Source organism: Alligator mississippiensis, chromosome 7, assembly GCF_030867095.1.
Source record: "Alligator mississippiensis isolate rAllMis1 chromosome 7, rAllMis1, whole genome shotgun sequence".
NCBI lineage: Eukaryota > Metazoa > Chordata > Crocodylia > Alligatoridae > Alligator > Alligator mississippiensis.
In genome coordinates this window covers 30936645-31496662 of record NC_081830.1, presented here as the reverse complement: position 1 = coordinate 31496662, position 560018 = coordinate 30936645, and the positions used below count along the sequence as shown (strand labels likewise).

Genomic DNA, 560018 nt, shown 5'->3' with positions numbered 1-560018 from the left:
TAGGCTGCTGGGCCTTATGCCCCTTGGGTCTCAGGTCCCACTAGGTAAAACTTGGCCCTGTCTCAGGCCCTATTCAATGGTCCTGGACCCTGCCTCAGAACCCACTCAGTGGACCTGGACCCTGCACTTTTCTGTCAGGGTGTGCTCTCCTAGACTTTCCCCTCTATAGATTACCCACAAAGCAGCAGGGGCTGAGGCTTTCTGGCACCCCATCCTTGCCTTTCACTGGGGAGGAAGAGGTGTGGCATTTCCTGGACACTGCCCTGCCACAGGCAACCCCACCACACCATCCTCCCCAGCAGGGTATAATTTCAGATCAGGCCTCAGGACCAGGAACCTCCTCCATCCCCATAGTTTCTGCCCTGACCTCCAGGTGTTCTGGGAGCTGCAGGCTGAGAGATGTTGCTTGTCTGAATCCCTAAGTATAACTGCCAGCTCAGCTTCTAGGGCCTAGGCTTATATTGAGGCTGCCCAGCCCTCCTTCAATCCGGTGGCCCCCTTTTGGTCATGTGGCCATCTAATTGGGTTAAGCCACACCTGCTAGCTGTCCCAAAGCCTGCTCATGTCCCTTAAAGTGGCAGACACCAAAGGGGCCCTGCCACACACTGCAGGCACTTTAATTAGAGAGGCTCTTAGAGCCACTGTAATTCAAGCACCCCCACCTGCTTTGTCCACCCCAGAGCATGTTTATAGATGCCCTAAGGTTCAACACGTGTAGATGGTGAGACTTACTGCACAGTGATTAGTTCTACTACATAGAGCACCTCATGTAGACGCACCCAGTGATTCATGTATCCCAAGATATTAGATCCTTTTTCTCTTTATACAATATCTGCTAGGCAAATCCAATTTCCTCAAATGCATTTGTTTTTCAAGTTTATCTGACAAATACCTTCCAACATGTTTTATTCTATGAGCTCTTAGCAAATATTCAAAATCTGAGTTATGTTCAGAAAATCACACAGTGCTGTCTTTGCTCTCTAGTTAGAGAAGATGGCAAGTATTTCCAACATGAATTACTCGTGTGTTTCAAATTCAGCATCACCAACTCGCATTGTCTTCAGCTGAGTCTCAGAATATTTGGGGCTCCAAATCATCTCAACTGAGAACGCCAGCTAACTAAACTGGAAATATTTCATGCTCTTCATCTCAGGGTTAAAGAACCTTTGGTGAATCAAAGGTTGGGCTCCCACTGAACTGCCTTCTTTCCTCCTGGGCTGCTATAGTGTCTGGTGTTTCCAGTGGCCACCTGCCAGGTATACTGCCCCTTTTCCAGGGATCCTGGTAAATCTCTGGCTCCATGAGTCCAGGACAGCCAGTGATGCCAGGACTTCTAGGCTTCCTGCTGTGAAAGGAAGCTACTGTGGTGGCAGAAGGTACAATCAGGCTGATGAGGAAATAAACTCCACCAACCTGTTCCCATTCCACATGTGTCAACCACAGGTGAGTCCTGCTTTGGGGCTGGTCCTGCTTTGAGCAGGGGATTGGACTAGATGACCTCCTGAGGTCCCTCCTAACCCTATTCTTCTATGATTCTTCTTCTATGATTCTCTCTGAGTTAGCACCCACTCAAGCTTTGCGTTTACAATGTGCTCAAAAAAAGCAACGTGGGCACCCCCATTTCATTTCCAAGGGTTAACACTCATTGGGCAGGAACAACTGTGGGGAGGTCCATGAGCTTCATCCCCGCTCACACACACCCTGAGGCTCTGGCTCTAATTGATGTCAACTGTGCAGCAGGTAGCTTGAAAATCATAAAGACCCTGGCTCTCATCAGGGCTCCCAGGGTTTCAGGCTCCCTCGATATTTGATGCTGCCCAGAGTTCCTGGGATGAGCTACAGAACTGAGAGATCACAGCAAGAATCAGTGACACCAACAGTCCCGCAGCACTGCCTGCATGACTATAACTTGGGTGCCCTTTGTTGAAGGATATCAACACAAGCCAAACCCCACACTCAGCCTCAGCTGGGTAAGGGATACAGAAACTGTCACTTCCACAATGGTTCTCCCAAATACCCTCTCCTTTAGAAATGCAGCTGCAACATGGAGCTTTGGAGAAATCATTCTTTGTTCGGCAGGGCTGCAGTCCCTTCTGGCTGGCCTCTCATCCTTGGCTCCATCTCTGATTCAGCCTGCTTTACAGAAGGCTCCTTAATGGACTGGCTCACAGAGACTGCTTGCATTATATCTCTTCAGCTCTGTGAGCAGATGGAGTCCAGGGACAGCAGGATTTATTTTTTCTTGCTTGATCTGCAGCTTGGCTGGGTAGAAATAAAAAATGAGACAGAAATAGGAAATGGCATGGTGCCTCATGGGCTTTGGCACTTCTGGATGCTACACAGGTAGAGTTTGCAGTTGTCAATATTGATCCTATGCCTTTCTCCTGAATGGGCTTTCTTCCACAAGAAGGTGGCCTGGAGGGAAAATCCCCTTTCCCCTACTATCTTACAGCTATGTGTTTGTGGGGGTGGGAGGGTTGTCAGCTACTCAGCTGGCAAAGCCAGTGGAGCAATATCTATTTACACCATCTGAGTCTCTACCCTGGACAACTTTTTCTAAGGAATGAAGGAAAGACTCAGGAAATGCTTTTGACCTTAAAGGTCTTTAAGAAAACCAGAATGGGAAAGAGGCACAAAAGCCAGCACAAAAAATTACAAGAATTATTTTATGACTTAGGCAAACAGCTAGTAGCCTTCTTCTCCTCACACATCTCCATGTTTAATATAAATAGAGAGAGGAAGCAAAGGAGGGAAATAACAATTAACAATTAGCTTGCCTTATGAATTAATTGCCCATTTTATTTTGAGAAAAGATGTTAGAAATTCACAACTGTTTAGCTTGGAATGCAAAATTGGCACTTGTTCCAAATGTCCCCTCCCCTCTGCCTCTGCACGGGGATAATTAATACATGATGGGATAGAACAGTCGTGGCTCCACAGCGGAAAAAAAAGATCTAGTTCTCTTTGCTTTTTTTCCTTTTCCAAAGAGACATCTGAAACATATCATGTAATAAATGGGTCTTGGATGGAAGGGAAAGTATTGTTCTCTTGCCGAGGAAACAAGTTCCATCGCCTGTATTAAGTGAGCCCGGATACCTCACTCAGCAGCTCTTATGAGATCCTGTATGGCAGGGTGGCCTCTAAAGACCACACTTCACAATATCCCCTTTGAAAAAAAAATCAGCCTGGGAAAGAGGGCAGGGTGAAATGGCTCTGATTCAAGAAAACCAGGCTTGCACTCCCTTCAGGCCTTTAGTTACAACAAATTGTGTCCAGGCCAATACTGACCCATTTGGGAAGCATGATCCTTGCCCCACACCGCATCCCTCTGGATCCAAACTCATCCATACTCAGGACTTCCTCTTCCCAAGTCTTAAGAGTAGACCCTGCACAGTAGTGACTTAACCTGATCACACAAAAGCCTACCCTGTATGGCAGCTGGTTTCTCTAAGGCTATGGACAAACTTTTGTACCAGATTCAAACCAGGGTGGAAGGAGCTGTTTGCTGCTCAGGTATATAGCAAATATAACAAAACCACTCTAACTTTAACCATGCTTCATCCCGGGTCAAGGTTGGGGTGTTTTAGGTGTCACTACAGGGCCCTGCACACATAACAACTATAGTGAAACAGCAGCTGCAGCTCTCAGACCCCTTTTGAAGATGGTATTCATATATCCTAAGTCTCATTCTAGGGTGGGAAGATGGGAAGCTGTCCTAAACTCCTTCCAGAAGAGAGAAATCTGAAGGTTTTCTCTTGTACTTGGGAAACTCGCAAGAGGATTAGAGAACAATATGCGACCGCATTGATTTCCTGGATGATCAGGAGCAAGTGGCTTCACCTCTCTTTGCCCATCTTCCCTTAATCTGTTCAGTTTGCAAGCTCACTGGTAGTATGTACTGTCCCTCACTGTGTTTATGCATTGCATCTATGCAATGGAGCTTGATCATGGTTGGATATGGGGCATGTGCACCTAGATTTTCCATACAAACTGGACAGTGTCTGTCCTGCCCCCCCAGACTCCTTGTATTCATTGGTTCTTTATCAAAAACACATTTTTTATTCTGGCAAAGTCCAAAAGTTTTGGAAGAACTCACCAAAGTCAGAAGATTTGGCTAAGGGAGAGTCTACATGATAGAAAGATTGAAAAAACATTGATGCAGCCAAGTGGTGATGAACTGTCTTCTATTCTGTATTAATCTGGATTAGATTTGGGTCACTTCCTATATAAATTTCCCAGCTCATTCTTTAAAGACTTATAATAAGAGCTATTTGGGGCAGCCCAATGAGTTATCTGGGCCAGCCTTGTGCTTTACTGAAATAGATGTGGGTGAAGATTGCAGGAAGTGTTTTGAGAAAAGTTTTCAGAGTTTATTTTTTTGTTACCATTTGGGATTTTCAAAGCCTTCTGACTCCTCAAAGCACATGCTGATGGAGTTTACACTCAGGGAACAGAGGGATACCAGAGTCCTTTTCTCCTCTGTTTTCACAGGTTCCTCTAGCACTATGGTGTATGAATCACCCAGAAAACATCACCACTTTGCCCATACATAGGACATTTCATTGGCAGATCTCGAAGACCTTCCCTTACGTGGCCCTTTTCATTACCAGTGGCAAACCTGAGGCACAGGAAGAAGTTCCTTGTCCAGTCACCAAGGAGGCTAGTGGCAGACCAATGCCTCTGGATCCCAGTTAAGAGCTCTCTGCACTAGGCCACACTACTTCCACCCAAGGAATGGCCGCATCTCATACTGAGAGCCCCACTTTTTGTATTCACCATCAGTCCCCTACAGATAGCTGCATAGGCAACAGCAGCACTCTGTATCTCCTGACGCTTAGCCTCCACACCCACCCTCTTGCTGTCCCAAGGATACCGCAACCTGGGCCCCCCACCAGCTTGCCTAGGCCAGCACAGTTTGTTGGCTCATTTCTTCCTTCTGTGCCTCATGCCCTGATTCTCTGGGGAGAAGGCACATTTTGTCTGGCATAGCAAAAAGAAAGCCCAGTCTCTCTGACAAGACAGAGAGGCTTGGGCACTGCTGATTTTCTTCCTCCTGGAATTAAACACAAACTAAACGGTCTCCTTTATTCCCCTTTATATTTCTCCTCTGGGCTTTACTCTTTTTTCCCTTTCTTTTCCATTTCAACTACCTCAAGCAGAAGTCCCTCGGAGGCGCTAATGACTTCAAAGACACCAGGTCCAATGTGCGGCAAGTGATAAAAACCTACACAGCATGTGTTGGGCAAATTAATATACCCTCCAGAGCCATGGACTTCTCAGTCCCAGCAGCACTTTAATGAGATGATATACTGACAGGGAGGGGGGGGAGGTGAGGCGGAAGGGGAGCTGTGTTTAATGTATGCAAATTGACTGGCATGCAAATTGCCACTAAGTTAAAAATAACACATTGCACAAGGAGCCCATTTTTTAAAGAGCTTGTTTATTCATTAGGGTAATTTCTATTATCAATCCTCTTGTTTTTCTTTGTATTAAGTGCTCACTTTAGAGAAGTTTCGTTCTTGCAGATTCTGTAGATAAACTCGTCCTAACATGGCTATTAACAGCAGCCTGCATTGCTAATTCTTCTTTCCTTTTCAAGTCTATTTTTTTTTTCCTGTTTTCCTCCTTCTTTTCATTGGGCTGCAAAATAAATAGACATTTCTCCCTCCATCATGGAAATCCTCTGCCAGAGTGAAGATCCTGGAGAAAAACTGTACTTCCAGCAACCAAAGGCAGCTCATATGAATTGGGACCTTCTCAGTGCCTGGCCCAGGGCTGTGGGACCTCTTTTCACCAGTGCCCCCAGGACATAGTGCCCATCTCATTTCCATAGCATATTAATAAATTTGTCCTCATCCTAATCATCCCAGTCAAAAGACTGGAAGGTGGCCTCCTCTCTGGCTTTTTTAGGTGTGCAAATGCAGTAGTATTAACTATGGTACAGATAAGCTAGAGAGATTGATACTTCCAGATGATCTTAAGTCACAAAACCATGCCTCAGCCAGTCAGATCACATTTAAAACTCCAAAGCTGTAAACAACTATAGAAAAGCATATTGGGATACATTTTTTTAGATGAAAGACACTGTAACTGGAAGGTATCATCATATTCAGACATGGTTATAGCAGCAATAAATTCTACTGGCTGCTGGGTATTTCAGAAAATAGAAGCTTTCTACATGTACAGTATTTTAATACTGGCGCTCCTATCTTACATTTACATCTAGGAAAGATCTCACTGAAGTGATAGAAAGCATGTTTAACATCAGTTTCTCAGGCAGGAGGTACTTCCCTCCAAATCATATTTATGAATCTGTGGCCATGTATATACAAGACACTTTGCTGCGCAGTCTGCACAGTAAAGCATCACTGGGCACATCTACACAAGATGCTATGGCACATTAGCAACAAGCTACTGCACCATAATTCATTGCTACCCTGCAGTAGCATTGCCAGGCACTAACCATGATATGACACTACTGCACAGTAGTGTCGGGGGAAAAAACATGCGGTGATGGTACTGCACAGTAATACCAGTTACTGTCCAGTCATTTAGTACTTGCTTATGAAATTAGTAAATGATTGTGCAGTAAAAACTGCGCAGTCTGCCACAAGTGTAGACACGGCTACTGTCTACATGGACAGGCACTTACTGCACAGTAAATTAGTTTACTGTGCAGTAAATTTACTGTGCAGTAAAGCCAAATAGCATTAACCGCATGTGGAGATGTGCCCTGTGACAGTTATATGCCCCCTATTACAGTAGCATTTGGGTGCCTTGCATTTTTAAATGTGCAATCTTCCCAACCCCCCTGTGAGCTTGGGAAGTGCTATTATTCCCATTTTACAGAGAGAAACTGAGGCACAGAAAGACTGAGTTGCCCAAAGACAAAGTCTGTGAAGGATCATGGATCCAAGTTCCTCTGCAGCAGGTAGAGGGGACAGGACGGAGGCAACAAAGGAGCCTCTCCATCCACTTTTGGGATGGGGGGTGGAGAAGGAGAAGAGAGTTACACATGGTTTGTGCAATTCTGCTCTGCAGTAGAATAGCACCTACTCTGAGCTACTGCTAACTGGACTGGGGCCAACTTCCACAGGAGCCCATTCTGGGGGTCCACTATTTGGACCTCTTTTACGTTCTTAGCCAAAAAGAAAGATGCGCTGCTTAGATATTCCAGTAGCACCTGCTAATAAGCAAGAGATTTTTATTGCTCCACCAGTTAATTCCCTCTCCCTTGGTATCATCTTTCTCCTGTCCTGTATGCGATACAAGCCGTAAAATTCTTATGGAGACTAAAGAAGTCTAATTACCACAATTAGCATTACTAATTTTATTCCAGCTATAATCTTAAATCTGCACACAAACATATTCTTACAATCAAACGCTGGATGTCCCATTTAAGGGGGAAAAAGAGGAAAACAGAATTGCCCTGGTTTGACTGGCAACCAAGGCTGAGCTAACGCATTCACCTTTCACCCCTATGAGCATGACTTCAAGCTGGTCTAGGACAAGAGAAATAGTTTGCCTCCCTGTATGGCAGCTCCCAAAAACTAAGCGAAGGCTTTTTTGCCTTTGGGGGTATAAATTGTAGCCGTGTGGTCTAAGGACATAGGCAGACAAGGCTCTTTGGGTAAATCTGATATCTTTTAGACCAACTCAAATAGTTGGAAAAATTCTTCTTTGCAAGCTTTTGGGTATAAACACCCTTCAGCAGGCTAAGGAAGCGTCTGCAGTTAGAAGAAATTTTCCAATTATTTGTCTTGGTCTAATAAAAGATACCAGATTTACCCAAATAACCTTGTCTGCCTTTTTGCCTTTGGGACACTCAACAAAATTAATCCAGATTAGTTTTAGGTATGAATGTAAAGTGGATTAATAAATCCACATTAAACTCTTATGTGGTTGTCTTCATTCAGGATTAAGGCAATCTTAAATCACACTACCTCAGTTCATTTGCAGAATAGAGTACGATAAACCAAATTAAAGCCCCTACTTCAAAACAAGAGCACCCACACAGGTGTTTAATATCATTTAAACCAATCTACTTTAAATTCATACTTAAATTAATCTGGATTAATTGCACTAAGTGCCCCCATGTTGACAAATCCAACATCTCCATTCTGTGTGGAATGATTGGCAATGCCCGTTCAGAAGCACTCCGACATTAGAAAAGTGGGAGCTTCTAGAGCAAGCGTGAGATGAACTAAAAGCTTCTGGGAGCCTTAGGCTGCTTTAATGAACATGCTAGTCTTTAAGGTGCTACCTCACCTTGTCTTCAGCCTTCAGACTAACATGGCTAATTACCTTGCTATACTGATAATGAATACACCGGGCAAGAGGCAGACAAAGAGGGCTGGGGCACCTGTATACAGTGAAGCTATTTAATTTGCTTGTGCTCTTAATCCAGACAATTCTTTTGGTGAAAGAAAGGACTGCAGCTCACTTAGGGGGTAGCTGCCGCTCACTGTGATGGAGAACCACCATGATGGGGAACTGAGTGTAGGCATTCTCTCTGCAGGTTTTTTTCTGGCTGGTGGCAAAAGGAGATTTAGTCTGCTTAGAAGAGGAAAACACCAATTAAGCTACCTCTTTTTCCATGGACAAGAGGAGTGAAGTTAATGCCAGCCTGGAAGTAACGGGAGGTTGAACCTCCCCTACAGGTAACATTAAAATGGCCAACAACTGCAGACTCTCCCTCTGCCTGAAGTAGAGTGTCTACCCCAAAGCTTGCAAAGAACAGTTTTTCCAACTATTTAGTTGGTCTAATAAAAGATGCTACATTTACCCAAAGAATCTTGTCTTCCAGGGACTAGGATAGCATCAAGTGTGGTGGAAAACAGGATGCACAGGGCTAAAGTTAATGCCGTCAGGAGGCAAAGGTGATATATGGAATGATGAGATGATGACACCTCAATAAGCAGCTATTTGTGCTTCCAATTTGTTATCCAGGAGTCCTATTAGTAACAAGCCTGGTTTTCTAATTTTTGGCATTTTGGGGAACCCAAGACCCACTTCTATGGCTCTCCACTCTCTATTTCAAGGGTGGCCAACCCTTGGTATGTATGCCACAAGTGGCATGGTCAGTCCCTGTGTGTAGCATGTGGCAGATTGGGGAGCAAGCAGGGAGAACAGTAGTAGATAGGGCAGGCAGCAGAGAGCAGAGCAACAGATCAGGCAGGAAGCACAGGGCAGAGAGTGGAAAGTAGAGCAACAGAACAGACAAGAGATGGGGATTGGAAAGTGCAGGGTTTACCTTGTAGGACACCTGCCAAAATGATTGCTTCCCACTGCCCTCTATAACCCTGGCATTGATAGTACTGCTTCTCCCTTAGCTTTTTCTGCATTCCTCAGTTTCTTACTTTAATGCTCTTCCAGCTGCTCTTTTCATGCTGGCCTCGGGCTCATCTGCCCTCTAGCTCCTATCAGACAGCTGGTGGTTATGCTGGTTTCACTGTCATGGGTTCTGATCCTGCCAAGTGGCACATTTCTCAATGCCTGACTAATGGCTGAATGGTGTTGCTTTGAATCGCAATGAAGTGCCTTTCTGACACCGGGAGTCTCCAACACTTTCACAGGACAACTGCATGCAAACAGATTATCTTGTTAACCTGTTTCCTTCCCATCTAGAACCTCCTCCCTCTTCACAGACTAAAACAGAACAAATCTGGGAAAGCTCCCACTCTAGTAGGTCTGAAAAAAGCAGTGGTATGAATGTATTTAGGGCTAAATAATACAACCCTCACTCAAAGTGGTAAAGTATAGGGAGCATGCTCAGTAGGATCTGAATTGTCTGGCTGAAGTCACTAAGACAATGCATACAAGTGATCCACAATGGAAAACTTTCACAACCTAAATTTCTAGTGTATCTTGCAGATCATTAATGTTAAATTCAGTAGCTTGGATCAGGAAGAAGCCAGCAGAATTTGACCACAAGATAGTCTGCATACACTAGCAATTCTGCTGAACGTTTGGTAGTGAAATCATGATTACCTAGCACATAGTCACACAAAAGTCCCAGCCCAGCACTGCTGGTCTGATTTTACAACTCACTACCATCTGCAGTTGGATGAATTCTTATTCATGCAGTTCACTGAACTGCAATGTGGCTGCTACCATGATCCAGAGCAGGGGTGTCAAACACAGCTCTCCTCACAGACCAGATCCAACCTGTGGGGCCCCTCACACACCAGATCTGAATGCAGCAGTAAGGCAAGGGGTGGTGACAGCTGTCAGGGTTAGTGCAGCCACTGCTCACACCTTGCTGTCAACAGTCATCCCAACAGACCCACCCCCAAATTCCCAGCCCCCTCTGGGAGCCAGGTATGCCAGACAACATAGCTTCACAGTCCAGATCCAGCCCATGGGCCATATATCCCGCTGCCCCAATCTAGAGTTTTCAGAGACAAAAAAGAGAGCAGGATTTCATTTTATATGTTGCACTTCGAAGTACAAGATTGTGCTGGGGGTCTGTGATTCCTGCTTTCTCAGCATAGTGCCTTCATGTTACTACCGCAGTTTGCCAATATTCTACCAACAGATCAAGTGAGAAGGCTGCATAATCACAGTAACAAATGGAAAATTTTCCCTGGTTTCCCTTAGACGACTCCAGCTTTCTATTCCTGCAGGCAGCTGGGATGCTAGGTAGGCAGCAATGAAAACTTGGCAGTACAGCCAGAAGGACAGGTCACTGCCTGTGAAATGTGTACTCTCCAGCATGCTGAGTTCAGTTTGGTAATGTAGGGCACTTCAGCTGGTGATCTTCATAAGCAGGAGCACCCCTCCAGGACCCAGGAGCACAGTCTGAAAATTAGAAGCCTTCACAGCTCAGAGCACAAGGATGTGCTCTATGAAATTCTCATTTTACAAAGCTGCACCAGCAGGCAGGACTGTCAAACAGCTGGTGGAGCAAACCTCAGTCACCTCCAGGCCTGCTGTTGACTGACCTGGGCACGTTGACTGCTTCATCATCATCCACGTCCATTAATTCCTGCTGAATGAGGCAATTCTGATGACCTGCAAAGAGGAAACAGTGCAATTTGCTAATGCTGTCACACACTCAGGCTTGATGAGCAAGTGTCTACCTCTCTAAGCTCCCTGGCACAGGTCCAAGTGCTCGCCCCAACAGCTCGATTTCTTTGTTGAGCTGCTCATGGCTGTGTAAACCTGAGCTCATCCCTTCACTTGGGATCGTGCAGTGCATGAGGGTCTCAGCTGGGACAAGAATCCATTGGCTTCCCAGCTGCCTCCTGTCTCATAAAGTTTGAAATCACTTTCTCATCATACTAGCCTCTTCCTCCTCAGATAGCTCTCATTTGGGAAGCGTCATTCAGCTTACTCTATTTTCCAGTCCTGGTTCCTTTCCCCCCACCTTCATGGCTGAAATGTATCTACACCAACAAAAGATCCAGACCAAAAGAGAGTTAGTGGGCACACCTACATATGCATTAATGCACCATAGCTACTGCACGTTAAGTTTAGTACCTGTAATAACAGGGATGAGCTCAATGCACAGTAACCGGCGCTACTGTGCAATAATAGCCAGCGCACACCTTTTTAGTGACACTAATGTGCAGTAGACTAAGCATTAGCATGGCTTTTGCCATGATGTGCAAATGCACTGCCAAATTAGTCTTACTGCACATTTAACATCTAGCGTAGATGCACTCACTGGTACCATAGGGGCACTTCCTATAGCATTTTAAATTTCCTAGGCAAAAGCCCATCTACTACTGCAGCGGGGCACAACAGCAAGGCTACACAAACTAGCTATAGCCAATTCAGAGATTGTGGAGGGGCGGGGGGGGTGTTGGGAAACAAAGATTTCTTTTATAGTTGAAAGGAGAGTAGGGGCACACACCTTTCCAGAACACCAGCTGCTTATTTTCTCCATTCAAAGCTCTGAGCAACAGCATTTTAAAAACCTGCTAAGTACCCCCACCTCCAACTCTGCAACCCTGATGTGGCAGTGGGACAGGAGAGTTTTATGGACAGCTGTTCTACCCTTTGTGGAGAAGGAAAGTGCCACCCCAGGCACTCTGAGTAACAGTAATCAGTATGTACTCCTGATTACTTAAGCCTTCATCTTATCACAGCTGCATGGTGAGTCTCGTATCTTTTTTGCAGTAACTTCAGAAACTTGTGTCTTGTTCAGTCATACTTCCTGCCTTCAAATGTGCAAGACTGCCTGCTGAAGGTATGGGAGGGTAGGCATGCAGCAATACTGCTGCAACTTCATGGCATGGGGAAGCAGGAACACTCCTTTGGCAGTTGCACACTATCTTTTTCTAGATGTGGTTCAGTCCTGTTAGGGGATAGTAATCTCATGGGTTCCCATCCAGAACACAGGATGACTGCAGAGTCTTCGGGGATTTTATTTCCTGGGGACACTGTACCTTGGAGACATGCGAGATGGAAAAAAATGGAACCTATACAGCTGAATTGGCCTTCCCTTGGAAAGCTCTGCTCTCGATTTTGACGTTGGTTACACCAGAGAAACTCTCTTCTTGCAGACTTTCACTAATGCTAATGGGATCGGAGTCTAATCTAAATTTGCATTCAGGAAATTTCATGGCACTTGCACTGAGATTTACAAAGGCTGAATACTGGTAGTTCAGCAATTTTCTTTAATTACTTTGACCCTCAGCTAGAGGCCAAGGAAGTCGTTTTTGTTGTGGAAACTGTGTTCTACCCTGCTTCAAAATGCTTATTAAAGACTAGAAGGAAAGCCAAGGGGAAGGAAAGAAGCAGAATATCTTCATGTAGGCTTCTTTTATATCTTGGGAGAGGGTATTTTACATAAGGCTTTGTTAGCATAATACGAATACCACTCAGTGCTTTCCTGTGTTTATAATGCAATTTGAGGATTGATTTAAAACAGTTGTGAAAGAATATTCTACTTTTGTTGTTTTACAAAATAATGTTTTCAAAGTCTTTCCTTTGCATCTCCACGTTGGAGAACCATTTTCCAGAAATAGCTAGTGCCTACTCACTTCTGTTGTACCGAGCCTTTATTTCAAGCTCCCACCATGCTTTTGGGGGCATGCAAATGTAAATAAATAATTAACAGTAAGTAGTGTACGGCTGCCTTCCACATTATGCTAGGCTGCAGTTCAGCTTTTCTTTCATATAGATTGTATATCCGAATATATCTCAGAGTATAGTTGCAGCAATGATGGTAAAAGGTAAGAGCTAATGTAGCTCTTTAATAAAAGGAGGGAATCAGATATGTAGAAAATGAGGCAGCACTGGTATGAGTAGGAAGACTGCAAATGTAGGGGCCTGTATAGGATGGGTGTTACAGGTAAGAAATTGAAATAAAGCAAAGGAATTGGAGGGCCATGTTTGGCTGGAAGTGTAGCTTATCTACTGGCTGACTGGACTCTCTATTAGTTAGCTACATGATGTACCATAAGAAAAAGGGATGCTAATGGATGCATTGTATTGAAAATGTGTCATGGATGGACATAAAGTTTTAGCATAAATTCAACACATTAATTTTCTACGTCTATACTTTCCAACGTTTGGACGTAGAGGTTTTCAACTCTTATCTTAAGATGTGAATGCCCTGGTTTCTTACATTTTTTTCTTTTAATCACAACATTCTTATAAGAAAGTTTCCCCTTAGATTATAGGCTGCACATCTACAATGTTAACTCCAGCCAGAGGAGTCATGTTGTCTAGAATTTACTTAGCTTAAGAGGTCTTTTAACACTTGTACAAATGGTGGCATGTCAATATGATGCTCATTATGCAAAATCAATCTGACTGATATTAAAGAGACAAAAACCTGGCTAACTGATGGATCTCCAATATATAATTGTTGATGGGGCATCATAAGTGGGACTATTTTTCACAGAGTCTGGAAGATTCCTGTTCTCATCCCAATGCCATTCAATATTTTTCAGTTATCTGGAGGTAGATATAAAGTCATTGTTGATAAGGTTTCTCTTTAACAAAAATATGTGACAGAGTAATTAATGCCAACAAGAACAGGTCATTGCTACAGAGAAATTCAGATCACAAAATGAATGGAGCTTAGAGGAGAAGAGTAAAAGTCATTGAGGACATATTAAGTTGAGTGCAGTTCAACAGCATGCAAACTAGTGTAGCCAAATGGAGACATATAGTCCACACCTGGACATTGAGGAACTGCATGCTATAAGAAGGGGTAGTGAAAAGGATTAGTGTATTAATTAAGAGTTAGACTTTTTACATGCTCTGCAATCCACCCACTTAATCAAATTGCCTTGAAGTGTGCCATGCATCATAGAGATGCAAGGTAAGGCTAGGGAGGAAAAAAAATGGGGTTATTTGAGCAGGGGATTTCTTTGGTGTTTCAGGGGTAATTCTTGGTGTTTCGGGGGTAATATGCTTTCTAGTTGTGTGACTGGGTAGTTGTAGTTTTATGATTTAAGTTATGATTAAATTAGACAAACATTGTATACAGTGTTTTGGAGAGAGATGATCTTGCTTTGACTAGAGAGCTGGACTAGAGAGGCTCCCGAGTTCCCTTCCAGCCCTAGCTGTCTATAATTCTGTAAGATGTAGTGTCCCAGATGAAAAATCATTTTATGGAGTCATGGCAGACAACCATGTCAGCATCCATCCCAGTATGATGCTCTGGCTAATCTGATCCTTGCATGTACAAGCAGAGGACTGTGACAGGGGGCTGGTCCCATTGTTGGCCCACCCTCCTGTCTAGGGCAGTCCACCCACTTGACTCATCTGCAACACCTTTGTTGGATTTAAATAGATGCTTATAGGTGGGAGGCTGCCCATTTTATGCCCTGATGCCAAGGGTGTAATACATGGCTCCAAACCATCCCTACACCATGTCCCATGCCACACAAAAAGCATCCAAAAATCACTTACAACTCCCCTAGCCCTATTGCTGGGCCACATTCAGCCACTGGCTTCAAATTTGACCTCAAGTGTCCTTAGACCTGCCTTGGCTACATGCCCCCTCTCTGGGGCATCTACTCCCACATGATCTCTGGGCTCCTTGCCTCTCATTAGGCTCCTTGCCCCCCACACTCTGCCTCCTCACTGGGGCTTCTGAGCCCTACATCCCTTGGGCCTCGGGTGTCTGTCAACATGCCTGGACTCCTAACTCTGCCTATGGCCCACTCAGGCCTCAGGTGTCCGTTTACGTCCCTGGACCTCTAATTTGGGACCCCCACTAGGCCTCACTCGTATTCAGGTCTCCCACTAGGCCTTGGGCCCTCGTGGCCCCTGTGTTGCTGCCCAAGCTTCACTCCCTCAGGTTTTGGGCCTTGGGCCCTCTTGGCCCCATGCTGTCACCCAAGCCTGATGCTTTTCTCTCACGGTGTGCTCCCTTAGTCTTTCCCTTCCACAGCGTCACCCACTAAGGCTTTCCAGTGCCCCATACTTGCCTTTCACTAGGGAGATACTGGTGTGGCATTTCCTGTCGACTGCCCCACAAAGGCAGCCTCACCACACCATCCACCCCCAACAGGGTGTAGTTTTAGGTCATGCCCCAGGACCCACTGCAGGCCTACCTGCCCTGGTCTTATTCCTCCCTCTCTAGGCTTCCTTGATGTTCTACCTGGGCTGCTGACTCCTAGGGCACTCTGTTCCTACCTCCACCTTATCAGTACTCCCACTCCAGCCCTGACTCTTGGACCTCCTTACAGGATTCCTCCCATCAGGTGGAGGAGCTTCAGCCTCTGTCATTTCAGACTGGTTACTGACTGAACCCCTTACTCTCCTGCTGGTAGTCTCTCCCTAGAGAGACCTTCATCATTTGAGCCTGGCCCCACTCTCCAGTCAGTCAGGGCTCCACTGCCCTGGCCTGTCCCTCACAGTGGGCATTCTTTACCCTTCAGCCACTCAGGCACTGGTCTCTGCTTGGGCTAGTCAAAAGCCCTGGGTCAATCCACAAACAGCTGACCCTTTCACTCAATAGAGGTCCCCCCCTAGGCCCCACCATAAATCAATCTTCTCACACGGGGCTTGCCTAGAGCCCCAGCAATCTTGTATAAAGCAGCCCTTTACTGAGCTCATCTGAGTCCCTCCACAGGGTCATCCATGCCCTAAACTGTTCTAATCAGGGGTTTACCTAGCCCCTCTGTAGGCTCTCAGACTCTGAGCCCCTTCTTCTCAGGCAGGACTATGTCTTCTCTAGGCCCCTGTATACCCAGCCTCTCTCAATAGGCCACCCTGGTCTTCTCTGGGGCCTCTATATACACAGCCCCTTACTGTAAGCTGCTGTCTCCACAGTCCCAGGCCTTCAGCCCCCTCCTAAAGGCTCTGGACTACCCTGTGACCCTAGGAACATCCTCCTTTCCCATAGTTCTCCCCTGACCTCCAGATGTTCTAGGTGCAGCAGCTCTCCAGCCAGGCAATGTTACTTCAGCAGCATCCCTACAGCAACTACTTGCTCTGCTCTCAGGGCCTGGTCTTATACCCAGGCTGCCCAGCCCTCCACCAATCAAGCAGCCTCCTGGGTGTCATGTGACTGCCTGATTGGGTCTGCTCCCACCTGCAGGCAGTTCTGCAGCCTGCTTAAGCCCTTAAAGTGGCAGGCACCCAAAGGTGCACTGCCACAGGGATATCTAGAGAAGTAATATTATATCAGTATTTGGAACTGATGAGACCATTTCCTGAATGTCACAGCCAATTTTAGTGCTCTCCATCACAAAAAAATTTGAGGCAGCGCAGGTCATTGAAGCAAGAATGATTTGGGATGTGAAAAGCCTGCCTTAAAGTGTAAGAATTGAGGAAGCCAACATGTTTAGCTTTCCAATGACAATGTCAAGGATAGGGGAAGGGCTCAGTTGTGGTCTATAAATACCTACCCAAGGAGAAGATTTCTGACATAAAGGAGCTCTTAAATCTAGCAGAAGCAGAATTAGATTCTGTGGCTGGATTTCAAGCAAGAGAAATTTAAAATGGAACTTAAAGAAAAATCTTTGCTGTGGGGTCAAGTGCCATTCAAATGCCTTGTTAGGGGTTGCTGATGATTCACCCTCACTTAGAACCGCTACACTGAGACTAGATGCGTCTCAGTGCCAGTGATTTTTGAAACACAGATTATCTCCTCTCTACATTTGCAAAGTATTCATGGGATTTAAACCATTATCAGACTCTGTTCAGGGTTTCAATTTCAAAATGCAATTCAACAAGGAGAAATGCAAAGTGCTGCACCTAGGGAGGAAAAATGTCCAGCACACCTACTGCCTAGGGAATGACCTGCTTGGTGGAACAGAAGCAGAAAGGGATCTTGGAATCCTAGTGGACTCCAAGATGAACATGAGTCGGCAGTGTGACGAAGCCATCAGAAAAGCCAATGGCACTTCATCGTGCATCAGCAGATGCATGACGAACAGAAACAAGGAGGTGATACTTCCCCTCTATCGGGCGCTGGTCAGACCCAAGTTGGAATACTGGGTGCAATTTTGGGCACCACACTTCAAGAGGCATGCGGATAACCTGGAGAGGGTCCAGAGAAGGGCCACTCGTATGGTTAAGGGCTTGCAGGCCAAGCCTTATGAGGAGAGACTGGGGCACCTGGACCTCTTCAGCTTCCGAAAGAGAAGGTTGAGAGGCGACCTTGTGGCTGCCTATGAGTTCATCACAGGAGCACAGAAGGGAATTGGTGAGGTTTTATTCACCAAGGCGCCCCTGGGGGTTACAAGAAATAATGGCCACAAGCTAGCAGACAGCAGATTTAGATTGGACATTAGGAAGAACTTCTTCACAGTTATAGCGGCCAAGGTCTGGAATGGGCTCCCAAGGGAGGTGGTGCTCTCCCCTACCCTGGGGGTCTTCAAGAGGAGGTTAGATAAGCATCTAGCTGGAGTCATCTGACCCCAGCACTCTTTCCTGCCTATGCAGGGGGTCGGACTCGATGATCTATTGAGGTCCCTTCCGACCCTAGCATCTATGAATCTATGAATCCACCTCGGCCAGCCAACACATGCTTTGCAGACATTTTAACTGTTCATCTGGCCTTCTGCTGTTCACATCAGTATGGGAAAGATTATCTCTTTCCTAATGCTCAGAGTCCTCCTGGCACCCTGTCTTCTTTAGTCCTGGGAATTGCCATGTTAGCTCCCGGAGACTCCTGGACACTAAGCCAGACCTCCTGGAGAATGCACATGAAATATGTATAGTTAAAACTATACATATAGATAAAGCTATTCATATATAAATAGACAGATGAGGGGGGCTGTCTGTGTGTTTGTAGTAACTGCTCTGCATTAGGTAGATGAATGAGCAGGAATGAGCAGTCCCCTTGGGACTAGGAGTGGGGGGGCAGCAAAGGCACCAGTTGCAGGGCTCAAGTGCCTATATACTAATGCTAGGAGCATGGGAAACAAGCAGGATGAACTAGCGCTCCTGCTTGCACTAAACACCTATGACTTAGTGGGGCTAACAGAAACCTGGTGGGATTCATCCCACGACTGGGCAGTACATATTGAGGGCTATAGATTGTACAGAAAGGACAGGGTGGGGAAGAAAGGGGGAGGGGTTGCGCTCTATGTCAGGGAGCAATATACATCAACCCTCATCAAGACAGAATCCAAGGATGAGGAAGTAGAAGGATTGTGGGTTAGGCTACATGGGGGGCAAGGAGAAAGGGATTTGGTGGTAGGGGTCTGCTACAGACCCCCACATCAAGGGGAAGAAAGAGATTTGGGGTTCCTGAGGCAACTCTTGGAGACCATAAAAGCTAAAGAGGCGGTAGTCATGGGGGACCTAAACTACCCAGACATCTGCTGGGAGTCACAGACAGCAAAGTCCCACCACTCACAAAGGTTTCTAACCTGTGTACAGGACCTCCACCTGACACAGGAGGTACACGGTCCCACTGGGGGAATGCCATACTGGATCTGGTATTGGCAACGGGGGATGACATGGTGGGGGACCTCCAGATCGGTAGCCATCTGGGGGACAGTGATCACCTAATAATAGAATTCAACATAAGATGTTGAGTGGGTAAGGTAACTAGTAGGGTGAAAGTGCTAGACTTTAGGAAAGCTGATCTCAATGAACTCAGGTGATTAGTCAAGGACGCACTGCAGAGTAGATTCATAGATTCATAGATTCATAGTTGTTAGGGTCGGAAGGGACCTCAATAGATCATCGAGTCCGACCCCCTGCATAAGCAGGAAAGAGTGCTGGGTCTAGATGACCCCAGCTAGATACTCATCTAACCTCCTCTTGAAGACCCCCAGGGTAGGGGAGAGCACCACCTCCCTTGGGAGCCCGTTCCAGACCTTGGCCACTCGAACTGTGAAGAAGTTCTTCCTAATGTCCAATCTAAATCTGCTCTCTGCTAGCTTGTGGCCATTGTTTCTTGTAACCCCCGGGGGCGCCTTGGTGAATAAATACTCACCAATTCCATGGTGAGTACCATGGAGCTGAGGATGGCAACCCAAGTAAAAGACAACAAGAAATTGTTTTTTAGATATATAGGGAGTAAAAGGAAGACCCAGGGAGGAATAGGACCCCTGCTAAATGGGCAGAAACAATTGGTGACGGACAGGGGGGACAAGGCTGAACTCCTCAACGAGTTCTTTGCCTCAATGTTCCTAAGCGAGGGACACGACAAGTCTCTCACTGGGGTTGTAGAGAGGCAGCAGCAAGGCGCCAGACTTCCATGCGTAGACCCTGAGATGGTGCAGAGTCACTTGGAAGAACTGGATGCCTTTAAGTCGGCAGGCCCAGATGAGCTCCATCCAAGGGTGCTGAAGGCACTGGCCGACATCATTGCAGAGCCACTGGCAGGAATATTCGAACGCTCGTGGTGCACGGGCCAAGTCCTGAAGGACTGGAAAAGGGCCAACGTGGTCCCCATTTTCAAGAAGGGGAGGAAGGAGGACCCGGGCAACTATAGGCCAGTCAGTCTCACCTCCATCCTTGGCAAAGTCTTTGAAAAAATTATCAAGGCTCACATTTGCGAGAGCCCGGCAGGACAAATTAGGCTGAGGGGAAACCAGCACGGGTTCGTGGCAGGCAGATCGTGCCTGACCCATCTAGTCTCTTTTTATGACCAGGTTACGAAATGCCTGGACACAGGAGGAGGGGTGGATGTCGTATACTTAGACTTCAGGAAGGCCTTCGATACGGTATCCCACCCCATGCTGGTGAACAAGTTAAGAGGCTATGACTTGGATAACTACACAGTCCGGTGGGTGGCGAATTGGCTAGAGGGTTGCACCCAGAGAGTTGTGGTAGATGGGTCGGTTTCGACCTGGAAGGGTGTGGGCAGTGGGGTCCCGCAGGGCTCGGTCCTTGGACCGATACCCTTTAATGTCTTCATCAGTGACTTGGACGAGGGAGTCAAATGTACTCTGTCCAAGTTTGCAGATGACACAAAGCTATGGGGAGAAGTGGACACGCCGGAGGGCAGGGAACAGCTGCAAGCAGACCTGGACAGGTTGGACAAGTGGGCAGAAAACAACAGAATGCAGTTCAACAAGGAGAAAAGCAAAGTGCTGCACCTAGGGAGGAAAAATGTCCAGCACACCTACAGCCTAGGAAATGACCTGCTGGGTGGCACAGAGGTGGAAAAGGATCTTGGAGTCCTAGTGGACTCCAAGATGAACATGAGTCAGCAGTGTGACGAAGCCATCAAAAAAGCCAATGGCACTTTATCGTGCATCAGCAGATGCATGACGAATAGGTCCAAGGAGGTGATACTTCCCCTCTATCGGGTGCTGGTCAGACCGCAGTTGGAGTACTGCGTGCAATTCTGGGTGCCACACTTCAAGAAGGATGCAGATAACCTGGAGAGGGTCCAGAGAAGGGCCACTCGTATGATTAAGGGCCTGCAGACCAAGCCCTACAACGAGAGACTAGAGAAACTGGACCTTTTCAGCCTCTGCAAGAGAAGGTTGAGAGGCGACCTTGTGGCTGCCTATAAGTTCATCATGGGGGCACAGAAGGGAATTGCTGAGTATTTATTCACCAAGGCGTCCCCAGGGGTTACAAGAAATAATGGCCACAAGCTAGCAGAGAGCAGATTTAGATTGGACATTAGGAAGAACTTCTTCACAGTTCGAGTGGCCAAGGTCTGGAACGGGCTCCCAAGGGAGGTGGTGCTCTCCCCTACCCTGGGGGTCTTCAAGAGGAGGTTAGATGAGTATCTCGCTGGGGTCATCTAGACCCAGCACTCTTTCCTGCTTATGCAGGGGGTCGGACTCGATGATCTATTGAGGTCCCTTCCGACCCTAACATCTATGAATCTATGAATTTAAAATAAGCAACAGATTTTACCTGGCTAATTAGCGAGAAGGCCTATCTAGAAAGGTAGGCCCCATTGTTTCAAAAGTCTGCTACTGTGGAACAACAATTGTTCTGTCACTGACAACTGTGTGCCTTGAACTGTTCCTTACAGAAAATAGGCCACTCAGTGGATTTCCATTAATGCTGTCCCCAAGCTATATCATGACATTCCAAAGAGTTATCCCCTGCTTCCCAGAGGTCTTCACCCTCCTCAGTCTCCATGTGTGAGAACTGTGGATTTTATAAATGGGGTCATGCCGCACTCAAGGTGTGAGTGTGATGGCAAAGCAGTTAAGGAATCTTCCTGCAGCTCCAGAAGCTTTGACGCTCACTTTGCACTTGTGCTAACAGCTGCCCCAGATGTAAATGGGTACTTGGTCATGGGAGGGGAGAGAAGGGAGAAACTTATAGATTCATAGATGTTAGGGTCGGAAAGAACCTCAATAGATCATCGAGTCTGACCCCCTGCATAGGCAGGGAAGAGTGCTGGGTCTAGATGACTTGTAGGGGGAAATAAAGGTGGCTGGATGCGATACCAGCCACATCATTCCCTTTGTTGCCATTAGCTACAGAAACTCACATGCTTTAACCTCACAAGCTCTATTAGACTCAGATCCATTGACCTTTGACCTCCTTTGACACTTAGGCTAGGGACAGAAGTGACACATAAACCAGTTTAAATCATCAGAAACTGGTTTAAACCTGTAACAGAACAGAAGTTCAGTCCTGGCCTGGGCTGGGCTGTCTGTTCCAGCAGAGAAGGGGGGAGGGACTCAAGGCAGGGGCTGCCTCTCCTCCTCAGGCAAACCCTGGCTAGGGCCTGGGGCCAAAGCGGGGGGTTAAACACCACTTCCCCTAAGTACAGAGCTGTCCTGCCATGCTAAACTTACTGCTGGCTGCAACTGTGGACTACAAATCCCAGAGGCACCTGGAACCAGGAAGAGGAAGTGATGAGCAACCCTGCAGAATCCTGCTGCCATGATTCTGGACTGCAAATCCCAGAAACCTTGGGGGCAGCAGGAAGAAGAAGCAAGCACAGCCCCTGTTGGCTATGTGCTCGAGAGCCATGCTCTAGTGTCCCCTGGCTCCCGGGCTTTGTCACTGCAGGCATGCGTCTCCAAAAAGTAAATGTCTATTCACTTGTTAGTCAGTTTAATCTCCGCAGCTTAGATGAACCTGCAAAGACTGAATTAATTCAGCCTTGGGCTTTTTGATTGTCTGTATTTAGCCTTAGAGTCTCTGGCCCTTTTAGCAAATATAAGTAAATGCGAAATTCTACATAAAATGGAGGTGTGGATGTCTTTTGCTGTCCCTGTTTCTGGCAAGAAAGAAAGATTTTTGATTTTTAAGAAACGTTTATTCCAGGGAGGGTGACAAATGAAGGACAGTAGAAGTCATGTACAGGCTGCCCTGAAGGTCTGGGCCTCAGGGACAAAGCCTGGGGCAAGGCCTGCCTACACAGTCTAGTCCGTGGTCTTTTTAAAAGTATACATTGCAACAAAGTAAATAAACTGGGGGCGGGGGGGGGGCAGTGAGACAGGCATGAGCAATGAGACCTAGACCTACAGCCCACAAGGTCTGCCCTCATACTCGAGACAAAAAATGAACAAAGAAATACACACACACACACACACACACACACACACACACATATCTATCTCTCTCTATAAACACACATATACAGTTCTACAGCTGGGATGTTCAGGGGGGCCTCAGGACATCAGGGGCCGCCTGCATGGGCAAAGCCTGAGGTCTCGGCCTGCCAGAACCGCCCCCACACTCCGAGCAGGTGGTGGCGTCAGAGCACTAGAAGCAGGCATCCCCGCTCAACCTGGCACAATGCCCCCTTGACGGCCCAGCGCTACTCAAAGATTGTAGTACAAATATGCTAGATTTTATGCCTAACTTTAGACCTAATACTTTATTTTGGCAAATGTGCTTCTGTATCCAGTATGGCTTGCAAGCAGATTCTGCATATAAGTTAAAGACTGCTTAACACTTAGAACTAGCACAGTGACCTAGAGTTACAGGAAGACAGGGGGTTACTAAAGGGCACCAAGTTTACCGCAGTACCCCTGTGCTAAACACGCAGGTGCAACATATCCCATAATAAGTTGAGCATAGCAACCTTTGAACTTCGACATCCTGTGAAAGCTTAGATATGACCTTTGGAAACTATGACGTTTTGAATAGAAGCTTGTAAAAATCATAAGACAACCAATAATTGCAAGGTTCTTTGTTTAGGTAAGCTTTAAAAGACCCCTGAACTGTACCTCGGGATCGACTCTGCTTTGGGTTACTTAACCCCTTTGTCGATCGATTGTGCAATCAATAAACTTATAATGGACCTAGCCTGAATGTATGACTCCCTCCTTGAGGTGTTTGGATTAAGCCTCCAGGGGCACGAAACCAGCAATTTGTGCAACAAGATGAGTACTGTCCGTCAGAGGACCACATGCTTAATTCAAGTGAGAGGCGGGCCTGCATGAGCAGGCAGAAAAGCTGCAGGGTGTCATCCATCCCAGTTCCAGCGAGCCAGTTTCAGCAGCTCTTCAGGGCAGCCATCTTAGGAAGTTGGCCAAGCCGACTGTGCCCCGCTCAGCCACCTGGTATGGGAAAGAGCAGATATATGAGTACTCTGAAAAGTCCTGGCCCAGCACCCGAAGCAGTGCCCCAAGGGTGGCAAAGAGTGGCCGCAGCTGGGGGCAGTTGAGGAAGGTGTGAACAACATTCTCTTCCATTGCCCCCGGGCAGAAGAGGCAGGCCACCATGGCCACCAGGCCCAGGTGGCATGTGAAGGTGCTGGTGGCCAGGATGCCATGCACCAACCTTCACTGGAGGTCGCTGCTCTCTAGGCTGAAGAAGAAGTGGGTCGGGGCACTGGCCTCCACCAGCTCCTGGCAGCAGGCACACACCCTCGCACGATTGGGCCACACCCTCAGCCAGCCCCCGCAGGTGTTTCCTGTGGGACCAGAGGCTCACAAGGAGCACCGCATCATTGCTGGCATGGAGCAGGGATGCCTTGAGCTCCGCCACATCCTCCTCCAGCTCCTGGATGCAACAGTGGATCTCACTTGCCGCCAGCTGGGAATACTGCTGGCAGAAAGCCCAGACCTGGATCTTCCCCACGTTCCACCACAGCCACCAGGAGGAGTAGTCTGCTCGCACGACCTCCCAGCTCCTCCGGAGGTGGGCAAAGCAGTCCCGGAACTGGGCATCCTTCAGTAGGCTGATGTTGAGGCACCAGGAAGGGGCTCATGTGCATGCCTTGCCAGGCAGGCTGAATTCACAGCAGACCAGGGCATGGTCCTAGAGCCCTGATGGAATAATGCAGCTGCTGCACAGAGGTAGCAGATGGTGCTGGGCAATGTAGTGGTGGTCAAGGCGGGCCCTGGCAATCCTACTCTTGCTCATCTTTGCCCAGATGTACTGGTGCACGTCGGTGTGGAGCACCTGCCAGGCATCAACAAGGTCCGCCACCTCCAGCAAGGCCCACAGCTTGCAGGCCAAAGGCAGGTGCAGTTCTGGCCCCATCCGGTCTAGCTGTGCATTGATGGTACAGTTGAAGTCCCCACCCATGAGAAGCAGGTCATCGCTCTCACTGGCATCATGCAGGAGGTCACCCAGAGTCTCTAAGAAGGCTACCCTCTCCCTCCCTTCGGTGGGTGCATAGACGTTTACAAGAAGCAGGCTCTGGTGTAACAGGGTGACATGGACTGTCAGCAGCCAGCTGGCAATGACCTCTCATGCCACCGCCGAGTCATACTGCATCTGTAGTGACAGGAAGGTTACCACCCCGGCACTGAGGTTGGTACCATGGCTCAGCAACAGGAGGCCTCTCCAGGCAGCATGCCAGTTGGCATACACGTCGCTGTGTGTCTCCTGAAGTAAGGCGATCGCCAGCCGCTTCTGCCACAAACCCTCCAAGACAGCCGTTCACTTCACCAGGTCCCTGCAGCCATTGATATTCAGCAAAGCAATTGTGGTAGCAGCAATGAGCAGGAGAATAGAGAGGAAGGATAGGCAGGATATAAATGGGAGAGCAGGCAATAGAGCAGAGCAAGCCCACAGAGACAGGGGAAGGGCTATCATGCCCTATTCTACTCTGTGGACCCGCCCTGGCCCCACACCTCCCTCACTCGAGTCTTCAGCTTCTCAAAACAGAAGTCATGTTGACATGTACCTGGATCCTGGTGCATAAGCCTCGCCCCGTCACTGGTGGTGCAGGCACACTGTGCAGGGTCCGGGCACCACTGACGGATACTCTCCGCTACATTCCTCTGGCCTTCGGTCTGCTCCAAGAGGTAGCTGGGGGCCACCCAGGGGGCGTTCTCCAGCAGGAACTGGATGTTTCTGACCGATAACTGGCTGGGCCTCACCCTGGGAGGGGACCTACCAGTAAGGCCCGTGAACATGCCCTCAATGGCCAGACTCCCTAATAGGCCCCTGTGGCAGAGCACAGGGTGCTCCTGCCACTTGCAACCAGTGGGTTGCGTAGCCCCGGTGCGAGGGGGCGGTAGTGAGAGGCCCCGGTGGGAAGGGGGCCACCGATGAGGAGCCCGAGAGGGGCGGTACATCGAGCCCGGTAAGGCCAGCACAATGATAGGCCTCAAGGGGGCAGGGTCCTGTGGTAGCAGCCCGAAGGGGAGAGTACCCTCGACTGGCCCATGCTGGGGCCAGGACCAGGATGGTCAAAAGGGCCAGGGGCCCACCGCGAGGGACGCCCAAGAGCCGGGGGCCTGGGGTCCCGACTGGCCTTGAGGTGGGCCAGGGCAAGAGGCCGAAGGTTCCGGGGGGAACGACACCCGAGAGGGGAGGATAGCTTCGGGAAGGGAGAGAGCAGGACGGTGAGCCCAGTTGGGAGGTCGGTAGTGCGTGGGGCCTATAAGACCGGAGGCTCGAATATGGGGAGCCCCAGTGTGAGGGGGCGGTGATTTAAGGAGGGGAGGAGTGTGGCGGAGCACAGGGTGCTCCTGCCACTTTAAGGGCCTGGAGCTGGCAGCCTCCAGGTGCCTGATTAGGGCAGCTATTTTGGGGCCTATATAAACCAGGCAGTTTGGCTGTAGGAGGTGAAGCAGCAACATTGCCTGGCCTTAGGGCTGCTGTGTTTGACCTGGAGGTAAGGGGGAGCTGCAAGGGGTTGGCAGGAGGGTCCTGGTCCTGGTCCTGGTCCTGGTCCTGGTCATGACCTGAAACTGCACCCTGCTGGGAGTGGGTGGCCTGGTGGGGCTCTCAGTGGCGCAGGAGCCCCCAGGAAATGCCAGGCCAGTGATCACCCCGGTGAAAGGCAAGTCGGGGTGCCTTAACCCCTAGCTCCCACCACCACCGGGTGGGTGACCCCTGAGTTGGAGGAGGGCCGAGAGGGCCAGGGTTATGAGGGCTGAGAGGGCCAGTGTTTCTGAGGGGCCCAGAGAGGGCAGACCCCGAGAGTGGCAGTGATGTGGGCAAGGTGCTGCGGTTGCTCCTAGGAGGAAGGGAGTAGCGGCACGGTGAGGCCCGAAGAGTAGAGAGTGGCTAGAGAGACCCAGCCCGAAGGGGAGAGTCCCCTCGACTGGCCCATGCTGGGGCCAGGACCAGTGAGGGTCAAAAGGGCTGGGGGCCCACCGCGAGGGACGCCCAAGAGCCGGGGGCCTGGAGTCCCGACTGGCCTTGAGGTGGGCCAGGGCAAGAGGCCGAAGGTTCCGGGGGAACCACACCTGAGAGGGGAAAATAACCTCAGGTGGGTGAGGTAGCCCAGATGACGGCGGAGTGGCTGCCTGAGTAGGGAAGACCATAGTGGGGTCGCGTAGAAGATTCTGGGGCCCAGTGTGGGTCCGGTGAAATGTTGAACACCATGATGCCATCTGCGAGGCTTGGGCTGCGGTATTAGGGGAGGTCGGAGCCGCAGAGCGCCCCTGGGCATTGGGGCAGTCGAAGGGCAGCCTCCCGCTTAATTATCATCATAATTGAACTCATTATCATCGAAGGCGTGGCAGGTGAGATGAGCGGGCGGCTGCCCAGAGACAGGTGGGTGGGCCATGAAGAGCTTGGCCCTGAGTAGGCCTGCTGTCACGGTGACAGCCCCCCTCAGCATCCGGGTCAAGGACCTTCTCCAGGAGATCAATTCCCTTCGGGGTCAAATGTCATCCCTCTTCTAGGGCCACTTCTGGGGCCACTTGTGGTGCTTGGAGGGCAGGCACTCTATCTCCTCAGCATTGGCCTCGGTGGGCAGGGGAGCAGGTTGGGGGTGGCGGCCCCTCTGCTGTCTCCTGTGCCTGACACAGGAGAGGCAAGCACTCCATCTCCCCCACCAGAGGTGGCGGGGTCACGGGGGGCGGGCAGGCAGGGTGAGGTCAGGCTCCCTGGCTACATTCTCCCTGGCACTGGCAGAGATGGGCCCTAAAGGGGCTGGGGCTCCTCGGGAAGCTCGCTTCTACCTCTTGTTCTTGGCTTTCTTCGGAGTAGGGGTAGGTGGTGCCTCCACCGAAGGGGACGGGCTGGGCTGCTTGGGGTCTGCCACCCCCGGGCCCACCACCTCAACCGAGGTGGGGGTGGAGGGAGGCAGAGAAGGGATCTTGGTTGTTCCACCTGATGGGGCCCCAGCTCCCGAGGCACTAGCCAACCCAGTTGGAATTGGGATGGGGGGGACTGGAAGGACATCCCAGCCCCTCCACCAGATGAGACCCCTGCACTAGGGAGAGCAGCTCCACCAGGTGAGTGGAGGGAGGCTGAGAGGAGGCCACAGTCACTGTACCCAGTGGGGAGTCAGCACGCGGTCTCGTCCTGGGAGAGGTAGACTACATATTGCCTCTCATCCACCACAAAGGTCACAGAGTGCCATGGTCTGGGGGCCCCCCCTGAGGAGCGTGAACACCTGCCTCCAGAAGGACAGGAGGTGCCTGGGGTCCCTGCTCCCCATGGTCAGCCTACACCACGAGCTAGTGAGGACACCATAGCGCTCAAGCGCTTTGGTGAGGTCCCGGTCTGGCAGGTGCAGAGGGATGTTGGAGGCCACCACCCGCACTGCCAGGGTCTCCAGGGTTGTGGCCAAGTAGTGGACACCTGAGACCACTAGCCCTGCCATACACCTCTCCCTCACCAGGCCAGGGGAGCTCAGGTAGATGACGGGCACTGAGTTCACTCAGGCAGCATACTGGATGTAGGCCTCCACCCTGACGTGGAGAGGGGCGTACACCCGCAGGCCATGGCTGAAGTGAAGGTCTGCAGAGACATCCCCATGCCATTTGCCTTGGCTGCTGGCAGCCATCCTGGGCAGTAGAGGGTTAACTCTCCCACAGGGGCTGCTGCAAGAAAAAAAAAATCTTTAGGCTGAAGCTGGGGACTGGGAGGGGGCTAAAACAGCCCCAATATTGACCCCAGGGGGGACAAAACAGCCCTGGAAGGCCAGCCCTAGGGCAGGAGGAGGTGGCAGAGACCAGGGTAAGGGGCTCTGGAGGAGGGAGGCAAGAAGAATCAAAGGGCGAGCACAGGCGTGAGTGGTGGAGGGGGTGGAAGCAAGTGAGGATGCCAGAGCCCAGGGGGGAAAAAGCTCAGAGAACAGGGAAAAGGGGAAGAGGGGGGTCCCCAAGCACAAGCTGGGGAGAGGCAAGGTTGGGCAGGAGAGAGTGAGAGAGTGGGCAGGGAACAAGGAGGAATGCGCAGAAGGGACTGAGCTGGAAGAGCTCAGAGGGGTTTCACCTGGCCGCCATCATCTAGAAAGCAAGCAAGAAGGAAAGGTCTAGATCTGTCATTTTGGTCTAGTATGTAGTGCTTTTGTGACTTGTGGACAGGCCCTCTGAGCATCCAGGGTCTGAGGGATTCTGCACACTACACCCTTGAATGCACTGTGGTGTAGGCAGCAGAGCAGCAGACACCTGCCTTGCTCAGTTCAGCTGGGAAGGCAATGAAGTGCAATATGTTGGAATGGTCCTGATGCTTTTCACCCAAATCAGTATGGATGGAGGTTGTCTCTCATGGTAAGAATAAAGGATGGCAAGGAAAAGGCTAGTAGTGCTTGAGCTAAATGAGTCTCAGGATGCGTGTTATAACACGAGCTCTGATCCTGCATGCTGATCTACATGGTCAGATGTAGCTCTATGTTTCTAGACTGGCTTTTAGCCAGCAGGACTCTATGCCTTTCCCCCTTCAGCTGGTGACAAGGACACCATATATTCTCTGACCCTGGGACTGCTCACTTCTCCCTAAGGTGGACCTCGGCAAAAAAGAGTTGTCAGCCCCCTTTCCATACAGAAGCAGCTAATCCATATGTGATGACCACCATTTGCCCAGCACTGGGGAATGAACCGGGTACCTCCCTATCTAGAAGCTTGAGCTTCTGCAACTTGAGTCGTATTCTCAAGTCAAGATCCAGAACGGACTGACAACCACTGTATCTGTGTCAGCAAAGTGGATGTGCAGACACAAACAAACCAAAGTACGCACACAGGGTCTCTTCTGGGCAAAGGCCTTAGGGGTGTAAGCAGCCCCACCATGACTAGTTAGCCCAGAAAAAAGGGTAAAAGGAGGGTTAACTTAAAAATGGAGTAAAGGTTGCCACAAAAGCCAATCTGATGCATCCTATTACCCTACCCCATAATTTATTGCAAAAACAAAGGGCACTTGATGAAACTGAAAAGGCAGTAAATTGGAGACAAATAAAATAAAAATACAACCTTACACAGCACGGTTGTCTATGGAATCCAGTACCACAGGAAGCCATCGAGACGCACTCCAGTGGAACAGGCTCTGTAAAGGACCGGATAATTTTATGAGCATTAATAACATTTGCAGCTATGCAAGCTAATAAAATGTTACAGGGGTAATCAAACTTCATGCTTCAATGTGTAAGTTGATCACCTGTGAGCGCTAGCAAGGAATTTCCTCTCTGGCCGTATAGCATTGCACAACTCACCAGTTGCATTATGGGGGATTTTTTATTGTCATTGCTGCTCCTGCATTTTTTTTAACTTCTAAAATAACAGGTTCTGCTCCCCAGTGAAAGCTTGATCCTACAATATGAAAATTAATGGGTCTTTTGCTGGTGACTTCATTACATCTTGGGATTAAGTGCAAAGACATCAGTCCAAAATCTATCTGAATGGAACAATGTTCTGACTGAAATAACTGTGACCATCACTAGGTTTCTACCTTTGGAGCAAACAGGTTTTTCTTGAGCTTAAACTGTGGCTGTGGGATTCCATATGGGTTCTGTATTTACTCTCTATTACTTCCATATGAAATACATTAAATTTACAAGGAAGAAGATTGCTCCTTGATTTGGTTTTGTTTCTCTTTTTTCGCTCACCGGTATGCTTCAAATTCCCCCAGAGATCTAAAAGCTAAGGTATGTGTCTTATGCATTGATACCATTCTTACCAAACAGGACCTCCCTAACAGTTTGTTTAAGATGTAAGAGGAGAGTATGTCTTTGGTGTTTCTGAAGTTTGGTCCTGAATGACACTAGTGCCACAGTAATTAATGGGCTAACACTTTGCAGTCTGCTACTAAAAGCTTTATGAGAAAGAGAGACTTTGTTCCTGTATCAAGCTTGCAGTAGAGAGAATTCAGATGCGATGCAGACATCTGGGGAGGAGGTTCAAGGGGACATAAAGCATAGCGGAAGTGTTAAAATAATACCACTGCTTAAAATTAACCAGCTTTCGGATTTGCAAATCAGAAAGCAAAGGGACGAAAGGGATTTACTTATGTTGTCAAATCCTTGGTGGGAGAGCACAAAAGGAGCTCTGAGGCTTGAAATCAACCAGAAAAGGCTCTTTGCAGGAAGCGCTCCTATCCAAGACAGCTGAAACTTAATTTAAAAACAAAGGGGTTGGACTACAGTTGCAAAATATCTTCTGAGGTCCTTTCACTACTTCATCGTGGCTAGAACCACAGCTAGGTCTAGTGTGCTCTAGTGTGATGTGTGGATCTTCAAAACCCTGAATGACAGCCCTTCTTACTTACCTCTTCATCATTCAGGGATTAAAACCATGCTGATCATCGTGGTGGCAGAGCACCACTGTGAACACCTCACTGAGTCATCTAAATGAGGGGTCTACTCAGAGGTGTTGGTTGTAGCCATGTTGCTCTAAGGATATAGGCGGGGGGGGGTGTACTTCCGTTCCATTTCTGGGTCTGCCGGGGAGCGCGCTGGGGGCCCACCCCCTGTGCCCCACTGGCTCAGTGATCGGCCATGGGGGGACCCTGGGTGCCCCCCCCCAGACCCAGAAGGCACCAATCACTGAGCCGGGGAGGTACAGAGGTTCCCCCAGCATGCTCCACAGCGGACCCAGAAGTGTACTGGAAATGCTTCTGGTCCACTTCTAGGTCTGCTGCTAAGCATGCTGGGGACACCCTGTGGTGTTGCCCTGTGGGGTCAAGCCAACTCTCAGGATCTCAATATTCCACTGACAGGAGGGTGTGGCACAATTGCATTTATACAAACACACAAAGCGATTAGGTGCATACACACACATACTACCCGCTCAGGCACATTATACAACCAAACCAGCCTAGGCACATGCATACCTATCACCAATTTAAGCACATACACCCCAAAAATTAGACACAGATCACTAATTCTTATATCATGCATACCATGACAATTATATATATATATATATATATATATATATATATATATATATATATATATATATATATATATACACACACACAGGTAAGTTTCTAACTTGGATGGTACAGTGTGTATGTATGTGCTCGGGGTGCCTGGGATACTTGGGGGAAGTTTAGGTGAGAAAGAGAGAGTTGAAGTGTAGGAAGTGAAAGTTGCCAAAACCAGGATTAGAAACAGTGGATTACAGAGAAGCTGGCTGAGGAATTGAGGCTTGAGTTTACTAAAGGTAGATTGGGGCTGGAAACTGAGGCAGACAGCTGAGATATTGACGGGGGGACAGATAAGTGGTGGCAAGGAGGAGACAGCCAGAAAAGAAACAGGCAGAAACCTGGTTGCTCAGGGGAAAAGGAAAAGGCATTGAGGATAAGACGGTGGCAAAGAAACAGGGGGTTTGGAGGCAGAGAGGAGCTCAGGACAGCTGTTGGAGGTGGCAGTGAGCCAGAAGCAGGGGAGGGAGAAATGAGACAGAAGTTAGAGGGGCTAAGAGCAGAGATTGGAGCAGGGCCAAACCATAGTAAAGTAAAACCCAACTTCAACTTAGGGGTCCAAATAACAGTTTTATTAAACAGACAACACACTACACTGTCGGGACCCAGGGCAGCCGGCCAGCAGCTCTCCCTGGCTCCCACCCGGGCAGATAAGGGTCCAGGGCCTTAGAAGGCCGTCAAGCAGGTACTTGTGATGCTTGGAGTGGAATTAATTAGGCGGACGCTTATCGGTTGCAAAGCAAGATTATTTACTTATGCCGTCAAGGTGGTGAAAGACGGAGGTCAAAGATACTTGGTTAGTTACAGCTTAAGGTTCATAGGTCGTAGATCAGTCTGCATAAGAGTTTGGTGGTCGGGCAGAGAAATGGTCGGGCCGGCAGGTCGTCGATTTACGTCTGAGAATTGGGTTGAGACAAGGGAAACTGACAAGTGATCAATTTGTCAGTTACTCTCACACATACATTCAGAGGTTTTTTAGGTGTGTGCGTGGAGGTCTCCTGTTCTTCACGGACGTGAAGACGGGTTTTATTTGTGTAATAGCCAATTGCTTTTCACCACGTCATAAATTTAATTAGAATCGCCAATTGTCTAGCGGTCTTTGCTAGGGTGTTATCATAGGGTTACTCCTTGTTTTCTTTAACCAATTATAATGATTTATGTACAGCACAGAAGGCTAAGTTCTATCTCTGTTAGTGGCGCAGCAATAAATTTCTTTTTGACGTGCGCAGCAAAAAAGCGGTTACTATCATTATTGTTAACCCTTAGTTAACCTAGTGCAGAAAAAAACTGTTTTGAATGGTTTTACTTGGTTGTGACATACACGATGCCATGAAGTTATTGGTTCTCTCACACACACACACACACACACACACACACACACACACACTCTTACAAGCACTCACAATGGCAGCAGGGGAAAGAGACTCAGTGGAAGGGTTGGAGTCCAGGTAGGGAAGAGAACCAGAGTCCAAGTCTTTGGTTGAAGAGAGGGTGGGGGGTCATAGCTACCTATCCAGGCTGGAAAGTTGTCCTTGTCCAGCAGGTGTTGTCCAGAGAGGGGTCACCAGCAGGGCCTCTGGGTGAATAGGTGGTGTGGCATAGTGCTGGTCCAGATGGAGAGAGCGTCCCAAGGAGTCAGTCTTCCAGTCACCCCTTTTATGGGGCAGACTACCTCTAATCTCCTATGGGGAGGGCCTGTCCAGGCAATGTCAGTCCTGTTCCAGAGGGGTCCAGGTATTCATACTGAGCATGTACAGCCTTGGCACAATGGTGGGTTGCCTCATCTTTTGTTTCTTGAATGTTGAGGGTGGTTACAAGGGCTGGGTCGTTGGTCCAGGTATTGGTGTTGATGGTTCAGTCATTCAGAGGGAGCTATTTTTAGACCTACTGCCATTGTCTCTCAAGCACCCTCATTTATCCCCATTCATTTAGGAACCAAGTTACATAGGTGGGGTAGGTGTGAGTCATGGGTTACACAACCAGGCCTGGGGACAGGATGCAGACTTGACAAACAAAATGGGAACTTGACATGACTTATGCTAACTTACAAATGTAGGCCTAAATCATATAGTACTAGTAAAACAGTCATATAGAACAGTAAAAATCAATATAAACATAATAATTATACAATATAAAGAAGGAGAAAAAACAAAACAAATACAACTTGCTACCAAAATAAGATGCTGAAGCTTATCCTATGTCTTAGCTCACTTGTACTTATCTATAGGGAATAGAGAGGGAAAGAAAAAAAGTCAGAAATGGTTGGGGAAGGGGAGGGAATGCATTTTAAAAGAAAAAAAGAAGAAAAACGGGGGGTTTTGCTACAATGGTTCTGTGAAACGCTCTATCCACCCCAGCATTGCAGCATCCATGAATGGCCTGCTACCTCGAGGTATGTGAAAAAACATTTAAAGCTGCGTCTATGTCCCAATCGTCGGATCTTTCCGAATTTCTCTGAATTGATTCGGAGGGTTCCAATTCAATTCAGAGAGATTAAAGGGTCTCCTGATTTGATTCAGATTTGAAGATTCGGCCACTCAATCAGGCCGAATCTCCGCCAAATTGAATCAGGGACCAAAGCTTCGCACAGCCCTAATAGGCAAACAACGTTCTTTGGGTAAATGTGATATCTTTATTGGATCAACTTAGAGGCCTTTTGTGCTGGTCCAAGAGAACTGAATCTTGAGACAGACTCTGGTGCGCTGATTAGGCTGCAGGGAGGGGAATGTTTTATTTCCTGGGATGGATTTCTCAACTCCTGCTCTTTCATTTTCCAGTCTTTCTCCAAGGGAAGCAAGGCCCTTTGGACTAGATCCAGTCAGGCACCTAAAGCAAGGCTTGGGCAGAAGTGATGTGCCTAACTTCAAAATTTCAATTAAATCCCCCCACGTTGCCTCCACCCCATAGGTACCTCTCTGTTTGATGGTAATCTTCCTAAGGCACCTATATCTTTGCTTCTGCATGGGCCCAGAACAGCTTCACACTCTGGGCAGTTCAGCACTCATCTCCCTCCTACACCCGACTAGGAACTGGGCATTCCTCTGTCTCTATTCCCCAAAGAGGCCAATACAGCAGGTATTCTCAGAGCATCCCTGACACATGGGGACAGGATTGGGCTCCTTACTAAAACTGTTGTGGTTCCTTGCTTTGAACATATGCCAGAAGTGTGAATGTTGATGGCCACCTTAATACCATAATGTAGTAGTTAGAGCAGGCTTCAGGGAAGCATTTTATACTATATAGTAATTGGATAAATATATGCACAGTCTAGAAGCAGGGCCAGAATCCTGGATTCTCCCTCCAAAGAAAGTGTCCTAACTACTAGGCAACAGTCACATGCCTTCTTACGTCTGTGCGCAGTGAATCCTGAATCCTGAGTTGCACAGTAACACAGCTTCAACAAGTTCCTCCCCCATTAGCCTATAGCAGCAGTCCCAAACCTTTTGGGATATTGAACAAGTAACATACTGCAGGCAAACATCATACTTTGCTCTCCCAGTCAATCTCAGTTTAGATTTTCTGTTTTTCTGTGGCCAAAAGCAGCACTGAGGGTCTTCTGACCAAGGTATTGTCTATAAGCCGTTGACTGGGGACCAGTGTCCTGTAGGTTGATGATCGGACACCTGCTTGAGAGGTGGAAGATATGGGTTTCAACCTTTCAGACTGAGAAAAGACCCAAGAAATGGGAGATGCAGATTTGGTTGAGTGCTGTATTAAACTGTATCAGCACTGAGCCCAACTTACGCCTTTGAAAGCACAGATGAAAGCACCTACCCTCAGGAGAAGCTTGTGAGCTCTGAGTTCCCACATGCCTAGAGACTTCTGCTGGTAAACCCTATTTACTTATTTAGCATATGCTCTTTCAGCCTATTGTTTCAGCCATCTTAAGGCAACGTCAACACTGGTGTGAAGAGCTTGAAGGCCACCAGGTAGCATTGTAAATGGACGGAGTCAACAATGTGGGACATGGTTTAAACTTGTCCACAAGGGCATTTGTTGTCATTGAGAAGGCCCCACTGGTATAGATCTGAGGCACAGTGACCCTGTCCAGTTTGAGAAATGCCCAATAATGGCAAGGCCAGTTAAATCCTGGGCGACTGTCTATATGGTTAGCCCCTAATCGGGTGTCATTGGTTTTCCCATACTTCTGTGTCTCAAATTCATGTTTTCTTCTCCAAAGGATGACAGAAAAAATGTCTAACTTGGCCAGAAGTTTCATAGCTTAAATAGATTTCATAGACATTAGGGCTGGAAGGAACCTCGCAAGATCATAGGGTCCAGCCCCCTGCCCAAAGGCCAGGCAGTCAGCAGGGTTCAAATGATCCCAGCAAGATAGACATCCAAGTGTTTCTAAAGTTCAGCTGGTGTAAATCAGTGCATTCCTTTCATGATGGTGCAGCTGGGAATCTGGTGTAAAAGGAGTTATTTTTCTTCAGTGGAGTTATACTGATCACCATTGTTAGAGATATAACCTTTTAGCTTCTGTGTGCAATATCAGTTTACGCAAGCGGGTAAGCTCATCCATAATCTCAAACTCAGAAGATATTTCTCTTTCTTTGTGTGCGTTCTTTGCATCCAATGATCTCTGATCCAACATTGTGGCCTCAGAAGAGGGGAGGAAAATGTTAAGGGGCTACTTAGGCTGTTTCCTCTTGCTCTTTGTTTGAAAATGGAAGCATATTTTAAAGGGAAAGGAAGATCCTCTCCCTCTTCTTCCTATACCCCCAACATGTTAGAGTCCCCACTAAAATTAACACTCCATTTGGTACATTTTGCTGAATGAACAAAAACTACATCAGAGAACATAACTCTGGGGAGGAGGCTCTTCTCAGCCAGACTGGTTGACCTGCTCCACCGGGCTTTAAACTAAGCCCGTCAGGAGATGAGGGGACTACTGCCACTGCTGGCCCTCTGAGCAACCCTTGCAAAGCCAGCAACCCAAGGCACTTAAGGGACCCCACCCCTGCCCCAGCCCTGGAACAAGCTGTAGGCAAGGCAAGGGCCCTCAAAGGGACACTTGCATGCCAGTACACAAATGCCAGGAGCATGGGGAATAAACAGGAGGAACTTGTCCTCCTGCTAAACACAAATAATTATAATGTCATAGGGATAACAGAGACCTGGTGGAACTCCACCCATGACTAAGTCACAGGTATAGATGGCTATACCCTGTACAGGAGAGATCAAGTGGACAGAAGGGGTGGGGGTGTAGCTCTCTATGTCAAGGAAAGCTACGTGTCCCTGCAAGCTGACATTGGCACCCAGGGTGGCCAACTGGAGACCCTCTGGGTTAAAATCCATGGGGAACATGGCACAGGGGACACAATGGTGGGAGTCTACTACAGACCTCCTACCCAGGATCAAGAGCTTGACCAGGAGTTTGTTAGGGAATTGACTAAGGCTGCACACTCCCGGTGCATGGTTGTCACGGGAGACTTCAACTACCCAGACATCTCGTGGGAAGAGCACTCGGCCAAATCCGAGTGGTCGCAAAGCTTTCTCTCATGCATGGATGAGCTCTATCTCATGCAATACGTCTATGGGCAGATGAGAGGTAAAGCGCTACTTGACCTGGTACTGGCAATGGGGGACAACCTAATCAGCGACCTAACGATCGGAGGGAAGCTGGGTGACAGTGACCATGAACTGATCACCTTCACCATCTGCCGTAAAGCTGGCAAGTCAGTCAGCAATACAGAAGTCCTCGACTTCAAGAAAGCTGACTTCAACAAGCTAAGGAGGTTTGTCAGTGAGACCCTAAAGTGCCACAACCCAAAGGGGAGAGGAGTTCAGGACAAGTGGTTGCTCCTCAAGGGAGCAATCCTGGATGCGCAAGCAAAGTCTATCCCGTCTCGGAGAAAAGGCAGCAAAAGGGCACAGCAGCCCTCCTGGCTCTCCAGGGAACTAGCAGACCTCCTGCATCTAAAAAGACAGACCTAGAAAGGATGGAGGACTGGATCCACCTCCAAGGAGGAATACTCTGCTCTGGTCCGGACCTGCAGGGAGCAAACCAAGAAAGCCAAGGCTGCAATGGAACTCCGACTAGTTACAAGTATCAAGAACAATAAAACGTCCTTTTTTAGATATGCAGGGAGCTGGAGGAAAAGCAAGGGCGACATTGGACACCTGCTAAACCAGATGGGACAACTGACAACCAACACCCAGGAAAAAAAAAAACTCCTCCATGACCATTTCAGGCTGGACATAAGGAAGAACTTCTTTACTGTTTGAGCCCCCAAGGTTTGGAATAGAGTGCTGCTGGAGGTGGTTCAAGCACCCACTTTGAACGCCTTCAAGAGACATTTGGATGCTTATCTTGTTGGGATCCTATAATCCCTGCTGACTTCCTGTCCCTGGGGCAGGGGGCTAGACTCGATGATCTTCCAAGGTCCCTTCCAGCCCTAGTATCTATGAATCTAACTCCATATTGAAATGAGACAGTCTGATGTCAGAGGCAAGGATTTCTGAGGGTGATATCTTTTATTGGACCAACTATGACGCTGGGATAAAATGAGACAAGCTTTTGAATGCAAGGCATTCTTTGTCAGGTCCCAATGTCATTATTATAGCACAACAATACTTTTTTTTCCAGAAATTTAATTTCTAGACTAGGTTCTGGCTCCATTATTTAAAAATAGTTTTATTCCAATATCTATAATTAACCAAATTAGCAATGCACAAATTCAATAATTATTACTGGATCTTATGGCCATGGTAAACTCTGACTGCTTACGTCTCGAAAATATCTTCTTACATACGTACAGTTTCACCTCTCAGTTCATGCTGTTTTCTTTCTTTGTATCCTAGAATATTAAATACATATATTTACCCAGTTCTTAAAGCAATATGCGCATTTTAGATGTAATTACAGCATATAAATGCCCTTCATTATGCCTCAGACGTGGAGTCCTGTGAAAGATACTTTGTATGTAAGTAAATTTGGCTGCTATACATTTAGTTGTATTTGCCCACACAATGACACAGAGCATTACACTGTAAACACATGGACTTTATACAGCCTTTTCTATTCAACTATATTTGACAAGTATTCTAACAGCTTCATCTACAAACAGCCAATCTCCATCCACATTTCTTTATTCACATGTGTCTAGATTTGCTGATGACTGTATTTTTTAGCCTGTTTGCAGGCAGCAGGCAGCTCATGGGGCTGTCAATGAATAAGCTATACCAGTACAGCTTGGGTGGGTGGGATGTTTTCAAGTGTTCGGCTTTTATGGGCAAATAGTACTAATCTGACAGCATTCACAGTTGTGACATCATTGACACAGGCATAAAAAGAAACCAGACATTGTTCAATGTTCTCAAGATTTTCATCTGTGACCAGAGGCGGATGATACGTCAGATTTCATAGACTGCCTATGATATCATCAGCTATATTTTTGGGGTCCACAGCATTTTTTTTGTCACACCTGTGAAACATCAGAAAATATCCAGGCTTTTTTTTGATTGATGAACATTAGCATGTCATTTAGGTTAATCATTTGGGAATCCTTTCCCATGCCAAATACATTAGAGAGTTTTAAATTTTTCAGTCTTATGATTGCTGTAATGCCACGAATGACTTCATGGCTATCAACAGTCCATACACAACTGAACCCTTGTCTTTGGTTGGCACTTTATACATATGGAAATAGCTTAATATGTTTCTCCAGTGCTTTAGCATTCAATTCCTGACCTGTACTGAGGTGATAATGAGGGCACATTTCCACTGGTTGTACATATATTTGTCTTAAAATTCCTGGGTATAAAAGCTGCTTAAATCCAAAAGGAGGTGTCTTATTGTCACTATAATGGAGAAATGATTCCAGGCCTTTTGGACGTAAAGGCATGCTTGACTGTTTACTGAGATTCCCTGACCAGGATGCGTTCTGGTGGTGCATTAAATATTAAAGATGATACCAAGTTTTGACACTTTTAAAAAATTGTTCGCTCATAAATGAGATAAACCTGTCTGATGTATGAAAATCATATTTGTATCTGGGCATAGAGTATTGAGAGCCAGTGGCATAAACTAGGTCAGGGCAACTGGGGAAGCAACCCCAGGTGCTGACTTTGGAGGGCAGAAAAAAAATAGCTACCACTGCATCTTCATAACTGTGCTGGTGGAGGTGGTGGGAACTGAAAGTCGCTGCTGCCCCTGTATGTGGTGGCTGCCCCAGGCATCTGGCTGCATTAGTACACCAAAGTTGATAACTACTGCTCCACAAAAAACTATCATATAAGCATTAAGGTCAGGGGGAGGGAGGGGCAAAATACGACATGTAGGCCGGATCCATCCAGCCAGGCCATTCTATCCAGCCCACAGGGCCCCTAAAAAATTTAGAAAATTCATATTTATCTGCCCCTGGCTGCCTGTCAAAGATAACAGGAGCCAGTGGCCGTAGGACTCAGGGGAAGCCACAGCAGGACCCTGCAACAGCAAGGCCTGCCCAGCCCCGCCCCCACTAGCCAGAAGCCCCTGCATAGCAGAGGCTTCTGGTCTCGGGCCATGGGGCTGTTCATGCCTCCCTGCACCAGAGTGGGAAATTCAGATAAGAAGGGGGGAACAGGGACATAGGGGAGGACCACGTGCAATTGCCTCAGTCCTCGGGGCCGGGGCAGCTTCTGTTGAGTACTGCCATTGTGGCCATGCAGCCGGGAGTCACGTGGTCTAGGAGCGGTCGGCAGGCAGGAAGGAAAGCAATGGTGGAGGTGGGGGGTAGGGGGGAGTGGAAGCGAGTGGGCATGTGGGAGCACAGGGCCAGCGCCGGTGGGGCCCAGAGCGGGGTGCCAGGAGCACAGGGTGTGGGCTGGCAGGGATCTATGGAGCTGAGCTGGGCTGGGCTGGGCCAGTGGGGAGAGAGGGACGCTGGCCCCAGGGCACTGGCATAGGCCCTGCACTCCCACCTGGCTGTTGCTGCACTCCCACACACCAGCTCACTCCCAGGCCCCACACCCGAGCCCCATGGTACAAGCAGAGACCAGCATGCACAGCCCTGATCCTGTTTATCCTACACTTACCCAGCTGGGCTGAGCAGCGGCTACTCAGGACAAACTTTCCCCCGCACCGAGCAGCAGTTTCAGCCACCTGCTGCTACCGCTGCTTAGCCCCAATGGGTGAGCCTGGAGCCAACACAGGGTGCACAGGGTTGTGGCTGCATGCACTGGTTCCCACCACTACCACTGAATGTGGACAGGTGGTGGAGAGCAGGTGTGGGGCATGCTGTGGCTGCACGCTGTTGGTGGTTGCAGGGAGGCACTGCAGAGCACTTGGGTTCTGGGCAGTTGCGGGGAGGAGGCAGGTGTTGACTGGCTCAGGATGGCACATGCAGGGGTGGAGGAGGGCTCTCATGTACACCCCACATACCCTGAAACCCTTCCTGCAAACCCCATAGCCACACCCTCCCCCACACACATCCCCACAAATCCCCCATAACCACCCACCCACCCACAGCTCCACACAAACCCCACATCCACCCACCCATATCCCCTGATACCCCTACACACACCACACACTATACAAGAGTAAGACTGCATTTTGAGCTGTTATGCAATCACTTCTACATATGCAGCACAAACACACACAAATCAGGACAAAAATATATTTTTTAATTCAATTAAAAATTATTATTATGGGTGTCTAATTTTTAGTATATTTGGGGGGGGGGTTTCCCATTCTAAGATGGTAAACTCTCTTCCCCAAACGAGTACTTCCAGGGGCAAGGGGAGGGACTTCTGGCAGCAAAACGCAAAGGCTATAGGGTGGGACTTTCATCCCAAGATGGCAACCAGGGGGCAGGGCACCTGTCAAGGGGCAGGGATACCCATGCAGCCCTCAACAGCTTGCCAAAACTCGGTAAGCGGCACTCCGCTCAAAATTATTGCCCACCCCTGATCAAGTGGATCACAACTCAACATAGAGTTTTCCTTCTTTTTAAGAGACTGTAAGCTTGGCTTTACTGTCAGATCTTAATTCATTATCTTATCAAGGGAAGAAGGATACCTCTTGTTTTGGACTGAAAGAAACTTTCTTAGCTCACCTTCTCCATCCTGGTGGGCAGTGCTTAATCTTGCTCATAAAGCAACATCATTTTTAAGCAGTGTTACAAGATAAATCCCTTACAAACCTTTTTTGGGGTTTTTTTTGTGAAATCAAACATTAAGAAATTGTTTCTGGGCATTGTCTTGAATTATGATTCATTTCAATTGTCAAGTCTTTCAGTCACAAAAATTGTTGTATTATTTCTGGTCAACATCTTGATTATATTTAGCCTTTCTACAGCCACATCTTTTGTCATATTTCCAGTATTAACAAAGACCAAAGAATCGATCAAATCGTCCATATTTTTCAATCGTATTAACGAAGAAATATTTTCACAAAATTTCAGCTAAAATGAAAGGGTCTGATCCTGATGCTTACTGCAGTCAGATTGGGAAGATCCGAGCAGGGGTTTTCAGGACTCATAAATGATAAAGGCTAATCAAGGAGGTAGTGGTATTTCCTGATGTTAAAATTCTCTGACATTTCTACAAACAAATTGTATAAATAGAAAACGAAGCCATTCCTTCTTCAAAAATATTTCATAATTACATGTCATAAAAATAATTAGGTTATGGTGAATTAGTACAAATGTTTACAACAAAATTGCCATGCAAAACATTATGGGTAATAATATGCTAATTGCTGTAGAAGCAAAAGCTGATTATGTTTCAGTAATATTAAAAGTTGCCAACGCGGCGCTTCTATACAAGTCTCAATATCTTTCTGCCGTATCAAGGGACATGAGGAATAGATTGGTACAAGAGAAAGAAGCAGTAGGTAGATGGACCTGACTCCTGTACTGGCAGATGGTTTCGTTATCAGGAGATGAGTCCTCTGAAGTCAAGGCAAAATACAGAATACTTACTGCAAGAGGAGGATTGCTGGATCTCTCCCTATTCTCTGGGTGCAACTTAACAACTGTAGAGTATAAGGAACATTCACAAGTCCAAAGAGTATGGAGAATTTAATAGGGCTCAGTTGTCATCACAGCCCTTGACACCATCATTATTTATTATTTGGTAGATTGTACCACCTAGGAGCCCCAGTTATGGGCTAGGCCCCCACAGTGTTAGTCACTATACAATGCTGAACAAAAAAGATGGTCCCTTTTAAGGAACTTTATATGGTGATGCAACATTGTCTTGTAGTCCTGGGAGAGGGGAAGTGAATGAGGATTTTCTGTTCAAATAGGTGCCTAGATAGTGCCCATTGCCATGGTGTCCAAGGATCTAGAGAGGGACACAGTATTCAAGCACTAAACAAGAGAATCCCTGATGCGAGTGACACCTCACTGATGAGCTCCATCTTCCTTCCTAGCAAAGCTGTCTCCTAGACCAGGCCAGGATGGAGAACCTATAGCAAGGCAAAACATATAACAAATAGAAATGAGATGTTGCGGAAAGCAGGTGCAGAGTTTTCAGGACTGCTTCTCACTCACCCCTTGGCCCTCCTCCAGCTTGGAAACCCCCCTCTCATTCTTCTGAGTCCAACATTAGGCATTCATTTTCCCTGCTTTCCATCCAGGCAGATCCATCAGTCCTACTGATTTCATAGATGCCTCACAGGGTGTGTCCATATTTCTTCTGCTGTGCTCTTTACAGGACCACTGAGAAGCCAACCCTTTCCTGTTATGTACTGTAGGAGTTTTGGTTATCCAAGGCTGGCTAAGTTACAGTTAAGCTAAGGCACCGCAAAGGACTTTGGGAGTAGCAGACTTCACGGACTACTGGATGACCTGATAAAAGATGCATCGAGCAAAAGCACTGATTTAAAGAAAGAAATAGTAGCTGAACAAATAGAGAAGTTAAAAGGTAGAACTAGCTAGCGAAAGTAGGGATAACAAGAGGTGAGCTGGACTTAGCAGGGGGTGAGCTGGAGATATGTGAATTCAGTAGGGAGTGAGCTAGAAAAGACCCAGCTCAGCAGGGAGTGAGCTCTAGGTGCCCAAACTCATCCGGGAGTGAGCTCTAGATGTCCAAACTTGGCAGGGGGGAGCCGAAGTTGGCAAGGGATGAGCTGCAAGTGTCTGGACTTAGCAAAGAGACGAGTAAAAAGGAACGTCTCAACAGAGAGAATTGGTATGGGGTCGGGGCATCTCAGCTATAAGTACTGGGTTGCAAGACTCGCCCTCTTATAGTGACTTAGGAGGCATCAGTTGCCTGTAATGCATCACTTATCATTGTCCAAGCAGTTTCGCTGAGCCGGGCTGGTCACTATACAGACCCACCAGCTACTGTCCTACAAGACAATGGGACTCTCTGAGCTTTTGCTACCAGACACAAATTCAGGTTGTTCTTTCTGTATCACACCTGAGCTCCAGGAAGCTGATTGCAGGCAATGGCCTCTGAGGGCGCACAGACCCCAAGCGACTTGAACACCAACATAAACAGCAGGCAGGAGGCCAGCTGGGAACATATCCAAACCCCAAGACCCTCTGAACATGCATGTTCCAAACCTGGGAATGGGGAGGTGAACTACCCTGAGGAGACATCCCCACTGCTCCTTTCAAGCACCCTAGAAACAGATCTCCAGAGTGGCGATGGGAGACCCTCAAAGCAGCTTCACCTCCTCATTTCCAGGTTTGGGGCACGCAAATGGGTGAAGTCATCCTCAGGAGTGCCTCAATAGCAGCAGAGACACAACCTTGAAGACCAGATAGCCCCCTCCTCTCTCTCTAGGAAAAACTCTCCTCTAGGAAAAGGGAGAGCAGAAACTTTGGAGATCTTTACATGGGTTACCACTGTTTAACAGAAACTGGGTTTAACCATGAGACAAAACCAATAAGCCTTCTCCAGAGCCCAGTGTTTCCAAAGACAGAAAATCTGAATCCTTTCAATTCAGCTGAAAAATGAACCCAGCATGGAAGTGCCATGAGATTTTTAAATTACAACTTGCTTATTAAACAATTCAGAAAGAAGATGCCCCTGGAGAAGCTTGCTTCCCTCCCTCCTGTGGGCCTGGTGCCTCCAGCAATGGCCCTGATCAGCATTGCAGATTCTCCGTGTTGGGACCTACAAGTGAGACCTGGGGTTTTCCTCTCACCTAATGCAATTAAAACAGGCACAGGAAGAGATGGCAGTGCTGTCATCTCATCTCAAACATCCCCATAAGATTGCTGCAGCTCTCCTGCCCCCCACTCAGGGCAGCTTTTATTTCCTGCAGTGTTTGGTGATCAGCTTTTAAACCTGCTATTTACATCTCGTAACCAAAGACCCAAACCAGCTTTGCAAACAGCATTTTGCTTGTGAACAGGATGGTAGGTGTTTGTTAAGGATTAGAAATGTTGTTCAAGAGGACACTGCAAGTGCTACACACGTACCTCGTGCTTGAGTCACATTGACATCAGGCCTCTTTCTGCCACACTGGCAGCATGAAGGATCCTTGTGCAAGATGAAAACACCCCTTATGAATGCCCACAGCAGAGATGGTCACTTCAGTGTCCTGTAGAACTGGTACAAGGGTTGTACACTAATCACAGCTGAAGCGCTTGCTCAAAGTTACCATGCAGTGTATAGAGCAAGAAGTGTGCAAGCAGCTTCTTTGTAAGAGACTCCTTTAGCTTTCCAGTGATGTGCTCTATTCACTCTGACAGCGTCCCAAAGAGGCCATAGCCCCCGTCCCTCAATGCCAGGGCACCTCACTTCTAACCACAGCTGGGCAGAATGTTTCTATTTAATAATAAATTAACCAAGAAATTCATGTTGGAGGAGGAAAGAAGGGGACAAAAATCATTGTGGATTTGGCAAATGTTTTATCAAAAAGTAAGACAGACATTTTCTGAATATTTTGCTTTGATGTTTTACAAATGAAACATTTCTTTTTTCAAAATGCCACAGAGTTTCAATGTTTTTAAAGGACACCTCTTGACTTTTTTGTTTCAATATGGCATTTTTCATAGAAAATGAAGGTTGGAAGGGACCTCAGGAGGTCACATCTAGTCCCACCCCCTGCTCAAAGCAGGACCAGCCCCAACTACATCATCCCAGCCCAGGCTTTGTCTAGCCGGGTCTTAAAAACCTCCAAGGATGGAGAGCCCACAACTTCTCTGGGTAACCTGTTCCAGTGCTTCACTACCCATCTAGTGAGAAAATTTTTCCTAAACTTCCCTTGCTGCAACTTGAGCCCATTGCTCCTTGCTCTGTCATCTGTCGCCACTGAGAACAGTCCAGCTCCATCTTCTTTGTAACCACCCTCCAGGTAGTTGAAGGCTGCTATTAAATCCCCCTCGGTCTTCTCTTCTCTAGACTAAATTAGCCCAGTTCCCTCAGCCGCTTCTTAGAAGTCATGTGCCCCAGGCCCCTAACCATTTCATTGCCTTTTTGTTTAAATATTGACCTAAATTAAAAGAAGAAAGTTTAAATAGTCCACAAGCTCAATAAAAGATTTCATTTGGGATCAAACATACACTGCAGGGTGAATGAAAAGGATTTTTTTTTTTATGTACTTCTTCCTCCACCCAACCCTATTGCTTTCTTTTCAGGTTCAGCCACTAAGCTAAAAAACCCATGATTTGCCTGGGTATAACCTTACATCCTTTCTGCTGGTCTGTTCACTATCATATTGCAAAGGGAGAGGTCCTTTACGAAGTGAACAAAATATGCTCTAGGCAGTGGTTTTCAACCTTTTTTCATTTGCGGACCCATAAAACATTCCAAATGGAGGTGCAGACCTCTTTGAATTGCAACTGTGGGTATTTCACATACTTTCAAGTGATAATAGTCATCTTTTGTGGACCCCTTAGACATAATCTGTGGATTAGATCACAGATTGAAAACCACTGCTCTAGGGATTAGGTTAGGTCTGGGCCCTGAGGATGGATATGGACTCAAGTCCACAAAGATAAAGCGCTCACTGTGCTAATTAATCTGCCCTTTGGCTTCAATGGTTTCTTTAAGACACACAAGTAGATATTGCTACTCACTAACCCAAGTCATAATTCACAATTCCCCTTCCTCACAGATGGCTTCTCTTGCCTATACAGGGTCAAAACAATCCTGTAGCTGGGAGACCGGAGGCCCTTGGAGAGAGGTAGCGGCAGTCTCTGCTGGCAGATCACTCATTCCCGATGCGAGTAAGCGAGGGGGAGCAGAGAGTAAAGATGAAAATGGAATATTTGGTTAGTGTTCTGACAAGCCATGAATCAAGCACGAGTGAAATTGCTCTAGGGCCCCTTGGCCTGTCAGTTGACACCACCCATTCAGTAAACCTGAAGCCCTGTAATACAGCACGCTGCTAGCTCTGAGTACACATCGGCATAATGTGCTGTGTGAAGGGATGAATATTTAATCCGTGCTGCCTACTCATTGCAGGCCTTGCATCAGGCCTGGGTTGTTTTCTTTCCTGGCCTGAACAGACAGTGAATTCATTCAAGCATTTCTGACAGATTTCTCCAAGTTGTCAAGCCAGCCAAATCCCCATCCCTTCTCCCAGGCACCCCCCGCTCTTCTCCCCCAACAAGGTATTGATTCTCCTACTCGTTGCTTGTTATTCTTATTAAAGGAGCAGAAGCACTAAAAAAGCCCTGGCTACTGTTGCCCCCTCATTGACAATCTAAAAGGATGAGGTGCCAGCGACTTCTATGGGTTCACACAGAGTCCTACCCGCATGGGGTACCCTTTTCTGTAATACGTTGAAGATTCAGCCTCCACATCCAGCACAGATACAAGGAGAGAGGAGCAGCCAGGAAGCCAAGAAGGTGTCCTATGCTTTTGCTGTGACTCTGACCTCTCTAGTTTCTACTCTAACACCCACCAAGGCCAAGTAGTCTCCAAAGTGGGGTGAGAAGGAGAATATATGGAGCCTGAAAGCTCTGGCTGAAGTGCAGCCTGAAAAACATGAAAGTCATTTATGTTCCCAAGCAAAGTCCCCTCCTTCAAGGCACCTTGGGCCATTCTGGTGCCCATTCAGATCAACTGGAGTCCTTCCACTGGCTTTCAGTAGGTCTTGAATCAGGCCCTTCCTCTCTTCCCCTTGGGTGGGAGGGTGCACTCACTGTTTGGTACTCAGCTTATCAGTCTCAAGACCCTGTTACATGAAGCTATGAGCTGAGACCTTCTCATCAGGTCTGTGTTAGAGCAGAAGCTTTCCTCACTCTAATTTTATTTTGGGACAGCTATTGCCACAAAGCTTGGCCAACTTGAGGTAAGACAGACAAGGTGAGCGATTCATTGCTACTCACTTAGCATCAAGGGTTTCATAGCAAACACATGGCCCTGCTGATGGCCTAGAAGCAGAGAAAAACTCTCTGTATAAGAGTTTCCCACTTGTGAACATTGGAACCACTTAACATGCCAGGCCCTGATGATGGCAAGACATTCTCCAAGAGCTGCCCTCATCTCTGGAGCAAACTTTTCCCTTTGATCCCACATGGCCTCACACGCTGATCTTCATGATAAGCTGCAAGGCTTACCCATACCCTCAGGTATTTCAGGGATGGGATCCAGTTCTTGAGGGAAATAGGGTGGTTGAATGTGAGGCACTGGTACATATGTAACCCTTCTGCTGAGCACCAGTTAGCAGCAACAAGGGCCAGGTTCAGTTTTGGGGTACTAAATATATTTCACCTTGGCTCGAGCCCCCACCCAGGCTACCTGGGAAACACTAAACTAGGGTGTCCAATAAAACCAACAAACCTTCCCTCGCCAGCAGTGTAAACAAAAAATCCAAATGAATAACAAAGAATAAAAAAAATAGTAAACACTAACTATAATTTTAAAACACTATAAAGTACAAAACAAGGTCTATAGGTGGCAGTCTCTTAGGGAGGCTTTACCCATACCCAGGCACTCTGAGACTTGGGGCTTCTCAATGCATAGTTCTGGGGGCCTGCACCCCTATATCTGCCCTTCAGCAATGGGCTAGAAATGGGGGCCCACACTGGAGAGTCCTATGAGCTTCTCCATGGGTCCACTGCACCGAAGGGAGCTGCTAGATAGGGGTGTGTGAAGTGGGCCCTATTCGATTTGGATTCGGCCCAAATCAGGGACAGTGATGATTTTTTGATTCAGATCACTGTCCCTGACTCGAATTGGCCAAATCCAAATCTGAAGATTCGATGCTGATTCAGAGAATCAATGATTTGGACACAGACAGCTTTAAATGTTTTTTTCTACATATCTTGAAGTACCAGCATAGCTTGTGCACACTGCGATGCTGGGGCGCATGGAGCACCCCACAAGAGTGTGGGAGGTGGGGGCCCTCCGTGTGCTCAGCGGTGAACCCGGAAGTGGCTCAGCAATCAGCCACGAGGGGATCCTGGGTACCCCTCCAGACCCAGGAGGCACCAGTCCCCGAGCCAGGGGGATGTGGGGGTCGGGGCCCTGTGCTCTTCCCAGTGGACCTGGAAGTGGACCAGGACCAGAAGTGCTTGTGGTCCACTTCTGGGTCTGCTGCTGAGCGTGCTAGGGACCCCCCGTGCTTCTGTGGGATGCTCCATGCACCCCAGCATCACAGCACTCACAAGCTCTGGTACCTAGAGGTATGTAGAAAAAACATTTAAAGCTGTCTCTGTGTCAGAATTGCCAAATCTTTCTGAATCTCTCCAAATCGATTTGGAGGGTTCCAATTTGAGTCGGAGAGATTAAAGGGTCCTCTGATTTGATTCAGATTCAGAGATTCAGCCACTGAATTGGGCCAAATCTCTGCCGAATTGAATCAGGGACCAAAGCTTTGCACAGCCCTACTGCTAGAGAGCATGGGTCCTTCTGTGTTGCAAGGAGCCCCTCGGTGCTCCCTGCGAAGCTGTAGCACTGATCTCTACTTCCACGTGGTGGCTTTGAGGAATTAACTGCAGCTTTCATCAGCATATTGCACCCAAAATTTCTAGTCCTAATCCCAACTCTGCTGGGGCAGGGAACTGAAAGAGAAGTCAAAGAAGCCAGCCGAACAGCAAATGAGACTGAACGGCAACTGGCACCAACCACACCGCTTGGTCGGGACATAGAGCTACAAAAGCAACAATCGTGGTGGATGGGTTGGTTTCGACATGGAAGGGTGTGGGCAGTGGGGTCCCGCAGGGCTCGGTCCTTGGACCGATACTCTTTAATGTCTTCATCAGCAACTTGGACAAGGGAGTGAAGTGTACTCTGTCCAAGTTTGCAGATGACACAAAACTGTGGGGAGAAGTGGACACGCCGGAGGGCAGGGAACAGCTGCAGGCAGACCTGGATAGGTTGGACAAGTGGGCAGAAAACAACAGGATGCAGTTCAACAAGGAGAAATGCAAAGTGCTGCACCTAGGGAGGAAAAATGTCCAGCACACCTACAGCCTAGGAAATGACCTGCTGGGTGGCACAGAAGTGGAAAGGGATCTTGGAGTCCTAGTGGGCTCCAAGATGAACATGAGTCGGCAGTGTGACAAAGCCATCAGAAAAGCCAATGGCACTTTATCGTGCATCAGCAGATGCATGACAAATAGGTCCAAGGAGGTGATACTTCCCCTCTATTGGGCACTGGTCAGACCGCAGTTGGAGTACTGCGTGCAATTCTGGGCGCCGCAATTCAAGAGGGATGCGGATAACCTGGAGAGGGTCCAGAGAAGGGCCACTCATATGGTTAAGGGCTTGCACACCAAGCCCTAAGAGGAGAGACTGGGGCACCTGGACCTCTTCAGCTTCCGCAAGAGAAGGTTGAGAGGCGATCTTGTGGCTGCCTATAAGTTCATCACAGGGGCACAGAAGGGAATTGGTGAGGCTTTATTCACTAAGGCGCCCCCGGGGGATACAAGAAATAATGGCCACAAGCTAGCAGAGAGCAGATTTAGATTGGACATTAGGGAGAACTTCTTCACAGTTAGAGTGGCCAAAGTCTGGAACGAGCTCCCAAGGGAGGTGGTGCTCTCCCCTACCCTAGGGGTCTTCAAGAGGAGGTTAGATATGCATCTAGCTGGGGTCATCTAGACCCAGCACTCTTTCCTGCCTATGCAGGGGGTCGGACTCGATGATCTATTGAGGTCCCTTCCGACCCTAACATCTATGAATCTATGAAACGAGGGTGGCCGTCATGGACGACATTCTGGTTTTCTGCTACAGGCAACCCCCGCTTAATGCGGTTTCAGTTAGCGCTATTTCACTATAGCACGCGTTTTGAATTGATACCCGAATCCGCTGAGCGCTCGGCCGGCCTTGCTGTAGCGCTCCATGGAATCGGAGTTTCGGCAGGCCAGCGGGCAGGGAGAGGCGGTGGTGGCGGCGGTGGCAGCAGCGGGTGGGGGTGAATGAGTGGCAGTGAGTGGGTGGGCAGGCATGAGGGCCCAAGGCAGGATGGCAGGAGTGCGGGCCCAGGCTGGCACGTGGTGCCAGAGTGGGGGGTGGGGGGAGTGGATACAAGCAGCTGCAAAAGAGGGGAGGAGCGCAGGGCCGAAGAGCCAGGGCCGGCAGGGGCCCGCACCCAGGGTGGGGGGCAGGAGCATGGGGCCTGCGCTGGTGTGCAGGGCCCGTGCTGGGGCCAGTGGAAGCCCGCGCCCAGAGCAGGGCGGCAGGAGCGCCGGTGCCCGGGGCCAGGGCTGGCGGGGGCCTGTGCCCAGAGTGGGGCGGCAGGAGCATGGGGCCCTCATTGGTGCCCAGCAGCAGGAACCAGTGCCCAGGCTGACGAGTGGAGCCGGAGAGGACGGCAGGCAGGCAAGGGGGGTGAGAGAGGTGGCAGCAGTGAGAAGCAGCGAGGGGGGGCCAGGCATAAGCGTGGGACCCATGCCAGTGCTCAGGGCCAGGGCTGGCGCGGCCCAGAGCGAGGGAGCAGGAGCAGAGGCCTGGGCTGGGCTGGGCTGGGCTGGGCTGGTACGTGGGGCTGGAGTGCCGGCAGACAGGTGGGGGAGTGGGGAGAGGCGGCGGTGGGGCAGGCAGTAACCAATTAATCTCTATTTACATTCATTTCTATGGGAAAATGGGTTTTGCTTAGTGCAGTTTTGCTTAATGCTCCGCTTTTCTGGAGTGCTAAGTAGGGGTTACTCAGTCCTCTATTGATACGGCACCCGATGCCATTATGTCCTCTATTTTCCTCTTCAAGAGAAAAATAGAGGACATAAAGGCGTCAGGTTTCAAATAGAGGACAGAAGACAACCGGACTGTCCCCTCTGATGGCCACCCTAGTAACAACATGAGCCAGGCCCAGACATGCAGCAGACGTACAGCAGGGCTCAGCAATACAGCTATGCTGAGACCCAACAGCTGCAAAACAAGAAAAGGAGGACTCGGGCCTGTCCTGCACAAGGGCCTGAGCATTCAACAAAAGAGCACCAGGCCTATTTGGTGGCAGCCCAGACTTAGTCTCAACTACACTGTTCTGCTGACACGTAACAGCTATAAAACAACAAAAAAGGGGCCAGGCCTATCTTGACTTGGGCTACTACAACTAGTGCCCAGATACACTGCTTGGTTGGGGCATAAATTGTGAAAGGGACAAAAGGAGCCCAGGCCTATTCTGTGGGGCCTGGACTGGGCAGCAATAAGCCGGCTAGGCCTATACACTACTGAGGCTTGGATAAACTGTTGTTTATCAAGTGCCAGGGCTTCGTCCTGGCCCAAATCTACCAGCCAAACATATGACTGGGGTTCAGCTCCACACAGGTTTCTGTGAAACAGCAAAAAGGGCCCAGGCTTATGGCTGCAGCCTGGACATCCAGTCTCAGCTCTACCACCATGCTTAGACACTACAATCCCCAACACAGGCAGCCAGTGACTGCCAGGACCCCGTTCCTGGTCAGCCTGCACTAGGGAAGGATACTCTCATGACATCCTCCCACTCAAGGTCTACGTGGCTAAAACTGCCAGCAAGACACACAGCTGGGGTTCAGCAATACAGCTATGCAGAACCCGAAAGAAGTTGCAACAGCAACTAAAACACGCCAGGCTCCCAGCCCTGGCCCAGAGTTCACCAGCTTCACGGCCAGGCTCCCACCTTGGCTAGTTCACTACAGAGATTGATACCCCATTATGGCATCATCCCACTCAACACCCAGAAAAAAGAGAAGGGGGAAGAGAACAAGGGTCTCAAGCCCTGAGACAGACTTTCTCTCCCTGTACCTGAGGTTTTCCCTTCACATAGCTTGAGTTTGCTTCTCCAGTGAAGAGGCAGGGGCAACCCCACTATAAGGAGCAGGTTTTCTGGCTCCCCAATTCAGCTTTCAGGTTTCAGCAGCCCCAGGAGCAGAAAGAGAACCCAGCCCAGGTGGCCTGAACCTTAAATCAGTTTTCTGACATCATCACCTGGTCCCAATCAGAAGCAACATCATTTGAACACCGCTAATGCAGACCAATGACTTCAAAGGTGGTCAGTGCTCCTGGTGAAGTGGCCACAACCACCAAACTGGTTCCACAAGTCCCTTGAATCTTAGGACAATGGTCTGGACAGGATGAGTAGGAGGTAGTTCTCTTTCAGTCCTAGAGGAGGTACAATATACAGCACAAAAAAGATACGCAGCAACATGACACCAGCACACAACCCCAAGTGTGCATGGGTGTTACACTTATGACTGGTTTCTTAAGGCTTCCCTGTGTTATATTTCTTTTATTGTAAAGAGGTTGGGGGTTTTTTGGTAGTGACACCTGTTATAGGAAAAAGAGACCCTAATTTACACAGACGCTGAGAAACTGCAGCTCCCACCAGGTCTAAGCAAAGCTAAGCTATGCATGCTCATCCTTTATTAAGCGGATGCTCTCAATCTGAGACCCTTTAGAATAATCTTGGCTCAGGTATTTGTAAAGGTATCAAGATCTTGGACAGTGGCAGTACAAGCCAATCTAACCAAACCAATGCACATCCCTGGGCTTGTATGGGCCACATGTGCCTGTGCCCTGTCTGTGTAATTACTCTGGGCTTGTCTCCACAGGAAGTTTCAGAAGAAAATTCACCTGAATTAACTAAAGGGGTGAATTTCAAGTGGCTTAGTTAAACTATAATACAGCCCTTCACACCTCTGTCCACATTCTCATTCAGAATTTGAGCAGCCTACATTGAGTTGATTTTAAATCCCTGTATGGATATGCTCACCAGTATAAAGAGGCCTTTCATTCTTTCTGAATTCATTCTGGAAGTGAACTAATGTGGTTTAGCTAATCCACGTTAACAGGTTATTTAGGACATTTATACACATACATTTGTCTTCTCTGATGCGCCGGAGATCCAGCATGTCGGAGCAGACTTGATTAAACACCAATTGCATGTCTTGCTGGCAGTTTTGGCCACATAGGCCTTGAGTGGGATGATGCCGTGAGTGTATCCTTCCCTAGTGCAGCTCAGTCCAGATCAAGTGCATCAGAGCAGACTCAATTAATCGAGTCTGCTCTGCACATGAGCTGACACACCTGGCACTGCGATGCATGCATTTGTATAAGTGATGAAATGCACGTCAACACTGAGAAATGGCAGCGGTGCCCTTTTGAACTAAAACTCCTTCAATGTGTTTTAGTTCAAATCGTGCCGCCACCATTTTCTCAGCGCTAATGCACATTTTGCCATTTATACAAATGCATGCACTGCTGTGCTGGGTGTGCTTAAAAGTGCCCAGCACTGCAGCAGGAACATGTGGACAAATGCCATTTCTTTTCTTGAGTGTCCATATATAAGCAAGCCCACAGTCTCTCTATCTAATGGGTTTTGCCTTTGCAAATTTCCAGCTCTTCTGATGTGTTTATGGTGGCTGCTGAGTGCTTTCCAGTGGGAAATCCACATAGATTCAGCTTATTCCTTTTACTCGTTTGCTGCTTTTCTTTCTGGAGTTGATGCTAGCCCACAGATCAGCAGTGGCTGACTAAGAATACTTTAGCACTGAAAGGGAACGGGGAAGTAACAGGCCGGGAGACTGAGCAAATCACGCTGTGAGCGAGCACCATGGACTTAATCCAATCCCCTAAGGTCAGTGGGAGTCCCTTCTGCAGATGTTATCTGAAGTCCTTCATCTACTCTCCAAAGTGCTTCCTAACCAAGGCATCCCAGGCCAGTCACTACTGAATGGAAACAGCAAGGCGCAGGCTGGCCATGGAGGTGGATTAGTTTTTAAACAAAAGCTTGTCACAGACATTAATTCCTGCACTAACAGGTTGGTGGATAATGAGACATTTTGCTGGGACAACTCAGCAAACAGTTCAAAGCATGGCCGCTCCGCCTCCCAGCTTTTCAATGTTAAAAGTTTTGTTTTACGGCTCCGGCATGCTGGTGTGTTACCATCTGCTGTGCCCCGTTTATTATGCTCTAAGTCATTCCGGTCAGCTCCCAGCAGAAAGTGAAGACAGAGGTAAACTAGTATTTGAAAACAAAGGGGGACTCTCTCCATCCTAATTAGCAGCAGGTTGCGAAGTGCAGTGCTGGGGGTCAAAGGTCACTTCCCAGAAGACTTTGCTCAAGATTCCAAAACACCCACTTAATTCAAGCAGCTCAGCGGGCAGAGTCAGACTAGAGCAATTACGCTCTCTGGATTTCCCTAAGGAAGGTTTTAACAATGCAACTCTTAGAAAAAGATTACGGCAGGAGCTCTTTATTCTGCCACCTCAGAGCAGAAGGAAGTGGAGTATGCCCTGCTACTGACTCCAGAAATGGCTCTCTCTTTGTGCCGATGCTTTAGGAGGCAAGCTGGGGTTTTTTTGAAAGAAATGAATTAGAACAAATTTTAACATTAAAAAAGGCCAGAAAAACAAACATCGAGAGGGGCCCTTTGTGTGGCATCTCATTCTTTCTGAACGCACCAGGATCCCCGCAAGTAAGAATTAACATTTAAAGGCTCCAGATGCCATCTACGCATGAATTTAGGCACCATTAGAAAATCTGGGTTTATATGCGGTTATCATTCACCTCTCTCGGTGCACAGATTCAGCTTATTCCTTTTATTCCAATTTGCTGCTTTTCTTCTTGCTTCAGAAAGAGCCAGAAACCAACAATCAAAGCATCATTTTAATTTGGATTCATGTTTCCAACTTGTGCGGGATTTTGGAAAACCTCGGGGGGACATTTCTATATTACCTCCCCCATAGTATAGTGACACTAACCCCCCAACATAATCTTCATCCTTCCTTTGGGAGGGCTAAAGAGAAAGGAAGTTCATGGGACTCTTCAAAGGGAAAGGAAGCCACAGAGATCTTTTATCCTCCTAGGTCCAGGTAACTGAGAGCTATTAGATACCTTCTGTACTTCTCCTCAAAGGCCTAAAAGAGAAGGAGGCGGGATATGAGATTTTTCCATCCCACTCACCTCAAATGCAGGGGATAGACAGCCGAAACTGCTAAGTTTTATGTCAGACAAGGTTCCTTGGGTGAATTTGATATCTTTTATTAGACCAACCCAAATGGTTGGAGAATAGTTATTAAGCAAGCTTTTGGGTTCAAAAACCCTTCGTCAGGCTAAGGAAGCTTCAGCAGTTGGTGTGTGCTCTTCCTGGATGGAATGAAAAGTAAAGAAGCTAGGGGCTGGGCTGGGCTGGGGAGTCAGTTGCCAGGCAGATTATAATGCATCAAAAATCCAATGTCTATGTTTAGTCCCTGATCTCTAGTATCCAGCAGGTTGATGAAATGGAGCTCATAGGCTGGTCTCTGGGATGTGTTGTGTAAATTTCCCTTGAGGAACCCCTGCAAGTTTTATGTCACAAACTTGTAACAAGAAGTCAAGCAGGAGAGGCGATGTTCTCAGTAGAAGCCATCCAGTCACACAGAGTAGCTGTAGGGAAAACACTCTTTTCCTTAATAGTCAAGTTCCTTGTTTAGTTTTAGAAAAAAATTGCCTCTGTGATCCTTTCCTTATGCCAGAGGAGGTGGTGTTCAACAGTCTCTCCCAGCCAAGCACTATAAGAAAGGTCTGCTTCCATCTACATCTAACTTCTAACCAATCAACTTTTGTGTAATGTGTCTCTGTACCATACATAGACCAGTTCCTGCTCTGCTTATGCCATAGCCTCGTCTGTTTGCATGTTTTTCACACCAGTGTAATGCAGATACTTCCAATGTAAATGTTTCATCTATCCAGGCTCTAAGGAGCACTGAGTTGCTGCACGTACATTTCATCCACAACAGTAATTAACAGTCAGCAGCTACATTTCACTCAAGGCTTGACTTTTTTTTTTTAATAGAATCATAGAAAAGGAAGGCTGGAAGGGACCTCTGGTCCAACCTGCTGCCTGAGGCAGGATCAGCCCTATCCAAACCATCCTATATAAATCCACTTTCTGGCCTCTTAGCAAAACTACACGGTCACCCCTAACGCAACACAAAGCATGACACCCTAACCTGCCACAGGAAAAGCAGGGCACCACAGTGGCCAATATGAGATGTACTCTATATAGGTCTGGAGTTTCCTCCACTGCAACTACCAAATCTCTACTTTTAATCCAATGTGAAAATCATAAATTTGTAGCTAAAAGAAATATCTATATAGTCTTAATGGGACATTTGCCATGTCTTTTTTAGCAATGGCAAGGAGTGCTTTTTGACCAGTTTCAGCTGATGGTGGTCTACCATAAAGACTTGAAATATCAGTTTCTGTTCCACCTCCTAAACCCATCTGTGGACTTCTGCCTGAGTCCCTGAAAAACCATTAACACAAAAGGGAAAGAGTTCCTCCTTGTCCTTCTTTCCTTTTCTGACTTAGTCTTAAGTCTAAGCTAACAGTGTGTTATATGTGGGAAGTGGGGTCCCCCAGGGCTCAGTCCTCAGGCTCGCACTGTTCAACATCTTCATCAGCAACTTGGACGAGGGGGTGAAAAGTACCTTGTTCAAATTCCCAGATGACACTAAGACGTGGGGAGAAGTGGATATGATAGAAGGGAGGGACAGGCTACAACTAGGTCTAAACAGATTACAGGGGTAGGTGGATGAGAATAGGATGGGATTCAATACTGACAAGTGCAAGGTACTGCACTTGGGGAGAAAGAACCAGCAGCATACCAACAGGCTGGGGAACTCCCTTCTCGTCAGTGCAGAGGCAGAAAAGGTTCTTGGAGTCACTATTAATTCCAAGATGAACGTGGGCCATCAGTGTGAGGACACGGTCAGTAAGGCTAACCACACCTTGTCATGCATCCACAGATGCATCACAAGAAGGTCCAAGTGATCCTCCCCCTCTATGCAACACTGGCCAGGCCGCAGTTGGAGTACTGCATCCAGTCCTGGGTGCTGCACTTCAGGAGGGATGTGGACAGCATCGAGAGGGTTCAGAGGAGGGCCACTCGCATGATCAGGGGCCAGTAAGGCAGGCCCTACGAAGAGAGGCTGAAGGGCCTGAACCTGTTCAGCCTCCACAAGAGAAGGCTGAGAGGGGATCTGGTGGCTGTCTATAAACTTACCGGGGGGGCCTGCTGGGAATGGGAGAGTCCCTGTTCCCCTGAGCGCTACCAGGAGTAACTAGGAATAACAGCCACAAGTTGACTGAGAATAGATTCAGGCTAGATATCAGGAGTCACTACTTCACAGTCAGGGCAGCTAGGATCTGAAACCAACTTCCAAGTGAAGTGGTGCTCACCCCTACCCTGGGGGTCTTTGAAAGGAGGCCAGATGATCATTTACCCAGGGTCATTTGACTCCAGCATCCTTTCCTGCCCATGGCGGGGGTCAGACTTGATGATCTGCTCAGGTCCCTTCCGACCCTCCCAACTATGAAACTATGAATGTGGACATGCTCACAGTTTTTCAGGGGATCAACAGGGCAGAATACAATTGCATTTAGGCACCTACATCCACTTAGGCACCTCATAGATGGTTAGAAATATTTTACATGCAAGGGTTAAGGCCAAAGCCACCGCTAGTTGAGTATAGTGACACTCAGTAGTCGTTGGTAACTGGGATGCAGAAGCCAATACCACTGCCTCCATGACTTGCCTCTGTTTGTGGGCTGTGGCAGATCAGGGAGAAGGCAGAGAGCACAGGGTAGGGAGCAGAAAGCAGAGCAGCAGATTGGGCAGGCAGCATAGGGTAAGGAGCAGAGAGCAGAGCAGCATACTGGGCAGGGGACTGGAGTGGCACTCAGGGAGAGCACAGGACTTAGTTGGTGAATTGAAACCTCACTCCAGACACGTGCCCTCAGGCTACCCAGTCAACCCAGCGGTGAATTAGGAACCCTGAAAGTCAAAGACAGCCAGTGGTGATGCTAGGTTCATCATTCCCTTGTGACTGTTGACTACAGAAACTGGTCATCCTTCATCACACCAGCCTGATGGGCCATTAGGCTTATGTCGACCTTTGACTTTGACTGTGTTCCCAGTGTCAGAGCACTGTCTGCTCTCCGTAGGCTACATTCCTTCATTGTGGACTGGGAAAATTCCTTTGCTTTGTCAAGGGTTAGTTCTAGATCTACTAGTAAGATCACTGTGTTTTGGGGTTTTTTAATTTTGTATCTAATCCTAATCACCATCTAAGCTCATGTAAGAACTCAGTTCACAAAATTGCAAAGTTGGTTCTTCAGCTTGACACAAGCTACAAGCTCTCCCATGTTTACCCCTCCCTTCTGCACCTTTGATTAAAAAAACCCATCTCATACATTTCATTTTTACAAGGGGCACAATACTGGGGCAGCTCACTCTGCCAAGCTCTGGGTTGCTGTAACTAGATTACTATTTAAATTGGAGCCAGCTAGTCTAAATATGACTCGGGTTTACCTACATGGATACTAGTCACACCATTGGATTGCAGTGTAGGCATACCCGTAGTTTCACAGTTAGCCTTTTTTTCCTGAGATAATTCAAGCTATTAAAACCATTATGTGCTTGAGAATCATATACAGCTGGATATAAATCTTCCTTCTTGCTGCATTCATTTTTGATACTGCCCATTGCTGGCATAGGCAGGGTGAAGACCTGTGGAAATCATCTCCATATCTCCACTTTTCCCAAGAGTTTTCTCCCTGATGGCGCACTGACCTGGTCTGTTCTCCTGCACACGGTTATTCTCTTAGTTTGTTTTATTCCTGTGTTGTTCAGAAATCTCGCAGGGCTAAGGAGTCTGATGGAGTCCAGTTCTTTCATTGTCTGCTCTAAGTCATCAGCATCACATAGCATTAGCTTCTGCATAACATAAGAACTGGATACTGCTGCTGGTTCATGCCAAAGTCTCTTAAAGGTAAAGGTGCCCCCATTTGGCATACAAAACCAGAACTCTTGCTTCCAAAATGATTTTATTAGACCAACTGGGAAATCACAAGAGAACTCTTCCCCCAGATTATGGGCAGTCAGGGGAGGGTCCAGAAGCCCCTCTGGAGAATGAGAGGGGAAGGAAAGGGCCAACATGGAAAGGTCTTCCACTGCGCCCTCAGGCAAGAGAGGAGGACGGCATTGCAGACTGCACTGAATCAACATACACAACCCATGTGGGGGGGCTACAGGAGCTCAAGGCATACATGGCAATGCCTCTTTGGAACAATACACAGAAGCTCAGTGGAATAAAAAAATATGGAGATGAATTTCCTTATCCAGGAGATAGGCATTCCCTTCACCCCACCACCCCTCACCTGGTGGGGCCTTTGCAGAGGACTCCAGAGCCAGACAGACTGCATTCTCCTGCCCATCTTGAAAGGCCACACCTTCTCAGGTAGCCTCACCGGGCCCGATTCTCCTCTGCTCTGCACATCATGCTGTGATTTCTAGCCCTGGAGGACTCCCTTTCATCAAGCTTTGACGGAGCACTTTGAGAAACCCCAGCATTAATGAACACGAGCAAAAAAAAAAAACCCCAAAAAACCAACAACTTTCTCCCACCCAAGAAGTATATGCAGCAAAATCAAACATGCCCTGATGGTGGGAGTGTTTGAAGAAGCCCTGAATAAAGCTGGTCACTAAACTGCCTGTTCAGGCTGGGGGGAGATCCTTCTGTTAAGAGCTCTGCTTATTAATGAATGAGGATGCTCCGCCGTCCTACTCTCTCCCCACCCACGCTGGCCCATGGGTAACACCCCTTCACCTTCTGCAGCGATTAAACTTTCATCAGCTTGGCTCGGGCGGGATAAATGACGTTTATTGGGATTGCTCTTCTGCATGCAGAACATAAAACAAAACGCGATCGATACCGCAGCCTTTCTGGAGATTTTTTTCTCTCCCTTTAATTTTGTTGCAAGTCGGGGCGACCACTGGGGGTGTGCCGCTTTGATACCTCAGCAGATTGCCATTAACCCGCAGCCCGTGGGCACTGGCTAGAATTTTCTTTTCTTTTCTCCCACCCCCCCTTCTTTCTTTAACTCTCCCTCTATCAATATTTGATGAGGGTAATTTCAAAGACTTGTTTAGTATGATCTCCACATAAGGAGTCCTTCGCAGTGTTTATCACGTTCGAGGTATAATTACATTCAAATCCTGAGACACTGTTGCCAGGGTTACTGGTGCTTGCTGTTGCTCCAGCTTTTGTGTATTCAGGATTGTAACTCTCCACCCTCCCTTCCCGGCACCCAGCCCTTCGCTGTTCCTTTCAGCATTAGGGGTAGGGGCGGGGGGGGAAATGATTAAAATTGCACCGACGGATCCTTTTAATGAAGCGGATGGGCCCGTTACTGCCTCAGTAGAGGGCAGCAGGGCACGCTGGACATCTCCCCGCCGGAATAAGACATCAGCGAAGAGGAGGTGTTCAGATAACGGTGCTACTCCAGACAGGTGCAGGGAGGAGGGGAGAGGCGAGGGCAGACTGCTGCTGCAGAAAGCTCCAGGGACTTAGAAACACCATGGAAGGAATAATAACAATGTCTTTCCTTCACCCCTGGAATCTCAAGTCAGAAGGAAGCCTACAGGAAGCGAGATGCAGTGCTGCCCCTGAGATCGCGGGGCAGCATTTATTCAAGGGGGGAGCATAGGCCAAAGAAAAGATCATGGGAGCACATCAGGGGACCAGCACTTGTTCTCACTTCTACCACTGTGATCTCTCCCCACCTTGCCTCCTGTCTCTATAATGAGTGGAGGATCTCAGTCAGCTACCTCTTATTCTTCATCTTGCAGCCATATCATCAAGCTGTGCCCCAATGTGTTGGGTATTGTCCAGCGGAGCTCCCAAACACCCCAACATGGCTAGTATAGTTCAGTTCCAAAAACCTCTCCCAGAATCCCAGAAGAATTGATAATTGGGTTATTTGTCCTGATGTAAAATCCCTCCCTCCCCCATGAAAAACCAGCCACCTTAAAGTGATGCTGCAGATGTCAGCCCACTCTGCTGAGAGGTTGGGCAGGTTGCACTTGTGGAGTTGTACTGGTGCATTGTAGATGTCTTGATTGAAGCACCCTTGATTTGAATAGCATGTATTATACGCAGAATGTGCAAGAGACAGTTTCTGCCTGGAATATCCTACCACTGGGATGGTGTTGGCACTGGATTTATGACCCAGATACCTTGTTCCAGCCAGACCCAAACCCCCAGATGGACCACAACTTTTTCATTTGATAATGGGGGGATTTGATTGATATACAGCGATAGCAGATAAGAATAATGCAGGCAAGGCAAACAAAATAAGCTCCCCAATTCTATATTTACCAGTTCTAGGGCTGTCATAGAGGGAAGGTATGTCTGACCAACACAAAAGCTTTACCCTATGGGGTTTTTTTGAATGTCAGCAGTCGGGAGCCTGGAGGTTGAGGGCCAAGGCCCACCTCCTCCCAGTGGGGTGGGTGAGACGGACTGGTGGTGCACCCTTTGTTTATGGTAGCCTCAGCGTCTCACTTTGGGACCCTTTGCTGCTCTGAAATCCCTTCTTTTGAAATCTCTCAGCGAAGGGAGATTTTATCATCCCCATTCCACAGATGGAGGAACTGAAGCACAGAGGCCCTGAGGCTCTCGTCCAAGGTCTGCTGAACCCAACGGGAGTTTTCCTATTAACTTTAATGTGGATCAAGTCCTCAATAACTGCCCAAGGTCACACAGAAAGTCTGTGGGACAGCAAGACAAAGCACAGAGAGTGCAGTGTTTTAACCATAAGACCGGCTTTCCTTCCACATATGACACATGGAGATCTCTGGATGAAATAAGCTACTGCTATTATTGTTGTGGTTGTTGCTGTTATTGTTGTTATTATTTTCCTCACTAATGAGGGACTAACTTAGAGCAAGGCATTAGTGAGTTTAGAACATTATCACCCCTTCATTAGTATTTAAGAGTTGCCCATCCATAACGCATTGTGAAGGGTGGTTGGATTATTGTTGTTCATTTATATACTGCCCCCTCTAATGCTACCAAGAGCAAGCCAAGTTTATCCAGTGCTCACTGCCATAAACCTGTGAGTTGCAAACCCTCCCATCCCTGTTTTATTCTATCCTTTATTGGCCTCACTGAAGGATGAAGATAGAATTTCAGTTCTTGCTTTGCAGTTTCTGACCAGCGCTAGCAAATGCTATTTTATCCATAAAGTGTGGGAGTGGAATTGAACTGCCTTTGTTCTATTTCAAATTTTAAATAATAAGAACCACTGTACAATAGGCAGCGTTATCACTAATCCCCACAGTCAAGCTTGAAATAAGCTTACAAACCATGCAGCAGTCACTGTGGGAAGAACAATTATTAGAACAACAACAAAAAAAACCCCAACCACGAGCTCCTCGGGTATATGGAGGGTGAGCCTGATTGTTGTCAATTCACAATAGAAAAACAACTGCGGCATGAAGGTCTTGTAAAATATTTACAAATATTTCAATAAAAAAAGCCTACCTGCCACAGCCAACAGATTGAATTCAGATCAGATCCGTTATCTACCTTCAAAATGAACTCTAATTCTCTAGGAAATGTGATTATCCAACATTCTTTCGGGACAGGAATTCATTACAGTCGCATATAGGGAAACCTCTTTTGGTCAGAAGTTTGCAATGCATTTGACTATTTTAAACGCCTCTGCAACACAAAGTGTCCATGGTTTTCCATTCAATATATCTGATAACAGACATCTTCTGCCAACCATACCACCTCCTCCTTGAAGGAATGTCAGTGACAACAAAGACAGGTTAGTGATGCCAAGAAATCTGGAAGTCATAGTAAGCTGGATGCAAGCTAAGAAGATGCAATGTAATGCAGTCAAATGAGATGCATGTTTTATCCCTGCTCGTAGGCCATATCTAGAAGATGAAGGACTGAAAAAATGGTGGCCCTGTTAAAGACTTTTGTAGTAGGGTGGGTAACCACCTGAACACAAGCTCTTTCTATAATGCTTAGTGAAGACTGCTGACACAACACCTAGATGCATAAAGGGAATACAGAGTAGGCCTGAAGAATTCTGTTACCTCTTTTAAATGGTACCGATCAGATAAATATTAGTTAACATTATTGTTTCTCTTGCCTGCACTGTTAGAAAGGATATAAAAAAAATTAGCAATTGGCATGCATTACAAGAAGAATTACAAGATGATTTGTGATCTGGAAAGCAACCCATGTGATGAGAGACTTAGGACCTGGGTATACTAGTGCTGCTGTAACCTACACCAATTTCATGTGTCAGTTTAAAACAGCTGACCAGCTTGCCATTTCAGTAGGTGCTATTACAGGAGCTATTTCTTGGAGTCTTAGAACAGCAGAGACTTCCTATGCCTGAAGAAGGGTGACACTGCCCGAAAGCTTGCTAAAAAAGCTTGCTAAGAACTTTTTTCCACCTACTGAATTGGTCTAATAAAAGATATCACACCTACTCAAAGAACATTTGCCATTACAGGACCTTGTTACTAAATGGGGGGGGGGAACTGGTAATAGCCAATTTGCCTTGAGCAAATGGGTATCCCAGGATAGAAGTGGACACATGACATCTATACCAGTGTAACTTCCAGCAATGTAATTTTATCCCTGATTTTTTTAGGAATAAGTCTAAATCAGATGGTGGTAATTGTATAGCTATACATCCCATGGTCACGTCTCACATTTATACCAGTGAAGTAGCAGACAAAAGACACTAAACCGTGATAATTTTGTCAAGTCCAAGGTAGAATTGTCCCTGAAAAAATGAACTGATGTAAGTTTCATCAGGTGTCACATGTCCAGTTCCATCTCGAGGTGGCCATTTGCTAATGGCAAACAGACTATTAAGTGCTGCACTGCCACCATATGCTGAAGTGCATAATAGTTGCCTGCCTCATGTAAGCACCCTTGGATAGCTGCAGGATCATCAGCTCCCTATCTTGGTATAATTTTCATTAGTGTACAACACTGATGCAAGTTCCACTGGGAAAATGATCATCTGTCCAAAACCCAAGGGAGCTCAAGCTATTTAGCTTATCAAAGAGAACGTTAAAAGGCACCTTAGAAATATGCACAAGTCTTGGCATAAGCCTTGAGAAAAAGTACCGACATTGGACCCTGCAGCCTTTCTGGAGCATGTGTTTTTTCCTCATTAGGACATGCCATGCTATGCTGCACAGCAAAAGGGGAAAACAGCAAACTCCAGCTAATACACCATTCCTTGTAGAAAGCAAATAATGGTGACATCCAGCAGTGGCTAATTATTAGGGGTTGATAATTGGGGAAGCACTGGTGAAGAGTCAGAACAATGGCAAATCAAATCACAGTGATGAATGAACCTGTACTTGCTGTATTTGAAAGTCGGGAGATTGGGACAGGAGAGCTACAAAATATGTTGGGATTCAGTCCAAAGTGAATGTAAATTGCCATGACTCTATTAAAGTTAGCCCACATGACACTCACTAAACATTTAACCCAAAGAGATTTAGGATTTCCAGGAAAGAGCATGAAGACATGAGGAAAGATTTTCTTAGGCCCCTGAAGAAAACTGGCTTCTGGCTTTGCTTCAGAATGTGATGGTATGATGAATACTTTTTATTGACTGAAGAAAATGGGAGCAAAACAACAAAAGAGCATGGTCGATCGTTCAGATTTCAACAAGGGCTTGTAGGGACAGGCTCTGACATTTAACTGCTCTGTTTGCAAAGTGCTTGACATTCATTATTGTAGGAGAATTGCAGATAGGCAAAGAGAGATCTACTTGCCTGCTGCAAAAGCACGTGCAGTGGAAATCTCTGTGGAGCTGGGGCCTTGTCCCAGTTCTGACATTAACCTTCTTTGTGACCTTGGCCTGCTCATTTTGTTGTGTCTCAGTTTCCCTGTTTAACATTTGCGTTGTTCATTACGCCTTGAGGTTCTGCAAGGTAGGCATTCACTCTCATGATCTATTCATGACTTGGCCAGCCCAAAATAACCCTGATCTCAGCTGGGCCTTTGACATGTGACTTCAATAATAATAATAAAGTTTACCACATGTTCCTCTCTCTGAAATCTGTGCATTGAGGGATGATTGATGGCAATGGTTTAATATTATCAGCACATTTCCCACCTGAATATCCAATATGTGTTCTTCGCTATGTGTGCTGCACGGTGATGCAGCTGCACAAAAGGCAAATGCAGTTTTGGGAAGCATCAATAGAAGCATAAGGTACAAGACATGGGAAGTGATAGTGCCACTGTACTCGGCACTGGTTAGGCCTCATCTGGAGAACTGTGTGCAGTTCTGAGCTCCACATTTTAAAAAACACTTGGAGAAGTTAAAGAGGGTCTAGAGACAGGTGACACAAATGATCAAGGGCTTGAAATGCAAGTCATATGAGGAGAGGCTGAAGGAGCCAGGTATGTTCAGCTTGTGGAAAAGGCTCTTGGAAGTGACATGATAGCCGTCTTCAAATACTTGTGAAGGGCTGCTATAAAGAAGAGGGAGAACATCTTTCTTGCTGAAGCAATCAGGACACAGACTAGGCTTGAAGTTCCAGCAAAGTAGGTTTAGCTTGGATATCAGGAAAACTTCTTCACTGTTAGAGCAAGGAGTCAGTGGAATAGATACCCAGGGGAGATGCGGACTCTCCATCACTGGAGGTGTTCAAGAAGAGGTTGGACAGCCATGGATCAGGGATGATCTAGGTGTAGCGATGCCTGTGTTCTACTATGGGGATTTCCTACGCTTCTGGCTTTTGGCTTTGCTGGTTGCCACATGGTAGGGAACAACCTCCTCCCCACCCCACTGCTACGTGAGTCAGGGTGTTTTTAAGCTTTCCTCAGAGGCACTGAGTGTTGGCTGCAGCCAAGGCTGGGGATTTTGACTGGGATGTGCCAATGCTTCTGCTGGGACTTAAAGCCAGAGGGCCTTGCCCCTCCTCTCAGGATCAGACCGATTGCTATATTTGAGATCAGGAAGGAATTTTACCCCATGATCAGATTTTACCCCATGGTATGGACTATGATTTTTGCCTTCCTCTATAGTGAGGAGTTTGGACCCCTTCCTGGCATCTCTAGAGCATATATTAACAGTCTTTATAGTAGCAGGATAGTGGCCACTCTTCTCCCCCTGCTTTACCTGCGGCAGGTTTGGGTGTTATGTCTTGTGTTGTGTCAAGATTGACTATGTAGTTTTGCAAATATAATAGATTTGTATGAAATAGTGTGGGAAAGGGTTTTCCTGCTTCAGGCAGGGGGTTGAAGTAGATGATCTCTGGAGGTCCCTTCCAGCCCCACTTCTCTATCACTCTATGAAGTGGCAGAAAGAAGAGGAGGAAAAGGACAATCTAGACTCAGCTTAGCTCCTTGGATATAAGGGCTATGTTTGGCCAGTCTTAGAGTTAGATCCAATAAGACACTTAGGTACCTAAAAGTTGGGTGCTACTGTTCCCAACTTTTAGAAGCCTAGTTCTCAGAACCCCACATTAGGTGCATGTTCAGAGTTAGAGTATGTCTACACCACAGCAGCAGCAGCAACAGCATGGTTGAGCCAGGGTGTTCCCAAGTATGCCCCACCTACCCAGGTCTATTGGCACCCTCCCAACACTGAAATTCTCCAGTGAAGCTGCTCTGGCCATCCCCTTACAGCTGATTTCTGAATGTCCTCTTTGGAGTTTCAGCACCTCATTCAGAGCTGGGTATAAGGTACCTCTATCTGCTAGAGATCTGGAGTCTAGAACCCACTCCTTAAGATAGGTTCCTACAAGGACTTTTCCACAGAATAGAGTGGGCCTGACTCTTTCCTCTTAAAACATGGGAGAAGGGGAAATGTTGCCCAACTTATTAGAATAATTTAAGAATTAAAACAAATCCTTTGGCAGTGGGGAACCTGAGATTGATGCCTGCTTCTGCCTGAGAGGGCTTAAACCCACTTTCCTTACCCTAGGAAAGTCCCCGTGTTGCCACCTCCCGACTAGAAGCAATGAGGGACGTACTCTCCACCCACCATACTGAAGCTGTGCCATTGTGCCCAAGATTCATGGAATCATAGATGAGGAGAGAGCCTACATGAGGGACTTTGGTGATTAGGACATCACAGGGGTAGAGGAAGTCCTGCCTCACAATCCCTGCTCCCAGACTGCTTCTTGTTCCCAGTGACTGTGGCAGTCATTTCCAGTGACAGTCATTTTTTATCAGTAACTGGGTGCACCTACATGCACACATTTATGGAGCAGTAACCACAAATTACTGTACAGTACGGGTGGCGTCTACATGTGCACTCCTGTACTGCAGAGTAAATATGGTGATTTACACTGAATTCGATACCTGCATCATGAAGTTATCAAATCTATGCCGAATTAGTTACTGCGCAGTAACTCATATGTAGACACTTTACTGTGCAAGAACACTTGCATGTGGACTGACTTGGGACTAACAGTCCACACACAGCATTACTGAGCTTGAACATGTAGATAAAAGCCTTAACCTGCTTATTGTGCAGTAAGTTACTGCGCAGTAAATTTAATGCAAATTAAATGCATGTGTAGATGCACCCTGTGAAAAGTAAAATGAAGACACAAGTCCAGGGTGTAGAAACTGGAACCCAGGGTTCCTCTTGGCTATGCTCCACAGATAAGCCTTGAAGTATCTCTGTAGCCCACTCCCAGCAAACTCGGACTCTGGATCCAGAGGAGGGTCCCAGTTTGTAGTCACTAAAGGGGGAATTTCCAAGAGAGCCAAAGGAGAAAAACTTCTCCTGGTTTTGGAGCACAGGCACTTTATAAATCCTAGCCAAAGGGCTCAGATCTAGGAGCTGTCTGCTATAGTTACTTGGACAACCTTCACCATCAGAACCAGACAAAGGTCACCACGGAGTCTGTCATCTTGCCCATTTTTTTTCAACAGGCAATGTGGACTAATGGGTAGTTCAGACTTAGGAAACCTATGTTTAACTCCCAGAGCTGCCACTGATTCCTTGAGTGATCCTGGGGAAGTCACTTCCACTCCCCATGCCTCAGCTTCCCCAGCTATAAAATGGGATTGATGGGACTTTAACCTTATTAGTAAAACACAGTGAAATCTGTTATTGAAGAGTGCTGTATGCATTAATGTGCCCAAATCCCAGCCCATGTGGTGATTTATGGCCTAAAGCCAAAAACACAGGGTTGAAGACTGTAATGATTTCATTATTTAAATATCCAACCTGCTGTGTCCAATACTAGATATGTACAGCACACTATTTCTCTACTGTCTGGACAGTGCCATTGAGGTAAATACATTATCCTTCCAATGTTCTTATAATGACAGTCAACCACCTAGTTTATTATATGCTTCCAGCAACAACAGACTGAAGTACCTTGCCATTGTTTTGACAGTCAATACATTTTGTAACTCAGCTCAGCTGCATAATGAAGCTGCACTGAATCAAAAAGGTGGAGTGGAATCAACCTCAGGGAAGGGACCAGCTGGTTGTCACCCTGAATGGAGGTGGTTGAGGAGGAGCAACCTGGGTTTTTGTTCTAATTTGAATGTGAGGTTTGGGAAAGAGGCAGGAACAACAGCACTGAACTCCACTATTCTGCTGCAGAATAGGTACAGAATGGGCTGTGGGTGTACTTGAAGCCCACAACCAAGCCAAAACTTTGTGGTGCACAGTGAAGGAGTAGAATACTGAAAGAGCCTAAACTGTGATGACACACCTACCCACATCTGGTGCCAAAAAAATTTATGTGCCCATGTAGCGCATGCACAACGCAGCCTCTCTTGTCTTGGGCATCCTCATGAGAGCAGCAATGGGTGTGCCTGGCACCTCTCTAACAGTAACTACAAGGTGTTTGGGGGAGAATGAGTGGATGAAGCCTTTTTCAAAGCAATGCCCACTAACATTGTCCAGTGACAGGAAGACATGCCCTTTGTCAGTGGTCACCAAACGCTTCAACTGATACCCTTGACTAGCTGGTGAATCCACTGGCCACCCCACTGCCAGGTCTACAACCCTCTTTCCGGTTGCTATCACTGCTTTTATAGTAGATTTTCCATGAGGTTTATGATCCCATCCATTAGAAGTTGAGACCCCACATGGGTCACTCACTTGGGAAGCACTGAGCTAAGTGAATAATTATTGCACATGCATCCCATTAAAAGGGACTGGAGTTCATACTCCTAAGTCACTGAGGCCTACCTGCACAAAGGCATCTAGGTGCCTAACTCCTATCTGATTACAATAGGAGTTAGGCACCTAAATAAGTGTTCATACCCCAGTCCCTTTGTCAGAGCCTCCATCATTTAAAAAAATATCCCCTGTACCAAATATATGGTATTTTCTTGCATAATTCCCTATCAGTCACATGCATCTTGGTTTCAGCAGGCAGAATATAGGGGGGAAAAAGATTTTTCCAGAGTCATGGCACAGAACTGGCTTTTTTTTCCTGGAAATTCAAAATAGCTGGCAGCTTTTCTGTCAGCCAGCAAGCCAAGAGTGGCTATGAAAGGGCTAACACTGGACTCTGCTCCTCCTGCTTGCATGTTGAGAGATAAGTTGGCAGCTATTTTCCAACACCGTGTCTTCATGCTTCTGCTTCAGCAAGGGATTAAAAAAAAAAAATTAGATTCCCCACTTAAGATATGAACCTCGAATTTGGAGGGCTTATTTTTGGGGAATGGAGTGTGTGTATGGTATGGAGAGTTAAAATGGTACAGAACAAGATTTTAAAGATTCTTCAGGTTGGCTACTTTTTTCTTCCACTGACATCAGTGGTAAAACGCTCAGGGATTTCATAGAAGTAAATTGAGTCCAACACTGAGGGTGGTTAAAAATCCCAGCCTCAGTGAATGAAGGTCCTTACCCCAAGAAGCTCATACCCTAAAGAATAAAATATAACTTGTGAGCAAACCAAAAAAGCAAGCACAGACAGGGAAACTGAGGTAACCATAATGGGATGTTTTAAAATTGGCACTGCTGATCACAGTTCATCACCTGATCAGCCACTATCAGATGGCAGCCGTCCTGTGTACATTGCAGGTAGGCCAACTTCTTGGCCTCTACTATGAATACTAATGGTGGCTGTGTTTATCCTTTGGTGGAAGGAGAGGCAGGCAGTACGTGAGCATGGCCACCTGTCTCTGGGAACCTGTTCTGAGTCCACCAAACTCATCTGTCTGCCAAGTGACAGCTGGCACCAACTTTCTGTCCATGCTCAGTCAGTCCCTATAGACTGAGAACCCCCGCTCCTCCCAATGCAGAGTTGAAATGTGCTCTATAGTTTGCCTCCCCTGTCCAGCCATGCAAAGCCCTTTCTATCTACTGGGCACATTTGTCTGCAGGAGGAGACAAGTATCTCCACTGGACTTTTACCCTCAATGGACTTTTCCTGTTGCCTGTAGCAACATGGGGTGTTTGGATTGCTCCATTTCTGAATGCCAGGTGCTTGTGCCTCAGGATCAAGATGGTCTGAAAAGATCAAGGCTAAAGGTTATCATCCTTCTATTTTATTCACAATTATCACTATGCAAGGTGAAGACCTGCGGGGGACTCAGGGAATACTCAAATCACCTCTGTAGAGAGGCAGTGGATGTACAGACAAAGACAAAAGCAAAAGGTGAACTGAGAAAATGCTGCCTCAAATATGTAAATCGAGCAGCCCTCATGTATATTAGGAAGAGAGCTTCTATTTGTCATCAACATTACATTGGCAATACAGTGAAAGTCTAAATCAAGGTCCCACTGTGCAAGTGGCTGTAAGAAATTGGCCCTTGTTCTGAAGCATTTATAATTTAAATAGATGCAGCAAAGACTGGGAGGGAAGACAAAGACATATCAAGGAGAAGGGACAAGCCCAAGGTCAGATGTCATGTCTGTGGCAGAGGTGGGATCAAAGCCCCAAGGGATTGTGATGCACTGAGCACAGCTGCCTTGGATCCAGCCCTGAGATCCAGATCTCTCTCCTCTTCACATAATCACATTAGGATTGCATTCCACCAATTCATTTTTTTTTTATTAAACAAGAATAGTTTTAAAGCTTTTCCCCTCAAATTATGGTTCACCTGAGTAGATAATTAAGAGACTATAAAAGAGATACATTTTTATGTGTAATTACGCCTACTGCTGCTGAAGTGGGTCTTCAAAAAAATATTTGCAAAACAGCTCACAACTTTTATTTTGTCAGTACAATAATTGCTGCTTGTCATGGCTATCCACGCGGGTGTCTCTTCCATAATGAGAGGGCCGACTTGTGAGCAGCTTGGGTAGGAGAACTACAAAGCTCTATCAGGGTGGTTCTAACACAGATGCAGCATCTGTACACTGCTTCCTTAGATGAGGCAGCTGTAGAAGCAGCTTCAGCTTGTGTAGATCATCAGCACTGCTGTTTTTTATTTGCCTCTCCAAAGATAAAGTGCCCATTTGGTCACCAGTTTTGGGGTGGAGAAGGGTGTATATCTGGGGGAGTGCTCAACACAGAGCATCCCAAGAGTTTCTACTAGCATGGATGGTTCGAGCTGGTAGCAATAGCCATAAAAGACTGAGTGTCTTCAAAAAAAAAAAAAAAAGGAAAGAGTATGTACAAATATATACTCAGCTTCATCTATTGAGTTTCATGCCCTGAATGAATTACCCAAGGTTTTTTGTCCAGGAGTGGGAAGGGGCTTCCTCACACCCTAACTTATTTTCTATTATTCCTATTGATTTACAGCCCAGGGGGTGCATCTATACGTGCACGTTTACTGTGTCTCTACACATGCACACCCGTACTGTGTAGTAAATATGGAAACTTACACCAACTTGAGTGTAAATTTGATACCGGCATCATGCAGGGATTAAATGCACACCCGATTAGTAACTAAGCAGTAACGTGCATGTAGATGCCTTACTTACTAACTTTAGTCCCAAGTCAGTCCACACACAGTGTTAATGCACTTTAACGCCTGCATGTGTAGACGCCAGCCTATTTCTGCCTACTGTGCAGTAACTTACTGCACGGCAAATTTAAGCCAGTGTGAATGCACTTGTCAACATGCCCAGTGATCTCCAAAGGTTTCCATAACAGACCAGGACTGTTGCACCAAGTGCCAGTATGGAAAAAAAGTTCCCACTCCAGACAGCTTCAAATTGAAGATTATGAGAAGATGCATCAGAAAGGGGAGACACTGGATAGTCTGGGGGGTGGATGAAAGAACAACATTTAATTGGAATCATCTTTGCTTTTATTTGAAGAGGGCTTTATTATTATCATCATCATCATCATCATCATCTGCAGCTAAAACTAAAAGGTATTTCTAAATATATGGCAGTGTGAATGTAATATTGCTACCTATGACTGCTCTCCCCAGAGCACTGCAGGCAGATGTGCCCTGCTGATGAGTGTGGGCTGGAAAGTGGTATTTCTGCTTGTCAGGAGGCTCTTAGCAGGTCAGCTAACACAGCTGCCCTCACAAATGGCCTTTTCCTACTGTGAAGTAACACAAGTTATTAGTATGCGGTGACAGAGGTGTTTATGCCTGGGTTAGCCCCATCAAGGGGCCAACCCAGTGTTGCTCTGAATCTGACCATTTATCCCCAAGTCTAGTGCAACTGTCTACTGCTCTCAGGGCTTGCCTTCACTACAGTGAAAGCACATCCCAGCTAGGATGAGCTTGAGTGCACCTTGTTGCCTATGCACACAAACTTCAAACTCAGAAATATGCCAGGGAACCCACCTCAGGGTTATCCTCAGCACTTGCTTTGAAGTAGGCTGGAAGCTAAGGGCTTGAAAGCAGAGCCTGGCAGCATCTTAACCAGCTTTCTTCTGGGCATGAAGTATTCCTGCAAGTACACAAAGGCTGGGCAGGCTCAGGAACAGTTAAGCCAATATACACTCTCTACATACTCATTGATGTGCTTTTGCTAATGCACATTAAAATGTCACAAAAAAATCGCACACTTTCACTAATGCCCATTAAAGTAGTTTAATGCACCTTTTTCTAGTACCTCACAATGGAGATACTAAATTTAATGTGCATTAAAGCACACCTGTAGATGCTCCTACTGTGGTGTAAACATGGACTAGGACACTTATAGACACATGAAACTCATGTGAAAGATTGTGCATGTGCGCGTGTGAATGTGCGCGTGCATGTGCATGCAGAATCATAGGGTTGGAAGGAACCTCAAGGCCCCTCTGTTTTACAGAGGGAAATTTATTCCTAAATCCTCCCTGTCCAACCCCAGTTTTCTCCTGAACACCTCCAATGCAGGAGGCTCCATGACTTCCCAGAGCAGTCTGTTCCACTGCCTTACGATTCTAGCAGTAAGGAAGTGGTTTGGTTTCCTGATGTCTGGTCTAAATCTACTCTCTGCAACTCAGAATCACTGCTTTGTGTCTTGCCCTCTGCATCAAGGAAGAACAGCTGTGCTCCTTCTTTATGGCAGCCTTCCAAACGTTCAAAGACTGTTACCATGTGTAACACATCAAGGTGGGGGTGGGGTTGTGATGCCCCCTGGTGGCTCCGTGACCATGCCCTACTCTGTCCCTAGGGCACCCTCCTATCTTGCCCACCACACCTTGATGCTATATACATAAATAGGGAGGCTGCCCATGGACCTTGCTAGGCCTGTCTCACTGGTCCCAGGCCCCTGGCTGGGCCTCTAGTCTCAGGCCCTTGGCTGGGCTGCTACAGTCAACTGTGCCTGGCTGGGCATCCAAAGCCTTAAGGGCTAATTGCATGGCTCCAGATCCTCCCCTTTATCATGCTCCATGCCTCATGGGTGTTATAGGTATGTCCCTCTGCTGGGCTTCAGCCTCTGCTATCTTGCTAGGCCTTCTAGCCTAGGTCTACTGAACCAGACTTGGCTTTGAGGCACTAGCTTTGCTTGTTCCTTCCAATCACTGGGCCTCTGGCCCTTGTCTTCCGGGCCCCTGGCCCCTCTGTGGCTGTGCTCTTGCTGGCACCAGGTCCCTGGCTTCTTTGTGGCTGTACCCCTTTAGGAACTAACGAGACCTCCTCCTCCCCTTAGAGCCTCATCCCAAACCATCAGTAGAAACAGTAACATAACATAAGCCCCTGGGCTATAACAGAAACAAAACAACAGAAGCAGCCCTCTGCCCCCATGAAGAGGGCAAACCTTCTTTCATTCCTGGGCCAGCACACCTCCCAGTCTGGCACTTGTGAGCTCCTCAGATCTAAGTCTTCCTGCGAGCAGCAAAGCAGTCTGACCAGCGCCCCTGGGTGTTTCTCCACACCCTGCAGCTCCTAACCCTGCAGCAAGCAGGGCCAACCTGGATTGCCAACTCAAATCCCAGGCTTATATATACCCATGGCCCTGCCCACCCTCTGGTCAGCTGACCATCTGCCATCTGACCATCAAGAGAGCTGAGAGACACCTTACCAGCTAAGAACTGCCCAGAAGAGTTTTCCATTTATTGACTCCTCTGTGATATCCTATGAAATATGAACTTTTATTTCTACTCAGGAGAACTTTTGCAACCTTTTTCCAATGAAGTTTCAGCCATTTCTGTGAACAAGTCTTGGAAAAAGACTTGTATTTTGCCCTTGCTAAAACATTCTGCCATGGGGTCAAAGGTGGGTCTGTTATTCTGAATATCCCCCCAAATGCTGCCAAAATGTTGCAAATGTGGCATTTGAATGTACTCAGTCATGGCTTGAAGGAGGTTAGAAGTTCAATTCCCTGAAGCTCTGCTCTGTGCCGGATATGAACTAGTCCAGGAGGTGAGTTCAACCTTCACTCTATTTGTTGCACTGGGCCATGGCATGCATAAATGAGGGCAGGGAGTCTCTCTCTCCTGTGGCCTCAGTGCCCCATGGTCCAGGCATCACAGAGGAGGGAGCTGCCTGATTTCAATAGTAAGAGGACAGCATCTGGATCTGAAAGGACAGGAGTAGGGGAGTAGATTTGTGCAAAGGATTTTGAAGGGGGAATGCTGGGGGCTGGCCATGCAGTGGAAAAAATAGCATGGGATCATGCAATTGAAGAGTATATCACCATGCAAACAAGCAAGGGTGCAGTATTCAGATTGTGCCGGTCTGGCACTTCCTAACTTTGAAGTGTTGGATTTTGCAACAAGAATAATGTTCTCTCAATGCAAGATGGACATGTCTGCGGCTGGATGGAGAAAGGGAGCAAATCAGGGAGGGACTTTGAAAATTACTTAGTACCAGCCCAGCCCTGCTGTCACTTAAGTCTATGGCAGAGCTGCCATTGACTTCAGTGCAAGCAAATTCAGGCCAAGACTGAGTGGTTTTGAAAGCCCCGCCCCTGACTGCTAAACTATGAAGACAACTGTGCCACTTATATCACGGAGATGATGGCTCCCTACGGAGCCTTCTGATCCGAAAGAGACAGTTCAAAGAAGCCTTCATAAATACCCTATTTTCTCAAATCCCTGTGACAGCACCAGTCACATTTTCTGCATTTAATGTCATTACAAGCTTTCCAGGACTTTCCGATTCTAACTGGGCCAAAAATAGTACAAAAGCAGTCTTTCTTGTGTTATTGCTATACTCCTACTTCTAAGCCAGGCAGTGCAGGTAAGCAGCTACCATGCTCTTGCAAACTGGAACCCAGGCTCGGGCTCAGTTCTCTTGGAATTCAGAGGAGATCCAGACTCTTTCCCCATGCCTTCAAACCCTCCAGTCATCTTTCCCAGAGTCTGTGTTATGGACAAGATTCACCAATTTCTAGATGAGCAATTTTTTGGCAGTATTAGAGTGATGTTATATCCATGATGGTCCAGCACTTATGTAAGAGGCAAGGATTTCTTAGGGTGATATCTTTCATGGGACAAACCACAGTCAGAGTAGGGTTAGACTAGTTTGTGAATGCAAAACTTTCTTCTTCAGGACCTGAAGAAGAATGTCTTGCATTCAAAAGCTTGTCTACCTCCATTCCAGCTATTCTGTGGCACAATTTGGGCTACATCAGATTCTATTGTCATGAAAGGACATAGTACAGAAAGGACAGGTCAGGGAAGAAAGGGGGTGGAGGTTGCACTTTATGTCAGTGAGCAATATACATCAACCCTCATCAAGACAGAATCCAAGGTTGAGGAAGTAGAAGGATTGTGGGTTAGGCTACATGGGGGGCAAGGAGAAAGGGATTTGGTGGTAGGGGTCTGCTACAGACCCCCACACCAAGGGGAAGAAATAGATGTGGGGCTCCTGAGGCAACTCTCGGAGACCATAAAAGCTAAAAAGGCGGTAGTCATGGGGGACCTAAACTACCCAGACATCTGCTGGGAGACGCAGACAGCAAAGTCCCCACCGCTCACGCAGGTTTCTAACCTGTGTACAAGACCTCCACCTGACACAGGAGGTACACGGTCCCACTAGGGGGAATGCCATACTGGATCTGGTATTGGCAACGGGGGATGACATGGTAGGGGACCTCCAGATCGGCAGCCATTTGGGAGACACTGATCACCTAATAATAGAATTCACCATAAGACGTCGAGTGGGTAAGGTAACTAGTAGGGTGAAAGTGCTAGACTTTAGGAAAGCTGATCTCAATGAACTCAGGCGATTAGTCAAGGACGCACTGCAGAGTAGGAGTTTTGAAGGGATGGGAGCCCAAGAAGGGTGGCTGTGCCTTAAGGAAACGATCCTTCGGGCACAAAGCAAGATGATCCCCGAGCGAGGCAAAAGAGGGAAAGGGGCCAGGAGGCTTCCCTGGCTGACCACAGAAATCCAGGGCAGCCTAAGGGCCAAAAAGGGAGCACATAAAACGCGGAAACAGGGTGAGATCACTAAAGATGAATATACCTCCTCTGCTCGTGCTTGTAGGGAGGCAGTTAGACGGGCCAAAGCTACCATGGAGCTGAGGATGGCAACCCAAGTAAAAGACAACAAGAAATTGTTTTTTAGATATATTGGGAGTAAAAGGAAGGCCCAGGGAGGAATAGGACCGCTGCTAAATGGGCAGAAGCAATTGGTGACAGACAGGGGGGACAAGGCTGAACTCCTCAACGACTTCTTTGCCTCAGTGTTCCTAAGCGAGGGGCACGACAAGTCTCTCACTGGGGTTGTAGAGAGGCAGCAGCAAGGCGCCAGACTTCCATACGTAGATCCTGAGATGGTGCAGAGTCACTTGGAAGAACTGGATGCCTTTAAGTCGGCAGGCCCGGATGGTCTCCATCCGAGGGTGCTGAAGGCACTGGCCGACATCATTGCAGAGCCACTGGTGGGAATATTCGAACGCTCATGGCACACGGGCCAAGTCCCGGAGGACTGGAAAAGGGCTAATGTGGTCCCCATTTTCAAAAAGGGGAGGAAGGAGGACCCGGGCAACTATAGACCAGTCAGTCTTACCTCCATCCTTGGTAAAGTCTTTGAAAAAATTTTCAAGGCTCACATTTGTGAGAGCCCGGCAGGACAAATTATGCTGAGGGGAAACCAGCACGGGTTTGTGGCGGGCAGATCGTGCCTGACCAATCTAGTCTCTTTCTATGACCAGGTTACGAAACGCTTGGACACAGGAGGAGGGGTGGATGTCGTATACTTAGACTTCAGGAAGGCCTTCGATACGGTATCCCACCCCATACTGGTGAACAAGTTAAGAGGCTGTGACTTGGATGACTACACAGTCCGGTGGGTGGCAAATTGGCTAGAGGGCCGCACCCAGAGAGTCGTGGTGGATGGGTTGGTCTCGACCTGGAAGGGTGTGGGCAGTGGGGTCCCGCAGGGCTTGGTCCTTGGACTGATACTCTTTAATGTCTTCATCAGTGACTTGGACGAGGGAGTAAGGTGTACTCTGTCCAAGTTTGCAGATGACACAAAGCTATGGGGAGAAGTGGACATGCCGGAGGGCAGGGAACAGCTGCAAGCAGACCTGGATAGGTTGGACAAGTGGGCAGAAAACAACAGGATGCAGTTCAACAAGGAGAAATGCAAAGTGCTGCACCTAGGGAGGAAAAATGTCCAGCACACCTACAGCCTCAGGAATGACCTGCTGGGTGGCACAGAGGTGGAAAGGGATCTTGGAGTCCTAGTGGACTCCAAGGTGAACATGAGTCGGCAGTGTGACAAAGCCATCAGAAAAGCCAATGGCACTTTATCGTGCATCAGCAGATGCATGACGAATAGGTCCAAGGAGGTGATACTTCCCCTCTATCGGGCGCTGGTCAGACCACAGTTGGAGTACTGCGTGCAATTCTGGGCGCCACACTTCAAGAAGGATGCGGATAACCTGGAGAGGGTCCAGAGAAGGGCAACTCGTATGGTCAAGGGCCTGCAGACCAAGCCCTACGAGGAGAGACTAGAGAAACTGGACCTTTTCAGCCTCCGCAAGAGAAGGTTGAGAGGCAACCTTGTGGTTGCCTATAAGTTCATCACGGGGGCACAGAAGGGAATTGGTGAGTATTTATTCACCAAGGCGCCCCCAGGGGTTACAAAAAACAATGGCCACAAGCTAGCAGAGAGCAGATTTAGATTGGACATTAGGAAGAACTTCTTCACAGTTAGTGGCCAAGGTCTGGAACAGGCTCCCAAGGGAGGTGGTGCTCTCCCCTACCCTGGGGGTCTTCAAGAGGAGGTTAGACGAGTATCTAGCTGGGGTCATCTAGACCCAGCACTCTTTCCTGCTTATGCAGGGGGGCGGACTCGACGATCTATTAAGGTCCCTTCTGACCCTAACATCTATGAACCTATGAAAGCAACAACACTGTCACAAAGCCCCAAGACATCTTTGAATAGATCAGGCAGGGACACCTCTCCCACCAAGGTAGAAGAGGAAAAAGTTCAAATTTGGGTACACAAGGTTTGGTACCTGAATCTATAATTAGTCCCTTGGAGATGGACAGCATCTGCCATCCATACTGGCTTCAGCAAGAGTTGGTTAAGAAGTGTCAGCACTTCTTAAAATGAAGCCACCAGTTATTTAAATGCTTTGTTATGCATTTGGTTGCCTGACTTTAGAAACCCTGTTCTATAGTTTTAACAATAAGTAATGATCTTGGGTGCCCAAATAGAACATTTTAAAGATGCCTGAGTTTTGGCTAGTGGTTACTTGGTATATTATGAAAATCAGAATCTTTTAAAACATCTCAAGAGAATACAGAGGTAGTAAATGGGGATTTGGATAAGCTTTGAGACTGTGATAAATCTGCTGGTTCTTTCCTAGGCGCTGTGTTAAACCCCATTGCACAATTCAGCTAGGAGCCACAGTCTCTCCAATGCAAGAAATGGAAGCAATATCTGAAGGTCTGAGTCAGGAGGGACTCAGGGGCTGCAGATAACGTGGAAGAGGCTGGAGTCACTTGGGTCCAGAGAGCAAGCAGCCCAGGTCCTGGGACTAGAGACCCAAACAGCCATGCCAAGATGCACCCATTCGCTGATAGAGGAGTAACAGTAATTCAGGAGGCCGTGACCTGCAGCCCACAAGACAGCACAGAGAGAGGTAATACAGGAACCTTGTGCCCTTTGGTGTCCCTGGATTTGATTGCTCCTCTGGGGTGGGGTGCGAATGGCTGGGTTTCTCTTAGCTCTTAGTGGGGCTAAGGGGAGCTTCAAGGTTTGTTCCAGGCAGAAGCCATCTCTCTTTTATCGAATGCGTACAAGTGTTCTCGGCAGAGGCACAGCAGGGCAACTACATGCCCAGGGCAGCTATAGCACACAGGGCAGTGCAGGCTCCTGCCATGCTGATTGCAGGGTCAGGTATGATAACTGCTACGACATGCCTGCCCAAGGCACTAGCTCTCTGCAACAGGTGGAGGGAAGAAACAACCCCAAGCCAACTGTTTCCCTTTCCCCTCCCTACCCATCATTCTGCATCCGATAATGCTCTTTACATGAGGTCCTGCCTCTAATGTAAAACAAACCGGCTTTGTCTTTGTTCACGGCCATTCCCCGTTTTGATGACTAACTGCTAAAGACAAATGCATGTAAGCAGGAGCTGTCTCCATTACCACTTCCTCCTTTTAACTGAGCATATTAATGGCCCTGATCTCAGCTCCTGTCACCAGTGGGAACTGTGTAAAGTTCTTTCAGGGCAGAGGTGGGGCTGGGATTTATTGTCACGTCATGAGGAAGCTCAGAGGTGGTCTCCTCATTCATGGCCACAAAGAGGACCCCATTCAATGCAGGGCCTGGGATTTGTAAAACTCCTGGTTCCATGATAGCGTGCATTAAATCAGCGGGTTGCCATAGCACCAAGACGCGGCTCACCATCGCGAGAACCCTCCCACCGGCAGATGTGATCCTTCCCGGACACTTCGCGAACCCGGCACAATGCTCTCAGAGCTGGAGTCCCATCCTGGCTTTACATATTTGTGGCTGAGTGAGTTCACTCGAACAGTGCCAGACTGACAGCTCCCCATTCAGACCCTGGCTCATCAGCCACGACTGCCATCCTGAATGTTAACTAGTACTCATCCTGCCAAGGGTCTGTATCCTTCAGCAACTGGGCAGAGACTGCCAACTTGTTTGACATAGGTCAATAAACGCCTTTCATATGGTAACAATTCTCAGTTGCTCCCAGCTCAGGAGATATTTCCCTCAGCAAGCTACAGGTGACATATTCCAGATCCTGTTATCTATGGCAGAGCCATCCTCCCCCCACCCCCTTCCCCCCGGGCTACATTTACATGGCCAGTCAATCAGTCAGATTCTCAGTTCATGTCAGTCAGCATAAAGCAGCCGATTCCTAAAACCTTCCTGCAATACACACATGGGCCAGATTCAGTGCCACCATTGGCCCACATTCACCGTACATTATGGAGCTGATATCAAACTGCATGAAAGCAGGTGCAAGTGGGAAATCAGCGTAACTTTGACCAAGTCAGTTTTCTGCGAGGGCCTGTGTAGATGAATCAGTTGTGCCCTTCTGAAGCTTGAGGCTTCCTACACCATAGAGCCACTGATGCCATCTGGAATGAAGCTGCGGATGGGCAAAAAGGTTGTGCCCATCAGGGCTCTAAAAAGCTTTTGATTTGGAGGAAATTCAGCCTGATTCAGTGGCCGAATCTCCGAATTGAATCAGGGGACCAACTGAAAGGTCCGAATTGATTCAAAGCTCTCCGAATCTTCAGAAAAGATTGAAAGAGCTTTGATGATTCGGGCAGTCCCCGGTGGCTGCAGCAGGGAGCTGCAGCTGACTCCGAGCTGGTAAGTACTAAGGGCAGGAGGGCGGGGCTGGGGGAGGGGGACCATGGGGGGACCCCTGCTAGCCCCCCTGACTCCCCCCCACTCCCCCAGGCCCCACTCACCCCCACCCGCTCCCCCAGCTCCCCCATGGCTGTCCCCACCCACCCCAGCTCAGTACTTTAAAAAAAAGTCCCAGTGATCACTGGGTGTTGCCGGCTGGGGGGGTGATCCCCACTACCCCATGCTGCATGGGGAGCTGTGCCAAGAGCCCCCCCCCCAAGCCCCCCACAGGTACGCCACCCAGGCCAGCTCCAGCCCTTTAAAAAACAAAAAAAACAAACCATGAAAAGCCCCAGAATTCACTGCTGCTGCAGCGGCCTCGGGGCTTTGAGGGCTCATGCAGAGTCCCCCACATGGCGCGGGGCAGTGTGGGGCAACAGGGATCGCCCCCCACAGGCAGGAACGATGAGTCTGGGGGTGGGTTTTGGGAGTTTTTTTCCTTAAAGGGCCAGAGCTGGCCTGGGTGGGCACCCATGGGGGGGGGCTAGGGAGTGAGGGGCGGGTCGAAGGAGCTCATGCAGAGCCCCCCACGCAGCATGGGACAGTGGGGGCAGCAGGGATTGCCCCCTGCCCAGCAGCACCCGGTGATCCGGGGCCTTTTTTTTTTTTTCCCCTCAAAGTGCCGGGAGCTGGGGCAGGAGGGGCAGCTATTGCCAGGATGGGGGAGCAGGCAGGGGTGGGCCTGGCCTGGCTGATTCGGAGATTTGGCTGATTCGGCAGCAGCCGAATCTCCGATTCAGATTCAGCCAAATCGAATTAGGACAGCAATTCGAATCACCAAATCGAATCACTGTCCTCCGAATTGGCCGGACCTTAATCTGAAGCGAATACTAGCCGCTTCTCACAGGCCTAGTGCCCATGTTGCCCTGCATATTCCCTGTCCTGCTAGGTCTCATGGGAGAAGCCACGTTACAGGCCTGACTGCTGTTCAAGAAATACTAGGGGAATGCACTGATCACCACAACTGAAAATAATACCAGCTCTTTCTACATTCAATCAGCTAACAGAAACAATCATTCCAAAAACAAGTCAGACCCATGGGAGCAAATGGCAGCCTACCTCAGCTGAATCTGCCAACCCCTGCCCCAGGAAAGGTCCAGTGCCATTGGCCCCAGAGTAATATGAACTTACTGTGGCCTATAACCTGGAGGATGGGTATTTACTGCTCAAATAAAAGTAAGGTCAATTCAACAATATGCTAGCATGGCCTTGACGTTTTTGCCTATAGTACTGCCGTCTTTCATGTTGTGCTGCCACTACACAAGGAGCATAGGGTGTACTTATTCCCTGTAGTAAATGCTTATTAAAAATGAAACCAGCAGAGATACAGTGAAACCAACAACTGTGACTCTTCCAGTGCTTTGCAGCATCCTATACAGCATCTCCTACGTTCTAGAAATATTCTGCAATGCTGCCCATTACCGAATACCAATTTGGAAACGTAGGCTTTATGGGCACAAAGATATCATCCCTACCTGCTCTGTTATGGGCTAGAGAAATTAATGTACCTTGTGCTGGGTAATAATAAGAGAACACTGCACATTTTTAAACTTAAACCTGGTCTTTTAAGAGAGCTTTTAGGGTAAAATAGGCCCCCTGCCCCAGGCTTAATAAAAGGTCTACTTGCTGATTAATGGATATACTGGGTTAATGTATTAGTCCATGACACACAACCTGAGGCTCTTTGAGGACTCAAAATACTCAGTGGGCCTGAGCCCTGTGTTTTTCTGTTGGGGTGTAATCCCCTAGCCTTTTCCCACCATGGGATATCCACAAGGCAGCAGGGGAGGAGGTGTTACAGCACCCCATCCTTACCTGGGATGAACAGGGGAGGCACAGATGTGGCGTTTCCTGGAGACTGCCCCACCACCCCATCTTCCCCAACAGGGTGCAGTTTCAGGTCTTACCCAGGACCAGGAACCTCCTCCATCCCCATAGTTCCTACCCTGACCTCCAGGTGGTCTGGGAGCTGCAGTCTGCAGGCTGCAGGCTGAGAGATGTTGCTCTTCTGGCTCCCTAGGTGTAACTGCTGCTCTGCTTCTAGGGCCTGGGCTTATACTGAGGCTGCCCAGCCCTCTTCCAATCTGGTGGCCCCCTTTCAGTCGTGTGACCATTTGTTTGGGCCAGGCAGCACATACCAGCTGCTCCACAGTCTGCTCAAGCCCCTTAAAGTGGCAGGGCACCAAAGGTGCCCCACCACAGATGGACAAGGACAGTACTTTGTATACTGGTACTAACTTTGTGGATGGTGCTAATTTTACCACCATGAAGTGCCTAAGAAAACTGTGGACTCTGCACCGCTGGAGGTGTTCAAAAAGAAGCTGGAAAACCACTGGTTTGGGATTGATCTAAGCGTAGAGATGCCTGTGTTGTTCTACAGGTATTTCCCATATTTCCAGTGCCTCATGGTGCTGGGAGGGAATTCCGCTCTCCTCCCCACCTCCCACCACCACCACCCCTTTCTGCTACATTTCAGGGAGGCTTTTTTTAAGCCTTCCTCAGAGTCATTGGGTGTTGGCTGCAGCCAAGGCTGAGGATCTCAATTGGGGTGTGCCAATGCTCCTGCTAAGACTCAAATCAGGAGGTTCCTGGCTCGAGGGTCTTACCCCTCCTCTCAGGGGGGCATATTTGGGGTCAGGAAGGAATGTTACCCCATGGTCAGACTGGGGGGGGGGGGTCTGAGAATCATAGGATCATTGAAAATGAGGGTTGGAAGGGACCTCAGGAGGTCACATCTAGTCCAACCCCCTGCTCAAAGCAGAACCAGCCCCAACTAGATCATCCCAGCCAGGGCTTTGTCAAGTTGGGCCTTAAACGCCTCCAAGGATGGAGAGTCCACAACCTCTCTGGGTAGCCTGTTCCAGTGCTTCACCAGAAGTGTTTATTTTATAGCAGGGGACAGGGGCCTTTTCCTGGGATCTCTTAAGCATGTATTAACAACATTTTTACCAAAGCAGGATGTTCACTGCCATGGTCCCCTACTTTACCTGTGGCAAGTTTGAGTGGTTATGTTTTGTGTCATGTTTAGGCAGTTTTACTAAATGTTTAGATTATGCATTTATATGGGATGGTTTGGCTAGAGGCGATCCTGCCTGAGGCAGGGAGTTAGACTATATGACCTATGGAGATCCCTTCCAGCCCTCCTTCACTGATTATATGAAGTCTACTAGAGCCAGTTTTGGGCAGCAAATGAGACAAACAGATGCAGGAGGGGAAGGCATCATTTCATGTTTAGGGCAGTGGACAGCACTGGGCTAAGTGGATTTCATTCTTGCTTTTGATGCAGCTACTCAGTGTGGGGTATAACATGTAAGGCAGGGCAACTCATCTGAACACATATTTGCAAAGGTGGTTGTTGCATGTGCTTTATTTTTCTGAGGACTCAGTTAGAAATATCTGGAGCCTGATTTCCAGAAACGTGGAACATTCAAAGCTGCAAGCAATTGAAGCCTTGAATATATAAAGTGCTAAGTACTCTGAAAAAGCAGGTCCTAGGCATAGTAAACCAAATATCCAAAAAAAAGGTGGAACCTTTTGACCTTCATTTCTCTGTGCTTGAGTTCCACATGTGCAAAAAAAAAGGTATAATAATACTTCTTTCATTGAGGTGTGGCAGAGTTAATGTTTATGAAGAACTAAGATACTGTGATTAGAACGTCATGGAAAAGCCTGCAAATAAATTAATAATTCCGCATTTGTTGCAACATTTGGGCAGTGTGCAGTAAATAATGCATAGGGCTACATGCTGAATGACAAGATGAAAAGAAATACTGAAAAGGTGCCCAAACTGTGAGTGCTGCCTCATCCGAGATTGAATGAGGCAGAGGGTCTTGTGGAAAAAACACTGTGTGAGCATTTAATTAATGATCACATCATAATGCAGGAACACAAGAGGCACAGTGAAGGCTGAACAGGCATTTCTTGACTTCTGAGTGCTGGAGTTTGCAAATTTAATGTTCTTTTGATGTAGGCTATTTTAGTGGGTGCACCTATCACAAAATATTCTACTACAATTATTCTACTTGTTCATCCATATCCTGCTGCTCAAGGTCAGACTGGTTGCCATGTTGGAAGTCAGTAAGAAATTGGAATTTTACCCCATGGTCAGACTGGTATGAACTGGAGGGGGTGGGAGGGGAGGAGAAGGGAGGGATTGCCTTCCTCTGGATCAGGGGCATGCTCTACTTAGGATCTCTTGAGCATATATTGACAATCTTTTACAGAAACACGATGTTGGCTACCGTGGTCTCCCTGCTGTACCTGTGTCAAGTTAGAGAGTTATGTCTTGTGTTGTGTCAGGGTTGAGGGTAGTTTTACTAAGAGGTTAGACTGTGGATTTGTACAGGATGGTTTGGATAGGGTTCATCTTGCCTCAGGCAGGGGATTAGACTAGACATGACCTCTGGAGGTCCCTTCCAGCCTGACTTCTCTATGACTCTCTGTCTCTACCAATAGAGAGAAGTAGCAGGAGTCTGATGCTGCCAGAAGTGCTGTCACCCCCAAACTTCAAAAATCATGAGTCCTCAACCACAGTCATGTAAGTTGCACATTTATTTTAAAGAATAACTAAAGGCTTTTGAGCAGTCTTCTGGTTTTTGAATGTCCCTTGCTGGTCCCTTTGCCCCTCTCCATTGTATGTGACAAATAGCCAAGCTATAGTGACATATGATTTTGGCCACTACACATCTCCATCAATCACTTTATTGCCCCAGATCCTTACCTCAACTTAGCATCCGGGGCTCATGTCTGTCCTAGCCTCTAACCAGCCCCATCTATGGAGGCACATGATCCCTGCCCCACATCCCCTTGTCTGCTACTTTTCCTGCAGCTGTCGAGGGGGTTTCTAGACCAACCAGGACTCCAGAACAGGGACTCTTCTCTCTCCCTTCCCAGGCCTGCTGTTACATGGAGGAAGAGGAAGAGGAAAGAAGGGGAGAAGCCCTTAAGCCAAGTCTCAGCCTTCCCTGGGAGGCTGACCCCTTCTTCTTAATCACCCCTCCCATACTCTATTATGAAAAGGGAGTCGGCTCTTCCCTCTCCTGGCCAGCACTTCCTGGGGCCCTTAGGCCATGGTTGCCCTTCCTGCTGCTCCTGGCTGCCACAGAGATCAGAGGGGAAATGGCCATATTGGATCTGCAGTTCTCTGGATCAGTGGCAGGAAGATACTGCAGCAGGGACCACTCCAAAGAGGTAACCACCTCCTTCGTAGGGGTTGACCACGTGCGAGTGCATAGGAGCAAAGCAGCAGCAGGCCACCTGGGCATAGCTTAATTAAGATGGTAATTGAAACACCGCTGAAAGCCATGTTCTTTCCTCCTTTAAATCAAACCAAGAGCTTTCTTCATCCCCCCTCCTTCACGGCCCCTTGTTAGTTTGGTGATATTATGTTACTGTACGTCTTGTGGAAAATGCCTGGAGACATCCTGTCATGAGAAGACTCTTTATAAGTCGAAGCTGTTGCTGTTATTTTTTTGCTTATACTGTTTAATGCCAAGAGGCGGTTGCATGGTACATATTATGGGAAATTCATTCATAGGGATGTGCAAATATCAGCGCTGCCAGCCTCCAGCAGTAGGATGAGAGAGAAAGTAATTGGATCATGGTGTACCACCTGCGGCAGTGAAATAAGACCCCTGGGTTTTGATGCTCTAACACAGTTGTTGACTTTGGAAGCAGTAGAATGGCAGCAGGTCACCTGGGCATACCTTAATTAAGATGGTAATTGAAAACCAGCTAAACGCAACGAAGTGGATATAAATCCTGCCTGGGCCCCAGATCGCTTTGGGTAGAGAGGGGGTTCCAATGATGTGCTCAGACTGCTTTGGTGACAGAGTCACAAACACTTCCCAGAGTCCCGCCTTTCTGATTTGATGGACAGAGGTGACGTAAAGCACTTCTGGAGCTGACGTGCCCAGTGACAGGAACCAACTAAGAACCCATTTAGGCAGGGCGCTCCCTTCTTCTAGCACAGAAGCTCCCAAAGTTTTGTTCATGGAGGGCTCTTACTGCACAACACTGCAGTTACCTTATCTTTATGTTCAATGCATGTGATATAGTATACCTTACATATACAGAGTTACAACAGGGAGAATCCAGTGCCACAATGTAATTCTAGTTTAAGTGGGATTTATGCCACTAGCTTTTCTTACCAATAAAATAGGTTGGGCCAGCTCGTGTTCTTAATCGTCTCCCAATGCATTCAACACACCAGTATCCATCACCTGCTTCTATCAAGTATGGCCACCATTAAAAAGCCCTTTACAAGCTACATAAAAATGCTTTGCAGGCAAAACGTTGGGAACCTGTACTCTAGCAGCTTACTTAAAGATGACACAGTCCCATTCAAAACACCCTGGTGAGACCCCAGAGCCCAGCTCGAGAAAGCTTCACCTCCAGATGGTTGACACTCAGCCTAGCCTCAGTGAATGGTTAATGGGTTAGCTTGTCGTTCAGAGCACAGGGTAGTTTGGACCAGTCTTTCCCAGATTCTAGGCACGTAATATATAATCCATATGCCTTTGGCAGCTGACAAATGGCTTCCCAATACAACTGAATACATCATAAGGCCTGGAGTTTCCAGCAAAGCTATTTTAAGGCTAAATGTAATGCCAGTCCATACCTTGCCCTTCCAGCCTCCTACCTCACATCTGCTTGGTGCACACAGACTCCCAGGAATCATCGCAATCCATATGGCTTACGCTCTAGGAATGAGAGCACTCTTAATTGGCGACAAAGTAGTCCCCATCCAAGCAGATGCTTCCACTTGATGCCGCCTGGCACATATCTTTGTAATTGGACCATCTTGTTCTAATTATAATCTAGTCTACAGCTCTACTGGGCCCGTAAGTGGTGATGTGAGCATGCGTGGAAGGCAGGGAAGATTTGGCTGCAAATGTTTCCTTTCTCTCACCCATTAGCTTTTCATTCCTGTTCACGGTTTTTTGGGTTTTTGTTGTTTGGGGGTTTTTTGAGCTGCCTTCTGGTTTCACAAATGCAAAGTGTGCCTGGTGTTCACAGTTCAGCAAGGGTCAGGACCAACTTCTAACCAAGAAATATCCAGTCTCAGAGAGGTTTTCAGACTCTTGTTCTTGGCCATGAAGGGGAATGATACAGGCTGTTGCCCCCACCTCTCAGTGGAGATGTCCAGTGCCTGGGGGTACCAGACAGAACAAGCTAGGAGGCTATATGAAGAAGAGGCTGGTGTCTGCTTATCCAACCAATGACTTTATGCTGTTTTATACTGACATTTCTTTGAACACAAGAGCCATATGCTCTCAGGGTATGGACAGATGAACAAATTATACCTAGTTAAAAGCATCTAATTAAGGTATAAAAGTCAGTCTACAGTAACTATTTCCTGCATTCATTTCTAGCTGCTGGTAAATGGAAGCTAATCTAAGGCAGCTTACTCCTCATCGAAATTACCTCAGTTTACATGCCACCTACCACAGACGGGAGAAGCTATATGAAACAGTTACTACAAAGCAGCTGAAGCATAGAAAGTCTCTCCCCCACCAGGAAAATCAGTATAATTTGTTCATCTGTTCATACACTGACAAAAATGACTTTTCTGTAGCATAGTAGGGACATTTCCCCAAACCATCCTCAATGTATAAAATATATTGACATCAAATTCCCTCTCTACATGGAGCCTTACTCAATTACCAGTTTCTCTGAAAGGAATCCAAGCTTCTTGTTTTGTGTTTGAAGGATAAAGATGACAAGGCCTCATTACATAGGGTAAAATAAGCCCCCTACCCCAGGCTTGATAAAAGGTCTACCTGCTGATTAATGGATGTACTGGGTTCATGTATCAGTGCCATGACATACAACCTGAGGCTCTTTGAGGACTCAAAATATGATGCGCCTTAGTCTTCAGTGGAAAGACAGCCCTGTGGCTAAAGCATTTGGGCAAGGCTCTGAAAACCAGTGCCCCAGTTGCAAGATTAGCTGAGAATCCCTGTGCGCCATGCGAAAAATCATGGGAAGTCTCTCTGCCTCTCTTGTTCCCTTTTGTTTCAAAGATGGGGCTGCCTGCTGCATTGGTGTATCTGAGGGTCAGTCCTGTAGTGACTGGGAGGGGTTTGGATGCCTTGGTGATGTGGACCATTTAAATGCTTTGATAGAAAAGAGATGACTCCTGGCAGATTCCCCAGGAATTGTCTCATCCCCGGCCCATGGGTGTTTTTCCATTGAGTCATACAAGTGCTGGACTGGGCCCAAAGTACAAGTCAGTGCTGAGAGAACTAGACAGCTGCCATCGAGTGCTTTTCTTATGTGGGGCCAGAAGAGGGACCGCTAAAGTCCTCCAAGTACCTGCAAGGGGCATGAGAACCAAGGCCCAGGAAAGGAAACAAGAGGAGTAAAAACCTACTGAGGGAGGTCAGTGAAAGAAGATCATAGACCTGTGCTCTGATGAAATCCTAACACTGTGCTGCCATGTGAAGATGTAGTTTAGGAAAATGCAGTGTCACAATGCAACACCACCACTGTGCACTGTGCTCGCACAAAAGGTGCCAGCCAGTGCTTGGACATTGCACCTTATGCTGTAGCACTCTGTAACTTTGTTCAATGATGGCTCTGTCTCTCCATGGTAGGGCAGGCTGACACCTCAGAGACTAACTGGCTTAGAGAGGAATGAGCTCTCATAGACAACAACCTACATTGTCAGATGCTATAAAGGGACTGGCCAAAGGCTATAAGTGAAAGAGTGCCCTGGTCTAGCCTTCAAATAGATTTTTAACCCACCACAAAACCTGCATGCTCACAAACTTCCAGTAGGAGAGGGGAACAGATGAAAGAGGATCGCAATGGGTGTCTTTGCAGAGCAGAAAGCAAGCCTGGAATGCTTGGCAGCACTGGAGTCCGCACTGCACAAAAATTAATCCTCAATGAACAACTGCGCCAAAGGCCTGGTTTTGCAAAAGAGCAATTTGAAACTGGCAGGCCCAATCTGGAGCAATGGGAACAATACTGGTTCAGAGAGCTTTTGGAGAACAAAACCATAGGATTTAGTGGGCAAGTGTTTTATGAGTTAATCTGTAGCTTTTTTCCAGCGCTACATTTGCCAAGAAACACAGTGCACTTAGTATCTTAAACACAAAAGGTGAAATGTGGTAATGCAGTAAAATACTACCGATGGAACAGAAGCTGAGGTCAAAGAGACCACATACAAAGGAATCACTTAGATAGGTCACCATTAGGTCTGAAAGATAATTGGTTTGTCTAAATCCTCTGAACTCTGTTTTGACCCAGCATTGCCAAAGCCACTCTTTGGCACCTGCAGAATCCTCAGGGTCTTACCTGAGCTCACGGGAGCCTGGGAGTCTCTAGCTGGTTTGTATCTGCCAGAAAAGCTTTTGTTTCAAATGTTGCTCTTTGAAAGTTTTTGTGATGGCGGCTTCTTCAGCAAGGGTGTGCCAAGATGCAAGCAGGTGGATGACACTTCGGCAGCCAAGCTGGCCTGCAGGACTTGTAAGAAGCAGTATGGGGGAAAACAGACAAGTTTCACTGGTCAGGAGGACAATCTCACCGCACTTACTGGCTCACTGGAAATTCCCTGTTGTCCGTCTTCTTTACCTTACAAAAGTCTCTGGGGACTGATTTTTTTCCTCCTTGCAGGTGCCTACAGAGGAAAGTCTCTACTGGAATAAGTGACCTTACACTGTGTTCACTTCTTGTAACCCTGGAGAGAACCAGACCCAAAATCTTTTAATATATGCCTAAGGGTCAAATCCTCTGATGCAGTAAATCTGACATCAGCAGGGCTTTGCAATATACACCTGAAAAGGATCTGATCCATAAATGGTTTTATCCATAAGGTTTTATTTGTAAGATTTCTGGCTTGATTCCTTTACCTCCTTCCACCCCCACACCATGTAAATTTAGAATGAGCCCACTGAAGTCAATTGAGTTAGCATGGTGTCAAGCTGCTGGCTATGGAGAATGAGGCATATTGTAACTATTCAGACCTACTGTCAAGTAATGGAAGCCACTGCTTTATTGTTCCTATTTCTTCAAACAACTCAATAGCCATGACACAATGATTTCTCATGTTGAGCCTGACTTCAGATCTGGATTTGACAGCTGTGTATATTTATGTGCAAAGGATCAAGAAAACTTTCTAGATGTTCTGTGGCTACAGCGGCTGATGCTTTCCTAGAGCAGAGAGAGACCAGAAACGTATGAGTTATTGCCTAGAAAAGAATTGAAATATCATAGGCCACTTTCCCCAGCTGGTGTTAAGTGATGACAACTAGTCAAGCCAACTTCACTGGAGCTGAGGATCTGGCTCATAAGCCCCAGAAACCTCAGATGGGCTGGGTGGAGTTTAAATCAGTGGCTCAGTTGTGCACTTCTAATTGACTCACATTTTGCTAATGTTCTGTCAATACTACACAGATGTGGAGATCTAGACAAACCTCTTTTAGAATCCCATTAAGACCATCAAACTGTCAATGGCATTTCTTACAAATCCTATTAAAAGGATATTCCCAGACAAGCCACTTTGTGAACCTGGAGCTTAGGTTGTAAATGTCTATCAGTTGCTTAAAAAGGGGGAGAGGAGGAACCCTTCAAATGAAGAGTATGATTTTTTTTCCCTTAAAAAAGACAGAAATAGAGAACATGAACATTCAAGGTGAAGGCTTTGAATATGTGTCAAGAATAAAAATCACACATTTCAAAAGTATATCTAATGTCATACGACTTAGTCAAAGTGGAAAATGCAGTTAAGAACATTCAAACAGCCTTAACTCTGCTCTCAGCCAGTCACTTAGTCCTCCCCCGTTGTATTTTGCTGAAAAGCTTTGCACAAAGACTAATGAAATCACTTCAAAGATCTGCAAAGACACTTGTAGTAACCATGATCCCAGAAGCAGGCTGATCTTGTATTTGACATTGGCTTAAAGCACAGATCTTGTTCGGTTGGTCACAGATTCTCTGTAGAAATGCTGTGGGGTGGGGAGAGAACTTAATTTTCCCTGTTCATCAATTTCTCCTGGTTTAGTTACACTATAAAGTTTCGGGAACGGGAACTCTCAATTATTACATAAAGCACCAAGCATAATGGAGTCCAGATCTTGATTGGCACTTAGTGCAGTTTAATCAATACATTACATAAAACAATAAAGTGCTAGAAATAGCAAACAATAAACTTGTGTGTGGAAGAGGGCCTTAAGGATTTTCCTATGAGCACCAAGGTATCTGAAATATGTTTTGCTTGTATATTTTGCTAGTAGAGTGAAAGAACTCTGGCCTCAGGAAGCCGCTCTCTGCTTTTGTGCATAACACCCTTTGGACTTTGTCATTTGGAGTATGGCATCTCTCCTTGGGAAAAAGATCCAGTCTTGATTTAAAACTTTCCATAGTGTACAGCAGTGGTCCTCAACCTTTTTATACTCCAGACACCCCTTGGAAAATGCCAGCTCTTAGCTCTTGCTTGCTTTTGACTATGGAAAAAGAATACAGAAATTTTTCTGTTGCAAAGAACTAGAAAGACCACCACAGGTCAGAATGTTTTTAAAGCTATGGATTGCCATTTGAAAAATCTGAGTTTATCTTGTGAACCATGCTTGTACATCTCATGCTGCATGGCACCCCTGGCACAGTTAAAAGGATGTCAAGGTATCTCAGGATGCTGAGGCACCCCAGTGGAAGATCATTGGTGGGGAGAGAGTTAAAATCTCGTTACTATGAAGTTCACTGAGATAGCTAGAGCACATTGCTGATTTTCCTGTAAATAACCCAGCTTTTAGCAGTGAAGCTAAAGCCACAGTGCCTGGATATGTGATGTGTTAATACTGGAATAGTTTCCAGCGTTCTTGTATGCCAATGTCAATCACACTACAATTCAGAGTGGACAGATGGCCAGCTAGCCCTGGGTAGAAACCACAGTAGGCACTCTTTCAGTGTCTCATGACTAGGTGGCAGGTCTGTATGTATTACCTTGCTTGCTCTGAGCACATGGCTGTTCTGGGTGAAACACAGACACACAGCTCATGCATTGGAGTAACTACACTGATTTATTTTTAATCTTGTCCCTTCCCCACCCCTCTCAAGGTAACGTTGCATAGAACTCTAGTGAGTTGCACATGTGTAGGGCTATACATGGTGTAGCTACTCTGAGCCTTTCTGGATACAGCAGGTGTAATTCTAAATCATCATCATCATCAACAACAACAGTTTCTACAAGTGTGTTAGCAACAAGAGGAAAGTCAGAGACAATTTGGGTCCCTTACTGAATGGGGGAGGCAATCTAGTGACAGGTGGTGAGGAAAAAGCTGAAGTACACAATGCCTTTTTTACCTCAGTCTTCACAAGCAAGTTCAGCTCCCAGACTACTGCACCAGGCAGCACAATTTGGGGAGGAGATGAATAGCCCTCAGTGGTGAAATAATACGTTAGGAACTATTTAGAAAAGCTGGACGTGTACAAGTCCATGGGGCTGGATGCAATGCATCTGAGAGTGCTGAGGGAGTTGGTTAACTTGGAAGAACTGGATGCCTTTAAGTCGGCAGGCCCGGATGAGCTCCATCCAAGGGTGCTGAAGGCACTGGCCGACATCATTGCAGAGCCACTGGCGGGAATATTTGAACGCTCGTGGCACACGGGCCAAGTCCCGGAGGACTGGAAAAGGGCCAATGTGGTCCCCATTTTCAAGAAGGGGAGGAAGGAGGACCCAGGCAACTATAGGCCAGTCAGTCTCACCTCCATCCTTGGCAAAGTCTTTGAAAAAATTATCAAGGCTCACATTTGCGAGAGCCCGGCAGGACAAATTCTGCTGAGGGGAAACAAGCACAGGTTCGTAGCAGGCAGATTGTGCCTGACCAATCTAGTCTCTTTTTATGACCAGGTTACAAAACGCCTGGACACAGGAGGAGGGGTGGATGTCGTATACTTAGACTTCAGGAAGGCCTTTGATACAGTATCCCACCCCATACTGGTGAACAAGTTAAGAGGCTGTGACTTGGATGACTACACAGTCCGGTGGGTGGCGAATTGGCTAGAGGGCCGCACCCAGAGAGTCGTGGTGTATGGGTCGGTTTCAACCTGGAAGGGTGTGGGCAGTGGGGTCCTGCAGGGCTCGGTCCTTGGACCGATACTCTTCAATGTCTTCATCAGCGACTTGGACAAGGGAGTGAAATGTACTCTGTCCAAGTTTGCAGATGACACAAAGCTATGGGGGGAAGTGGACAAGCTGGAGGGCAGGGAACAGCTGAAAGCAGACCTGGACAGGTTAGACAAGTGGGCAGAAAACAACAGAATGCAATTCAACAAGGAGAAATGCAAAGTGCTGCACCTAGGGAGGAAAAATGTCCAGCACACCTACAGCCTAGGGAATGACCTGCTGGGTGGCACGGAAGTGGAAAGGGATCTTGGAGTCCTAGTGGACTCTAAGATGAACATGAGCCGGCAGTGTAATGAAGCCATCAGAAAAGCCAATGGCACTTTATCGTGCGTCAGCAGATGCATGACGAATAGATCCAAGGAGGTGATACTTCCCCTCTATTGGGAGCTGGTCAGACCGCAGTTGGAATACTACGTGCAATTCTGGGTGCCGCAATTCAAAAGGGATGCAGATAACCTGGAGAGGGTCCAGAGAAGGGCCACACGTATGGTTAAGGGCCTGCAGACCAAGCCCTACGAGGAGAGACTAGAGAAACTGGACCTTTTCAGCCTCCACAAGAGAAGGTTGAGAGGCGACCTTGTGGCTGCCTATAAGTTCATCACGGGGGCACAGAAGGGAATTGGTGAGTATTTATTCACCAAGGTGCCCCCGGGGGATACAAGAAATAATGGCCACAAACTAGCAGAGAGCAGATTTAGATTGGACATTAGGAAGAACTTCTTCACAGTTAGTGGCTAAGGTCTGGAACGGGCTCCCAAGGGAGGTGGTGCTCTCCCCTACCCTGGGGGTCTTCAAGAGGAGGTTAGATAAGCATCTAGATGGGGTCATCTAGACCCAGCACTCTGTCCTGCCTGTGCAGGGGGTCGGACTCGATGATCTATTGAGGTCCCTTCCAACCCTAACATCTATCAATCTATGAATGCAATTGCAGAGCCACTGGCTTTTCTTAAAGCTGGGCACTATATTTGCCCTTTTCCAGACGTCCGGGACCTCCCCTGATCACCACACCTTTTCAAAGATAATGATCTTTGAAAACGCGTGGTGATCACGGAAGGTCCTGGATGATTGGGAAAGGGCAAATATAGTGCCCAGCTTTAAGAAAAGGAAGAGGAGGATCCAGGGAACTACAGACCAGTCAGCCTCACCTCAGTCCCTGGAAAAATCATAGAGATCCTCAAGGAATCCATTTCTAAGCACTTGGAGGAGAAGGTGATTAGGAACAGTCAGCATGGATTCACCAAGGGGAAGTCATGCCTGACCAACCTGATTGCCTTCTATGATGAGATGCCTGTTTCTGTGGATGCAGGGAAAGCAGTGGATATGACATACCTTGACTTTAGCAAGGCTTTTGATAGGAAGTATGGGATGCATTAATGGACTGTAAGGTAAATAGAAAGCTGGCTGGATTGTCAGGCTCAACAGGAAGCAATCAATGGATCAATCAGTAGTTGGCAGCTGGTATCAAGTAGAGTCCCCCAGGGGTCAGTCCTGGGGCCAGTTTTGTTCAACATCTTCATCAGTGATCTGGAAGGCGGGGTGGAGTGCACCCTCAGCAAGTTCACATATGACACCAAGCTGCGGAGTGGGGGATGTAGTAGATACTCTGGAGGGTAGGGCTAGGATTCAGAGGGACCCAGAAAAATTGGAGGATTGGGCCAAAAGAAATCTCATGAGGTTCAACAAGAACAAGTGCAAAGTCCTGCACTTAGGATGGAGCAATCCCATGCACCGGTACAGGCTTGGGACCAACTAGCTAAGCAGCAGCTCTGCAGAAAAGGACCCGAGTGTTACAGTGGACAATAAGCAGAATATGAGCTAACAGTGTGCCATTGTTTCCAAGAAGGCTAATGGTACACTGGGCTGCATTAGTAGAAGCATTGCCAGCAGATCAAGGGAAGTGATTATTCACCTCTATTCTGTAGTGGTGAGGCCACATCTGGAGTACTGTGTTTAGTTTTGGGCCCTCCACTACAGAAAGGATATGGACAAGTTGGAGAGAGTCCAGTGGAGAGCAATGAAAATGATAAGGGGGCCAGGACACATGACTTACGAGGAGAGGGTGAGGGAACTGGGTTTATTTAGTCTGCAGAAGAGAAGACTGAGGGTGGATTTGATAGCAACCTTCAACTCCCTGAAGGGTGTTTCCAAAGAGGATGGAGCTAGATTGTTCTCAGTGATGGCAGATGACAGAACAAGGAGCAAGGGCTGAAGTTGTAGCAAGGGAGGTTTAAGTTGGATATTAGGAAAAACTTTTTCATGAGAGGGTAGTAAAGCACTAGAACAGGTTACCCAGAGAGATGGTGGATTCTCCATTCTTGGAGGTTTTTAAGACCTGGCTTGACAAAGCCTTGGCTGGGATGATCTAGCTGGAGCTGGTCTTACTTGGAGCAGGGGGTTGGACTAGATGACCTTCTGAGGTCCCTTCCAACCCTAATTTTGTATGATTCCATGATTCCACATCATCATCATCCAGCCACTTCTTAATTGCACTGGTTTGAGGGCTATACACAGTGAAGTAAATATGTTGTGTGCCCAAGCCCATTGACAGCATTTTCAGTGAATGGATACACTTCACTGAAGCCTCATTGAGGACTACAGACCTTCTCAGCTCTGACTGCTTTTGGGCAGTGAAAGGGAAATGGAGAACAAGAGAGCAGAAGGCTAAAAATATCACCTACTAATAGCAGAAGAAAGAGGCTGCCATCCACATATATCAGTCCCTGGATCCTCAAAGGGAATCCAGAGTTCTGTGGAATTTAGGCACCTAAATACCTTTGAGAACTTTGCTGTCATTGAGCATCAAGGCATAAGAAGCTCCCTCTGGTTGAAGGTGGTTGAAAGGAATGGGTAGGTTCAAATGCAAGGAGCTCTGTTGCCAAACCCACCCTCCTCCCTTATTTCTATTAAAAAGACTAAGGGCAGATTTCCCACTGGTGTCAATGAGAACAGTAAGATGCCCATTGATGTTGACAGCAGCAAAGTTCAGTCATCACTGAGCCCTGCCAAAAATCCCACCCTTGTGCAATGAGAAAAATAGAGAGCAGTAAAACCAGAGTTAACATGTGGAGAGGTAATTCATAAGGTAATTCATTCAAAGTAATTCATAAGGATGAATGTCACCACTGTGTCCACTTACAGACTAGCCATGGCTGGATTGATGATTCCTCAGATTTATTTAGTATTCAACCCATGTATTTTAAAACCCTAAGAACTGAGTGCAAGGAGTTCCCCATAAGCTTGGATTCATGCGATTAGTCACAGCAGTCACATTGTACTGTGTCTATTTTCTGACGAGAAGCAGATGGAAGCTTTCCTGATGCTGTGCTCACAACAGGGTGAAACTCCTCCCTGCTCAGAAAAGCTTACATACTCTTGACGTCCTACTTAAGTCCTTTACAGTAGGACTTCAATGGTGCATGGGACCCATGTTGATGGGCTTCACTGGTACATGACCCCTGTGCTGTCTCCCTACAAAGAAGTGAATTTCACCCAAGACAGAATTTAAGATGCCATTTCCCTGCATGCTCATGCGTAAGTCTTTGAAATTAACTTTCTGTGAACATCTGTGGAGTTTTGCAAGAAGCAACCATAAATAGAGATGAAGATCAAAGTGGATTCTTTCAAAAATACAAGACACAAAACCGGTGTAATTTGGCATAACTCCACTTAAAGTCGTGGGCTTATAGAACTATGACAGCTGAGGACTGGGCCTCAAATAAATAGCCATAGTGCATTATCGTTCTGGTATTCACCTGGCTCTATCATGATGATAATATTTCAGCAGAAAACAAATGTCAATAGCGGGGAGAGGGAAAATGATCAGGCTTATTTTGTCATTTTTATTGAGTGCAATTTTCTCTTTAGTACAATATTCTCTGAAAGGTACTGTTACAAACTCCGACAATTTCAACACAATCAACAAATCGGGGAAAAAAATTACAATGGGGCGAAATCTTTTACGGACATCTCATTGGCTATGTACAGGACAGGGTATCTGCCAACCGGCACAGTGCATGCTGCTGAGGTGGTGGCTCCCATAGCTTCTGCTCATTGGGGCAGAGCGAGTCCTCGGCACGAGAGCCTGACATTGCTGTGGAGAGGTCAAAGTTCATCTTGTGGAGCATGGTGGTGGGGTGCCTTGCCAGTGGAAAAGGAAGAGGGCTGTGTGGCGGTGAGCCTTCCTGTCAGGATTGTCCTGTATCCATTTCCTTGTGGGATGGATTACTGAAGTAATGCCCCTATAAGGGAAAAGATAAGAGGTGAGTTTATTTTAAGGAAAAGAAGAAAAGCAGGCCTTCCCATCACTAATGCCATGGCAACATGGAAGAGAACATCAAAGCGCAGCTAAGAGATGGCATGCCCCCTGGGCACTGGCTAGTGTGCTGGCACTAGAAGAAGCAATTTCTGTAGGTTTGCAGTCATGTACAGAAGTCTTCCTGGGCTGCAGGGTTTAAAAGCAATCACAGCTGCATGCCACATTCAGTAAAAATGTGCGCTGACTCCTTAGGTTCACGTGTCATGGTAAAACTCACCAGCCTGCATGAATTCCCAACCTGTTGCATCTTCATCCTGACCACTCAGCTGGGAATTTCTTGCCAAGACAATGACCATGGACATAGTTTAATGTTGAACTGATCCAACAGAAAACACAGGACTTTTGTTAATTATCATGAATTCATATTATCTACATAGTAAAACCCAAGTCCCTTGGTAATTTTAGCCCTTGGAGATATTAAATATATCAGGGACCTGCTGCATGAGCATAGAATTGATGGAGCCAAACTTTTTTTTTTTAAATGATAAATGGTTTCTTAAGAAAATGGAAGTTTTTATTTTAAAAAAAGATCCATTCTCCTCAACTTCTAGGGAGTTCTGGCACAAAGAGAAAGCCTGAGACAAAGAGCTGTAGGAATACCTCCCTTTAAACATCTGACAAAATAAGAAGCTTGTTTTCGGCATTTTTTTTTCACATTTGAAAAATCATATGCTTCCATGGAAACAGGTCTCGGTTGCAACTATAGTCCATTTCCTATAGGTCTTACAGTGCCCTACATGTGGCACCAGAGGTGCATGAGAAAGGTGGGGAAGGAGAAAGGACATGGATGGCAATGGGATATTCTAAGTAATTCATGACAGTTACAGGTCCATCAGAAGCTGTAGTCCCAGGGATCACAAGAGAAGGAGAAACCCCCCTGCCTCCTGATATTCTGGCCAACCGCATCATATAATCCTTTTTCACAAAGGATTCACAAAGGTATGTCCACACCTTGAATATTATGGCCAGCTCTGGTCCCCACATCACAAACAGGAGATAGAAGAACTGGAGAAGATCCAGAGAAAGGTAACAAGCATAGATAATGGTATGGAGGGGCTTCCAAATAAGGAAAGACTTAATAGGGTAGGCCTATCCAGTTTAGAAAAGAGACACTTGAGGGGGGACATGATAAGAGTTTACAAAATACTAAATGGTAAAGAGAAAGTCAAAAGAAATTATTTATTCTCTCTTACAATACAAGAAGTAGGGGTCATAAAATGCAACTAGTAGATAGGAAGCTTAAAACAAACAAAAGGAATTTTTGAAGCTTTTTCCCATGCATAAAGGTGACAAAAAAAAAAAAAAAAGCCTGCTACAGTGCTTGTAGAAAGCTGAAAAGAAGGCAATTGAGCCTGGCTTTGTTGACAGAAAGAAGGTTGGAGGTGGTAAGAAAGCGGCATAGCCAGATAGGGTAAGGGCTTTGAAAGTTAAGATAGGGAGTTACTGTTTGATGGGATGGAACAGAAGAATAAAATGAAGAGACAAAGAGAGGTGATAGACAGAAAGGAAGATGGTCCTAAATAGCAGCAGCCTGAATAGTATGGAAGGGATGTTGGGTATACTGATGCCCCAAGATGACTGGAGCCTTAATGACTTTTCAGGAATCGAATGTTATAGCAATACAGAGACATGATGAGTGATAAACAGGACTGGCTGTACAGTGATGTTTGCTTCTCATTATGAATATGGTGTTTTTCTACATTTTTCTTTTTTTTTTCAGCTTTTTGTGAAAAAGGAAACCAACTTTCTTGTTATTTTCAAAAGCTGATCCCGCCCCCGGCTTTTTTTCTCAAGGGAACTGCAGAAGAATAATGTTAGGGGGAGGGGAAGACATATTCTGGCAAAGAATCCTTCCAAATAAAAGTTCACAAAAGTTTTTGTTAGAAACTGCAGACAAGGCTTGTGATCTAACCCTCTGCCCTAAGTAAGGGGTACTGCCCTTCCAGGGGGACTGAGCAGGCATCAAGAGCATGATTTCAAGAGCTGCCATGTTCCTGGCATGGCTCACCTTGCCCTTCGTACAGGTTCACCGTGGGGTGAAGCCAAGTGTCTACCTGATCATACACAGTCTCTATCTTGCTGCTTGGCCCAGCTGTGCGGTTCCTCGTGACATAGAGACAAACACATAGGTGTAGAAGCCCCCATAACTCCCATATAGCCCCTTTTAAATGGACAGCAAAGCCCACAATCTCAGCCTAGATGATCAAGCCAGTTAAAGCAGAACAAAAGGGGTTAAAAGGAAACCACACCCCTTATCCTCCACCCACATAGTGCCACTAGCAGAATCCTTTATGCTATATTGCAAGGAAGTTTTGATGCAGGACATTTCTTGCCACTAATAGATGCCTCTTTCTCTCCGTAGATGCAACATGACGACTTGAATTCTCCTCCTCCTCTCCTCTGGTTTTATTCTAGGCTGGGGTAATTACCCCTGGCTTTCACATCTGTGCTAGAGATTAGCTCCAGCTCTTGGCTGTGTTAGCTGAAATCTATGCCCCAGGCAGTGGAGTTAATAAGAGGAGAATTGACACTTCTATTGCTCTAATGCCAGCATGAACCATAACTTTAATAAAACCAGGTTTGCTTAATGTTGCAGTAGTAATAACCCCTGCCCAAATGCTGCCTCTTTTCCCGCTGCCTTTCATCTGCACTGCATGGCTCAATCAGAGTCTTTATAGGAACCTGAATTACCTCTTTCTCCCCTCCCCTTTTTTTTTTTTACATCTTACTGGGACTTCCAGGCTTAAATGACACACATAATGTCTGCTCAACCCAACAAGGATTTTTTCAGTGGTCAGATCTGCTGTAGGTGTGCTAGAGGCGAGCAGTGCATTTCACATGAACAACAGATAAGTGGGTTTAGGTTCTATGTGACTCTGGAGTTCACAGCTGTTTGGATCTAGGCCTTTGGTCTAGACCCATCATGCATAACAGTGAGCAGTCACCACAGTTGCAAACCAGCAAGAAAGACTGCTGCCTGCACCCAATAAAGGCACAACTCCACTGCCAGGACAGGCTGATGCTGCCCCTGAAGTTCAAGTTCTCTCTCCTTGCTGTCGACAGGTTGTATGAACAAGAAGAAAACTGTGCTGTCAAGGCCAGCAGAGAAAGCCCATCTTGAGCATCCACAAGATGGATATGTCCTGCTCTGTCCACGTAAGCAATCCCCACTGTTGGTTCCAGCAGGGACAGAACCATGACTTCTACCACCCGCTACATGAGCCTTCACCACCTAAGCTAAAGGAACAGCATGGCTAAGCTGCCAGCAGCAGACTCTTATCCTCCCAATTGGCCAGTTGCTAAAAAAGATATTATCCCACACATGCAGTTTTGGAAACTCTCTCAACAGGTGCAGGACTCTCTCTCTCTCCCCTCTCTTGCCCCGGTAGGTGTAATTGGAGGATGTGGTGAATCACTTATCTAGGAAAAAGAAAAACAGCTCATGGCACCCGATTCGAAAAGAATGTAGGAACCTGCAAGTTGGTTTGGAAGGAGAGGATGCTGTAGTGGGCACAGGGCAAGCTATGTGGTTACATGCAAATGTTGAGTTCATTTCTCACGTAGCTTGACCATTTTTCATGTAGATTTCTTCTCTTGGACACTGACCACATGTGAATGCCAAAAATTTAGAACATGGAGGAAGATTTCCAGTACAGCCAGGGCCCATCCTGACCACAGGTATTAGCTACCAATGTCTCATCCTCAACCACCAAGCTCCTTTTGGCATTGTGGAAGTCCAAGTAATGAAACACGGTTTCCCTTATTCAAGGCTACTGATTTGAATGAGATAAAGTCTAACCACAATAACCACCAGGCGGGGCTGGCCTGATTTACCAGTCCTGCCCAAAAGGCAAGTAGCCCAGGTATGGGGGTAAGATCTGTGCACTGATGAAAGTGGGAATGTGATGTTTTAGCCAAGGAGTCTCTTTCTGTGTCTGTTTGGCATAGCCCTGGGCTAGATTCTGGTGCCCATTTTAACTGATCTGAGGACAAAGCCTCATGAAGGAAAAGAACCAGAGCTCAATACTGGTATGTATCTGGAAAGGACTCCAGCTGTTAACTCTGAAGAGGAGGAAGACCCAGATGGGATTTCTATGCCCACCTGGATTGGAACAGCCCCCATGACTAGAAGAGGAGGCGAAACCAGCTTTCTGGCTTCACCTTTACTGAAATCAGGGCGTGGGCACAGAGGTAAACCTGAGCTCAATCTCTGGCCATATTTAGAACAGATTCGGGACACCGTGTACTGATGGAGACAACCCCACAGCCTCCCCGCAAGAAATCCTCTGTGTGCCCCTAAGGGGAATGGCAAGTTAAATGAGATTTTTTGTTCTCCCAGAGACTGCCTCTTTGAACATGAAAATGGCATGTTTCCTTCGCCAGTGGTGGGAAAGCGTGGAAGACTCTGTCATAAAAAGAGCAGCCCTAGGAGCGCCTCCTACTCACACTGAAACTGAGAAGTGCTGCACAGCAGCAAAATCCCATTATTCAGTCACTTCAGGGGGGCCAAGAAGCTTTTAATATACAATTGCACCTTCGAAACACAAAAGCCGCCACATTAAATAACAAAGCAATTGACCGCTGCGTCCCCTTGCTTGGCTACCGATAACTGGGAATCGCCAACATAATTATACCAGGGCATCTGTACTACTGTCCTACCACACTGATGCTTTTTTAAAACATTCCAGCTGTGCCTGACATTTTACTCCTATTAAAATTCATCATTGCAGTGAATAAAAAATCATTTTAGCAAACCTAGGTAGTAATGAAACTTTTATTTAGTAATCTGGAGTTCAGCAGAACAAAGGCTAGCCAGTTGAGGTGAGAAAGCGAGAGCGGGGAGAGAGAAATTGAAATTGCTTAAAAGGATGGCTTCAGTGGAAGGAAATACAGAGATCTGTGTATTTCTTGCACACTTGGTTCCATTTTCAGCACTGTGTTCAGGGATTAGGTCTCATGAATCACATTAACGTTAATGAGAATAGAAAGGCAGAATCAACGAAAAGACGCCAAAGTGGAAATGCATCCTAGTTATGTTTTACAAAGCGCATCACAGACAGGATGCAGCAGACGATGTCTGAAATGCTGCTAAATGGGACACACCTCCCAGGCCCGCCTCCTCCTGTGGTGTAAATCACTTTGATTACATTGGAGGCAAGGAGGCAACAGAGAGTTGGACCATCTGCAGATTTGGCCGCATCAGAATTCAAACAGTGAGTGTAAAAGGAAGACTAGTCTTTCACAAGAGGGAGAACGGTCTTGCAGGTAAGGCTTTAAACTCTGGTGAACTGTGTACGTTCTGGGGCTGTTTCTTCCATAGCTATGCCAGCACTGCATCAGAAAAGGGAATTTTTTTTTTTTCCTGCAGGCCTCCCTAGGCATCCTTCACAAATGACAGAAACTGTACTAGCAGGAGACCTCGCTAGACAGGGGGTTTTGCCAACACTGCACTGTCAGATAGAGGGTATGATCTTCTCACCACCCTTACGGCTATAACTATGCCTGGAAAACTTTGTAGAATAGTCTGAGACTTGACAGTCTGCTGTGAGTGCCTTTTAGGAGGTCGCTCAGGCCCCTGGCAGATGTTCAGCTCAAGGTACCATGCCATCTGATGTGCAATCCCAACAATCACACTTCCTGCCATGCTACATGAGGATCAGATCCCCATCACACCAGATTGCTGGTGCCAGCGAGCCTGAGACCTGAGGGTGGGAGCCCCAGTCAGCTGCCATCCCAGCCTCTGGGGCAGGGTGGACTTGAAGGCTATGCTGTACCCTGGAGGCTGGGAGCACAAATCAGCTGCTGTTTCGTGCAGCAGAAGCGCATTGAACAACCTTGACTCTGATGTGACCCAGAAACTGTGAGCAGCAGGCAGTTGATCTGCCCTCCCATCCTGGAGAGCACATGGGAATCAAGGACTCCCATGTGCTCCCCAAGCTGAGAGCCCCAATCTGCCTGGGCACAAGTATAATTTAAGGCATGATGGGAACCAGCCACGAAGTTCTTTCTTGCACATTTTTTTATAATACACCATTAATTACATTAATGTTTGTCAGGGGTTGCTACTTAAGATGCGATTAATTGGTTAACTGGTTAATCATATTTTAAGTGCAACATCTGCCAGGGGCCTCAAGTCAGAATCCCATTTCACTTAGTAGATAACCAAAGTGCAGCTTGAGATTAACCCAACTAGAGCGTAGGAGCAATTTGATTCCCACTCTGGGCACATAAGTGCTCCCATTATAAGAAAAGGGGGAAGTCTGTGTAAGAGGAACGTCTTTTGGAGGGCAATCCCATAGGCCATGGAATGGGGTGGGCCACGTGGGCCATGGCCCGACCAACTTTTAACACGTTAATTTATCTAACCCACACATGTGCAACTGTCATTCCGGTTAAAACTGTATAGCTATTTTTTTTAACTGCGTAGCTAGTTAAATTCATGTGCTAAAAGTTGGTCGGGCCCTGGCCCAGGTGGCCTACCCCATTCTGCGGCCTCTGGGCAATCCTATTCCTATAACACAAGCACTTGCTCACCCAGGAGGAGAAATGGAATCACTCCTGCACAGTGGGCATGTCTACATGTGCATTTACACCAGCCTACATTTACTGTGCAGTAAGTTACTATGCAGTAAGTGGCAATAGGCCAGCGTTTACATGTGGAAGCATAAAGCGCATTAATGCTATGTGTGGAATGACTTGCGACTAAAGTTAGCCCCAAGTCAGTCCATACGCACAGAGATACTGCGCAGTAAGATGTCTACCCATGTGTTACTGCGCAGTAACTAATCGGGTGTAAATTTTATACTGGCATGATGCAGGTACCAAATTTACACTCAAATCAGCATAAGTTGCCATGTTTACTGCACAGTACAGGCATGCACATGTAGATGCATGCCCATACTGAGCAGTAATTTTGGTTACTGTGCAGTAAATGCACACATGTAGAAGCAGCCAATAGCTGGGTAACTCAGATATAGTCTCAAGCTGCACTTTCATTGTCCACAAGACAAAGAGGGATCAAACCCATACTCTGTTCCATAGCTCTAAACAGAGTCTAATAATACCTCCTTGTTTATCAATGTCGGTGTTTAAAGGCAAAGAAGGTCCCCTCTGTTTCATGTTTATGCAGTGCCTAACACAATGGGAGAGAAATGAACCATAAACGACAGATGTTAGTCACGTCCCTTACTGAGCTACCAGAAATTGAGGAGAGTGGGAGAATAGAATGGGGCTTTGATCTCAGGCTACAAACACTACTGGTGTAATAACAGAAATAAAAAGGCTACATTCATGAGATGAAAAGCCATCAAGGCTGCAAAATATTATTAGTATTAATATCAGTTACATAAATAATGCATTATTCAGTATTTTGATAGCATACTGGGTTATGCCACCTTTTAAGGCTCGTGGGCAGCTTTACAGAATTACAAAATACATGAATACACCGATTCTTCATATTTGCACACAATGCATCTGATCGACTATGTAACCAGCACAAAGCCAATATGCCTCCTCCAACGGTTATAGTGAAAGGCTGAATCTGAGCTGCCAGTAGCATGGAGTTAAATAAGAGCATGAAATTGGAAGGAGATATGGAAGGACATGAAAAGATGGCTCCCTAGTTTGTGTGGAGGGTAGTGGGAGGGCAAAGCAATCACTATATCTTTAATTGTTCACACAAGCTCTCCCTGGGGATCAACCCTCATAATGCCATCTCCCTGGGGAATCCAAATTGTCAATGAAGTGCAGTTTCAAACTTAAATGGGGAGGATAATTTGACAGCCACAATTAACTCAAATGGGGCTTTGATTCCCTGAAGGGAGGCTATCCAGTAGTTAAGAGTTAAAGCATGCTTTCCCTCTTAACACTGCTCTCCTGCCAGGTGTGTGCAGCAGAAAGCTTCTTAATTTCCATAGGCATTAAGAGAGAGAGAGAAGACAGCACAAAGTGTAAGCAGTTGGTGAGGTCGTGCAAGGTGGGTTCAGTCCTTTCTAATTCCTTTATTTTGGCGACAACAGAGCCAAGCCTGGGGGTGCTGTGAGAGAAGCTAGCAGCAGACTGCTCTTCAGAATACCTGCTGGACATCTATTCCTCAGGCTAATCCAGACTGCTCAGAAAAACAGGAGGTGAGTAAAGCCTGCTAATGTATAGAGGCTTCCAAATAACTCCTCTCTAAACGAAGACAAATCTCGTTTAACACTTTTGCAAAGGCGAGCTTCAAACATGGGGAGTCCATTCTAGGCAGCTCCTGCTTTGGGGAAAAAAATCCCATATATCCTTTGTAAACACAGTCTAGGAGCACTTATGTTCTGAACTGGCTAATAATAATATTAGGGGCCCTTGCACCTGAGATTCTTGCGGTTCTCAATAAACACAAATGAGTTTAGCCTTACAACAAACCTGTGAGATAGGCCAGTATTGCAGGCTGCAGAACTGGCAATGGAGAGGTCAAGTGTAATGCTGCACACAATACCTGAAGCAGAACAATACCAAGATGAAAGTTTCCACGAATACAAATGATTGTTCCCCTGCTTCTGTGCCTTATGGCACCACCAGCATGAGAGATACAAAGGCAGGATGTGAGCTGAATTATCCCTCTTTCTTTATAAGCCCAGTTGAACCCGGGTAGTGGCCTCCACCCTGTGCCCCTTTTCACATTGACTTGATGGCATGTATGGAAAAGTCTTGCCTTGCCCCTGTGCAGGAGGCATTTGTTGGGATATTCCTTTGATCCTGACCCCCCACCCCCATGTGGTGGTGAGGGGCAATCCTTACGGGATGATGATCCCTTTACTTCCTGGCTGTCACTTTATTTTCCCTACTTATGAATTTGAAACCACTGATAAGCAGATAAATACTAATAGCCAACTGAAAGACCAATGTATTTTGCCTGCGACGCAGTGAAATATGACCTCCCACCCCAGCAAGAAACAGCTGTAGGAGGTACTGTGTGTTTAATGATCAACGCATTGACAGCAGGACCTGGGGTCTCTCAGCACTTCACAGGGAATCAGGATTAAATGATTCTGAAATCCTAAGCGTGTGGAAGGGGCTTCTTTCCAAAACACCTAGGTGAGGGAGACAAGGGACCCTGTGAAAATGTTTTAACAAATTTGTGGATAGGGGAAAGTAATGACTTTTGCAATCCCACGCCTCTATGGTACACTCTAGAGAGCTGCAATCTGCATTTCAGATGTAAAACTCCCCAGGCATCTTGCTCCTTAAACATAATACTTGGCATGGTCTGTATTTCATGCTGTCAGTCCCACTCAGTACTAATTAGCATTGATAATTGCACTGATGTTAACCATCATTTTCATGCCCTATCTCCCCACCTTCAAAACAAGGGTTCAATTGCCTAATGAGACCCCTGAGGATAATCATCAAGGCAGAGGGACAAATTCACCCCTGGTGTAACTTTACTGATTTCAGTGAAGTTATTCCAAGGACTGAAATGCCCAAGGAAAGCAAATATTGGCAATCTGCTATGTGACAGAAAGAAGATTGAAGAGGAGGGAGGAGAGGATGGAGAGATGTGCCTGTGAGAAATGGTGGGGAGAGGTCTACAGCATGAAGTACTAAGGAGGCCTGTGCGAAGCAGCAAGTATTCGATTCGGCTTCAGATTTGGCCAATTTGGAGGGACAGTGATTTGATTCGCTGATTCAAATCACTCCCGATTCAAATCACTCCCGATTCGACTCGGATGATTCGGATTTGGCTATTCGGCTGCCCAATCGGGCCAAATCTCCTCTGAATTGAACAGGCAGTGGCAGCAGTGTTGGTGACAGGGGAGTGGCAGCGGCGAGCAGGGCCCCACCCCCCACCTGCTCCCCATGGCTGCCCCACCCAGCACCAGCACCCAGCACTTAAAAAAAAAAAGAAAAGCCCCACACTTACCAGATGCAGCAGCAGTGATCAGGGCCTTTGGGGGCTTGTGGCAGAGCCCCCCCCTGCGCAATGTGGGACAGTGGGGATCAGCACCCACCCCTCCACCTTGCAACCACATGACAGCTGTTGCATTGTGTGGGCTCAGCACAGCTCGGCAGGGCACTGTGGGGCTCCACATGCTGTCAGAGAGCTGGGGCGGCTTGGGCTGAGAGCTTCCAGGCTCCAGGGGACTGCTGGAGCCACCCCAGCTCTAGGACAGCATGCAGCATGGGTGCCAGGCGGGAGGAAGAGGGGCAATCCCCTTTGCCCAGCACTGTGCAGGGAAGCTCTGCCATGAGCCCCTAGAGGCCCCAATGGCCATTGCCACAGCCAGTGAGTGCGGGACTTTTTTTTTTTTTTAAGTGCCGGGACACTGGGGCTGGGCGGGGCAGCCATGGGGGAGGTCTGGGGGAGTGGGTGGGGAGGGAGCCAGGTGGCGAGGCACTCAGGGGACGTGGGGGAACCAGCAGGGGATGGGTCCAGGCAGGGGTCCCCCCATGGTCCCCTCCCCTTTCATCACCCCCCCCCATCCCCTACCTACTGGCATGGAGCCTTGGTCCAGCTCCCTGTGGTGGTGAGTGGGGATTGCCTGTATTTCTGAACTGATTCGGAGGTTTCCCAATCAATTCGGAGGCTCCCGATTTGATTCAGACCTTTTAATGGGTATCCAGATTTGGCCCCCAAATCAGGCCAAATCTCCTCTGAATCGAATTGGCTACCAAAGCTTTGCACAGCCCTAGTACTAAGGGGCTCATCCATATGGAGACACACAGAAAAGTTTATTTGAATATATTCTGAAAGTTAAACTGTATGTACATGGATGCCCATGGACACACGAGCGTGATATCTTGAGAAAAACCCAACTTCCTCAAGGGGAAATAACCGTCCTGGATAGTCCCTTAATGTGAGGTAGATCTGCCCTAACACTGAAAATTATGCCCCCGGGCAAGGTAGTTTGTTCCTTGGACAGTTGTTAATTTGTACACTATTGTTCCCAGGCTATTGCCTCAAGGTTTACCGGCTTGGGGCAAATCTAGCCATGGCCTTAGCCAGTACTGCCACTTAAAACACAAATGTCCACATGTTAAAGTGTGTTAATTCACATTTAAGTGCCCTTTAGGTGTCTCAAATGACACCACTTCAGGTGAGGGTTAAGAAAGGATGTGGTCAGTACTTTGCAGTTATATTTCTTGAATGTCCCTCTGGAGAAAACATCTGGGTTCTCAGCCTGGCTCTGACCCTGTGTGAGCCTGGGCAACTTCCCTTACATTTTTCTCACTGTTTTACTTCCTACTAGCCATCTGCTTGGGAGGTAAGCTCTGCAAGTCATTCAGAGACTCATTCTTGCTCTACGTTCATTCAATGCCTAGCTCAGTGGAACATCAGTCTCATCTGGGGACTCTAGGTGCTTTTGTACTGCTAATAAAGAGAAAGGATCAGAAACAGAGGGAAGGAAGAAAGGGTAGATAGAAGGGGCAACGGGGTCAGGAGAGAGAGAGGAGAAAACTAAGAACTTGAGTATAGCAACAGGCAAACATCAAAGCAGGAAACCAGACAATGGTGATACTTTTGAGGTTGCAGAATTAGATCATCTTTGAGTGCCTTGCTGAGTCCCATGGGAGAGGAAGACATGACATCCCCATCTGAGTTCTGAGGAGCAGAGTCAACCCTCTCCTCAATCCCTGTTGAATTCTAAGGGGAAAAAGGAAATGACTCTCAACTGACTTTTAACCCCAGGCTTGGCAATGCTAGAGCTGTCAGCAACATTCCTCATCATTCCAGGGCTTTCACATGCTGCTTTGCTACTTGACTTTAACCAGCACATGGAAGGACTATGAATTCTTAGCATGAGAGTGAAATTCCATTTTCTAAGCCATTCATGCATGGGTTTCTCTAGCGTCTCCATCAATATACCTAACCTGAACTATATTGACCTGGGTTGGGAAAGAAATTCAGCTCCTTCCGCCATGGGCCTCTGAAGCTTGCTTTAATATTAAACAAGACATTTACCTACACTGATGTCAATCTATAAAGCTGAATTATGCAGAATAAAGCACCGCAGTATTTATTCTGACATAAAATATTACAAGATAGGTGTAACAGGTGAGGTGCCAGGGGTTGCTGTGATTCCCCCTAGTTGCCACTTCTACCCTGCCTGGCTTTTACCCTCCCCACCGAGGGTCCCAACCCTGGTTCCTCATCTGCCACGTCTTGTTGTAAAACGTGATAAGAGGAGGCTGCCCACAGAGGCTGGTGAGCTTGGTGTGCTCACTCTCCCTGTTTCTCAGCCTTCACTCTCTTATCTCCCGCTTGCCTTAAGGGCTAAATTTGTGGCCTCCTTCCACCCCTAAACCATGCCCATGTCTCGCAGATGCTACTCTGTACACCGTTCTGTCCCTTGTAGAGGCCTGAGCTCTTTTGGCTTTAGCTTCCCTTTCCCCTGGCTGTAGACCTCCAGCCCTGGCCCACTGATTTGGACCCAGCTCCCTCAGTCTCAGCCTTGTCAGTTCTCTGTGTCTGGCCCTTGGCCCCTGCATCCTTCATTCTGGGCCCCCTGGTCCTTGACCCTGGGCTGGGCTGCTTGCTTCTTCAGCCCTTAGGCCCTCTGGTCCTTGACCCCAAGCCAGGCTGCTTGCCTCTCCAGTACTTAGCCCTCTGGTCCTTGCCTCTGACTAGTCTTCCTAATAACTTCTCCATGGCCTCCCAGACCTCCCCTGTAGCCACAATCTAGTCCTCCAGTATACACCTTAAATTGCAACATAAATACCAGCCACTGTCCCTAACTAAAGCATACCCAGATCTGGGTTGTTACCTTAGTCAGGCCATGGGCTTCCCTTAGTTCCCCCTGGGCAGCTCCTGGGACCAGCTCCTGTGCCTGCTACTCCATCTGCTGCAGATAGCTCCCTGAGGAGCTCCTCACCTTCAGCAAGCAGGCTCAAATTGCCTGCTCTGGCTGAAGCCCTGGGTTTACATGCCTGGAATCCAGGCCTCCTTTTGGTCACATGCCTTCCCCAACTCTGCACAGTTTTCCCTGTTAATCAAGGGCCAGCCTGCTCTTCTACAGCTGTGGGGCCACACAGGGAGTCAGGAGCCTCCTGGCTCCCTGCCACAGTTCCTTTTCCTCCCCTGCCCTTAGTCCCAAGTTACAGGATCTGGGTCCCCTGTTACAATGGGCATAGAATCACAGAATCATAGAAATTATGGGCTGGAAGGGACCTTGAAAGATCATTGAGTCCAACCCCCCTGCTCTGGGCAGGAAAACTGCTGAGATCAAATGATCCCAGCAAGGAGTCTGTCCAGCCTCCACTTGAACACTTCCAAGCATCCTCTACCATCCTCTCTCTGTCTCCTCCTCTCCCTCTTTGCTTCCTCATTTCCTCTGTCCTTTTTTCTTTCATCTGTTACCTTATAAAACATAATGCTCAATGGCTGATACAGGAACAACATGAATATCCAGCCAGGTTATGACCTTTGTGATATGGTGGTCTTGTGACACCATCTCCAGGAGAGTTATGACTGTGTAGGTACTGATGGGCAAGTTGTCTCCTCTCACTTGCTTCAGCAAGCAAAGAATAGAGAAGTTTGCAGCATTATTTCTCAAGGAGGGTTTCCAGTGAGAGTACAGAAGCAGCAGCAAACAATGGATGCAGACTGGGGAGCACGTGAAAATGCAGAGGGTTTCTAGGGCTATGAAAGTCTCGAGGTTCTTTGTCTGAAAGTTGTGTGTGTAGGCTGGTAGAGTAGTGTTGGTAACAAGAGATCTGGAAGTGAGGATGGGAATAAATGCCAGAGCTTCATGAATAGGATTTTCAAGGGAATTCCTCAGGAATCACTTTTTTTAAAAAAGCAGCTGAAGTAACCAACTCCTTTGCCAAACTGGCATAGCTTCACTGCAATGGTGAACTGATAGTGTTGAGATGATATTGTGGTGGTCTAGGAGATCATTCCTTTTCCTGAATGAAAAACTGGAGAGCTGCCTTTGCATAATGTGCAAGGTCATCTCCTTCCCAGAAGAAAGGCTCAGCTTGAAGCTCAGAACAATGAGAAAAAACATTACTGTAAAAAAAAGCATAACTGTATTACACATCAAAGAATAAAACCTCAGATCCATTTGCATATTGAAAAAGAGCATGGAATACATTTGGAAAGGCCAGGCTGGAAGCTCAGGAGTGTGGCAAAGGGGAGAAGTAAGAAGAGGAGAAGAAAAATGGTCATCCTAATCATTAGTAGCCATATTTGAGTCTTGAAGTGGTAAAATGAGGCACACTCTGAGAACAAGCTGAAGGCATGGAGCAACTACGAGAGACCAGCAGGAGTGGACCCAGGAGGGGCTGAATGGCACCGTCACTCCCCTCCCCCTGCCTTCTACAGTGAAGGTCATATGGTAGCAGCTTCATTTCCTTATGCCTGGGTCTCCTGCAGCATCTGAGGTACGGCTGGAGCTGGAGGCTGGAGTGGGGTACCAGGGGGAACCAAGCAGGGACCAAGTGAGGAAGGAGGCACACACCTGCTGCTACTATTCCCAGCTGATCCAAGGGTTGGGGAGTTTCCAGGACTGCTCCAGCCCCATTCTACCTAGGGCTGCAGGGAGCAGCTTCACAGGTTGATGGCCTCTGTGGCAGTGGCAGGGGTGAGTCCCTGCTCCCCTCCCTCCACCGTGTACTCCTCTCTGACCTGAGGGCTTCAGCTGCAGGGAGCATCTCTACTGAGTGCGAGACGGGGCTGAGGACAGCAGCATCAGTGGATAATCCCCCCAGCACCTTATACCAGACTGTAGGGTACACTGGGGGATGGGCAGGGAACAGGAGCACCTGGAAGTAGAGGCATCACCCCCTGATGCTGCCACTCCTACCCCTACCTGGTACTGAGTAGCTCCCCCCAGCAGCTGGAGCCTCCAGGCCAGTGGGAGAGGAAGGGGAGGGAACAGTGACCCAGCCCCCCTATGCAGCCACTCCCCACAGTCCTCCCAACAAGATCCTAGTAGTTCTGAGTGACTCCAGAGCAAGACACCCATGGTAAGGGTGTATAGGATAAAATTAAGAACAAGAAAATTTAGGTTCAGTATCAGGAACATCTTTTATAGATTGATAATTAATTATCATCACATTACAGCACGAATTAGATGTCCTTGGAAAATGATAGAAAGCCCAGGCTGTGCCTGACAAACCAGTAAAGGCTGTACTGCCCTGGCAGGGGACTAACCTTATGGATCGTTATAGCCTACCAGTTTGCAAAGCCCTGGTTCTCTTCTTTAACAGATGCAAATCAGAGATAACACTCTTCCAACCCCTTCCTATATCATCTCATCATCCTCTTCCTTTCTACTCTTATACTTTCATCCTTTCCTAATATCCATTCATCATTTGGGTGCTTAAAATGCCTTCAGCATTTCCAATATATTTTGTTTCTCTTTTTTATTACAAAACCTGTATCCAAAGTATAACATTGACCGTGATCATTCCTACACTGAAAATGACTGGAATAGGATGTTGATCCAGGCAGAGTATGGCCACAGAAGTGACTCATTGTGCACAATGATATACAGGCAGGCATCTGCCAATTCACATTACACCAGACCCAAGCACATAAAGAAACAGCAAGGTGAAACAAGCCATAAAGTTAAAATTTGTATTAGATTCTAAGTATTTCAGATTGCCTATAGTAAGTGAGCTGGCACACTTCCATGTCAGATTTGCTGCAAGAATATCTTCCTTCAGCACCATTTTGGGCTAGAGGCTTCCCTTTTACTCAATTATTCATAGTAATGGTATTGCAGTAGTGCCTAGGGCCTGAACATCAGTGTTTCACTGGCCTAGGCTCTTTAAAAATAATAATAAGGCACAGCCTTGTTCCACACAATTGCCAATTACTGCTTCTTTCATCTGTCTCTGAAATATGTGATAATACCACTACTAATACCTACCCCTTTAGAGTATCTACATCAGTGACTGTGAATCATAGTGCCACAAGTTGTGAGGGGATAAGTGAGATGTGAAGAGACAAGCAGATGATCTGAGATGGTAAGCCAGACACAGGCTTGTTCCCATCTGGACGATCCCCAGCCCCTACTACCCAGCTCCTGCGTAAGGAGGTAAGCACTGTAATATATCAATTGGTTTTTGAAATTGAGTGCTATTCCTTTCACAAACGTTCTGGAGGGTGCCACGAGGCCAGGGAGGGGTGCCTCAAGTCTGAAAAGGGTGCGAACCACTGGTCTCACTGAATTCATTGGTTTCAACCAAAAAGGTTGAGAAGCACTATGTTATGGAGTAGCTACCACTACAGCTTTGCCAATGCAGTGTAGAGCCCACTAGTGGAGATTAGGGGTGTGTGAAATAGGCCCTATTTGATTCAGCTTTGGATTCGGCCTGAATCAGGGACAGTGATTCAATTTGTTGATTCGGATCACTGTCCCCAGTTCGATTCGGCCGAATCTGAATCTGAAGATTGGATGCTGATTCAGAGAAACAGCAATTTGACCACAGAGACAGCTTTACATGTTTTTTCTACATACCTCAAGGTACCAGGCATGGCTCGTGAATGCTGCAATGCTGGGGCAGATGGAGCATCCCACAGGAGCACGGGGTGGGGGGGGCACATACTTGGCGGTGAACCTGGAAATGGGCCAGAAGTATTTCTGATCCACTTCCGGGTCCACTGGGGGGGGGGGGGGGGGGGCAAGCCCCCCGCACGCTTCCGGCTTGGTGATCGGCCATGAGGGGACCTCAGATGCCCCCCAGACTCAGGAGGCATCAGTCACTAAGCCGGGGAGGTCGTGGGGAGGGGGCGGGGGGGAAGCCCTGCATGCTCCCCGGTGGATCCGGAAGAGGATCAGAAGCACTTCTGGTCCACTTTTGGGTCTGCTGCCGAGAGCACCGGGGAGCCCCCCGTGCTCCTGTGGGATGCTCCATCCGCCCCAGCATTGCAGCATTCATGAGCCACCTGCTACCTAGAGGTATATAGAAAAAACATTTAAAGCTGTGTCTATATTTGAATCACCAAATATTTCTGAATCTCTCTGAATCTATTTGAATGGTTCCAATTTGATTCAGAGAGATTAAAGGGTCTCCTAATTCGATTTGGATTCAGAGATTCGGCCACTGAATCGGGTCAAATCTCTGCCAAATTGAATCAGCGACTGAAGCTTCGCACAGCCCTAGTGGAGATGCAGAGAACAGCAACTGAAGTATGCATATGATACATAGCTACACCATCTCCACAAATTACATAAGCCAACTTGGAGGAAGCCTTTCTTTGCTACACAGTTAAATCTAGCCGTGGGGTTTTGTTATCACAGCTTTTCACACCTGTCATTGATTTAGTTACGCTGGCAAAAATCCATAGTGCAGACCCACTTGCTATAGTGATTTTGCCATAGGAAGTCTCAAAGCACTTGACCACAGAGCGCAGTGTTAACACTGCAATATCACAGAAGCAGCAACTGGGGCACACAGCAGGGAAGTGATTTCTCCAAGGCCACCAGCAGGCTGGTGCCACAACCAGGAATTGACCCCAGGTCTTCTGAGTCCCCATCAAGTCCAAATGCATTACTGATTACTATCAGAGACAGGACTTCAGTGTCAGAGAACCTAGAGTCTGATCCAGTTCAGCAACTTCTTTGTTAAAATGTCTTAGGATCTAAATATACAAGACATGCAAAGAAGAGGGTGGGAGACATAGATAAAGGGACTTGTCCTAGGTCCCCCAGTAGTCAACATGTTGTGCTAGGATTAGAAGTCATGGACAACGTTGTGTGTTCATGATTGTAATAAGCACTTACGTATGAGATTTTTTTCTGCACCCCAAAATCATTATAAGAGTTTCTAATACTACAGTCTTCTTTTCAAACTCCAGGAAACCTTTGGAAGGAATGTATCTAGAGAGTCATTATGTCACATTATAAAATGTACAATTAACAACCTTCTGTGGTCACCTTGCTCAGTCAAAAGCTTGTTGAAGAAGTAGAAGCCCTGGTTGAAATGCAAAAATCAGAGCTGAAACTCTAATCTGAATATCAAGAGACCTATAGATTGATCACATACCACAAAAATATAGAGAGAGGGAAGGAGCAGGAAGGAATGGCCTAAGAGTGAGGATTTGTTTCACTGAGTTTGAAAATCTGTTATACGGTATGCAAACCCATTCTTCAAGCTGAAAACAAATTACATTTTTAAAGTTAAATTCATTGTTTAAAAATAATGATTTCTAAGTGAACATATTGTGGTTTCAATTTATTGGCAGCTTCTATAGATCAGAAGGGACGAGACATTAGTTAGACTGAAAGAAATGCTAATATATACATCCTAGTTGAAAATCAGCAATAGTGATCATGGCAATTCACTAAAAAAAAACTCTTTATAGATGATATTCAATTATTTATTCCACTCCAGGTCCTTTGCCTCTGCCAAATGAAATATTACAGCAGCATCCCAATCACTCTCCAAGAAACAACACTGGGTATTTCTTCCAAATTGTCATGTTACAAACAGACTGTTTAAAGAGCTCCTGGGAGGTCTGTTGTTAATGCACTGTAAAAGTAGGACATGGCCAGCCATTTTTTTAATGCAAAAGAATACCCATAACCCCTTAAGAGAAACTATATGCATTTGCATAGAAGTAGTAAGCTCCTTGGATGGGATTTTCCAAAGTATTTGTTTTGGCTTAATTTCTTTTCTAGTGAAGCCAAAGGGTGTTTTATCATTGATATCAAATGGAGGAGCACTAGGCCAACACTGAGTACTTTGGAAAATCCCACCACTTATTGGGAAGAGGCCTTTTCACAAGTTCTCAGAAAATGAGGCCTTTGTCATTTACATGAGGAAGAGGTGGACAACACCTTCTTTAAACAACAGGACAAAGCTTCCAAATCGCATGACCTGGTTCTCATAGGGGACTTTAATTATTGGGCTAACCATTGAAAGGGAAACATAGTGCACAAGCAGTCCAGCAAATTATTGGAGTGTGTTGGGGATAACTTTTCAATACAGATGGTAGACAGACCAACTAGAAAGGAAGTTCTTCTCAACTTGCTGCTCACAAACAGGTGGGGATTGGCTGAGAATATGATGGTAGAAGGTAAGTTGGGTAACAGTGACCACTAAATGATACAGTTCAAGATACTAAGGGAGGAAGGATGGGCAGCAGCAGAATAAAGACACTACAAAAAAGTGGACTTTAGCAAACTCAGGGAACTACTGGGCAGGATCCACTGCAAGACAAGTCTAAGAGAAAAGGAGTCCAGGAGAATGGGCTAGATTTCAAGGAAGCCCCTTTAATGACACAAGGGCAAGTTATCCCAATGTGACAGAAGACTGGGAAGTGCAACAGGAGGCCAGCCTGGCTAGACAGCAATCTCTTCAGTGACTTGAAACTCAAAAGTGAATCCTATAAAAAGTGGAAACTTGGTCATAGTACTAGGGAAGAGTATATGAGTGTTCATAGGCATTCAGGGACAAAACTGGGAAGGCCAAGGTATGATTTCAGATGCAGTTCACAAGGGATGTAAAAGGCATTAAAAGGGATCTACAAGTACATCAAAGGTAAGAGGAAGACCAAAGCAACTGTAGGACCTTTGTGGAGGCAATTTAGTTACAGATGATGCAGAGAAGGCTGACACATTCAATTCCTTTTTTACTTTAGTCTTCACAGAGAGGCCACTACCAGATGATAAGCGCAGTTGGCTGCAAAGCTAGGGAAGGAGACAGACAGCCTAGATAGAGTACTAGAATAACAGGTTAGGGACTACTCAGAGCAGCTAGACACTTTCAAATAGGCAGTGTGGTGATCACCAGGTTCCAGAAGCACAGGCATACATGAACGAGAAGAACAAAACAATGAACTTTATTGTGGAGCACTAAGCAACCTTTGCCCTCAGTCACTTTCTAATCAACCAGCTAGCTAAGGGACCATTTCTCAGTTCCAAACCTCTGTAGTCTTCTAAATGAGGGAGTATCTCTAAATTATAACTTATATCACAACATTTTCCCTTTTAAAAATAATTACAAAAGCAATTAACATAAAAATCAATTAATACCCACATACAGAGGAAAGATTACTAGCACTTCACTCTGAAGTGAGTCTTCGTCACACACTTCCCTATTCCCCCTTTTCTGCAGCTCTTTTAACAAGTTTCTGTGGGCACATTTACACGTATGCTTTATTGTGGAGTGACCAATCAGCTCCGCAGTAAAGCATCACAGTCTACGTGTGCACTTGTATTAGGGCACAATAAACTAATTAACTCCCAACTAGTAGCATAGTACTGCCCAACACAAATACTATCCTATGGCAGAGTACTTACACTCAAAATGCATGTGTAGACTGTGACAGGGGCTGGCTGGCCACAAGGATGCTACAGCGTGGGGGCTGCCTGCTGGGTAGCACCACACTGTAGCACCCCTATGCCCCAGCTAGCCCCTCTGCCACTGGTTGCCACTATGAGGAGCCCAGGACTGACAACCTGGGTCCACTGCTCCGAGGCAGCTGCTCCCAGGTGCAACATCTTCACACGTGCCCAGGACTGCCTCAGCTCAAACTGCTGCAGTCCCAGGTGCATGTAAAAATGCTGTGCCTGAGAGCAGCTGACTCTGGCACAAACTGTGTTGGAATTTATTCAGGCACATTATTATCATGTGTAGATGTGCCTTGTGAGTCTTTCAGGAGATTTCACTTTCTTCTCAGACCGACAAAGTATCAGATCCGGGTTTTGGCAAGACGCTTTTCCTCCAAGTCTTGATAGACTTGAGTCCTTTTACTGGGATCTAACTGACTTGCATTTTTGGCAGCTGTGCTCCTGCACATAACACAAAGTTCATTAGCTACAGAGCACTGAGGCTAATTTCCTCTTTCTACATAATAGCATTTGCATTTATGTCTGTAGGTGCATTTCTTCCCAAACAGATAAAGTTGCTTCTTGTGTTCTGGAACAATTATTGTCCAGATTTGGGTTGTGACAACCCAGATCATCAGGAGGCCTGAATGTTGTATGGTCTTGTACTGCAAGCACATACTAACTAGATTGTTTCCAATAAATTACCAGACCCAAAATTGGTGTTGCCTTCTTAGGTACTACAGTGAATGGGAATTTGTATATTCTATTTTTATGAATGGGAATTTGTATATTCTATTTTGGATGCTTGTAGTGCATCTCTCTTTCACTGGTAACCAGTTATTTTGATGTTTGCTGGACTCGCTTCTTTTTGTCTCAATTTTAATTTTCCATATTCTTGCTCTGGGGAAGTATTAACCTTAGCTCCAGTGTCCAATTTAAATGAAACCACTGCTCCTTGCACTTCCACTGGCAAAACCCAGTTCTTTTCATCAATTTTTGCTTGATTCTACAATAATTCTTCTGGTAGGTTGTCACCCATGTGCAATTGCGGGTTTTGTGTTTGGGACCTGCAGCACCTGGCAAAATGGTTCCTCTTCTTACAGTTAAAACAGCTTGCCAAATGCAACACAACATTTGGAGCCATGCTGCCTTCCGCATTTTCTGCATAACTGGCTCCTTGCGCTCTCTAGCTTAGCAATCTCTTTGCCAATGGAAAATTCTACCTGTGAAATGGCTTTTTCTAGCATACACTTTCTTGCCTACTGCATGGAAGACTCTGTGGGTGAATTCAGCTCTGTAGCCTGGGTCTTCACAGTTTCTGCTGCCCTGCACATTTGGACAATCTTTTCTAGGGACAATTCTCTCTCATGCCATAGCCTTTCTTGTAATGCAGTGTCCGCAATGCCACAAACAATGGCAACATGTAGAGTGCACCCTGAGATTGGTAGTGCACCCCCCTAGCAAAAAGCACTGCTGATGCTGCTGGCGCTGCCTGCGGGCAGTCACCGCTTGCACACACCCCCCCACCCCCATCTACAGGTGGTTGCTGACTGCCAGTTGGCACTCGCCACCCTACCCCACCCCCTACCCCTACAGCAGCTCCCTGCTCAGCCCACCGCCAACATCACTGCAGCTGCCTGTGGGAGCTCCCCGCTCACCACCACCACCACCGCCTGCTGGCAGTTGCCGAGCACCCCTGGGGGCACATGTCATTCATGTCCACAAATAATCCTCTCTCCAAGCAGAGATTCTGTCAAGTTCTCCAAAGCGCAGTTCATACTCAGGTTCTTTAGTTCAGTAGCATACTGATCTATGCTTTTTTCTGGTGTTTATCTACAACTAAAGAATAAGAACATAAGATCTGCCATTTACTGGGTCAGACCATAGGTGCATCTTGCCCAGTATCCCATGTCATGCTGCAGCAGAGAGCGGATGCTGGAAGGGAGAGTAAACTGGGTATGACCAGGGTTTTTTCACTGTTCTGCTCTCTTGCAGCCTCCAAGCATTGAAGGTCTAGGATCTGTGTCTTTTCAAGGGTCTTATTCTTTTTCTTTTTTTGCCAAATTGTATATTTTGATCTTTTGCAAAGGTAAAGTTGTAAAAACCCAAGGCTTCCTCCATCACAGTATGCAAGAAGATAGATTATTTGACTTTGTCTGTTTTTTCTTCTGCCCCTGTAACTTCCAGATACCAATCTGCCTGAATGCCCTCCAATTCTCTGCTATATTGCCTGAAATCAGAAGGGCAGATGGAGGCTGTAAAACTTCCATGACTAACTGTCCTTTTTCTAAGACTATAACTGCAGGAAGATCATTTACAGAGGCCTTTGTTCTTCCATGTGGACATGCTGCTCCATTTGCTCTCACTTTTCTATTTCTTTTTCACTTTTGAACTCAAATCATTTCAAGGTTCATCTCATTTGCCATTTCTGACATCATGTAATGATCACTGGGTTCAATAAACACAGGATGACTGGAAGAGGGCAAATATAGTGCCCATCTTTAAGAAAAGGAAGGAGGAGGATCTGGGGTATTAAAGACCAGTCAGCCTGACCTTAATGCCTGGATAGATCATGGAGCAAGTCCTCAAGGAATCTATTGTGAAGCACCTAGAGGAAAACAAGGTGATCAGGAACAGCCAGCATGGATTCACAAAGAGCAAGTCATACCTGACCGACCTGATTTCCTTCTATGATAAGGTGACAATGGTATGTGGAGAGCAGTGGGCACGATACATACAACTTGACTTTAACAAGGCTTTTTATCATATCTACCACAACATTGTCATTAACAAGCTAAGGAAATCAAAACTAGATGAAAGTATTATAGGGTGGATAATTTGGCTCATTAGCCTCAATGAATGGCTAATGAGTGTCTAGTCAATGTCTAGTCAATGGCTCAGTGTCTAGTTAGGAGGAAGTATCAAGTGGAGTTTCTCAGAGGCCTGTTCTGGGTCCAGTATTGTTCAACGTTTTCATTGTTCAGTGGTTTGGATGATGGGACTGAATGCAAATTCGTGGATGATACCAAGTTCAGTGGAGCTGCAGACACACTAGAGTGTGGGGCTAGGATCCAGAATGACCTGGATAGACTGGAAACATGGTCTACAATCAACAAAATCAAACGCAACAAGGAGAAGTACAAAGTCCTGCACTTGGAACAGAATAATCACATGCACAGATACAGACTGAGGACTGACTGACTAGGCTACAGTACAGCAGAGAAGGATCCAGGGGTTACAGTTGACCATAAGCTGAATAGGATCTAACAGTATGCTCTTGCTGCAAAAAAAAAGCCAACAGCATACCAGGTCCACAGGAGTGTCACTACCAAATCAAGGAAGGTGATTCTTCTGCTCTATGCAGCATTGGTGAGGCCACACTTGGGCTACTGTGTCCAGTTTTGGGCTGCAGATTTCAAGAAAGATTTGTCCACATTGGAAAGAGTCCAGCACAAAGCAACAAAAATGATTAGGGGCCTGGGAAGCAAGACATATGAGGAAAGGCTGAAAGAACTGGGGTTATTTAGTCTGGAGAAGAAAAGACTTGGGTAGAGGTAGGGGGTCAATATCAATCTTCAAATACCTGAAGTGTGATTATAGAGATGATGGAGATTGTTTTTTCCTCTGTGGTCATAGCAGAGAGGACTAGGAGCAATGGCCTCAAGGTTCAGCAGCGGACATTTAGGTTGGAGATTAGGAGGAACTTTTTGGCTATCTGTGTGATCAAACATTGGAACAAGCTACCTAGAGAAGTTGTGGAATCTGCATCCCTGGAAATATTCAAGATAGGTTGGACAGACACTTGGCTGGGATGGTTTAGTCAGGGAGGAAACTGCTTTAAGCAGGGGGTTGGATTAGATAACCTTGTGTGGTCCTCCCTAGCCCTAGATTCCCATGCCACATTTTGTCCAAAGAGAAGCAACTGCGGTCTACTAGGCAGAGCACTGGAGTAAGAATTGGGAGTTTCTGCTTTTGGTTCTGCCACTGACCTGCGGCATGGCCTTAAGTAGCTGATTTCACCCCTTCGTAGCTCAGCTTCTCCTCATGGACATCATACTGTATACCCTGCTTTGTAGAAAGCTATATAAATGAAAAGCAGTGCGGCAACAAGAAAAAGCAACCCTTTTTATTAGGTGACATCAATAATAACAAGCTATGACACTTTCCACAATCATGAGGTCACAGGATCCTTTATATTCTAGCCTAGCTCATCAGTAAATGTAACCAGCACCCTGTAGATGAGGACAAAGCAAAACTGAAAAGCCAGGCAGCACAACACAAGGCCTAGGCTGTTGTCCACAGACAGATTAAGGAAATCTTCAAAGCAGAAAAGGAAAAAAAAACCCAAATACTTGTTTTCCTGGGGCGGGAGGGGGGCGGGAAATAAAAGAGTACATTAAACCCACCAAAAGCTGACAGGCTCATAAAAAATTATCTGGGTTTGCTCTTATTTAAAAACTGGCTGCCTGCTGCTTTCACTGCAACCCCTACTCTGACTTTCAGCAATGTTTAAAATTAAATATACATAAATGCTTTCAAAGAACTGTTAATTTGAAGGTCATTAACAGCATAAAATATATTTCTTTATTTATAAAAAGGCACATAATAATGCTATTAATATGTACTCTCCTCTCCCTAGTTCTAAAGCCGTTATTGTCTCAGACAGGAGAACGATTGACTTTACCTTGGCTTCCAGCTATACCATATCCCATTTTAATTACTGCTAACGAAAAAAGGCCTCTTTATAACACTCCCATTTCTTGGCTTTCCCTGCATGGTGTTATATGAAGAGAGATATGAATTACAAAGGTGGTGCTAAGGAAAGCCCATAAGTGAATTGCCGGTGAGTTTTATTAGGAGGTGGTTTTATTAGCAGGCTTCTATCGTTAGGCCACCATGATCACCAAGTCTGAAACCTGCATCAAGCCTCTGCCTTGTGGTTGAGCATATCTTAGAGAAGGAACTGCCATCTTGATTTAAAGATCCCCATGACAGAAGAACATATTCCACTCCAGATGCCAAAGGGTCCTGATGCTACAGCCTACGCAGTAAGTATGGTTTAGCGCATTTCTCATATGCACACCAGCTTTATATTCCCTGCCCACTCCTCTCGTGTCTGTCGCAGCCATCCCAGCCCTTACTGGCAACTACTCCTTGTGCTGCAGTTACGGCTTTATACCGCTCCACGGAATTGTAAACAGCCATTTAACAACCACCACACCATCTGGCCACAGCTGTAAGGGAGACATTTCAGCACCTTTCCAAGCCACTCACCACAAGTTTTATTTCCCCATTCCCCGCCTTCATAACGCAATCAGCTTGCAGACCCCAGGAAGCCTTTAGCTGCCGAATGCCTTCCTCCTATCTCAGCTTCCCCCCCCCGCCCCCAACCCCCCTTAGCCTCCCTCCTTCCCCTGTCTCTCCCCACAGCTGTTTGTTTTACGAGATAAATTACTTGAAGTACAGGCTGTCAGCAGTCTCCTAGCAAATCCACTACATGCAAAAAAAAAATAAAAAAAAAGAGAACAACTAGGTTGGGATTTTGCTGTTGCCATAGAAATGTAGAAATGAGACTGACAATTGAAAAGCATTTCATAGAGTAACAGGACATGATTGAGAGTGAGAGAGAACAAGATACATTCGGTCAAAGAAAATAAAGAGTGAGGCAAGATAGACAAATAGATAGATCAATACATAGACATAAGAAAGAAACCGAGCGTTGGAAAGGTAGACTCAACAGTGGAGAAGAGCAAAGCAAAGAAATGGACAAATGCAGCCATGGAAAACAGAGTGGGAAAGATATTTAGTAGTGATATGGGGAGACAGCAAGTGTCAGAATTATGAATATAATAGGTGCAGGCTTTAACAGGTCACAGGTAGGCTGAGATGTGTTGTACGGATGCTAGGACTACACGGGGTGACACTGTGATTGGGGAACAGGGCTTCCTCTCTCAGGATCCACTGTCTAAAATCAGTTCTTGGCCCCAAAGTCCAGGCAACTCCCCTATCCTTTGACCCAGTCTGTCCTCCTATTTCCCTGTCTCTCCCACACACGATTGTTATAAAATGAATGAGAGTTGCCAGGAGTATCTGTACTTTTCAATAGGGCTATGTGAAGCTTTGGTCCCTGATTCGATCTGGCAGAGATTTGGCCCGATTCAGTGGCCAAATCTCTGAATCCAAATTGCACCAGGGACCCTTTAATCACTCTGAATCGAATTGGAACCCTTTGAATAGATTCGGAGAGATGCGGAAGGATTCAGCGATTTGGACACAGAGATAGCTTTAAATGTATTTTTCTACATACCTCTAGGTACCAGGCGGCTCGTGAACACTGCGATGCTGGGATGCATGGAGTGTCCCACAGAAGTACGGAGGGTCCCCAGCGCACTTGGCAGCAGACCCGCAAGTGGACCAGAAGCACTTTTGGTCCATTTCCGTGTCTGCCGGGGAGCACGCAAGGGGGCCCCCCTGTGAGCCCCGGCTCAGCAACTGGTGCCTCCTGGGTGTGGGGGGGCACCTGGGGTCCCCCCACAGCCAATCGCCGAGCACACGGAGCTCCCCACCCCCCTGCACTCCTGTGGAACCCTCCATCTGCCCTAGCAGCACAGCATTCATAAGCCACACCTGGTACCTTGAAGTATGTAGAAAAAACATTTAAAGCTGTGTCTATGGACGAACCGCTGATTCTCCAAATCAGCATCGAATCTTCAAATTTGGATTCAGCTGAAATGAATCGGGGACAGTGATCCTAATCAAGGAATTAAATTACTGTCCCCAATTTGGGCTGAATTCAAATCCGAATCGAATAGGGCCCGTTTTGCACACCCCAACTTTTCAAGCCTTAGCTTAAGGGGATGAATATCGAATCTGATGGTACCAGAAGAGTATTGGGAGTGTGGGTGAAACTGGCTGTACACTGATGCTCTCCAGGATGGCAGGAAGAGGAGGTACTATGGCTTCCATCTTGCAAAGCTCTCTAACACAGGGGTTCTCAACCGCAAGCTCAAGGCACCCCTCGATAGACTTGAGGCACTCCAGCTCTTTATTTTCACTCGTTTTTTGACTACAGAAAAATAATAGATCAATTCTTTTCTTGCAAAGGACTTAGAAAGACCTCAGCAGGGCAGCCTCTTTTTAACACTATAGATTCCTATATGGAAATCTCTGGGTTTCTCCAGTGAATCATGTTTAACAGTGCTAACATTTGTGTGGTACCCTTGAAAAGATCTCAAGGCACCCCAGGGTGCCAAGGCACCCTGGTTGAGAATCACTGTTCTAGCCAATGCTCTTGCCTTAGAATTTAAAATAAAAGCAGTCTAACTGTTAAACCAGATGACAAAAAAGGGGGCGCTCCTAATTGCTACCAAAGGTGCCAGAGTTCTGCAGGAAATTACTTGGGATGACAGTGGCTACCACAGAAGTATTGTGTCTGAACAAAACAAAGATGAATGCAGACTCAACTAGCTGTTCACTAGACTCATAGTCTAGTTTGTAGCACAGGAGGTGTGAAGGGTCTGAATTCAGTCATAATTCATTAAAGCTATTCACAAAAACATCTAATTCCAGCTCATTCTGTGTCTATGAAAGGGTGTTATGTGGGTGGAAGGCACCCTCAGATTGGAACAGGGACAGCCCTTTATTTAAGAAGACATATATAGTTGAGGACAAAGCTACCTTAACCTCATACACCAGCATCCGCTGGTTAGCAGCAAAGAACTCAGAGCATGAGCAAACAATGAAGGGCACAAAGAGAAAGGAGGAATATAATGTGTAAGATAGTGGTTCCCAGTCTCAGGGTTGTGACCCCATTTGGGGTCATGATGATTGAAAAATGGGGTTGTGCCTCCAGGGAGGGAGGCTTGTGTGCGGGGTGGGTGTAGATGACAGCTGCCCGCTGTGGGCTCAGGGCTCCCTGCCCTGCTGCCCTCCCCCCAAGCCTCCATAAGATAGTGGGGTAAAGAGGCTTGGTGCCAGTGCCAGGAGCCCCATGCCAGCCATGCTGGCATGTGAGGCATCCCCTGCCCACCTGGAAGCACAAAAAGAGCAGGGGGCAGGCAGGGGGCATCTCACTGTGCCAGCATAGCCAGATTGGGGCTCCTAGCAGTGGCATTGAGCCTGCCTGCCCTCCCACACCAGGCTCCCCTGCTGGACCGCAGAGGCCCCAAGTGGAGGGCAGCCGGGCAGAGAGCCCTGAACCTGCAGCCTCCGCCCATCTGCACCATGGGCTCTGCTCCAGCTGTGCTGCCTGCAGGGGTGGGCGGAGAAGGGTGGGCTGGAGCTGGGCTCTGCACTTCGCTCTGGCTTCAGTAGCCACTGCCTCCTGCGGGTGGCAGCTGGGGCTCAGGTGCTGCTGCGGAGGGCAGGGGGACGTGGGCCCCAGACCTGGTCCTCTAGCCCGGGCAGCTGGGGGCCCCCACCAGCAGGTCTGGGGGGCTGTTGGCCTGTCACACATACCACATCTACTGGCAATGTCTCAGAGACTATGGGTACAGGTGGCTATAGCAGAAAACCTGGAAAGAAAATTCGTCCACACCCCAGAGCAAGGCTTCCATTGGGTAGCAGATGGATAGATTGATTACTCCTTCACTGCAAGTACCTCTATCTCTTGGAAAGACCTCAAAAGCCAGTGGATCCCCCTCCTTACTGTTCACAAAAACTATACTGGTTAGATCTTAGCTGCTCCTACCCTCCCTGAGTGCTGAGTTTGCCTACCTGCCCTGTGTACTATGTGGAAGAGATAACCCTCAAGCAGCGTAAGGAATCTCAGCACATCAGGACAGGAGGCTGCTTCATGCTTTTCCAGAGAAATCAAGCCAAAACACATTGATAGTTTCCTACACAAAAATGTTTTCAGAATTCCCTTTCATCAGGAGGTTGCACCATTTCTACTGTTGGGTCAAATCAGAATGAAAACTTTTTCAAGACCTTACATTTTCGTACACAGTAGAAATGCCAAGTCTCTTTCATAGATTTCATAGATTTCATAGACATTAGGGCTGGAAGGGACCTCGGAAGATCATCAAGTCCAGCCCCCCGCCCAAAGGGCAGGAAGTCAGCTGGGGTCATAGGATCCCAGCAAGATAAGCATCCAGTTTCATCCTGAAGGTGTTCAATGAAGGCGCTTGAACGACCGCCGGTGGCAGGCTGTTCCAGACCTCGGGGGCTCGGACAGTAAAGAAATTCTTCCTTATGTCCAGCCTGAAACGATCTTGTAGTAGTTTGTGACCATTCGACCTCGTCATCCCTTGGGGCGCTCTGGTGAACAAACGTTCCCCCAGATACTGGTGGTCACCCCTGATAAACTTGTAGGTGGCCATCAGATCACCCCTGAGCCTGCGCTTTTCCAGGCTAAAGAGCCCCAGGGCTCTCAGCCTGTCATCGTAGGGTCTTTCAGTTCTGCTACTCACGGCCTTTCTCCTCTTCAGGTGCCATTTTGAGCTCATCCTGGAGTCAGTACGTGCAAAAATATCCCATTGTCTCTTCTGCCCAAGAGAAGTTGCACCCAGATGGTCCTAAGTGGTGCTATTGTTGAAAGCAGAGTCTGCCAAAGTCAATGCATCCAGGACCGTCAATGCACTGCCCGGCCTGGAGTGTAAGATCACCTTTGAGGTCATGTCTTCTGAAGGTGATGCTTCCAGAAATAGCTTTAGTCACACAATAATGCTCTTTGCATGTCTGGTAAAGACAGGTCTCTCCTACATTCATTATCTTTGCAAGGGTCCCCCAGAGACATTGCTGCTCAGATCCTCAAGTCACCTTTAACCTTTTATCTCTACGTAACAAATCACATGGGGCCTGCTGTTCAAAAAGGAGACAAACAAGAGACAGAGGAGGCCAGGTCTCACTTCACCTGGGGAGATGATTTCTTACTGATGTAGAAGGACAAGATCTGCCTAGTTGTTGTTTTGCTTATGTAGCCAGAAATGCAGCCTCACACTGGGCACCTCTACATGTTCATTAATGTGCAGTAGTTACTGCGCATTTAATTTAGTACTTGCTTAATGAAGTACTAACTAAATGCACGGTAACTAGAGTTACTGCACAGCAGTGCCGGTGAATGCCTTTTTAGTGAAGTTACTGTGCAGTAGCCTCATAATACTGCGCAGTAATGTATTAGCACTGCCTGTGCTGTGATGTGCTACTGCACAGTGTTATTGGACTACTGCATCTTGTGTAAATGTGCCCACTAACACCTAAGTAGTTTAGCTATTTAACAACAAACAGTAACAAAAACCACAGCTTTCAGCTTAAACCCTACAGCAAACTCTCCATTTCACTCTTGCTCCATCAGAGCACCCCTTTCCTCCATATTAAACTAACACACACCTTGCACAAGGCCTTGACTCAACAGATGTGTCTTGGATCATTAAACTTAGCCTTCTGGGGGAAGCCACTGCTAGCGATGCAGGCCCTCTGCTGAGACTGGTCTGGCCCCAGCAGTGGAGAGTTTAACCCTAAGAACCAACACTGAGGGCAGCTCAGATCGTAGTGCTCTCAGCAGAGATACAGAGAAGGGTGGAAGCATCTTAGCATGCTGGAATTTGAACCCAAAGGCTTTCTCTTAGAGGTCTTTATGTGTGTGTTTGTGTGAGTGAGAGAGAGAGAGAAAGAGAGGTGGATGGCCACTGAAGGGAAATGGTATATACCACCATGTTCTATGAGGCTTGCAAAGTAGGCTGTTGATGACCACTTTGGAGCTGAAGTACAAAAACTAATTTTTTGCCCCAGTTGTTTTTATTTGTTTGGAGGGGGTGTGCATTTAAAAAGATGTCCCCACTAGATTGTTCTATTTTTTCAAGATTAAAAGGGGGGGGGGGAAGCCTACAATAAGATGAGAAAATTCCTTTTAAAATGAAAATAAATTGGTTAAAATTTCCTTCTTGGTTGAAAGCCTTTTATTGTAAAAAAGGTTTTGAATGAAGACTTTCAATCAGCTCTATTCATTTTCCAGTAAGCACTTTAAGTATCCTCTGGAAATGCTTCTTTTAAGTAGTCCAAGGTAAATTTGGAGTCACTTCCCAGGGAAAACACTGTTGTATAATGCAGATCTGAGAAGACCACTGCCCTGGTAGTTCTTCCCCATTCAAGTGAAGGACCGATAACCAGGTAGGTTCTAAAAAGTGGAACATGGATCACTTGATCATTGGATGTTAGGATGACCTTTTGTCCAGTGCTTCATATTCAGATTTGCCCTCACTAGTCAGCAAGGCTCAGAAATGGCTTGTGACATTAACCAAGAGGAGAGATGCCTACGGAAAACAGTAGAACCTGCGATCCAAATATGGAGAGTTTTCACATAAAGAATGATAAAATACTTATGCTGGAGCAACATGTAAGACACAGCAAAGCTTCTTCAATCCCAGCATCGCATCTGCAAAGTCACAAAAACAGCAAAACTGTTTAAGGTGGTGGATAGCTTAATTAGTCCCAGCTGCCGCCACTTGGAAATTTAGTTGAGGTTTTTACGTTCGGGAGGCGTTGGCTGGCTACATTGCGATGAAAATGCTAGTATTCAGATGGAGCTTGCAGCATCTGTGAGTTTAGGAGAATGTCTCAAAGGCATAAGCACAAATCCTGCCTGTTTGAGTATTAAACAGGGTTGCTCAAGTTCTGTTAGCATTGGAGGTGCCTCAGGCTATAACCTGCATGTTGTATGCACATTGCTCCTGTCTGGGAATGAGGTTGTGAGAAAGCAGAGAATGGCTTCCATGTCTGAGAATAAAGTTCCCGTGGAAGCCCCTGTTCAAGTTATAAACATGCTGGCTCCAGCTCAGTACTGAATTTTCAGTATTCAGGGGGAAGATCATCAAGAAGCCAGCGGCACATATTTGCAGAGTCATGGAAATCTCCTTGACACCAATAAGTCTAGGATTAGACCTCAGTAAGGAGAGAAACCACACTGCTCTTGTTGGCTGACAATCTGCTCCCAATTGTGGGTGATCATAACATGGCCAGGCTAATTTCATTAGATCTCTCAGCTGCTGTTCACACAGCTCCATACAAGGGGTTATTGAGATCTTTAGCCAGAGTGAATTGATGGAATTAATCTGTAGAAGCTTAGCTCTGTTTAATATGGAAGGATCTACAAGATGATCATGAACAATTATTCATCTCCCCAGTATGACCCAGAGTCTCCTACCAGCTACAACAAAGTTCTGCTCTGTCCTCGAGACTGTAAATGAGGGTAAGTGAGAAGACATGGGCTAGAGATGGCAATAGTTGGGTGATACCCTGAGACATAACCCCAATGCAGCTGATCCTTTGGGTGCAGATCAAGGGTGTTAGCACACAGATGGGGATCTGCTGGCTCAGTCCAGAAAAAAGTTATGTCAGTGGGTTGGGAGAAGCACTCAGACCCACCACTTGGAGGTGTGCAGCCATTGCCTGTGAATCAGATTTGTAATTCAGATGTGGCTTTTGCCTTATCTATACCCCTGTCAGCTCTTGATTCAAGGACTACAATGCCCTCTGCATAGGCAGCAACTTGAAGCTATTTAAAAGATACTTTTCCAGAATGTGGCAGCATTTTGAATAAGTGGAGGTTCTGTTGGGAGCATGTAAGAGGCAAGCCCCAGGAAGCACAGGAAATTATGTTCTTGGTTTGTCTGGAAGCTGGTTCCGTGAGAGACCATCTCATTCATCACATCACCACACCAGAGCTGTAGTCTCTGGGAAAACTGAAGCTAGAATACCCTAAAAACTTAAAAGTCTTGAAAAGTCAAGAACTGCCCACAAGACATTCCCTCTGATGGCCCTCCATTCTGGATAGTGTTCCCTGCCTCAGCCTTACTGATCTTAGATTAATTAATTTTCTGGAAAGGCAGCAAAGCTGATCTTTCTTCTCAGGAGAGGAAAGAGTAAACCTGGCTAGGGCTAATTATTAGTACAGTATAATTAACTTCTAAATAGGATTTTAGAGGAAGCTGCAGAGGCTTTAAGCAGTCTAATGTGGCTCTCTCAATGCTATGAATCATAAGCTCTAGAAAAGGGCAAGCTGTAATGGAGATAGGTGCTGCTGTGATCTGCTTTTATACACATCTTAACACATACAGCATTTTTCTCAGCTAAAATATCCCATTCTCTCCACTAAAGGCAGAAATGAAACACCTGGGGCTAGGGACAGAAGTTACACAAACTGGTTTAAGTGATCAGAAGCTGGTTTAAACCTGTAACAGAACAGAAGATCAGTGCACATAAACCACTTTCAGCCATTTTGAAATTGGCTTAAGATACACCTAGCTGAACAGAGTATCAGACTACCTTTTGTTTTCCTAATTTCCACCTATTTATATTCTCACTGACGCCCTGCCCTGCTTTTAGCTTTTCTCATTTCTTGGCGTCTCAGACCAGCAGAGACTCCCTATGCCTGAAGAAGAGTGACTGCGCCCGAAAGCTTGCTAAGAACTTTTTCCCAACTACTCAGTTGATTTAATAAGAGATATCACATCTACTCAAATAACTTTTCCTGCCTATATCAGACTTAACTGATTTGGGTCAGACTGGTTTATAAAACTTCTGTCCCAGACCCTTTCCTGGTTCAAGTTATATCTCAGTCCCCCATCAAACCAGCATGCTTTGTAGACCTGGGCTGGACTGTCTGCTCCAGAGGGCAGGCCTGGCCCCACCCCTTTGCTCCCTAGCTGGAGCAGTGAGGGCTGGCTGACAAAGCGGGGGCAAGCCCAAATGTGGATTCGGCCCAGTCTCTGGGTGGGGAGGGAGGCTTCCCCCTCCCCCAGGCAAACTCTGGCTATGGTCTGGGCCAAGGGAGTGGGGGTTAAATGCCCCTTCCCCTCCTCAAATTTACTGATGGCTGCAACTGTGGATTACAAATCCCAAAGGTACCTGTAAGCAGAAAGAGGAAGTGATGAGCAACCCTGCAGGGTCCTAATGTTGTGCTTATGGACTGCAAATCCCAGAGATCTCAGGGGCAGCAGGAAGAGGAAGTGAGCATACAGCCCATGCCAGAGAACCATGCTCTAGCACCCCCTGGTGTCTAGCCTAAGCCACTGCAGACATGTGGCTGTATTTCCTGACTCATGTAAATGTCTGTCCAGTTGTTTCTCAGTTTAACCTCCACAACTTAAACTAACCTAAACTAACCTGAAAGGACTAAGTCAATTTAGCATCACACTTTTTGACTGTCTTTACTTAGCCCTGGTAACCAGTTTATTGCCTAGGCTTAACATCTTTAATTTCACTTTCTCACCTACTGTAGAAACCAAGAACAATGTTCAGGGTTCCTCCTAAGAAATGACTAAGAGGGAACATGGGTCATCCAATGCGGAAAAAAAGAGAATAAAGCCCACAAAAAATGAGGCAATGGTTAATGGACTTTTTAAAAGCTACTTGACTAAGCAATCATTACCTACAGGAATGCCTGCTCCCAATGGGAGCAGCTTCAAACACAGCACTCTAAAAATCAAGCCATTTATTTTGGTGAATTTAGGAGCCTTTAGAGAAAATGACCCCTGCTTTCCTATATGTTATTATATATAGCATTACACACAATGGCAGTGCTCAGTAAGTGATCAAGACCAGTAAATACAGGTTCTTGTGCAATGACAGGCAATGAGAGAGCTTGATGAGGGGAAACAAACGTTATTTGTCATGGGAAATAAAAATCAGGTGGAGATAAACAGCACAGTGCAGCTTCAGAGAACAGTTCAAGCAGATGGGCCATGTTTATTCTGAGGCACATGATTATAGATCCCACTGACCTGAATGGTCAGAATTGGGCCCCTTAATTTCATATTAGGAAGTATAGTAGCTGTAGTTCTGTCAATGCCCTGCATATTAACCAGCGAGATTACACAAAGCAAGGCTAGAGTGACATTTCCCAATGAGATGCATGCTCATTCTGTATAATCTGCAGCACGGCCGTCGTAAAGGTGGAGCTTTTGTATTTAGTCTGTGTCACTGTCATGCTTTTTTATACCTTTGGCTTTCTCCTAAAAGAGAAATCATAAAAACACAAAGGATCCCTTACCGATTGTGAATATAAATGTAGTGACACAGGGTATTAGTATGCATAATGCCCGTTTTATATGCATGTTGTATTTGGTGTGACAACATACTTGAATACAGATTTTTGCGGAGAGTATTCCAAAAGGTATTAACGATTGGCTATCAGACAGGACTTAGAACAGTCCCTTCTGTTGTCAAACAAAGGGATTTTTTCTTTTTCTGTTTCTCTGGGGGGAGCTCAACAACTGGAAACAAGATAATTTTTGCATCTTGTTAGTTCCTATTTCTCACTAGGGCTGTGAGAAACTTTCTCAACAAAATCAAGGAACTGGTGATACAGAGAATATCAAGGCCTAAGGGTCTCCTCTCCCACTGCAAGTTGCTGGGAAGCTTACAGCTACTTAGCCTTCACCTTTCCAGTCTGGGCGCCAGGCTTTTGCTGATCGCCAGCTTTCTAGGAAATGTTAGGTGTCAGATCCTCCTGCATCTTGGTACTCTGAAGGACCCAGTGTCTTCCTGAGCCATGCTGAGGAGTTTTGGGGAACAGGAAGCCACCCACCATCCCAGTCTATATCCACAGTACAAGAAATACAGATTAATTCTCACTACCTGTGCATTCAAGTCTGAGAGAGGAATATCCCAGAAGCATTTGTGCCCATGTGATATTGCAAAAGCTTCTGAAGTGTCTGTGGGACCCACAATGCAAAGGTAGGAGCAGGACAATATTTGCTTGATGGCTCAGGGGTTGGGGGCAGGGAGTCTCATACTTCCTAGAACCCTTGCCAGGGTTTGGAGTTGTGGTGACCCCACCAAATGTCCTGTTCCTGTCCGAAACTGCAGTACAAAGAGGTCAGGGGTGTACTTGGTACACCCTTGGTACTTTTCCCAGAGCCTGACGAAGGGACTTTGATCCCGAAAGCTTGCAGAAAAGGACATTTTTCTTGCCATTTTCCAGTTGGTCTAATAAAAGGTATCATTTTGGAACCAAGAGTTCTAGTTTTTTGTATATAAAGAAGTGCCACTTCAAGAACACAGAGGAGGCAGTGCAGGCCAGGAAACAAAATGAGCTTTCCTTGGACAACATGAGATCAGAGAGAGATGTTTCTTCTACCTTAAATCTCACACTCCAGCTGATGGACAGCTTCTAAGTGTTTTTTGTTCTCTATGTACATCCAAACCTCATGTGGGAGAGTCTTAGAGTTGCATGGATGCCACCAAGTCATGGCTGTGAGCTACTGAGATACCTAAACTCCTTAAGAAAACAAATCTTTGGTCATCAAACACAGGCAGTGACTCAGCTTAGCTCTGGTAGGAAAGCAGTCAGGCCCTGTTCAATCAGTGAACAGACCTCTTATTTGGAACAGCAGGCTATGAAATCTATTCCCTATGCCACCTGAGTGCAGCTTGTTTGCAACTGTGATGCCACTAAGATGGTGATGATGGATCATTATTACTCGCACGATAATTTTAAGTAAAAGCCTTAATAAGAACTCATTAGTTTTATAAACTGTATGCATACTGCATACTGTAGGAAGAGATGCCAGATTGCCCACTCTCGGTAATATTCCATGCAAACACTGATATGCTTCTAGTAATTTTAACTAGTTCAAATTAGCAAAGAGACAAATAGCTGCACAAAAAAAATCATATTAAACATAGGAAAATGTTCACTAGAAGATGCATCAAAGAAGAGAGCGGGGGATACAGGAGGGAAGGAAGCTGGACAGAGAAGCCCAAGGAATATACTGACCTACCTCTGAAGCCATGGTACATAAATCAGCAATTTGATACCGAAATCCTTAGGTCCACAAGATGGAAAAATAGTTCTCCATAGCCATCTTCTGCAGATCTGCTGGAAGACTAACCAGTCTATTTTCCAGTCTCTCTCCTTCAGTTGCAGTCGCCTCTGCAGTCAACACTCCAGTAACAAAGACTGTGCATCTGATAATAATCCCATCTAAAACCCATGCAAGCATCCAAGATGACTGTTCCTTTGCTTCCTCCTCCAAACTTGCAAAACATTGAGTCTGACTTGCTTTTTTCCCCCTGGTTATTTCTCATTGTGCGTGGCAGGTGCAGTTGATCCAGACAGAAAGCAAAGCCAATCACTTGTCCCTCCCCCACAACCCCAGTTCCCTTGGAGGTCAAGAATTTACCGTCCATTCCACTTGGGTCGATCTGTTTCTATTTCTGTTATGGACAAGCAGCAAATCCAGAGAAAGTTGACAGTGCACACGCAAACACACGCACGCACCTGAGTGCGCACACACGGGAACACTTTTTTGCTTTTTTCATTATGTTTTTTTTTCCTTTTTGCAAAAAAATGCAAGCAAAAGAAAAACAAGGTTTTCTATTGAAGGTACATCTCTTCTTCAATATGAAGACATTAACTGGATTGATTTGGATCTCCCATGCAGTGGTCAGAAGTCCTTCAGTCGTTGACAGAGCAACACCTTGGTATTAGATTAGGTAGCTGTGAAGACTTCTAAAGACACTTCCACACCAATCATGAGCAGAAAAGGAAGAAGGTGTGTGATAGAGGATTGGGAAGGAGAGCAAAAGAAGAAATGAAAAGGAATATCATTGCAGAAAATGATCTCTCTGGGTTGGAAACTCAGGACTTGCACCTCCTCCTTCCCAATGGCTCCTTCCTTCTTATCAGTTTCAACTACTGCTCACTGGTGGTGGGATTGGAGTCCGTTATTATTTTCCCCCCCAACACAAATTGGTTTGTCTTCATTGTCTTTTAAATATATGATTTGTACATATTTATACTTATGTATATGCTGTTTCCCATGACAGTGGTAAGTGTGCTTCTGTTGGTGAGAAACGGAAGTTGCCGGTTAGAAATGAGTCCCGTGTATTCTTTGTCTGCAGCTGTTACAGTTCTCAGACAATAATTCAACCTCTCCAAATGTTTCACTGCTTTGTCAGTTAGTTCCTCCCCAACCCACCTCTGGCCCTTCATTGCTTCCCCTCCCTTTCCCATCCCCATCAAATGAGAGATGTCATGCCATCGAGGTTGGAGACTGACTCATCTGTACTCTCATAGATTGGACACTGTTCAGTATCTTCTTCTGGTGTCCAGCCAAAGTCACCCCTATTCTCAGGAGATCTCTGAAAAAAAAAAGCCAACAGACAGTTCAGTTCACTTTAGATGTCTTCTATTGTGTACTCCTTGATAAGTGTCAGAAATAGTTGTCCTAGATGTGTAATTTTGTTCTTTCATGTCACTAGTGGAATAGGAGGGAAAAAGCAATATAAATGGTTTCCATTCTAATCTAAAACAATGAACCTGAATTTGCCGTCTGATAAACAAAGAAGATATAAGTGTCACTGAAGATGGGCATGGACAAATCATAATGGACAAAAAGAGTGACCTGAATGTTCGCTCTGAACTCAAACCAAACCTATCTTGAAGTTCAAAAGAAGTTGGTTCAGCTGAATTTGTTTCTCTTCAACTTTCTTGAAGTTCTCCATTCTCTGATTTGGCTTGAAATAGCCGCTCCCCAAAGTAAGGCTCTTTTTATATTGTTTCTGATCCCACCTCAACCAAGAAACAATGAAAACCACAAGGGACTGCTAGATTCTTACTCCCATGGAAGTCAATTAGTCTGTCTTCGGTAGGGATAGGATCAGCAGCTAGGTGAAAGAACAGTGTGCTCTACTTACTCTGATGTCATCTGGGCAACGAGCTGGAGGGAGGTGAAGCCAGCAGTCAGGAAGTTGTCTCTGTACTGGCTCATTTTAATGGCGCTTAACCAATCTTCTACTGAGGTAAAGGCAGTGAAATCTGGGATGGAGCGGTCTAGCAGTGGCTGAGAAGGCCTGGAACACACATGAAAGGAGCCAAGGTCAGGCAGCATCAGCACTGACGGGAAACCCAAGGTTAATGGATGCTATAGACCAAAAACAAGGCCGAAACCAGCCATCTAATAAATAGAAATGGGGAAACACTGGCCTGCCACCCTTTAAAATAGCACGGTATACTGATCAAGCTAAACAATAAAACCTACCATATAAGCAGTATTAAAAATACAGCAAGCCTGTGACTAGTAACTGCACTTATTTTATGTCTATTAAAAATGCACTTATGCCAGGGCCCAGAATAGGTTCATAATCGTAACAAAAATTCCTCTATTTTAGACCACTGCCAAAAATCTGATACTCAAAGTTTTTGCCTATCTCCCTCCCTCACCCAAGACCCCAAGAAGACAGAGAAACATGGAAATGGGATCTGACCAGCACTGAAGAGAATGCATTGGCTAGATTGGCCACTAGCTTCTACAGTGCCTGGTGCATGGGTGGACTACAAATCCTTTAATAGTATAGTGGTACCAGAACGATTTTGACAGGTCCTCTGAGATATTTTGTAACATTAAACAAAGGCTTCAGTCTTTAGAAGCTGCTCAAAGTGGCCCCTGGATGTCAATCTATGATAAAGGTAGGATTTTGGAAGCCTTGCAACACACCTGCCTAAACATCTGTTTCAATGAGTCAATGGGAATAAAAGCCTTTCATGAAGGGGGCAGAAATGAACCTTGGGACTACTGGCCCATTATACCATCCTACAGTATCTTATTGTTACTATACCTGAGTACTGCAGCTTCAGTTTATCCTGCATCTAGCAAATTTATGAACAACTATTTGCCCTTACCATGTTTTTAATATTAATGTAAAACACGTCCATCCTTTAATAGTCACTGGGCGTGTCTACAACTCTGCATTTATTGTGCAGTGACCAAAATTATCGCGTAGTACGGGCACGCATGTACACGTGCATACCTGTACTACACAGTCAATATGGTGATTTGCACCAACTTAAGCGTAAATTTGATACCTGCATTATGCAGGTATCAAATTTACACCCGATTAGTTACTGAGCAGTAATGCACGTGTAGACGCCTTACTGCGCAGTTACACTGTGTGTGTGGACTGACTTGGGACTAATTTTAGTCCCAAGTCTGTCCACACACAGTGTTAATGTGTTTTAATGCCTGCATGTGTAGACACCAGCCTATTCCTGCTTACTGCGCATTAACTTATTGCGCAGTAAATTTAAGCAGGCATAAATGCGCACATAGACACGCCCACTGCTCAGTAGTGTTTGCGTGTCTTTGTATACCTTACTGTCTGACAAATGGCTGTTACCTGCACAATGTCCTTACTTGAATGAGTCACTGGCGTCTTCACTGTCTCTCGTTATTCTAATGTTTAAAGGGTTCCATTGATCCACGTGGAGAGCAGAAACCATGCTGCATGGCTTTGGCTATGAATCCTGTGCCGCAAATAACCAATATCAAAGAGCCCTCACACAGGCCAAAAACTGCTTATCAATTTATTTGGCTGGTAGTTACGTAAAGCAAATATGTGTGCAGAAATCTTGATGGATTTGTGAGTGATTGGTGAACAGAAAATGAAAAGCAGTGCTCAATGGATAATTTATTTCCAATTAACAACCAGTGATGCTAAGTTGATGAATTCCCAAACTCCAGAAATGAATTCTCCATAGGATTTCCCATTGCCTGTACAGTGCCTCCGTGCTTTGAGACTCACACAGCGGTGATGGTAGCCACAGTTTTGAGGCTTGCCGGGTTGCGGATCATTTTATCGAGGGTGTTGACTATTTCGGTGAAGCGGGGTCGGGTGTTGCGGTCTTTTTGCCAGCAGTCTAGCATAAGCTGGTGCAATGCAGCTGGGCAGTCCATAGGAGGCGGTAGCCGGTAATCTTGCTCAATTGCATTGATTACCTGCAGGAAGAATAAATGAGAAAAACAAGAGACACCTAGAGGGAGAGAGTTCAGAGGGCTCTTGACAGGACAAAGACCCAAACCATCCCCTATCTCATTTGTCATAACACCAATGGCAAGAGTTCCCAAATCTGCTGGGCCAAATTTCCTGGTGGTGCCAGTGGTTGCATTGCTACTGATTTCAGTAGAGCTCCAGCTGCTTTATGTTAGCAATGACCTGGTCCCATGCCACAGCAAAGAGCAGTGTGTTCAAGAAGCAAGGTCTTCAGAGAAAGGTGGCTCCCCACGGGGCCCTGGCACACCTGCTACAGCTGCCTGTGCTGGCATGAATGCCCTAAACACAAGAGAATATAGGGAAGGAATTGTCTCTACCATCTTCTCCTCTGGCAGAAGCAGGATCCGTGTGAGAAGTGAACGTACTATGTACGCTAATGATGCTGGCCCAGGAAAGTTGAAGCCAACCCACGTGACTGCTAGCAAAGGGAGCAGAGGAGGTGTTCCTCGCTCTAATGGAACCAGGGCACTGAGAGGTTAATTTGAGCTCAGATGCTTCAAGAGCATTGTATCTCCTCTCTGTGGAGAGCTGCCACTCTCATTATCTCTGCGGATAGCATCGGAGTACAGTAGTTGAACTACGAATTCTTTCTCCCTGGCTCACAAAACCTCTGAATGTTTTCAAAGGCCTTCCAGGTTCCTGAAGTCCAATTACTAGCCTGCTGGCTTTTCTTCCCGATTTCTCTTCTTCGAGCCTTTCATTTGGAAGGTCTTTTTCATCTTGAAAACCGGCTAGTGCTACAGAGGTTCCAAATAGCGGAGGCTGAGTCTGGAGTAGCTGGGAGCTCACACCTGACAGCTAGAGTCTCTGTACTAGTTTCTGCACTGCCGTCTTGAGAGGCATTGCAGCCACGTGTAAAGCTTCTTTTCAAAACTGCCGTAGTTAGCAATGGGGATATCTTGGGCAGTGAACGGATGTCTCATCTGACCTGAGACTGGCTGCCCTGAGGCTTCAGTCAGATCAAAACAGTGACACCACCGTTTCCATAGATTGCCCTTCCAAACTATTTCTGCACCCTTGCTAGTAGGTGGTGGGTGAGAGCGCACAGCCTAACAGACTTATCCCTGGAATGGACTGCAACAACCATACAGATGTACAACACAAAGTCCCGAAGAAACAATGTTAGTACATTTTATCTGACATACTTCAGAGGGGCTTGAAGCAGGACAGTGGATGTGTACACTTGGATGATCCCAGGAGAAAAGGCTTTCTTCTGGGACAAATGTGATGTCTGTTCATAGCCTAGGTGAACACCTTACATACTCAGGTTCAGGGGCTGTCTACTGTTTCACCTTCACATAGCTTTAACTCATAGCCAGAAACATGTTCTATTCCCCTGCCCTCCCTGCCAAAAAAAACCCATGGGGTATGGAGTTTATGGGCTCTGAGAAGAAAATAAGGAACAAAAAACAAACCCCATATCTCCTCCCCAACTCTTTTCTAGCTGCTGTATAGTGAACAGAAAAAACTTCCTCTCCCGCACCTTCTGGCGCTGCAAATGGAAAGGTCTTGGCTATGGACTGATCCAAGCTGGCTACACATAGGCCAGATGTGCACTGGTTCCATCCCAGCTGGAGCTGAGTGGGCTGTGTCATTCTTGAAGGTGATTCCTGCTGGGAGAGGCTGGCAATGGCATAAAGTAGCAACTCTTGGCCCTTTCCCTAGGTCCCAGATAAAGAAACACACAAGGACAGTTACTTTTCCTTGAGCCTGGAGCTAAGAACACTCACATCTTGGTTGGACATGTCCCAGTACGGCCTCTCTCCAAATGACATCACTTCCCACATGACAATGCCATAACTCCAGACGTCGCTGGCAGAGGTGAACTTGCGGTAGGCAATGGCCTCCGGGGCTGTCCACCTTACTGGGATCTTCCCACCCTTGAGAAGAAGGAAAAGTAGGTTAAGCACTGGAAATTCTAACATCCCTTGGGTCAAAGTAATCAGGAATTATCCAGATCTGCTGCTACTTCTCTCTCCATCTATAAAGCAACTGTCCATACCTCTCTGTGCTATATAATAATTGAATATATAAAGCAAAAGTAAAATACTAACTTAAAGCAGCATGACTGGCTCTATTAAGGATTTTTTTTTAAATCTACACCCATGACCAAAGACTATTCCAAGTCCATCAGACCAGGATTGCTATAAGCTCTATCTGGACACCTTTGACTCTCCAGCCTGAATGACCAGGTACCTATTTACAGGTGGAGGCAGCCTGCAGCATGAGTTCAAAGTGGTGCTCAAACTCACACTTCTGGAGTTGTAGTAAGAAGCCTTATCCACACCCAACACAAGTATAATAAAGGAACACAAGAAGAAGGTTTCACCACCATTAAACCTTCACTCCTACCTGTGAAGTCAAAACCCAAGACAATAGACAGCTCCATAGCGTGTCCTTACAGCTAACATACACATCCATTTGGTGGGCGTAGGCAGGTAAAGCATTCTAGAGTAAGAGGGGCTTCCATCATATCACAAGCTCCTTCTCATTTCCACCAAGGGAGTTCCCCAGTTTGAGAGGCTCAGCCGTCATGGCAGCATGGCCTTCAGAGAAGGGCCTTCTCTGAGACAACCAGCTTCCAAACTATGTAGAACTGAACAGGTCCCAGTCAGCGCTCATAAGCTGAAGCTCTGAAGCACTACTGTCATGTGCTCTCTCTGCAAAATCTCATGACAAGCAGGTTGCTTATCACGCAGCAACTTCAGCTTCTAACTAGATTTGAGCTGTCACCCTGCTACACTGCAGCCCTGGACACTGTCTACCAGGTGTAGCTTGGGGGTGGAACACCACCTAAACATAAGGTCAGATGCAAAGGCACCGCTCCTTCACCTCCCTCTTTCTTTAGCTGCCGACCTTACATTCAGCAGTATGACACAGATTGCAGTTTAGTGATACACTAAGTGTCAGTGTGAGGTGAAACCAATGGAATCGAAGCTAAATATCTTGTTCCCGTGCAGTTAATGTAGTATTCCTGCTTCATCTGCTTTGCCCAGTATAACAGGAATCTACTCTGCCTGAGCCATAGCAGCTGATTCCACCTCCCAGTTCTACCTGTGTCTCTAGTATATGGCAACATCGTTCCACTCCTATGCCCATTCAGTGGTTGCCAAAGGGATGAAGGTGCCCCAAAGTGATGCCCAAATAAGGACCTGCAGGGCAGGCTGGGAAAAGTTTGCCTGAAAGACAATATAACACCCAGAGCCAAATATAGAGCCAAGTGCCCCAACCAGGTTCTGAAAATAGCCCCTCACTAAGATGACTGCTGCTACTGATTACAAGGAATGTATATATGTGTCTGAAAGCAGAGGGAGGGAGTGGGGAGGGAAGGCATTGGTCAATATTTATGGAGCACATTGTAGAAAATAATTGACAACAAGTACACATACAGATGGCAGCCAGATTCAATATTTACCAAGCTGTTGTCTTCTCTAAGGATTGAAAATTAGAAAGTGTCAATACAACTATTTGTTAAATGGGAATGCAGGTGAAGAGGACTAAGGAGGCCACATCACAGTAAGGTCTGAAAAGAATTCCTTAATTTGTCTCCATCTTATTCTTTTCCTTTAGCTGTATGGATTCCTTCTCAGATGTTCCATTATCATTTTATAGCCAGAAAGGTCTAGTCCCATAAAAATATCAGCTAGAATTTATATAGTAGTATTTTCATCCCAAAAGATCCCTGTGTGCTGCACAGTTCAAATAACTGACCAAGACATCAATTATACACAAGCTTTGCTTTATTCACTACTGTAATGTACTCACCTGTCGCACTGCACTTAGGAATGAAGCCTATGTGTTTGAAGGACAGGAAATGAGGGATCCAATGATGGCAAAAGGCATTACGGACAGAATGCAAGTACTTGAGCTGGAGTTGGGCTAGCAAGTTAGGTTATCACCCCTTATCTTACATGAGCACTCTAACATTTTTCAAGACCTTCTCTGAACAATATCAACTTCAACAGCCCCATGTCCTTTAGCAGGCATTGCTTTCAAAATGATTCAGGACCTTCTACTGTCTATCACAATTAGTAATAGGCAGGTAGAGTCTCACCTTATAGACAAACCAAAGTAGATATACATTTATAGCACAAGCTTTCATGAACTGAAGCTCACTTTATCAGATGCTGTGAGCTTCAGCTCACAAAAGCTTTTGCTATATATATATATCTACTTTGATTTTTGTATAACATGAAAATCTACCCTGCCTTCTACTTGACTTCATACTAACATGGCAAAATACATCTCTTTACAATGAAGACCAGTGAACTATGATGATATAAGTGAGATCAGAATGAAATTCTCAAAGTAAAACAGATATCTCATGAATTATCCTCCCATTTCTATTTCTGAGAGGTCTTCCATGAGAGTCTTGAGTCAGCCTGACCCTACTTATCTCATGGGATCCAAGACCATCACAACCTCAAGAGAAGTAGCTGCCAGCCCTCACCTCCAACACTTGTTTCACAGTATCATTTGTCCTAAAACTAGATACTGTTATACCAGCATGGATCTAGAGCAGGGGTGGACAATTATTTTGGGTGGAGGGCCACTTACCAAATTTTGACGAGCTGTCAAGGGCTGCATTTCCCTCTCTGGCACAGGGAAGCAGGAACAGCCCCACAGTCCCAGGCCAGAAGCCTCTGCTAAGCAGGGGCTTCTGGTTGGGGAGGCAGGGCTGGGGGGGCCTTGCTACTGGGTCCTGCTGCCAGCTTCCCCTGGGTCCTACTGCCCCTGGCTCCTGTCATATTTGACAGGCAGCCAGAAGCAAATAAATATTCATTTTCTAATTTTTTTAGGGGCCCCAGGGGCCAGATAGAATGGCCTGGCAGGCCGGATCTGGCCTCCGGGACATATTTTGCCCACCTCTGATCTAGAGCAATGGCAATGAACTCACTGGAATGACCCAGATTTGTTCCCACATGACAGATCAGTATCAGGGCTGCCCTTCATTTGCAAGCAATAAGGCAGAATGAGGCACCTCCTTTGTTTATTCTGTCTCCCACTCTGATGAAGACAACGGCATGAAGGGTATGAGTCCATGTGGGCTTCAGCTTGAGGAAATTTATATTAGTGCTAACATAAGTGACAAATGTACCTAACTGCTGGGAGAGTAGGCCAGCCCAGCCTTTGCATTGCCAGTGATTTCTTGTAGCACAAACTGGTTCCTGGAGCAAAAGGGTTAAACCTCATTTTGCAAACCTGCACTCATAATATTAATGTCATACTTTCCCATGAATGCTAATGAACGTAGGCGTGTGTGTTTAAAAGGGTTCCGCATTTCCTACAGAGAATCTGGAGGTGCTCTCAGTTCCCAGAGCCTGAAATCAGACGTCAAAGGCTGGCATCAACAGCTGCCTCGCTGCTCCTTCTTGCATGTAAAGTAGAAACCTCAGCCTTCAGAGTTCTACCCTGAGTGACGCTTCCACAACCTGGGCTGCTTTGCATGGCTAAGCACGAACATTTCCCTGTCTGCAGGTCCCTTCCCCTGAGGAAGATGGCAGGGAAGGGGCGAGGGGTGATGGGGCTGCCCTTGGCACTGGGATGACAGCTTGCCATTAATAGCACTTGCCTCCGATGAGGATATGCAAGTACTTTTGTCAATCAGCTTTAAATTAAAACTTCATTTAATTGAAGATTTATGCAAGTATGATTCCTGCAGTTCAGTCCACGTTTTGAAATATGCCCCTCAGGGCCAGCAATTCCAGACATAGCAACAAAAGGGGATGGAGCAGTCCCTGCTGCTGGAACAGTCTGCAGGATCTCTCATACAGTTGGCTTGATTGAATATAGGGACGTTCTGGTGACATCACAATCATTTCCATAGCAATGCACTACGGTGTCCCAATCAGGATATTAGGAACCAAATTCCTTACTACTGTGAACCAATGTTCTGGCAGAGGATTTCAACGGACAATTTCAGTTGGGACATTAAACAGAACTGAAGAATTCTCAAAGCAGCAACAATCCTGATTTCATACAAGTGACACTGAGCAATAACGGAAACAGGAAGGTAACCAGAGAAACTCTGGACCTGATTCACCACTGCCTTCAACCTTGCCTGATCATTTACACCATAGCAAAATGGGTATAAAACATTATAAGATCAAAATGGTAACACAATACACCCACTCTGCAAAGATGCAATAAGTGTGAGAGCAAAAAATGCAAGCCAATGAAAACTCAGACTTGCCATCCGCCTTTTTCAGGGTACTCAGACACTGTCCAGTGTAATGTAACAACATTTCTAACCCAAATTTGGACTGAGAAGCAAAGTACATTTCAGCTCAAAGGGCATTCTTTTTTAGAAACTTATTATCTCCTTATCACACCTTCCTATGCATTGGGTAACACTAGCATTATTATTGGAGCTCTAATTTACTGGAAATATATTTCCCTATATATGGAATCTCTCATATAGGCTTGAAATCTTTTTGGAAAAAGTACATAGGGTCTTCTTCCTCTTCAGTGTATGTCTGAATAACTTTCATTAAATGTGATAGGTGTACTATTCTCAAGCCCTAAATTGAAGATATATCCAAATCCTATCATCCTTCACCTCAGAACATCATCTCCACTGCTGCAATAAAACATATAGCATACATCAAACCACCCCAAGGAAAGTTCTCTTCTCCTTTTTCTGCTAATGATTTGAAATGATGAAGTTGTGTTACAAATCATGGGTAATTTCTTAATACACCCATTGAGTGTGTCTACACGTGCATTTATGCCAGTTTATTTCAGTAAGCAGGAATAGGCCAGCATCGACATGTGCAGTCATTAAAGTGCATTAATGTTGTGTGGATTGACTTGGAACTAAAATTAATCCCAAATCAGTCCGCACACACACAGTGTTACTGCACAGTAAGGCATCTACGTGTGCATTACTGCACAGTAACTAATCAGGCGTAAATTTGATACTTGCATGATGTAGATATCAAATTTATGCTCAAGTTGGCATAGGCCACGTGCGCCTGTACTGCGCAGTAACTGTGGTTACTGCTTAGTAAATGTGCATGTGTAGATGCACCCAATATGAAAGCTTCCTCTCTGTGGGGAGGAAAGGTCAGGGCTTTGTTTCGTACCAAGTTATAAAAACAGAACCTCTAATTCCATCCACATTCTCCCCAGTAGACCCAGGGCCAGAACATTACCTGTTGCAAACAGTCACGGCTCCATGGAAGACCTGCCTCATAATTTTGTTTGCGACCTCATAATTCATTTTCCTGGCAAGAGTGATGATGTCACATTCAGGGGAAGCTGACTTCAATGGGGAAATAGGAGCATATGAACTGTCAGGAAACAATGATCCTGTTTTCATGTAAATGACTGAGGTAATAGCTAAAAATAATGAAAAAGGAAGGGGAATGTAGAAAATGTATGATATTTACTCTAGGCAGAATTGTTTCAGAAATTGTTCAGCACAATTGTTTTCTTTAGCCTTCCATGAAGTGTCAGCTGCTCTGTAAAGATGGATAGCAAAAATTCTATTTGAATAACTACAAATAGAGAAATTAACTGCCAGGTTGTTTTTCCTGCCTTTTCCCCAGAGCTAAAAACCTGCTGTGGGAGGCAGAGTGATGTAATTTCAGGCAGAGCATCATTTCCCAGCTGCTGGGAAGGCCTATTATGGCTTAAATTAAATATAAACACAGATGAGATAATCCATTTTATCTCTAAAGGTGGGAAAGGCCACTTCATGCCTTTCCCCAGAAGCGAGTGTTGGGCACTTTAGCAAAAATGGCATTCTTTGCTTAATAGGCTACAATCTGCATGTTCTTCCAGACAGCACTCCCATCTCAGCCCAGAGGAGCAGGACAAGGACCAGGCCCTAGCCAGTTCCCCATGTATGTTAACCAGCACTGACTGCAGTGGGCTACATGGTAAGGAGCATCAGTTTATCCCAGATGAGGTTCTGCTTTGTGTAATGCTGCCTCTGTTTACTTCAGTTTGACACAACGCACAAGGTGCTTGCCTTACAGGGGTTCCTGCCACAAATTACATTACATGCTATTGTTCAGACTTCTAGCATCAAACTCACCCTCCTGCTCAGATTATCAACAATCCTTCTATTCAACAAGTCATACTCCCACTACCCGGTGTCCCCACTGCCTACATAAACATAGGAAAGAGAGATGGTCTTTGAAGCATGACCAGGATATTAGTAAATATGGGCTTTGATGGTCCAAGGAGAGAAGTGAAGAGGGGTAGAAAGTGGAGAGATCAATCTTTTCAGCAACTTCCTACTGATTGAGTCAAGGGAGCTCCAGCTTTGGTATCACCACTGGTCACAGCCATGGAGCACAAGAAGAGAGAAGTTGTCTCTCAAAGACCTAGGTCCCAAACCATCTGAGTCTTTAAGGTCAGAAACATCCCTTTGCATTCCACCTGGACACTAGCAAACCAGGGCAGCTTACTATTCACACAGTCCTGTCCCTATCGGTCAGCTCCATGTCAGCGTCTGGGTGCAGTTTGTTGCATCTAAGAATCAGAATGCAGGGTGCAGCAGGAAAACCGAGAAGAAACTGATTTTCAGAGGTTTTGGTTTAATGTCCCATCGTCACTTTTTGAGCCTACACACACATTTTATTACTGATTTGAGATCTTATACAGTTTGGGGCAAAACGTCAGGTCACTGCTCAAGCAAACACTGAGTCTTTTTACTTCTTTAATAATAAAAGAAAAAGCCTCCAAATTTTACATTTTATATTGCACCTATTGATCAATAGGACATGACCTGTTTTGTTATAGCTCCAACATCCTCAATCCTTTTTCAGTGCTGCCAGTAAAAACTCTCTTCATTTTTACTCTCTAAAGACTTTACTGGTCACACTTTACATTATTATGTTTTAAGTGGCTTATAACAGGTTAAGGAATAACTATTAGGTGTTTTAATAAATGATCATTCAACTGTTATTGATTGTAGAGTCCATCAGGTCAACAGCTTGCTTGTAGTCAAGTCTTATAACCATCTATAACATCAATCGATAAACTTCTAATTATCTATTGTTCATGCTGCAGCTGCACACATCTACGACAATCTAACAATCTAAAAATCCCTTATTAGCTTTTTATTATCTGAACGTAAATGGAACCTGAGGGTAAGATGCAACTCATTTACTTTATTCCTTCTAACTACGACAATCATTGTTTCATTACCTCTGCCACCATTTTGACAGAGTCAAATGATAGCTAGACACCCACTTTGGGATGACAGAATCACCACAGAAGAAAGTCTGGAGTGATTTGGGGTTCTGTTATTTCTGAAGCTGCCAGTAGCAAAAGAAGAGCTTTAATCTACAAATAGATGAGGCAGGAGACAATGGTAGAGTGAAGAAGCCCTGGGATTATCTATGAATGAGTTAATTAAACAAGAGAACAGTGACTGGGGAATAGCGGTGCTTGGATTAGACTTGTCTCTTTAATTAATGCCTGGAACAAATTTCCTACAGAGAAAGATAGATCAGGATTGGAGCATTACTTTAGCTTCAGTTGTAATACCTTCTATGTGCAATCAGACCTCCTTTTGTTTCCCCTGAAGTCCCCCCTCCCAGATCTCCACTGCATGGCTCCTTCCCCCATGCTCATTTAATGGAAGACAGAGAACATCTCATCTGAAAACTAGCCATGAGCAAAGAGGAATTTGAAAGATGTAATGTAGAAAAGACAGCAAGGGAAAATTAATGGGAAGGAGAAAAAAGAAGAGGGAAAAGAGAATGGTGGGAAAAAAAGGACTGAGAAAAGAGAAGGGAGGCACACAAAGCAAAAGAAAACAGTTCTTCTCCTTCCAAAGTGTGTTTCTCAATCAAACATAGGACAGTTCAATAACATGTGAAGGGAAAGTGGTGTGAAAGGGCCAGATTCACATAGACATTTGCATAGTCAAAGACGCAGACAGGCGAGGTCTTCACTTAGATGCTCTTGTAAATGCCACTAGACACCTATCTGCACCTTGAGGCACCTACAAATGTTTGCAAATCTGGTGCACAGAGGTGACTGCCAATGAATATTAACATCTCCAGTCATTTCACTCCATCACATTTAGCTCAGACACTGCTTTGTAGCAAGCCAGAGTGCAACAAGAGGGACAAACTCCACAGCAGCCCTCAGGCCAGGATTTAAAGGAGCCTGGCACAAGAAGCAGGAATGAGATCCTTTTGACTTTCTCTCCCACCCATTTACCCCTATACCCACACGTTCATGTCTACTATTTCTATGGGTCTTGTGCTCATTGTCAATGTTTCCTGTAGGTAGGGCCCAGCCTTAATGAACTGTTTCCTGAAGTGGAAAATGCTCCAGGAAAGAATTATCTTTTCACAGAAGTAAATATTAGCTCAAGAAGGGGAATGTTTCCAGCTTTTTGTTTTCATGAGGAATATTTCCATAGCTCTGAGCAGGACACAAGTTGCAAATGGCTTGAAGATGGTTTATGTTGAAAGGCACTAGGGGAGTATAACTCCAGTTGCTGCTGTTATGAGAGAGATGGAAGTGGGAGGCCTCACGGCAACTCCACCGTCAGCCAGAGAGTCTGGGATTTATCTATGAGGAGCATACAAGGGGGTGGAAGGTACATACCAAGGAGCTGGTGTACGTTGGGTCAGAGGTGTCATCTTGCAGGTAGCGTGAGAGGCCGAAGTCAGACACTTTGCACACCAGGTTACTATTGACCAGGATGTTCCTGGCAGCAAGGTCCCGGTGCACGTAATTCATCTCTGCAAGGTACTTCATGCCAGCGGCAATCCCTCTGAGCATCCCCACTAGCTGGATTACTGTGAACTGTCCATCATTTTGCTGCAGTTACAAAGAGCAAGAACCATAATTAGCATGATCCCTTTATGGACAGAGCCAATAAACAGCTCTCTTTACAAGCACAGCGTGGTCTGGTGACTGGGACTTGCACTAGGAGACCCGAGTTCCAGTTCCGGTTTTGCCACGGACATGCTGCGTAGTCATGAGCAAGTCATTATTCCTCCGCACTGTTATATTCCTCCGCACTGCTAATGGAGACCACAGCCTCTCTATGGCAAGGCCCTTTCTATTGAGATAGCTATCGGGCCTAGCACAAGAGAGCCTGAATTTGGCTGAGGCCTCAAGGTGTTACATTGGTACCAACAGGGCTCTTATTCATTCATCCTGTGAATTCAAGTTTTTGGTGAATCTAGTAGGAAATAAGCCAGCAAGTTGGGGGTTTTTTACTAACTTAGGGAAAAGAGATTTTTCACAGACTGGCTCCATTTCTGAGTTTTATTTTCCCAAGATTGAAAATCTCTCCTGGGCTCCAAATGATCTTATTTTCCTCTCTTCTTTCAATTCTTTCTCCCCTCCAAATAAAAACAGCTGAACATATATTTTGGTGGCCTGTCCTATGAATGAGATAAAATAGGACAATTTCCTTATGCCCCCAACCCACACGACTAGATTAGTTGGTGATAAAGGAAGTGCCACACTGACTCCCCATAAATAGTACAAAGCTAAAAGGTTCCCAGGGGAAAATATTACCAATTTTACCACATGACAATTTGGCTACCTTGGTGGTGAGTGGATTGTGCCTCCATGACACAAGCCAGTTTTGAGCACCATGTAGATTGGGCAGAAAGGACAGGATAAATACTTCTCTGCTCATAGGCTGATGCAGATGTGGGAATGAATCTGTATCTCCAACTCTACCCTACCCTATACAGGTGTGAGGATGTCAGCAATGGCAAGGAACAATTTATCTGCTCAGCAAGACATTGAGAGTGAGATTGCTCCTCATGCCTAGAGAGAGGTCCAAGGATTTCCTTACCTGTCTCTGCCTCCCTGACTCCTTTGGCACACCTGCATCAGGGTCAGGAACAGTCCTGTTTCATTACTTGGCTTTGGTCTCTGTGCAGAGTTGAAATGATGACCTACTTTGCTATCTTTCCATGCAGCTGATGCACCAATTAGCGATGCTATTTTTACATCAAGGCTGAAATTAGACTTATAAATTACCTGCTTCTGAGCTTAAAAAATAGAGTGGGATTTACAGGATTTGGATGCTAAATTCCCATTAATTGATTCTTCGGTTCCCTTTGAAAATCTCATTCCAAGTAGGACTCTTCCTCCCCTTCATGCTCATGCCTATTCATCACCCATTCCTCATTTATTCTCCCTCCATTTCTCTCTTTTATGCCTTCCTCCCCCAGTCTCCTAAGCTTTTTGTAGCTTTGGCTAAGCATGCCTTTGAGCTGCCTCCACAACCCTAGGTACACGGTGTAGGATGCCAGTACAAAGAAAGCTGGTTGCTTTCCTTGCCCCATGAGGATTATTTGTGTGTGCATTTGTCTGGCGCTTTTGTGGCTGCTGCTTTTTCTAAATGATGCTAGAGACTATAATGAGAGTGGCACTGTCCACAAGGAGCCATAGGGCTGACACCTTGTCACTGACTTGCTATGGACACTGCCAGCTGGTGCTGAAATTGCTCCAGGCTCAAAACCACTTACAAAAATAGGAAGAAAACAAATAGATATATCTTTCCCTCAGACTGTGTTTACTTATCCCCTGCTTTTAGATTACTTCAATGAGCTGCCCCTATTTCAGCCCAACGTGCTGGCAATTCAGAAGTCCTCACCTTTGCTTTAGCATCCCCAACCCTTGGCAAGCCTCTCCTGCTTCCCCTACTCCATTCATGGATCATGAAGGTGCTGGACACTGGTAGAGCTTTGCCTTGGCAGGCTGGTTGCCACAGGGTGCAGCTAGCCCACTCCTCAGGTTTTAGTGCTGTTGTTATCACAGAATCAGAAAAAAAGGCTGGAAAGGATCTATAGTTTATCCTTTCCTTCAACAGCTGGCCTGTCCTTTGTGTGAATTTCTCCCATCCATTCCTTTTGTAGTTGTATTTACAGCTACCTGCTCCTCCTGGCTAAGGGCTCTGGGGGAGATTTTCGCAAGTCCTAAAGGAATTTAGGAGCATAAGCCTGATTGAAAGGCAACAAGATTTGAGCTCCTCCCTCTCTTGGGCTTGTTCGAAAATCTCACCCTCTGTCGAAACTGATTCTTGGTTCGCTCATTAGAGTCCGCCTTCTACTTGGAAAACCATGTCCTCCATTAATCCAAGTAGCACAGGAGGACTCACTGGATCTTCTACATGACACCATGCTTCAATTCCAGCTAGCATGACTCCCTTCACTATGGTGTTAAAAACAAAGCCAGAGAGGTTATAATCTTTGCTTACCCTCAGAAAGGAGTCCAGAGCTCCATTCTCCATAAACTCTGTGATGATCATGACTGGCCGGCTTTTGGTCACCACTCCTTCCAGCCGAATGATATTCGGGTGGTCAAACTGTCCCATGATGCTGGCTTCACTCAGGAAATCCCTACGCTGCTTCTCAGAGTAGCCAGCCTTTAATGTCTTTATAGCTACATAGATTTCCCTCTTGCTGGGTAGTTTCAGACGTCCTTTATACACTTCACCAAACTCCCCTGCAATTGCAAGAACATCCGTCACAACCACAGAGTAACAGTACCACGGACTTCTCCCATCACTCCTTCCAACCTGATTGGCTGAAAAACCTGTTCAGTTCAATAGTCGTCTCCTCTCACAAATCTGCTGGTTTCCTCCCCTTTGAAAGGGAAAGTGCCACAGGCCCCTGGCAGATGTTCAGTTAAAGACGCAATGGGATCTGAACCATGATCCCAACAATTGCACCTCCTGTCATGCCACATATGCATGGCAGAAGACAACTGTGGGATCAGGCATCAGATTCCAATTGGACCCTATCGCTGGTGCAGGTTCAGGGGCTAAGAGATTATGAATACTTAGATATTTTCCTAAATCTAAACTGCTATAATTCATGGAATCATAGAGAAGCAGGGCTGGAAGGGACCTCCAGGGGACACCTAGTCCAACCCCCTGCCTGAGGCAGGATCATCCCGATCTAAACCATCCCATACAATCCATAATATAAACTCTTCATAAAACTACCGTCAGCCCTGACATAATTTGATGCCATTCACTTTCATATTGCATTTTCTTCATCTTGGACAATGAAAATAAGCCTGTCGGTTTCACTTCAATTTAGAATCAAGTTTAACTTTCTGGTTGGCATGTGACACACTGAGACAATGCTGTCTGTCTTTGAGGCCAGAGATCTACCAGAGAAAGTTTGCATTCAAAACAACTTGGGTTCAGTTATCCATTCATCCATCCACCCATCCAATATGACTCTATCTCATATGAGTGATTGAGTGAGTGAGTGAGTGAGTGAGTGAGTGAGTGAGTGAGTGAGTGAGTGTAAATCATTAGGGTTGTTAAAAAAGTCTTTCATCACAACCTTTTTTTTCCCCCCACAAAAAATTAGATCTTGGAAGCACAGGGAGGGGAACAAAAATTGAGTCTCTTTTTCTTGGATATTTTTGATTTAGCAACAGAAAATGAAAACCCTGAAACGTGAAAATATCTGGCTGCTGCAAACTATTATTTTCCATGTGGTGGTTTTTAAATATGGTGTCAAAATGGCTGGTTCATGTTTGAGTTAGCTTTATGACTGCTTTGAATTGACAGAAAACTACCAAGCAGCCAGTGCACTGCTGTGTCTAACTTCAAAGGCATAACAATTCATTTTTCCTTTGAATTTCTCATACTGGCTATTCTTTTCCATTAGCACAATACAGTTGTTTAAAAATAACACCAGGAATGCTATAAATGATATGAATAGCTTCTATCTACCTACCTACTTACCCACATACCTATACATCTGAAATAAGACTAAAAAGAGATGTCTGTCTTTGTCTTGTTATTTCCTGGAAGCTAAACGAGGAAAGTTAAAAATGCATGAAGATTAATCAGTGAGTAAGTTAACCAAACTTCATCTTTTTTAGGCAAATGTATGACTGTTCTTATTTTAACAAATGAGTGAACAGATTGATACCAAGAGAAGGGTGAAGCCCGTGAAGAGATGGAAAGATTAGGAAGCAGTAGCTTTGGAGAAAGTTGTAGAAGCTTATCTAGGACAAAATGAGACACACCTGCTCCAATGACTTCTTCAATCTTCACGAAGGACACGTCAATCTCCTTGGCAAACTCGCGGACAGCCTCATTTGGGTCTTCATAAGTGAAAGGATCAATGTAGATCTTCATTCCTGGAGAGCCTTGTTATACGAGATATGGGAGGGGCAGTCACAGAGGGAGAATAAAGAGAGTACTAAAGCTAAGGGGAAGGGTTTTAGAAGCATCCTACATCTTTCTGACACTTTCCTCATTACATGTGCATTAAAAACGTATGCCTCTTAGCTCCTCTACTTCTCTCTCCATATCTTCGCCACCCTTTCCAGACCCCACTCGACTCTTCCTCCATTACACTATTTTCTTTTACTGCTCTGTCCTCCATTTCTCCTCCATTATCTTTTCTCTTACTCCTCTCCTGGAAATGTAGAACATATTACTTATAAGTTGACAGACTGAGACCAGTCCAAACATTGCACATGGGAACTTGGATTGTGCCATTATTTATTGAAGTCATACCAAATGCATTAGCAGCAAAATCAAGGTAGAATTGCAGGTAGATATCAATATTTATCAATTTGACACCTTTTTGGGGCTAGAGGCTATTGTTAAGGTTATCTCAGGCAACTGTGGATTAATATTGAAAGTGCTAGATAAAAAGGGAAAAACAAAAGGAGAAAAACAGCAATGAGGGAAAGAATAACTGAAGAAAAGGAGAAAAAAGATGAGGAAGAAGTAAGTTGTATCTTAACCTTTCTGAGTAACAAAATGCTAAAAGGAAAGAAACGACAGAAGAAAATGAGAAAGAGCAATAGAGAAAGAAATGTAAAATACAACATAGATCCATAGACAGGGAAATGGATGCACATGTGGGAGGTATTACATTACTGCTTACTGTTCTTGCATACTCAAGATTTTCCCTCACCCTGTGTTTATCCATTTTGACTGTAATCCTTTGAGGCAAGGTCCCTGTACTACTACTCTGGCTTTTGTGCAGTGTTCAGCACCAGTGGACCCTTCCTGGGTTAGTCCCTAGACACTGTTGCAATAAACAAGATTAATAATAGATATGTAAGGATAGAAGTTTGCCAGCAGCATACATCCATACAGTCAAACCAACAGACTGATGGACAGAACAAGTCTTCAATACTTCAAGACAAAAATGACACCATCCCCAGCCCTGACAGTTCAAAATTAATGACAAATGCATGAATTAAAGCCATGAACTAAAATCATGAAATAACTGGGCTTCTTTCTATGTCTTTTCTAGTTTCCAAACATGTTGGTCCAAAAAATAAGGGGAAAGGTCCAGTCAAGTCTAGGTGGCCCATTGCACTAGCATGATAAGAACATGCCATTTTATGTAGCCAAAAGCACACAACGGAGTGATGTGACTCCCATCTCTCCATCTCCGTTTGACTGTTAGCCTGAATAACCAGCCCATTTACAACTGAGTCTCCTGTGCGGGGTGGCCTTTGGTGCAAGTTCAGCATAAGGTCTTGAACTTGCTCCACCTTCATGCTTCTTTGAATGCATCCTCAAAATCACATTTCAATAGCATGGGCTAGGAACTATACTTATTTTTTAAGGAAAGCTGAAATTCTCACAAAGTAACAGGGCTCCAGGAGCTGAGACTTTAAGTTGGAGAAACAGCATGTTAAAATCAAAAGAGACAGCAGCCCTGAATGTCTTTCTTCAGTTCTCTGTTGGAGCTGTCATTCACTCCCAGAGGTTTTTTGTCTATGCCAGACAACTTAGAGCTGCAGCTTCTTAAGTAAACACATAGCAAGAGGTTTTCTTCATGCCGTCTCCTGTTTATACTGAACATTCAGCTCACAGGGGTGCAGTTACAAACCAAAACTACAATTAGCTGGTTTTATGGTAAGGAAAGTGGCAAGTTTATGATGTTGCATGCATAATTTAAGAAATATTTATTTACCCAAAAAGGAATTTGATAGTTTTGTGGCTGCTACTAAATTGATAGAGTGTAGCAATTATAATCAAAAACCTGAATGGTCTGATAAAATATGGTCTACAGGGCTGCCATAGCAAATAGTCAGGCATTATTTTTGCCTACTAAAAAATCATTCCAAGATCTCTCACATCACGGCTGCTGAGATGCAGCCAGACAATGGTGGATTTTGTAGGGCGCTGGACAGAGATGTGGAATCTGCCTCCGGGAGTCAGGTCAGGCTGTGCTCTTACTACTATACATGTTAAAAAGAGAAACAACATTCTTATGCCCAGGGATGGAAATGACATTAATGATGGCTTCTCACATGGCTTTTCCTCTCCTTTGGTACCCATTAACCAATGGAAAAAAATGAGTCTGCCAAGCACTATTGAAATAAAGCAATCAAAAGGTGCTTTTCAGAATGAACTCCTGTGCATCTGGACAAGAGAAGTGGGCAGCACCGCTGCTCCCCAGGTGACAGGCCCTATTTGCAGATGCTGTCCTCTAATTATACGCATTTAGTAACATGTCAGTCCTGCATTATTCCTCAGAGTGATAGCATCAAATAATAACATTTTCTTGTAGCTCAATTCAAATTCTCCTTTCCCTTAGAGCTCATGGAGGGGTAGGAGACCTGCCATAAAAATAGTTCCAGTGGCTGGAAGTCAAAGAGGCTCTGTGGCTGACCACCTCTTATCCTCCTGCCTATGTCTGTCTAATTAGACTGTTACCTGCGGTAGAGGCTGTCTCCTATCACTTGTCACTACAGTGTTTAGTCCCATGTGGCCCTGCTCCCACGTAGGGCCTCCAGCTAATGTAATCTTGTTAGGAAAGTGGTTTTCAATCTTTTTTCATTACAGACCCCTAAAAAAATTTGAATGGAGGTGCGGACTCTTTTGAATTGTAAGTGTGGGTATTCACATACTTTTGATTGATCATAGTCATCTTTTGTGGATGCCTTAGACACAGTCTGAGGACCTCCAAGGATCCACAAACCCAGATTGAAAACCACTGTATTAGGAACACAAAGAGGTAACAACTCACTGTGTGCATATACATGAGCTATTAATGCAGCTCTATAAAGTCTGGTGCAGTTCGCGCCAGAGTCAGCTGTTCCTGGGTGCAGCGTCTTCATGGGCACCCGAGACTGCAGCAGTTTGAGTCGGGAACTGAAAACAAGCTCAGGGGGTCAGCCCTGGGGTCCGAGTGGCAGTGTCAGGCAGTGGAGGGGCTGCCTGTGACACAAGAATGCCGAAACTGTGGAGCGGTGTAGCTGAGCCCCTGAGCCTCCTATCAGCCTCGGGGCTGCTCCGCTTCAGCTCAAATTGCTGTGCTCCGGGTCAATGTCTCCATGTGTGTTTCTGCACAGTAAATGATTTCACCGTAAGACAGTACTGTTTCTAGCACTACTATCTTATGGCAGAGTTCATTAATATACAGTGCCCTAATACTGGCTCACGTGTAGATGGTGATGCTTTACCATGGAGCTCATCAGTCAACTTTGCAGTAAAGCACACGTATAGATGCATTCGCTGACCCCAAAGTTGGGACATATACTCTTTTTTTCTTTTCCCCCGCCTTTAATTTTCTTTCTCTGTTCCCACCTCTTTTAAATCCCTCTATACCCATCTCCTCCTTTCCATGACCATCTCTTTCCTGGTTTCAATCCATTTTTTTCCTGTTTCAGTCTCTGAAATTTTAACACATTTCTGACCCGCTCTTGCCTATCCTTCTCTAAGTCCCTGTTAAGAGCAGGAATGGATGCATTTCACTGATAAAAAGCTTTGCATGTGATGGGGCTGGGCATCTCAGCTAGTTACCACTGGACTAAATGGGTGCTGCTTGCTATTATCTCACTGAAAATAATGAGGTATGCATTAGTAAGATAAGGCTTCCCCTTTCATTTCAGCTAACCTCATCCCTCAGCCCACTGCTTTCCTTCTACCTCCTTCTCCCTCAATTGCAGGGGAGTCCAGCCACAATGAAAGGCTGGGAGGGGAAGGGGGCATTAAGGATTCACTGTGACTGGCTGAATTGGGTTAAGTGACATGACTCTAAACAAAATTTATCTCACCTGACCCTCACTGCCTGTGTGATGTTCAGTATCATGACAGCCAATTTCATTCAACCCATCCCTGTTCACCCCAGTACATGCTGCAGTGTGAATAGCTGGCACTGCTACAGGATGCAGGGGAGGAGGTACCTTCCCCACAGCTTCCAGGGGGATGTCATGAGGGGCACACTCAGAAAGGATGCAGCCTTGCAATGAGTAGGGGCTGCCATAGTCTTTTGAGGCAGGTGGTGAAACAATCTGTGCTACCGCTCTCCAAAAGGGAAGGTGTTTCAGGACTTAGTTATCATCCCACTGTCCACAGGGGCTGGCAGAAGGGACAATCTGGTGACTGCTTGGGAAACGCTGCGCCTTGCCTGGAGACTGCATACACAGATGCATGCACATGAGGCTCCTAGGTCCCCTTAAGCTCCTGCAGTGGAAGTTAAGGCTAGCCATCCATTACATTCAACCTTAGCCATCAGTTTGCCTCGCTCTACCATCCCAAGCCTTTCTTCTTAAGGGAAAGGATGACACATGGGGCCACATCCTATTCTACCTAGTAGATGCCTAAGTGAGATCCTATTCCACCCTTCTCAAGTCCCTGAAAAATCATTCATGGAAAAGGTGGATGGGTCCCCCCTTTTTCCTACTTTGCGTGACTCAATTTTAAGGTTAAGATGAGGTTGTGCTACAAAAATAGATACACTGGTAGTTTTTCAGGCACTCAACCAGGTTGGAAAAGGATGGTGCTTAGGTGCCTATGGTGGAATAGGATGTGGCCTATCATGAATTTTTTTAAATTATTTTTTCTTTTCAGGACAGATCCTTTGGGAGAGGGGAGGAACATCTGTTCTCTCCTTTCCTGCCACTCCCACTCTTGCTACTTCAACCCCCAGTACCAACCTATCCTCAGTCCGTCACCTGAAGGAACTGGGACTGACACAGCCACCAGAGGTATCAGCTAACTGTCTCCACTGTGTGTCCTCCCACTTCCATTGAGTACATACACATAGAGTCTGTATGGTTTTCCAGTCTGCGAAGTCTTTGTGGCAAGTCTACACCTCAAGATCTGTTAAATGGGCAGACGATCTGTGAGAGCAAGGGTCTCCAGATGATTATTTCCAGACTCTGCAGGAAGGGAAAGACCTTCCCCCACCCACATCTCTCATTAGTTTGATGTTTTCTCCCTCATCATCATGTCTATGTTTAGTGGCTAAACTGCTCTTCTGGGACCCATTTTAACTGTTATTTGCTTTAATTAGGAAGTGTGATTAGACATATTATTAAGCACTCCCTTTAGAATAAGGATCCCATTGCACTAAGTAAGTCATGGAAAGCTGACAAGCAGAACACTCCACGAACTGCCGCATCCTCTTCTTGGCTGCACATGCTCTAGGTTGGGAATTTGAACCAGACCGCTGCCTCCATAAGTTGCCAAAAAACAATATTGACTTGGCCATGACATAAAAGTAACTGATCTAAAGAACTGGTGAGACACTGCTAGTTAAACGTGGAATGACTGTGCAGGACAACTATTGAAAGAATGCTCTTGTGATGATTCCTGGGTCTGGAATTCAGCAGGCAGGAGAGATTTCCCACCCAAGAGGTGGTTTGGGCCAGAGACCAAAGTTTCCAAGGCTGGTGATGGAGACTGCAATGAAGCCATCTGTGACTCTCCCAGTTCATAAATCCCTTTATGGCTCAGACTCATACACTTTAACTACCCTATAATTTTTTTTTACAAGAGCAGCTGATGCTCCAGCCAGGATTACAAAGGGATTTACAGGATCATAACCAAGACTGACTGATCCAAAACCTGAATGAATAAAAAAGAAAGGCTAAGTTGGGATGCAGCAGCCTGGTACCCCATATCCCTGCCCTCTGCTGATGCAGCCTGGGCTTTCAATGTCCTGGAGGACTCTTGGGAAACTCCTACATAGAGGATACCATGTGTTAGGCTGGGGATGTATTTATCTTCACTTATTGCAATCACTGGGTGATATGCGCCTGAAGGGAACTAGATTATCAAACCAGGTATTTCTCCTAATAGCAGTATTCAGAGTGTATGTCCTTCCTCTCCCCCTCCAGACTGAGTTGCTCTTCCTCTGCTTGCTGGAAGGGGTGCTTCCAGTGTGCTCCCCCCACAGAAGAGATGCAGGGTTATTTCTCTTCTTTCCCCCTCAAGTGCATCGGGAGCAGGAGGAGCAGCCTGTGGATCCAGTGCTGCCAGGTTGTTAGGCAGGAAGGGAAGCATGCAAGTCTAGAGGAGACTCTGTCCATGCATTCAGAGGCACATCCCATGCCGGGATCAAACAGTGCTCCGGGAAAAGGCTAGGCCCTTTCTGCACTGCTGCCACTGCCCTGCCTCTCCTAAAATTGTCATTTATTCCTTCACCTTCTCACACGTTAACTGTTACAAGCCCTTTCCCTTGACCTTCCTTCCAATCTTCCCTCTCAACCACTGCTCTGGAAACCTCAGCATGTGCATGAGGCCCATCTTCCCACAGAAGGAAAATAGGAGACTGACTCAAGCAGACTCCATCCCTTCGTGCTTTCCCTTCCTTACATCATCCAGTTCAAAGCAGCCACCTGGCTTTTGAAACACGGCTTGCTCCAGCCTTTGAAATGTCTCCTGTCTCTTCCTGTTCTTCTCTTTAGGCAATGACTTCCTCCACACCCTTTCACCATGCCTCCCTGCTGCTGGCATGACAGCTTGCTCCTCCACAGCTCCCAGTGTCTGAAAAGGCCCTAAACATTCAGATCCATTCCTTTCCTATTTGCATCCATTACTGTCCATTAGAACAATCATCTTACTCCTTGCATGGCACAAGGGATGTGCAGGGAGCTGAAAGGACACGTCCATGAAGTAGTGAGCTCATGTTATAAAGGTCTGATCCTGCACTCATTAAAGGACATAAGGGTTCTGACTCTGACCTTAATTGAGGGGCAGGATCAATCCTAAGTTAGATAAAGAACAGAGGCTGGGGTGGTAGGAAAGCTGGTGGAGAAGAATAACGTAATGCAAGGCTGAGGAAATGCAGCTCTACAGGTAGTTTGGTTACCCTCCCTTCAGAGAGCAGACCACTTAAATTAACTAGTCTTGTATGTTTCTGGCAGGTTAGTTGCAAGGGGGTGGGCTGTTAGTTAATATTTACATCTGAACTTCAGTTTTAGGAAAATTATCTCTGACAGGCTGGAGAAAAGCAGAATGCTTTATGGGAGGCCATGGAGAGGGTGGGTGTTTGGCGCAGAACGGAGAGCATGGAAGAACGCGTGAAGATCAGACCATCCATTTCTTTCTCCATCTGCTAACGCTTAGCTCTGCTGATGTATTATTTAGCTGTGTGAAGGATCCTGAGAGACAGCAACTATGAATGATGCTACTCAAACAGGTTTGCACTGTATATTGTCTCTCTGTAAGATGTCAGCAGGTCTTTAGGACTGTCAGGCAATTTGCAGTGCATGATGGGTGGTGTAAAGTAGATGGGGCAGGTGAGGAAATTATCCCATCACTAAATTTGTTGCTGGCTTTAAAGAAAAGTCTTTCCACTACAAAAACTCCCTGCATTAAGCTGGCCTGACCAGACCAAGACCGGGGGTGATCTAGTCTGTAGGGTCAGCAAAGAGGAGATGAGGCAGGAGGGGAAGAAAGAAACCAAGGGATTAATGAAGGGCAAAGGGAAGACAAACATTTATTTCTGGCTGAATGTGCTGTCTACCAGGAGATGCAAGGACATAGATTTCCAAAGCCACTTACAGACACTTACAGAATTTTCCTGACTGTTTCCCATTAGGATGAACAGGATCAGGGCATCCAAATCCTCTCGGCAGTGTTGAAAATCTCATCCTTAACGTCCACGGTTGACTGTCACTAGGGCTGGGATTTTCAAAGGGGCTCAAAGCTGGGAACCTTATCACTGACATCAGTAAGTTAACCCAGCTATGCACTCTTCTTGAAATTCCCCCTATGAAGACGTTCTTTGTTCCTCTCCCAATTGCCCTGACGCTGGTATAAGCTGCTTCGGGTTCTCAATTACTAAAGCATGGAACGTTATTTCATTTTTCAGAATGAACTCAAATACTCATTTTTGTAACCATGGGCTTTTTATAGTCTATCTGAATATGAGCCTAGGCATCAAAGGCATTTACTAGACAATGCACCAGAGCAGGATTTGGCCTACTCGATCTATTGAGTTCTGAACTATAACATTTTTCATATTCAGGGTCTCTTAAAGTGCTTTCTAAAGTAATGGCATAGACTAAGCACAGGAAATTGCAGCCCAAAAGGTGATTTTTTCTGAAAATGTTGAACACGTCTAAACCTAGTGTTTATTGATAAAACTGTTTGGTAAATTTATGCACCAGCCACTACTAAGAGACCTCTGTATTAGTGATAGGCAGTGTGATGACAGATATGAAATTGCTAGTGACAACCTTACAGACTCTTTGCACTGATACTTATAATAGCAATTTATGAAAATATTTCTTGGATTACACAAATATTTATATCAGAGCAGAGGAACTTGCCGTCTGTACCCTATTTACAGGAATGCACACTCTACAACAGCAATAAAGTGACTGCCAGTAATAGGAATTAAACACTAAATTCCCTGTGTATGCAAATGCCAAGCACACAAAGCCTTACACAATCCACCGTGCATGTATTTGTTTGTACATCCACTGTGCATGCAGGTTCACGTATATACACATGCAGAAATGCATATGGACCCTGCCAAAATTTGGGCACCTAGGTGAAGTCATTTAACTACCACATTTAATTGAATACAAGATGACCCCCCCAATAATTAGATTTTATATATGGAAAATTTATAAATTTGTTATAATTTTTCAGCTATAGAATCTAATTATTGGAGGTTTGTCTTGTATTTAGCCCCCTCCCACTGCTATAGCAGGGAAAATAAATCTAGGGGATCAGATAGCTCCCCCCCCCCCAAATTCTTTCCCTTGAAGTCCCTTCCTTTCTATCAGACCTTGCTCTCCCTGAACTCATGGAAGTGAAAAGCAAATTTGAAAACACTGACCTAGAAATAAAGATACTTGTAGTAACTTGCATATATGGCAATTACTACACGTACCTATAGACTTAATTCATCCTGAATTGATGCAGTTTACCTCTTTTGAAACTGCTGCACGTTTTAGCTTAGGTACTCTGCAAACAAAGTTTTAAACAGCACTTTGTCACCTACTTGCGTGCGTGTATATATCTTTATCAAAAATACATATTTCTATAAGTATAAATAAATACATATATATGCCTATACTTTTACATTTCTGTCTCATGGCTGATCTGGTTCACATGACAGTCCATAACACACATTTACAGTGAGACCATCATCATCCCCATTACAATGACCGCACCCATTACCATCTCCCTTAACCATTACAAATCATGCAAAATTACTTGTATATAGTACAACCTATGCTTGACATTAGCCCAAAACCAAAAGGCTCATGATTTATCATACAGCTCATCTGGTTGGTCTCCAGAAGAGACAACAGTGTTTCAAGCCATAGGGACCACACAGCTCAGCACTGCTCCACATACCTCCCACAAAAGAGCCATGTGCTAATTACCTCCTGACTCATGACTGGAACTGGTTGTTCTTGTCATGAGTCCCAGAATCCTTCAAAAAATTATATACAGATGAAGCACAGGGCAACCTGGTCCATCTCCACCTCATGGAAGGCAGGGACACACTAATCATATGTGACAGGCTGAAAGAGGCTGGAAACAGAGGGATTGTAGGTAAACTGTTTGGGGCCCCATTTAGTGATGTTTGCTAGACATTTAAGGGTATTTAAAAAATGAGTCTAATTGGAAATGGGAAAGGTACAGCTCAGATGTGGGAGTGAAGAAGTTGCCAAAACATACTCAATGCAGTGGCTCACCATGACTTCAAACAAAGTTGGCACTGAGGGGGGCTGTGCTTAATGGGCACTACCACATATTTTATTCAGACGGCCTCCAGTAGCTTATCCTCGTGAGAGGCTCCCATCAACTTTGTGGCAATGGGAGGTTTTCATGCTTTCTCCCTAGCTGCTCCTCAGCCTTTTGGTTAAGAGCAACCATGATGAGGGGGCATCTGAACTCTAAGGTTTCTGGGCCTGGGCCTTATACATAGGATGCAAAAAATAAATAAATAAAGGTCCCTATCATCATGCTTGCCCAATATGGGGCATCTCAAGAAACTGAGGAAGAGACATGGCTTCCTTGTGACCCTGTGCACATTCAGCTCCCCATCCACACAATGATGATAGCAAAGCTAAGTAATAGCACTACAGTGTTTGGGGGGCACACTCATTAACCTCAGTGAAACACTTGAATACGATGGCAATGAAGAAGAAATGGTTGGCACTCTAGCTCCCCACACCTCCAAGCCCCCCATATGGGAATGCCACACCCGCTCTAATTTCTGCAGCAAACTACAAACTCTGTCACACTTGGTGTGATAAAGGCAAATAAGGTATGCTGGGGAATGTCTATCTTAGGCCAAGTACTGGGGGCACTTATAACCACGTTAGCACTACAATCCATCTGGGTTAACGAGCCTCATCAGTGCTAGCTCAGGTCACTTTACACAGCACTTCATTATGCCCTGTAGACATACCCTTATATGTATGCAAATACAAGAGCATCATTACATAAACAGATCACATCTTAAATGAAAAAAGTCCCTCTTTCCCTTTAATCCACAAAGGACTGTCTCATGTACGAGACATTTCACTATTGTATATATCTGCCAGGCGTTCCCTTCCCCAAAGTACTATACCAGATCCTGGCCCTGCAACTCCCCACTGTTTAACCGGTCAAGGCAGTGCTGGCGTGAACAGCTGGGCCGTATGAGGGGAGACTCTAATTGCTGTTTAGTTAAACGAATGGATTTTTTGTTCCAGTTGATGCACTTGTTACTGCATTAGCTGCTCTCCACAAATTTCCCACCTGTTTTCCTTTAGTGTGTGCAATAATAGCATTAGCAACAGCAGCCTCTGTAACCTTGGCTGAGTCTTCCTTGAAATCCAAGAGCCCGTGTCCCACTGTCAACATCAAATGCTTCCAAGTAGAAATACTCACCTTGCATAGAATTAAAAAAAAGTAATTTTGTTGCATCAAGAATCAGCCTCTCAATTGCAGAGGCTGATGAATATTTAAAAATGGGCAGGAAAAATGACAGACAAGACCACTATGCAAGTACAGCTCTGAGAACAGAAACTGCATATCAGGCTGCAGAAAAGTTCCCAAGGAAACCTTTTGGTATTTTTCAGGAGCACTGGTGCAGTGTGGTGCCTTTTAGCACCCTTTTAAAAGCCAATCTGGGTAGGGTCATTGGAGGTCTTGCAAAGATATGTGTTTTTTGCCAGAACCGCCCCCCCCAAATTGCCTCACTTTACTCAAACCATCTTCTCTCTGGCCTGCCAGAACTGCTTTCATGCAGCTGACACTGGCCTGGGTGTTTGCCTCTGCCTTATAACAAACAATTCTTCCCAAGGAAAATTTTCCTGTCAGTCACTGAAACAAAGCACTGTTTTTGGAAGTGGCAGCATGGGGAGCAAGCTGAGGCCCAAGGACAAGCTGCAGAAAACACTAATGACTTGGTGGACACATTTTAGCTGGCGGGCATTTAAATAAACGGTTTTTTTTCCCAATACAGAAATGCAGCAGCAAAGACAAGCACAGAAAGAGGAAGTGGCAGAAGGAAGAGAGACCCATCGTGTTTAAGCAAAGTCCAGGGATATTTGGGAAGCAATAAAACATTTGCTTAAAGATTTGCTGTTCACGGGGCTAGGAGGATCATATTCAAGGGTTTTCGGTGCAGCGCTGAGAAGGTCGATATAAATCTATCAATATTTCTACAATATTTCCCTGCTCTGCACTGACTGGCGTTTTGCTCCACCTCCTGCCCCCTCTTCTTTCACATACCCTTCACTTAACTTCATGCCACACCAGTCCCTATGCCTTCCTCCCCTCCCTCTTCTCACCAGCTCTGTCCTCCTCAACCCCTTCCCTTGTCTTCCTGTGTGTCTAGACCCACTGTTTCCTACCTCAAAAAATCATGGGACTTACCAGACTGTCTGGTCTTCTGTGTTTATACAATGTGCAGTGCAATGGGGTAGGCCCCTCGGCACCGGTGTACTAAACATGATTCATGCTTATAATAAAAGCCACAACACAGCCAGCTAACTTCAGGATACAGGATACAGTTTAATGTAACTGCAGGGATTTATGCACATGAACTCCGAATTAACAGCATGAGAATTCCTCAGCTACGACAGTCAAACTCTTCCATAGACACCACAGACCAACAGCTTGCCTTTGCCACTATTTCTTGCGCAAGTATTGCTATGGTCTGTTGCCCTCCTCATACGAGTAAAGACCAAAAAGCCCTAATACTGTTCATGATTTCAGCTTGTCTGCCTAACAAGCTGCATCTTTCAGGTAAAACCACTCCCCTTTCCTCTCTGTCTTTCTAACACCCCAGCATTTCTTTTAACTCTGTATTGCTCTGGTGCATAATGTGGGCATATGTTACATGACAATATTTAGGCAGGACTAAGACAGGAGGTTTGACCGATGTAGGGAAGAAGGAGTGTGAGGCTACTTCCTCTGGGAAGTCCTGTTGCTCTCAAGAAGCCACCTGCATTTTAGATGATGCTAAAAAAATGGCAGCATATTATGCCCACTTTTAACAGGTCTAAATGCTTACATGCCATACACGGTTATGAAAAAAAATCAAACCCCACTGTTGTAACATTACTGGACCAGTACTCTCAGAACTGGAGATACTGACCCAGCTAGCTGCAGCACGAGGATGCTTCAGTGTGAGGGCTGCCGGCTGGCTACCCCTGCATTGAAGCACCGTCGTGCCCAAGCCAGCCCCTCACGTTGTGCCAGGCAGGAGCAGCCCCGGGTTGGCAAGCTTACCCTCTGGGGACCCTCTGCCAGCTGGGGCTGCTCCAACTTGGCTCAACGTGCTCCAGGCACAGGTTCAAACAGCATGCGTGGGAGCAATAAATTCCAGTGCAATAAGCTTCGTATTAATTGCACATGTAAACGCGCCCAGTGTGATTAAGAATCCAAGATAGCTTGAAGGTTTACAGGGCTGGAAATTTCTGGACGCATGGCAATATGCCATCAGTCACTGTGGATGTGACTGAACCTTTCCCAAGCAGAGTAAGTGAGCTGGAGAGCTGTATGATCATGGACCTTTTGCTCATGGAAAGTCTTCAGCAGGGCATCAGCTGGAGGTAGGCTTGAAGACAGGGTATGTGTTCTCAACCTAGTGACTGAGAGTAGATTCAGGCTAGATATCAGGAGGCACTACTTCACTGTCAGAGTGGCTAGGAGCTGGAACCAACTTCCAAGGGAAGTGGTGCTTGCCTCTACCCTGGGGGTCTTCAAAAGGAGGCTAGATAATCACCTAGCCGGGGTCGTTTGACCCCATTACTCTTTCCTGCCCATGGCAGGGGGTCAGACTAGATGATTTGCTCAGGTCCCTTCCGACCCTACCAACTATGAACTATGAAACTATGAAACTACGACTTGTTAGCAACTTGCTTTTAAAACGGTAGCTCTTCTCCCTTTCCTTAATCACACTCTGATAGTGACTGTATTTTTATTTATTGTTTTCTCTTTAAATACAATAAAAACCTTAGGAAATGCTCCAGCAAAAGACTTGAACAGAACATCAAGGCTGCAGCGAAGATCACTCAAAGTCAGGAAATGCAGAAGTACGTAAAGGTTGAATGGACAACCTTAACTCTGCCCCTATACCTCTGCATCCCTCCAGTCTAATTACATGCCTACACACCATATTTCAAACAACATGCTCTATTCATTAACATTATTATTCATCCCATTTGTTCTACACCATGGGTCCTTTTTAGGGAGAGTGCATGCCTCCAGGAGATTTTTCTTTAGAGTGTAAATTGGATTTCAGTTGATCCCAATTTTGTATCTCATTTCCTACTCTGCTGCTTTCCTGTTCTGCCCTACTCAACAGAGGTTTTGCTGCTGCTTGTAATCTGAAGAGCCCTAAAGAGAAGTGAGCATTTGTGCTAGAGCTATTCCTTGAAACACCTGGGAACAGTAGAGTGTAACTGTTTGCAGCTGGTTCTCTGAGCAGAGAAAGCAGAAAATGTCTGGTGTAGGTGTGGGTAGCAATTACTGGTTGAGGTTGTTGCTTTACTAGCTTATTATCTTTCCCGATACAGATAACAAAGACCTGTTTGCTATTTTATCAAGTTCAGAGCTTGCAGAGTTTGAGTTGGCACTATCTCCTGGATGTCCTAATGCCTGGATTTTATTCTGGTTCGTGGATCTATAGATTTCAAAGGGATATCAGTTCTAAAAAGCCAACCCTCCTATGATAAATAAGACTTCCTTCTAAGCTTGACTTCATATGTAGGTTCTTACAGTTGTTTTCCAATCAAATCAGTAACCTAAAGCCAGTAAGCCTTTGCAGTCAGTCGCCACATATTCCCTCTTTGACCGACGCAAAGTATAAGATCCAGTCTGTTACTGAGCCTAAGATTAAGGGAGAGGGTTGTAAAGCTGACAGCCAGAAGAGCAGGCAATGGAAAGGCAGCATGAAAGATTATAGAGGATCCAAAAGGTTTTTTTTAAGTTCCAGCAAATATTTACTAGTCAGTGCCCAGAATAAGTCCTGCAAACTATTTACATTTTCATGTAAAGATGCAGCCAAGAGTCCCCATTAGAAAAGGTCATGATTTGCTCCAGTGCTTCTAAGCTCAGGGTTTCTTCTTGGCTGCTCTCCCTCACTCTTGTATACTTTGCTGAGCATCTCTGGATGACCATTTCTCTCCCTACCCCATCTCTGAGAACTGTGCCTTCCTTTCTAGCCCATCTGCTGGAAATGCTGATTTGTGCCTTGGTCTATTCAGGGCTTGTCTGGATTATCCTGGAAATCTCTTGGGTACCTGCATGGGGCCTGGCTAACAGGCCTTACTGTTCTACTCAGGCTCAATGCAATCACCAGATTTGGGGTCAAGAAAGCATTTCTCCTCCAGTCAGGCTGGTAGGGGCGAAGGGATTTTTTGCTTCCTCCATAAACAGGGACATGAACCTCTTCCTACAATCATCTGGCATAGTTTAGACTAAGTTATTTCCTGTCCCTGCACTGGCACGGCACTTTCGGCGCCCCTATCTGCTTTTCTCTTTACCTGAGGTAAACAGGAGAGGGTCCTCCCACCCACCCCAGAAGTGCTTTGTATCTGTAGCACGTAAGGAGGGTCACAGTGGATGTTCTTCTGGGCTAGGGACAGACATTACACATAAGCCAGTTTAAGTGATCAGAAACTGGTTTAAACCTGTAACAGAACAGATGTTCAGTGCACATAAACCAGTTTGAAAATGGCTGAAACTGGTTTGAGATAAACCTGTTTGAATGTAGTATCAGACTTTACTGATTTGGGTCAAACTGGTTTATGCAAAGTCTGTCCCAGAGCCCATGCTGGTTTAAGTTAAATCAGACACCCCCAGCATCCCAGCATGCTTTCTGGGTGAAGCGGAGCTCTCTGCTCTGCAGCAGGGCTGGCTTCTCCCCTCCGCTCCCTGGCTAGAGCTCGGCACAGACTGCAGGCATCCCTGCTCCCCACCCTTCCCTCCCTGTCCTGTCTGCGTTACAGACACCTCTTGGCATTAGTTTGCAGACCACATGCTGGCTACAGTCCAGGTCCCTGCTGTGGCAGAGGGGACAAAGGGAGAATCAACAAGTAGCTGGCAATGTTCCTCTATTGTTTTCTTAATGAGGTGATAAACACTAAGTTATGGGTGATAAAAACTGTTGCCAATTCCTTGCTGGTCTGCTCAGAAGGGGGGGAACCCCTCTCTAATCAGACTGTCCTGCCAGAGCCTGGCCATACCCCCCTCCCTCAGCTCAGTATCCTGGAAAGGAAGAGAGGGCTGCTCTAGTGCCTCCCGGCTTCTAGCCTGAGTCACTGCAGGCATGTGCCTGCATGTCTTTGATGTCTGTCCAGTTAAAAAGTGATTTGGCTTATCCACATTAGACTAACCTGAAAAGACTGAATCAATTCAGGCTCAGGCTTTTTGACTGTCTGTCCCTAGCCCTGGACCTTTTCAGAGAAATGGTTGCCTGTGAGCCCAAGGGATGGAGAGCAATGGTCCAGGCAGCTCCTTACAGTGTTCCCATGATCCTATCTGTAGTTTATTCTCATCTAGCACAGACTTTCCTGCTTATCCCAGCTTCCTCTCCCATTGTGCTGGTCATAAACATAATCCTCACACTCCTTCATTAGCTCCCTCAAACCCTAAAGCTCTAACTCCTTTCTCTTTGCTCCTAGTGCTTGCAGTGCTTCTGCCCCACATCTTCTCCCTCTGGAAATCCCCTTGTTTTCTCTCCTCATCCCGTTCTAACACCACACTTTACCTTTGCAATTGCCTTCCTCTTGCTATGCAGCAAACACCTTCCTCCTCCCTGAAGCCCACAAAACTGCTGCTCTGTTCTGAGCTTATAAGCATGGAATTTTTTGCTGTTGTCCTAAGCATCCTCTTCACTTGAGTGAGAGTACAGCAGAAAGATTATTTTTCTCTGTGTTTTTTTAAAGCCACAGGGATATTTCCAGCCCTCTATAAATATTATTGGCACGTAAAATACACACACCCATGAATATGTTACAACTTCCTTCCTTCACCCCTCCCGACTGTGCATTTTTCTCTCCACTCACCTCGGCCAGTGCTGTAGTGCTGTAATTTATCACTGTACACTGCCTCTTTGCTGTAAGCACGCTTCCTGGGGAAAGAGTGGTGGGGGAAGGAAAAAGCCTTGCTTGAGTAATGAATAAGTGGTGCATTATAATCTAGACCACTCAAAGCATCCACAAAGAGTCTGAGTCAATGGGTTTACCTGCAGTTGTGTGGAAAAATGATCATTACATACCCACGCCAAAATGTGCACACACCTCGGTGTTGTGATCATACATCTGCATATATAGAAATACACACATGCATGCACACATCCCCCTCCCCCTGTTGCTATCTACCCACATCTATCTGAAAGTAGGAGACACAAAATGGTCAGTGTCCCTAAGGACAAGGACACAGAATAGACTGGAGCCTTGGAATCGGCACCCACATTTTGGCTTTCTCCTCTTCTAAGGGAGGAAGAAAGAGACAGGAAGCAATAGCACTCTATCCATGTTGAAATCCCATTGTTCAAGTGAATTCCCTGATTAGCCTCCTACAAATCTGACACTATCTCTGTGGTTTGTATTCACTTGAATGCAACACGCTTCCCCTTCTTGTTTCATGTCTCACTTCTCATTGTATTTTCATAAAAACTCACTGAAATATTTATCACATGCTGAGAAATGCATGGTCTCGTCTCTGACTGCAGCAGTTCTGCCTTGGGAATCTTGAGTGCAAGCTTCATGGTCATTTGTAAACTGCTGTTTGCTAGATGTCTACAGCTCACTCAGCTGTAGACAATGCTTAATGGAAGGCTGCAGCCTCACGTGTTCTTACCCTTTAGTATCACAAGGATTCCTCATTTCTCCCCAACAGTGTGCCTTGTAAGGGATTCTTTGATTGCATTCCCTATCATCTCTGAACCTTGGCATAGCTCCTATCATGTCTGCCCGGGACTTCACATTAGACCAAGCAGAGCAGTGAATAATTCCTTCTGTGAACAGCCTCACCCCACTGCTTCTGTTGGTTGGTCAGAGGGGGCCCAAGAGTCAATGGCCCCTCCATGGAAACACTACTGCAGTGAAAATCCTCTCCCTCCCCATCCCCCTCAAAAAAGAAACAAAACCCAGAGTGTAAAAATCATGCCTACCTGCTGCAGACGATTGAAATAGCCACCAGGGAGACAATGAAGACCACACCAGCTGCTGCAGACCCCGCAATGAGAGGCAATTGCTCTCTCAGCTCGGACTTGTAGTCATCTGTAAGGGGAAAAGGCTGTATAAGTTCTCCTCTGCCTATATCAGCCCTGATGAACTAAGAGTGGATTTCTTGGGGACCATTCTGTCACTCTCGTCCTCAGAAGTCCCTTAGTGTACAAGCTGGCTTCAACAGGACTACCTACGGAGTAAGTCAGACCCACTACCCTTCCTTTCTTCTGATCGAGACAAAAAATGCTTCAAGACTCCTAACTGTGCAGGGAAATCTTTAGTTAAAGGTGAAAGATTTATGCAATTTGAAGAGAAACACTTGTGGGCTGGGAACAATGCCTGTGTTTGCAAACCATAGGTGAGGATGATACAGCATTGGGCTTACCTAGTTCCTACGTGGATCGCCAGGCCTGAATCACATGTGCTTTGGATTTAAAAAGAGGTGAAACAAGTTCCACAGGTATAGAGAAACTGCATATTTTTTATCTTGCCAAAATCTGAAGGCGGCTCCTTCCCTGCAGGTGAGTTCTGTGAGCTGCTGAGATAGTTGCTCTGCCACACTATACACTGCCAGGATACAGAACAGCCCTCTGGCATCTCATGATACTTGATCCTGAGGTCCCTGGAGAAGGGGAGATGGGATGAGGACAACTGTCGTCCCTTCTTCTGCACTTGCTGCCAAGAGGGAGTTGACAATGGGCTTCAAAGGAGCTGGAAAAAGTCTGGGAGTGAGACGCTATGGCAAGAGGGAGTGTCTAGCTGCAATTAGGCTGGAGGACTAACTCCTTTTAGGCTCTTTTGGCATCTCATCATCATCCTTCTTTTACCCAGCAACTATGATACGAAATCATGAAGCTCAGAGAGCTTAGATGCCTGTTCCCTGTCCTTGCTCCAGATCATCCTGAGGACATCAGCATGCTAGGAACGAGCAGAAAATGTCCTTATAGGGAGTAATCTACCAAGTATCTATCAAGCAGACTCAAGAGCTTACAAGAAGAGTCCTCCCAGAAACAGCTATTGAAATCCATGGAACACAGAAGTAGATGATATATTCAGCTGCAATGAAGAAGCTAATTTCCCTGGCCACACTCAAGTATGCTCCTAAAAATGTACTGTCTGCTGAGGGGCTCAGAGCGTTTGAATGGACCCTTCCACAGGGGAAAAAAAATCTGGGATCAAAATGCACTCACTGACTTTGCAGCAGTGGAAGAATTAAAACCAGGAGGGGGCATATGGAAAGAACATGTCACAATCCAGAGCCTTGTGAAGGAGCTCAGTGTGAGCATCTGATTCTCATTTACATTAAGGCCTCTTTCCCCTGCATTTACACTTCATGTAAAACTTCTTTACGCTTAAGATGCAAATGGGCCTAAGTGTAAGACTGACTGGTATAGTGGATGGAGCCCTGGATCTGGACTCCTGCGTCCTGGTCTGGACTCTGCTGAACCCTGCTGCCAATGGAGAACTGCATAATGGCTCAGGACACTTGGGTTCTAAGTTTCTGGTACCCTCAGCAAGCCACTTCCAATCCCTGGGCCTCTGCTTCCCCTCTCATCCTTTCTCTGCTCACTGCAGCAAGGACTGTGTCTTTATATGCATGCAGGGCCCAGCACAAAATACAGCCCCAATCTTGGTGGGGGCCTCTGGATGCTACACAACTATCACCAGCAGTCCTTGTTTTCCAAGAGAGACTCCCTAGCAGGTCTTGTCATCCTGTGACAACAGCGATCTCCAAGGAGTTAAAATTAAATCCATTCAAAAGGAAGTGGTTAGCACCCTTTTATCTTTAGTTTTCTTTTCTGCAGCTAATTACTAGTAAGCAGAATTATCTCTTGTCTGCTACTTCAATCGGGAGACATTCTCATCTAACAATCAATTATTATTTAATAATCTAAAATATCCATTCTGATTACATTTCAATTAATCGCTTAGCTGAGGCACAATCTTCTCCTGGCTTCACTAATCCTGAATAGTCAAAACATTTTTTTATCTCTTGTTTCTTTCCTTTCAGTCATTCTGTGTATTCTGCTTTTTCCATATTCTGTTAGATGTTTGCCCGACACAAGTATACACCAAAGGAGGTAGCAGAAGGCTGGCAACTTCAGTTAGAGCAGGAAGAATGAAAAGCCTGTTGGAGAAGGGGGGGGCAGTTCTGTGGCTGACACGCTTGCCTGAGATTTGGGTTTAATTTCCAGTTCTCCCACAGCCCCACTGTCTGACTCAGACCAGTCGACTCATTCATGTGTGAGTGGATTCCACTTTGTCTCTCATAAACACTCTTTGTGGCAGGGGCAGTTACCCAGAGAGGTGATGGATTCTCCATCCTTGGAGGTTTTTAGACTCAGCAAGACAAAGCCTTGGCTGGGATGATCTAGTCGGGGATGGTCCTGCTCTGAGCAGGGGTTGGACTAGATGTGACCTCCTGAGGTCCCTTCCAGCCCTCATTTTCTATGATTCTATGACAGTTTCCTACCAGGCATTTGAATCTATTTAAATGTGGCACCAAAGCTGTACAAAGCTTTGACTTGCTATAGCAATCCAAATACAGAATTAACAGTTTTGACACAAGGGTCACACATAATTTGTTGGCTTTGTCTTTTCCAAGCAACAATGGCAGGGCTATTTTTTTACAGTGGCTTCTGTTTTTTGGAGCTAAAGCAGTTTCTTTCAATACATCTCTTTACAGCACCTGAGACAATAGGACCCCGACAGGATTCTCTACCCACTTCCACAATATAAATTAAAAGCAATGGGTGGGGATATTCAAAAGTGACTGGAAAATTTACGTACCCGGTTGCCAATAGATATCACTGAGGTACTAACTCCTTTAGGCTTCTTTGAAAATCCCAGACAGAGCCAAAGGAGAGAACAACAACTGACTATAAGTGTTTATAGGTGAAAGCTTCACATATATACGTGTCAGACTACTGATCACATAGTTTCACTGGAACAATATAGGTAAGTGGCAGCCATGGTGTGTAGGCCTGCAAGTCTATAGATCGGGGTGATAACAGACACTGTGAGTCAGATCTTGAGCTGATGAAAATCAGTGTAGTGCCATTGATTTCAGTGGGGCAACCCGTGCTGAAATACTTTACTGGATTGGAAGAAGGGTTCTCGGTATTTTGCAGGACTGAGACCTAACTATTACTTGCTCAGAGGTCTGACTGGGCTGGGAAAAGTGAAGGAGAGGCTGCCTGGTGTGATTTCTGGCACCTACCGTTTCTGGGCAGGACAGAAATAGCACAAGAGAAGGCTTTCTTCATCAATTCCAGCCCTTCTGCTTAGGAACAGGGAGAGCCCCATTTGACAAAGAGAAGTAATTCCCAAAGGCTATTCTCTTAACAATTAAGTATATTATAATTTGGACGGGGGAGGGGATTCATGCTGAAAAACTGTGATGGGCTGGAACAAAAAGAATAGACCCAAACATCCATAGCCATTGGGAAACTTTGCAGAGTAAGGAGACTAAGGAGGGAACTTTGCAAATTAGGCCTTTCTGTACAATGTACTGCACTAGAGCTAGGAAGTCAAACAGCTGCATTCAATAGTGGATTTCAGACCCATATGCCCTGAAGAGCTTTGGAATAGATTGAAAAAGGCTCCAGGGCCTGAGGAAAGTTTCTTGTCACTTCTTTTGTTGATCTGAAGTGGTTTGTTCATTTCTAATCATGGCCTACCAAATCTATAACTAACAGATCATTACAGAGAGTAGGAGGGAGCAGATACGGAAAGGCTAGCTCCTTTTAAACTCTCTTTTCTATTCTGGTCTCTGCATCTTTTATTGATGTTATTCAGAGAAGTGCAATAAAACTGATTAAAGGGCTGGAAGGATTGATTTATATGAGATTCAAAGAGCCAAATGCGGAAAGCTTGGTGAAATGAGAGCTAAGGAGCAGGGGGTGGGGGAGTCAGCACTATCTCTATGGATCTGGAGGGTGTCAGTGCCAAAAGCAAAGTGGACCAGACAAAGGAAGACCAGCAGAAGAAGTGGGATGAATGAGACTGTTAGACAGTGAAACAAAGACCTTCAAAGGAAATACTGGAAGCTCCACTGAGGGAGTGGTTAAAGCCGGTCTTCACACGGACAGGAGGGTGGAGACAGCAATGCTGCAATGGCCAGGAGACAGACAAGACAAGCTGACCTAACAGCTAGGAACACAGGTTCCTCCTGGGTCACTGACACTTGTCCCCAGCTATCTCAGGCAGCCACGTCAGAAAATCCTTTTCATAAAAAGACCACCCTCCATCTTAAAGCCCATGAGGCTTTGTGCCCCTACTGGAAGCTGTTCCAGGATCTCCCCGCCCAAGAGCGCAACCTGTATTGCTGGGTTCAGTCGTGGTTACAGACCGGGCTGCCTCTGTCTCCACCCAAGTCTCAACCCTCCTCTCCTTCAGCAACTCTTCCCAGCTTCTCTCACCCTTTCTGCCCCTTCTCCCAATCTGCTTCCCCTGCCACCCCAACCCCACCAACGCTCTCGGGCCTGATTTCTTCCTTCTCTGCACTGCCATCAGACTTCTTGCTGCTGGCCCTCCCATTCCTACGGATACGTAACCCAGTGGCAGGCAAACCATCACAGAACTTCTCTGTGCATGCCCCGATCACAGCATCAGCACTTTAGCTTGACAAACTTCCCCAATCACCCAGAGCTGCCTCTTAGTGTCTCTCCTGGAACTGGGAGATGTGGGGCCAGGAAAGGGTTAATGACCCTTTTTGGACCCACCCCCTCCTCCCTCACTGACAGGCTGAGGAGCAAAGCCAGGCAGGGTTGTGGGAGAGGCAAAAATGCAGCTAAATGGTGGGGGAGAAAACAGAGATAAGAGATTTAAAACAGATTACTCCTCCAGCTGGTGATTAATCAAACATCCCTGTAAATCACCTGGCTCTTGCCACGCTGCCCCGCTGGGAGATGTGGTTTGGAGAGACAAGTTCATTTAATCCAATTACAGCTCAGAGCTTTAGCTCTAAATGCAATTGCGCACGCTCTCTCCCATTTTTTTTCTTTCTCTTTTTCCCCCAATCTCTCTGTCTTGCTCCTGAGGTGCTATTGCTACTCACTTACCATCCGTCAGTGTCTGGAAGCACATTTTCCCGCTGTATTTCCCATAGCCAGCCACAGTCCGGGCTCGCACCTGGACCACGTACACCATCCCAGGCCTCAGCCCATCAATCCTGGCCGTATTGGTTTGACTCCGGGCCATGGATGAGTTGTACTCATTGTGGTCCTTTGGGGAAGATTAAAAAAAAACAACACAATGGTGTCAATCAAAGGGGATGGGGGAGGCAAGATAGCAAGTCTCCATAGTGAGCTCCCCAAGCAGGCAGCCTATGAATGCAACAGTGGTGACCCAGAGGTTGCACAGGACAGCAGTCAGGGAGGCATTTCCACAGGGTAAGACTGATTCATTGAAGAAATGAGATTCCTGGAGCTAGAGAGCTCTGTCCCTGATCTCCCAGAAGCAAGGGAGAGCCCTGAAGGAACATGCATTGGATTGCATGATCCTAAATGCAGCAGGCACTTAGTCAATATAAACAGTGCTGTGGCAAAACTCATTGCAAGCCGAAGTGATGAGTCCAAAGGGTCAGAGCTGCTTCAGGAAGGAGAGTGCATGCACAAGCCGTCTCAGCTAGTGGTAGCAGATCTATATGAGATGACACCCACCTCTGCTTACACTCTGCCCTTTACTGCTCATTGCGTCTCAACGCTGATAAAAATGCCCTCTCTATTGGCTTTCCTCATTTTTATCCACAGGCACTGGGACTGGGGGATACCCAGGGTGGCTGGGGGTGGGGTCCCAGTATTCTCAGCTGCTAAGTCGGAGTAATGTTGAGATGACACGAGGAATGCACCCGCTTCACTACCTCTAATGCTGGTGACAAATTCAAGAGGACTGAAAACAGCAACCACAGTGGAAAGGCCACCTGACTCTTACAGATGATGCAACTTGGGAATGGGGGATATAGTTTGATCAGACTTGACCTCAGGCTTCATCCAACCCTTAATTTTTCTATGGAGAAGCTCTCCATACAGCTAGCCCCCCACCCTTTGTCTCTAAAATAATCATTGCAAGTCTCCAATGCAGCCTTGCTGAGCTCCCTTCTGCCCCTATAAGCCTCTGTCTGCCCCTCCTCCACATTGCCATGACTTGACTGTGTCACTGGTTTGCTTCTAGCAGGCGGAACCTCAGGCTGCTTCTCTGCTGGGCTTTAATGCACTGCCCCAAGCCAAAGAGCATTTCCATGTAGTGCCATCAATCAGCTGAGTTCCTGCCTCCCTTACCTTGCTACTGGAAGGGAAAGTGAAAGATAGGGGCCTGCAGCATCCATCTCCGGAAGCTGAGCTATCCAAGGGGGTGTTGAGTGGCAAGATGTCCAAAGGAATCTCCTTAAAAGATGCACAGTTGGAAGGGGCAAAAAGGAAAGCTGGGGAGATCACCCAGAGCAAAGGAGGATTGGGGATCTCTGGTTGAGTTCACTACAGAGACTGGAAGCTTTTTGCATGGGGCATGCACTTCTCAGCTTTATCTATCTGTCGCATAGATGGGTCAAACAACCCTGGAAGGGATTTTTCACCACTGTACATCAGTATGGTTTGCATGGTGCAAATAGCCAGGTGGGGGTGGAACTGTGGAGGCCAGCCTCACTGGGGAATAAGAACAATAGGAGGAAATGCAATAAAAGAACATTCAACGTCGGGGTGAAAAAATGCGTCTGAGGTCTAATGGTCCAGCCCTGAGGTAGAATTCCTTGCTCTGGAGCCATTTACACTAATGCACAACTCAGGAAATCAAGCTCATAAGGAAAGGCGATAACCTGTCCAATCAGACATCCATGGCAAGCACTTTGCTGAGTTCAAAGCATTTACTGAGTGCCTAAGTGCTGCTGTGGCTGCTACTGCATGGGTAAAAAAGGTTGTTACAATGAAGATCTGTGAAAATATCACCTAGAACACACCTGAGAGATTCGCTGTGAACAGGCGATGCTGCTTGCAGGGCTATTTTATATCATTAATGAATCACAACCAAATGAAGAAATCAATTGAAATCAGAAGAGGCTGGGCACCTTTGTAAAGTTCAGCCGTACTATATTTCTTCTCAAGGGACAATGGCATGTTCCTGAAGTGACAGCCTGTGGGCAAAGTGCCATGACTGCCTCTGGCTCTGAGAGATCAGAAGAGCCTTTCTGCAGAAGTGATTAAGGAAAACAGGACCCCAAGTGAGCAGTCACCTTGTAGTCTCCCATCCCATCTGCCCTTTCTATGGAGGTTGCAAAGTCATTGCCTCTGACCACGTGGAAATACAGTGCCTGGCACAACAGGACCCTGATAACAGTAGAGGGCATGAAACACTGCCATACCACCAACTGCTAAGACATTTGCTGGTGCTGTGAGTGCTAGCCTGTCACCTGGGGAGAAATTAGGTTCAGGCTGTCTGTCGGGCTAAGGACGCACAGTTGTCTGAGAAATGTTGAGGTTTGATAGTGGCCTGTGGGTCCAGAGGGCTTGAGATGTGCAGCTCCCTTCAGCACAGCCGTAGGGGACAGGCTGGGACAGCAGGGGCTTGGCAGGACACAACCCAGGGACAAGGACTTTATGTTGGAGGAAACCTAAGCAGCACAAACCTGCAACAGATGCCAGACTGTATCAAGTGCACATAAAAGCACAGGCCATGCAAATTCTTAAGCAGCTGTCTATTACAACTGCTGCTCCATGCAGCTCTCTATCGCTTTGTGTAGACCAGAGTGTGGGGTCCTATTGCAGCATTGGGACCACTCAGCTTAGGGTAAGCCGAGGCCTAGAACATGCATTTTTGTCTTAAACGCCTGTGGCCTGTTTGTATTAGCATTCATGACCACGTTCAAGCACGCGGGGGGACCTGGCATTCATTCGTCTCCTAAATCCATCATTCACCCTAATTACATCAAAAATCATTTATGCCCCATCCTACCCATTTAACTAATTCCCACCCAACACCCAATGTACTCTCCAGGGCTTCATGTTAGCATACACAATGAAAGCCTTTCCACTGATTTCAATGCCCCCTGGATCCTGCCCATGCTGAACAAGAAAAAAAAGCAGAGGTGGGTCAGAGCCCTGCATGTTCCCGCCCCGTCCCCATCTTTCCCATGCTGTCATTCAAGCTTACGGTGGCTGGTCTTGAGCCCACAGTGCTGCTAATCTCAGGGGTGCAGATCCGGCTCACCTTCTCATAGTAACGGATCTCATAGTCCAGGATGATGCCGTTGGGCTGCTCCGGCTGAGGCCACGACAGTGTGATGCTCCTCATGGTGGCACTTACCTGGTGCATGATGGGCACAGTGGAGGGAGCTGTGAAGAAAGAAGGGAACAGGAAGTGCAAGAGAAGTGAAAATCAACCCAAAGGGGAAGGAAAATATCATGCTCTGAAGAGAATGAAAATAAAATGTCAGGGAATTTTCCTGGGAAGGAACAGAACAGGACAGGTAGAAGGGAGGAAACGGTGGGAGAAAAGTGAGATATTACAGAGAATATTGCAACTGACTGCGCTATCAGCAAACATTTAAAGGGGCCACAAGAAAATGTGAAGACAACAAACAGCAAGATGAATGTGGAGGAGACAGAAGGAGGGGAGATAAAGAAGTGCAGGCACCAGACTTGCATGCAGAGGACAGAGGATGCAGCCAATGGCAGACAGACAGTTACAGTTATTATTCAGGGAAGGCCAAGAGTGAGCAAAACACAGAAGGGAACATGGGGGGAGGCAGTTTCTGCGCCAAAGAGCTTATAGTCTAACTAGTTAACAGAACTCATCAAAATGCGATGGCGTGAATCAGTCTGGACAATGAGTGACAGAGAGGACAAAGCAAAACAGAACAGAAGACCAGAAACAAAAACACTATCAACCAGGACTAGGGGGTTTCACATGACAAAATGGTCTGACAAGACGAGCCATCTATGCCTTTAGTCCCAATTGAGGTCATCCGGAGTACTGGTGCTAAGGCTTGCCAAATTCAGGCCCTCTCACACAGAGGTGTGCTGCCAGCGTTTTAGCAATAGACTCCCACAAAAATGTCCTTCTCAGCCTGTCCTTGCCCCCAGCCAACCCCTCGGAGCGTGCGAGCTGCCTCCAGATGCACTCACTGACTCTTCAGCCATATTTCAAGAGTCTCAACTAGCAATTCTGGGGGGACTTAGACATGGCTAGAGAAGGGCAGAATGCCTTTGGGGACAGGGCACCCTCCCAGGTCTTTCCTTCATGTGCACAAGACAATCTCATGCTTCTTTGCCAGTGCCAGGACATTTTTGCAGCAATATACGTTAAATGAGAGAAGTGAGACAATAACACCTATGGCTTTAACATTTAAGTTGATAATTATTTTTAATGAAAGATTTGAAATTTGAGCTCTTTATCATGAGGATCCACCAATAACTCAACACTGAACAAAGCAGTGAACTCAGAGGCCATTCCTGGGGGGGAACCCAATGCGCTCTTTCCAGTTCATCAACTGCAATGGAAGTTGGGAGCTATACCTGGCTAAATCTGTGTATTTGTATCTGCCCACTGCTTGTCTTAGAGAAGTCTGAGCATAAAAACAGTCCCTGCCCTAATGTTTGTACAGCACCTAGCACATTAGAGTCCTGCCCAACAATGACTGGAGTTTCTAGGAGCTACCATAACAGCTACCGCGACTATTTTGGTAGAAGAATGCTTCCACTTGGACATATATCTGGACTCATAAGGCTCTGTCCTGAAGTGAAATTCCAGGACAGGGTCTTGCTGAGAAACACCCCAACAGTAAATTATGCATTTCTAAAAAATGAAAGGAATGACAAAGATACTAAAAGAGCATTTTTTTTCCTGCAGTGCTACAAGTCAATGAAGCAGCCCCTGAAACTGAACTTGATCTTTGGTTTGTGGGGCCAGAAAGTAAAGTTCACAAACAGTCCAGCTCCCGTCCCCCTGGCTCAGCATCTCTCCCTTCACCTTAGCTGAAGGTGGCAAAAGAGAATAAGTTGGGAGGCTGAGACTAATGACAAATTATAAAAAGCAGCAGATCACGTTCAGGCAGAACAAGCTGCACTCTCCTATGGGAGGGTTAGAGCATCAAGCTGATTCTGGAATTGGAGGACCAAAGGTTGCTCTTGCTGTGGAAATCAGGGGTGACTGGTGCCTCCTGAGTCTGGGGGGGCACAATTTGTGGGCGGGTCCACGGCTGGACCAAAAGGTCCATAGCCACTCGTATACTTCTGTGCCATGGCTTAGTGCTCCCCCACAACACGCTGTCAGCCCACGCGGCAAAAAAACTGCCCTGTCCTGAGTGGTGACAAGTCAGGGGTCAATCTCAGGGGGGTCACGTGCCCCTCCTACCAGTCGCCTGTGGAGGAAATATAGTGCTAATGTTGGTTTCTAGTTGAATGAAGTGAAAAGGATTTGGAGGGTGTTTTTTTTTTTCCTGCAGGCAAAACAGGGAGAGATGTCTTGGAAGGTGCAGAAAGAAATGTAAGCCTCACCATGGCCAGAACTGATGCTGACTCACACACCCTGTCTCAGACCTAGATAATTCTAAATAAAAAGCTTATCTCTGCAATGGCATGTGCCTCTCTGTGCTCCTTGGTCCTGTAGCTGTCACAGCAGGATGTCTTCCTCACTGCTCTGTAGTGCAGCCCATGTTCAGAACTGACTCCCTTTGGCTAGCTTAGACTTCCTGGTGCTCAGGTAGGCTTCTTGGGGCTCCCGGTATCCACTCCACAGAAGTCTGTGGAAGTCAAAGCTGGCTTGCCTTGTGCCCCAAAGAACTGGTAGAAGGTGGAAGAAGGACTCCACTAAAACAGGGGTTTTTTACTATATCTCCTCTTAAGCCCCTTGCAGTCTGCCAGCTGATAGATAACAGCAGATGAGGCCTGGGGAGACACTGGTGGAGGGGGCAAACCAAAAGCAGCTCTCAAAGAATAGTGAGAAGGGCAGAGAAGCGGGAAGGGGTATCTTATACATCATCTCTGACTGGCCCCGTGAATCCAAGGGAACCTCGGGGCTGTGCTGTGGCTATGTTATATCCTTTATTCACATGGGTGAGCATTTAATCACGCAGATAATTCCATTGACTTCAACAGATCTATGCATGCGGGTAATTGCATGGAAGTTGCAGTCTGTCCCTAATTATGTACGGCAATCCAACAGCAGCTTAAGTTGTGGTAACCTGTCACCCGCTTTCTGACCTAAGTGGTCGGACAAAAATCCAGGGTCTTGTAAGCTATTTCAGCTAGGAGGAGAAATGAGGTGAGGGAGCCAGGTGTTTCTTTGATGTAGGCCTCTTTATGTACAAAGAATGTCCAAATCTTGTTTGCCTTAACACAACAGCAATCAAAGGAGCAGGCATGTTTTATTCATGGCTCCAAGCTCCTTTTCCAGCCAACACTAAGCCGGAAAGCACTCTCATTCTCAGGGCCCCTTTCTCACTGCTTGTTCGAACTCTGTCCGTGGCTTTCCTGCTCTCTGGTATCTTCTCCCACCCCAGGGATACACCCACAGCCCTATCGAGCAACATCTAGCACTGTAGTTGCTATATTCATGCCTAAGAAACCCACTGCCTCTATGGTGTAACTTCTGGACAGCCTCTCCATGGGAGCAGTGTTTTAAACAGTAGCCTCTATCGTTTCAGCTACTGTTTAACAAAGGTTCATTTAACTTCTCCCTCATTTAAGCTGAATGGCAGGGCGTTTTTTATACCTACCAGCTTCAGTGGGTTTTATCCCAGCCCATACCAGTTCACGTTGAGAAACTGGAAGAAAGTGCCCATTATGCCTATGTGAGAACTCCCTCAACTTTCTTAGGCCCTTGGTGCTCGCCTCTGAACTTGTCTCCCTTGTTTATTCTCTGACAGCCCTGGTTTCCCTAATGGAGAATCTGCATGTAGCTCAGGCAATATGACTTACGTTTCATTAAACAAGTTAATTTTCTGTCTGGTCCTCCAGAGACATCAAAGTCTAGCATGCTGAAGCCCATTGAAGCATGTGGTGAGGGCTCTGGAGACACTGAATCCTTAGAGCCCAAGTGCAGAGCTCCCCTCCTCTACCCCCCCGCATCTTGTCTGCAGGGAGCTGGGATGCCAGCTTCCTCATTTCCAAAGAGAAAAAGGACTTGAGAATCACTTTTATGATGGCAAATCTGCAGTGACCTCCTCACCAGCCAATCAGCTGTGCACAAGGTAAGTCAACCAACAGCTGTCAGGTGCTTATAACTTTTAGTTGTCTGCGAGCTCACTTGGGCTTGGATCGCCCATCTATTAAGAGAGGCATTCTACACATTCTGCCCTTTACCCACCTTGGGTGCAGCAATTTGGGGAAATGTGCTACATAACATCAACAAATTCTGATGGATTTTTTGTGGTTGCCGTGCCACTGAATTCATAGAGCTCGAGCTTATAAAGCCAGAAGGGACACAATGACCTCCTAGCCTGACCTCCTGTACAACACAGGCCATCCCACTGTCCTGAATGAATCCCCAGTGGAACTAGGGCATGTCTTCGCAATAAACATTCAATCCTGATTTAACCATTTCCAGTGCTGGAGAATCCACCACAGACCATAGGAAGATTTTCCAGTGGTTAATTACCCCGACTCTTAATAATATACACCTCGTATTTTTAGGCCCAATTTCATTTATGAAGACAGGCTGATGGAACTGGGATTATTTACTCTGGAGAAGAGAAGACTGAGAAGGGATTTAATAGCAGCCTTCAACTACCTGAAGGGGGGTTACAAAGAAGACAGAGCTGGACTATTCTCAGTGGTGACAGATGACAGAACAAGGAGCAATGGGCTCAAGTTGCAGTAGGGGAAGTTTGGGTTAGATATTAGGAAAAACTCACATGAGGAGGTTAGTAAAGCACTAGAACAGGTTACCCAGAGAGGTTGTAGAGGCTCCATCCTTGGAGGTTTTTAAGACCTGGCTAGACAAAGCTTTGGCTGGGATGATCTAGTTGGGGCTGGTCGTGCTTTGAGCAGGCAGGCGGACTAGATGTGACCTCCTGAGGTTCCTTCCAGCCCTCATTTTCTATGATTATATGAATGCCTTTCAAAGAAGCTCAATGCAGTCTATTTTCCCTTATGGAGAGAGACAGGGTTTCCAAGCTCTTATTAAATATACCCTACTTGCTAACCTTCTGTTATACCTCTGACCTGGATTCTGCCATCTGCAGAATCAACCTAATGGGCCTCTTCTTTAATCACAAGGGGAAGGAGTGGGTGTTGCCATTTCTTCCACATCCCTGAACATGGGGCTATTCCACAGATGGTACTATATGGTAAGCATCGTCTGGCTCCTACCATTAACAACAGTTCATTAACCCATCATCCCTCCCCAAACCACACTTTTAATGAAATGGCAAATATACAACTCCCTGCCTCTCCTTCCAGAAGGGCTCTTGTTAAAAGAAGGACATGTTTTGGGTACTATATTACACATATCTGTACAGCTCTACTGAGCACCCTGCAAGTGTGCTCTGTAACTGTATGACTGTTTCTTAGACATGTCTACAACAGTATTCTCAACCTGGGGTCTCACAAGATCCTTATGAGGGTACCACACAATATTAGCACTGTTAGATGTGCAAACACCTTCATGTGATTCACAAGGTAAACCCAGAGATTTCAAATAGGAATCCACAGTGTCAGACACCTTCTGACCTGTTGAGGTCATTCTTAGTTGTGTGCAACAGAAACATTGCTCTATTATTTCTTCTGTAGTCAAGAGACAAGTGAAATCTAAGAGCCGGCATTTTCCAAGGGGTGCTTTGAGACTGAGAAGGAGTGCCTCGAGTCTAGAAAGATCAAGAACTGCTAGTCTGCAACAAGGCTTCTTTGCCTTGTTTATTCTCCTTCTATGGGTTGTGTCTTACTACCTGGAACAAGTTTTACTAACTACAAATGTTACACCTTCTTAAAATGCTTTCTGCAAAATACATGTGCAAGTCTACCCGCCACACAGGCCCAGACCATTGAGAACCATTCAAAACAAGGTGATGGAGGGCACCATAATATTACATACACTTCCCTAACTTGTCTGCCTCTGTTCCAGTTACGGTAAGGATAAGAGCAAGCTGGGGCTCATCTAAATTGTGCCAACTGGAAACAGTGACCAGGGACTCTGTCTACCGAGAGCATGTGGAACACAGCAGTATTCTGCCCATGCCCCTAACTTTCAAGCAAGTCACCTATATCTGGGCACAAGGAGGAGTCTACAGGCCTGTAACACCAGCTTTATGCTCATGGGAAGCTTCCTTCTGTCTTGGGATTCTGGCCCCCTGCACACTACTGAAGGATTCAAAGGGATTAACTGTACTACATCAGCGGTGGGTCCTGGCTCAGATTGTGGAAAACCTGACAGCAACTGCTAGGGATAAGCCTCGGACAGCCCCACTGGCCGGACCCAGACAAGCAGGTGTAGTCAGCCCACCCACCACTGATATGATACAGATAAGCCCACAAGGGCCAGAAAAATCAAATCTGGCCTTAAATGCCCATATATAGCTATGCACAAAAAAAAGACACTAAGAGAATGTTAATGCTGCATATTTAACTGCTTCAAAAGCAGGAAATGACGGTGCTACAGTAGCAGGTCCCAGGGTACAGTTCCTCTTGGCCCCTGGGCAGAGGCCAAGGTCAGTGGTGGCATATCCTGCTCCTAGTCCTTGCAGTCAGGGGAGACAAAGAAATACATCTGTGCCCCTCTCCAGCACGGCAGAACAGACCAGGGCCTTGTGCTCTCACTTTCTGTCCTGATTATTCACACAGTCAGGGAAACCACTGAGTCCTTTGTGCATCCAAGTTTACATGCACAGCTTACATATGCACGCTGGAAACCCTGGTTTCATCTTGTGTCTAACGGCAGGGTTTTTAAGGCACCATAAAAGCAAACCGTATTGAAAATGATTTGCATCTCCTATATGCAGACTGTAACACCCACGATGAGACACATCCACCACAGATGGAAAATAGATATTCTTTCTCCATGGATGATTGAGTTCAGCCCCTTATTTTTATGCTCTTCTTCCTGCTCTCAGGCTGCGCAGCTCATGCCTCTCAGGGAATTCACTGAACTGCAGAATCCCAGCTCTCTGAGCCTGTCAGTGCTTTTCCCTTCCAGCGGGAGATGTTTATGGTCCAGCACGGCCTTTGTTTACCCAGCACATTTAATCCTTCATTTTTTATCTTTCCACATCCGCTCCGCAAAGATGTTAATTTTCTGAAATTAAACACTTAGCTTGATTGCTGTTTTGTTAATTGCTGCATTTGCTACCCCCTGGTGCTCCTGCCTTTTTAACATGGATAATGCTGGGGAAATGATCAGCATCGGATTGGTGTGCAGGTGGATGGACAGTAGGTCATACGCTTCTCTGTCTTTGCCTGTTTGGATCCCTACTGACCAGCATCGATCCAGCCAAGCAGTAAAATTGGACCACACCAGAGAAGAAAAAACTTTCACAAAGCTATGACAGGCAGTTGGTTTACAGAAAGGAGCAGGAGGAGAGGCACTGGGTAGGGACAAGGCAGATACAAAACCAGCTGCCCTGCACTCAGTCTTCCACATGCTCCACAGTTTCTCTCTGGGCCAGTGGTTTCCAGGTGTGCCCATCTCTTCAATGGGTTTCCAAGGTTGAGAAATATCTTTCAGGGGCAGAGTGAGATCACTAAATTTGGCACCTGCAAGGAACTGGAGGCTAGACCAGTAGGGCCATAGGCTGTTAAAGGTTATTTCATAGGCAGGACAAAGGAAATGATTAAGCCATTGCACTAGACCAAACAAAGTCCCTTTTGGAACAGAGCATCCCATAAAGATATATGAACCTTGAAGGAAGTCAGAGAAGAGGTATTACAAGTGACAGGCCTTTACTCTCTTGATAGGCTGAGCACTTAAGGCTCACAAAAGCACTCAATATTGAACCCCCTGTGGTAAATGGCAAAACTCTCTTGATTTCAATGGCAGATGAATTACATCAGTATTAGTCCCTTTAGAAAAGCCCACCCTGAGCACACCCAGTTTGGAGAGCAGGAAGCATTAAGGAGAAAAAGCAGTCTTCTTTCTGGGCAGACAAAACCTAGGGCTTAGCTCAGGCACTGCCTTGACTAAGCATCAATGGGAGAATACAGGCCATCTGTACACAGGCCTGGATTATGTTAGGATGTTCTCAAGGGAGGAGCCTGAAAAGCTCACACCCCTTCATCAATGTAGTGATTCCAGCCCCATTGTTTTCCTGGGGAAAGAAGTGGGCTTCTGTTGGCAGAGCCGGTACTTTCCAAGGGAGAGCTGGTGTGACCCTGACAGAAGAAAACCTCTGTCTGCAGGGAGAAGTGCTTCTGCCCGCAGAAGCCTACCTGAACATTGCCACCATGGCGAAGACAAAAGCAGCATTTAGCATAGACTCAACCTGAACACAGAATAATATCCTGAAGTACAGACTGTAGGCCACATGCCTGATTTCCAGCCCAGAAGAAAATCTGCTTTCGGGAGTTATCACTCCCAGAGAGACTGTCAGGATCCAGAGTTAGATCCAAGGAGCAATGGGGAGTTACCAAGACACCTGGCACTATCCCAGCATGTCAGCACAGACCTTAACAATGGTAACCCACTTGCTTGCAGACATGACATTGTTCACTTTATTGGAAAGCGGGAAGCAAGGGTGTACCAGCAAGCACTGTGAAGTAGTCGCCCTCCCTTGACAGAAATTACCTGTCAGGAAAGCATGCCCCCTCAGACAATTTTCTATAATTGCAGAAGGCTGGTGTTGCCCTTTCTGCCTCTGGAAAATTCTGGTTGAGGGCCAAAGCTAACCCTGAACTGGGTGTCTGTAGGTGCATCTGCACAAGACGTTTACTGCGGAGCTGCCTAATTAGCTCTGTAGTAAAGTCTCTGCATCTACATGTGCTAGTAAACTAAAAAACTCCACCATAATAACTCTACTGCAGTTATTTACTGCACAGCCGCATATGTGTAGACACTGATGGGGCTGGCTGGGGCACAAGGATGCTTCAGTGAGGGGGCTACCTGTAAGGCTAGCCTGGCACTGAAGCACCCTCGTACCCCAGCAAGCCCCTCTGAAGCACACTGAGCTGGGTCAGAGCAGCCCCAGGCTGGTAGGTTGACCCAGCTGGAGCTGCTCTAACCCAGCTCAACACACTGTGGTCCCTGGTGCACGTTCAAATGATATGTGCCAGAGTTTATTGCTTTGAAAGAATTGCATATGTAGATGCATTAACTATGTGCAACCCAGATGGGATCTGTCTGGGAAGCATCTACAGGACTACCACACAAATCTCAATGTGGGGAGTAGAAAGTCCTTCCCCACAGCAATGTCCATGGCAGAGGGAGCCCTAGAAAGAGTGACACCAGTCTCCACAGCAGTGAGAACTTGTCCCCAGCTCCCAGAATTTACCTGTCTACCTCCCAGTATACTTGTTAGGGAACAAGGGGGCAATTTTCCAAAAGGTCTGAATGATATAGGGGCTTGCCCCATTGGAAAACAGTGAGGCTCAGCCTCCTAGATCACAGAGTTGCTTCTGAAAACGTTACCTTATTTATGTCCGTGAACCCAGATTTAAGCTGGTGCTCAGGAGTCAATAAATTTTCAAAGAAGTGGAACTTAGCCCAGGAAATAGAGGAGCTAAGCAAAAAAATCTGAACTATACTCCTTGCCAAGTAACTGCCATAGCACACTAAAATAAAATAGACCTACAGTTTGCCCCCTCTTACACCCTGGCAGCCATATTGATCTCAACAAGGCTGGCCAAAAACAGTGTGTGTCAAGACAGATTTGAGCCCAGAAAGCTTTATATGCTTAAGAAAGGCACCATCTTTCTCATTCTTTCTCTTTTTCCTTTCCTATTCTTTGTATCCTATTCCCTTATCCTCTTTTCTTTCGTCTCTCATAAATTTGCATGTCTTCTCTCTCTCTCTCTGTCTCTGTCTATTGGGTCAATCTGTTTACCTCCATCTGTTTCTCTACAGCAGATAGTACTATAACTTGGTGATATCTGTGGATATCTATTTGTGGACTAGAAGAATCTCAAAGGAAAGGAACCAGGACAATGGGCAATAAACAGGTGTGTGATACCACAAAAGCACCACCTCCAGGAGGAGTCTTGCACCCTTGGATCATTTCACAAGGCTTCAGAGTGAGGCTGCGAACGAATAAGTATTGGAATAGCTAGAAAGGCAATGTGTGGGTGAGTACTTGGATGGAAGATGGATGGACAGAAGGGCAGATGGGTAGATAGCTGTTAGAGAAGAATGAAGAGAGAGATTGATAGTGAGAGATATTTACGGGTGAATGGGCAGACAGATGGTTAAGATAAGTGTACAGATCTGGATATCTGGATGTTCTTACGGACTGAGGAAAGGGATTCAAGTTTGTTTCCATGAAAAAGACTTAATTGGCCTCATTATACTGAAGGGAATTGACAACAAATACTAGACAAATCCAGCGCATAACATTTCTTCTGTCATTTACCAATATTTAGAGTCCATTTTTTCCTATCTCTTGTGAAGGATTTTAATAGAATGACACACAGCTTCTAAATAGGCTTTTTCAATGACAGACAGTTTGTGCAGACATAACGGACTATAATAACATGGTGCTTGCTATTTTCTGCCTTAGCAGTAACATGTACAGCTTAGAAGTATACCATGCTCTTAGGTCAGTAACAAAGAGAGGACCAGCTAAACTAAAACATTAACCAGTGCTGACTGATTCACTACAGAATCTGCACAATCTGGTCTGACTGTACACTCCCATTAACCTCCTCTTATTCCCCTTCAATACCTGGCACCCCATCCACAGCCTGCTTAAACAGTTCCTGAATGTTAAAACCTCACATGTAGCAGCCAAATATTTATTTCTGTTTGTGGTTCCTTAAACAGTGATACCACCCTTAATGCACTGAAACCTAATGCATTTCAATTAGGTTATTATAGAGCCCATCCCAATACAATGGAAATATTTCTATGTTAATATTCAGGTTTTGCAACAGAAAATAGATGGGGAGGGAGGGAGGAAGAGATGGATGAATAATACTGACTGACAGGCAGAGACAAAAGAACTCAATGAAAGAATAGGTGAAAAAATAACAAAGAAACCAAGGGAAACTACCCTGTGTGGGAGGCTGGATGGACAGACCAGTGTTGTTGGTCTAGGTGCTTTGTGAGCTTCTGTGGTGTCCTGCTTGCTTACAACAGGGTGAACATGGACTTGCTGGTAGCCAGGGTTTCAGCACGGCAAGAGCTACAGATGGATGGATAAAGCAGATGGGCAGGTGGGTGAACAGCAGAATGGATGGAGGGCTGGGCAGGGGGAATAGCAGAAAGGCCTAGATACAAGTGGCAGGTTTGATTGCACATGGTTAGAAAGATAGAAATGACAGCCAGGCACAAACATAACATGACAGCCTGACAGAATTTTTATTCCCAGGAGCCAGGATACTAAAATATTTACTCCAGGTTTCTGTCTTGCACTCTCCCAGGGGAGTACAGTTAACAAAGGCTGCCTGTGTTACATGTGCAGTACAAAGGAGAAATTACCATCCCCTTTCTGTTTCCAAACTGTACAGATTTCCATCACCTTTGTCTACTGTTTCCTTCATTACACTTTAGGCCAGGGTCACCAACTGGTAGCTGCCCCCCCAGCCATATCTCCTCCTCCCCCTTCTTTTCAGCCCCACATATAGGACAAGTGCACACTGCACAGACCAGCCATCTGGACACCCCAACTCTATATCTTTGCTACTCTTCACCTTCAGGTGGATTGCAACCAAGAATCATTTGCTAAAATAATAATGCCTGGTAGTAATGAGAGGGAGGTGGGAAGAAAACAATCAAAGAGAAGCAGATGAAAGGGGAAGAGAGGAAGAGAAACAGAGAGAAAAGAAAAGCAAGGTCAGAAAAGATGAAGAACACGATGCTGAAGAAGAAAAAAAGAATAGATGGGAAATGGAGAGAAAGCAGAGGGGTGCTAGAAAGAGAACCAGGAAAATGAGAAATCAACAGAGCCAGGAAGACAAGGGGTCTGTATGCTGTTTCCCTTCTGATTTCAGCATGTGGTCACTCCTCTCTGCAAAGCTGATCTGACTTTTGCTCAGCATTAGTGCAATGACTTGTGTTGCTCCAGCCTTGCCAGCCTGAACTGTGCACTCACAGAAGTGACCTCATTGCAAAGCTGGCTGTTCACTGTTAGTGGCTAGATTCAGTGCAATGGCCTCAGTACCCCCTTCCCCCCGCCATGGGAAATCTACCAGAGGCGTTGTGTTGGTGCAATGCAACCTTCGCTCCTCTCTGCCAGGTGGCCAGCAGGGTGTCAGAACCGTCCCGCATGTGGGCAATGCTGCCCAGGCATGTGGTCGGTGCAACTGTGGGATGCATAGTGCTGTGGTGCATTCCTATAGCAGCATAACCCCATTAGATCCTGACCCACAGATGCACTGCATCTCCTTCCTCATGGTAGAAACCCCCCGGTAGGTGGCACCTGTTCTACCGCCTTCCTTTCACAGGGTGCTGGAAGGATACAGGAGTGCAGGGTATGGCTAGTGCTCTGAGTTTGAAACAACACTTTCTAACACAAATAAGTATAATAAAGCCCTGGGAGCCTCTTGCTACATGGCTAACATTGACTTTGAAGCTGAGATCTTTCATTCCAAAGTTCATTGTATTTACACTTTCTTCTACACAACAAGTTTGACCCTGGCCTATGACACAGGGGCTCCATAATCCCCTTGAGGCCCAGTGGAGCTTCTGTTAATGTCAACAGAAGGTTTGCAGAGAGACTGGGGGAGCTCAGGCTTTACGTAGGAACTGAACTTTTAGCCATCCACATGGTTTATTAACTATTTGGTGTGTTACTACCCAATAAGCATCGCTCAATTCCTTTTTAGGCCCAGTGCTATTTCTTTCCCTTCCTTTTCTTCTTTCCCCCATTCCCTTTCCTTTATTTCTCTCCCTCCACCCTTGTGCTTTTTTGTGTCTCTCCTTTCTTCCGTCTGCATTTCCCACCCAGCAGCAACTTTGAATTTTCAGTTCCCTTTTGCTCATTCCTGATTCCATTTGTTAAAACAAGCAGCAAGAAAGTCATTAATGTTAGGTCAAGCCATCACTTGACCTTAGATGCCAGGGAGAGTTCATCTCTCTTGGTGCCATTGTTTCAGGCTCTCTGCATACTTAAGTAGACATAACTGCATCAGTTATATTCAGGTCAGCCGGGAAAGGATTTCTTCACACCTAACAGGCTAGAAGATTGTTGTTTATTTTTTGAAGGAGAGGATAGATTCTGGCCACATTGTGCTGATCATGAGTTGCAGATACTGCTTTACATATACCTTGGCCTGCACTGATACTTAAAGAATTCTTATATATGTCTTGCAGATGAACTGTGTGCACATGCATATATTTATTTGCAAGTCTGAGTGTGTGTATAAAGAGGTGGATGCATCCATTTTACATGTATTCACTTCTATTCCATTTACAGTCTCTGTGATGCTGTGCTTACTATGTGTATTTTGTGGCTCCTAGGGTATGACTTTAGGGAAAAAAAAGGGCTGGGTTTCCCTTTTCCTCATTAAAAATTCCACACCCTGCAAGAGGTATCTGGACTGTACCCCTGCAGGACTCACCGGCTTGGTTTGTGGTGATGTTCACTGAGACGTGCTGTGGAGGAAAGGGGCTCTTGTTGGAAACACCATTGACGGCCTGGATCTCGAAGGTATACGGCGTATGGGCCCAAAGGTTGCTGATGAAAACCCGAGTCTCTGTCAGACCCAGCTGCCTGGGTACAAACTCTACATTGTCATCACAGCGGGAGCAGCTGCGGCGGTCAGCCCGACACTTCTTACAGACAATGTTGTAGGTCACGTCATCACGGCTGCCTGTTTCCCGGGGTGGGTGCCACTCTAGGATGATAGACGTTTCATTGACAATGGAGATAACATTGCGGGGACCGGATGGGACACCTGTTGAAAAGCAGATCAATTTGTAAGGTTCATCTCAGGAAATGCCACTCGATTGATCTTTACTGTGCACTTAGCAACCTGGATTGTGGAAACTGTTAAGATTTAAGGGGATCCAAAGTCCATTGAATTCAGTTGGAGTCTTTTCGTTGATTTCAATGGGATGAGGAATAAGCCTATAAGGGGGAAACCAAGCCTGTAAAATGAAAGGACAAACAAAGGGGACTCACATTCCTCTTCTATTGGTCAGAGACAGCGAAGATAGACAGGGATAGTGTCCTCACAGCACCAATATCCTAAGGTGGCTAAGGGAATCCAGTTCCCAGCATTGTTCAGTTCCCATGGATCCAGCTGCCATCTTCAGGAACAGGGGAAATTCAGTTGCTGCATCTAATCTAGACCCATGCTTTCACTCATTACCAAATTAATGGCCCCCAAACTGCCTGTGCAATTCCCATGGAATGAGAGGGAGGATTCAGTCTGTATTCTTATAGCAGTGCAAAATCTTCCACCCTTTTCCTCCAAGTAGAAGTCAGCCCTGCCCTGCAAGTATAACCTTCCATTAGAAAAGAAAATGCCAAAGACATAGAAAAATATAAATTACTGCATTGTTCTGATTATAAGTCTACCATGTTTACCCTCTAAACAAACCATAAAAATTGAACTCAACTTATATGCAGGGTTAACTTAGAATTGGGCCCCTGACAGTCTTGGCTTCTGTACTTTGTATTTTGGCGTGTGCAATAACAATACTAAATCAGATTTCTTTTAAGAGCAGTTTTTATTTTAGTATTATTGGTGCCTTACACGCATTGGGTCCTTTCCTTGTTTATTTGATTCTCCTGTCAAATTTGTAAGGGCAGTAGTCATTTAAGGTCTTTCCCCGTAGTTATCTATTCATAGTCAGGGAAAATGTTTTTGCTACAGCTAAACTAGAAAAGATGGGCTCAGTTATATGCAGGGCCAACATGTAATCAGAACAATATGGTAGCTGCTTGTGATGTCAGACAAAGGACAGGTCAATGGTACAGGCAACCTGGCTCCAAAGTCCTGCTTGGGGGGATCACAGAGGGTACGTTTACATTGCAGCCCATCACTCCTGGAGACCATTCCTCTTGAGTACATCCTACCTACCCGCTTTCACTTACATGTGCCAAATCTGCAAATAAGCCAACAAAGCCCCTCCAGGGAGTGTGGAGCCACTCCCCTATCATCACACTCAAGCACTCTGGGGACAGAGATCTTGAGAGGGGTGGTAGAGCCTGGTCCTGACACGGCTTCGCTTTCAGGGTTGGTGCATGTGAGTCAGAGCAGGTGGGGAGGGCATGCTCAAAACCTGGCCTTCCCTGGAGTGCGAGGGTGGCCAATTAGAGATACCCTCATCCCTCTCTCTGTGCTTCCATACTCCCTCCGTAAGAAGAGGACTATAGCACTGTCCTTCCTCAAAGGGGTGTTAGAAGTAAACCTGATGGTCAGGAGGCACTGAGCCACCTGAAGTACTTGAGTGGCAGCTACCTAAGTACCTTAGATTATCACAGAAAGAGAAACGTCACTCAGATGGAACTGTTGTAAAATGGAAACACAATGGGCAAAAATGTCAGAAATGTAAAGTAGTTATTAGTGGTTCAATATGTCAAGTTGAGAACATGGATATTTAATGGAGTCCAACAAGGGTCTCTTCTGGGTCCAGTGCTATTCAGTATTTTATTAGCAACTTGGATGTTGGAATAGAGAGTACATTGATCAAATCTGCAGATAATACCAAGCCAAGAGCGATCATAAATGCTTCAGAAGATGGGAATTAAATACAACACCGATTTCATATATTGGCAAAATGGGGTTGGAATCAATAATGTGAGATTCAATAAGAACAAATATGACGAGATCCATACAGGAAAGTGTAATCAAATGCACAAATATGTAATTGGGAATGCTGACCAGGCAGTCGTGCCATGGAGAAAGATCTGAGGATTAGTGTTGATGATAAATGGAATAAGTCAACAATGTGACGTCACTGTGGAGAAAGCAAACAGTGTAGTGAGTTACATTAAACAAGGAAGGTAATTAATTATTCTGCTCTACTCAGCTCCAACTGAACTACTGCATTCAGGTTTGAACACTGCACTTAAAAAAGAGACAGAGACACAGTAGAAAGAGTTCAGAGGAAAGCAATAAAATGATAAAAGATTTGACCTATAAGGAAAGGTTAAGAGACCGGAGCACTTTCCAGCTTGAAGGAAGATACATGTTGAGGGACATTATTAATAGGAGACAAACCAATTATTCTTATTGGTCATTAAGGACAGAGTAAGAAGGAATTGCTACAAGCTGCAGCAGACAAGACTCAGAAAACTATGTAAAGACCCGAAGAATTACATGAGTGAAGCAGCTTGCCAACATAGGACGTGGGTTATTAGTGTTGGGCGGTTTACAAGCAAATTGATGTTGCTATGAGGATATCAACTTTTTGGGTCTCGCAGCTCAGTTTAACTGCGGAGGGACTCTGACCTCAGGAATCGGAAGAGCATGCCTGGAACCAGAAGAGATACAATCAGGAGAAGAGGTAGGGTGGTGTGGCCATACTGGCATGGCAGTACCATGAAGAGGTGCCCAAGACAGCTATGCACATGCTGCTTCCCATACCAGAAGCAGTACAGATGCATTTGCATGGCACTGAGCCCAGGCTAATTACCTCTGCTGAGAGGCAGAGTTCATTAGCCCACCCACAGCATGGCACAAAAGCAGTATTGCTGCTTCTCATTTGGGACATAGCACACGTGGAGCCACGTGGTCCCACCACAACATTGCATGGCACCGCAGGAACATTTGTGAGGGGTTAGCCAATCCACCTAATTCCCCTAACCTCTACCCGCTTGCAGGCTAACGTGGGCACCTGCACTGCCCAGCTTTGGGCCACAGATGCAAAGTGTAGGACTATGAGACTGACTTCCCAACCTAAACCATCCTCTATTTATTCAATCTTGAATACCACAACCTCCTGCATTCCCCAGTGGCTCCACCTATGATCTGGAAATCAAGAGGGATAATTCGACAATGTTTAGCAGCACTTCAGGAACCAGGGCAGGATCCCTTTAATAAGGCTGCACACATACTTTCTGAGCACAGAATGCTGCCCCAAGAAGAAAGTCAGAAAGGAAGCATCTCCATTATTTGTGTCAAGCCAGTTATCAGGTTTAGGAAAACCTAATACTCTTTTTGTTGGTATAACCTCACCTGGTAAAAAGCAGACTTGTGTTCAAGCAGACAATTTACACAGGGAGTGACTAGGACCTCAATCTCCCAGATCCTTGTTTCAGCCCTTTACCAATGTCCCACTATGCAAAACTGCACTTTTAGGCAGCTAAAGACCATTAGAAATCAGGTCCTCCAAGTTGAAGTGCCCTGTCAGTAGAATGAAGGCAGCTCTCCTCCCTTATCTCACTGGGGTGTTGGGATGATAAATACATTAATGGCCATAAAAAGCTTGCACATTGCAGTAAAAGGGGTCACCTCAAATAGAAAAACTAGACAAGAAAACAAGTTCTGCAAGTACAATAAAAAAAAAGTATCAGAGCTATTTCATTTCTTTTGGACAACTCTCCTCTGGAACATGCTGGCCTGCTGAGTGGAAAATAAGGCGTATTAATGAAGATTGGGCCTTCCAGTAACTTGGCTCAAAAGAGAGCACACCCAAAGCAATTCCACTGAAACTATCCCCACACACTACCTACATCTGCTCAAACCCTTGAGGAGGTTTCAACTGTTGTCCCCACTTCAAATTTCCCATTTCCCTGACTCCCCCTTTTTTTTCCCTTTAATTACACTGAGATTGGCACTTTGGGAGCCTCGCTGATCTGTTGCCACGGTTACTGTAGATGGAAGTGTTTTGTTAAAATGGCTTGAAAAATGCTGTCCTTAAAAAAAAAAATTCCATTTAATTTTTTTTCCTTCAGCACAGTAAATGTGTTTGTCAGGAATTGTCTGCCGTGCGCCTTTCCTGTGTACTCCGTGGAAAAGACTTTCACAAAGTCTTGAGGTGCAGAAGTAGAGGGGTTGCGCTGAAGAGATACAGCACTTAAACTGCATTACCGTATAGCTATAGTTACTGAACGTGATTCAATCCAGATGATTTCACAGAGAAGCGGGTGTAGGGGCGAGGAGGGGGCTTTCTCTGTGGGCACTAAACTGGACGCAGCAGCTAACTGAATAATCGTGATAAGAATCTGTTAGACTTTGTGATAAGTAGTTAGTTACTCCAAAAAAGCCAGTATCTTTATTGGGAATCTTAATGAAATAGCTTTGCCCGTATATGAAAGGGACAATACCTTTTTAGACTCTATCTTATGAATGTGGTGGTGTCAGCCCAGTGGAGCACTCAGCTCATCCTTATCTGCAAGCACATGAGAAGTCCTATGGGCCAAAGAAGCACATGGATCGGGTCCTATGTGTGGGTAGACCCTGGAGCTCCTGAGACCATGCACCACCCAAAGTTTTCCATAGATTCCATCAGGATTAAGTCCTTTCTGTACAAACAGAATGAGCATGGCAGAGCCGGTGGAAGTACACAGTACTGCCCCTGCCTTATAACACCTCCTGTGCAGGGGCATAACAATGTGGCTGGGCACCCAGGGCAGCAACTACACACAGAGGCAGTGGTGACTTGTGGTTCCCACTGCTGCCGGCACAATCCTGCAACTGTAGCAGCAGCTGTTTTATTCCCACTCCCCACCACCCCCAGCTGGAGCCTGGGGCTGCTGTCCCCATCACCCTGCCCTGACTCCTCTGGCTACTGTGGCAAGGCCACACACCCCGCCAGTGTAACACAGAATAGCTCCCCTTGCTACAGCGGCACCAGCTGAGAATCTGGCCTGTTATTTTTTAAGACATGGAGGGCACGTCTACAAGAGGTGCTTACTGCACGTTAGCCTAATCACTTTGTGCGGTAGTGTGTCACAGAAAAACCGTGCTAATAGGCTACTGTGCAGTGTTATTGGGCTAATGCGCAGTAAGCATCACTAAATAACTGTGTGCCAGCACTACTGCGCAGTAACTCCAGGTACTGCACATTCAGTTAGTACCTCATTAAGGAAGTACTAAACTAAATGCACAGTATTTAAGGTGTATTAATGAACATGTAGACACAACCCAAAAGGACACAATCAATTACTCTGACCCATGCATTATTTCTACTGTGATTCATACTGGCTTTTAAAGAACTGAAATAAATACTTGTTTTCTCAGATACCTCTGAAAGAGAGTGCTTGTGAGTGAACCTCTGACTTCGTACCGGTGCAGGCTGGAAGTGTTCCTTAGACTACAAATTCTTCAAGCAGGGATTGCCTTTTCTCTGTTTGCATAGCCCCAAATTCTGACAGAGGCCTTCAGGAACTATCATAAAATAAATATTTGCCTTCAATGTTAATGTTCCTGCTCCCACTAAGGTCAATGACAAAGCTCCTACTGATGTCAGGCCCCAACTTAAATAGAGCTTATCGAGTTCTGCTTTTGAAGGGTTCTAATTGTGGTCCCTGCTAATGAACACGCCCCTCCCTCCCCTCCTTCCCCCCTCCCCCCCAGTTTCATACCCATACCCACAACAAATTCTCATGTTTGAGTTCTTAAAATCCTCCTAAAAATGATTTATAGAGGAGAACCTGACAACCAATTTGTTGAGTGCTGGGAACCACAACAAGTTAACAGGGAGGATATTTTGGCTGGAGGATTTTCTAGCAAACTGCTTTTCTCACTTTGCTCAGATCTTGATTTGGTGGGGCAATCTTGCACAGTGCATTATGTTGAAGGGGTAGCTAATGCTGCCAGCCTTTTCCTACCCTTGGCAGTAAACATCAGATGATAAATTAAATGAATAAAAATGCTAAGAGAGGAAGAAAGCGAGAATGCGAGAGAGAAAGAACGATGATGCCTGAAACAATTCATTTCCAGCAGACAATGGAAAGGGTTCATGTGGTCAGAGATGTAACAGGGTATATATTTGCACACATGCTTCTCAGAGCTGTATTTCACGGGCAGCGTTTTAAAAGATAATTATGTTTTTTCACCTACTTCCTTAACCCCTACCTTACTTAATGTAAGGCTTTCCTTTATTAAAAAAAAAAAAAACCCCACTGAATTTGAGTTGTCTGTCACAAGTCATTTTCCCTCCCCCTGTTTTAGATATAGTGGAAGCATGCTCATAAGCTGGGGTATTTGGTCCTGAAGAGGGGGAGAACTAAGCTATTAGCTATTCATTCCTCCCCAAAGGTTTGGTAGCTCCCCTTGGAGCATCAGAGAACAACCTTTGTGCATCCTTTGGGCATCAAAGGACAACAGTGGTAACTCCTAAGTCCAACTGGTTACCTAGTAGAGGGACTAAGATCTAGCCCTTGAGTTCAGAGGAGGGTTCTTCCTTCTCTCTGAAGTTCGGGTTCCTTAGATGCTGCATCTCAGATAGTGCCTGGGAAGCTGCCCACCTACATGATCAAGGAGCTGCTGTTTTCTGGAGAAAGGGGTACTAACTAATTGTGGGGAGGGAGAGGCAATTAGGTTCACACTCCTTCCTCTGCTTTTCTGCAGTGAGGCACACCCTGTTTCACACCCATCTCCCTGTGGAATTGACTGTATGTAGGGAGCAGGCCTGGGTTGAAGACCCTGGGGGACCCTAACAGGAAAGCTCAGTGGGTTGAAAAATGCTGGTGTTAACTCATTACAGGAGGTGAGGTTGGCTTAAGAGCACCCAGCCAGCCTGCCTCAAATAACATCACCTCCAGCCTATGATGGAACAGCCCAGTGCCCTGTGGATTCAGACGGGTGGGGTATAGAGGCTTGTCTAGCTTCACTGCCTGAGCAAAGTGGAAATCTAAAAAGTTATTAAACAGGAAAGTGAAGAGGAGATTAGAATTTAGATATTCTTCTTGTTTCAATCATGTAAAGTGTCATTATTATATAAATCAAGGAAATGGCCTGGATGCTCTCAGCTGGCATCAAGTGGCATAGCTATATTGAAGTCGCACAGACAGCCTTCACTGATGTCAAGGGAGCTGCACTGATCTATGGCAGCTGAAGATCTGGCTCACAGTTTTAATCTCGACAGTGCCCCTTTCTCTGATTAACTGGGGTTAAAAGAACAACTAATAAAGACAAAGTGCAGGAAAGCTTCGCGCAGCTGCAGAGAATTACCTAGGAGCAAATACTTTGGAAAGACGCAGACACATTTTTATTGCACCAGTGAACAGAAGCATCTACAGATACATGATATTATTTACTCCTATGACACGTAACAACTTTGAAATTGAACAGCTGGCACCTCAAATTAGAACATTTTAAAATTAAGCCTTAATTAGGAGAAATAAAAATCAACAAATGGACTTTTTTATACAGTACTCCTCTGGTGTAGCATGCTGTAAATCAGCAATGTAACAAGATGCAATAAAAAATAGATTTATTTACAATTGTTCTACCTGCCTCCGTTCTCCCTCTGCCACTTACTGCTGAATATTTAAATTAATCCTTTATTTCATATGCATATTTTTAGACATTCCTGAGCCTCTCCTGCATATCAGCAGATAGAAGCATTACGGTAGGACTCTGTATGGTTATACCCACACATGCTGGGTATATAGAGAAGCACTGGGATAACCAGGTGTGCTCAGTCACTTTCTTCAATACATGCTGATTCCCAGTGTGAACTCGCTGGAAATGTGCACCCCCTCTTAGGAAATGTATTTTTAGTACATTAAACCCAGCATAGCACGATCACAGCCCAATCAAAATCGTGTTCTCATTAAAGAGCTTCAGATGAAAAATACAGTCTAACGCCCATGCTGCACTTGTTAAACAAGTACAAGTTGTTGGAAAAGAGGGTGGAGGGGTGGATGCAAGGACAAAAAAATCCACTTTTAACTTCTCAATTATTTTATTGTACCAGAAATAAGTAAAATGCCTGCAACTCTGTTCCATCCACACGTGCCAGCAATAACGTCTTTTAAGTCTCCCAGGCACAGCCACCATTGTGTCTGTCCTACCAGATACAGGAATGAGGACTTACAGAGCAAAAACCATTTGTAGCCAAACAGCCCAATCCACTATGCTAGAGCTACAACAAATATACATCCATTGGGGAACAGGCACAAAAGTGAGGATGTGACACACGCTGACCTGTGGATTACCTAATTACAGGTTTTTTCAAAAAAGAGGAGGGGGGTGCCTTTTCTCACCCCTGTCTGCTACTGCGCTCAAATTTATTTTCCCAGTACTTGATGAGCTACTCCAAAGGCCTAGATGGCATCTTCTTGTAGACATTTTGACCGGTAGGCAAATATTTTCAAATTAACAGAAGAGTGCTGCTGGTTAGGAATGGGTTCTTTCTTTACTGATTATTCTGGTGTTGCTTTTTGAGTATTTTTTCCCTGCTTTTTGTTTTTAATGGAGAAAGAGACTTAAGTTAGCTGTTGCCATGCCAGCCTGATTACAGCAGACAGCTGATTTATTTCACATAAAGCCACGTAGAATACCAACACTTAACATACTCTGTGCCCTACAAAAGAATATTTTGTCAACATGTCTATGAACAAGACAGCAATGGTAGATAACCTGAACAAGACAGTAATGGTAGATAACCTCACATTCTAATTTATCTTGAGGAGTACCTGCTTCCCATCGCAGACGCTGCCGCTAAAAAGTATCAATTCAAACAAGTGACGTGAGCTGGGATCTGTCCCATTATTCATAATTTGGTGCACACCCAGCTGGTATCACACAAAAATCAGTTGCTAGCATAGATGCAGAAGATGATGCAGCATCATCTGCTCATGCCAGACTTTGATAACAAGATTACTAGTGGTGTTACGACACGAGGAACATTTCTGTTAAAACACAGCACAATGGTGTCATGTCATATGGCAGTTTAGGACCCCTGAATGCTTGTTATGTGGCAACCTCTAATGTGTACCCCTCCCATCTCTATGGGCTCATAAGGGGTTGTGTCACAGACACAGTTTAAAACCCCTTGGCCCATCCTTCACAGCCTAGTTGTGGAACAGATCATCAGCTGAGGTAAAATGACATGGCTCACTGATAAGAGATGCTATGATATATGTGCCTATTGAGAAGGGAGCTGGACTCCAATTCCAGTGCTAAGTCCCCTAGGTTCAGCCTTCTAAACATCCAGCCCTGAGCTTTGTAATGAACGTTTTCCCTCCCCCAGCCATCAGTTGAGAATATCATAGAGCTCTGTATTTCCTTAGCACACCAAGTCTCAATCCACTTCTGTGAAACACTTACAAAGCTTTTAGGCATTTAAATCACAAAATGCAATCCTACTGCACTCTGTGCAACAGCTAACAACACACAAGGAGCTCTAGGTTCCTTATGTGTCTCCATTCTAGCCTTTTAAGCTTGCACAGAAGTGCTCCACTGAGGTGCCTACTTTCACTTACCTTCTGTGGCAATCCTAATACACCCTAGGAAACATCCATATTCTAGGCAAATTCCCCGATCTTTAGCCGCAGAAAGATTGCAACTTGCACTTCTTGACAAAGAGGTGGAGGAATCACTCAGCTCTTAGCACAACAGCTAGCGGTTAAGGCACATGCCCAGAGTATAAACCCTCTTCAGATGGGGTGGGGGGTCCGAATGCACACCTTCTGCTCCCCATCACAGTGCCCTAACCAGCTGGCCATGGGCTAGGCAGAACTAAAAGCACCCTCTGCCCCTCCTGTTGAAGTTTCCCCTTGCACAGCCAAGAGGTAAAGCCATGGAGCTAGGAGAGCAGGCTAGAGAGTATGACTCTGTGCCTCAGGAAGGACGACACTGGCCCTGGAGGCCAGAAGACCTGGGTTCTGGCCCATGTTCCCAGCCTGTGCACCCAGTGCTGTTTCTAGCTTGTGTGTTCAATAGTCATTAGGACACTATCTTGGGACATGGAAGATATGGGTACGAACCCACTCCCATTGAAGAAGGCCTAGAATATAGGACTCCCACTCCTCTGGCAAGTGGCCTAGCCTCTAGGCTATCTGGACAAAGGTATATAGGAACTTCTCTTCTATGTAGAGTGACCTGAATACTGATCTAAGTCCATAAGGATCTCTGATTGAAAGAACAGAAGAAAACTATGTACTTTCCCGTGTGGATTAGGATGGGTGAAAGCTACTCATTATTTTCTCAGGAGGTGATATGTTTAAGCAGATTATTTTAGGATTGATCTCTGAGGGCAAGCTAGGCTATGCATTGAGAGAACAGGAGACCTATACATCTCTCACCTGGTACTGGGTCACACTCCTGAGGTACAACCCATAGCTGTTAGAGTTAGAAGCAGATGAGGACCTGGGCCTATGCATATTGTGACACTACTACTTACTGGTGCACGCTGCCTCCGGCGGGTCAGACTCAGCGCGGTAGTAGCCATTGCGGCAGGTGCAGATGGGAGAGGCCTCTGCTGTAGAGCGACTGTTGGTGGGACACTGGGCACAAATCCCTGCCCCCTGGTTGGCCTTGAACATCCCTGCTGGACAAGCTGGAACAGAAAGAAGAGAACACGGAATGGCTGAATATTTAATTCTTCATTTTTTAAAGGTGTATCAGAAGGCGTTACTTATAGGAGCATTAAACCAAGGGTTATGGTGAGGAAAAATATGGTATGAGCAAACAGTGCTACTCACCTAAGCTGCCCATGTGCTTACTCTTACCGAACAATACATGCAGGGTGGCTTGGTCTTCAATGAAAATGGGCTGAACTACCTTGAATTTCATTGCATTTAATTTCACGCCCCTGCTTTTCTCACAGTAACTTTTTATTTCGTGAGACCATAAGAAAGGGCAGGGAGGAGGGAACGCTTTCCATAATTGCAGTGACAAAAGACACAGAACCTGGTATCTCTATATAAACAAAGTTGAACAGCATGCAATTCTGAGATCTGAAAGCTTAAAGAAGAGAATTTGGGCGATAAATATAACAACTTTTTTTGTTTGGGTCATGAATTATTTTGGGAGGCATCAGAGAAAGACTGGAACTGTCTTCTTACCAAATACCTGATTTCCCTTTTATTTCTAGACCTGATCCCTGTTTTGGGATGATGTCAAAATTACCAAACGGTTCCATTCCTCATCTTGTTCTTTTGCCAGGTTTTTTATGCTGGCTGTAGTTCAGGTATGCCAGACTCTCCCTACCTTCCTCTTATACATGGAACAAGTCCTACTAAGATCATACAGCTGAAGACTGTAAATCGGAGCTAGGACTGATGAGATGTAAAGGACAGCTTGGATTCACAGAGTAACCCCAATGTGAAAAAGGAGTACAGCGCTCTCCTTTATCCTCAGCTGAAGTGTCTGAGTTCTTCTATCCTAGGAAAGACGGTGGAAGTTCTGGCAGAAGGAAATAAAGACTCATTTTACTTCTCAACCTAAGGATCTGGGCAGCGAGACCTGCTGAACAGCTTGGGCCCAGAGAAAGGATGTGGCTTATGGCTGGAATTCATGATAAACTGCCTTATTTGGGAGAATTAAAATATTTACCCAAATCTAAGATGACCTTGAATATAAGACAACCTTCCAATAATTAGATTTTATATGTGGAAAATTTGTTGTAATTTTTCAGGTATAAAATCTAATTTTTGGAGGTTTACCTTGAAATTGTCTCCCTCCCACTGCTGCAGCAAGGAAAATTAATCTGAGGGGGCCAGGTGCAACCCATCTGAATAAGATACATGGTTATATATAACCCTTTACCCTCCCACCCCTCACCCCCTTACTATCAGACCCTGCTCATAAAAGTGAGCAGCATTTTTGAAAACACTGACCTTAAAACAAACACAACTTAAAATATAGGCAAATTACTACTAGTACCCATAGACATAGTTCAACCAGAACTGGTATGTTTTAACTTTTTTGAAACTGCTGCAACTTTAGCACAGGTACTCCATAAGCATGCTTTTAAGCAGCACTTTTGTACTTACTTAAATCCAGTGCAAACAATTATTTTTTTAATAATATATTTTGTGTCCCAGGACAAATTAGCCACATCAGTTCCAAATTATATGAACTGAGCAGAACTCAATTGTTCCAAAAACCAGACTGATTGAGCAGGCAGAACTCAATCATTCTAAACACCATGTATGGTGCTACAACCACCGAGCACCTTCCATCCCAGACCTATCACCCTGGGATTTCAGACACTCCTAAATCATTGGCATCCTACGTGCAGACCCAAGCCTGGAGGTCTTGGGGTTTGGATGCCCCCACACTTGATCTTATACTACACTTGATCTTTACCCACAAAAGGGACTTACTTAAATAAAGTACAAACCATGCATCATACTAGTTCAAATACAAAAGGCTTATGATTCACCACACAGTTCATTGGGCTGGGCCCAAGCAGAGTCAGCAGCATTTAAAGCCATGGTGACCCCAGAGTTTAGCACTGATCAATATGTGTATGTATTCCAGATATCCCTCCTCCCTCCCCCTCTACCAAAAAGATCCATGTGCTTATTAGTCCACCACTTATTATGGGAACTACGTGTTTTTGTCACCAGTCCTGAGATCCTCCAAAAATGTACACGCAAACGAGACACAGGGCAACCTGGTCCTGTTCCACCTCATGGAGGGCAGGGCCACACTAATCATATGCAACAGGCTGATCGAGGGGACAACAGAGGCATTCTGGATGAACTGTTTGGGGCCCTGTTTGGTGATGTCTGCCAGGCATTTAAGGCTGGTGAAGAAACAAGAATCACTGGAACTGGGAAAGAAAAGTGAAGCTCAGTTGTGGGAATGAAGTACAAGTCAAAACAGATTCAATATAGTAGCTCACTATGACTTAAAAAAAGTCAGTGCTGAGGAGGACTGTGCTCACTACCATATACAAAGTTAGCCCTAGGGGAATGCAGGGCCCTTTTAACACTGCACAGGGCCATGGGATCCTCCAAAAAGGCAGAGTATGGCAGTGCTATAGCAATGAAATTTGGTGCCTGAGACCAAGCAGATCTCATGTGCCCTGGATGAGCTGCTCTTCAGTGGACATGAAGCCAACAGTGCACAGCAGGGGGAGGTGGCAAGCAGCTGAATGCTTCTTCCACAGCACAGGGCTAAGTTGCCAGCTCCAGGCAGGCCCTCCAGGAGGGTCTGCGGCTGCTCCACCTGGTTCTGTGGGGCCCCCCAAAGCGTGGGGCCCAGGGCAGTCACCCCAATTTGCCCTACCCAAGGGACAGCTCTGACCATATATCTTATTCAGGTGATTGCACTAACTTATTTTTGTGGTAGGTCCTATCAGCGTCTCAACCTTTTGGCTAAGGTCAAGTATTTTTTGGCACCAAGGGGAGGGTGTCAGGCCTGGCTCTGGCCCACCCAGTGTTGGCCTGGTATTTCAGTGCCTTCAGGTCCAGTGCCAGTTCCCTGTGGAAGGATCACTTGCCTACCTTTTTTAAGTACAAAAAAAAATGTTCCCATCAGCATTTTCTTGGGCTCCTGAGCTAAAATCAAGTGATTACCTGAAAGTCTGATCAATGTTTTAAGGACAAAAAAATAGGGATCAATGGAGTGTCAGGGTATAAGGAGTGAAGGAGAGAAACCTGATGCTCAAAACAATGGCAGTGATGGCAAGTAACCAGGAGATGAAAAAATAAATGAAGAGCTGAAAAACATGTCTAGAGACATATAGAGGTGGACAAAATCGGAAAAGCAGAGAAGAAAGAAAATGGAGAAGATGGGAGCAACAACAGAAGTAGCAACAACAACAGAGGAAATGGTAAAGAAGGTGATGAGAAGAGGAACAAGGCCAGAAGGAAGACAGGAACAGAGGAGAGTGGGAGATAGAGCAGAAACAGCAGGAGAAGGTATGTGAGACAAGAGGCAGAAAGTGGCAGGAGCATGACAGAATGCCGGCAAGGTGGGACACAGAAGATGCACCAAGAGATGCCGTGAGGATCAAAAACTGTGAATACAACCAATAACAACCAGTGATGGGATGCAGATGGGATTGATGATGAGCAGATATGAGTTCAGAGAAAAGGTACTGTCTGAGATACTGGAAGTGCAGATGGAGCATCTCACCACCCTGACTGCTTTCCAAAACAGAAAGACTTGGGAGTTTACTGACTGGAACAGTGAAGGGTATGAAATTTTTTGGAAGAAACATGCAGAGGAATGTGGACGGGAGGATTTAAGAGGTATATAGTTTACAGCAGGGGAAATGTCAAGGGAATGAGGGATTATAAGAATGTATATGGATTTATTACAGGCAGAAGACATAGAAAGGTAGATGGAATTGCATGTGCAAGATGTAATGTGTGTAGAGAAAGTTTGGGACACATATGGTATTTGGATGGGGTTATGGAGGGCACGAATTGTGTTGACAGCAAACAACTGGAGCACAGGTGGGGTGCAGCACCTTCCATTGATAATCCATCTGAGGCCCCACCGGGGTTTTATAATATACCATGGGAAACCAAGGCAATGTAGCAAATGCGACAAGGAGGTGGGGCACCTGTCCACAGACAAGTGCATTTCAGATGTGAAGGGAAGGGGCATAGAGCTGCAGAGTGCCAGGAATCCCTAAAATGCACTAGCTGTGGGGAGAAGGGACACCTATTCTGCAGGTGTCCCAAAGCCTATGCAAGCAAGGTCAGGCCTGCTGAGAAGGGAAGGGTGAGAATAAAGTAGAAATGGTAGATGAACCCCTGCAGGATGGAGAAAGGAGAAAGAAGGGAATGTAATATCTGTAATTGAGGTGGCTCAAGATGAAACAGGAGAAGAGGAGCAGGAGAAAGCCCAGACATGGAGGTGGGGGGAGAGGGACAAAGAAGAAATCAAACAAGCAGAAGACACAGAGGTGGAACAAATAAAAGAGCCCAGGGGTCAATGAGGGGAAAGGAAGAAAACACAAGGGAAGAAAATCAGGAAAAAGAAAACTGGAAATGAGGAGAATGAGCCGGAGCTGGAGCCGGAGCAGCTTCCTGCCATTAATTCCCCAGGCTCCAGCCCGAGTGGTGAACTGGAGGCAGGAAGCAACATGGAAGTCAGAGAATGGAAGCCTTCCTAAATGCAAAGGCAGTCAGGCAGCTCGGAGAAGAAACAGGCTTGAAAGTGAGGGCAGAGGAGGACTCACCCATGGTGAGCAGCAGTGCCAGAGAACCTTAAAGGGACAGGCACACGCTTTTTAAAGCAAGCACAATGGCACTGATCATTGCATCTATTAATATCAGAAGTGTGCTAACAAGGAAAAGATGGAAACAGGGCAAACTAATGTTAAAACTATTAAGGACAGACATAATCTGCCTATAAGAATGTGGGATACTGAAGGAAAGGGTTTATAAGCACTTTGAGAAAAGGTGGAGATGAGGACCGTTCTGGTGGTAAGGGACAAATGAAAACAAAGTTTCATAGTTTCTAAGGCCGGGAGGAACCTAAACAGATCATCAAGTCCGACTCCCTACCCTGGGCAGGAACGAGTGCTGGGGTCATAATACCCCAGCCAAATATCTATCCAACCTCCTCTTGAAGACCCCCAAAGTAGGGGAGAGCACCACCTCCATTCCAGAGCCTGGCAGCCCTAACCATAAAGTAATGTCTCCTTTACTTTACTTGTCTGATACCAAGCCTGAACCTGCTCTCAATCAATTTGTGACCGTTATTCCTTGTTATCCCAGGTGTTGCCCAGGGGAACAGAGCCTCGCCTATTTTCCACTGGTTCCCCCTGGTGAGTTTATAGACGGCCACCAGATCCCCTCTCAGTCTTCTCTTGTGGAGGCTAAATAGATTCAGGCCCTTTAGTTTATCTTCGTAGGGCCTGGCCTGCTGCCCCTTGACCATGCGAGTGGCCCTTCTCTGGACCCTCTCAAGGTTAGCCACATCCCTCCTGAAGTGCGGCGCCCAGAACTGGACGCAGGACTCCAACTGCAGCCTGACCAGCACCACATAGGGGGGAAGGATCACCTCCCCAGACCTGCTTGCAATGCATCTGTAGATGCACGACAAGGTGTGGTTAGCCTTACTGCCCGCTTCCTCGCGTTGGCGGCTCATGTCTATCCTGGAGTCAACAATGACTCCAAGAACCCTTTCTGCCACCATGTTGACAAGAAGGGTGTTCCCCACCCTGCAGGTGTGTTGCTTTTTCTTTCTCCCTAGATGCAGCACCTTGCATTTGTCTGCGTTGAATTCCATCCTATTCTCATCCGCCCACCTCTGTAACCTGTCTAGATCTAGCTGGATGCTGTCCCTCCCCTCCAGTGTGCCCACTTCTCCCCACATCTTTGTGTTATCAGCAAATTTGGACAGCGTGCTTTTCACGCCCACCTCCAAGTTGCTGATAAAGATGTTGAATAGCACAGGCCTGAGGACTGAGTCCTGGGGAACTCCACTGCCCACATCCCTCCAGGTCAAAAACGACCCATCCACCACCAGTCTCTGGGTGCGACCATCGAGCCAATTTGTGGCTGGAGTGGCGATATTATTCAAGAATCCAGAGGTGAAAGCAAAACAGACAAAAGACAACGTCAGTGGCAGACTGCAGCGAATGATACTATCAGTCAGGGGAGCAGAATTAGAAGTTTTCAATGCGTAGGCACCACCAGGGCAGGAGGGGAGGAGGTTCTTCTTAGAAAGCTAGCAGTTCATGTGGTTGAAGGGAGACTCTGGCTAATAGTGGGGAGCTTCAACTGTGTAATAGAAGCGGGTCACAGAACAGGGGAAAGAGGAGGTGGAATTTTAGAGAGTTCATCCAGATTTGTTAGTAAATATAATAAAAGAAGAATCACTAAGAGATGCGTAGGCAGGGGAGAAGGTTTTCACTAGAACTGACCCCAGTGGAAAGACACAATCAAGAACTGACTTTGTGTTTGTATCAGAAGAAATAGAGATTAGGAAGAAAGAAACCGTAATTGTGGCATTTGGTGATCACCAGATGCTGAAGGCTGAACTGAGTCTCGGTAAGAGGAAAGGGAGTGTGGAAGTTAAGTGTTCAATTGCTACAAGACAAGGAGCGATGTCAAGCATACACAAGACAGTATGAGGGGTAGAGAAGAGTGAAGAAATATTTTTAAAGTACTATAGAATGGTGGATGACAGTGAAGAAGAAAACAAAAGCATTTTTCAGGAAGAAAGGTCAAACAATTGTGAGGAAAAGAACAAAAGAGCTGAGAGAGCTGCAAAGAAAGATGCAGGAGCTGCTAAAGGAAACCACAAAAGGAAGACAGGTACATGAAGAACTAGAAACAGATAGAAAGCTGGTTTAAAAGGAAGACAAGACAGGAAATATTTTTAGCAAAAGAACCCTGGGTGGGAGAAAATGAAGGACGTGGAGGAGTGCTTAAAAACTTTTAAAAGAGGGACATCACCAGGAACAGATGGACTACCTATGGAATTGGATGAGCAGTTTTGGGCATGGGTAGAGAGAGAAATAGTGGAAGTTTTCGCAGAAATAGCAGAAACAGGAGAAGGAAAGGATTTACAAGAGACATTGTGATCTTACGCTTTAAGAAAGGGGAGAAGGAACTTCTGAAAAACTGGAGACCGATTACACTCCTTAATACAGGTTATAAGTTAATGGCCAAGATTCTGGCTTTGTGGACGAGGAAAAACCTCCAGAAGATACTATATGAAGACCAACTATGCACAGTACCAGGTGGAAGGGTCTCCGAAGTGATCAGAGATACACTGTCCCACATCCAAGACAGGAAAGCAAACACAGTTATAGCAAACCAAGATTTAGCAAAGGATATGACAGAGTCGGTCATGATTACCTATTTGAGGTGTTAGGGAAAATGGAGTTCCCAGAGAAATGTATACATTGGATAAGGTTATTGTATAGAGAAGCAGAGAGTCAAGTCCAAATTAGGCATCAAAGCAGGGCTTTTAAAATCCATACAGGGGTGAAAGAAGGGTGTCCCCTGTCACCCCTACTATATGTGTGTGGCGTGGAACCATTAGCACAAAGAATAAGAAAAGACAAGGTCATAAACAGAGTAAAGAAACCAGGAGGGGAAGAGGTAAAACACATAATAGACAGGGATGATATAAATGTAGTAGTTCGAGACAGACATTTAATGAAAAGGGCCCTAGAGCATACATCAGAGTATGAAGAAGTGATGTGAGCTAAACTAGATAGATTGAAAAGCACCATAACAGGAGTGGGCACCTGGAGGGACTTGGAAAAGTTGTGCCTTCAAATAACAGAGAGAGAAATCAGAGCGCTAGGGATCCCAATGGACGCTGAGGGGAAAGATAATACAGCATGAGAAAAGGCGACAGCAAGGCTATGGCAAATACTTTGGTTATGGTCCAAAAGAACACTGCCCCTTGCTGGAAATGAGGGCTTGAAGGGACCTCAGGAGGTCACATCTAGTCCAACCCCCTGCTCAAAGCAGGACCAGCCCCAACTAGATCATCCCAGCCAAGGCTGTGTTAAGCCAGGCCTTAAAGCCTCCAAAGATGGAGATTCCACCACCTCTCTGGGTAACGCAGTCAGTCCAGTGCTTCACCATCCTCCTAGTGAGGAAGTTTTTCCTAATATCTAACTTAAACCTCCCTTGCTGCAACTTTAGACCATTGCTCCTTGTTCTGTCATCTGCCACCACTGAGAACAGTCCAGCTCCATTCTCTTTGGAAACACACTTAAGATAGTTAACGGCTGCTATTAAATCCCCTCTCAGCCTTCTCTTCTCCAGACTAAATAAGCCCAGTTCCCTCAGCCTCTCCTCACAAGTCATGTGCCCCAGCCCCCAAACCATTTTCATTATTCTCTGCTGGACTCTCTCCAACTTGTCCACATCCTTTCTATAGTGGGGGACCCAAAACTGGACACAGGACTCCAGATGTGGCCTCACCAGTGCAGAACAGAGTGAAATAATCACTTCCCCTGACCTACTGGCAATGCTCCTACCAACACAGCCCAGTATGCCATTAGCCTTTTTGGCAACAAGGGCACATTGCTGACTCATATCCATCTTCCACTGTAACCTGCAGGTCGTCCTTTTCTATTCCTACTGACGTGGCAGCAGATAGCAAAAGATCAGAGGAAATGTAGTGTGCTCTTTTGCCGAAAGAGAAAGGCTGGCTTGAGCTGAACTCTACAAAGCAAGAGAGATGAGAGGACAGGAGCTGCTGGATTTGGGATTGTTTGTCTATGTGAAATATGTAAGCGCGGTATGCAAGGCAGTAATAGAGGGAGAGGGGAAAGCAGCACATATCACGCAATCTCACACAGTTGCAATTTTGAGGAAATGGGTGGGGGAGTATATCAAACCTCTTTAAAGAGTCTGTGTGCGTGGCAACTGCCGATTCATTACAGCAGGATGGAAGGTTTCATGCAGAGGTATACAATAGGGAAGGTAGAGCTGAAGGGACCTGAAGGATCATCAGAAACTGATGAAATTGGTAAGGGAGAGAGACAGGATGGTGCCAGTAGGAAACTTCACAGAAGGACCAGTGAAGATGTGGGGAGCGGGTGTGGATAAACAACTAAAGGGAACATGCTGACCTAGTGTGGATGGTTGTAAGAAGTATCTTGCCCATGAGAGAGGTGCAACACCAATGGAGCTTTATGAACTCATCAAGGTGCCCAAAGGAGAGATGCAGGGAAGAAACAGTGGGACATGTTTTGGGAGCATACATCTGCAAAGGGGGTGTAGGAAATAGTCTGCCACTTTCTTAGTGTCACCAAAATAAATCTGTTGTTAGTGCAGGAGATGGTACTATAGGGACTCATACCAAAGGGACAGGAGGAAACATTATTAAGGACTTTCTCAGCATGTGTTAAAACTAGTTTATGGAAAGTAAGAAACCCCTGGGTTTTTAAGAGGTTGGCTTTCACTGAAAGAGAGTACCTGAAGCCAGGGTTGCATGAACTGAAATACTACATTGATCAGGACAAGGAAGATATCAGAGAAGATGAGGCAAAGGAGAAGTGGAGAGAAAAGGACTGGACACACTTCTTCTACTGAACTAACAGAGAGGACTGATGGGAGGGGACAAGAGTCTTAAGTGGTTACTAAGGTAATAGTTTTTCATGGGTTTCTGTAGGAGGAAAAGGAGTCCTGTAAGGGTTTTTTTTTTTTGTGGGAAGTTGATGTATGTTGTTTAAGGGTTTAATATATGTAGTTGCATGTTTTTGGATACGTAGATGTTTTTGCAATATGAAGTTTTAGTAAAACAAGGATGCTCAAGATGTGAAGTATCCCTCATATTGTGAGGCCCTAAACTGTAGCTTAAGTAGCTTAAGCCTAAATCTGGCATGGCTGCATTTATTCAAAGTCATGGTAGGTTTCCATTTACTGAGGACATGCTGCTTTTAGCAGCAGCTTAATGACAGACAATGAATTTAATGAGGTTTCCTTGTATACAATTATAAGATATGGGGCTTTTCCCCTCATGCTGACTGGGGAAAAGCATGTCTTGTATTTGAATAAAATATGGTAACACTCAGTCCTTGAGGAAAAGCACTGTAATCCCTATGGCTGCAGAGAGTTTTTTGATGCCCTGGTGGGTGGTCTGGCCTACTGGCTTCATCCTTACTTTGGATCTTTCTTCCTAGCTCTAAAAGCCGATGTAAAATCAGTAGTGTAACTAGGGGTGGGTGAAAGGGGCATCAGCCTCAGGCACCAACTTAGGAAAGGCACCAGAATTGTCCCCCAATCTGCAAAGTCTGCACCCAGGCAGCAAGAGAAGCAGCATGGCATTGCTCTTGCAGCGGCAGCACCTGGTGCACAGGCACCTTACTGGTATGGCTTTAAAAGCAAAAGCTGGGGTAGGCAGAGCATGCGGCGGCAGCGGAAGCAGCAGCAGCAGCACAACTGAGGACTGTCCCGCAATTCCCAGCATGGGTAAAGTACCTATGCCCCTGCTGTTGGAACCCATGTGTGCTCCCCATCCTGCCCCCCACCCCACCCCCACCTTCCATGGGGCTTCTCCAGGGCACAAACCCTGCTTGTTACATCTCTGCAGTAAGTCTGGACCATTGAAAACTGATCCTCAAGCAGTTTTCAGAAAATGACCCTCCATAGCTCACATGCACATAGACTGATTTCTAATTAGCCTGCACTCTCCCTCCACCTCCCTCTCACTTCTACTGACCCAGGTACTGACAAACATGGAGAACTTTGTTCCTAATTCAATCTGTATCTTCTCTGCTTCATTTCAGCCCTACCTCAAGCCACATAGCACGTGGGAGGTCAGGGAAGTAAAAACCTAGTAGGCATATTCAAAAACAACCACATCAAACTCAAATGCTCTATTACCCAGTTTCAACCTGTTGAGAAATGGAACAATAAGCCTTGTGCTTTCCCTTCAATTTGCAGACAACTGTATAATCCACATTTCTGGGCACACTATGGTTTTTATTCTCTTCTGCTTAGAGTTTTTTTTTTTTAATTGCCCTGTATTAGTATACACCTGTGCTCCGGTATGTGGGTTTAAATAAAATCTGATGAGACACTTTTTATTTCAGGGGCTGTAATGTGAGTTTGCCAAGTGCTTTAGTTCTGTTACTTGGCAAATATTGTGGCTCTTAAATTGTCACCGTATTTTCCCTGTTGCCATGTGTATGGATGCTGATACTACTGTCATTACTGGTAGTTGCAACAGGTCCACTGTTGCCAAAACCTTTCAGTGATAAAAAAAAGATTTCCTTTCTTCTGGTTTTTATTCCATTTGGGGAATTTCCCAAGATTATTTTCTTCCAGCTCAGGACACCATGAAAAGTCAGCTGGCAGCATACACTGAATCCTCCCTCAGAAAAAAAAACTAACAGGAAGGGGAATGATTTCGCTCCGCTTCCCTTATACGAGTGTCCTTCAAGAGACTGCATGGCTCACATAATGGCATATGGACAGTAACCTTCCTCAATTAAATTCAGGTTTGTATCTGACCCTGCCTGGCAATGACTGAAAATCATTACCAGCTGTTGTTTCTTTTGTGGCCTGTGATAAAAGCTGGTGTTTCAGTCCAGTGCCTGTTACATGAGTATTCTCGTCAAAAAACCCTCTCTGTCAACTGGCACCTTAGACATATCAACTGATTTTCTAGGCAAAAGTTACCAATACCATCAACATTTTCATTAATGCCAAGTTAGTTTCATTAGGAAGCAACTTCCATAATGAAAGCAGGAGGATGTTAATGGAGTGTAATTTAGAGTCGGTTGAGAGGCTGTGAGTAGGCTGAAGCAGGGAGGGTTATTAATCCTAATGAGCTGGGCAGGTTGGGATGGTTTAATTGATATCAGTCACACTTGCAATCTTTGCGTAGTATTTTTCTGCTTCCATGGGAAGCCTAGGATAGGCATTGGGCAGCTAAGTATATTAACTACACAAAGACATTAACAAATATAAGGCTGACATGGAATTGTATTGACCAAATGCAAATGGACATTGTCCAGTTATGGATGGGTAAGATTACAGTCTTTTCTCAGTTGCACAATTCCCTGCAGGCTGGCCCTAGGCATCTAATTTGCATAATTACCCTGTGGTATTTTCCCAATAACTATGCGGTAATTAGCCAGTCAGAGTGAAGAGGTTTTGCATAATCACTATGAGGGTATATTTCAAAAACTGTGCTTTGAATATGCAAGTATCTTAACTCTGACTACTATAATCCCTCTGATTTGATTAGGGCCTGCCTGTACTCAAAATATTAAAATATTCCAGCTGAAAGACAGCAACGAAGATGGGTGACTGAGGCTCCCAATCCCCTGTTGCAAGCAGTAGGGATGGAGACAGGGTGAACTGGAAAGACAAAAGAGGATGTGGGGAAGCAGAACCTCAGAAGGAAAGGATGAAAGAAATGAAAATGGACAAAAATAGTTTTCCATGTTATTATTTTAAATGTCGCTTTCAGCAGTTGACATAATTCATTTAGGCTTCTACGGTTTTTCCTTTTTCATTTAAATTTTCAATATTTAATTTAAAATGTCATCATCATCACATCATCATAATAATAACTTAAGGGGCCTTCCTGTTATTCTCGCTACAAACCATATCCTGGGCTAATGAACTCCTTGGCCTTTGGCCGTGGAGTTTATTCAAGGCAGGATACAGTAATTAATTCATAAACAGGAAGCACCCTCTAGTTATCATTATAATAAGCCTTCAGACCCTGGCAGGGTGAGGTCTCATTAATCAGCAGTCTCCCTCTGGTCTGTGATTACATATTAAGTGTAAATGTAATGACAAAGAGGGGCCTGAGCAAATAAACTCTGGAGGCCAGATCCTCAGCTGGTGTAGAATCTCCTATCTCCACTGACTTCAACCGAGTGATGACCGTTTACTCAAGTAAGGATCTGAGAAAGATGGTTCCATGTAATAAACCGAATTACCTCCCTTCCTGCATGAAGGAGTCCAAATTAACATTCAGAAGAAACCTACCTAGTCACTCAGAGAATAGTCTTCAGACACTTTAAACTACAGCGGCACAGACATCTTCTGCTGAATGCAAGATTCAGGGATCAGAAGTTTTGCTGCTCTTGATCAGCTGAGTTGTGCCTCCTGTTTAGAGAAAGACCAGGTTCTGCTGTGCAGAGACTGGACTTTGTACTCATCTACTGACCTTCACTCAAGGTGGCCTAAAAACATTGCTGCCATTTAGTGTTAAAAGCAAAAGCACAAATGTCTTGTATTTCCTTGAGTTCTAAGAAACACCCCCACCTCCTTTAAGTGACCTTGGTTACATGAAGAGTAATGTAACTTTGCAGCCAAAATCCCTGAGCTGCTGACTGACCTGAAGGAGAAAGATGCTTCAAAGGTAGATGTACATCTAAAACAATGTTACTGTAATGATCTTTTCTTGCCATGTCATATTTTAAATCAGTGCCTTAAATTCTAGTTTGTTTGTAAATCTTTAACATTAAGATATAAAGCAACTCAGAGCCCGGGCCCTCTACCAGGGGACCCTTCAAAGGAGTTATGTTCCTTCACAGGTTGTCGGACATGGAGAATCCTTTATGGGAGGTTGGTAGAAAAGGCTGGAGATTCATAATGGACTCCTATCACTGTTGTTCTTCCTGCTTTTTTTGTCCTTGATTTCCTGTATCGGGCCCTGTGAGTCCCCATACAGGTTGATGAATGGGTGCTCATTCAGCCCTGACATACCTGACATTTAATAAAAACTCTCCAATGACTTCTACAAACCTTTAGGATGGAGAAGGGAAAGACTGTACTTTGGCATACATATTGAATGCGTCAGCCCTTCTGCCTTGATCCAGCTTCCCCACAGCAGGAAATCTGTTTGCAATATATAACACAAGTACTTTCCATTGTCTAGGGCATTCCTACAGTATATCCAGGTTTCCTGCATGTATCATGCAGTATCAGCAGAGGAATTCTTAAAGCCCTTTCTATTAGCCTGATGCTTTTAGGCAGAGTGAGGATCACGCGATAATCAGTGGCAGTCTCCTCTTTGCTTGATGTGGGAAAGTTAAGATCTAAGAGGGAAGTCCACCTGATCAACATGCCAGCTCCTGCCTTGTTCAAAGACTAAAGGTGGACACGAGGAGGAATGAATGCTGGTACTATAGGAAGGGTCTCTGTGAGACACTCCTATATACATGCATAATGGCTGGCCAGAATATAGAGAGGAGAAATAAAGGGGACAGTGGATGGTCACTGAGAAAAAAAGAGTGAGAGAGGGGGTTGGAGGAAGAACATGGGAGCAACTGGGTCATGAGTTTAATATATATGGCAGCTGCCGTGGTCATGTTCACTCAACAATGGAGGAGAAAGAGATGGGCTGCACATCTTTCTCTCTCCCTGTGGAGATGTGCTACGTGTCCCTGTGATATAGTAGTTAGGGCACTTGCCATGGAAGAAAGAGACCTGGCTTCTAGATTCTCCTCCCCCTCAGAGGCTATAAACCTGAACATCCTACTTCCCAGGCTGTAAACAAGTCTTGGTTGAAGCACTGTCCACCCCTTCTGTGCAACTAAACATGCAAGAGTCATGGGCCAGAGGAAGGGAAATCGAGAGGTAGACTTAGTCTCTAGCCTAGCGCTAAGGCTACTCCCCTAGGAAGGGGAATCCTGCTCTGAGAAATATATCTGCTTTATATCCAATTACTTCCTCATGCAAAATGCAGAAATAGTCCAGAGCACAGGGACTAGCATCCAGGACTCCCCCGTCCCAAGGCAGTGGACTCATCGCTAGGAGTGAAACAGGACTTGGGATGAAATTTCTGGCCCTGGAGGGTGAGTCAAGAAATGGAGTGAGGCTCTTAGACATCATCTACAGTTCACCGCAGGACTCCCACTCCTCCAAGTGCAGTACCCTAACCACCGGACTACAACTGTAGATTTCAATTTGCTCATTCTCCTTCTGACCCTATGAATCCTGCCCTTATAGCAGCTCTCTCACTTCAGCAGTCGTGGAGCTCTGTCTCCACGTATTCTGTGGCTTGGTGGTCAGGGCATCTTCTGGGAAGTGTGGGATATAGACTTGAATCCCCGCAGGCTGAGGAGAACCTAACATCTAGGATTCCCTCATCCTGGGCACATGCTCTAACCACTAGACTTTTACATCAGACATGAGCATCACTATCTTAAAAGAGTGGGGGCATGATGAAGTGCCTCCACTTAGGAAAGGACTCTGCTTCCTGCATCCCAACCAGATGGAGGCAGCTAAGGAGTGGGAATTGAGGAAAACTCCTCTAGCTCAATGTCCTCATTAACAGGCTCTAGGCATCATCTCATTCTGTGTTTGTGCTCACGAAATCTCTCTGTGAATGTGCTTATCTCTCCCTGCAGACTGTATGTGATGCCTAAGAGCCTCACTCCATTTCTTTGGCTCACCCTCCAGAGCCAGAAACATAGCCCCAAATCCTTTTTCGCTGCTAAGGCATGATGACACCTAGGCACCTAAGTGTAATGCCATTCCACACCACTGAAGTCCCCAAGGGACCGTTATGTCAACCTTTGTATCGCACCTTCACACAAGTCTTAAGATGAAGCTGTATAAAATAACAGGAAAGCAGATGGCCAACTTACCATTTGCATGCATGTTTGCTCAGGAACTCAAGCAGATGTAACAGGATCACATGCAAGGTGATCAACCAAGTTTCTTGGAGGTGAAATACGATTTGGACCCTAAAGAAGTCTGACTTGGAGGCAACTAAGGACCTAACCCGGCTTTTTCCCTAATGACTTGATCCAAAGCCTGTTGAAGTCACAAAGCAACTTTCCGTTGACTTCAGTGAGCCATGTATCAAGGCCTTTATGATCTCTGAGCCAGCAATTAGTCCAAACTATTGAGAACAGTACAGCTTTGAGTTTCAAAGGGTGGAAAACAGGGGGGAAAACATTTGGCAGGAGGAAATGGCACTGTCTTTTCCGAGAAAATGAGAAAGTTAGGGCTACCTTGTTCTCTTCAGTAAAGATACAGGTTTCCGCCTATCCTGACCAGACAGAGATAGCAACAACATCTGGCTCCACATTGCTATCTGTACCCTGAAGCCACGATGCTCAGAGCATCTAACGCTGTGTCTCTCCATCAGCCCAAGCATACAGAAGGTCACCCACACCAAATCCATCGCCTCTCGCAGTCCTGCTTTGTAAAGAAACATTCTAAGTGTCTCATAAACAGGGCAGTGATTGAGATAATGGAAAGTGCCTCTTATCCCGTCTGCCACATCAGGATATGAGGCATCTCCTAGCAGCCAAAAGGAGGAAATTAATAGCAGTGAGCAGGAGTAACCACTTTCATGCAATTTCCTTGGGAGATAGTGGACCATCTAATCTTTATTGGAGCCCTTTAACCTGTCATTCAAATCCCATGAAGGCCTCTTGCTCACACAGTATTTCCAGATATTAAAAGAAGATAAAGAAGAATAAATCAAAACATTATTTTATGGTTTTATTATTTAAGGGATTCTTTTCCCCTGCCAGAGGCATGCAACCAGCCTTTCTATATAAGAATGGAATAAGCCAAATAAACGATCTTTGCCTCGTGGCACAAAGCTCCAAAAATGAAGCCAGCACCAGAAACGATCTATCACAATAAGCCCATGTAATCCATGCTAGTATGAGGTTGTTTTCTGCCAACACCTTGCAGTGGTTACTTCATGTAGAGAAGTTTGTGAATCTTGACTTTTGGGTCAAGATCACAGGCTTTAGATCCAGGGTTTGACCCCTGCAACTGAAAATTAAAAAAAAAAACATTGACTAGTCCCCTGAATCAGTAGCAGGCTAAGAATGGAAAATAAAGGGCTTTGTCCTAACCTCCATATTTGCTGCAGTGCAGTAGAGGGGAAAGATACTTCAGTCTGCCCCTAGGCCCTCATCAGGAGATGGTATAACCCCGTGTGAAGCTGCAGCTCTCTCATTCTGCCCCAAATATCCTGAAAACAGGTGAGAATCACCCCTCCATTGCCCCTCCTGCTGCTGTTGCTTTCCCCGTTGTCTCACAGGTGAAAGAAGCTTCAGAGCCTCCCCTGCCCACTCCAGCCAGGCTGTGCAGGGGGCTGGGCTCAGCTAAGGACAGAGACAGCGGCAGTGGCAGCAGCAATGAGACAAGGTTTCCTGCTCTCTGCTTCTCCTTCCGCTCCCGGGGATCCAGGCAGGATAGGGGAACACACCTCCCCACCCATTGCCACTGTCCTGTCACCAGCCCCTGCACAGCCCAGGTAGAGTGGGCAGAACCAGCTCTGAAGTTTCCCAGCCCCCAGGGCAGTGGTAGAGAGGAGAGGGGGGAAAGGTGGGGATAGGATGTGACTCTGACCACAGAGGGAAAGGACAGGGATTCTTAAAAGTCCCCAGAGCCCTCCTCCAATCCCTTTGCACTGTTTGCCTGCACCAGTTGGGGGGCAGGCATGGGGGAGAGGGACTGGGAGTGAGGGGGCTGCAGCCACCCCTGCTGCAGGGGTTGCTGCTCCTGCACCCTCCTTTGCCAAATCCCAGATGTGCCCCTGGCCATCAGTAACTCATTCACCTGCAGCCAGTCAGCTGAATGCGGCTGTTTCCCCAAGCTGCCACCTGGGAGCCACATGCTTTGACCCCTCTGAGTACAGTCCTTTACGGCCAGCCAGCAGGAACTACTCCGGGGTGGGTGAACGGTTCCATTCAGGGCTGAGCTCAGACTGCCACCTGTAAAGTAAAAGTCTCTGCAAAGCCAATATAAATGAAATGAGACTGTGATCTAGTCTGATTAGATAATCACAACTTGCCAGACGTTGCTAACACTAGCTATTTTATGGTAATACAGTGAAGGAACCTGCAAGAGGATTATTGAAAGCACCTACTTTGCATAAAACTGCCATTAGTTCAATACAGAGTGGCTTTTCTTGGCAATAAAAAATCTAATAGCAGCCAAAACCTTTATTCCCTCCTTTCTGACTCCGGAAAGTTCCTTGGTAATTTTTATTTATTTATTTATTTTTTGGCTGACATTCGGGAAGCAGGATTAAAGCACAGCACAGAAGTCAGTGCAGCAGTTGTGATGGGCTAAAACCATGTAATAAAACACTGTAACGGCTCATGAGGATAGTCCAGCTGATCAGCTTCTTCCCTGGACAGACTAGTCCTTGTTCCACCTTCGTACTCTCTGCAGAATACGATATCGGAAAGAACTGGAGATGCAAAGAACAGGACAACTCCCCTGTCACCCACAAAGAGTTTGCATCAACGTTTTAAATGTTATGTTCATGGCTGCACCCCCCTGGTCCCAGTCTTCTCCACCCCCACAAGTGTGGGCAGACTTTTTAAAGTCCCTGAGCTAGTGAAAATCTCCCCTCCCTCCCTGTTTCTGTCCCTACCCCTCTCCTGCCTGACACTGCTGCTTTCTCCACTGCTTGGGGGCAAGGAAGCTCCAGAGACCCCGGGGCTGAGCTGCAGCTGGACTCAGCTGGGCAGAGGACAGTGACAAAAGGATGGTGGGAGAGTAGATCCCTCCCCACTGTGCCTGGAGCAGGCATGGGGAAGGGGAATCTCTGTCCATCCCTGCTGCTGTTGTCCCTGTCCCTAGCTGAGCCCAGCCCCCATGCTGCAGGCAGAAATGGCTATGGTGTTTCCCCACCCGCAGGGACAGTGGGGAAGGGGGAAAGGGCAGAGAGGGGGCATGCCTTTGAGTAGGAAGGGGAAGGGAGAGAGGATTTCCATATGCTTTAAGGACTTCAAAAAGTCCTCAAAGTCTCTCATGGTGCGGTGCAACCCAAAAGGGGGATGCCACACTACTGCACCTTCTCTAAATTCACCCCTTGACTCATCTGAGACACAAAAATAAGGCTGTCATTAACTATGGTCATTAAAGATTTCACAGGATATAGCTTAAATGACATTGACACTTGCACTTCCCACAACGTCCTGGGAAAATTCCAACTCAGAGACAGCCCAATAGAACGTGGTTAATCCACAGACTCATCTGTGAGCCTCTCCTCTCCCAAACATGGAGTGTGACCCCAATTCTCAGCAAAGGTTTATTAGCAGAGTACTGCACTGAGCAATTATTAACATTCATTAGCAACACAAACTATACAACAGTTCATTTGCAAGTATGCCGTGAAGTATTAGCACATAGAGCTAAAGTGCTGTTAGGATTTATTTTTAAAGCATCCAAAAAAGGTGTGAGGCACTTTAGAAAAAAAGTAGAAAGACAAGGTTCCCATATTAAAGAATTTACAATCGAATTTTAGATGGAACACAACAAGGGAATGCAGGAGGAGAAAGGAAGACAATAAGGTCACATTAATAAGATCAGGTGCCATTTTTTAGCATATGGATGTCTTAGTGGCTCAATTAAAGGGCTTTATTTATTTTTAATTACAACAAAACTAAATGACACTTGTCACAATAAATGAACAAAATATGCTTTGTGGTACACTATCGTTGGGTTTCTCTTATTACTTAACTTGCTCATTTGCAAATATCTGTAATCTACAATGTGTCTCTTAGTTGTTGTTATTACAAATTAGCATTTCTCTACTATAATTACATCATGTTTACCTAAATCGCCCCGCATTTTCAACTGAGCCTGAGATCCTTTGGTTCCACCCTAAATTGCTAAGAATTGTTGCTGTGTGCTTGTAGGGCACTTAGATTCAACTCCTACTTAAGTAACTATTCTCACCAAGGGAAGTTGGATTAGCAGCTGTGTTGCAGATTTCTCAAAGACAACTGACTCCCTTACACTGGAGAAGAGGCCTTCCCTATATATCCCTTGTCTACAATACCCCACAATAATGCAATAACAGGAGAGAGTAATCAAAGAACAGTAATCAATGAGTACAAGATTTCCCTCCATTCATAGTCTGACTATATTATGGAGTCTCTGCCACTATAACAGTGGGCGCATCTACACGAGACTCGAAATGCACAGTAGACGATATTCTACTGCGCATTAGTGAATCACGGCAAAAGCCATGCTATTGAACTAATGCGCGGTAGAATTAGTCTACTGTGCGTTAGCATCACTTAAAAGGCGTGTGCTAGCACTACCGCGCAGTAGCACCGGTTACTGAACATTTAGTTAATACCTGTTATTACAGGTGCAGTAATGGCACCAACTAGATCCCCCTCCCCTCCACCTGACTCCATGCTCTGCAGCAGAAACATGGCATCTGCTGAGTGCTGACAAAAGGGGGTTTTCTGCCTCCTTAGCATCACCACTTCTGAAATGATCCAAGCTACACTGACAAAATCCCTCTGCTGTTACCCTAGGTGGGTGCGTCCAGATGAGCGTGGACTTGCAGTATGAGTTGCGGCAGATGCATCTGTGGCACTGCACATGCAGGAGTTCCCCATGCTGATACTTTGCTGGACAGGGTTTTTTTTTCTTTACAGCACAGGGGATCTCCTGGGGCCAAAAAGCCACACGCCTAAAAAAAAGTGGGGTGGTACACATGGCAGCAGCGTGCACCATTCATAACTGGAGCCTGGCTGGACAGAGCCACTCTCTGGCTGCCGGACAGGATCCCTGTGGCTGCAGCTACGAGATGCCCCCAGGACCCCAGGTAGGGCTGCTGGCCCCAGCCTCCCCTACCCCACCCAGGGCAACGTGCCACGCGCAGAGACAAGTAACAGCAGTGCACGTTGTGCCGCTGCTACTTGTCCCTGGAGAGACTCATGTTCCCATTTGTGGGGATGCACCCGGTGTGTCGACACATGGGATTTTCCTGGCATAGTTATGTTGGGACAATAATATATTTTCACAGTCTTAGCCAACCAAGGTATTTGGGCAGAGCATTGTAGGGTAGGGCAGAACTTAGAGCCCACTGTGAGAAATGTTAGCTGTGTGGAAAATGCAAGACATGTATTTCAGTAACACCTCAAGACAGCAGTGGGACAAAGCTCTGTTTAGGTTTTATCTACCCAGCTATTGTATGAAATGATTCCTAAGCAGCAAAGAAAGTCTGTTGTGCACTGATGCAATATGCATGTCTCTATACTTGATAAGAATTAATTGACTGTTTATTATGTGGGCAGGGTAAGATTAACTATGTGCTTAACTATTCATTTCCTTGCTTTTAAGTACTGTGGGCTGTGTAAATGATGAGGCAGGTAACCACAGTTGTCACTTAGCAGCCTAAATTCTTTTACAGCTTTTTGGGGGTATGCGGGTAGGGTTTGTTTTGATTTTTGATTTTTTTTTTTGTATTTTCCATTAAAAAAAAACAGTTTGTGTTCTTTCCCATAGTGAAATGAAAAGAAATGCCTTATACTTGGCTGGCAAGGTTATTTGGGTATATGTGATATGTTTGATTAGACCAACTAAATAGTTGCAAAAAAGTTCTTTGCAAGTTTTTGGGTACAAACACCCTTCTTCGGTCCCATTGCCAGAAGAAGGGTGTTTGTGCCGGAAAGCTTGCAAAGAATGTTTTTCCAGCTATTTAGTTGGTCTAATCAAACATATCACATCTGCCCAAAGAACCTTGCCTGCCTATGTCCTTGGACCAACACGGCTACAACCAACAACCCTATACTCGGCTGTACCTTAGGACCTAGATCCATAGTGTAGGTAAATTATGATCACTCCTTTGCTAAACAATGCACAGTGCATCTCAGGGAAACAGCATATGATCCTGGAAATGCAGGGCTGGAAGGGACTTGAAGGAATTATCTAGTCCAACTCGGTGTGCTGAGGCAGGTTCAAGTGTCCTTAAACCACCTCTGACAGATGTTTGCCTAACTTATTTTTAAAAACCTCTGATGAAGGAGAGTCCACAGCTTCCATGGGTAACTTGTACCACCCTTCTAGTTGGAAGGTTTTTCTAATAACTAATCTAAAACACCTCTGCTGAAAATTAAGAAGATTAATTCTTGTCTTATGCGCTCAGACAAATTGACTGCTGTCCCTATTATAGCAATGTAGGAAGACTTATCTTCCCCCATTAGTTTTCTCTTTTCTGGAAGAAACAAACAATTCCCTCAACCTTTCTTGATGGGTCATGAGTTCTTAACTTCCTATCATTCTTATTACTCTCTTCAGTTTGTCTACATTGTTCTGAATGTGGCTTTTAGATGCCTCTTTCTACCATGACCCAGAGGTGCCCGGGCCCTTTTTTGCAAGCTAGACTAATCTGAAGGCTTTACTATTAACAGAGTCATCTGTTTGTGGGTATACAGTATTCTACTTCTTTTTGCCTATATGAAAACAGAAATTGCATCAGCTGGAAGTACTTGGCTAGATGTCAACAGAGTGCTACTTTCCACACACCACAGCAGAGATTGTAAAATTCAAAGTTACTGAAAACAGATCCTTTGGAGCTCCACCAAGCTCCATCAGCACTGGCCAGAATATACAAGCTCACTACATGTGCCTTTCAGTCTGGCATTTGGTATTAAGAATCAGGCATCTGGTGTGCTGGGCACTTCATAGAACTATGAAGAAAGTATGATTCCAGTCCTCAAACTGCAAACTTGCTAAAAATCAGAGACAATAATAGGTGACAATAGGTGACAACAGGGACCACTGACATGAAAACAAGCTAAAAAGCAAAGTAAGTTAAATACCCGACTTATGGACAGAATGCAAGTCACTCAGATAAGTTTACACTTCAGAAGTGTGATTACAGTGCATCTGGACCTATCTGAGATTGCTTAGATCTACCAAGCTTGTGCCCCAGTAGCAGTGGAGGTGCAGTAGGATGACTTTCACCATAGGATAGTCTCTGTAAGTACCATGAGTCACAAGTAGGTTTGAACCCAAAGTCTGATTAAACAGGTGGCTAATAGTGATTCTTATTTACATATTCTTTTTTTTTTTTTTATCTGGTGAGCATTGTGGCGTGCTTGCACTGCGATATTACAACTGGTCACACCAACTAGGGATTTAGAGCAGTTTGCATGAGAACAGCTGGGGTTTTCTTGCCAGGACAGGATTTGCTCACCATAGAAAACATGCTTCTGTCACTAAGGTCCTCTGTGGCTTTTGGAAAGCTATGCAGAATGGGATTTGCAAGCAAACCTAAGTGATTTGGGAGCACAAGTCCCACAAAAGGTCAATGAAACATATGCTTCTAAATCACTTGGCACTTTTGAAAATTTCATCCCCTCAGGTGGCTGAGCCTCCTTGGCCCCTCACACACTATGTGGTATGACTTGATATTAGATCAGGATCTGCAGGAAAATGGTATACTAAGTCATTCATGGAAAAGCTTGGCCTAGAACTGCCAACCAGGGCTTGTTTCCCATAGGCTGAATAGCCCTTTCACAGGGGAGCAGGTGGAAGGGTCATTTTATCAAATCCTACAATCTCGTCTCACTCTGAAAAGTGGTCCAGAGGTTGATGATGGATACTCAGCCCATGGTATCCCCCCCCTCCATCAGCTTCCATGGCATGGAATTATATCTAGTTTTCAACTAATGGCACTTTCTTAAACATCCTACCGCTTCTGCTCTTGGAAATTGCCTCTTGCATGAATTAATGTCAAAATCTTTTTTTTTTTTTTTAATTTTGTTTAGGAGCTAGAGAGACACAAAGAAGCATCAGACATTTTGACAACATTTCAAAAAAGATCCACTTTTAAGTCTTTTAATCTCAAAAAGTAGTGACAATTTATTCAGAATTTTTGGAACTCATATCCGTTGTCAGGGAGACTTAACCACACACATTAGGAAGCATGAAGATCTCCCTCTCTCTTTTTGAAAGGGTAAAAAGTCACCCTTAAGTATGAAGGAGCTCCCACTTTGCCATAATGAACCACACCCCTCCAAACCTGAAGCTAGCAGTCCTATTTCTACTCCAAAAGCACAATCACCAGACACTTAAACATACTTATTGTGCTTACATATAACTCCCCAGCCTGCCCCCACTAAAAACTCTCATCTGCAACAGGGAAAACATAGTTGAACCAAAACCTCTTATTGAAACAAAAAGAGGGAAAAGGGTTTGATAAGCTCAATCATAAAAGTCACTAATGACTTTGTTCCCAAACAACCCATTTGCTTAAAAAGCAGCTTTCAGGGGCAACATTCAAGGAAATTATGCAACGTTCAAGGAAGAGGATGCTAATAAACACTGTCTCATCTACAGAATGACAAGGCAGCAGTAACCAAAAGACTGTTTCAAACCAAGCTAATTTTAAGGGCTTGTGACTCAAAAAAACAAAGGGACATGTCTTTGGCAGTTTGGTACAAACGTTCTTTGCTGCCTTCAAGGTAAATCTGGTCATATTCATGCCAGGTATTCTCAACCAGGCTGAAAGATGGAGTAAACTAGGGCTGAATAATGAGAGCCACTTGTAACTTTGACTGTGGATTGGCTGGGAGTGCTTCCTAATTTGAAACCAAGTAGGTAATAAACAGCATTTGAAATATTTTTTCAGGGAGAATAAAAATGGATTTTACAAGGTCAATAAAAAATTGGAGGAGAGCAGGTGTTAAAAGACGTGTGTAGGCCTTTGTACAGTCTATAGCAAAATGACATAGGGAAAAATCTTGAATTCTACACCTTGGTTGAGTTCCTATTTAGTCGTATCTGCATCCACCAGTGGAGCTGGCCTATAACCTCCTTGCCCTTAGTTCTCTGGGGAAGAGTTCCATATACTGTAATTGCACACTTTAGTACTATGATATTGCTGCTAATAATTATTTGCTCATTGCAGTTTTTGCTATGGCACAGAGTAGTTCTTAAAAGCTGGAGCAGATCCTCAGCTGGTAGAAACTGCAATACCTCCCCAACGTCCATCAGCTGAGGATGTGCTCAGGGAATGAATCCCTTATGTTACACCCCAGAAGAACATAAAACAGTCTAAAGTTGTCTTCTGACTCACAAGAGCCTCCCAAAGTCACATTCCTCCTAAAGAAGGACATCACCAGAGGAGCTGTCATGTTGGGGCAGCCATGCGTGAAGATTATATCTGTGGGAGAGGCAAACTTTTGATTTCTTCAACTAAATCTTCTCAGCAACTTTTAGAGCTTCACTTTTTAATTATTCTCTCTGGAAAGTTTTACCAAAAAAGACACATCTTCCTTCTCTATATTAACTTGCTTGAAAGTTCTCAAGAGATATGGAGGTGGCATCTTACTTATCAAATTTTAAAATAGAAACTTATTGCAAAAAATTACACAACCCCAGCTGGTAATTCCCCACTCTCTTCTCCTGGCTCTAGCCCATGCCCCCTGCTGTAATTTTCTTTATTTGAAATAAATAAAGTCTCTGGCATTTCATAATTTCTATGGCTCTAATGTCCCCACAGTGCCAGTACTAACCACATTTGCTTTGTCTCTCTCAATGCTGCAGGAGGTATAACTGCATTTAACAGTGTCCCACAAAACACATTACCCTCTTTCAGATCTGATGAGCTTTATAGAGATATCACCTTTTTAATATTATTACTGTTTTAGTTACCCCTACACACTGAGCTTGTCTTCTCTGTGGACTCACAAATAACAGCAAGATGAAATGAGTGTGCTAATGCCTGGCTTGTGCCTTATTTCTATCCCAGCCATGCTTGTCTTCTTCATCTTTCATCCTTTTCTTCTTTTGACTTTTCTATATCTTCCTCCTGCTTCCACTTTTGTAGTTTAGAAACATGCACTTTTTGCATAGAGAAACCTAATTTTTCCTGGATGCCCACATGGCAATGCAAGGGGCAAACACAGTATTGCACACCAGATCCATGTTTGCATAGTAGGTCAGAAGAGATACATCAGAATGGAAGGGTAAGAGACATATAAATATCACCGTATGAAGCATGCATGATTCAGGCAACCCATGTTCAAGAAAGATGAAGTCAAAAAAATGAGTGTGGTGAAGGACCACTACAATGATTGGGTAAATGGAAAGCAGCCTATAACAGCTTGACTTGTCTGGCCTGAAGGTGGAGAAAAAGATAAACCTGTAGTATATAAGCATATCACAGGGCTAAACAACAAGGAGGAAAAAGAACTATTTAACGTAAGAGCAATGCCGGCACCAAAACCAATTTAGGCCGCAATTTAAAAGGTTTCTGAACATCAAAAAAAGTAAGATTCTGCAACAGTCTTTAACAAGAATAGTATGTGTGTGGCAAGGGACTAATTAGCGGTAAAATGACTTGATCAGACTGTGAAAGGGATCATATGCTATGGTTGCCCATGCCTGCAGGAGACTAGCCTCCCAGACATATGCAAACTCCCTTCCAGTCCTGCATGCCTATCAGCCACGCATTCTTCCTGAAGCAGGTGAACTAAGGTGGTTACAAAGAGGATGGTAATAGTCAATTCTCTGTGGTCACAGGGGAAGAGGAGAAAAAATGAGTTTTAAATTTCAAAAAGGGAAATTTAAGTTGGATATTAGGAAGACCTTTCCAGCTCTGAGGTAGTTAAGTGCTGGAACAGATTGCCTGGAGAGGCTGTGGAATCCCCATCCTTGAAGGGTTTTAAGAGCAAAGTGGACTAAAGTTTGGCTGGGATGGTTTAGGCAGTGTTGATCCTGCTTGGAGGAGGCGTTTGGACCAAATGACGTCCTGAGATTCCCTCCAGCCCTGTTTTTCTAAGCTTCTGTGAACTACTCATAACAATTAAGTTATTGGGCTAAATTTACCTCTCACAAACTGCTCACAAACACATTTATGCCAACTTTTCTTTTCTGTTGGTAACTGTGCAGTGTTAGATTGTACCACCCCCTGGGTGGGTGCATGCAAAATGCCAGTTAATGTTTTTGAGCTGGCTACCTATGACAGTGCAGAGACACAGCAGCTTCCCCATGTGCGAGTGAGTGGTGGCACAAAGTGGGCAGCACCTTCATGCCATCTCCTTGCCCCCAGCTTGCTGCCAGTGGCCCAAATTGCCCCAGAGGAGGAAGAAATCTGTAGCAGGTACAGAGTTGGTGTAAGGAAAGAAAAAGGACCCAGGCTGGGATGACCTAACAGCAGACCTTCTACTCTGCATTGCCCCATCTTCCAAGCTTGCAAGGAAGGCACAATTTTGCTCTCTGTGGAGCTAATTAGCCTATCCACATCTCCACAGTGAAGCAGGCACACTATTTCCAGCTGGGCATCACTGGGGGAAGCAGCTTATCTGGAGCAGTAAAGCATGTTTCAGCACAGGGAGTGAGCAGGACATGCATGCCCTGCTACCCCACAGAACAGCCTCACTGCAACGAATGGGAACTCTTACTCAAAGGAATAGGGCGCGCCAAGGAGTAAAAGATCATCCACTGTGAGCAACGGGATCAGAGCCTGTCCCCAAATGTCACTGGCTAAGGGTATTGATCTCTTGTGACTATCTGTTATTTTCACGCATTGCCACTGTGGGATTGGTCAGTTCCATCACGAACGGGCACGTGGTACGGTTGATGGTGCTTCACTGGATGATTCTAACAGCAACAAAGAGTGAAAGGAGGTAACCCAGGCCTCAGGGAAAGTGTGGAGAAGGAGAAATAGTTTGTAGAAAAAGAGAAAACGAGGGTTTTTTTTAGGACTGCTACTGGGCCAGTCATTCAATTGGCATGGCATACCTCTGCTTAAGTTAGTGGGTAAACTGGGGCAGCTCCACCGAAATCAGTGGGCACAGTGTGAGCATCATCTTCACTCTGCTTTCTCCAGCCAACAGCTGGGGAACAGATCGTAACCGGCTCAACTTCTCAGCCCTGCCCAGGGGCCTGGGGAACATTTCCACTGGTATGCCCTTCTGCCATGCTAATGAGGCATCGCCTCATTTGTAACAGCTATTACTGATCATGCAGTGAACCAGACAGGAGGGGAAAACAGGACACCTGATGGCCCTGTGCAGACTCCAGGCACATTCCTCCTAACACGCACCCCACAGACATGACTTCATCCTCCCACCGGAGCTCCACTTCTGGAGCTGACCAAACGCAGTGAAAAGAGAGCATGAACGCATCGATCTGTTTTGCACATAATAATGGAGGAAGCAGGAGCACAGTGCTCACTGAGGTTGGTCAGGAACTGGGTTATACATCTCTTCTGCAAACTGGCAACTCCAGCTTCACAGCACATCTTGTTGGAGCACGATGCCCCTTCTGGCTCAGAAGAAAGAGTGTCCCCTAATACATACTCAATACCACTGCCTAAAGCAACTGGCCTTTACTCGCATCGCTCCCATTCCACTAGTGCCCAATCCACACCTATCAGAGTCAACAGGAGTCTTTCCATGGGCTTCAGTGGATTTTGGATCGGCTCCTCAAACAGACAGGCTCTGCCTTGTGTATTCAGAAGAGCTCCAACCCAGGAGGTCCAGGGGTTTTGCATGTTTTTATCTCTTTAACAGCTGCTCCTTAAATTGTACTTCATGGTTTTGACTCTGATTTCCAGGCGAACTCCATGGACCTCTCTCAAATGACTCCCAATTCACAAAGCTGTGAGGAAGATGAAAATCAGATCCTTCTATTGATCTACCCTTCTTTCAATTACTACCTCTCTTTTCTGTCTGCCACCATCTCCTGCTTACATTCACTAGGCGCATCTACATGTGTATTTACTGCACAGTAAGTAACTGTGCAGTCAGTTACTGTGCAGTTAGTGGTTTTTAGGCTGGCATCTACACGTGCAGGTGTTACAGCATAGTAACACTGTATGTGGACTGACTTGGGATTAAAGTTAGTCTCTAGTCAGTCAACACATATAGTGTTACTCTTCATTAAGGCGTCTACACGTGCCTTACTGTGCAGTAATTAATTGGGTGTAAATTTGCTACCTGCATGATGCAGGTAGCAAATTTACGCCCAAGTCGGTGTAAGTTTCCATAGTTACTGCACAGTATGCGCATGCATATGTAGACACATGCTTGTACTGCACAGTAATTTTCAATTACTGCGCAGTAACCTAAATTACTGTGCACGTGTAGACATGCCCACTCTCTCCTTCCTCCCTTGTATGTTATCTGTCCTTGCTCCTCTGCTCCACCCCACCCCTGCAGAATCTCCTGCTCCCCTTTGTCTCTTCCTCAGGGGTTAGGCTGTCATTTCACATCCCTACACTGCAGGCAGTCTCTTAGGTTTCCCCTCACTCTCTGATTAAATGAAATGAGTCACTCTGCACACTCGCTAGTCCTGTCTGTGCATTCAGCAACAATTAGGCTGCTATTGTTATACGGTGGAACGTCCTGTGAAGGCTTTTCATTGCCGGCGCCCCTGAAGGAGAGAAATCATTACCCGCTGCCCTCCCAGCTCCACCCTTCTTGCCTACCTCCAGTGGCTGACAAATGCTCTGCTGCGGATCAATGGCCGTAGAGCTGAGGTAATGCTCTCCAAGTCACTTACTGCAGCAGTGGGGGCAGGTAAATCACAGTGCTGGGGACATAAGTGATGGCCCTTCTGGAACAAAATAGTGTAGGAAAGCTAGACAGCTATGGTAAAACCATCCGTCTCACAGCAAAACCATAGCTGTGATTAGAGTAAAAGCCTCCTTCCTGAGCTCCCTCCCAGACAGTCTGTTTATTAAAGCTTGAATTTGCTATCAGGAGGAAAGTGATGTCTGCCAAGATCTGTATAAAACTGAAACCACTACAACCTGTGTCTGGCTACTTTGTTGTGTCCACTTCCATTGTCTTCAAAAGGCTAATGAACTGCAGAGCTCAAGAAGCTATTTATCAAGGTATCAAACAACTTCAATAATATAGCAGAACTGACCTGACATCAGCTTCTTCACCTGCCGTTCTTCTGTCTCAGCCTACCCGTACAAAAATCAATATATAAAAAACTGAAACTAAGACATTACACTTACAGCTGACCAAAACCTGCTTTTTCCCATTAAAAAAATTAACTTTTCATTAAAAATGAAAAAAAAAAAGTTACCGAATGCTAAAACATTTTTTTTGTGGACAAAATAGGAAAAATGTTGAATGAAAGCCGAAAAATATTCGGTTTTATGTTTTGCAACAAAAAGAAACTGAGCACTCTGGAGAAAAAGACAACATATGCTGCAAAAAAATTCATTTAGGCAAAAAAATAATTTTCTACTAAAAAAAGATTTTGCTGGAATAGTTATGACCAGTCCTAATTACAGTACATTTCAGTTACAACTCAGTTTTCACTCGTGTTTTACTGTTGCCTCTGTGTGTAGATTATAATGAGGCTAAGAAGGTTTCTTTGATCCTTATGGATGAAAGACAATATAAGGAAAATAAACACCCACACAGAATTGCATTCTGTATAAAACCGACTTTCAGAGGATGCTACATGTTTCACTGGGATTTTCAAAGAGGACTCAACGTACTCAAACCCCATTCATTCTCAAAGGGAGTTGGGTGCCTAACTCCCTTAGGCTCTTTTCGAAAATCCCAGCTGCAAGGATCAAGCAAAATTGCAGGGTCTGTGTTTGAGGGAAAGCAGAGGCTGTTTCCTCCCTGCTGCCCTGGGTGTGCACAGTACCCAAAGGGATGTAGGTCTGGCTTTGCTCTTTGTGCCCTGGTCAGCAGAGCCATGTGAGTGCAATATGAGTGGGAGGGATAATCAGCTGCCCCCCATTAAGAGGTGAGGCTGTGGGTACATCTGTGCACCCGGACGCATCATGAAATTGGACCAAACATCTCTCCAGCCCACACTCTGTAACAAATTAGGATGTATTCACCAAGGTACCTGCAACAGATGAAACAGGCTGGTATGTCACAACTCCACACCACAACTCTTAAGCCCTAAGCACTCTCTGGGCTCACTTGGCACTAGTCTATAACCATTGGTTCATGTAAATGTGCTGCAGCTAATTGCCTTAAATAGCATTTCTTATCCTTTGAATTGTTAAAAATCCTCATTGGAACCAAACCTGAAGGGCATGAATGTTACAGAGAGGCCAGTGGGATGCTGCCTATTTATTCTGGCTGTGCTCCAGGTGGTAGAGCCGGCACCATAAACCTTTTGAGCTTCCTGTTTAGAACAGCTGGGATATCTGTATTGTGAGGCCCAGGCTGCAGGCCTGTGATTTCAGTCCCATGAATTACTGCTTTGTGGGGTAACTTTGTATTTGTGCAGTATGACTACCTACATGTTGCTACACCCTCCGACACAAATCCTTCTATATTCTCTCAAAGCGTTCCCCCCCGACCCCCGCACCGTATCTACCTACTTAAATGCAATGGCAAGAATGATGAATATTATGTCATGTTTAATAAATAAATTATAGATCTAAAGATATAGGTATAGGTATATCTAGCTATCTAGATAGATAGATAGATAGATAGATAGATAGATAGATAGATATCTTCAGACAGATGGATAGATATAGAACACATATATGTGTGATGTATGTGCACGTATATGTCTGTGTGTGTATGCATACACACACATATGTGTATGTATACATATATATACACACACACACATACATACACACACACATCACACCTATATATATGTTCTATATCCATCTATCTATTGATATCTATAAATATACCTATCTAAATCTCTATATATAGATATAGGTATATATCTATATATACCTATATCTATATATCTATAGATATAGATATGCATGTATGTATATTCAGAGCCAATCAGTGAGGCTGCCTTTTTTGTGCTCAAGCTGAGGAGTCCCTGAAGCAAAGTATATCACTCAAAGCTCTTAGCAAAGCTCTCTGTAAGTGAAAGAGCCTGCAACAGCTGTCACATAAATACAGACTCTCCCAGGCAATGTTTGTGATTTCCCCATCTTCAAAGGGCAGCAGAGGGCTGCGTTCGCCTGGGCCTCTTTCATCTCTCTCATTATTTTTCCGAGAGAACAGTAGAAATGAGAGTGGGCGCTGATTGGTTCAGATTTAATTGGAACTCTAGGAAGGCGCTTCCTCACAATTACCTTCCTTTTCTTCTTTTTTTTTAAAAAAAAACCCCTTATACTTTTTAATGATTTGATTCCCTTTTATTTCAAGCCAACTGCTTCCTCCCCCTCTCCTGACTCCCTCAGCGCTGGCACCACAGCACCACAGTCTGTAGGCAGTCAGTAATGATAACAGACGGCCGTCGGAGACATTTGTCAGTCCCAGGCTGTTTCTACTAGCCCAAAGTGAGGCCTCCGGAAATTAATTTGAAAGCATTGCAATGTTTCGAGGGATCCTTTTCTTCCTGACAGGGAGTGATGGAATATTTGTCACCTGCGGCTTGGATTCCTGGCTTGATTAGCAAGGCAGGTGCGGTACAAAAAAACTGCAATGATCATATCAAAGTGGCACTGGTTAGACCGATGATGCCCAGAGGTGCATTGAATAATAAGGGACAAGATGTGGTCAAACTCCAGGAAATGGGGAGTTTTCTTTTTGGTGAGCAGGGTGCTATAGCTTCAGCACCCCTAAGCAAACCACTTCCCTGATGAACTATCAAGACCTGTCCTTGGCAACCCAAGTTACCAAGCTAGTGCTCAGTAGCAGCTTCTACCTGAGCAAAATCCATATAAGAGGCATACAGATTCCCTCTCTGCTTCCTGCCAGAGGAGAAAGACGAAGAGGATTGGTGGACACCTATTACTGATGGAAATCAGAGATTTTCCTAATGCTAGTTTTATAGGAACCAAAATCCACTGATCATACTAGTGTCCAGTCCACAAGATGCCTAATCAGGGCTATGACCAGCACCAATTTTCTAGAGAGAACTGAAATCTTCACTGCTCCTGTACAGCTCTGTGCCTCATTAGCCTCAACAAGACCTAAGGCTGTAGGAAAAGTGGACAAGTCTCCTTTCTTATTTTTCAATGCTCCTGTTTAGCTGGTGTAGCTGGGCCAAAGGCTCCACATAAAAAAGGGGAAACTTCTGAAGACTCGGAGAGCATGTCTACACATTCATTAACGCAGCATAGTTACTGTGCACTAAGTTTAGTACTTGGATAAATCAAGGTGCAGTAACTCGCACTACTGCTCAGTAGCACTGGCGGATGGGTTTTTACTGATGCTTCCAGCCCAGTAGCCTAATACTAATGTGCAATAAATAGCATATTAGTATGGTTTCTGCCTGGCATGCTACCACGCAGTTTTAATAAGCTACTGTGCAGTTCCCAGAGTCTCTTTAATTCCTCGCACTTACAAAATGCACACCAAAGTCTGCTTTGTCCAGGTCTTGCCCCAAAAAATCCCTCTCTACAGTCAGTTAGTGGGGTGGAGAGGCCTAAAAGCATGCTGGATTTAAATGGCACTAGGTTCCCATAGTTCTTCATGGGTATGTCGGATTGTTATTCCCAGCGTTCATTAATGACAAGGGGCATTAAACAGGAACTTGTAAACAGCAACCAGCCTAAGTGTGATCCTATCTCACCGTACTCTAGTCCCTGAAAAACTCTTAAGCCCAGAGATGGCAAGTCCTCCTCTTCCCCTCTGGTGTTTTGTGATTTTGTTTTAAAGCTAAGGCAATGATATGTCATAAAAGCAGATGCAGTGATGGATTTTAAAGGGCTCAAACTGGGTAGATTTGAAGCAGCCTTAGAAGTCTAAGGCCACTTAAGTGCCTAATAGGTGGAGCAGGATGTGGCCTTACATGCCCTGGCAATGACCACACACTGCAAGGTGCAGCTTGGTCTGCAGAGCCCCGTGTCCCTGTAGCACTGACAACTATTCCACACAGTGACAATGCTACCAACTCTTGCAAATGAATCTTGTGAATGAATCTTGCGTTGCAAGATTTGGGTGACTACAAGGAGAACACTCACAAAGATGCAATTTTTCAGGGCTGGGCAGGTGGGCCCATCTCATGACGAGAGCCTGTAAGACCAAGGACACAGCTATTGAGCCATGCCTTTGCATGCAGGTTGACCCTTTCTCAGTAGAAGCTGGACAGGGACAGGAGGCAGAGGGCCATCAGCAGCACCACATCTTTACCTCATGTTGCCCTGACATTTCTCTTCTGCTGCTCCCAGGACAGCAGAAGACAAGGGAGGGAAGGCACTGAGGTAGTGTTCTTGGCACTGGGCAGAAGAGAAGCCACAGAGCAGCTGGTGGCATGTGGGGGAAGGCAGGGAAATGCTGTGGCTGGCTCACAGGCAGAGGAGAGGTCAAGGTAGGAATGGGAAGCCAATGGCAGCTGGCATCTCCTTCTAAGCAGCTGGAGGCAGGCATGATTTAAGGGTTGACTTTTCAACCCTGACATTTTTATACAAACACACTCTAGCAGGAAGGAAGAAGAAAACTGTGAAGTCAAGACAGATTTTAAAACCTTTTTTCATCTCATGAGTTTGGGGTCAAAATGTCCTGATTTGCTGTGATCCAGCCCTGACTTTTGTTCTCCCGAGGTTGGCAGTGCCATAGGAACACTTCCCTGCCTTACGTCCAGGACAGTAAAAGAGTAACAAAGCATGTATTAATTAGCTTCAGTCCATGGGCCCTCGCTATACAATGTAGCAAACTGCAAGCAGCATGAAAGAGCAAGCACTTTTTAACTAGAAGTAGCTATGGAGATTCCTCTCCCCCCCACACCTAGCAGCAATGTGGAGTGCTGGAGATAAACATTACCTGATGTCCCTTGCTCCTAGGTCCCTCTTGGCACAGAGTTGAGTGGGAGCTTGTTCAAGTGGGGACCAAGTTAAGACCTGTGGATCTGGCGCACAGCATTTTCATTAAGCTGGAGGCTTTTGAAGGCAAGAATGTGCCTTAATTTGTTTGTACAGTGCCAAGCACTTTGTAAACAATACCTGAAGCTAAATTTGATCATAGCCCACAAGTACTAACAGCAGCAGCTGGCCAGTCAACTTTCCCTGAAGCTGAACCAGACTCTACAATTAAAGATCTTGAAGCTTGTGATTGAGAAAGGAGTTCAAAAGAGCACATACTAGTGAAGGACAGGTTTCTTCTTTTATACCAAATTCCTTGGTAACAGAAAGCTGCAACAAACCTGTAGGAGGTATCAAATCTCCATCAATACATGGGGAGTTAATTTGTCTTAAATCATTATAGTTCATTTGATTTTCCAAATGCTCGGTTTCCATCATAATAAAGCAATTTCATTAATTAACACCTGAGCCTAGGCTTAGAGCGTAAGGATTCTGCTGGTAGTAACCTCTCTTTTAGGAACAAAGTGGTTTGTCCCAGGTCCTGAAACTCACACATGCATCTACCAAGAGTCAAAGTGTATGGTGAGCTGTCGGGCAATTTTAAGGGACATTTCTGAATCTCTCCCACATGCTGTGTCTCATCTTAATAATTCCTGCTGTTCCTTGGGCATCTTTGGTTGCCTAAACAAGCTAAAGTGCATGTAAGAGAGATCACAAAATGGAACTGGTAGGTAGATGTTTAAAACTAACAAAAGGAAGTTTTTTTCCACATAGCATTTAATTCAAGTGTGGAACTTGTAGCCACCAGATGTGGTGGATAGCCAGATTCAAAAGGACAATTTCCTGGAGGAAAAGGTAGCTATTAGGCATCACTAACTATTGAGTGTAGGAGTCAGGGGCACAGCCTGTGAATCAGAACTTCCTAGACCTTAAATGCTGGAGGCTGCAAGTAAGAGAGGACCAGTGGGGGAAAAAAACCCTGGTCACACCCTGTCCACTCTCCCTTTAAGCAGCCACTGTGACACAGGATACCAGGATATCACCAGATGGACCTATGGTCCAACCCAATAAATGGCAATTCTTATGGTCCTGTGTTTATGTGCAGAGGCTGTCTAGTTTTTCAGCAGTGTAAATTAGCCTACATACTACCATGGCTAGAATGATTCTGGTACCTGGGCTAACTTAAGCTAACTCAGCTATGCTACTCTACGTGGTGGCCAGCAATGTAGACATACCCTCAGCCAACTTCTCATGATGACCCTTAATTGTCCAAAAGTCATGTTGCATTATATGCATTTGTAACCCACTGGTGAAGGGGTGCAATCGTCCCTTTCTGTGCATGATGTACAGACAATGTCGGTTTGAGACAGTGCTAGCTAACAAACTTGACTCTTTTGTTTAAGCTGCAAAGGTTTATGCACTTAGAGTCTGCAAGTCCTCAAGTTTGGTTGTTAGTAATTTGGCAAAGATGGCAGACATCACACATGTGCAAGAAAGCCATAAATTAATGTCCCCAAAAATGTCACTGCCTTTATACAAAGGACTTGCTTCTCCACTGGTCAGAACTGTACGTAGTCATCTGTACAAGAGTGCTAAATCAGTATAACGTGCTACCTCTGATCTAACAGAAAGTCCCTTGCTTTGCTCCCACTTAACACGGGTGCAAATGACAGCTCATGGCACAGGGTGGTGGAGAATCAGACCCACTGTTTTATCTTACATTTTGGTTAGTCAGTCAGTCAGAGAGACCTGGCATCAGCAGTTCAATTGGATGCCTGCCACCTGGTACCTGAAACAGCCAGTCAGATACTTCTTCCCATATAAACCTGCTTAGAGATGCAGTCTAAGATGCTCTAGTTTATGTCACACAAGACTTGCTATACAAAACACAGAACTTAACACGACATCTGCGTAATACATGATTCATACTATTTTAGCTTATGTTGATTACCAGGAGCTGTTTCCATTGGAAAATTTGGAACTGAGCAGTATTCCTAGATAATTGCAAACAGTGCTGGTCTCATTGAATTTTGTTTCCATATTTCAGCACAAGGAACACAGAAACTCATAAGATAAACATGAGCTTTTGAGCATCTGGGATTATATCCTGCAGGCTATAGTTTGCATTTATCCAAGATGTACAAAGAAAACAGGCCCTGATTTTGGTGACACAGTGAGTTGATTAAACTACCCTTTTACCTCCAGAGAAATAGGTTCAAATCTGCCCTGGGATACAAGTGAATTAAAGCTGATGGCTTCTCAGCCTGGTCCACAGCAGTTTATTCCTCTAAAACTGGTAAAATTCAATATATCCACAATGGTTCATTCCTATTAAAATTGTAAAATTCAGTATCTCCTTCCTTCCTTCTTTTTGCCTAATTTCAATGTATATGAAATGAATTGATTTGGGCAGTTTTTGTGTGGGATTTTCAAAAGGAGCTGAAGGGAGCTAGGTGACCACAGCCAATTAAACACAATGAGATGTGGGTGTCTTAAGTCCTTTTGGAGCTGCTGAAAATTCAGTCCCTTGTCGACTGACAATTTCTTCACCTAGGATGGATTTTGGCATTTAGATGATTAAAAACCTATTACCCACATATGCCCAAACCCTACTTTGCAGGCTACATGTTTAGTTTGCACACAGATGTATAAGTTCCAGACAAATTCTGTTTTGCCTCCTAGACATGTAAGTGCAACCCAGGATGATTGGGTGGCTACCTTACTCTGAATCCACATGGAAAAATACATTGATTTTGTGCAAATCTCCAAACCTGTGTTCGGAGAAAAGTTGTGACCAGCAAGTGTGAGGCAGCAAGATAGAGGAGGAGTATCCACCCACCTTTTAAGCCAGGGGGCGGGCAATTATTTTGGGCAGAGGGCCGCTTACCCAGTTTTGGCAAGCTGTGAGGGCTGCATGGGTAGCCTCGCCCCTTGACAGGTGCCCCACCCCCTAGTCACCATCTTGGGACCAATGTCCCATGTCTTGGGACCAATGACCCAGAGCCAGCACCAGTGGGGCCCAGAGCAGAGCGCAGGCTGGCAGGGGTCTGTGGAGATGGGCTGGGCTGCACCAGCAGGGAGAGAGGGAGCTGGCCCGGCTCCATAGAGCCCCTGCCGGCCGGGACCCTGTACTCCTGCTGCCCTGCTCTAGGCCCTGCTGGCACTGGCCCTGGGACACACAGGTGCGGGCCCCGTGCTCCCTGCCCGCTCACTCCCAGTGCCCCCCCAGCCCCGCAGTACAGGCAGGGGGCAGCATGCAGCCCCGACCCCCTGCTCACCAGCAGGGAAGGAGCTGGCGCTGAGCGTGGGGAAAAGCGACCCTTCCCCCGCCCCATGGCTGGTGCTCCCTGTTGCAGCCGCTCGCAGCCTGCGCAGGGCTGTCCCAAGCAGGCACAGGCAGCTCCATGCGGGCTGCGAGCGACTGCAGTGTTGGGTGCCGGCCACAGGATGGGCAAGGGGCCGGTTTTCCCCCACTCAGCACCAGCTTGTAACCCGCCCCCACTGCCAGCCTGGGCCTCATGCTGGCTCCGGACTCACCCAACGGGACTGCGCCATGGCGGCAGCAGCTGTGGCCCCCCCACTTGCCACGCTGGGCAGTGTTTATTGCTGCTGCCCACATGGTCACTTGTCAGCACTGGTCAGCACAGAGGCGGTGGTGGCAAAGGCTGCCCGGTGTGGCTAGTGCTGGGGGCCACAGCTGATGCTGCTGTGCACATCCCTGATGGGCGAGCCTGGAGCCGGTGCGGGACCCAGGCTAGCAGCGGGGATGGGTTACAAACTGTTGCTGAGTGCAGGAGCGGGGAGCAGCCCCTCACCCGCCCCATGGCTGGCACCCCACGCTGCAGCTGCTCACAGCCCACATGGGGCTGCCTGTGTCTGCTCAGGACAGCCCTGCACAGGCTGCGAGTGGCTGCAGGAGGGAGCACCAGCCACAGGGCAAGGGAGGGGCCACTTTTCCCCATGCTCAGCTTTTCCCCGGGGTTCTCCCCTGTCCTTCCCCCCACCCCCGCCTTACCTGAGTTTCCAGTGTGGGGCAGCCACATGGTCCCAGGCCAGAAGCCCCTGTTGGGGCTTCCGGCTGGGGGCTGGGGCCGGGCAGGCCCTGCGGTTACAGGAGCCCACCAGGGCTTCCCCTGGGTCCTATTGCCCCTGGCTCCTGTCATTTTGGACAGGAACCAAGGGCAGATAAATATTAATTTTCTAAATTTTTTTAGGGGCCCCGTGAGCCGGATAGAATGGCCTTGCAAGCTGGATTTTGCCCACCCCTGTTTTAAGCCAGTAGCCTAGTGGTTAAGGCATTTGCACAAAAAACAGGAAATGCAGCTTCAAGGCCCATCACAAGATAATTAGTGTTGAAGAACACCTTTTACTTCCCAGCAAAATGCTATAACCACCAGGCTATAAGTTAGGCAGGACTGAGAACACTCTCCAACCATCCTAGTAAACCTGGTTCACTGGGAAAGATATGTGGGACCAGAAGGAAAGTAAGGCAAAGGTTCCCTTGGCATCCTGCAAAGAATGGTGCCATGGGTTCTGTCCGCTGCTCCAAATGCTGCTTGTGCATTTTGCATTGAACAGTCACTGGTGAAAATCCATAAAGTGTATCAGAGGCAAGAGGCGGAAATCCATGACTCCTTCCCTCCTGGCTGCCAGATGGATCTGGACCAGCTTCAGCAGGATCTTCAACAAGAGGCCCACACCTGCACCCACAGGGAACAGCAGATACAAACCCACAGCACAGAAATGATACCCACAGCTCAAGCTGGGATGTACTGCACACCTGTGCACTGCATGGGGCTTCCCTGTTGACCGTGCTCAGTAGGCAGTGACAAAGGTTTCTAACAGTACGAATTCCAGAGCCTTCAAAACAAACAAGGGCAAAATTATGTAGTGAAAACCCAGCTTCAAATTTCAGTCATCTTCAGTCATTTCTGCTGGAGTCTTTTTTTTTTTTTTAAGGGTCAGTTAGAATTTTTTACTGAGGCTATTTTTCAGAGCTCTCAAAAGTCACTTAAAAAATTAATCACTTAGCGCTAGATCCTGTTTACCCATTAGGCAGCCATGTAGATTTAGGAACCTAACTGCTGCTCTATTCAGCCTTGCAGGAATCCCTGAAAAACATTTAATGCAAAAGGTGGATGGGTGTGTCCTCCTCCTACTCACCGTTCTTCTGTGAAGCAATCTGAAGGGTAAGATGATGGTGTCTTATAAAAGTAGATGCATTAAGGGATTTTCAAAGCTTGAACAGAGTGGAATAGGATCACAGGTCCACAGATTAAATAAAATCTGGCCATTATTCACATTCTACAAGAAAACTAATCTCTTTTGTGCAGAGGGCAGCCCTGGGAAATAAAACGTAAGTTTTGGAAAGTGAAAATTTTGGAAACATTTATAGGGGTGTTGGTTGTAGCCATGTTGGTCTAAGGACATAGGCAGACAAGATTCTTCGGGTAAACCTGGTATCTTTGATTAATTTGAGTTAGTCTAATAAAAGATATCAGATTTACCCAAAGAACCTTATCTGGAAACATTTATATGCATATAGAGGTTTCAGGATGCAGCAGGAGGAAGGGACCCTCTAAAGGAGGGGGACCCCTAGAGAACTCTTGCACCTCATATTTTGGAGTGTTTATTATTTGACATGCACCACGTATCTTTGGAGTGTTTATTAACTATTAACTGTACGCCTTGTATTTTAGAGTGCCATTTATTGTTGTGCTTACCTGTTCATATCAGTTGGGATCATTATGCTTACTTGCTTGTATATGGGTATGTATATAGTTATATCTGTTTGTAACCTGTAAATACTCACTTAGTTCATATACGTTAAATTTTTACCTGGTTAAGACATTGTTTTCTGTTCTTCTATTGAGACATGATAGGTGAGAGGGAACTGTGAGTAGACTGCAGTTTCCACCCCCAGCATGGGTGCCCTGCTGGCTTTCCCCTTCTATTGGTGAGAGGGGCACTCACTTGGGGATACCCAGTTTACAAGTGGAAAGTTTCTTGCAAACTTAGGTACCTGTGACACTGTGCTTCATGCATTCGTCTTGATTTAGTTCATTATTTCAGAGGTGGCTGAAGGTGGATGAGATACTGTTCAAGTTTCAAGGCACTGACTAGACCTGATGTATCCCATCTTTAAAAAAATGAAAATGGGCACAGAATGCAATACCTAGCATTGGTGACGACACAGGGTAAAATGATTGCAAAGGAACTGCCATGAAGAGAACAGCTTTTGTGATAAGCCTTAAAAACAAACAAAAAAGACAAAAAATGACAGAAAGAAAGGCCACAGCAGGCTGTTTCACTGGAATCTCATTATGAGAAGGCTCCATAAACAGAGCAAACTTTTCACTCAGTCCAGCCCAGTGTGCTGGGACAACAAATTCTTAGGGTGTCTTAACAATTCACGTCCTCCATAAGTTACATGAAGCTGAGTTTGCATGTTATATGGATGCCACCCATATGTCAGACATGAACAAATTGAAACGCTCATTCTCTGTTTATGCTGGGAGTGTGGGAGGCCTGCAACCACGAAGCTCTGTTCCAGAAATGTTTGCCATGGGAGAAAAAAAGATTACTTGCCCCCAAGGCCAGCTGCCCATCAGACGGAGACATTGGGCAGATTATGCTGCTGGGTTTGCCAGTTCAGTAGAAACCAGAAAACTAATTTTGCCTTCAAATACAGTCATTCAAAACTAATTTCTCAAGGTCACTTTAGTGAAACGGCATGCACCACTTTTCCTTTGCTTCCTTTTTTCTCAGAGAAGAGGTGATCTGGTTCCCCCTGCTGCCTTCTCATCACCATGTGCCTGTGGACCAGTATCTGGGCAAAACCACGTGCATCCCTGGCTCCCCCAAGCTGTGCAATTTCCGTAACAAGGCCTTCAGAATAACAATCAAATCAAAGGAGCAGCCATAAGAAGCAAAATCCATGCTCTGTTCCAAGATGACTGAAGCCACTGTCCATTTTCCTCCTCATACAGAGGTTATATCTATGCTTGGCCTGGAATTCAGCCCTGAGTTAACCACATGGCGGTAGAAACACCTGAAGACGGTACTACATTCATGACTTGGAGCACCCTGGTGTGCCATTAGATCCTTTCAGGGGGCATGAGATTCACAAAATAAACCCAAAGATTTCAAAAAGGAGTCTATAGCATTAGAAGTATTCTGACCTGGTGTGGTCTGCCCGAGTTCTTTGCAACAGAATTCTTCTAATTTTTCTATGGCCAAAAATCAAGTGAAAAAAAAAAAGCTGACATTTTGAAGGGAGGCCTTGAGTCTATAACGGTTCAGAACCACTGTTTCAGAGCAGTGGTGCCCAACCTTTTTGCCATGGGCCACATCCTTCCAATGCTCCTGATCTGGCGTGGGCATCACCTGGCCGTGGCAGGGGGGGAGCTTCCCCCAGCCCCCTTGGAGGGGAAAGAGGATGTCCTCCAGCAGGGGAGGAGAAGGGGGAGGAGAGGAGGGGCATAACCAAGCCCCAACTTGGCCCCATGGGGAGGGAAGGGGGCATGGCCTGGCCCTGATCCAGAAGTGTGGGGCTGTGGCACAGCCCCATGGGGGAAAGGGATGTAGGTTAGCTCTGACTAGCTGCACAAGGAATAGGTTTTGAAGAATTGGTGGAGGAGGAGGAGAGCTGTATTAATGGCTGCTGCTCCCCCACTGCTAAATTTCCAGCTCTGTGGGGAGCCCTGCAGACAAGATGCAATGGTTCCATGGACTCCATTTGGCCCATGGGCCAGAGGTTAAGCACCCCATGCTTTAGAGCATAACTTCTAGGACAGCTGCTACAATTTCTACTTTTTTTACCAGCAGTTGACCGGCACTGGTAGAGAACTATGCATCCATTTTTTTCTACTGCAGACAAGGCCCAGAAGAAGTGACAGAAAAGGGATACACCAAAGTAGTTTTTGTTATCAAGTAATTTTCATCTGGTAGCAAATTGGAGAACCATGAGATTGGAGTTCTGAGCTCTCTCGTCTTTGTACTGGGATTTCCGCAATCTCCCTAGAGAGAATAACTACAGAAATAGAGTAAAGTATTTTGGGGAAGGAGGAGGCCTGCAACTCTTTTTATAGCATCCAGTTTCATTGATTAAATACTAGATAATTCAGTGCATTTCTGCGGGCTGTCTCAAGACAAAGTAAAGACTGTTGCCTAGTAACAGCAGTGATTGGCATCTGGTTTTGCTAGCCATTCTAATACTGCCCATGTTTATTAATCTGAGTCAACAAAGAAAGGAGGATGAAGTTCTCCACAATAATTCAAAGATGTTTAACTGTCTTATATGCTTATTCATTTTTTTAAAATATGTTTAGGGTTTACAGCCTAACAGCACAATAAAAACATCCCCAAGCATGGTGCATATGTCACTGAGACTGGCTACACTGGGTCCTTCGGTGGTGCAGCAGAGGAGGAGAATAACTGACCTTTCATTTTACAAACACAACAAAATTAGTTTTTGCAGAAATGCATTGAACCAACATACTATTAGGAGGCACACAACCCCAAACTGCCCATAATATATATGCAGTATTGCCAACTCAAGAAGTTTTATGAGTCTCCCAATATTCAGTATATGTTTAATGTTCCAGCTTCTGGAGTCATGGGATTATTCTAAAAGATCAGATTTCATTTTTTTTCATGAATGAAAATGTCTAGGCTGTTTGACTGCGTGGGTAAAGCTTGAAAATGTGAAAACTTGAACCTGGCCTAACCCAGAGACTCAAAATCCAGAATACATATTTTAAAAATTACAAAACCTCATGATTTTTAAGGCAATTTCATTATTTTTTCTGACACTTCCCTCTACTGCTCAACCCCACTCCCCATCCAACCCCCACTGATTTTGAACACCTGGGATTGGCAACAATATGTATATATGGTGTGAGAAAGAGTGTTTGCAGGGCATGAAGACAGAGAGGGAGAAAGAAGCAAGGAAAAATATTTTGACAAAAATGCAATAAAGAATATGTGTTCTGGGGTGAGTGTTAAGAAAAAGCAACATGAATTGTCCTTTTTTCTGCACATCAGAAGGGAATGGAGTCAATTGTACATCAGATTCCGAAGAAATCATTAAGCTATCCAAAAGAAAGGCCACTGTCAAATTCAATCCATATCTGTATGCAACTGTGCATAGACCGCTGCCTACCAAGAAATGTGGGGTGGGCTGTGAGCATGTGGATAGCACAGCACATAGGGTCAGTATGTCAGTGTGATCAGGGTTTGCCCGACCTAAGCTAGAGGGGGGCGGTGGATTGGAACACTCCCAGCCCATTCCTCCTCCAGCTCAGGTTGGGCAAACCCCAGCCCCCAACCCAACAAACAAACATTTGCTGGATCCAGTGTGTTGCTCTAACTCATGGCATTTTATGTGAAGTGCCACAAGTTATAGCAGGGACCTGTTTGTCTGTCAGCAGCCAAAAAGCCAGAGGAGCACAAAGAATAGCCATAGGCACCTCTCATGTCTGAGTTACCAGGCTGTGTGGAAGGTGCTATTGACTTTCTGGCCTGAATAGTTTCTGTGATGTGAGGTTGTAGTTTTCTCACTGTGCTTCCACAGCCATTGTGCCTTGATCTTAAATGTTTACTCTCCAACACCACAGGATGGATTTGTTGGTGAACAAGACATGCCAAGCAAGAAGCTCCTTCATACCACAATTCATCCAGATGGAACCAGCACTGCAGGGAGCAGCCACTGACTGCTGGCATAACTGCCAAGAAGGGAATTAGCAACAGATATTATAGTCACCACATGGAATGGGATGGACACTGATAACTCCAACCTGGGGATCTTGAAGTCCACTGAGCATTTTACTTTGTCTTTTCTTCAAGTGGTGTCACATGTTCAACTTAATGCTTACTAAGCACATTTAAAATGTAAGCAGACTCACATACATGCAGTTTAACACGAGTTAGGAGCATGCATGGCATGGCAAATTTGCTCCCTTTCAGGCAAGAGTTATCTCCTCATGTGGACTAACTTTAATAGGTCACTATATGCCAATGATTTTTAACTGTTTCAAGCGAACATGTGACAATGCCCTAACTCCCCCCTTTCATTCTCAACATTGACCCCACTTCTGCCCTGAATTTACATACAACTAGTGCTCCAGCATAGCTTCTGCTTGCTGCCCCCAGGCACTGCTCTTTGGGTGGGGTGCAGCAGGTTATAACCAAAGGTTACTTTTTCATTGCTCCTCAAAATACGTGAAAGGCTTCCTCCTGTGACAGTGCTGGAACCACTCCCTTGTCAAGTCCTCAGCCTTGGTAAATTAGCATAGATCCTTGACCTCATTGGGCATGTATACATGTAGTTTTAAGTGTGATTGTGCCTTGAAACTAATGTGTCTTAAGGCGCAGCAGGCAGGGATCTACACACAGACCTGTAATGCACATTAACATGCCATAAAATTTAAGCATGATTAGGTAAGTCACTTTAGTGCATGTGTAAATGTGCTAATGCCCATTAATGTGGTACATCTGATTGACACATTCCGCGTTAATGCGCATTAGTGCATCTACATGTGCACTAAAGCGACTTAGCTAATCATGCCTAAATTTGATACTTGCTTTAGGTAAGTACTAAATTTAAGCAAGATTAGCCTAAAGTAATCATTTTAAGATGCGTTAAGGGTGCATACACGTAGATGCACCCTTAATGCACTTTAAAAATGGCAACTAATGCAACTTAAAGCAATTTAAGTCACATTAGTGTCCATGTGTAGACACGCACACTGTCTCTGAAACAGGGATGGATTAAACTCCACTGTATTGTTATCAAATCCTTGTGCATTTTCAATTTGAGGAGCTACCAGTGGATTTGTTATCACAGAGGACAGATGAACATATAAGGAACAAGCAACCTTGATCTCATTACTACAGAAGGACCTTGATTTCTTTTTTTTCCCCCTAGCATGGTTTTTGGATGAGTCTTCTGCAGCTCTTGTAGTCCCTGAGCACAACTTACTGTCTGGTGCTTCCGCAATCAGCTTACAAGATGTGGTGCACAGAGGTAAGGTAAGGTACAGTAAGGTACTTATGAAAACATCAGAACATGCATATCAGAGTGTAGCTGAGTGGGTAATGGAAGCATTGTCCTTCAACCCATTACAGAAGTTGTCGTATAATAACCATTGGTCAATCAGCAGTCTGAGAAGTTATGAGAAACTCACTCAAAGGCACACACACATATGAAGCAAATGCTCTGAGGCTAGAGTTTAATAGGGCTTCTCATAGCAAACTGATTGTATATGCCTATCAGCTCTGGAATGGGGTTTTCAGCACAGTACATAGTGTTTGAAGTGCGGCATACAACATGGTTATATACAATCAGTGCTGTCTGAAACACAGCAAGTGGAACAGAGATCATTGCCATAACACGGATCCAACTCAATTGGAGACGGATCTATCATGGGCACTGGGCTCTCACACACAGCAGCACCAACTTGAACAGCAAAGAGCATGTGTGCTTTATTGCCACAGACCAACTGCCCAGGGAGCAATGACCCAGGACAGAAACCCAACACCGGTTGCACATGCGAAGCCAGTTGTATACTGCTTATTCCAGCCTGTGCTTTTCCTGCACCTTTTCCTGCCACATTATCATAAGGCCACAAAAATCAGTGGGGCACACACACACTACTTTGCACCTTGCAGCCCTCTCAGGACAGGAAGCGGTGTGGTACAGCTAATAAAATCTCTGGGCTGGGGATTCCCTCTCCGTGAATGACCTGTTGGGTGGTCTCAACAGAAGGAAATGACTGTCAGAGTCTACTCCAGAGCTTCTCCTCTATTGTTCTCTTGCTTGGGAGGAAGTGGGGTTTTCCTACCTGTCTTCCTCACTGTTGCATCTGAGCACCTCACTCTCATTCAGGGATTTTATCCTCCAAGCCTCCTGTGTGGGAGATCTGACCCTTGTTGTGCAGACGAAGGACTGAGGCACAGTGTAGAGAAAATGACTTGCCCAGAGTTGCACATGGAGTCAGTGACTGGGCTCAGAGGAGCATCCTGGCCTCCATGGCCCCAGTCTGGTCCACTTGGCTCTTTGGTCCCAACCCTAGACAGCAGACAAGGCCCCAGGACACGGGCCAAAATCTGAAGCATGTACAGCCTTGTCCAGCCCCAGCTATGGCTGCCTGGGACACCATGGCAGGGTCCCAGGACACAGGTCCTCCAAAGGTAATCATGCAGCTTAGGTAGGAATTATTGGGGGAGTGAAATGCATCCCTCCTGCCTCAAGTGCTCCCAGATTCAGCTCACACAGTCTCCATCCCAACCACAACAGGTTGCTAGGATCCATGATGCACCACTTTCAGGGTCTGGCAGCCAAAGAGTGGTACCAGGGGAGGCAGCACTTGGTCATAAAACTGAGATGGACAAAGTGCAAGGAAACAGGATATGAGATACACCCATGACCCTGACAGGGAGCTGGCCCTACCAGTGAAGGAAAAAGGGAAAAGGGTTAGAAAAGGGAAAAATAAAGCATGAGGAAAACAGTGCAATGTGCAAGAAAACATGCAAAGAAAAGGGAAGAAAGGCCCAGATGGGAAAGGAATGGATGAGATGGAAAGGTGGGGAGAGAAGCCAGTGAGCAGAGAGAAACATCACTCAGAGAAACCATGATATGACTTTCCTTTCACTCCTTCATGCTGACTCCTACGTAAATATTGACTGGGAGTCTAGTGACAGTTCATTGCCGCTGCAAAGGGCTGGCATGATGAAGGTGATCAGCATTCCCATCCACGGCCAGCAGCACCAGCAGCAGGATGAGGTATTAGCCCTTTGATGAAGGATGAGGGTCACCTAATCTCACTTTATGAACCCTGCCGAAGGTAAATGAAGAGCACAGAAGGAAGGAAATGAACAGAGGGAGACAGAATACATTATTCCCGCAGCCTTCTCCACACCCCCCCCCCTTGCCCCTAAATCACAAGGATGTTCTGCATGCTCCAGTTTTTGCATTTAAGCAGAGCCAACAGGGCACTCCTGAGGGGCCCAGGCAGAGACTATGGCTGGGGTCCCTCCCTGCTTTCACCTGCACAATGGATGACTTCCACTGACTCGTCCCAGTTGGATTTGCTGTGCCCTGGGACCACGGGCAGCTGCTCTGTTTGCTTGACTCTAAACCCAGCTATGTATTTAAGTCTTGTCTTCCCCCTCTGCTTGGATTTTTGCCCTTTCAGGTCATTGGGCCTTCACACTCACGTCTCAGGCAGCACTATCTTAAGCAAGAACCCTGTGGGACTCAATAAGCTCCAGCCTGGTCACCTAGCCAACCCTGCCACCTCAGGCCCCATCTCTACCCCCCAGGGCTGCAGCAATTTCCTGCATCATGGGGATTAATGCTTGTTTGTGCTCTGACTATTATTTTCTTTTCACTTTTCCCCGTCCTTAAGGCTTCCACTGGTTACCCTTCCTGTGCATGAATACAAGCAGGAGGAACACAAACACTCACAGGCACAACCATATACATAAAGCACATAGGTGCATGCATATAGGGCTCAAAATGTATCAGGCCATGGTCTTGAACTTGGGGTGCTGGCCTGCCCAGTGCAGGGGCTCAACCCAGTCTGCCACCTCCCCAGCCCTGCAGTAGGGCAGACACAGGTGGCCAGAACCCTCCAGCTGGGCCTAGGCACACACCTGCCACCAGAGCGTCCATCCAAGGTCAACTGACCTCTTACCCCTTCCCATATAAACCCATGACCCAAAACAGGAAGTGTCCGGGCAACAAGGTGCAACTTAGTGCTTAGGCTGCTGCACCCTTGGCTTGTGCTGCTACTGACTGACAGCTTCTCTGGATACCTAACCCAGCTAGCCTCCTGACCTCATGGTCTGCCCAGCCCTATGGATACCGGACCCAGATCTGTCCTGACATCCTGGACGCTTGACCTGGACAGCTTCCTGACCTCACAATCTGCCCGAGCCTATGGAAACCTGACCCGGATCTGGCCTGACCTCCTGGACACCTGACCTGGCCAGCCGCCTGATCTCAACTCTGCCTGACCCTCTGGATCTCTCTCGGTTCCCTGAGCAGATTTCCTGGCTTCTCCTGACCCTGAAGTGACCCCCAGACCTGCCTACCCACAGTCCAACATGACAAGCCACCTGGATCACCACACGCAGCTACGTGAGGCTCAGCATGGAAACAAACTCCATACCAGGGCCCCCCAACCCACTCAGGCCAGACCAGCCGGTGCAGATGGCCTTTGCCTGCCAAGCACTAGAAGATATGGTCTGGCAGTTGTTGGCAGAGAATCACTCCCTACACTCTCAGGTCTGCCAGCTCCAGAGCAAGGTTTCCACACATCGGCCTCCCCACCAGGAACCATGCTTGCCTGGCACTTAACCAGAGAGTGGTGACTGGCTGCATTTCTGCTGGTTCCTCATGCAATGGTGCATACTGTTTGTAGCCCAAACTGAGCTCTACTCCCGGGACTTGGCAAGGGTGAGCCCAGTGATTAGTCTCCTAACAGGAGAAGCTTTGAAATGGACTTCATCTTTGGTGGAGTGCAATAGTCTGGTCCTCCAAAATTGGGAAGCATTCCTTAAGGACTTCATGGTCATGTCTGGAGACCCTCACTCAGCCCAGGTGGTGGATCTCGTGCTGTGGTCCCTGTAACAGGGGGAAGATTTTTCTATGGCATATGCTTCCCTCTTCTGCTGCTATACAGCAGACATGCACTGGAAAGAGGCAGCCCAACTCTACTTACTTCACCTGGGATCTTATAGATTCATAGATTCATAGATGTTAGGGTTGGAAGGGACCTCAATAGATCATCGAGTCCGACCCCCTGCATAGGCAGGAAAGAGTGCTGGGTCTAGATGACCCCAGCTAGATACTCATCTAACCTCCTCTTGAAGACCCCCAGGGTAGGGGAGAGCACCACCTCCCTTGGGAGCCCGTTCCAGACCTTGGCCACTCGAACTGTGAAGAAGTTCTTCCTAATGTCCAATCTAAATCTGCTCTCTGCTAGCTTGTGGCCATTATTTCTTGTAACCCCCGGGGGCGCCTTGGTGAATAAATACTCACCAATTCCCTTCTGTGCCCCCATGATGAACTTATAGGCAGCCACAAGGTCGCCTCTCAACCTTCTCTTGCGGAGGCTGAAAAGGTCCAGTTTCTCTAGCCTCTCCTCGTAGGGCTTGGTCTGCAGGCCCTTAACCATACAAGTGGCCCTTCTCTGGACCCTCTCCAGGTTATCCACATCCCTCTTGAATTGCAGCGCCCAGAATTGCACGCAGTACTCCAACTGCGGTCTGACCAGAGCCCGATAGAGGGGAAGTATCACCTCCTTGGACCTATTCGTCATGCATCTGCTGATGCACGATAAAGTGCCATTGGCTTTTCTGATGGCTTCGTCACACTGCCGACTCATGTTCATCTTAGAGTCCACTAGGACTCCAAGATCCCTTTCCACTTCCGTGCCACCCAGCAGGTCATTCCCTAGGCTGTAGGTGTGCTGGACATTTTTCCTCCCTAGGTGAAGGAGGAGATCTGCATGGGGAGATCAAGGATGAACTGGCTTAGGTAGAATTACCCTTCAAATTGGCTGCATTTGTGGACCTGGCCATTCAGATTGACCTCTGGGGCCTCACCCTGCTATGGTTGCTCCCAACCCCATGCCAGTGGGCTAGGGGCTCCGCTATGGGGAATACCACAATGGGAACACTGCCAGCAGCCGGAGCAAGGTTGGGGTCCCAGGACACAAGTGTGCCATGAGAGGGGGTCAAAGTCAGCAAGTGCCATGAGAGGGAGTCAAGGTCAGCAAGTGCCATGAGAGGGGGTCAATGTAAGCAAGTGATCCTGGGCTTGGTGAAGGGGATCAGCTCAGGGCTGGTCAAAGTCCCCAAGGCACCTACAGTCCATGAAATCTGTGGCAAGCCAAGCCCCAAGTACTACTATCTGCCCCTCTCCTCATCTTAGAGCAGAACTGCTCCTTCCCGATGCTGACCACCCTGCTGGACTCTGGAGCTGTGGGTAATTTCACAATTTTCAATTTGGGGCTGGAGACCCCTGGGAGTCTGCAGACTACGTCTAATGGGTATGCAAAAGATAACTATAATCAATCAAAAATATGAATACCCCCACTTACAATTCAAAGCCTCACCTCTGTTCAAATTTTACAGGGTCCACAAATAAAAAAAGGTTCAAAACCATTGTCATAGGCCATGGCATGAGGTCTAAAAATCCTGCTAAGGTGGTGACAGAAACCTGAAACCATAGAGACCATAGATGGCTCACCTCTGGCTTCAGGGCCTATGAAGTAGGAGACCACCACCCTGGAAATTAATCTCCTTGGATGCAGGGAAACCATACACTTTAATGCCATTCACTCCCTGCACTACCCCTTGATTCTGGTGTTTCCCTGGTTCGTGTGCCATGGCCCATTAGTCAGGCGGGAAGCCTGGGAAGTCCACTTGAACTAAGGCTACTGCCAGCAACACTGCTGGAAGGCCAGTCACCACAAGGTCATCAGTGCCACACAACCCACAGACCTGCTGACCCTCCTTCAAGCTACCACCCGAGAAGAAATTCCCCCTAATGAGCAGGCTGCTCTCTCTTGACTACCCTACCAGGTACAGGAGGGGATCGTATTCACTCGGGGTAGGAATTACGTGCCTCTAGGTCTGCCCAGACTGACCATACTCTGTGTAAGCCACGATTCAGTGTTAGCAGGACACTTGGGGAACAGAAAAGACCTATTAACTGCTTGCCTCATACTTCTGATAGCCTCACCTGCATGAGACAGTCCGAAGCTTTGTCTGCTTCTGTGATCTTTGTGCCCACGTTAAAAGATCCACAAAGAAACCCTGCGGGCTCCTCCAACCTCTTCCACTGGCCTGCGACCCTGGTGTACCATTTCCCTAGACTTTATAATATGGGTGCATAAAGCCGAGGGATATTCCACAGTCCTGACAGTGACAGACCAGTTAACCAAAAGGGCCCACTTCATGCCATGCACAGGTCTGCCCCCAGCTAAAGATACAGCCCAATTATGGTTGGACCATGTGGTTCACCTTCATGATATCCCAGACCACATAGCCTCCAACCATGGGCCACATTCCCTGATGTTGATGTGAGGCCCCACATTTTCTGGGAGTCCATGCCCAGCTCTCATCCATGTACCACTGTAGCAGAAAGCCCCCTTTTCCTCTTGCCTGCATTTGCTCTCCCCTCTTTGGATATGTTTCTCTTTTTCTACCTTTTCTTCCTTCTTCTCTCTTTCACTTTAAGATAAGGAATTGTGTTTTAAAATTTGTATGTGTGCATTTTGTATCTCCCCTTGTAGTTTGGTATTTTTATCTATTTGTGTGCCATGGCATTTGTAGCTTATATTTTACACTCCTCACCTTTCAACTTTCAATTGAATATGTTATACATTGTAACAATGTTAACAAGGGCAGGAATCAAACTGCCCTTCCCTGTATCAGGCTGGCCTCTGAAAGAGCGAATGAATCAGTGATTGCAGGGGTTTAGGTTGTAGCCGTGTTGGTCTAAGGATATAGGCAGACAAGGTTCCTTGGGTGAATTTGATATCTTTTATTAGACCAACCTAAATGGTTGGAGAATAGTTATTAAGCAAGCTTTCGGGTTCAAAAACCCTTCACCAGGCTAAGGAAGTGTCAGCAGTTGGTGTGTGTTCTTCCTGGATGGAATGAAAAGTAAATAAGCCAGGGGCTGGGCTGGGCTGGGCTGGGGAGTCAGTTGCCAGGCAGACTGTAATGTATCAAGAATCCAATGTCTATGTTTAGTCCCTGATCTCTAGTATCCAGCAGGTTGATGAAATGGAGCTCATAGGCTCGTCTCTGGGATGTGTTGTGTAAATTTCCCTTGAGGATCAGGACTGAGAGATTGGAGAGAGAGTGGCCCTCCTGTGAGAAATGTGCCCCCACCGGTAATTGGGTGTTTCTGTCTTTGATGGATTTCCGGTGTGCGTTCATTCTGGTGCGCAGTTGTTGTCTGGTCTCTCCTACATATCTTCCATCAGGGCATTTGGTGCATTGGATGAGGTATGCTACATTCCTGGAGGTGCAGCTGTAAGATCCTGGGATGCTGATGGCTCTGTTGTGGGGTGTAGTAATAGTGGGGGTGGTGGACATGTGGGGGCAGGTTTTGCATTTCTTGTCATGGCACGGTCTGGATCCTTTTGGTGTGTTCTGGGGTTGAGGAAGTTTGCTTCTGGTGATGAGGTTGGCGAGGTTCGGTGCTTGTCTGAAGGCTAGGATGGGTGGCTCTGGGAAGATCTTTTTAAGAATAGGGTCTTTTTCTAATATGGGTTCCAATTTTTTGAGGATTTTCCATACAGGTTCAAGGGAGGGGTGATACATCATAACCAGCGGTGTGCGATTTGTGGGGGGTTTTCTTCTGTACTGCAGCAGTTCTTCACGTGGTATCCAGGTGGCTCTTTCACACATGCGATCTACCTCTCTGGAGGAGTGTCCTTGCTGGGTGAAAGCCTTTTTAAGATTGGTGAGGTGGCAATCCCGGGTGTTCTCTTCAGTACAGATGCGGTGGTATCTGAGGGCTTGGCTGTATATCACAGCTTTTTTGGTGTGTTTTGGGTGATTGCTGGTTCTGTGCAGTGATTGACTGTGTAACATAGTAGCAGGCAGCAATTATCACCTGGAAGCTGCAGATCAACCAACGGAAGAACTCTATAGAAGACAATGTAACAACCGGGAAATCTCTAAACGTCACTGATCAAGGGCTAGAAGCCCTGGCCTGAGTTAATCAATGCCAGAGACCAACTTTTGGGCTGAATATCTCCAGATCGACCGCTCCCAGAGCCCTATTCTAAATTCATCAACGGACTCCCAAACCTGCACGTACATGCGGACGACCCCTGGGGCTGACAGATGCTGTCCAGTAGCCACCAAGGGTGGGGGAAGTCCCACGAGGGTCAATGACCCCTGGATTGGGCAAACCTGAAAACTGGGGAGTCACCAGAGTCTGCCAGGGACAGATAAAAGGCAGTGAAAAGTGACCCTCAGGGGCGCCCTCTTGATCTCGATCTCCAACTCGACCAGACCTGTCCAGCCAGAAGGACCAGCCGGCGACCCCATTCTGGAGGATAACACCACGCTGAAAGAAGCCTCGACTGGCCATCGATGACAGACTCCAGCGCTTGTAGGATAGGTATACCTGACTCTGTAGCCTGCTACTGTGTGTGTGTGTGTGTGTGTGTGTGTGTGTGTGTGTGTGTGTGTGGGACCAGCCCCAAGGTTTATGATTACAGTGTTTCAATCTGCCTAATAAACTAGAATTTTAAGGATCCCGATTTGGACATTTGTAGCCAACACCACCCACAAACAAATAGTCAAATAGAGAGAAAAAACCAGGTCCTAGAGCAGTGCCTCTGCTGATACCTCAATTTCCAGCAAGACAATTTCCAGGCATTCTGCTAACACTCGACAAGTTTGCCTATAACAACTCCACATATGCCTCGACTGGGCAATGGCCCTTCTTTGCCAATTTTAGGTTCCATCCCCAGCTACACCCCACTCTACCCATCACCTCCAATAACCCTGCAGCTATGGACCGGGTACAACATCCCAGCTGAAAAAGGCAAAAGAAGCATACAAATGACATGCAGAACAACATCATCGGCAGGGGCCTGCTTATTCAGTAGGGCAGAAAGCATGGCTGTCCACAGAACGCCTCTACACCCACCGGCCCGCGCAGAAACTGGATCACAGGTACATCACAACTTTCTGTATGACCCATTAAATTAATCTAGTCACCTTCAATTTACAGGTTGCCGCAACACTGACAATCCACCCAATCTTTCATGCGTCCTTGTTCAAGCCCTACACAGAAAACACACTCCCTCACAGATCCCAACCTCCTCCATCACCTGTAAAGGTTCACAGCCGGGAAGAGTGCTTGGTCAAAGAAAACCTGGACTCAAGATGGTAGCAAGGAAAATTACAATACCTAGTAGACTGGAAGGGGTACGGATGAAAGGAACACACAAAGGAACCTGTAGAAAAAGACCCATGCCCCACATCTGGTACAAAATTTCCACAAGGATCACTTTGGAAAACTTGGATCAGCACCCTCTAGAAGGGGTCATTGAGTACAGGATAACCTCAGGCTGTGGCCTCGAACCCAGAGTCTCAGCCTGCCCAAGGCAGTAGCTCAACCCAGTCTGCCACCCACCCAGCTGAGGACTAGGGCAGGCAGGTAGGTAGAATCCCCACATCTGGGCGTAGGCAGACGCCAACTCCCTGCCACTGGAGTGTCCATCCAAGGTCAACTGGATGGACCCCTCACTCACCCCTTCCCATATAAACCCTTGACCCAGAACAGGAAGTGTCCAGGCAACAAGGAGCAACATAGTGCTTAGACTGCTGCACCCTTGCCTTCTGCTGCTTCTGACGGCTTCTCTGGATATCTGACCCGGCCAGCCTCCTGACCTCGTGCTCTGCCTTACCCAGAACTGGCCTGATCTCCTGAATGCCTGACCAGGCCAGCCTCCTGACCTCATACTCTGCCTGACCCTCTGGATTTCTGACTCCATTCCCTGGACAGATCGCTAGTTCCATGCTCATCCCACCCTTTCAGCTGCTGAGATGACCTCCAGCTGCAGAGACTTTCCTTACTCAACAGAGTCCAGGAAGTTCATTTTGAAATTATTTGAGTAGTAGAAGCAAATTAAACACCAGGACTTAATGCATCCTGGCTCCCCTTCAGGTACTGCTTTCCTGTGTGACAAGATATAGAGCAGGGAGAAGATTGATCTGTCTGTGAAAAGGCAAGTAAATACGCGGCAGGGCTTAATCCAATAATCCTCATACTTTCCGCTGTCATGACCGCACAATAAAGAAAATACTTTGGCATGGCAGCACAGTAGACCATTTAAATCTTTTCTATTTATTAGTAAAAAACTGGAGCTGAGGGGAGATGGAGTGGAAGGCGATAAATCAACTGTGTGCCTGCGATTAAAAACAATTTAAGGAAAAAGAAAGGACTGACAACAACAGCCAGGTGATTGGCTGAGGGTGAGTCACAGCCATTAGGAAGGCACTTGAATGGGAATGACATCATAAACATAGTTGTCAGGATGCAGCCTCCAGGATCATAGACTGCAGGCGCATCTACATGAGACGCTTAATGCGCAGTAGCCTAATAACACTGTGCAGGAGTGTGCCAAGCAAAAATTGTGCTAATACGCTACTGCGCAGTAGTATTAGGCTCCTGTACAGTAAGCATCACAAAAACAAGTTTGGCAATGCTACTGCGTAGTAACTATAGTTACTGTGCACTTAGTACTTAGTACTTCATTAAGCAAGTACTAAACTAAATGCACAGTAATTACTGCGCATTAATGAACGTGTAGACATGCCCTGCATGTCTTTGGCCACCCTTATTCCCTTTTCAGAGCAATATGCATCCAGTTTAAGATAGCAAAAAGGCAACTGAGGGCACTTCTTACCATAGCATAACTGTGCTCTGGGAGTGGCTGAAGAGACAAGGGGCAAAGTCTGAGCTCTACTGAAGGAAACGGGTTTTGCTGCCACCCTCAGTAGAGCCAGAATTTCATCAGAGGTGTGCAGTTCTGACATATTTCTACAAGCATGGAGGGCATTCTCTCTCCAAACACCAACCTCACTGTTCCTTGAGCCTGCTTGTTATCTGTTATTGCTGTAATGGTGCAGGTGTACCTGTGCCCCTCACTGAAGATAGTTATGAGAGCTGTCCTGGATGCCAGCAGCTCGCTGAGATAACTGTCCCACCCCAAATGCAGGTGTGTGTCACCTACCAAAAGAGAGGTATGTGCATCACATATGGAGGCGGAGGGTTTTCCATGGCTGCTGGCTGGTGAAGATTCATATGTCTGCCAGAGAAGCAGAAAAGACCAGAGAAACAGAGAGAAAGTACAGGTAGGAAATACTGAAATTACTTACATGACCACTGGTAGTGTGGACCTGAGATAAAGTGAGTTGGGCTGAGTGCTAGCTAGAAAGAGGTTCAGAGCTATTCCTATCTCTATCTCCTGTCTACGTGATTCCTCCCACCTTCAAGGAAACCAGACTTTACATATTGTCTGTAAGCGAAGAGGAATACATCAAAACGTAACAGACTCTATCATCTCCTCCTTCAAATGGAAACCTTCAAGGTCCTGAAGCTGAAAATAGGTATTATCTTCACTGTATTTTCTCACACCTAACCTGTACCTCTCACCAAAGCTAGCTGGTAAAACATGGGAAATGATTTGTTTCTTAATTTTTTTAACACTGCCACTGCTCCCCACTGCCAAATTTCCAGACCCACAGGTAGCCCCTCAACCAGGTGATGTAGCACCATGAGTCAGATTGAGCCAGCACCCAGGTCAGTCTGCAGCCGGGGTCAGACTCTGTGTGCCAGGTAAGACCCACCACAGGGGAAGACATGGCACATGGGGTCTGACTCAGCACGCAGAGTTGGACCCAGCACATGGCCCTGGACACAACACATTGGGTCAGTCTGTAGGTCCTGTCTGACACAAAAGGCTAGCAGCAGGCTAAGCATCCTGGCTCCTGCTACTGGGTTTCTGCAAGGAATATTTTTTTTCATCCTATCTCTTCAAAACAAGGTGTTTTTTATATATTGGGTGTGGGATATGCAAGAAAATACAGTATTACTGTAGCATGTAGGGGTCCCAGTCATGAACCAGAATAAACCTGCGTGCACATGCACAGGGTGAGGGGGATTCATCAGCTGAATTTAAAAAAATAAATAAAGGGACTTGCTATCTGTTAATGATGTTGCTGACTCATTAAATCACAGCACAAGTAAGGGTCACCCAAAATTCTGCACTGTCCTTTTTGTGAAATGAGGCATTCTGGATCTCTTAGTAAAGGCACTAATGTAGATTTTCATATATAGGAAAATACTGTTAATGGAAAGCAAGAGTTTGAATTTTGTACCTCCCCACCTCGCCCCCGAGGAGAACTAAAACAACCAAAGAAAACCAAAACAAAGGGAAACTATCTGACATGTTCTGGAAAAACAGACTTTGCATCTGAATCTCATACACCTCCAGCTGAACTTCCTCAAAGAAATTATACATACCAGAAACACAAGTGACAGTAGCACAATCTTTAAGCTGCAAGAAGCAATGCACAAGATGGTGAAAGTGGAATCTTGTTTGATGTGCAACTGAAATGAAGAAGGGATGGATATGGCTGACCTCTGAATACAACATCAGCTACCCAAAATCTCCTAGCCTTCTGGTGCCTGATTATACAGGAGGAGTCCACACCAAGGATAAATTATGCAAGAACAACTGGTTGGACAGCCCACCAGAAACAGGGAAGAAGGACTCTGCAACCGGTGTGACAGAAGGGAACTAACAGACGGTCTTTTTATTTCAATCTCCCAAATTGCAACAGGGTATAGTATAACAAAGATGCTTCCTCCGAAGTTATCAAAGGCTCTTCTTGGAAAAAAAAAATGCAGTGAGGAAAAACTCTATCTAACCCTGGGAAAGGAGGAAAAGAGGGCAGAGAGGATGCCAGGTTATGTGGCAGCTTGAAACCAATTCAGAAATGAACAGTAAGGACACACAAACACTAGGATCGAACCCCAGGGACCTGTGGCTGCTTATGGCAGGTGCCCAGGGATGCAGTCAAGATCTCAGCCCTGGGTATGCACTTGGGAGCAGTGCTGGCCAAGCCCGTTCTAACAGTGATACTTTCTCAGCAAGTGGTACAAGTGGGGCAGGAATGCATGAGCATGGCTTTTTTCTCAGCAGTAGCAAGGGATCACCACAGAAACAGTTTAGCCATCCTTAGTCGCAATGGACGTCAGTGGGACTCATGATCCTGTCTCTTAAACATGTTAAAAACTGTAACGGGTGACCACCTGATGAGCACTTTTTTTGCCCCAGAAACATGAATGAAAGCCACTGAGTGTACCATAGAGGTAGGGTGATTGCAGCCGTGTTGGCTGGACAGCTTCATACTCCAGTCCCTGATTCTTTATTATAATAGCTGTGCAGCCATGAAAATGTAGAAAGTAATAAAAACATTCCCATTTCTTTCTCTAGTTCTCACTTCGCTACAGCTCACTAAGGTCTATTTCGACTCCCATTAGATTCCCATTGACTTCAGTAGAAGTTGAACAAGAACTGAGAGCTGCATTGACATTTCTAGCCTTCTTTTATTCTATCAAGACATTATTTTCTATTCTAGTCTCTCTTGTTCTCTTGACTGCATTGCTTTTCATCCTTCTGTTTCTCTCTCTCTCTCTCACTCTCTTTGTTTTTATGACCCTAATTTACGAAGGATTTCATTGTTCCTCGTAGTATAGTTAAGATATTTATTTAATCCTTTTCATAGCACTGGACATCCCTGGTACCTGCTTTTAGGAAATGTGTTTGTCCATTGTAACCGGAGAAACACTATCAATGCTGTGATGCTCCATTTAGTGAAAAGCAGCGAAGTGGCTAATAGAGCACACCAGTGATTCCATTTTCTGCAGACTCTCTGAAGGGTTTTTACCATTACCAGAGTCCAGTTAACATGTATGGTACGCATGGCACTGTCCTGAGCTTGTAGGTTATTTGAAAGAGGTCACTGGAATGGCTTTCACCAAAGGGTCAGAAGAACAGACAATCCAGGGAACCAGCCAGCAAAGTTGTTATTAGGAATGATAGTTTATCTCCTTACATCATACAGCTGACACCTGAAAAGGTTACCTGCTCTAATTTGCACATCACTCCTCACTCTTCATCTTTCCCTGTTCAACTCTCACTTTTCCCACATGTCTCTCTGGAGCTCTCTGATAAAAACTCGCTGCTCTATGTATTGTGGGCAAATCAAAGCATGGAAGGTGGCAGGAAACAAAGCATGGGCCTTTATACAGCCATGTGCATGGTGTTTCCAAGTCTCTGACCCTTGAATACTCTTAGCCACGGACAATTCAAGGAAAGCTCTCTTTCCACCACTTTATCCAAGGGTATCGCATATGTATTCCCATGTGCAGCATGGGTGTTTATTGTGCTCTACTGGACTCCTCTATAGCCACTAGCAGTTTGTCTACACTGCAAAGTCAACTCAACTTATAACTGAAGTGTAGCCCCTACCAAAATTCCCATCTATACACAAAACCCTTTGACTAGAGTTGCAGTGGCGCTTTTAACTGGAACTGGCTGGTCCCAGCAGTTATAGGATAAAACCTGAGTCAGCACAACTCCCCACCTGTTAAAATGATTGTTCTCTTGTATAGACATGGGCTAGGTTCTTCCCTAAGTTCTGCTAGTCATTCAATGACTCCTCACATTTCCCTGCATGTACCTAGAAAGGACAGATAAGATCTCCCAGAATTCACTGGAAAAGCATTTATAGACTGTATTAGCTTCCTGCAGCACTGAATACCTAGAAGTTATCCCCAGAACTCACACCAGTGTAGCTGCAGAAGTGGTTTCCTTGAGACGCAGCCTCTCTAAGCCAACTTGAAAAGGGTAACTTGAGTGTAGACAACTTGGGTTAATGCTGCTGTGAAGATAGATCCAAGGGGCTTTCTCCCTGGGGGTGAAATTCAAGCCTTTATAGACCCACATATTACTGAAACCCTAAGAACAGTAACAATTTCCGAAGCTCTGGAATTATGAGCAGGACTAGAAGAGAGAAAGCAGATGGGATTCAGCTGTCATGAATACAAAGCCGGTTCTTCATTCAAGCCATTAGATGTGGCAGGTAGATAATAGTTGTCAGCCACAAAGCACTCAAAATGTGCTGGCACACGTGAAAATAAACAGTATAAAACCCAAGAGTAAGCTAAACAGATTGTATCTATTAATATATCCTGAGCTACCCCAGTCTTATTCTTCAAAACACTGCCACACATCCACTGGTCTGGGAAGCATGCAGACTAGAACGGACATCACCCATGCGGAAGAAGATGCCAAGACTCTTGTAGCATGTCTGCCATGTATCCTGGCTTCGGAGTCCAAGTCTCAAAAAGCTTGATGGAATCCAATATACAAGATATAAAATCCAACATACGCTGTGTACAGAATTAGCAATGTTTTTCTTAAGAATGCAATTATAGCTTGTAGGTGATACAGCCCTCTTCTCCCTTAACATCTTCAGGTTTTATGTTTGGGATACAAAGAGGTTTTAAATAGCTGCTAAATGCTGTTATTGATTAGTTAACTCCTGTGGTAGGGGAGCCCAGAGCCTGAATGAAGACTAGGCCCTGTTACATGTGGAGCTGTACAAACACATGGGAAGTTAAGTGCAATGAGGCACTTAGAGCTTGTATATCATGCAGCCGCGGCACATCCTAGCCTGAGCATACCCTGCCTACCCAAATCCACTAACATGCTCCAGACCCAGATGTTCACTGGTGGAGCGGCTCCAAGGTATTCCCTGGTGCTCACTCTCAAGCCCTGTCTCCGGCACGCATGACAGCATCTGCTAGGGATGAGCCCAGAGTCCTGAGTCAAGACAAGGCTTGGGTGTTTGGGTGGGTGGGGTGTTCCCAGGTCCCCTGCTGCCAAGACATGTCACTGTCATGTTGGTGATGATCCTGGACAATTTTGTCCGTTTGATTATTTATTCATTTAGACCAGTGGTTTTCAACCTTTTTTTCATTTGTGGACCCCTAAAAATTTTCACATGGAGGTGTGGACCCCTTTGGAAATGTCAGCTGGAGGTGCAAACCCCTTTGAATTATAAGTATATTCACAAACTTTTGATTGATCATAGTCATCTTTTGCAGACCCCTTAGACAAAGTCTGCGGACCCCCAGGGGTCCAAAGACCATGAGTTGAAAACTACTGATTTAGACTCATTGTACTACACCTCCCCTGCCATTCTGGGCTCTTTACCAGAACAGAACCATATGCCATCAATAGTTATAGTACACCTATTATACAGCAACAATCCCTTCCCTGAAAAAAAATACAAAGCAAAATCTTCATCACTTACTCTTCAACTTTCTCCATGATGCCTGAGAAAGCAAATAGGGATGGTATGTGGCCCAAGGGAGCAAACAGGTCTCTGGGCCAGGGTAGCTCTCAATGGGCTACCTGGTAGTGAACTTTATGCACCAGTTGTGTCATCCTTGTGGAGGACATTGGGGCAAATGTCATGAGTATCCACTGACGGGTGGGAGTCTAGACTGCATGTCTGGGTTATTACAAGAAATAACGTGCACTGGTATGATCAGCAGGTGGGTTAAAATCACGGTGTTGCTGGCCCATCTCTTGCCATCCTTGCGGAGTTCAGTGGAACTGAAAAGGACTAATTAGGGCGCCTCTCTCCATGATCATAAAGCTCTTCCTGTAGTTTGTAAACATGAAGCAGGCATTTTGGAGGGGAGCAGAGATGAGAAGGTGGTCTCTATGGCACTCCAGCTGAGGTAAGTGGCATCTGCACAAAAGCTACTTTTAATTAAAAGCTGGTTGGCAGAAACACATGAAGACAGCCAGGGCCTGAGTTCCCTCCCCGAAGTCTCATAGTAGGAGAGTACTTTGGATCAAGGATGCATGAGCTTTGTTTCTCTTCTGTCTCGTTTGGCTCTGGCAGTGAGCATAAGGTGAATGAGCTTAAAACTACTTGATTTCTTTCTGACTGTAGTGATTCATCTACCTACTTAGAAGCTATCCCTAAATCCATAAATCGGTCTCTGCCCACTGGTCTATTGCACAGCTTCCAAATCAATCTACATTGCCTATTTCCATCAATCAGTCCATCTATATCTCTACACTTGAGTGCTGAGACTAACTTTGCCTATGCAGCTGTGTACTGAATACATGCTCTTTGTGACAATGGATCACTAGCTCTAGGCATACCCATCTACTGCTTTTATCTTTCAATCTGCTGACTCTATCTATATCTATCTGTCAGAGATTGGCTCTTCTGTACATTAAGCAAAGGCAGTCTTGTAAAGCTGAAAAATAATACAAGTGAGCTATTAATTAAGGGTGAAATTCACTCCACCCACCTAAAGCTTCAATATTCAGGGCCCACATGAGTAAAGTGAAGGGTAGTAGGAAGGTAGTAGCCCTTCGATTTAGGGGCAGGATGTGGGGTTTACACACATCCCAATCAACACATCCAAATCAACCTGCTGCTATCCCAATCTGTGTGCTGGAATAAAGGCTGCAGTCCTTCCAGTCACAGCTGCATAAAATACGGGGGCCAAAAGATCACAGTAAATGCAAGCCTATGTCCCCTTGCCTGGCCCTTGCAATGAGGGAAGTAGATGAACCAGATCATATGCAGCCCCTGAAAATCAGGGGCGTGTGACAAAATGGAGTCTTGCTCTAGAAGACCTATGCACCACTGGTGAATTCTCTCTCTTGCGAGTAAGATCATGCCTGAAGTCCTCGCCAAGGTGCTAAGCCTTCAGGCTCCTCAATGATGGAAATAAGTGTTGAGTGCTACCAGCCTGCCCGCCATTCGCAACTCTCATCAACTTCGGTGGATTCTCCCTGGCCAGTCTCTAAGGCTCCTAGGCAAAGGACCAGATTTCTCAACCCCCATTTTAGACCTATTTCCCATCACTTCTAACTTCATGACTTATAACGCCCTTCGGTGAGAACTTGGGGCCACATACTGTACAATCCTGTGTGCATTGGATCCAAGCTGGTCAGATTTGGGGAGATTTCTCAGACAAATCAGTTGCTTCAGAAATCAACCAGCTTGTGAAAAGTGGGGCTTATCATGGATCCTGTTTTCCTGTCTGAACAGCAGTAGCCTAATCTGGCCCATCAAACCAGAATCTTTCATGGAAACCCATGGAGAATAACCAAATTTTGCAAAGGACCAAGCACAATATATTAAAAAAAGGGATGCTGTGTCACCAGATGCCCTTGTTAATTTTCTCACAACTACAGTAAATATGATTTATGATGCTTCACTCACCAATGAATGCACTCAGGTAATAAAGTCTCAGTAATAAGAGACTCCACCACAGCATTCTCCTATTAAATATTTTCTGCAAAGTGGGGTGAGACCGCCAGATATTTTTGATAATTGTCAGGTTTGGGGATTACTGGTGTGCAAATTAGCAGAGTTTTACTGTGGCAGGATAATTATATGTGCTGCATATCAATCTTTCCACTCCAAATTATGATCAGCCAATCCTGCCTGCCCATAGCAGTCCTTATTGCTCTCGCCTCTTAGAGATGCACACACTTTGTATGCTGTTTTGTATCCTAACACATTATTCATAGGATTGGTGTTATTCTTTACACAGTGAGCTGTGTCATGATCGAATGATGGATCCATCCCTGTTTGTTTCCACTGTGTCTCAGGCTGTTTCCTTTTATTTTTTTTCCTATTTATTTTAGTCCCCGTTGGTTGCTGTCTGTGCAATATGTGCTGATGCATAATATATTGGTTTGAAGAGCCCCATGCCATCATGGTAAAACACAGAACAGATGCAGAATGTGAAAGCTTCTGTAGCTAGCACTACTGCTGCACCTGGGAGTGCATGGCTGGGAGGCTGTCAGTAGCACCTCCCTGACTGGCAAGATGCGTATGTCATTGTGTCTCATGTTCCTGCAGGCCAGCTGTTCTTCACCCGACCTGAAGCACCCTGAACACGGCTGCCGTTCTTCTGCCCATTATTAATTAGCAAGAATCCAGAGGGGCGGTGGAAGCCTGGAATTGATCTTGTCTCACTGCCATGGAAAAGAAGAAGTTTGAGGCTTTCCTTCTCTCTATGGAATTGGATGCACATGTATTTGCATCATTGAATTAAAGCTGTTTGTTAAGTCCGTGGAAATCCCACTTAGACCCTTCTATACTGGTTTAAAGGGGGCTTATTTGCAGGCCTCCTCCAGATGGGCTTTGACTAAACCAGAACTAGCCTGTGTTAGGCCTAAGCTGGCATCCATTCAGGTCTTTGCAGCAGTTTAGCAAAGTCTGTGTCAAATCCCACCTTTTAGTTAAAGGGGCGCAGCTCTGATTTTCAGACAAGCAGTGCCTATCTGGTGGAGCGATTCCTTGGCACCACTCTTTATTGCCTTTTGGGGTATATGGGTGATTTGGAGCTTCCCCTACACACCCTTGTCTGTATCTCCTGATCTCCAGCTTCCCTGTAATCTTGATGCCCTCACCTGTCCATCAGCTCACCAACTCTGTTTCACACGTGTCCCCAAGTCCACAATCCCTGCATCCCATCCCACCCTTCCTGACCCAATGGGCACACACTACCCCACCCTTGTGCCATACATTTATACCCCAGGCTGCACCCATCTGAAGGTTAAACCAACTTGGTTAAACTGTGCAATTTTGCATGTGGAGCTGTGTATGAGCAACGTACAAAGATCTGGCTCAAGCCTGTTTGTATTGGATGTAGCCAAAACCAATCAGCACATGTGCACAGCTGCTTTCATGAAATGGGGAGCTCAAGCAGTTCTGTTAAAACTTCTGTTCAGTCTTACTCTTTGCTCTCCCTCCTCCCCCACACATACAGAGCCTTCACTCCCCCTCTTCCTATATCCTTTTCTTCAGTGGCCTACCTAGCCACCCCTAGGTCACCCCATTCCCCTCTATAGCTTCCCCATTATGACCTTGTCCCTTTGCCCCTGTGTTTCCTCACTGCCCTATGTAAGTATCTCAGACCATCCAGCCTGGACCAGGAGGGGAGGCAGGGTCCCCACAGTCATCCACAGCAGGCAGGCATCGTGAGCAGAAGCTGCCAGCCTTTTAAGGGTTGTGGTCTCTGTGTTGTTTAGCTGCTGTCTCTGCTCCAGAGCCCTGGGAGATGCCAGAGGAAAGACAACAACCAAAGGCAGTGAGGACTAGCAGCACAGGCAGCCCCAGGCTCCACTTGTCCCTGGCTGGAGGTCTGAGCAGCAAAACAGGGAGCAGTTGTCTCTGAGCATTAGGAGCACAGACCAAGCATTCACCTGGGGGGCACAGAGACAGGCAGCCATGTTCCCACTAGGGCCCTTGAATAATTGACCACATTTCCACAGGGACTGTTGCTACCAGTAAAATCAATGAGAGCTGAAATTGCTCAGACCCTCCAAAAATCAGGCCAGCAATCGAGGAATCTAAATGAGGAAGGCACCTGACATCAGGACCCTCGGTTTGACAATCTGGGCCACAGACACTCCCATGCCAATCCCCTCAAAAGACCCCAGTGTCTAATAAGAGATATCAGATTTACGCAAAGAACCTTATCTGCCTATGTACCCATTCCAGACATGTGAGAGGATGTTACGCTATGCCCCATAAAAGATGATTACGATGTAACCTGCCCAAAGAAGCAGCATCCCTATAGCCAGGCAGGTCCTGGTTGCGCAATCCTCATGATCCCTGTTCCTGCTCCAAAAGATATCTTTGTATTTTAAATTAAGACTGCCAGGAACCTGCGATCAAGACCTACTAGTCACTGCTCTTAAGTGTTTGTCCTGATCACAAGGGCAGAGTCATGCTTCTGCCTGTGCTCTCCCTCTGGTCCTATGAGGCTTGAACTCTCTTCTGCAGTGTCAATGGGAAGGGAACTGTGTCCCAAATTTTTGACTCAGGTCTTGTCCCCACTGCATATGGGGATGGGGAGCCCAATCACCTGCTGGTGACATGGGGGTAAAGATTATGACATGCTCCAAAACTACAGTAGTGTCAACCATATTTATGCCTTAGGAAGAAATGTGGGTGTTTCTCCGAGATCAATACAGGAAGCTCTTGCAGTCCAGGCAACCTTACAGTTAAAAAGTGTTTTGTATGTAAAATGCAGTTCTAGCTTGAAAATAACTATGTGAGGCTGGCATGGTCTTACTCAGCAACTCTGCTCCCTCTGTGCATTCAATGTCACATCTGCTGACTACAGTCAAAAACAGTGAGGTTTATTACGTCTTCCTGCTGTCAGCCCTGCCAGAACCAGCACGGCTCTGGGAGAGGGAGCTGAAGTCCAGTTGGGCTCATGCATCACCTGCTGAATCACTAACTAGCTTTCATTTACAGGGCTTCTTGTGCAACCTCAGTCCTCCAGCTCTTCCTCCTGTATTATACGTACAATCTACAGAAGGGAAGAAGGCCATGGACCTCTGCCTAAGGAGGCCTTATAAAACAGTAGGGTGGCATTGGTGTACATTAGGATGACATTTGACCTATGCACACTTTATTACTGATGATACCACAAAAAACAGATTTTATTTTCAGGCCCCAGGCTGAGTGTGCTGGGCTGGCAGTTGAAAACAAATGTCTTTTTGCTTGTAAATTGAGTAAAAATGATCTGGAAATCACTGACATGATAGACATGAGCCAGATTCAATGGCCTCTGCACAGTCGCATCTCAGCGCAGGAATGTACTTTCTTGCATTCTGCTGGCATTAATAAAATGATAAAATGAGGGGGGAGGGTAGTTTGTAAGTTTAAAACTAGATCTGGCAAGGCCTTTGTGCACGGGACTCCATGAAAGAAGGGCTTTGTGAAACAATTGGCTCACAAACAACACAGTGCTGCTTTGACATCACTGTACATGGCAAGATCAAAGCGGTTAATTTAAAGGTGAGCTCCACACTAAGAGAGTCAGGGTCATGTCATTCCACTCCCTTGAAAAGCAACTTCCCCAGATTTAAGACTCACAGATATGGAAAGCCAACCTGTTCCAGGGAACACTATTCTTTAGGAGTTTATTTTTAGTGCTTGCAATGGGTGGGGGAACTTCAAGGTGCCGAATTAGGTGACACTAGTCCTCTGGATAGTCAAAGAGCAACACAGCCTAGGACTGTCACACACACCACCCCACTGCTCTAGACAAAGGAACGTGGGACACTGCCTCTATGGGTCATTCAGTGAAACATCAGTAAAACCTAACTTGGGCTGTGACAGCATCTCTAAGACCACAGTAAACCTAGCAATGGTGTAGGCCCATATTTGGATGGAAAGGGTGAAATCATTCGCAGTGATACAGAAAAGGCAAATGTGTTCAACAAAGATTTCTTTTCTGGGTTTAGAAAGAAGCAGGGTGATGTACTCGTATGCCACCAGGACAACAAACTGTTTTTCAGCCCATTAGTAACTAAGAAAAATGTGAAACACCTAAAGGAGTACGCATTTTTAAACTCTTTGGGCCCAAGTAACTTGCATCCATGAGTCCTGAAAAGAATTGGCTGAGATCTCTGGTTCACTGATGGTAATGTTTAACGCCATTTACTTGCGTGCCACATGGCCCCAAATAAGACATGCACCTTGTTTTGGGAAAGCAGAAGATAGAAAAAAGATGCTTCTGCTGTCATGGCAGAGAGATGATGGCACACAGCAGCTTACTCACCCTTAACCATCTCTGTGGCTACATCTGGCAAAGCTACAAATTGGCAGGAGTTGTGAGTAGGTTACAATCAGACTACCCCTCTTGTTTGCCAGCCCAGCAGGTAGCAACAACTATCCAGCACAGTGCAACTTCCCCACTTAACACACACACCCTAGTTTTGGAGGGCTGATTTTTTGGAGAAAGGTATGCGCGCTTTTTGAGTAAATACACTACATTTTGGAAAACCTAGGGGATTTCAAAAGTCTGGAAAAAGCATTCAGGCTGTGCTACTGTATTCAAAAAGGTTAAATAGGATGGCCTGGTAACTGTAGGCCAGAGAGCTGAATGTCAGTCTCAGGAAAAATCATGGAAAAGCTGGTATGGGAACCCATCAATACAGAACGTAGGTTGGGTAACATGATCAATTCCAGTCAACATTGGTTTATTGGAAATGTGGTAAAGGTAAAGATGAAGCATATTTAGATTTTTGCAAGCTGATTACTTAGTGCTACACAACATTCTGCTTTAAAAATTAGCACTACACAATATCAATAATGCGCCCATTAAATGACTTAAGAGCTGGCTAATTGACAGATACCAGCAAATCATTGTTAACAGGTAATTATCAGTGAATGAGGATACATCTAGTGAGATTCTGCGGGAGTTGGTTCTAGAACCAATACTATTCATTATTTTTATTAATGATCTGGTAGCCCTAATACAATCATTGTTCAGAGCATCTGAGGGGAAAACAAATCGTAGCAGGGCAATGCAACCTTGATTAGTTAAGCAAGTTAGGCCCATTCAAAGAAATTGTTTTTTAATAGTCACATGCAAAGCCACACAGCTCAGAACAAAGCGTGCAGGCCCCACCTACAAAGCGGGGACAGCAGTGACGGGAAAGGATTTAGAGGTCACTGTAGACAAATAGCTGAACATGAACCCACTGTGAAACACTGTAGCAATAAGGGTTAATGAAATCCTTGGATGTATAAACACTGCCATAGGGATTAAGAGGAGAAAGGGGCTTTTACCACTGCATGTAATATTGGAGACACTAGTACAGCAATATCAGACTATTCTGGTGTGTGTGTACTAAAAAGGTTGAAAAATTGGAAAGAGTACAGAAAAAAACCACAAAAGTGATTAAGGAGCTGAAGAAAACAAATAACTTGCAGAGAGGGACTCAGAGAGCACATGCTGATTAGTTTATCAGAGAAAAGATTGAGAGGTGACCTGATAACAGTGTGGAAGTGCCTCCAGGGAAAAAAACAAAAGAAACAAAACAGAAAAAATGAACCAAATCCGACCAAAAAAAAAAAAAGCCCAATGTACTAAAGGGCTCTTCGATCTAATGGATAGATAATCCATCTTTAAACCAATTATCCAATTGGATAATCGGACCCAATAGCTGGAAGTTAAAGCCAGACATATTCAAAATGGAAATGAGGATGCATTTTTAAAAGCACAGGTGATTAACTATGGCGACAAATTCCCAAGGGAAGAGAATTTTCCATCTTTTGCTGTCTTCAAATCAAGACTTCCTCAAAAAGCTGCTTTGCCGAGCACAAGGTATCAAGCTCTACACAGAGGTAACTGGGTGAACGTCTTTAGCATTTAAAAAATCTTGACAGTCGCATGTTTGGTTTTCACTTTGCAATGAGTAGGAACCCGTCTGGGATCTACAAACACTGTAAGTAGGCGGTCGATTGATTGTTACTCTAACGTTCAAGCTCCTTCGCAACCTCAGGGATCTCAAGTGGGTGTCAGGTGGTGAGAACCACCTCCTCTTTCCTCCCAGCGATAGGGAAGGAGAGCGCTAACCATATGCAATTTTGTAGTTCCAGGGCAGTACAATAGGGAAGAGTGAAGAACCAGTACTTTAAAATCATTTTATTTAGCTTCCCAGGGGCCGCCCAGCACAGTACAGTAATGCCCGAGTCCCGGGAAGGGCTTTTGTTTTAATTTCTGAAGTATTTGGCAAAGGGAAACAAAACCACAGCCTGACAATCCCTTGCTTGCAGTATGGTAAACAACAGCACTTTCCCTTTCTAATAAGAATTAATTACACTTTTTCCCCCTGCAAGCTCACTTCATCCAAGTATCCCTTCCATCTAGAAAACACCAAGTGCTTATTAATTATGCTTGAAGAACTGCCTAGTTAGTGCTGACACTCTGAAGAACAATTCAGTCCGAGGTGATGCTGCTGGAAAGGTTGTGTTATGTCTGCACAATGAAGAGCCATACTTGGGCTCAGAGTGCACGCACACGTATACCGGTGTGAGCACACAGACCTTCCTGCACAGCCTACATGTGGCAGCCAGGACACCGCCAAACAATGACCACAAGCAGATGCCCTCACACTTAAAGTGCACATGCTCAGGACACTTGCACAGGCCTGGATGCCCAGTATAAATGTGTGCACACACCCACGGGGAGGCACACAAAGGCACCAGGGCTCCACATGGGAAGTGCCATACACACCCAATTCAATCATGGCAACAACTGTACATGCACTCAAAAGGTACCTGACACCTAATGGAAGCACTGAACTTTGGCTAAGCCCTTGTATCACTAGGGGTAACTCCATGTAGAGGGTTTGAGCAGGCCTGAAAAAAAATCAATGCATCCCCTGGAGACAGGCCCAGATATTTGAGCTTGAGGATGAGTGAGGACTGAAATGCAGCAGTTAGGTCCATTAGTACTAATATGATGCCTAGGATTTATTCACCAGAGTAAGTGATCATTTAGGGTACATTTTTCACCCACCCCAAAAGCCAACTGTATGCAATTAATTAAAAAATAATTGAGAGAGCTCCCCTGTGAATATTTATTATAGAACAAACCATAATCATTGTTCCTTGAAGCAATTTTTTTAAAGAGAACATTAAGCTAATCATGTGGATCATAGAGGCCAAATGACTATAATTGCTTTATCATTCATTTACATAGACAGAGCTATTTCTGTTGTCATGAATGCAGTGTGGCATGGACATACCATCATGTTAGCCACAGCTGTTGCTCAGGATTAGATGGCCCGGATGATAAAAACCCCAGCAAAGGGCTATACTAGGCTTGTGCTATCGGTATCATTAATGTAGATGCACTGGTGCCGAAAAGCAAATAAGGCATTTCCTAAGGTAGCTAAGGCATCTGTGTCTCATTTTGTTCCAAGGAAAAGGTACAACTAAGCCCCCAGTGTGACCACTAGGCAAGAGCTACCAGGTACCTCTTCATTATCCACCATGCTGCATTATGGGGTTGTTGGAAACTTCTCCTGCCCATAGTGACACTGCTGGATCATGCTTCTCATAGCACTATCCATCAGTACATCTCAAATCCCATTACAGAGGAAGTGTCACCTTAGAAATGAGAAACGGAGGCACTCAGAAGTCAAGAGATTTGTCCAACATAATCCAGAAAGCCAGCAGCAGAGCTGTCCATGCAGCTCAGGCCTGTCAAATGGGGCTAATAGGAAGTACTTACTTCAGTGAAGGTCTGAGAGCCCTCACTGTAAGTTAATTGAAAGTACCATACAAGTGCACACCAGTATGAAATGTAGCATGCAGCAATAAAAGCCAAGAGCACTGAGGTTCCAAACTTATGCTATTTTCTCCTGGGAAGTACCCCATCCTCCAGGGCCAATTTTACAGCATTTTGCACTTCCTGAAACTTTCTGTAAGTCTGCCATGCCTGTATAGTTCCCGTGGGTATAGACTCGACTAACACATTTCGCACCATCTCGGATGTTCAAAGCTGTTTTGCAGTCAGCAGAGAAATTCAGCAACAAAGTCAACTCTGTATGTGTGCCCAGGGTGTTTTAAAAATGTAGATAGAGTGCAGATGTCCAACAGAATCCAGCAGCAACATCAAAACTGACGCATCTACTGAACCAATTTCCTTCAAACACAACTTGCTCCTTAGATCTCACTGAGATCTATAAAGTGCAACAAGTTTGAAATAAATTGGTTTGCCCACTGCTGGGTTAACCATGCATAAGATTTCTGGAAGCTGCTCATCTCACAGCCTGACAGATGCATACAGAAGCCTACCTTGGTATGTAAATACGGGTTTTGCAAACACAATTGCATAGGACACTCCTGATAACATAGTCATTGACACCTTTATTTTTCAGGTCAGTATTTAGACCTTCGAAACAAAAAACATGCTATCCTGAATGTGTGTACAGTATAAGGTTGTACATCTTAGCTCAGATAACATGAACAAAACTTTCTTCCCACTCTTGGGGGGAATTAAATTTTCTGCAAAAACTCCAGATAAAATTAAGCCAAATTTCATGCAACTGGTTGCAATTTATTCTCTCTTATTTTTATATATGAACATCATTTTTATATAGTGCAATTTGTCCCTTTTTTAACAACACCTTTTGTTCCACCCTTAGCAGTTAAACAGAATTTGCCTGGCATCCAGTTCCATTGATTTGACCTATGCCTGTGGAGAAGCTATTATCAGTCCTAATCTCAAGAACTGTTAGGAGACAGGAAAGCCTGGGAAGACAGAGAAGCAATTTGTGAAACTTTTGTCTGTCTTTTTATACCTTCTCCTTTGGGTTGTAGTACCTCACCACTCTCCCTCTCTTTCTCTTTAAAAAATAATTTGATTTGATGTTCAGATGAACGTTGTACCATGCCCAAGAGAAATTTTCCTTTCCTCCCTTCTTTCTTACCAGGGCAGATTGATTTCGACAATCATCACTCAGTAACTCACACTTACTATTATGCAACATTGAGAAGAATACTGGAAAAGTAAATGAACCTCACCTCCTTAAACTCAGACACTGACTGGACTCACAATAAACACCTCTTTTTAGCTCCACCAGAGTTGGTGACATGGGGAACGCTATACAGATGAGCCACCAACTTCTCAAAAAACAGAGCTGACAAACAATGTGCATTAAATACTAGTAAAGAGACAAAGCTGACAAACAATGTGCATTAGATACTAGTAAAGAGACAAGGGTCTTTGAGTAAATCTGGTATCTTTTATTAGACAGACTATTTTAGATATCGGATTTACCCAAAGAACCTTGTCTGCCTATGTCCTTAGACCAACATAGCTATAACCTATACCCATTAAATACTAGTAGTCAGTTGATACCAATGCTCTGCAACTTCGCTAACACCTGCAGAGCTCTCCAGAAGACAGCAACAATAAGAAATGTTTGCAAGTTTCCCCTTGGGTAAGCAAGGCCTGATATGCTGCCTAATGACAAGACGTAGGAGAAAGGGGTGAGTGGAGCTTAGAAGATGCATTATTCATTAAACTGAAGTACTTCCTTCCTGAATTCCCATTCTTCTTTCCCATTTTTATTAGCAGATTTCCAGGGAACCCCAGTCACTGATCAGGACACCCATGGGTTGGATACTGCCCAAATCCAGAACAAAATATGACAGTCCCTGTCCCAAAGAGACAACAATTAACAAGGGGTGGCTATGACAGACAGGTAAGGAGCACCAGGAAACAATGCCCATCAGGACAGTGCACAGCAGTCCATCCACCATCTCTCCAAGACACTGCTTGTTGGAAGCATCGTGCTGACAGATCCAAAAGAAAGAGAATGATGACTGTGCACATGTCCAGGGGGGTGACCTCCCCAGATCACTAAAGCCACTGTACCAGGATCAGTTATGCAGACTGTTTCTTTTACAGGTGATCCATTACATAAGGCACTGGACCAGGTCTTAGGAGACTTGCCTTCCTGTTTGTGGCTCTAGCAATACGTTTACCAATGGAAACCTGCTTGATTTGCTGCCAGTTTGTCCAATGTGCTGCTCTAGAGAGCAGGTTTTTAAGGTCCATGGCTCTGGAGGAGTCCCTCCATTAAGAATGCCCTAAGGCTGGGGACCCCAGAGCTTTCAGGGTCCAAGGCACCCCAGCCATGTGAACTGTGTTGGAGTCAGAGACTCCAGGGCCTGAAGGACCTCCAGGTTCCCTGCTGCAGAACCAAAAGCCTGGGAGCTCCAGGTCTAATAGGAACATTTAGGGTCAGGGTTCCAGATTTTACAACAGGGAATCCAGAAGCCCTGAAAACCGCAGTGCTTTTAGGGCATCTAGGCTACCTGCTCTGAGGCCTGAGACCTGCTGTTCAGGAGGGGTGTCTAATGGCTTCTAGACTCCCAACTCAACAGTGTAGTGGACTCTCCTCAATCTAAGAGACACTCTGGGCTGCCTCCAGCCCTGGGGGATGTGCTGGGCTTCCTCCAGTTCCCAAGGAACAGCTCTGGGAACCCTGTGCAATGGGCAAGCCAGCTGTTCCATGTCATTTTTTTTTTTTTTTAAAGAAAAGAAATACAATGGAAACATTGAAATTCTTCCTAAAAGAAATCTTGGAGACCTTCCTTTCCTTGGAAAATTTTAAAATTTCAGCTCAAAAACATATCTGAAATGTAGGAATTTCTCACCAACAGAAAATTCCCCATTTCAGTCAGCTCTAGCAGGGACAAGAATGCAAGACTTGTAAATCTCAGTTCTGGACAAGTCAGTCATGTCATTGCTCTGTCTCTCCTTCCTCACTTCATCACTCCTGTCTATATAGATTTGGGGCAGGGAATGTCTTTCTGCTCGATAACTGCTGTACATCAGAGTGCTTGTGTTAGAAAGCAGCAAGGAATTTGCCTCCAGGGAAGTCAGTTAGGTATCTCCTTACTTCGATTCCTTCACTGCTCACTGCATCAATATTTCCTTAATGCAAAATCCTATGCTGTAGGTGGTGCAATTCAATTTGGTGCATGTTATCCATTTATCCCTCGCTGATTTATTACACTAATACAGCAAATGAATGAACACATTGCAAACAGGTGCGGGGCATTCTGTGCCTGCTACACCTGGAAAGCTCCTGCTGTCACAGGGAATTCCAGATGGCAGCAGGCTCCTTCCCTGTCCCTAGCTGATGTGCTCTTCCTGTGCTGCCTCGAGTCTATAGTCCTTCTGGTCCAATCTGCATCAAGAGAGTCCCAGCGGTAAGATCAGAAATGTTAAAGGTTTTAATCCAGACTGTAGGATTTACAGGAAAATTAAACCTGTTACAAAAATGCTGAGAGACACAGAATTCCCAGCACAGCTCAGCATCTTCCCACGTGCCTGACACCTGCCTGTCAGTGGCAGCTGAGGCCCAGCCAGGAGTCCTGAGCAGGCAAAGCTTAGAACTTGGCAAGGCTCATCATTTTCTCCAATTCCGAATTGCCTGTCAATTCGAGAGGGCTTGTGCCTCCACCTGCCTACTTTGCAATAAAGTCACACGTTAGGAAGGATATTTGCTGGCTGCTATGGGATCGCTCAACTTCTTCTTTTTTTTTTTTCTTTAAAGAAAGCTCCAGTCATCCTGGCAGGGAGGGAGAGCAACAGTATTGTGAGTTAGATAACCAGTCACGCACCACATGTGATGCAGACTCAAGAAAGCCTGCACAACCTGTTCATGAGCAGAGGAGTACTTTGCTCCTGCCTCTAAAGCAGGTAGTCTCTAAGTCTGTGTCCAGACGAGCATGGCTGTTCAGTATGTGGTGCTATAAACGTGTCTGCAGTGCCACATACTGCACATTTAGTTGTTCTCTGAGCTGCAAAGGAGTGCTGCCTGTGCATGTGCTGCTCTGCCTTTTTTTCCCCAGCAGGTTTTTTTGACCCCTGGATATCCAGGGGGTAAAAAAACCCTTGGGAAAATAAAGCGGAGCAGCATACGCATAGGCAGCATGCACTGCTCAAAAGGGGAGCCAGGCCGCCTGGAGTCGCACTGCAGCTGTTGGCGAGACTCCGCGCAGCAGAATTGTTGCTGCTGCAGCCCCAGGAGGCTCCCAGGACCCCAAGTAAGGCTGCTGGGGACAGCCCAGTGCTGGCTCCAGCCTCCCCTACCCCACCTGGGGTAACTGCCATGCGTCAAAGTGTGCATAGCACAGGCATTCCTCGCGGACAAGTAGTGGCGGTTCAAGATGCGTTACCACTACGTGTCCCCAGGGAACCAAACATCCATGCTCATCTAGACATGCACTAAGGTGCCATCCTGGCCTCCCTTCTGCCAGGCTTCAATGTGTTTGAGTGCGTATTTACCTGCCAGTGGTACTCACCTGGCCCCAATCATTGTTGTATCACAGCACCACATGACAGCACAGAGGCAGGGAAGTGCCATTATTCTCATTTATGGATGATCAACTAAGGCACACGACTGACCTAAGGTCACGCAGGAATACTGGGCACAGCAGACACCTAAACCCAGCTCTCCCCTGCAAGGCTAATACCCCAACTCCTGCCATCTTTCTGCCTTTGATCTGGCTGCAATGACAATGCTTGTAAAAAAAACAACCCCAAAAAACAAAAGAACTTCTGCCACTGTCTTCAGCGGGGGCCCTATCTCCCCCAAGTGTCATCATGCACAAAGCATGAACAGATGAGAGAAAGGATATGCATGAAGTAGCTTTTTTGCTAAAAACAGTTTCCTCCTTTCTAGTATTTCTGTATTTGCACCCAAGTGTCACCCTCCCAACTCTTACCATGTTCCAAAATCCAGCCTGCTCTGAAGCTGCTTCTGCTTCTCTTCTAGCTTCACAGGAAGCGAGAGAAGCAGAGAGAAAGTTTGGAAGAGCTGGAAGGAGGCAATGACAAAATAAATTAGCCAGAACCCTAGTGAAGTGAAGGACAGAAAGATGCATGAAAGAAAGAACCCAGTGCTTGCTTTATTTTAGGAAATGATTCTTCCTTTTTAAATTTGAACAATCCAACGCCTCTTCCATTTTGTCCTCTGCACTGGTCCTTCAAAAGCCTGCAATTGCATCACCCTGAAACTGAATTAAGCTATTGCACCAGGAGTCCTTGCCAGATGAAAAATCTCTTATGGCCAAGATTGCTCACTCACAGGGACCTTTTCCCATTAAGATGTTGGCTGAGTCTCCACCTTACTAACTTCTTATAATTAAGATCACTTCAAAGTTACATAAAGCAGCCAGGGATTATTTTTTCCTCTGGCATTTTTTGTCATTTTGAAACTTCCTTTGAAGAGAAAGCACGTAAGTGGGACTAGATGCTTCTGACCTAAGAATATCTGGTTGATGACATCAAAGGTGTAGTGTTAGGAATAGTGTAGTATTAGTTATAATTTAGAGATACTCCCTAAAGAGACTGAAGAAGTTGGTCATTGGGAGATGGTCCCTCAGTTAAGTAGCTCCTTAGAGAGAGAGAAGCAGTCTGCAGAGGCCCTCCTACTGCTCCACAGTAAAAGTTGTTGTTTAGTTCTTCTCATTCATGCCTGGCTGTCCTTCTTGCACCTAGTGATTCCTACAACAAAGATCTGTGAAACAGCTCCCTTTAATGTCACAGGCGATGAGAAAGATGCTTACATGAGGAAAGGTTCTTTTTTTACCAAGATGATCATGTGAGTAGCATAAAGATAAATAACAAGTGCAGAGTCCCTTAACATCTGCTTTTGATAATTTTGAATTGAATGTTGTCTAAAAGCAAAGCAGTTGTTGACCTGGTAGCTTTAGGCTACTAACCAGTGCTGCAGAGGTGCGACCTGGTTGCTTCTCCAAACTTTGTACAGTGGCTGCTGGTCTTAGGAAAGGTAGTAAAATGCCAAAATTCACATAATAATTCAAGCTATCTCCCTAGCTGGCCTGTTCAATCATCTCCTGAATAGAGACATGTGCACTTGAAAACAGTTTGACAACCCAATTCAGATAAATAGGCAAAAGTTCAGATGGAGCTCTTAAAAGTACCCAGACTTCTTGGGTCTGCCAAAGTGGTTTGCAGATATAATGCACACAGTCTTTATGTGACTTTCATTATTTTCTGTGTCCAGTAAGGCCTGAAAGCAAATACCTTGCGAAATGTTTTCTTATGGTACTTTGGCTCCACTACCAGATAGAAATAGGAAATGAAAAACAACATGAAATACAAAAAAGCACCAAACCAGTGTCCACTCATTTTCAAATTTATAAAATAATTTGGTTCAGGCAAAGCATGATCTCTGGGCAGAAGGGTCAAGCTGGTTCTTACTGGATCTCTCCATAATTAAGGAGGTCAGGAAGACAGGCTGATAAATAAACCAGAAAAGGGCACAGTAGAGCAAAATACAGAGGAGTGTGAAGTCTAATGTTACGCTCGTGGGGAGGCCAAGAAGAAAAAACAGTTCTGTCCCTTCATAAACCTCTGGTCCTTTTAGTGCTTTCCTGTAACATTGTATCTGCTGCCCAGGTACAGTGGCTGAAACACCACCAAAACTACCATGAGAACAGGATGTGAACAAATTGCAGATGCCAAAAAAAAATAAAAACCGTATCTTTGATTTAGCTGTGCAGTGCTCATGAAATCCATGTGAGCAAAAACCATTGAGAATAAACCACTGGGTTTATTCTGAAGAATTTCTAGGACTGAGTTTTCAAAACATTTCACATTTCACCTACCAGGATGACAATGGGGTGTCTAATTCATCTTTCTTCACCTTTATCATTTTTGGTAAGTTGCTTTTCTCAGGCAAAACCCATTCTAACTCGGTGAACTTTCAAGAGCAGCTGTGGGGGGACTGGAAGCAGCAGCATGGGACAGCAGCCCCAAGATGGCCTGAGCATCCAGGTAACCATAACTAAAGCATCCATCAGCTCCTCTCTGCTAGTTTTTGCTCCCCAACATATTCCAGGGATTTGGCTCTGCCTGCACACCTGCTGGAGCCATTCATCTTTGCCTGGGATGAGTTCTCCCAGGCTAACTAGACAGCTGTTCCCAGCTGATTCCCCAAACCCAACTGGAATAGGTCATTTAGGGAGCAGGTATCAAAGATCCAAGTAAGTCCTGTCTATTAAGAGTAGCCCAGAGAGGCATGGAGAGGTACCATCACATTAAAAGTGACTAGCATCAGTGATCTCCTATAAAGCATTCTGGCGTACCCTTTCAAACTTTGGGGCCGAAAGTTAAGCCCGTAACTCTCTACTTCATTACCTAAGTGGCCTTGTTTTCAAAGGGGCTCAGCATCTACCAGCTCCCACTGACGTAATCCCCCAAGAGGGTAATTTTGACTGTGCTCATTAGCCCTTAGGTAAGTGAATGTAACTGAATTTATTTATGCCACTGCTGCTATACTTTATTACATTTTTATTGTATTTCCTTGGCAGACGGCTTTCCGTCTCTAAGTTTGGAGGTGGCTATTTTGAGCACTTATTAACATTGCTGGCTAGCTACTATTGGTTATGGCAGCTAAATAATTGGGGAATTGTTGGTTACTGCCTACATTTTTATTATTAACTCAGTGCCCCCCTCCCTTCCCTATTTTTTTTTTTTAACCTGGCTGTTTCCTCTCCCAGCCATCCTGACACTTTTCTACAGCAGGTCTCTGTTTGTGTGTCTGTCACTCAGCAGCAATAAAGATCATGCCCCTTCTCCTCAATGGAGACAGTCACTCTGCTCCTGTGCTCCACACAGGAACTTCTGGGTTGCTCGCCTCTGCAAGAAATGTTACATAATCTGGCAGACTGATTTTGGGAGCTGGATTGTTTGTGTATCCACCACCATCCATCTGGCCCTGGATGAAGTTGCTCAGTGGATTCAGAGTCACCTTTAATCTTTTAGCCTGTGGAGCATCTCACAAGGGGTTTCTCCCATACATAGGTCCTCTTTTTCTCTCCTCCCCCTCCTCTCCAAAAGGTTCCCCTCCTCTAACTCTCCCAGTCATAGCACCATGAAGCCAGGGGTGGGAAGATTTAGGGCAGCCTCTCACCACAGGCTAGCAAACTTCCCTGCCACATCCCCACTGCCTCTGCTCTGCTACCAGCACTCTGCAGGCCTGGCAAAAGCTGAAGCAGAGGCCCCAGTGAGTAAGTGCTGCTGCTCCCGTAGCTGCTGGGAGAGGGACCCATCCTCTTGCAGCTGTGGGAACCACTTATTTTTGGTGTTTTAAAAAAGCTTCCAGTCCATGATGGTGAGCTCCACCACCATGATGGTGAGCTCTGGCCCTGCTAGTTATTCAGATAGCAAAGGACTTGCTTGTGTTCCTAGAGACCCCCAAATTCAAACTCTCTCCTGCCTACCCACTACAGTGGAGAAAGCTGCTAAATCTTCCACAAGGCTCAGCAATTGCCAAATAGTGTTATCAGACATTTTGTCAAAGAAATGAGGGAATACAGTAAGTGGTTTCGCCCCTACTGCAGAAGAGAGCAACCAGACAAAGGCTTAAAGGAGAAAGAAGCTGAGGTAGGCAAACAAACTAGGCTTCCTCTCCAGGAGGAGTTCAAGGGGGATTTGGAGGAAGACAACAGGTTAAGGTAATTTAATGTGACTCAGTGTCAATATAAATTCCATCAGCTTGTTATTGTTTCCAAAGCCATTGTTAGGCTGAATGAAGAGCAGCTTGAAGCATATTCCAGGCAGAAGTGCAAACACAAGTAACAATAGCAACCTGCTGCACATTTTCAAGAAATGCACATTTTAAGCATGCAGGAAGGTACATTCATATGTGCATTTTGATGGCTTAAAAAATGGTTCCATAAGTGTCTGTTGAAATGACTAATATCAAAGGAAAGAAGCTGCTTCAGAATGGAGCAACAAGTGGCAAATTCAAGCAGTTTTAAAAACAAAGCAGGGAAAGGTAGTTTGGACTGGTAGGTGCAAACTGAATATTATTTTTCTCTAAAACAGAAATTCTCTTTTCTATCTGCACATGAAATTTCACATGGTGGGGATTTTTCACAAATGGCATCAGAGATTTATTAAATGCTTCTTCTATCCATTAGAATAAGCCCCAGAAGTGTTCTACATTGACAGATCTGAAGATACAGACTAAAAACATCCAGTTGTATTCAACCAATCCCTGTCATTTTAGCCCTACTTGGCCCATTTATAGCTCAAAATTTAAGTCTTTGCCCATGTGTCCAATTAGTAGGGTTAAAAACAAAAAAGGGAAAAAAAGCCTTCTTTTTTTTAATGCTTGCTACATCTAAGATAAAATCAAAAGACTGAGGGCAGACTGAGATTGTATGCAGTAGGGTAACAAGGGGTGGTCAAGTGGGGCACCAGCATTGAAGCCCCTCATGGAATCTTTGCCATGGCAGTAGAAGACCTGCTCCATGGCAGCAGAAGCTGGACAGTAGCAGCCCTGTGCCCCGGAAGAGCCAAGTGAGGGGACAGCACAGCAGCCAGGTGCCAATGGACAGCAATGCAGAAGCAACACTAATGTCTTTGAGTCCCCTGAGACAGGTAAGGCTGACCAGTCTTCCCCTCTGCTCCTGCTTTCCATCACCCATCCATCCCCGTTATCCTGGGCACAGCAGGGTTTTGCCCAAAGCAAACAACTTTTTAGTTACACCTGTGATTGTAGGTAGGCAGGTCTGGAAACTTCTCTTAGCTGTGAAACATGATATGCACCATGGGTTTGCCAAGAATAAGTTACCTTAAATAATAATAAATGATGATTAGTAACATGTAAGCAAATGCAATACGGAAGCAAAATGCTCATCGTAAACTTCAGGCAGTGTTCCACCATCCCTCCTCACATGTAACAGTTCTTATTCAAACACAAAATCCTACTGAACATCATGGGTCCATCTACACACGTGCTTTAATGTGTATTAGCCTATTTTAAAACACACTTAAAACATCACTTAAAAACTGTGCTTTTTACTTAATGCGCATTAAAAGAGGCTAATGCTCATTAAGTGTCACTTTAAAATGCATGCTTTTTAGTTAATGTATATTAAGACAGGCTAATGCACATTTTTCTAGTACCTCATAATGGGGGTACTAGATTGTATGTGCATTAACTAAAGCACGTTCATGCACATGTAGATGCGCCCCATGGTTTTACTTGCCTAGGTAAGTGCTCCTGAACACTGGCAAGAACAACAGGATCAGATAAGATTTGCTGCCTTCTCTGCTGGCTTTTTTTTTTCCTCAGTCCTTAATTAGTTCTCTTTTGTGTTTCTACATATTGGGTTGTTGCACTTGGCTGTGGTGGCTTTGGCTGCCCTTTTCATTTGGAACACAAAGAATAATAGACTAAAACAAAGAAAATGTTTTCAAAGCAATTTCTGAATGAGATGTATCCTTCCAGTCCTTACCTTGAAGGAAACAGGTGAAAACACTGCAGATGGACTGCTTTTCAAGAGATCATAATTACTCTTGTAATGCAAGTCAAACTGACAAAGTTTAAATAAGTCTGTGAACATTGGCTCTACAATGGCATGCTTGAGTAGAGGACCACAGGAGCCATTCAGGGTGGGGTGCTACTATTTTACCCTGCCATACACCAGAATACAGAGATTGAAAGCAGCACGTGCAAAGACTATAGCTGGCCAGGAACCAGTATTCCTGTGCTGAAAGTCAGCTTCCCATTCTCCATCAAAACAAAATGAAGAATTACCAGATTTTTTTTAGGAAAAAAAAGAGAAAGACACTCTGTCCTAAACTGCCTGGTGTTCAGGGCACTCCTGTACCAGGGACCCAGAGGTTCCTTATAATTTAAGGGGAGATAGCTGCACTGCAGTAAGCAGCCAAGGGGCATGAAGCACAGATGTAAAGCCTGTAAGCTCCTGGGACTTATGGCTTGTGGGGATAGTTTCATAGTTAGTTTGCTTGGAAGGGACCTGAGCAGATCATCAAGTCTGACCCCCTGCTATGGCAGGAAAGAATGCTGAGGTCAAATGACCCCGGCAAAGTGTCTATCTAGCCTCCTTTTGAAGACCCCCAGGGTAGGAGCAAGGACCACTTCCCTTGGAAGTTGGTTGCAGATCCTAGCCGCCCTGACTGTGAAGTAGTGCTTCCTGATATCCAGCCTGAATCTACTCTGTCAGCTTATGGCTGTTGTTCCTTTTCGCTCCTGGTAGTGCTCGGGGGAACAGGGACTCTCCCATTGCCTGCTGGTCTCCCTTGGCCAGTTTATAGACGGCCACCAGATCCCCTCTTGGCCTTCTCTTGTGGAGGCTGAATAAGTTCAGGTCCCGTAGCCTCTCCTCATAGGACCTGCCCTGCTGCCCCCTGATCATGCGGGTGGCCCTCCTCTGGACCCACTCCAAGTTGTCAACATCCCTCCTGAAGTGCAGTGCCCAGAACTGGATGCAGTACTCCAACTGCGGTCTGACCAGTGTCGCATAGAGGGGGAGGATCACCTCCCTGGACCTGCTCGTGATGCATCTGTGGATGTATGACAAGGTGAGGTTAGCCTTTCTGACTGCATCCCCACATTGGCGGCCCATGTTCATCTTTGAGTCAATAATGACTCCAAGATCCTTTTATGCCTCATGCTGATAAGAGGGGAGTTCCCCAGCCTGTAGGTATGCTGCTGGTTCTTTCTCCCTAGGTGCAATACCTTGCACTTGTCAGTGTTGAAACCCATCCTGTTCTCATCTGCCCATCTCTGTAACCTGTCCAGATCTGATTGCAGCTTGTCCCTCCCCTCCAGCGTGCCCACCTCCCCCCACATCTTTGTGTCATCTGTGAATTTGAACAAGGTCCTCTTCACCCCCTCGTCCAAGTTGCTGATGAAGATGTTGAACAGCGCAGGCCTGAGGACTGAGCCCTGGGGGACCCCACTGCCCACATCCCTCCAGGTTGAAAGAGACCCATCCACCACCACTCTCTGCGTACGGCCCTCCAGCCAATTGGCGACCCATCTGACTGTGTACGGATCGACACCACAATCTCCTAATTTTTTTAACAAGAATGGGGTGAGACAGTGTCAAAGGCCTTCCTAAAGTCCAGAAAGACTACGTCCACCGTGACACCTGCGTCCAAAGATTTTGTGACCTGATCATAGAAGGCCACCAGGTTGGTCTGACAGGATCTGCCTCTGATAAACCCATGTTGGTTGCCCCTAAGCATACACTCCCCTGCTGGTCCCTCGCAGATGTGCTCCTGGATAATTTTCTCAAAGAGCTTCCCCAGGACCAAGGTAAGGCTAACAGACCTATAGTTTTTTGGGTCCTCCCTCCTCCCTTTTTTCAAAATGGGGACATTGGCCCTCTTCCAGTCCTCCGGCACCTTGCCAGAGCACCAGAAGTGCTCGTAAAGCTGTGGCAGGGGTCCTGCAATGACCTCTGCTAATTCTCTCAGCACTCTGGGGTGGAGATCATCAGGACCTGCTGATTTGGACATGTCTAGTCCCACCAGGAGGTCCCTGACTAGGTCCACTCCAACCCTGGACCTGGCTGCACCTCCCCTGGGATGCAAAGATCCAGAGTGAGGTGGATTTTAGTTGTGCAACAGTGTGTTGGTATTTATGTTGAGATTAAGCTAGTCACCGGGGGACCCGATTGAGGCTGTAGGGGAGGATGGAGGCCATAGAGGGATGCCTGGTGGGGCATGCTGAGACAAGCAACCTCATCTGAGGTCAGGGACCCAGAGGGCTGGGGAACAGTGACAGCAGCCTGGCTGGGACCAGGAGCTCAGAGGGCTAAAGAACCAAGACAAGGCCGGGAGAGTTAAGGTCACAGTAGTGGGGCTGAAGCCAGAAGATTAGGCTAAGAAGGCTAAAGTCTGGTGAAAGGGGTGGAAGCTAAATTAGGGCCAGGGACCCAGGGAGAAGTGAGAGCCTGACCAGAGCCAGGGGGTCCTGGACTGTTGGATGAATGGGGCCAAAAGGCCAAGCGGATGAGCTCAAAGTAATGTCTGCGAGGCCTGGGTGTGGCTATAGGAGAGGACGGAGACCATGAATACTGTCCATAAGGTAACAGGTGCCCTGAGGCACAGATAGGGCCAGGAGGGCCAGAACTTAATGCCCAAGGAGCAAGACTGGGGCCAACTGGGCACAAGTGGTACTAACTGGCTGAGGTGAAGTGGCGCTTACCCTGGGGCAGCCTCCATAAACACTACAGAAGTTCCATCAAGGTGTGGCAAACCAAGTAAAATGGGAAGGTACCCCACGGAGCTGGCATGGGGCAGGAATCACTTGGACACCAGGAGGTGTCACAGCCACCCTGGCCCCCAGTCTGAGGGCCTGGCACTGCTACGGGTTTCAGACCCGACACATATGAACATTTAATTATTTATACAAAGTAGAACTGCTCCTACAACAGAGGGAGACTGACCCCCTGAAAACCCAAGTGGTCCCAACACTTCTTGACCATATGTTATGTGCCATGACATGTAGGGTCCCTCTCTCAAAGTTGCACCCTGGGCCTGAGAAACCTTTCCTGGAAAGAAGTCTTGTTGAAAGTGGCACAGTCCAACAAAAAGATTTGGTTTCTGCAAATCAGCATTTTTCTGTGGGAAAGAAAATTGCTTTGTCAGCCACCTCTAATCAAGACCTCTAGAAAACAGCCTTATAGACAGTCTCTCTCCTGCAGATCCAGAGCTAGCATGGAAGACTCTTGACTTCTTCTCCATGGAAGGCCACACAAGACCCCAAGACAGGGCGGTGGGGGCAAGTGGACATGATGAGTGCTGGGGACATGGTGAGGGTATTCTTAAGTACTGGGAGAGTGTCTCCAGATGTCTCAATACCCACAGGTGCCAAAGTAGTCAAGATTCAAGTTTAGAGCAGCCCTAAGGGCCTATCTGCACTCTGGCAGACCCAAGGTTCAACAAGGATGAATTTGGGTCCCTCTCTGAGAAGGAAAAGTCTCATGAGAAAAAAAAAGAGGGAAAAAAAGAATTTTTTTAAGATGCCAGGCAGGGAAGAAACCCACCAATAGCCACTGCAGCTCCTGAGGCAGGACAAGAGGATGGGTAGTGGTCTTATGCACTAGGCCGCTACAAGAACACTAAAACAATGCCAGCAGGCTGGGTACAACTGCTCTGGGAAGAAGCGGGGGATAGCTGGCGATGGAGGCCTCACAAAGGTCTGGCACAGATTTGGACACACGTATAACTTCCGGGTGTTTCTCCGAGTCCCAAGTTTTTGCATTACAGCTCAAAAATGACCAGCTATTCATTAGGGGACACCCAAATCCCTACAATGGCTGGGGTCCAGACTTCAGGTCACAGCATCTTCCTCTGTTTCACGCTACGTTTTCCTGCTGTGCTAAACCCAGTAGTTTTTCAGAGCCATGTTCCACTGCCTTGAGCTGCACTGTGGTATGCAGCACGACCCTCTACTAGGTCAGGCCAAGTGTGTAAAAAAAAAGCAATGTTCCTATCCTCTGGTGCTCATAAAGACCTCTACGCCTAATGAAGTAATCTAATTGTATACCAACATCTCTCACAGCTGTGTTTTGGTACCAAATCTGAAGATAGGTACATTCTCCTATATTGAATCAAGATTTAGTTTATTAGTACTAAAACTTGCAAGATGCATCTGAACACCTCATGCTACCAAACACTTAGGGAGCACACTGGATTGTGCTGTAAGGGATCGTGCCCTGGTGTGGCATGGCCAGTGTGGCTGCATTTGACACATCCTGCTGCAACGCGCTCTATCAACCTGCAACATGACACATGATCAGGTATCAAGTCACATCAACATCCCATTCTGACAAATCCTTCTACAACTGCATCAGGAAAGGAAGTAACTTGTTGCAACCTGCCACCAGTGCGTGAATAGAGACATGATCTGCTCTGGCGTCTTGTAAGGTTGGACCCAGGCACATTAACTGACACCATTTCTGTGCTACATCCTGTTCTGCTACGTTGCCATTCCTCACACGTTGTCATACTGCAAGTGCCACACCGCAATACGCATTAACCAACAATAAAACTCAGTTCAGGTGACATTTATTGACTGATTATTCTCAATGTGTCTGTCACATTGTGCCTGGCTGCAGAGATGCAATAACTAAAAAATGATAGCAAATGACGCGACTAATAGCAATGCAGAGTACCAGTCTCACCCCATAATCAATTAATAAATTAAAATAACCCACTCAACACTCATCACAAAATAGGCCCCAAAGGCTTAAAGATTTCAGTTGGAAATTCAGTTCTCAGTTCCCTTTTTGAAAGCATACTGTCCAACGAGGCAATGGCGCTATGAGCAAAGCCTTCTTCTGCTGGGTTCTGGAAACAGACCTAGTAAGAGACTTTGGAGAGTCCCAGAATTAAAGAGCTCACAGTAGAAATAGAAAAAAAACGTGGGGAGGGAAACAGAGACTCTGAGAAGGAAAATGGCTTTTCCAGGATCCCAGATGAGAATAGAAGTTCGGTCTCATGACTCCTAGCTCAAAATGCTGTCCCACCGGACCACAGCCTCACTCCCATATGACCCTGTCCTTCCTTCTAATGACTGACAAATATTATGCTTCAACACAATGTGAACAAAAATCCTGTCCATAATGTTAAGATTTAGTCATATGAGTTTTATTGCATCTCATTAATTATCTTTTGTCTATTTGTTGCCTATTTGGACAGACTCCCACGGGAACTGTAGTTGCTCAGCGCTTTGGAAAATCAGGACCCTTATTTAGGTGCCCCTATATGGATTTAGATGACTTGTATTAGGTACCGCCATCTGAACATTTTGCCTGTTTTTGTTATGAGACGGACAAGACCTAAATTATACCTCGGAAGCAAAGCCATTGTCCTAGCTAAAGTCTGATGGATTTTCCCATGGCTTCTGAGTCCTTCCTAAAACTACTATTTAAGTGCACAAGAGATACTTCGATTTAATCACTCTGTTCATGTTCTCTACTCATCCTCTGAGAAACAAAACACAGTGAGTGAAAAATGACCACTTTTAAAACATGTGAGCGAAATCCCACCGTATCACTCAATTTTTCATCATCAGAGTGCAGTACAAACAGGGTAATGGATGCAGCTTTTTTCTGTCAGCAGAAATTACGCCCGTGAAAAGTACAAGTAAAAACTTCAGCAATTGGCCCTAATCTAATATTTTCTTTCCTTCTCCAGCTGATTGTGTCTGTACCTTGTCTTGACAGGTCCCTTTCTGCTTTCTTTCTGTGACTGCACAATGCCCATTGTTCGAGGGATCCAACGGTTGTACATTATGTTACAAAATCAGAGTCTGCTGCAGGGACTATAAGGGGGAAAGTCATTCCTCCTCCTCATCTGCTTCATGCCAATCCACCCCATGTCTCAAAGCCACCTTAAATATATTCCTCCCCCCATGGATGGTTGTTACTATGATTACTACTAGCCCTATATTTCTTACCTTCCTCTTCCACTCCCTTGAATTGCTTTTGTCCTGTAGCAGACAAAGGATATTTTTTTGCACACGGTGTTTGTTATTGTATTTAATCATGTTTGTGCACTGTTCTGGTCTCCTTCAGAAATAGTAAGCACCAGATAATAATGTTTCTCATTCAGAAGGGGCAGGAAGGGATTAAAGTGCACATTTGGTTACCTTAAGTATAGGCAGGCCAAAGTGCGCCAGATGCCACCCCCAACACTGGAGCCATGGGAGCCCATGTTGAAAGGCTGAGTATTAACCAGCTGGCTCCCTGAGGACAATACAAGAGAAGGACTGTGACGCACAGATCCTTCTGGTCCAAATCCTGAAGTCCTCATTCAAGTAAAACTCCCATGGAAAGCAATGAGAACAAAGTCAAAATAAGGAATCTGTACTTCCTCTCTATACTTTAAGGGTCCCTCGTAAAAGTTGCCAAAACCTTGCCATTTTATAATGAATCTCAGTGCTTTCTTAAAGCCCCCATCCCTGGGGTGAAGTGCAGGGGTGACTGGTGCCTCCTGAGTCTAGGGGGGCACAATTTGTGAGTGGGCCCAAAGCCCCATATCCACTCCTATACTTCTGTGCCTGTGGGAGGGAAAAAGTTGGGAATGTGACCTGAACCCTAGAGACTCAGAACTCAAAAAGCAAGGGAAAAAGGAACATTAAAGTTAATGAATGTTTAAATATTTAAACAAATTCATGATTTTTAAGCCACTCTTGAGATTGTCTGAGACTTTACTCTTGGTTGTTGAACTACAGAGGCTGAACACGCTGCCCTTACCACCACAGCAGCTGTGACGAGCTGACACGTTCAATGGAGACGTCAGGGTTAGACTGTACAACTCATTAGGCAGGCCAGAGCCACAAGCCTGGAGGGGCACAAACCTACTCAAGATCTCCCAGGGCTTGTGGGATGGCAGGGCAAGCTCAGCACCAGCCATGAAGGGAGAGCAAATCATTCACTCCCATAGGCTATGGCCCTGTGTCCTTCCCAATTTTCTTTGGACAACCTGCCATTTGGGGAAGGATGGTATGAGAAATCCAAGCATAGCTGTTGTGACCAGCTCTTCCTTGGCCTGCACTAAGACCACAGAAGGGTAGCTTTTTATGCATCTCCAATCCAACCAACTCCACAAGACCTGACTCTAACCTGGGTTGACACCATACCAATGATTTCAAGTCCAGAAGGGAAATTATGAACACCTAGTCTGACTCACAATATATAGGAACCCTAAGGCACTCCACTGCCATCCTACCCAACATTTCCTGGGAAGGTTTGCATAGTTTGAAGATCAGAAATCTTTAGCACCTTAATTTTTCTCCTCATTTCCCCATGATGGCTATTCCTGAGCTATGGAGGATGGCAAGATGTTGACAGGAAAATATATGGGATTTTACATGGATCCCCATAGAGAAGTGAACCCCAGTTTGAACTCTCTCACCTCCAGGCTGAACCATGCAGCCTCCTGCACCCATCCTCCTGGAAAGCAGGCAATCCCAGTGACTTCATCACTGAAGGACCTGATCTCTTCACTAGCCAGAGGGTTGTAGTGCTGATCTTTATTCCCTGATGTACAGTGTCTGAAGGACAAGGTGACTACTGATACAATTTAAAAAAATGGGAGGAGGAGCTTTAAAAATCCCCCTTAGCCAGTCAGACAGCAGGGAACTGATAATCTGCCCATGGCAGATGGCTCACATCAAGAAAGAAAGACAGAATAAAAGAAAGAAAGAGACTTTACTTGCATTAATTTTATAGTATGCCATCATGCACAAAGCCAACGGTGATGTTCTCATTAGGATGGGGAAATGCATCTGTCAAATATAAAACCTGATTGTTTTCAGTTTGCTGGTAAAATTACATATATATCACACTCCAAAAAGCTTTAGAATGCCAAAATGAACCTTTATGCATGCTTAAAATGAGCACAACAGATACAGCCATGACCTCCAGCTTGGACACATTTTGAATGAAGGAGAGAATCCAGGAACATGCTTTAGAAGGTTTAAAGGTTCAATTGTTTCTGTTAGATTTGGTATAATCACAGCAATACTAATACAATGTGAGGTCTTGTTCCAAGTATGGTCTGTAACCACAGCAAGGAGGAAAAAAAACAAACCTCAGCCTCAGCTCATCATTTATCTGTCAACTGTAGCAGAGAGCACCAGTGAAGCCCTAACGCATACCGCACTAATGCTATTGCTTACATACATCTAGAAAAAGAAGTCAGTGAGTGCATTTGGACTAGGTTACAGAAAAAGTCTGGAGGGAGTTATACTTGGACTCTAATAGCTACTCCGAATTGAAATGCCCTGACTCTAGATGTGCTTGAGAGCATTTGGCGTGAGTCTTGAAAGGGTGTGACCAATGTGGCTTTAAACCAATTGTGTAGTCCCATTCTTTGGAACGCTTCTCTGCTTTCTACTGTTTGCGATCAGTCCACCGCAAACTCCTCGGTCATGGCCCCTTTTTTCCATCACATCTCTTTGGCTGGAGGGAAAACCAGAACAAGGTAAAGTACCTGGTATGGGACATCTACAGCACCCCAGCATCTTTCTTCATGGACTTCCTTCCAGCTAAACCAGAGTTTGGGAAGTTCTGGCCCACAGAGAGGTTCCAGACAGCCTGATGGCAATGAAAAATCACACTCAGCATCTACATAATGTCATATACATATGTATATTAAAAGAAGGGCCCCTCCCTCAAATGACTGGAATTGTCATATATTGTTAGTAACTATTTAATAATATGCTGTGGATTTGCCACTTGGCTTTTTGCAAGGGAATATATTTTAGTCCTCTGCATTATGACTGATACATAATGCAAGCATATTGGTGATGCAGTGCGTTCACAAGAGTGTTAGAAACACGTGTCGCAGGGCACCTTAGTGCCTGCTCCTAGAGAGGAGAAACTGCCAGGGAGAGAGCCCTGGCAGAGCCTAATTGAGCACAGCTGCGGGTTGCCGGAGCAACTAAGCGGAGCCAGCTGCCTGTAGGGGGCAAGGCCTGGCCCTTATAAAGCCCAGGGCTGAGGCCAGGCTAGCAGCTCTCTGCCAGCAGCCGGAGAGGCAGGAGCTCCCTTAGCCAAGATACGGGGAGAAGCCCGACTTGCAAGTACAGCTCATGATAGCCCTGAGAGGATTGGGCACTATGGTTTAGCCAGGGGGCTTTATGTTTGCGTTACAGTCAGGAGGCTTGAGTTTGTTTGGCTCTGTTATTACATCCAGAGGCTTGGGTGAGGCTGTAGGGGTTGGAGGAGGCCTCAGTCATAGGTACCTCATAGGTGCCTCATAGGGACCCCAGAGGGGTGGGGCCTCAGCGCCAGTGAGGGCACAGTCTAGCGCCAAGAGGGCGCAGTACCCTCATAGGGACCCCATAGGGGTGGGGTGCCCCAGCACCAGTGAGGGCACGGCCTAGCGCCAGGAGGGCGCATCATTCTCATAGCGCCAGTGAAGGCGCAGCTTGCACGCCAGTGCAGGAGCAACTGGCGGCGAGGAGCGCAGCCAGTGGGTTGCAGACGGGGGACATAGACCCTGGATCGCATGCGGGGTACATAGACCCCAGCCCCAGGAGAGAGGGGCAATTTCATTGGGAAGCCCAAGGGTGGGCACAGCGAACCCCAAAGAAGGGGAGCGCCATATTAGGGAGCCCAGGACAGGCACAGCAGAGGCCAGCAAGGGCATCACTTGCGGGGTGCATAGACCCCAGCCCTAGAGAGGGGCATAGCGAGCCCGGCCGCAGGCTAGTGCGGCAACACCCCTCAGACCGAGGCAAGGCGCTGCGGTTGCCCCCGAGAAGACAGGGAGTAGCAGCGCGGTGAGCCGAGGTCAGAGAGGGTACCCGTGCGGCTGGCCTGAAGGACCGGAGGCCCGCTAGAGAGTCCCTGAGATGGGCCACACCGTCAGGGAGGGCCCAGAGTGGGCTGGTCGAGAGTCTCAGTGAGAGGCTGGGTATTGGAGAGAGCCCAGGAGTGGGCTAGACTACAGGGGAGGCCCAGGAGTGGGCGAGATTAGAGGAGGCCTGGGAGAACGGGCGTGGTATTCTGACGGACCAACGTCCGGAACATCTGCGAGGCTTGGGGCGTGGTATCAGGGGAGGTAGGAGCCACGCATAGCCCATAAGGCTGGGGTGCCTAGGAAGCACCCATTGTATCGGGAGACCCCCAGGGGGTCCAGGAGAACTGCGGGGACAGAGGTCCCGAGTAGCCATGCCCAGGGAGTCATAGGCAGCCTCCCAACCTTATATTTACCAACAAGACGTGGCGGGCGAGAATAAGAGGGTGCCTTGGGCCGGCCTGACACGGAGCGAGGGACCTCGAGGAGATCACGGCCCTCTGAAAGGACCCTGCCGTGACAACATGCTATTGAAATATTAAATAAAACTACACAACAATCCTTTGATCATTCAGCATGAGTCATTAGGATCTCCTGGTTTTCACTGAACTGAATGCCTGTTTGATCATGGGGTTTGGGGTGTTGTGTTTTTGTTGGTTTGGGGGGGGGGGGGAGGGATTGACAAAATGTCTATAGCCTTTTAAATCTGTCAGAAAAGCAATTCTAGCTAGTTAAGAGAGAGAAAAGGACTGAAAATACTTAAGGACAATCAGCAATCGGGCAAAGGACTGGGATTCTAACTGCCATGGTCACCTACAGGAAATAAACTGAGAGATAGGGAGGCTGGTTATTATAACCATATTTGTTTGCATACCACATGCCCCCAAATTAGCCAAAGTACTGTTTTTGAAAGGCAGAATGCAGAAAAAAAGATTTTTCCAGAGTCCTGTCTGACTGTGTGACATAGAATAGGTCCTCCTGGAAACAGAGAGCGCAACTAGGGCTTATATATCCTGCAAATAATAAAAGTGTTGTTTCCACACCATTAGCCTTATGTTCAACTGTTCCTACAGGCACAAGCCACAGTGCTCAGTCACTAGCTACAGCTCTGAGAGGGTTAACACAGGATCCTGCCTCTTCTGCTTACTGGGGCCAGAGGCAAGCAGCAGCCATTCTAGTACTCTCTCTATTTCTATTCCAACAAAGAAAAATCACCTCCCTTGCTTAAGATATGCACCCCAATTTTGGAGGGCTGACTTTGGGGGGGAAAGGTGCAAGTCACATGTGAGTAAATACTGTATTGTCCTTATTATTTTTGTGCCACAAAAGTGCGTTGTGTTACTTACCAGGTCCAGTAGGCCAGTGTTGTGACCTCCTCTTTGCTATCAGCAGCCTACAAAGGCTGACCATGTCTCGCTTAAGCTCTTCTTATAACCACATTATACTGAACTACTAACTCATCCCAGTCCAAGGCACTAGAGGATCTTGCCCCTTATCTGACCCCTGATACCTCAGGCATTAGGAAAGGCATCAGAATTCCCCAAGCACTTAAACTCCAGCAGAAAGTTTCCAATATTGACTATTAACTCGATAGAACAAAGTCAACAGTTTTTAAACAGTTTTATTCCTCCATTTTTAAATAAGCTCATGAAAAGTCCCCTGGAAAAATCAATGTGGGCTTTTTTTTAACGTTTGAATCAATATAACACTCAAAAATTCTTATTAAGAAAGGGAAAAAAGTTTTAAAATACAAAACAAACCATGGTATTCTACCAGGATAAGAACACACAAGGAAAATCCAGTCACTTCCCATGGCTTCCAGGCCATCTCCTGATGGACCCGTAATGATAACGTGGTATGTCAAAGTTTTGCTAAAACTCATCCTAGAAGGATACTCAGCACTGTTAGGTTTGGATCTCACCTGTATAGATCCACGTGCCCTAGAGCTTCCCATGCCTGGAGTAGGCTGCAGAAATCCCCCTTTCATTAGCCTCCCTGGTGTGCTTCCTGGGCATCCAAGGGGAGCTTCTGGGCACTTGGGCACGAGGACCTGCACTGATGGCCAAGACAAACCAGAAGTTTAAGCACCCTGGCTTCATGGCTCATTTCTTCAGGGACACATGAGGACAACAATGGTCCTAAAACCCAGTCACTCTTTAATTTAGCTAGCAGAAGAAGTATACTGATCTAGACAAAATAAGAAATGTCTTCACACACCTTCCAGCTCACCCTAAGTGGCACAGGTTGACCCCTCTGAAGTGCCAGTATCCCTCTCCTGCACATGGATTCCCCTTCTCATTATGAAGGAAGACTCTCTCTCCTGTGCAGCCTCCATATTTGCCCTTCAGTTGGTCCCAAGTAAGGAGGGCTTGCTATTCCCCTGTCCAAATTTCTTACGTCTTTGTGTGTCCTTCCAATTCGCCCCACCCTGTCTCTCTCAAGCTGCCTGTTTTTTGTTTGTTTTTTTAAGAGTCAGGTTAGACACTTGTTCTTTTTGGCTCAAATCTTATTTCATCTTTAGGTGCCTGAATACTACTCAGCTCTGTACATGTAACGGTCTAGTGACATTTATTACCTGTTACGATCCCATTTCCAGCTGTGTGACCAGACTTGCCCCTTTGAGCATAGAATCACAGACAATGAGGGTTGGAAGGGACCTTAGGAGGTCACATCTAGTCCAAACCCCTGCTCAAAGTAGGACCAGCCCCAGCTAGACCACCCCACCCAAGGCTTTGTCTAGCCAGGTCTTAAAAACCTATAAAATCATAGAAAATTAGCATGTTCAAAAGGGATCTGTTACCACCACTTCTGTGTGGCTCCGTCTTGCCTAGGAAATCCAAAATTCTGTGCAAGTCCATGAAACAAGTCAGAAAAAAACCAGGCACAGCAACTACTGGATGGAGAGGGACTCTGCCTTGCCTTTCAACCCAGCTGTTTTGTGGTGAAGGTGCTTTCCAGGAATCAGGAGGCCTGTTTTAGGCCTTTCTTAGACAGAGGTTTAAACCTTTAATCTCCCAATTCCAAGCAAAGTGCCCTGATAATCAGCCAGAGCCAAGAGCGTGCTTCACCCCTCCTGCCGAAGCTGACCCAGTGGGCAACCAAGAGGGGAAGAAAAAACATGTAATCCCAGTAGACCTTGGAAGGGGGAACAGATAAATAGGACACTCACCTAGACTGCTACCAGAGACCCCTTTCAATTCTTCCCTCGAGACATTTTCCTTCTCTATCTGCTGTTGCGTTCACATATAAAAATGTCTACACCAAGTAACCCACTGCAGCTCAGATTTGTTATGCCTAGTACCCCATGTCTAAAGGTCCAGAAAAAAAAAAAAAGCATAGAGAGGGGATACTGGAAACAAAGCTCCCCACTTTCTCCTGTGGCAGAGAACACCAGCTTTCCTTCAGCTCTAAATCTTTCAAGGTGTACTCCACACGTCTGAACAGGAAGGAAAAGGCCTGAATCCACTGGAGTAACATTTAGGCTAATAATGTCTAATTAAGACCTCCATTAAAACCCATCATACTCATTAGAAAAAAAATATAACAAGATTTTCCTGGACATTTTCCTTGTGAAATTATTACAAGTGTTAATGGATGTCTTCATTAAGGTATAATTTAAGAAAAATTACTTTTTTTTTTTTTTTTTTAAGGTATAGCGATTCAAAGCCATCTACTTCTTAAATCTCACAGAAGCAAGGTGATCACTAAAACTGGGCTGCCTGTTCCACCCAGTGGTAGAAATGGGCAAAGATTACAAACAAATGTTACAGACTCAAAGAAGGCTGCAAATAGGGTTTAAAAGTAGCTGGAGGTCAGGTCTTTGAATTATAGTGTAGGACTCAAATATGTGTGGTGCACTTGGACAGTTTGCGTGTTTAAATATAGAACCACAAATATAGGGAGTCAGTGACAAACAGGAATTAAGCTTTTAGTTTTGTATTAATCATGCAACTCAGGCAGGAAAAGCACTTAGCAGTGACACATGATAGAAAAGATGACAGGAAGAATTTATTGTTTTGAAATGAGAGAAAACAGTAGAAAAAGTTAATTTTTTTAAGCCATGGAGAGAATCGCCAAATTGGGTTCTTTTTTGGTTCACTCTTCAAGTTTGTCTTCAAACAGCAGCTGTATCAGCTTAACTAAGATTAGCTTTTAAAATGTATCTAGTTAAACCAGTGCAAACTCCTGGTAGGATAGCTTTTGCTTTTATCAAATAGCTTCAGTAGGTAACTGAAGCTATAAACCAAGTTTATATTGAATTAAGAGTGCCCAGTTTGTAGTAGTAAACTACATAGGTTAAATATATATATACCTTTAGGCCTAGTCTACATGGAAAGGTTGCACTTGGGTAATATAAACTCTCTCTTAAATTAGTTTAGTTATATGAATACACAACCTTGTGCACGGATACTTTTATTCCAGTTTAAGAGTGGCTCTTGCTGTTCAGTTTACAATCAATTTTAAGCCACTAGGAATTTAAAAACCTCTTTTGGGCTGAATTAAATGTGTCCCCAGAGGTGCCTGCACCAGCTCAATTAAATTGGTTTATATTCACACCTTGTGTTCAATTGATTGCAGCTTTCTCATGTGGACAAGACCTTTAGGGCTAAGTATAGACAGACAAAAAGCCCGAGGCTGAATTGATTCAATCTTCACAGGTTAGTATAAACTGCATAGATTGAACCAATAAGCAAGTGAACAGACATTCACTTTTGATTCTGGGAATGCAGCCACATGCCTGCAGTGGCTCAGGCCAGAAGCCAGGGGGTGCTAGAGCATGCCTCCCTGCTCAGCTGGAGCAGGCAGCTTGGGCCAAGGCTAGTCCAACCATCCTTTCAGGGGTGGGTTGTAGAGGAGGTGCAAAACATCCTGGGATGCTGGGGGACTGAGAATTAACTTGAATCTGGAGGGGCTCTGAGCCAGAAGTTCAATAAACTGATTTAACCAAAATCAGTTAAGTCTGATGCTACATCCATCCAGGTTTATCTTCAGCCAGTTTCGGCCATTTAGAAAGCAGTTTATGTGCACTGAACTTCTGTTGTGTTACAGATTTGAACTGGTTTCTAATCACTCATACTGGTTTATGTGTAACTTCTGTCCCTATCCTAGGTGAGCAAAGCAAGTCTGTGTGGAGCCTAGGCTTAGCACTTCAGTATAGCAACGTCAGTTTTGCAAGATCCTAGGACAAATGCAGCTATATGCCTATGGAAGTCAATAAGAAAAAAGGGGGTAAAACAAACAAACAAAACCTCTCAACCCTTTTCCCTAGGTCTTGTTGAAGAGGGTGTATTATAGAGTTTGCTGCTTCAACTCAGGAAAGCAACTCAGATTATATCAGTAAACTGCATGTTTTAGGTTGTTCTTATGGGACTCTGCTAGGTTAATCTGCCCATAGCCTGCACCAAGGGGTAACTGCAATTTAATTGTCCATAGAAAAACTACTGTTCATCCTTCAACTGGATTGCAAACATTTTGTAATAGGAAGGGGTTTAAGCCCCTCTGACAAAAGGGAAGCGTACAGAATTTCTGGGTACAATAGACGTAAATCCCCTCACCCAAGCCTGCCTGGAGAAGAGATCCTCAAACATGTGGTATTTTATGAAAATAGTAAATGACATGACAGTAAGGGAATGCCTATCCCAGGCCGTGGAGCTCTGGCTTTCAATGCTACTGGGGTGTATGATGCAGGAAGGCAACACAGACCCCTGAAGACCCAGGGGCACAGTAACATCTATAGAGAACTAACCGCTCCCTAGCAAGCAGGCAGCCCTGAAGAATGATGATACCTTGGTGCTTTTTCCACCACAGCAATTGCTTTCTCTGTAGCTCCAATAGTCCAGATAGGTCTGCAGTCAGCCATTTAGGGACAAACTGTCCACAAAATGCTGTTCATAAAGCAGACTGGGAGCAAGAATGGATTGATTCCTTCTCTCCTCTAGGCCCCTATTTTTCTCAGATCTCTCCACCTTTCTAATATCTCCTTTGCTCTTCGTGGGCCATCTCAGGGAATACCACACCTCTCAGACCATGTCCATAAAACTAGCATTTTACCAGGAGAGGAAGAACATATTACACTAGCAAAGCGCTCCTAGAGAGGGGGCAGCTCCATCAGCAGAGCCGTGCTTTGTCCCAGTAGCCTACCCAGAGAAAAGCAAGTTGTAAAAGTCCACATGCTGTTGCCAGCTCATCCAGGTTAGCCATGAGTTGCACCTCTTCCTGTTCTGTCCAACAGCAATGCCGCAGACACCAGTCTTGTGGACACGGCTTCACCTTCAAGCATGGCCTCTGTAGGTGTGTTTCCTAGTGCTGTCTTTTTCCCCACCAGCTCCCCTCCTTGATTTTTTTTCTTTTCTCTTGCTCTGTGTTTCTCTATGGTTGGAAACTGATGTCACCCAAGTGCCACCCTGAAAATTTTTATGGCAGCACAAGAGCCAAATAAACAGATGCCCATCCCCCTTGTCACACCACAAATGCCCAATATTATGGCTGTGAAAATAGGTGGTAAAAAAAATGGTGCTGCTTTTTTTTGTGGTGGACGTCTGCTTGATTTATGGTAGGAGTGTGGGGGCAGGCTGGAGCTGCCCGTGCTTGCCAGCCACACCATGCAGGCGCCACCAGGCTGCAGGGATATTCCCAGTGAACACTGGATTAGGCCCCTGAAGTTTGGGGCATGCCTGGCTGCATTCCCCACTTGCACAGGCACCCCAAGAATCACCCAGCAGGACTCATATCAAGCTACCATGCCCCGACTCATGGCACGACTCTGAAAATGGGGGAACCTCCCCCCACTTGCAGCTGTCCCACAGGATTGGGTCCCTGAAGCCCTGGGAGTGGCAGGGGCCCAAACCTGCAGGACAACGAGTGATATCTGTGTCTCCCAATGAAGCAGATTCAGCTGTGGGATGCACCCTGGCACAGCTGAACCCACTCCAAGGACAATGTCACAGTTATTGCAAGACTGGTTGTAGCGGAGCATGTCTGGCAGTGGGAACTGGAGTGTCCACATGTTATCTTTCAAAGCAGGCTGAAAAAGCAGGGTGCACCACCGGTCTCTGATGGTAAGCTGAAAGCAGGGAAAAGGATGGGATGTGCAGAGCGGGGTCTGGGCCAAGGCTGCCCCCATTCCTACCTATCCTCTCAGTGTCTTCCCTTTAATCCACCACACTCTCCCCTTTTCCAGTCCCAAAGCCCGGGGTAGCTAGAGAGCACAGTCAGCCCCAAGCTGTGGGGATTCCCTTCATCCATTCCCACTGAGCCACTTGGTCCTGAGCACCCATCACCCCCACAGCCCTCATCCCAGCCCCAACAGTGGTCCAAGCAACCTAGAGGCTGCAGCTGACTCTGGCCTCTGGCTCCCAAGGTCCCCTTCCCTACCACATCCCCTCTTCACCATCCACCAAGACCAAACCACTACTATTTGCCCTCCAAGACAGTTTTTTCTGGGGCCCATTCTCCCCCAGAGTTTGGGCAGGGATTACTCAAGTTCCCCAACTCCTTTTTGACTTTTAATTATGGGTAAGAGAGTGCTCTGCATGGCAAGTGCTGTTTGGTAGTGCCAATATTATTGTGCCAGAATGGTACAGACACCGTGATAAAGCAGGACAAACTGTTAATAGGTATCATTAGGCAAACACTTTGGGGCATCTGTGGTGCAAGAAGCAGGAAGGACATCTACATGCTTCCATTTCATGTTGTGACAAGGGCAACATCTGTTCGCAGCCCACATGCCCAGGCTCTCCAGGACAGAGCAGGTGCCCTCCTCCAGGATGCTGCAATCTTTCAAAAAACATCTAGATATTTTTCATGCTGGGATCACTTGATTCCAGCTGACTTCCTACCTATGGTGAGAGGGGCTGGACGCAATGATCTCACGAGGTCCCTTCCAGCCCCTAATGTCTATGAAATCTATGAAATCAAGGAAAGTGTTGGAGCTCTAGCTAAAGCTTTCTGCATGTCTCCCAATAGGCAAAAGGCTCCTCTAATTGATAGCAGCTCCACAAGACTAAGTAGACCCACGCATGCCTTGAGAATGGGATGCCTCATCAATATTGGGGTCTCTTCTGTAGTCTCAGGGGATATTTCAAAAGGGAAAATGAACTAGAGAAGAAAAACACCAAGAGAAGCAACAGAGACATCCAAATACTGTTTTGCCTACTCACAGGCTGCATTCATTTTAATTTAAATCCACTTTCTAACCTCCTTAATTAAACTGATGCAAAGGACTATGTGGAAACACTGATCTGAGTTGAAATCAGGGTCCGCGGGATTTGGATTCCAAAGGAAAACTGGAGCACATCTGGTTTGAAATAGAAATCAATGCGTTTACACAGCCTGACGCATTCATTTCAAAGCCCACCTGGGGAACTCTCTGTTAGACAAGCCCTCAGCCACTTTCTCCTCTGGAGGCCTGCGCCTACTGCCTCGGCTCTCACACTTGGGAGTCCCTGGCGGCTCATCCTTTTGCAAATCTCGCAGCCAGACAGGATGACATAACAGCAACGGAACAAAACCAAACTGGGGCATCCGCGAAAATGATACACTTCCCAGTCCCCATAATAGAGACAATTCCAGAATAGAGGCATTGAGGGGAGAGGAGAGATAGAAAGGGAGACAGGCAGTGGGAGTCTCACAAACACTTTCTTTTTACCTCTTTATTTTTTACCTCCTTTTTATGGTAGAAAGTTTTGTTTTGTTTTTTAAAGGAATAAACCCCCTCCTTTCACTCTGGAAGGACCTTTGTCACTTGTTTTGTCAAAATAACCCACTCCCACTTCTTTGGAAGAAAGGCCTCCCCCCAGTCATTCTCCTCTCTGCCTTTAAAAGCTGATTGATTTGCATGGAAGCTAAATTCCTCCCTGCTCCCCTTTTTCTCTGTCTTTCTCTCCCTCTTTCTCTCGCTCTAATTAGCAATTGCTTTTTCTGTATGGATGTTCACAAAAAAGACAGAAAGAGAAAAAGGGAAAGCCGGGATCTGTGTGAAAGACGGAGGCAGATGGCGTCGTCTTAAGCTCCTCTATGGGCTGGAGCCACCCTGTTGGCAAATAACATACAATGTCTGTCTAAAGATCACAGTGTGGAGGGATGGCAGAGAGACCCTAGTGGGCTCTCCTGCCATTCAGAGTGCAGAGAGCAGGGAAGATGAAAAGAGCCACGGAAAGGAACTGATGGGGAGGAGAAGGGTCAACAGGTCAGCCAAGGAACTGGGGGAAGAGAGGAGGTTTCCCAGCTGCGTTGGAATAAGTAGCCCACCAGTATGAGAAACAGGGAGCTTGCCTCTGCCCACACACACTCGATTCGTGGTTCCTTCGTGCTTTCTGCCTCTAACAGTTAGAAGCATGCCCAGCAAGCCCATCGGGCACCAAGGTCCGCCACCATGGTGCACCGCATTAGTGAACGCAGCAGCTGGGCTGCAGGCTGGACAGAAAATATGTATACATACAGTATTCAACAGCTGCATGGGGCCTTGGGCGGTTCATAACAGGACACTGAGATGTTCATCTTGGTTTCGAATGGAAATAACCAGAGCGCAGGCCAGCTGACTGCAAGGGCACAGAGAGCAGCAGAGCATGTAGTGTCAGTACAGGTGGGAGTGCAGCAAGCAGCTTCCAGCCCCTATGTCCTCGTCTCCAGCAGCAGCACATATGAAGCAGAAACACCAGCACGCTCATTATGAATCTGGAAACACATCTGATCAGTATGTGCTTGCTTTCCTCATATGAAGGCACTGAAACATGGCTGTTCTCATCTCATCTCTCCTTCACATCAATAGCTCCATGTCACCCAGTGCCACCATAACGGTGTTGCCCCTTCTTTCCTACAACACTGTGTCCTTTGGCCTCATCCTCACCCTAGCCCACAGATTCTGGAAGACAAGCTCCTACACACTCTGGAGACATTACTTAAGTCTTCTTCTGTCTCCTTCAGTCAGCAAACTCCAGATCCTCACACTAGGCAAGGGGTGCTTGGAGAAGCATGCAGTAATCTGTGCAGAGACACTGTGCTCCTCTGGCCATGCTGGAAAGCACTGTGAGGCAGCCTACCAGCACCCATCACTTCATACCACTTGTTTTCCTTGTACAGAAGTGCTGGCCTCTTGTGGGCTGCTTTGCCCCCACTGCAAGGGACAAGTGAGGAGAGACATCAGTGAAAAGCAAGGAGACACGAGCAAATTCTCAGAATGAACAATATTTTGATTGGGAAATCTTGACACTTCCCTCCTTTGACATTAGCAAATTAGTCCAACAGTAATGACAAAATGTCCATGCCAATTAAAAAAAAAAGAAGAAAAACAGCAAATGATCACCTTATGAATCTCACACTGTACAGTTGTCCCCATTTCTGGAATCTATAAATAGGGGAAATCAGTAATTATCACCAGGGCCATTCCTTAGAAAGGGAGAGATATGCGATGAATAGGAATGGGGCCTTCCATTCATTAAAATTCAACCAGTGGAGAGCACCTCCCCTGTTATCCCTTTCATGAATCTGGCCTAGGCAGTGAAATGGAGACAGGCAGGAGAGAAAGACAAATGGCAAAAAGAAAGAAAGGAGAGAGAGATGTAGAAAGCAAAGAGAGAAAAAAAAAACAAGCCAAAAAAGGCAGAAAGGGGAAGAAAGGACCAGCAAAACACATGCTACAAGCAGGATTTTAAAATGAGGAGGAAGAAGTTATTTCTGAGACAATGTGGCCCCCAAAACAGTAATTAATATTCAAGCAATGCCTCCAAACCCCGCTTTTAAGCAGAAGGGGTGCTTTAGGGTTGCCTTCTTGCCTGTTACTAGCTTTGAATAGACCCCATGTAGAGTCCAAAATAAGAAAAGATAAAGAGAACCAGGAAAGCGGAGAAAGGAATGGGCTGTCATCAGGGGGAATGACAAGGGAAAGCAGTCATGGGCCATGAGGCATGCTTGTGATCCCCAGCACCCGGCTAGAATGTGCGGCTTCCTGCGCAGGAGGCATCCGCCAAGAAGAACGGGAGCCCGAGTTGAGCACAATCCTCTGGGGACATCCCGCTGACACGGCTCCTGTGGCACTGTTCCAATTTTCAGCTCAGCAAAAGAGAAGGAACATTTCAAATCAAAATCCTGTTCATCAGGCCCTTTCTAGCTGAGTTGCAGGAAAGCCACACGCACACGAGATTCCTGTCCCTAGCAAAAGGGAGAGAGAGACTTTTTAATGCAATCCGACTGCCTCATGGAGGTTTCTTATATCACTGTAGCCAGCGGCGTGATGTTGAGGCACATGCTCTGGAGACACGTGCAGGTCCAGCCTTAGCAGACCATGATGATGGAGGAAGGAGGAAGAGTCTTTACAAGATCCACTTCTACCTTGATTTATTTATTGAAAGGAAGCTCTTGTCATTCACAGAGGTCTATGATTGCAAAGTCTGTGACTGTGCCTGTCCACATAGAACAGAAAACAATAATTCTGTCTCCAACAGAGAACTGAAGATGAGAAAGTCGACAACTGTGGAAACAAGCTTCAGAAAGCGGGCAGATGATCGGGGTCCTTGAACAGAGATCTGGGAGCTGTCTACAGCAGAATCACTGAATCAGGCTAAAGGTTTTTCTACATGTTCCAGAGAGGCTCAATGGGCTTTAGCAATGTTTGCTGTGCCACACTAGAGACTCAATGCTGGGCTAAACCTTTTAGGGCCGACCCAGCACTGAAGTCAATGTGGCCCATTCAAGCCTGAAGTCTATGGGAATTGGGTTGGTGCTTGCTGTTGACTGTCCATAGGACACTGTGCACAGGCCCCCACTGGCGTATCAGTGAATGCATTAGCAGAATTCAGTGCTGTAGGTGTAGCTCTTGCAGAGCTGTACTGGATCCTCAGCTCAGTGCCACAGCTGGTGAGGGAACTAATTACAGGTAGTCCTGTCACCTGAACAAGAATGGTCTGCCCTGTGATCTGGGATCCCCAAGGATCCAGGTGGACACTCTGGTGAGTGCAGCTAGCAGTACAGTCTGATGGGAAGCTTCTTCACTAGTGACTCGGTCACCACCTGTGCCGGAAAATGGGGATGTGCTATGAGTTATCGGGCACGTGCAAAACTACAGGAAAAGAGAGAGGAACAAAAGGTTCCTTTCATGTTACGTGACATGGCTGGGTGGGGGACAAATCATCACAGAAAGCCACTTTCTTCTAACACAGAAGAAGGAACTTCAGTACAGTAAGGTAACAGCATTATCCCTACAGCTGCTGAGCTCTGCCAAAACTCTGCCCCACCGAGTGGCAGAAACCACAATGTAAAATTTGCAGTGCAGACACAAGTTACAGACGATGCTGTTTTGAAATGTCTTTGTCTGAACCCTGAAAACAATGATTTTCACCCAATCAGCCACTTTTGAAGTGGTCTGCAGCTGTGCACTTGTGTTTGGTCATGGCTACAGACCAATTTCTATGGCCAGATTGGGCAAAAGTTGTCACTTCTGTCTGTGCCCTTGGAAGCACAAGAGGGGGAGGAGTATAAACCGAAACAATCAAGGCAGGGAGAAAGGGGGGGGAGGGTCCATTCACACAAATTGCTTGTGACCTTGAGCCTCCCTCATCATTCACCTCAACGTGGAAACTAAAGGAATAATAAAAAAGTGCATTTGTGGAAGAACGCTGAAAGCGTTCAGCCCTCAGCCGTACACATTAGAGCTCCAGAGCTCCTCTGGGAGAGAGAAACCCGGCTGAAAATGACCCTCCTGTTCTGGCTTGTGGAAGACAAGGCCTCTGGGAGCATATATGTGTTTTAGAAATAGCCCAGGGATGCTTTCTTGCATCCTCCGCAGCAGGAGAACCCTGGCATCGCCTGCTGAGGCAGGTTGGGTTCAAATTGTTGTGCTTAATCCCGTGGTTTTTTTTAATTGTGGGCCTCACTGGTTTAAATTTCCAGCTGTGCTATGCAGCTCTGTCTATTTGTTATTCTGTGCGACTCCAGCTACAGCACATCATTCAGAAATTCTTAACTGCATGATGACAGGATTTCACTACCAGGAAAAAAACTAGAATCTGTTCCTTTCAGTCTGGCTTTGTAAATGCAAAATAAAAATTCAGGGCAAAGATCCTCTGGCCTTCATATACCTCCTGCTCCCGTGCCCTCCTCTTAGAGAATGCTTTATCTGAGAACAAGCTTGTCACAAAGGTCAAAGTGGTAAAAAAGGATCTGGTCCTGTAGCCATAGTCTGTGCTAGATGGTAATCTCAGCTACTCACTTGTGACGCAGACTACTTGTTGGAAGCCCGACAGCCTTTACTGCAAGGCGATTGTACAATGACCCGGTGTACTCTGTGATATTCCACAAGCCATTTGCCTCCTACCGCAGAACTGGTCCCTGGAGTCTTAGGCCGAAATTATTTTATGTTTTGCGTCTACGGCTGCAAAAGAAAATCTTCCAAACGAGAACTGAGCATAAACACATGCAGTACTGACTGCTCGATTCAGCACGAATCTTCAGATAATGGAGTCACAGACAAATAGGGCTGAAAGAGACCTCAGTAGTCATCTATCCCAACTCTCTGCTCAAGGCAAGATCATCCCTGTCCAAAGGAAGATCCAGGATTCCCCAAAGTGGGGAGCAGGAGCAGCAACCAACACTGCAGGGATGGCTGTGCCCCCGGCTCTGTGGGAGTCTCGGGGGGGGGGGGGGTCAGTCTCCAAAATAGGTGAAAATCCCCCTTCCTTCCCCTTTCTGCCACCACTGCTTTCTCCACTGCTCAGAGCCGGTGGGGACAGCAGCAACAGGGGGGGCTAGAGAGTAATTCCCCGCGCTTTGTGCAGTCCCAGAGCAAGCATGCTGCCACTATCCCCATCCTAGCCCCTGTGCAGAGGGGCAGGATGGGCCCTAGTGCTTCTCTACCCCATCAGGACAGCAGGAAAAGGCAGTCAAGAGAGGGATGAGGAGAGGGCATGCCTTTGAGCAGGCAGGAGAAGGGAGGGAGGACTTTTTCCTGCTTTAGGCCATGTGAAGATGAAATGAGGGGCATGTGCACAACACTTTAAAGCGGGTTAAATGCTTTTACAACACATTAGTGGTGTTGGTGTTTGCACACGTCGGCACCATAGTGCGCAGTAATACCAGCTGCTGTTGCAAATTTGGTGGCGTAATGCACCTTAAATGACTTGGGGTGCAGCAAACTAAATTTAGCAAAGCACCAGGCTCCATGCAGCTCAGGGGCTCTTCAGGACGCCTGTGCAGGCAGCCTGGCAGCAGCCCCAGAAGGCAGGTTCCACCCAAGAAAAGCAATGAGCCTGATCTTTTTATGCATTTATTTTCCCCTAGAGCCTGCCTGCCTGAGTTGCACAGGGGCCCAGTGCTTCCCTCCACGGCTGCAGTGTCCCCCGGGACCGCCCGAGCCAGGTGCCTGTGGGCGGGTGCAGCCTGGGGGGGTGCTGCTGCTGCTGCTGCAGAGGGAAGCATCCCCACCCCGTAGCCCAGGGACCACTCCACCCGCTGGCAGCTTGCCCTCTCTTTACTACCACCGGAGAGGCATTAAGTTCAGGTGTGTGCATGACACGGGGGTTTAAAGGGCCCTAAGATTGAAGAAGTGTTTTTAAAAATCCACCACTTCAATTAGGGCCCCTGTTTTGTCTACACACGCCCTTAGGTACTTTAAAGAAGTCCCAGGAGGTTCCTGTGGTGCGGTGCCACTCAAAAAGGGGGCTGCAGCCACACCACTGCACCCCCTCTGGATCCTCCCCTGTCCCTGTCTAAACTATCACAGTCAAATATCTGTCTAACCTGCTCTTAAAAACTGAGGATGCAGATTCCACAACCTCGCCAGGTAATCTGTTTGAATGCTTATCTATATTTTTCCTGATGCTCAACATATATTTCCCTTGCTGCAATTTAAGACTGTTACATCTTGTCCTGACCCCTGTGGCCACAGAGAATAGTCTAGCACCATACTTTTTACAACCACCTTCTAGGTATTTAATGCTGCCCTCAAATTACTCTCCGTCTTTTCTTCACTGTCTTCTGTCCAACCTTTTCTTGTAAGTCATTGCTTCTAGATGACTAATAATTTTTGTTTCTCTCCACTGGACTCTTTCTAATCTGCACACATCTATCTTAAATTGCAGTGCCCAAAACCAGACATCACACTCCAGTTTAGGTCTCGCCACTGCTGAAAAGAGTGGATCACTTCCCTTCACTTGCAAGCAACTCTCATATTACTAAAAACCCATAGGCTATTTGCTTGTTTTGCAACAAGAGCACACTGTTGATCTATATTCAGTTTACAGGATATATACTACAACCTCCAGGTCCTTTTCTGCAGTGCTACAGCCTAGCCAGGCATTCCCCAATTTGCATTTGGGCATGTGGTTGGTCTGTCCCAAGTACTGGACTTTGCATTTGTCTTACTGAATTTAATTCACTTAATTTTGGACCATTTTCCAGTTTATCAAGATCATTCCGAATCCAAAACCTATCATCCAAAGTATCTGCAACTCCACCCATTCTGGTGTCATCTGCACATTTGCTAATTGTGCCCTCAATCCCATCCTTCAAAAGAATATCTATTCCATTGAGGAACTGGCTCTGAAAACTAGTTATGACAACTTCAGTGCTAACATGGTTAACTCTTTCACTTGTGTGAGCAAACACCCAATTAATGTGCTACCCCAGCATCCCAAACTACATCTCATGATTGCCCATGAGCCAATACCCTCAATTATTTCTATCCACCTACCACACATGCAATTTCCTTCCTCACCTCCCTATCCACTTCCACCTTGACCGCACAAAATCAGGTGGCTGCTGACATGACAGTGAGATTAATGCATTTAATATAAAACAGAGCACCACAAGGGATAGCACACTGATTGAGTTATTCACTCCATATGTAATAAAAGCCTCCAGTTTTTTTTAATAGACTATGAAGCCTGTGTGGCTGTGTTATGGTGCATGGTACATAAACCAAAAGCACTTGCACAGATTTTAGAGTCACCTTGTCACAGAAAACAAGGACCTGCATCACGGCTTGGACATCCTGGTGCATCATTACCCATGGGACAAGACCACTGCTTAGGATTCAGAGAACTGGAGCCTGTTTCCCATTTCAAAAAAATATCCCATCCGGTGGCCTGCTTTGTAAACCTCCATGCTGCAGAACTGAGCAAAAGCAGAATGAACTGGGTGGCTTGAAATACTGAAAGTAAAATAGCCGGGAAAAGACAAACATGGAACCTGCTCCTATTCTCATCCTTGTGTCACACTGGTAATGACCCAAATCACTCTGACCCTAAAACACAATGCTAATCTCCCAGGGACTTGAAATACCCCTGATGAAGATTGCGCTCTGTCTGTGCCTTTCACTTAGGGACTCTGAGTGAGCGGCTAAGTGCCGATAAAAGCTGGTATTAATGGCTCCCTAAGTGCCCCCTGAGCTTGGCTGTCAGCATGAAACTGCTCTGGTCTAATAGCCCCATGATATCTGCAGCTTTTGTCTAGGGTGGGGGGAAACGGGGAGAAGGAGCTAAACAATACAACCCTATTTTTCCACAGCAGCGGAATTAAGCCCATTTTCTCAGCCTTAAAATACCAGAAATTTTTAGTGACAATTCCCCCAGGCTTATTAAGTGGCTCATCTCAGCTGCTCAGGTTGACGGAAGCTTTGAACAGATGTCAGGATTCGTGTACCTCCTGGGAGTTTGCAAGTAGGAGAATATGCCATATGTGCAGACAGTTTCCCGACATGCAGAGGTTGGAGGGGCCCGACGCTGCTCTCGGTTACACTGGTGTGAATCGGGAGTAACTCCACTGAAGTCAGCAGAGTTACATTGGGCGAAAACCAAGGTTAAAGCATGACTAGAATCACAGCGTTGCCCACTCTCAGGATTTATTGTTAAGTCCTGCCATATTTGATACTTTTCTTGAGGGTCCCGCCTGGGGTCTGGTAATGAGAGCTCAGCTCTCTGTGTCAACCAGAATACATTTGTAGTCCTTGTGGTTGCAAACAGGAAGAAAAAAAAGCTTGAAAACATGACCCCCTAAAGACTAAAAAAAACAGACAGCAATTAAAAGGCTCACAGTGTATTATTTTACAAGCTGTGGATTTTAAGTCAGTCTCATGATTTCTGGGTAGGAGAGAAGGAGTGTGTCACATTATGTTGAATGCTTCAGAGTGTAAAAGCTGTAGCGGAGGACTTTTACTTGGCTACCAGGAACAAAATCTATAAATATATTCCTGGGGTGAAGGTCAAGAAGCCAGAGAACAAGCTGGGATGCATAGAGATGAAATGGCAGACATTGTTCTCAAGGGTCAAAACCTTCAAGTTGCTCACTTAAATCTGCCCTTAGGACACTGTTCAAGAGAGTGATGCTCACCAGGCACTGTGTCCACTGCACTCACAACCATATCCCAAGCTGCCTTGGGGAAAAGCACTGTATGGGACTGTCACTCCTCTTCCCATACAGGTGACTGTCCATCCCAGCCCCCCCACCTCCTCCTTCATGCTCCATCCAGCACAACTGAGTTGAGGCAGGGAGAAGAGTAATTTGGATACTGGTCTAGACAGGTGTATGTAGGTAATACTGAAATACAAACTGCCCCAGGAGCAGACCAAGGAAGGAACCATGACTCCCAGGAGTTGAGATTTGCTCCGAAGAGCAAGTAGCCTACCACTAGTCTGGAACAGGAATGTACAATGTGTATACCTAATGCAAGTTAAATTACAATCTAGCTTCTGGGGATATTGCAAGAAATTGGACCAATTATTGCTCAGTTTGAAAATCAGCTATTGAACAAATACATCTGCAAAACCATGCAAGGGCTGGCTCATGAAAATCACCTTAATGAAAGGCAAATACACCAGATCTCCAACTGATGAAAATCAACATTGCTCCATTGACTATATGTTTCAGCTGAGGGTCTGGCTTCCCCCCACACCCTCCTTAAACTCTCCTTTTCCGTCTTTGTGCCCACTCAGCTTTCCCTGCCAGGGCAAGCAAAAGGAGGCGCAGGCACAGGCACTATTCACAAAATACTGTTTATTTCTTCAAACGTCTGGGGCTCTCCTTTCTCACCTTTCCCGTGCAGACTGGTGTCCTGTTCAGTATTGCTGATGCAGCGACTTGTAAATCCTGTCTTCGAGGATCAGGAAAAAGTGGGTTATTATGCACTCCACCCTGAATACTGTTTAAGAGACCTGTCATCATGCTACTGCACAAAAGGACAAGCCAATAATAGGATACACCGAGAGAAAGGATAGTCCGGTCATTACGGTGCTTCCCTGAGCCTTGGTTGGTATGAATCCAATCCCATGCCTTGGCCACCAGCTTCCTGTGTAACCTTGGTGAATCACTGAAGACCAGATTCAAAAAAGGATTAAAGTGCTGGAAGTGCAACATTGGTGGAAATTGGGCACCTATCCAAGCCAAGCGATCGATCCACAAAACCCTGCCTGCATTGATACAATCAAGCTCCTCCTTGATTTTGATCTCTCAGGCCCTGTGAATCCTTCTATGGAGTGATTCAACTTCAACAGGAAGGGTGGAGAATACCTTATACCAATCTGGCCTACAATGTGGTGGTAACAGCACTTTTCTAGCAGATCTAAGACATCTCTTTTCGCATTACATAACTTTGGTTGTGAATTCAGCTCCCAAATCTAACACCTAAAACTGAGCAGGAAGCACAACCTGCGTCTCCCTCTTCCTGGGTTACTGTACTTCCTAGACTACTCGGTAAAAACAGGGTGGCATCAACAGTTGGGCCTTCCTAGAAAAGAGAATACTGGTTGCCAATAAGGAAATGAATGACCTACCCACCTACACCCACAGCTGATTTCAGACCATAAATCTCAGTTGCATGCAGAAGCCTAGCCCAGGACTACATGCTTGCATCTAAGACCAGGAGAGAGGCAGTATCTGAAGGGCAACCTTCTCTTCAGCATTGGCTACCAGCTGCCTTGGCAATCCCTAGCTCAGCATGCTGGCTCTTGCCAATCCTATTCCTATACGCCTAGCTCTCCCCATTCACACCATAAAACCTGGCCTTGTGAATTCAGCTCCCAATCTCAGCCCCTGAAAGAGAGGTGAGGTGATGCCAAGCGTCACCATAGCAAAGTCCCTCTGGCTGGTGCTATGAGAGTAATTACACAAGAAAATGTAAGGTACTGTAACGGGGCCCCGGAAAACAGCTCTGCAAAATTATGACCCCTGTCAAATGCATGAAGGAAACAAGCTGTAACGATAGAGGGGAAACAATATTCTCCAGCCAAGTGGTTCTTAATGTTCCTAAACTCTCACTTAGAATGAGCCAATGGGCCACTATCAGGGCTGGCTAGAAAACAGAAATTGTGTTTTGTGAAAAGTTTTGAGGTGTCAGAGTCTGTTTTCAGTCCATATCAGGATGAACTCTGGACCCTTCAAAATACTTTGTGGAAGAGCAGACAGACTCACCCCAAAATAGTTGTGCACTTCCCACAAACCAGGAGAGGGCGATGGCCATCAGGCCAGGCTGTGGTGGGATCACTCACCACCCCTCCTGGTAAGCTGGGGCACAGTACTAAAAGGCATGAAATATCTATTGGGCCAGAGAGGTTGGGAGCAGAAACAGCTTGATCCTAGAGCCCAAGGATGAAGGCTCAGCTGAGCTGCTCTCAGCTGGGATGGAGGAGATCCACATTTAAGGGCCCATTCTCCCTTAGTAAAGACACAGAGCAGCAGCTTACACCTAGATCTTCCACATTCCAGGTGGACAAGATTCTTTGGGTAAATCTGATATCGTTTATAAGACCAACTAAAATAGTTGGAAAAAATTCTTCTTTGCAAGCTTTCAGGTACAAACACGCTTCTTCCAGGTAAAACACTCCAATACTTTGTTTCTCCCTCACCCTTTATCCCTTCTCCCTTTATCTTTAACCATAAATTCCAGCCTGGACATGAATACAGAAAGCTTTTGGCCATGTCAATTCAGTGTATTCCAAAAGAAAAGTGACATTTTGTCCAAAAAGCAGACAAGCAAAGCATAAAACAAAGTTTGCAAAGACCCCACCGTGCACTTAACAAATACAGCCTTCTTTGTTACAGGATGCAAAGACATGATGCATTCCCCATGTCTCTAGAAGCTAATGAATCAATGAACTATTTTAAAAATTCTTTTGCATACTTGTGGAAAAATCAAATTATTAGTTTCAGTGTTTTATTCAAGTTTTTGCCCAAAGCTGCAGGTTCTTTTAAAAGATAGAAACTTGCCAGGTACTACAAAACAGAACCAGCAACAGCAAATGTTTCTTTTTATGTTGAAATGGCATTTTGTAATCAGCAGCATAACTAGAGAAGGATGAACAAGGCACCAGCCCAGTCACTATTTTTGTGGAGGCACAAGAATGGAGGTTGCTGCTGCAACTACCTGGGCCAACACAGCCCTGGGTGCTGAAAATTGTTATACCTCTATTTTCTACGCAGGACAAAATTTCACAAGCGATGTTTTCCAGAAAGCCTAGCTTAATTGTTCTCGTTGAACAAAGCAAAATATTCTATCAATGATGGCGGGGGGAAAGTGTCCTGGATAAAAACTGTGGCATGTAGAGTATATGCAATAGGTTTTGTATACCTCTGCTTCTGAGGGCGATGAAGAAACTTATACTATGGGCTCAATATTTTCCTTTACTCAGAGCAATTCCTTTTTTCTCTGATGAGTGTTTTAAGTGTCACGGAGATACTACATGGTGAGATGTAGGGCTATAGACCTATGAATGCAAACACACAGCATGAGCTGGAATCCATGTCCTTTGGAAACACTCAGCTCCTCATTCTTCCCCTTCACAAAGGCTGTACCTTTTGCACACCCTCCCCAAACCTCTTGTAACCTGGAAATCATGAAGCTGCATACAAACATGAAGGATCATATTTGTTTTTAGATTTTTAGCAAAATAATAGCAAAATAATGGTCTTGGAGTGTATCAGATGATTGCCTCCCCCTTTGCTAGACAGGGAGGTAGTTTTTCATAGTGAAAAACTGCAGTTCCGCCTGGGTGAAAAACTAGCCGAGAGAATCAAGCCTGGTTATAGTTTGTGAGCCTTGTTATGATATATCGAATCACAGCCCAGTTTAAATCGGAGGTGTTTATTAAAGAAAAGAGCTACACCTACAGACACAGGCAAACACATTTCTTCACAGCTTGAGTCCCAGCTTTGTCCCTGTTGCTTACCCAGAACCTTTGTTGAAAATGTTATACAGGCTGCAGGGTTTGATCAACACTGCAAATAAAACACATGATTGCACAGTCAGTACTGCCAGCCCCAAGAGTTCAAAAATCATGGGTAAGGCTCCTCAAAGTAATAAGCTTGGCCCCCCAAATCATGAGATAACTTTTACTACTTTGGGGGCCTACCCCTTTGCTTGTTGTGCGCCTCCCCCAGCATGTCCAACCATCAGCACTGTCAGCTTTTCTATACACAATCTAGCAGTTATTTATGCATTCCCCCACCCTCTCAACCTTGCCTCCCAGGCACACATCTACCCCCTTAAAATATTGTTCCTGGGAGGAAAGGGGAAAGGAAGAAGGGCTACTGACTCTGCCTTTTTCTTCTGCCACATCTCCTCTCCTCTCTCATGAAAATAGCATCAGCTGTTCCCTCTCCCACTTTCAAATCCAAGAACTCCTCAGTCCTGGGGGACATCTCTACAGCTCGTATTGCATGTCTCCAAGAGGCAGGGAAAGGAGGAATGCAGCTAGTTAGAGAGGGTTTTGCAACCAGCCAGAGAAGGGTATTTTTTCCTCCTGGCAAGTCCAAAAATCATGCAAGTGCAGGAGTTTTTAGCACTGCTGCTTCCAGCAGGGGCTAGAATTACATTTCTGCTGATGAAATCATGAGAGTTGACAACCTCTACCTAATACAGCCCTAAGCATCTTCATTAAAGGCAACCACAGTCCCATGTAGCTCAGGAAACACCATCCCCAGGCAGGACCTGGAGAGCATGAAAATGTCAAGGTGTGCTAGCCGCATACTCTTTGCCTAAGCGCAAGGAGCTTGACTTCAGCTTCTAGGCAGCTGGGACTGACTAGAGCATTAAGCAAATAGATTTTAATTTAAACATTTGGATTTCAAAGCTCTTCTGCAGTGATACCAACACATTCCCCAATGCCCAGTACTTGAAAATTCTGTCCCTCGGCCGTCAGCAATATTAAATGAGCTGCTTTAAAGTACCGTGTAATTTGGGGGAAGAGAGGGTGAGCAAAGCTACAGAGGGGGAAAAAAAAAAAACAGAGTAAACTTTGGAAAATATTAATAAAAAACTCAGAAAAAGGAGATGAAAAGAAGGAAGCGTGATTTCCATATTTATAAATCTAACCCCTTGGAGGCTTCCAGCAGGCGGTATCAAACTGACAGCATGGATGGTAGAACCCAAAAAGAGAGAAAAGTTCCAATTAACGGAAAGAATCAGAGTGCTGTTCCCAGAGTTTCATTTAAATCAGAACCAATCAAGGCTTGTTCTGGTTCCTGCAGCTTCGCTCGGGAAATAATGAGAAAGATGAAAGGGGCTCAGCCGGCTAACGCAGGCCTCCGCAGCCCTTTGAAGCCAAGAAATCACAAACATTGCTTCTGAGAGGTTTGTATTTGTATGGCAGCTGTTGCACAGGCTCCTTCGCGGGAATGATCTGCTGCTTGATTTCCTTCCGCCCGGCCGTGGCCTGGGCAATAATAAACAATCACTGGCCACGTGCGCACTGTGTTTTAAAACACCACAACGCAGCGGTTTAAAGGACAATGTCAAGAAGTTCAAGCCTCAAGTACAACCTGTCTCCGTTGTCTTCCTCTAAATGGTTTCTTATCCCTGAATCCACCACTGTCACTGCATTGAAGAAGTTTAAGAAAAGCAAGTGCTGGCTGCTAAGTCTTGACAAATAAAATGCACCAATCCCCCTGGATCTGCAACAGGATTTTGATGAAAATATCCATCCTCGTGGCTGTACTGATATCCCTGATGTTGCTGGACAAACAAGGGAGTCAAACCAAAAGGGAGCTGCATAAATTGGAGCTGCATTGGAGCTGACACGATTCTTTCCATGGACTCACAGGGATTTGGTTTATGTCCCAGTAGCCTCCAGGGAGGAAATCAGTTTGCCAGGTGGAAAGCAATTAATCCTGGAAGCTCTTGTTTTGAGTGTCTACAAAGTTCTTATAAACAGACTAAAAATAATGAGTTAAAGCAGATTTTAAAGGGGGGGGGAGGGGGAAAACTAAAAACACAAGATACATTCACTGACATTATACCAGAAGCCGAGGTTTCCCTCACTAAATGTCTTGCTCTCAGGTTTATGTCCATTTTGGAAAAAAAGACCCTTCTGTGGCTATGGAACAATGAGTACAGAGGGCAGCCTTCCACCAGTAGAAGCAGACCTCCGCTGACTGCAATTTAACATTAATACATACTCTCCACACCCCTAGAGGAAGGGAAAGGCAGCTTAACATTCACTGAGAGTCTAAAGTATGCAAAAGGAGTTCAAGAGCATTTATATTTAACACCTTAGGCGAGACGCAGGTGAAATAAATTGGACCCTACTTTGCTGAGGAAGGGGGAAAATACACAGGTCACATGTAGTGGTTGTCCTTACACTCCTTTTTCTGCTGCCATGTTCCTGGTAAGGACTGTGCATATATATCTAGATCTACCAAGAAAGACTTTCTGACACCAGGGCATGGACACGGCATTAAATCAGTCAAATTAGCTGAAAGTCCATGCATTTCCTACTGCTCACTCTGCAAAGCGCAATGAAGACTGGTGCCTATTGTATGCTTTCCATTAGGACTACCATTTCTTCCCCCTGTTCTGCTCCAGGTGGTGTGACAGGGTACTCCCTGCCCGTGTACAGATGGAGCAGGCACTTGCTTTTCTGAAAAGCGTTGAAGTTATTTATGCGCCTCACACCCAGATTGTTGAAAAGGAAACAGGCCACATATGTATAGGCTGTTTTCTATAGGATGAAGCAGGAGGGAGGATCCTGTGCACAGCTCTTCACAATCTGTAGTCCCTGATGCCTGATGCAGGTGCAACTAAAGGTAGGCAAAGGTATCTATTGCCCAATTTTCACATCTCTCAGTAATCCCTGAAAGAGATTCCATTTCCCTTTCTGTGGCAGCTAGATAAATGCCAATCCCTGAATGGCAGTGGCACTGCTCAGTCTGTAGCAATTCTAGGATGCCCCCCTTTGTTAGCAAAGCTAGAGATCATAAAACAATGTCCAAACCAAGCACTGACTTACCTTTGCAGGCCACATTGTTCTCAGGCTCGTATCCAGCTTTGCAAGTACAGCGCCCAATGGGAACCATCCATTCCCCATCACCATTGCAGTACAGTTTAATGGGCACATCCACCTCCTCCGCATTGGGGATACACGTGCCACGTGCAATCACAAGCGAGGTGCTCTCTGCCCCAGTCATAGTCTCTGGGAAGATGGCAAAGTTCTGCACCACGCTAGGACACTTCTTGAAGAAGACCCTGACTGACAACAATGACATACAAGCCCCATAGTCCTGGAAGGCGAGGTAAAAGCCATTGCGGGTGAGAGGTCCAAAGCTTCTCACTTCTGTGTTTACCTTCATCAACCTGCCACCGAAATCCACCTGGGAGAAGCTCTCGTCAGCCGCAATGGTGTCCACTTTGAGGTAGGGTGCCTCCGTCCAGAAGGCTGACTTCTTGGTGGCAATGACAGAGTCTGTCTCATAGTAGTACAGGTTAAAGGTTTCTTTGCAGGACCCAGGAACGTTGGGGAGGCTGCTGCAGTCCCGCACAGTGAAGCGCATTTCAGTGTAAATGCGGTGGGCGCCCCGTCGGTTTATGAATGTCGTGAGGAGCCAGTTGTTCTGGTTTGGCTCAAAGACATTGCACACTTGGTAAGTGCGGATGGTGTTCAGGTTCTCGTCATAACCGCTGACCTCTTCCCACTGTGTGGAATTCACAGAAATGGACAATGAGAAGGATGCAGTGGAACAGGCACAATAGTGGAAGTTTAACCTACTCGCCTTTTAATCACTCCCAATTCAGGGTGGGGATGGAGGGAGGGAGAGTCAGTGGCTCAGAGGATTAGCGCATTTGGCTTTCACCTCTGGAAACACAAGGGAAAACCATATTTTAGATTCATGATTTATGGAAGCAAGCAGAAAACAAAACCCTGACTCTAAAAGCAAAAAGAAAGCTCCTGCAATACATGTGCATGTGCACACGCACAGGCGTGCACACACACACACACACACACATGTGGAAACAGGAATTCTTTTCAACTTAATAATGAAGGGCAGCACAGACCTCCAAGCTCAAAGGAGATCAACAGTATCATCCCCATGTTACTGTTGGGGAAACTGAGGCAGATAGAGGCAAAGTGTGACTTACCCATGGTCGCCCCCACTGGTTATGGCAGAGATAGAAAGGATTGCAGGTCTCCTCAGTCCTAACTCAGGCTACACTGCATCCTATTCATTTCCTTGCCTCATTGATGCTGCTAGCACTTGAAGAGGCTATCAGGCTGCCTCATGTCAAAGCTTTAAACTTTTTCACAATGTCAAAGGCAATGAGTTACCATAACCATGGATGGCAGACCTATGTCAAGAAACCAGGCAAAAATTCTGTTCACACTATGAACAGCTCGAAGCCATAGGTTCTGAAACTGAGGAGGACCACTTGCTGGTGATCTGCAGAGAGCTGGATAGTTGCCCGGAGCTACTTTCTTCCTTGTTTCCAGGTGCTAAATTGTATGAAAATATAGCAATATGCCTAATCCATGCAGGCAATTGTTGTAGCATCTCCACAGATGCTTATGTTTAAATGGTAGGAGAGATAGGCCATTCACTTGTGAGTGGAAGGGAGAGTGGTGCATGAGCATACTTCTCTATTAAGCTGCAGTCACCATCTGGCTCTGAAAAAATGAGAGGCCCCGTTGCTATATGTAGTGCTGTCAGTCTCGCTTTTATGAGCAATAAGTAAATAAAGCAAGGCACCACCAAAACTGAAAGACTGAGCGCACATTTGCAATCGGATTCATAAAAGGGCATCAGGATAATCCCGACGACGATTTCAATTAAGGGGCAGCAGCAAACGGTGAATAGTCTACGATGACATTAGTCCTACAGACAGATTGATAACCTCATAATCCATTCATCTTCACTAATCCATGTTTACAGTCTTCTCATTTGTAACAGCATTAGTCATATGGCAGTGTTTACGTGCTACCGTGGACGTGGCAGTGTTTACGTGCTATACAAATGGAGGGGGGGGTGCACGTACACATATACAAGGGTGTATTACAAAATGCTGGAGTACCCTATATGTGCACTGATGTAACAATATTAATGGGGAAAGGAAGAGTTTATAGTACAGTATATAGCATCCCTATAGCATCACAGTATTACACATTTTCTTCGCTTCTGCTCTCCTGTTAAATCAATATTTTTCTTTAGTATTTGCACTAGCAAGCTGCAGTACTGGTGTAGGGACCGGAGTACCAGTTAATTCTTACAGGATCTTCTTTCATCAACAACTAAGTGCTTCAGTAAATTTTATCTCAGGTCTAACTCTGCTTAAGTTAGCGAGAGCTGAAAAGATCCCAGCTCAAGGTGGTATAGCTGCATTCTTACTAATGGATGCTAACTGAGTTAGCAGTAGATGGTGGCAAATAATTCCATCCAATAATGTGTCCTCTCACTTGTTATCCTATTCCTGGGCATGCCATGAAAGCAGTACAAAGATATTACTTCTCTGCCTTGAACAATATGTTACTTTGACTGGACCAAGTATCCTTTCATAACAGAGCACTTAATTTACATGAGAAAGGTAGCTGAGTTCATTCTGGATTACTGAATCAGAATTGTTTACCACATCATTTTGGGCTTTGCATTGTGAGCCAGAATCCAATTAATTTCAGATAATGGGCTACCTAGCTTTTAGTAGTTGCCTGGTTGTGAACTATCAGCTCTGGGGTTGGTGTTTTGCCAAACTGTAAAGGAAATGGCCTCTTCTTTCAATCTGTAGTTGCTCTCACACACGCCAACATCACTGCCCAGGCTGATATTCTTTTATTCATGATGTACATTGGGGAAACGAGCTCCGTCTCTAACACCGATTCTACTGCCTTCCCATGGTGCCCCCATTTCACTGAGGCGAGAGCCTTGAATGGAGCCTCAGAATTCAGATTTGGGCTTGCCTCTTTATGAAAGACCTTGACTGCAAAACTGGCTCTGGCAGTGAAGGCAGAGAAGGCCAGATTGTCAAGCAAAGACCACCCAGCAGCACTGGAGGAGTAGGAGTCCATAAGCACCTGCTAGAGGTAACTAGAACAGGGGGTGTTGTACATTAGCAACTAAGATACACGTATCTGTCTCTGGAAACCCCAACCCCTCTAAAATACAAATCACACACATCAACCGATGGGCCACTGGACAGCATGCCCTGCCCACGTTCACTCTACATGCACCGACTCATCTGACCCCAGTAGTCTTTCCTGCCCAAGTGCAGGGGGGCTGAACCCGATGAGCTGTAAGGTCCCTTCCTGTCCCTAGCAACTATGAAACTCCCAGAAAGGAGGCCAGGCTTAATAGTGGCCCTGACCATGTGCCATTAGGCATCCGTGAGACAGTCTCAGACCTGGGCACATGCTCAGTGCCCCTTCCATCATTGTTGAGAGCTGGCATGCGCAGCGTGGGAGTGAGTGGGCAGGGCACACTTCACATCAGGGTGCAACATGGAGGTGGGATAGACACGGCCTGAGCAAGCAGTGTGTGTGAGGAGGGGAGAACAGTGGGTGGGAGGTGAGGCTCCAGGTGGGAGGGCAAACTCGAACAAACAGGGTTCCTGCTAAGCAGCCAGGTGTACGAGGGGCGTGCTCCTCCCGTGCTACTGAACGCACTTCCCTGTTCATGCTGCCACACTGGGCTGTGAGTCAGGGAAGGAGGTGAGAGCTGGGCCCTGCAACAGAGACACTGAAATTGAGATATACCGTGTTTCCAAGCCTGGATACTCACGAAGCCAACCACACCACCCCCTCCCAGCCTGCCACTAGGCATGGAGTAGCACCACCCCTGCCGGAGGGGAATCCCCGAGCCGCAGTAACAGCAGCTGCCCTGGTTGACATGCTAACAGTGGCAAATTCATTGTTTCAACAAGATCCCTTTAAATAATTCACGGGGAGCTGGGGATTAAAACAACGTTCCTCTGTGTAGCTGCTGAGATTTAAAACACTTCCAGCTGGGAGATTTAAAGAGAGTATAATGGGCTGTTGCACCTCTTGGCTCCGGGCCCCCCTGGATTCTCCCCTTCCCGCCCTGGGACCCACCTCGCTACCACCACCACACAGCAGAGAAAGCCCGGGGGCAAAGTTTGGCAGGTAACCATAGCAACAGTAGCTGTGCTATTCAGCTGTCATTCTCCTGGTGCCTCACTCCTGTGATTATCTGAAGCTGTCAGATGAATGCAGGCTGTCATTCTTGCCCCACAAGGAACATGTAGGTACAAGGCTGGGGAGCTGCTGGTGGGTGGCTCTGTACACTGGAGGTGCTCTCCACTGCACTTTGGTGCTGACATGCGCCTGGGCGTTTATTCTTGAGCTTGTCCGGAGAAATTGCTTACCCCTCAGGGAGGCAAACGCCTTCATCCTTGCTGATACAGAAGCTGTTAGCTCTGCTAACAGACAATGAAAGGGAGCACAGCCTGATTACAGCAATATGGCCCTTATATTCTAGTCACTTGGGCATAGTTACCAAGCCACTTGGTTGCAGCAGGGCTCTGGAGGGCTCATGAGCTGAAACGTGGAATCAGCTCCTGCCATCAGAAATAACATAGCCATTGAATGTCACATACAGGTCTGTCACTTGTCCCAAATTGCCATGGGACAACAAAGCAAATAATATGTCATAGTGTCAAGTCAAGTCAGTCTCGAGGCTGCTGCAATCATTGGGGCAACTTACATGCTGTAACAACCCTCTGGTCAGTTGAGTTGCTTTGCATCATTGGTGATTCTTTGGGCAGAGTGACCTGGTGGCACCTACCTCCTCTCCAGATATGGATGGCCACTGACTCACAGGGAGCTTGTCTGCCCTTTCACAGGTCTTGTTTTTAGTCCTGCTGGGTGTCCACATGCCCTCCTCACACAGACTAGCTCAGGTGGGGGCTCCGGTTTAGTTGCCAACCACCCAACCATGGAACAGGCTGTACTGATTTACATGGTACCCAATAGCAGACCAAGAGAGGCTTGGCCTGATAGGACAGAGCGAGTAGAGCATATCTGAATGATACAGGCAGTATGTCTGGACTAGCCTCCCAAAATGTTCTCTCTAGTCATACACTGCTTAAACCCTAGGGTGGTGTCAAACTATAGACCCCAATGGACTTTCATTTACATCTGCTGAGGATCTGATCCCAAAATCAACTACTTAGAAGTTCTGCCTCCAGCAGATAGTTAAGATGACTCTGTTGTGGTTTGTTTTGTTGTATTTAAGAGACCTAATCTTTTCCCAGACCCTGGTGTATGTTACTTGTGAGACTCGGACGGTAACTGTTAACAGCTTCATGGGAACCACTTTCATTTGTATCATTCTAAATGATCACAATCTTTCCTATACTTCAGAGTATAGTCACACTTATGTCACCATGTAAAGAAGCCATGCAGTGCATGCATGGCTGTTTTATCCTATTGCAATCCTGCTTCTTGCTCCTAATCTAACCTATAAAAAGCTGATTTTAACATTCTACCCAGAATGAAGAGGTGCATCTAATCAAGTCCGAGGCAGTTCTGGAAATTCGTGGAGTGGTGGGCTAGAGCTAGCAAAAGCCAGCACCAAGACAAGAACATGCCAGTGGTGCGATGAGATGGTTCCTCCAACAGTCAACCATGGAAGGTGGCAAAACAAGCCTCTGACTGGGGGGAAGAAAAATGGCAGGGGAGCTTTTCTGAAGCAGCAGAGTAGTCAGAAGCATGAAGGGGAAGGGGAAGGGGAAAGAGGCTTGAGGGAAGGGTAGAGAGGTGAAAGTTCAGAACTTAACACCAGCAACTAGAAATGGAAAGGCCAAGGTTGTATTGCTGGTTCCCAACAGCACACTATAAAGGCAACAGCTTGGTGAGGGGGCATGGAGAAGGACAGGGGGAGGGAGCAGATGGTGAGGAGAGGAGATAAGACTTGCCCAGGCCAATTGGAAATCTGAAGAGGATGATCCAATATGCCACCATGACTGTGATATGCATATTGCTCTTGATTATACCCAGGCAACCTCAGTGAAGCATATGAGATAAAAGTGAGGCAGCAATTGGCTACATGTGCTCTATTTTCTCTTCCCCCCATCCTCTTTGTCTGTCCTTGTTTCTGGTTTATCTCTCTTCTCTACCTGTCTCTTATCGGTATATTATCTACCAGTTCATATATCCAGCTGTCTCCTTATCTACTCTGTCGACTACCCCTTTGTCATTCTTTCTTCTTTCTTGTTCTGTAGCTCATATCTGTGTTGTATCTATGTGCCTCTCCTTATATTTGCATCTATACATCATATTGACCCATCAGGCCTTTCTGTCTCTTGTCTGGTAAACAGGTATATCTCCATCTACATAGCTCCATTTCTGTCTCAGGGATTGCAATAACAAACCCTGATTCCTGTCAAAAGTAACTTCTTTCCAGTGGGGACTTAGACAAGAAAGAGATGTTAGTCTCTAAAGCAACCATCAGAAAGTGGAATAGATACTTCTATTCCTCCCTTTCTCTCACCACCAGGAGAAGGCAATAATTTGGCAAATTTAAAAGCAATGACAGGAAATACTATTTTGCCAGTACTCACTGAGCCCCTGGAACTCTCAGCCACAAGGTATCCCTAAAGCCAGAAGCTCAGCAGTCCTGAAACAATATTTGAATATGCACAATAAAATCTAGTTAATTTATCACTCTGAGGCAATTAATAATAATGACGAATTTATCCATAAGGAAATATTTTTCCCTGTTTTCAGGAGTTATGGGCAATAAATTTAAGTTCCCAGGAAAATACTAAAATAAACCCTTAAAAAGTTTCAATTTCAGTTATCAAAAGAAATAACAACAACAAAAATAGGCTGCCATTTTTAGTTCATCAGCAAAAAACAAAACAAAAAAAATTAATTTTCATTATACGTTTCCAGTGAAAGCAAAACCATTTCACCACTAGTTCCACCATCCTATAAAGTAAAATCCTGACTCTATGGATGTCAATGGCAAAGTCCCCGTTGATTTCAGTGAAGACAGGATATCATCCATAGGTCTTAAGGGCCAGGCTGTGAGAAAGAGCTGAAGCTATTTACATGAGTTATGACATTATAAGGCAACAGAGCTTACAGAATATCCTGGACACCTCTTATGTGAATACGTGATGCTATTGTTCTGTAGGAATCGGGACTGCCCTGACCAGGAAATTACACAAACCTGCCACAGGCATGTATATTAAGAGCTGTTGAACAAAAGATTAGGATCATGCTGTCATTAGGTGGGTACTTAAAAAGAATATTATTTAACTGGTTAAGTATGTTTGGGAGCAAGAAGAGACCCTGCTTAATGTAATCTGGATTTAAACTGATTTTGCCATTTTACCACTATAGTCCCTTGTAAGATGCTTACTTAGTGTGCTGGCTTTGGCAGGTGGGTTTACCCCCGAAGGAGCAACTAAACCACTCCTCCCCACTCAAACACAGTCTTTACACTGCAAACAAATAGGCAAATAATTAAAAAAACTTTAACGCCTTGTTGTGGGCACTCAGAAAGGAACCCCTTGGTTCTGGGCCCTTGTTGTAGCAGGCTGTTCTATTCCCAGCTGGCTCCTTCTCTCCAAATTGTTCCCTAAGAGTCCTCTTTCTGCCTTCCTCGCTGGGTTTCTAAGTTCCCAGGGGGTCACTCCCTTAGCAGCAGCTCCTCCACAACTGAAGTTACTCAACAGGGCTGGCTGCCCCCCTCTTAAGGGCACAAACCATCCAGTTATATCCATGTAAAAATATTACCTCTATATATGACAGCAGTGAGCTATTACTTGAAGATTGTATCTAGTCTTGGGGTCAACATGTTAAAAAGAGGTTATAAAATTAAAAAAGCTTCAGAGAGGTGCTAGAAAAACCATGCAAGGTCTGGAAAAATTAACTCAAAGTGAGAGAATAAAGAAGCTGGCTCTTTTTTAGTTCACTGAAGAAAAGGTTAAGTAGTAACTTGATGGCAGTCTACAAGTACACACACTGGGAGGCAATTTCTGTTAGTAGATGCAGCTTGTTAATTTAACATAAAAAAATACAAGACCTATGGTTGATGCTGAAACGGTACAAATGCAAAGTAGATATAAGGCTTTTTTTTTTTTAAACAGCGAAGGTAATTAGCCACCAAAACAACTTCTCTAGGGAGGTGATACATCCACCGCCATATATCAGTTTTTACGTCATGACTTGGTATCTTTCTAAAAGATATACTACTGCTCTAACAAAACTTTTGGGTTTCTGGGTGGTGTGACTCAGTAAGGTTCTTTGATCTCAATTAGTCGGAAGCCAAATAGGTTAATCTTAAAAGCCTCTCACAGCTTTATTATCCATGACACCTTGTGAAACTCTTCCTATGGAACAGGCTGCCTCTAGGCTGGGAGAGATGCCTTTGTTTGCCGTGTTGTAGTAAATAACATTTCTTTATGCTTCAAGCTTTATACCCGTCTCATGGGAGCTTTCACAGCTGGGTGTGTTTATTTGCCACCAGCTTTTATTTTGTGATTCCTTTTGCCATGTTTGTAATCTGCAAATACAGCCCGTCTGGGACAAGAGCTCAGCTCCCAGTTCAGCCCAGATTTTCAGGAGTCCACCAGCTAGCATGCACCAAATATGCAGAGCTTTTGGGTTATTTTGGTGTTTGGTGGGGATTTGGTCAAAAACCTCTGTCCAAATGGTTTTAGTGTTCTTGTAGAGCAATATACGGTTGAGCACTTCTGAAAGTCTGGCCAGAATGATGAGGCTTGTGGATTCCACCTGGGAATGCCCTCAGAGAAAAAAATTAACTCTGACCCCAGAGAAGGCCAAATAAGAATTGGGCTGTAAGGTCACAGATAAACAGGTTTTGAAAAGCTAGTGAGGACTACTGTGAAGATGAGAAAACCTCAGGAAACTGGAACAATACCGAGATGTGACTGCAGCATCCCCTTAGTGCGGCAAGCACCCCACACTAGAATGCAACACAGAAAAGGTTCACAGTGAAGAAAACCTCTACCAAGATACAACATAACTAAGTAAAATATATTAGATTTTTCACTACAGCATCTATCTGTCCTTATATGTTCATTGCTCTAATGGAGCCATCCATCTCTCAAGCCATTCCCTGGCCCACCTGAGCATCACCTCTTCTGTAGCATCTCTCTCTACCTTACCCTCTATCAATCTATTCTATCTATTAAGCTCATGCCCGCCTTTCTAACGGATCTTTTTCCCCTGTCTGTCCCTGTCTTTGTCTATCACTTTCTCTGTCAGGGGAACATGAGTCAGGTTATTTTATGCTTCCATTCCTCAAAGACTCGTATTGTATAAAAAAGATGTTTTAAGTGCCTCAGGGTGTTTTGTTCCTCATTACTTCATAAAAGTGACATTAATAGCCAGGGAAGAGCACTGCTGAGTGCAATTATGGATGATGTTCCAGGTATGAAAGCTGTTTTGTGCCTGCTAATGTTTCCTAATTACAAGCCTTTTGGTATAGAGAGAGAGAGAGAGAGATTGAGGATGGAGAACAGGGACTCCACTGAATGGTCTACCTGGAAAGAGGAAAGGAGAAAGTGAGTTCAGGGACTTATCTATACGTGGAATGTTTTTCCTTGTCGGAGACGATGAGGCCCACCAGAGAGAGACCTCTCTTCGGGATTAGGTCTATGAGAAAGGAATATGGCTTTGGGTATCAAAACCAAAAGACAAACCGCAAGTCTCATCACAGACTGAATCCTCTTCACATGGACATCTCTGTAAGAAACTGTTCAGGAAGAACTCTACTGCACCATAATCTCAGGTATGATATGTATTCAAAAGCAGATGTTCATGGCTACCGTCAACCTGATCTCACAGTAAAAGAATCTATTTAGGTTGATCTAATAAAAGATATCAGATTCACCCAAAGAGCCTTGTCTGCCTATGTCCTTAGACCAACATGGCTACAACCTACACCCCTGTTAGACGTTCAGGCAGCTGAAAGATTCCACAGGCTCAATCAGTTCCAGACTAGGGGCTAAATTATACATGACCCACAAGTAGCCACTGAAGAAGGATGGCAGAGGGTGAAATGTTTTCTCTCATAAGAATGAAGTCTTGTAACAATATTTTTTGTAGGAAATAAGAGAAATCTATATTGTATCTTTTTTTGTAACATTAAAAGGTACAGCATGCTGGTCAACATTTGGCTACCCCCACTCTGAACCACTCTTTGGGCCAAAGATGATGAACATCTACAGCTCTAAATAATGTCAGCGCCTCTAATACCCAATTGCCAGAAACAATGATGAGCCAATACCAAAGTGACGCTTTCATATCAGCAACAGAAGCATTGGAGACTTCATAGATTTTTCTTTGGTCTGGATCAACAAACTTGTCTGTAATGGGTTTTTTTCAGGAAGAAATCATCTTCTGTGCAATCTACTACAGAAAAGAAACCATGGCAGCTTCTATCCTTGATATCATTGAGAAGACTGCTTTGTTTTTATAGCTATTATAGACCTCCTAGGCTTTGCTGGATATGTAGACTCAGATTTGAGATCATTTCCGTTGGAAAGCAAGGATAAAGAGAGAGAAGGCAACCTCTCATATAAAGCTTTTTCTCTTTGCTACCAAGGCCCAAGTCTTGGAAGACCTTGCGTCCCTCAGATCTGAAGCGTCTCACAACACCACTCAGGAACTAGAAGAAGAAACCAAGGGATTTTTTTTCTATTTTTGCACCATCAGGCAGTCATGTGTAGATGCTCCTTTTTCACTTCTTCTCTTGAGAAATCTCCCTCCTCTGCAGATGATGATAGTTGAAGATTTCTGGAGCCATTATGCTTTGGTTTTTGACCCAATGCCACCAGTTTCTTTTATCTACAGCAGCCTTCTGTTACGCTTACTTGCTGGGAATCCCGCTCCATCTTCTTGGCTCCTGGCAAAGGGTAAAAGGCTACAGGGGCACAATTTCCAGCCCACTGTCCTCGTGTGCTCCATGTTCTCTCTCTACCCCCTAGTCCCTCACAATGCATTTTTTTCTCATCTTCTCCCCATTTCTCCAGCCCCCGTCTTGCATTTTTCCCTGTTTATGAGTCAACCTTCCCTCCCACAGTAAAACAGATTCTGATGCTCATAAACTATACGTGAGCCACACGCTCACTGCTGTGTGGTTTCTACATGGTTAGTACACCAGCAGAACCTGACTCACTGCTTTGCCAAGTGCATTGCAATGCCACAACTCTCAGCATTAGGTTCTACAGAAAAATAATAAATACATACATATACATAAAATCAAATCCTCTTCCACTGTGCGGCTGTTTTTTGAAAGATAACCTCTTCCTGGCCACATGCTGTGTGTCATCAGAATGTGGGACCAGTGGGGGCTGGTACCATCTGAGAGTGAGTAGGCAAAACAGCCGTGCAGAGCAAAAGCATGTTCCACAAAGCCAATTCTCAGAAGTGGGTGAAGATCACTGCTTTGCAGCTGACTGAAAACATGCCAGGAATGTCCTACCTGCCCCCACTGCGTGCGTGTGCATGATGGCAAAGAATTTGTAGAGGGTTTACAGCAGGAGAGGCACAGCAGATACAACAACTTTCCATCAGGGAGTCATTCCCCCAAAATGGGTTTGGGTATCAGGAGGGGCAATTGGGGTAATCCTGGCCACATCACACTGAGGTGCATAACTGGGGGAAATTCACCTTAGGATTCACAGGTCATCAGATGCTTGGACAAGGGAATGCAATTTCTTTTACATTCAGAACAAAATATGCAAAATTTGGGGATTTTCCCTAGTTTTGTGTAAAGATGGAGAAATCCCTTTTTCTTGATGCAGTTCCACGAGTATTTTTGTTGTGGGCCAAAGGCAGCTCTTGCCAAGAAAAAAAAAGGCTTGAGAGTCATATCAGCATTTCAGGAAAATGAGCATAAAACCTGTAACGTGATAAATGTGCAAAAAAAGACAAGAATTTTTTGACATCCACTTACCCCTGAAGAAGGATTTGCAGTCCAGCCTAGCTCAGCTGTAGCCGTCCGGGTATCCATCAAGGTTTCTGAGGACACATAAGGGAATCGAAATAAATGAATTACTAGCACTCTAGATATTTAGAACAAAATTACAAGCATACTGCAAGTGCATTGGGAGTCTGATTCTGCACATATTAATATCAATAACAAACCTCTTACTGACTTCAGTGGGTGCGAGATCAGACTCTTGGAGCTCTTTAGAAATAATACAGTGAATCCCCCAATACACTGAACAGCTGCTGAAGTCCATATTCTTCACAGAGTACATCCGTGGAGAGACTTTCCTGTTTCTCAGGCAATCCTCCCCAGGAAATCAATCAGATGCAATCCAGAGTAAAGACTCAGGACCAGACCTACTGTAAGCAAAATCTAGCACCCCACCTTACCCCTTGTCTTAGAGCCATGGTTTTCAACCTGTTCTCTGTGGACCCTCAGCGGTCTGCAGACTGTCTAAGGGGTCCATGAAAGCCAATTACAATCAATCAAAAGCATGTGAATACTCACACTTACAATTCAATGGAGTCCCCACCTCCATTTGAAATTTCCAAAGGGGTCCACAAATAAAAAAAAAAGCTTGAAAACCATTCTCCTAAAACACTACCTCTGAATTTGAGTTGACAGCCTAAAGAAATAGAAGCTTATTTTACCTATAAAAGATTGTTAGTGTGAGAAGGTACTTCTAGAAGGCCCCGACTAAAATGCACAAAATTCTAGCTACATTGTTACAATTAAGGAAAAGAGACCTGATGCAAAGTCCCAGGGTGTAGGCACATGAATACATTTGCAGAAGGTATGTGAAGGGGTATGCCTGTAGCATGTCAGCTAGTGCACTGAAGCTGCCTGCGTGAACTCTCTCACTCTCCGGTAAGAGTTCAAAGCATGGTAAGCTGCCACACATTTATCAAGACTGGAGAGTGTACACCCAAAGCAGTTATCACAGAGTAGCTAACATCCTTTTTCACCCTATGGCAAGTTGTTTGTGGGCCCATACACACTGATCCAGTTTCTTTTCCCACTGAACAAGGAGACTGAGTGCAGCCAATTCTATGGTCTTTGCATTAGTCACTGACAGCTGGTCGCTTTGATCAACAACATTGGATATCCTGTTTTATGCATTGGCATCTGTTCGTTGTACTGAGCTGTTGCATACATTTATTATCCAACACGGCAAAAATCAGACAGATAAATGAATAATAAATAACAGCATCAGAGCGCGATTTTTTTGTTTTGGAATGGTTTGTTTGTTTTTTTTATGGAGGATTTTTTGGGAAAATAGTAAAAAGCTGTAATGCAGCTAATATTTTCCCTGTCCTTCTTTTATGTGAGTAAAAATAATAGTGATAATGACAATATATACAGACAGATGGGAAAAATCCTTCAGGTTTTATTTATTTGTTTGCAGTAAGGCAGACGCACAGATTAATTTGCTTGGTTCCTATGTCTCTACTAAATGTGAAAAGAAATTTGTCACTCATGTCTTGGCTAACTGACTCTTCCCAACCACCCCTTTTGCTCAGTCAGATTTTTCCTTTATAGTCCAGATACCATCTAATGTGCCTAAAAAGTCAGCACTTTCTCCCCAAGAAATTTGTACTCCACGGTCATATCAATATGAGGAAATGAAGACTGGAAAGATAAACAGGAGGAGCCAGAAAAATGAATGGGTGGGAAATAAAATGAGTACAATTAAACGAATAATCCAAATGCTGTTGTGTCTAATCTCTCCGTGAGCATTCCAGCCATCACAAGTAGGAAATATTAATCTTTCCACCCATCCTTTTGCTAGCTGCTCAGGGAATTGAGGTTACAGCAATCTGACCAGCAACCTCCACTCAGCCTCCCTTGACTAATGTTTCACATTCCCTCTTCGTAAGTGCTGCTGATTAGCCCCAGGTCCTAGAGAGGTGAAAGTGAAGTGAGTAGCATAAGAAAGATAAGGAATCCCACCCAAACTAAGCACAGAAAAAAGGTTCAGAGATTAGTGGTGTATCTCAATGTCTAGTTTGTATCAAAACTCTCCTTGCAATCACTGCATCTTTGTTAGGTAGTTATATGGCCCCATTACCACAATACCTAGGTGCCTTACAAACTCTTAATGTATTTTTCCTTTCTTCCCCTGGGTGGGGACCAGAGCAGCAGACTGACTTGCCCAGGGCCACATAGGGAGTTTGCAGGAGAGCAGAGACCTAAGCCTTGATCAGCCCAACTTGAGGCCTGAAATACTGGGCCTCTCCCTGTGAATATGGGAACACAATATTGCTTATGGCCCTGCCTCTTACCGCAGCAGAGATCCAAAATTTACTTCAGTAAGTCAAGCTGTAGATGTCATCAAGTCAAAGTATGTTGTTCCCTTTGGACTTACCCTGCAAACTATCAATGGCCAACACAGTCACAGCTACTAGCAGCTTTCCAAAAAACACTTACAACTGCGTGACTCATGCTGAAATGGTGAGAAGTGGCAGGGCTGAGAAGTAGGATACACACAACTCTGAGGATGTGTGCTGAGGGACAGAGGAGAGACAACCAAATCCAAGAGAGAGGAGAGATGGAAAATCACCACCGCAGACCTGGTGGGGGCAGTGGGTGGGAAGCCAAAGCAGCAGGTGTAATGCTGCCAAAAGCCACACTAATGGAAAGAGCCACAGGTAGGGTGGAAAGGGTATCAGAATCTGGTTTGTAAGAGTTAACAGGAGCTCAAATGGATTTAAAAAATAGGTGGAGGATCAGGGGGGAAGAAGGGAGATAATTTTTAAAAAATGAAAAAATAGTCCTCGTCAGACCAGGCCTCTCTTGGTACCATGTAAACCAGTAAACCATGGTTGGGCTGTTGGCGACTAAACCAGCACCCGCCCCAGGCTAGCCTGGGTGAGAAGGACATGTGGACACCCAGCAGGACTAAAAACAAGACTTGTTAAAGGGTAGATGAGCTCACTTGCAAGCCAACGGCCATCTGTACCAGGAGGAGATGGGCACCACCAGCTCTGCCCAAAGAATTACCGATGATACAAAGCAACTCAACTAACCTAATTGAAGTGGAGGTGGGTTGTTACAGCATCTAAGGTGCCCCAATGATCGCTGCAGCCTTGGGACTGACTTGACTGAAAGAATAGTAGCAGGTAATCTGGCCAGTGGAAAAAATGTAAAAAGAGAAAGGAAAGAAGTTGTGGAATCTCCTTCATTAGAAGTTTCCAAGTGATTTATATAGGGATGGGCCCACCTTGAACTGGGGTGGTGAGGAAGGGGGAACAACAACTGGACTAGATGACCTCCCAAGGCCCCTTCCAGCCCTATTTTTCCCTTATTCTGTGACAAGAAAGTCAACAGAGCCAGGGCTATTTTTAAATTTCTTTCTTAGTTTATAAACTGCTGGGACCTTATCCAACATGTTTTATCTATGACTTAATGCAGGTCAAAAAACGCACTTTTGGAGAGATGTGCTTCAGTCCCTCTTACTGAATTCCCATTCACTCACATGCCTGACAATATAGCTCGAGTACTTGGCAACCCCAGAGCCTGGGTTTCCAAGCTCCTCATGTGTACTGCTTAAGTCAGCTACCTACACAATTCTACCGCCCCGCATCCTTTAACACACTTCGCTATCAACACAGGTCAGCCTTAAGCTCCTCTACAAAAAGGGGGCTTCGCGAAGGGCCCTGTGTTTGCACAAATTACAAATATGATTTCCTCCCTCGCAAGCATGCATCTGCACGGACTGCCATACACCTCATTAAATAGTCATTAATCCTTACTGGAATCATTCAAATAAACAGGTGGGTGTGCCAATGCATAAATGAACATGCAGAAGTAAGTGCTGAGCCTTGGAAATGGAACCCAGCCTTCCATGCTAGGCATCTCCCTACCTTGGGCACCTATTGTGGTACTTGAATGCGTCATAATTATTAATGTATTTTATCTACACAACAGCCTTATGAGTTAAAGTGTCAGCCTTAATTCAGAGATGGGTGTCACAACCCAAAGTTGTGATTTGTTGTTTGTGTGTGCTTCGGCAACGCTAAATTATGTTCCCGTTAAAATTACAGTTTCCTTGCATGGTGGAGTTCTCTGCTGCGGGAGAGAACTCCGGTGCAACGGGGAATTTCCCACCAATTTGCAGCTTCTTTGCATGGTGCATTTCTTTTGCATCTCAGAGATGCACGGTGCAAAGGAGTTCCCGCCATTTGTATTTGGATTCGCGCCACATTATTGGCCGGTTCTAAATGTAGGCATACGTGGTGGCTAGCTATTGGCTTGCTAGCCGTACAAAAGGCTTGGGTACTTTCCGCCCAAGTCGGAGAGAGAGGAAAACTGGAGAGATACAGAACTCGCCAGGAGGAGGAGACTTCGCGCTGTGTGAAGATCTCTAAGCGATGTGGACCCTTGCAGACCCAACGCGCCTTTCTTAAGCAGGCAACAGAGGTCTAAACAGCCTCTGACCTCTCCCCGTCGCCGAGCGCAATCCTAGACGTATCCCTATCCTATATACCCAATTTTCGAACCCACGGAGTCTTAACAGCTCCGGGGACCTGGGAACCGAACAAAACCCACGGAGATTCAGCCACTCCGTGAGGAAAGAATTGCCGAACCCGCGGAGCCTTACAACTCCGGGGCCAAAGAACCGAGTTTGTCAGAGTCCTCCAACGAGGATTTAAGCGGAGCTGCACCTGGAAAAGTGTCCAGCCTACACCGTGACCATCTTGGGTGTAAGTAAATAATCTTTTCAATCAATCACTATGCCTCTGTGACTAATTCTAGCTCGCGCGTACCTTGCCGCGCCACGGTTTTCTCCGGCCCCGCGTGCCCGGGCTGCTGGCCACAGCCCGCGTGCACAAAGACAGGCCCGGCTCGCCCCCGGCCCACACAATGGGGAATAGAAGCCCGAGGCAGATTAAAGTTCCTTGTCCAAGGAAGTCACACCAGAGATGTGTGTCCGAATGGGAACCTGAACCCAGATCTCTTGAGTTCCTATCCACTAGACCAACCTCCCTACACTCCGTGGTAAATAAGGAAATGAATAACTCTGCTAACTTATGTCCGCAAAGATTGTTCTCATTTACCCATAATTCCTCTCTTTCCTTCTTTTAATATATAGTCTGGCTGTGTTCAATTACAGGAAAGGCACTTTTAACAAGTGTTTATTTAGAAAAGATTTTCACTCCATCATCTCCCTTCCTGTGCAGCAGTTCAACACACTTATAACTGGCTTCCCCGGAGTGCTTTTTTTGGCGGTGCTCTGACACTGGAATGTACTTTTGATAAACTTCGGCCAGTAAGGTGCTTCCTTTGCACTGACTTCTGCAATGCCCTGACTGTTAGAACTTGGCAGCATTTGACATTGTTCAAAACTGTTGACTCGTGCAGTTAAAAAAAAAAATCATCATTGTTAACAAATATGTTTTGCTTTTGCCCATCAGACTCTGCAGTGACAAGGGGGAGGTTCGCATCCTCTTCTTCGGAGCTCGACTTTCTTATCTGTGCCGCGGTGCATGACTGTAATACACGGGGGGATTAGTGTTAGCAGCAGCAGCCTGTCACACCGCTCTGCTCCAACATGACAAATGAGTGTTTGGTTCTCTTACTGCAGGGTTCTTTCCGTTAGTCTCTTCGGTCTCCTCGGACCTATTCATTTATGGCGGATGAATAGCTTCTGCAGACAGTGGATTAGAGGCTGACCCCAAACAGGCCTCTCCCAGGCAGGGGAGGATGTTGCCTAGTCAAGGGTCACACATGTGCCAAATTACACAGCTCTCATCTCAGGAGAAAAAGCTGCATCTGTGGAATATTGAGCTGGAACTGCCAAGTAATGGAGGTCTTCTTGATGTGATTTTGCAAGAGACTCTCTTCTTAAGAAATAGTGTTCAGGAATGGTGCGCTGCTGGGGGCAGGAGAGAGACAGCAAAGTTTTCTTAGCCTCCCTCTTATGCAAATGCATATCTTGCAGGGATCATGGGCTTCCACCTTGGTGAAAAGGACTCCACCAACCCCATGCTCAAGGCCTAAGGGGTTCCTCCCAACCAGGGTCCTATCTCTAGCAAATCAGTGATGCAGCAGGCAGGCAGAGCTGTAAGAGAGACCTTTGCTAAGGATGCTGAGGCCAGAAAGTTCATGAGGTAGCAGACTAGCCCCAGCTTGCATTGCTGACCCCCTGGGATCACACAGAGCAAGCTCTCTCCTGAAACCCAACCCCCTCTCTCCACTATTTCACCAGCCATGTCACAAGAGTCTTTTTGGAAAGAAAAAGTTGTACAGGACTACATTCCTGCCAGGGCCACGTGTAAATAAAACCATCAGCTGGGAGCAATCTGCTGCTGAAATACTTGTAGCTGTATTTCTGTGAGGTTGTGTAGGCTTTTCTACTATTCAGATAGCTACACATACAGATACTCAGAACCTGAACTCGTGATTACCATCTAGATGCAAAATAGCAGGTTGTGAATAACCACATGCTTCAGAAGGCATAAAACAGCCATGTACCAGGCTGCCCAGGAGGCGGCTCTCTCTAAGGGGGCACATGAAAATGTCTTACTCACTAGGCCCCCACCTCCATGGCACATCGGACAAGACACGCACAGCACCGAGGCAATCAATCACTTGGAGAAGAGCGGGGGACAGGAGGGAAGGGGGAGGCGGTCAGGGGCCATTGTAAAATTACTTTTCTTGGCTTGCTAATGAGGGAATTACAATGGATCACAGCCTGACCATCATTAATCAGACAGGAAGCCTCAAAGCCATCTCCCCATCCCTTCCATGTTGTTTTCACACTCTCACTTGTTGTTCCCTCATTCCTCTTTTCATGCCGTTCCCTTTCTCCCTGTCTGAAAGCAGCATCTCCCTCGGTTTACTGTCACCTAAACTTTGATTCTCACCTCTCCTCTCCCTTTCAGGCCATCCGTTTGCTCCTTTTTATAGCTCTTCCCTATTTTTTTGTCCTTTTCACATGTCTAATAACAGTCTGAGAAGTTGACAACTGCAACTGCAGGTCAGCATGTAATCCCATTAAGATCACGAAAGTCACAGTGTCAGGACCCCTACAGGGAAGTTCTTTAATAGCTTCCAAATCAAGAAAAGACTGAATCAATCTCCCAGGTCCCTCGAGAGTGACTAGCTATCTTCTGTTTCTAGCGCACGCACAAGAGAGTAACCGCGAGAAATGCACTCTCTTCTCCTCCAAACTTCCAGGATGTGGCTCCGCATTCACTTCACAGAACAGGTGGAGCAAATATAGCAGGCAGGTGTCTTCCCAGTCCTGCCTGAGAGTCGCATGGAAATAAGACTGCTTAAAACAAAGCTAAACAGTCCAAAAGCTGCAGACAAGACATTTTACTCAACTAATCTGTATCAGATGGAAACCAAGAAGGTGCCATACTTTCATACAGGCAACAACAAAAGCTGAAGTTTTGCCAGAACTAACGCCATAGGGGATGCTTAAAAGTATCAAGCCAAAGAGCAAATTAACGTGCTAAGCTAGTAAAGGCTTGTGCCCTACATATCTCATCTTTCGAGATCTTCACCTGCTAAATTGCAGGCAATCTATAATGTAGCATCTTCATCGCGCTTCCTACCCTCAGAAAAGGAGGAGCAGAAAAAGAATGAAAGTCAACCAGCAGAAAACAAAGTAAGTACACATCAAGTTATCTGTCCAGCTTAATTATGCAGAACTAGTTAACACCAACTAGGCTGCTCTGTATTTAATTTTTAAGGAAATCTTGGAAAATTTCTAGACTGCAGGGTTCCTCGTAACTCCCTTTCAGCTGTTACTTGTGTTTTCTTTATTGGAAATCCATTAGCATATCCTACCCTAGTGTATCCTAAATATCCCTTTCCACCACATTGCACAGGAGGCTGAGGCTTTGGAATGGAAAGGCAAAAGGTCTTTAACTGCAGCATCAAAGCCTAACCTGAAACATCAGGTGGTGTATTATAACAATGTGTGCTCAAGGTAAAGAAACACTCTGAATGATATATTCTGTAACCCTAGAAATCATACATTTCTATTACTCATTATTTTGTACTGGCAGCAAACGTACAGAAACCCTAATCAGAAATGAGGCTCACTGTGCTAGGTACTACGCTTCCATATAACATGGGACTTTCCCCCGACAAACTTACACTCTTGATAAATATACGGCCTTTTAAATATCCATCTTACTGGATTCCACAAGGTTCTTAGATCATGTATTTGGGTACATAGGGCACTTTTAATGTTTATTATAATACGTTGCAAGTGATTAAAATGTGGCTGATGCTCATACAACAGCAAGGTATCAGAAATAATATGTATACAGCCTATGCAACTAACGCATTATGTCACTGTAAAGAATGGAAACAATTGCCAAACCCTAGACATGTGTAGCAGCTTAAAGTTGAGCTATTTGTTGCATACTCATTCTACACCTCCTAGAACTGGTACAATATTATAAGCCATGTTGTATGAAATCGACATCATGCATGCTGTTGTAGCTCTAAATCAATGGGACGACCCCTGCGGCAAAATTTATCCCTTAAATAATATCTCTAAGTCCCTGCAGTGTTCAATAAATCTCTTTAATTGGATGTTCTGTATAATGTTATTTTCCAGTACAGGTAAGATATGTTTCCTAGTAGGCTTGACACACCCTGAGCTGCTATTCCAGCTGGATTTCATACATTTATAGGAACACTAATTTCACTTCATCATAGGTTTCCAGCCATCTACAGTGGCTTCACCCAGAGTAAATGCTCCCTGAGGTTTTCACTGATGCAGCTATAACCCCTTCTCTCCTTAGTCTCTATCACCATGGCTCAAAAACTCTAGAATTGCAAGTTTGAAGCAAATCAGGAAGGCAAAGGTGCTCATTTCAAAGCTTATTTGAATTACTCAAACTTTCTGGAGGGGACAAAGGACTTCCCTCACTGCAATGCTCTCTCCTTGTTCCAAGACTTCCTCTTCGCACCTCTGATGACTTCTTCTCACAACAGAAATCTAAAAGGGAGTCAGTTTGCTGAGATCTCATGACAAAGATCCTGCCGTCATCACTTCTGCAACAGGAAACTCATACCAAAACCAGAAATGAAGACAGCCCTCCCAAAGTCCATCTTCCACCCACACCCCCCAAGCTGTCTACTCCAGAAAAATGTCTTAGATGTCTTAGATGTTATGAAAATGGACATCTTATAAAGAACATTAAGAGGACTCACCCCAAGTGCAGAGGCAACATGCTGAAGAGATCTCCCATCAAAAGGGACAAGGAAAGAAGGGTGAAGACCCTTCTCATACCTCAACAAAGGTTCAGCACCAGTGGGATCCCAAGGCCAGCAGACCTGGGTCCATTATTCTATTCTATTTACATTCCCATCTGCCTATCCCTGCTCTCCCTACCAGCCCCCTTCCTGTGCAGCCCAGAGCTAATTCGGTGATGCTGCCTACTAGGACTGAACCGCTTTGTTAAGGATTCACCTTGCATCTGTATTCTCAAACAGTACAGTAAAGCGCAGACTACAGAGTGCATGCTTGTTTTCCGACTCCTTGGTGAGACCTGCATGAAGGCGGACCTCACTGCAGCAATGAAAAGAGCCATCACTTGTGCATGATTCTGGAAAAATACCTAGTTTATGACAAGGACACAAGAAACAGCAGCTGCACAATGTGCTCCCACCATCCTGAATATCCTGTTCTAATGGGTCTCTCAGCATATTCACTTGAAAGCAAGCAAGCCCATGTTTAGTGACCTGAGTTTTCATCAGAGAAAACTGACCATTAGAGCTGTATGAAGCTTCAGGTGCTGATTCGATTCAGAGGAGATTCGGCGGCCGAATCTCTGAATCCGAATTGAATCAGGAGACCAATTAAAAGGTCTGAATCAATCCAAAGCTCTCCAAATTGATTAAAAAAAGATGCAGAGAGCTTCAGAGATTCGGGCAGCCCCCACTCGTTGCAGCAGGAACCTGGACTCTATTCTGGTAAGTAGGGGGTGGGGGAGGGGGGCTGGAGGAGGAAACCATGGGGAGACCCCTGCCAGGCCCCATCCCCTGCTTGCTCCCCCAGCCCCCCTGAGTGCCCCCGGACCCCTGCCTGCTCTCCCAGCCCTCCCTCTCCCCATGGCCGCCCTACCTGGCCCAGCTCAAAAAAAAAAAAAAAAAGCCCCCACTTACCAGCTCCTGCAGCAGCCTTGGGGCTTCTAGCGGTTCGTGGCAGAGCTCCCCATGCAGTGCAGAGCAGTGAGGGACAGCAAGGATTGCCCCCACCTCCCACCCACCTGGCAGGCGCCAGTGAGCCAGGACTTTTTTTTTTTTTTTTTTTTTTTAAAGAGCCAGGAGCTGAGGCCAGATGGGACAGCCATGGGGGGGGGGGGGGGGGGGGGGTGGGCTGGGGCTGGGAGATGATGGGGCTGATTTGGAGATTCAGCCTATTCAGCAGCAGCCGAATCTCCAAATCAGATTCGGCCGAATTGATTCAAGACAGTGATTCAAATCACCGAATCAAACTGCTCTCCCCTGAATCGGCCAAATCTGAATCCAAATCCGAAACGAATACTAGCCACTTTGCACAGGCCTACTGACCATGCTGGAGTGGCTGGAGCCCTTGTTAGGGAAAGAGGAACTCTGTTAGAGAAACTTAAGTTCTGTTAGAGTGAAGAATCTTCAGCTGTATACAGTAGATTTTCTTTAATGGACACATTACTTTAAACTAAGCCTTCACCATCTGTTCCACTGCCTAATTATCAATACAAAAACAAACGTCTACTCACAATTACACCAGTAACAAGTAAAGATGCCAGCAATTAGAATGCACGAACATACTCTTTGTGGAAAAGAATATCCATCTGTGATGTTATTCTCACGTTCCAGACACAAATTGGTTAGAAAGGAGGGGTGTTGGGGAGCGTTTGCTTGCTCCCAAGAGCAGCAAGTAACCTTGCCATGCTTGCATTTCTTCTCCTGACTTTCCCTGAAAAAGGTTCTGCAGAGTTAGATGGGATGCAGAGGTGATGGATGGGGTAGCATGAGCAGCGTCAGAGTAATTGAAGGTAAGCTAGTATAATTTAATCATTGGCAGTTCCTCGCAATCAGGGATGATTGTCTTCTTTGATTGCTTTATCTGCAGGTCCCAAGATGGCCAATGAGGCTGATCGGGGATTAACAGACTTTGTTGCAATTTGGGCATGTATTTCCATGCAGGGCGGGTGGCTCCAAGTTCTCGATTTGATGTATGACATGCTGTTTCTGCCACTCCCACTTTTCCATCTCCAGTTGTCAGCATAAGGTTTCAAAGAACTGAAATCCCTGCAGCAGACTCTTACTCCATTTGGAGCAGTTCTGGTCAATTGTCTCCTACAAGTTGATGTTGATGTTGCATTTTTTCAAGCTGGCCTTGAAGATGTCCTTGAAGCACTTTCTCTGCCATCCTCCTGAGCATATACCTTGACTGAACTGGGAGAATAAAACTTGCTTCTGCAATCTGGAGTCAGACACCCGGATGACTTGGCTGACCCAGCAAAGTTGCTGTCAAATGATCATCACCTTCGTGCTCATGATGTTTGCTTGCAAGAGGATGCTAATATTGGTACTTCTGTCTTCCCAATGGATTCAAAGGTCTTCTGCAGACAGTGTTGATGGTACTTCTTCAGCAACTTGAGGTATCTCCTGTATGTGGTCCATGTCTCAGCTCCATAAAATAAGTGGGGATCATGACTGCTTGATAAACCACAAGCTTGGTTTCAGATCTGATATTACAATCTTTGAACACCAGTTTCCTTAGGTGTCTGAAAGCTGCACTTGCACTTCTGAGGTGATGTTGGATTTCTTTGTTGATGTCAGCCTTCTGCGAGAGATGGCCTCCGAGGTATAGGAAATACTCAACTTTCTCCAGAATCTCACCATGAATCTGAATTAGTGGAGCTGGGCATTGTTCATTACGAGCTTATTGAAGGAGAACCTCAGTTTTCTGACTGTTAAGCATCAGTCCTATTTTTTCGTATGCCTTGGTAAAGATGTTGATAATTACCTCAAAGTCTGCTTCCAAATGAGCACGCACTACAGCATCATCAGGATACTGGAGCTCGATGACTGAGGTTAGGATGGTCTTGATTTTGACTCGGAGTCAGGTGAGGTTAAATAGCTTACCGTCCATTTGGTATTTTATCTCCACTCTGACTGGAAGCTTGTTGGTGGTCTGATATAGCATCATAGTAAGGAATATCGAGAAAAGTGTTGGAGCCTCACTTGTAAAAGCGTTGTATGATTGGTCAGAGCTCCAGTACAAAACTGGAGACTGGCCTGTTTAAAGTCTCTGGGTTAAAGCCACAGGGGAGAGCAACAAGGATGATGTTGCGGTGGGGGTCTGCTATAGATCACCAGACCAAGGGTGCTGAGGGAGTTGGCTGATGTGACTGCAGAGCCACTGGCCATCATCTTTGAAAACTCATGGCAATCAGGAGAGGTCCTGGATGATTAGAGAAGGGCAAACAGTGCCCATATTTAAGAAAGAGGAAAAAGGAGGATCCAGGGAACTACAAACCAGTCAGTCTCTCCTCAGTCCCTGGAAAAATCATGGAGTAGGTCCTCAAGGAATCCATTTTGAAGCACTTAAAGAAGGAGATGATTGAGAACCGTCAGCATGGATTCACCAAGGGCAAGTCATGCCCGACCAACCTGATTGCCTTCCATTATGATGTGACTTGGTCTGTGGCGTACCTTGACGTTAGCAAGGCTTTTGATGCGGTCTCCCACAACGTTCTCGCAGGCAAGGTAAGGAAGTATGGGCTGGATGAATGGACTGTAAGGTGAACAGAAAACTGGCTGGAGTATCAGGCTCAGAGGGTATTAATCAATGGCTCAAGGTCTAGTTGGCAGCCATTATCAAGAGGAGTGCCCCAGGGGTCACTTTTGTTCACCATCTTCATCAACAACCTAGAAGATGGGATGGAGTGCACCCTCAATAACTTTGCAGATGACACCAAGCTGGGGGGAGCAGTGGATATGCCGAAGGGTAAGGCTAGGATTCAGAGTGACCTAGACAAATTGGAGGACTGGGCCAAAAGAAATGTCATGAAATTCAACAAGGACAAGTGCAAAGTCCTGCACTTAAGAAGGAACAATCCTATGCACAAGTACAGGCTGCGGGCAGACTGGCTGGGCAGAAGCTCTGCAGAAAAGGACCTGGGGGTTACAGTGGACAATAAGCTTAATATGAGCCAACAGTGTGCCCTTGTTCCCAAGAGGGCTAATGGCATATTGGGCTGCATTGGTAGATGTGTTGCCAGCAGGTCAAGGGAAGTGATTATTCACCTCTATGCAGTACTGGTGAGGCCACATCTGGAATCCGGTGTCCAGTTCTGAAGAAAGGATGTGGACAAATTGGAGAGAGTCCAGTGGAGGGCAAAAATGGTTTGGGGGCTGGGGGATATGACTCCTGAGGAGAAGCTGAGGGAACTGGGTTTATTTAGTCTAGAGAAGAGGAGAGAGAGGGGATTTAATAGCAGCCTTCAACTCCCTGAAGAGTGGTTCAAAAGAGGATGGAGCTGGACTGTTCTCAGTGGTGGTAGATGACAGAACAAGGAGCAACAGTCTCAAATTGCAGCAAGGGAAGTTTATATTAGATATTAGGAAGAATTTTCTCACCAGGAGGGTAGTAAAGCACTGGAACAGGTTACCCAGAAAGGTTGCAGACTCTCTATGCTTGGAGGTTTTTAAGGCCCAGCTAGACAAAGCCTTGGCTGGGATGATCCAGTTGAGGCTGATCCTGCTTTGAGCAGGAGTTTAGACTAGATGTGACCTCCTGAGGTCCCTTCCAACCCTCATTTTCTACAATTCTAACTCCTGTCTTAAGCCCAAAGGGATTTATGATGCATCCATTACTAAGAACCACCATCTGCGTACCATAATGGAGCAGGCAAAGTATGGTGACACATTTCAGTAGGCCTCTGTACTTCAGAAGGATCTTCCACAGCACTTCTCATTCAGCTGACAGAGTTGAAGGCTTTTGTGAGGTCATGTACAGAGGTTTAATTTATACCAAGGGGTAGAAGAATGCACCTGTTGCAAGAACAGCAACTAATCACAGGGTGAAAGGCAATATAAAAAAAAGCACAGATTAAGGCAGCAGGGCAGAGCAGAAGCTCATATACTTTCCCACTTTAGGCATCTATGGCTTAGTTTCCATTCATCCCAAAATCATGCCTCAGCAGGGTGATCCTGCTACATCTCCAAGGCACCCCAGTCTCATTCACTCCATAAGCAGTCTAAATGCCCCTAGAGGCTAACCTGATTGTCACTTGCAGAGACCCATAGCTCTTCAATTCTGGCAGTGGGCAGCAAGCAGTCTTCTGGACCTCCAGAAAGTGATCCTGTCCTGCCCAGGGAGACACAAGTGTCTTTCCCTTTCTCTCTCTGGGCAGAGTTAGGAGCAGCTGTCATGTCGGGATCAAGATCCTTCAAACTTACTAAGAGGGGAGATGCAGCATTTGAACCCAGCTCATGCAGAAGAGATGCAGATGTCTCTCCATGCATTTGACAGGCAGCAATATTAAATTCAATGTCAAGTAAGGGGTTGCGGGGAACCAGTAGTGATGACTATTTGTTGCCCAATAGTGCAGTGTTTAAGACACTTGCTGTAAAATGGGGCACCCTGTGTTCTAGACCCACCTCACCCTGTGAGGATTTGAATCCATGCCTCCTGCTTCCCTGGAGAATGCCCCAAAGATCAGGCCATGGACTAGGCAAGGCTGAGGATAATCTCCCTCTTCCCAGCTGCAATAGATTAAAAGGAATACAAGTGTCATGGGGCAGAAAAACAGCAAGGCACAGGGAGTGTGAAAAGGCAGCCCAGAGAGAGAGTCATTGCCCTGGGAGGGGGAAGACCTGTGTTCTGGCCCAGTGCTACCAGTGATTTTATTTTTTTAAATTAATGACCTCAAGTTACCCACCCCCTGAGCAACTGCCTTATCCACAAGCCTACTGGGCAAAAACATGGCACCAGCATCACATCTCAGTGCCAAACAATCACTGTGTGGCTTCTATCCAACTAAAGATCTGGGGTCTTTAACCCTTTACCAGACAGGGTTACAAGATAGGATTATAGGAAAGTAGAGATGGACCTCACAACCTCACCTAGTCCAGCCCCCTGTTCAAGGCAGGATCATCCCTGAGTACACCATCCCAGTCCAGGGCCTGCCCTTGAAAAATCCTAAGAATGGAGATTCCACAATTTTCTCTAGCAATGCTTAACCACCTACATAGTCGGAAAGTTCCTCCTAATCTCCTCCTAAATTTCCCCTTGAGGCCCTTGCTCCTAGTCCTGTCCCCTATGGCCACAAAGAAAACCCAATCTCCATCCTCTCTGCAATCACCCTTCATTATGTAAACAAAGTGAAATGCCTAAGTGGCTATAGTTGGTTGCTTCCCAACCTATGCAATAGGCTAAGTCTAGTTGCTTATGGATCTCATCAGATTAAGATGGAGGTAACATAAGCAATCTAGATTCCTTAGGGGAATTTCGGCTGTTGTGTAGAATGGAATAGGATCATATTTAGTGACTGAAATGACTAAAAGCTTCATAACTGCCAATTAGAGTCTTAGGGGTGGAATGGGATCTGGGATCTTACATCATCTTATGTCATCATTCTTCCCACTAGGAGGTAGTTCCTCTAAGAACCATATTTGAACCTCAGGGAAACTGAGACATACTTTTTCATTGAGATCTGCTATGCAATCTATATACCAAACTCCATATTTCAGGCTTCCCTTGTGCAGAACATTCTTGACAGTTGCCCAGAAAAAAAAACATCTAGCAAACAGAAAGGTGAGATCATAATGGGACAAAAGGAGTTCAGTGGATCCAGTGGGTTATTTGGATCTGGCAAACAGCAGACACCAAGAAGTCAAGAACAGAAGCAAGATCAGGTTACATTACAAAATCTAGAAAGCAAAAAGTAAGATAAATAGGATCTTCTCTTATGGCAGGCTGGGAAGAAACATCTGTGACCACTGAATTCTTCAAGGGAATCCTTGGCTCAAGTTGGTTTATCTTCAGATAGGAAACACAGAAGCTCATCATTGAGATAGAGCAATCATAGACATTGTCCTAAGTGAAAAGAGAAAGCTTTCTCGTAGATGGTCATAGGCATAAAGTGTAAGCAAGACTGGGAAGATCAAGAGGGAAAAGCAGAAATTAAGTTAAAATGAGAAAACAGAAGAAGTGATTGTAACAGATGGCAAAGAGGTTTAGAAAGAAAGCCAGCTACTAGAAACAATGAGAGAGGCTTGCCAAGCTCCCCAGCGTGAGGTGGTATATCAGACTCTGAGACCTGCACTGAGAGCAGAACTTCGGAGAGAAGAGTGGGAGAAGGAGAAATCCGACAGCTCTGAATTCCTGGTCTCGGTCCAGTCACCAGTCAGTAAGCACCCACGCCACAGAGTATCTTTACTTCACTGTTTGCCATCCCTTACTGAGAAGGTTAAAAGGGAAGGGAGAGGGAAGCGTCTTCCACTCTTTGGAGCTAGTCCCCTCTGTCTGAAGATGGAAGCATACCGGTGGGGGCAGCATGGAGGTGCAGGAAGCATGTGGTTTGAGTCACTCCCTGAGCATCTCAACTTTTTGCATAAGGGTGAGTGAGTAAGAAGAAAGCCATAATATCCATGAACCTACATGGAAAGCTTAGTGCCTCCTGCAACCAAAAGAAGCTGTATCAGAAAAAGTCATCCTCATCCTGTGCAGCCTTGCAAAGAGGCACGCACAGCCACTATGTGGGGAAGAGGTGTGCTCAGTCTGGACAGCGTGTTCTGTCCAGAAGAAATCTCCATCACCAGTGTCGATATACTCTAATGCATATCATCCAGCAACTGCAATTTCTAAAACAAAGATGGCCAACCCACAGCATGCATGCCGCAAGCGTCATGGACAGCCACCATGCTTAGTACACAACAAAGCCTGCAGAGGGAAGAGCAACAGGGCTTAACTTGTGGCACGGCTGCCAAAAAGGTTGGCCGTCACAGTTCTGAAGGCTTTTGGCTATATCCCAGCTTGGGTGGATTTTCAGGGAGTCAGCAAAAGGTACGCTCATAACTCCCTTCATAAATATCATGTCCCTATCCCAAAGCATGGGGTTCCAAGTTTGGAAATAATTATCAGCAAAATAGGCAAAATAAGGTATTTTCTCCTAACTTCACTCTTAGAAATGCCCAAACCACTTTAGCCACCACTTTCAGCAAAGGTTTGAAAACAGGAAAAAAAGCCTGAGGCAGGCGTCCAGAGTGAAACATTGCAGACCCAGGTTAAGAAACGGACAAATGAGCAGTATAAGGCAACCTTAACTATAGGTGGTTCTGCCAGTTCAACTACAATATGACTTTTATGATAGCAAACCACATGACTGAGATCACATCAGGACTTTTATTGCTACTCCCTTTTACTCTCCTGTTCATAATATTTTGTATTTGCTGACAATAGGCTTCAATGCAAAACTTATTGAAGTAGATGGAAAGACTCCCATAGATTGCAATGAGATACTTGCTATTCTATGCGAGTGAGGGGGATCAGACTCCGGTCATTGGTGCTTAATTATGTAACTCAATGTTGCCATTGTAATTTTGGGCGGAAAGTAATAATTACTACAGTGCAAAATTCAAAGTTGAAATACCGTGATCCAGTTGAGATTCGCCTCCTCTAGATTTCCTTTTATGGACCAGGCCTCGAAACAATGAATGAGAAAAGCAGAGAATCTTGTGCAGTGTCACTACAGGAAAAGAGACAGTCAGCGCACATCGGGCCTGCAGAGAGCCTATTATTCAGGAGAACCTCGGTATGGTTTTTATTCCTAATTAGAAAGGAGGGCAGCCTCCACTGAGCTCTGCACTGTGCCTCTCATGCGCCCGATGAGCTGGTGCCTGGTACCGAAGCGTGCATTTTGAGCACTGAGACATCTCTCAAAGCTCTCCCACAGCCGCCAGACATTTTAATTATGGTGCTGGAGAGGTAGGCGAGGTAAGAGTGGAATCACCCTTTCTCTATTTGATAAGCATTCCTCTTCCTAACAGTTTCCTAAGAGCACCAGCTCCCGAAAGAGCCGCTTACAGTATCTATATGCTTTCAATCAAAAATATTACAGCAACAACTAATTATGGCCCATCATTCCCATGGCTCTTTGCCTTTAATGGTGCATTCTTGCTGCTGTAGAATTACAGTGGAACTGCTCTGCAAGTGTATAACGAGCAATCCCCATCAATCTCCCGTGGATTCATTATGATCAAGGATTATCCACAGAATAACAAAACGAGTTTGAACCATGGAGGAGCCTTTAAACAACAAAACAATTCAATACTAAGCATTTTTCTGCCTATCTTTTTTAAATAAAAAGCCCCTTAGACTTTTGCATTTATAATGGGCCTTCTAGAGGAGGGGAAAAGAAAGCACACATTGGCTTCTGGAGGGCAATACTGGTCTGGGCAGTGCTATGCATAGTCTTTTTTCCATACAAACAGATCTAGGTGGACAAAATCTCAACCTTGGCTGAAAGTCAGCTGAGCATTAACTGTGCCACTTTGGGCAAAAATAAAACAAGAGATTTCAACAAAGCACACTACACCAGAGACACATGTCAGAATGAAACATAGAATAATGCAGTGAAATACCATACTAGGTACCTTCACCCAGCAACAACACCTTTGTGAATATCTGGCTATATGCTGGAAGAAATTCTATACATATATCAAGGAACGAATCCTATTTATCTTTATGTATGTGACATTAAGCTCTACAGTACTTGTTGCAGACACTGCATAAAGTGTCTATTTAGATTTCTAAGCTTACAGACAGACGCACAGGCACATATGCACAAATATAAAAAAATATCATTATATTGTGTATTAGTTAAGGTCAGGATACAGAAAATAGAGGGGTTGTATCTCCTTTTGGCTGTGCTGCAATTGTGAGCTCTTAGCATGTGGTCTAGTAGGAACATCTGCTTTCACAGGGCTCTAGAGCCCAGGTGGTGAGCACTGCCACTGCTGGTCCCCTCCTTTCCTCTGCTGCTGAATTCAGCAGGAAGGAGGAAAAAAGGTAAGAAGAAACAGTAGCAGCATTCACCCCTTGGACTTTAGAGCCACACAGAAGGAAGGCTGGTGAGCTCAGAGCTCACTGCTCATATGGAGCTCTGCAAGAGCCTGCACTGACCAGGCAATGAGCTCAGCGCTCACTGTGCTCTCACAGCACCGACAAAGTTGTAGGTTGAACCCTCCTTGCCCTGTTCCTGCACCATGAGAAAGGGGCTGCTAGAAGGCTGGGAGCCCAGGTGAGGCTGTTAAGTTCTGCAGGGAAAGGAGCTTTTAGGTGGTTTACAGTGGATGATTAATTTGTGCTATTTTTTACCTAATTTTGATCACCATACTGTTTTTGATGGTTTTTAAAAAAAAATTATTTAAAAAAAATTAAAAAGAAGCAGAGACATGCCCATTTGGGATTACAGGCAGTCCTCAGATTTACGGCACAATTGGTTCCTGAAAACCACATCTTAAGTAGAAACGTCATAGCTTGGAACTGATTTTCCCATAGGAACAATGTTATAAATGGGGGATTGGTTCCTAAACGAAGGTCCAATACCCTATTTTCACCAAGAATAACCCAGAAGTTTATACTCAATCAATTACAGATGAGTAATATAGCTACGGTATTGTATTTATATTGTAAATAGCAATCATATTGATTTGGAAGGACTTCTTTGGGGTGACTTTGCTGGACTGTTTGAAGGGCTCTTTGCTGGAATCTTCTCAGGAGTCTTGGCTGCAGGTTTTTCTGGAGTCTTGTGTGCTTTCTTAAAGAAAGTGTCCAAGGAAGTTTGGACAGATGTTCTCCTCTTTTGCTTGTAAATTTCTCTGTAGCAGCTGTACTGTTGGATATGCCCCTATTCACTGATGCACTGCGTTCAATGTTGGGATCATGTTCCTCAAACAGGGGCATGGTAGCTTCCAAATATTGAAATGCCTCAGCCAACACTTTGTTGTCAAGACTTTTGTGCGGGCCGGGGGCAAGCCGGACCCGTCTTTGCGCACGCGGGCTGTGGCCAGCAGCCCGGGCACGCGGGGCTGGAGAAAACCGCGCAGCGGCAAGGCACGCGTGGGCTAGAATTAGTCACAGATGCGTAGTGGTTGATTGAAAAGATTATTTATTTACACCCAAGATGGTCGCGGTGTAGGCTGGACAGTTTTCCAGGTGCAGCTCTGCTTAAATCCTCGTTGGAGGACTCCAACAAATTTGGTTCTTTGGCCCCGGAGTGGTTTAGGCTCCGCGGGTTCGGTAATTCTTTCCTCATGGAGTTGTCGAAGCTCCATGGGCTGAGTTCGGTTCCCAGGCCCCAGAGTTGTTAAGACTCCGTGGGTTCGAAAATTGGGTATATAGGATAGGGATACGTCTAGGATTGCGCTCGGCGACGGGGAGAGGCCAAAGGCTGTTTAGACCTCTGTTGCCTGCTTAAGAGAGGTGCGCTGGGTCCATAAGGGTCCACATAGCTTAGAGATCTTCACACAGCGCGAAGTCTCCTCCTCCTGGCGAGTTCTGTCTCTCTCCAGTTTTCCTCTCTCTCCGACTTGGGCGGAAACCACTCAAGCTCTTTATACAGCTAGCAAGCCAATCGCTAGCCGCCACGTGTGCATAATTTAGAACTAGCCAATGGTGGGGCACAAATCTGAATACAAATGGCAGGAACTCCTTTGCACCGTGCATCTCTGAGATGCAAAAGAAATGCACCATGCAAAGAAGCTGCAAATCTGGCGGGAAATTCCCCCGTTGCACCCGGAGTTCTCTCCCGCAGCAGAGAACTCGATCGTGCAAGGAAGCTTTAATTTTAGCGGGAACATAATTTAGCGTTGCCGAAGCACACACAAACAACAAATCACAACTTTGGGTTGTGACAACTTTGAGGAGGAGTCTCTTCAACAGTGGGTGCATCTTCTTCCTCTGCCACTTTTTGCTGTTCCAATTCAATGAGGTCCTCATTAGTTAATTCTTCAGAATGTGATGCCAGCAACTCATCAACATCCTCTTGTGCAACGTCTAAGTTGAGTTCTTTGCCCATTTCAACAACATTTTGGTCACCTCTTCAACAGTGTCTGTAAAGTTTTGGAAGTCAGACACAAACTCAAGACACAATTTTCTCCAAACACCATTCAAATGTGATTGTTTGGCTTTATTCCATGCCTCACCAATGTTCTTAACTGCATCGTAAATGTTAAAGCCTATCCAGAATTCCTTCAGAGTTGGACCACCTTCCTTCTCAATTGCCCTGATGGTCTGGGCAAATGTGTGCCTAAGATAGTATGCCCTGAAGGATGCAATTAGCCCCTGGTCCATGGGTTGCAACAATGAGGTGGTGTTGGGGGGCACAAACACCACTTTGATGTCAGGATGCGTGTCATCAAGAATGGTTGGATGACCAGAAGCATTAACAATGCTTTAAAAGCAAGATTGTTTTTGTTGCAATAATCCCTGACACTTGGCACAAAATGATGATTAAACCAATCCTCAAAAATGTTTTTACTGACCCATGCCTTAGGATTGGATTTTCATATCACTGGGAGTATCCCAGTGATATGGGATACTTGGAATACCCCTTGAAAGCTCTGGGGTTTTCCAAATGGTACACAAGTAAAGGTTTAAGTTTGAAGTCACCTGCAGCATTGGTACTGAGCAAAAGAGTGAGCCTATCTTTAGCAGCTTTGTACCCTAACATGGATTTCTCCAACGTAGGTTCTCAACGGCATTTTTTCCCAGAAGAACCCAGTTTTGTCAACATTAAAAACTTGCCAAGCACAATACCCACCCTCTTCAATGATTTCAGCCCAAGTCTCAGGAAAAGCACGCGCTACCTCATCAGTACTGGCAGCTTTACCTGAGACCTTGATGTTATGCAAATTGGCCCTGGCTTTAAAATGCATAAACCACCCCCTACTTGCATTAAAAAGGCTTAGCATTAGAACTCCCCCCCCTCCCACCCCACCATTGTTTCTTTAGAACACCATAAAGACTCCTAGACTTTTCTTGAATTATGCCTAAACTCACAGGAGCACAGCACTGATTTTAATCCGCTAGCCAAACGATTAACAGTTTCTCAACCTGAGCAATAAGTCCAACACGCTGCTTAGTTGTCACAGTTGACTGCATAGGAGCTAAGCCGTTAGCATGTTCCTGAATTCTTACCTAGTCTTTGGATATCCCCACGATACTTGTTCGGGGGATATCCCCACGATACTTGTTCGGGGGATATCCAAAGCTCTACCAATTTCAGTTGGCATCTCACCTTTTTCAGACCCCTTAATTATTTCCATTTTTGTTTCCTTAGTAATTGCTCTACATTTCTTAGAAACATCATTTGCATCAGATTTACACTTTTCTTCCATTATTATGGGCAAAGAAATACTAAATTTTAAGAAAAAGTTTGGAAACACAAAGATTCACCATGTAAAAATGGCATCGGAACAGTAACTGAGTGTCTTGAATTAGGGAGATGGGCAGCGCAGTGGATCGGTGCTGAGAGATGAGTGGTGCACCAAACTTGTTCGCTGGCGTGACGTTGGATTGAACATCGTAAAGGTAAAACAGACATCAGAAAGTTGAAACGGTGTTGATTTAGAAACACTGTAAGTGCATTCGTCATAAGTTGAACGTTGTAAAGTCAAGGACTGCCTGTACTCTAAACATTCTCACGACCATCTCCAAGAATGGTACAGTAACAACTCCTACTATCTTAGGACAAAGTCTCCTGAGAATATAGTTGTCCCCAGGACCTCTTAAACACATCTGAATCAGCACAGGAAAAGAATTCATTGCTCTGTTCAGATCTGACAGACAAAAATACAGCAGCAACGTGGATAAGGAGATTTAAATATGACATTGGTATCCCTACCCCCAAACAGTGATAATGACTAGACTCATGGTTGCGGTCCATTAATGTCTTTAGAGTTAATATATCATTTACTGTTGCTGTCTGCTTTTTTTTAAGTGATTTTTTTTTTAGGGGTGATTTGGTTCAATCTGTATTCCCCTCTCAGGATCAGACCCTAATATAGTGCCTGTGGTCTTAACAGTAGCTATGAATAAGTGTGTGTTTCTTGTAAGTGCAGGTACTGCACAGTTGGGCATGTACCCCCAGAGGTGCTCAGCTTTATTGGCCTAATCCTGTGAGATGCTGAACATCCTTAAAGCCTGCTAAAGAAAGCAGGAACTGAAAAAGCTCAGCACATTGTGAATTGTATGGGACACAGAAAGAGAAGGGTCATCTGTGCATCCCTGCTCTGCTTCTGCTGTTTACAGGGGCCTGACCCAACGTGCGTATGTGGTGTTGGACTAGCTTGGGCTGAGCATTGCAATCCATTCATCATAATCTTATTGAGAGGAGACACAGTAAATCAAAGAGACAACCCGCCTGCAAGCAAATTACAGAGGGGAAGAGAGAGAGAGAGAGAAAGGGAGAAGCACAGAGGGGGAGCAAGCGAGAGAGATAAGAGAAAGGGAGGAAAAGATATAAAATTAAAAAAAAAAAGCACGCATCATGGGAAAAAGGAAAACAAAGAAGAATTCTGATCAAATAAAGGGGGAGGGGGAGACACAGAAGGTTTTTTTTTTTTTAAATAACTCATTTTTCCAAATTATGAAGTATTTGTGGGAACTGTTTTCCATCTTCATTCTACTGAGTTCCAGTAAGAACTATATGAAGTACAGAGATTCCCACTGCTTCCTAACTTGTTACCCAGTAGTTTTGCTCTTAGGAAGAGCTAATTTTTGCTTCGCATGATTATTTCTTAGAAGTGCCCCAAAAATATGTATAGACATATATTTAATTCATACTGGAGCTCTGTATTGAAATGTACCTTGAGGAGGACAAGGGTGTTCTAGCAAAGGCAGCTATTTAAAGTTACTGAAGCTTTGAAATATATAAGCCAGTGGTTCTCAACATTTTTTAGACTCAAGATACCCCTCTGAAAATGCCAGCTCTTAGTTTTCACTCCTTTTTCATCCACAGAATAGTAATAGAGTTATTTTTGTGTTGCAAAACTCAGAAAGACCACCACAGGCCAGAATGGTTTTGACACTGTGGATTCCTATTTGAAATCTCTGGGTTTATCTTGAGAATCATGTTTGCACACCAAACACTAATAACACTATGTGGCACCTTTGAAAGGACCTTGAGGCACCGAAGGGTGCTATGAAACCCTGGCTGAGAATGAGTGGTAAAACTATGAACATCTGGTCAATGCTTTCTCATTCTGAAAATCAAAAAAATCTATTTCTACTAATTTAGGCTTGGGGTAATATATTCCATGGAGCTCTCTTAGCACTTTACCAAAAGGAAATATATAAACAGTCTTTCTACACATACACACTAATATATTGGGGGTGGGGGGGAGAGAGAGAGAACAGATTATTACAACAAAGCAAAAATAACAAAGAAACCCCCCCCAAAACCCAAAAACAATATCAGTTTTCCCCCAAGACACATGCTCACACTCTCCCACACCATGAATGTCAGCATTCCAGTGCTCTGCAATAACAATCCCAGTATCCAAACCAATCTAAAAAGGAAACACTATCATTCAGAGCTGCTCTTCCAGAATAATATCACTGACCCACTTTAATGCTCACTCTCTACTTTCTGAAAACTGGATAGCTGGTAATCATTGGAAGAGATCCAGTTTCAAGCAGTGGCATCTTATGGAAAGATCAACGTATTTTTGTGCAGAAGTCAACTCTAAGCTTTGAGAATGAGCCTGGCTAATAAAACAGCAACCTCGCTGCTGGCTTCCGCTTCCAAAGATAGGCAAAGTTCTCACAAGCAAACTTTAGTCCCAAACTTCCCCAAGTCTCTGAACCTTAAGGAGAAAATGTTGTTAAGTATGACCCCCAAGAGGGCCTGGTTCTTGAACACAATCTTCTCAAGAAATTGGTAGAAATAGAGGTAAAGAAACTGTTTATGGAACCCAGCTGAGAAGACAGCTCCATAGCAGAGAAAAATCTCTCTTCGACCTCCCTACACATGTATGCTCTGCATGGTTGTTATTTGATATATTTATAGAGACAAAGGAATTTTTTGCCTCCATTATAGTACCAGGTTATAAACAAACCCAACTTCAAAGTCTTTGGCCATCCTCAAATTGCAGGAAGCCTTTTCATCACTGCTCCCATCTCCTGCCCCAAAGCCTCCTTGTTCCTTTGGCCTTCCTAGCCACCAGATCAGCTATGAGCCATCGCAGAACGCCAAGAGGCAATGGCTTGGATATGCCTCCTAATGGCCAAGACACCAACAGCTGATGACAGTCCATTATCATTATTCACAAACGAGCACGTGCCAATAAGCTTGCAACCAATTCTGCATTGGAGACAGATAAGAAAATACCTGGGACTATTTACACTGGCTGCAGACAGGCTGCATAGGCTCCTCAGTCAAATGCCTTCAATGGACTCTCAGACAGCACAGATCAAATTGTTTCATTCCTGCAGTATCAAATGATAAATTATCAGCATAAGTTGCCAGGCTTCGCTGCAGTCTGATTAACTACAGTGGGTAGTCGTGGGCAAAACAGGATCATTATCAGGAATGCACTGTTCAGAAAATAAAGCCTTTAGATGCTCAATCCTCTTTCTGGGCAGAATTGATTGAATGTTTTCCAAAACCTCGGACATGAATCACAGAGGTTTGATTTCAAGTTCAACAGCTTCATATTTTCTGCTACCCAAAGCCTGTATTTTGGCTTTGGATGCACAGGGCGCATTCCTATAGATTTGAATAGAGCAATCAGAGTTCATTCAAGGACAAATCTCTTCCTTCAGCCCTAAAATCTATCCATGGTGAACCTGAAGTTCTGTTGCAGAGGTCCTCTGGCCCTTTACAGATAAGCCCCAGGTCCAAGTCAGGCCCAGGATATTGTGGCACTTGGAGGCTGAGCTGATGTCTGAGAGCTAGAAGCTGCCATAACAGAGAATGCTGGGAAAGGTGGCAGGAATATAAATAGCTCCCTTCCTCCTACAGCAGGAACAGACCTGGAGAAATATAGCAATGCCTTTTAGCAGATCGGTAGTGCTTCCTGGCCATAAATATCCATTTGTTTTCACCTCTTTTTTAAGAAAAAGAAAAAAAATAATGGTGGAAATGTTATAAAAAGAAAAGCAAAGAAGGACATTTGAGAATGTGGGCTTCCAGAAGTAGGGAAATTAAGGTCATTACATGCCCAAATCCAACTGAAAGCCAATGGGCGCTCAGCTCTCAACTCCCCAAGGCCCCTTTGAAAAGTTCCAGTGAAGAAATCTTTAGTTAGCTATTGAATCAACTGCACAACAACAGCACCTGCAATTACATATTATAATACAGTTACAAAGAACAATGTTTTCATGCTCCAGGGCATAAGACGTTGACATACCAGTCATGAAAGGATTTCCTCAAATGCATTTTCAACTCTGTGTGCCATCTGTCAGGGCACTCCTGTTTTACGGATGCGTCACACCTTGGTCTGGAAAATGCAGGCACTTCCGGAGAGAGAATACTGGAGCAGGTGGAGCGTAATAATGCTGAACAAACAAGGGAGGCGTGTGTTCCCTTTCAATGCAGCTCTCTGTTTTTTTCCAGAGGATCTATTTTGGCTTATTCCAGGATGGCGCTGCCTCTGAGAAGTACTATGAAATCAAAACATTTATCCTGAGTTTCCCTACATGTCATAATTTCCTTAGAGATTTGAAATGACTCATTTCTTTGGACCATCTTCTTCAGGAAAGCTTCAAGCTTTCTATAAAACATGCATCTCTGTACAGCCCTACATCTGAAATGCCAACAAGAGCTGTCAAAATGTTGAAGCAACAAACAAACTTGACTACGAAAGATACATGAAGACTAGCCTGGCTCTTAGTTGCCGTATCTTATTTAAAAGATATCAAAAGGATCCAACCTAAACCATGATGGCGATAAGAGGCTGATACTTCAAATAAACCAGGAAAGCTGTTTAACTCTGTGGTTAAAAATTCACTTACAAAATCAATTAAGACCTTGGCATTTTCCCTTGATACCAGTTCCATGGGAAAGCAATCTGTCACTGTTCCCAGGTGAAGTATACCTCTGTCCCAACCTGTTCTCCTGGAGAACACCCTCCTTTTGGTTGCATGCCTTGGGCCATCACCTGGCTCAGGGTTTCACGCACTCTCAGGAAGGCTTTGTTACTAAATGTGATTACTTCAGCATATCAAATGTAGGCTCAAATCCTGCAATATTGTTTCCTTTGAGGCAATGACAGCAGTAAGCAGAGATCAAACAGTATCCTTAAATAAAAGCATCATTTATTTTGTAAAAAAGTATTGCACAGAAAGCCTATCTTTAAAATAACAGCTCAGACTGCACACGTCAAGGTTTAGGTTTCTCAAAATCTGGACGTCCCACCCTCTCCAAACTCCTTCCTACCATGTCTCTCTTTCCCCTCTGTCAACCAGCCTGTCTTGTGAGACAGCGACCTTTCATCTTCACTTCTGAAGACTTTTTAACTTTTTAGATTTTCTTTATTCTTTGGCAAAAATAAGTCCTGGATGCTAACAGCTGGTCCTATTGTCTTTCAAGTGTTTGCTAGAGCTGTGTCCTGATCTAGATCTTCCCCATTTACTTGCTCTACAGCCCCCTATTTAGATCAGTGCAGTACTACACTAATACACCATGGTTATACAGCAATTCTTCCGGCTGACTACAGTATTCACACTACAATATTCACACCGCCAGTAATTATCAGTGGGTGCATCTACACAAAATGCTTACCTTGCATTGGCCTAACAACACTGCACAGTAGCTTGTCACGGCAAAAATTGTGCTAATAGCCTACTGTGCAGGGTTATTAGGCTAATGTGCAGCAAGCATCACTAAATAACCATGTGCCGGCGTTACTGCGCAATAACTATAGGTACTGTGCATTTAGTTATTGCTTTATTAAGGAAATACTCAACTAAATGCTCAGTATCTTAGGAGCATTAATGAACATGTAGACGTGCCCAGTATGCATCAATAGGAGCTTCTCTTCTCATTGTCCATCTATGTACTGTACTTATGTTATCATCTCCAGCAGCACCTTACCTTGCAAGTAAAAATGTCTTTTTTTACTTCTCTTTCTCCCATGACCAGAAACCCTTCCTCACACGTGAAAGTCAAACCTTGAATGAGTAAAATGCTAGTGTTATGGGAGTAGTTGACTGCTGCATGTGTAAAGAGCTCTTGAAGGAAAGCTAAAATTCAAAGAAATGGGTTTTGGATTTGGTTCCAACTGCTCCTATGCCTGAGGCTCGTTTTACCCCTCACAGCAGAGAATTCAGAACCTAGGTCCAGCTCCTGTGACAGATCCACCTGAGGCGCTTACAGACTTCCCAAAAGAGCTGACTTGTCTCATAGGTCCAGTGGGGCTCGAAGAGGTCCCGGCAAAGCTTTGATTCCCACTGTCCACAACCCTTCTGCTACTAAAAGGGTTACTCTGGGTACATGACAGAGAGAGAAGAGAATTGCATCTTTTGTTTGCAGTTCCAGGCCATAGCAAGACCAGGTTAACACCGCTGCTGGATTTGGCATTTTTTAACAAGGGAGAACAGAAGGTTGCTAAAAGACCCCTCCACTATTCCTCCCAAATTCCTCCACTGCCCTGGAGTCCAATCTTGAATTCCAGCCCAGGAAAGGAGCCACAAATGGTAACTCTCACAACGACAACAGGCCAAAGACTTAAAAACATTTTCTCCTCTAGCTCCTAAATTAGTCAGTCTGATGGCGCATATGCAGGTATTTTTCTAAGAGGAGAAAAAGTTTGACAGCGCAACCACAGGTCCTTCGTGGCTTTCCCTGAAGTCATTAATGCAAAGGGTCCCACAGGTCAGCTTGAACCCACTCCTATTGCTCACCAATGATGAACGGAGATCCGCACACTGGAAAAACAGAAACAAAGTCCCAATTATGGGGCGACAAAGACGTAGTCGGTTTGCTTTCCTGGTTGCTACTTAGGATAAGGCACTTGTTACTCCCCAGCTGCTTTTAGTGATTTTATCCTTAAATAAACCCTGCCAGAGAAGCAATCCTTTGGGCAGAGCAGAGCTCAGCAGCACGTTCAGCTTAAGTGATGCTGTGGCTGCAATTACACCTTTTGTTTTTATTTGATCTCACTAAGAAACTTGGTGCCTGACTCTAAGCTGGTGCCAATCTGCTCAGCTCCACCAACTCTAACAGAGAGGCATGTGCCACTTCACTGGAGCTAGGAGCTGCATCCCATGAAGAGCTGGCCCGCACGCTGCTCCAAGTAAGGGCACTGCTAATCTGTTCAGTCAATTGCACATCAGAGCCTATGAGGACCCAATCCAGTTCCCAATGAGGTAAAAGACAGAAGCAGAATCAAGCCCTAAATAATGAAGACGGCCTTATCTTCACTCCCAGCTTCAGAGCCTCTGACAGGCACTCAGGAAGGATGGTAGTTGTCAGCAGTGTCTCTGAAAGCATTGCCCCCTCCTGGGTTTTAAACAGTCTGTGGTACATAGACTCATGAATCACAAGTCTTTGATCTCATCTCACCAACTGCTCCCATAGGATTATGAGGAAGTGCAGCTCTCCTTTCCTCTGTACCTACCTCCTTTTAGTCTCTTTCTTCCAAAGAAATGATAGTGGCTGAATCCACAATCATTCTGTTTCCAGTGTTTTACCGGGTCAGGCAACAGCAAATTTTTTTTTTTTTTAAAGCAAATCCTGACTTTCCTGTGCCCCTCACCTGGACCACAGGTTCTACATCTATTTGCCTTTCAAATTCCCCTTTATTCTCTTCCCTGCTGTCACTTCTCCCTTTGCTTACCAGCCAGGGATAGTCCCTCTCCTTTCTAACGTACACCCCCTGGTGCTAGACTGGGACATGGGATGCCTGGGTTTGATTTCTAGCCATGTCAAAACCCTCCAGTCCAACTGCAGATGTTTCCTCAGCCTGATGAAGGATGTTTGTATCCAAAAGCTTGCAAAGAAGAATGTTTCCAACTATTTTAGTTGGTCTAATAAAAGATATCAGATTTACCCAAAGAACCTGGACATATTTAAATCAGCTGGTCCTGACGACCTCCACCCCAGAGTGCTGAGGCAATTAGCAGAGGTCATTGCGGGACCCCTGGCACAGCTTTACGAGCACTCGTGGTGCTCTGGTGTGGTGCCAGAGGACTGGAAAAGGGCCAATGTGGTCCCCATTTTCAAAAAAGGGAGGAAGGAGGACCCAGGGAACTATAGGCCAGTTAGTCCTACCTCGGTCCTGGGTAAGCTTTTTGAGAGGATTATCCCTGCACATGTCCACGAGGGACCAGCAGGGGAGTGTATGCTCAGGGGCAACCAACACGGGTTCATTAGAGGCAGGTCCTGTCAGACCAACCTGGTGGCTTTCTATGACCAGGTCACCAAATCCATAGACACAGGGGTAGCAGTGGACATAGTCTTTCTGGACTTCAGGAAGGCCTTCGACACTGTCTCTCACCCCATTCTCATTAAAAAACTAGGGGACTGTGGCGTCGACACCTACACAGTCAGATGGGTTGCTAACTGGGTGGAGAGCCACACCCGGAGAGTGGTGGTGGATGGGTCATTTTTGACCTGGAGGGATGTGGGCAGTGGGATCCCCCAGGGCTCAGTCTTCGGACCCGTGCTGTTCAACAACTTCATCAGTAACAAGGACGAGGGGGTAAAAAGCACCCTGTTCAAATTTGCTGATGACACTAAGATGTGGGGGGATGTGGGCACACTAGAAGGGAGGAATAGGCTGCAACTGGACCTAGACAGGTTACAGGAGCGGGCAGATGAGAACAGGATGGGTTTCAACACTGACAAGTGCAAGGTGCTGCACCTGTGGGGAAGAACCAGCAGCATACCTACAGGCTGGGGAACTCCCTTCTCATCAGTGCAGCGGCAGAAAAGGATCTTGGAGTCATTATTGGTGCCAAAATGAACATGGGCCGACAGTGTGGGGACGCGGTCAGGAAGGCCAACCACACCTTGTCTTGCATCCACAGATGCATCTCAGGTCCAAGGAGGTGATCCTTCCCCTCTATGCGACACTGGTCAGGCCGCAGGTGGAGTACTGTGTCCAGTTCTGGGCGCCCCACTTCAGGAGGGATGTGGACAACTTGGAGCGGGCCAGAGGAGGGCCACCTGCATGATCGAGGCAGCAGGGCAGGCCCTACAAGGAGAGGCTAAGGGACCTGAACCTGTTCAGCTTCCACAAGAGAAGGCATTGGGGGATCTAGTGGCCTGTTACAAACTAGTCAGGGGGGACCAGCAGGCATTGGGGGAGTCCCTGTTCCCCCGAGCACTACCAGGAGAGACTAGAAATAACGGTCACAAGCTGGCAGAGGGTAGATTCAGACTAGACATCAGGAGGCACTACTTCACAGTCAGGGCGGCTAGGATCTGGAACCAACTTTCAAGCGAAGTGGCGCCGGCTCCTACCCTGGGGGTCTTTAGGAGGAGGTTAGAACACCTTGCCAGGGTCGTTTGACCCCAGTACTTTTTCCTGCCATGGCAGGGGGTCGGACTTGATGATCTGATCAGGTCCCTTCCGACCCTACCTACTATAAAATTATGAAACCTTGTCTGCCTATGTCCTTAGACCAACACAGCTACAACCTATACCCCTGAAAACCCTTCAGTGTAATATTAAGCAATTCACCTCACCTCTCACCTTCCCATCTGTAAAATGGGGATAATAATATTCTCTTACTCTCAAGGCTCCGCCTGCCTTCTCTATTGAACAGGGTCCATCTCTCCTTGCATGTTTGCACAGCCAAATACCACCCTAGGTCCCAGATGGAGCCTCAAAAAGCTGCTACATTTTAGTATAACTCTGCCTCAGGTTCTCAATCCAACAGAAGGACTCCGTTAGGGTCAGTGCTAGGGCCTGGTGGCAGAGCAGTTAAAGGGTTCTTCCTACAGATCCAGAAGGCCTTGCTCTGGACTCTGCAAGGGAGAAGACTCTTCAGCATGTCACAGTTAGGTTACAAAATGGAAAAATCTTCAAAAGAATGGCAGTAACTAATGGTGTGCCATAAGCCCTACCTCTACTAAGTTAGCTTAGGGAATCGCAAGCTGTTGCATCTCCATCGTAGGAAGAGCAATAACAGACATGTATGCAAAGGCCAAGTCTACGTCTCAACAGGCCAACTATGATAATCTGGGTAGGACTTGTGACCGGTGTAACTGTGCTGCCAAAAGCCTAGACACATTTGGACCAGCAAAAGTAGGTTGTAGCTGGCACAGCCAAAGCAAAGTTTTGCTGATATAAGCAGAGTGTCCAAACTAGGAGCCCTTAGCTGGTGTAGTACTCTGGCACAGCCAAAGCGGCAAACCGTTCCAAGGGTACACATCGCCTAAGTACATTTTTGTTGTTATTACTTATTTGAATTTCCTTAGCGTCTTGGCACCCTAGCCATGGAACAGGGTTCCATTTTGCTAAAATGTGCTACTAACAGAACAAAAGACAGCACCTGCCCCAAAGGGCTTATCATCCTAGGATAAAACAAGAAACAACAGATGGCCACAGACAGACGGAGAAACCCAAGGAAACAATGAGACAATATGTGGTCAGTAGTCACAGCACACCAGCAACATAAGTCTAGTCAATTTGCAGAGGCATTGAAGCAAAGGAGGGTTTTAAGGCAGGAGCTAAAGAGGGGACAATGCTCAGAGACGCATGTGATGCTTAAACTGGTTTAAATGTGGTCTAAGCCTGACCCAGACAGACATACAAGCTCGTTAAACTGGTCTGAAGCCCCCTGGAAAGGTTCAAGAGTGTACCTGGAAAACCAAGTCCTCTTTTGAACCAATTCACAATGCACCAATTCAGTGTTATGTGCGGACACCAAGTGTCCTGTAATACGGGGCTGCTCCGTCCTCCAGGCTTCCCACACTGCATCACTCCTCATGCCCCCACTGCAACTGGCCACTCTGGTACACAGCCAAAACTCTACTGCCCCTAGCGTTTTCTTTTCCTTTTATCACTTTTCATCAACGAGCTCCTTTGCACTGCTTGTTCAGTAAAAGCGATCTTCCTAACAGCCAACTGTATCCTCACTACTTCTTAGGCGACCACAGCCTCTCACCACGCCCCTGGGACCTCAGAAGTTGAAATCCAAGCACTGCCTGCTTCCCAGGCACCTCAAGCACACTGCCCATAATCAACTGGCATTTACTGAACTCGTGTTTAGGACAGAAGGGAAAGCAGAAAAAAGTGAACGTTACCTGGAATAGTAAGGCACTGCACACCTCGGACCTGCAACAAGTGAGAAATGGCTCCCAATCGGCGACATTTCAGAATGGCACAACTTCTACGCGTGTCTGCACCCAAGCGGGTAGTTTCACAGGCAGTTGCAAGGAGCTCGTCCCAAGCGAAAGGGAGCAGCATGAGAACAAGCACCTCTGAACTAACGATGCGGGCAATGGAGGCTGGCATCATTAGCTTACTGAAGGTAGGAGTCAACTTCTCTGTAATGAATGAGCGCTGGCCAGTAAGACGGGGATAGATAAATGACAGCAGGGTCAAGGCAATGACAGCTGACTGCACTCTAGCCACTTTGTTTCCTAGATCTGAGCAAGGTTAGACAACAGGGAAGTGAAACTGCTGGCCGCTGGCCTGCCTTAGCCCTAGCCACCATTTCTACTACTAGTGAGGTACGGAGAAAAACATCTCAGTAAAGTCAAATGCAGACAAAGCATCAAACATGCTCCTCTCCAAAATGTGAGCTGCAGTGACTTCAGGAAGTTTGCTAACTGCCTAATACTCACAGAAATAACAGCTTGATTCATTGGGGATGCGCATATTTGATATCTTTGCACCCAATTATCCTCCTGACAGCCAAGATGCACACTCTCCCTACCCCCACAGTGAGTGCTGGGTAGACTTTCTATGCCAACATTAAACCAGCTCATCTTTCCTTTCGCCACATCCCTGAGTTTTCTCCACTTCAGTGATCACAGGCCTCTGAGTGCTAAAGCCAGTTTAGTCGGTAGAGCCAAATATCAGATCCCCCCCTCACACTCGAATTCAAAATGAAGGGAAAAAAACACGCGCACATCACCCCCCAGGGAGTGCTGAATCACAGGGGGTTACAGTTTCAATACAGCCCCAGATGAAATTTTCCACTGCCCAGTGCTGAGGCTGTACTTTCAGGATGGCTCAGTTCTCAAGTAGGAATCAAACTGCAACCAGCTTTTCAGGAAAACTCAGAGCCAAGCATACACCCAAGGTACCAAGCTCTTTTCCAAATCTGGCCCCTTGCTTTGATACCTAAATAGGGGCTTAGCACTCTTGAAAATGGTCCTAAGAATACACATTTAAACTATTCCACTCTTGCGCATACAACATATAGAAAGAAGAGAGATGCAGAAAGAAAGCGGCAACCTTGGGAAACACTGCAAATGGGAGGGAACGAGTGCGGTGAAAACCATGCAGACAAAAAAGGGGGGGGGGGATAAACACTAAAACTAAATAAGAGAAACTGCAAAAGCCTCATGGTTGCAGCAAGATGCCTAGTGCAAGCTCCCCCCCACCCTCCCCTTCGTGTTATCAGCACAGCTTTCACTTTATCATTCCCTCCGAGCTGGTGAGTGCTCCAAACATCATTTCCAATTTCTGCACCATATGGAGTGAGCTTGAGAGCTCAAAGAGCATGAGAGGCAAAGAGAAATCAGCCTGTCCTCATGAAGCAGCAACAGCAAGGCACAGCACTGTCTACAGTATTGAAGGAGCCAACCAGGTATTCTCATCCTGGCCGGGTATGGCAGGCACAGGTACAGCAGAGAGAGGATGTTTTCCTTCTGAGAAAAGGCCCGGGGGGGGGAGGGGGGGGGATGACAGGACACACACATGCATTCCTCATGGCCGGTTAACTGAGCACTGATAACCCTAGCCGCAGAGCAGACCAAGCATCATGCCTTGGGTTGCCTTCTCTCCATCTCGTAGCAGGAAGCGAAGGCAGAAGCAAAAGCAGCTGGTCTTACAAAAGGATGGCCCTTTCCCCACTGGCAAAAGCAAGAGAGAAATTAATACACTTGTGTAGAAGGGGACAACATCTATAAAGTATAATATTAAAAGAGGTGAGGGGAAACCGAGGGTATAGGGTAGAGTCTAGGGCAGGGATTGAGTCTAGGGCAGAGTGCCAAAAACACCTGCAACCTCAACTTGTAAAATGTTAGTGTGCCAGGGCCCGATCCTCATTGTGACAATGCAGCCCTGGCCCCTTCCCTGCCATTTTCCCCGAGGTGTGCATGCCAAGCAAAATGCCTGAGAGTGCCACACTCTGGCACCTGTGCCGAGGGGTGCCTACCCCTGGTCTAGAGAGAGTTGAGGAGAAGCTAGGAGCGCAACACAGACAAGGGTCTGGGCCGGGAGTTTACAACACCAGGAGGGATGAAAAGAAGAGACGTGCGTGCACAAAATCTGAGACAGACAAAGGGGAGTGTTTGGGAAAAGAACAGGCTGCAGCCGCTTGGAGTGAAAGAATTCTCTCTGACGCCTGAGTAATGAAACCTGAGCCCCTGGGGCTCCCTCTCCTGCCATGCTGTGATTGCTGAGCACAAATAAGAACCTGCAGACGTGGGGATTAGAGCAGCACGCTTGTGTGTGTGCAAGAGAGATGAATAAGGCTCCACACAAAGAAAACTATGCACAGCCAGAAGAAGAGGCAAAAGGGGCGGGTGGGAAGGAGAATCATTTGTGCAATGCAATGCCTCAGCGGTGCTCATACAGAACATGCTGGATAGTGCTGTGGGACCAGGCTCTGGAAAGACATCCATTCCACCCTCAAAAGCAGGGAAAATGCTATTTCAAAGCAGCCCTGGATGGGTACTTCTGTAAACCTTGTCCTTCCTTAATGGAGTAAAATCTCAGTCCCAAATTTGGACTGAGAAGGCCAAGTGATTATGCACACATGTCCATATCTACTGGTCTAGAAAGTGTTGAGAGAGAAAGCAAGAGACACAGCCGGGGGGCATATATAATTTTCACAAGACAGATATTTTTGGCTAGAAAACCTATGCTTTTAAAGGGAGGAAAACCGAATCTGCATTTCGTTGTTTTTTAATGATGGTTTAAATGAAGCAGCAGCCATCCTGACATCCAAGCTTTGAGCAGGAAATGACTTCCCAGAATGCCTTGCAAAACAAACCTTTTTTGGCTCTCCAATTTCTTCCGAATGGCTTGTAAAACCCAAGTGGAATTTAACGCAGCTTTCCGCTTTTTATTATCTTAGTTAAACTGCCAAAGAGGGAGGGGAACACACCATGGCACGTTGAGAAAGCTTTGTAGGCACAACAGGAAATTAACATGTCAGACTCATGTTACCTGGTTCCAAGGCTCAGGTCTGATTTAATCTCTGCACTGAATTAAAAACAGCTTGAAGTTGAAAGAAAAGGAGAAAAGAAATCCTCTGTGAGATATTATTTGCTTAAACCAACCCTGCTCCTCAGTTTTCTAAAGAGGCTAATCACAGCCCATCTTCCCTGGGTAGGAAACAGCCGGAATGGCACCATTTTGGAGCAGGCAGGATTTAGGGAAAGACACGGCAAAATCCCTCCACCCCTAGAAAAGCACCAGCCTTTGAATTGTAAAGGTTCAGCTGAACTGGAAGGTGATAGGGAAGAGGCCATTTAATACTAAGGCACAAGACTGTTGCTCACTGGCCTGTTTTCACTTAGAAGTGGTATGCTTTCTTTCTGGGTGTGAGCCTTGGCTCTGGTTTGCAGGACTCTTGTCATTTCTGTACGGCACTAATTAAAATGCACTTCACTCGCGTCTTCCCTTGGGGAGCAGTCAAGCTGCGGCTAGAGCACACCACAGCTGCCCACTCGCTCCGGGGCAGTGCTGGGATGGACCAGCAATTCACAGCTAGGCACCATGGACTGTGCCACCTTCCAGTTTGTTTACAAGTGTTATCCAAGGCAATAACCTTATAAAGCATCTTATAGTTGGAGTCCTGCTACCTTTGAAGTAGTCTCTCTCCCCTTACTCCATTCGGAAAAACAACAGATAATCTAGGCAGTTCTCAATGACAGCCCCTGGACTTGGTCATACGAGGGAAGAAGACAAGATGTTATCAGCAGATGGCATTGCTCCCTTCTCCTTTGAGTGGGGTGTGCTGGAGATATCCCAGCTATTTCCTGAAGCTGTAAGAGAATACTGTCAGGGGTTTATAAGTATGGTCTGGGAATCTCCTATGTCAGTTCAGTCCATCTACAATGAAGTTGTGCGATTTTAAATTCCCCTTTTTCAATAACCTCAGAGTGATGAAAAGAAAAGAGAAAGGGGGGAAAAATTAAAAACCAAAAGTTCAAGACCACCAGCAGCTGTGATCTGTAACTATGCTACACCTCTGCTCAAGGAGTTTTACTAGCAACTCTTGAGCAGTATTTAGGTATGTATTTGTATGACAGTTGGTCTACTGAGTAAATAGTAAAATGCATTTGCCAAGATTTCTAAATGCCTGTTTACATAGTATACTGGAGCAACTCTGAAGGGCCAATAAAGGTGTATTAACACTCGCCTCAATATGTTATAGCTACAAGAGACTGTGACAGCATTTCCACGCTTCACTGGAGCGGTAAGTCTCCATTTGGAAATGGGCCTTAAATCCCCATTTGCTTTGTGGCCTCCCGCAGTGCTAGAAGTACCTTTAGGATCTCACTGGCCAATAAAGTGCAGTTTAACTTTAACTTACTAATTAGTCAATGGTGAAATGTGCATAGTCATGGTGCAGAGCCTTAGGAAATGGTGATTGGTTTGACCCTGAGTGGAGGGGCAAGACCTAGCCAGAAACCTCTGGCTTTGGTCCCAGCAGGAGCATTGGCACACCCCAAAGTCCTCAGTCTTATCTGTATCCACCACAATGCCTCTGGCAAGGTTTAAAAGCACCCTGACACATGTAGCAGAAGGTGGGGGGGACAACAACATGACCAGCAGTATGGAAAACACCCATAGTAGAACATAGGAATAGCTACGCCTAGATCATCTCTGACCAGTGGCTGTCTCCTTATACTCTATACTAGATTTTCCTCCCAAGAGTCACAGCAAGGATGGAAGCAAGGCTGGAAACAAAGCACCACTATTGCTGCAGGAGGCAGGAACTGGAAGCAGCCTGTCCATACCACAGCCTTGGGTGTGGAATGATGTCCTCTTCATAAACACCTTCTCTCAAAAGAAAATTCTTCTTTCACTAAGGGCCCACCTCCACGTCCACCCAAGTCAATGCAAAGAGTCTATGGATCCGACTTCGTGGTCCATAAAAACACATCTTGGGAATGATTTTTAAAAAATAAAATGGGTATGTAGACCTTAATATATATTGTTTGAACTCCTTTGCCTTAGTATCAGAACTTTCATTAATTTCAGTGTTTAATTCCTTCCATTTTCCTTGCGTTCACTGACCGGACAATACAGGCTCCCTCTGGTGGCTAACTTCACACCTGCAGCACGCCACATTTAACTAGCAATGGTGTTGCACTGTGTAGAAGGCAGCTTCCCCCAACTTCTCTTGCAATTAAACATGTATCCTTATACCCGCTCATTTCTAATTCTGGCCCATGGATTGCTGCCTTATCATCGCATCCAAAAAGCAATCGGTCTCATAGAGCTGTGGAGCATTGTTTGACCACAGCTGGAGCTTATGGAAGTTCCACACAACCAAAAATTGAGCCCACAATATATATTTCCACAACTGCTTTTGCTGCAAGAACAAAGCGCACACTGTACAATGGGAAGTCTGGGGGGGCTTTTTGACTTTTTGCCTGAGGGTGGTTTGTATCTCAAAGCTTTTTTTCCTCGAGTGCAACTCTTTTAGGTGCGTTTCTCATGGGGGAAATGATCTGGACCAACAGCCATGGGGATAGACAAGCTCTACCCACAACACATGTAGGGTGAGGTTTTTGAAAGCACTCCAAGATTAGCCTCGCTCTACCTCCACTGAATTCCACAGGCATCTTAGCACTGACTTGTGAAAGCAGAGTTAAGTTAATGTTGGGCACTTTGGAAAATCAAAGCCACAATATTTGCTTCTTTTATAGTGCTTCCAGCAGCAGGTCTCAGAGGGACATAGGTGGCTTGCATAGCAGAAGTGGAGAGATAGAGTGTAGGAGGAGACTATGGCGTGATGTGGAGGGGGTGAAGGACCCACATGGCAGCAGTGGGAGCACAAGTTAGACCACACAGTGACAGGAGAAGCCAACACAGCGGCAGAAACAATGCAGCTGCAGGGGGAGTGCATGATGGGGGAACCGCATGTTGTGTGGCCCCTGTGGCATGTGGTCCCCACCCACTGAGAAGTTGGACAGCCCTGTATTTGGACTCGTTGATGAGTCTTTCTTCATCAGTGTAAGTGTTTCCCATTGTACTGACTTCACCAAACAGTTTATCTATCATTTTTGGTAGTGGTGGGTTTCTATTTTAATACCTATTAGATTTTTCTAAAGTCTTTATTAATCCGTTCCATCCATTTGAGAGAACAAACATAGTACCAGGCATTGGGAGAAACAAAATATTGCACCTAGCTTTTTAGCCTTTGACTTCCAGGACAATGAATCATAATGAATTCACACTTTGCTATTATACCATCGCATCATGGCATTATGAGTTATCAACCATCATCACATCAACTTAGTCTGCCATCATCACATCAAGGCACTGTCATCATAGGAAAGCAATGTGCTGATCCACAAACTATTATAGGTCTGAAAGTCCTGCAACCCTTTGTTCTAAAAATGGGGGGAGAAAATAATCCCACAAAAAATAAGCCAGTGACAACCTAAACTACACCTCAGGGGCTGACCTAAATGCACTGTGAATATGACGTTAAGGTAATAATGGCAAGCTTCTTCTTGCAAACAACATGATGTATAAGCTCATTTCTTACCAGTAGTGCCATGCTATACAGTAGCCTAGTACCATACCATGTGTAGAAGAAACCAGGTAGCCTAGATGGTTATCAGCACATGAAACGGAGACATTTAGGCATGTCAAAAGAACAAGAATACGTGGTGGATCCAGCACAAATAAGCACTTAAGGAAAATCCTAGATGAGTTTCTTCATGCTACTGTCACTGTGTTATTGCTGAACCTGCTAGCTAGTAATCCAGATCAAACTCACAACCCTTCTTAGCCCATCCAGACTTGTCTCTCTGTATGAAGCTTTCTTCTATGCAATATTGATACAATCCAACTGGGTAAATGTCCTCCACATCCTTCGTCAAATAATCCTCAAATCCCTGGACTTTGCAGAACAACAGGAGCCTTCCTGAGTGAGGAGGGGAGAAAGGTTTTTCTTCTGCAAGGAAGAAGCCCTCACTGAGAGCTGCTCCACAAGCATAGGAAAAAGGGAGGCTACAAAAGTCTTGCTTGCCACTGTGCGGCCAGTTGCTGTTGTGAAAATATGTCACTTTGATGTGGAGTTTACTACCCTTTTTACAAGCTTTTGGCATGTAATCTGAACTGTGCCTGAAGCACCGAGTACACTGCTCCCCCCACTTCCCCTGCTGTGCCCACATTCAGGAACCACAACATGGTACTGGCTCCTCTCTGCCCTCCGGCTCCAGGATACTTTCAGCAGGGCTCGGGCAAACAACAGTAAAGTATGACAGGCATCACTGATACCTTTGATGGGAGCAGCCTAAAAGTGATGGTTTCCCAGAAAACGGGCTGGAAAAGCCCAGTGCAGGCTGAGGTAAAGGACCGCTCTCTCAATGCCCCAAAATACACTGCAAAGATGATGGTGGATACATAAGGCATATTTAGCACTGCAGTAAAACCTGGATCAGGAGCACCAGCATTCACATTCCACGAGAGCAGAGAATGAGATGTGCAACCTAAAATCAGGAGCCTTGGGATGATGAAAACCCACGCTGCTTATGCTACGCTTTGTGTAAGAAGCCACATGGGAGTCTCCTTTCTCTATCCACATGGCGCAAACAGCCCCTGGCTTCCTATCAGCCCTTCCGATCCATCAACTTTGGGGAGTTGGTAAGATAAGGCTGGCAGGATATGATGCTTGGCACCCTTCCTGCAGAGCACACTCCTGCCTCCAGCCCAGACGCCTGCGAGAGTGTGAGCTGGGAAAAGACTCCAAAGGAGCAGGCATGAGGAGAACCATCTGCGAGCTGGGAGCCGAGCCAAAGCCAGTCTTTTATTTGCTAGGACAGTTTCCTTTTCGGCTGCATGCGTAATGCTGCCTTAATGAGCAGCCAACGCCTCACCAGAAAACTTGAAAAAAATGCTCTGTTCAGAAACAAGCCTGCTTCCACATAGAAGCTGGGGAGAGGATCTGTAATCCTGGTTTATGCCTATCCCTCATTCCCACTTTCCCCCTAACCCTAATTCCCACAGGAGGAATAAAACACCTGGGCTAGACATGCAAATTAGTCTGCAAGGGGGGTCCCAAGTGGTGCTGGGAGATGCAGAGCAGGAAGTCTTCTAAGACCTGCATTAGGTATCCAGGATGTAGCCATATTGATCTAGAGGCAAAAGGAATCAAAACTCATGGAAGAGGTGATATCTTTTATTGGACCAACTAGATATCTGCAAACAAATTATTTATTTGCAAGCTTTTGGGCACACACACCCTTCATCAGGCATAGGAGAGAGCAGAGATTGTACAAGCTGTCTTAGGTAGAAATGAAAATTCATATTTCCCAGAAGAGCTGAAGACCTGCATTATACACTGGGTCAGGCAGGTGAGGCAAATTAAGAGTAATCTGGGCATGCGATGTGAGGGCTTTAAAGGAGAAGAAAATAGGTGAGTCATCTCTGACCCATCACTCGGCAGCAAGAGGGTTTCGTTATTGAGGTGATGACTGCGCTGATAGCTGCTGATTATCATTACCATTGTCCCTGCCAATGGGATGTCATTGCAGGTGGAGCCTGACTGTTTGCCATTTCCTTGTTGAAATGAGTAACTTTCGCTGTACATTGTGCTCTAGGTCACACTATTGCTGAACATCTCTGAATGACCAGACTGTCACAGCCTCTGACTTGTCACCTGGGTAGTGCACAAGGCCCAGGAGTGACTGAGGACACAAAGCGAGACTTGAGTGTACAGGGCAGTATCGAAGAGGAGAGGAAGGTTAGTTATAGTTTTGGACTGCATCTGTCAAAGACAGGACAGCAGCAGCACTGGTGCAACTGCCCATGTGTTACACATGTCCTGAGCACCACTTTACCTGAAAGATAGTATTGGGGTTCAGAGGTAAACAATAGAAATGATAAGGTGAAGGTGACAGGGGGTGGAGGATGAAATAAGTATAGCTGACTAAGAGATGACTATGGGGTGCTGGAACATAATAGTAAGGCTTAAGTATCTGAAGAATGAAAATATCAAAAGGGGATGAGGAATGATTAAATATAATACAAGGGGGGTATTACTAGGAGCAGTGGCATGGAAAATGCATGCTGGATATCAGGGAAAGCTTCCCAACAGCAAGATCTGTTACTCTGTGGTATGCTCCCTTAATAAATATGGTTGAAGTTCTTGTGCGTGACATGTTTAAAAGCAGGCTGGGCAAAACAGTCATAAACGCATAAGGGAGACCCATGGTGCGCTGGCAGGAGGACAGATCAGTAAATTTTCTCCAACACTACAAGCAAACTTCAACTCTCAGTTGGACTGATTATAGTGGAAGTCCCTGAAGTTACTCTAGTTTTCCCCCAGTGTGCGTCACAGCAGAACTGTGCTACAATGCTGTTCCAAAAATTAAAAGAAAAACTTTGTTTGAAAACCCAGAGAAGGGTTGCTAAGTGACAGCAATGTACTTGCCCATCAAAATCTCTTTCAAAACCAAAGCAGTTAAAAGCAGAGAAGAGAACACTTAAGGACATTGAAAATCTTGTACTGCCCACATAGTAAACAAGTGTGTTCTTCTTATCAAGTATAAAGCATAATTATCTCCATTTTACAGATGGCCTAACTTGAAAGATTTGAACCAAATGAAATGAGAGGCCCTGCGGTCTACTGAGTAAGATGGAGGTTGACCTCCTCAGAGGGACAAGGGTGGTGCTTGTTGCCCTGCCACTGAAGACTGGTCAAAAAAATCTCCCATGACACATTACAATTAGGGGCTGCTATGATATACACCCTTTTCTTCCAAAGCAGGAAAAAAATGGGGCATTATAGAAGATTCTGCCTAGCCAGAAAGCTCAACCCATGGAGTAGAATGGGAGCATAAAAGCTCCTGCCCTACAGCTCCCACAACATACCATGATAACACTATTTTAAAAAGAAACATTTCCATTTTCAGCTGAAATATTTTGGCTTTTGATCATTTGCGGAATTATCAAAACAAATAATCTTTTTTAGGCAGCTCTACCACAGACTTCCTACATTACCTTTGGAAAGCGTGCCTGAACCCTTTTCTGTCATCCTGTTGTGCTTCCCAACGGCCCAGGGAACATTTGGGTGAAAGATGCAGAAGCAGGAGCAAAGGTATCAGATCCTGGGGTTTCCTTTCCTGTCTGATGCAGTTCCAGCGGGTCCAGCATCAGCAACAGACAGCTAGTGCTATTTCTGCCTACGCCCTGTAAATATAGCTATCAAATTTAAACCAGCCTGATGGGTTGGAGGGAGTGTTCCTCACAAATAAGGAGGCATTGTAAGAGTATATGGCACCTCTTCTGGTCTCACCCACTGGAACTCCCTTCCAAACCAATTCATTCGCTAGTTCTTGCCATATGCACTTACGCATCTGCTATGTTATTGCTGTTGTTTATTTTTAATGTTACCATTTCTCTTTCAAATGTGCCTGTGAGTGACAAATTGTTAACAGTTAAAGAATGGTGCTAGGAAGCGCAGTGGGTGTTGTTTCCCATACACCCAGCCGAGCATCTGCCAGCTTTTTGACCTCTGCAAATCCAAAAAGCATATACCTGATCATCCCCTAGGTTGCAGTCATTTACACCTGTACCAAGCTGGAGAGGCCAAAGGGGGAGAAAAGGCTGCATGTCCCTGGTTAATCAGGGGCTGACTGTGAATCACTACTGTGATGAGACCAGGAAGATGCAAAACACGATCCCAGAATGTACCAGGCAAAATATTTCCAGCAGAGACCGGAAGATAATCATACAATTCTACCAAGGTCCTGAGGAGACCTTGTCTGGCGTTCAACATACAGTTCTAATCACCGTAGTTCAAGAAAAGTGAATTCAAACCAGAAGACGTGCACAGAAGCATTGCTAGGAAGACCAGGGGAACAGGAAGCCTGCCATATGAGGGAAGGCTAGAAGAGCTTGGCTGGTGTAGCCTAGCAAAACGAAGACTGAGAGGAGATAGAATTGCTCTCCGTTACTATGCCAGGGGTAAACACTAGGGAGAAATGGGAAAGAACAATGCTGGCACAAGAACAAACTACTATAAACTGATCACGAACAGACTCAGGCTAGGAATTAGGGAAAGGCTTCTAACAACCCAAACAGCAAAGAGACTTCTAACTGGAGTAATGGGGGTATTAAAAAACCTAATTAACTCTAAGATGGAGCTTGAACAGTTTAGGAAAGGGATGATAGGACATGGTTTCTTACGAGAGCAGGGGACTGGACTTAGTACAGGAGGTCCCTTGTTGTCCGAGGTTCTTAAAGAAGGTTCATCACACATGACCTTTATGATGCGGTGGTGGGTTCATGCCTATTTTGCCCAGAGATGTACACGAGGACAAGGGGCAAGGCAGTGGAAAATCAGACCCACTGTCACCATGCCATACTGAACAAGGGTGCTAGCAAGAAGCACGGTGAATGGTGACAGATGCCTCCCTGAACCTGTGCAGAGCACTGTTACTGGCATTGCCAGGGCCATGTGTGGATCCATTTATTCTGTCATGAGAAGCAGCAGCCCTTCTATTTTGCTCTTCAAAAACAAAGAAGGTAAGGCAGTGTAAGGAGCTACTCAAATGAAGCGTCACAGGGTCATCATCAACTACCGAGCCATTTCTAGAGAGCAGAAACAGGAGGGCATCAGCATGAAGTGACATACTGTTGACTAAACTATAGGAAAGGGAAGGCTGGTGCTAGGAAAACCAGATGTATAGACATCAGCTCTGTGAATCAAGACATAGGAAGCTCCACATGCTCCAGGTCTTGCACAGCTCCAGCGTGCGGTATTTCCACATGGCAGTCAGGTCATATCACCAACACTGGTAACACAGGTTCAGTGCCAGGCTCTATCGCATGCTGGGGCATTGCCAGGATACCTCCATTGCTGGGGGGTAGGGGAGGGGCAGAACCTGGAGAAAATAGTCTACAGCTCTATAATCTATCCTGACAGCTGTATGTATTGATCAATGATTCTCTATCAGGATGTCGCAGCACCCTGGGATGCCGTGAGATCCTTTTAGGGGTGCCACATAGTATTAGCACTGTTAGGTGTGCAAACACACATGACGTAGGGATTTCATAGAGGAATCCATGATGTCAAAAGCATCCTGACCTGCTGTGATCTTTCCGAGTTCTCTGCAACAAAAGAATTCCTCTATTATTTTTCCCATAAAAATGGGTGAAAGCTAAGAGCTGACATTTTCTGAGGGGTGCCTTGAGTCTAACAAGCCTGACAGCTAGTGATATAGATCCTTCCCTGTGATTGATTTGGACTGGCTCATGGCAGCTGTACCCCAACATGGAACGCTACCTTTTCCCTTCCATTTGGTCTTCCCAGATCCTCTTTTTGCTGTATCACACCAATCTGCACCCCTCCCCCCCCAGCTGTGTAATGAATGGGAGCCTTCTGGCTACTTATGATATGGCATGAAACGTGGGGTCAAGGCCTGCTGTTCACATCTGTAAACTACCAAGGAACTGTGAAAAAATTGTGAGGATTCAAAAATATCATACTATTGTGGGGTCTATAAGTAGATAATGTTTTTTGTAATCATTTGAAGTATTTTAAGATTAATTCAGTTTTAACCAGGAAAGAAACCAAGTATACTTTACATGCAATTACAAAACAACTAGAATAAGTAGCACTTGATAATTGCGAATGAAATCGTGGCCCCATTTGATTTCAATGGAAGGTTTTTTCCACTTGACTTCAACAGAGTCAGGATTTCATCCTAAAAAAAAATTATGTTCTACTAGTATTGCAATCTTTTTGCAAAGAGGGCAGATTTGGGGACAGGGAACACATCAATCTTTCAAGTATTCATCACACAGAAATCATGTGTGTTATGATACACGCATTTTCTGATACAGATTAAAGTTATGAGAGTCCCAGTGAATTTTAAAAACAAAGATTTATTTAATTATGCTGCAGGTGATTCAGTATGGGGTATTCTGATCTGAGTCGATAATGAACCCACATGCTAGGACAGTCTACAGGCTTCTATACCGGTCAAGGCGTTCTGCTGTAGCAAGTATGAAACTGAGGCCATGGCATTGGGCAAGATTATGTCCTCCATGGGAAAGGATCCTAACACCAACCCCAGCATATCTTTAAAGGGCTGAAGGGATCCACAGAGGTTACAGGATGCAGGGTCAACAAAGATACCTCTGTACTAGTACCGCGAACCTCTGGCCCTCATCCCATCTCTTTGACAGCATAGCCTGCAGTCAACAGCTCTGCCAGTTTTACTTGCTTCCGGGTGCCCCTTTGGGACACATCAGAAATTCAAAGCCAGTTTCCCTTATGTCACTCCACTGGCAAATGCAACATCCTCCCCGTTGTCTTTCACTTAGACAGACTGCAAACCCTTCGTATCCGAGTTATTCACTCTCTTCCTAGCACCCAATGCAGAAATGCTTAGTTGCATAAGTAGCCACACCTGCATGTGCACACACAAACACACACACATATATATATATATAGTAGAAAATGCTTAGAAATAATACAGGCACACAAACAAGGAGCACAAGCTATTAATCTGGAAGGAAATGAAATCATTATGTCTGCAGCTACAACATCTAGAAGAACAAATTTCCTGCCTGGATAATAAATGGATTCTTTTGTTTCATGTTGGCCCCAGTCACGTGACTATCTTGGCCTATTCTTCATCCAGAAGATTTTGCTGTATAAATACCCAGATGGGTTTGAATTTCAACTGCTTTAAAAAAAAAAAGAAAAAAAGAAGATCTAATTCCATGAACTCCCCAGTCTCCTTCCTCCTCCTTTTGCCTCTTAAATAAATGCAGAAGACTTCCCGGACTGCAGTAAAGAAACAAAAGACCAAAGTTGCCTGTTACAGCTGAATGATACAAATGGAATTTTAAAAGAAACACCCAGACATTAGAACAACAGACCAGGGTTAATATATGTAATAAATTACCACTGACAGAAAGAGAAACGACCAGAGTGTAAAGCATTTTAAATATTGATGGCCCAATTGTGCCTTGAAGGCACCTAACCATGCTAAGGGCAGCATGAAGCACAATCCCTCCTGCAGCTCCCAGATGCACATGGATAGGACACTCGTGTAGGCACCCCTTAAAGAAGTGATGGGCTGGTTCCTTTCCACAGCTAGCCAGCTCCTCAGGCAAATGCCTATCTCTGTTCTCGTGCCTCTTGGGGAGATGAATGATACTGCACTGAGGGAATCATAAAGCTTCATATATGCCTGGCTTCTTCTTGTGGATTGCAAGTAAGTAAAATAAAATAAAATAAACTTCTTCGCATCTTCTTCTTCCCATCACTCATGTACCAGAGCCTGCTCTCAGGTTTCAATGAAATAGACTGTACTGAGGCTCCAGCTAATTCAGTGCAACAGCAATGCAAAGTATTTATACAGTACACTGCCAATGTTGTCTAATTAATCCTCAATGCCCATTTTAGTCGGGCAGATAATTATTATTATCCCCACATTACAGGTGGGAAAACTGAGGCAGGAAAGTAGCTGTACCTTGACCAAATACAGTGACAGGCTCCGATTCCCACTCCTGTGCGCATTCTTGCAGACTACAGTATGACACAAGTCACAAAACTGGGGTTAAAGAGCTTTTCGCCTCTGTGAGTCACAGACCTTTGTCAGAAGCGAGAGACAAAAAACAGGGTCGGCATCCTTCTCTGTTCCTTTATGCTGCATAAATAGGACCTGACATTTATTTTCTTTTTTAGAGCTATCAGGAACATCAAGTATGATCTTCCCTTCTTTTGCTGGAAGATTTGTTAGATGCCTCAGGGGACACACATTGCTAGGAGAGCTGTCCAAATAATGGACGCTGTGGTTTGATGGCAATTAAAAATAAATCATTCCAGGTCAAACAAAACGTTTTGGTTTTCATTTGAGCCTAAGGGGGCTTTGTTTTTTTCAATAATAAAAAATGGAGGAGATTTTGAAGTGATACGTTGGCTTGAACTGAAAAAACAGAACGGCTCATTTTGAAAATAGTGAAATGCATCATTTGGCTTATTCTTTTTTTTTTTCCAGTGCAGTTTCGCAAAATAGACATGACTTTGCAAAATGATTTGGAGTTGCCAAACCTGCAATTTTTAGCAAACATAAGAATTGGTCAACAAGTTCTACTCAGCTCCAAACATCAGTTCTCATAGGAAGAAAGGGGAATGGATATCAGCTCCAACACAAGGTTGTATCACAGTCCAGTTACCTCAGAGCCAGAAGAAGAGCCCTACACTGGCCAAGGCACAATCACAGCCCTGATGTAAAGAGGCCCTGGTCAAAAAGACTGGGTGCATCTACATGAAATGCTTTACTGCATATTAGACTAATCTAAGGTGCAGTAAAGTGGCACAGTATACATGTGCACAGCAATTACTGCACAGTACATTAGTCTAATGTGCCGTTTTCTAGTACCTGTATATACAAGTACTAGAAAATAGGCACATTAGAGCACGTGTAGATGCTGACTGGGAACAAATTGTTCCTGGTCAGCCTAGGAGGCCACAAGGGACAAGGAGAGCTGTCCTGGCTCAGCAGAATACTGCCTCCCAGCCACATGGAGATTGGGATGTATCCCAATCTCCACGTGGCTGAGAGAGCTGTCCCCACTGCCGAGCAGCTGCTTCCCAGCCCCATGAAGATCGGGATCCATCCCAAATCTCCACATGGTTGGCAGGACAGCTCTCCCCCACCCCACAGAGATCAGGACTAGCCCTTTTGCCTCCTGCCAGCCTAGGGCTAGCACCCTGGGGGAGCCTGGAGCTCCCCCTGGCTGCTGCAGGGGGAGCAGAGCAGGACAGGAGCAGCCCTAAACTGACCTGCTCCCACTGGGAGCAAATTTGCTCCCAACAGGCGCATGTTCAGATGCATGCAGACCTGCAGTTTAATGCTGCTGAATTTTCTGTGCAAAAAATTCAGGCGCATTAACTGCATGTGTAGACAAGCCCACTGAGACGGTGTTGGAGAAAGGACATCTGGCCAGAGCACAGGCAGCAGTAATTCGGAGTACCCACTGGGTTGTCTGTAACTCATGGTAGAGATCAACTGGTCTCTCGCTATCTCCAGAATCCACAAACCTGGGAAGGAGGCACAGCTACACGACTCCTCCTTTCTGTCATGAACTAAGGTGTGCTGACGTTGGCTGTACCCAGAATCACAGCCAGGTCATAAAATTTGACAAAAAACTTTTTTTCTTCTTCCCCCGCCTCCTCAATTAGAAAACACCATATTGTCAAAAGACATGTAAAGCAGAAAAACGTCCATCTCTACACGTTTTTTGTGGGAAGATGCCTCAGGTCCAACATGACATTTGTGGTCATAGTAAGAATCAGTGGGGCCAGGAAAGCCAATACATGGTGGGCAGAGCACTTAGCTGGGATGCAGGGCACCAAAACTCTGGTCACTGCTCTGCCCAGTTAGGAGCAGGCAGTGAATTTCTGCCTTCCACAACCCAGGTTGAGTGCCCAACCTACCAGGCTATTGGCTCTTTTGAGGGAAGGTCTCTCTCTCTCTCATGCTCTTTCACGATCTATTTTGAAAGGTCTCGTTTTTGTTCCAATAAAGAATGAAAACAAATATCAAAATCTTAACATTCTTCATAAAGCAGAATTCTTCTTTTCTTGTTCCTTTACCAAAATATCCACTGGCTGGCAAAGTTAAACCAGTGTTAAAAGAAGCACAAGGAATCTGACTATAAATCCGCTTCCCTTCTCAAAGTGTTTTTAGTTCCTGTGAAGTCACCATTTCAGACTAGTCTTCTAGTCGCCATAGAGTCTTCCACTTATATAGGACTTGAATTTCAAATTTTAAAACAAAATAGAAAAAAAAAAAGCCCTATTTGGGGAAATGCTTTTTGAGCCTCCCCTTATGCAGCATAAACTCACAAGTCCAATTTTATTTTCCTTTATGGGCCACTTTTCCATTGACCCACATTTAGGGCATTGTGGAAAATATCTGCTCGCAGCTGCTGCCTGGCTTCAATTTTCTACCACTGCTATTTTTTCTTTGAAAAAACACATAGGAATCCAAATATTTACAAACCCACACATATTAGCCCCAATAGGCCCATGGGTGGAAGGCATTTTAAAAATCCTTAATTACTTTACCATTTCTAAAAGGAATAAGCTGGTGATTAGTTCAACTACCTTAGCTAGGTAAATAAATATTTGCCGAGGAGGAATGCTGTATATATGCATGTGTCTATGTGTATATTTACCAGGGATGCTTTTTAATTTTTTTTTCTTAAGTAAAGGTTCTTATTTGTCACGAGCATCAGGTTTCATAAAAATGCATTCTGCACATTTACCAAAAAACCTGACTGGACCAAGTCAATGCAAGGGAACTTAACTCATTCCAAGCAACAGAGAGCCAGCAAAAACCTTTAGATAAGACATATTTAGGGTCAGACTTGGGTCATCACTGAGTATAGTCCAACAGAGGCAGAGGCAGTCACAGTTCAGGGATCGACGAGAGCCACTTCCACGTAGCGATCCCTCGGTAGTGTCTCTGACAGCCGAGAGCTCCCGAACCGACAAAAACACCAAAATGCATGAAGATGAAGATACAGGCACCATTTGTGTCATACGAAAGAAAGAAGTCACTGTTCGTTGAGCTATCGGGAAGTTCTTGGCCTGGCATAGCTGGATCTATGCCAGATTTTGGCATAGTGGGCATTGTCAGGGCAGGCCTAGAGCACAGCATTTTCTGTCAACCTCCAAGCAACAAGACAAACCCTCAGCAGTCATTTGAACTGGCAACTTCAGAGCAGCCCCATGACTGTTGGGAGGCTACTTTGGCTCCTATCCGAGACTTCAGAAGCCTTGAAGGTGGCTTGAGGGTACCCCCTGGCCTTTTCCTCCACATCCTCAGTTGCTAAAGCCTGAGCTCACTGCCCCAGTTTATTTCAAGCTTTTTGTCATTTATTAGGAAAACCACAGTCTGGCCCTCAGATGGAAGGCAGTGCTAACAGGACCGGTCATCAGGGGGAAAAAACTAATCTACCAGCTTGTAAGCCAAGAACATTTGACATGGAAACCACTGAATTTCCAGAGGGGTGAAATCTCTCAATGCCATCTGATAAGGCCACCTGCTAAAATCTTATTCATAGATTCATAGATGTTAGGGTCGGAAGGGACCTCAATAGATCATCGAGTCCGACCCCCTGCATAAGCAGGAAAGAGTGCTGGGTCTAGATGACCCCAGCTAGATACTCATCTAACCTCCTCTTGAAGACCCCCAGGGTAGGGGAGAGCACCACCTCCCTTGGGAGCCCGTTCCAGACCTTGGCCACTCGAACTGTGAAGAAGTTCTTCCTAATGTCCAATCTAAATCTGCTCTCTGCTAGCTTGTGGCCATTGTTTCTTGTAACCCCCGGGGGCGCCTTGGTGAATAAATACTCACCAATTCCCTTCTGTGCCCCCGTGATGAACTTAAAGGCAGCCACAAGGTCGCCTCTCAACCTTCTCTTGCGGAGGCTGAATAGGTCCAGTTTCTCTAGTCTCTCCTCGTAGGGCTTGGTCTGCAGCCCCTTGACCATACGAGCTGCCCTTCTCTGGACCCTCTCCAGGTTATCCGCATCCTTCTTGAAGTGTGGTGCCCAGAACTGCACGCAGTACTCCAACTGTGGTCTGACCAGCGCCCTATAGAGAGGAAGTATCACCTCCTTGGACCTATTCGTCATGCATCTGCTGATGCACGATAAAGTGCCATTGGCTTTTCTGATGGCTTCGTCACACTGCCGGCTCATGTTCATCTTGGAGTCCACTAGGACTCCAAGATCCCTTTCTACCTCTGTGCCACCCAGCAGGTCATTCCCTAGGCTGTAGATGTGCTGGACATTTTTCCTCCCTAGGTGCAGCACTTTGCATTTCTCCTTGTTGAACTGCATCCTGTTGTTTTCTGCCCACTTGTCCAACCTATCCAGGTCTGCCTGCAGCTGTTCCCTGCCCTCCGGCGTGTCCACTTCTCCCCATAGCTTTGTGTCATCTGCAGACTTGGACAGAGTACATTCAACTCCCTCGTCCAAGTCACTGATGAAGACATTAAAGAGTATCGGTCCAAGGACCGAGCCCTGCAGGATCCCACTGCCCACACCCTTCCAGGTCGAGACCGACCCATCCACCACGACTCTTTGGGTGCGACCCTCTAGCCAATTCACCACCCACCGGACTGTGTAGTCATCCACATCACAGCCTCTTAACTTGTTCACCAGTATGGGGTGGGATACCGTATCGAAGGCCTTCCTGAAGTCTAAGTATACGACATCCACCCCTCCTCCTGTGTCCAGGCGTTTCGTAACCTGGTCATAGAAAGAGACTAGATTGGTCAGGCACGATCTGCCCGCCACAAACCCGTGCTGGTTTCCCCTCGGCATAATTTGCCGTGCCGGGCTCTCACAAATGTGAGCCTTGATAATTTTTTCAAAGACTTTACCATCTTGTAAACGATGCAATTTTGACACATAGCCCACTGCGTTTCAAGATATGTGAACCCTTGCCATGTCAAAGTCGCTTTCTAGTGGCTTGTAAACTAAGCAAGTCTAAACGGGCAAACCACTAAATTTCAAGATACGTGAACCCTCACAATGACATCTGCTAAAGTCACTTTGCAGAAAACTGCACTTTAAGCAAACAAATTAAAACTATTCTTCACCGCACGTTAAACATTTGCCTATCAGTTTGCTCTGCAACTATGAAAACACCTCACAGAATCTGCACAGTTGTGCCAATTCTAGCCAGGATAAAATAAAATCAAGGCAGCTACAACTTTTGCTCCATTTGAAGCTTAGGGAAAAGAATCAAGAAGCACCATTCATTTGATAGCTGACCTACACTGTCTTGCTCCCTGCACACTGCCATTTAGGACATGGTACTTACGGAACAATAGTCTGGTGGGTTGTGACAGCACTCTGGGAAGGTTTCCATGCACTGCTACTACATATTCCAGTATAAAGTTTTCCACTGGTTCCTAATGATCCAAAGATTTGGAATAGTACCATTATAACAGATGACCACAATGCTCGCTGTTGCATTGTGGCAGCATCTAGACCCCTTTTCATGGACCAAGACCTGCTTAAGGCAGCATACAAAGGGAAATCAAAATAAATGGTCCCTGATCAAAGTTGATTTTAAATTAATTAGACATAAGTATTTGGTCTCGGAGGCTACGAGTCCTCTAATGAAACCTTTGAGCAACTAGGAGAAAACAGGAGAGACCAACAGAAGGAATCAACTGGAGTCAGACTTTCTACAAGGTTTGACGCCACACTGTATCACTTTGGACCACACACACAGGCAAAGCAGATAATAAGTATGAGCCAGTGATCCACCAATATTGTGTTACTCAATAAACGTAATCGATGGAGCCTTAAGGACAGGTGAATGTTTGATTATAGCACACTTAGAGCAGGTCGTTCAGAAAGATAAAACTCCCCATTCCCTCTGCTGAAGTGAACTATTAAAAGTGGAAAATGTTACCTCATGTAATAAAGAACAAGACCTGAGGACTAGTCTGGGAATTCAAATTTACAACTTGTATCAATTTCATATGCTGTAAAACTTCACCTAGTTTATAAGTTTCTCACCAACTTCATAAAACATGTTTTATTATTATTATTTTTCTGACTCTCCTAACTTAATAAAATTCCTCTCCCAGCCTGAGTGTATGTTGTGTTATAAATGTCTTCATTTTGATTCACTCAAGATTTAAGGAAGCTTTCAAGGTGAACTATTAAGGGTTTTTAAAACACTTTCAAATCCCACGTTTTTAAAACTGAACGTCCGAAGACTTAAAAAAAAAAGATTGCTGCAAATCTTAAAGCAAACTACTTGCAAATGGAAATACACTTCAATTATCTGCCGTGCCTTTAGCCCAAGGTAACATTCAGAAGCAACAGCTACATCTCAAACATTTTGAGTAAAAATAGGGTCTGTTGGATTATGCTAGGCTTTAGACAGTTGTATGCTTGGCTTTAGACCTGCTGTCTGTGATTTGCCAGCAGTTTTGGAAGATAACTAAAGTATGAAACTCAGGAATTAGCAAACCTGAAAGCAGAGGGAAACTGACTGACTTTTAGCTATTATATATTTTTTAAAACATCCTTGTAATTTTTTTAAACTATTTTTCACCAGAAAAAAAAGTATAACAACATACATTAAAAAATTATGACCACACCTACCTGCAGTTTCTTGATGATATAATTCACTAAAAGCCCCATCTAATGTGTATAGTTTTCCCTGAAATTGAAGTTAAGCACTATGTGTATGATTAATTCCTGAACAATGTAAAGGCAGGTGGAAGGCATCTTGCGAGTCAAAATGCAATAATGATATTTATTGCAAAGGAGTTGCACAGTAAGAGAAATAAACTGTTATGCACAGCATGACAGGCCTAAATCATAGACGGGTGTTAGGTGCCAAAAGTGCGAGTCTGGTAGCATGTGGGCACCAAAGGCCAAAATTGTAATTCCAAAAATCCCCGCTGAGCTGCTGTGTGACCGTGAAGGCACACAAACTCCATGAACTGCACAGCCTGTGACCTTGGGATGCCCTGTGCACCCAGAGCTGGGCCTTTGTGCAGACCCAGACCTGATCTCCACAGCGTGGAAAAGATTGAGAACCGCTGCCTCGGAGAACAAGGAAGCTGAAAAAAAGCTACTCTTGTTTGTTAGGCTTTCAAGTTCCCAGTTGTTAAAAAAAAAAAAATTCTTTTTTCAAAAAACCCCATTTATCTCAGGATTTCCATATCCCAATAAGCACTTAAGGCAAGATAGAAACCCTTGCCGCATGCCATGTGCCCAGGGTGGAAAATGAGTTTCTTCTCTGCATCCTGTTTCCTTTGGAAGGAAAGCAATTGGCACAGTAGAAGATTATGTCCCCCTCTCCCTTTCAACTCTCTGGTTCATTTTCTGCTTCAGTTAAAAGGCGAGGGGGAGGGGAAGCAATTTACTGCTGGTCTAGTTTCTTCCCATTTTACACCTGCCTGCTCTGGGAAGGGCACAGCAGGTGTGCAGCACCGATTCCCTCTGGGCATCTGGTCTCCAGGTTGGAGTAGCTAACAGAGAGGCATGAAGGGGTCCCCACACTCCCCCCTGTAGTGACGCTGTCCAAGGTGCAACTGACCCCTAGAAACATTCATAACTGTGAGTTAAAAAGAACTATAGTGTCAGATCACTAAAGGACCTAGACACCTAAATGGTGCATGCCCTATCCGGTGCATAAAAAGAGTGAAGCACAGGATCCAAGACAGCCAGCAGGCTGAGCGGACACCTTCTGAAAATGCTCACAAAACCACCTAAGCCAGCTACCAGGGATAAGCTGAGGACAAGCGGGTGTCTGAAATCCTCTCTCACAACCTAGAGCCTGAAACCCTCTCCTGATGGTAGACATCTGACCTTTCTCTTTTTCAAAGAGTGGACCAGCGCTCACTCTTTTCTTTTAAGAGATGGCTGCTCTGAAGGTGTGTCCCCAACTCTATGGAACAGCCTAGTGGTAATAGCTCTCACCCACAAAAGGAGAGACCTGGTTTTAATTCCCTCGCTTTCTTGGGAGATTTAAGAATGAATCTCCTCAAGACCCCACTATGTGAGCATAAGCTACTGTGTACATTTGCTTTGGGATGCTCCCTCCTATCAAAACTACACCACTGTGGAGAAAAGCATTCAAGGTCTATTGAGCGAGCGAGCCCGAGCACAATGAACATGACACTGTAGTCTAGTGGTTGGGACACTCATTTGCAAAGCAGAGCCCTGATTTTCCTGCTGCCAGGGTTATTTAATCCCTGACCACCACAATGGCAAGTTGTGGAAAACCCAACTCTGGGGTATGTGTGACGTGAGCTCTGAGAAACTTTCCCATATCAAGTCTCTCCGAGGTGACAGCCGTAGGAATACCTACTTTATGGATCTGGATCAGGCTTACACGTGAGCTAGATGTTAAGCTGCTTTCCCATATTATCTTTCCACGGACTAGAAATGCATTTATTTTAAGCAATTTTCAACTCTGTACATAAAGAGCCTCACTGGCTACTTGACTGGCTCATATGCCCAGAGCAGACATTTTGTTCATTAACTATGTACTCACTGGGCCTTACTGTGAATTTGCTCCATTATTCTTCTTTTGCAGCTAACATGACGGCCCTGTATGAAAAGCCCAGGGGCAGCCACTCTGGGTAGAAGATCAAGCTCTAAATCAGAGCTAGCCGGTGTGTCAAACATGTCACTAAGTGACAAGCACCAGGCCCGAGGCAGCGGGTTCCTGCTGGGACTGGGAAAGGTCTCAACATACTGCCCTGCATCTGAGGAAAGCGTGTTGACAACAAACTGTTAACGCAAAGGGGAGCAAAAGCTGACAAGGTGGGGCAGAGCCATCAGCTTTGCAACAGATTTCGTGCTAGATTGACAGCCCTGGAGACTGAGGCCCCGTCTGTCCACAGATCGCACAGCTGGGTACAAGCAGGTCTAGCTTTCTACCTATCACAGTACCCTTTCTTCCCAGCGCACGGGCTCTGTACTGAGGTTGCCAAGATTCACCGCTCTATGATTTAGCAACCTGGAGGATGCATCCAGTGCCCCCCTTTTAAGTCACTAAAAGGAAAGCCTCCATAGCACAAGGCACGTCTGACAGTATGCAGCCTTGCAAATGAAGAGGAGAGAAGGGCTCCACAGCAAACCCCACTTCTCCCTCTGTAACTACTGCTGCAGTGCCTACAACTATGCTAGAAGGGCAGTGCTAAGAGAACCAGCCTCAGGCTGGAGACCAAATCCTAAATAGGTCCACAGGATAAGGAGCACTAACAGTTTATCCCACCACTTTGCAAAGTGCATCTGAACAGTTATCCCAGGATTGAATCACTGAATTAGTGGCAATGCATTCAACTGCTCACTAAACACCGATCAGAGGGGTGATGTGTATACAGCTCCAATCCCAAGAGATTTCTGCTCTGGAACAAACACAGGCACATGTCCAGGAGCAGCATCTGTTCCCAGCCTCTGTGACTTAGTTTCCCCATCTGTAAAATGGGGATTGTGACATTTACCTCCCTTGTTGAGTACATTGAGACAGAAAGTACAATACAAAAGCCAGGTAGGGATCATGAGTATTTCCAAAAAGAATCCTCACACAAATACAAAACACCCTGCAATGGTGGGGTAAAGACAGACAACACATGGGAGAAAGGAATGATTACTATTCCCATTTACAGAAATGGAGGCAAGGCAAAGAGAGAGAAAAATAACTTGCCCACATTCATTCAAGGGAGTCAGGACCAGAACTAGATGCTGTTCAGGATACACTCTCAGATAAAGTTGTGGCTGTCACAACCCAGTGGTTTTGGTGCCTTGACACGGTGGAATTTTCCCGCCACATGAGAGCCTCTTGCAAAGGTAAAGGCTTTCTGTTGCTGCAGAAAACCCCGGTGCAAGAGAGTTCCCACCATTCGGATGTAAATTTGTGTCCCGCTATTGGCCAGTTCTAAATTATGCACACGTGGCAGCTAGTAATTGGCTTGCTGGCCGTTCAAAAATTAGCGCGACTTCCGCCCAAGTCGGAGAACTTTGAGCACGCTGCAGAGTGACTCTGAAGAGATCTGACTCGTGGCTGAGCTAGTCGATAGCCTGATCACCTATTGATTTGTCTCCCCGTCGCCAAGCACAATCCCAGACGTATCCCTTTCCCTGCCGACAAGATTTGTAGACGGACGTGCTGGCTTGAGCCCTGCCAGCTGGAACAACTAACGTGGTTGTTCAGACGACCAGACCGTTTTTTGTCACACCAGCAAGTGACGTAAGTAAAGTTTTACAACCATAAAGTTTTCTCGGCCTCTCTATTCACCAGCCTGCCTGGACGAACGAGTAATTATTGAATCACCTCAAGTCGGCTTTAGCCATCCGAGACATGGCGACGAGGATGGGATTAAAGGGTACGGTGATGGAGAAGAACCTCATCAGGTGCTGCCCCTGGTGCACCGGGACCCGCCACATAGAGAATGCTAACGATCTATGGGCGCATATCGCTTACCACCAGGCGGTAGAAGGGGATGAAGGAAATATTGAGGGTTACTTCTCCATAAAGAGAGAAGAAGCAGTAGTGAAGGAATGGAGAACTAAGCTATCCCTTGGGGAGTTCGGATGTATAATGGGGAGCGACTGGGTCTATTATCGACCTCCGGAGGAAACCTCGACCATATCCTTAGCCGGGGTGAAAGCGCGGAAGGCAGAGAAGCTGACCCCCGCTCAAGAGTTCGCTCAATGCATTCGGTACTTGAGGGAAGGAGGGGAATCCACCCCCGCCGGTTGGTTTAACTGTCCGGAGTTAGTGCCGGAATCGCGGGGTCATGAGCTTCTCGTTCAGCTCCGGGAGGATTTGGAAACTAAGGGCCGTCATGTGCCGAGATGGGGTCTAACCAAATGGAAGAAGGGAAAAATGATCAATGTGCTGTTCCGTACAGTAGCGAGTCTACTAAGGGAATACGCAAATTTAGAGGCACAGATGCATACGGCGGGTAAGGAGTCGCTGGAGCAGGCGGCAAAAGGCTCCGGAGCGGCGCTTATTAATAGCACCGGCCGCATGATACTGCTAGCAGAAAATGCCGCCGAAAGAAGTGCGAGCCATCCGGGGAACCCGGAAAGGAGGGGCGGAGTTTCAGAAGACCCGGCGGGGATCCGCCTAGCGTCTCCGCCCCCTGAGGTGATGTCGTTCCCTGCAACCCCGCCTCCTTGCCAAGGGGAGGGGGCAATGGGAGGAGAGATGTACCCAACGCTCTCAGACGAAGAATTTAACTCTTTCTCTACCGCAGCTCACCCGGTAGCTGTGACGAAGCATGTTGCAGATGAGGATGGTGCTACACGTACCACTATTATCTCACGCACACGCACCAGACCAGAAATTCAAGAGCTTTGTAAGGAATCTAAGATAAGCTCAGGAGAAACCTTGGCAATGTGGTTAGGGTGGTTAATAGTAGAATTCGGATCTGACACCTTGGATAAAGAAGAAGCAAGTGCCTTGACCCGACAGGCGGCATGGAGTGGTGGACGTGCTACCGATTTGAATGCGGTCACAGACAGTGCCCACTGGCCCATCCTGATCCTGGCACTCATAGTGGGACAGGTAACCCACAAATTTCACACCTGGCACGAAGGTTGTCCACAGAAGGCTACTGCGGAGCAACTCCTCCTGGCTATAGTTGGAGTGTCATATCTCTCATGGAGCCCGAGAGCAAATCCAATGGGACTAACAGCCGTGCAACGAAAAGAGAGATGGGCTCATCGCCACCTATCGGACCCCGGGGCAATCCCAACGCCTTTGGAAGCTATAGAGGCCTGCGTGGAGGTATACGGAGGAGCAAAGCCATTACACTCCGACTCTTCTTGAACCCAATGGCAGGTCAACCGGTGGGAAATCTCTTGGGCCATCTCCCACATCTACAAGCACTTATGCAACAAAGTGAAGAAGCTTCTGATACCATAAGGGACTGATCTTCAATATGCCCAGCCGGAACACTGAGACCCAGACGGCAAGAATTTATCCCTCGACGAGAGCAAGGGTGGTCACCTCCAGGAACCCCAAAGGAGAGAACCCTGAGGGAAAGAACCATGTTTGGTTTTCTTCTCTCCCACACCGGACTTACAAAGGCACAGCTACGAATTTTGGGAGAAAAGGGCCAGTCCCGTCTAGCTGAAGCATTGGGATTCAAATTCGAGGACTCCTCAAAAAACGAGTGGAGCCGACGGCCTTCTCCAATTCAGACCTGACCCTACTGATTCTCGACCATACACCGAACTTACTGTTTACAATCCTACCGATCCGGATGACCAACAACAAGCATTCTTCCTTCTCGATACTGGAGCTCAGACCAATGTGGTGACCTCAATGATACCTCATCAAAAGACCGCCAAAACGATCAAGGTACAAAGGCTTAACGCTATCGCTGTCACAACGAAGGTCAAATTTTGGGTCCAAGGCTACCGATATCCCCTAGAGGCTGTCCTAGGGGGCATCAACATTTTAGGAATCCCGGGGATAAAAGCACTTGACCTTAAAGAACAAGTGCTACAGGCATTACCCGTTATTATCCCAAAACAGGATTGGCATCGATCTACACTTCGTAACAACTCCACCTGGCGATATCGACCAATCCCGACTAAGGGATCACTAAAGCAGTCCCTTACTGACCTCCTGAGGCGGCTCGAACGATGAGGCTGTATTAAGACTGTAACAGCTAGCACCTGTCATCAGGATGGGGGGTAGCGAAACCTGGAAAGCCTAATGAAGCCCGGTTGGTTGTAGACTACCGAGAAGTCAACAAAAGGTGCCAAGTACTTCAACAACCTAATCCGTCTACTCTGCCACAATGTATGTTTGAAATGGCACAATTCCAACAAAGTAAGTGGGTTGGAGTTACGTTGGATCTTAAGAATATGTTCTTTTCCATCCCGATAACTGACCCGGAAGGAATACTAAACATGTGTATTGATGGCATCATGTATAGGTGGACAGTTTGTCCACAAGGATATCGTAACGCTCCATCACTAGCCACAGCTGCCATGAATAACACCCTGAAGAATTTTTGAGCTTCATATTCTCTTCCTCAAGAGAAGGAACTAAAGATCTGGAGTTACATAGATGATATCACCATCATGGGTCGTGATAGTTCCGTAGTTACTAGTATAGTCAGTCAACTAGTCGCTCACCTTCAGAGTGAGGGATGGACAATCAACAAGGACAAGTCGTGTTTGCAACCTGTAGATGACATTACGTTCCTTGGTACTCGATACATCGGTTCCATCCACCACGGAATTTCTCATGAGGGTCCTGACGTCGATCCATTGAAAACATTCTTCCCTACAACCAAGAGGTACTTTCAACAGCTGTTAGGTCATTTGAATTGGTATCGACATTATGTTGAACCTGGTGATTTGGCACTCCTTGCCAAATTGCAGCGACAGATCCGTAACAAGTCCCGAAAGTCCACACCTTGGACAAAAAGAGATCAGCAGAACCTGCTTTGCCTGCTAGCTACGGTTAAAGATACACAACTCCATGCCATCGATCTGGGCGAGTCACTAACCGTAACCCTTGGGTTCACCACCAACCATGTGTGGGCTGTCGCACATAATTCTCATGATGAGCTAGTATATACAGCCCATAGGACGCTTCAAGCGGCACAACATAGATATGGAGCTATAGGAAAAATCCTCCTAGCCGAACAATTGGTGGAGCCTTTAGCAAGGGGGCATGGGACATTACGCACTCCCGGTGCCACATTGTTACCCTTGCTGGATGCGGACAGAGTTGACCCGCATTTTCAGGGAGAATCTAAGACCTGGAATACGCCCACCATTATAATTGGCATTGTTGGAGGTTGGAAGACACGGTATCTGATCCAAGCCCAGAGGATGAGGAGAAGGTCCCTACATTGTACGGAACTTCTGCCCTGGCATGGATGGCCTCGGACGGAACCTCCCGATATGGCGGAGGCTATGGATATTATTGTAAAGCTTGCAACGATAAGGAAATTTTTCAAGCTGACCCAGATGATAATTGGGCTCAAAGATGTGAATTATTAGGATTCCTTAAGGTACTGGAACATTGTCTGACACATCATAACGATACACTCCCAGTTCCAATCATTGCAATTGATTCGCAATAAATTTATAAAATTCTTACGGGCACAGCTTTTCCGTCTGAACATTTGAATGATTGGCAAGATATTTGGGAAACGTTAACTAAATTTGTGCGCCTCCCGTTAATTGGGCACACTAAGTCCCATCGTCCAGACACCAATCCAGTGCATGAGGTAATTGATAAGCTCTTGGAAGATCCACTCCGAACCGACATAGCCTTGCCTGTCATATCTACCACTGATCCTGAAGTAAATCCGTTCCTCGTGTGGCTTCATGAGAATTGGGGTCACCCGGGACCACGAGCTTGCCATCAACGCTGGTGCCAAACCCTTACGGAGCCGGCTTCATACGGAGCTCGGTGTGATTGGGAAAAAGTAGCTCAGGCCTGTGAGATATGTGCTAAAGAAAAGTGTCATAGAACCAAGCACCAACTAGGAGCTTTCGATCCTTCGCAGTTTCAAGCAGGAAAAGTTTGGCAGGTTGATTTACTGGGACCTCTCCCAGGGTCTAAACTGCCAAATAAAGGACTGGTTGTTGTCGATTTGGGAACAAGACAGTTACAGGTTGTCCCCCTACAAAAAAGCAATGCTACTGCTGTCATTTTTGCTTTGACCGCTGTATTTGCTACTTGGCAACCACCTCACGAGATTCAATCTGATGGAGGACCCCCGTTTAACTCAAATGCCCTGGACAAATTCGCCCGTCTTTATAATGTAGCCTGGCATCTTCATTTGCCATACCATCCGCAGTCCAACCGTGTTGTGGAGAAACACGTAGGTCTGTACAAGGAGCAGCTTCGCCTTAGAGGAGGAGGGACGTTTAAGAACTGAACTAAATTTAATCACGATGTCCTCATTTCACTAAACGCCACTAAACCGTTATGGGACGAAGCTAATGTCCAGAAACCTCCACCTTGGGAGCCCAAGTTCCAACTGTCATGACCCAAAGGTCTGATTTTTTTGTGTGTGCTTCGGCACTAAGAATTATCCCCGTGGGTTTACAACTTCATTGCACGGAGGAGTTCTGCTGCGCAGAGAACCCGCGTGCAGGGAAGTTTTCCCGCCACTTTGCAGCGATCTTTGCAGGGTGCATTTCCTTTGCAGCACAGAAATGCACGGTGCAAAGATTTCCCGCTCGTCGTATGTAAATTCGTGCCCTGCAATTGGCTAGTGCTAAATTATTCACACATGGCGGCTAGCGATTGGCCTGCTAGCCGTATAAGAGGCTTGAGCAGTTTCCGCCCAAGCCGAAGAGGACTCTGCATCCATCTCGTGGGGACTCTGGGTGTGCGCGGCAGGGTAATAGAAACCCTGTGTGTCGCTCAGAGGAGTTTGGCGGCCTGATCCACCGCCCACCTCTTCCCGTCCTCGAATGGAGCCTACTATAGGACGTAACGACAAGTTTAATGCGCGCTTGTCCTGGACATCCGGAGTTTGTCTGCGTGGAGCCTAGCAACCTCCACGTGATTGTTCGTGTTCTGTCTGCGTGGAGCCTTGCAACCTCCACGTGTGTTTGTGTTTTTTGTTGTAACCGCAACTCAAGCAAGTTCTCAGCCTACACCACGACCATCTCAGTGTAAGTAAAATAATCTTAAAATCAACCGTTATGTGTCTGTGCCTAATTCTAGCTCGGCGCCCGCCCTCTCCGACCCAGCCTGCCCGGGCTGCTGGCCACAGCCCGCGTGCAGAGCGACGTAAGCGACCCGGGGTCAGACCCGGCGCGCACACCAACCTGACGAGTTAGTGTGGATTTCAATACCACACCCCCATCAGTCTCATCCACAAGTTCACAAAGGGACAGTTCAACGACCAGGACAATATCCCAATACTTATTCTGTCCAATTGGAGGAGAAGCCCGATCGTCCTCCTATTATCGTTCATCACAACTGGATGACACGCCGTTCCAACGTTCACCCAGTATCCTTACAGTAAATCCAATTATGAGTCTTTTGTCGTGTTGCTGTTTTCTCTCTTCACAGGACTGACCCTAGAAAAGGGGTAATCCACAGCCGCCCGAGTGTGAGATTCATCAAGCACCAGACGACAGTTCGTTCGAGTTAGTAGAGTGATGGTTATGAAGGAGACACGGAGACGGGGAACGTTTATTAGCTCAGGACTTGCTATAATACTGTTTTCTCGTTTTATTAAACATTTTATTGACATTGTCTGTTAGTAGGAGAGGACGGACTGATTACCAGACGAAGCAAGTCCCAAGCCGCTGTTCTCCAATCAGACGAGGATCAACAGTTGTTGTTATATGTTCGAAGTTACTGTATTTTGTAACTTGTTGAAAAGACCGGTCTATCAAGTTGTTTGTATAATATATTACTGGTTGTTAAAGCTTTGCCAGGTCGGTAAGTCCCGAAACAAAGATGCCGGATGATAAACTCATGTGTCTAAAATTCCAGTTGTGCCGTCGGCAAGGGGGCATGTCACAACCCAGTGGTTTTGGTGCCTTGACACGGTGGAATTTTCCCGCCACATGAGAGCCTCTTGCAAAGGTAAAGGCTTTCTGTTGCTGCAGAAAACCCCCAGTGCAAGAGAGTTCCCGCCATTCGGATGTAAATTTGTGTCCCGCTATTGGCCAGTTCTAAATTATGCACACGTGGCAGCTAGTAATTGGCTTGCTGGCTGTTTAAAAATTAGCGCGACTTCCGCCCAAGTCGGAGAACTTTGAGCACGCTGCAGAGTGCTTTTGAAGAGATCTCACTCGTGGCTGAGCTAATCGATAGCCTGATCACCTATCGATTCGTCTCCCCGTCGCCGAGCGCAATCCCAGACGTATCCCTTTCCCTGCCAGCCCGATTTGTAGACGGACATGCTGGCTTGAGCCCTGCCAGCTGGAACAACTAACGTGGTTGTTCAGACGACCGGACCGTTTTTCGTCACAACAGCAAGCGACGTAAGTAAAGTTTTACAACCATAAAGCTTTCTCGGCCTCTCTATTCACCAGCCCGCCCCGACGAACGAGTAATTATTGAATCACCTCGAGTCGGCTTTAGCCGTCCGAGACAGTGGCAACCAAGAAGAAAACAGGTTTCCACCCATAAGTGCTAACAGGTCTGCAGCAAGGTAAATTGCTTCCACTCTGATGCCAACACCCAGCAGGCTAGAACATCAGAGATGTCTGGATGGCTAACCTTGCACACCCCAGAAAATCATTCTTACACTCAGGACTACATTCCCAATGACCTGGTCTTTTCTAGCACTGACCACAGACTGCTTCCCTTGAGTTAGCTTACCCAAGTTAAGGTCACACCATTCCTCCTAATGAAGGCAAGCCCTAGAAATGCCAAATATGAAGGCCCCTTGAATAGGATCACTGTCAAAAGTAGTCCCCCATTTTAAGCTGTATCCAAAACCTACTAAAGTGAAGAAGAGTGTTTTTGTACTCTGCCACATTTTAGACCAGCCATTTCAGCACAGTAGACCCTGCACACAGGTAGCTTTACCAACCACTGAATTAATGACCTGAATAAGGCAGAGAAAAAAACCCAAAAAGCTGATTCTTGGCACTATCAAACAATTTGTGACCTTCCAGGTTCTGCAAAACAACACCTACAACCTTTCTTCTTGAAGGATTTTTTTTTTTTAATTGTCATCAGAACAAGGTTCAAAAGGGAGGTAAAAGTGCAGGGCAATCCAACGCCACGCAAAGGGGAAAGGGATCAGTTCCATTAATTGCTTTGGAATTAATGTGTGGTTCAGTTTTGCTGAGAGATGCAGCCAGGCATTTCACAACCAACAGCAAAGATCATCCAGTGCACTTTTAACTCAAAAGCAGTTAAAGGAATTGTGTGCACTTGCGGCTCTACTTCCCTAAGAAGATCTGGCATGAAATTAACTCACCTGAATTTGATTACACTAAGAATTACTACTTCACTATTTATTATGTTTATTAGTGTCTGCTCCCAATGACATCTTTAGTGCCACTGTGAGAGGCCAAACTCCTCGCATGACAAACCACTAGTATGGAGATATATGGATGACTAATAAGAAGACACCAATAATACATTATCTCCCGCTCTTGAATAAGATTTTTTTTTTTTTTACATCTTTGGTTAAGCATACACATACAAATCAGATTCTCGTTTAAAATAAGGCCCCTCTACACTGTCAGAACTGCACCAAGAAGTCTCCGTGTAAATGAAGACCTTCCTCATATATGAGAAGTTTGTCTATAAATATAGTGTTTTGGGCAAATTTCATATTTATGAAATAGAGGCCCTAAAGCTCTGTCTGGAATCAGGTTTTAATAGAACAGGTGCTGTGCAAGCTTTTTTTCCCCTAGCGCTGCCAGTGCACCTTCACAGCTAGTTCTGGCAGGCAACACTCCTCGAAACTCCAGGCCCAGGCCTTTCCTGAGCACAGCCTGCCAACACAGACACATTGTGGGGTGTTTTCCTAATGTTTGTGTAACAGGGCTTGCTAGTCCAGTCACCATCCATCTCAACTGTCACAGATGGTCCCAGTTCTTGCCAGGTTGTCTTGCATCCTACAAGGCTGGCCAGGAAGAGACAAACTCCTAAATTTATTTTGGGCAAAGGAAAAATAAAGAGTGATCAGCTTTTACCCATCTCAGCATTGTCACTTGTCAAACAGCGATTACTTACTCCACCTACACAGCTCAGGTAATACTTTGTTATCCACCACCATAATTGCTAGGCACCATCTAAGATAGTACCTTTCACCATCTGGATGACATGAAACAAAGCCCTTTTGCAATGGCGCTGTCTTCCAGCATGTGCACCTCCCCAGAGGAGAAAGTCCAGAAGACTCATAAGCCCTTATACATCCTTTCATCCAGAGATGCTGAATGATGTGCTGGACCTCCCACAGCAAAAAATCATATTGATGTGGCAAGATGACAATGAGAAATTTCAGGGATAAGGTTGTAGCTGTGTTGGTCTATGAATACAAGCAGCCAGTGTGCTAGAGGCGATATCTTTTATTAGCCCAACTAAACAGTTGCAAAAAAAAAAAAAAAAATTATTTAATTTGCAAGCTTTCCAGCACACGTGCCCTTCCTCAGACATGGGAGAATGCAAAGATTATAAAATTTCTCCCACATAGAAATGAAAATTCATATTTCACAGGACAGCTGGAGGGTGGTATAAGATCTCCTGGCTGGAAAAGTTCATTTTTCATTTTACACAAATTCAGGTCAGATAAAAGTTGGAGCAGTCTATTTACCACAAAGGTATCTGATGGCAAGCAGGATTTGAATGATGCTTCTTTCTTGTTACGATGTTTCATTTTTCACAGGCTGATTGGTGATGGAAGGCTCTCCTGGGCAAGGAATTTCTCTTGTGTTGAGGCTGCTCTGCAGGTATGCAAATTTGGCTCGAAACAAAAGGCTGGAGCAGGGGTGTTAGCTTCCAGGTTTCAAGGCATTGAATTTTGCTTCCTTCTTATAAAATTATGAAGTTTTCATTTTCAAACAGCTAATCCATGTTTCAGGGATAAAGGAAGTAGCCGTGTTGGTCCGTGAGAGATTTCAGTGCATTTAACAGCCTCTCTGCACCAAGTCCTAGAGCTCCAAATGACTTTGAAGCACCCTAGTATCCTTATCTAACAGTGAAAGGCGCATGATAACGTTGCATTCCTATCTAAGCGTGAAAGTCACGTATACATTGCAACAGAGAATTGGCTCAGCTTGCATACATCACTTGTTGATGGCTTTTTGCCAGAAATATGAAGTTTCTCTCACTTGAGGCAAAATGTTTTCTCTTACTTTGAAGGGCAAAATGGATAATTAAAATAATGTTGTAATGGAAACAGTTCAATAAACACACATACTCTGCACCTCACTTGTCTCAGCTTTATACAGTCTCCTGTAGATGAGCCACTAGACAGTTATGCACTAATTTATGCTTCATATGAGCATTACCGAACTCTACTTAAGACTAGGCTTCTTTGAAGAATATTCATTTTTGTTTCACCGGCCCTTGAAATGGGAATCAGAGTACCTTTGATAAATGGATTTTAAGGTTGTCTGATTTCACTGTAGCTTCCAAATGTGCCTTAGTATCATTTATTATAATGCTAGCTTAGTAACTTGCAACAGCAGTGGCACTCAGTAAAGGACAATAGATATACTGATACCGCCAACAGCATCCATCCATATGGGTGCTACCACAAAAACCTTGTGTCAAATGGTCATGATGCACTGATACCTATTGGCAGACTTCATGAGGTGAGGACAAATGTACTGCATACCCACACACAGTACGACTCAATGTCATATTTACAACACCAGGGTGAGCAAAAAAAATCTTTAACAACTTAAAAACTCTAAACTACGAATGTATTACATTTAGTTGCTAACACAGTCTTCTTTTTCACACAAATTAACCTTCTGAAATTGAGGTACATGTCTTAAAAGAGTTGCCTGATTTTCTGCCCAGAATAGAAGAATGCAGATGCTGTGAGATGACTGATGCTTCTTTTAATTCTCTTCCTTCCAGCAGCTGTATGGAGGGAGGGACAGAGTCTAGCAGGGGCAGATTCAGGTGTGGGTGCAGTGGTGCAGTAGCATCCCAATTTGATTCTTAGTCCACCCAAAGTTTAAGACCAACTCCCCAGAAGCAGCAGTGGCATTTCTATTCAGGAAGTACCAATGGAGTTAATCAACTTCATGACTCCTTAGAATCTACCCAATTCCTGCCAATTGCTCTTCACTCTGCAGATATTAATGACCCTCTCTCTTTTTTTATGGGCTTGACGCTCCGCTAATCAAGTTATCCTTTCTTCCCTAATTTTGCTGTCTGTTAACTACTCTTGGTCTCTCATCTCCTATTTCAGAGCCCTGCAGATTGTTTTTAGGTCTTTTCAAAATCCTGTATCCTCCCACAGAGTCCAGCAACTACAGTTTCAGCTTTTGGCTGAGCAACCAAGAGCTACTGACAATTCAGTTATGAAAGCATTAAAACTAGCTTTTGCCTAAGCAGAAAAGGGAGAGCGAGCAACGCTTGGTTCCTGCTTTATGTATCCATAAATCTGGAAAAATCTTTCCTTCTTCATTTTGCACATTTAAGTTGGGGGTATGTGGTACACAAGAATGTACACCAATGTACTTAAGCTATTGTTGTCTTTTTAAATAAGAACATTTTATTCACTTAAAATATGCTTTGTTTTAATTTAAAGACTAGCTGATGCCTTATGGAAAACTCTAAAAATGTTCCATTTTATAACAATTCTGCTAATATGCCATATTTTCATCATCTTCTCCCCTATGTTTTATTACTCAGAACATTTACATACAATTAAAATCCTTGCTTCTTGTCAATTCATCTAATCTTCCTACCTGTGATTTCTAGACAGACCTCAAGAAATAGGCTTCTAAGGTAAAGTTTTCAAAAGCACATAAGTGATTTAGGAGCCATCTCAAGAAAACTGACATCTAAGCCCCATTGGCTTTCTTTGAAACTTACATTCTTAGCAGCACAATCTTTAACAGTATTGATCTTCCAAAGATGCAGAATGGAGGCGTGGTAGATTTTTACCAATGCCTAACCAAGTTAGGTGCCGGACTCTAAGTCATTATCAATGGTTTCAAATGAAGCCAGGCGCATAACCTGCTTCAGTGTTTTACAGAAAGATCGCACTAGGTGTCCACCTGCTCAGCTAGGGACCTAAATGCCTTTTGAGAACTCTTCTCCATTATGCTCTTCTGAAATCTGGATCCTCTAATCCCAAGACATTTAGAAATAGGGTCTGAAAACAGACTCCTGAATCCGTATCTAGGCACTTGAATAAGAGGCCCAGCATCTTCCATGAACATCAACAGAATACAGTGGGAGCCAGTCAGCACTTTTCATAAGGAGTCTTTGTCTTCATCGCTCCCAGGTTCCTTAGAAACATCGCTGTGTCAACGTGCCATTCTGCTATAAGAACCAGCTGAGCTTGCTATAAAAAGCAAGTGTCAAACAGTTCTTAGGGACACATTGGACAGTACCCTGTTCTTTGCCCCTAAGCATTTGCTCCTCTTCCATAATCACTGATCCACAGGAATCAGACACACTGCATGCAGAATGAACACCCACTGCACCTGGAAAAAGTCCCCTGTTCTGTGCCGCTGTCAGAACTCAATTACAAATATCCTCTTTACAACTTTTCCATTGAGTCCTTCATTTTCAGGGGGAAGAAGATGTGAGTAATTTACACCAGCTCAACTCTTCCACAGTGATTTAATGTCTTTTGAGGAAAAGCAATTATCCTCATATCAACAGGACCCTAGTGAGGACGATAATGAGTCGTTTTGGACCCTGCGGCTAAGCATTTTGAGAGAGTGGTTTAACCAAGCAGAGGCCTCTAGTAATCAAAGGGACTGTCCCCTGAATCTGATTGTAGTTAAAAAAAAAAAAAATTAAAAAAAAAAAATCTACTCTCATTTGCTGCAGTTCTCCTCCCTTTCCCTTTGTATGCATCTCCTGAATCTAGGACGGGATTCAGTGCTACAGAAAATGTGACTAGTCATATCCCTTCACCTGCCTGTTTATCTAGCCTCTCTACAGGTCAAAATGTGAGCATTTAGCTTCCTAAATGCCACTGTGGAGAAGGGAATTATGCTCCCATTTTACAGGAGAACTGAGGCCCACAAACATTCCAGCATTCAGGCCGCTAGAGGAGGGACCAGGGGTAGATCTAGGATTTGGCAAAAGGGGACAGGTGAGCAGCCATCACCACTGTTCCCCCACTCCCAGCCTCTGACCGGTCCCCCCCTCCCCCCAACTGGGGACACATCCCCTCCCCTTCCTCACCCCTTCACTCCTGCTGATACTGCTTTCCTCTCTATGAAGCTTCAAAGCCACTCCTACCTGCAGGGCCTATCACAGGGGGGGCCAAGAAGGCCATTTGGCCCGGGCCTCAAATTTAGACTTTTGAGGTTATCTCCAAATGAGGTTATACATACAGGCACAGAGATTGACAGGATTGAAAGAAGACGACGTTTATCATACAACTTTAAAACTTGTGTCCCATTACTGGGCCACACCGCCTATAGTGCACTATGAATTAATATTTTTTTAATATACCAGGAGCCTCAAAAAATGGAAGTAGCCCAGACCTCTCTCAACCTCTGAGAGGGCCTGCCTACCTGCACCAGGAGGGGTGCATGTGGACCACGAACAGTAACAGCTGTAGCAGCAAGATGGGTGGGGGAATAGGTTCTCCTATCCTGCCTGGTCCCCCAGAGAGCAGGGGCAGGAAAGGGGACCCCTCTGCCTATCACCTCTACTGCTTTTACTGTTCCCAGCTAAGCTCTCCCCAATAGCTGCCTTGCAGCTTTATCCCACCCCAGACCTGGTGGACAGAGGAAAGGGAGCAGCAGCAGGGAGCAGAGGGAGAGGAAGGGCAGGGCAGGGGATGTGCCTGGTCACGAAGGGGAGGGAGGGGGATTCTTGCATGCTTTCAAGTCTTTAAAAAGTCTCCAGAGGCTCCAAGGCAGGATCCAACCTGAAAAAGGGGTGCAGCCATGCCACTACACCCCCTCTGGATCCACCCTGGCAGGGGCATGAAACTCATCTAGCCCCTCCCATCCCTCGTACATGGGGGTGCGGTGAGTGGCGTCATGTCAGCGAGATGCCAGAGTTAATGCAGCCATCGCTTATCCTCTGCCAGACATGCACCCCCAACAGGCCTCTTTGTACACTGGATTTTGGGGACAGACCCCAACCCTGAATTTCTAGTCCCACTAGAAGCCCTGTAGGCCATATGTTTGATACCCCTACTCAAGGGTATCAGTTCAGGGCCCTACAAATTAGGCCAACCTTCCTACGTACAATAGCTACCCTATGCCTTTCCTGTTTTATCCTTCCTTATGACTTACACCATAATATAAGGCAGCAGCTTAAGAGACACTAGCTCATCACTAATTTCTTTACTGCCCCTGCTGCTCAGGTGCCAGGTTCATGCCATCCTGAATTGGAACAAACAGGAAATACTGCCTCCTGTCAATCATTAATGGCAAGGGACCCGTCAGCAAGGATAGATTCAGTACAGCGTATTGCTCAAAGCCACAGTGGTTCTAAGCGGAATTTAAGACAATCATAAAATTTGCCAAAAGACGGAGTTATCCACAAATTAGGTTTGAATTCAGCAAACAGTTTTGGCCAAAAAAAAAAAAAAAGAAAAAAAAAGAAGGAAAACATTTTTCAATGAAATACTTCTCTTTAGAAATGTTGTGTTTGGCTCCAACATTATCTCAGTAACACTTTTCATCTTTGTGTTTTAAAATGAATCATAGAGACAATGAGGGCTGGAAGGTCATCTAGTCCAACCCCCTACTCAAAGCAGGACCAGCCCCAACAAGATCATCCCAGCCAAGGCTGTCTAGCCTGGGCTTAAAAACCTCCAAGAACCTCCAAAAATGGTCTATTTTTGTGTAAAAGCTGACCTAAATGTTTAAAATGAGTGTTATATTATTCCAAAAGGAAACATACCATTTCAACAGCAAATAGGCAGAGCTCTTTTCTCCCCAGCACCACCTGGGGTGACGAGGAACAATGGTCATAAGCTGATGGAGAATAGCGTTTAGGTTGGTGATCAGAAGGCAATATTTTACAGTTAGGGTGGCCAAAATCTGGAACCAACTTCCCAGGGAGGTGGTCCTCGCCCCTACCTTGGGCAAATTCAAGAGGAAGTTGGATGATCACCTGTCTGGCGTCTTGTAAACCCAGCATTCATTCCTGCCTCTCACAGGGGGTCAGGCTAGATGATTTGTTCAGGTCCCTCCTGACCCTAGCTACTATGAAACTATGATTTTGGGGCCAAATGAAACATTTCAGGACAATACAAAATAAAACATTTGGGAGGGTTCTCATTTTGACAAAAACGCTGATTTTTGTTTCAGTTTGACCTGACTTTTTGTGTAACTGTTGTTTTTCCCCCACTGCTTATTTTAGCCATTGAACTGAAAAATCCATTACAGGTTTCCCTCGATTTATGCGGGTTCTTTATATGTGAATTCACTCTTATGCAATGAGTATATTTAGACCTATAATTCATTATATGCAAGGTAAATCTGCTCTTATGCAATCAGCATAGACACACCCCCTGCCCAAGCAGGTAAGTCTGCGGGGGAAAGAAAAAGGGCCATGGCCCCACTCACCCCAGCCCTGGCTGCAGCAGCCCCAGGAGCAGCTGGCATCGGCTGCCTGCAGCTGCTGGGCTGCACCATGTTCCGCCTGTCCCCACTCACCTCTGCTCCTGGGCTGCGCCCTGCCCTGGTGCAGGCAGCTGGTGTCGGCTGCTCCCAGGGCCGCTCTAGCACAGGCTGGGGTAAGTGCGGACAGGCGAAGCCCCGAGCGGCACAGCACTCACCCCAACCCCAGCTACAGCAGCCCCAGAAGCAGCCAGCACCAGCTGCCAGCACCACAGCACAGCACAGCACAGCCCAGGACCAGAGGTGAGTGGGGACAAGTGGAACACAGTGCAGCCTGGTGGCTGCAGGCAACTGGCACCAGCTGCTCCTGGGGCCGGGGTGAGTGCCGCACCCCATGCCGCTCTGCTCTGTGCTGCTCTGTGCCACTCTGTTCCCTCTGCTTTATTACCTTGTGCAGTCCCAGGAGCAGCACCCCTCCCCCCCGCCCCCCTACCCTAGTCCCAGCCTCACTCCCTCCCTCCATGGGAACCCATCCCTATTTGTTACATTGTAAAGTGCGATCGCTTTATGTGAATTCGATTTATGTGCCATTCTCCAGGAACGCATGTACCACATAAATCAAGGGAAACCTATATTCACCCAACTCTAAATTAACCCAGCATCTTCTGTCCAATAATCAAATGGACATGAAGTGCCATCTTCTAAAGGGCTGGTTCAGGAAAGCACAAGGGCCAATGCTATCCAATCCCAAGATAAGGAGAAGCATCCTGATCAGAATGGAAGATACCATATCAAAAGGTAGCAGTAGGCAAGCCTTTGAGGACAGGTCAGCATCCCTGCCATCCTTGGCTGGCGCAGGGCATGAAGAGAGAACCCAACACACACACATGGGAGAACACTTGAACATCAAAATCTACCTGAATTCTCTTGAGTGTCAACAAACAAGAGTGCAAACAGGGACCCTGGGGACCCAATTTATTTGGACTTTTAAAAAGCTTCTGACAAAGTGCCTACCAAGAGGTTGCTAAGAGGGATGGTATAAGAAGTGAAGCACTCTTATCCATTAGAAACTGGATAAGAGCCAGCACAGAAAGAGTAACAGCACAGAAATAAATGTGCAGGGATACAATCAGGAGAGCAAATCTAAAAAAAATGAGTTACAAATAGCAAGAGATGTTAAAGGAAACAAGGTGTTCAACCCATATTTGTCAGACAAAATAGGCAGACATGGGGAGCTGAGGGTCTGCTGCTCAGTGGAGACAAGTTACAGGTTTCCCTCACTTTATGTGGTACATGCATTCCTGGAAAACAGCACATAACTTGAATTTGCATAAAGGGAACCCACTTTCCAATGTAACAAATAGGGATACGTTCCAAGACCTTGACTGTACTGACCCCCAGACCCATTTCTACCACTTTTACAAGACAATTTTGGTACTCACCAACAGCAGACAGTACAGCTACTCCTCGCTTAACATCTTAGTTAAATTCTTGAAAAACACGACTTTAAGCAAAGCAATGTTAAGCAAATCCAATTACGTCACAGTAGTTACCTAGTAGCAGGCGGTGGCCAAACAACATTATAACTGAACACTGTGTGACTTTAAACGAGTATGTTCTCTAATAGATCAGCGACATAATGAAACAACATTAACTGGGATGACGTTAAGTGAAGAGTACCTATACACACAAGCACAGGGAGATAGTGAATGTTTAGCAGCAACTATAGAAACACGTGTCACAGACGATGAGCGAGGAGCACAGATCCACACAGCAGACTATATTTTGGTGCATGTAACTCCCACAATGCACCATACAAAGCGGACGATTGTGGGCTTCCACCACACTGATCTCATAAGAGCAAATTGACCTTGCATATAACAAATTTTTGGTATCAAAAGGGTCATCACATAAGAGCAAATTTGCACATACAGAACCCGCATAAAGCAAGGGAAACCTGTACTTCAGGAGGCACAGGGAACACAGAGCTACTCAATTCCTGTTTCACTTCAAGCTTCACAAAACAAACTCATTCACAAAGTGTGAAAAACCCAAAACATTGTGCCTAGGACTGGAAAAAGCAATACAAAACCAAGAAGGGAAAAGTATGCACACCATGGTAAGTAGAAACGTGTCAGAAGAACTCAGGACTACTGTAATTTGAAGGAATTTAAGTCAAGGCTTAAGAGACTTCAATCCTGTGTGCTGAAGGAACTTCAGAGCTATTGGCAATATTACTTCCAAAATCACGGATCACAAGGGAAGCTCCAGAAGGTTGGGAAAAAAGGTGAATGTAACACCCATCTGTACAAAGGAAAACCTGGGACACAGCTATCCAAATAGCAGCTTGCAAGCGGTTAAATCTTGGTCAGTGGGGCCGGAAATTCTGCGATTGAGTGAGCAGTGATAACCCCCACAGCTGCCCAAGTCACTGTCACAGCACTGCCAGCACTTTGGGGTGCTGCTGTTCACCCCACTGCCCAATTTCTGGGTTGAGGTCCCTCTTGTGAACTTCCTTCAGCAGTGGGAGCATAGTCAGTAACCAGAGGTTAATGCTGCTACCACTCACCTGGCCATCAGCGGTGGGTTCTCCATATCCAGCCTGCCAACCCAAGTGTGCTGGATACCTCTGCCCTAGGGCACCATAAGCTCCCCAGCCTGACTTCAATGCCTGCGAAGTTGGGCAAACCAACTTGTATTCTTCCTTGACTGAGTAACGGGTTTGGTGAACAAGGTGAATAAGATGAACATAATATACCTGGTTTTAAAAAGACTTTTGCTTAGTTCCACATGATGTCGTCATAAGCAAGCCGGGGAAAGGTGGACTACATAGAAATACTACTAGGTGAATATATAATTAACTGAATAACTGCAAGCAGAAAATAATTGTTTGTGGATCAGTGTCAGACAGTATCTCAGGTGGGGTTTCCCATGGATCTGACTGGGGTCCAATGGTGTTCAACATTTTTATTAGTGACATGGGTATGGAAATAGAGGATGTGTTGATTAAATGTGCAGGTGGTAGAAAGCTGAGAGGGGCAGCAAATACTTTGGAGGACAGGAAGAAAATTCAAAAGGGATCTTAATAAGTGGTTATAAACAACAAAATGCAATTCAACAAACATGTGTAAGGTGTTACATATAGGAAAGAAAAATACACAAACACAGAATGGGGGTAACTGGCTTGATAGTAACGTTGCCAAAAAAGATCAAGGGTTCTGGGGGACCCAAGTCTCGATGGGTCAGCAACGTGATGCTGTCACAAAAATATGTAGCTTGGGAGCTGTGTTACCAGGAGAACTGTGCACACCAAATGGTAGGTAATTAACTTCTAAATCAGTACTGGTTAGACCTCAGCTAAAATACCATCTAGTTTTGGGCAAGGCATTGTAAGAAGATTGTAGAGGAATGAGAAAGGATCTGGAGATTAGTGATTAAGAAGTCAAAGGGACTGGAACACAAGCCATACGAGGAAAGATTTGAAGGGACTTGGTATATTTAGTCTGGAGATTTAAGGGGGGCCATCATGCTAGCAGTTTTCAAATACCTGAAAGGCTGACATAAGGAAGGGAGAAAAGTTAGTCTCTCCCACAAGGGGCAGAACACAAGGCAATAAGCTTAGCCTATAACAAAGAAAATTAAGATCAGATCTCGACGGGGGTGGGGAATCCTAATTGCAAGAACAGCAGGACAATGGAAGAAGCTGTCTGGGGAACTTGTGGATTCTCTATAGAGGTTTTCAAGAAGAGCTGTCTGAGATAGTTTAGGAACAGCGAATCCTACATCTGTGGAAATTACCCTGGAGCTCCCTTCCTGCTAGGGGCAGTTTCCAACAAGCAGTTTGGCAGTGGAGTGTCCCTAGGTTCCGTTACCCCATATTATTAAATATATTTGGCAACGAGGAAAAGATAATGAAGAGCAAGTGGCCAAATCTGCAGAGAGTACAACACGTACCAAGACTGGAGAGGGCTGAAAGGAACTTCAGACGGACCAAAAAAAAAGCTAGGGAAATGGGCAGCATGATGGCAGGCTGCATTCATTGTTAACAAAGGCAAGGTGATCTACACTGAATGACGCTTACACCCTACTGGATACTGAATTAACTATAACCACCCAGACAAAACACACACCTGGGCCTCATTGTGGACAGCTGAATAAACCCTCTTCAGTCACAGTCAAAAAAAGGAAATAAAGAATGAAGTAGGCTGTAGAAAGAATGGGATGGAAAATAATACTGAAAAATATTATAAAGCAATTCTATACATTCAGTGGTATGACCTCACCTGAAATACGGTTCTCAGTACTGGTTATGCTGCCTGAAAAAAGATGCAGATAACAGAAGGGAAGGACACTGAAAATGACTAGAGGCATGGAAGGCCTTCAATATAAAAAAAGATTTATACATTTAGGAACACTTAGATCAGAGGTGATGAAGAAGAGGGGATGTGATAATACATTACAGATAATGATACCTCCCTCTTATGTAGCACTTCCCATCAGTAGAGCTCAATGAGCTTTCAAAAAGGAGGTCAGTATTATAACCTCCATTTTATAGATGGGGAAACTGGGGCACGGGACAGTGAAGTGGCTTGCCAAATCCTAGTTCAGTGCTCTATTGCAGCTGCAAATGATTCAACTGGAAACTCCTATTTACCCTTTTTCTTAATAAAGAAACAAAGGGGCATACAAAAAGTACATCATTTTCATAATGCACAATTCTGCCACAGAAGTAGCACAGATATCACCAAATCCAAGGGCATAACAGGATTCAGAAAAAGTCTGGATAGCTAGATGAGAATATCAGTGTTACATTACACAGGATTTTCCAAAACAATGATAGAGACTCTCATCCTCAGATTAAATGACCTTGAAGTGAAAAGTTCCCCAGCTTGCTACTAATTCCCAGTGCCCAAATTTAGCTACCGCATAATATATTAGAGATTAATCAGCTTCAAAGTACCAGTAATACCAATTGGATGCTTCCCAGGTATTAAACACCTTCCTCACCATACTAACAAACACACATCTGAGGTTTGTGCTCATCCTAATTCATTTGGAATTGCTATTTCCAATTTTTTTTTTAATTAAAAAAAAAAAAAAAAGATAGAGAGAAATACATTTCATACTACATTTTTTCCATTGCAAAAACCTTGAAAGGAAGCCACCTGCTTATTAAGGGATAGAATTGTGAAGGAAAACAAGCAAATTATAATCATTATCTGAAACTATTCCTAATCCTCTCCCTTCCCAGAAGGCTTTTTTTAAACAGCTCTCCACCTATCTTCAAAGGAGAAAGACATGGAGGGGAAATGATTAGGCCAAGTGGGAAGTTTTGAGGAGTACGATGCTAGGCTGCCTCATATTGCTTTTCCTCCTTAAACAGCTAGTCCCTAAAATTCCCTGCCAATTCCTTCTATTTCCCCAGTTTAAGTAAAAGCCACAAAGTGACAAAAAAACAACCAAGAAAGCAAAGATGTCTCTGCGCAACAAAGTCCTTTCATTATGTTATCAACTCTGAAACTGCCTCTCTGCAATTTTTCAATAAAGGGTTTTCTGAAGGAAGTGATTATAAACAGAATAGAACACGCACACTTTAATAATAATAAGGTCATCCAGGGTTATGGGTTTAGCAGACAAAGCTGTAATTATTTAGCAATGCTGAGTTTAAATGCCAATGAGTCTTAATGGAGCTGAGCTAATTAACCAATTTCAGCTGAATAACTGATTAGTAAAAAAATCAATGGTCGCATACGACAAAATATTTTCTTTTAGCAGGTCATTTCCTTGCAGTGATTCTCCGAAGTAGACTGCATGAAAGAACGCATGTGCTGACCAAATATTATTGTAATTAAGTATTCAATGGAATGACTTTTCAATTATTCACAGGAAGGATAACAATCTGGTTCATCACTGGTGTTTTCGTTAATAGTCTAAGAGAACCTGTCTTCTTTGTGTTGCATTGTAAGATGCAAAAATCCCTGCCGAGGGACACGTTGTCATTATGATGCATGGGGCTTTAGCCTCAAGATGCCCAGGAATGGATTCAGCAGAACAGACGTTCAAAGCAGGGAGGTGCTGCAGGGGGAGAAACTGGTCTCTGCAACACTTCTGACAGTACAGAAGCAGCCAAACAACACTGATTATGGCACACGTCAGTGTGAGCGTGGCCTGCCAAATACCTTTCGCTCAGCAGAGTAAGCCCTCCCATCATTGCCAGGGTTGCAGAGTCATTACCTCCCACCAAACCCATTTGCTAAATTAGCCCCCTCATTCACTCTGCTACAGACCATTTTTGTTTCAAGGCACAGAAATGTAACTGTCTGGTTGTGAAGCCAGTTTTGATTTTTCCTGCACACTCTGCCTCGGGGATATAACCTGGATGGAGAAATATCCAGTGGGCACTGACTTTGAAAGGATTTGTTATCAGGTTCTGATTGCAGTGGTTAGCTGTAGGGCGGAAGCATATGCGCAGGATTATAGGTCACAGCAATGAACTACAATTCTGCCACCTGGTTTATGATGGCTTTTAAAACAAGAGAAATATGGCTGCTGTTATCCACCCATCCTGAAGAAACATATTTCCAGGGAGGTGGAAACATTCCAACCCCAACGTGAGAAATTGGGCCATATGGTCCACACACTTTCTGGAGTTTTGTTATTAGATTGACAATTTAAAAACAGGACTAATGGGCAGTTTCCAGACTTTGCACAATTTTTCTGATGGTAGCACTCTTCCCTTCTTGAAGAACAGGGAGGGAAAACAGACCCTAGTGTATCATTATAATTCACTAAGCAGCATTACATAGGAAATTACAAATTAGCTGTTCAGCAAAGGATACAGACATAGTTAGATTACCTCTGGAAAAACTATAGAACCTTTCAACCCATTTATCAAAGCACTTGCAGTTCCTACATCCAGGGAAATGAAACAATAATAAATAGAGAGCGCAGAAAGTTAATCTGTATCCAGTAAACTTTCATAATTTAAAAGTTTTTAAAAAAAGACCCTTTAGCTCTTGCTAGGACTTGTCCATTTTTACCAGTTCTCCTTATGTGCATTTTTTGACAACCGATGGTAAAGCAAATCAAATGCAGCTGGGAGTTTCCGAATTCACTGTGCTGAATTCACACCCCTATCTGTTTGTGACCTGTCTGAAGAGAGATTGGTCTTCTAGACCAGGCATGACCAATTATTTCAGCTGGAGGGCCACTTAACAAGTTTTAGTGAGCTGTCGAGGGTTGCACATATAAAATCTTTCAGAAGATAGCATTTTAACAAATTATAGATAACAAAAAAATTGTATACCAAAAATCCAAACTCTACTGTAACTTATTTTAATTTTATTTCAAAAAATTATTTTTGTCCCGCTTTATGTTTTTTTGAGGAGTGTATATAGGAGTAGTGTGTATATAGTCTTACTCTTCCATATTGTGTTTATGGAGGAGTGTGAGAGAAGCTACCCAAGTGCTAGGTTGCAGGAACTGGTTGGGGGTGGAAGGAGGGCAGGACAGGAGCAGCGGGCGCATGCAGCAGAGCTCGCCTGGGCAGTGTAGTACAGGTGCAGTCCACCCACCCATCTGGCCCCTGGCTGTCCCTGCAGTGCTCTTCATGGGGCGAACCTCTGGAATAGCCCGCGACATGTTCTCACTCACACCTGCCCTGAGTGATGAACAGCCAACTTCAGGCAGCCAAGTGGGTGAAGGCAGCCTGGAGCTGGAGCCCTGCACAATGGGGAAGGAGCCACCTAGGTGCAGGAGCCACCCCACCTGGTTGGGCGTATGGTGCCTGGCACGCATACCCACGACCTCCACATGGTACCTGCTGCCCAGAGCGGCACAGCAGGGGTGGGAGGAAGACGAACCGCTGGAGGCAGGGGGAGCTGAGCAGTACCTGGGTAGCTGCAGCAGCAGCTACCCTACTGGCAAGCTCTGTACACTAGCCAGGGCCAGGGCCAGGGCCAGGGCCAGGGCCAGGGCCAGGGCCAGGGCCAGGGCCAGGGCCAGGGCGGTGCTGTCAGCAGGTGTGGGTGGGAGCAGGCAGGGCTCGGCCCCACAGGGGCAGCCGTGGGTCGGATCCACTCAGTTGGCAGGCTGAATCAGGCCGTATTTTGTCCACCCCTGTTCTAGACTGTATTCCAAAAGCCAAATCCTATTTCATTTATTAGGCACTGAAGTCGACTCGGGCTCCTAACTGCAATCGTATTTCACCCTGTTCAAACCCCAAAACAGTAGCATAACTAGGAGTGGGCAAGAAGAGCAACAGCCCCAGGCACCAATTTAGGAGGAGCACCAGAACCGCCCCCATCCCCACAGAGTTTGCATCCTGGCAGCAAGAGCAGCCGCACAGCGTTGCTCTTGCAGCAACAACAGCAGTTGGTGCATGGACACCCTGCACAGCCTAGCCAGGGACCGTTTTGGAGTTCCCTGCAACTCTCCCCTCTGGCAATTTTGGCACCCACTTGTGCCCTCCCCCCACAGTTTTCCTGCAGGGTTTGCACCCCAGGCTTGCTAGGCCTCTGCCCTAAATAACTGTTAAAACAAAAAACAGAGAGGAAAGTATCATGATGCTCCTTTATAAACCCACGGTGCACCCACACCTTGAATACTGTGCCCAGTTCTGGTCTCCGCACCTCAAAAAGGATACAGAAGAACTAGAGAAGGTCCAAAGAAATTCAACAAGGATGGTCAGTGGTATAGAGGGGTTTCCATATGGGGAGAGACTAAAGGGATCAGGCCTATTCAGTTTAGAAGAGAGACATTTGAGGGGGACATGGTAGGGTTTTACAAAATACTAAATGACGAAGAAAAAATCAATAGAGATTTATTATTTACAATCTTTCACAATTCAAGAGCTAGGGGTCACAAAATGAAACTGGTAGGGAGGAAGATTAAAACTAACAAAAGGCAGTCTTTTTTCACACAGCGGGTCATTAAAGTGTCTAACTCACGGCCACCAGATGTTGTGGAAGCTTACAGTTCAGTGAGATTCAAAAAAGGGATTGGGCACATTTTTGGAGGAAAGGGGCATCTGTAATCTACTAAGCATGGGAATTAGGGGCACAACACTTAGATTAGACCTTTCTAGACTTAAAAAAAAAAAAAACCTGGTCATACCGCATTCACTCTGCCCCTCTCTGAAATAGGATACTGGGGGCAAGATAGACCTGCAGTCTGACTCAATTCTTACGTTCTTATGTTCAAAGGTTGGGTGAGTCCTCCTCTTCCTAGCAGCTTCTCTGCAACTTACAGAAGCTAATATGAGGGCATGTTGTAAAAGTGGACTCATTTACAGATGTTCAGGGACTTGAATAGGGTGGTGCCTTCTGTGTACTGCAAGGGTTTCTTTGTGCCAGTGAAACCAGACAGGGAACAACAGGGCAACCATCTTTACCGTACACCCAAAAGGCTTAACTGAAGGTTCTTCAAGGATAAACACAGGCAGCACCAGGAGATGAACACAACACGGAATAACCTCACAAACTGCCAGTAGTGAGTGCAGGGGTGTAGGTTGTGAGTGCACACACCTCCACTCAGTGCATAAACACACCTCTCCCTTACATAACATAGTCCTTTAAGTACTTGGGCCAAATGGTGACTTGCCTCAAACAACTCAATTCGGGGGTCAGAGCAGCCTGTCTCCGCTCTTCTTGAGTCACTTCGGCAGCTGGAAGACGTGATGGGCCTGGAAGAACAGCTGACAGACTTGTAAGAACTGGTCCTATTAGTGCAGGGGTGTCCAACCTTTTTGAATGTGGGGCCGGATCACGAACTTTTTATCACCCAGTGGGCTGGCGAGCCGTATTCAAAGACGTCACAGGAAGTGGTATCATATCAGGAAGTGATGTCATGTGACCTTTGACACCAGTGAAGTTGCAGGGGTTGACATGGTGCTGGTTGACATGGCATGCATGCCCGGGTTGACATGGTGCTGCAGGAGCCGCTTGGCTACAACTGGGTTGACCTGCTGCTGGAGAAGCCACGGGGCCAGGCCAGGGTTAACCTGGGGCCCGGCCAGCCTGCCGGTGCCATGCCCGGGTTGACATGGTGCTGCAGGACCCGCCTGGCCAGAACCGGGTCGGCACTGGCCAGGAAAAGCAGCATGCAGCTGACGCTGGCTTCCCATGTGCTGCTGGGGACGGGAGGAGGCCAGCAGGTCTGCACCGGCCAGCAGAAGCGACAGCAGAGCCGTGTGTGCTCGGGACTGACCAGTGCAGGCTGTTCCCGTCCCAAGCAGCACATGGCTCCGCCACCGCTTCTGCTGGCCGGTGCAGACCCAGCCGGGCTCCTCCCATCCCAGCAGCACATGAGAAGCAGCCCCCTCGGGGCCTCGCGCGCAGGCGGCCAAGCCCAGAGAGCCTCAGTGCCCGGGGGTAGACTGGCCAGGGGAGCAGGCGCTGCCTTGCTGTGGGGCAGGGCAGTGGGGCTGGCTTGAAGCGGGCGGGTGAGGAGGCAGGCGTGGGTCAGCAGTGCCAGCGGCCGCTGCTTGGCCTCCCGTGCGGGGCTACTCCCCCAGGCCCCGCGGGGGTAAGCAGCTCCCCTCCCCTCACTGCCAGCTGGGGCCCGCGGGCCGGCCCTGCCCGCCTCGCCGTGGCCCCGCCACGGCTCCGCACTCCACCGCCACCTCAGGACAGATAAAATGGCTTGGCAGGCTGCATGGCGGCCCGTGGGCCATATGTTGGACAAGCCTGTATTAGTGGTTTACTGCCTTCTGGATCTGTAGATGACGCATCATCTGGAATCCAACCTCACATCAGGTTGACATGCCTGCAAAATGTCCTGCCATTTGGCGTCTTGGCTGGTACAACACCAGTCCTGTAGCTTCAAGCAGAGGTGCTCATTTGCATAGTTTAAGATATACACAGTAGCGTCTGGTTTGAAGGTCCACACATGTAAAGCGGCCTCTTTTGAGGAGAACTGGATTTCTTGCTTTGCTTGATACTTGGCTACCAGGTCTGGGTGGAGCCGATCCAAACAAGTCTCCAGCCGGCACGTTCATTAGTAGTGCTGCATATCTTCAACCTGTGGCTATGCATGGGTTCACATACTGTTGTGGTTTCCAAGCACCATCAACAATCCACTTCAGTGTATTGTTAGTAGCTTGGACTATCCACTCAGCTTGGCCATTGGATGATGGATGGAATGGTGTGAATGTGATGTGATGGATAAGGTTTCTTTCCATGAATTACCTGAACTTTTCAGAAGTGAATTGTGGACCGCTGTCAGACTCTATGGTATCTGGAAGACTGTGCATCACAAACAATTTTCATAAAATTTGGATTATGGTGCATGGTGTCACTGATGCAACTGGAACACCTTCCATCTACTTAGAGAAGGAATCAACAACAAGGAAGAATATCTGACCTTGGAAGGGGCCATCAAAATCTATATGGAGACATAACCATGGTGCCTTGGTCACCTCCCACAGATGGATATAAGTCTTAACCAGAGCATGGTGAGTAGCTTGGCACAGTTTGCACTTCTTTAGAGTTTGCTTAAAATCAGCATCCAATTTAGGCCACCAAATATAACTTCTGGCAAGTGCTTTCATGCAAACAATTCCAGGATGTCCAACACGGAAAGCATCAAGGACTCATGTTTAACCTTGTTAAGGACAACCATGCTGTTACCCCATAGGAGGCATCCCTTATAAGCATGTTCATGTTGGCATTTAACAAATGGCTTGAATTTCTCTTCTAATTTTGTCATTGGACACCCCTTCCATATGCAATTAGCACTCAGGCTAACACTGGACCCTTGGTAGTCATACAGGAAATCTGCATTGGTTATTGACCTTCCAGGGCAGTGTTGATTTGAATCACGTGCACTGAGGAGTAAGGACCAATGGAGCACATGTGGTGAAGTGATTTAGGGTGCTGGTTGGGCTCTTCTCAGTGAATAAATAATATGTCCAGGCAAAGGTGGAAATTCTGGCTCCTGACCCTCCACACACTTCCTTGTTGGCTCTCTGTCTGATTTGACTCCTACCTCTGGCTCAGACTTCTGATCTGCTAGGACCTTCAGTGTATCCTGATTCCAGTATTTGCCCTTGATTCTGGTTTACCTCCGGTTCTGGCTTCTAGTTTCTGATCCTGGTCTAACCCTCAGCAAATCCTGTTTTTGACTCTGGCTCCCTCCCCAGGTTTGGCTCCTGGACTGCCTTGACTTTGGATACAACTCCCAATTCCAGTTCTAACATCAGACCCCTTCAGACCCCAGCTCCTTGGGAACCCAACCTATACTGCATCCATGCTTCAGGTGCCTAACCATTAGGCAAGACAACCCATGCCCCAGTCCCTAACACCAAATTCCATAGGGGGAAGCATCCCAGGTAAGTAGTAGTGAACTAGCCCTCCAGGATATAACAACTGCTTCACATCATAGAGGCTTTGTTTGACATCCACTCCATTTCCACATTGCTTCCTTGGTCAACAGACAACGTAAAGGCTCACCAACTCTGGCGTTTTCTTTTAAGCAGAAATGGTAGAGATTCACCAGTTACAAGAACGCTTGCAGTTCCTCCTTATTTTGGGGCATTAGAGCTCCCTGGATTGCTTCAGGAGGAGTCTTATGAAGCAGGGCTTCATCTCGAGCCCCACACACACCTCCACCCCCAGCAGAAACTCCAACTTGTTACTAAAATGACAGTTCTCAAACAAATGATGCAACTTTGCTACATATGCTGCAATCCCCTTGCCTGGAAGCAGATTGCACTAGCTGACAATTGTCTCAGTGTTTCAGATGGACTCCATGCAAAGCAATTTCTTAGTAGTACAAGGATTTCATCAGATGACTTGTCTTGCAACTTGACCGGGTACAAGAGTGACTGAACCAGGGCAAAAGTCTTCAAGCCAATGGCAGTCAGGAGCACAGCATGTTTCTAGTTTTCCTCAGTGATCTGATTTGCTTTCCGGGAGAAAAGCCAGTCAGCATAGGAATCCAAGGACAATGGCCTGGCCACATGAAAAACTTCAGTGCAGCCTCAAGTAACCACAGTGCAAAGCAACTTCAACTGCATTGCGCTGCATGGAAAGAAACCCCTGGTCTGGGCTCCTCAGGCAGCACATGTCCCCTTCTCTCATGTAGCAATTGGCTCTTTCAGTCTGGGATGAAGCATTGGCAATGTCCTGCTCACCGAGATCCCATCGAAAGCTTGCAAATTATATTTGCAAAAAAAATTCTTTATTTGCAAGCTTTTGGGCACAGGCACCCTTCATCAGGCATTAAATTCATTTTTATTTCTGCCTAGGAGAACTCTTACAGTTTTTGCAATCTCCTATGCCTGATAAAGGGTGCTTGTGCCCGAAAGCTTGCAAATAAAGGTGGGGTTTTTTGCACATATCTAGTGGGTGTAATAAAAGATATCACCTCTGCCACGAGTTTTGAACCCATTAGACAGAATCCCAGTGATGAAATTCTCGTCCTCCTCCTTATTTAATCCAGAAGACCATAATCACCTACAGACTCAAATTATTCCAATTAGAAGCCAGCACAACTCCATCCATCCCCACACACCCAGCTCAGCAGCAGCATCCAAGGCTTGGGGAGGCCAGACATTTTAATGTTCATGAGTAGTTCGTGCCGTTCTTGAATTCAGTTGTTATTCAAAACCATTTGCGAAGTCTATCTTGCATTCCCGCTTCAAGAATAGCTCATAAACAGTCACTTGTGAATGTGTGGTATCTGGACACCAACATCCACACTGTGTCACTTATTTGCAGCGGTTCCATCGCACTGGTTCTGAATCCTGATTGGGGGATTTCTGTAAATGCCCAACACAATGTGACTTCCAGATTTCTAATACTACCGCTGAGAATATACAATTCCAAATGGCTTCCAGCAAACAGCCAGGCTTAACATTTGCCTTTTGCAAGTACTCAAGCATGTAAAACTTGATGGCTCAAATGTTTGCAGAAAGCAAACAAGGTCAAATTGAAATGTGCTTTCAAATTCTAATGAATATTAGAAGAAAATGTTTTTCTGCTATTTACTCAGACCCGTTATGTGCTCAAATGATCAGTTACTGTGTATGTGTAGGGGGTGGAACATTTCTATGTCCTTCTGGGTGTTAGGAAAGCATGTGAATTTTACTCTGAATCAGGATAAAGACACGCAGATCAATAAACTCATACAACTCACAAGTCCACTTATGACTGGCCATTGCATAAGAGCAAGGGGCTGTAAAGGAGCAGCCCAACACTGCAAGCCTTTTCAGGAAGCTGGCAAACTGGCTATCTTGAGCTCCCTCCTTGATCTAGCCAGCGGCAGATGACAGCCCATGCTGAAGACAAGCAGCAGCTCTACCAACACCTCCCATAACCCCAGCGTAGGTAAGATCCTTGAAGCTAGGCTAGCACCCTGGATAACTCCTGGCAGTTCCTTTATCTGTTGCTCAAGGAGCATGCCCGATCCTCTTGCAACTGCCACACAACTGAAATTCAGCTGAATAACTGATCAGCTCCTAATGCACTCTTCAAAGATACAAACCACGTCCAGCACAGGAGAGAAATCCATGCAAGGTAGTCTGTTATCAAATATCAAAGACTGGGTTAGGGGAAAAAATAATAATAAAAAAAATAAAAATCAGCAAAAGCCCTTTGCTCTGCTCTGGCCTCTGTTTCATTAAGAGCCAGCTGCCAGTGCTGCTATCAGAGCACTACATACACACAACCCACACACCTCCACTGTTTGAATCTGTAGCAACCCCTGTTCACGTCCCTGGGATCTTCCTCACACAAACTGTTTCCCTGAAGTCCTAGGGACTGGTCTGGAAAGCAATCACTCGCTCCTGTAGGGGATGTACACCCTCCAGTTCTGGATTTATCGCCTAAAAACTGGAATATAAGTTCCTCTTGGATCAACTCCAAAGTTCTTGGAGCAGCGAACAGCTTTCTCTCTCTTCCTAACCCGGTGGACCGCCAGAAGGGGCAACCCTAGGGGACCTGCCACTAGTTTGAGGTCAGCACATATTCACTAAAGCAAAACGATGGAAAGAGAGAGCTGTGTGGGAGAATTGAAGCGACGGAGAGGATCTGTTAGTCAGAATGGAGGTATGCTAATAAATGCTGCGCACATCCCTCCCACAGTCTGCTTCTCAACCCAATTCAACCAGTCAGTGGCACCACTGCAAACTGAGTGCCAAATGCTACCAACCCTGGCTGACACAGCTCTCAATATTTTGCTGACAACAGTGAACCAAGTTCAGCTGATCTTCTCTTCCTGCTGGCCCAGTCCATCCAGTACAGAACTACCTACTCCCCTCTGAATCCCCCAGCCTGACCCCTTTTAGTCAAAAACAACCTCCTATCTCCACACCCTGCTCATCACAGCCTCACCCCAGCAGCCCCTTCCCATCATAGCTCAAAAATGCCAAAGGCTCAGAGCCCCATATTCCCTACTCAGCTCAAAACCTCCCCACAGCTCTGAGCCCCTTCCCTTAAATCTCAGTCACCCCACCAAAGACTTGCCCCCAAGAGTCTCAGAAACACCCATTTTTGGACCCAAGTCAAAACCCCTCCCAGAGCTGCCTGCCTCACCAGGCTGAAACAGTGAAAAAGGAACTACATTATCAGGAGCAGCTAACAGCAGAATTGCAAAAGAAAGGACACCCTGATTACTGGAATATCAAGAGGATTAAAAAAGGAGCAAGGGTCATTAAGGAATGAAGAGTTTAGAAAGAATCAAGTAGATTACTATGGGCGCAGACAGAAGTAACAATTTTTGCCAGATTTGGCCACAGAAATCAGTCTACAGCCATGACCAAGCACAAAGGCATGGCTGCAGCCTGCTTCAAAAATGGCTGAAAATTGGGTGAAAATCTGAACCTTCATTGTATGAGGGTTCAGACAAAGACATTTCAAAACAGCATCATCTGCAACTTGTGTCTGTGCTGCAAATGTCCTGAAGTCAATCACTGCCTCACTGCTGCCTGAATAGAAATGTTGCTGCCACTGCCAGGTAGCCGACTTAAATTTTGGGTGAAGCAGGAATTAAAAAGGGGTGCAACTGCACCACTGCACCCCTCTCAGATCCATCCCTGACAGAGACAGACAGAGGTACATGAATGCAAACAGAAAGCTAATAATACTCTAAGTTAGTAGCTCCTTCAGGGCATCTTGACTTCCTTGTGTCCATCCAAGCTAGCTCCTCAGAGAAGGAACTGTCTTTATTTGCATGTAGAAAGCACATCGACCACACCAAATAAATATGAGACATGATAGCCAGGAACTACCGCTCTTCGTTTTTACCACTCCTTGTCCAAGCTCAGTTAGAACTGGCGTTCGTTCCCTGTCTGTAATAAGCCTGCACGCGAAGGCAATGAGAGGTACTCAACTTTGAGCAGGCTGTGTAGAAGTTGGGGAAATTTATTTTTCCCTTTAATTAAAGCTTTTCATTTCAATTAAGACCTTGGCCATAGAAAACACATGAACCCCGAAGCAGCTGAGGTCACGAGTGAAATGAATTTGGAGAGCACTCATGCTGCAGATCAACAATATGCTCATCAGGGAGTGCCGGGGGGAGGGGAAGTTGGAATAATATCCATCTGCGCTAGACCTGGCTTTAGCCAGCAGAGTTGGTCCCTCGCTGCACAATTTACAGAGATGAAGATCTGCATATGAATTCAGCACTCTTTCAGGAACAGCTGTATCAAGGCCATCTCTGCCGCGCCTTGAGTCTTGTTTATGTAGCATGGGAACAAAAATCCTCCTTTCAGTCTTTTCAGCATTTAATAACAATGTACAGTATGAGTCACCAGGGTCATCTGTAGCCTAGGAAGACCCTTGTTTACATTGTTCCTCTTCAATGCCACAGCATATAGGCCAGTCCTCTTATATATGAATACGTCTTTGCGCCAGCTGTTTTGCAGCGGCACAGGTGAAGTGGTCCCGACTCCATTTCTTCCTCATCCCACCCCCCTCCCCGTCACTCCAACCAAACATGGAACATTTTCAGAGACTGCATTCAAACACTATGCTCCATCACTCCTCCCTCGTTACATGTCCAGCTCAACACTCTGCCCTTCCTCCCACCCCTCCCTTCTCCAGCCCTCAAGGATGTGAGACTGGAAATGGAAACAATATAAATAGCATGGGCTCAACATACAATAGCCGTTTGACTGTGTTTTTAGATGGGGAATTGTTCAAGATGCCAGCTGTGTTGTTTCCTCCAGTTCTGGATGTATCGCCTAGAATCTGCAATACAAGTTCCCCTTGGATCAACTTCAAAGCCCTTGCAGCAGTGAACAGCTCTGTTTCTCTCCTCCTACCCTGGTGGGCAGCCAATAAAAGGGGGCACCTCTAAGAGCCTGCCACTAGGTCAAGGTCACACACTAGAAAAGAGGGATCTGCAGGAAGGAGAGAGTTGTGTGAGAGAACTGAAGTGACAGAGAGGACCCGTTGCTCAGAAAGGAGACGTGCCGACAAAGGTTGCATACAGCCCTCCCGCAATCTCTCTCAGCCCCTCTGTGAATCCTGGTCCAGGAGATGTAGGTTCTGCTCTTAGCACTGTCACTGGCTAGCTGGGTGACCCTGGAGAAGTCAGGTCACTGCCCTGTGCTTTGCTTTCCATACCTCTAAGATGGGAATTGTGACACCAACCTCCCTTGTAAAGCACTCGAAGAGCTAGATTATGAATCTGCATCGACTAAAGATGCCAGAGATTTCAAACCTGTAAAATCAAAGTTCCTCAGATACTCTAATACTTTTTTCAAGTCCTCCGCTGCAGGCCCACAGACCAATCCTAAGTGGTGCTAAATGCCAACTGTGATATGATGCACACCTAACTCCCCCCCAAATGCACAAGAATATAAGATGCTCAGCCCCTTCTAGGAGGGGTTCAGCACGTGGCAGGAACTGACCCTACTGAGCCTTTGATCTTTCACCCATGCCACAAGGTGAAAAGTGCTGGGGAGATACAGGGGAAAGAAAGATCAACAGCGATTACCAAAGAAGGCATAGCATCAGCCATCAGAGTCAAGGGGGCACAAGCGTTTGGTACATTCTATGCCAGGGCTGTCCAACTGGCGGCACACGAGCTGCATGCAGCCCACAAGGGGTTAAGTTGTAGCCCCCAGGCTTCTGCTCAGCAACAGTGAACAGCTCATATGTGTATCTTATATTTGCATAGTGTGCATCATACCACAGCTGCAACAGCAGCTAGAGTCTCCAGGCTCCCCCTCCCTCCTCCTCCAGGAGGTGGGACCGCACATTTGGGGAAACTGAGGGTGAGCCTTGGGCCGTACAGGCACATAGTGCAGTGGGGAGCTGCGTGGCATGTGGCACAGTTTGCCCTGGTGCAGTCCACAGGGCATTCGGCCCCCCACACACTTAGAAGCTGGACAGCCCTTCTCTAAGCCCTGTTTTCAGCCACTTTATGAAACTCTCACCCTTAAGACTCATGATTCCCTTGATTTGCTCCCTACCCAGAGGTGAATTCTGAGCGGAGATACTGTGCAAAAATGGCTCAGCTGTTAGGAAGCATCAGGAGACAGGGGAAAACAGGACTCTCTCATTCGAAAAACCTTGTCAAGCTGTAGCTGCGGAAGTGGTGAGAAGGGGCTGCAGACTGGAACGTGGCAGGAGAGAAGTTCCCCTCGACAAAGTGAATCGGTACATGAAAACTGGCTTGGGTCTGGCAAGCTATGGAGCCTACTCCATCGTGTTAGGCACTGTACATGCACATAGTAACAGACTGTGCTGGACCTACCTTGTCTAAACAGACAAGGGCTGGGAAAGGAGACCAAAAGGGGCATGGCTTGCCCAAGGTCACACAGCTCAGCAGCAGAAATAGAGCACAGATCCTAGACTAGTTTTCTAACCACTTACCTACAAGGCTTTAGGGGAAGAGCAAAGAGAAAGGAGGCTGGGCTGTGCTGAGCCTGCACACAAGGCTCACATCACTGTACAGTGACAACCGTTTGCAGGGTAAGGAGCAGGACTCGGGAGGAACCCTCGACTCTGTCTAGATGAAGCTTTGCCTTTGTGACAAGACCTGTGCAGCCTCTTCCACCAGGCCTAAGCCTGCTGATGAGATCTTGCGTGAGATTTAGGTGTCTAGGCCCTGGACTGCCCTTCAGCATGGGGGTGAATCTGACTAAGTGCCCAGGGCAGGATGTTGGCAGATTCCATATACAGAATAATTGCCTAGACATGGACAGACCTGATCCTAGGCATATTATATAAATTTATGGAGGGCAGGTCCATTAGGGTGCATTAAACACAACAGTTGGTCAGGAATATAATAACCTCAGACTCAGGATATCCCTACACCTACAACTGCGGTTGGTTATGACAGGGATGGATCACTCTACACAGACTACTCTTCCTCTAAAGCATCAGCTACTTGTTGGAGACAGGCTACTCTGCTGGATGGATCTCTGGTCTGACCTAGTCTGGCAGTTCGTACGCTCCTGTGCTTCTCATCTGAGTTCTTCAGGGAACTTCCTGGGAACTCCCACAAATGCTGAGTTAAAATTTATCACACTGGCATATTACAGCCCTCTCTATATGCTAAGTGTGATTACATTTGGTTCAGCTAACACAAGAGAGAAAAACAGCATTTTCTGAGAGCGACTGCAAAGTGTGGGAGAAGCCACACATTCTTGCTCATCCTGTTATGTCTGTCTTTCACCTTCACACTCTGCAACAACTATCACTACAACCACCCAGTGGTATGCTGAATGTTTAAATTAATGTTTAAATGAATGAGCATTTAAACCAAGAAATATATATACACACACACACGTGTATATACAAGTAACTGCATGAAAAGTGCAAATGAGCCTTTCATCCCCTTCTAGCATGGCTGGCCTTTGGCATGTCAGAAGAGTAGTTACCAATTGTTATGGAAGGTAAACAGACTTGTTTGCTGTGAACATTATTTTCTTATACCAGCAATAATAACAAGGGCTTCAGGTATACAAGAGGCTAAAGCAAAGCAGAAGCAGTTCAGGCTGTAAGTTACAGTAAGCACTGTGTACATATTGTTATTATAAAATTTATCAATGTAAACCCTTGTATTTGATAAGGAAATCTGGAAAGCAATATTCTTTCTGCATGCGACTCAAAAGGCAATGTGATATTTACATGACCTTCCATGTTCAGATACAAGTACGCACGCAGGTATGCCCCAGACCTTCCATGTTCAAATGGAAGTACACACGCAGGTATGTGCCAACCATGGGCAGGACAAACCAAGGTCCAGGGGAACATTTATCTTTCTCTTCTGCAGGTGCTTCAAAAGTTGTCCTGCAAAGGTGCTGTGCATTTAAAACTGGGGTTTTCAGACGAGTCTGTCCACAGAGCGACACCAGCTCCCTGACTGCACGAAGGCTTCTGCCACCACCTGGCAGGTGATGGAAGGACCGGGTAGGGCAGCTGCTGAACCTTCCCACGAGGCACCTGGAGGGCATACCCAAACCCAGGCACTGTTTTGGGTGCGTGGCTATCTGCTGCCACAACTCCTGGAGATGGAAGCAGCCTAGTGCAGAGGTAAGGTGCCCATCTCCCAGGTCAGGGAAATCTGGGCTGCCGTTTCCCTCAAGATGGCTTGAAAATCTCATTTCTGCCCTGGAAAGCTGAGCTGCATGCCCATCCTCCCACCACTCTCCAGTGGGACCTTGGTTATGTCACTTGATCTCTTTGTGTCTAACTTCGCTACCTGTAAAATGGGGATGAAGATATTCTTTTTGTCCGCCTGGCCTATCTGTATTGCTGCCTCTCCTCACCCATCCCTACAGCACAACAGGGCTCTGATTTCAACTGGAGCCCTATGTGTCACTGGAACAGAAAATGTATGGACCTATCCAGTAGAACAGATACAAAGACTCTGTGTGTGTGTGGGGGGGGGTACCTTGGGCTATGGGTGTGTATGGGAGGGTCGAAGTCTCCCAGATGTTTAAAGGAGCTAGTGTTCTGCATCTTTAAGCAGGTTATTGAAAGCTTTGCGCTCAGATAAGTTCTAAGATTTAAATAAGCTCCATAAAGAAGTGTTTTCTTTCTATGGCTACACCAGGAGACACTCTTTTTAAACATCAAATCAGAAGCAAATCAATTGCTGTGCTATACCTCAGAAATTCTCCATCCAAAATTTTCCTTTAAATCTAAAATCTCTCCCAGGATATTACTTTACTATCGAAGTAATTTCCTCAGTAGAGTAGAAATAATAACGTTCTTCTTCGACAGGTTCAGTTAAGAGGGGATATGATTAAAGTTGTCAAGATCCTAACAGGGACAGCACAGAGTGGGGAGACATAAAGAAGTGCTTTCAACTAATTTAAAAGCCCCACGACTCTGGAACCCAGACAAAGGAAACAGCAGGTGAAAAGAGAACGTAGGTAAAACTTCTTCACACGGAGCTTGGTGAATTGTGACTTGCCCATATTCAAAGAAGGAGCAATTTTGATGCTGTTTTCAAAAAAGAACCAGACAGGTACTGAACAGAAAGGAATGCTGCAGATTAAGCAGCTTTCTACAGTCCAAGAGCCCCCACTTCTTGTGATACCAGCTTGTATCACAGAGCTGCTGCTGCACTGCTAAACATCATCTGTTTGGAGTATAACAGTAGTGCCTAGAGGTACCAGCAGAGATCAGAAAACCATTGCATTGTGCACACATAGCAGGAGGCACCCCCTGCCCGGAGATGCTCATAATCCAGGGGTGGCCAACCTGCAGCATGGGCTGACACCCAGCATGGGCAGTCTGTGTGGCATGCAACAAATCAGGAGGAAGCAGGGAGCAGAAAGCAAAGCAGCAAATCGGGAAGGGGATCAGACCAGCACCTGGGGAGGGTGTGGGGCTAATTTGTGTCATGCCCACCAAAGAGGTTGGCCCCACTGTGAGTGCTGAAGAAAAGAGGGACCACCCTTCCAGTAACCCAGGCAAGGAAGGGAGTTCCCCACAGCCATGCAGGAGAACTAATGGAGGCAGAACAGAGGTCTCCTGATCAGCTTGGCCTACTTATTGCCCTACCACCATCTACTAGACTGTGCCACGTGTGCTATCCCAGCCCTAAGCAAGGCAGCACACCGCTGTGACAGGGAAGTCAATGAGCTGTATGTGGGAGGCTAGAACATCACTTCCCAAAGCCCAACGTGGAGGCTGTCAGTGGTGTCCAAGCCTCACGCTGTCCCTCTGAGCATGGTAGGTTTTCACCCCCATAACTACAACAGGTGAGCCATCAATGGGAGTCTGCTTCATGGTGAAACCTGGAAGGGAAGAGTGCCTGTGCCTTGACACAGGCATCCTAAGCAAGATGTGGTTGCAGACTGGCTGCACCTTCCCCCTTCCCTGGGTCAATCGGTTTCCCTTTCTGCTTCGTTTCTCATCTCCCCCTATGAGTTTTCTTGTAGAAACAGTCCTCTGTCACGGCCAAGTTTATCATTCTGATTCTGGCCTCTTCCTGGATGGGGCTGCAAGCTTGAGCCCAGCCGGAGTCTGGCTCTGTGTAACTGCACTGCTCCAGAGTGGAGAATTATCTGGGCCAGCCCTTTTGCTGGTGCACCTTGCTACTCCCTTTGAGATGCAAGGGTTGATACTGTAAAAAGGAACGGGGGGAAGGAAAGGGAGCATGCTCCCTGGCACTGCTCACTCTCTCCTTGCCCAGATCAGCAGGAGGGGGACTAGCAGCCTGGCAGCACAGCCTCTAGCGTCTAAAGGGAATCAGTCCCCCTGTACATGCACACAGCAGGATTCACGATCTTCCGGCATGAATCTGCCAACCGAACATGTGCTCCCACAGTTGGCTTAGGGCAAGATTATATGAAGCCCTTTGGTGACAGAAGGACTCGCTATCCTGCAACACAGGGTCAGATGTAAACACACACTGCTGATCATAATCACTCCCCTCCTCAGAAGGGAAAAGTCCCCACCCATGAATGCGTGTTCATCAACACACAGGCAGCTCTGCCCTAATCCAAGTGGCTTCTGCTCGCTCTAAAAAAGAACCATGTGCAAGCTTAATCAGCGGCAGACAAGCGAGTCTGACAGCTCCCCCCCTTGCTATGCTGCAGCATTATTTCTTCTGGTTATAGACAAATGGCCCAGATGCCAAAAAAGGATCCCCCGTCAGCTCCCCCCTGCCACCTCCAGAGATTTTGAGAAAGGGGGTGGAGGTAAAAAAGCAGGAGTCTTGCCCGGCCCCAATTCATCCCTAGAACAAAGCCATCCTGTGCACCGCATGAGACAGGGGTCCTGTGAAAAAACTAGTATTACAGTCTTCACTGACATGTCCTGTAAAGCGCTCACACCAAGGGGGCTGCACGGGAAACCTTAATCTGGGCACTGCCTATCTGTTCAGTTCTTGCTTTGGCAACCTTAACAATGATCTTTCAAACTAGCTCTTCACCCTTGCATACTGCACATTTTACATGCAAGTTAGCAACAAATGAGACTGCCGTACTGTGCAATTTCATGTGCATTTGAGCAATTTGTGGGGTGCTTTGTGTGTTCATCTATAAGCAGAAAGATGTATAGGTACATAGCTAAGTATATGCATTTATTTGGGTGCATGCAGATATACATGCATATATCTCACACACAGATGCATTCTGTATCCAAGAGACTAAGGCCCAGATGAGCTGAAGCCAGAAGTCAGATGTTCATATACCACTGGGGATGTAGGTCTAAGTGCTATAATTGTAAGGAGGAAGTGATGTATGCTCCCTATACGGCAGAGGGTGAATCCCTGCTTCAAGTGACAAACTTAACCCAAATCTAACTACAGAGCCAAGACCATAAAAGCATCTACAGACAAATGTCTGCACAGACAATGCCACAGGTGTCTTCAGGCAGGGGAAGTATTCAAACCATTTTACAGACTGACTTATCCAGCACTAGGGACGTCACTGATTTACACACACCCGCAGAGCAGAATTCCTGGCAGAGGCCTATGTCGGGCAGGCCTCACTCATTTTGGTCAGCGCTAATTAATCCTTGACTTCAGTGGGATGGCTTGCCTCAGCTGGTAGCAACCAACTACAGGAAGGGTCACGGCTCAGAGTAATTGATGTATTATAAAGGGAGAAGGACATTTTTAGTTGAGCGGGAGGCTGAAGAAAGGCCAAAGATGTTAAAATAAATGTTCTCAACAAAATAACTAGTGATGAGGGAACTACAAAGCTGTTACCAGCCTGAATCTGAGTGCCCTCTGCAGCCCCCTCACTTGGGCATCAGCCACATGCACCTAAAATGAGCATCCATAAACCAGTTTGCAGGCATTGTGCACAAACCCTATACTGGGTCTGAGCCTGTAGACTCCAGATCATCCCATCCTAATGCCCCAACACATGCTGGAGATGGAAACCACACACCAGCTTCTGAGCACTGACTCAGCCCTACAGTCAAATCCTCCCCTCACATAACGAAGGTAAGGAAATACCCCCGGTTTCAATTACGAGATTTCCTCCTAGGCTCTCTGCTGGACGCGAGTCATTGCCCTGTGCCACCTTCCTGGCACAGGCAGCGAGTTCATATCTCCTGCCTCATCCAGAAGGTAGCCCCAAGCTTCCCTCATCTCTCATGGCAGCAAGCTGGTAAGGAGGACCTGCCAATGAATGCCCTCAAACCTCTCAAGAGATCTGCAGAAAAAACAAGTGTGCCCAAAGGATTTGGCTCCAGACAGCCTTATCTGTCTGATCTTAAGGGAAGGAAGGAAAGAAAGTGGCTACTTTGCACCGTAAGAGCCTTAACCACACGCATCATGGGCAAGACCCTGGTATACTGCATTCATCAAGCCTGAGTTGATGACAGAGGGATAGGATTGGGGCTTTCAAAACACACCTCCCCCTCTCCGGGACCCCAATGTCTTGCCTATGGTTAGACACTGCACTGGGAAGCAATGAGCTCTACTCTTTATTACCTGGCTGAGTCGTAACGATCCCAATGAGTTTGATTGCTTTAATCTATTTTAGCAGAAAACATGGGTACTGTCGGTACACTGACTCATGTTTCTTCCACCTTAAATTCATTTGTCAGTACACATTAGGTGTACACGTCCTTATCAACCTTCTTTTCAAATTCTGTAGCGCACACATACTTGTCATTGAAGCTTACACTGGTGTATTTGGACTCTGTTTTCCCATGACAGAGAAGTCTGAAGACAAATCGTACTAAAGGTTAGTGAAAATGGCAGCTCCTTGCCATTTAAAATACAGAGTCAATAGATCCTGTAAAGATGAATCTCAGCTTAAGCAATACCATGTTGCAAGATGTGAATAAATGGGGAAGACACATGCCTACAACCTGTGGCCTATGGTCACAGGTTTTGCAGAGTGTAATGGCAATCAGTAGCCAGCAAATCATGGTACAAACATATTCTCTCCCCTATAAAGCATGGTGTGGGAAACTTCCCAGTGGATCACTACCTGTGAAGTACGTACAATAGAAAAGGATGATTCTGTAGTCAAGCACAAGAGGTGCACCTGTTCCCAGGAAGGTGTAATAAAAATAATGCCATGCAGTTGTGTAACACAACATAATGTCACACATGCTGTGACCTGAACCAGAAATGCAAAAGCTGCCATTAACCTAATCGACCAACTCGAATCACAGTTGTTGCCCAAGGGGACTATTCCAAGCGCCAAGGCACCCATTAACAACACTGAAGGAACGGGCTCTGGAGGCAGCCCTCTACCAACCGAGACACAGAACCCATAAAAATTAAGCAGACAGTTTCCAGGGGAGTTGGGTCTATCCCTCCAGTCTTCCTTTTCAAATCCAGCTCTCCCAAACCAGAAGAAAGGTGGCAGACAGTTGGCCAGCTGCACTTTGTCACCTTAGTGAATGCAAACAACGCTAAAGAAAGGCTGCAGGAATGAAAACTAATTCATCCCAGTTAAAAAAGATCTCCCGGATTAAATGAATCTGGATTTGGAAGACAAGGGAAACTGCAAGAGAGTAGGTTAGCAGAAATGCACAACAGCGTGCCTCACTTGCGTATCCTTCATGACAATAGTTTCTCCATGACATGCAACAGACTCTCTTCTGCAGAAATCAGAGTCCTGCCACTGCTATGGCAAAAGCATCCCCACTCACTCGCTGTTGGCTTTTTTGTATTTTTAACAGTAACATTCAAAGCAATATCACAATCCTTTTACAGCCACTTCTCAAGTACCTGTGCAGTCATTCCACAGCAGACCCCCAGCCTACAGCACATGGCCCAGCAATTATCATTTCTGCTTTGCCCTCCCCTTTGGATTGCTTTCTCTGTGGTTACTGAGGAATTAGGTTGGTAAGCAGAGCTGTTTGCCCAGGGGTTATCTGCTACACTCCTGAGAACTTCCAGAGTAAAAGCAAAGGGCAGTCAGAGAGGCAGAGGAAAACGGGGGCCAGCAAATAACCACCATAGGCCACAGGCACAAACACTTCACTGAGAAGCTCATGTTTTGAGGTCTTATTGATTCACTTTTCTGATCATTACATACTCATAACAAATCAAATAACCAAGCCACAAGGCCTGGGTCAGTTTTACCTGTGGTTAGATGCTCGTATGCAGAATGCAAAGGGGAAAGAATCATACCGAGGAATATGAGAGTAAGTGACTGATTGCAGTGCCTGGAGAGAGGGTTGCTTTAATATTCTGCTGAATAAGATGTATTTTTTTTAACCCTTGGCAGTCAGGTTTCCTGGGGAAGGCTGTGCAACTGCTGACTTCCCTGAGGTTTCCTGGTGGCATTCATTACCTCATTTTGCTGCGATTCAAAACACAATTTTAAAAACTAAGCCTGCAGGTATGTGCATTAGAAAAGCACAAACTATCCCTTGTTACGGGATATTTTACACAAAGAAGAAATAAGAGGAACTTGCAAGCAAGATAAAGTCACAAGCTGGGAGGGGAAATATTTCACTGCACTATTGAATCAAATGCAGAATGCCTCTCTTTCACTCATTTCCTCTCCCTTTTCTATCTTGGTTTCCTAAACAAGCACTCCAGAGCTATTTTAACAGAATCATTTTCACAAGCAAGAAAATGTGTTTTCCCCCTAGGGTTGAAGCCAAAAATAACGTCCTCCTGGTATAATAAATAAGGCACATTTCACAGCAAGAAGTGCCATGTTCTGGACACACCTTTTCTCACTGAAGCACATACAGAATGCAAAGAAGCAATACAGACAGGGCAAGCCCGCCAACAAACAGTTTGGGAGCTATAAAAATTCCCATCAACCTGCTTTCCCTCTCCCTTTCCCCCGATAGGCAGAATTTGGGGACCATCCTCTTTAATGCTGCTATCTCGGGATCAGTTTTGTTAATGTCTAGAAGACTAACAGAGGGTTTCCTTTATTTATTTATTTTAAACCAGCATATTTCAGCGACTGCCTGGTTTCCAGCCGGAAGATCTGAGCAGTTCCCAGCCAGCTCCCCCTCTGCTTTCGGAAGACAACATATGCCTCACTAGCATCTAGCAAATTTTAATAAAGAACCCCTGCAAAGACCACCAGCTGTGGGAACAGTGGAACAACAACAACAGAAAGAAAAAAAAATCACCTTTGAAAAAAAAGAAAAGAAAAGAAATAAAAGGATCTCTCTGCACTAATCTCGTCTCATCCCTGAGCCACCATCTGGATAAAGCAGAGACTGAAAGGAAGATTCCTGCAGTTCTCACCAAAAGGAAGAGGGATTTTGACTATTATGACATCACCTAAATAAAACATTACTATAAGCAAGAATGACAGCATTTTTTAAGCGGGGGGAGAGAATGGGTTACATTTACATTTTTTTAAAGTTTCTTTACCCTGTTGCATACACAAGGCAGATAAACAGGTTTGGATTTGGTTTCGTATTCAAGAAGCAAAGAATTTGATTTCTCATTTATCACCCAAGCAAACATAACTGCAAATTTTCCTGGCAGCTCAAAATGTGCCTATTTTAAAATCAGAATAGACAAGAACACCGAGGCGACCGTCCCATTTCCAATTCCCAGTTCTTTTGCAAACGAACAAACCCATGAGGCTGCACTTGATTCTAAAAAAAGGGACTGTGCCCAGAAAGTTACGGAGGAAGCTCCTTTCTCCCATGTCATTTTTGCCCCGTGAAGTGAATGATCTCTTGGGGTGCGAGTGGAAAGTTTCTTTCCTTGCACTGAATTCTCCTGAATCTCCCTGCTTTGCAAAATAAACTCAGACCCCTCTCAACGGTAGGAAACAGACAGCCAGGATTTGATTTAAACCCTGTTTCATTCATTGGAAAAAGTGGAGGCTGATTTTTTTACTTCCTTCAGACAGAGTGGGGAGGAGGAGCAAAGCAGAAGATACAGGGACTAAGCTCTGCGTGATATAGCTGATACTGTGAATGGCAAAGCTATGGTATACAGTGCCATACAGGTACATATGTGGCTATGGCATAGAAGGTTATGGGGGCTACACAATGGAGCCACTATGCAGGGATTAGATGCTAGGTCCACAAAATCATAGAAAATGGGGGCTGGAAGGGACCTCAGGTCACATCTAGTCCAACCCCTGCTCACAGCAGGACCAGCCCCAACTAGATCATCCCAGCCAGGGCTTTGTCAAGCCCGGTCTTAAAAACCTCCAAGGATGGAGCGTCCACCACCTCTCTGGGTAACCTGTTCCAGTGTTTTACTACTCTCCTAGTAAGAAAATTCTTCCTAATACCTAACCTCAACCTCCCTTGCTGCAACTTGAGACCGCTGCTCCTTGTTCTGTCATCTGCCACCACGGAGCACAGTCCAGCTCCATCCTCTCTGGCACCCCCCTGCAGGGAGTTGAAGGCTGAAGACAGCGGAGATGGGGACAGCTAAGGCTCAATCCAATGCCCACGCACGCGGGTCCTGCCTTGGGCTCCCCAACACAGAGAGCCAGCCACACAAAGAGTCTTTGTCTGGATCCGGTGTTCCAAACAAGCAGCCGTGACAAATAAAAAAAAAAAAAGACACCTGGGAGGCTGCTGGGAATCCGCCAGGGATGGCATTGCTCCCCGGATCCTGGGACAGCTTGTGTGCCAGGCATGCCCCCCTCCCTGCCCGACCCCGGCTCCTGGGCTGGGGCTTCCCGCGGGTGCCAAGGTGCGGACACCGTGCCCCGCGCTGGAGGGGGGAGCCGGGGGCGCCCGGGCGGGCAGGCCGGGCACCCTCAAGGGCTGGGGGTGTCATTGCAGCGGCGAGTCCCAAGGCAAGGCAGCGTGCGAGCCTGCTCCCCCGAGCTGCCCGCGCGTGGCTGGGGACGGTGGCACCGCAATGCAGCGCAGCATCCTCCCGGGGCCGGCCGGGGGCGGGCATGCACTTGCAGAAAGTTTGGGGGTTGCCTCCGGTTACCTTCTACCGCCGCGATGGCAGAGGCCAAGCAGAGGAGCACCACACAATCCAGAGCCATGGCAGGTCCGGGAGCCGCGAGGCTTTGGGCAGGGGCGCGTGGGGGGCTCCCCGGATCCTGCAGTAATCCACTCCGCACTGCCAGTGCGTGCGGGTGTGCGGGGGTGTGTGCGTGCGTGCATGCGGGTGTGAGTGTGTGTGTGTGTGTGTGTGTGTGTGTGTGTGTGTGTGCGCGCGCGGGCGGGCGAGGAGGGGTGCTCGTGTCACATTGCAAGCAGTAGTAAAGTGTGCGGCAGGCACCGAGGCTGCGGGAGGGGGAGGCAAAGGGTCCCCCCCCGGCTCTTGCCCACCTCCAGCCCCTCCTGTCCAATCAAGGAATCAAGCCCACAAAAATCCGCGGGCCAATCAGCGGCGAGCAGCAGCGCCTCCTCGCTACTTCCAGCCAAACTTTGGCAGGCGACAGGGGCGGGGCGGCAGGGGCGGGGCGGGGCGGGGGCGCGGCGGAGCCGCCAAGGCAGGCGGCGAGCGCCCCCTGGCGCCCACGGCGCGCCACCGCAGCCGCACGGACGGGCCTCGGCACGGAGCCTCGCGGCACCAGCGCAGCCGAGGGCGGAGAGCCCACCGCCTCACCTGTTCGCTGCCTTCCCCCCCCTCCTCCACACGGAGTTTTTCCCTCCAACTTCCCAAGGAGCCCCTTGTTCCTTGTTCTGTCTGCCCCCAAAGCAGTCCAGCTCCATCCTCTCTGGCAGGGGCGGCACGTGCACCCTGCGCATGGCGGTGCACCCCTGCAAAAAGGCACTGCCAACATGTAGGCAGTCTGCAGGCAGTCCACGATTGCCCCTGGCCGCCGCCGGCAGTGCCTGGAGGTGGTCGCCAACCCGGGGTCAGCACTCGCCACCCCCCAACACCGACAGTGCCGGCAGGGTATGCAGGAGCTCACCGCCACCAGGCTCCCGCAGCCGTGTCCCCCCAGCCGCCAGGGGCACACACTGGTCATGCTCTCTGGACCCCGCTTCAGGCTGCTATTCAATTCCCCCTCTTAGTCGTCTCTTCTCCAGACTGAACAAACCCATTTCCCTCAGCCTCTCTTCACAAATCACATACAGGCTTCCCTCAATTTATACGGGTTCTTTCTATACAAATTCGCCCTTATGCAATGAGCATATTTAGACTCATAATTCGCTATATGCGAGGTAAATTCCCTCTTATGCGATCAGCATAGACGCCCCATGCCCCCTGCCCTGCCCAAGCAAGTCAGTCTGTGGGGGGAGGAGAAAGGGCCAAGGCCCCACTCACCCCAGCCCCAGCTGCAGTGGCTGGCACCAGCGGCCTACAGCCACTGGGCTGCACCGTGCTCCGCCTGTCCCCACTCACCTCTGCTTCTGGGCTGCACTGTGCCCTGGTGCAGGCAGCTGGTGTCGGCCACTCCTGGGGCTGCTCCAGCAGGGACTGGGATGAGTGCCACGCCCTGTAGCACCCAGGGCTCCACTTGCCTGCATTCACCCCAGCCTGTGCTGGACCGGCCCCAAGAGCAGCCGACACCAGCTGCCTGCACCATGGCACGGCGCAGCCCAGGAGCAGAGGTGAGTGGGGACAGGCAGAGCACGGTGCAGCCCAGCAGCTGCAGGCAGCCGGTGCCGGCCATTCCCAGGACTGCTGCAGCCAAGGCTGGGGTGAGTGCTGCTTTGTTCCCTCTGCTTTGCTGCCTTTTGCAGCCCCAGGAGCAGCACCCCTCCCCCAGCCCCTTCCCTAGTCCCAACCTCACTCCCTCCCTCACCACCATGGGAACCTATCCCTATTTGTTACATTGTAAAGTGGGTTCGCTTTATGCAAATTTGATTTATGTGCTGTTCTCTGGGAACACATGCACTGTATAAACCAAGGGAAACCTGTATAAAATACCGCCATGACTTGTGAGGAGAGGCTGAGAGGACCGGGCTTACTTAGTCTGGAGAAGAGAAGACTGAGGGGTGATTTCATAGCAGTCATGTACAAAACGCTAGCATGAGGAGTCTCTATTACTGACTCAAAGCTCCCTACTGCACGGTAGTCATTAAAAGAAGTCAGGCACCAGGGAAATGCCAGTCCCCGAACCATTTTTGTTGCCTTCCGCTGGACTCTCTCCAATTTGTCCCCATCCTGTCTCTTGGCGGGGGGGGGAGACAAAACTAAACACAGGATTCTAGATGTGGCCTCACCAGTGTCGAATAGAGGAAAAGAATCACTTCCCTCCATCTTGCTGGCAATACTCAATTTCAAAAGAAAGATCATCCCCTGTATGGCTCCCACCCACCTGGCTTGTCCTGGGCCTCTCCCAGTCAGGAATTACTGCCCATAATTAACCTGTGTTTGGAGGGATAAGATGCTGTGGGAGAGAGAAACAATAGGAGCAGCCCAAAATAATTTCTACTGTAACTAAAATGGCTTTGAAAGCCAGGCTGAAATCACTGGTTTGCAAATTCCTGTCCCCTCCACTGGTCTCTGCAGTTAGGCCTGGCCCATTACACTCACCAACACCTTGGAAGCCCGTCTAAAAATCCTGCCTAATACTTGTTGAGCGCAGGGCCAAAGACTGTTGCACTGAGTGTGCTAACAAAGAAATCCTTGGGTTTGGATATTTGTTCATCCCATTAATAACCTGCAAGATTGATTTTTATTTCTCCTGGAACAATTTAACTTTTAATTTGGCTGAGCCATGCGCTGATTGCCAAGCGACTGTGGATTATGATTTCTAAATGACAAAGGAAATCAGCCCTTGCTACACTGAATGTTTTTGTTGCTTAAGTTTGGATTTACCATTCATTTTGCCTTATTTGCTCTTTAAGCTAACATTTTCTTTAGCGTTAACATTTTCTTCTCCATTTTCTCCAATGTATTAGATTAACAGTTAGGTTTTTTGCCTTGTCATCTTGAAAGGTGATGCCACTAAGCCAGGGTTTTGATGTCATGGTAGGACATCAGCCCCATGCAAAGTCAGTCAGTCAGAGACCATGCATCACCTAAAACTCATTTGAGTCTTCAAAACAGGGTTAATGCAGGACTTAAATGGTGTCTGGGCCACATGCTGTGTCTCCCTACTGGATGAAATAGCAAAGCATGTTTACCCTCCCTCGCCTCAAGAATCCTGCCCTTCTTTCATTCACGTGTGACCATCGACATGGTTTTATAATGACTGCTGTTGCTTTTTATTGTCTTCTAAGTATACACAAATCAACAAAGCCACCCAGCAGACCCCTGCCATCTTTGAATCAGACCCTTATGCTGCTGCCACTGGAGGAGCTACTTTTCTTCTCATCTCTGTTATTTCAACCTGGATAATAAGAAAGCTATAATAAGGCCGGTCTCATTTTGCGGGAGACGAAAGGATGGAGAGAAGGCAGGGTATTATTTGTATCTTGTTTTCTTTCTAAGACAGAAGAGTTATTTGTAACATATGGAATAATGTTGCCTGGCTTTGTTCAAATCTGAAGGTCCTGTTCCTTACAACACTTACACGGCTGTTATGCCCCCCACCCCCGCACACACAAGTCCCATAAAAGCTAAGTACGTCCATAAGTGGGGCTACTATTTCAAACAGGCTCTTGGACATTTCCCCCCGCCCCCCGATTCCCTTCATCCATCAGCGATTACAAGCACCCTCTGCACCGGTGGTTCTCAACCTTTTTAGACTCAAGGGCCACATCCAGACAAGCATGGGCATCTGGTTGCCCTGGGACAAGAAGCAGTGGCACACTTTGTGCTGCTGCTACTTGTCCCCTGGGGAAAGCCCATGCTACGTGCCCTCTGTCTGGCGTGCAGGTTACTGGGTGGGGTAGAGGAGGTTGCGGCCAGCAACCCCCTCAGGGCTCAGTTCTGGGGCCGGTGCTGTTCAACATCTTCAGCAGTGATCTGGATGAAGGGGTGGGAAGCACCCTGTCCAAATTCGCAGATGACACAAAAATATGGGATGAAGCTAACACCCTGGAGAGGAGGAACCAGATCCAGGCTGACCTAGATAGGTTGGGGAAGTGGGCAGAGAGCACAGGATGCAATTCAATAAGGACAAATGCAAGGTGCTGCATCTAGGGAGAAACAACTGCCATCATACCTATAGGCTGGGAGGCGACCTTCTCAGCACCACTGAGGCAGAAAGAGATCTTGGAATCACTGCTGACTCCAGGATGAACATGAGTTGCCAATGTAATGAAGTAGCTGGCAGACCCAACCGCACCTTGTCATGCATCCATAGGTGCTTCACAAACAGGTCCAGAGAGGTGATTGTCCCTCTCTATGTGGCACTAGTCGGGCCAGTTCTGGATGCTGCAGTTCAAGCGGGATGCAGAGCATCTGGAGAGAGTCCAAAAAAGAGCCACTCGTCCAATTGGAGGACTGCAGGGAAGGCCCTATTAGGAAAGGCTAAGGGACCTTAACCTCTTCAGCCTCTCCAAGAGAAGGCTGAGAGGGGACCTTGTGGCAGTGTACAAATTCATAAGGGGAGAACAACATGAAGTAGGCGACAATCTGTTCCAGGGGGGTGCCCTGGTAAACAACAAGGAACAATGGCCATAAGCTACTAGAGAGTAGGTTTAGACTGGACGTTAGAAAAAAGTTCTTCACGGTCAGGCTTGCCAGGATCTGGAATGGGCTTCCAAGGGAGGTGGTGCTCGCCCCATCCTTGAGGGTCTTCAAAAGGAGACTGGACAGGTACCTGGCTGGGATCATATGACCCCAAGTTTGGTGACCATTTTCTTGCCTGCCAGGGGCAGGGAGTCGGACTAGATGGCCCACTGAGGTCCCTTCTGACCCTTGAATCTATGAACCCTGGGGTGCTGCAGTACCCCAGTTGAGAATAATTGCTTTACGTTTTGGTTTGAACTAGTGCTTGCAAGCAGAAGAGCTCTATATTTTTCTCCTCTCGTTCCACACTGGTTGGACCAAATATGTGCCCTGTGCTTTAAATTGCACAGCAGCATATAGAAATAGCTGCACCACTTCAAATTGTTACAGCTCTGGCTATCGGTCCAATCCATTTAAAAAAATGTCTGATGCAAAGAAATGGCCTCCTATCTCAGAACTAGTCATGTTTCTACTTCATTAGGTCCCTGTTAGACTTGTAAGGTCCCAACAATCATCACAGAAGGGAGAGGACATGTGTAGTTGATGCACAATCCAAGGAGCATGTACCTGCTGCCAGACCCCTTACGAGGGCACAAAGTGCCCCTCTGGTTGGCCAGCAAATATCACCTTTCAAGTTTCCTCTTGGCACCTGAGATGACACTGAAAGGAGATCTTGGGGGAATGCTGTTGTATGTGCCCTGTCAGCACCATGAAGAAACAAGCTCCAGCATTGCTGAGGAAAATGGGAGGCTTGATTCCACTCTGCCCTCAAGTTTCTCAAGTTAGGGCTAAGCCCCATTGGGAGAAACATTCAGTGCAGGCCCAGCTGAATGATTCACTGTCACTCCACAAAGTAGGATTAAATTCCATAGAAGTTGCTGTTAGTCTACAACCAGGGCTGGATAAACATGGTGACCCATACCACTATACAGTTCAGTGGTACACCCGAAACTGTTCAGTGGCGAAAAGCCAAAGCACACACCTCTACGTCCATGTATGTATTTATTCTTATGAACTCCCACAGCTCCCAGGAAAAGAAGGGAAGGGATGGGCTACAGCTGCATGGTGCAGTGCTATTTCTGTCACAGGGTCTGCATTTCCTTTATAGAACAGTATATAGCACCTAGAATTGAGATGCACTTTTTTACGCAGTCAGAATAAATAAATACAGGAAAGCATGCAGCAAACAGCTGCTTCTTATAGCTTCCAGAGACTGGTTTTAAGTGCTAATGCAACCCCTGTTACTGCAGCCTCTGAGCACTGCATACTTCTTAACATACTTATCCTGCAGGACCAGAATGAGCTGCTGTCCCTGCTCTGTGTAGGTAGACTGAGTCACAGCAGCTGGCCCGAGGTCTGGCAGGAAGCTTATCACAGAGCGGGGAACCAGCCCCAGGTTGCCCAAGCCACAGGGCTAGATCCCTAAGCACAGCAATATTTTTCCAGTTGAGTCATCTGTCCTGAGCTCTCCCAAGGAAACACAAGGGCCCTCATATCACAGGATAGGAGGCATTCTAGTCTCGCACAGCTGTCCAGAAACAGAAGGGACTCTCTTCCCTGCCCCATATTCTCCTACAAACTAGCATCTTTTCAGATCTCACTCAGCGTCTGACAGAGAAGCCATGTTATGAGTATGTAAGGGGTTGTGTCTCTGGTACACAGGGCTTCATACTTCTCAATGCCTGGGCACCATGGAGGGGTTGCTTATTTTCCCATTTAACCTGTTTGACACTCGAAGAGGAGTCCTGTCCTGTGTTTAAGATGGACTGCAGGGAGCTAAGTGGTTTGGGGAACACAGCTCTGGATGAAGCTCCTATCCAGCTCTGCCTCTGACAACATCTACTAGTGGGGTCTACCACTGAGAATGGAGTTGCAATGGCCTGTGGACTCTCAGTCCCAGCTAAGGTCCTCAATGACACAAGCATCACTGTATCTGCCTGTACATTAGAATAAGGTGGGGATCCCCGAACTGACTTCTAATTGACAAAGGCCAAGATGACCCAAAACACCAACCACATTGTTACCAGCCTCACCACAGACTAGTGGCACAATAGGCAGGGAGAAAGTTATCCACTGACAAATATGAGAGGTTTCCTTCATTTCAAAGAGGCAGCCTATCCCTGGAGCTTTATGCCTTGTGCTGTGCCTACTTCCTTGTCAGAAGGCAGGTGTGGCTAGAAGGGTTCTATCCATTACCCCTCATAAAAGTTGCATACATTCCCTTCATAAATAAACCCAAACCTTCAAATTTCCAAAGCAAGAGGAACCAGGCATGAGACATTCAGTGAATGTACTTACCTAGTATGCATCACATCACTCTATTGTGCATTTGTTGTTGTTCTTTTCCTTTTGATCATTAGCCCTGTTGGCATGGTCTCAGTTGTGTGCATCACTGGCAGGATAGTCCAGAACTTGCTGTGATGGGCTCCTGTTAGCACACACTTCTCTCAGTCCTCACCAGGAGAGTCAGTTTTCACTAACACTGATGAATCAAAAGAAATCTTGCTTTGCCTAGGTGGCAGGCCTTTTCCCTACAACACATGTAGAAAAATAACCCCCACAACATGCAATTACTGCAATCAAATGGCAATCCATCATCTGTACCCTCCAAAGCTGCTGGAGCAATTTCCAGACCAGTGCATCTGACCTCACCATAAGCGACATCTGTCCAGCATCAAAGGATGTTGTCTCATGTGCACAGGGGCATCACCCATTTTCCTCCCAAACAAAGAGCAAGACATGCACAAATCAGCATCAAGGTGCTCGCCAATATGGGATCAAAGATTTGCATTTGAAATGGGAGCTTCTTTCACACACAGCGTGAGCGGCTTAGCTGCACCAGCCAGCTTGCTCTCTCTGGAGATTGATTTTGCTCCTTCTCAGTAGGATCGTCCTCGAGAAGCCCTGCAAGGCTCATCAGGAACTGGCACAGGAACAGTAGAGATACTGGCTTATCATTCCCAGCGGGGGGGGGGACACGCCTGTTTCAGGTTTTTATTATTTTTATGTTGCAACTGCTGCTGCAGAAGAGGAGCTGTGTTCTCTTCCGCCAACATGAAGTGATAAAACCCTCCTCCAGGCCACCAAAAAAAATAATAATAATAATTTTAAAAAATCACTAAATTACATGTTTCAACATTCCTGCCTTTATGTGACTTCAGAGAGTGGGAGTGAGCCAACGCTGAGGATTATTGCACTGCGAGCTGAGAGCATTAACCATTCAAATGTCTCTCCCAGCTTTACGTGCAAGATCTCTGTTTCTCAATGCAGCAATGCAGAGATGCTGGGAATGTCCAGGTCTTCCCAGTGCGGATGGCTGCTGGGAAATACAAATGATGATCCTAATTTTTGTGCACTGGTTCCATGGGCTCTTTGAGGCGTGAACAGCCTCTATTCCAGGTACGTGCAACACCTAGCACAGTAAGGACCAAAACACATGACTGGAGTCTCTAGGAGCCACTACAGTTTTTCTTAACAATCCTAATGGCAGCTGGCTGAGCTAGCATGACCATTTAGGGTCTCTCTAAATTGCTGAAAAGCAAGCCCAACTTTCACATTACTGTGCAGCACACACCAGACCAGAAAATGAGGTGATGAAGCTGCTCCATCTCTACCCTCAAGGATGCCAAAGACAAGGAGTTTGAGAAGGGCATCAGAGGTGCCCCCAGGGTTGCTTGGTATGAGCGGGAGCGGGCAAGCAGAGTTGTGCTTCTTGGCCATGTTCTTAACAGCGCTGCAAAAGCAGTCCGGACAGACCCTTAAGAGTTGTAGACAGAAAACCTCAAAGCCCTCTCATGTCTTTTAGAAAAGACAACTTGTCCCATGGAGAGTCAGGAAACAATGTTTCAATCCTGTCAAAAATCAAGCCAAATGAAAAAAAAAAACAAACCCACAATTATTTTCCCTTCCAAATCAGGATGAAAAGTCAGAAAATGCCATGCTTTAAGCTTCTTCAAGAATTGACCATCAAAAACCATTTCATAAGAGGTCTATCAAAATGCTGTTTTCATAAAAGTAGGGCTGGAAAGGACATCTAATCCAACCCCCTGCTCAAGGCAGGATCATCCCTATCTAAACCATTCCATAAAAGTCCTTTTCTAACAAAGTCCTAAAATGACACAATCAAACCTATAGCACAACTAGAAGGCATATTACCCGAAGACACCAAAGCACCCTAATCTGACACAAATAAAGCAGGGAACCAGAGCTGTTAGTGTCCTGACACTGGAAGGGTTGTAAAAATGCACTTGAGAAATCCAAGAGGGCCATACCCCTGCTACAGAGGAAGTAAAAAACCCTCACAGTCCATAGCAATCTGACCACGGGGTAAAATGCCTTCCTGATCCCAAATGTAGTGATCAAGCTGGCTTGCATCCATTGATGCTTCTCAAGCAAATCCCGGGACGTCATTCTCCCCTTGTACTCAGCCTTAGTGAGGCCGCAGCTGGAGTACTGCATCCAGTTTTGGGCTCCACAACTCAAAAAGGATGTGGAGAAGCTTGAGAGAGTCCAGAGAAGAGCCACATGCATGATCAGAGGTCAGGGAAGTAGACCCTACAATGACAGGCTGAGAGCCCTAGGGCTCTTTAACCTGGAAAAGCGCAGGCTCAGGGGTGATCTGATGGCCACCTACAAGTTTATCAGGGGTGACCACCAGTATCTGGGGGAACGTTTGTTCACCAGAGCGCCCCAAGGGATGACGACTAGGTCGAATGGTCATAAACTGCTACAAGACCGTTTCAGGCTGGACCTAAGGAAGAATTTCTTTACTGTCCGAGCCCCCAAGGTCTGGAACAGCCTGCCACCGGAGGTGGTTCAAGCGCCCGCACTGAACACCTTCAAGAGCAAACTGGATGCTCATCTTGCTGGGATCCTATGAACCCGGCTGACTTCCTGCCCTTTGGGCAGGGGGCTGGACTCGATGATCTTCCGAGGTCCCTTCCAGCCCTAATGTCTATGAAATCTATGAAGCTGGCCCTGAGCAGAGGGTCAACACCATTCAAGCAGCCAAAAGGCTCTCAAATCTGGAGGTTCCTACTTAAAGTCCCAGCAAGAGCACTGGCACACCCCAATCAAAAACCCCGTCCTCGGCTCCAGTCCACACCCAACACTACTGAGGAAGAAGGAAAAAAAGAAAATACAACACCTGTAGCAATGAGGGGGGATAGGAAACTCCTTCCCAGGCCCATATGGCATCCACCAAAGTCCAGAAGCTTGGGGAGGGAAATAAATACTCTCCATCCTGCTCTGTAGCTGGGGACAGGAAGCCTAGCTTCACACAACACATCTTCTAACTCGAGAGCCAGAAGTCCCCTTTCTGTACTCCTTCCAGAAACTTATCCCAGCTGCTTTAACCTTCTTTCATAACCAAGATGGTTATGGAGCTCTGCCATCGTTCTCCTGTGGCTGAGCATGGTCCTCTCCAATATCCACCTGCTCTGGGCTGCAGAGCTTGTCTTATGATCTCCCAGTGATGAATACATCATAAGAACCAAAATAGGATGGAATCAAAGCAGAATTCATAGCTTGCAAAACTGAACTGAGGCACACATCAAAGAAAAAAAACCCTATAATGATGTAGGTTGCTAGATTAAGATCCAAGGCTGGACCTTGGAAGATCATCACGTCCAGGCTGGACCTTGGAAGATCATCATCAAGACAGCTCCCTGCACCAGGCAGGAAAGAGAACTGGGGTCAGGTGACCCCAGCAAGGTGACTGTCCAGTCTCCTCTTGAAGATTTCCAGGGTAGGTGATTGCACCACCTCTGGAGGGAGCCTATTCCACAGTCTGGGCACCCTGATTGTGAAGAAGTTTTTCCTAATGTTGAGCTTAAAACGGTCTTCCAAGAGTTTGTGGCCATTACTCCTGGTTTTCCCCAAGGGTGCCCTGGTGAACAGTTGCTCACCGAGCCCTTGATGTACTCCCCTGATGTAGTAGTAAGCTGCTACCAAGTCCCCTCTCAGTCTTCTGTTTTTCAGGTTGAAGAGTCCCAGGTCCCTCAGCCTTTCCTCATATAGCTTGCTATACAAACCTCTGATCATATGTGCGGCTCTTCTCTGGACTTTCACAAGCTTTACCACGTCCTTGTGAAAGTGTGGTGCCTAGAACTGGACATTAGTACTCCAGCTAGGGTCATACCAATGCTGAGCGAAGCAAAAGAATCACTTCCTTAGTTTTGATGTGTGATACTTACGTGGTGTTTCCCCTGCCAGGTATCTGGGTCCACAAAAGCAGTTCTCCTTAAGTGTTCCCAGGGATAACTGTTCTTTTGGTGTGGTTTAGTGCCCGCTGAGGTGTTAGGGCTTAAAGCCCGCTTTATGGAAATGGGAGGCTTCTCCCTAGCTTGCTTCTGTGGCCATATGGCTGAGGGCAGGCAAAACTTGGGGGCATCTGAACCCCAAGCCTCTGAGCGTGGGCCTGCATGTAGGATGCCTGCCAAAAGACTTTGGAAATATCTGAAGCCCCTGGTGAGGGTGGAGGATGTTTGCCGGTTGCAGGGCCACTTATGGTTCTGGATCGACTCATGGATTTGGACTTGATTTGGCTTGGAACATGATTTTTTTTTTTTTTTTAAGGAAAAGTGTGGGGTGAAGAGGGGCTTTCTAGCAGTAGCATAATGAAGTGGTAGGGGGACGATCAGGCCACCAGCCCCAACCCTAGGGGATGGCGGGGGGGGGCGGGGGGGGGGAAATTACACTAGTTGCGCTGCTAGCTTGACCACCACTACATCAGAGGCAGTGCAGCTACTGATGCAGCCACCAGGGCACTGACACCTCTGTTTCTTAGGTATCAGTTACTAATGATATAAACCAAAATGGTATTTTGAACTGAAAATTTCCAATGCTGTCCAGCAAGGAGTCCCAGCTCAGTAGCAGGCTGCCCTCACCCTGCTCTTTGAGAAAGCGTTCTCCACAAAGCTGAGGGGCAGATCAAGGAGCCTGACTGGACTCCTTCACTTTCCCCCCTACAGACACATTGGGGAGATCAGCAGGCAGAGGCTAGTGCATGTGCTGCCTGCCTTGTAGATCCTAGGGATGGTTCTTGGGACAACTGTCACCCAGAAGCCATCAGCTTAGCAAGGACAGGGCTAAGTTTTTCCTGCCCACCTGAATTTGCTGTTGTGCTCCACACCTCTAAGTCTTGCAGTGAAGCTGCTCCAAGCTTGTCCCCAGGCAGTGGTCTCCAGCAGGCCTTAGAGAAGAGGGCTTGGAAGTGTGTGCCAGGGTATGCCTGGAGCAGGTACACTTTAGCTGTGGAGCATGGCAATGCACTCAGGCAGGGTGTACTCAGCCTCATCTTCTCCAGGACCCACCGTTGCCATGGTACGGACAAACCTAATCAAAGCCTCAGCACAGAGAGGAGACAAAGGCTGCAGAGCTGGCATTGCCTTGGTGGTGATCTGTGTTCATACTGCACCTAGCACAAGAGGGTCAGTCCATGAAGGGGGATCCCTTAAGTCCCCCACAGGAATAGGATCGTAGGAAAGTAGGGCTGAAAGGGACCTCACAAGGTCAAGGCAGGATCATCCCAGCCAAGCACCTGTCCAATCTGCTCTTGAAAACTTCCAAGACAAATGGCTACATAACAAACAGATGCTCTTTGCTTCCTGCATACACCCTGAGGGCAGCCTAAGTACAGAGACATCCAAAGCTTAAGGAGAGGGGGCACATCCTTCTGCTACAAAAAAGTAGACATGAAGGCAGCAATAACAAAATCTGATCCTTGTATCCCTGCCTCAGGGCAAGATGTTAAGGTGACGCCCCTCTCACATGCCACAGGTCAATAACCACTCTCACCAGCAATTATGGTTCCATCTCACTTTTTATTTAATCAAGTGCAAACTAAGCAGTAACTTCCACTCAAAACATGAAGCACAAGCTAATACTGGCAGCTAGTCTCTCTCTCTCTCTCTCTCTCTCTCACACACACACACACACACACACACACACACACACACACACACACACACACACACACACACACACACACACACACACACACACACCCCTCTAGGGCACAGATCAGGGTGAGCAAACCAAACCCCTTGATGAGATAACAACCCCCTTTCTGATATCACAGGTGTTTCTTGCTCTCAGGTATCTACTGCAGTGGTCTGTATAAAGTGATAGGGAGCTAGATCTTAAAGCCTGTATTTGCTGCCCTTCATGTTTTTCATGGTCTTCAGTTGTCCTTTACTTTTATCAACCCAGCAGCAGCACTCAGTAGCATCCTGAAGTCTCCCTTGCTTTTCTTTAGAGGTATTCCATGTTCCCTGTAGCACTGACATTTGCAATGCATGGCCTTGAGATGGACAATAAAGCTGTCATCCAGAGACACTATTCCTTCTTTCTAATCCCCTGGCATCTGGCCCTTTTAGAACTACACCCTGCTAATTATTTTTACCTCAATAAATTGGGTAGTGTTGACCCTACACTTTTGTCCTTGTGCCTGTATTTCTAAACTCTGGTGTATTGTGGGATATATTAACAATGGCAAATATGGATCCCTTGAATCTGCTTGGTGTTCCTTAATATCTTTGCTCTTACTATTGACTCTTCTGTTAGCACATTTGTCTGTGCGTAAGGGCTTGACATGGCATGCCTGAACGCATGAATAAGAATTGCTGTATTGAGCCAATCCTGAATTGTGAGATATTATCTATTATTAACTGCTCTAGAATCCTTTGGCAAACATACTGTGATTTACAATGATGTATCATTACTTCTTGATGTGTTGTACAATAGGTCAGTTAAAAAATACAAGCTGGATAGCAAGCAATTTGTAAAGGAGCAATCTTCCATGTTTCACAGATTTGCACAAGATTTGAGGCAACGCAAGCAGAAATTGCATGCAGCACTTCCATCTTCCGTGTCCTCTGGTTATTACAAATGATGCCATCAACCAAGCCTTGCATTGCTTCTTAAGCCTAGATGAGGAAGGTGCAAATTATTTCTCTCTCATCCTCTGCCCTGAAGGAAGCAGGCTGTTTCTGCTCTTCGGTGCAGGAGCATAGGAATAGCTATTGCAGCAGGTTCTGGAAAGCCGTGCAGTGCTGGGGGGGGGAATATTACAGACAGCTTTGATAAGAAACCAACTTTTAAATGTTTTCCAGCCTTTTAAAAAGTTCAGTCATTCCTAGTTATGGATGAGGATGGAGATGCTTTTGCAGAATGCGTGGGAGTTCATGAGCAAAGCAGTAAGAGGTGTTTCAGGCAAACTAATGAATATAGTGGTAAGAAGGCTGTCAGTCAGAGTTGCAGAGCAAATTAATCCCTTGCTCTTTTAGCAAGAGAGCCACAAACCCATTACCTGTTCTGCAGTTTGGGGTAGATAGATGGTGTCACCTCTGCAATGCAGGTCTCCATTTTATTCTCACATCATTTGGCCCAACAGATGTAAAGACTTTACACACATTTTTGCTCACTGTTGATTCCTTCGTTTGTTAGGCTTCACCCAGGAGATGGAGAAACTCTGACCCTTGGACTCACCGTTTTTCAATCTCTCTGTCACACCAGCCTGACTAAATACAGCCATGAGGAGTCTCTATTACCAACTCTTAAAGCTCCCTACTGTACAGTGGTTATTAAAAAGTCAGGCATGAGATAAATCAGCAAAGCCATGCAGATACAGCTGTACAAACCTTTCTACTACCTTTCATAGATTCACCTGTGCAGCATGACTACTCCTACCCCTAACAGGACCATTGACCTCTCAGAATGACTATTTGTGGTTTGTAAAACCAGGAAAGTTTTCCTCACAACATTTCTTGGCTTTTTTTTTCTCCTTTCCTGCTGACAGGATTTTAAGATGTGGTCGGATGGGTAGTGTTTGATAATGCTCTTATCCTTTAGTATTAACCATGTACAACCTACACCCCTGCAACCATGCTTATGGCATTTAGAAAGATTTTTTTGGGGGGGTGGAAAAATCAACAAGCCTGAAGATGGCTGTAAGCCCTGAAGTAATCAGGTAGCCATGCAAATCAGGGTCTGTGCAAAAAGAGAGCAATTTATCATTTGAAGTTACTGGAAGAATTGCCTCATAATGAAGTTCAGCCACATTCTCTTCCTCCTATATAATACTCTGAGCTACCATATCTATAGGAACTCACGTACAGTGGGGATACAATTACAGTACGAGAGAGAAATCCAAGGCTATGGGGAAACAAGACACAGGGCATAGAGTTCTTATCTCAATCCATATGTAAAGAGGGAGAAACAGGGGATAAAACTCAGGTGTAGGCCATGGTAGCTTTGCTGTGAGCTTAGTTATCCCCTTGACCCCAACAAAGCCCCTTCACTCAGCCTGCCAGGTACAATTCTCTAGGATCTGGAGGCATACAAGGACCGTGCTCCAGTTGTGACTGCTAAAAGCTTCTACACCAGTCAACCCCAGGAAGAAGGAGCAGGAGTGACAGCAAAACTCCCGGTATGATTATGCTCCATATGTGAACAGGGGTTACCTTGCAGCATCCTGGAGGGTTGGCCTGTCCACATGCTCTCACACAGCTTCTCCTCGGTTAGGTGCGATTTTCTGACTTCATTCCACCTGCAAGAGGTAGAGGGAGACTATCTTGACCAACAGACATTTTAAAACTAGTCACCATTTTTTTTGCATATTTTCAAAATTGTAAGTTGCACAATCTCCAAAAAGATTTTTTGATTTTGGGGTTTTCCCATTTTTTCAGTGACAAAGTACAGTACTGAGGGGGAAGAATTAGGAGTAATGGACTCCCCCTTGCTAGAAGACAGCAGTACCTCTACCACCATTTCCCACTAAGTTTTTCATCCAGCCTCCCCAGGCTCTGACCCTTTCTAAGCTGAAATGACTTAACCCACTAGACATGTCATGTAAGAGCCACACAACTGACAGGGTACCTGTAGCCTGAAACCAACACACACAAAAATCGTATTTTCCACCTCTTCTGAACTCAGTCAGCAGACATAGTGCCTCTGCCTCCCCAGGATCTGCAGAGCACTAACCCATGCAAACATTCCCATCCTGTCTGAGCTCAGACACGCTGTGGCAGCCACACCAGTAACAAGCCCTTCCTGCCAGGCTCACCTAGAGCCAATCTCCCTCCCCATCACACCCCACCTGAGGGCCATGCTGCACAGCTCTCCTGGGTCAGGCCTGATTAGACTCCCTGCAGCATATTAACTCTTTCCTAATTCACTTAGCTCTTGTAACCCCTACTGTAAAGAAGACATGCCATAACAGCATAGATACAGTATCTTGCTTTGATTCTAAGGATATGTACTTGAGCCCTGCTTTGTATGCATGATTAAAGCTCCCTCAGTTCATCTATTTGTATATGGCTACTTGGTCACTCAGACTGGCAAGACAAAGGCAGCTGGATTTGATATTAGTCGCATCACTCCCTTATGTGACCTATGACTGCAGAAACTGGTATGCCTTAGCCATGCTGGCTCAATAGGCAGCAAAGCTTGGGTGGATTTCTGCTCTTTTTGATCAAAGGAGGAAATATTGAAGGGAAAGAGGAGTGGGGGCAGAGAAAGAGGCATTCCTTGGAGCAGGAATCGGTGGGGGGGGTTTTGTTCTGTTTTTGTACGGTACCACACACAATAGGTTCCCCATCCAGGATTTTGATTTTGGTTTCTAGGTACTGTACTGTTGTAGTATTAAAATAATTATAATGGATAAACAAAACCCCCAAAATGAAAAAGCACTGAAAAGTTGTCAGGTTTTGTTTTGTATGTCAAAACAATCTAAACATTTAAAAATGTGCACAAGACATCTTGAGACATTGTTTATATATTCTTTGCAAAAACATATTCCCCATATTTCAAACAACTCCAAAACAGCTAAGCAAATAATACAAAAAAAAAAATGCAGAGGATTCTCAGTCTGATTTTTATGGGAAGTTGTTTTGTATGTGTTTATACCTTCTACTTCGCTTTCCAGGAATATTTCAGCAATCCAGTTTATACACTCAAATGTTCACAGAAAGAAAATTGTGAAGCGAGTGTCAGTATTTGTGCCAGAGGTGGTTGCCCCACTATCCAATCTGCCCCAGAGATGATATGTTTCTTATCTCACCAAATCTTAACTTTGCAACACAGTTCAAATTTAGAACATCTATGATTATCCTCAGAAATGCCAATGATTTGAAAATATGAAGTACACTGATAAAAGGGTAAATATGGGAACATGCAAGCTGTGAGCATATCAGTTTAATATTTTTCAACAATGTTTTCCTCAAAAAAATTAATTTTGACCCAAAAAACCTAAAGAGTTTTGTTGGAAAAATGTCCAGTGGAAGTTTTTGACATCTTAGTATTGTCTGAAATATCTAAAACCTAATATTCTTTATTAAAAATATATGCACATGTTATTAATGCTAATAGTGAGGCTATGAGCACAGTCTCCTCAAATCTACAGAAGACAGACAGGCATCAGGAATAATATTGCGTTTTTTATTTTAATAAAGTTTCTTGTTTAGTGTGAAAAGAAAATGGTTTTATATTACTTTTTGCTACTATTACATGGCTATAATTATGACCTGTTTGATTCAGGGAACTTTTTTGAGGAACAAAATTGAAAAACCATCAAAATCTTTGTTAAAAAAAGGAAAATTGTTTGTTTTCCCTGAATAACTATCATAGCAATAAGCAGTGTGATGTGGCACAGGCCCTTCCCCAAAATCTATGTTTGATTAGAAACAGGAGGACCCAAACTCTTTAAGTTCCAGCTGGACTGCCCACCTATTGTGGGATGTGACTTACGGACTTTCATGTAAGAGGAAGAGCATCACTCCCAGTCAAAGCTGAGTATCTGCTGGGGACCTGAATTTCACTGAGAACAGTTGTCACTCCAAAACCAAGAGAAGAGATTGCCTGCAGATGACCTAGGTGATGTGAAGCTAGACCTCTGCCCATGAAGGAGGGATAAGAGAAGACACTACCACTATGTGGGAAGTTTGGTTTGTTTGCAAAGAGAGAGAGAGACAGAGATGGCAACCTAAGCCAGAAACTGCAACCAAAAGATTTAATGCAGAAATCTGCTGGAATGATCCAGGACATCCAATCCAACCCAGCAGTAATAAAGATGATATTCCAGGTAAATGGAATCAGATCTCTGCCTTCAGTGGATTTTAGTGTGTGTGGGTATCACTGACTGAACAAAGGGGATAGAGAGGCCAGGCTGGGGCTACTGGCTCCATTTAAGAAAATCAATGTATGCAGGTGCTGGGCCTTGGGAATCTTGTGTTATTACAAGGAAATGTACACGTTGGGTAACTTACCGCTGGGCTCTGCCTCCTCGACACAGGCTGAGGGCTTGCACTGCTTAGATAAAAATACCGCTGGGTGTTGAAGTCACTTCCTATGTCTCTTAAGGAGATTGGTGCTGATGAGGGGAAAAAGGGTTTCCCAGGTGTATGGGTAAGGACATGGGCTCCTCTCAACCAAGCCCAGGGAGCCTCCATCCAACTATATAACAAAACACTTTGCAAATATTAACCTACTATCTGTTCCTAAACCCTATAATTTTCAAATCAGCTTGCAAGGATGCTGGAGTGGGTGGCGACAAGGCTCAGAAACATTTAATTATGTTGTAGTGTTGAGCCTAAACAAATGTGAATCTATTAATGTTCATATGAAATCTTCAGTCTCGGGGACAGGGAGTTTTCCTGATATACCTATATAACCACTTTTCTGAATCAACACTCAGCTAGTCAATCTAATAGAGAAGCTCCTCCAATTACTTGTCATACTTAGGACCAATCTACATACGAAACAAACCACTAGTTTACACTGTATTTTTATAACAAATTTAGTTAAACCAGCCCAAAGCCATGTGTGGACAGCCTTAAACTAGTTTACATCTGGCTTATATCAATTTAGCTCTATTCAGTTATGAAGCCCTTAAAAAAAATAAACATAGATCATTTGTAAATTATGTAAGAATGAACACACCAGGATTTGCCTCTATTTAACAAAAAACAGAAGGAAACATGGCTGCTTACGCTCTCTCAGTTAATGTGGCATAACTTTTTATGCAAACAAGGCCTAAATTAACTTAATTCCCTCTATCAATGCCCAGTTTATATTATCACCCCTCTGCCATAGAATGACCATGTCAGGGCTTAGCAAGACCGCTTCCTATTGGAGGAGAAATCAGAGACACGCAATATGGATATTTCTTAATGCAAACTGTTTTACTCAATAAAAACTAGTCCTTGAACAGAGGTGATCACACTGCATGCAGATAAGCTCCTTATTCGAAACTCTCAGTCCAGAGACAGAGTACCCTGTTTTCACTGATCCCACCTACAGAGATTAAGGCTGAGAACAACAAACCGCACTTGCGATTGCCACAGCTGCCCCACCAAAGAGCTGTATCACAAAGGTAACTCACAATTCCTTCAAAGACCCTCCAAGACTTCTCACCCGCCAGGAGAAGGAACTTGCAAACGTAGTGCAGCCGCCCCATCAAGTTTCTCCAATGGCAGAGTTTCTCCTGCTCCATTTCAAGATAACTTTCCATTGAATGAAAAGCTTTTTGGCTTTAGGCAGTGTCACAACCTGGGAGACAGGTGTGACAGACTTACCCGATCGAGCTTCAAAGCATCCAGGGGGCTCATGAATCCTCAATTCTGATTGGTGGAGCCAATCCACCCATCAGCAACAAGCTGGGGAAAGCGACCATTGCCCATTTCCTGAAGGGAGGGGGAGAAGAGATCCCTGACTAGATTGTGGACTGCAGCACGGTCTACTAAAAAAAGAGCATGCTGGGCATGCTGAGAGCAGACTTGGTGAGAGAATCAAGAGGGGAGGAGCCGGGAAAAGCTGGGGAGAGCAACATCAGTGGGCAACAGGCCCCAGGTTCCAGAAGACGTTGCTGGAGGAGCTGCCCCGCTAGCCACTCCACAGTGCGTGGAGCTGGGGCTTTGGGAGGCTCAAGCCTGCAACCCCAGCAGGCTGCCGAGCATCATGGTGCACGGATCGGCGCGTGGAGCTCGGGCTCTGGGAGCGGCTAGAGGCAGCTCAAACCTACAGCCCCAGCAGGCTGCCAGGCATCACGGTGCATGGACTGGTGCACAGAGAGAGGCCAGAGAGCAGCTGAGGGCTGCTCAGGAAAGCTGCCCCTGGCATGAGGCTGGATGGCTGGAGCCCGCAACACCACAGCTTGGTGGACCAGTGAGCCCTTGGTGCCCAAAGTGTGGTACAGGGCAACAGGAGAGCCCGATAGAAAGCCAGGAGGCCAGAGCAAGGGACACTGCAGGGTCTGGGTGCTCGGGTCGGGGCACCAGGCCAGGGAGGTGCATCCAGAGGTGACGAGGAAGGAAGGCCCAGGGAGCCTCTCTTTGGGACTGAACAGATGACCTGTGGAAAGGACTGTGAGTTGCTGGGGCTCTGGGTCCCTAAGAGGGATGCCTCAGGGGCAGGGTCCCATGGGAGGGTTAAAGGTAGAAGCTACTCCTGCACAGCTGACTAGAAGGGAGAAGAGTCCCTTTTACTGTTTTGGGCAGGTCACTGGGCCCTTACGGGTTGGGGAAAGGGACCCTGGCTCCCCTGCTGGGAAATTGACCCTATAGGGGATAATTTGATATATCACCCTGAAGGCCATGCCTTATTATTTTGTAGGGTATGTTGTATTGTGCTTTGTATTTTGTAACTGATAGCAAATTGTACATTTGAGTGGAAACTCCACCTTTGCTGAAGCACCCTACTTGAGGGGGTCCTTCCCTCCCCCACCCCCCAAGGCAAGGGCCATTTCATCCATGTGGTACTTACCTGTAGCTGCCTGTTATCCAGGGGCCTGAACTACCAGGGGACTTACCAGTCTCTCTGTCCAGGGGGCTTTGTGGATGGGTATTGTGGTTGGGAAATAACCCTGAGAGGAGGGATCATCCCCCATGGGCATAGTATATTGTTTGGCTGTTTTATTTACCTTTCTCATTTAGTCCTAAGTAATATTGTATTTATGCTTTATTAATCATTATGTACTGTGTAAGTCAATAAACTGTATATAGTTAAGTCATATGTGCCTGAGCCCATCTCTATAGAGAAGAGAGAGATCCGCTTGCTAGTGCTGGCATCCCTCTCGCAGCACCCTACCTGCCACCACTACCTTCCAGTTGGGGCTGGAGGACACATCCGTGGGTGTACATGGGTTACAGAGGAAACCATGCTGGAAAAGACATTTAGCAAAAGCACAGAACTGCACTAGAAACAGGGCAAACTTCCTCCAGGAGTTATTTTCAGCAGTACCATCCCATTTTGTTGATACAGTCTCCTCAGTTCCTTTACAACGCAACAGCGAGCCAGCAGCCATTTCTTGCCAGAATCAGCACCGTCTTAATTAACAGCTTTGCCTTTGTTCTCTGATGATGCTTTAAGCAATGCCAAGCCATTTCTCAAGGATTAAGATACGAAAACCCGATGAAAGAAAATGTTAAGTGTTATCACACACTGCAGCATGAATTTTCCCTGCAATATCCTTTGAAATTGCTCACAAGACAAAAGATGTCACTGTCTGCAACACTGGCGAACACTCCTCTGCCTCCACCTGCCACTTCGCTTTCTTGTCTACGCCAGGGAATTGAACTGGTTGTAAAAGAACACAAGCAGTTCAAGGCATCCAAAAAGAAAGTGCTGAATTGTATTAAAAAGACATGCAGGTTTGCTCTGGGCTCACCTTAGTGCGGCAATAAACCTTTAGTTGCTATGACCCCTTGGTAGCTATCTCCCATGTTCCACCTCAGTTCACAGACTCCACAGATTCTGGGAGATTTCCCCCACCCCTTGGCACATGATGGAATAACAGCGGGAGAATTAGTTGAATCACATCTAATCCATAGATTCTAGGGCTGCGCAAAATTTTGCCGGCAGTTTCATTTCGATGCTGTTTCGATTCGTTTAGAGCAGGGGTTGGCAACCCCTGGCACACGTGCCAAGCGTGGCACGCAAGGCCATTTTGCTTGGCATGACATGGCAGAGCTGTTTGGAGCCTCCTCGCTGCAGCCGGCCCTGGCTCTGGGGAGCTGCTGCCAGCCGGGATCCCGGGCTGCTCCCAGCAGGCAGCTGGGATGCTGCAAGCCCTGCTGGGAGCACCCAGGGCTCCAGCAGCTACCCAGAGCTGGGGGAGCTGCTGGCAGTCACAGAGCCTGGGCTGTGGGGCAGGGGCTTTGGGTGGGGGGCAAGGGGCAGTAGGGCTGGGGGGCAAGGGGCACAAGCAGGGCATCCTGCCATGTACCCCTTGCCCTCATTTTGTTTTTCTGCCATGCTGGCACTCCAGCACCTTCCAAGGTAGGCATTGCGATGTTTTTTGGCACTCCGGACAAAAAGCGTTGCCTACCCCTGGTTTAGAGATTGAAACAGCAAAATTGAAATGAAACAGAGAACTTCAAAACAGTCTTGTAATGAAATGAGGCAAGTTGAAGCATTTCTAAATTTTCTAAATGTTTTGAGTTTCGAAGCTCAAGCTTGGCTTGCCTGGAGGGAAACAGAAACTAAAGTAAGGAGTGAGAGGGGGAAGGTGGGAGGGGTGGGGGGGAAAGGATTGCTCTCATTATTGACTGTGTAGCTGGCCAGTGACTGTCACCCTTCCCTGAGGTCCCTTCCAATCCCAGTGCTCTGGGGGAGGGATAGAAAAACTGCAAAGAAGGCAGCATTGTTTGAACTGCCCTGCTTTCTGCCTTGGTGTCAGTTGAGTGAGGGCGCACCTTAATACGCACACAGTGTCACCCACCCATGTCATGAGTGTTGCCTGTCAGCAGCTAGAGGTCAGGGCCCCAGAACCCAGACTCCCCCTGCACCGATCTCCTTGAAACCTGGCAGGATTTGTGGCCACAGCAGGGACCACCATCCTCGCAGTTTTGACCCCGCTGTGGCTTAACACATACATGTGACATGAGTTTTTTGCTTTCAAGACTTTGAGGTGCAGTTTCCCTGAAACCCCGACACCTATCTCCTTGAAACTTGGCAGGCTTCGTGCCCTCAGAAGGGCATACCATTCCTGCAAGGGTCATCCAAATCAGGCTAGAAATGACAAAGATATATGCTGTTTTGAGCTTTCCCATTATAGCCAATGGGTGAAACATTGAAACAGTCAAACTGCTTCGACGAAACAAAATGGAACAGCAGTTCTGAATCAAAATGAAATTCGAAACAAAGCACCGTTCCATCGAAATGTTAACACTAAGTCGAAACGGAACAGTGCCATTCCACACAGCCCTAATAAATTCCCATCCTGAGGAGTCAACAAATAGGTCCAAAAAGTTGGGGTCATCTTCTCTTTCTTTGTGGCTAGATTGGGCTAATGTCTTGAAACTTTTTATCTGCTGCAACATGGAGTCACAGTGTGGAAAAGGCCAAGGACCACTGCTCTAGTTTGTGTCCTCACTTATATTTAAACAATGGAGGGAGAGTGACCTATTCTCACGTTATTCAATCTTGATGAAAAACAGTTCACTTGCAACAATGCTCAGTGTCATCCTCCATGTCACCGAGGCTGATCTCCGTGCTTCCAAAAGTTAATTAGCCCTTTATCAAGTGAAGTATTTGCAGAGATGCTGTACCTGCCTCTAGCATTCAAGTCCAGTGCAAATAGGCCATCTCCCTAGAGCCTCCTCCAAACTTATCCTTCCAGCAAACTGGGCTTGTATCTCTACACTTCATATGGGTTTTTGCACCTTCCCTGGTACAAAGTGTCATGTCTGAGCAGCCATTTGCTGAGGCTATGTACACAGGGATCTATATGAAAGCTTACTCCTGGTAAGGCCACCATTAAGTTGCCTTAATGGTGGCCTTCAAGGTATAAGTTGCCTGAAAGCTTACTCTAAATCATAGCCCTTGGGTTGACTGAGCTCTGTGTCTTCTTACCCGCTTCTTTCTCTAGTCCATTATTCATATATTCATAGATTCATAGATGTAGGGTCGGAAGGGACCTAAGTAGATCATCAAGTCTGATCTCCTGCCCTGGGCAGGGGAGAATACTGGGCTCATATGACCCCAGTTAGGTAATTATCAAGCCTTCTCTTAAAGGCCCCCAAGGTAGAAGCCATCACCACTTCCTTTGGAAGTCACAGAGAAGTGGGGTTGGAAGAGACCTCCAGAGGTCATGCAGTCCAATCCTTGCCTGAGGCAGAATCATCCCTACCCAAACCAATCCATACAAGCCATAATCTAAACTCTCCATGAGACTATTGTCAACCCTGATGCAACACAGACCTAATACCTTAACCTGCCACAGGTAAAGCTGGGGAACCACAGTAGCCAACATCTTGCTTCTATGAAATGTTGCAAATATATGCTCAAGAGATCCTGGGTAAAAGACCATGAGCCCCACTACAGAGGAAGGTAAACCCCTCCCCCACAATCCGTACCAATCCAACCCGGGGGTACAGTTCCTTCCTGATCCCAAATATAGCAATCGGTCTGACCCTGAGCAGAGGAACCTCTAGCTATGAACCTGCAGCTTTGGTCTCACCCTGACACATGTAACAGAAAAGGGGTGAAGACAACCAGCAAAGCCCAGAAGCATGGGAAATCCCCATAGTAGAACATAGGCATTGCTACACCTGGATCATCCCCAACCAGTGGCTGCCCAACCTCTTCCTGAACACCGCCAGTCCACAACTTCCCCGGGCACCTAATTCCACTGCCTCACTGCTCTAACAGTGAAGAAGTTTTTTTTTTCTGGATATCCAATCTAAACCTACTTTGATGCAACTTCAAGCCATTGGTCTGTGTCCTTCACTCTGCAGCAAGAGAGAAAAGGTGCTTCCTCTCTTCTTTATGGCAGCCCTTCAGGTATTTGAAGACTGCTATCATGTGCCCACTTAAGCACCTTTTCTATAAGCTGAACATGCCCAGCTCCTTCAGCCTTTCCTAAGATGTCTTGCCTTCCAAGCCCTTGATCATCTTTGTTGCCCAGCTCTGGACCTCTCTAACTTCTCCACATCGTTTCAAAAATGTGGAGCCCAGAACTGCACACAGTATCCAGATGAAATCTAACCAGTGCTGAGTAGAAAGACACTCTCACTTCCCATGTCTGGCACCTAATGCTTCTTGTATTGACGCTTCCCAAAACCACATTCCCCTTTTGTGCAGCTGCAACTCATACTGAGTCTGTGGTCGTTCTTCCAAGACTCCCAAGTCCTTGTCCACAGAGCTGCCATCCAGTCAGGTGTCACCTGTTTTATATTTGTGATATGATATGTGTTTTTCCTCTACTGGGCTGTGACAGAATGCACCTCATAGAAAGTAGGGTCTGTGTTTTGTGGCCCATCAGTCCCTTGACTGGGTTTATGCCTCATGCCTGGGAGGTTATAATGACATGGTCTAGCCTGTCCAGGTAGATTCCCTCCTCTCTGCTTTGCCATCCATCTCCTGACTGTCTTCACTGGCAACTCTGCTTCCCTGTTGCCTCAAGCAGGGGAAGAGGCCTCGTGCTCACATTCACATGCGATGCCAAATCATTCGAATTCTGCTGCCATGTACTGTGACATAACATTTCAAATAAGCCTAAAGTAACCCTTAGCTTCCTAAACACAGTTCTCACCCAAGTGTCCTTCAGATACAGTGCCTCTCAGAAACCAGGGCACTAATCTACTGGTACTGTGTAGTTCCCACCATTACAAATGAACGGGTCTGTTCTGAGCTTTTCCCAGGGCTCATGTGTGTAAGTGGGTTGATGTTGTTAACATGCCGGTGGGCTTTACCACCCCCTTATGAGTCCTTCAGGCAGTCTAAACAACAGTACACAAGAAGGCTTGGGTGCCTGCAGCCTTATTCTCTGGCTTTGCTACCTTGGGAGACCCTCATCCAGTCCACATAACACAAAAAACAAAAATCCTTGGTCCAAACAAACGAGTACAGCAAACCCTCACCTGTTCTCCAGGTAGTACGAGAGGGCTCTTTAAGCTGTGACCCTTCCTAGAGGTGAGGTCCTGTGAGCTTCAGTCTGCTACCTGCCCACAGTCTGCTTCTTCCCCCAGCTCAAGCTCCCTGCTTGGGCTTTAAACTGCCAGCTAATCAGTCACAGCTGAGCTTCTACCCCGGGGCTGACTGCCTCGTTTATGGGACAGACTGCTTTGTTACATATCTCTTCTCTCACCGAGACTCACTCTTCCACATTCATTACCCCCCCACCAAGAAGAAACCTGCATTAGTGTGAGCTGCTCTGGGTTAATGGTGAATGTTAAATGAATAGAGCAGCAACACCAGATACTGATATGTTTGCTGGGGATTGACTTCCTTCATCTCATGTAGCCATATCAGGAGGATCGGTCTGTGACTAAAGTAAAGGGGACCCTTAGAAACTAGTAGCGTAGGCGCCTGACTAGCCATTTTAATCACCAGATGCTTCTTTTCAATCACCAAACATATTTGTTCTTTAGGAAAGTTTCTATCTTAGATACAAGATCTGGTGTTCTCCATCTTTAAAGTTCTGCCAAAGCACAGCTCCTAGGCCTCACTAAGGCATCCATTTGTAGGTTGAACCTCCGGCTAAAGTTTGGAATGCATAATACTGGGATGATACACAGAAGCTGCTTTGATTTGCCTAAGGCTGAAGTGCATACTAGTGACCACAGCACTGTTTTGGGTGCTGTAAAAGCTTGTCTGTCAGTGAAGCAGTAAGCACAGAAAATTGTGGGATAAAGAGACAGTAATAGCTGCCTAACCCCAGAAAAAACTTTAGCTGCCTTCTTGGTTTTGGGCATGGGAGACTCCACCAATGCTTTTATCTTATCAATGAGGAGTCTAATTCCCTCCTTCCCAAGGGCATACCCCAAATACTTAGTTTCCTGATGTCTGAACTGGCACTTTGCTGGATTTGCCATCAAACCTGCAGCCTGGAGGGCCTGCAGTATGATCCTAACCCAGTACAGATGTTTCTTCCAAGTGCTGGTGAACATCACCATGTCATCAAGGTAGGCTGTTGCATACTCACGATGGGGCCACAGAATCCTATCCATCAGGCACTGGAAGGTGGCCAGGGCACTGTGGAGAATGAAAGATTGGGTCTTAAATTGATAGGGCCTCCACTGTGCTGTAAATGCGGTTAGCTTGCAAAATTCTGGAGTAAGCAGCGTTCACTAATACCCCTTCATCAGTGGAGTGTGGATATGTACTTGGCCTTCCCGGTTGTTGTATCAGTTCATCAACCTAAGGCATCAGATATGCATTACATTTTATATACAACAGTTATTTTGCAGATGTCAGTTCAAAACCAGACCATTTTGACCGGTTTAGGCAGTAACTCAATCAGGTTGCATCATTCACTTGATGATTTTTCAATCACGCCCATAACTAGCCTATTTTGAACTTCTCTTTTACTGTTTCCCAGTCACTCTAGTATCTGGGAGAAGCAGACAACCAGGTGTTAAGATAATTGAGCATTAATTAAGGTGGCTCCCTGGGCTGGTTGTAAACATGTCCAGAAACTCTTCAGTAGGCCTCTGCACTTTCCAGGTCTGGTCTTGTTCAATAAATCTAACATCCCTTGAGGCTGCCTCCCATAGAGAAGTTCAAAGGGAAGTAACCCCATAGATGATTGGGGATCCTCCCCGATTGAGAAAAGCAAATAGGGCAGGGGCATTTCCCACTTCTGGGGCTCCCTAGTCACAAATTTCCTTAGATCCCTCTCAAAGTCTGACACAATCTCTCCACCAAACCATCCATCAAAGAGTCTAACCACATGAAATTGCAGAAGCACCCACACATGTTGCAGGAGCTGGAACATGAACACAGTGTCTTGATCAGTTCATATGTCTTTAGGAGCCCCACCTTTGAGAAAATCTTTAATAGTCCCATGGCCACTGTTTGGGCCAAGGCATATGAGTCATTACCACTGCTGGGTACTAAGAAGCGTAATCCACTGGCACTGGGTTCTACTGGCCACTGGCCTGACAATACCTATCCCAACCAGCTCAAATGGGGTACCCATCAACAGCAATGGAACCAATGGCACCCAATGCTGTGGGCATGGGGTGACCAGCTGGTACTCCGGGCATGAAACCTTTGCACAAATGTCTTTAATATCCTGGTAAGCCCCAAGACAGAAGAATCTGGCAAGGACTCTTTCTTGGGTTTTCTCAACTTCCAGATGGCCTGCCCATAGGATGTCGTGTGCCAGTTGTGAGACCTGGTTATGATGCAATCTTGGCACCATCAGCTGAGTTGTCCAGGTTCCGGTCATTCAGTCCCATGTGAGCCACATCAGGACACCCACCTTGTAATTCAAAATGGGGATCCTGGGAACTCAGGAGGGATCTATTGTCTTGTTGTTCACCTGTGCCAAATGGCCACAGAGTTTGCTGGGTCTTCTCTTTGCTGTTGTATGAAATCAGGCCCTTCTGCTGGGGGGCTCCACTTCAACAAGAGAACTGCCCATGGACCTTGGTTCTGGTGAATCCTCCCTGGGTCCATCCAGCTTATGCTGGACTCCAACACCTTTCTTTTGCCTTTTACCCAATCTGTTCTCTGCCACCAGCACTGCCTTTCTAATCCATTATTGCTCCTGGCATGGCATAGCTTAGGGTCCAAAGACATCAGGGACAAAAGGGAACTTCTTCCATAGTTGTTCCCTATGCTGCTCCAGTGACTCACTATTTCCCTTCTGTCACACAGCCAGGGGTAACATATCAGTCAATAGGCCACTATCCCGACACACCACTATGGGGTGGGAAAGGTGGCTGGTTACTGCCACAATTAGCTTCGTGACCTGGCCCCAATCAAGAGTCACACCTTTGTAATGGGATAGCGGTGAGTATCCTCATGTATACAGATTACAGATATGCACTCTGCAGTTGTGAGCTGGGCAGGGTCCACGAGCCACCTGTGCACAAATGTCTGGCCTGAGCCAGAGTCCAGGAGGCCTATGATCTGGACATCCCTTACTGTCATGGGGAGTACATGGGCCCCTTCTATTCAGGGTTCTCTCCTAGGACCTCTAAGACCCTGAACTGGACATAACTATAGTCCATGAGGGGGAAACCTGGTCCCAGTGACTAGGCAGGCCACACAAAAACAGACCAAGGGCTTCCCTTTTCCTCAGCCTAATACCACCTCCTGATAGTGATCCTCACCTCGTGATGACTCCATACCCCAAGGCTGCTGAGCCCGTCCATGTCATTTTGTGGGGCATGGTAGGACTCCCAAGTCAAGTACATGACCTCTGCTCAGTGGCAAGTAGCTTATGATAGTATAAACAGGACAAAACCACTGAACTGGCCCAGTGAGAACAGATAGAAACAAGGCAGCCTTGCAATCTGACTACAAGTTAAGACTAGGCTGTACTAACTAGTACTAACTGTACTAACTCCTCTTACTAGCATTTTTTTTTTCCTCAGAGTTAATTTGAACGGTGCTTATAAGAGATGTAACCAGAGGGTCAGTAGAAATTCCACAGTAGCTGTCACCTAGATCACCGTCCTGTACCTGTTCATTTTCAATTATGGTATCTTTGCTGATTGTTAAAAAAAATTGGTGTGGCCAACTCTAACATGGACCTCGAGTTGAATTATCTGCTCTACCGCAGACTTTCTGGGCAATTCTGGGGAAATAATTAAGCCCTTCACAAGGCCTCAGTTCCCCATCTGTAAAATGGAAAGAATAGCACTGCCATAATTCAGAGGGATGTTGGAGGTATAATGCATTGAGGACTAGCAAGAGACATCTCTACCTAAGGTAGGTTTGCCAAATATAGTTCAGGGAGGGGAACAGAGGTTCCATTAGGGTATATGGCCAGTCTGCTTTTGCTCAGTGACATAAGAGCAATTCAGAGCAGACATGAAAGATCAATAGAATCTTTCACTATATCCACCCTCAATTGTCCTAGGAGTAGCAGACAGCAATGCAGTTTCACCTAGTTGTAATAAGCACGCAATATAAAGCAACAATGATATTTTTGGTTGGTTTTCTAAGCTGGGGCTAGGCCTAGGAGAAAGCAGTAAGATTTTTGCACAGAGCAGAACAGCTTGGGTCACAAAAGCCAACCACAGCATCAAACTTGCGTCAGCAGCATTGCTAGGGCAAGGTGTGCTGTTCCCAAGAGCTTGCTCGCATGCCATTCAGTTACGAAGCAAAAGTGTGCATTTATATAATCCAGGGTGACATTTGGACCCAGAGGGAGGGGAAGGGTGGGAATCCTTCCCTCAAACAGTGAAGAAAGCCTTCTACAAACACCCAGAACTGTAAAATTCCCCACTGTGCTGCAGAGCAGATACTGGGTAAACTAGGTTCATCCCAGAGGACTGCATTAAAATTCTGAGCTATCCCAGCACCTTACTAACAACACCCTATCTACGTTTCCCTCTCCATGCCATGTGCTCTGAGCTGTCTCATGCTGAGTACACAATAACTTCCTGCAAGACAATATAAAAGCTGAACCAGGATAATGTAATACTATTAATTCAGACTAGTGTAGAATTCAATACAGTTCTGACATAGCTCTGACATTTTACAAGCTGCTGTCTGAATGGCTCACAACAATCCCGAGAGAAACCCTCAAAGTGACTTATGAACTCAGAATAACAGGTTAGAGCTAAATATATATGTATTACTTTCTTCCTGAGTGGTTTTGAGAGAATGCAGGTATTTTTTCACAGCAACTGTAGAGAAGATGATTCCTTTGTCATGTGAAAGATGTGAAGACTAAATTACAACAAGATGTGAAGGAAAACCAGGCAAGATGATGGCTAATTTGGTAACTAGGCCGGGAGGAGAGGGAACTAAAATGTGGAAGAGTCTTTTAATTCCCTGAGAAGACGGAAACTCAGTTAGAACAAGGACTCAGGAATTTAACTCCTTTCATATTAAAAGAAGATAAATGGCAGATCCTTCTGTGTAATATTCTATTTATTAAGTACAGAAATAGAAAAGAGTCCAGTGCCAAGAGCCTTGAGCTTCTTTCAGTGCTTGAGAACATACCCATTACTATATGTAATTGCACAAAAGATGAGTGTAGTATTAAGATGTACTCTTATTCAACACCAATCACCACAGTATTTATGTAATGGACCTAAAGTTTTTCATACTTCATATACCTACCCATATACTATTCTTTGAAATGCCTGTCTGTTGCTCTACCAATAGAGTGTAGACAGACCTATCTGCTCAGAGAAAAGATAAGGACCAAGCAGTCCTGCAGTTAAAGGGAAAGACATTCAGCATAATTTCAGAACCTGCAACCAGTTCAGTTTGGTAGTTTTCCCCTTTAACTGGTTATTAGTGTCTGAGGGTTTTTTTTGTTTTGGTTTGTTTTATTTTTGTTCACTTTTTTAAGAATGATTAAAAGCTCCAAATGGATGTTGGTCACATGACAATCCCAGCATTGTGCAGGTGTGTCATTCACTGCACGCTCTGCCTTTCTTTCTCCCTTAAGGTAAAAAGATCTCTTTGTTCCCTTTGAAGATAAAGGATTAACAAAGGCAGGTGTAAAAAAAATCACTTTGTTTGAAGACAGATGGCTTTTTTCTAATCGGGCTTCAACTTTCATTTCCTTAGCATAAAGAAAAAAAAAATCTTAAGATTAAATTTTATGGCAGGGCTAGAAATAACAAGTGACAGGCACATTCAGTTGCAGGGACTCTGTTGGCTCTGTGAAGTCAGAGTATCCAAAATGAGGAAAGTAAGAGATAGACAGAGGAACACTATCAATGAAGATTTAAAATAAAACCTTTTCTCATGTTCTCAGTGCAGAGGCCACAGCAAAATATGTTTTTCTCCAAGGAAATTTCATTATCTAGGAGCAAAATGCAATTTATCTTTGGAAGCCTGGGGAAAAAAAAAATCAAACAAGAAGTTTGCTTATCACATGAGCCATTCAGTTTGGTTCAGTCGTGTTTTGCTTCTAGTTTGAGAAGAGTCCTTTCAAAAGAGAGATAAGTTCTTAAGATGCAAATCCAAAGAAGAAAGTAGGGAAGGGAGTCTACTGTGCAACATATGCAGAGATCCATCTGCTTCCTACTTAGTAGGGCTGTGCAAAACGGCACCGTTCCACTTCACCTTCAGTTTCGCTGGTTCGAAGGAACAGCGTTCTGTTTCGAATTTCATTTTGATTCAAAACAGCTGTTCCGTTTCATTCTGCCAAAACTGAAAGGCTGTTTTGATGCTGTTTCGATGTTTCGCTGGGGGTGGGAAGTCATCCCAGCTAGGCTGAATTCCCACCCTCAGTGCTAGATCGCACAAGGGGTGGGGAGTCAGCCTAGCTGAGTTGACTCCCCATCTCCGCTGCTAGATTGGCTGGGGGGGAGCGGAGAGTCAGCCCAACTGGGCTCACTCCCACCCCCGCGCTGCGATCAGGTGCGGGACAGAGAGTCAGCCCAGCTGGGCTCACTCATCCCCTCCACACTGCGATCAGGTGCAAGGCAGAGAGTCAGCCCAATTGAGCTCACTCCACCCCCTGCACTGTGATCGCAGTGCGGGGCCAGCTGGGAGTGAGCCCAGTTGGGCTGACTCTCCACCCCGCACCCGATCACAGCATGGGGAGTGACCCCAGCTGGGCTAACTCTCTGCCCCGCACCGGATTGCAGTGCGGGGTGGGAAGCAAGCCCAGTTGGACTGACTCTCTGCCCCACACCTGATCGCAGTGGGGGGGGGGGTGAGTCCATCTGGGCTGACTCTACCCCCCCTGTCGGATCTGGGGTGGGGAACAGAGCCCAGGCTCAGTTCCCTTCCCCTGCTCTGTTACCGGCTTCCGGCAGTGGGAGGATGGGGAGAGCCAGGGCTGCACTCCCAGCTGGTGCTGGGACAGCAGCCCTGATTCTCCCATCTCTTGCTGGTGGCTTCAAAACTCAAAATGTTTAGAAACTTTCTAAACGTTTCGACTAGCCTTGTTTTGTTTCAAGGTTGTTTCGAAGCCCTTCATTTCAGTTCGATCTCAGTGTTTCGAGCTTGAAATTAGTCGAAACAGTGTCAAATCGAAACAACCAGTGAAATTTTGCACAGCCCTACTACTTAGTGATCCTTTCAGAGATTCTTCTATGTAGGTTGCCCATTAGTGAACAGGAAAGCTAACTACCACTTGCCAATTTTGAAACAATTCCTTCTCTCAAATCAAAGGAAAGTTCCTGTCTTTCCTACTATATTGCAATTAATTTCCAATGATCACCTTTATCAATGGTCCCATGCATGCTATCATAAGAATAATATGATTTTTTCCCCTTCCTATTGCTCATGGGATAATTACATGGATGGTTGCATTCAAGGGCAAAAGCATGTCTCCTGCACACTTACATATAACATACCCTGTCAGCATCTGCGCACAAACACTGGGCCCAATCCACAGGCTTTACAAAGGCAGAACAATGGGAGTTTGGCCTGCACAAGGACAGCAAGATCTGTCCTGCATATTACAGTATACTCTAAAACAATAAAGCCTCACTTCCAAATGCACACACAAACACAACAGGCACAGGCCGGAGCAATACTTAACAAATGGCATTGCACATTCCTGTCGCGATATATTATTGCATGACAGTTGAATGGATTCATGGATTTTAGGTTAAGAAGGGAGCAGTGGTCATCCAGTCTGACCTACACAGAGCATGGAGCCTCATTGTGTGATCCCTCATTACTCACAATAACTAGTCACTGAACTAAGGAAAGAAGAGCTTGTATCCATTCCAACTAAAGAAGTCATGTTATCTTAATACCCAGGTATATATAGGTAACATGGCATTCTCCTAGTACCAGTCAATTCAGCTGCCACGTTGGCATTGTCTGTGTAGCCAGTGCTGCAGTCCAGCCCTTTCAACAGAAGGCACGGGCAGCATATGAAGAGTTCATTAGGGCTGTGCAAAACAGCACTGTTTTGTTTCGATTTCTGTTTCACCGTTTCAACAGGACAATGTTTTGTTTCGACTTTCATTTATTTTCAAAAGCACTGTTCCATTTCGTTTTGTCAAAACTGTTTTGCTGTTTCAATACTTTTTCAACGTTTCATCCATAGGCTATAATTGGGAAGCACAAAACTGCCTATAACTTTGTCATTTTTTGGCAGATTTGGATGGAATCAGCAGGGATGATAGCCCCTTCTGAAGGCATGAAGGAGATAGGTGTAGGGGTTTCTGGGAAACTGCACCTCAAGCTGCTAACAAGAAAAACTTGTGACATGGGTGACACTGTGTGTGGGTTAAGGCGTGCCCTCACTGGCACTGGAGCCTCTACATGACACAGTAGTGTGTCCCAATGAGGCTTCCTCCTCTCCTACAGCCTCAGCCCAGTCCACCACTTTAAATGACAATAGGTAAAGTAATAATGTAGTGAGCAGCAGAACAGTAGCACCAGCAGCACAGTAGCACCAGCAGCATCTCAGGCAGCCAAACTGTGACAGAGCCTTTCTTTCCTCTCTCATAGGAGTTTCTTCTCCAGCATGTGTGTTACGGTGCACCCTCACTGTGTCCTTTCCCCTCCTTCCCTCTCCCTCTGCTTACTTTCTGTTTCCCTGCAGGCCAGCCCAGCTTCAGCTTCAAAACTTGAAATGCTTCAAAACTTTCGAAACATTTTGACTGCCCTCATTTCATCTCAAGGCTGATTCAAAGCTGTTTGTTTTGTTTTGATTTCACTGTTTCAAGCTGGAAACACATCGAAACAATATCAAAATGAAACAGCCAGCGAAATTTCACACACCCCTAGAGTTCATGTGACTGAAGCACTATAAACCCAGTTTCACCACATCATGTTGATCTGAGTCACTGGGTGGAACATTTTGGCCCACATGAGATGGAAGGAGAAACCAGACTATTGTCATCGTCCTTTCTGACTTTGAAAGCAATAAATCTGTGATGCTTTAATGTAGTAATAAAGGAGGATGAATGCTGAATTGATCCATTGTGGTTCATTCCCATCTGTCATCCCTTGAGTGATATGGAAAATGATCTAACCTCTAATGCAAATAATTATGGTTAATATTATATCACAAGTACATTTCTGTAATATCTGGAGGCCTTGACCAAGCCAGATATGGTGCAGACACATAGAAAATGACAATCCTTAGCTCAGAGTGCTTGGGCTAAGCCTTCTTTCAGCACATTGTTTCTGTAGTCAAGTTAAAGGACTACCCAAGCCTAACAACCCACTGACACTAATGGGGCTATGGCACACATTTTTCTATAACTAACAGCACACAAGGGAGCAATATGGCCAGCATCATATTCACCCATCTTTGACTCCCCAATCTAAATGACCAGGTACCCATTTACAGCTGGGTCAACAAATCTAGAGCAGGACGTGAAGTCTCATCTCTGTCAGATACCATAACACCTCTCCCTGCATGATTTCTGTAAGGGCATTGAGAATATTTTAGTCCCACTATGTCTACACTAGCAGTTAAGCTTCTTTCACTACTAGCTGGAGGGCACCAGACTTGACAGTAATTATTAGCAATGGTGTTTCTCTCACGAAGATGGAGTCATGTATTAGTTAAGTTTTGGGGTTTTTTTTACAGAGAGGCTCATTCTCATGAAAAGGGGAACACAGCAAATAGAATCATAGAAAATGAGGATTGGAAGGTGTGCGGACCGGGAGCAGTCTGAGGCCCTCGGGGGTTTTTCGCGCAGCAGGCTGTGGCCAGCAGCCCGGACGTGCCGGGTTGGGGAAGACAGGCGGCATGCTAGAATTAGGCACGGACACTTAGTGGTTGATTTAAGATTATTTTACTTACACCAAAGATGGTCGCGGTGCAGGCAGGAAAACTTGCTTGAGTTGCAGTTACAAAACAAAACAAAACTCGAACCTGCAGAACATGAGGGTACGTCGCAATGGGGTTTCAGCGACGGGAAGATGAACAAAAGCCTCGAGAGTACGTCGCAATGGGGTTTCGGCGACGGGAAGAAAAAAACTGCAGGACTCGAACCCGGGTAGAGCTCTGGATTCACTCACACAAAGTTTGCTAGGCTCCGTGGAACTTACGCACAGGGAAGGGTACGTCGAGGGATCAGGCGGCGATGGGGAGAGGCGAGAGGTTGATCAGACCCCTATAGCCTTCTTGAGATACACGCTGGGTCCGATAGGCTCTGCAGCGCTTAGAGATCTTCACGAGACATGAAGTTCTCCTCCTCCTGATAGTCGTGGAGTCCTCCAACTTGGGCAGAAACCGCTCAAGCCTCTTATACGGCTAGCAAGCCAATCGCTAGCCGCCATGTGGGAATAATTTAGAACTGGCCAATAGTGGGGCACAAATCTGAATACAAATGGCGGGAACTCCTTGCAGCATGCACTTCTCTTTTTGCAATGAAGAAATGCACCCTGCAAAGAAAGCTACGAGTGGCGGGAAATAATTTAGCAGTACCGAAGCACACACAAACAAAAATCACACCCTTGGGTTGTGACATCCCCCCTTGCTGAATTATGCTGCACACTCGTCACTCGGGTTATCAAGAGCTCTTACCATGGGTTGTTGAACTAAACGGGTAAACACAAAATTAGCTAACATAAGAAGTTCGTCCTCTAGGGATTGAATCAAATAATAACCAGCACAAATACATATACACATGATCAGATTCATAATGAAGAACTGCACGATCAGGGCTTCAGTGGGCATCATGGCGAAGTCGCGCGTCAGGCCCCCACTTCTTTCGATGATGTTATCCTTCTTGGGGCTTCTCTCCGCCACGCACTTTGAATTCCGGATCTGTAAACAAAAACTCTCAAAAAATAAGTCAACACATCTCAAAATAGTTACAAAATTTCCATGGAATTATACTATCAATTTTAAAACATATAATACAGGTGTTTGCTACTTTAAACTACCCTCTCTTGCACACTCAACTAGATGAAATCGTCGAGGAGCCATTGTCTAATTCTTCTAGGTAATGGAAACCTAACTCATAGGCCAGTTGCCATTGGCCTGCGTCCCCTAAAATCCGAAGTTGCCGCTTATTGAGTCCAGAATGCTGTAGGAGAAATCCAAACATGTATCGCTCCTCTGGTGTTCTCTGTGGCAATGATGGAAGGTCAGATTCGCAGTGTCTTGTGCCTTGAATCTCGGTTGGGTGTCGACGTTCCCAATCACCGGATAATCTTGGCTCCATTAGGATACGCAGTCGGGACAACTGACGAAGGAGGTTACTCACAGGCTGGTTCACCATTGGATTAAGCAGAATCCGGAGAACAGTGATGTTCTTTCGCCCATAAACCTCAAGACAACTATCTATGCTGTGAACGGTCACTGGAACGGTTCCAGGGTCTCGTAGATGACGGTGAGGCCATGGTCTTATTCGCTGGAGTGATGTCAGTCCCAGCGCACATGCTCTGGGGTTCCAGGCACAGTACGAAACTCCGATGATTGCTAGCATAAGATGTTCTGCACCGGTATGTTCTGGCCGTTCGTCATGCCATGCGTGGGCTTTCTGGCCGATCAGTCCTGCAACAAGCGCTGGCAGTGGAATAGGCCAGTGAACGTTAACCGCTACCATGTCGATGTCAGTGACATGTCCTCTACTCCATGAAGCTTGTCTTACCAAGAAGCTTGCTTCTTCCTGGTTTAGCAGGTCAGATCCAAGTTCCACGACCAGATGTCCCAACCACACAGCTAGAGTTTCTTCAGGTTGGATGCTTGATTCTCTACACAACTCCTGTAGTTCAGTTCTGGTGCCAGCATAGTAGGCAGTAGCAACTCGGTTAGTTGTTGTTACAGGCTGAACTACTGCTGCGGGAGTCACTGCTGCTGTTATTTCTTCAGGCAGGAGGGGCGGATGCACTCCTCCGCTCGATTCTCCCTTCTGTCGGCATGAAGGTGTGGTCACCGGAAATGACGCTGCGTTGGTGGGCGGAGTCGCTGACCGAACTCTCGCGGGTTCCTCAGAAGCTCCACCCTTCTCTTCCAGTTCTTCCACGCGGTCTCCCTCTTGCTCGGCGCCATCTTGTCGTGGCGTTTCAGGATTCTCTTTTGCAGCCGCTTCTTTGACCGCTCAAACAGCCATACGCAGCTGGGCTTTCAAACTTAAATTCTTTTGCATTAGATCAGCTACTGTATGAAAAGTTGCAGTTAGTACTCCCCCCTTGTCGTATTGTGGGGCCACCCTCTCATCCGCAGCGCGTTCCTCCGTCTCCAGATCTTCGCGGAGCTCGGATGGAAGCTCGTGACCCCTTAATCTAGACGCCAACATAAAGGGGGCGAACCGGTCGATCGACACCAGTTCTTCACTCTCCCAAGCACGTCTTAGGCAACGGGCACACTCCCAGGTGAGGGTCGGGTTTACTTCGCCGGCCGGGTTGACTCTGGCGAGGGACACAGTGTCAAGGGGCCTGAACAGGACCGGCTCATCACTCATTATACACCCGAATGCCGCGGGGTGCAGATACACTTCCCTCTCTTTCGGGGCTCCGTCTTCAGAAGCTCCCTCTTCTCCCTTCAGTGAAAGGCGTCCGCTGATAAATCTCTCACCCGTTCTGCCCGCCTGGTGGTAAGCGATATGCGCCTCCAGTTCCATAAAGTTTTCCACTTGGCGTTTTCCACTGCGCCAAGGGCAGTTCTTAACTAATTCTAGCTCCAGCGTGCCTTCCCCCGATCCCATCCTCATCGCCATGTGCAGGCCGGGAGCGGTCCGAGGCCCTCGGGGGTTTTTCGCGCAGCGGGCTGTGGCCAGCAGCCCGGACACGCTGGGTCGGGGAAGACAGGCGGCATGCTAGAATTAGGCACGGACGCTTAGTGGTTGATTTAAGATTATTTTACTTACACCGAAGATGGTCGCGGTGCAGGCAGGAAAACTTGCTTGAGTTGCAGTTACAAAACAAAACAAAACTCAAACCTGCAGAACATGAGGGTACGTCGCAATGGGGTTTCAACGACGGGAAGATGAACAAAAACCTCGAGAGTACGTCGCAATGGGGTTTCGGCGACGGGAAGAAAAAAACTGCAGGACTCGAACCTGGGTAGAGCTCTGGATTCACTCACACAAAGTTTGCTAGGCTCCGTGGAACTTACGCACAGGGAAGGGTACGTCGAGGGATCAGGCAGTGACGGGGAGAGGCGAGAGGTTGATCAGACCCCTATAGCCTTCTTGAGATACACTCTGGGTCCGATAGGCTCCGCAGCGCTTAGAGATCTTCACGAGATGTGAAGTTCTCCTCCTCCTGATAGTCGTGGAGTCCTCCAACTTGGGCAGAAACCGCTCAAGCCTCTTATACGGCTAGCAAGCCAATCGCTAGCCACCACGTGGGAATAATTTAGAACTGACCAATAGTGGGGCACAAATCTGAATACAAATGGTGGGAACTCCCTGCAGCGTGCACTTCTCTTTTTGCAATGAAGAAATGCACCCTGCAAAGAAAGCTACGAGTGGCGGGAAATAATTTAGCAGTGCCAAAGCACACACAAACAAAAAGCACACCCTTGGGTTGTGACAGAAGGGACCTTGGGGCAGGGGAGATTGATGCTGCTGCCGGCCCCAGGTGGCAGAGGCAGCTTCCTGTCATCTGGCACATAGATCCAGGGGTCCGCACCCCCTGGAGGGCTGCGGGGCTGTGCCAGACTCCTCCTGGGGGTGCGAGCCCCTGGATCTGTGCACCAGATGAGAGTAGGCTGCTGCTGCCGCCTGGAACCAGCAGCAGCATCAATCTTCCTGGGCACTGGGTGCAGCCTGCACCCAGCGTCGGTCCTAGGTAGCAGCAGTAGCCTCCTCTCATCCAGCACACAGATCCAGGGCCTGCACCCCCAGAAGGACTCTGGCACAACTCTGTAGCCCTCCTGGGGGTGCAGGCCCCCAGATCTGTGTGCCGGATGAGAATAGGCTGCCGCTGCCAGCAAGTGTCAGGACTTTTGCTTTGAACAGTTTGAGGTACAGTTTCCCAGAAACTTCTGCACCTATCTCCTTGAAACATGGCAGGCTTCATGTCCTCGGAAGGGGCTACCATCCCTGCAATTTGCATCTGAATCAGGCAAGAAATGAGAAAGTTCCAGGCATTTTTATGATTCCCCATTATAGCCTATGGGTGAAACATCGAAATGTGTTGAAACAGTGAAACAGTTTTAACAAAAGAAAATGGAACAGTGCTTCAAAATGTAATGAAATGAAACACTGTCCCTTCGAAACAGCAAAACGGATGTCAAAATGAAACAGTGCTGTTTCGCACAGACGTATTGATCACTACCCACTAAGCCTGAAAATCCAGTCAACTTTCTATCCTCCTTACAGTCCATTCATCCAACCCATACTCCCTCAGCTTGTTTGCAATTATGCTGTGGGAGACCATATCAAAATCCTTCTTAAAGACAAGATATATCATGTCCTCTGCTTTCTCTGTATCCACAGAGCCAGTTACCTCATCATAGAAGGCAACCAGGTTGGTCAGTCTTGACTTGCCCTTGGTGAATCCATGCAGACTGTTCTTAATCACTTTCTTCTCCTCCAAGTGCTTAGAAATGGATTCCTTGAGGACCTGCTCCATGATTTTTCTGGGGACTGACATGAGGCTGACTAGTCTGTATTTCCCTGGATCTTCCTTCCCTTTCTTAAAGATAGGCACTATATTTGCTGTTTTCCAATCACCTGGGACCTCTCCTGACTGCCACGAGTTTTCAAAGATAATGGCCAGCAGCTCTGTAATAACATCAGCCAACTCTTTCAGCACCCTCAGATACATTGCATCTGGCCTCATGGACTTGTGTATGCCAGCTTTTCTAAATAGTCCCTAAATTGTTGTTTCACCACTGCTAGCTGCTCATCTCCTCCCCAAACTGTGCTGCCATGTGGGAGCTGACCTTGCCTGTGAAGACTCGGGTGAAAAAGTCATTGAGCACTTCAGCCTTTTCTGCATCCTCTGTCACAAGGTTGCCTCCCCCATTCAGTAAGAGACCCACACTTTCCCTGGTCTTCCTCTTGTCACTGACATACTTGTCGAAACCCTGCTTGTTACCTTTCACATTCCTTGCTAGCTGCAAAACTCCAATTGCACTTTGGTCTCCTGAATTCATCCCTGCAGGCCCGAGGAGTGCTCTTATACTCCTCCCTAGTCATCTGCCCAAGCTTCCACTTCTTGTAAGCTTCATTTTTGTGTTTTAGCTCACCAAAGAGTTGTCAGCTAAGCCAAGTTGGTTGCCTGCCATATTTGCTATTCTTCCTGCACACCAGGATGGTTTGCTCCTGCACTCAGTAATGTTTCTTTAAAATACATCCAGCTCTGCTGGACTCCTTTCCCCCTTAGACTTGCCTATCAGTTCCCTGAGGGAGGCAGAGTCTGCTTTTCTGAAGTCCAGGGTCCTTCCTCTGTGGCTCTCCATCCTTCTTTTCCTCAGGATTTTGAACTCAATCATCTTGCAGTTGCTGCTGCCCAAATTGCTATCCACCTCTACGTCCCCCACCAAATCTTCCCTATTGTGAGCAGCAGGTCAAGAGCATGGCCCCTAGCTCACTGCTTCAACACTTGCACCAAGAAGTTGTCTCCAACGCTCTCCAAAAACTTCCTGGATCACCTGCGCACTGCTCTATTGCTCTACCGGAAGATGTCAGGATGACTGAAGTCCCCCATGAGAACCAGGGCCTGTGATGGGGAAACTTCCACTAGTTGTCTGAAGAAAACCTCATCCACCACTTCCCCCTGGTCTGGTGGCCTATAGCAGACCCCCCACCGCAACATCACCCTTGTTGCTCTCCCCTCTGACCTTAATACAGAGACTCTCAACAGGCCTATCACCAGCTCCATACTGGAGCTCTGAGCAATCATACAGATCTTTTATATATAGCACAACTCCTCTTCTTCTCCCCTGCCTGTCCTTCCTGAACAGTTTGTACCCATCCACGACAATGCTCCAGTCATGCGAGCTCCCACCACGTCTCTGTTATTCCAATCATGTCATAGTGCCATGACTGTGCAAGGATCTCCAGTTGTTCCTGCTTGTTTCCCAGGCTCCATGCATTTGTGTACAGGCACCTGAGGTAACTAGTCAATTGCTCTGATTTCTCAGGAAGTATGAGAGCACCTCCCCTGTTGCCCACTCCTGTTTCCTCTTCTGCTAAGTCACCCAATTCCCCACTTACCCCAGAGCTTTGGTCTCCATCCCCCAGCAAACCTAGTTTAAAGCCCTCCACACTTGGTTAGCAAGCCTGTCTGCAAAGATGCTCTTCCCTTTCTTTGTCAGATAGTTCCCATCTCTTCCCAGCAATCCTTCTTCTTTGAACATCCCATGATCAAAGAAGCCAAATCCCTGCTGGCTACACCATCTGCGAAGCCAAACATTGCAGGATGCACCTACTCCTGCCAGAGCCCTTCCCCTTGACCGGAAGGACACCACCTGAGCCCTTGTCCCCCTTCCCCCTTGCAATTAGAGCCCTGTAGTTACCTTTGATCTGTCCAAGGTCACCCCTGGCAGTATCACTGGTGCCCACACAGATGAGCAGCATGGGGTAGTAGTCAGAGGCTTGGATGAGTCTCACTAATCCTTCCATGACATCTCAGATCTGAGATCCAGGCAAGCAGCAGTCCTCCTGGAACAACAGATCAGGCGGGCAGATGGATCCCTCCATCCCCCACAGAAGGGAGTCTCCAACCATCACCTGCTGTTGCTACCTCTTTGTGGCAGTGGTCTCTATCCTCCTCACCTAGGATGTCTGGCCTGTCCTCTTCCACCAATGCAATGTGCTCTTCCTCCTTTGTTTCTAGCTCTCCATATCTATTCTCCAGGCAAACCACTGCAGGTGGAGATGTTGACTTCCTTTTGCTGCCAGATTAGCTGCCCCACAGTTCTCCCACAGCAAGACAGCACTCATTTGCCTTTCCCCCTTTGGCCACCCTTCAGAAATTTTGCACTGTGGATGGAGGAAGTGAATATCCTGCAATGCCTTTTCAGGTAGATGCCTACTGCTGTCTTGGCAGAAATAAAACAGTTTTTGCTCTTTCCACACTGCAGTCAAAAGGAGTATAAAAGGTCAGGTATATAAGGCAATCCTGCATAAGTGCCGGTAAAAGCTGATGAAGGTTTGCAATGCGCATTCAGTCTGGAAGTGGGACAACCCCATCCATCAAAGTTTGAAATGCAGTGAGCTTCAAAGGGAAGCCAAATATTGCAGCTATATGCTAGAATAAAACTCCCATTTCTACTTCTTGGGAAATGTATTGCAAGAAAAGCCTCCCCTGGAGCATTTCACTGACAGATGGACATGAGATGGGATGGCAGAATAGGAGTGGGAGGTCACTTTTTTAGCAGAAGCTACGATGCATTGAGAGGAATAAGCTGTTGCAGCCACTGTTCCATGATCCCACCCCTAATCACCACTGTCCTGCCATATACTTACTAGTTCAGGAACATGGCACTGGCAACTTTGAAAAGCCACACTATCATGGGATTAAAAAGGATAATGAGCTGAAAGCTAGGGGCTGGATTATAGCAATGTCCTTACCCCAGGTCAGATCTGATTGAAAAAAGACTTCCAGAACCTTGGAAGAGGAGAGTCTGTAAAGTTTTGCAGTTCAAACAGTGAGGGGAGGCAGAGGTTCAGATGGAGTGAAAAGAGAAGGGGAGAAATGAGTCTTTCTTTCATCAGTTAACAGCTAACAGCTGCAAAGTTTGAAGATAATTCTGCCTCCATCCTCATGGGAGATGAGATCTGGGAAAACTGCCAGTGAAGCAGCAACCAGAAGTTGATGAAATTCCTCCACAACAACCAACATAGGCATTGCATGATTTCATTCTGTCTCCTTTTAATTCAGGGGGTAGGTAATAAAAATGGGGTTTAGCAAAAAAAAAAAAAAAAATCTCATAGAAAGTTGCCACTTTGATTAAAAAAAAGATTTCAGGTTGTCAATGAAAGTGACACTGAAAACAACACATTTTTGGTAAAAATATTTGGATTTTTGCTTCCTTCCTTCCTTCCTTCTGCCAAAAGCATTTTTTAAAACCAAACATGTTTTTCTTTTAATCAAATACTGAAGCATTTTCAGGGGAGTCTGAAAAAAAATGGAAGTGTCTCATAATTTTCTTGCATAAAAATGTGATTTTTCAAACAGTTATCAACCCATGATCTTTATTTTATACACATGATACTCTTGGCATAGCTTTCAGAAATGGTCACTGAGATGTTTTAACTTTGTATGAACTTAAGATGGATTAAAGCCAGGATTTGAGATGGTAGAGTACAGTAGAGGAACAGTGTTGGGAGGGACCTCAGGGGTCATCTGGTCCAACCCCCTCCACAAATGCACGAAGGCTACTCCTAAATCACCCCCTGTTTATCTAAGTTCTTCTTGAAAACCTCCAGATGAGTCCACAACTTCCCTAGGCAGTCTATTCCACTGCGTCATTGTTCTAGCAGTAAGGACATTTTTCCTGAGATCTAGTCTAAATCTACTTTGCTACATTTTAAGCTATTTTTTGTGTCCCGCCCTCTTCAGTAATGGATAAAAGTTGTACTCCCTCTTTTTTATGGCAGCCATTCAAGTCGACCCTTAATTGCCGTCTCCACAAGCTAAACATACTTAGTTCACGCAACCATTCCTCGTACATCTTCCTCGTACATCTCGCCTTTTTTATGCCTGCCTCTAAACACTCTCTAACTTTTCCACATCTTAAAATGTGGAGTCCAGAACTACACGCAATATTCTAGATGAGGACGGGCCAACCTCTGGCACAAGCACCAAAAGTGGCGTGGGCAGCCTCTGTGTGGCACCCCACAAATCAGGAAGGGGGCAGGCAGCACAGTGGCAGACAGAGCAGGAAGCAGAAAGCTAAGCAGCAAATCAGGCAGGGAGCATAGGGAAGGAAGCTGAAAGCAGAGCAGCAGATCAGGCAAGGGAAGCATATCAGAATAGCACTTGGCCAGGGTGTGGAACTATTCTGTGACATGTTGGCCAAAAGTAGTTGGACCCCTGTGCTCTTGATGAGCTCTAACCAGCACCAAATAAAGTGGTACTGTCAGTTCTCATGTTTTACACAGATTACACCTGTTTATGTGCCCAAATTGAATTTGTCTTTTTAACAACTGCATCAGCTTGCTGATTTATGCAGAGTGTGCTCCTCCGTAACTGCAAGGTCCTTCTTAGCAACACTGCCACCCAGCCAGTTAACTCCCATTCTGTCTTTGTGCTTCCAATAATTCTTCCCTAGGTGCAGCACTGTGCATTTGTCCACAGTGAGCTTCATCATGTTGCCTCTAGCCCAGCTTTCCAACTCATCAAGATCCTTCTGAATCCTATTCCAATGGGTATGCAGTCTTTTCCAGTTTCACTCAAGAAGCCCTATTCCAGCATTAAAAAAATGAATAAATATATTAAACAACACGGGACCCAAGAAAGATACCTGTGGAACCCGGCTCCAAACCTCCTGCCATTCCGACATTGATTCATTTATAATTTAGTTATTTATTTATCCGATGTATATGCCACCCTTCCCAACAAAGGCTTAGGGTGGTTCACAATAGGAGGACAGAATAACTTATAAAATTACCCTTTGCCTGCAGTTACTCAAACAGTTATCTTTCCAACATGTAGCAATTTTATTTAGTCCATTTTTCTCCAACTGGCTTATGAGAAGGTCGTGTGAATCTCCATCAAGTCTTCCTAAAGTAAAAGTGAACTGTGTCTGCTGCCAGAGCCAACCCTAGGGGTGTCTGGGGCCCGGGGCATATCATCTTGTGCAGGGCCTGTGCGGGGGAGGGGAGGGTGGCAAGTGGCTGGAGTGCAGAGCAGGGTGGACAGGGGGAGGTGGTGAGTGGCCGTAGTGCAAAGCTGGCAGTGCACAGTGGCCGTGCTGAGTGGTGGCACCGTTGTCACATGCCTGTACAGCACTGTCCGGGGGCCCCCCAAATTGTGGGGCCCAAGGAGGTCGCCTCAATTCGCCCTCCCCAAGGGGAGAGCTGTCCACTGTGTTCCCTTCATCCATCCAACTAGTTTCTTTGTCAAAGAAGGAAATCAAGTTGATTCCTCATGATATGGACTGAGACTTGAGAAAGCAAGAATGATCCTCACAAACTCTGAACATATGTTCTTTCCCTGTGGGCATTTATATAATGTATATGCCCAGACTATCTAGACACCTTACAGAATTATATTCTTTTAGTGGACACCTGCATTCTCTTTTTCGCATTATTTCTCCACTGTTGTTCTTGCAGGGGTTAGAATCTCTCCTAATATAAATTGGCAGAAACTCTTCCAACTTCAATTGAGTTGTGCTACTTTACATCAGAAGAAAATTAAGCCTCTGAATATTAACTTAATCCATCATTCAATAGGTGACCAGATCACTGGAAAAATATATTCATATCTATATAGGGTAGAGAGGCAGGGATTTTTTTGTGATATCTTTTATTATATCAACTGTAGAGTTAGAAGAGTTATTGGACAAGCTTTTTGGCAACAAGTGCCATTCTTCAGCTCTCCAAATTGAGCAGCTGGTCCAATAAAAGACCATAAAAAACCTTGTGTCTCAGACATTTCCTGAACCATGAAGGCTACAACAACACTCCAACCCTACCTATATACAGTAGGAAATTTTAGTGGAAAAAAGGAGAAACTTCAAACACAACTTTCTTTGGCTTTGGTTTTCAAAACCAAAATAGAATGAAGTTTTCCAGCTTTTAAACCTCAACATTACCAGAAATGTTAGTTTTCATCTTTTCATATGAAAAAGTTAGTTTTTCATGTGAATTTATACCATTTATCCTCTAAATTTCCCATGAAAACATTACCACTTTGCCCAGCCTTAGTTAATAAGCTTTAAGCAGTTCAGCTGGAAAGATTTCATGTTGCCTCTCCATGGGTGTGTCTACATGTGCATATCAATATGTGTGAATAAATTCTAGAGCTAATCACTCTGGAGTTTACTGTTCCTGGGCACACATCTTCATGCGCTTCTGGGACCACAGCCTGTTGAGCTGGGTTGGAGCAGTCCCGGCTGGCAGGGTGCCTGGGGGGGGTCAGCATGCCAGCCCAGCGGGGCTCCCCCCAGATCAATGTGCTGTGGAGGGGCTGGCTGAGGCACTAGAGTACTTCAGTGCAGGACTAGCTGACAGGTAGCCCCTACACTGAAGCACACTCGTGCCCCAGCCAGTTGGGGCAACATCTGTGTGTCAGGTGGTCACTGGATATAGGTGTGCGCCTTTGCGCCTGGTTGGCATTCACTGGTTCTCTCCCATGCATCTTGACCCTCCACCGGTCTAGTTGGGGTGACTCTTTCTTTCTCTATTCTTTCCTGCCACGACTTTGATGATTAAGGGTATAAATGAAAAGGGAAGGGTGATAACTTCCCTGCCCCAGTGACTGACAGCTGGTTCACACTGCCGGGTTCCATGCCGGTGAAAGACAGAAAGAAAAAAAAACAAAAAAGAAAATTTGTTGGCCACGCCGAGTTCCCTTCCTGGTTGTCAGGGCTTGAGGTAACCCCTTCTGCTCTGCCCGCCTTTTCCAGGGCACTTGACTGTTGGTGCCACAGGCAAACGGGGTTGTTTTTTTTCTCTCTTCTAATTGCCACCATGCCAGCTTAATTGACCGCCCGCAGCAATCGGTCAGGACCACGGATTAGGCAGGGAAAACGTTCCCCGCTCCCCTTCTCCATGTTGAGCTCCCCGCTTCCAAAACAGAGGCTCAGGGAAGTTCTTCTCCCAGACTCAGCTCCCCTCGGAACCAGGCTGCCAGGGTTGGGAGTAAATGGGGGTGGTTTTTCTGTTTCCGCTCCTGATTGCCACCACACCAGCTTAATTGGCTGCCCACGGCAGTTAATCAGCACAAAAAAATTAAAAAAGCAGAGAGCAAGAACATCCCGTTCCTCTCTCTCTCTCTCTTTCTCTCTTTTTGCTTTTTTTATGAGGGCTCCTCCAAGTCCACAAGTCCAGATCGGTCTCTTGCCCCTTTCCCACGGACTTCAGTCTCGGGCCGGGTATGGCAACCGCTCTACCTGGCCATTGTCTTGCAAGTTCACTTGCCTCTCTCTCTTGGTTCCCTGCTCAGTCTCGGATATTGACTCAGCCGCTGATTCCCGCCAATCTGCCTCACCTAGCGAGGTGGTAAAGTAGAGCTTGGGCAGATCGGGAGCTCCCGCTGTATTGTGGCTGTGTTATTCCCACTGGACCCATGCTCATGGGCAGGGGGCCACCCCAGGTAAATATCCTACAGTTCTTCACACTGTGGAGTAAAAAATGCTGCAGCAGGGTCATACTTGTATTTACAAGTACTATCCTGGTGTGGAGTAAATTAGTTTACTCCAGCCTAAAGGGGGCGTATGTGTAGACGTGAGACATTTACTGCACAGCTAATTAGCCAACTGTGCAGGAAACATCTCATATAGACGTGCCTCATGTACCCCTTTCTGGGTCTGTAGCTTCATTTCCAGATGAGGTGCAACGGACCAGTGAGACAGATTCCCCTCTGTAGAGGAGGAAGTGAAGTCAACTGGGGAGCAACAGAGAGAGGAATGTACATTGTGCAGTTAAATGACTCTGAGGTTTTCACAGCATTTCTACAGCATCAGAAAGGGAGCAAGAGTAAGAAACTTTAATGGGGCTCTACATCAAAGTGTTTACTAGTTTCTCAGAACTACTCCATTTTCCCACTGGCAGCAAGTCTGCCCTGTATGCCTATAGCTTCAACCAGCATCTTTTCATCCAGGAGTGGATGTCTTTTAGTCTTGAGGCAGCAAGGGAATGGTGCTGTTGGCAACTGATCTATACTGAGGAGCATATAGGAATGTCCTCTGAGCACTGCTGGAGACAGAGGACTCTGAGCCTTATACACTTCTCCTGTGGCTTGACATAGATATTTAATAGGATGGAGAAACCCTGCAAGCCTTAAATTCTGAGACTCATTAAATCTTTGCCTTGGAGCCTGAATCCTGAACTAAGTACCTATCACATAGTTCACAGAAATTTATGAGAAGATAATGTTTTCATTGTAAATGAAAACTGCTAGGCTTTTTGGACTTGTATTTTGTCTGGATCTGGTCTTTTCCATTCCTAAATCACTCACCTAAGCAGAACTAAGGAGACCAGCCTGTACCACCAGGGTTTTTATAAATCTTTCTGTTTCATTTACATCAGCATTTTAATCCTCATTTAGGAGGAAGGACAGTCCGAAGAGGACCAGGTGATGTGAACATTGCTCTGAAACCAGATGAGATGGAGCATGTCTGGATGATCATCCTGTGGAGGTCAACAATTTGCTGTTTTCAGTATTCGTATATTTAAAAAAAAGAAATACATTTTCTAATCCATCTGGTTCTAAAGATGTCTTCTCTCATACAACAAGTATTCCTAAATACTGAAAAGAGCCAGGCACATGGATTCTCCTCTATTGCACAGTACTATTATCTTCATCTGCAGACAGATGTGCCCCTATCTAGCAAAAAGGCAAATGCAAACTCCCCTCATTCTTGATAAGCGATTAATTTCAAAGCCTACTTTGACCGTTCAAAACCTAAGGGACTCATTCTAATTTATCCTAAACTAAAACATCCATTTCTGGTAATATGAATATATCTACAACCTATAGTGTCATATTCTTGTTTAGTATCTGAGGAACATGGGGCTGTACCCTATAGAGCTAAATCACTGCTAAATTTATGGTAGGTTCAGCATAGTTAGTAATGTAAAAAGGAAAAAAAAAAGTCCACTGCAAATTTATTCTGAGGGATGTGACACTGGGCTGCATAAATCTTGATCTTCCTGGTAAATACAAAAATTTCCAGTAAGTGAAAGGCACAGCTGTGTTGTAGGGAAGAGAAACCAGGAAGACTGTCTTGTATGGAGAAGAAACTAAGAAAGTTTCCAGATTGGAAGCTAAACCCAAGACTGAATTCACACGCAGCAGAACAGCACTGAAAGCCTGCCTTCTGCAAGAGGGACAGTGAGTAGAAAATTGGAGTAACTGCAAGCCCAATCCATCACCAGCCCTCACCAAAGCCCCAAAGGAAGGTAAGACCAAGCCTCTGAGTACCTGTCACTAAACAGCTTTGGGACAAAGTAGGGATGGCTTAAGATAGCCTGGCATGTGGGAGGTGAAAAACAAACCTTGTCAATCAGTGCATGGGCCTGATCGTAAATCTGCCTTGCCTGAAGCAGCCCTACAGGAAAAGTCCCATTCCCAGCTCTTCGAAAATTGATGGAGAGACATTTACACCAACTTACTTGCTGTCCATTGCACATGGTAAAACTCAGCCAGAATCTGGAAAAATCTCCATCTTTTCCTTCTCCAGGTCCCTCCATAACACCAATTAGTGCTATGATGCCTACAGAAAACTGTCAGATGTTAAAAGCCAGGGGCCAGGGTGCAAGTTGTGGGTTGACTGGCAACTACGCATATAAGCAGGCTGTGAACAGCCTGTCCTAACCCCAACTCCACGCCCCTTTTTGTCTCAGGGAAAGGTTTAATAGATTTTAAAAATAGATAGACCCATTATGAACATCTAATCTGATCTGCATAACACAGAGCAAACACACCTAAGAGATTTAGGAGCACACTTCCCACCATTAGTTAATGGGACCTGCACACTTAACTCCCTAGTGCTTTTGTAAATCTCTTCCTATACTTTTTTAGTGCCAGGTTTATCAGGCAGGGGGTTGGGACTATATGACCTATGGAGTCCCCTTCTAGCCTTACTTCTCTATGGTTCTATGGTTGTACAATATACTCTCTGTTCACAAGGCCTAGCACAATGGGTCCCCTACTATGGTTTATATCATGGTTGATCGATAATGCCTGGCTATTATGCAGAGTGTTTGAAAAGAATATATGCACATATGCATCACTCCTGTTCACTGCTATTAGCAGTGCCTGAATATCAGTGATGGACTTGCTGAACTCCAACAGTAGCGGGAGTTATGTTTCTTGTTGTCTAAGGAAAGAAGAATCAGCACTGGCCATCAACATTGCCTCTGCATTCCCGATGACTGACATGTGTATACATTTTTTGAGACACCCTGTATTTCAGAGGTCTCCGCCTGAAGATCCCAGGTCAGACTGTACCATTGTCAACAACTGAGCCAAGAAGAAGGAAGCATTCACTGGTGTCCCTAAGTCATTGTTCTCTCTTCTGGGTTTGGGTGCAGGAAAGAATATACTAGCACAAAGAGCTGCTCCAGATATTGCTCTTTGCTGTGTGACAGGATATAACAATTTCATTGAACTGTGATACTTGTAATAGTACCACAACTAGGAAGAAAGAGCTTAGCCTCTTACCATCTCCCAGAGTGTCACAACTTTCTTATATGGTGTCCAAAGAAAACCAAATATTTGCACAAATGGAGAAAATTGATCCAGCTGAGTCCTCCTCTGCCTGGAAGTGAACCTGGCAAGAGAGTGGAGCCGGGGCAGGTGGGCTGAGCTCTGGTCTGAGGTTGTAGTCAATCATATTTCCTGGCCTACTGCCTTCATTACCAGTGAATCATGCAGAATTTTCAAGAAAATGCTAATTTCTTAAGCAGTTTGCCATCCTCTTCAGGGAAGCTGCCTCTTACAGTAGCCAAGATAAAAACATATCTGTCCATGATGTTGTGGTTTGCAAGATTGTTGGGAAGAGAAGGGGAGATTGAAATAAAAAAAATCAATCTGTATGTTGTCATATAAAATAAAATAAAATAGAATAAAATAAAAGGATCCATTAAGACATTTTTGCCAAATTTGTTTATTCTGTGCCTAGTTCAAATAGCCAATGAGATTTGACTAATCAATTCTAACCATGTGAATGCCTTGTTTTGGTTTTGCTTTTGGGGGGGGGGGGGGGGGTTGGTTTTGATGTACACAGGGCTCCACCTTCTTCATCTAATAACATCCTTAATTAGAGAAAGTTGATTGTCAACCCTCCACATTCCAAAATACAAACACGAAAAAACAGAAAACCATATGACTTTGCCAGGACATTAGCAGCATCCAAGTGAAACAATAGGCAATTACATCTTATCATCCCAAACTCCAGAAGCCATGCTTAGGCCAATGAGCTCTGTTAGGAAATGTGGCAAGAGAAGATTTTCTCAGAAATGTCTCGCATTTCTTTTTGGATTGGATTTGTCACAGAGAGCTCTCTTCCAGTGTTTCAATACTTTTGCTTCCCACTAGATTCAAGGAAGCGACAGAGGCAAAAATGAAAAAGGGAAGAAAACATCAAATGCTTTTACAGCTCAAAAACAGCTTACTATGGACTGCTTCCCATTTCACACAAGGATCTTTGTGTAATAATTTCTAAGTAAGGAGTAGAGTGCCACTAACAGAGTAATGTTATATTACACAACTATATATCTTGTAAATTCTGTGTTCTTGTCAAACTCGTCTGGAGAGACACAATATAGAGACTGCTGCTTGTTGGATGCTCTCACACTCCTTCATCTTGTGCATCAGGAAAGCAGAAGTCTTTGTTCTGGAGAAGCTCTTTCGCCTCAATTTTTCAAATACATTTGGAGATGCCTTCCCAGTTCTCTGGGCAACTATCTCATATATTAAAGATGACAATACAAGTGGAAAGAAAAGGTCTTCCCCTAAGTCTATCCATCTCAGCCCACAAGCTCCCCTACAGCCTTAACAAAAGGAGGGAAAGAGGAGTGGAAAATGAGGCACAAGCTTTACAATAGTTTTTTTCAGACCATGTGGAATACAGTCCCTACCCATGCAAGGGGATAAAGACAATCTTAAGAAACAATGGATCCATCAGTTCTACACTAGCCTTCTTCTAGTGAAGAAAGACCAAGGACCCCTTTTCCACACTATGGCAGGAAGCTGTCCCAGGGTCCCTATAAATCCAAGGAGCAATATTGGCTGAGACTCAAGCAAAAAGGATGCATAATCTGTCCATCTTACTACCTAGCTCTTGCCAGGGTGCCCATGGTGTCCCCTAGCACCCACACTAGGCCTGTACTCATAGATTCATAGATGTTAGGGTCGGAAGGGACCTCAATAGATCATCGAGTCTGACCCCCTGCATAGGCAGGAAAGAGTGCTGGGTCTAGATGACCCCAGCTAGATGCTTATCTAACCTCCTCTTGAAGACCTCCAGGGTAGGGGAGAGCACCACCTCCCTTGGGAGCCCGTTCCAGACCTCGGCCACTCGAACTGTGAAGAAGTTCTTCCTAATGTCCAATCTAAATCTGCTCTCTGCTAGCTTGTGGCCATTATTTCTTGTAACCCCCGGGGGCGCCTTCGTGAATAAAAACTCACCAATTCCCTTCTGTGCCCCCGTGATGAACTTATAGGCAGCCACAAGGTCGCCTCTCAACCTTCTCTTGCAGAGGCTGAAAAGGTCCAGTTTCTCTAGTCTCTCCTCGTAGGGCTTGGTCTGCAGGCCCTTAACCATACGAGTGGCCCTTCTCTGGACCCTCTCCAGGTTATCTGCATCCCTCTTGAAGTGTGGCACCCAGAATTGCACGCAGTACTCCAACTGCGGTCTGACCAGTGCTCAATAGAGGAGAAGTATCACCTCCTTGGACCTATTCGTCATGCATCTGCTGATGCACGATAAAGTGCCATTGGCTTTTCTGATGGCTTCGTCACACTGCCGACTCATGTTCATCTTGGAGTCCACTAGGACTCCAAGATCCCTTTCCACTTCCGTGCCACCCAGCAGGTCATTCCCTAGGCTGTAGGTGTGCTGGACATTTTTCCTCCCTAGGTGCAGCACTTTGCATTTCTCCTTGTTGAACTGCATTCTGTTGTTTTCTGCCCACTTGTCCAACCTATCCAGGTCTGCTTGCAGCTGTTCCCTGCCCTCTGGCGGAACCACTTCTCCCCATAGCTTTGTGTCATCCGCAAACTTGGACAGAGTACATTTGACTCCTTCGTCCAAGTCGCTGATGAAGACATTAAAGAGTATCGGTCCAAGGACCGAGCCCTGCGGGACCCCACTGCCCACACCCTTCCAGGTCGAAACTGACCCATCCACCACAACTGTCTGGGTGCAGCCCTCTAGCCAATTCGCCACCCACCGGACCGTGTAGTCATCCAAATCACAGCCTCTTAACTTGTTCACCAGTATGGGGTGGGATACCGTATCGAAGGCCTTCCTGAAGTCTAAGTATATGACATCCACCCCTCCTCCTGTGTCCAGGCATTTCGTAACCTGGTCATAAAAAGAGACTAGGTTGGTCAGGCATGATCTGCCTGCTACGAACCCGTGCTGGTTTCCCCTCAGCATAATTTGTCCTGCTGGGCTCTCACAAATGTGAGCCTTGATAATTTTTTCAAAGACTTTACCAAGGATGGAGGTGAGACTGACTGGCCTATAGTTGCCCAGGTCCTCCTTCCTCCCCTTCTTGAAAATGGGGACCACATTGGCCCTTTTCCAGTCCTCTGGGACTTTGCCCGTGCGCCACAAGCGTTCAAATTTTCCCGCCAGTGGCTCTGCAATGATGTCGGCCAGTGCCTTCTGCACCCTCGGATGGAGCTCATCTGGGCCTGCCGACTTAAAGGCATCCAGTTCTTATGCCTTTACTCCAGTTTGCTGAAATTGGCTTCAGTTCCTCACCTGCCACATCTCTGGTGTTCCATTTTCTTTGTATCTTAGAAGGTGCCATCAGAAATCAGAGTTAGGCCTTGGATGCCTGCTCCTCCCAGATCATCACCAGGCAGCCAGTCTTCCCTGGTCTTTTGTCCTCACTTAGGTGGGGTCCAGGCCCTCTCATTTAGCCCTGCAGGCTTTGTGCTATTTTTCGATGCCCCCCAGTGCTCTCCAGGTATCAGGTCCCAGCCCTTTGGGGTTTCAGGCCCTCACTCTTTGTCCTCCTGGGTTCTGGGTCCTCTCACACAACCCTTCAGGCTTCAGGCCCTCTCACGCTCCTTGATCTCCTGGGATCTAGGCCTGCCTATACAGTTCTTAGGGCTACAGGCCCTTGCTCCCTCTTTGGCCTTCTACACAGTCCTTTGGCCTTCAGGCCCTCCTTTCTTTTCAACGTCTGGGGCTATGGGCCCTCCTACACAGACCTTTGGGTTTCAGGCCCTCTCACACAGTCCTTTTGGGATGTAGGCCCTTTCTCCATATCTTCTGGGCTGCAGGCCCTGATCCCCAGTTTGCAGTCCTGCACCTGTCTCTACCCCCGAGACACAGTGGCAGCACCTCCCCAGGTGCTTCCTGAAGCCTCCAGATCTCCCCTCACAGCTGCTCCTTGTCCTCCAGTCTTACATGGGAATAAAGAATAAACATATAATGTAAATGATTTAACTTTAATGCATGGTGTTGTTGAGTTGCCTCCAACCCCCTGAACTCAAGAGCTCCTTTCCCATGGCAGGTTGAAGTCAGGCTGCTGCCTCAGCAAGGGTCCTGGCCTTATAAAGCCCACTGCCACACCTCCCTTGGGTTACCTGACCAGCCACTTCCCCCTCAGGGCTGTCAGTCATGGCCTAGGGTCTTGCAGCCTCTGTCTTTCAGGCTCTGATTGTGCTTTCTGCACCTGGGTCCAGGACCTGCTTTTCTCAGGGCCCCTTAACTCCCAGCAGTTCTTACAGAATCCTGGAGCCAGGCCCTTGCTCCCTAGCCCTCTCCTCAGTGGGCACATCTACATGAGACACTTTAAGGAGTATTAGCCTAATTTAAGGCACATTAGGGCACGCATTGACATGTGCATGCCCTTAATGTGCTTTTAAAATGGCGATTTGGGGCTAATCATGCCTAAATTTAATGGATATCAAACTTAAGGGCAAGTATTTAAAGCACGTAAATGAATGTGTAGACACGTTGAAGTGCAATCTACTAGGCCTGTGCAAGTCGGCAGTGATCCGATCCAGCTTTGGATCTGGCCACTTCGGATGGCCGCGATCCGATCCAGAGCTCTGGACTGGGTTTCCACCTTGATCTGGCTGAAGCGGCTCTGAAGCTTCAGAGCTGCCTCGGAGATCCGGCCATAGGATATAATGGGGAATCAATGAAATATCTATAAATTTGTTGCTTTTTGTCTGATTTGGATGAAACTTGCAGAGATGGTAGCCTCTGTTGAGAACATAAAACTTGCCAAGTTTCAAGATGTTCGATGCAGGGGTTTTGGGGGAACTGTACCCCAAATTCTTGAAAGCCAAACTCATGTTACGGCTGTGTGCTACAACACGGGGGTCAAAACTGCAGGGCTGGTAGCTCTTACTGAGGCCACAAAGCCTCCCAAGTTTCAAGGAGTTAGGAGTAGGGGTTTGAGGGGAACTGCACCTAAAGCTGTGGACAAGCAAAACTCGTGCCATGGGTGACACTGGGTGTGTTAAGGTGCAGCAGGGTGACAGCTGCAGGGATGGTGGCCCCTCCTGAGGCCACAATGCCTGCCAGCTGTCAAGGGGATCGGTGCAGGGGGGTTCTGGGCCCTGCACCCCAGCTGCTGACAGGCAAAACTCATGCCAAGACGGTGTCTGTTCTGGGGTAGTTGATTGTCTGTATTGATTCTTTCCTCTCTTTAGCCTGGTTTTGTAGGTGCTAATAGTTAAGTCGCTATGTAGTAGCTAGGTCCTGTGCATTGAGCTGGTCTCTGAGTCCCTAGTTCCTGAGTGAATCATGATTGATTGATTGGTAACTGGGAACACAGTAGCTTAGCAGCCAGGCCTGCGGCAGTGTCTCCCCTCCCCACCCAAAGCCAGAGCCAGTCAGACCCACAAGCACCCATGGCACGAGTTTTGCTTGTCCGCAGCTTGAGGGGCAGTTCCCCCCAAACCCCTGCACTGATCTTCTTGAAACTTGGCAGGCTTTGTGACCTCAGAAAGAGCTACCACCCCTGCAGTTTTTATCCCACTGTGTTATAACACCTAGACGTGACATGAGTTTTGCTTTCAAGAATTTGGGGTGCTGTTCCCCCCAAACCTCTGTACCGATCTTCTTGAAACTTGGCAGGCTTTATTCTCTCTGCAGAGTCTACCACCTCTGACAATTTCATCCAAATTGGACAAAAAAACCCAAAGTTATAGATATTTTATTGTTTCCCCATTATAACCTATGACTGGATCTCCGAGGTGGCTCCAAGGCGGTTCCGAAGCTCTTTGGGAGCTCTGAACCACTTTGGGAATCCTAATGAGGCCAGCGCTTTGACCTGGATGTGGTGCTTTGGACCCCAAAGCATCTGAAGCTTCTCCGGATCCAAAGCTCTGTCTGAAGCCTCGCACAGCCCTACAATCTACCCCAACTCTCCTGCCACACCTTGATGCATTAAATAAACTGATGGAAAAATTCAGGAAGCTGTCCATTTAAAGCCCTGATGCCAAGGGCATAATACACAGCTCCATACCATCCCTACACTGTGTCCCATGCCTCACAGATAGCATCATTATATAGCTCTAGCCCCACAATGAACCTTGCTATATTTGAGTCTGACCATTCAGACCCTGACCTGAATCCCCCCTACTCAGGGGGCCCAACTCCACCCTCATACTGGGCTGCAAACTCGCCTAGACCCCTTTCCCTCTCAGCGGTGGCCCCTTCCAGGACCTTTGGCATGACAGGACCTTTGGCCTCACCTCTAGGCTAGTCAGGACTCCAAGTCTCTAGCTCTGTCTGTCCCTCACAGTGGACCCTCAGGCCTTTTGACCGTCCTGCTCCTGGCTCCAGCATTGACCAGTCGAGGTTTTATGGGTAGCTTCTTGGCAGTTAGTCCTCTCCCATACAAGTCCACCTTCTGAGCTCATGGCACATAGTTCCTTCAGACCCCTTCTGGACCTGCTGTTCCACCCTCACTGGGCTCACTCTCTCTGTGCCCCTTACTGGGCCTCTACTCCAGCTAGCCTAAGAGCAGTCCTTCAGGCCCCCCACGGACCTTACTCTATGTGGCCTCTGGCTCTCACTCTGATCCCTCACTGGGGCCAACACTCCACCCTGTCACTGGGGTTTCTGGGCATTACACCCCATGGGCCTTAGGCCCCCCTCTGCAGGCCTTGGCCCTGTGCTTTTCTCTCAGGGAGTGCCCCCCTAGCCTTTTCCCTGCCACGGGGTCACCCACAAGGCAGCAGGAGCTGAGGATTTCCAGCACCCCATACTCACCTTTCACTAGAGAGGCACTGGTGTGACATTTCCTGGAGACTGCCCTGCCACTTGCAGACCCACCACACCATCCTCCCCAGCAGGGTGTTATTTCCAGTCATGCCCCAGGACCAAGAGCCTCCTCCATCCCCATGGTTCCTACCCTAGGCTTCCAGAATGTTCCTAGGAGCAGAAGAGCACCAAATGGGCAATGTTACTCTGGTAGCATCCCTGCAGCAACTGCCGGCTCTGCTTCTCAGGGCCTTCTCTTATTCTGAGGATGCTCAGCTGTGCCCCAATCAGGTGGCCTCCTGCTGTTATGTGACCACCAGATTGGCTCTGCAGTCACCTGCAGGCTGCCTCACAGCCTGCTTATGCCCTTAAAGTGGCAGGCACTGAAAGGTGTGCCGCCACAATATCTAAAACTACTTTGCTGCAACTTGAGTCATTGGTCCATATCCTACCCTGCAGAAAGAGAGAAAAAGTGTTCTCCCTCTTTATGATAGCCCTTCATGTATTTTGAAGTTGTCCCCACATCCCAAAGCACATTTCTCTTTGACCAACTCAGTCTAGATTTGTGCAATTCCATCACTTAGGTCACAAAAAAACTTCACAATGAAAAAATCTCAAGTCAACAACCGTCTGGAGACAGCAAGAAACCCCTCATTCTCATTCTTTAGATAATCTCTATTTTGACAACCTCCAGTCTTAACAAGCTTTGTTCAGACATGGTAAGGCAAAGAATTTGGTCATTAGGGCGGCTAGGATCTGGAGCCAACTTCCAAGGGAAGTGGTCCTGGCTCCTACCCTGGGGGTCTTTAAGAAGCGGCTCGATGCCTACCTGGCTGGGGTCACTTGAGCCCAGTTTCCCTCCTGCCCAGGCAGGGGGTCAGACTTGAAGATCTACAAGTTCCCTTCTGACCCTACTTCTATGATTCTATGATTACATTCGAACAAGCTCTATTCATTGAAAGCTATCCATCAGGAGACAATAGGCCAGATTCTGTTCCACCTATCAGGTGCCTAAGTTGACTTAAAGGCTTAAGTGTTCCTTACCACTCAAGACTCTAGAAAACCATTCACACAAAAGGTGGTTGGTTCCTCCTCATTCTTGATGCTCTTTATGAGTGATCCTTAAGGTAAGGTAAATGTGCATTAGGTAAATAAATGTGCATTAGGCCATGGGCGATTGATGCCACCTTAATCGGCAGTGGGGGGCACATGCCCCCCCAGCAACCAGTAAGTGACTGGGGGGGGGGAGGAAGTCCCCCCATGGCCGATCCCAGTGACTGGGGTGGGGAAGGGTGCCCCCATGGTCAATTGCGAGATGGCCGATCACTGCAGCCACTTCCAGGAGTGGCTGCACCTGCTTCTGGGAGCACAATGGCACTCCACTCCCCAGCTGGTGCTTGCAGGGGGCCACCTGGGCTCCCACCTGCCCCGCCTGCCCAACACCTAAGCATCAAGTGCAGCCGGTCAGGGAGTGCACCAGTATTCTCAGGGGATGCACATGCATCCCCATGAACCCCCTACACATCACCACTGCATTAGGTTGCCCTAATGTGCAGTAGTGAAAGTGCACATTTTTAGTGATGCTTAACATGCAGTAGCCTATTTTACTGTGTAGTAGCGTATTTGCATGTTTTTTTTACATGATGCTTTAATGCGCAGTAAAATAGGCTACTGAGCACTAAACCACACATGTAGATGTGCCCACCGTGAGGCAGCATCATGCTAACAGTTGTTACCAGACACGTGCTTTGATCCTACCAATAATTTCACTGATGCCATTGGAACAGTTCACAATACAGAACAAGTAAGCACTTGCAGCTATTGCAATATTAGAACTCAAGCCATTGTTTATGCTGTATCCACATCTCAACAGTGACTCGTTTCCTTTTAGCAGGGCATCTCTGCTGCTTGCATTTGGTTCAGAATCCAGCAGTGAGACTACTCACTAGCATGTGCATGACATGCTTTGCCTATGCTCTTTACTTTGGTTGTCTTTCAACCAGCCCATAATATCAGATAAGAAGAGCTAGGTTTTAAAGTCCTGGAAGTCAATGGAGCTCCTTATGTAGCCACTGACCGAGATAAAAAATGCAGGACCCAGGCCTATGATGGTACACTATACAGACTATGATGCTCGAGATGCAGTGGTGGATGCATGCCAACATTTGCTTTGCTTTGCTTTGCTTTGCCAGCTACATCATCACATTTGTGGTTCAAATTCATCTTGTGGTCAATCAAGACCCCTAAGTCTCTTTTGGTCAATGTGCTAGTGAACATAGCACTGCCAAGCCTATAAGTATGCTGGTTCTTTCCCCCAAGGTGGAGCACCCTGCACTTCTCTACATTGAAGGCCACCAGGTTTTGGTCTGCCCACCTTGTGAGTGTGTACAGGTTGGCCTGTAACCCCAGCCTGTCTTCCAGTGTGACCACTTTCCCCCATAATTTAGTGTCATCTGTGAACTTTGCCAGACCCCATCTGATGCCTGAATCCAGATAATTAATGATGTTGAAGAGTACTGGCCCAAGTACTGAGTCCTAAGGGATGCCACTGATCACCTTGCACCACATTGATTCGCTCCCATCAACTAGTACTCTTTGGGTCTGACCCCGGAGCCAGTTCCTCAGTCATCAGACCATGTGATGGTCACGGCTGCAGCTCCCCAGCTTAACCATGAGGACATCATGAGAAACTAAGTCAAAGGCTTTCTTGAAATCCAAATATATGACATCAACCTAGTCTCCCTTGCCCAGGCAATGCATCACTTGGTCAGAGATGAGGTTGGTCAGGCAAGACCTACCAGTAACAAAGCCATGTTGGCTGGCATTCAGAAGGTTGCCTTCCATTAGCCTGTTGCTGATGGATCCCTTGATGATTTTCTCCAAGATCTTTCCAGGGATGGACATCAGACTGATTGGCCTGTAATTCCCTGGATCCTCCTTCTTTCCTTTCTTGAAGATTGGGACCACGTGGGCTCTTTTCCAGTCTTCTGGAACCTCACCTGAGTGCCATGAATTTTCAAATATCTTCAACATAGGGTGCACTATGATGTCTACCAGCTCCTTCAAGACTCTTGGGTGCATTCCGTCTGGGCCCGCAGACTTATGGACATCTAGCCTCTTGAGGTGTTCCCTCACCTGATCTATATCAATTGTGGGCCCATCTCCCACTCCCTGGGCAATTTGCATCCAGTCTGACAGTGTGACCCCCATAGGTGGGTGAAAGACTGATGCAAAGTAATCATTTAGGAGACTGGCCTTTACTAGGGCGTCAGATGTCAGCTGCCCCATTTGATCTCTCAGGGGTCTAATGTTGCCTTTGTTTTTTCTCCGACTTCCCACATATCTGAAGAATGACTTTTTGTTGTCCTTGATTCCCATGGCTAGCCTGAATTCAGTTTCTGCCTTTGCTTTTCTGGACTGCTGTCTACATGTGCGGGCTAGTGCTGAGTAGTCCTCCTTGGTGATGCTTCCCATTTTCCATTTGGCATAGGTTTCTCTTTTAAGTTTCAGTAGGTCCAACAGTTCCCTGTTTAGCCAAGGGGGCTTCCCTGCCCACTGACTGCATTTCTCTGCCCACCCTGCATTGGACACAGAAAGTGATCAATTCATGGTCACTGTCACCAAGCTTCTCCTTCATCCTCAGATCACTCACCAGATGGTCCCCTTTGCCCAGAACCAGACCCAGCAGTGCCTCTCCCCTAGTCAGCCTGTAGACTTCTTGCATTAGGTAGAGGTCATCAATGCAAGCAAGAAAGCTTTGACCATGTGCTCTTCCCACAAGATGTCAGGGAGGTTGAAGGCCCCCATGACAATCATGCATCAGGAGTGTGTGACCTCAACCACTTCCGTATTGAATTCACAGTCCAGCTCTTCTTCTTGGTGGGGAGGTCTATAATAGACTCCTATGAGTATATCTCTTTCCCCATGCCCTCCCCGTATTTTAACCCAGAGGGTCTCAAGATACCCTTCATGGTTAGTGAACTCAGTTTGAAGGGAAGTGTACTGCTCCTTGACAGAGAGAGCTACACCCACAAACCTCTTCCCAACATGGTCCCTCCTGTACAAGGTATAGCCTTCTATACCTACAGACCAGTTGTAGGTGGAGTCCCACCAGGTCTCCGTCATCCCTAGAAGATCGTAAACTTTATCACACAAGAGAAGGGCCAGTCCCTCTTGCTTGTTTCCCAAGCTTCTGGTGTTTGTGTACAGGCAGCTGAGTCTGCCATGGGAACCTCTAGGCTTCCTTATGTGATAGGACATGACCTTGCCTTGGGCTGTCATAGGAGTGGGTTCCCTTAGGCTACCTAAGTTATTTCTACTGTGGTTGACATGACTTGGGCTAGAACTGTTAATTGACTACCTGTCCCCTGGCAATCTTAGTTTAAACCCCTGTCCAATAGGTCACCATTCTGGCTGAGAAGAGCTTCTTCCCTTTATGGGTGATGTGGAGGCCATTCCTTCCCAACAATCTGCTATCTCCCTCATTGAAGTGTGGACCGTGGTCAAGAAGCTGAACGCCTCATGATGGCACCATCACTGGAGTCATTTGTTCACCTCACTGATGCACCTTTCCCTCTGGGGCCTGTGACCAGAAGGATCGAGATAAAAACTATCTGTGCCCCCAGACCTCTGAGCCCAGCCCCCAGAGCCCTGTAGTCATGCATGACCTGGCCAGGATTATTCTGTGCCGAATTATTCATGGCCACATGGATAAGTAGCATGGGACAGTAGTTGGAGGGTCGGATGAGTTTGGGGATCCTCTCAGTTACATCCCAAACACATGTTGGAGCCAGCAGCTCAGTTGGCTCTGCTGCTATGAGGGGTTCAAAATGGTTGTGCAGCTCCAAGGGGGTGGTCACCCTGGTTCAGTGCCTCTTTGGGCCAGAGACTACTTTCATTCAGGTGACCCCTAGCTGGACTTCGTGGCAGCTCTTTATTTCTGCCATGGCATCATCAGCCATCAGGTGGAGAGTCTGGAAACAATATTCTAAACTAAAACATTTCTAAATTAAATCAAAATGCCCCAAATTGTCACCTATCTGACTTGGCAAGCTGGCAACTCCTGCCTCAATTAAAACGGGGCCTTTCGTTGCTGTTTGTTTTTTCAATGCCACTGGCCCCTGCTTTCCTGACTCCCTGCCCCTTATCCATGCTACACAGATGCAACTTCCTTCCCTTTGCTTTCTGTGCTGCCACTACAGAGAGTCTCTTGACGGAGGATCATTGTATGAAGCTGCAAATGAAGAGAACGGGTCAGAGAGAGAGTCGTGTGGGAACAGAACTAGCTTCAAGAAAGCAGCTTCAAAGAAGAAAACCAAGAGTACAGTCCACAGGCAATGACTTAAAAATCCTCTGTACTGGAGCCTGCAATTTAATAGCACTAATGAGGCCCTGTGCAATTTTCTCTCCTTAAAAGGTGCTCTTCATACTGAAGCCTTCTGTTCATGTGACATCACAACCCTGGCTCTCTCCAGCTTTTTCTCACTGAAGGATAAAAAAAAAAAATACTATTAAAAGACTATTACCCCATTCCTCTTATGACTGGGATAAATTGTTTTCCTGGCAGACCCTGTGGCCTGGTTTGTTCACATCTGAGGTTCTCTCGTTTTTTACATGCAAGGTTGGAGTCAGGGGATCTCAGCTGAAACCCAGATTGGATGTTGGCTTAACTTGCACTGCTCAGAGAAGGCCAAGGGACCAAAGTGACAGGAGTTGTGCAGGTCAGTAGCACTATGCATTGGCCATCACGTGAGAGGGCAGCTAGCAAAGTGCTTCCTGTTCTGTGCCTTTGTGCTGTGCATATTTGGCATCACTAGAAAAATCCTGCCCCTCATAAGCCTTTCCCAACAAGGAGGGAGGGACCTCTTACCTGCTCCATCCCCAGAAGGAACTGTTAGCTGTGGAAGACCTTCCCATTGCTCAGTCCCCAGCTCCCCCAGTTGTAGGGAAATGGTTTGAAGAAAAACTGTAATTGAAAAGGGTTGATAGGGTGTGAAATGCACCTGCTTACAATTGCAACCCTAACAGCTACATGCCTTGAACACCGCCTGGTGCTGACGGCAGGGTGCTTTGATTAACCAGCAATGGAGCTGTCACTGATCACAGTAACTGCTCCAATCCATCACTGTCTCTTTAACACGCTGCAACTTTAACCTAACTGCAGTTCTGCTCAATTCCCACTGTCTCCTAAGTAGTTTTCGACTTTTGCATTTTGTTATTTTCCTCTCCCCTCTCTGTTCTGGCCTCTCCCTTCCTTTGTTATCCCTGAATACTTTCTTTTTTTCCCCACTCCCTCGCAGTATATTTACTTGTTACTTGTATTTCAATAGCACCTGGAGACACCAAACAAATGAGGGCTATGTGGTGCTAGGTGCTGTACAAAAATATATATATTTATGATTTCATTTATTTGATATGCCTCTTGATCCAAAAGGCTCAGAGTAGCTTACAATAAACAAATAAACTAGAGGACAGTCCCCAAAAAACACCCCAAATCCCAAGAACTCATAAAGGAAACAATTTCTGTTTCACATGAGGCTCATATCCTCTCTATATTCACCCTGAGCCGAGACGACTGATCTCATGGTAGCATAGAAAATAGGGCTGGGAGGGACCTCAAGAGGCCATCTAGTCCAATCCCCTAACTCAGGGCACAATCATCTCTGTCTATCCCATCCCAGGTAAATGTTGTCAAACCTGTCCTTTCAGGCTTTCACTGATAGAGATTGCAACCTGAACTCATAGTGGAGCTTACCGAAAAGAAATCAGCACAGTCATCATAAAAAATGCTATAATAATGCAATTATGCAATTCAAGGTTTATAATAATGCTACAAAATACTATAATTTTTTTTTGTATTCAGGAGCAAATGCATAAGTGGATGCTTGATCACCCTGAATGGCAGTGGCTCGTGGGACAGAGTCAGTGCCTGCACTGCTAGTGGCAACAACAACAATGACTGAACCAGCAGTACAGCTGCTACTATTTTCGCACCTTCCCAACTTAACTGGCCCTCATTCATTACACTTTTGTTCAGGAAGAAAGTTACCTCCAAAAATATCTATCTATCTATCTATCTAGAATAGAGAAGGCTGTTGGGTTTTGTTAGACAATGGCCAGTCCCACTGTGGAATATAAATAGATCCAGGAATAGAAGTGTGTCCCTTGCCTAGAAGATGGCATGAAGGTAACTAGGAATTAGAAATATACTTTTCAATCAATTAAGAACCAGTGTGGTGCAGTATGGGATAGAGACCCAAAGAGACCAAAGGAAACCCAACAACAGCTTGGTAAAAGTTTTCATCTGAACAATAATTCTAGTGAAGTAAGGAGATTCAGCAACACAAAACTGCAAAGTCAGCTCAGTTGACCAAACTGCTTGTGTCTGTCCCAAGGGGACAATAAGAAAGGGGCAGGAGACTCCTTCCTCGGCGTGGATCATGGCAGAGACAGCCCGCCATGGCGATGAAAAGAAAAGCCCTGAGGACAGGACAAACTGACCCCCCTTCAGGCACAGCCAAGCCAGATAAACCGCGATGGGGTGGAGCAGCCATGTGCTTCATCAGCTACTTTTCTCTGTGGCTGGGAACAGGGTGCCCCAATGACATTACCCTAGAGCGCCAGCTGGCAGGAATAAAAGGCAGCGGCGGGAAAGCAGCAGGGGGGACACAGCAGGGAGGCAGCTGCAGGATGTTCCCCCCAGGCCAACCAGAGACCCTGGACACCCCCAAAGAGGAACCAGAGCAGGACTCTGCGGGAGGACCCAAGGCCTAAGTTAAAGGGCCACACCACCCCGGGAAACAAGGGAGTCGGCCAGGAGGAGGGTGCCGAGAGATGGCAAAGTCAATAAATACGGGACACATGAGTGGGGAGTGGGCCAAGGCCCCTCCCTGGAATTTCGGTTCCTTTTTTTCTCCTTTTTTTTTCCCTTTGAAGCCCAAGGGCCTGAGAGGGACCATTGGGCAGACAACAAAGGCTGAGCAGGCCAGGGCCACTCAGGAGACCCCAACACGGAGAAGCTAGGCCCATGCTTAAGGCTATCGCACTGCCCCAAGCAAACCTGGGTGGCAGGAGTAAAAACTGTTGTCAACACCAGGGGTCCCGAGTGGCAGGGAGAGAGCGGGACACCACATCAAGGTGAAGCCAAATCATCCATCGTTTAGTGGTCCCAGTAGGCTGGCGCATGGCTGGGGTGTAGGGGAGGCGGAGCCCCAGGAACACGCACTAGTGACAACGCCCAGTGGGTTCCCCACGGCGGAAGGGAACCCTTCTACTAAATGTAACACCCAAGATGTGGCATAAAAGTATCAGGGTATCCGCCACGGAGAATGTGACCCTGCGTCACAACAGCAAGAGCCATCTTTGTGACAAACCCCTAGCATGCACTCCAGAGCCATGTTCAAATCAACAGGTCCTGACGATCTCCACCCCAGAGTGCTGAGGGAATTAGCAGAGGTCATTGCGGAACCCCTGGCTCAGCTTTATAAGCACTCATGGTGCTCTGGCAAGATGCCAGAGGACTGGAAAAGGTCCAATGTGGTCCCCATTTTCAAAAAAGGGAGGAAGGAGGACCCAGGAAACTACAGGCCCATTAGTCTTACCTTGGTCCTGGGGAAGCTCTTTGAGAAAATTATCCAGGAGCACATCTGCAAGGGACCAGCAGGGGAGACCATGCTAAGGGACAACCAACATGGGTTCATTTGAGGCAGGTCCTGTCAGACCAGCCTGGTGGCCTTCTACGACCAGGTCACAAAATACTTGGACAGAGGTGGACATAGTCTTTCTGGACTTTAGGAAGGCCTTCGACACTGTCTCTCACCCCATTCTCATTAAAAATTAGGTGACTGTGACGTAGATGCCTACACAGTTAGATGGGTCGCAAATTGGCTGGAGGGCCACACCCAGATAGTGGTGGTGGACGGCTCTTTTTCAGCCTGGAGGGATGTAGGCAGTGGGTTCCCCCAGGGCTCAGTCCTTGGGCCTGCACTGTTCAACATCTTCATCAGCGACTTGGACGAGGGCGTGAAAAGCACCTTGTTCAAATTTGTGGATGACACTGAGGTGCGGGAAGAAGTGGGCATGCTGTAGGACAGGGACAGATTGCAACTAGATCTGGACAGGTTACAGGGGTGGGCAAATGAGAACAGGATGGGTTTCAATATTGACAAGTGCAAGGTGATACACCTGGGAAGGAAGAGCCAGCAGCATACCTACAGGCTGGGGAACTCCCTTCTAGTCAGCACAGAGGCAGAAAAGGATCTTGGAGTCATTATTGATTTCAAAATGAACATGGGCTGCCAATGTGGGGACATGGTCAGGAAGGCTAACTGCACCTTGTCATGCATCCACAGATGCATCACAAGCAGGTCCAAGGAGGTGATCCTTCCCCTCTGTGTGACACTGGTCAGGCTGCAGTTGGAGTACTGTGTCCAGTTCTAGGCGCCACACTTCAGGAGGGATGTGGAAAGCATTGAGAGGGTCCAGAGGAGGGCCACTCGCATGATCAGGAGGCAGCAAGGCAGGCCCTATGAGCGGAGGCTACAGGAACTGAACCTATTCAGCCTCCACAAAAGAAGGCTGAGAGGGGATTTGGTGGCCATCTACAAACTGGCCAAGGGGGACCAGCAGGCAATGAGAGAGTCCCTGTTCCCCCGAGCACTACCGGGAGTAACAAGGAATAACTGCCATAAGTTGACTGAGAGTAGGTAGACATCAGGAAGCACTACTTCACAGTCAGGGCAGCTAGGAGCTGAAACCAACTTCCAAGGGAAGTGGTGCTCGCTCCTACCCTGGGGGTCTTTAAAAGGAGGCTAGACAACCACCTAGCCGGGGTCATTTGACCCCAGCATCCTTTCCTTCCCAAGGCAGGGGGTCGGACTTGATGATCTGCTCAGGTCCCTTCCGACCCTACCAACTGTGAAACTATGAAACTACGAGCCACGCAGGAGAAGCTCCATGAAGTCAGGTGGGCACAGTGTCAAAACCATAAAAAAAAGGAGAATTCAAAACATTTCGTCCAGACATATTTAAAAGTAAACGTCCTGGCCTTTTCAATTGTAAACATTTCATTTAGAGATTTCCTTAATATCTCTTTAAAATATATTAAAGCTCATAAAATACTCAGATTGAAAATGAAACATTACATTTGACCTGGAATTACTCTTTAAAATATCTGATTTTATCTTATTTTTGCAATAGCCTGTGAGTCAAAAAAATAGTTCTAGGACCAACCTTGGTTTCATAACCCATCTTTCCTGGTGTAAGTAATTTATTATAGTAAAGGTATCAGTTTTTATATTACTGAAATGCCCAGTACAGGGACTCCATGGAGCTGTAGAGATGCTGAGGTAGTCACAGCCCTTTCGCCCAAAAATCTTACAATTGAATGAAAGGAAAATTGCAGGAGGTTTACTTGGCATGGAGGTGAATTTGATATTTAACCCGTAGGAGAACAGGGTGAGAGGAGTAGCTATACAGAACCAAACACCTCTAGATTTGTCTCAGATTCAGCTAATATTTTTAGCATATTTTGATTGTGATCAGAGTGTGCAAATTACCCCATTTTCAGGGCATGTTCAGAGATGCTGTTGGTACTGTAAAGAACAGGGCTTTGCCCTATTTTTAATAAGTGGCAGACTGTTCATCTGAACAAGTCACCAGCCTAATGAGAAAATGAAATCAGCAGCAGAGTACCTGAGCTCCCATTCTAGCAAAAATTAAAGAAAAGGAGGAGGATATGAATTAAAGAAATGATCCCCTCCTTTCTACTGAATTCTGAAATTCAAATTCAAAATTAGAATTAGAATTCAAAATTTCAACAGGCTTTAGATTTGGTTATAAAGTGAGAGGGGGAAATCACACAAAAGTATATACTGAAAAAACTTCCCTCAATAATCTTTCATCAGCATTTGAAACAGATTACCCTTCCCTCTGAGCACATGAACACCTTGACCACATCTACACAAGATGCTCACTGTACAGTTCTTACTGCGCAGTCATTTAGTATTTGCATAAGCAAGTAATAAATGACTGCTCAGTAACTGGCATTACTGCACAGTAGCAACCCTGCATGTCTTTTTGGTGATGCTGACTGCACAATAACTCATTACCATTGTACAGTAGCTCATTACTACTGTGCAGTAGCATCACATCACGCTTCGTGCCACGCAGTGCTACTGTGCAATAGTAATGAGCTACTGCAGTCAGCATCTTGTGTAGATGAGGTCCCTCTGTTCCATGTAGGTTGATGCATGTCACTTATAACTGGGGCTTCTAAACACCTACCATATTAAGCAGTCCAGCCAGCACTATCTTATACTGCTATCTTCACTACCCCCTACCCTGCAAAAGGCCTGACAACTAACTCTGCATCCACATGAGCCTTCAAACTAACCCTGCCATGCACAAAGAACCAACATGAACTTTTTCCAGCTCTTTCCATAGCAAGTTCAAGCCTAAGAGCAGCTTGGCCCCATCAGCACCATATTCAGAAAAAAACAGAAGTAAGGAGATTAGAAGAGTGGGCATGACTCCATAGTCAGGGCATGAGGTCTGTGTTTCAGTCCTCACTTATCAATCACTGTTTCACTGCTCCTGCTGTTAGTGTGGTGGTTAGGACAATCTTCTGGGATGGGGAGACGTGGGGTTTTATCCCCTAAGAGTGGGCATGTCTACACGTGCATTTATAAGCACCTCAACGTAATGCACCTTTGCTTAAGGTGATTTAGGCACATGTCTACAGGTGGATATGCTAATGTACATTAAGGTTCATTAAATGTAGGCGTGAATAGCTAAGTTGCATTATAGTTTCGTAGAAGGTAGGGTCAGGACAGACCTGATCAGATCATCTAGCCTGACCCCCTGCCACAGGCAGGAATGAATGCTGGGTTCACAAGACCCCAGACATGTGATCATCTAACTTCTTTTTGAATTTGCCCAAGGTAGGTGCGAGGACCACTTCCCTAGGAAGTTGGTTCCAGATTCTGGCCACCTTAACTGTAAAATATTGCCTTCTGATCTCTAACCTAAACGTATTCTCCATCAGTTTATTACCATTGTTCCTCATCACCCCAGGTGATGCTGGGGAGAATAGGGCTCTTCCTATTTGCTGATGATCTCCCCTGATTAGTTTGTAGACAGCCACCAGGTCCCCCCTCAGCCTCCTTTTGCTGAAGCTGAACAGGTTCAGGTCCCTCAGTCTCTCTTCATAGGGCCTGTCCTGCTGCCCTCTCACCAAGTGGGTGGCCCTCCCCTGAACCCTCTCCAGGCTGGCCACATCCTTTTTAAAGTGCAGCGCCCAGTACTGGATGCAGTACTCCAATTGCAGCCTGACCAAAGTTGCATAGAGGGGAAGTATCACCTCTCCAGACCAGCTTGAGATGCATCTTTGGATGCATGACAAGGTATGGCTGGCCTTGCTGGCTGTGGTCCGGCATTGGCAGCTCATGTTCATCTTGGAGTCAATAATGACTCCAAGATCCCTTTCTGCCTCTGTGCTTTCAAGAAGGGAACTCCCCAGCCTGTATGCGTGCTGTGGATTCCTTCTCCCAAGGTGCAGCACCCTGCATTTGTTTACGTTGAACCCCATCCTATTCTCATCTGCCCACTTTTGTAGTCTGTCTAAATCTAGTTGCAGCCTCTATCTCCCTTCATGTGTGTCCACCTTGCCCCACATCTTAGTGTCATCAGCAAATTTGGACAGTGTGCTTTCCACCCCCTCATCCAAGTCGCTGATGAAGATGTTAAACAGTGCGGGCCCGAGGACAAAGCCCTGGGGTACCCCACTGCTCACATCACACCAGGTTGAGTACGACCCACCCACCACTACTCTCTGGGTGCACCCCGTCAGCCAATTTTTTACCCATCCAACTGTGTAGGCATCAATGCCACAGTCGCCTAATTTTTTATGAGGATGGGGTGAGAGACAGTGTCAAAGGCCTTCTTAAAGTCTAGAAAGACTACGTCCATGGTGACACCATCATCCAAGGATTTAGTTACTTGGTCATAAAAGGCAAACAGGTTTGTCAAGCAGGACCTGCCTTTGATGAACCCATGCTGATTGCCCCTGAGCATGATCTCCCCTGCAGGCCCCCCACAGATGTGCTCCTTGATGATTCTCTCCAAGATCTTCCCGAGCACCGAGGTGAGGCTTACGGGCCTATAGTTACTTGGGTCCTCCTTCCTCCCTTTCTTGAAAATTGGGACCACATTAGCTGGTTTCCAAACTCCTTGGCACCTGGCCAGATGACCACGAATGCTCATACAGTCAGGCCAAGGGCTCCACAATGACCCCTGCCAGCTCCCTCAACACCCTTTGGTGGAGAGCATCTGGACCTTCAGATATGAAAATGTCCAGCCCTTCCAGAAGATCCCTAACTACATCTGCGCTGACTGAAGGCCTGACAGAGCTATTCCCAAGATTGTCCCTACCTCTGGTAGGAGGGATGTCCCGGTCCCTGTTCAAGAAAACAGAGGCAAAGAAACTGTTAAAAATATCAGCCTTCTCATCTGGCATAGCCACAAGATTACCGTTTGAGTCTTGCAGGGGGCCCACATTACCTGGTGCCCTCTTCTTGCTCCCAATGTACTTGAAAAAGGACTTTTTGTTGTCCTTAATCCTGGATGCTAGCCTGATTTCCATCTCTGCCTTGGCCTTCCTAATAACCCTCCTACACTCCCAGACAGAGGAGGAGTACTCCTCCTTGGTGATCGTTCCTCCTTTCCACTGGTTGTACACCACCCTTTTAGTCCTCAGGCATTCCTGAATGCCCTTGCTGAGCCAAGGGGGTTTCTGGGCACTCTTACCCCACTTGCTTCTCTCAGGGACTGTACCCTTTGGGCCTGGAGGATCATCCCCTTAAGACACGACCATCCCTCATGGATTTCCATGTCCTCTACCTTCTGGGCCCTCAGTGTCTCCCCCACTAGTCTCCGAAGCTCATTGAAGTTGGCCCTTCTGAAGTCAAGGGCTTTAGTCTTGCTGTAAGCCCTTGACACCCTGCGCTGGATAGTGAATTCCAGCAGGTGACGATCGCTATTGTCCAGGTGGTCAAGGATCTGCAGTCCCCTCACCAGGTCATCCCTGTGGCCAGGACCAGGTCCAGCAAGGCATTACCCCTAGTGGGGCTGTGCACCTCCTGGATAAGGTGAAGGTCCACTAATACAGCCAGGAACCTACGTGAGTGGTCAGAACTGGCTGTCTGCTCCTCCCAGCAAATGTCTTGGTAGTTTAGGTCACCCATGACAATAACATCCCTTGACCCAACCACCTCCATAAGCTGACCAGAGAAATCCCGGTCCAGCTCTTCCCCCAGGTTGGGTTATCTGTAGTAGATACTCACCGTAAGGTCCCTTCTGCCACGCCCCCCTTGTAGTTTGACCCACAGTGTCTCCGCCCGACCCTCCTCTAACCCAAAACTAATCCTTTATGTTGTGAGGTGCTCTTTGACATAGAGTGCAACCCCCCCACATCTTTCCTCTCTGTCCTGTCAGTTCTATATAGGGTATATCCCCGAATGCCCACCGCCCAGTCATGGGTGGGGTCCCACCAGGTTTCTGTGAGCCCTACTAAGTCTGGATTCTTACTCGCAATCAGGAGGCACAGTTCCTCCTGCTTGTTCCCCATACTATGAGCATTAGTGTAGAGGCACTTGAGGCTTCCTGAGGGTGCACGCGCTTCCCCCCTTCCCCTCCCCCACTCACAGGACAGTTGTGGCCCCCTACTCCCAAGACATTGTTGCTTATCTGGGCATCCCTTTCTCTTGTCACCCTGCATGCTGGTGAAGCATCCTCTCCACTCAGAGTGGCCCCTTCCCCCAGCAAAGCTAGTTTAAAGCCCGCTGTACGAGATCAGCCAACCTAGAATTAAAAATACGTCTGCCCTTAGGGGAGAGATGAAGCCCATCCCACCCCAGCATGCCCTCCATACAAAATTAGTGCACATGCAGACTGTGGCAGGGCACTGTTGGTGCCTGCCACTTTAAGACCTATGCCAAGCAGCCAGCAGGTGCCTGATTGCAGCAGCCATTTTAGATTCAGAGCTGCCTATATAAACAGGGCAGTTCAATGATGACAAAGCAGGCAGCAACATTGCCTGGCTGCAAGGCTTCACGTATCATCTTGGAGGTAAGGGAGGAGCTGTAGGGGATGGCTAGGAGGCTCCTGGTCCTGGGCATGACCTAAAACTGCACCCTACCAGGAGTGGGTGGCCTGGTGGGGCTCTCAGTGGTGTGGGAGCCCCCAGGAAATGCCAGGCCAGTAATCACCCTGGTGAAAGGCAAGAAGGGCCACCTTAACCCTAGCCCTCACCTTTGGGTGGGTTTAAGTAACACTGGAGGTAGTGGGGGCAGGCACGGCAACCTGAGCCCTGTGGGGTGCAAGACCCCGAGGAGGGAGAGTTGGGGGCCAGGCATGGCTATGGCCACCTGAGCCCTGTGCAGGGTGTAAGACCCTGAGGAAAGGTAGTTGGGGCCAGGCACAGCTACAGCCACCTGAGCCCACCAGGGAGAAAAGACCCATGGCCCCAAGTGAGGGGGTGGTGTAGAGTCCCCAAGTGAGGGGGCAGAGATGAAGAACCCCAGTGAAGGGGGAGGAAAACCAGAGGGCTGAGAGCCCAATACATTTATATATAGTGAGCACAATAACATGTTGCTCCGGTGAGGAGTGAGAGTGTCTGTGAGACCCTGGAACACCAGTCGTGGTGTAAGTCACCCCAGCTCCCACAACCGGGTGGGTCACCTGCTACTAGGGCCAGAAGGCAGACCCCAGGAGTGAGAGTGGGGCTGGAGGCTCAGAGACCTGATGTAGAATACCCTCGACTGGTCAATGCTGGGGCCAGGACCAGACCGGTCAAAAGGGCCAGGGGCCCACCGTGAGGGATGCCCAGAGCTGAAGGCCTGGGGTTCCAACTGGCCTTGGAGGTGAGGCCAGGGCCTGTGTGGCCAAAGATCCTGGAGGGATCACGCCCATGAAGGGAAATAGTTTCAGGGAGCTAGGCAGCCTGAGTGAAGGCGGAGTAGGCCACCTGAATGGAGGGGTCTAAGAGGGGTCCTGATTGAAGGATTCCAGAGCCCAGTGTGGGGTTGGTGAGATAAACAACTGGATACCATCTGCGAGGCATGGGCTGCTGTGTAGGGGAAGTATGGAGCCGCAGATAGCACCCCCTGGCATCGGGGAAAAAATAGGCAGCCTCCCACCTTAATGAACATCTTAATTAATTAAGAACAAGGCATGGCAGGCGAGTCAGGTGGGTGGTGTGCCCAAAGGCAAGTGGGGAACCTAGCACTGTGGCTAAGCATGCTAGGTTTGCCACACAGACATGCTAATGCGCATTAATGTAGTGTGCATCCATTGATGCACACAGCTTTAATGTGCATTACTGCATCTACACGTGTCCTAATGCGACTTAGCTATTCGCACCTAAATTTGATACTTGCTGTGACAGGAGGCCAGCTCAGAGCCAGGTCTCAACATCAGCCTGCCCTCCTGTCTATGTGGGGCAGTCTGCCCAGGCTCGTCTGCCACGACTTGCTGTTTAATAAACTGATGTAAAATGCGGGAGGCTGCCCATTTTAATGTCCTGATGCTGAGGGTGTTAAACACAGCACCATACTGTCCCTACACCGTGTCCCATGCCTTGCAGATGGCATCCTGAGTTGATATCTGCTCTGGCCTAAGGCCAGGCCAAATTCTGCCCCTTGCTGGGCCTCTAACATTCTGCCCTTCTCAGGCCTTATACATATTGCCCCCTCTCACAGGGCCTCTTTCATACTGCCCCTCACTAGGCCTGCCACATCCCACTCTACTCCGCGCAGCCCTTTGGGTCCCCCTTGGGCCCTACTCTACACGGCCCTTCAGGCTTCTTTGCTTACACACCATAGCTGGTACACACGTAGCCCTACTCTTCATGGCCACCAGCCTTCTGCCCCACACTGGGCTGAACTCAGCCACTGGCCCCTCTCCGGGTCACTCTCTGTCCCCTCCCTGGGGCTTCTCTCTCTGGCCCCTCACCTGGACCAAGGTCTATACCACCAGGGCTCCTCATTTGGCTTGTCCTGAGCCCTCCTCTCTGAAGGCTACAGTCACTCAGCCTATGGGGTTCAGGTTACCAGAGATGTGCCTGCATTCTCCACCTCCTCCCATATCTGCTTTCTAAATTACCCACCGGGTAGTGGGAGCTGGGGTTATGATGCTCTCCTACTCATCTTTCACTGGGGAGGCAAATGGCTTGGCATTTCTAGGGAACTACCCCGCCATTGGCAGTCCCACCAAGCCATCCTTTCCCAGCAGGGTGCAATTTTAGGTTTTACCCAAGACCAGGAGCCTCCTGCCATCCCCATTGCTCCTGCCCTTACCTCCAAGATGTTCTGAGCAGCAGCTCAGCTGGATAGTATTCCTCTGGCTGCCAGCAGCAAACATCTGGCTCAGCCCTGAGGATCTGGGTCTAAAATGGAGGCTCCTCAGCCCCCGCCTCCAATCCCAGGGAGAAGTCAACAGTGCTCTGCCACACTTGCTTTATGCAGGTATCAAATTTAGGCCTACATAGCCTTAAATCACCATTTTCAAGGCACTTTAAGGGTACCCACATCTAGACAAGTGCCCTTAATGTGCCTTAAATTGGGCTAATGCACATTAAATATGTATGTGTAGACATGCCCAGTGAGGAGAAGATTAAGCCTAGGTGTTCCAGGTGTCTGCTCTAGCCACTACTAGACCATGCTATATATAAGAAGGCCTCTTCATACAGCCTTCTTTTGACAGAAAAGAATCTGCCCTGCTCAGACATTTGAAAGAAACAGTATAAGCAGCAGCCTTCAGAAAGGGCTCTGAGTAGATGAACATGAATTCCAGACTCTCCACTGTGCTCAATGTTTCCCTGTTGGATAACTCTAGGCTGCTGCAGGCTGAACATGCTACCTTGCGGTAGACATCTACTCAACATGGTGGCTGTTTGGATCTTGTTCTGAGGCACCAAACTATTCACGTGCCCCGTATAAGGAGCTTAGGCAGAATGGATTCCACTCTGGATGCCAAGCACCTAATAAATGGGCATGGTAGTGTCTAAATTTTTGGTGTTCAAGTCCTTTATTGATCTGGCCCCTAGTGACCTGGGCTTCACCTGTGCATCTCCTTACGATCAGCTCAAGTAGTGGTAAGTGACAGATACTTGTCATAGGTGAAGGAACAAAAAAGGGAGCTGATTCTGGAGCTGACGAGGTAGCAGGAAACAACTGACAAGTGAGAGTAAAGAGATTATACAAAAGGATGGGGAGAGGGAGAGAGGAGGGTCATCAGTTTTAGATGTATTCAAGTGCATACCAACAATTCTGCAACCAAAACAATCATATATCTATATCTCGTGATAGATAGATAGATAGATAGATAGATAGATAGATAGATAGATAGATAGATAGATAGATAGATAGATAGATAGATAGAATGCTCTACTTATTAAAAACTTAAGGAACTGAAAACCACAGTGCAACAGATAACCTTAATTCTGAGTTGTTAATTTTTATATAATATATTGTGAATATACCAGTTAAATGACTGGTATATACCAATTTCAGTAATTGCGCTGGAGTTTGCTTAACAGCATGCATGCACTAATGATCTGATTTTTGGAAAGTCCCTATAAGTATACAGTAGAAACTTTTTTGCATTTCTGATTATGTGAAATGTTAAGTATGTAATCAACGTTTGCAGAGCATGTAATCAACTTTACATCATTCTTTACTCTGTTGTGTGTGAAGATGCTAAGATTGTAATTTTTAAGATTATAGATGTCATTAACTTATTAAATGTAGCATGGGAAGGTTGGTATTATGGGTGTGCTCTGCACTGGACCCTTCAGTCTTGGATGTATGCACTGCGGGCGACAGATGGCTGAATGGAAAGAGAGAGCACTGGAGTGTTGGTGTGGCTGAGTGTTGTGACAGGAGTAGGCTAATACTTTGAGGCTAGTATTGATTTAAGACCAAAAGTTACTGCAATTTATTTCAGCACTTGTTAGCTTTCCCATTCCCAAGGAAATTTCTACTTGTGTAATTAACTCTAAGCTAATGATTTAAGCCCTAAATCAGCAAAACATGCAAGCATGTGCTTAAGTCCTATTGAATTACAAATGAGGCTTTTGGATGTAGTGGGGGGGATCATAATGTCAGTAGTAACATTATAAGAAGACAAAAGCATTGTAACCTGACTGCAACCAAAGAACCCTACTAAACATTCTGAGAAATGCAGAGACTTAAAAAAAGGTTTACTTTTGTAGCAGGAAAAACCTAATTTATTTCTCAAGATATCCCTGAAATTGCAGTGGGCAGCCTGCTGCTCAGACAAGAATCAAAGGTTATCACAGTACACCAGAAAATTATGCAAATCTATGAAATTACAACAATTATGTCATGTTTTCTCCCCATATTTCACCATGAGCAGTGAGTTTCTCGAGGGGATAGTGAGAAGATTCTGTTTTTAGAGGTTTCAAACTTTGTGAAAAATGGACCAGCAGAAAGAGAAATACATAGTGGGGTGGTTTGGGCACTGGCCTAGGAAGCAGGAGACACGTCTAAGACCTTATCTTGCACAATCCAGAGCAGAGTCTTTTCAGCCCAGGCTACGCTGATTCATACAGAGCAGGGGCTTGTACATGGGACATCCAGATCCCAAGTTACAAACACACCTTATTAACAAAGTTTTGGTGCAAACAAAAGCATCTCTGTGAAACAGCCAGGTTTCAGCAAAGCAGTACATTTCACCAAAATGTCATGTTGTCTAAAATGATCTGATCGACTGTAGTTAAAATGTGTGCATCCAGGTGCCTGAGGCTTCGGGTAGTACACCAGAGGCTAGTGTCAGGGAGAGGCAACATGAATTACGTGTTCTTCTCAGGGCTATAAAATAAAGGCAGATTTTGCTCTTGCAGGGGTAATCAACCTAGTCTGGCAGAAAAAACAGGAAGGCAGCTGGCACAGTTTAAATTAAATCAAGCTGCTTCTCAAAAATCCTGAATTTACAGTCCATCATGTTATTAATGTAAATATACTGAGAGCTGTCCTGAAGAGAGAGAAGATTGCTGGAAATGGTCCAGTCTTTGGGGTATCTTTATTATGATGAATTATCTATATTATGATGAATTATTCAAAACCCCAGTGCATGTAAATCTCTGTTGCTCCACTGAAAACAATACAGCTACACCAATTTACAGTACCTACGGATCTGGTCTAGAGTCTCCGAATTGGTTTTGCTGTCTAGTATCATCACTTGCATGCTTCCTGCTTTGGGTATTTTATCTGAAGTTTGTCTTCATAAAGAAAATCAATGAAGACACATTTAATAATAAAAAGTATATAAATAGCTATCTTGGGAAAAGGCAGTGGATAGGTGCCACAACAGGTTAATGCACTAGCCTTTTAGTTTTGAGACTTAAGTTCAATGTTGTTTAGACACAAGTGAAAATAATGTAGTAGTCTCAGTCTATTCTCTAGTGGTTCTCTGTCCATCCAGAGACACCCTACCAGACAGTCAGGCATGACAGGGCAATAGAGAAACAGGCCCAAACCAAGCTGCGTAGCTTCCTCTGTAGGTTACACAGGTGCAGTGTTTTACCTAGACCAGAAGTGCTCAACCTCCAGCCCATGCAGGCACGTCATCTGGCCCACAGGGATCCACATAGGTCCAGAAATTTGGCAGACCATTCCTTCATTGCCACATTTCCAAGCTTTGAGAGCTATATGACATGGCCCTGAGCATGAGGTCAGGGCTGTGGGTGCAATCTGTTACAGAGCCTGATCCAACACATGAGGCCAGGGCCGGAGTCTGATCTGGCATGCCGGGCTGGGGCTTGGGGCATGCTGGGCTGACCTCAAGCACCAGCCAAATTGGACATACAGGCTATATCCAGCCCACAGACCAACGCTATACCACTCATCCAGCCCATGGGACTAAAAGACTGGGCACCACTGCCACACCATGGGAGGTCAATGTTTTTAGCAGGCATGCCACACCTTCCCTGCGTGCCACTCCGATACCCTGCCCCTGCCTGATCTGCCACTCTCCTTTCATCAAATGCAAAGGTTTGATACTTCTACATTTTAATTCACCTTCATTAAACCTTCTTCACAAAGTCCTTGAAAGAAGGGCTACCATTTTGAACAAATGGACTAACTGGAATGTTTTTAGCCATTCCACCTTTTTTGTTTTAGAAGCTCACTTCACTTGCTCTTACTTTCCCAGAGACATTTTGCTTTCTTTAGATCTCTTCTTAATCTTTGGATATTAGTCTCGAGTCTCATGAGGAGACGCGAGTCACGTTTAAACACGTTCGTGTAATCTCATTTCAACAATTGCTCAGTTCCAAGGTCCTGAATGAAGTAAGATTAAGACTGAGGCGGACCAAGGGATGGGAAAAGATTGTTCTATTTTGCACTGGGGTGAAAAGACCTCAGTAAAATGGAGAGAACCTTGTTTATGAGAGCAGACTCTTCCTGCAAAGGAAAAGCTATATTAAAAAAGCATCGCTCACAGCAGCAGCTGCAGCCAGAGTGGTAAAAGAGAAGGCCATGCTAAACCTCTACAGAATGATTGAACCAGTTTATGTGCTAATCCCAGTGTGAGCAACTGTAGCTGGGATGAATTTGAGCCAGTTGTCTGACTTCAGCATTTGGCAGGGAGAGACGGATGAAGGAAAACATGTACCCTGGGCTGTGGACTTTCAAAGCATGACATGGGTTGTTTACTGTCTATAAACCACATGATATAAAAAGTAAGGCTGCCTTGGATCTTGAAAATAATTCCTGCTTCATTTTGTAGTGTAGCAATGCCATTGTTACTATTCTATTCTATTATTACTGCACCAAGAAGAAGCTGTACAGAACCCTGCGCCAAACAGATTACAGCCTCAGGCCTGGGTCCTGCTAACAATTGTGCATAAGAGGCTCTTTAAACTCAGTGGAGGTGTGGGTATATTTTATTGGCTTGATCAGTAGTGCTGGGACTTAAAATATAACAAATAATGGAACCTCTTCTGGGCATCACAGAAGTGAATCTGAAGGAAAGAATAGAGCAAAGAGGGGATGATGGCAGAAAGAAAATGAAAGGGTATTCTAAAGGGATATTGTAAAACACCAAATGGAATTAGATACCTAGCTCCCATTGAAAGCCAACTGAAGTTGAGTGGCTAACTCCCTTATACACTTTTAAAAACCCCCACTCATACATGTGTAGGGGCATCATGAGAAATGGCACACAGGTCTCTAGGAAAGAGCTAACACTGAGCTAGTATGGCTGGTGACACAGAGGAGACAAGAAGGCAGTACCAAGCCTTTGGCTGGATGTGGATACAGCACACTGAGTTAAATAATCCCTTGGAGGTGCTGACAACATGACTTTGAACAGTTCACATTACATTTTAATTGGTGCCACATGGGGAAAAGTATTCCTCATGCACAAAAAGCAAAGCATGTCTTTTTCATTCCAGATGATGGGCTTCATATTAAAGAAGTGCAACAAACAGAAATGAACAAATGCTGGCCCTGAACCTCTTCTCGCTCACAACCAGTGTAAATGAGGGGTCACTCTTTCGAAATCACTTGAAAAAAAACAGTGGAGAAACAGTATAATCAGGCAGAACAGTGACCAAGAAGACATTAGAAAACAGTAAGTAGAGATCACAGTCCACAGAAAAGACTGAAAGCCTAGGGCTCCTATGCTACATAAAACACAGCTTGCCATTTTGAAAGCAATATTTCTTTGTAACCAAAATATTGCTGTCTTCAGCTGAAATATTTTAATTTTAAACCATAACCAAAAATATCTCATGTTTAATTTGTTGATGAAGTACCCACATTTCCCATGGAAAGTAGTCTGACTGCATGAAAAAAAATCTGTTGTTGAAAAACCAGTTGTTGGTGGAAAACTTTCAACTAGATCTAGGCATGCTGCATTGCTCCTCATGTGCTAATGAACAATGCCCCAAATGCCAGTCTTGGCATGCTCTGAGTGTTGGAGAATGTGGTAGTTGTAGCATTTCATTACTATGCATGTTTAAGCTGTCTAGCTTTAAAAAGGGTCTTAGCCATTAAATAGAGCTGAGGGGATAATTAATCCTAAATCATTGATTGGATGAATGTAGAGTCTTTTTGTGCTTATGAAATAACTGTCAGAAGATCCATTTTCTCATATTCGTTATTTAGCAAAAATATTTTTTAACTCCATGGACTAAAACAAATTTCACCTCTAACTATCTTGTTGTCTCCCTGAGATCAGTCCTGTGAAGTGCTGAGAGCACTCCTGGGATGGGTGAGAGTTCTCTGACGTTCCAAGGATGGATCTACATGAGCCATGTTGGCAAATAAGTCACATGGCACTGCTTCTGCTTCTTGTCCGGGTGAGCCCACAAATACTTCCACAAGCAAATGAAAAATTCACCTTCCTCCAATGTCTTGTGCACAGAATGCTGACCTTTGCATTTCATGAGCACCCATGCTGGTAGAAGTCAGTTGCTCCTGTACTTGAAAATACAACAGGGAATGGCTATAGGCAACGCTAATGAATTTACAAATCTAAATGAACACAAATAGAAATTGTTTGCACTGTTCACTCAGACACCATTTAAAATACCTTACAGGCGTCTTAAAGGAGCTTGAGCAAAACAGCCCCTGACAGACTCTGCACCTACTGCAAATGTTATTAAACTGAGGAAAAGTTGATATTGGGAAAGATGCTTTACTGCACAGTAGAGCTAATTCCTGCACAGTACGTATCCATGTCTTCATGTGCAGGTGCTTACTGTATAGTAATTGGTTCTAATCACAAGTAAATTTGCTACCCACAAATGCAAGTAGCAAATTTACTCAAGATTACTTACTACACAGTAGCGCACATGTAGATTCCTGACAGGGAGCAAATATGCTGCCAGTCAGCAGGGGGCAGGAGATTGCTCCCTGGCCCCAGGAGCTGCCTGCTGCCGGGGCAGGCTCTGCCACTGAAGCCCAAGCAGGGATAATGTCCCCCTGCTCCGGTAGCAGGGAGCTCCCAGCCCCTGTTCCATGTTCTCAGGGCCAAGGCACGGAGATCATTATCTCCCAGCACCAGATCGCAGTCAAGGACCTAGTGCTGGAAGAGAGGGATCTCCTGGCCTGGGACCATGGGGCTTGGGCTTGGAGATAAGGATCTTCCAGCCCAGGCCCCACAATCATGAAGCGGGAGCTGGAAGCCCCCTGCTGCCAGGGCAGGGGGATGTTGTCCCCGCACAGGCTCTGGTGGCAGAGCCCACCCTGGCAGCAGGCAGCTCCCAGGGGCAAGGATCAATGTCCCAATCCCCGCCAGGAAATAGCTGTCTCCTGCCCCTGGGCTAGCACCTAGAGGGAGCCTAAAGCATCTCCTGGCAGGGGCTTCCCCAATGGGCAGGGGCCCATTGCAGGGCTGCAGGGAATGGAAGCAGACTGCTGCTAGGAGCAGCAAATCTGCTCCCATGTCCATACATGTATAGACTCATGCCCAGGAGAGTTTACTCTAGAGTAGTTTATTTGAGAGTAAACTGCTCCCAGATCATTTGCATGTGTAGACCTAGTCCTATATGGCTTAAACTGCCAACATACCTCAAAATATCTTCTACCCAGACAAACAAGAGTAAGCTACCCAAAGTAACAACCCCAAAATTATGATTCAGGAAAGTATTTAGGCAAGCACCTAATTTTAGGGACTAAACATTGACTTCAGTTTGGCATGTGCTTACATAGGTGACAGCCAAAACCTCAGGGCTGCTCAGAGTTGCATGGGCTTGGAACAACCCTTTAGGGACTGCTATGCCAGCTGGAGTTACCAGAGCTCAGCAATCGTTAGTCATGTCCCTGGAACGTACTAGACCAGGTTTCCTGCATGAGTGCAGTCTAATTCTACCGATGGGAGTTGTCAGCTCCTTTCATTCCCCACTGCACCCTCAGGAGCATCCATAAGCACTTGGAGGAGGGAACACAGGTAATAGCTCATATGGACCATGTTTAATACATAATGAAGCATGAAGCCAGTCACGTGCTTTGCAGTTCGCCATTCACTTCTTTTGAACCTGCAAAATGTTTGGATTCAGCTCAGTTTATTTTGAGGGTACATATCCAGATTAGCCTTGATTGTCATCATATTGGTATCGATACCTAGCATTTCAACTAACTAAATTTCGTTGAGATGAGGAGCAGCAAGAGGATTAAGGAGGGCTGTAATGTTTTCTTTTAAAAAATAAGCAAGTTAGGAGTTGGAAGCTCAATAGTAATTTATCTTACTCTTGTGCAGGACAGTATTTTAAAATAATTGATTAGTGACGAAATGGACATTGCTATTTATGTTTCACATGTTTTCCTGAGCTAACCAGAGAGAAGAAAACTGAACTACTTGCCCTGCAAAAAGCAGAGGGTATATACTGTCACATGCATTAGTAAATGAGATATGTACATTTGATGCCTGATGTATAGCCCATTCTGTAGAGTTGGGCCCATGAACGCGATTTGCTGAGACACTGATAAGAATGAGCTAAATCACTAACCATTCATTAGGAAACTCTACCAAACAGGCCTCTCTACTGGTTGGCTGATTTAAGTGCAGACTATCACACACAGGAGCATATGGAAAATTTCTTAGGAAATGCTGTGTTTTTAACAATAACAGAGCCCTCCCTTTCTGAGAGCTCAGAGAGTAATTTCACCTATGGACTTATTTGTATGTAACCAAATTCCTGCGGACACCTTCATTTTAAAGTCAGTGTGTTTTTTGTTCCTTGTGTTTTAAATTAGCAAGGTTTTCCTGTTCAAAGTGGAGGTTGGTAGGGGGACAAGGGGGAACAGGCAACTGTTGCAGTTCTGAGTCAGACCCCAGCAGTCTCCTCTCCTTTCTTTGTTTGCTCTCTGCAGCTTTTTTTCCCCCTTTCCCTGCCTTATTGTCGCTCACTTTCATGTGTTGTGCTGAGGGGGGGACAGAGCCTGAGCAGGCTCTGACAGTAAAGTGGAGAAGGGGGAACTGCAGAGACTGCAGGGACAGGAAGACTGCAAGGGGAAGAAGTAGTGGGACAGAGAACAATGGGGGCCCCCTGTCTCCCCCCAGAGACCATTTCCCTCCAATGGGAGGGGTATGAATTGTTTCCAATGTAGCAATGAGAGGGGTTATGTCAGCAGGAATTTGGTTACATACAAATTACTGTGGCTACTTACAGAGTTAGCTCATCCAGAATTGAGGCACTTTAACTTATTGCCAGTTGCTGAAAGTCTCTGCAGAAGTACTCTAGAGACACACTTTTGAGCATGCTTATATACAGTATGAACCGGGGGGGGGGGGGGGGGGGGGAGGGTTTGTTGTTTTTGAGGGGGAGTTTATTTTTAATTTTTAAGGAAGGGGTTAAGGAAAATTCAAGGAAAATTTTTCATTTCTCAGGTCAAATTAGCCAGATCAGTTCCAAATCCTTAGCATCATTCAAAAAATGTTATGTGGCCCTACTACCAGCAAGTATCCTGTACCCCAAGGTTTTCATACATATATAATACGAACTGTGCCTGATAACAGGCTGTCGCAGGGCGCTAAGGTACCTGCTCCTATTAAAGCAGAGATTGCCAGGGGAGGGAACACAAAGGGCCAGATAAGAGCCCAGGTGCAGGTTGCTATGACAATGGGCTAATGAGGGAATTGGCCGCACCCGCACCTGGTTAGCTGGCTGGAAGAGGCAGGGCCCTCAGCCCATATAAACCCTAGGTCTGGGGCCTAGCAGTTCAGTTCTCTGCTGGTAGCCAGAGAGGAAGGAGCCTCCAGGGAGGAAGTGCCCAGTGATGCAGCAATGGCCTAATATAGTGCACCTAGGGTTAATGGGGCTCCCTAACCTCAGCAGGTACCCTTGCTCACTAGATACTTAGTGCTGGGGATGCAGTTTGATGCTTTTAAAGGGGCAGAGCACACCCTTATCTTTTGTATTATGTTATAGCCCCAGGGCTTGTTTTGTTTGCCGTTTCATAACAACGGCAATGTAGGGCCCCTGCAAGATGCAAACGGTAATCTTGTGGCTATGCTAGACAAGAAAGCTGATATTTTTAACAGTTCCTTTGCCTCTGTCTTGTTGAACAGGGACTGGAACATCCCACCTAGCAGAGGTAGGGACAATTTTGGGGATAGCTCTGTCAGGCCTTCAGTCAGTGCAGATGTAGTTACAGATCTTCTGGAAAGGCTAGACACTTTTAAATTTGAAGGTCCAGATGCTTCCTCAACACCCTTGGGTGGAGGGCTGGCAGGGGTCATCGTGGAGCCCTTGGCCTGGCTGTATGAGTATTTGCGGTCATCTGGCCAGATGCTGGGGGATTGGAAACCAGCTAATATGGTCCCAATTTTCAAGAAAGGGAGGAAGGAGGACCTGAGTAACTATAGGCCTGTAAGCCTCACCTCGGTGCTCGGGAAGATCTTGGAGAAGATCATCAAGGAGCACATCTGTGAGGTGCCAGCAGGGGAGATCATGCTCGGGGGCAATCAGCATGGGTTCAAAGGCAGGTCCTGCCTGACCAACCTGATTGCCTTTTATGACCAAGTAACTAAATCCTTAGATGATGGTGTCACCGTGGATGTAGTCTTTCTGGACTTTAAGAAGGCCTTTGACACTGTCTCTCACCCCATCCTCATCAATAAATTAAGCGACTATGGCATTGATGCCTACACAGTTGGATGGGTAAAAAATTGGTTGATGGGGCGCACCCAGAGAATAGTGCTGGATGGGTTGTACTCAACCTGGCGAGATATGAGCAGTGGGGTACCCCAGGGCTTGGTACTCAGGCCTGCACTGTTTAACATCTTCATCAGTGACTTGGATGAGGGGGTGGAAAGCATGCTGTCCATGTTCGCTGATGACACTAAGATGTGGGGCGTGGTGGACACACTTGAAGGGAGAGAGAGGCTGCAACTAGATTTAGACGGACTACAAAAGTGGGCAGACGAGTATAGGATGGGTTTCAACGTAGACAAATGCAGGGTGCTGCACCTTGGGAGAAGGAATCCACAGCATACATACAGGCTGGGGAGTTCCCTTCTTGAAAGCACAGAGGCGGAAAGGGATCCTGGAGTAATTATTGACTCCAAGATGAACATGAGCTGCCAATGCCAGACCAGTCAGCAAGGCCAGCCATACCTTGTCATGCATCTAAAGGTGCATCTCAAGCTGGTCCAGAGAGGTGATACTTCCCCTCTATGTGACTTTGGTCAGGCTGCAGTTGGAGTACTGCATCCAGTACTGGGCGCCACACTTCAAAAGGGATGTGGCCAGCCTGGAGAGGGTTCAGAGGAGGGCCACCTGCTTGGTGAGAGGGCAGCAGGACAGGCCCTATGAGGAGAGACTGAGGGACCTGAACCTGCTCAGCCTCAGAAAGAGGAGGTTGAGGGGGGACCTAGGAGCTACCTTCAAACTTACCAGGGAAGATCAACAGCACCACCTGGGGTGACAAGGAACAATGGTCATAAGCTGATAGAGAATAGGTTTTGGTTAGAGATCAGAAGGCAATATTTTACGGTTAGGGTGGCCAAAATCTGGAACCAACTTCCCAGGAAAGTGGTCCTCGCCCCTACCTTGGGCAAATTCAAGAGGAGGTTGGATGATCACCTGTCTGGGGTCTTGTGAACCCAGCATTCATTCCTGCCTGTGGCAGAAGGTCAGGTTAGATGATCTGTTCATGTCCCTCTTGACCCTAGCTACTATGAAACCGGTGGCTTGGGTGAGGCTACTTGGGGAAGGAGGAGGCCTCATTGGGGGCCCACTGCAGTGTGGGGACCCTGGCACCAGAGAGGGTGCAGCGACAAGGGCTGCGGAGAGCCCAGCGCCGAGGGGCGCAGCGACAAGGGGCCAAATTATGATGAGGCCTAGGCAATACAATGCCAGTACCATCTGCGAGGCTTGGAGTGTGGTAAAGGGGCAGTTGGAGCCACGCATATAGCCCATAAGGCTAAGGTGCCCCCTGAAACACCCATAGTGAAACGGGATCCACAAGGGGTCCCATAACCCACAGGGTTCAGAGTCCAACAAACCGTGTCCAAGAGGACTTAAAGGCAGCCTCCCTATTTTATATTTCCATCAAAGATGTGGTGGGCGAGAACTGAGGGTGCCCATCGGGCCTAATTGGCACAGTCAAGGGGCCTTAGGAGATCACGGCCAACCTTAAGGACCCTGTCCTGTGACATAAAACATGAGCCTTTTGGCTTTGGCCTATTATCTAGCTCATTAGGATGGGCCCCAGCAGAGTCAGTGCTTCGAGCCATGGTGACTCAGTATGTGTGTACACCTGGTACCGCCCCCCCCCAAAATCCAGTTACTAATTAGCCTCCTACTCACAGGTGTTCTTGTCACAAGTCCTGGGACCCTCCAAAAATTTATACGCTGATGATACATAGGGCTGCCTGGTCCTACTCCACCTCCTAGACAGTGGGGCCATGTTGATTATGTGCGATGGACCAAGAGAGGAGGTGAGACCGCCTCTCATCCATATAGAAGTTTGGTGATGTCTGGCAGGTGTTTATGGCTTGTGAAGAAACAGGAATCACTGGGAACAGGAACGAAATGAAGGTACTGCTCAGCTATGGGAGTGATGAGAAAGACTAAACATTTGGTGTAGTGGTTCACTTGAAAAAGAGTCAGTACTGAGTGGGGGCAAAGCTCAACGGGTATCATGTCTTCTTTAGATTGACTGTAATTACTTAGTCTTGTGTTAGGTTCCTATCAGTGTGTTTGCCTCATCGGGACCAGGTGCCTTATAAACATGTTCAGAATAGGCTGTATTAAGTCAACTTCATAGTTGGGTTTCCATCTTTGCATGCATGGTGCCCCTAGCAGCAGCTTTATGATAGACAATGTATTTAATGGGATGGTTTCTGGTACGCAAATATAAGGGACATTTTTCCCCCATGCTGATTGAGGTGAAAAACCTTGTGACCTTGGTTATTGAAAGAAAATTTATATGTAAGGTGCCTATGAACTGCCTTTTCAATAGAGAGCTCCAAGCTATTAATCTTAATTAGAGAGAAGTGCCTAAGGGAGGGGTAGACAAGGTTCCTTGGGTGAATCTGATAAGGGAGGGGTGGGATTTAAGGCACCAACCTATTCTCTGCATTTTCTGGAGCTTCCTGCTCACCATGCCAAGTTTAGGAGACTCCACACACTACACGGCAGTTTTTGTGGACCCCATTCTATGGTGCTAAACACTCACGCATTAGGCAAGGAACCCAGCTCAGGGTGTGGATTCTGTATGGAGCTCAAGTGCCTGGAAGCTAGGTGTAGTAAGCCTTGGTATCTGGTGCACGAGTCAGTTGTGATCTGGGCCTTAGTCAACCACTTTCTGTGAATAATATTCATATTTTATGGCTTCATTTAAATCACACTGGTGGATACAGATCTGTCCTTTATTAGTTTTCCCAACTATAACCACTGAATTATCTGGTTTGGTGACAGTCGACTCGATTAACTTTTTAAGAACTCCCAGCTTTTCCATATTATCAACCTCACTTCTCATTACTCACTAGGGCAAATGAAATTTTTCTTTGAGGTATTCTCCTTGAAGATACTGTAGTCCTGGAAACACCCCTGACAATTCTCCTCTGTGACATCTGGGCTCTCTGGATATGATTCTGTGGTATTAAAAATCTCTGTCTTTAACTAGCTCCATGTCTAGATGGGCCTTCAGCACTAACTCAGGTAGTAGGCTGGCATTTACTACTTAGAGAGTTATTATGTGATATTGGTTTTTAAAACAACCTATAATAGCTCTTGCCTTTGTACAAATAGTTTATTCACCAGGTATGAAATGGACTTTGTTTTACATTCTTTCAGTTATGCCATTACATATTTTGGAATCCTACCTTGTGTCCTAGTAATCATGTTCAAAAAGAGAGTTTGTACATTGCTCATAGAATATCAAGTTTACAAAGAGGATGTAGCTTATATGAGAGTCAATATAATTGTGGAGAGGGCCACTTCACTGTTTTAGCTGTGTGTCATAACTAAGGTGTCTTTGTTCTTCACAGGTTTGATCAAACATTGGCTAATTCCATGGCCTGTTGTAGCAGGGTGCCCTCCAGGGGTGACTGTGAATCCCTGGAGTCCCTTCAGTCCTTACCCTCTCCACTTTCTTTAGGCAATCACCCCTTCACTCTCCTGCCATACTTTGATAAGTTGCTTTTATATAAAGCAGGCTGCCCCAGGGCTTCCCAATCTAGTTCATCCATGTGACTGCCAGATGTCTGCAGTCACTGCTTTAAGGGCTAATTGCGTGGCTCCGTCCTGCCTACACCATGCCCCATGCCTCACAGGTGTCATCACTCAGTGCACAGGTGCTGTTCACTCCACATACTCAACCCCCCTCTGGGCTCAGGGACCCTCTGGTCCCGCACTCGGACACTCTGGCTCCTGGACCTCCTGGTCTCACACTCAGTCATTCTCTGACTCTTGGACTCCCTGGTCCCACACTCTGGGTTCCTGTATGCCATTCTGGGTCGCTCTTCCTCTGGGCTCCCGCATTCCCTTCTGGACCCCTATGGACCTCTGTTAGCCCCTTAGTCCCTTCCCAAACCTCCAGATTTGCTGCTGGCTGTACTCTCCACATTGGCATTCTGGAGCTGTGACCATCCTGCTGGTCTTACTGCCTGCTCAGCTCAGGGCCTGGGCTTCTATCCCATCTAAGCCATGCCCTCTCCTAAGTCAGGTGAGGCTCTCATTTGCACCCCCCTCACCACCTACAAGCTGATTTCAAGCTGCCTCTCCTGCCACATTTTTTTCTGGGAGCACGTTAGTTAGTTTCCAAACTGCAATCTGCAGAGCCCTTCCTAGTGACTTGCAGAGAGCTGGTTCCCTTCCATAGTTTCAGGTGTTAGATTACATTAAAAGTAATAGGGTGTAGAAACAGCTGGGGTGTTCCCATATAACACTGCAGCAATCCTGCAAAGCTGCTGTCCTATCCCTTGCAATCTGATTTAAAAATACATTTTCTATGTTATAAGGTTGCACAGGAAACCTCAAAAATGGGCAGGAACTGAACCTGTTGGCAGATAAGGCTCCAGAGAACTCTGGTAAGTGTAATTTGCTCAATTCATCTCAGTGGGGGCTTGAATTCAGATGCCCAAGGAGTGTAGCTTAGATGTCAGCATTGATAACTATTTCATTCTTTGTATATGCAAGGCAAGAGAGGGAGGAAGCCAGTGGGGATCTGCTTTATTTCTTCAAAATAAAACTGTTTAATCAAGGCTCAGTGCATCGGTCATGCTCTTTACCTGGCCCAGGGTTTTCTGCAGGGATCTATTTCTACAAGCCATTGTTTGACAGTCATGCATAAATTGGGACACTTGGAAAGTTACCTTATGATAGTGGCTTTTAAAACAAGTTACAACACTTCTTGTCATTACACCAAAAGTTTGCAGCCTGCATATAAACCTGCCCCCACTACTGCAAAAAACACCATACAACCATTGCCTTCTATGAAGCTCTTCAAATATCATCAGGTGATTGGCCTCACAGCATCAACTGGAAGGCAGTGGCTCATGCAAAGGTCAGACTGGGCCCAATTCCCCTAAAAAGATCAGTGACCCTGTGACAGCAGGCCTTAGACCTGTACAGCTGACTGTAAAGGCACCTTTACCCTGATACCACATGACTGGCATTTGAGAGATATTGCCACCTAGTCCTCCCTACCCACACACACTCCTCCTGTCAAGAGACAAGCCTAGAAAGCCCAAAGAGCTGCATTTTGAACATCTCTACATTCTACAATGCAAAGTAGATTTACATTGGATATTGGGAACACTTTTCCACTGTCAGAACTGGGAAGCAGTGGAATAGATGCCTAGGGGAGATGTGGGCTCTCCATCACTGGGGGTGTTCAAGAAGAGGTTGGACAGCCACTGGTCAGAGATGATCTAGGCAGAGCTATGCCTATGTTCCACTGTAGTTATTTCCCATGCTTCTGGGCTTTGCTGATCAGCCCCCTTCCCCAGTCCCTTCCTGCAACGTGTGTCAGAGTGTTTTTAAGCCTTCCTCAGAGGCACTGGGTGCTGGCTGCAGCCAAAGCTGAGGATTGTGACCTGGTGGTACCAATGCTTTTGCTGGGAATTAAAGCCAGAAGTTCCCAGCTAGAGGGTCTTGCTTCTCTGCTCAGGATCCGACCAATTGCCATATTTGGTGTCAGAACGATATTTTACCCCATGGTTGGATTGAGGGGTTTTGCCTTCCTCTGTAGTGGGACCATGGTCTTCTACCTGGGGTCTCTTTAAATATATATTAACCTTTTATAGAAGAAGGGCACTGGCTGCCATGGTGCCTTGGCTTTACCTGTGGCAGGTTCAGGTGTTGCATTAGGGTTGACAGTAGTTTTACAAAGAGGTTAGAGTACATATTTGTATATGATGGTTTGGATAGGGCTGATCCTGCCTCAGCCAGTGAGTTGGACTAGATGACCTCTGGAGGTACTTCTCTACACTAAAAGCCACATCTTATTTTGGGATCTCACATGGATGGAGCTTTTTGTGGATGGAGCTTGAAAGAGCACATCTCCCCTTCCCCCATCACCCCTCAATCTGGTACTTGCTTACAAATATATGAAATACTTCCTTCATGTTTGTTTGCCATGTATCTGACTGCCAGAGTTGCCACTGGGGTGTTATGCAATCACAAACAGAAGGCAGGAAGGTCCTTGCAATTCTGAGTGGGAGAGCAGATGATCCTGCTATTCAGAGGGGCTCATGCTAGGAACAAGTTCAAATACTCCAGCACTTCTCCACAGGGTTTTTTGTTTTTCAGAAAACCTTTTATTCCGAGTTGGATTGTTGGTTTGGTTTCCTTTATTTCTAGCTTTCTAATTTTTAAAAGAGTATCACATGTACTGATGTACTGTACCGCTCCAGCTAGAGGTAAATATCAAAGAGGGCTTTTAGCTTTGGGAGAGGGCCTAGAATCCCCCTCCTGTCCTAACTCAGGGATGCAAACATTGTAGCCCAGAGCTGTGACCCATTTCCTGCAATGGGGAAGGCCTTCATTAGTCGGCAGACCCAAAAATCTACTTTAAATGTAGGTCCACAATAGGCCCATCAGCTGGGGAAGAGTCCTTCTGGCAGCTAGTAAGTCATTCTGTTTAACCCTTGGTTTGATCCCGACTATGGCTCTCAACTCCTGAACTATTCTTGACTTAAGCATGCCTCTTGGTTCTCAGCCTGATGAGACCCTAAGCACCAGCTATCACTGCTTGTACACTGGTTGTTAATACTACAGGTAGAGCCAGCCCCAGCAACCCCAAACTCATGACCTCAACCATCATGAGACTGACTCAGAAATCATGAGACTTAAATGCTGCCGCAGTTCGTGACTTATTACTTGACTTGTGATACTTGATTTATGTGATTATTTTATATTTTCAAGCTCTTCAGGAACAGGCTAGAATGATACTTTGGAAAAGAAAGGCTAAAATTTTCAGGAAATAACTTGAATTAGCAACTGAGGTTTCAAGAAATAAAGAAAAGGTAAAGTACCATGAGATTTGTCCACATTCTACCTGTACCAAATCTTCCAAAACAGCTCGTAATCTGGGGTGCCTGGGCATCCCAAAATAAAGGAAAATTTAAAAAGCAGTTGAGCTGATCCTAAATCAGATTATCTAACTCCTGACTTTTCAGATTTCAAGCTGTACTAGAGGTCAGTCACTCTGGCAACACCCTCAAGATATGAGCTGGTTATTTGCTATTTCAAATGTATATAAAGAATCCACATAATTCTCAAATGGACAAGTTTAAAGATGGAAGCCAATTCCATTTCATATTTTAAAATGCTAGCTTTCTGCCCTCATGGTGGAAGAAAAACCTGAAAGTGGCAAATAGACTCTACAAGCCCAGAAACCAGGATCCACATAAAAAGAACCCAAAATGTGTTATATTAAAATCTACCGGAGCTTAGGTCACTCCCACGATTCTGGGGAATCTGGCTCTTGGTATTTGAACAACAGGGTTTGTCAAGCTAGCTTTTACAGACCAGACAAACATTCCACTCAATCTGTCCCCAAATGCCAAAAAAAATCCCATTCACACTGGGCATGCACAAAGGCTTTACATATACCATATTATCTCACATATAACACACCCCAGAATAAGATACACAACTTGGAAATCTGTAGAGCTGGAAGACTGCTCCAATGCACTGTAATTACAGAGCATCAGAGCAGACTTGATGAATCAAGTCTGCTGGAGTGTGCTAATTAGCATGCTCCAGCCAACCTCTGCATCTTGTGCATCAGTGTCCCCATGCTTCAAAATGGTAGTGGTGGTTCATCAAATGAGCTTTAACTAAAGCACCCCCCCATTTTGAAGTGCAAGGACGCTGATACATGAGATACTGCAGCACTTTAATTAGAGCAGTTCTCAGAGCTGGTCCAATTAAACCCCCCCCCCATGTGTCTGAAAGGCAAAATAAAGAAAATAAGATCTCACCTTAAATACTGGTAAGTAGCAGTAAGTAATTGGGCTGTAGCAGCTAGGGAGCTCAGCCTGCTCATTGTGCATAATTTCTTCTACAGAAGCTTATGATATAGAACCTGCCATTACCACATTTCCGCACTTATAATGCACACCTCAATTCCCAGCAGCTGATTTGGAGAAGTGTGCTGAATGCAAGAAAATATGGTAATCACATAGTCATTCTCACGTAACCATCATGACACCCATCTCCTTATATACCCCTGTAACAGGGAACTCCAAACCTGTTAACTGCAACCAGAGGGAGATGAGGGCTACAGCCAGCCCCAACAAGAACACAGACCCTGAGCCTGGGGCCTGTTAAGGACTGTGGGAATGTGCAGGACAAAAGCAGCCAGATCTTGTTAGACCAAGTAGAAGCAGCTGAGCTAAGCTGCAGCAGACAGAAGGGGGTGGGTGGCTGATTATCAAGCAAAGCAGAAACCCCCATGTATGGCTGGAGAGCCAGCTGACAAGAAGGGGTGTAGCTCCAGGGTATATAAACCTGGGCCTGGGAGCTAGGAGGGTGGTCTTACATTGGAGGTAGCAGGGAGAGGATTGCCTGAAGGAGAGGGCTGCAGGAGATGTACTGGTTGATGCCTAGGCTTGCAAGGTGAAAGCCAAGGGAAGCAAAACATGCAGTGAGGCAAGGAGCCAAAGTCAGGTGACTTCTAGTTGGGAAGTGCTTTGCTTGTGTTTGTCTTGACAACGCTTAAAACCAGAGGACCAGATTGTGCCTGCAGGGCTGAGGCCAAGCAGGCTGAAACCTGGACAAGGGCTTTGGGGCCTGAGAGCCCAGCACTGATTTGGACATAGAGGTCTGCCGCAGGGACCACTGAGAGTCATCTGCAAGGCACAGGTGTGACATGGGGCAGTTGAAGGTCATGATTCTAGCCCCGAAGGTGATTAAAGCCCTCTTATAAAGGAAGAACCCCTGTGGAGTGAAAAACAGAAGTAAAAGTCACCAAGGACTTGTATGCCATGCCAGCTTCATTAGCTTTCCCTTTACTTTATTTAAAAGCAAGTTGTGGCAGGTGAGAGAGAGGAGGGGAAGGAAGTCAGGGAACAAGGACAGGCTGTCTGGCCTCTTAGGGTGCCAGACTCTGAGGAAGGTGAATACCCAAGCCTGTAACACCCCTGCTTTGTGATGTGATTTTTCTACCTGTTCCCACAGCTGAGGGAGGCTAAAATAGGAGACTCCACCTTACAGCTTCTTCCTTCCCAACTTCCCCTTCAGTGCAGCACTTTGCATCAGTGAAAAGCACGCTTGGCTGCAGGTGCTGAGTGATGCTCTCCAAGAGATATACCTACATGTATGTAAGGCTAGCACAATTTCCAGGCAGAAGAGGATACACCACATCATTCACAAACTTGCAGGGTAAACCAAGTCAGTTTTGTGCTCTGGAAATGGCTTCTGGATTCCCCTGCCCTGCACAGTCAGCAGCACCTTTGCCTGTTTTCTGCCTTGTCACTGCTGAGGAAACAGGAGACGGGCACTGCAGCTCTGCCTGCATGCTGGTGACCTCTTAAGAACTCTATAGGGTACCTGAGGCCAGCAAGGTAAATACTTGTCACTGGACTTTAATACTCACAGAACCAAGCAATGAACAGCATGGAGGAAGCTGATTAACGACCCCTGGAAAAGACTTGGGTTATATCTGGCCAATGACAGGGAACATGGGGTATGCTATGTTGAGGGAGAGGACAACAGAAAATCAACTGGCTGTCCTGCTCCATGGTCTGAGAACAGATGGGAGGACATGATGGATAGACCTTTGCACTGGCAGGGACTAAGGAAGGCATGCAGAGCACGGCAATGCATGACTAGTCCAATTCTTAGCCCCACCTCAAACACCTTTTTGAAGAGAAATGACAAATGCTGCCCTCATGTATGGTAGAGGATTTTAAAAAGACAGTGATGTTATGTTAGCAGCTCAGCCACGTCACTTGTACCTTCAGAGCTCCCAGGTAAGAACTGTGGGCTCTTCAGTTTATCACATTGCTGCTGCATCTCTTCTACTGAAGCTTCCACCTGGAAAGAGTTGGTCCCAGTGAACTATCACTCCATGTTGTACCTGGTAAAGTCTCATTTTATCCAGAGAGCTCTGTTAGCATGTCACTGTGTGACACCAAATTTCTGATAGGCCTCCTCTGCCCTTGATGGGCGCATCCACATGAGAGTGCACATGTCTCTTGCCTCGCCTCAAGCCCCTTTGAGGAGGGGCAACAGGCACGTGCAAGAACAAAAAAGTGTTCCCCGCGCTGCAAGTTTGCAGCGCGGGGAGAAAATTAGACCCCTGGATATCCAGGGGTTTAAAAAAAATGAAGTATAAAAAGTGGGGCAGGGTCCTCCATAGAGGTGCTCTGGCTGCCAGAGTATCTCTATGGTAGCCCCTCGCCCTGGTGCTGAAACAGGGGGCCGGCCGGGCCGCATGTTCAGCACCAGGGCTCCAGTGCCAGTGAGTAAGGGGTTGGGGGGGCTGGAGGAGGGGGGAGGGGACTGGGGGGGGGACCCCCGATGGCCCCGCCAACTCTCCCAGGCCCCCTCCCCCTGCCAGCCCTCCAAGCCCCTCAACCCCTGCCCTGTCCAGCCCCATCCCCCCAAACCCCCCCCATCCCTGCCCCCCCACCCCATACTTAAAAAAAACAAAAAAAATCCCAGGCACTTACAGGCAGTTGGAGCTGCCATCCGGGTCCCTGGGGCCCCGCCTGCACAGTGCGGGGCAGGCTGACAGCCCCAGCCCAGGCCCTGCGGCCCCCTGCCGCTGTCCTGTGGTGCCCGGGGGCTCTGCCAGGAGGCCCCAGAGCCCCCCACCCACCCCTGCTTCTCAGGTAAGCAGAGGCTTTTTTTTTTCCTGTTTTTTTTTTTTTCTGGGCTGTTTTTAAAGTGATGGTGCCTGGGGTTGTGGGGGTAGCCCTGGGGCCCTGGGGGTGTGAATTGGGGGGTGGGGCTGGGTGGGGAAGCCATAGGGGGCGTCTGGGGGAGTGGGGGGGTAGGGCAGCCATTGGGGGGCTGCAGCAGTTGGTGGGGGATGGGGCCAGGTAGGGCAGCAATCAGGGGGCTGGGGTGGGGCATGTGGGCCTTGCAAGGGGGGTGGTAGCCCCTGTGAGGGCCATTTGACCCCCGTTGGGGGTCTGTATCCCTTCTGAGAGTGCCAAACCCCTTTTTGGGGGGCCAAACCTTTTGTGTGGGGGCTGACCCCCCTGTTGGGGGGCCGAACCCCTTGTGTAGGAGCTGAAACCCATGTTGGAGGGGCGTAGCCCTTGTGTGGGGAACCAACCCCTTGTGTGGGGGCCATTGCCCTGTGGGAGGGCAGCAAAATATGAATTCATTAAACCTGTATTTAAGGTTCACTTTATTATTATGATAAGAGACTTGCTTTAACACTGTAGATATATCAATAAAACATTGTCCAACTGATCGTTGCCTCTGCCTCACTCTTTCTCTCTGTTTATAGTGGTCTTTTGTTTTATCTGTGGAGGAACATGGATTTGGGGGTATTTTAGAGAGTGATTTGGGGATTTTTTTTTATCAGGGATTTTTCAGTTTTCCAATAGGGAACACTAGAATTCCTGCTAGGGAGGCCGGTGGCAGGACCCTGCCTGCTCAGAGCTGGCATCTTGGACCAACCCAGCTGGCTGTGGCTGGCCTCCTGGCCAAATGGGGCTAGGAGGACATGCTTTGACAGTTCAAAGCAGGCCACCACACCCAGAGCATCTTCCAGGTGATAGCTGCTGAGATGGCCGGGCAGGAGGCACAAATGGCAGTAGTGCCGCACAAAGGCCAACCCTGCAACTGCAGTGCAGTGGCAGCTGACCCAGAGGGCCAGATGCCTCTACTGTCTGTGCAGTCCCCATCTGGATCTGGCAGGTGCACAGCAGGTCACAGCCAGGCAGCAGCCCCCACTGCCAGACTACTGCAGTGGGTAAAGGGGGCAGGGAGCTCTCAGGGCTGCTTCAGCAGTCCAGCTGGCACAAGGGGTAGTGTCCCCAGGTATCAATTGGCTGGGCCACAGAAGCTCCTGAGAGCTAGGAGCCCTGAGCTACTTGCCAGGGCAGCTTTTTATACAGCTGGGGCCAGAACAGGGCAGCTTTTTATACTGCTGGGGACAGCACAGGTGCTGGCCCCAGGCTCTAGCTCACCCTGGCTGAAGATCCGGAAGGAGCCAGGCAGGGTTATTTTGCCCCAAGTGGCACAATTTGCTCCACAACAAAGTGCATGTCCGAGCACATGCGCTGAGGCAAAAAGCCCCGGCTCAAATTTGCACTGCTTCTATTTGAGCTGCTGCAAGCGCATGTGCTTGCATGTGTGGATGTGCCCAAAGAATGAAATGGTTTCATACACTGGAGACCACATGCGGTTGCCCTACAAGGATGATGGCAAAGTTCACTGAGCTACTTGCACACTGACTAGGCCTTGCTATAACCTGAGTTTGCTCATAGCTGCACTGCTTTACCGGGAAAGCAGAAAATGTTTCCATATATTGCATTTTCCTAGGTATAAGTAGCTTTGAAAGGCTCTAGGAGTAACCCTGCTATTATCAGGCATGTTCTCACCCAGTGAGATAAGTTATTGTTTGCATACCAGGCTTGTTAAATTTGTGTTGCCTCTTGCTTATGTTTTCTGACAGAAGTGAGATTAATTTGTGCTTTGATTCTATCTGCATTTATAATGCAGTGTCGCTTCCAGAGAGTCTAAATGAATAAGGCAAGACTGTACTAACTTGAAGCCAAGGATGATTTAAAGCAGGGGTGGCCAGCCTAAAGCATGGGTGCCACAAGTGGTGCAAGTAGCCTCTGTATGGCATGTGGCAGACTGGGGAGGGAACAGACAGCACAGTAGCAGATAGCAGGGAACAGAAAGCAGAGCAGCAGATCAGGCACAGGGTAGGAAGCAGAAAGTAGAGCAGCAGATTAGACGGAGAAAGGGATTGGAGTGGCACCCAGGGAGGGTACAGGGCTAAATTGTGCTGTGCCTGCCAAAAATGTCGACCCCCACTGCTTGGAAGCAGCTAAAGCCCCCAGTTCCCATAGATGCCATCACATGCAAGATCATTTTCCATTTCATTTTCTCCCCCCCCCCCCCCATCTTCCTTGTGTCCAGCTAGAAGGGCCAAGGCAACTCTTTACACTGCTTATCTTTACAGCATCTCTTTGATGTCACACTGCACTTTGCATATATTAGTATTTTGCTCCTTTCCTGTTGCACCTTCACATGTGATCTCAAGGATTTAACCAGGGTAGTAAGCACCTTTCATAAAAAGAAATTCATCCTCTTGTGCATTTGTGATACACCAGGTGAGATTGACTGACCTTCACCCTGTAGAAATACCATGTAATACCCATTGTAATTTGAGTTACAGGTACAAAGCTCAGTGTCTCCAAAGGAAACTACACTTGATTTTACTTCCTTGTGCTGATAAGTCACAGCATTTAGCAACAAGGAAGTGAAGTTCCAATGAGTTTCAAGGCGAACTAGGATCCCCAAAGCCTTTCTCACAGCTTTACCTGCCTGGGAACACGCAGCAGAACGTCCATCACCCTGGCAAAGAGGTAATCATAGCACAAACTAAGAGCAACTGCTCACCCCAGGGATTCCTGAAACCTCAATGCTTCCTAGTTCTGGGAAAATACTTCATTATATAGTTGCCTGGCAATAAGCAATATGAGGTGGCAGGGCGGGGTAGCCGCAGAGGAAAGGTCCAAGTAGCACTAGCAGACATGCTGCAAGAGGCATTGCTTCCCAGGAAAGAGAGGAGATTACTTTGAATTCTCAGCTTGGCTCTGAACTGAAAACTCTCTTCAAGGATCCTGTTTCTTTCTTCTTTGAAGAGTGGCTTCGGGCCGAGCCACATCCATTTCAAAGGGTCTGTCAGCAATGACTCCTGTTAAAAGAGCTGATCCAAGGCTGATGCTGCTGTCAGCTTTGAAATGCTAGAATCCCAGTGAAGCGTGAGTTGTTATAGTTGTTCAAATGTGTGTTGTTATTTATTTATATTATTGTAGACCCCTCTAGCTGCTAAGCAGGATCAAGGTCCTATTGATGTAGACCCAGTCCCTGCCCCAAAGAGCTTACCAATTAAGATGGCAGATAATACACATAGGGATGGGATCCAGTGAAACAGAAATGCTTGCATCATGTACAGCACACTTTTGATGGATCAGTACACCTCAAGTGTACTTGACACCGAGCTGCCCAGCCACCCATGGCGGGATGTTTGCTTATCTGTTAGTATCACGGCAGCATAGGACCAGGGGGATTAGAAGGAGGCAAATGGGGTACTGGCCTTAGGAACTGGCTCAGCAATGATGTTCTTGGCATTAGAAGCAGCACTGTGGGAGGGACAGGGGTGTCTGCAGGGAGAAAGGAGCACAAAGGAGTGACCAGAGTTCTCAACAGAGAGGAGCAATGGGGCTGATCTGGCAAGAGACAAGAACAGGTTGTAGGAACAGGCAGAGCGGTGACAGATTGCAGGCGAGAGAATAAGATGCGCAAACTCAACACGGTAGAAGTAGAAGCAGCCAAGAGAGGGACCACAGGTTGGGGAGAAAAGGGGAAAAAACCTGGAAAAATCTCTCTATATGCTCATTATAGGCAATGGGGAACATGCTCCACCCTGCAGCTTATTCACGCAAGTAGATGGTGAGGGTGAAATGCTCATGGGAAATGCCCATGGGAAGGACAGCGCATCACTCCACTTTTTACCAGTATTTAAGCAGTGTACAGTGGTGGGTGCAGAGTTGGTTTAAAATGAGTTCTACTATGTTTAATAAATAAAAGCTGCCTGTAGCAGAGAGGCACTGCAGGGGTGTAGTGCAACATAGCTTTATGATCGCCTGTTCAGTAGGCTGTTTGGGTAAACTCCACCTGTGAGATACAAGCAGACCTTTCTAGGGCTCAGTGGAGACTCTGTCCCTGGTCTGAAGGCCTTATGCAGAACCTCTGAGATAAAAGGTGGTATCAGCAACTATGTGACTTGCCATGACTAAAACAACACAACCAGAAAGTCCTTCAGAATCACCTGGCCAGGCATCACCCCCTTGTAGAGCTATGAACTTTCCATCAGAACAGCTTCCTGCCAGAAAACATCAATTCAAAATGTTCGCTGGGACTATATTGATTCTTTCCAAAGTGTTGATGGAAACTAAGCAGGCTGGGTTTCTGCCCTCCTCCCTCTGGCTCCATGACTCCCAGGCAGGTCATTTCCTGCTCTGTCCAATGCTGCTTAAGTCTCCAGGAGCTGTTTCATTTTCCAGGGAAGTTTCATTTTCTAGCCCAGTCTACTCTTCGATTAGTGACTTACTCCACTCAGACTTTAGGGATGCAGCGAGTGTATACATTACCTAAACCTTTTATTTTGTCAAGGGCACTTTCTGGTACCATCTTGGAGCTGGAGTCACCAGAATCCTGAGATGAAATTGCAAAGTTATAACGCTTACTCGGATATATACTATCTGCTATGATGCACAATGAAAACAAAAGAAGAAAGACTTCCTGCTTCTTCCTTTTATTCCACTCTGGCCATTGTCTGAATGTTAATTTAGTAACTCCTGGGTAGGATAATATTATCATTTTATTGTATACTGACAAATTCATTTAGGAGAGAAAGCATTCAGCATCCTAAGTGTAACATTATTTCTTGAAACATTAATTGGTGACATCAGTATTGCATAATGTGATCACTACTGGCATATCACTGTATTGTTTCATTTCCCTAAAAGCATGGGAATTAATTAAGGGGTTATGGAGATAACAGTTTAAATTGCATTGGTTAACACCAAGCATAATGCAGACAAATGTTATCAAAGTTTCCCAGTGCTTCTCTGCTCTGTGTACCAAAATATTGTTCCTCAAGGTTAGTAAGCTGGAGCAGCAGGGATAGAAGGGGGGTTACCCTCTGCTGGGATAACCTGTCATGTTTCCATTGACTCCAAAGAACTCATTACAGTTAATGGACTTCAGCAGTCAATGGACTTATGAGAGTTTTCACCAGGTGAGGATCTGCCCCAAGATGCTTAAATGTAGTAGCAGGACTTGTCTGAGTCAAAATAATAATCTTTAATCATGTATGTTAGATCCTAGGTAACTGAGTTACTGAATATTGCTTATACTGTGTAATTGATTTTGTTAGTGATTTTCTTTGAAAAGTAAATAATTCAAGCCACTGTATACATCCCCTCTTCCCCCAGAGAACAGACTTTCTATCAGATTTTTCTACTGAGGTGAATTCTGCCCCTGAGAATGTCCCAGAGTCCCATTTTTGTCCCCAAATGTTGGTTGCACAGTACCCCCTTGTACTTTCTCACATTCTCCACTCTGGAGGGTGGCTGTGGTAAAGGAATAGCTGGAGGAATGAAAAACCATCCATATGGAGAGACAGAAAGAAACCTTAGGACTGTTGATTAAAGAGAGGAGATTAGGAAGAGACTTGACAGGGATGCACAAACTAGTGCAAAATAATAGATCACGTCCTAACATGACAACAAAGGGCTGGTGGGTGAAACCAAAATGCACCAGATGGGAACCCAAAAGAAGGAAAGATTTTTTTTTTCTCATGATCTACATTTAGCTTCATAGATTCATAGATGTTTGGGTCAGAAGGAACTTCAGCAGATCATCGAGTCCAACCCTATGCCCTGGGCAGGAAAGAGCACTGGGGTTAGATGACCCCAGCCAGGTGCCTGTCTAGCCTCCTCTTAAAGACCCCCAAGTTAGGGGAGAGCACCATCTCCCTTGGAAGCCCATTCCAGATTCTGGCAACCTTCACTGTAAAAAAGTTCTTCATGATGTCTAATCTAAATGGAACTTCTTGTCATGAGTTATCTAAGATCTTAACAGGATTCAGATATTTGTGTGGAAAGTAAGATCCTTCCAGGGTAACAAGAAACAAGAATTTAAATTAAGATGATGTTTGGTTATAGGCCCCACTGCTTCAGAAGATAAGCCAGCCTCTAGCAGACCAGAGTTTGAAACAGCCAGGTCTGATGCAATCTTAAGTTCCTCAGTACAAGTTCAGCTGTACTAAATTGTAAAGAACACCAATAACTCAAAGACAGAGAATCTTAACTCTTGGGAAATTAATATTTAATATTTACCATTTGAAAATTCTAATCTAAAAGCAAATCTGTCAGCCAGGAGAGCCATTCTATATATATAATTTATACATATCTGATTTTCTTAGAGCTTGGTTAAAGTTTATTGCAGGAGAAGAAACAGGGTCTTAGTATTTACTTAAAACTTTTTTTGCCACTAGGGGGCAATACATAGACTTGCAGACTGTTCATGCATTGTATAAACAGATAGGACATGGTTCGAAAGTTTGCTGGATACCAGTGTTTGTCCCGGTAAAATCTGCAGGATCAGGATTTCTGGCATTGGATTATATTTTGAGCTAAATTCTCCATTCTTCAAGTGGCTGTCCTTCAAAGCACTGCTGTAAAATTTATGTTGTTCATTTTGTTATTCTAACTTGAAAATGTACTTATGCCATTCATGGGTAAAAAAGTTATATTTCTCTGCTTCGAACAATAGAGTTTAGAATTACTGTACTTTGGACCATTATTGTAAAATGCTGCAATATTCTTTATGGGGTCAGATTTAAAATATAATAGTGCTGTGACATCATCAGCACCATGAATTACAACTTCTCTTGCTGACATTGTAACTCTAGATTGCAATTTTTTTAACATTCATTGACTTGGAGAAATAGCCATCCTTTCAAAAGCTGTAGGGTAAACTGACTGTTTGAAAAGAAACATCTACTTGAGTACAGAGCACTTTGCACTAAAGATTCACAGACCACTGTGATCATCAAGTCTGACCTCCTGTACAACACAGGCCACTTGACTTTCCTGGCTTCATTCCCATTTGCAATAGGGTGTACCTTTTTGATAAACCTCTTGAGCTAAAAATTACCAGCAATAAAAATTTCAGTGTAATTTTACAGGTTAGGTTTTATCAGGCTTCATAAACTGTATCAAAAAGTATTTCAATTTTTTCTTGTGATCATGTGATCCAGCAAAAGATAGCATTCTGACTAGTAGTGACTGAAGGCACCCACTCGCTTACAGGCAACCCCAGTATCTCACATTTACATGCATTAACCTGAACCTGGAAGGTTATTACAGGAGAACTCTGGTTTCTTCTCAGAGTTAGGGTCTTTACCCTCTTGCAAAGGAGAAGGCATTGCAGCCTAGCCAGGGAGTACTCACAGTAAATGTGGAGCTCCTCTGATGCTCCAGCTGAATACTGCAGCTTTTACAGGGCACTACTTCTCTGTTCAGCTTCAGGGAACTGCCCTGTGCTCCAGTTGAGTAGAGAAGCGGCACCTTTTGAAGCAAAAGTTGCAACAAACAGCTGAGCAGCTAATTCTTAATTCAGCAACTTGTTGTAAACTAAACAGCTGCAAACTGCCCCAGTACAACTCATCCAGGCTCAGTGGTAGTAAAGTCTTCAAGCTCACTCAGTACTGCAATTCTCAGCAAAAGTGTACAGTCTAATAATGCTTTTTGTGAAGTGGACAGTGCTCTGTTAGGAAGTGGTTGGGATTTCCTCCATTCAGAGCACACTGATATACATTTATGTACTTTACTGTGGTATGTTTTAAGTAGCAAAAGTTTATTTCCGATTCATCCTCACAAACCCTTGAGCTCCAGGAGAAGTTTGCTAGTAAGTACATTTGGAAGACGTGGCTTGAATCCAATAGCCCTGCCTGTGTTTTGGCTACAACCAATTCTAATTCTCTGCAACTTCATTCTCCTCTAACAAGTTCTAGAGAAAAGGAGTTTGGAAACCAAACTAAGATGTGTCAGGAACTCTGCCAGACATTATACTCATTTCCCTGCTGTTAAAAGTATTGGTCCAGAAAAGCCTTCATGAATTTTTCAAAGGTTCAAAATTTGTCCAGTAATAAATCAAAATGTCTAATTCAACCTTTTTAAAACTAGTCCTATGCACTCATTAAGGACTAATTTAGAACAAATAGGAACTGCGTAGATCCAACCATTTAAAAAGAAAGGAAGGAACAGCTATTAGTATTTAGGGGAAAGGGGTAGTAAGCCTCAGTAGACACTAGAACTCTGGACTGGGACTAAGAAGACCTGGACTCTATTCCCAGCTCTACCACTGACTTGTTGACTTGGATAAGGTTCTTAACTTGCATGTTTCAGTTTCTCTATCTGTAAAATTGGAATAGAGATGCTGATAACCCTTGGGAAACAGTAGGAGATCTACCAATGAAAAGCATTCTATGGGCACGTCTACATATGTGTTTTAATGCGGATTAGCATATTTTAATGTGCATTACTGTCACAAAAAAAAACAGACAAGGTTCCTTGGGTGAATTTGATATCTTTTATTAGACCAACCCAAATGGTTGGAGAATAGTTATTAAGCAAGCTTTTGGGTTCAAAAACCCTTCGTCAGGCTAAGGAAGCTGCAGCAGTTGGTGTGTGCTCTTAAATCAGCCTGCTGCTGGGGGCTGGTACAGGGCCAGTGGGGGTGGGAGCAGATTTGGCGCCATGAGCAGCAAATCTGCTCTCTCATCCCTGTATGTATAGATGCATGCCTTGGAGAGTCTACTCTTTAGTAATTTTCTCTAGAGTAAACTGCTCTTGGATTATCTGCATGTGTAGATGCACCCACTGGCTACATCTACACAAGACATTGACTATACAGTAACTCGTTACTACTGCACAGTAGCTCAATACTACTGCACAGTAGTGTCACGTGGCATGAACCGTGATGCAACGCTACTGCACAGTAGTAATGAGCTACTGTGCAGTGAACATCACCAAAAAGCCATGCAGGTATACTACTCCACAGTAATGCTGGTTACTGTGCAGTCATTTAGTACTTGTGTTTGCAAGTATTATATGACTGCAGTGCAGCAGCTGTGCAATCAGCATCTTGTGTAGACGCGACCACAGTATCTCAAATGAAGTGTTAAATCTGACAGGAAACTGGTTCATGACTTGTTAAAATGGATTTTAAGTCGTGGTAGATGGGTCAGTTTCAACCTGGAAGGGTGTGGGCAGTGGGGTCCCGCAGGGCTCAGTGCTTGGACCGATACTCTTTAATGTCTTCATCAGTGACTTGGACGAAGAAGTCAAATGTACTCTGTCCAAGTTTGCAGATGACACAAAGCTATGGGGAGAAGTGGACACGCCGGAGGGCAGGGAACAGCTGCAAGCTGGACAGGTTGGACAAGTGGGCAAAAAACAACAGGATGCAGTTCAACAAGGAGAAATGCAAAGTGCTGCACCTAGGGAGGAAAAATGTCCAGCACACCTACAGCCTAGGGAATGACCTGCTGGGTGGCACGGAAGTGGAAAGGGATCTTGGAGTCCTAGTGGACTCTAAGATGAACATGAGTCGGCAGTGTGACGAAGCCATCAGAAGAGCCAATGGCACTTTATCGTGCATCAGCAGATGCATGACAAATAGGTCCAAGGAGGTGATACTTCCCCTCTATCAGGCACTGGTCAGACCGCAGTTGGAGTACTGCGTGCAATTCTGGGCGCCACACTTCAAGAAAGATGCGGATAACCTGGAGAGGGTCCAGAGAAGGGCCACTCATATGGTTAAGGGCCTGTAGACCAAGCCCTACAAGGAGAGACTGGACCTTTTCAGCCTCCACAAGAGAAGGTTGAGAGGCGACCTTGTGGCTGCCTATAAGTTCATCACAGGGGCACAGAAGGGAATTGGTGAGTATTTATTCACCAAGGCGCCCCCGGGGGTTACAAGAAACAATGGCCACAAGCTAGCAGAGAGCAGATTTAGATTGGACATTAGGAAGAACTTCTTCACAGTTCGAGTGGCCAAGGTCTGGAACGGGCTCCCAAGGGAGGTGGTGCTCTCCCCTACCCTGGGGGTCTTCAAGAGGAGGTTAGATGAGTATCTAGCTGGGGTCATCTAGACCCAGCACTCTTTCCTGCTTATGCAGGGGGTCGGACTCGATGATCTGTTGAGGTCTCTTCCGACCCTAACATCTATGAATCTAATTTCCAAACTCAACATTGACAATCCCAAGTGTTCAAAAAATCATGAGTCTCCTAATAACATTAGGTTGGCTTATAAATCACAAGATTTAAATAAATAAAAAAATACTTAGGTTTCTTTTTCTTTGACCTCGGTTTCTGAACTTTAGAATTTCATATTTCTTAACTTTCCTCCATGCTCCTGAAGGCTAGAAACTTCCTTTATTAGATGAAAGCTGACTGTCTCTCATAATCAAGGCTGCCAGGAGGTAGGATTTAGGGAAAACAATTACTTTCATATGACTCACTAGGCCAGGTATAGCACTGTCTCATGATGGCCACTGCCATGCCTGAGAGAGGTTCACTTTTCCACCAGCCTCTTCCTGGTGCACTCCAAACCCATGGGCATACCAGTTGGGTGTGCGGTGTCAGGAAGCCCCCTCGTTGTGTTTTTTCTCCGGTTGTACCCCACAGGCCCTCCTGGGCTGCTCTCTCCCAGCCCTACCTGACCTGGGTGCTTCTGCACAGGACTCTGCACATGGCAAGGTCCTGCCGCATCTGGGTTGAGCTTCTCACCCACCAGCCACATCAGGAGGGAAAGCATCTGGCTGGTCCCCAGTGCTCTGGCAGTAAGGATAGCATCTGGTGCTTTTCCAGCTGTTTTGGCTTCGGGAAAACAGCCAGTCTCCTTCCAGTGGTGAGGTGAGCATCTAGGTTTTTTTCCCAAATGCCTTGGCAATGGAACAGGTATGTGCTGCTTCCCTGGGTGTACTGGCCTCAGGGGAAGGTGCTGAGTCCCTTTTGGCAGCAGGGAAAGCATCTAGACCCATTTCTGGTGCTCCAATGTGCATCCCTGCTGCCTCTATCTCTGGGCCCACCTTTAGCCCACTGCCTCCGGGCCCCATGCCAATTGGCAGAGCCCTTCCAGTTGCCATGGCACCAGCCAGCTTGATTGTAGCCTGGCCACTTGAGCTGTGATGCTGAGGTGAGTTGGGCAGGGGCCTGTTACGACTACAGGCTTGTGAAAAACTGCTTTGGAGACAGAGTTATTAATTTCCTCATGAGCTTTTCTAAAGGGTTTTTCATGACAGTACCTGAATGCTTCATAAAAATTACTGAACTGATTTTCACAGCATCCCTGGGAAGTAAGCCATTATTATTAGCTCCATTTTTATATTCAGGAACCTGAAAGACAGACAGGAAAATAGGTGTGTCCATTAATTAGGAGTTCCCAAACTGAATTAATGGGCAGATCTAGGATTTTGAATCCTGCTTAATACTACTTAATAGGTACTACTATGCACATTAAGTTGCAGCTACCAGTGACTTCAGGTGTAGCTACGAGAGCTCAGAGTTCCAGCAAAACAGACCCCAGAGTCTGAAATTGGGCACTAAGAAAACAAGGAACACACAATTAGTCACCATCTGTGCAGCATGTGATTCAAGTGATTTGGGCAGTCATGGAAGGTATCACTTCCCTGGAACTCCTGAAGCTGCCACCAAAAAGCATGCCCTCCACATCTCTTACCACTCCACACGTGCCAAACTCAGAAATGAGGCAGTGAAGCTGCCTGCAAAGCAACGCTTGCCATCACTCTTGATCTGTGTGTGTTGTATTTGAAAACAGTAACAGAGGGTACCCTCAGGGCAGCTCCATCCCCACACTTCTCTGTAGGACTGTCTGAAGTGCCTTAACTATGAGCCCACCCTTTCTCTACCTGCTATGCCTGGCTACATGTGCGATATAGATCCCAGCTTCTGGAGCAGACAGGTTTGATGCACCTACTGATCCAGCCCATGAGCACAATCTAACCTGGACAGAGTGAAGAGAGGTCTTCTGAAAAAAGGAGCTTGGGATCATAGAATTAAAGACTGTATCAAAATGCACATACATGCAGGTGCTGAATGAAGGCTGCACAAGCTGGTATTGAATGGCCTGATTTTCTGAGTGGTTAACTTTACATTCTGAAAGCTCTTTTGATGTAGCAATTTAGGTTAGGTCTCACCTCTCCTTTCAACAGGAGACTTCTTTCCACTCCATAAAGAACTGACTGTTTCTGAAGAAAGAAGCCTTTTTAGAAAAGCAGATCTCCTTGAAAGTAGCTTGACTCCTGGGCACAGACAATCCTGGAAAATCCCAAAGCTCTCAAGGATACATGTGCAGCTGGCCAGTAGGGGATGCTCCTGCACTGACCACCTGCCTCACTGAGCCTGACCAAAAATCAAGCTTTGATTGTCTCCCTGGGGGTGTCTATGTCTGGCTGAACCTCTTCCTGGAGCCCACTCACAGGCCTGGGGTAACTGCTGCCACCACCCGGACTCAGGTTTTTGTTGGGGCTCTGTGCACAGAGCCTGTAGGCCTTGAGGGTGCTTACCCCACCATGGGATTTTGGGGTGCTTCCATTAGCCTGAGGCATTCACAAGCAGCCTCCAGTACAGGAGGACAGTAAAAAGCCATGTCCACCTTAGCTAGCTGAGCCAAGGGAACTATAATGGCTGTCTGACCACTCTCCCCACAGGAATCCACAGCTGGCACACTGCATGTAGGTAGCCTTTTATTGTTCGGGGAGAGAGGGAATGGAGTGGATATAGAGGAAAGAGATTTTAGAGAAAAATGCCTTGAGCAAAACAGAAGGGGTTCAAAGACCCTTTGAATATGGAACTAAAATACATATCCCTAATATACTAGTTAAACTTCAGGTAATTTACTCACTTATACATTCAGAGCCTGATTGAGCTCGCACTGGAGGCCTCAACTTGGTTCTGTGTTTTTTCAAGATGTCCCTCCCTCTCCCCAAGATGGAAGAACCCTTCTAAATAACTTTTCTAACTTCATCACCTGGACCCAACCATAAACCAGTATCCTCAGACCATGGCTGATGCCAGCTGGTCAGTTTAAAAAACGTCAGCACCCTCAGGTGAGGATTTAGGGTTATACAGGACAGAGGATGAGCAAGCTGCTCAGGAATTTCTCCTGGCCAGGTGGAAACAGCAGACAGAGTATGAGGCAGAGGGTCTGAGCAAACTCAGAGCAGGAAGGCAGACAAAGATGGTGATTTACTGGGGGGTGATTTCTTCACAACGTGCACTGAAAACCCTCAGACTTTCTTCCCATCAAACGTTCCTCTGGAGGGCTTACATTTCTGATGGGCATGGTAAAAGATCATTCCTACCAGTGCTCAGTGAGCCAGACCTTCTTACAGCTACAGATGAGTCTACATCACCCACTGCCAGCCCCCTTCCTCTTCTCAAATAAGGGGGCTGTCATTGTGAGTGCTAGTAAACCCAAGCTAGAATAATTTGTAGCACTGTAAGCATGTTTGCCCAGCAGGCAGGTTCTGCTCTGTGTGGAGCTTCTCTACCACTCTTTCCTAATGAAACACAGCAAGAAGCAAGCAAGCAAAAGAACAAAATCCAAACCCTCCTGCCCCATCCTGAGCACTAGGAGGGGACCCCTTTGGTTCTGGCCCCAGCACAGCAACCTGGCCCCTCCTAGTAGCAAGCTGTTCTGTTCACAGCTTGCTTCCTCCTTTCTTGCTCACTCTTCTGAGAGTTTTCTAAAGAAGTTCCCTACCTATCCAAATGCCCTGGAGCTGGGTTCTCGCAGCAGAACTGATTGTTCCCTTTTAAAGGGACAGACAGCCCTGTTATAAGCACTCCGTAGTCTGCTCTAAGCTACATCAAGAGCCAAACCAGAAGGGTTTGAAAGACAACTTTGGGCTACTTTTTTCTCTCATCCTACCAGACTTAAGCATCTGGCCCAGTATCTCTATTTGTGCATCCAGATAGCTATACATAACGTACAGCTGAAAAGACAGAGTCAGCTTCTCTCTGAAGTCTTTCAGATCCTGTTACTGCCAGGCCTCCAGCATTTTGCAGCATGCTTGCTCTTTATAGAAGCCGTCAACCTGGCACAACAGAGAGCAGATGGCCATAATGACTTGGCGTAGAGGAGCTGTCAGCCCCATGCTCCCTGCCTCACATGATTTTAACCATGCACCTGGGGAGCGCACAGTGGCCTTCTGCCTGTGTGTAGAATTACTACTGATGCCATGCATTGTGACCATGGTGATTGTATAACAGGCATTGTGCAGTCCTTTAAGGGTTATTCCACCTACTCCCTCCACAATTGGGCTCATGGAACAGGGTAGCTCTGGTGGGCCAGGAAATAATATAATTTTTACCTCCCTTGACCTGGACTCAGTTATGACTCAAACAGTCTCAATATAGCTCTGTTGTGCATTGGTCCACCTTTGAAACCACTGCATTTGCTAGTGTATGCAAGAGAGGGATAGCCAGGGAAGGTAGGGGGCACTGAATAAGTCAGGGCTGAAGTAAATTGAGAGAGCTGTGAGAAGGCCAAACACCCCTTGCATGAACTCTGCCTGACTCCAGGAGACACCACCACTTTTCTGTATCCTAAAAGTGCTTGAAGGTGGAACTAGCCACAGGATATCTGAATCATAGACATTAGGGCTGGAAGGGACCTCACAAGTTCATCGAGTCCAGCCCCCCACCCAAGGGGCAGTAAGTCCGCTGGGGTCAAATGATCCCAGCAAGATAAGCATCCAAACGTACCTTAAAGGCATCCAGAGTAGTGCTTGCACTACTTCTGGGGGGAGTCTGTTCCAAACTTTGGGAACTCGGGAGTCTGGAGGGAGCTCTCTGATTCAGGCAGTGAGGAAGAAGCCTGTATATATGTTAGGCAAATGTAAGAGCAGCTAGCAGTGAAGTTTTGCATCTGACAGGCATTAGAAGGCTCAGAAGTAGAAGAGGGCAACTACTGAAAGGGGTGGGAATGCCCGATGAAGTAGAGCTCACCAGCATGTCAGCTCAGCACGTGCCAAGCTCCATGAGTGCACTAGCTGGTCACCACAGGGTCTGTCTGGAGCCCAAGCTCCTGAACACTGCCCTCTCCCTGACCCCCAACACCAGCCCCTGAATTTAAGAGAAGGGAAAAGAAGGGAAAAGCAGCAGCATTCAGCTCCTGCTTTCATACAGCTCCAGATCCCAAGCCTCAGACCCCTCTTTTCCTCTGCTGCTGAATTCATCAAAGGGGTGGGGGAGGAAGGAGAAGAAGGGTGAAGAGCAGCAATGCTCATCCCCCCCCCCAGGCTCCAAAGCTGTGGGCAAGCAGGGTCTCTGGCAGCTCAGAGACCTCCTGTCACATACAGAACCCCTAGCAGAAGCTAGGCTGTTGTACTCTAGAACTCACTGGCATCCAGGATCAGGGCAAGGGGGTAGAGCCATACCCATTCTGGGACTATGATGCACGCACCATGAGCTCTCTTCACTGCTGCACCCTCACTGCCACAATCCTGGATCCACCCATGCAAGAGCTAAACAGCCACAGCTCTCTAGCTGTGGCTGGCACAACCTGTGTGGATCCGGCACAGAGATGAATGTGCTACATGTCTAAATAGTACTTAATGCAAAGAGCTGTGTACGCTCAAGATATTAAAACTCTTTTTTTAGCTTTAAATCAGCAAGGACACTACCAAAAAGTCCCTGGGAAAGCCAGTCCCCTAATGCACGCTAAGAGGCGTGTCTTGGAAAGAGATCACATAGTGTAAGCCCTAGTTTGCCTCTACTTCCATATAGAGAAAAGATAGCCTAGCCAGTCAGAAGATGGCAGCAATAACTTCCTGGAACTCGAAGAATCTTCCTAGATCGCGTTACATTCATGTGTCTTTGGCTCATCTTTGTACAGTTGAAAAAAACTGTTACGGGAGCCAGTTAATAGAAACAACCACTTTAACAGCAAAACCCAGAGAAACAATTCTGTCCCATTATGTTTAATTGGCGACCTGTTGCTCCAACAGAGCAATCCTACCTATACAATCTGCTGCACTGAGATGCTTTTCAGTTGTGATTGACCCGTCAGTCATAATTAGAGGGGTTTCCTTACCCACAAAAGGCTACAAATTGTTCACAGGCTGCATTAGAAAATGGCCACCAGGAGCAGCGAGGACGCTGACTGAGTGCTGTTCTTTAGACATCTGCTGTTATTACTTCAGCCATTGCAGCTAATTATTTTGAGTTCTTAAATAGTTAAGCCTTTCAAATTGGCCAGAAAATAAAGGGTTATGTTAGCAGTGGTGGCTGAATGTATCCCACACCTGATTTGGAAACAGGGGTAAGAATAGTGAGGGGTGAGCATTACTATGTATGCCCATGAGTGTCACCGATACCTTTCACATCTTGCTCTGCATTTCTACCTGGCACGCTGGGACCCAGATCAATGACTGGGGCTCCTAGGCAGTTCCACCATGCAGATAAATACTGCTGTTGATAATCTGTGGTTTTAGTAGCAAGCCCTGTCATCTGACCCAGTGCTGAAGTAAAGAGCAAAAAGCTGGCTGATCCGCCTTGCTGTGGGAGATCTGAACCTACTGACATTTGGCTGTCAATTGGGGAGCTGTAGCAGTTGTTTGAAAAGACAGCACAAGCATATATAGCTTGGACAGCACTGGAGTGACCTGTTGGCAACAGGATGTGCTACCATGGTGAATTATTGCTGATCTCACACTGATATTTTTAATAAGATGGAGGCTTTTCTAAAAATCCTCATTACCTATGCAGAGAACATATGTTTTCACAGGACTCTGGCTTGTTCTGGCTCACACTGTTCAAGCACAAAGAAAAAGTTCATGCATCTGACTGACATCCATGAAGGACTGATTTGAAAAAAAAAGAGCTTCCAGAAGCTGCTAAAACCACTGTAGTGCCCTTAGGGTTCGAGTGCCAGTGACACTTCCTCTGCCTGAAGAAGGGTGTTTGTACCCAAAAGCTTGCAAAAAGAATTTTTCCAACTATTTGATCTAATAAAATATATCAGACTTACTCAATGAACCTTGTCTGCCTATATCCTTAGAGACCAACACAGCTACAACCAACACCCCCAATGATATAATACACTCAGCTCGGTGCTTCTGTGGTTGTTTTCCCTCCTGTTGGAGAGTTCTTTCATAAATCCCAAGAATGAAACCTTGACTAGATCCAGAAAAAGGACGTGGGTGTCAAAAAGTGGGATGTAAGGGGAATTTAGATGCCTGGTTCTGAAAAAGCACCATTCAGCTGAGGCATAAGCCTGGATAGGCCCAAGCTCACTATGCCCCATCCTGCTAGGCTTATAAATTCTCCAGGGTCCTGGCTCATGCCTACAACCACCCCACTCCACACAGGCCAGCATCAAATTCCTGCCTAAATCCAATAGAAATACAGAAACTAAGCATTGCTCTGCCTATCTCTGCTGCCAGTTTGATGGTTCTCAGAGAGTGCTTAATGCACACTGACAGTACTGGGCTTCCAACAAAATGCCACTGTAGCCGCTGCTTTCTCTTCAAGGTGGCTGCTGGTAGTGCAGAAGGTAGAGGACTGACCCAGGAACTTGGAAACTGGACTTCAGTTTCCTTCTCAGCCTAAGCAAGAAAAAGAGGGTGAGCATTGTAACCACCAGGCTGTGGCACAAAAGAGAGGTACCACTGATCATCTCCTTCTCTGCTTATGGTTTAAAAGACAATCACCACTGCATTTAACGAGGAACTCAAATGCACACGTATGCATTAAGCATGCTCTGAGACTGCCTACCTGATCAGGCTCCTCAGGGGAGACCATCAGAGCAAACCTAGTCTCTGGATATAAATTGTGCTAAAATGAAGTGAGCTGTTCTGCAGTGTCAGGACTGAGACACTTGTAAGCCTCAGGGGAAGAAAGCACATTAATGATCTGGTATTAGAGTGTGGAATGAGAATGAAATTTGAACAAAAAACTGCCATTGCATAGTTGGCACTGAACTGTGAGCATTTTAACAGGTCTCTGATAAAGATGTTGTAGTTTGGAGATGCTTTTGGAGATGCTCCTTTACTTAGACTTAAGAGGTTGGGAATTGGGAGATGGCCACTTAGTTAAGCCAGTTAGTCAGAGACAGACAGAGGGCTTGCAGAAGTTGCTTATTGCTCCATGGTTAATGTTTGTTGTTCTCTTTCATGTATGCCTGTGTTTACTGACTAAGCAGGAATTTTTTGACTAAACTTCACTTTGGCCAGAAATTGCTGATTAGTTAAAAACCAAAATATTTGATAAGTTGCTTTTGAGCAATTTCCTGTGTTAAAAACTCTGAAAAGAGTTTTGAAATTGGCAGAATGTCTTCTTTAGACATTTTGTAAAATAAAAAGTTATATTTTGGACTCCAAAATAACATTTCAATTTGCAATAAATTTAAATGAATATAAAGCAAAAAACAATGTCATAAAGGACAAGAATATCTCTGTAAAGCACAGATGAATTATTGGAATGAAAAGTTTTGATTGACCTAATCTGAAACTTTTGCAAAAACTTCTGACATTCTTTACTATTTCTCTGAATTTGGGATAGACAAAAGTTTGAAAATTTAAATTCTTGTTGGACAGGCAAGCCCAGCTCTCACACATGCTCAGAAAGAAAAATGATGATAAAGATGTGGCTAGTATATCCATTTTCTCACTTAAACAGCACTCGTTCACAACCAAAAAAAAATTAACAAAATTACATTACATTGGCTTTGACTTCAGATGTTTTTGATATTGTTTCTGAAAAAATGCACAAGTACATTTCCAAGCTGCCAAAGAGATGAGGCTGAGAGAGAACCAAGCATTCAAGTCCCTTTTAGCAGCTTTGAAAAACCTCCTCCACCAAGTGTATTTATAGTATAATGCAACAATCAGTGTGTATAACCAGGTTCACCTGGTATTTGGGATTAAGATTAGAAGTGATAAAGTGTTTCCTCTCCCAGGATTACTCTTTTCTTTTCTGGGATTATCACTTAGTGGAATTTGATCTCTTCTCAAGGCACAAGTCTTGCTTATAAGCAGGCTTTTTATAAGCCATCTCTGGCAGATATGAGTTAATAGGATCTACAAAACTCGTTGAACTCAATGGGCGTGACTACATGTGCATTTACGCTAGTTTCAATTTACTGCGCAATAAATTACTGTTCAGTAAACGGGAATAGGTCGCTGTCTACATGTGCAAGCATTAAGGCATATTAATGCTGTGTGGACTGACTTGAGACTGACTAATGTCCCAAGTCACTCCACATACACAGTGCTACTGTTCAGTAAGGCGTCTACACATGCATTATTGCACAGTAACTAATTGGGCATGATGCAGGTATCAAATTTACGCCTAAGTCAGCATAAGTCACCATATTTACTGCGTAGTACAGCCATGCACATGTAGACATGCACCTGTAGTGTGCAGTTTCAGTTGCTGCAAAGTAAATGCGCACGTGTAGATGCGCCCAATATGTAGCAGGAAAATCTTCCCAAACTTCTATCCCGTAGCTAAATTTTGACAAGGCCTCTGCACAGGAGTGCTTTCCAACACACCATCCATTGGGTTCATAGTTGTTGACGCTGAGGATGTGAAGGCCTCAGATACACACAATTTTTGTAGTAGTTTAACCGTTTTACTCAGGGGAGCGACTTGATGCTGGTATAGTTATAAAGTGGTACAACCTCTCAAGCATACACAGTTTATGGATACAAAAGTGTCTTCAGCCAACATAAATTGTTCCTGTAGATGTACTGATTTAGTGATATCAGATGCTAAACTGACATATTTGAAGGAGTACAAAACATGGAGGTAGAAAAGCCTTAAACCAGCATCTGGGAACATGGTGAATCAGAAACATGGGGCCAAATTTTCTGGAGCACTACACCACTGAATTTGGTAGCATTAATCCTGCAGACAGTTTATCCCTATTTTCCAGTCCTCATGCCTAAGCTACAAGGGTCAAAGGGTGCCAAAAATGTGGACTTCTTGTTCACTACAAAAAATGCTTGCTGCACAAAGTCAGTGTCTGCCCTAGCTGAGACCTCATTCAACTCCACTGAAACTCAGGGGGTTGCATGGACTGTAGACCAGAAGAGCACTCAGCCTCCAGGCTGAAGTCCAAAAGATGGCTAATTCAAATAGCAAATCTAGGATGTCTCAGTGTGATTTACTGGTATTATGGTTTATTTAAATATTGCAGGGCAGCCCAGAACTTGTTCAATGCTTTCCAAAGTTCACAGGGATCATGAACCATAGCCAATGCACTCTAGAATAGCACTTTTATTTTGCTTACTTGATGATAAGGATGCATGATCTATCCTTTTAAATGGGTTTCCATGTTTTATGAAACAGATGATAGAAGTTGGTTGCAAAGTAGCTTTGCTTTAGTGGGAACAATTGGCTGGTGAATCATAGCATCAAGATTCTCTTCAGGCTTGATTTACTGATAGGCTGGCTACTTGTACTGTCCTGGCAACGCAAAGTTGCCATGAGCCTAGTTTAGCTGTCCAGTTGATCTGAGCTCCCAGCTGTTTGGTGTTGTCAAAACCATGCAAAGCAGCTGAAACCTACTACCTAGCTGGCTAGTATGCATTATAGCATTTGGCTACATATGATACTGACTCTATTCACAGTGGTCTGATTTTCCTCTCAGTCCAGTTTGACGCTGGAGTGACTCCATTGGTTTTCTTGGAATTACTGTCTGTCTTTATCTTTGCAATGTGAGTAAGTAGAGAATCCAGCCCACCATCAGTTAGAGGTGAATTCCATATTACTTTTGGATTTTTATTCTCTTATTGCTGTAGTGGAACTGCAAAGGAAAGCCAGCTTTGGTGAGAGACCTGTTTTGGTGCCATGGTAGGGCAGCCATATGAACTGGGCCAGGGTGAATTCTAGACCTTGGTACGTAATGCCTGTCTCTTTCCTATAACTCTGCTGACCACATCACTTACTGCTAATGAAAGAGCTGTCCCCTTCACTTCTTTATTCTGTCATTCATGCTAATGGCTGGGGAGTCATGTTTTCTGTATGCTTGGGTTCCAGTTTGGCATCTTTTGGGTTGCACATCCCTAAAGACAGGCAGCAGCTGAGAAAGTGAAACTGAAGCTGCTTTCCAGTCCTGTGGAAACCACATAGCGCACGATAGCATGTGTTGGAGCATTCTCTTCTGTCATCAGTGGAAGGAGAATTCACTCCTTTGTTCTTCACTGCAGGGTCAGAGAGACCTGGAGAAGTCCACTTAAAACTGCCTGTGGGCTGGGGAGGGGTCCTCAAAACAGCTCCATGACTGAGGCACTGGCCATGGAGAGAAGCCAGCTACCCACTCTTGTTCCTCAGTCTGCTTCAGTCTGCAGCTCCTCCTGGGATTCTCAAATAGATTCATTTGTAAGATGGGAAGCAATCAACTGAGGAAGGAGGGTCTTTATTAATGTCCCTGGGTTGACTTAGTCACTGGTAAAGCTCCTCCCCTTGACTTCCCTGCCTTTCCACTTCATCCCTGGTTCCTATTTATTCTTCTTTTCTTTTCCTTAATTAAGAGTACTTCCTGCCTAGCCTTTGATTCTTCTGCAGTACAGAATTTACTAATGTCATAATGGCTGTGCCTTCCATTATTCAACCAACCACAAAGCAGGCACACCACGCATTCGGAAAGCTGGCAGCAAAAGGCTGATGTGCCATCAACCCCCAAAATACCATAGGTTTCACTGGTCCTAATAGAGGCCTTTGAGTCACTTATTAGGGAGCATCCAAAGGGAGCTTCCACTTTCATAGACCAAAGCAGTCCAGATGAGAGATACCATCCATTGATTCTGAACAAACGTATTCTGAACAAACTGGACCCTACCTAGGCAGCACAGCTACAGTGTTCACCTCTCTGGTGATTTCATCACAAGTCTGTAATATCTGGTGTTTTCTTAAAGACCTAGCAGCTAGAATCAGGTTATTGCCTAAGCATCTCAGCATTCATCTTTTTAAATGAGTTCTAACCCTCCTACTTGAAGAGAAAAGATTTTTAAAAGTCACAACGTCAGAAAGTAAATAAACAGGACCCAACATTTATTATTTTTAAATATCATATTTTTCCCCCAGGGGGCCCTGGCTCATGTGTTTTTCAATGTATGGATTGGCTTCAACTTATTTAATTATCTCAAGACACATCAAAATCTGATTTTTTGGCTGGACTCTCAACCCATTTGCTGTGATATCCTTTGTAAAGTCTGCTTGCATTAGACACTGATTTAATATTAGTTTTTTATTTCAGGTGAATGTTAATAAAAATAAATGGCATTTCATGACCATCTGTCCCCCACACAGAGGATACTGCTGGCCATCTTTTGTTTCCCATTGCTGCCTTTTTATCTCTGCTATCTGTGTGAGTAGCCAATATATTTGACCATGTGTTCTTTCTGAGGACCATTCTCTTCTATCATGAACCATTGTTGCTGTGATAACAAGGTGTTCTACAAAAAGGGGGGTGGTAATATGATCTTTAAAGGGGTGAGTACATAGAAAGAAGCTGCTCAGAGACATAATGCATCTTGGGGTAAATTTGGTTAAGCAAGGGAAATGTCTATCTGAAAGAAAGAATCCCTCACTCATGCCAAGTATATTGGCAAACAGAGCACTATGAAAACTACCAGGTACACTAGAAGTCTTCTCATCCCATATAGGAAGTGAAGAAACAAAGGAGAATTTTCAAATATGGGAGACTCATTGTTAAAAGAAGTTGTTGGCAGAATACAGGCGTATGTTTCTGTGGATTTTTAACAGCTATGATATCATCCCCTAGGCTACACAAATAGTCATGAAAGAGAAGATAAAGAGAAACCCAATGAACTCGGTAAGTGAATTCTGGGACCTTTTTTCTATTGTATTTTAAACAGTATTGATACACAAAATGGGCACTCCCCAGCAGTGTTATGTGAGGCTTTAGTGTATGAAGGAAATAACTTTCTCATTTCTGCCTCCTGACTTCCTTGGCCTTTCGGAAAAATGTGACTATGGATGACCCATCTTGAGGGAAAAGGACAAGCTCAGAATGACAAGCACAGCTGCTACTACTCTGAATAAATTGATAAAAGAATAAAAAATGCTAAGTCTCTGATGTTCCATGGCTTCCGGGCACCTAGTAAATAGCACTACATGTGGAAATCTTTGGGCAAAGAAGTTTGATTCAAGGACAATCGTAGGAGATATCAAAATAGTGTACTCTACTGTATATGTGATATAGAGGTAGGGGCTGGCCCCTGCCTAGTGGACAGCAAAACTCCCATTGACTTCGTGATTTTAGAATCAAACACATTTTCTGTTCCCTTGAAAAATCTGAAGATGTCTAACTAAATGAGCAAATGAGGGATAAAGGAATAAAGCAGATACCATATTCAGACACCATGAATCAGTCCATTAATAACTGCTGTGATCTATAGTCATCAGTGACCTCCAAGAGAACAAAATTAAGGACACTGTGCTGAAGGTTGTTTGCGTGAGAGTTCGGCCCCCAGGTAGGTCTGGGGCTGAATCATCCCATCCAAGACAGCGGACTGGGGAGGGAAGAAAAGCAAAGGAACTTTTTTGGGGTAACAATCTATGCACAATTCTTCGCTGGTGCTTAGATTTAGCAGAAGCCTGCAGGAATTGAGCCTCATCATGTTTCCAAGAGAAAAGCTGAATGAACAGCACTGTCCTTGTGATTGTTTCAATGACACAGAATAATATGCCGCAGAGATGAGACGGACGAATGGTAAATCTCCAGCTAAGAACAATGATGATGAAAGTATAGAAGTGAAAATTCATTACTTGAAACTGCTCAGGAGCTGTCCTGAGGGACTTGCTAAGCTTTCTGTGTTGCTTTAACCCTTTGTGTCCAGCTCCAATACTTCATTATTTTTAGCATTGAATGCACATCCCTCCTTTTTCTCAAAGCATCCACCTCTTTCCTTCTTGGGATAGAATACTGTAGAAGGCAGGGTAGATTTGTACCATATAGACTAATTAAATCAGAGGTATATATATATATATGTATGTATGTATACACACACACACACACACATGTATGTATGTATGTATGTATGTATATATATAGCATAAACTTCCATGAGCCACAGCTCACTTCATCAGGTGCCCTGAAAGGACATGCACAGAGCAGCATATAAAGTAGAGAGAGTGATCTGAATATAACACGGAGGAAGGGAAGGAGGAGAGAGAGGGGAGGGGGAGAAAGTCCTGGGAGAGACAAACAAACAAGGAATAAATCTCCAGGAACTAAAGGGTCACAAAAGCTAATCCAGGTAAAGGCATAAAGAATTCAGTCCCCATTTAAAAAACATCTGATCCATGGGTGATGTACACTATGTAACTCTGAAAATGTGTAGTGTTATACTTTTCCGTTCTCAGCTTCTTGAAACCATAAACTAGGCTGACACAGCAGAAGGCAAAGCATGATGTGACTTTGATTATTTGCTTTAGAAATGAACCCAGTAATAGTTGTTTGTGTTTCCAACAGCTAATGTGGAGGAGGGAAGGACAGCTGAAACAGAGAGAGAGTCCAATGTTACAGGTAAGGCCCTTCTATCCTGAAAGGAAAATTACCTGTCCCTCTGAGTGGAGGGTTATGTTTCTGCATTAAAAAGTGTAATTCCTTGTGACATAATAGTAGCTCACCAGGTCTGTCAACAGTTGGTGATGCCTACCGGGCACTTGCATGATAACCCGAGGATGGATGTTCCCAACATGCTTGGGCTGGAATTGAAATGGAGTTGTACATTTCATTGTAGAGATGTAAATCCATGAGTTGCTCCTTTAGTGGCCATTTAGAGCTGGAACCCAAACCAAGGTCTCTGGTTAGTCTGATTCACAAGATGTGCCTGCTGGTAGAAGCCACACCAGCAGGGTGGCTGGCAGCTCTGACCTATTAAGTCAGCTAATTGGGTATTTCAACATGTTAAAAAAATATGTGACAATATGCATTGATTTAGCTAAAGTAAAATGCTTCAGTATTTTGTACCTATCCCATGGACAAATACTGCACTACAAAATAAGGGTTGAGTACATGTTTGGAAGCACCTCTAGGGCACCAGCTGTGCTCCACAGTAAAATAGTAGAGTTCCTAAAGGGAAATGATGATGATATGAGCTGGGTTGCTAAACTTTAGCTCTTGTATGCTAGTAGTCTAAGAGATGGCTCAGGGAGGTATAGGACCACTACTGAATCGGCAAAAGCAATTGGTGACAGACCAGGGGGACAAGGCTGAACACCTCAATGAGTTCTTTGCCTCAGTGTTCCTAAACAAGGGGAAGATAAGTCTCACAATGGGATCATAGAGAGGCAACAGCAGGATGCCAAACTACCAAGCGTTGACCCTGAGATGTTGTCACCTGGAAGGACTGGATGCGTTTAAGTCGACAGGCCTGGATGAGCTCCATCCGAGGGTACTGAAGGCACTGGCTGATGTCATTGCACAGCCACTGGCAAGAATATTTGAGCACTTGTAGCACACGGGCCAGGTCCTGGAGGACTGGAAAAGGGCCAATGTGGTCCCTATTTTCAAGGAGGGGAAGATGGAGGATCCAGGCAACTATAGACCAGTCAGTCTCACCTCCCTCCTTGACAAAGTCTTTGAAAAGATTATTAAGGCTCATATATGTGAGAGCCCAGCAGGAAAAATTCTGCTGAGGGGAAACCAGCACGGGTTCACAGCAGGTAGATCATGTCTGACTAATCTAGTCTCTTTTTATGACCAGGTTACAAAACACCTGGACACAGGAGTAGGGGTAGACATAGTTTACTTAGACTTCAGGAAGGTCTTCGATACAGTATCCCACCCCATACTGGTGAACAAATTAAGAGGCTGTGACTTGGATGATTACACAGTCTGGTGGGTGACAAATTAGCTAGAGGGTTGTACCCAGAAAGTGGTGGTGGATGAGTCGGTATTGACCTGGAAGGATGTGGGCAGTGGGGTCCCGCAGGGCTCGGTCCTTGGACCGATACTTTTCAATGTCTTCATCAGTGACTTGGACGAGGGAGTGAAGTGTACTCTGTCCAAGTTTGCGGATGATACAAAACTGTAGGGAGAAGTGGACACACCGGAGGACAGGGAACAACTACAGGCAGACCTGGACAGGTTGGACAAACGAGCAGAAAACAACAGAATGCAATTTAACAAGGAAAAATGCAAAGTGCTGCACCTAGGGAGGAAAAATGTCCAGCACACCTACTGCCTAGGAAATGACCTGCTCGGTAGCACGGAAGCGGAAAGGGATCTTGGAGTCCTGGGGGACTCCAAGATGAACATGAGTCGGCAGTGTGACGAAGTCATCAGCAAAGCTAACTGCACTTTATCATGCATCAGCAGATGCATGACAAACAGAACCAAGGAGGTGATACTGCCCCTCCATCGGGCGCTGGTCAGACTGCAGTTGGAATACTGTGTCCAGTTTTGGACACCACACTTCAAGAGGGATGTGGATAACCTGGAGAGGGTCCAGAGAAGGGCCACTTGTATAGTTAAGGGCTTGCAGGTCAAGCCCTAGGAGGAGAGACTGGGGCACCTGGACCTCTTCAGCCTCCGCAAGAGAAGGTTGAGAAGCGACCTTGTGGCTGCCTATAAGTTCATCATGGGGGCGCAGAAAGGAATTGGTGAGGCTCTACTCACCAAGGCGCCCCTGGGGGTCACAAGAAATAAAGGCCACAAGCTAGCAGAGAGCAGATTTAGACTGGACATTAGGAAGAACTTCTTCACAGTCAGAGTGGCCAAAATCTGGAATGAGCTCCCAAGGGAGGTAGTGCTCTCCCCTACCCTGGGGGTCTTCAAGAGGAGGTTAGATAGGCAACTGGCTGAAGTCATCTGAACCCAGCACTCTTTCCTGCCTATGCAGGGGGTCGGACTCGATGATCTATTGAGGTCCCTTCCGGCCCTAACATCTATGAATCTATGCTCTGACTAGCATTAGTGTAGGCTCTGGGAAGTGAAAATTAACATGCTGTTTTGTAAAACCTGAATGAATATATCCAGGGCCCAATTATGCCTGTAGACCCTGCTTTGTGGTGGGAACATGCAGAACACTGCTGTCCGTAAGGGCTGTGTGAAATTTCTCCAACTGTTTCGTTTCAATGCTGTTTAGACTCGTTTCGAGCTCGAAACAGCAAAATCGAAATGAAATGAAATGAAATGAGGGCAGTTGAAACGTTTCAAAAGTTTTGAAACATTTCAAGTTTCAAAGCTGAAGCTGAGCTTACCTGCAGGGAAACAGAAAGTAAGGAGAGGGAAGGGGAAGATGGGGGAAAGAGAGGAAAGAAAGGCTCTGTCACAGTTTGGCAGCCTGAGATGCTGCAGGTGCTACTGTGCTGCTGCTCACTAAGTTATTACTTTATCTGTTATTATTTAAAGTGGTGGACTGAACTGAGGCTGTAGGGTAGAAGAAGGCCTCATTGGGACACACTACCACGTTGTGTAGAGGCCCTAGCGCCAGTGAGGGTACGTCTTACACACACAGTGTCACCCATGTCACAAGTTTTGCTTGTCAGCAGCTTGAGGTACAGTTTCCCAGAAATCCCTGCACCTATCTCCTTAAAAGCTGGCAGGCTCCATGGCTTCAGCAGGGGTTACCATGCCTTCAGTTTCCACGCCCCCTGTGCCTTCACACTTACAAGTGAGTTTTGCTTTCAAGACTTTGAGGTGCAGTTTCCCAGAAACCCCTGCACCTATCTCCTTGAAACGTGACAGACTTCATGCCCTCAAAAGGAGCTACCACCTCTGCTGTTTTCATCCAAATCTGCCAAAAAATGACAAAGTCATAGGCAGTTTCGTGCTTCCCCATTATAGCCTATGGGCAAAATGCTGAACCAGCATTGAAACAGCGAAACAGTTTCAACAAAATGAAACAGAACAGTGCTTTCAAAATGAAATGAAACTCAAAACAAAACACTGTCCCGTTGAACAGTGAAACAGAAGTCAAAACTAAACAGTGCTGTTTTGCACAGCCCTACTGTCCATAAGAGGAGCCCAGAGAGGGATTCTGACTCAAGACACCTTTTGATTGGTTTCTACTAATGATTCTCAAACAGGACACTGCAGCACCCTAGGGTGCATTGAGATCCTTTCAAGTGGGTACAGGGGCCACACAATGTTAGCACTGTTAAATGTGCAGATGTGATTTATGAGGGCATCTCCCAGAGGGCATCTCCAGATGAGCATACATGTGCGTTTCCCTGGGAAACACCCCTGCACACATGCTCTGCCATGCAGCGTATTGCCCTGGGTGGGGTAGGGGAAGCTGGGGCCAGCACCTGGGCTGGCCCTAGCAGCCTACCTGGAGTCTTGGGGGCTTCCTGGGGCTGCAGTAGCAGCAATCCAGGTGGACAGAGACTGGCTGGCAGCCAGAGCATGGCTCTGGCTCGTCAGGCTCCAGTTTCAGGCAGTACATGCTGCAGCCACATGCACTGCCCTGCTTTTTTTCTCCACTGATTTTTAGATACTGGGATTGCCCAGCATGCAGAGGTGAATTCAAGGGGGTGAAGTAGCACCTTTGATAGCTGGTCACCCAAAGTTGAACA

The 560018-nt window shown here is 46.1% G+C and overlaps 1 protein-coding gene and 1 long non-coding RNA gene across 14 annotated transcripts; both read right to left on the bottom strand.

The window, feature by feature from the left end:
- Nucleotides 1-99049: 99049 nt before the first annotated feature.
- Nucleotides 99050-461324, bottom strand: EPHB1 (EPH receptor B1). 13 transcript variants are annotated; one of them, XM_059730782.1, is made up of 17 exons: nt 461233-461324; nt 450838-450923; nt 333434-333498; nt 321511-322192; nt 205757-205912; nt 195070-195405; nt 181583-181764; nt 178501-178663; nt 173380-173488; nt 172271-172335; nt 155564-155686; nt 153771-154018; nt 151151-151366; nt 142306-142455; nt 140327-140520; nt 138443-138598; nt 99050-99468 (listed from the first exon to the last, which is right to left on the bottom strand). In XM_059730782.1, exons 2-17 carry the CDS (start codon nt 450869-450871, stop codon nt 99339-99341), a joined length of 3009 nt encoding a protein of 1002 aa, XP_059586765.1. In that variant the 5' UTR covers nt 450872-450923; nt 461233-461324; the 3' UTR covers nt 99050-99338. The 13 variants fall into 13 exon arrangements, with proteins under 13 accessions (XP_059586765.1, XP_059586764.1, XP_059586766.1 ...); XM_059730781.1 differs by lacking the exon at nt 461233-461324 and adding an exon at nt 451253-451409; XM_059730783.1 differs by lacking the exon at nt 461233-461324 and adding an exon at nt 451358-451409.
- Nucleotides 461325-498557: 37233 nt separating this feature from the next.
- Nucleotides 498558-528992, bottom strand: LOC132251712 (uncharacterized). Its single transcript, XR_009463649.1, has 3 exons — nt 528648-528992; nt 499057-499152; nt 498558-498671 (listed from the first exon to the last, which is right to left on the bottom strand). It is a non-coding gene; the product is annotated as an uncharacterized LOC132251712 (long non-coding RNA).
- Between the last annotated feature and the right edge of the window lie 31026 nt (nt 528993-560018).

Bases quoted from the DNA above. Each gene is read 5' to 3' on its own strand.
- EPHB1 (XM_006263947.3), bottom strand. From the start codon at position 435,839: ATGGCTCTGGATTGTGTGGTGCTCCTCTGCTTGGCCTCTGCCATCGCG. The intron at 178,664-181,582 runs GTAAGCTTGAAT...TCTTCCCCAAAG, and splicing joins TGGGCTCAAGACCAGCCACC to GACCACAATGAGTACAACTC. The intron at 140,521-142,305 runs GTGAGTGTTCTT...TTCTTCCTGCAG, and splicing joins GGGACATGTCCAACCAAGAT to GTAATCAATGCAATTGAGCA.